At 40.0% G+C, this 477,046-nt stretch overlaps 1 protein-coding gene across 2 annotated transcripts; it reads left to right on the forward strand.

The window, feature by feature from the left end:
• Positions 1 to 3,286: 3,286 nt before the first annotated feature.
• On the forward strand, positions 3,287 to 466,651 carry BTBD9 (BTB domain containing 9). 2 transcript variants are annotated; one of them, XM_037146205.2, is made up of 11 exons: positions 3,287 to 3,464; positions 54,046 to 54,257; positions 57,778 to 58,141; positions 60,195 to 60,459; positions 84,605 to 84,824; positions 88,072 to 88,191; positions 301,270 to 301,379; positions 336,961 to 337,150; positions 389,094 to 389,201; positions 442,550 to 442,628; positions 462,869 to 466,651. In XM_037146205.2, the coding sequence occupies exons 2-11, from the start codon at positions 54,073 to 54,075 to the stop codon at positions 463,064 to 463,066; spliced, it is 1,839 nt and encodes a 612-aa protein (XP_037002100.1). In that variant the 5' UTR covers positions 3,287 to 3,464; positions 54,046 to 54,072; the 3' UTR covers positions 463,067 to 466,651. The 2 variants fall into 2 exon arrangements, with proteins under 2 accessions (XP_037002100.1, XP_053527041.1); XM_053671066.1 differs by lacking the exon at positions 3,287 to 3,464 and adding an exon at positions 3,630 to 4,007.
• The last annotated feature ends 10,395 nt before the right edge of the window (positions 466,652 to 477,046 follow it).

Below are 477,046 nucleotides of genomic sequence, written 5' to 3' on the forward strand. Positions count from 1 at the left end.
CTAATAACCAGTCCAGAGGCCAATTCACCATATTTACCTGCCTTTCAGATCCTAGTAATTTGGTGTCTATCTCTACTACCACTATCTATTACTACTAACACTACTATCATTAGTCATCAAACACTTTTATGCCACCAAATCCAGTCACTGCTTTTCAGTCTTTGAAATACTTGACCTATTTGTGGTCTCTGACTCTGATGGCACCCCTCTCCATCTTGCAATTCTTCCAGGCCTTGGCTTCAGAGACATTCCTTACCTAGTTCTTTTGTCTTGCTGCCCATTCTTCCATAGACTTCTTCTGGGCTTCTGTTCATCTGTCACTCCTTTTTAAAGAGTGTTTCCTGGGCTCACTCTACCTTTGGTCCTCTTTATTGTTTCTTCTGTATTTTCTCCCTGATTGATCTCATTCATTGCCTAGGACTTACATGACCAATTTTAAGTTAATGTTTCTCAAATCTATTTTATTTTAACTCAACTTCTCTCATCATTCATAGACCTATATAATTCTACTGCTTATTGGATGTTTCCCTCTGGATGTGGAGGTTTCTCCCATCAAATCACAGTCACATTGCAGTAATCTTTGAGAGGATGTAATTAATTGCACCCTTCTTTTCCAGATCAAAGAGAATGCAGCCAGAGACCAAGTATCATCTTCACTACTTGATGCACACCCCAGCCGGCAGGGTCGATGTGTTGTGGCTTCGACCAACAAATGCACACGAACTGCAGAAGTCCTGTGGACAAAAGGAAAAGCATGGCCACTCTATGAATGAGAGAGGGCCCTGATCCCTGCTTGGACAGGCTTCTATTGCTTTTCTGGGCACAGTACATTGAGGATGGTCCTCATTTACTATGCATAGGTTCCATTTAGGTGGTTACCTTTTACATATAACAAAGAAGAGGAAGTTACTAATTACTACAAAGAAAAGGATATTTGCAAATGCAAAAGAAAAAGTGGTTGAACTAGTTACACTTGTCCTTTGGAGGTTTAGCATTTAGGATATGCAGTAAACATTTGCTGCCTCAGTTCAGGGTGAAAGAGTTTTAGCAAAAGCAAGCCTCATAGCAGCCTAGGTACAATGCAGGCCTGATTCCCCACGGGAAAACCGATCTGTGGGCTTGGGTCCTGTGTGCTGAATCAGGGGCTCCCCATCGGTTTTTTGAATCAGGGACGGGCTGCATTCACCATGTCATGTGGAATGGTTCCCTGTAACTACTTACTGTATTAGTTTCCAGTTGTAACAAATTACAAGCTTAGTGTCTTAAAACAAATGTATTTATTTTAAAAAAGATTTTATTTATTTTTTAAAAAGGGGGGAAGGGTGTGAGAAAGAGAGAGGGAGAAACATAGATGTGAGAAAGAAACATCAATTGGTTGCCTGGGGAACTGAACCCGCAACCTAAGTCATGTGCTCTGACTGGAAAGGAACTGGCGTTTCACTTTGAGGAATGATGGCCAACCAACTGAGGCACACCAGTCAGAGCAAGACACAAACTTATTATCTTACAGATTTGGAGATCAGAAATCTTAAAATCAAGTATTGGCAAGGCTGCATCTTTTCTGGGGGCTCGAGGGAAAAATCTGTTTCCTTGCCTTTTCCAGCTTGTAGACGCTGACGGCCTTCTTCGGCTCCGTCTTCAAAGTCAGCAGTGCAGATTCTCCAAACCTCTCATTCTCTCTGACCTCTGCTTCCATCATCATTCTCCTTTTATGACTCTAACTCTCCTGCCTCTAGCCAGTCTGATAACCCAAGATAAATTTCCCATCTCAAGTTCTTTAATCTAATCACATCTGTAAAGTCCCTTTTACTACTACAAAAGGTTAACATATTCACAGGATCTAGAAGAGTAGGACATGAACGTCTTTGGGGGGCCACTATTCTACCACAATTGACAAAGTTAGTATTGGATATTATCTGTGGACAGAGAGCTTCCTAATGCCAAACTCAAATTAAATAGCTTCACTAACTTTGGAGACCTGGACCAGGCACCCTCAACCCCACCCCCAGGCTCTGCTTATAGAGAAGCAGGAGAACATCAGGACGGTTGTGTGAAGGAAGCTTTCTTTTAAGAGCACAAGGATGGGATGGGTACACATTCTTTTAACTTCACCGATCAGAAAGTCACTGCTTCATAGAAGAGAGAGTTGGTGGCAGGTGCAGCAAGAGGCCACAAATACTACATTAATGGACGTCAATCCATATGGAACAAGACATCATGAGTGAAGAATAAGTGTTTTCCCACTAAACATACCTATGTTTGAACTTATCGTAATATCCCACAAATCTAATCATCCTCCTAAGATTGCCAGCACTAGTAGTTTAAGATTAAAAATTTGTGGATAACCCCAACTCATTTTTCTTTGTATCTTGCTAAATGTTTCCACCATCTACCCCAGAACCTGTATTAGAAACTTGGCCTACTCATTTATCCCCTACTCGGTGCTGTCAATTCTACCATATTAACAGTGCTCACATTTCCCCCTTCCCACTGCAAATGACTTGGTTACGCTCCCACTTCTTACCTGGAGTACAGCAAAGGCCTCTCAAAACTAATCTCCCTGTCTCAAGTCCTGCTCTTCCTGTCCATTTTCACTTCCATACCTTTACTCATGAAGCTTCCTTTGCCTGGAATTATGGCCTTTCCAGTTACTCTCTCCAAACTCCTACACTTTGGTCACCCAGTTTGCCTGTGTCAAGAATAGCCGACTATCCAACATCAGTCAGGATCAGACTTGAATCTGATTCCAAAGTCCATGCTCCTAATTGCTCTTGCCCGACTGCCTTCTAATTGAACTTTACAAAGCACCTTTTCATACATTCTTTCCTTCCGGGCTCACAACACAGGCAGAATGAGGAAACTGAGTGTCAGGGGACTTCACGGTTGGGTGGCTCATCAGTCTTGCACATTAAGCGCGCGCTGAGCCCCGTTTGGCTTTACTCCGTTGAGAATCTTCCTGCACCTAACATTAGAAGCCTGTGGGGTCCGCGCCTGTCTGGATGAGGTCATTACTCTCTCCACCACTGGTGCCCTGTAAACTCTTGGTGAGGATGATGGGAACCTTCTCATCTGCAGTGACAAGATCGGTGACGCCATACAGTTACGTGAGGTGACGTGACTCACCAGGAGCTAGGTGCCCGCAGGTCAGCTACACCCTGGGGCGCCCCAGCTCCGCAGGACCTCAGGTCCCGCTGGTGGGGAAAACCCGCCAATCCCGTCTGAGGCGACCTCTGGACCCTAAACCAGATTTCACCCGCGAGCCGCCGATCGGTTGCTAAGTGACGCCAGCGCGCCGAAGCGCGTGCGCAGTCACGGCTGTGTGCGTGAGGGAGGACGCGCGCCGCGGCGGCGGCGGCGAGGACGGCGGCGGCAGCTGTTGAAGGGGTGGAGGCTACGAGGGGGTTGAGGAGAAGCCGGAAGAGGTTTCAGAGACCGTGGCTAGGTCGAAGAAGGACGTTTTCGCGGTGAGTAGTCAGAGCCTCGCAGGGGAGGTGGGGCCTGGCCGCACTTGCTGCGCGGGCCGGGGCGCGGGCACGCGCGCCCCCACCTCACCCGCGCGCGGCACTCCACGCCCCTCCGTTGCTCCCTTCGAGGACGGGGGCTGACGAGGGTCAGTTGCTGGACGCAGGCGCTCTGGGATGCGGCCGCGAAGGGCCGGCAAAGACTGTAGTTTTGACTGTAGTAGGAAGTAGGTGTCTGGGAGCTTCGGGATGGCCTTGCCAGACTCCCAAACTGAGTCGGATCAGGAGAAGCCGGGATTCCCCGAGCAGCCTCTCATCCTCCCTGAGACTGAGAGGAGGCGGAACCGGCGTCCCCGGGTGCGGGTTCGGCACTGGTGGGGCCTTCCGTGCCCCTGCCCTGGCTGGGCCGGGAGGAGGAGCCGGTTGTTGTGTAGAGAATTGTGAATCTGTGCCTGCGTGCAGCGTCGAACACACCCACGACCTAAGGAAGGCGATCTGTCAGAGATAGGAGGCTGCCTACCTGTTGCCTAGTTTCCAACTTCCCATGTATGTGCACGTGCTTAACGCACACCTAAAACTTTGTGTACTCTGGGCGTTTTATCAAGTTATTGCTACAGATTTTAAGGCTGAGGGACGGGATATCCATCTTCAGTGCCTCCTCGTAAACTCAAATGAGCTGTTTCATTTCCCAGGAGGGAGGCACTGTTTTTTGGTCTTTCTTAAACGTAGAACAGGCTTGCTATTTACTAGATAGAAAATACAGATGCTGTTCAACGTGTGGGCTGGAGAGTGTTGACGGTCGGACAAGCCTGAGTGTAAAGGTGCAGCGAATAATCAGTCCAGTGCGCTCCTCAGTGTGCTGGTTGTAGTTACTACCATCCTTGGGAGAAAGCAGAATTGGAGGTAGAGAAGAAGTCATTCTTTTCTGTTGATTAAGGCAATGCCTAGGACCAGTATAAAGATAAACTATCCTGAAATTTAATAATGATTTGTGCAAGAAAATTGCTCCTCGGTTTTCATTAAGCTCTAAAATACTGTGATTCAGTTTTATAACTGTGTATCTGTAAAGTATGTTGTCTGAAGTTCTTACATCTTGGAACCAGTAAAAAAACATTGCTTTGCAGCACTTACTTGAAATTCGCTGTCTCTTGCTCACTGGAGTACAATCGATTTTAGGACAGGAATCACGTATGTTTTTGTCATGGTTGCTTCTTCAGGACCGACAAAGGGCTTGCCACAGAGTAGGGAAGCTCTAGATATTTGTTATAAATCATGCTGTGTAAGTGGTGTATAACAAACATTTAATTCAGTCCTTCAAGTAGATAATACTTGTGCCTCTCTGCCCAGTGTTATGTGACATGTGGAAGGAGGATTGTGGGATTTCAAATGACATAGAAGACCTAGCTTTTGTCACTTTAAGAGCAAATATCCTAGCTAGGGAAATAAAGCATATGTATAAAAGTAATTATGCAACCAAATGTGGTCATATGTAAATAGGTCCCATGTGGACTGCTGGACTTTAAATGCAGCAGAGATCTAGAAAAGGTAAGAGTTGTGGTGGGCTGAGTTAGTTAGCCCTTCGGACAAGGTAGGATTTGAGGTGGTTTTTGAAAGAGGTGTAAAATTTGAATTAGAGAAGAGATAAGAAATCAGATGTTGAGTAAACAGCGTGATTTTGCTTTTGGGGGATATATTGAGATACTCATTGGATGAGTAGGATTGGAGGTCTCTGATAGGGGAATATTGGAGAGATAAAGTTTAGTAGATGGGGAAGGGAAAGTGTTAAGGCTCTGGCAGGCTTTATCAGTATCTCACTGATAGCAAGGTAGAGTCCACTTGCTGGTGGGATGGGGGTTGTTCTACTCTGAGTAGAGTCTTACACAAGAATAAGTGTTGTTCTTATGTAAAGTGAAAGGATATTAACAGTGGACAGCATCAGGCTGTTGTGTACTTCTGATTCCCATTACCTTCTTGAATAAATGCCTCACTAATGTGCATGTGTCTTATGTGTTCAGTCAGCAGTGTATGTCCCCATTTCTAAAATATACCTGATATGCTTGGGCCATTCCACTGGAAATTTACTGAAATGATGTACCCAAAGCAATTATCTAGGCACTCTCAGTGACATAGTTTTGCTTGGGATTATCTCTAATAGGGGCCTGTGAGGTTTGCAGTTACTGCTGATCCTGTAAAAATACAAATAATGTTAGCTGGGAAAGGAGGCTAGTTGAAGAAGGATACTCAAAAATATTGACAAAAAGATTTGAGCAAATTAAAGATGCTCCTGCTAAATATTGAATCTTTGGTCTTTACAATGTCTTTTGTGGTTTAGTGAAAATTCTTTCAAATGGTATTTAAACCTGAAGTTGAAGTTAACCTAAGATGTGAAAAGTTACAACACTAAATGTTGCATTATTTAACAACTCAGCAAATATTTATTGGGTGCTGGCTGTTGCTAAACATTGTATTGGGTACTGGCAAGACAAAGAATAAGATACAGTATATTCCTGGGACACGAAGTGTCTGAGGAGACAAACCATTAACCACGTTTTATTATGGTAAAAGTTAATCACTTTTGGAATGAATAAAATGCTGAGGGAGTGGCTCACTTTGGCTGGGGAAAAATTGACAGAGTCCAAGAAAACTTTAAAGAGAAGAGGAACTAACTTAGCCCTAATGGTTGAGTAGAATTTTTACCACATGTAAAAGGGAAAACAAGCATTCTAGGCAGAAGGGAGAACATAAACCAGTTGCCAAAGATTAAAAATTGAATAGGGTTTTGTAAAATTTTGACTTATTTCTTGTAGGCTTGTTGTATGGCAGAGGTGATGAGACAGGAAAGGTATAGTTGGGGCCAAATTATGAGAGGGTCTTCCGTTATTATTTTTTTTAAATTGAAGTTATTGGGGTAACATTGGTTAATAAGATTATATAGGTTTCAGGTGTACAATTCTATAATACATCATCTGTATATTGTATTGTGTGTTTACCACCCCGAGTCACTTCTTCCATCACCATTTATCCCTCCCTTCACCCTCTTCTACCTGCCCTGCCACCATCTCCCTTTCCCTCTGGTAATCACCTTACTGTTGTTTGAATCTGTGGGGATTTTTGTTTGTTTGTTTTGTTTAATCCCTTCACATTTTTCACCCAGTTCCCCAACCCCCTCCACTCTGATAGCTGTGAGTCTGTTCTCTGTAACTGAGACTGTTTCTATTTTGTTAGTTAGTTTTTTTGTTCCATTAGATTCTGCATCTAAGTGAATTCATATGATATTTGTCTTTCTCTGAATGGCTTATTTCACTTAGCATAATACTCTCCAGGTCCATCCATGCTCATGCAAAAAATAATATTTCCTTCTTTTTTATGATCACATGGTATTCCATTGTGCAAATGTACCATAGCTGTTTTATCTACTGTCTACTGATGGACACTTGGGCTGCTTCCAAATCTTGGCTATTGTAAATAATGCTACAATGAACATAGGGGTTCATATATTCTTTTAAATTAATATTTCAGGTTTGTTTGGCTATATTCCCAGAAGTAGAATTGCTGGGTCATAAGGCAGTTTTATTTTTAATTTTTTTGAGGTAACTCCATACTCCTTACCTAAGTGGCTGGAACCAGTCTGCAGTCCCACCAACAGTGTGTGAGTGTTCCCTTTTCTCTAAATCCTTGCCAACACTTGTTGTTTGTTGATTTATTAATAATAGCCATTTTGACAAGGGTAGGTGATATCTCACTGTGGTTTTTTAAAAATTATTGATTTGACCGAGAGAGGGAGAGAGGGAGAAATATCTATTTGTTGTTCTACTTATTTGTATATTCATTGGTTTATTCTTGTACGTGCCCTGACTGGGGATTGAACCTGTGGTCTTGACATACTACAGTGGTGCTGTGACTGACTGAGCTACCCAGCCAGGGCTCATTGTGATTTTAATTTGCATTTCTCTGATAATTGGTGACGTTGAGCATCTTTTCATATGTCTATTGGCCATATGTATATTCTTTTTGGAGAAGTGTCTGTTCAGGTAATTTACTCATTTTTTAAATTGGATTGTTTGTTTTTAAGTGTTGAGTTGTATGAGTTCTTTATAAACTTTAGGTATTAACTCTTTATCAGATATATCATTGGTAAATATATCCTCTCATTCAATGGGCTGTTTTTCATTTTGTTGATGGTTTCCTTTGCTGTGCAAAAACTTTTTAGTTTGATATAGTCCCATTTGTTTACTTTTTCTTTTGTTTCCCTGGCCCAAGGAGATAGATCAGAAAAAATATTGCTATGAGAAATGTCTGAGATCTTACTGTGTTTTCTTCTAGGACTTTTATGGTTTCAAGTGTAACATTGAAGTCTTTACTCGATTTTGAGTTTATTCTTGTATATAGTGTAAGAAAGTGGTGCCGTTTCATTTTATTGAAGTTTTCCCAACACCATTTATTGAATAGACCATCTTTACCCTATTGTATGTTCTTGCCTCCTTTGTCAAGCATTAATTGACTATAGAGGCATGGGTTTATTTCTGGGCGCTCTATTCTGTTCCATTCATTTTTGCGTCTGTTTTTATGAGAGTACCAAGCCATTTTGATTACTGTGGCCTTGTAGTATAGTTTGATAACTGATAGCATGATTCCTCCAATTTTACTCTTTTTTCTCAAGATTGCTGTGGCTATTGGGGATCTTTTGTGATTCCACATACATTTTTGGAGTATTTGTTCTAGTTCTGTGAAATATACCATTGGTATTTTGATAGTAATTGTATTGAATCTATAGATTACTTTGGGTAGTATGGACATTTCTGTAAGGTTAATTCTTCCTGTTCTTGAACATGGTATATGCTTTCACTTATTTATATCTTCTTTGGTTTCTTGCTTCAGTGTCTTAACAGTTTTTTGAGTACAGGTATTTTACATCTTGGTTAAATTATTCTTAAGTATTTTGTTTTCTTTTTGATGCAATTGTAAATGGGATTGTTTTCTTAGTTTCCTTTTCTGATATAGTTCATTGGTGTATAGAAATGGCAACTGACTTCTGGATATTTATTTTGTATTGTACTACTTTACAGGGTTCATTTATTAGTCCTAGTATTGGGTCGGCCAAAAGTCCATTTCATTTTTTCCATAAAATAAAAACTACATTTTTCATTTTCACCAATAACTTTATTGATTTGGATATTTTGAGTATGTTGGCTATCTCCTGTACAGTATAACGTTGATCTTTCTCAATTCATGTCTTGATTTGATCGCTATCTATTTCAACTGGTCTACCTGACCCTGGAGCATCGTACAGGGAGAAATCTCCAGCATGGACCTTTGCAAACCACTTTTGACCTGTTTGATCAGTCACAGCACTTTCTCACTGCACAAATCTTTTTTTTTGCGATTAAGTTGCATTTTTACCTTTCTTGAAATAATAAAACATAATATGCTTGAAAATAGGCTATGAAAGTGTTGCATATTTTCTTCCATCTTCAATATTAAAATGGCTACACAAAAATTACCAATTTTGATACTTAAAAAATGTACAGTGATATGACAGCTATCACAAACACAAACAAAATTATTTTTAATGAAGTTAAAGACAACTAAGTACCACTACAGCCATCTTTTTAAAAAATATGTTTTATTGATTATGCTATTACAGTTGTCCCATTTTCCCCCCTTCATTCCCCTTTACCCTGCACATCCCCTCCCACCCACATTCCTCCCCTTTAGTTCCTGTCCATGGGTCATACATGTAAGTTCTTTGATTTCTACATTTCCCATACTATTCTTACCCTCCTCCTTTCTAATTTCTCCCTACCATCTATTCTACTTATTCTCTGTACCTTTCCCCCCCTCTCCTCCTCCCACTCCCCTGTTGCTAACCCTCCATGTGGTCCCCATTTCTGTGGTTCTGTTCCTGTTCTAGTTGTTTGCTTTTGTTTTTGTTTTAGGTGTGGTTAATAATTGTGAGTTTGCTGTCATTTTACTGTACATGTTTTTTATCTTCTTTTTTTCTAGATAAGTCCCTTTAACATTTCATAAAATAAGGGCTTGGTGATGATGAACTCCTTCAACTTGACCTTATCTGAGAAGCACTTTATCTGCCCTTCCATTCTAAATGAAAACTTTGCTGGATAGAGCAATCTTGGATGTAGGTCCTTGTCTTTCATGACTTGGAATACTTCTTTCCAGCCCCTTCTTGCCTGTAAGGTCTCTTTTGAGAAATCAGCTGACAGTCTGATGGGAACTCCTTTGCAGGTGACTGTCCCCTTATGTCTTCCTGCTTCTAGGATTCTCTCCTTCATTTTAATCTTGACTAATGTAATGATGATGTGCCTTGGTGTGTTCCTCCTTGGGTCCAACTTCTTTGGGACTCTGAGCTTCCTGGATTTCCTGGAAGTCTATTTCCTTTGCCAGATTGGGGAAATTCTCCTTTATTATTTGTTCAAATAAGTTTTCCACCTGTTGCTCTTCCTCTTCTCCTTCTGGTACCCCTATAATCCGGATGCTGGAACGTTTAAAGGTGTCCTGAAGAGGTTCCTAAGCCTCTCCTCATTTTTTAAAATTCTTGTTTCTTCTTTTCTGTTTGGATGTTTCTTTCTTCCTTCTGGTCCACACTGTTGATGAGTCCCAGTTTCCTTCCCATCACTATTGGTTCCCTGTACATTTTTCTTTATTTCACTTAGTGTAGCCTTCATTTTTTCATCTAATTTTTTTGGCAACCAAAATCAACCAATTCTATGAGCATCCTGATTACCAGTGTTTTGAACTATGTATCTGATAGATTGGCTCTCTCTTTGTTGCTTAGTTGTATTTTTCCTGGAGCTTTGATCTGTTCTTTGGTTTGGCCCCCCCCTTTTTTTTTGTCTCAATGTGCCTGTTATGTAGCGAGGGGTGGAGCCTTAGGTGTTCACCAGGGCGGGGCAACTTACGTGGGTGGGTTGTGACACTGTAAGTGGGGCAGAGGTCTGAGAAGGAACAATGGCTCTTGCTCCAGTCTGCCAGATTTCAGTCACTTCCCCCACTTCCCACAAGCAAATTGGGTCCTTCTGGTACTGATTCCTGAATCAGAGGGGTGAGTTTATATACATTCTAGGACCCTGTGGGTCTCTCCAACGAATTCTCCTGTGAGGCTGGGAGTTTCTCTCATTGCCTCAACCCCCACAGGTGTTTTCAATCAATGGTTTGAGTCTTTATTTCCCTGAGCTGGGACCCGGGGTTATGTGGTCTGTCCTGCTCCCCAGTAGTTTCTCCTGGTTTATCTGCATGTGAATGTGGGACCACCCAGTCTGCAATCCACCACCTTGCCCATCTGCCTGCTGCTGCCTTGCCAGCCAGCTGCAGCCTTGCATGCTCCGCTTCACAAACTGCTGCCTCGCTGGGTCTGCCAGCCACTGCCTTGCCAAGAGTCCTCTCTGCCCAGCTGCGTGTCTCTGCCCCTCCTACCAGTCTGGATGAATTTTTCTTCTTTAACTCCTTGGTTGTCAGACTTCCATACAGTTGATTTTCTGTCAGTTCTGGTTGTTTTTTGTTTTTAAATTGTTGTTGACCTTGTTTTTGCTTGTGGGAGGAGGCACAGTGTGTCTACCTATGCCTCCGTCTTGGCGGGAAGTCTTGCTAGAACCATCTTATGGGGAAAAAAAACAAGTTAACTTTAGGCCATCCCTATAGTTTTTTGGTGGAATCTTTAGGGTTCTTGATACACAGTATCATGTTGTCTGCAAATAATGATGGTTTTACTTCTTCCTTTCCAATTTGTATGCATGTTATTTCTTCTTGTCTGATTGCTGTGGATAGTCCAGTACTATGTTGAATAAGAGTGGTGAAAGTGGACATCCCTGTCTTTTTCCTGATCTTAAGGGAAACACTTTTACTTTGCCCTTAGAATACGGTGTCAGCTCTGGATTTGTCATATAGGCCTTTATCATGTTGAGGTATGTACTCTCTCTTCCCATGTTGCTGAGAGTTTTTATAAACAAAATGAAAATCATATGATCATATTAACAGATTCAGAAAAAGCATTTGATAAAATATAGCACCCATTTGTGACAAAAGTTGATAGATAAATATAAAAGTTGTCTCAATTTTTCCCTTTTGCCCCTCCTCCACCTGGTATTCCCAGTCTCTCCAGCAATCCCTCTGCCACTTAATTCATGTCCATGGGTGATGCACATAAGTTCTTTGGCTACTCCATTACCTACAATGTTCTTAACATCCCCCTGTCTATTTTGTACCTACCAATTTCTGCTTCTTAATTTTTGCACCTGTCTTCCCATTTCCCCCTTCCAACTGATAGCCCTCCAAATGATTTCCATATCTATGATTCTGTTTCTGTTCTGCTTGTTTGCTTAGTTTGTTATTTGGATTCAATTATTGATAGTTGTGAATTTGTTGCCATTTTAATGTTCATTGTTTTGATTTTCATTCTCTTGTTTAATTCCCTTTAGAATTTCCTATAATTATGGATTTGTGATGAACTCCTTCAGCTTTACCTTGTCTGTGAAGCACTTTATTTGTTTAGATGTTAACCAAATCTTGACTTCACCACCTCTACCTCCAACAAATATCAGTTACCTTTTTTTTTCTTCTTTCACTTTTAACCTAATTTTATGTAGAAAATAATTCTCATATAACCTTCAATACATCTCTCAAATGTTAACACTTGACCACATTTGTTTTATTCTTTTCTCTTTTTCTTCTATATGTTTTTCCTAACTATTCCAGAGTAAGTTGCAGATATAATGCTGTTTTATTTGCTTTAGTGTGAATTTAAAAAAAAAAAAAGAATTTTCTTACTAAACACCTTGTAATCCTCAAAATCAGGAAATTAGTATTATTAATATAATACCATTATGTAATCTACAGGCTTTGTTATCCCAGTTGGCTTATCTATCAATACCCTGTATGGCAGCAACAGCAAAAACCCAACATCCCAAGACAAAATAAAAAACCGTTCACATAGTATGCCTTCAGTTCTTGGTTTTTCTTTTGTCTCCTTTATCTTGAATAGTTCCTTAGTCCTTGTCTGTTAGACACTGACATTTTTGAAGAGGATAGGCCAGTGTTTTGTTTCTAAATAGAATGCCTCTTGTTTGAGGTTTGTCTGCTATTTCCACATGATTATATCCACGTTAATGCATTTTGGAGGAATACCACAAATGTAATGTGATTTTCTCAGTGTGTCTTTTCAGGAGGCCAGTGATGTTGATGTGTCCCATTACTGCTAATGCTAATTTTGATAATTTAGTGAAGATGGATTTTGCCTGGTTCCTCCATGGTAAAGTTAATATTTCCTTTGTAAGTCTCCTGGGAAAGTACTTTGAGACTCTATAAATACCCTCTTACCCCTTAAACTTTCATCCACTCATTTTAGGATCTATTGATTATTCTTTCCTCAGTCAATTTTGCCAAATGAATATTTTCTAAATACATCATTCCCTCTGCATGTATTAGTTGACACCTCCCCATTAATTAATTAACTAATTAATATCACTATGAACTCACAGATTCCTATGTTATCCAATGGGTTATAATTCTTTATAAAGAATTTATTTATATTTAAAAATCATTACTTGCCCCGGCTGATGTGGCTCAGTGGATTGAGTGCTGGCCTTCGAACCAAAGGGTGGCCAGTTCAATCACAGTCTAGGGCACATGCCTGGGTTGTAGGCCAGGTTCCCAGTAGGGGGCATGTGAGAGGTAACCACACATTGATGTTTCTCTCCTTCCCTTCTCCCTCGTTTCCCATTTCTAAAAATAAATAAATAAAATCTTTACAAAAATAAAAATATTTATTTACTTTTACTCAAATTGTTCCATATTCAACCAATAGAAGCCCTTTCAAGCTGGCTAATGTCTTTTTGACGTGTCCCCATTATTCTTTGAGGGCATCCTTATTTTACGATACATCAAAAGTTTTTCTTTTCCCTGCCCCTGCCCTGGAATGAGCTCCAGAGAAGCCCTAGTAGAAAATCGTATCTAGAAATTGAAATCTCACAGCTGTTGGGATAGCATTGTTTCTGGGCCCTCATAGCAGAGGTGTGTGTGCGTTCAATCCCTCCATCTATATCTACTTTTGTGTATCTCCATCCATATTAAACCTATGAGTTCATACAGACACTTTCAGTTCCAATCCTACGTCATGTGGTTTATTACGTCCTTTCCCCTTTTTATATTTGTAACTCTCTTCTCCAACACTGAGAACCTAGTTCCCTTTTATTGACTTCATATTTACTTACTGGTGTACTCCTAATGCACCTAGAAAGAATGTACAAAATTGCAAACTTATGCCTCTGTGAAAATAAAACCCACTAACTAGAGCTCAGTATTTGCTTAACTTAAAAAAATAGCCTGAAGGAATATAGTACAAATACTTTGTTCAAAAGTTACATGGTGTATATAACTCCTTTAGTGTGGTTGTATGATTCTCTTGAAATGTATTTCAGATGTGTTCAGGTCATTTGATTCTCTGTATTTCATGTTACCCTCTTGTGTTACTCCATCTTTGTTGATTTTATTTACTCTTTTTTTTTGGATGTGTGAAACATGGTTGTAAAAACCAAAAAGGCATTCTCAGAGAAGTGTCACTCTCATTGCTTTTGTTATTCTACCCTCTTTCTACCTCCCCTGTCCTCTGTAGATAATCTATTATTGTCTCTGCTTTATCTTTCATATGCTTCTTTTTGCACAAATAACCAGATATATGTATACTTTCTTACTTCCCCTTTTTTCTTACGCAGAAGGTGCTATGGATAGATGTTCTTTTGCTTATTACACTTAACAATATGTCCTGGAAACCACTCACCTCAGTTCACAGATATCTTTCCTGTTTTTTTTTTTTTAACAGTTACATAAAATTCCACTGTGAGGAGGTCACCTGCTTACTTTTACAAGGTTTCTTATATTTTTACATACTACTTTCAGAGCACTTTCCTCTTGTTGCCTTATTCCATTCATGCTTCCCTCTACCTTTCCCATTTAAGGTTAGGTACCTTTCTTAGATCTCCTTGTTCAAATTCTCTAAGACATGGATTAAGTTATCAGGTAAGCTTACATTTTCCTCCCCCTCAATTCCTTGTCCTGGTGAATGGTACATCATTCATTTAAGCTGGAAACCGGACTGTCCTGAATTATCAGTTCATCATCTCATATCTATTTTCTCCACTCTATTCCTACTGCTTTTACCTTCATTGAAATCCTCATAACTGATGGCCTGGATTATTGCATTAGAGTTTTAACAGTGGTTCTAGGACAGTATTTGAGTCACCTGGGATTTGTTGTAAATGGAAATTCTCTACCTCCTGACTCAGAAACTGGGGATGGAGCCTAGCAGTATGTGTTCTAATCACAGCCTCTGGGTGGTTCTGATACATCTAAAGTTTGAGAACCATAGCCATAGAGTGTAATGTTATAGAAGGAGCTTTTAAAGCGCCTTTAAAAAGCGAAAAAAGGGAACAAGCCGTGAAAAGCAGGACCAATTTAACCAGGATGACCCAGGCACAGGATGCCTCAGAAAAGGCTGAAAACTTGTTTGTTTCTCTCCTGATTTTCCTTTTTTGTACTGTAGGGAATATAGTCTTGGGCCCAAGATCCTGGAACTTACAAAGGAGTGGTACTTTCTCCTTCCTGGGTTGCAGCTTACATAGAGAATGTGTATTTTTAAACTTTTATTTCTGTTGTTCAATATAATACACATATAGAAAAGTACATGGAATACAAATGTTGAGCTTAATGCTTTTAAAGTAACGTCCAATTTATTGCCACTCAGGCTAAGAAATAAAACACTGCTGGTACCTGGAAGCCCCTCAGGTGCTCCTTCCCCAACACAACTGCTCTCCTGGATGTAGCCAGTGTCCTGCTTTACATAACATTACTTCCTAACTATACACATTAAACACTTATAGGTTACTTTGCCTATATTTGAACTTTATATACAGTCATACCTCTTTTTATTGTGCTTGCTTTATTGTGCTTCATAGATGTTGCATTTTTTACAAATTGAAGATAAGAGCCCTTTGGCGGCAAAAAGATTTTGACTGGCTTAATTGTGGTGGTCTGAAACTGAACCATAATATCTTTGAGATATGCCTATAAATACAATCATATGTGTGTTCTTAGTGGTTGGCTACTTTAGCTTAACTTTACATTTGTAGATTTATCCATATTGTTACATACAGCTAATTTTGTTCATTTTCACTGCTGTTTATGCAATTTCATGACTACATAATTATTTAAGATTTTATTTTTTTACTTTTAGAGAGGAGAAGAGAGAGAAACAGAGGGAGAGAAACATCAGTGCATCACTTGTATCAAGCCTGCTCATACTCATCCTGCAGCTTCATTACCTTGCTAAAGTTTTAGAGATAGAAGGCAGCTTGATGAAGAAATCCCCTTTAACATCTCAGCTACACCAACTCATTACCTTTTTAATTTTTATTTATTTTTTCTTTTTTAAAATTTTAATTGTTGTTCAAGTACAGTTTTCTGTCTTTTACCCCCATCCCAGCCTATCCCCCAGCCCTCCCCACCTCCTGTTTGTTTCCACCCCCAGCCACCTTGTTATTGTCCATGTGTCCTTTATACTAGTTCCTTCAAACCCTTCCCCTCTTCCCCTGAAATTCCCTCCCCTCCCCCCTTTGGTCACTGTCAGCCTGTTCTCAATTTCAGTGTCTGGTTATATTTTGCTTGCTTGTTTGTTTTGTTGTTTAGCTTCCTGTTAAAGGTGAGATCATATGGTATTTGTCTTTCAACCCCTGGCTTATTTCACTCAGCATAATGCTTTCCAGTTCCATCCATGTTGTTGCAAAGGGTAGTAGTTCCTTCTTTCTCTCTGCTGCATAGAATTCCATTGTGTATATGTACCACAATTTTTTGATCCATTCGTTTACTGACGGGCACCTAGGTTGCTTCCAGCTCTTGGCTATTGTAAATTGTGCTGCTATGAACATCGTGGTACATAGGTTCTTTGAAATTGATGTTTTGGGATTCTTAGGATATAATCCTAGCAGTGAAATTGCTGGATCAAAAGGTAGGTCGATTTTTATTTTTCTGAGAAAATTCCATACTGTTTTCCATAATGGTTGTATCAGTCTGCAATCTCACCAACAGTGAACTAAGGTCCCCTTTTCTTCACAACCTCTCCAACATTTGTTGTTTGTTGCTTTGTTTATGATAGCCATTCTGACTGGGGTAAAGTGATATCATTGTGGTTTTAATTTGCATCTCTCTGATGGCTAGCGATATTGAGCATCTCTTCATGTGTCTTTGGATATTCTGTATGTCCTCCTTGGAGAAGTGTCTGTTCAAGTCCTTTTCCCATTTTTTAATTGGGTTAGATGTCTTCTTAGAGTGGAGTCATGTAAGTTCTTTGTATATTTTGGAGATTAAACCTTTGTCTGAGGTATCGTTGGCAAATATGTTTTCCCATACAGTTGGTTGTCTTGCTAATTTAATACTGTTTTCTTTAGCCATGCAGAAGCTTTTTATTTTGATGAGATCCCATTTGTTTATTCTTTCCTTTATATTCCTTGCTCTAGTGGACATATTGGTAAAAATGTTGCTGCGTGGAATATCTGAGATTTTCTTGCCAATGTTCTCTAGGACTTTAATGGTGTCACAGCTTATATTTAAGTCTTTTATCCACCTTGAATTTATTTTGGTGTATGGTGTAAGTTTGTGCTCAAGTTTCATTTTTTTTTAACTTTTTTTAATAGTTAAAATTTTTTTTTATATTTTATACATTTACTGTAGTTCAAGTACATTTTTTTTTATCTATTTCTCCCATCCCACCCCAACCCCCCGCCCGTTCTCCCTCCCCCCTCCCATTCCCCCCCCCCCACTCCTCATCCCTGTGTCTTTCATACTTGTTCCTCAAAATCCCTCCCCCTTTTTCCCCTTAAATTCCCTTCCCTCTCCCCTCTGGTCGCTGCCCTCTTGTCCTCTATTTCAGTGTCTTTGTTTTTATTCTGTTTGCTTGTTTGTTTTATTCTTTAGCTTCCTGTCAAAGGTGAGATCATATGGTATTTGTCCTTCAATGCCTGGCCTATTTCACTCAGCATATGCTTTCCAGTTCCATCCATGTTGTTGCAAAAGGTAGTAGCTCCTTCTTTCTCTCTGCTGCATAGAATTCCATTGTGTATATGTACCACAGTTTTTTGATCCATTTGTTTACTGATGGGCACCTAGGTTGCTTCCAACTCTTGGCTATTGTAAATTGTGCTGCTATGAACATTGTGGGGCATAGGTTCTTTGATATTGATGTTTTAGGATTCTTGGGGTATAATCCTAGCAGTGGAATTGCTGGGTCAAAAGGCAGGTCAATTTTTATTTTTCTGAGAAAATTCCATACTGTTTTCCATAATGGTTGTACCAGTCTGCAATCCCACCAACAGTGAACTAAGGTCCCCTTTTCCCCACAACCTCTCCAACATTTGTTGTTTTTTGCTTTGTTTATGATAGCCATTCTGACTGGTGTAAAGTGGTATCTCATTGTGGTTTTAATTTGCATCTCTCTGATAGCTAACGATATTGAGCATCTCTTCATGTGTCTCTGGATATTCTGTATGTCCTCTTTAGAGAAGTGTCTGTTCAAGTCCTTTTCCCATTTTTTAATTGGGTTCGATGTCTTCCTAGAGTGGAGTCGTGTAAGTTCTTTGTATATTTTGGAGATTAAACCTTTGTCTGAGGTATCGTTGGCAAATATGTTTTCCCATACAGTTGGTTGTCTTGCTAATTTAATACTGTTTTCTTTAGCCATGCAGAAGCTTTTTATTTTGATGAGATCCCATTTGTTTATTCTTTCCTTTATATTCCTTGCTCTAGGGGACATATCGGTAAAAATGTTGCTGCGTGGAATATCTGAGATTTTCTTGCCAATGTTCTCCTCTAGGACTTTAATGGTGTCACGGCTTATATTTAAGTCTTTTATCCACTTTGAATTTATTTTGGTGTATGGTGTAAGTTGGTGCTCAAGTTTCATTTTTTTGCACGTAGCTGTCCAGTTCTCCCAACACCATTTGCTGAAGAGGCTATCTTTACTCGATTTTATGTTACTGCCCCCTTTGTCAAATGTTAATTGACTGTAGAGGGTTGGGTTGATTTCTGGGCTCTCTGTTCTGTTCCATTGGCCTATGTGCCTGTTTTTATGCCAGTACCAGGCTGTTTTGATTACAGTGGCTTTGTAATATAGTTTGATATCAGGTACTGTGATCCCTCCTACTTTGTTCTTCTTTCTTAAAAGAGCAGCTGCTATTCGGGCTCATTTATGATTCCATATAAATTTCTGAAGTGTTTGTTCTATGTCTGTGAAATATGCCATTGGTACTTTAATAGGTATTGCATTGAATCTGTATATTGCTTTGGGTAGTATGGACATTTTGATGATGTTAATTCTTCCAATCCATGAACAAGGTATATGTTTCCATTTGTTTGTGTCTTCCTTGATTTCTTTCTTCAGTGCTGTGTAGTTTTCTGCATACAGGTCTTTTACCTCCTTGGTTAGGTTTATTCCCAGATATTTTATTTTTCTTTTTGCTATATCAAATGGGATTTTTTCTTTTTTTTAAGAATTTTAATTTTACTGATCATGCCATTACAGTTGTTCTATTCCTCCCCTTCATTCCCCTCCACCCCCCCACCCTGCACCCCCCACCCCTGCCATTCCCCCCCTTTAGTTTATGACCATGTGTCACGAGTTCTTTAGATTCTATATTTTCCCTACTATTCTTGCCCTCCCCCCTATTTTCTATCTACTGTCTATGCTACTTATTCTCTGTACCTTTTCCCCCTCTCTCCTCTTCCCACTCCCCTGTTGCTGACCCTCCATGTGGTCTCCATGTCTGTGGTTCTGTTCCTGTTCTAGTTGTTTGCTTGGTTTGCTTTTGTTTTTGTTTTAGGTATGGTTGTTAAGAACTGTAAGTTTGCTGTCATTTTACTGTTCATATTTTTTTATCTTCTTTTTCTTAGATAAGTCCCTTTAACATTTCATATAATAAGGGCTTGGTGATGAGGAACTCCTTTAACTTGATCTTATCTGAGAAGCACTTTATCTGCCCTTCCATTCTAAATGAAAGCTTTGCTGGATAGAGTAATTTTGGATGTAGATCCTTGCATTTCATGACTTGGAATACTTGAGAAATCAGCTGACAGTCTGATGGGAACTCCTTTGTAGGTAACTGTCTCGTCTCCTTTTCTCTTGCTGCTTCTAGGACCCTCTTCTTCATTTTAATATTGGGTAATGTAATTATAACGTGCCCTGGTATGTTCCTTCTTGGGTCCGACTTCTTTGGGACTCTGAGTTTCCTGGACTTCCTGGAAGTCTATTTCCTTTCCCAGATTGGGGAAGTTCTCCTTTATTATAAGTTCTCCTTCAAATAAGTTTTCCACTCGTGGCTGTTTCTCTTCCCCTTCTGGTACCCGTATAATTCGGATGTTGGAATGTTTAAAGATGTCCTGGAGGTTCCTAAGCCTCTCCTCATTCTTTTGAGTTCACGTTTCTTCATTCTTTCCTGGTTGGATGTTTCTTTCTTCCTTCCGGTCCACTCCATTGATTTGAGTCCCACTTTCCTTCCCATCACTGTTGGTTCCCTGTGCATTTTGCTTCATTTCACTTAGTGTAGCCTTCATTTTTTCATCTAATTTGTGACTAAAATTAACCAGTTCTTTGAGCATCCTGATCACCAGTGTTTTGAACTGTGCATCTGATAGGTTGGCTATCTCTTTGTCAATCAGAAGTACTGGCTCTGGGGCTTTGAGCTGTTCTTTGGTTTGGGCCTTTTTTTTTTTTTTTTTTGGTCTCAAGGCACCTGTTATGTAGTGAGGGGTGGAGCCTTAGGTGTTCACCAGGGCTGGGCAACCTACGTAAGTGGGTTGTGACACTGTAAGTGGGACAGGGGTCTGAGAGGGAACAATGGCTCTTTCTCCACTCTGCCGGGTTTCAGTCACTTCCCCCACTTCCCCCAAGCAAATTGGGCCCTTCTGGTGCTGATTCCCAGTTGGTGGGTTTGTGTATGTTCTAGGATCCTGTGGGTCTGTCCAACAAATTCTCCTGTGAGGCTTGGAGTTTCTCCCGCTGCCTCCACTGGTGTTTTTAATCAGTGGTTTTAGTCTTTATTTCCCCATACTAGGGCCCTGGGTTGCGCGGTCTATCCTGCTCCTCAGTTGTTTCTCCCAGTTTATCTGCGAGCAAACGTGGGACCTTCCAGTTACCAATCCACTACCTTGCTGGTTCTGCCAGCCTCCACCTTGCCACAAGTCTTCTCCATCCTGGATGCCTGACACCACCCTCCTACAGGTCTGGATGAATGTGTCTTCTTTAACTCCTTGGTTGTTGGACTTCCATACAGTTTGATCTTCTGTCTGTTCTGGTTTTTTGTTTTGTTTTGTTTTGTTTTAAAATGTTTTCCTTGTTTTTGGTTGTGGGAGGAGGCACAGTGTCTACCTATGCCTCCATCTTGGCTGGAAGTCTCCCTCTCTTTTTCTTCTTAAAGCAAGCCCTTTAACATATGTTTTAGTATTGAATTGGTGCAAACAGATTCCTTTAGCTTTTTCTTGTCTGGGAAGCTCTTTATTTCTTCTTTGATTTTAGATGATAGACTGGCTGGATAAAGTAGCCTTGGTTATAGATTTTTGCTTTTCATCACCATGAATATTTTATTCCACTTTCTTCTGGCCTGAAATGTTTCTGATGAGTAATCAGATGACAGTCTAATTGGTGCTCCCTTGTAGGTAACTACCAGCTTTTCTCTTGCAGCTATTATGATTTTCTCCTTAAATTTAAGCCTTGTCATTTTAATTATGATGTCTTGGTATAGGTCTCTGTGGGTCCAACTCATTTCAGACTCTCTAAGTATCCTGGAGTTCTGTGACTCTTTTCTTTGTCAGATTAGGGAAGTTTTCAGTTATTGTTTCTTCAAATAAATTCTCAATCCCTTGCTCACTCTCTTCTTCCGGTATTCCCATGACGCAGTTTTTGTTACACTTCATGTCGTCAAAGATGTTTATTACTGTCACCTCATTGTTTTCAATTGTTTTTTTTTTCTGCTCTGATTGTTTATTTTCTACTTTGTCCTGCAAAACACTGATTCGATTCTCTGCTTCATCTAGCCTACTATTTATTCCTTGCGTTGTATTATTTATCTCAGAAATTGCATTCTTTATTTTTGACTGACCCTTTTTTCATGCTGTTGAGTATCCTTATAACCATTACCTTAAACTCTGATAAATTGCTCACTTCCATTTCATCTAGTACTGGAAAATTCTCTTGTCCTTTTATTTGGGGTTTATTTTTTTGACTTCCCATTTTGGCTGCTGCTCTGTGTGTTCTACCTTAGATGCTAAACTAATCAGCCTCTAAAAACTGATTAGTTGTTAATCTAATCAATATGTAATCATCGGTCAGGCCTAAGCACCAGAAAGTGGGGCAGAGTAATTCCTCAGTGGGCTCTTGCTTTCTCTCAGGCTGATGCTATTGAGATAGGAGTAGTCTGCCTGAGAGAGACGGCTCCTGCAGTTTGGGGGATGACTCAACACAGGGATCCTGGCAGCTGTTCCCTCAGTTCTCTTCCCTCGAGCCACCCCAGACTCTCCTCAGGTGTCTCTATTCCACTCTGCCTTCTCTTTGCCGGCATCCAGGGTAAGTGGCTGAACACAAAACTGTGCTTTAGCCCTTTGAAAGGCTTTGTGCATCTTCAGCAGTCTCTCCCTGGCTAATAGAACCCCTGCTGCTTTTTTCGTAGCTGAATGTTATTTGGATTCCTTTCTGGCTCTGGTGCTGTAGGCCAGGGAGTCCAGCTTGGGGTTTAGATCCCACATTTCTCATGGGGAACACCCCTGGCTGCTGAAATATGCCTCTGGTGCTTCAGCTGCTGCGTGTGGGAGCCTGGCCAGCCCTCTTGTATCTCATCCACACTCCCTACCAGTAATGTTGTAGTAAAGTGTTTTCTTCTGTCTGTCCATGGTTGTAAGGCTTCTCTCCAGCTAGTGTTCAGTTTGTTATTCAAGATGATCTTTCTACAATTTAGTTGTAATTACAGATTGGTCCTTGAGAAAGTTAGTGTAGCTTTCACTTTACTCCTCTGCCATCTTGGATCTTCTTGGAACCTTTTAATGTGAGCTTCATTTTAAAAAAATGTGAAGTAGGTGAGTGGCATGATTATATCTTCATTTTTGATTGAGTGGAGATAGAATTGAGTGGGAGAACATGGGAGACAGGAAGATAGTTGAGAAGCTGTTGAGGTAGTTTGGGAGAGATATTTGAAACCTGAAATAGAATACAAGTTGTTAGGTAGGTATAGGAAGGTTGAATTAGAAGAATATTTAGGAGGCGAAATTAGAAGATCTAACCAATTTAATAGATAGGGCAGGATCAGGGTGAGGAAGGAGTCAAGGGAATTTTACTTGTTTTTAGCATGGATTACTGTGTAGTGATACTGCATATTAAAATAAAGGACACTAAATGAAGATGTATATTAAGTGAAGATTAGTTTGGAGTTGTGTATGTTGATTTGAGGTGCCAGTGGGGACATGGCAGTGGAATCATATTGCAGGCATATGAATCTGAAATTCAGAGGAGAGGTCTGGCCTAGTGATAGATTTGGAAGTTAGTAGGTGGTAGTTGAAACCAGGAGGATAGAGAATAAACTTACCAGGAAGTGATAGCCTGGGGAAACACAACTCTTAAATTAGACAGTAGTGCAAGAATATACACATTAGAGGTAAAGGGAGAACCAGGAAAGGAGAGTGTCACAAAGGATAGGGGAGTAGAGTTTCAAGAAGGGCATGAGCAAGAGTGTCACATGGTGCAGAGAGATCCAAGAAAGTAAGGATGGAAAAGTGGATCTTGAGTATTCCAGTTACTATGTGTAAAGCACAAGGCTGAAGAAATGACTCTAAGCTCTGCTTGCTCTCAACCTTGGGAAAGCTGGTTTGTACTCAGTCCAACAAGCTGAAAATCCTCGAATACTTTGGGGAGTGTAGATTCAATCCTCGAATACTCTGAGGGTTGGGAGTTAGCTGCTTCCTCTGTAGCATCCTACTGAGTCTTTCTATTCCCAAATGAACTATAATTTGCTGATATATATATTATTGATGCAGTATATATGTCTGGAAATTATCACCAAAGTACGTCATCCTAAGTGATATTTTGGTTTAAAAAATAAAGAGAAGAAAAAGAAAAAAAGTGATGGGAGAGATTGGGAGGACGGGGAACCCTGGGAAGGAAAATGATAGTTATGTAACGGCAGTTAAGTGTCAGGCTTTGTACCATGTTATTTCCTGTGTTTTATTGTATCTTATTTTATCTTGTCATTATAGCAACTCTATTGGGGGGTGGGGTTATCCCCATTTTCTAAATAGGAAATTCAAATTCTATAGTCTCATCTTTCCTTATCCCAAGTTCTGCCACTGATGGCTGTGACCCTGGACCTCAATTTTCTTACCTGTAAAAGGACATGGTCATAATCCTTAAGTCCTTTCCAGCTCTAGGGTTCTAGGAATTTGTGACTTTTTACTAATAATGTTGCTTTTTGGCCATGAAAAAAAGACTATTTAGGATTCCCCCCTGCCCCCAGTGAATTAATAACTTAATAGTAACACTGTCAGGTTGTCCAGGCTAAATAATTTATTTTCCTATCACAGAGTGAGTACCTGTTATGTATATGGGCTTGGAAGGCTACTGTAAAATAAATCAAATAAATAGGCTTGGTGACAGGCTCTCCATCAATTGTTACTAGCCCTGGGCACATGGACAAGCAGCTACCTGCAAGATTCTGTGATGATTTTAAAGTGTGTTATGGGTTAAGTGCTAAGTATTTTTATTAATTTAGGAAGTACTTTGGCATGTGGCCTTTAAAAATTACATTATTATATTATCATAAATCTTGATTAAGGCAACAAAATGTATTTACAATGACCAACTTCACAGCTGGAATGAAATATTTTATAGCATATATAATGAGCCACTAGATAATGGTGATTCTCTGAAAAATGAGAGTTGGGAAATGAAATAGAAGTTGTAAAGGCATATTTAGTTGTGAAAATTAATTTCAAGGAACAGTATTATGTGCCTAGTGAGTACTTAATAATTGAGGAAGAGTAGAGAAAAGGGAAATTATGAGGCTTTCAAACCTTAAGTCCATTTTGGAAAAGGTTAGGATAAAAATATAATGCTAATGTGAATTTCAATGTACGCTTTACAACAATGATATACACAGGAACAAAATTAGCAACTATTAGGTTAACATGAGATGAAATACTCTCTCATTTTGAAGCCACTGTGTTTCAGACACACTGATCCTGGTAAGGAGAGGTTCTCAGTGAATATAATCTCTGCTCAAAGGGCATTTGAAAATTTATAGGGGATTTTTGTTTTCTAATGTGGTTGAGATATATATTACTTTATTATTATTTCCTTTTGATTTTTCCCCTTATAGACAATGTATTTAAAAAAAAACACACTTAGGTTTTTAAACCTAAATCTATTCAGTAGGTTCTAAATCTATTAATTTTACTTCAAAATAGTAAGGGGAGTAACAAGATATTTGTTATAAAAAGTGTGAGCTTTGAGTATGATAGGGTTGATGGCCATTGTATTCGTTTTCTACATTAGGTATGTTCTATTACTTTCCACACTAGCTAATGTGGAACAATGTACTACCAACTTATAGCTTAAAACAGTAGTCATGTATTATCTCACAGTTTTTGTAGGTATAGTCATGGTATATCTGTATTGTTTGCTGAGGGTCTCACCAGGCTGAAATCAGGGTGTCTGCATGGGCTTTGATTTCATCTGATTCTCGGGGTCCTCCACCAAGCTCATTGGTGGTTGGCAGAATTCTACTCCTTGTGGTGATATATGACTGAAGTCCTCATTTTCTTGCTGGCTGTTGGTTGGGGGGGTCACTCTTAGCTCCCACAGGTCATCTCAGATTCTAACCATGTGGCCCTCTCACAACATGGTAACTTACTCAAAACCAATATAAAAGTCTCTTCAATCAGCTGTATAAGGTAGCATAATCCTATGAGCAACCATCCCATATTCACAGGTACTATCCACACTAAAGAGGAGGGGATTATACAGGACATTTATACCAGAGGTGGAAATCATGGGGCCATCTTGGAATTCTGCCTATTACAGCCACTAGTATCAAGTCTTCATACTCATGTCATTTCTGTATGTCAGTAGATTTCATTTATTTGAAATAGGGCTTCACTAGCTACTTTAAGCACTCACACAAGTATCAAGTACATATTGTGTGCCAGGTCATTTGCCAGGCACTGAATGAACAGGGCAGAGTCCTTGCTGTCATGGTGATTATTTCTGGTTATATGTTCAGTGGAGAAAATGAAATGGAGTAGAGGATTAGAAGTGGGTGAGGTAGGAGTTCTTTTAGGTGGAGTAGTCAGGGATCAGAAACTTGAAGGCTGAGTAGCCAGTAGTGTGGACTCTGAGAAGAAAACATTCTGGCAGAGGGAAGGCAGTTATTAGGACCCTGAGTTCAGGGATAAACTTGTCTGTGTTTAAGGACCAGCAAGGCCAGTGTGGCTGGAACAGAATGTGCAGGAGAGAGAGGTTGGGGTTGCATTCCAGCAGGTGACTGGGTGACAGCTCATGCAGAGCCCTGTCGGTCTTGATAAAGGGTATGATTTTTACTTGAAGTGAGACAGGAAGGCATTGAAGTGTTTTAAATGATGGAATGACCAATCTGATTTACATTTTCAAAAGATTTGTATTGAGAAAAGGCCTCTAAGGTGGGGGAAATGTATGAATACAGAGAGATGTACTCTGTGAAGGAAAGGAATACAGTAGTCATGAGTGCAGATGACAAGGGATGCTGCCTAGATTGAGGTCAAGGAAGGCTGCCTGAGGATACCTGGGGGATGGAAGGTGAAAAGAGGAAGGGTGGTCCCAGCAAGGGAAACAACTTATGCCAAGGCCGAGTGGCATAAGGGAGCTTAAGTGCCAGGGAATGTTAAGGAAAATGACTGTGGAGCCAGGAGCCAGATTCCTCAATCCTTGAAGGCCTAGTGAAATGTTTTTCCTATTGTACTTTTATGTTAAGATCCTTGGAAAGTCACTAAAGGGTTGTTGAGGGAGGAGTGGAGAGAAACTGTTCATAATCAGTTTTATAATTTGACAGATTCAGGCTGAATACTATGTGGACAGCAGTTTGGAGTGGAAGCAGGAAGATCAGTTATGAGCTAAGTTATGGTCCAAGTGAGAGACAATGGTGGTATGGACTAGAATGATTGCATAGAAGTTGCCAAGAAGTAAATGGATTTGAGAACTCTTTTAGGAGGTAAAATTAAAAAACAACAACAAAACAAAACCTTGCTGATGGGTTAGGTATGGAAAGTGAGGTTGAGGGAGGTGTCATTCTGGTTTCCGTAACTGGATTCACTGAGCTGGGGCACATTGCTTGAGGACAAGCTTTTAGTGGAAGAGAGAATGTAGAGTATGAAGTGAGTTTTGAAATACCTTTGAAATAACCAAGTGGAGATGTAAAGTAAGCAGTGAGTTGTAGGAATCTGGAATTAAGTGAAGTCTGTTAATATCTATATGGCCTTTTGGTTAATTTTGAGACTTAATAATGACAGACATTATATTATATTCTGGTAATGTAAAGATGAGTAAGATGTTCATTCAGTATTAATTATCTACAGTCACTGTGTCACTCTTACTTTCCTTTGGGTGCTTACTTACCAACAAGACAAGTCGATAACTAAATCAAGTACAATATAATGGGGGCAGTGATACAGAAGGAGATTCCAGAGCATATAAAAGGGTACCTAATATAGATTGGCAACATCAGTGAAGGCTCTTGCTGAAGGGCAGGGGCCTATTCTGAGCCTTGGAAAAGGAGGCAGTTAGAGATAGGGGAATACAAGAATTTCTAATGGTAAAAGCTATGCTTGTATGAGAAAAGCCAGTCATGTCTCAGAAAAGCCAACAACTCTAAATCCCTGCTTTTCACTATAGACTAAACAAGTGGGAAAGTGACTTCTGTGCTTAAGCTGGATGTTTTATGGTTGTGGTGGCGGTGGTACTCTGATGTAGCTGTTCTCGCTCTGTAACCCTTTTGGAAAGAGAAGACTATTCATGGCTGGAAGATACTTCAGGGAATTTTAGCCATTTCTTCTCATTCAAAAATGAGGTTACTAGTAGCCAAAGAGGAGAGCTAACTAGCTGATACTTGGTCAGCAATTCTTTGTCTCCGAGAGTCCAGGCTGCAGGAGTGGCAGTTCCCTTTACTGTGTATTTCCACGTTCTCAATGACATATTTATAAAGAAAGAGAATCTCTGGAAATACCCAGATGCTGCCATTGAATAATGCAAGTCTCCATATGAGCTTCGTCTTTGGGAGTTGATGCCAGCCTAGAGTTAGTTCCATTGCATGATACAGTGGACCTATTCCTTACTGGGTCTACCCCTTTGAATTTAAATAGAGCATTCTCTCAGGACTGCTTGTATTTGTATTCTCTCTCCATCTTTCTTTCTGCCCACCTGTGTTTCTGTGTTTTTTTCATCATATGAATAATAATAATAATAATAATAATAATAATAGTATAGTTGTTGTAGTAGTGATAGTAGTGATTGTATTTGTTACACATTTATTGTGTCGGGCACCATGGTAATTGCTTTACTTTACCTCATTTAATTCTACCAGTAGCACTCTGAGGTAGCTTTTTATTATTACCACATTTTACAGAAGAGGAAAACGGAAGTTTAGAAAGAGGTTAAATCAAAGGTTACAGAGTAATAAATGGAGATGCTAACATTTGAACTCAGGCAGTGTGACTTTGGATACTCTTTACTGCCTCTCCTAAGACAGTCTTCAAAGCATTGCTGTCCAATGGAAATATGATGTGAGCTACAAATGCAAGACATTTGTAATTCAAAATTTTCTAGTAGCCATGCTGAAGAGTAAAAGCAGGTAAGATTGACTTAAAAATAATTAAGTCCAATATATCTAAAATATTATCCTCTCAACATGTATTCAATATGAAAAAAGTGAATGATATGTTTTACTGAGTCTTTGAAATTACAATGTGTATTTTACAATTACAGCACATCTCATTTTGGACTAGCCACATTTAAGTGTTCAGTAACCAGATGTGGTGAGTGGCTACTGTTTTGACCAGTGCAGTTCCAAAGGGACAGGAAAGTGGGTGGGAAGTTCTGACCAAATTCGACAGCTAAGGGACCCAGAGAGAAAAACCTGCTGAAAATCTGTAGATGAGGCAAATTGAATGAGAAAAAAGCAGAGTGGTAATTCCTGGGTCTGACCCAGGGAATGGGCAAGTACACTGAAGCTAGTAAAGGTATCTTTTAATTCCCAGAATGAGACTCAGCATTTTCCCATATAGGTTAGTTTTTCTCATAGTAGTTACTTTCCATAGCCATTCCTTAAGGCACTTTGGGAGTAAGTAGCCATTTGTGGCTGATTATCAGATATTGTAACATTGTTTTATGCAAAAGGGTTAAAAAAAAAATCTAACCCTGTCTGGTGTGTCTCAGTGGGCTGGATGTTGTCCAGCAAATGCCATTTCCTGGTTGGGGCATGTGCTGAAGGTAGTCAGTTGATGTTTCTCTCTCACATCCATGTATCTCTGCCTCTCTTTCTCCCTCACTTCTCCTCGCTCTTAAAAATAAATCTAAGGCTTATGAATAGCTTGATTTTGGAATGTCTTCTTTTGTTAATTGTGGAGGGAGTGAGATTGGAGAGGAAATTGTAGTGATCATTTGCTTGATGTTCTCTAAGTTATAGGTATTAAAGAACAAGGAAATGAGTTAACTTTTTTAGTTTCTATTTAAGGATAATACTCATTACCTATTACTTTCTTCTTTCTAGAACTCCTCTTATAGTAAGCCTTTGCAAATTGTTTGTCCAGTTGAATATTAGCTAAAAAGCAAATATCCTCAGAACTCAGCTATTTGAATTGTTTCCTTCATGAACTTCTGTTCTTAAGCATTTACTTCCTGGGGGTCCTAACCCTAATAAAGAGCAACACAGGCTTATCCTAAGTAACATGGAAGTGTAGAAAGAACACCTACAGGTGGAAGAACACCTACAGGTGGAAGAACACCTGCAGATGGGGACAACCCTGTCCTTCCTCTGTTCTGAAAATGCAAACCTGTGTACTATCTAAAGGCACATCGACAGGATTTTTATATTTTTGTGAATGGAAAAATAAACTAGTTATATATAGAAGATTTTTATAGGAATGTTGACTTTCAGGATTATACTGTTCATATTTGTTTATGTATCACTGAAATATTTATAATTTACATTGAAAAAACCATAAATCACTAGAGACTTGGAAAAAAAACAAGAAAGGTGCTATGTAATAAGTAGTTTTATAAGTTTGGAAATATTTGAAAAAGAGAAAAATTATACAAAGTACAATGTAGGAGTATCACGTCAGTTAGTAAAATGTAAATTAGGAAACCATGTAGCTGCTGAATATTAAGGGGAAGGAGAATTTCATAATGAAAACATTTGATTATAGATGGTTCATAGTTTTAAGATGAGCACAGATAGTTCTATAATTAGTTCCTGAGAAAACATGGAGTCCAACATTTTTGTCTACAATCTATGCTTAGATCATTTTATTTTGATGTAATATTTGTTTTTTGAATGTTGCTTTTGTGCGACATTGGGGAGAAAGACAGTCATTGCTGCTCTCTAGGAATCTGTGTTTTAGCTTATTTTTCACTACCTCCTAAAAACCTGTTATTTACTAAAAAGTTATTCTCATCACTGTTCACTCATTTCTGTTCACATTACTTCTCAGTAAAATGCAACGCATGAGAGCTAGTCTATATCAGTGTTTTCATCCTTTTTTTAGAAGTCTCCTTTTGATAAACATAAATATTTATCACTTTAAAAAGTTTCCAATTCTTAAGAGATTTTGAAATATCATTTATATAAAATATAAATCAATTCTTATTTTTTAAAAAGGAAACACTTTAGAAGTACATTGAGTTTAAACATAAAACTTCCCATTCATTCCCTTTGTTCCCTCACTCCACCACCCTGCCTGGAGGTTCCTGCTGCTAACAATGTGGTGTGTGTCCTTGCAGACCTTTTTTTCTGTGTATATTTTTACTTAATTAGTTTGACAGATATTTAAGTACCTTCTTAAATATATACAGCCATTCACATACATTTACATGAGGGGACCATGTTGTACAGAGGCCTGCTTTTTTCACTCACTGTGTTTTAGAGTTCAGGTCAGACCTTTCAGATCTGTTCCATTCTTAATGGCTGCGCTGTGTGGATGCATTATAATTTATTTTACATTTGCCATATTGATGGACATTTAGTCCCCCACAGCCTTTTCCTATTCAAGCAGTATTGAATTAATAACCTTATATATTTCTAGAAGCACAATTGCTGGGTTATAGGAAATGTATATTTACAAATTTGACAGCTTCTGCCAAACTTACTTTCAAAAGGCTGAACCAGTTTATACTGCCAGCAGTATTCGAGATCGTTGTTTCCTATACATAGGATTTAGTTATGAGTTTTAAACTGAAGGGACCACAGAATGTAGCTTAAGCTCTCCCATCTCATCCCTTTTCCAAGATAGAAGCTGAGTTTCAGGGACTTGAAATGATTTGCCTAGATCTTACCCAGAAGAACTATGAGTACTTCCCAGTCTTCAGTATGTATTCCCTTGGAGGCATCTTACTTCAGACACATTTTATATTGCAGGTTCTACCAAACTGTTTATTATTGTCTCCTCTTCTCCGTTGTTACTCAAAACAAGCTTCCTTTTCAGCCTCACATTTTCCAACAGTACTGTGAGACTCTGCCCTTGCTATCTTGTCTTTGTGGAACATCTTTCATTTAATATCCTTAAAAAGCTGCCTTCTTCCATTATTTAAAATCCACCCTATCCACAGGGTATATGGGTTACTTCAGATTTACCCATGGGTGTAGCAAAGCAAAGGAAGTATTTTATGAATTTTGTTTTCTCGTCAGCAGTTGACCCTACCCTATTGACCAAATAAAACATATGCTTCTTCATTTTTAAACTTGGAAGAGGAAATAGATGACAGACATTTGTTTATTATAGCATTTCTGGAATGTGTGATGATTATGTATTTGTCAAGTGTGATGGAATTTCAATTAAGTGATATCCAACTTTAATAGCATTAAAATTTTTAATCATAATTTATCTTTTCTCTTAGAAATGAGGATGTATTCTGCTTATAAAGTATGAACAGAGTTTCTCTTCTTGTGTTGGTATATTCATTCCTCAGGTGCATGCATGGTAGGCTTGCCTCTTTTATAAAGGCATGGTCCTAGCAGTTTTTCTTATGTGCTATGAGAATTTGTGTCAGTGACACCCCAAGTTGATGCTGCAGCTGAGCTGGTCACATATCAAGATTATGACTTTGGGTAAAGAGTCAACTGACGCAGTTCTAAGGAACTGAGATCAGCTTTGATGCATATTTTGATCATGACAAAAGAGATAGAGTTCAGTAGTAGATGTGAATTAAATTTGGTCCATGAATGTTCAAAACTGTGAATAGCAGTCTAATCATAAGCTCATCAGTTATTCAGTGGCATTTCAGGGGTTCGAGTGCACAGAATATGGAAGACCCTTCCACTACCCTTTAGAGTTCTTCTAAAACAGAAGAAAAAAACCCATATATTATTCTCTTTTTTTAATGGATTTTATTTTCCTTCAGTGTCAGTAAAGTTTATGTGTATACCAGAAGAGGGTGAAAGGCAGGCCAAATATTTGCTTATTCATGGGAGTTTGTAGAATATTTGGGGTAAGATTAAGTTTGGAATGTTAAAGGGTACCAGTTTTACAAGAAAAGTCCATTTTCTTAATCTTAAGACACATGAGCCTAAGTTTTTCTGTTTCTAAAATGAAAGTTACTTGACATGCACTGTTCATTAGCTTATTCTTTTTTATATGATAATTCTATTGATGGTTCTTTTTTAAAATTGAATTTATTAGGGTGACATTGGTTAATAAAGTTATATAGGTTTCAGGTATACAATTCTATAATACATCATCTGTATATTGTACTGTGTATTCACCATCCAGAGTGAATTCTACTTCTGTTACCATTTATCCCCCTTTACCCTCTTCTGCCTGCCCCCACCTCCTTCTCCTTGGTACACACCATACTGTTGTCTGTGTCTGTGTCTGTCCTTCCCATTTATTTATTTATTTTGCTAAATCCCTTCACCTTTTTTGCCTAGCCTCCAACCCCCTACCCTCTGTTCTCTGTATCTATGAGCCTGTATATATTTTGTTTATTTTTTTAAAGATTTTATTTATTTATCTTTAGAGGGGAAGGAAAGGAGAGAGGGAGAGAAACATTAGTGTACACACAATGTTGCCTCTTGTGTGTCCCCGCTGGGAACTTGCCTGCAACCCAGGCATGTGCCCTGACTGGGAATCAAACCTCGATCCTTTGGTTCACAGGCCTGTGCTCAATCCACTGAGCTACACCAGCCAGGGCTGTTTGTTTATTTTTGTTCACAGATTTCAAATGTGAATGAAATCATATGGTATTTGTCTTTCTCTCATTGGCTTATTTCACTTAGCATAATAATATCCTCCAGGTCTATCCCATACTGTTGCGAAAAGATAAGATTTTCTTCTTTTTAATGGCCGGGTAGTATCTTACTGTGTAAATATACTACAGCTTTTTTTTAAAATCCTCAGTCAAGGATATGTATATTGATTTTTAGAGAGAGAAGAAATGGAGGGGAGAGAAACATTGATATGAGAGAGAAACACTGATCAGTTGCTTCCCGTGTGCACCTCAACCAGGGATGGAACTCGCAACCTTCTGGTGTATGGAATGATGCTCTAACCAACTGAGCTGCCCAGCCAGGGCTGTACTGCAGCTTTTTTACCTATTCATCTACTGGTGGACACTTGGGCTGCTTCCAAATCTTGGTTATTATAAATAATGCTACAGTGAACATAGGGGTGCATATATGAGGTCAGTCCGGAGAAAGTCCAACCATTGTTAACATAATGAGAATGGTTTGCACAACATTGATGTAACCTGGCAGCGAAGGAGAGTGTCTGATTGCTGCATGAACCATGATAACTTCACTGTACTAGTCAGTGGGTGATGGACACTGTTGAGTGAGCATGTGTAATGTGTGGCAGTCATATTCAAAATGACTAAGCAAGTGGAGCAACTAATCTTTATCAAATTTTGTGTTAAGCTTTAAAATTCCTCCACAGAAACTATTCACATGATTCAGAAGGCCACAGCTAGGGGCAACTGGTGATTGGCAACTTTATCAGGACAATGTGCATGCATCATGTCTCTTGCAGAGTTTTTTGGTGAAACATCAAATCACCTAGGTGACTTAGCTTCCCCACAGCCCAGATTTGGCACCCTGTGAATTCTTGCTTTTCCCAAAAGTAAAATGACCTTTGAAAAGGTAAGGATCACTCTCAACAAATTCTTGACCATCTTTGAAGCATTTGTGCCATGCTTTTATTTACACTGCACTGATTGCATCATTCAAGAAAGCCTTCCGAATTATCTGAATGGTTTCTGTAGAGCAATGTTCAAGCTTAATGCAAAATTTTATGCAGATTCATAGCTCGTCTCACTCAGTCATTTTGAATGTGATGGCCATGCATTACACATGCTCACTCAGTGGCATCTACCATCCCCACTGACTAGTACAATGAAGTTGTCATTGTTCTTGCATCTGCGTTCCAGTCCACTCTCCTTGGCTGCCAGGTTATATCTATGTCACACAAACCGTTCTTGTTATATTAACAATGGCTGGACTTTTTCTCTACAGTCCTTGTATGCTTTCACTTATTTGTATCTTCTTCAGTTTCCTTCTTCAGTGTCTTACAGTTTTTTGGGTACAGATCTTTTACATACTTGACTAAATTTATTTCCAGCTATTTTATTGGTTTTTTTTTTTTATGCAATTGTAAGTGGGATCATTTTCTTAATTTCCCTGTCTGATAGTTCATTATTGGCATATAGAAATGCAGTGGATTTCTGGATATTTATTTTGTATGGTGCTACTTTACAGAGTTCTAGTAGTTTTTTGGTGGGATATGTAGGGTTCTCTATATGCAGTACCATTTCATCTGCAGATAATGACAGTTTTACTTCTTTTTTTCCAATTTGAATGTCTTTTATTTCTTGTCTGATTGCTGTGGCTAGGACTTCCAGTACTATGTTGTATAATATAGTGAAAGCTGACATCCTTGTTTTGTTCTTGATCTTAAGGGAAATGCTTTTAGTGTCTGCCCATTGAGTATGATGTTGACTGTGGGTTTATTATATATGGCTTTTGTTATGTTGAAGTTATATTCCATCTATTCCACTTTGCTGAGAGTTTTAATCATAAAGGGTGCTGGATTTTATCAGATGCTTTTTCTGAATCTGTTGATATGATCATGTGATTTTTACCCTTTATTTTGTTTAATGTGGTATGTCACATTTATTGATTTGCAGATATGGTAACAACTTTGCATCTCTGGAAAAAAGTCTCACTTGATCATGGTGTATGATCTTTTTAATATTTTGCTGGATCTAGTTTGCTAATATTTTTTGAGAGTTTTAGCATCTCTGTTCTTTAGGGATATTGGCCTACAATTTTCTTTCTTTGTAGTGTCTGTACCTGCTTCTGGGATTAGGATAATGCTGGCCTCATAAAATGAGCATGGGAGTCTTCTCTCTCCTTGAATTTTTTTGAATAGTTTGAGACTAGGTGTTAGTTTTTGAAATATTCAGTAAAATTAACCTGTGAAGCCATTCTGTCCAGGACTTTCAGTTGTTAGGAGTTTTTGATGATTGCTTCAATTTCATTAATTGTAATAAGTCTATTCCAGTTTTCTGTTTCAATTTTGGAAGACTTATGTTCCTAGGAATTTATCCATTTCTGGCAAATGGATAAATTATATTTATCCATAATATTTTCTTAATAATCTTTTGTATTTCTGTGTTGTCCATTGTTACTTTTTCTCTTTTATTCCTAATTTTATTTATTCATGTCCCCTCTCTTTTTTTCTTCATAGTCTGGTTAAAGGTTTGTGAATCTTGTTTTATCTTTTCAGAGAACCAGCTCTTGGTTTCATTGATCTTTTATATTTTTTGTAGACTGTATTTCTTTTATTTCTGCTCTAATCTTTATTATTTTCTTCCTTCTACTCATTTTAGTCCTTTTTTCTAGTTCCTTTAAATGTAAAGGTAGATTGTTTATTTGAGATTTGTCTTCTTTCTTGCAGTGGGCCTGTAATTGTATGAACTTCACCCTTAGGACTGATTTCACTGTTTCCCATAGGTTTTGGGTCATTTTGTTTTCATTTTCATTTGTTTCAGGGTGTCTTTTGATCCCTTCCTTGATCTTATTGTTAACCCACTCATTATTTAGTAACATGTTATCTAGCTTCCATGTCTTTGTGTGCTTTTTTCAGTTTTTTTCTTGTGATTGATTTCTAGTTTCATAGCATTATGATCAAAGAAGATGCTTGGTAAGACTTCAGTCTCCTTAAATTTATTGAGACTTATATTTTGTCCCAACAAAATTTGCATGTGCACTTAACCAGAATGTATATTCTACTGCTTTGAGGTTAAATGCTTTGGAGATATTAGTTAAATCCTTCTGGTTTAGTGTGTCATTTAAGGCCACTGTTTCCTTTCATTTGCTTATTCTTAAGTACAGACTTTTGATTTGGCTGTAGTCTTGGCTTTACCTATAGATTTGGATCAGTGGCTCTGGTTTTGGACTGTAACTCCTAGACTACATGAGGATAATTATTTTTCCCCATTGGAGTAGAGAATAGTATGTTGGAGGAATAAACACAGTGCTCCCCATGGTGGGTGGGGCTCAGTTGGTTGGGTATCATCCTGCAAAATGAAAGGTTGCTGGCTTGATTCCAGGTCAGGGCACATGCCTAATGTTGTGGGTTTGGTCATTGGTTGGGGAGTGTTCAAGAGGCAACCGATCAATGTTTCTTTCATTGATGTTTCTCTCCCTTCCTTTCTCCCTCACTTGCCCTTTCTAAAAAATAAAAGAAATAAAATCTTTTAAAAAAGACAATGCTCATAAAACTAAAGGAAAGAAATTATAAAGGAGAAAAGGAACAAAAGGGAGACTAGTATAACTTGTGAACATTTTCTTTAGATTATGTTCTAGAATGGCAACAAATATAAATCAAGATTTTAGGTGGACTAATTTTTCAGAATTGATCTTTTTAAAAAATAAATTCACTATCTTGCCCTGGCTGGTGTAGCTCAGTGGATTGAGCACGGGCCTCTGAAGCAAAGAGTTACCGGTTTGATTCCCTCTCAGGGCACATGCCTGGGTTGCAGGCCAGGTCCCCAGTAGTGGACAAATGAGAGGCAACCACACATTGATGTTTCTCTCCCACTCTTCTCCTTCCCTTCCCATCTCTCTAAAAATAAATAAATAAATAATTAATTAAAAAAATTTTACTATCTTGCAGCAATAGCCAAGATATAGGAGTTTAACAAACTGCGTAAATGTATGCATAGTAGAACATTTTTATAACATCTACAAATGAAAAGCCAATTTCCTTACAGAGACAATAATGCAAATATTCACAGTAGCTTTGCTACATAGAAATTAAATTGTTGCAATTGATGATTACACTGCTTTAATGGGAGTTCATGTTATAATAACCTTTATTAGGAAAATATAATTTAATTTAAATCTAGGCAAGACTATTCCAGACCCATAAGTTGCCACTGAAGAAATTAAACAGAAATGGCTTGTCCTGTATTTTCAAGTATCATTACAACTAAGAACCTCTGTTCTTATCATGACTTTTTCGTTGTTCTATGGCGCTAGGTGCATTTTTCTTCCTGTTTTCAGTATATAGTTCATGTAATTTTCAATGGCTTGGGACCAAAAAAGGCTGAGAGCCTGAAAAAGAATAGTTATAAACAGATGTATTAAGTGATAGCCACTTCTTAGAGTTGTAGTCTGTGGCTCATTATTTCCAAAAGTCATCCCATCTTAAGATTTGCAATTATTTTGGGAAACTTGTTTTAGTTAGAGATTGGATTCAGAGAAACTGAAGAAAGCTTCAGTTTCACAGAAAATAAAAATAATAATGCGAATTGGGCTGTTTTGCTCTGGAATCTTTGATGTTTTATGTTTGAATACAGAGTAGCTTCTCCCAGCTACCACAGAATAGATATTACTGCCAAACTGAGCCACGGGCATTGCCTAGTCTAGGAGAACACATTTCAAAAGATGGCCTGAGGCCACTGGTAGACCCTGATAAAAAATATTGGCAAGTGTTAGGTTAACTCATATCCTTTGTATACCTTTAGCAGCTTACTAATAACCAATCAAGTAAAGCATTAACATTATACAAAATGTAGCATTCATAAATTCACATCAGCATAATACTAGAATTTATGAAGGATTTTGATTTAAGTTCTACTGAGAAGTTTGGCTACTATGCAGTCTGTAGCAACATTGCAAAATTCTAGTTCCACATGTGAATATGCATAACGTAGAATTATTTTACATTTTTGGTAAGGTACATATCAGTGAGTTGGTTATGCTTTTCAGTATTTTTAATTAAAAAATTTCTCTTTATTTTTTAAAGTGTATTTTATTGACTATGCTATTACAGTTGTTGCATTCTTTTCTTCCCCTTTGTTCCCCTCTGCCCTGCACACCCCAACCAACCAGCATTCCCCAACCTTAGTTCATGTCCATGGGTTGTACATATGTTATTTGGCTTCTCCATTTCCTATTTTTAACCTCCCCCTGTCTATTTTGTGCCAACCACTTACGCTTCTTACTCCTTGTACCTTTTTCCCCATTCTCCCGCTCTACCTACATTCTGATAACTCTCCACGCGATCTCCATTTCTGTGATTCTGTTCCTGTTCTAGTTGTTTGCTTAATTTGTTTTTGTTTTTAGGTTCAGTTGTTGATACTTGTGAGTTTGTTGTCATTTTAATGTTCATATTTTTGGTCATCTTCTTTTTCTTAGATTAAGTCCCTTTCATATTTCATATAATAAGGGCTTAGTGATGATGAACTCCTTTAACTTGACGTTATCTGGGAAGCACTTTATCGGCCCTTCCATTCTAAATGAGAGCTTTGCTGGACAGAGTAATCTTGGAAGTAGGTCCTTGACTTTAAATACTTCTTTCCCGGCCCTTCTTGCCTGCAAGGTTTCTTTGGAAAAATCAGCTGATAGTCTTATTGGCACTTCTTTGTTGGTAACCTTTTCCTTTTGTTTTGCTGCTTTTAAGATTCTCTCCTTATTTTTAATCTTGGGTAAGGTAATTATGATGTGCCTTTGGTGTGTACTTCCTTGAGTCCAACTTCTTTGGGACTCCCTGAGTTTCCTGGACTTCCTGGAAGCCTATTTCCTTTGTCAGATTGGGGAAGCTCTCCATTATTTTTTCAAATAAGTTTTCAGTTTATTGCTTTTCCTCTCCTCCTTCTGGCACCCCAGTGCATCAGAGGTTGGAATATTTAAAGTTGCTCTGGAGGTTCCTAAGCTTCTACTCATTTTTAAAAATTGTTTCTTCATTGTGTTCTGGTTGAATGTTTACTTCTTCATTTTACTCCAAATTGTTGATTTGAGTTCTGGTTTTCTTCTGTTCACTGTTGGTTTCCTGTACATTTCTCTTCATTTCACTTTGTATAGCCTTCACTTTTCCTCTCTTTTGTGACCATACTCAGTCATTTCTGTGAGCATCCTGATTACTAGTGTTTTGAACTGTGCGTCTGATAGGTTGACTATCTCTTCATTACTTAGTTCCTTTTTCTGGAGTTTTGATATGTTCTTTCAACTGGGTCATATTTGTTTCTTTAAGTGCACCAGTTATGTTGTAAGTGCAGAGCCTTAAGTATTCACCAGGGCGAGACAATCCAGGTTGCTGCATTGTGGGGCTATGTATGGGCGAGAGGGTCAGAGAAGGAACATTGCTATTACTTGGCTCTCAGCCAGCTTTCTGTACTTCCCCTGCTACCTACAAGCAAATTGGGCCCTTCTGGTGCTGATCCAGGTGGGCAGGTTTGTGTATATTCTAGGACCCTGTGAGTCTCTCCAACAACCTCTCCTGTGAGGTTGGGAGTTCCTCCTGCTCCCACAACCCTTACAGGTTTTTACATACAGAGGTTTTGAAGCTTTCTTTTCCCATGCTGGATCCCTGGATTGCATGGTCTGTCTTGCTCCTCAGTTGTTCCTCTGCATGCAAATGTGGGACTGCCCAGTCTGCCAGCTGCTGCCCTGCCCACACTGGTCCGCCACCTCACCCCCTCAGTTCTCCAGCTGCCTCCTTGCCGCACATCCTCTTCAACCCTCCCACCAGTCTGAATGAATGTTTCTTCTTTAACTCCTTGGTTATCAGACTTCTATACAGTTTGATTTTCTGGCAGTTCTAGTTGTTTTTGTTTTTAAATGTGTTGTTTTTCTTCTTTTGGTTGTGTGAGGAGGCAAAGTGTATCTACCTACACCTCCATCTTTGCCAGAGTTCTTTTTTTTTTTAATTACTGTTTAGCCTTATTATTGTCAGTTTATTTTGTTGTAGGTTGTTCAGTTAACTCTCTAATGTATATTGATGCATATTTATATAAACAATATTCTTGGTCTACACTTTTCATTTACTAGAGTTTAAATTGTAGTTAAAATGACTTTTTATCCTCATAGTAGAAAAGCAGATGTATATGTACTTTCCAAACATTGGCTTGAAAAATGACACTTTATTCATGTTACCCATGACATATTTTCCCTTGTTTGAGTAGGGTGTGTTAAAAGAAGTTTGAGAACTGGGCCGAGGAGCCAGTTGGTAGGTCTAAGAGTCTGGGTCAGAAACATTTCTGATTTCTTCCATGTTGCTACAATATAACTTGTAAGTTCAGGACCTTGACAGACCTTGGTTTGAATCTACTATTTATTGTCTGTGGCCATGGACAATTGCCTAATCTTGTTTGTGTTTCAATTTTCTATATGTAAATTAGGATTAAAAACAGTGGCTACCTAATCCAGTTCTTTCAATATTAGATAGATATTGTGTGTGAAATGCATAGAACTCTGTCTGCCCTATAGTAAATGCTCAATAAATATTTACCCTTATTACTAGGTGAGAAGTAGTTTTGTATCCCTACTGCAAAATGGCTTAGTTTCTACTAGATTGTAACTTCTTTTAAGCTTATTTTTGGGTTAAAACTTTCAGCCAACATTTATATGTTGCATATCTTTTAATTTCTTTTGTATGAATGTTCATGCTAATAATCGTGTATGTTTCAGATGATCTTAATTATTTCAAATTTGGGATATTCACTTTTTAATTGAAATATATTTGACATCAAGCATTGTGTAAATATTAAAGATGTATAACATGTTAATTTGATACATTTATATATTATAATATGATTACCATTGTAGTGATAATTAGTACTTCTATCATGCTACATAATTATCATTGCTTATTAGTGGTTCAATTAAAGCTGTAGTCTCTGCAGTTTTGATGATTATACATAATACAATAATGTTGCCTATATTCACTGTACTCTGCGGTAGATCTCTAGGACTTATGACAGGGTCACCTTTAAAATCTAATTACTAGTAGTGTTGTTATAACAGTCATTTTCTTGTTTGCTTACATTGGCATACATTATCTTCAATCAGTGGTTTCCTTGCAAGAACCTTTTTTAATTTACTTGTCATTTTTGTGAGTAGTAATTTAATTAAAATGAGATTACATTTGGAAAATTCTCATAAGCAAGCACACTGGTAAACCTGGTACTTTCCTTAAGCAAATGAAGATACTACCTTCAGCACTGCCAGTTTTGTGGAATTCCCACTCTTCTCTCAACACACCTATTTGTCTTATGAGACAAGTTTTTGACATGCAGATCAAGACAGAGAAGCAATGTTCATCCACATATTACTAAATAATATTACTAAAGCTCAATTTTTTCCTCCTTTTTATGGGTTAAAAATATGTATCAGTAGAAGGGTTAAGGTTTTCCTTATAAATTTGTATAGTTTGCATTGCAATCTCCCTTGAATGTGGGCACCTTATTTTGGAGAGCAAGTTATTTACATAGGCAGTTATTTGAATATTTATTCTTATTCTGATACAAGAGTATAACAGGTAATTTTTTGAGCTCCTATTTATTTAATAATCTGGCATAGCTATAGTTATTTTGGCATGGTATTTATGGAAGATAACTATATTTGACTTTTGAAAAATCATAAAATCATGGTCTGCTAGTTGTAGAATTGGCATTATTTGTCATCTTATCTTACTTTCCTTAGTAGTTAGTGAGTTCTTCAAAGGTAGCGACTTTATCTTTTATTAATCTTTGTACTTTGTCATATGGCACCAGGCCTGTATTGTAGAAGGAGCTCAATAAATCTTTTATCAAATGAATTATATACAAATACAGAAATTACTTTGTCCCTTGACAGAGAATTGGAGAATCAATGTGGTAATTCCTAAATGGAGTTAAGATACAATTTCAACAAAATAATCTTGTCAAATATTTTTGTTATGATATAATTCATTAGTGTTCCAAGATAGGCATATCTTTAAAATTATAGATTGACAAGAATTTGGAGCTGGATTGGAATCATTTACTCTTTTCCAGAGAAAAACATTTCAGGAATCCTAAATAGAAAATGCCCATGGAGTCCACTCATGTTTTTCACTGTAGCACTTTACTGCCTGGGTGTTATTACTCTTCTGCAGAGTTTAGATTGGATTTGCAGAACCAAGGTTACACTTACCAGTATGGTCATTCTACACCTGTTTATTCAAACTTTTGGATAACATGGGTAGAGTATATATCAAAAGAATTGAGGTATCCTTCCCATGAGAAAGTAGAATGTGATGTTCTCTTTTTTTTTTAGTGTGTTTAAGATGCAGGCAGGACATTATTTATCTCCCCAAGTGATATTAATTTAAACTTTAAAAAATACTGCTTAAAATTTCACACCACATGTGTACCAAGAGCAAAAAGAAATTGCTGAACCATATGCTTGTAGATGCCATCTCTTTCCTCAAGAGAAAGATCATTTATATTTTGCAATTAAAGAGCAGAAGGTCTTTTATCCCATAACAGCCTTTCAGTCAGGACATTTGCAGGATGGAGAGGGCTTCCCAGGGAAGATTTATACAGCATTCAAAGACTCATTGGCATCACTACCTGGTAGAACTTTGTTCTTTGTCTATTTGCTCATTAAACTCTGGAGAGCAAACTTTGATTCTAAAAAATGTAGTAAACCTTTGTTAAAGAAAAGCTTATAAACAGTTCTACTGGAATAAAGAAATTGATATTTAGGTCAGCTTGTTTTTTTCATACTCCTTAAGAAGCAATTTTAGTGTTACAGCATTATGAACTACATATGGTGTTATCACTTTACTGATGGATGTTGTATATTATTTTTGGTTAGGACAAAAGGATGTGGGCTTCTTACTGCATAATAAACAGTCACTAACCCTGAGGGTTTTCATACAGCTGTTTTAATCTTTAAAATTCTTTTTGGTGTATCTGAATTCATGTTAAGTTGGCCAACCACAAAAAGTAGTGTAAGTCCTATATCACCATTCCTGGTAAATATGAAGCCCCAGAAGCCTCAACTAATAATTGTGTATAACATGCTGAATGGCATCATTTCTGGATTGAGGGATCCCTGCCCTCTCTTAGAGTAAGTCCCCGTTTCCCCTGCCTTCCTACTTTTTCCCTTCCTCCCTCCTTGAAGGAATAGTTTAAGTAAATATATTACCCTTGCCCTATCCTGTGAAGGTCAGCAACTTTTGGTCTCTGGGACTGTCAACAGGAGCAAATCTCAGAGCATTTTCCGTGCATCTGAGAACAATCTGCCTTAAGTTTAGAAAAAAGTCATACTGAAACCCCCCAAGGTGAAGATCTTTAGTTGGGATGTATCAGATGGAGTGTCCTAGTAGGTCATGCTTCTCAGGTGTCTGATATTTATTACTTTTTGCCTGTCTTAGTGTAATGAACTTTTTGTCTCGGCCTTCAAGTTGTTAATTAATTTTTTATCTGTGGAGATAATATATAGTCCCTCTGCTTATTATCCTTAGTCACTAAATCAGGTACTGCTGGTTGTGGCAAATTAAATCCCTTGCTGTCTCATACACAAACTAATTTATTTTGTAATTTTAGTGGCCAAAGTTATTGAAATATTTGTATATAGTTTTATTACAAAAATATGCTTGTTATAAAATTTTAAACATTGCAGAAATATGTATTGCATTATGTAAAATTTTTTCTCACATCCCTGATCCATTCGGTTAACCCATGTTAACAGTTCGATGTTTGCTTTTTATTTATTAAGAAATAGAATTTTATTATAATACTATTTTATAGCTTGCCTTTTGTATGCAATTACATACATTTATGATTTTTTATGCCAGTAATATCTAACTTCATTCTTTTAAAAATCATTGTATAATATTCAAAGATGGAGGCAGGTGGATGTGCTGTGCCTTCTCACACAACCAAGTTTAGAGACAACTAAATATTAGCAATAGAAAACACAGCCAGAACACAGAAAATTGAACTTTTCGGAAGTCTGTTAACAACAAATTCTTCAGCCTGACCGGTAAGGGGCGAAACCAGCAGCTGGTGGAGCGGGGTTGCACAGGAAAACTCGGTCAGATGGACTCAGGCGTGCGAAATCCAGGCGCAGGGTTGGACCTAGTGAGCGACCGAGCAAGCGACCAAGCGAGCAACCAAGCGAGTGACCGACTGCGGGGAAACAGCGAGGGAGCAGGGCTGTGGGTTGACTGTGGTCGCGCATTTGTGCACAGATAGACAAGCGAGGGAGTGGGCGATTGGACTGTCCCCGCGGCAAGTGGCAGCTAGGGCGCTGCCATTTCCCTGCTCTGACCCCACCTCCACATACAGCGTCATAACCCAGCGACTCTGAGTGGCCCTGCCCTGGTGAACCACCTAAGGCTCACCCAGTAGTGCAAAACAGCAGAGGGTGCCGCCATTTCCCCGCTCTGACCACGCCCCCACATACAGCGTCACAACCCAGTGACCTGGGAGTCCAAGGTTCCGTTCCTCACACTTAAAGGGCGCGAACAGACCAAAAATGGCTCAAGAAGATCTCAAAGCCCCAGAGCCTATAAATCTAAGTGATGAAGAAATAGCAAAACTCTCAGACGCACAGTTTAAAATATTGGTGATCAGGATCCTCAAAGAACTGGTTGATTATACCCACAAATTAGACAAATATATGAAGGTGAAACTAATTGAAATGAATGGAATTGCACAGGACACCAATAGCAATGAAAAGGAAACTGGGACTCAAATCAATGGAGTGGACCAGAAGAAAGCAAATAATGGCCAAACAGAAAAGAGTGAAGAAGCAAGAATTCAAAGAAATGAGGAGAGTCTTAGGAACCTCCAGGACATCTTTAAATGCTCCGACATCCGAATTATAGGGGTACCAGAAGGGGGAAAGGCACAGCCACGAGTGGAAAACTTATTTGAACAAATAATAAAGGAGAATTTCCCTAATCTGGCAAAGGAAATAGACTTCCAGGAAATCCAGGAAGCTCAGAGAGTCCCAAAGAAGATGGACCCAAGAAAAAACACACCAAGGCACATCAGAATTACACTAGCCAAAATTAAAATGAAGGAGAGAATCCTAGAAGCAGCAAGAGCTAAGGGGACTGTCACCTACAAAGGAGTCCCCATCAGACTGTTAGTGGATTTCTCAAAAGAGACCTTACAGGCAAGAAGGGGCTGGAAAGAGGTATTCCAACTCATGAAATCCAAAGACCTACAACCAAGATTGCTCTATCCAGCAAAACTTTCATTTAGAATGGAAGGACGGATAAAGTGCTTCTCAGATAAGATCAAATTCAAGGAGTTCATCATCACCAAGCCCTTATTATATGAAATGTTAAAGGGACTTATCAAAGAAAAAGAAGTTAAAGAAACATGAACAGTGAAAGGACAACAAACTCACAGTTATTAACAACCACACCTAAAACAAAAGCAAACTAAAAGGACAGCTAGATCAGGAGTGGAAGCATAGAAATGAAGATCTCAAGGAGGGTTAGCAACAGGGGAATGGGAGGAGGAGAAGAGGGGAGAAGGTACAGAAATTAAGTAGCATAGACAGTAGATAGAAAATAGATGGGGGGGCAAGAATAGCATGGGAAATATAGAATCTAAAGAACTTGAGACGCATGGTCATAAACTAAAGGGGGGGTAATGGTGGGGATGGGGGGTAGGGTGGAGGGGAATGAAGGGGGGAATAGAACAACTGTAACAGCATAATCAATAAAAAATTTTTTTAATTAAAAAATAAAATAAAATAAAAATCGTATAATATTCTGTTGTATAGACTTACCATATTTGTTTACCCAGTTCCCTTTAAATGGGCATTTAAATGTTTTTCCAGTTTTTTACTGTTATAGGAAGTGCTGAAGTTGACATCTTTATGTATTTAATTGTGTGCTATTGTCTGAATGTCTAGCTTTTTTCAAAATAGCTAGCCATATCTATTATTTTCTCTCATTGAATTGAAGTGCCACATTTATATATATACTAACTTCCTATGTGTACCTGACTATATTTCTGGATTAGTATGTTCCAGTGATGTGTATTTGTAACATAACATTGTTTTAACTGTTCTAATCTATGATTTACTTTCTCATCTAGTAAGCTGGCCCCTTTCATCACTTTTTTTTCAGAGTATACCATTTTTTTCTTCTTGCATACGAACTCCTTTATCCCAATTTACTTTAAAACCTCTGTTGTGATTCTGATAAGGATTACTTTTAATTCCTGTATTAACAGAATTGTGCCAATTGAAAAAATCCTCTTGATAAATGTAAAATTCTCACTTCTCATTCTCAGTTTTCTGTGTACCCACTTATCAAATTATTGGCTTTTATTTTATTTTTTTAAAGAGTTTTAAAATTTATGTTTAGAGAGATGTGAAGGGAAGGAAAAAGAGAGGGAGAGAAACATCAATGTATGCTTGCCTCTTGTGTGCCCCTGGTGCTGAGGACCTGGCCTGCAACCCAGGCATGTGCCCTGACTGGGAATCAACCCATGACCCTCTGGTTTGCTGGCCACACTCAATCCACTGAGCTACAACAACCAGGGCAAATTATTAGTTTTTAATTGTGTATTAGTACCAAGATTGTTTGGTTGAATTTTGCTTTTTGTTACTATTGTTTTTGTTCACAATATAAAGTACTATAAAATATTAAATATGCTTTTTATATAGTGTTTTAGAGATGTTTGGTTTCTTTATAACATTGTATCTTTCTATCTCCAAACAGTGTATGTCCATTTTTTTCTTAAGTTCTTCAATAGAGTTTTATAATTTCCTTTACACATGCTATGAGTTTATTGCATGTGTTTTCCAATTATAAATTGCAGTTTTTTCCTCATTTTCTAGATGGTTGTTTTGACATAGAAGGATTTTATATATTTTTATGTAATAATTTTATGTGGTCACATTAGTGAACCTTCCTTATTTTCTCTCATATTTTTTTTAGTTGATTTTCATGGATATTTCATGTGGGTAAAATCAGATTATCAGCAATAATGATTATTTTGTCTCTGTTTCATCACCAGTTTAGCTTTAACTTGGTTTTCTTAATTGCATTGTGTTTTTTTTATTACCTTTATTGGGGTGACATTCGTTAATAGGGTCATACAGGTTTCAACTGTACATTACTATGATACATGATCTGCGTATTGCATTGTGTGCCCACCACCCATAGTCACTGTAAATCATCTGTCACCACATATTTGGCCCTCTTTACCCTCTACCACTTCCCCACCCCCTTCCATCAGGTAACCACCATACTTTTTTGTCTGTCTCTTGAGTTTCAGTTTTATATCCCACATATGAGTGAAAACATATAGCTCTTAGCCTGTTCTGATGGTGTATTTCACTTTAGCATTTTGTTCCTGAAAATTGTATGAGACATCCTTATTTATGAACTGTCTAGTAATGTTTCTAGTGTTTTATTATCAACTAGTTGCTTACATCTGTTACAGTTAGGCTGTGTATGTAGGTATCAAGTAAAGAAGGAACCCTTTTATTCCTGTTCAATTAAAACTTTAAAAAATAAACTTAATAATTACATTAAATGCTATTTTAGCTCTTATTGTGTTATTTACCTGACTTTTTTCTTCTTTGACTTTTTAATTTGATGACAATTATTTTTGCTAATATTCTTCTGGAATGAACCCACTTTGTCATGAATCCTTCTGCTTAATCCTGTCTTCCAGTATTTTACATAGGATTTTTTTTCATATATACTGGTTTTTGAGTGTGTGGCTATGGTCACATCTTTGTGTTAGGGTTATATTGCCTTCATAAGAAGCAGCAGAAAACTTTATTTTTTCCTTTGTGCACAGGAATAAGTTATCATTGGAATTATGTGATCCTTAAAGTTTTGAAGAAAACTATCCATAAAACTGGATATGGCATATTTGGAGGTCAGGGGTCAGTAATATATTTGGGCAGGTGGGGTAGTTTATTTTTTTAGTATACTTTCTCTTCTCCAAATCTAAGATTAAATAAGTGTATCAGATAGGTTTTTAGACTGTTTGTTTTCATTGCTTTTTCTAACATTGTTAGATCCTCTGGTTGTTTCTGGAGCCATACATAATATGTTAGCATACCAGGATTGAACTTCTATTTTTAGAAAGCCTGCTTGCAAAATTGTTCCTTTTCTAGCATCTAGAAATTTGGGTTTTAGGAGTTCCTGTCATTAATCGATGAGAGGGTCTCATTTAAGCTGTACGAACAGAATAGTTTATGTTGAACACTGCTTTCCTTCATGGAGTCTGGAATTTGGATACACGCCAATCAAAGGCTACCTACACTAACAGCCTCCCATTAAATACCCTGGGCACTGAGTCTCTAACACAGGCCATCGTAGTTCTGTGGGGGAATTAAGCACATTCAATGTAACTTCGTTGGAGAGGTCCCTTGCATCTGGTTTTCCTCAGGCTTTGCCCCACTTGCATTTTCGAAACCTTTGCTGATTTTGCTGTGTATTCTCTTGCTGTAATGAATAACATTTGTGAGTACAACCTTATACTGAAGTCATGGGAGTTCATTTCATATGACAGACCAACACAGTGACATTTAAAGGAAGTGGCAAAGTTAAAAAATATAACTTAAGAAAAACCTAATATAATCATTACAGCTGTGGAAACAAGCTCATGGAAGTTAGAAAATTTGTTAAAGGTCATATATATCATTAGTGGCTGAATAAGTTTCAAAACTGAAGAAAAAAGTCAATAACCAGTTTTACCCCATAAACTTATTTTTTTTCAGTTTTAGCTATCAAATTAAATTGGTTGTTTAAAAAATTAAGTTTATTGGTACGTGGTTTCTAAAACATGCTTTTTAAAAAGTAAGCAGTGGACCCAAATTGTGACTTTGTAGGTAAGCTACAGCATAGGGTGAAAATGTTTTCTATGTACAAGCTGTGGCATTGGTAACTTTGTTAGCACTGTTTGCCTCTTTGCAATAAGACTCCAAATGGAATTATATGAATTTTCTTGGCTAGTATTTATTTGTATATTTGTGCATCTCAGTAAGGGCTGGGAACTTACAACAGAGTCTAAATCAGTGGCTCATTAGAATCACTTTAGAATAGTGATTACACATTACAGACCAATTAAGTAAGAATCTCTGATAGGTGGGGCTCAAGCATCTTTTTTCTTTTTTTTTTTAAGCTGCCCATGTGATACTAATATGTGGCAAACTCATTGAGAATCACTAGTCTAATTAATTTTTTTTTCTGTTGTGAAGGGTAAGAGCTCCTTCTTTCTTTCTGCTGCATAGAATTCCATTGTGTAAATGTACCATAGTTTTTTGATCCATTCATTTACTGATGGGCACCTAGGTTGCTTCCAGCACTTGGCTATTGTAAATTGAGCTGCTCTGAACATTGGGGTGCATAGGTTTTTTTGAATTGGTCTTTCAGGGTTCTTAGGGTATAATCCCAGCAGTGGTATTGCTGGGTCAAAAGGCAGTTCCATTTTTAGTTTTCTGAGGAAATTATATACTGTTTCTGGAGAGCATTGTGCTAGTGAAGTAAGCCAGGCAATGAAAGGCAAATACCATATGATCTCACCTACAAGTGGAACCTAATCAACAAAACAAATAAGCAAGCAAAATATAACCAGAAACACTGAAATAAAGAACAAACTGACAGTAACCAGAGAGGAGGCAAGAGAGGGATAATGGGGCAAAATAGGGAAAGGTCCATCAAGGAACATATATAAAGGATATATGGACAAAGCCAAAGGGGGTAGGTTCAAGGGTGGGAGGCGGGAGAATGGGTTGGGTGGGGGGCCAAGTTGGGGTGAAAATGGAGACAACTGTACTTGAACAATAAAAATTTTTTTTCTAATGCCTTGCCTGGCATAGCTCAGTGGATTGAGCGCTGGCCTGTGAACCAAATGATCGCAGTTTGATTCCCAGTCAGGGCACATTCCTGGGTTGCAGGCCAGTTCCCAGCAGGGGATGCACAAGAGGCAACCATACATCGATATTTCTCTCCCTCTCTCCTTCCCTTACCCTCTAAAGATAAATAAATAAGATCTTAAAAATTTTTTTCTATATGCCAATAAAATTTGTGTTTATTCCATACTAAGTGGCCATTTTAATACTTGGCAATATTAGCTTTATGTCTCTAATTGGAAAAGCATAATTAAAGTACACATCTAGTAAATTAAATTGTACTACTAAGAACTACAGATCTAGAGAACCTACTAGATGATATTTACATATGTAGCATTAATGTTCATTGTATATTAGTTGAAGAATTATAAATTTACTTTTCAGCTAGTTAACCAAAAACCAGTTATTTTGTATCAAGAGTCATTTAGTCCCTTTTGGGGGAAGACACAGTTGCAGCTGCAGCTAAGTGCTGCCCTACCCGCTCCTGTTTTTGACTCACCTCTGTTCACTCTTACCAGAGAACAAGTTGGTCAGGAAGCCACGCTGCAGTGATGGCTTTTAAAGATACTGGAAAGACACCCATGGCACCAGAGGTGGTGATTTCACCAGATTACAATTATTCTAACTGGATGCACTATAAAGTTTTTGGAGAATGTGTGTGCTGACTTGATCAGAGGCACAAGGGAAAAGGATCACAAAGTGAAAGGACCAGCTCAGATGCCTACCAACACTCTGAGAATCATCACAAGAAAAACTCACTGTGTGGAGGGTTCTAAGACTTGGGATCTGTTTTAGATGAGGATTCACAGGAGCCTCATTAACTTGCACAGCCCTTCTGAGATTATTAAGCAGATTACATCCATCACTATTGAGCCAGGAGTCGAGGTTGAAGTCATTATTTGTAGATGCTTTAATCAACCTTTTAGATAAATTAACTATCAGTTGTTAAAAAAAAGAATCATTTAGTTAATTATTTGAATCTTACTCATAAGAGAGTGTTATAACAGAATATCTTCACTGTTAAGCATACTTCATTTTATTACACTTATCTTTATTGCACTTCACAGATGTTGCATTTTTTACAAACTGAAGTCAAGAACCTCCACCAGGAAACAGATTACAATTTATTTTATTGCTATACTCACTTTATTGCCATGGTCTGAAACTGAGGTATGCCTGTGTATTCATTGCATTTTTTCAGCCAGGAAAGCACCAGTTTAATTCAGAGTCATGCACTATCACTGAAACATTGGATGGTGATGGCAAAATTTATGTTGAGGAGAAATGGGATTTTGAAACCAGGTATGAGTTGCTTTCAGAATTTCATGGTTGGTATAGGAAATAACTATGTTGTTTTGAACATTGGTTGGGTAACCTAGCCAGAAATCAAAACAAAAAAATCAGAACAATTTGAACCTCTGTCTAGGTCACAGTCAAACCTTGATCATATGTTACAGCAGGGGTTGGCAAACCTGCTGGAGGAGACTGTGGCCTGAAGGTTAAGTCCACCCTTTTCCTGTAAATAGTTTCATTGGGACATAGCCACAGTCATTTATGTAATTACTGTTTGTGGCTGCTTTTAGTTGAATAATATTGTAATATAGACTGTACAGCTTACAAAACCCAAAAATATTTACTATCTGACCCTTTGCAGAAAGTTTGCCAACTCCTATGTTAGACTGTGGTATCATACATTAAATGATTGATTTACACATGATTTGCTGACACTCCTTAAGTTGATCCTCTTAAGCTGTCGTTCTCGCACTTCACACACAGGTGACGAGATGATTCCATTTTTAGGGCTTTCCAGTGGAGGTTGCAGTTGAGGGAAAGGTATTTGCCTTGGTAATGAGGGTAGTGTGCTGCTGGTACTTTGATGCTCCTGACATAGCGGGATCAGGAGCTTACCTGGGGTCGTGTCTGTTTGCCTAAGCCATCCTCCATGTTCCTCTACATCACAGTCCTTGCTGTTGATCCTTCTCTTGGGGGTGGTAACTGGCAGGTAACTGGCAAACCTGGATCAGGAGGATCTTCCACTGCAGTCTATGGGGATAAAGACCATCTTTAATATACTTTGCTGAAGTGCACCAGCTTGCAGTGCCTGGGGCGTCATGGATGGGATATAGGCAGATTCACACAGACTACCGAGTCCTGAGGAGGAAAAGGGACCATACAGCTACTTCCTCGAGAGGGGAGCACCTCAGAGTGGCTTGGCCACACTCTGAAGGGGGTAGCACATTCTTGAGGCCTGGCAACTCTCTCAAGGGGAGAGTGTGCTGGCCTAGACAGGCTTTTATTGGGTTTAAGTTGCACAGGAATACAGGTACAGCTTATTAATCATTGTCAGGCAGTGAGGATCAAACCATAGATAGCATACAAAGAACTATTAGGGCTTCTTCTGAGTCAGGGTTTACCAGCTAAAAGGTTACAAAACTTTGGGAAAACAAACTCATTTCCTCTTTGGGCCTTTATCATTTAACTAAGAGGATTCTTAGCAAAGCAGGCTTCACGGGATTTTACATATTCTTTCTCAGGCCTGATCACCAGGGGAGCCCGCCCTTTCCAGGCAAGGCTGCACCACCCTCAGTCATTGTTTTCAGGCTTAAGTCAGGCAGAGGAGGCAGACAGCCAAGGAATTCTCAGAGACTTCTCAAAGACAGACTGAGGACTCAGACTTCGTCAAAGCCTAGGGGCAAGGGTCCATCACCCCCTTTCTCCATAGCCCCCAAGTCCTTCCCTGGGGCCTCCACATGAGCGTGCCTGGCTTAGGTGGTTCCCCCCTGGGGGAATCTCGTCTAACTACAGGTCTTTAATATACTTTCTGTCATTGGCTAACTGATCAAGCATTAGAGGCCAGTGATGGAAAAAGGAACAGAAGTGGTGCTCCTGCCAGGGATATAAGGTTTTTCTCCTTAGTGGCTTAAGGTCCGAATTTCGAAGGTCGCTCATTCGGCCTTAGCCATGGGAGGCTATAGCTCCTGAAACCAGGCAAGGCTGTTCCTAACACTTTGCTAGTAGTGGATCTGGATGTGAAAGTTTAAAGACTAGGACTAGTGACTTAACCTTTAATCCTTCCTGGTCCAAGTGGAGAGTTCTAGAAGGTGTGGAGAGCTAGTGGAGAGATCATATCTGGCTCCATTCCCCTACTCTCTGGCACAATAGAGGGTAGCTGGCTCATCTCTTAGCTGTAAGCCATATCACCTTGAGCACCTGAATGCTAGTGAGGGCTCTCATCTACTTAATAGGTTACTTATACCTGAAAAAGCAGTATGTGCAAGTAAGTACATTAGAGATTTAAGAATATAAAAATTTTTAGGTTTAGATGCATATGACTTCCTTTTCTAACTTGTAAAGTTTTTAAGTTTTAGCTTTTAGATCTTCAGTTAATGTTTGTTGAAGGGCATTGCAAACAAAAGCAAGGAAGTGCCTGTAAATGAGATTAAGTGTAATGAAGTCCTGCTACACACAGGTAATGTGATCAGTAGAGCCGAACATTTGGACTAGAAGTTACAGTCTTGAGAAAAATGTTTGGGGTTATTTTCTTTTGAGGGGGATTAGGATGCTTGATATAAAATTTTATTAATAAATGTCAAGATATTTTTGTGAATACAGAAGATTGTAGGGGTTTTTTTTCCTAAAATATTTAAGGTGGCTTCTGACCAGAATTTCTCCTCTGAAAGTATTTGAAATGTGATGATTTAGTTTATTCTATTTGTGATTTAGGTCCAGATCTATGCCCAAATGCCTTTTCTCTTGGGTATAAGTTAGTTATAACCCTACCTTATTTAAATCTGTGCTAAAAGAGGAGTTCTTCTGGTAGTTGACCTTTATTTCCCCAAGGTACTGAGAAATAAGGAACCTGTATTTGGGTGCAGCATTCTAGATTGGGATAGCTCTAAGTGCTGCTAGTGTTCGAGGACCCTGGCCTTTATATTTGCTCTCCTAGTGTGCTAGGGCAGTGAATGTAGTAGAGTTAATGGAAGCAGGCTGAATTGCTTCTCAGAATAAATGGGTGATAAAGATACCAGTAAGGATGAAATTCTTCTTATATGAGTGTTTTAAAGTAGTCTTAAATTTTACTTAGCTGTGTTTATGGTATGTGATTTTCTATGTGTACTCCCCTCCCACCACTAACTCTCATCTCTTCTTTAAACTAGATCAGCAGCTGTTATCTGTTCTACAAGATGAGTAACAGCCACCCTCTTCGCCCCTTCACTGCAGTGGGGGAAATTGACCATGTGCACATTTTGTCTGAACATATTGGTGCCTTGTTGATTGGGGAAGAATATGGTGATGTCACATTTGTTGTGGAAAAGAAACGTTTTCCTGCCCACCGGGTAATTTTAGCAGCGAGGTGCCAATATTTTCGGTAAGTCTGTAATACTTTTTGAAGATTCAAGTTAACTTGTGGAAGCGTTGGTATTTTTTTAGTCTATAAAAAGTAATAAAGCATAACAATAAATACTAGCAATCCTTGACTTCAACATCTATTAGAATTTCATCTTTGTAGTAAGTTTTTGTAATTTTTTGAAAATTGCCTTTTCTTTGGGAGCCATCTTAGAATGATTGGGTTAGAAGGCTCCTTGGGCTAGACTGTACCCAATCTATCAATTTTCAAGATCTCAAGAATATTTATTTCTTAGGCTGAATTTTTGTTGTCCTCACCTTCTCCTCAGCATCGATTACTAATTGGCAGATAGGCTTCTGGTATAGACAGACGACCCTCTGGACTTGCTAATGTACATGAGTACCTCCTAGTTTCAGACGGTTGACATCCAGGACCTGTAGGCAGCCCAACAGATGTACCTTACTTAAGATGAGCAATTTGATGCCCCAAATTAAAGGAAACTTAAGTACTTACTGAGACTGTTTCACAGTTACCCTAGAACTAAAACTAAACAAAATATGTATTTAATTAATATAAAACTTGTGTTTATATGTAGCTATTTTTTGGTACTCAAATGCTTAATTTCCAGGGTTACAAATGTTAAAGTGAGCTCTGATTACTCTGCATTATAGCTAATGTTAGTTATAAGGGAATCATCACTGAGTGAAAATTTATCTTTGATAAATCCATTGATCTCTATATATAAAATCATTGATTTCCCTGGGAAACTTGATATCTCAGTTTGAGATACTGATGGCTTAGAGAAAAATTCAGTTACCTTCTGTGAAAACTGAGGTCTGAGTTTTATAGTCAGAAGTAATTGAAACAATGTCACGGGAACACCTAGAGTCACATAGTAAAGTGTGTCTCTTAGGAATATTTACTACTTAACAAGAACTTTTATAGTATTTTATACCATATTTTAGAACATTCCATCTTGTACATATGAAGTGCCACTGCAGATGTAAGGAAGAGGTAGATGAAGTGAGGAGCCTAGAAAAGAAAAGAGCCTATTAGAGTTCTTGCTAATACCTCCTATTCCTCTTGCTAATGGCCTTGGTCTAGTCATTATTTGTTACCAGCTTCTGTCCTCTGCACAGTTTTCCTTTCATGTTTCTGTTCCATTTCTTACTTTTGGTCTGCTTATTACTATTAAAGTGTTTTATGAAGAATCCTTTCTTTGTTAAGTCAGAATGTTTCAGCTTTATGTTTAATATTTGTTAATAGTTTACACCTATCCTCTTTCAAAAATAATTTGAGACAACCATAATTACAAGTGGGTATCTTTTAGGTGATAAACATATTCTTAAAAGAAACTCAAATACTTAAAAAAAATGAAGACCATATTAAATGAATGGAATATACTCCTTTACTTATTGACCTTGTTCTTGATGCCTGTTTGTGGATATTGAACCTTAATATCCACAACTATCTGATACCTCGTGAGGCTAAACTGAGAGTCATTATCAGTGCTATCTTAAATTCTCATTGCTGACACCGTTCCTTTGTGAAGGTGAGTTAACTGTCAGTAGTCAGGAGAGGCTTTACTAAGAGTTGTCATAGAGCCTGTCAATTCCTGGAGAAGGACAGGAGGGAACTTCCCACAAGTTGGGGATTCATATTTAGGGTCTCAAGGGAGCTCCATCAAAACCACTTTTAAAGCATTGAGAATTCATGTAAATATCATAGGTCCCACTGGAGTGAGTCTTGGTGAGATCTTCCCAGGAAGGTATTTTTAATCTAGTGATTTTAAAGTTGTGGTTGGATATTCTCTGGATTAGCTGAAACCTTCAAGGATGTTTTTAGGCAGAGTATACCTAGTGAAGAGGTATTCGTGAATACCTCTTCAGGATATTTGTGAATCTTTTGCTGGATGGTTTTACTTATTTTTCTGATCCTCGGGGAGGGTGAGAAAAGTTCCTGGCAGGTGTGTGTGGGGGACCCTGAAATGCTAAACCTGCTGTCAGAATGTTAGGAGCAGGGGGAAATTCCTTTTGCCCCCTTGTTCTCTTGCTCTCACTTTTACAAGTTTTCTTTCTCACTCTTCACTATTCCTTTTCTGTGCTCCTACCTTGTCATCCTCTGGCTGCCCTTTCTTTCCAGATAGATTGAAAGTTTAATTGGTTCATATAATTTCTCTGGAGTAAGAGGTAGAAATTCAAATCCATTGCATTACTGAATTGTCTAGTTTTATTTTTTTAGATGAGCAGATAAACAATAAAGTGGGGATTTTTTAAAACTGACAAGTAATGAAAGAAAAAAGTTAAGTCATCCATAATTTCATTAGCAATTACATTTTTAATTTATAAAATAACAGTGAAAGCCCTTTCCTCCCAGCCATCTATTCCCATTCCCCAGAGATAAGCATTGTTAACAGCTTAATAAGAATTTTTCCTGATTTTTCTCAATATAAATAGACATATCTATTTATACATATATCTATGTATATACACATATAAGTATATGCTGTATATTTTTTTACTCAACACATATGGATTTGCAATTTAACCTACTATATTATGGACATCTGTCCAAGACAGCATATATTGACCTCCCTTAATCTTTGTAATGTATATCACAATATTCTCAATCATGTTCCTATTGATGGGCATTTAAGATTTTTTCCAATGTTTCCATCATTTCAGTATATATTCTTATATACTTATCTTTAAAATCATGTGGTATTATGTCTCTAGAACTGAGTCATAAAAGTGAGATTACTGAGTTGAAGGATATTCATATTTTAGATTTGAACAGATATTACTTAAATTACTTTCCAAAAAGGGGTGCCCATTTATACTCAAAGCAGTTCATAAGAGAACCTGTTTTTCCATTGCTTTTTCAGCACTGAATATTAACAGGCTTTTTAATTTCTGTCAGTTTAACAGGGAAGAATGGCACCTGATTATGGTTGTTTTTATGTGATTATATCTTTTCTATAGAGTTTTACTTTTTAAAACTGTCTTATTGATCTTTAACATGTTTATATTGATTTTACTGTCCCCCTCAAAAGAGCACTTTGAACTTTTTTAAAAAAGATTTATTTGTTTTTAGAGAAAGGAAGGGAGAAACAGAGGGAGAGAAACATCAGTGTGTGGTTGCCTCTCATGCACCCCCTACTGGGGACCTGGCCTGCAACCCAGGCATGTGCCCTGACCAGGAATCGAACTGGTGACCCTTTGGTTTGTACGCTAGCACTCAGTCCACTAAGTTACACCAGCAAGGGCTCATCTTTCTATTTAATGAATGTCTATTATATATCTTGAGCTTTCAGTATATTTCATTAATCTAGTTGTCTATAAAATCAATTCAAAATAGTTTTTAAATGATTTCTCTTAATGTTTTAAAGAACTATTTAAAATGATTACTATGCATTTCTTTACCTGAATCTTTATGTCACTGTATAAACTTCTGTTTGTATGATGTTGATAGCCATTATTTCATAATTTTGTAGCAACTCTTACTTGAGGTTTTTCTCATGCATTGCTTGTTTGACACACAGAGCATTACTGTATGGTGGAATGCGAGAATCTCAGCCCGAAGCAGAAATCCCTCTTCAAGACACCACTGCAGAAGCATTCACAATGCTACTTAAATACATCTACACTGGGCGGGCAACACTGACGGATGAGAAGGAGGAGGTGCTGCTGGACTTTCTGAGCCTGGCTCATAAATATGGATTTCCAGAGCTGGAGGATTCTACTTCCGAGTATCTCTGCACCATACTTAACATTCAGAATGTCTGTATGACTTTTGATGTTGCTAGTCTCTACTCACTTCCCAAGTTAACTTGCATGTGCTGCATGTTTATGGACAGAAATGCTCAGGAGGTGCTCTCAAGTGAAGGCTTTCTCTCTCTTTCTAAGGTGGGTCATTGTCTACGAGGAATTTACAGGCATGCATTGTTTTGCTTATATCTGAACAGTAGAAATGCAGCAATGAACTAAGAATAAAAAATAAAAGTTGAAGGTGTGGAAGGGGTTGTCTGCCTAGCCACCCTGCCTTTGGCTACTGAGACTCTAGATTATATAAGAGAAAGATTGTGTCTGTTTTTTTTAAGGAAGTTTCATGCTGGTAAATTCTGTGTGCTGAAGAGACTGTGATGCTGCGTGGTTGTTTTCAATGTGATAACAGTTAAATGATGACAGTCTTTGTGGTATTATTGCATACTATTTTTTCAGTTTGTATTTCTTTGGTAAAGAGGATAACTCCTTATATTGAGAGAAAAAAATTCATAAAGAAGATCGGATGTATCATTGGATGTCTTTTTTTTTTTATAATTTATTTATCTTTAGAGGGGAAGGGAAGGAGAGAGGGAGAGAAACATCAATGTATGGTTGCCTTTCATGCGTCCCCTGCTGGGAACTGACCTGCAGGGAACTGGCCTGCAACCCCAGTATGTGCCCTGACTGGGAATCGAACCGCGATTGTCTGGTTCGAAGGCCCCCGCTCAATCCACTGAGCTACACCAGCCAGGGCTCATTGGATGTCTTTAAGTCACTGTTTTGTGTATGTTGGGTTGGCCAAAAAGTTCTTTTGGTTTTTTCCATAAGATGGCTCTCATAGTGCTTAGTTGTCTTTAGCTTAATTCGAAAAAATTTTGATTGTACTGTGACAGCAGTCATGTTAGCGTGCATTTAAAAAAAAAGCTTAATACCCTGGCTGGTGTGGTTCAATGTATTAAGTGCCAGTCTGCTAAAGGGTCACTGGTTCGATTCCCATTCAGAGCACATGCCTGAGTTGTGGGCCAGGTCTCCAGTAGGGGGCATGTGAGAGACAACCACACATCGATGTTTCTCTCCTTCACTCACTCCCTTCCCCTCTCTCTAATAATAAATAAGATAAAATATTTTTTAAAAACTTATCAAAATTGGTGAGTTTTTGTGTAGCAATTTTAATATTGAAGATGGAAGAAAATACTCAACATTTTTGGCAATTATGCTTTATTATTTCAAAAAAGGTAAAAATGCATCTGAAACAAATGAATTGTGCAGTCTGTGGAGAAGGCGCTGTGACTGATCAAATGTGTTAAAAGTGGTTTGTGAAGTTTCATGCTGTAGGTTTCTTGCTGGATGATGCTCCACAGTTGGGTATACCAGTTGGAGTTGATAGTGATCAAATAAAGTTAATCAACAATCAAAGTTATACAATGTAGGACGTAGCCGACACACTCAAGATATCCAAATCAATTAAGTTATTTGTGAACATGAAAAATGTGTCTTTTATGGAAAAAAACTAAACTTTTTGACCAACCCAGTATGTTTTCTAGCTCCACATTCATTATAATTTGGTGTTTTACACTGTGTAATAGGGTAAAACTATTTTGCTCAAATCTTTCTCTGAACCTTGGTGGTTGTCTCTCCTTTCCCTTTTTGCATTCTCTCCTTTCTCATGAATATTTTGAATGAGAACACCTAATTTAGAAAGCTACATATCTTGTTTTTAATTTAAACTATGATTTTTATTTTTCTACTTTATTTCCAGAGGCAAGGTCTTTGAGGGTTGCACTCTATTGCTGGAGGTTAGTCTGAAAATCTGAGAACCAAAAGTATGGTAGTGCAAACAAAAGATTTTGGATTTTAAATGCCAGATGTATCTTACTGACTCATAAATGTACACTCTCCTAAAGAACGTGTATGGAAAAACAGCTAGCTCCTCATCTTGCCATTTCTTTTTCTAGTTATTTTTATTAAAGATGGATGCAGATGTGTTGGAAAGACTGGATGTTTGCTGTAATGGTACAAGATACCTGCAGCTATTCTTATAGCCACAATGTGCAGGAGAGTGCATGGCACATGATAGAGAGAAAATGGCCAAAAAGAGTTAATTGTATACATGCAACTGACACTTGCAGTTCTTTTGGATAATGCACATGGTTAGCTCCATATAACTGGAATGTTTTCTTGTTACCCTTTTCAGACCGCACTTTTAAACATCGTATTAAGAGATTCGTTTGCAGCTCCTGAAAAAGATATTTTCCTAGCCTTGTTAAACTGGTGTAAGCACAATTCCAAGGAGAATCATGCTGAAATCATGCAGGCTGTGCGTTTACCTCTGATGAGCCTCACGGAACTTCTGAATGTTGTGAGGCCTTCGGGACTGCTGTCTCCTGATGCCATTCTGGATGCTATTAAAGTTCGGTCAGAGAGCCGGGATATGGACCTCAATTACAGAGGCATGCTCAGTAAGTACCGGTTCATCCTAATCTCACCAAGGAGTTTTGTTTGCATCATATGACAGTCTCAGCTACAAAACTATAGTGCAGGTGTACATGGCATGTGTGGGCCTAAGAGCATATAGCTTTGCTCCCTATGTAATGCCTTTTCTTGTCATTTTCCTACTAATTCACCCTGAGAGTGCATAGCTGTTGTAGATTCCCAGAGAGGTATTTCTTGCCATTCTTGGACAGATTTCTGTAGTCGTTCCTTAGAAAGTTGGAAATAGATACTTTCCTCAAAACCTTTTTCTCATATGAAGACCTCTCCTCACTTTCTCCATCAAGTCAGTACTAAGTACATGCTATGTACTTATTTCTTTATGCACCATGAACATGAAAATTCTAAATAACCATAATAATAGCTAAATCTTATGTATCATTTCCAACCCTTATGTGGTAATTTTTCTTAATAGAAAAACAATAGCATTGAACACATAAAGTTTTTTATGTCTCAATAACTATCTTACATGATTATTTAATTCTCACAGCAGTCCTTTGAGGTGCATACCATTATTGGTTCCATTTTACAAGTGAGGAAACCAAAACACAGAGAGGTTAAGTAACTTGCCCAAGGTCACACAGAAAGAGTCATGGAGTTGAAAGTTAGACTTAGGCAAGGTAATTAACCACTAAACCACACTAAGTGCAAAATATACTCTGTACCTTTGATTCTTTAAATTTTACTGTGGAAATAATACATACCACATGAAGAGTTAAAGACAGCAGTATTTAAGAAGGGTACATGCTCTGAACTTCAGAAGAGGGCATGGCTTAGAATGATTGAGGGAAATTTCATGGAGATTATAAAGCTTGAAGTAAGCATATTTGCATTTGATTTGAATGGCACCAGGGTGGGTTGTATTTCAGATGGGAGGACTGGTGATGTTCATAGACAGATGAGAGCATTTAAGGACTGAACAGAGGAGCTTGGCTGGAGTGAAAGGCTTATGTTGATTAATAACCAAGAAAGTTTGTAAAGGGAAGCTCAGGCAAAATCATGGAAGGCTTTGAAATTAATTTGGGATTTTGCGTATGCACAGTGAGAAGCTGATTTTAAAGATGGGGAGAAGCATGAGTACAGTGGTAGTTTTGAAAGATTGATCCGTGGTGGTGCTACACTTGATGATTTGAAATAGGGAAAAACTTGATTCAAGGAGACCAGAGACTGGCGAGGAGGGTATTTAACCAGTGTACAACTGATACATCTTTAAACTAGAGTGATGGCTGGGAAAATGGAAAATAATGGATGTATAGAGGAGATATTTTAAAAATCATATTTTGGTTATTCAAGGGATTTAAATTTGAAGATTATGTTTGGGAGAAAGTTACCTTATTTTATCAAATTTAAGAAACCAGAAATTCTGAGGCACTATTATTTATGCACCTCTGAGACAGGAAACAATAATTCCACTTAAACCATGACACAGCATCACGATTCAGAAATGTTAACATTTGAAAAAAGTGTATCTTAGAATTAATGAAATATAGTAGTAGTTCTTTGAAGAAATCCTGAACTTATTTTTAGACTTACTGAGTTCGAGGGCTTCTGGGACATCCAGGTCCTAAGTTTTTTCTCATGTTAGTCACTTCCCTGAGCAATCTTTTCCTTGACCGTGGCTTTAGACACTCTCTTGAAGTACTGACTGATCTGAAATAGGTGTCCTAGCTGACTTCTCTCCTTACTCATCAGATTTAGATTTCTTTTCATTGGACATTGAAGAGAAAACATAGATTTTGGAGCCAAATTTGACTGCAGATGTCCGATTAGTCACTTACTAGTTATATAACCCGCTATTAAATTACCTAATGGATTTTACCTTTAGTTTTATATTTTCTCTTATTGTTATGAGAATTAATTGAAATAATGCACACAAATAATGTGTGTAAGCTATATATAGGAAATCATTGTTATATTATCATTATTAGTGTTCTTCCTCATCTCCATATGTTTGTGTAGGTGTTATTGCATTATTTTAAACATTTTTTTACTTACCTTTGGTCCTTGAAGGTAGAGATGATCTTTGTAAGCCCTATTAATTGTGATATACTTAACATTTAACATACTTAACAGCATGTAACAGACATTTGGTGAATGAATGCAAGGAAAAATGTCTAATGACAGTGGATGCAGGTTACTGATGTTTAGGAAGCAAATCAAAGCTGGTGATGAAAGAGTTGAAACCTGGGCTAGAACATAGAGAAAGAAGTAAAGATCATAGTCTGTGGTTTATAGCAGACCTGTAGCCAGGGGGCTAAAGGCAGACAAGGAAGAGTAGAGAGGTAGGAAAAGAACTGGAAGAAGGTTACAGAAGCCACAGAGGAGAGAGTTTATACATGGAGAGAGGGTGGTCAGTGGTATCTGGTGATAGTCGGAGGTCAAGAAAATTGAGAATTGAGAGAAAACATTTGGATGTAAATGGTGGTAAGTTGGTGAGTAGTCTAGACTGAAGCTTGGTTAACAGGGAATTAGGCCACAGACTTGAAAAGATGGTAACTACAATGTATTAATTGTCTGCCGTGTGAATTGGAGTGAAAGGTAGTAGAGAAGTAGTTTGGTAGCTGCATGGAACAGGTCAGGAGAGGTGCTGGGAGGGATTTAGAAGGGCTAGAAGATGGTGCTGGACAGAGTATGGGAGGATGGAGGGGGGAGAGATAACAAGACGAGTAATATTACACTTTATAAATTATCATTGTTGGAGCCTCTTCTATAAGTTCCCTTTTTTTTTAAGTTGAGATGAAAATTTTATTCCATATCATGATATGAAATATTTATTTTTTAATTTAATTATTTTTCAACTACAGTTTTCTGCTTTTTACTCCCTTCCCAGTGCTCCCCCCCGCCCCCTGCCCCAATAAGCTCCCTTTTTTTCCCTTTGTTGCCCTTTTGTTCCCATAGTTCTGATCCGAGGTGCTCATGGGGCCCACTATCTGGATTTGTTCTTAAGGCTCGGCTTGGGACATTGCTGCAGGAGTACTGAGGTGCTTTGGACATTTCACATAGTAATTGGTAGCTTGGAATTGATCAGCTGCTCAGTATAGTTGTCTAACCTGGGTTATGATAACCCATGAAATTACCGTGAAAAGGAGTAGTCAGTCAACCAGCTGAGGCACACAGAGTTTTGGAATGACAAACTTACTGTAATTATTGCTCATAAATCTTAAGCTCTTCATTTTGGAATGATTCTATGGGAAGGAAGAGGTTATACAAATATTAGGGAATCTTTAACTTCTAAATTTGAGAAATGACTAAGTAGTTGGCTTTTAAAAATTTTTTTTTACTTTTTAGGTATATGTATAGTAAAAGCAATAATATAAATACTAAGGAAGCATATGATTTTCCCATCAGACCCTAAAAAGCAAGTTAGCTGTTTCCTAAGTAAATGTTATTCAAATATTATATTATTATTTCTTTTATCAGATTGCTTTACTGTTAGGGGAAAAAAGTATCTAAAAATTCAAAACTGTTTCTGAGGTTATTGTTCTGGAAAGATAATTCTGCTTATTTTGAAATTATTGAGCAAATTTGTTTGTTTTTTGTTCTTTTCTGGGTACAGGTTCTTTGTCTTTGGGGACTTTTCATAAAGTGTAGAGAACTTTTTGTCTTGGGACTAGGGAATAATATCCTTTTTCAATTTTTTTTCTTTTAGTTAATTAGCATGGTTACTGGAAGGTTTAATTCTTAGAGCTGCATAGCCTGAAGCTTTTTACCAAATTACAGAGATTTTTACACCCTTAAAAAAAAAAGAGGACCCAAAGGATGTTTTGATGGTTAGTCTTTTAGTGAAAGTGGTTCAGACTAGTTTTGTACATGCATAATGATGAACATTTGTCTATCAACCTGGGGAAAGGGAATTAACTTTTAATAATAATATATTTTCTCCTCGGGTATTTGAGCTACTTGTACTCAGACCATTCTCTCAATGTGTAGTTTTGTCTTAGCTGTAGGGATAGTTATTTCTGCCTTGAAAGTTAGTGGCACTTTTTCTATTCAGACTAAGTTTTACTCATATTTTGTATTGCTTATTTTAGGTTTTAGATTTTGGCAAAGAGAAGAGTAATTTCTCATTTCTTCATGTTTATAGTATGGTTTATGTCACAACTTTCATCCTCAGGATTTCCTTTTTGAGTAAAAGTCAGTCTGTTCATACGACAGCTTAGTTATTGATGTATATATATGTATATATGTGTTTAAGTCTGTGCTGTAGGTACATGGTAACATTTATTCCCATATTTTCTAGTATCTCAGACCAATGGAGTTTGCCACTGTAATATTAAAATTGTTGCTTTTCTTGGCCTAGACCCCTAGTAGATTGAGCTTCTTGAAGGCTTAATTATGTCTTTTCACTTGTGTTTTTCTAGCACCTAGCATAGTGCCTGAATCTAGACTTCAAAATAAATGACTGAATGGATTTATCCCTTGCTTCTAAACTAGAATTTAAAATTTGTCTCACCTATCACAGAAAGACAGCAATGACAACAGTGAGGCATTAATATTTTTAAAACTCTTTGACTTCTATTACTAGTATATCTTCCCAACTGTAGTTTATTGTATCTTCATCTGTAAACCAGGGGGTTCACAAATAATCTCTACTGCATGTTCCTCTGGGGAGGCATCTCATGTCTGACATGAGCTCTTGACTCCATTAGATGGTGAACAGTTAAAGGGCTGAGTCTAACATAGGGACCAGCACATAGAAAGCCACTTAAGGTTTTTTTCCTTTAAATAAATAGGATGAAGGTCCCTTTCAGCTCTTATATGTTTCCATTCCTTGATTTTTGTAAATAATTTGCCTAAAATACTGAGAGAATTGATGCTTGAGTTGGAACCGAAGTGCTGATCAGACTCATGAGGCCATTGCTCTTCAATAGAGTCTGCAGCCTATTTCTGTTTTGTGATGTTGAGGACCAGAGCTGCACAATATTGAAAGGAGGCATGCAGAGAGTGGAGATAGTGGGAAAGTTAAGGTAAGACAGGAGTTATTAAAAAAGTCATACATGTTACCACACTTTTTGGAAGGGAGGATTTATCATTCTTCGGGGAGGTCAGGTTGGGGAGAGGATGATTAGGGGTCATCAGAGAGCTAAGTGTGAATCCAAAAGATCCATTAAGGGTGAACAGCTGTATCAACCTAGATGTATTAGGTTGGCCAAAGAGTTCATTTAGTTTTTTCCATTAAAGACACATTTTTTATTTTCACCAATAACTTTGTTGATTTGGATATTTTTAGTATGTCAGCCAACTCTCTCCCATGTGGTATAACATTGAATGTTCTCAGTTAATGTCTTGATTTGATCACTGTCAACTTCAGCTGGTCTGTCCGACCACAGACTATCATCCAGAGAGAAATCCACAGCCGAAACTTCGCAAACCACTTTTGACATGTTTGATCAGTCAGAGTACCTTTTCCATACACCACACAAATCCTTTTTTGGTTTTCAGTTGAGTTTTTACCTTTCTTGAAATAATAAAGCATAATATGCCAAAATGGTATTTTCTTTCATCTTCAATATCAAAATTGCTACACAAAAATTCACCAATTTTGATGTTTTTTAAAAAATGCACACTGATATGACAGCTTTCACAATACAATCTAACAAAATTGTTTTGATTGAAGTTAAAGTCAACTATGTACTAGAGCCATTTTATGGGAAAAAGCCAAATGAACTTTATGGCCAACCCAATACTAGAGAGTTCAGTAAAAGATAGTCAAGAATATAAGACAATGAAAGAAAAACACAAGATAATTAACCTAGTATACCTAGTACCACTCAGATTTTGGCTTGTTTCTGCTTAGCTGTGAAACTTCAAAGCTTAACTCCTTCCCTTAATGTTTGTAAAATGCTTCAAAAATGACAAATATAGTCTCATCAAGATGGAGGTGTAGGTATACATGCTTTGCTTCCTTGCACAACCATAAGAAGGATCAAACTAACTTCAAAACAAAATACATCCAGAACTGCCAGAAAATTGAGCTGTATGGAAGTCTGACAACCAAGGATTTAAAGAAGCCATATTCATCCAGATGGGTAGGAGGGGTGAGACAAGGAGCCAGGGTGGAGAGGACACAGTGTTGTGGTGGCACGGCGGTGGCAGCTGCTTCAAGAATGGGTGGTACTACATGTATGTGTGGTGGATAAATATCAGGAGGGATACCTGGGGAGCAAGTAATCCCAGCCCCAGGCCAGAGTACACAGCCCAGGGTTCCTGCACTGAGAAATAAAGCCTCATAACTTCTGGCTGTAAAAACCAGTGGGGCTTGGGGCAGTGGAAGAAACTGTTGGTCTTTCAGGAGAGTCCATTTAAAGGGCCTACATGGTCCTAGAATGTCTGCAAACCCACTCACTCTGGGAACCACCACCAGGGCAACAGGTAAAAAGGGCACCAGTCATATACGGGAGAGGGTGTGAAGTGACTGAAAATGGGGTGAGTGCTGAGCAAGTCTCCAGCAGCCAGGCAGTGGCATTGTCCCTTCTGTGATCCCTTCCCTATGTACAGTCACAAAGTAGTGAAATAGGTTGCCCAGTTCTGGCAAATACCTAAGGCTCCACCCCATACAACTTAATAGGTGCGCCAGGACAGGGGTCAAAGCACCTCTACCTAATACACAGAAAAAAATACAGGGAGGTATTTTGCCAAATTTAGGAGACAAAGAAATATGGCTTAAATGAAAGAATAGAATAAAATCCCAGAAAAAGGACTAAAGGAAATGGAGATAGCTAAGCTATCAGATGCAGAGTTTAAAACACTGGTGATAAGGAAGCTCAGAGAACTCACTGAGTACAACAAGAGCACAAAGGAAGAAATGAAGGCTACACTAAATGAAATAAAGAAAAATCCACAAGGAACCACCAGTAAAGGGAAGGAAGCTGGTGTTCAAATAAATGATTTGGAACATAAGGAAGAAAGAAACAGTCAACCAGAACAGAATGAAGAAATGAGAATTTTTTTAAAAAGAGAGAATAAGATGACTCTGGGACTTATCTAAGTCTCAACATCTGAATCATAGGGATACCAGAAAGAAAAGAGGAAAAGCCAGAAATTGAAAACTTATTTGAAAAAATACTGAAAGAAAACTTCCTTAATTTGTGAAGGAAATAGACATACAAGTCCAGGAAGCACAGTCACAAACAAGATGGATGCAAAGAAACCCACTCCAAGACACATCATAATTAAAATGCCAAAGGTTAAAGATAAAAAGATCTTAAAAGCAGCAAGAGAAGAGGAGACAGTTACCTACAAATCCCATAAGACTGTCAGTTGATTTCTCCAAAGAAACCTTACAGGCAAGAAGGGACTGGAAAGAAGTTTTCAAAGTGATGAAAAGCAAGGACATACAATCAAGATTACTCTATCCAGCAAAGCTATTATTTAGAATTGAAGGGCAGATAAAGTGCTTCCCAGACAAGGTAAAACTGAAGGAGTTCATCATCACCAAGTCCTTATTATATAAAATGTTAAAGGGACTTATTTAAGAAAAAAAAGAAGATTGAAACTAACAAACTCACAACCGTGAACCACTGAATAAAAAAACCCAAAAATACGCTAAACAAATAAGCAGAACAGGAACAGAATCATAGATATGGAGATCACTTGGTGGATTATCAGTTTTGAGGGGAAAGGGGAAGAATGGGGGAAAAGGTCTAGAGATTAAGAAACTTAATTGGTGGGTACAAAATAGACAGGGGAGGGGGGATTTAAAAAAAAACAAAATAAACAGGGAAATGTTAAGAATAGTATAGGAAATGAAGAAGCCAGAGAACTGTATGCATGACCTATGGGCACGAGCTAAGGGGGGGGGATTGCTGGAGGGAAGGGAGATACTGAACACAGTGGAGCACTGGGGGGGGAAAATGGGGCAACTGTAATAGCATAATCAATAAAATATACTTAAAAATTACAAGTGTAAAAAAATTATTGTTACTATCTCCTTTAATGCCACTGTATATATTTTAAAAATTTAAGTATTTTATTGTTTATGATAAAAACAGTTGTCCCAGTTTTTCCCTCTTTGTCCCCCTCCACTCAGTCCACCCACTGCTTCCATAGTGAGTCCACACACCATTGTCCAAATCCCTGGTCCTTCATGTATATTCTTTGACTAATCCTTTCCCCTTTCAAACAGTCTCTACCTCTTTCTTCCCCTCTTACAACTATTAGTCTGATCCGTGTTTCTATGCCTCTGGTTCTGTTTTGCTTGTTTGTTCATTTTGTTCATTAGAGTCCACTTAAATATGAGATCATATGGTATTTGTCTTTCACCAAGTGGCCTATTTCACTTAGCATAATAGTCTCCAGTTCTATCCATGCTGTCAGAAAAGTTAAGAATTCCTTCTTTTACACTGCAGTGTAGTATTCCATTGTGAAATGTATGACAGATTTTTAACCCACTCATCTACTAATGGGTACTTAGGTTGTTTCCATATCTTGGGTATTGTAAATAGTGCTGCTGTGAACTTGGGGGTGCATATTTTCTTTTGAATTCATGTTTTGGCATTCTTAGGACATATTCCCAGTAGTGGAAATGTGGGGTCAAAAGGCAGTTCCATTTTTAATTGTTTGAGGTAACTTTATGTTTTTCACAGTGGCTACACCAGTCTGCATTCCCATCAACAGTGTACTAGGGTTCCCTTTTCTCCACATCCTTGCTAGCACTTGTTGTTTGTTGATTTATTATTGATAGCCGTTTTGGCAAGTATGAGGTAATATCTCATTGTAGTTTTAATTTGCATCTTTCTTATGGCTAGTGATGTTGAGCATTTTTTCATATGTATATGGGCCCTCTGTATGTCCTCCTTGGAGAAGTGTTTATTCAAGCCCTTTGCCCATTTTTTTAATTGGATTGTTTGTATTCATGGTGTTGAGTTTCTAAGTTCTTTATGTATTTTAGAGATTGAATACTTGTCTGATGTTTCGTTGGCAAATATATTCTCCCATACAGTGGATTCCCTTTTCATTGTGATGGTGGTTTCTTTAGCTGTCAGAGCATTTTAATTTGATCTAGTCCCATTTAAAAATTTTTTCCTTTGTTTCCCTTGCCCCAGGAGATATATTGGCAAAAATATTGCTATGTGAGATATTTGAAATTTATTGTTATTTGAATTTTATTGCTATTTATTGCTATTTGAAAATATTGCTATGTGAGATATTTGAAATTTCTCTCCCTATGTTTTCTTCTAGGATTTTTATGGTATCACAACTTACATTTAAGTCTTTTATCCATTTTGAGTTTATTTTGGTATATGGTGTTAGTTGGTATTCTAGTTTCATTTTTTTTCATATACCAGTCCAGTTCTCCCAACACTATTTATTGAAGAGGTTGTTTTTACCCCACTGTATGCTCTTACCTCCTTTGTCAAATATTAATTGATTATAAAGGTGTGGGTTATTTCCAGGCTCTCTGTTCTGCTCCATTAATCTGTGTATCTGTTCTTACACCAGTACCTGATTGTTTTGATTATAGTGGCTTTATAGTATAGATTAATATCAGGTATTGTGATCTCTCTAACTTTGTTCTTCTTTCTCGAGATTGCTGAGGCTATCAGGGTCATTTTTGATTCCATATACATTTTTGGAATATTTGTTCTAGATCTGTAAAATATGCCATTGGTATTTTAATAGGAATTGCATTGAATCTATAGGTTTTTTTTGGGGGGGTAGCATGGACATTTTAGTGATGTTAATTCTTCCAATTCATGAACATGGTATACGCTCCCACTTACGGTATCTTCCTCCATTTTTTTCTTCAGTGTTGTATAGTTTTCTGAGTACAGGTCTTTTATCTCCTTGGTTAGGTTTATTCCTAGGTACTTTATTTTTCTTGTTGCTATGTCAAATGGGATTTTTTTCCTGATTTCTGTTTCTGATATTTCATTGTTGGTGTACAAAAATGCCTTCAATTTCTGAATATTGATTTTGTTTCTCATTGTTTTGCCAAATTCACTTACTAGGTTGAGTAGGTTTTTTGGTGGAATCTGTTGGGTTTTCTGTGTACACTATCATGTCATCTGCAGACAAGACAGTTTTACTTCCTCCTTCCCAATATGGATACCTTTATTTGTTCTTGTTTGATCTCTGTGGTATGGAATTCCAGTATTATGTTGAGTAAGAGTCATGAAAGCAGACACCCCTGCCTTTTTTCTGATCTTAAGGGAAGTGCTTCTAGTTTTTGCCTTTCATGTATAATGTTGGCAGTAGGTTCTTTGTATGCGGCCTTTATTATGTTGAGGTATGTTCCCTCTATTCCCAGTTTGCTGGGGTTTTTTTTTTTAATCATAAATGAGTATGGGATTTTATCAAATGCTTTTCTGCATTTATTGATATGATCATGTGATTTTGTCTTTTGTTTTGTTTGATTCATCACACTTATTGATTTACCAATATTGTACCAACCTTGCATCCCTGAGATAAATCCTGCTTAGTCAGGGTGTATGATTTTTTTATGTATGGCTGGATCCAGTTTGCTAATATTTTTTTGAGGATTTTAGCATCAATGTTCATTGGGGATATTGGCCTGTAATTTTCTTTCTTTGTTGGGTCTTTACCTGGTTTTGAAATTAGGGTAATACTGGCCTTGTAAAAAAATGTTTGGAAGTGTTCATTCTTGAATTTTTTTGGAATAGTTTGAGAAGGAGAGGTGTTAGTTCTTTGAACAATTGGTAAAATTCACTTGTGAAGCCATGTGGTCCAGGACTTCTGTTTGCCTGGAGTGTTGTGATTACTGGTTCAATTTCACTAGTTTTTATCTGTCTATTTAGGTTTTCTGCTTCTTCTTGATTCAGTTTTGGAAGACTGTATGTTTCTAGGAATTTATGCATTTCAACCAGGTTGTCCACTTTCTTGGCATATAGTTAATAGTATTTTTATACATTTCTTTGTATTTCGGTGGTATTTGTTGTTACTTCTCCTGTTTCATTTCTGATTTTTTTTTATTAATTATGCCATTACATTTGCTCTATTCCCCCCTCCATTCCCCTCCACCCTGCATACCCCTCCCCCACCATTTCCCCCTTTAGTTCATGAACACGTGTCTCAAATTCTTTAGATTCTGTATTCCCCCTACTATTCTTACCCTCCCCCCATCTATTTTCTATCTACTGTCTATGCTACTTATTTTCTGTACCTTCTCCCCCCTTCTCCTCCTCCCGCTCCCCTGTTGCTAACCCTCCATGAGATCTTCATTTCTATGGTTCTGCTCCTGATCTAGCTTAGGATCCTCTTAGTTTGCTTTTGTTTTAGGTGTGGTTGTTAATAACTGTGAGTTTGCTGTCCTTTCACTGTTCATCTTTTTTATCTTCTTTTTCTTAGATAAGTCCCTTTAACATTTCATATAATAAGGGCTTGGTGATGATGAACTCCTTGAATTTGGTCTTATCTGAGAAGGACCTTATCTGTCCTTCCATTCTAAATGAAAACTTTGCTGGATAGAGCAATCTTGGTTGTAGGTCTTTGGTTTTCATGACTTGGAATACCTCTTTCCAGCCCCTTCTTGCCTGTAAGGTCTCTTTTGAGAAATCAGCTGAAAGTCTGATGGGAACTCCTTTGTAGGTGACTGTCCCCTTAGCTCTTGCTGCTTCTAGGATTCTCTCCTTCATTTTAATCTTGGCTAATGTAATGATGATGTGCCTTGGTGTGTTCCTTCTTGGGTCCAACTTCTTTGGGACTCTTCTTGGGAAATCCTTGCTGGATTTCCTGGAAGTCTATTTCCTTTGCCAGATTGGGGAAATTCTCCTTTATTATTTGTTCAAATAAGTTTTCCACTGGTGGCTGTGCCTTTCCCCCTTCTGGTACCCCTATAATTTGGATGTTGGAACGTTTAAAGATGTCCTGGAGTTTCCTAAGCCTCTCCTCATTTTTCTGAATTCTTATTTCTTCATTCTTTTCTGTTTGATCATTTTTTTATTCCTTCTGGTCTACTCCCTTGATTTGAGTCCCAATTTTCTTTCCATTACTATTGGTTTCCTTTGTATTACCATTCATTTCAATTAGTTTAGCTTCCATATGTTTCTCTAATTTGTGACTAAAATCAACCAGTTCTGTAAGGATCCTGATAACCAGTGTTTTGAACTGTGCATCTGAAAGACTGGCTATTTCTTCATCGCTTAGATCTATGGGTTCTGGGGCTCTGAGTTGTCCTAGAGCCATTTTTGGTCTATTCGTGCTGTTAAGTAAGCGGAGCGAAGCCTTAGTTGTTTACCAGGATGGGGTGACCCAGGTCGCTGGTTTGTGACGCTGTGTGTGGGGGCATGGTCAGAGAGGGAGCAATGGCGGTCCTCTCCGCTAGCCCAGCCCGTCCAATCACACCACTCGCCCGGGCTTGTTTATCTGATCGGAATTGTGCGAGCCTGCTGCCCCACGCAGGCTTCCCTTCTCACTGGTGTATCCGAAAGCAGATGCGCGACCGACCGAGACAGCCCGCTGCGCCTCTTCCCTGTGCGCTCCCGTAGCTAGCTTGTGATCAGCGCCTTCGGCTGCTTGCGCACCGCGCACCACCCGGGAATTTTTTCTTGCTAACCTGCTCCGCTGCTGGTTTCACTTCTCTTACCGGTTTAGCTGAGCATTTAGTTGTCTTTGGACTCCGTATTGTCGATTTTCCGTGTTGCTTGGTTGTGATTGTTGTTAAAAATAGTTGTTCTTAGATTTGGCTGTGCACAGAGGCAAGGTGGTTCCTCCACCTACGTCGCCATCTTGGCGGAAGTCCTCATTTCTGATTTAAAAAAAAAATTTAGGTCTTTCTTTTTTTCTTGATGAGTCTGGTTAAAGGTTAATCATTTTTGTTTATCTCTTCAAAGAACCAGCTCCTGGTTTCATTGATCTTTTGAATTGTTTTTTTTTTTTTTTGTCTCTATATCACTTATTTCTTCTCTGATCTTGATTATTTCTTTCCTTCTATCACTCTGGGCTTTGTTTATTGTTTTTCTAGTTCTTTTAGTTGTAGAATTAGGTTGTTTAGTTGAGATTTTTCTATTTTCTTGAGGTAGGCCTATAATGCTGTGAACTTCTGTCTCAGAATTGCTTTTGCTTGTCCCATAGGTTTTGGGTTGTTGTTTGTTCATTTTCATTTGTTCCCAAGTGCTTTTTGATTTCATTATTGACCCATTTGTTATTTAATAACATGTTATTTTTTTCCGTGTATTTGAATATTTTTGAGGTGTGTGTGTGTGGTTGATTTCTAGTTGTAAGCTATTGTGATCCAAGAAGATGCTGGACATGATTTTAATTGTTTTGGATTTGTTAAGATTTATTATGTGTCCTTGAGGAACAAGTATGAAAGACACAGAGATGAGGACTGGGGGGGGGGGAATGGGAGGGAGGGGGGAGACCGGGCGGGGGGGGGAAGAGAAAAAAAATGTACTTGAAAAGTAACTAAATAAAATTTAATATTTATTTATTTTTTTTTAAATTTATTTTTTAAAATTGATTATGCTGTTACAGTTGTTCTATTCCCCCCTTCATTCCCCTCCACCCTGCCCCCCATCCCCACCATTACCCCCCTTTAGTTTATGTCCATGTGTCCCAAGTCCTTTAGGTTCTATATTTCCCATGCTAGTCTTGCCCCCCCCCCCCCCATCTATTTTCTATCTACTGTCTATGCTACTTATTTTCTGTACCTCCTCCCCCCATCTCCTCCTCCCACTCCCCTGTTGCTAACCCTTTTTGAGATCTTCATTTCTATGTTTCCACTCCTGATCTAGCTGTCCTTTTAGTTTGCTTTCGTTTTAGGTGTGGTTGTTAATAACTGTGAGCTTGTTGTTCTTTCACTGTTCATGTTTCTTTAACTTCTTTTTCTTAGATAAGTCCCTTTAACATTTCATATAATAAGGGCTTGGTGATGATGAACTCCTTGAATTTGATCTTATCTGAGAAGCACCTTATCTGCCCTTCCATTCTAAATGAAAGTTTTGCTGGATAGAGCAATCTTGGTTGTAGGTCTTTAGTTTTCATGACTTGGAATATTTCTTTCCAGCCCCTTCTTGCCTGTAAGGTCTCTTTTGAGAAATCTGCTGACAGTCTGATGGGGACTCCTTTGTAGGTGATTGTCCCCTTAGCTCTTGCTGCTTCTAGGATTCTCTCCTTCATTTTAATTTTGGCTAATGTAATTATGATATGCCTTGGTGTGTTTCTTCTTCTTCTTTTTTTTTTTTAATTAAATAAATTTATTTATTTTTTTTGAATTGTTTATGCTGTTACAGTTGTTCTATTCCCCCCTTCATTCCCCTCCACCCTGCCCCCCCAACCCCCCCATTACCTCCCCCTTTAGCTTATGTCCATGTGTCTCAAGTCCTTTAGGTTCTGTATTTCCCATACTATTCTTACCCCCCCCATCTATTTTCTATCTACTGTCTATGCTACTTATTTTCTGTACCTTCTCCCCCAATCTCCTCCTCCTACACCCCTGTTGCTAACCCTCCTTGAGATCTTCATTTCTATGTTTCCACTCCTGATCTAGCTGTCCTTTTAGTTTGCTTTCGTTTTAGGTGTGGTTGTTAATAACTGTGAGCTTGTTGTCCTTTCACTGTTCATGTTTCTTTAACTTCTTTTTCTTAGATAAGTCCCTTTAACATTTCATATAATAAGGGCTTGGTGATGATGAACTCCTTGAATTTGGTCTTATCTGAGAAGCACCTTATCTGTCCTTCCGTTCTAAATGAAAGTTTTGCTGGATAGAGCAATCTTGGTTGTAGGTCTTTAGTTTTCATGACTTGGAATATTTCTTTCCAGCCCCTTCTTGCCTGTAAGGTCTCTTTTGAGAAATCTGCTGACAGCCTAATGGGGACTCCTTTGTAGGTGATTGTCCCCTTAGCTCTTGCTGCTTCCAGGATTCTCTCCTTCGTTTTAATTTTGGCTAATGTAATTATGATATGCCTTGGTGTGTTTCTTCTTGAGTCCAACTTTTTTGGTACTCTCTGGGCTTCTTGGATTTCTTGGAAGTCTGTTTCCTTTGCCAGATTGGGGAAATTTTCTTTTATTATTTGTTCAAATAGTTTTTCCACTGGTGGTTGTGTCTTTCCCCCTTCTGGTACCCCTATAATTCGGATATTGGAGCGTTTATAGATGTCCTGGAAGTTCCTAAGCTTCTCCTCATTTTTCTGAGTTCTTATTTCTTCATTCCTTTCTGATTGATCATTTTTTTCTTCCTTCTGGTTCACTCCATTGAGTTGAGTCCCAGTTTTTTTTTCATCTCTATGGGTTTCCTGTGGAATTCCATTCATTTCCCTTAATTTAGCCTTCATATGTTTCTCTAATTTGTGGCTATAGTCCACCAGATCTGTGAGGAAGCTGACGACCAGTGTTTTAAACTGTGCGTCTGAGAGATTTGCTATTTCTTCGTCACTTAGATTTATCTCCGGGACTTTGAGGTCCCCCTGCGACATTTTTGGTCTGTTCTGGCCCTTTAAGTGAGAGAAGCGGCGCCTTGGAGTCCCAGGTCGCTGGGTTGTGACGCTGTATGTGGGGGCGTGGTCAGAGCGGGGAAAATGGCGCTGCCGCCGCCGCCGCCGCCGCCACCGCCGCCGCAGCCGGTCCCACCGCTCACTCCCTCACCCGCGCGTATCTGGGCACCCACAGTCAACTCGCTACCACCGCCTCCCCGCTGACTCCTCCGTAGTCGCTCACCCGGTGGGCTGCTCACTAGGTCCAATCCTGGGTTTGGAACCCGTGCGACTGGATTCGCGAGTCTGGATTCCGCGCCCGCGCCCGGGTCGATCGTGTTCTCCTTTGTAACTCCTCACCCGCCGCCGGTTTCGCCCCTTACCGGTCGGGCCGAAGAATTTGTTGTTTGCGGACTTCCGAAAAGTTCAGTTTTCCGTGTTCTGGTTGTGTTTTCTGATGCTAATATTTAGTTGTCCTTAAACTTGGTTGTGAGAGGAGGCAAGGCACATCCACCTTAAACCTCCATCTTGGCGGAAGTCCGGTGTGTTTCTTCTTGAGTCCAACTTTTTTGGTACTCTCTGAGCTTCTTGGATTTCTTGGAAGTCTATTTCCTTTGCCAGATTGGGGAAATTTTCTTTTATTATTTGTTCAAATAATTTTTCCACTGGTGGTTGTGTCTTTCCCCCCTTCTGGTACCCCTATAATTCGGATATTGGAGCATTTAAAGATGTCCTGGAGGTTCCTAAGACTCTCCTCATTTCTTTGAATTCTTGCTCCTTGACTCTTTTCTGTTTGGCCATTATTTGCTTTCTTCTGGGCCACTTCATTGATTTGAGTCCCAGTTTCCTTTTCATCTCTATGGGTTTTCTGTGGAATTCCATTCATTTCAATTAGTTTAGCCTTCATATGTTTCTCTAATTTGTGGCTATAATCAACCAGATCTGTTAGGAAGCTGATGACCAGTGTTTTAAACTGTGCGTCTGAGAGTTTTGCTATTTCTTCGTCGCTTAGATTTATCTCTGGGGCTCTGAGGTCTTTCTGCGACATTTTTGGTCTGTTCTGGCCCTTTAAGCGGGAGAAGCGGCGCCTTGGACTCCCAGGTCGCTGGGTTGTGACGCTGTATGTGGGGGCGTGGTCAGAGCGGGGATATGGCGGCGCCCTCTACTGCCGCAAGCCACGGGGACCGCCGGGCCCGGTCCAAGCGCCCACTCCCTCGCCTGTCCGCTCGCCCACAGATAGGCAACCGCAGTCAACACGCAGCACCGCCTCCCCACTGTCTCCTCAGCAGTCGCTCACTAGGTCCAATCCTGGGTTTGGAACCCGTGCGTCTGGATTCGCGCGTCTGGATTCCGCGCCTGGGTCCGTCCGACCGGAGTCCTGTGCAACCCCTCACGAGATGCCGGTTTCGCCCCTTACCGGTCGGGCTGAAGAATTTGTTGTTACCGGACTTCCGGAAAGTTCAATTTTCCGTGTTCTGGTTGTGTTTTCTGATGCTCATATTTAGTTGTCCCTAAACTTGGTTGTGTGAGAAGGTACGGCACATCCTTCTATACCTCCATCTTGGCGGAAGTCTCAAAATTTAATATTTAAAAAAAAAAGATTTATTATGTGTCCTACCATGTAGTCTATCTTTGACCCATGTGTACTCGAGAAAAATGTGTATTCTGTTGCCTTGGGATGAAACATTCTATAAATGTCAATTAAATTCATTCAGTGTGGTGCGTCTTTTAAGGTAGCTGTTTTCTTGTTGAGTTTTTGTGTGGAAGATCTGTGCATTGGTGATAGTGGTGTGTTAAAATCCCGTACAATGACTGTATTGCTGATGATATGTTTCTTAAAGTCCTCCAAGATTTTCTTTATATACTGAAGTGCTTCTATATTGGATGCATGTATGTTTAGAAGGGTTATATCCTCTTGTTGGATTAATACTTTTAGTATTATGTAGTAACTTTTATTTATCTTGTTATGGCCTTTGTTTTAACGTCTATTTGTCAGATGTAATTATTGCTGTTGTAGCTCTTTTTGTCTCCATATGTGTGGAATATTTTTTTCCATATCTTCACTTTCAGCCTGTGGAAATCTTTTGTTCTTTAGGTGGGTCTTTTTTAAAAAATATATTTTATTTATTTATTTATTTTTAGAGAGGGAGGAAGGGAAGGAGAAAGAGTGGGAGAGAAACATCAATGTGTGTTTGCTTCTCATATGTTCCCTACTGGGGACCTGGCCTGCAGCCCAGGCATGTGCCCTGAGTGGGAATCAAACCAGCGACCCTTTGCTTCATAGGCCCATGCTCAATCCACTAGTTATACCAGCCAGGGCTAGGTGGGTCTCTTATAGACAGCAGATACACAGTTCACGTTTTCTTATCCATTCAGCTACCCTATGTCTTTTGATTGGAACATTTAATCTGTTTACATTTAAGGTTATTATTGATAGGTACTTATTCATTGCCCTTTTTTCCTTTTGAACCTGTGTTTATCTCTCTTTATTCTTCTTAAAGCAGTCCTTTTAATATCTCTTACAATGCTATTGTGTTATAAATATACGCCTCTATACCTTTTTTTGGAGCAAGGAGGTCTTTATTTTGCCTTCTATTTTAAATAACATCCTTGCTGGATAGAGTAGTGTTCATTGTAGGTCCTTGCTTTTCACTACTTGAAATACTTCATGCCAATCCCTTCTGGCCTGTTGTGTTTCTGTTTAGAAATCAGCTGCCAGCCTTGGAGAGCTCCCTTGTAGGTAAACTATCTGTTTCTGTTCTGCTGCCTTTAAGATTCTCTCTTTGTTGTTAAACTTGGCTCGTTTAATTGTGATGTGTCTTGGTATGGGTCTCTTTGGGTTCATCTTGATTGGGATTCTGTGTAATTCCTGAACTTGTGTGATTTTTTTCCTTCATGAGGTTGGGGAAGTTTTCTATCATATTTCTTCAAACAGGTCTTCTAATCCTTGCTCCTATTCTCCTTTTGGCATCCCTATGATGTGAATATTATTAGGTTTTATGTTGTCTCAAAGCTCCCTTAAACCATCCTCATTTTTTAAAGTCTTTTTTCTGTTTGTTGCTCTGTTTTTTTCTTCTTAATCACTGATTTGATCCTCTGCTTCATCTAACCTGCTTTTTATTCTTTCTGGTTTATTCTTCATGTCAGATATTGCATTCATTTCTAATTGATTCTTATTTATAGTTTGCATGTCATTTCTCATGCTGATGTAGTTCTCACTAAGTTCCTTGAGCATCCTCATAGCCATTACTTTGAACTCTATGTCTATTGATTTGCTTGCCTCAATTTCATTTAGCTCTTTTTCTAGGGATTCTTCCTTTTCTTTTGTTTGGACATTGTTTCTTTGTCTCTCCATTTTAGCTTTCTTTTTTTTTGTTGTTGTTTCCATGTATTAGATAGATCTTCTTTGAGTCACCACTGTCTTAGTAGGGTGACAGGAGTCCTGTGGGACCCAGTGATGCAGTCTTCCTGATCTCCTGAGCTGGATGCTCTAGGAATGTCCTTCTGTGGGATATGGGCTCCCCTGTTGTATTTGGGTCCTGATTGTTGTTGGTCCATTTGTTGTTGGGATCTCTTCTCCAGCTGGCTGACTGAGAAGCTCAAACCCACCACGTCTTACATGCTGTTGTACAGGTGCTGACAGAACAAAGCAAAATGATACAAAAAAAATGAAACCAAAGCAAGTCTCCTCTTCTCCCAACAATGGCAAAATCAATGACAAAAGAGCAAAGAATAATAAAAGTGGAAAGAGAGATGAAATAGTAGAGTAAAGGAATGGGGGAAAATAATAAGAGAAGACCAAAGGAAAGAAACGTGATTATGAAAGAAGAGGAAGATAACTAATATGAATAATGAATAGATAGAGGAAAATGAGGAAAAGGGAAAAAGAAAGACAAAGAATAACTAAAGTAAGAAAGTGGAAGAATAAGGGGGAAATGGTGTAAGCCAAAGTCAGTAAAATAAGAGAGATGAAAGAAAAAGAGAGTAACAAAAGTAGAAGAAAATTTTAAAAAATAATAAAAAGGCTATGAAAAAGAAAAAAATAATGAAAACAGTGAAAAAGAACAAACTGAAATTCATCTCTGGAGAGTTCAATGCTTGCCAGTCAGGTTCTCCCTTTGGATACAGCTTTCTTGTTGTCCAAGGCTGGTGTATGCCAATGTCAGGTGCTGCCCACATCTAGCCCTCAGCAACCTATTTGAAGCTAGAAGTGATTTACAGCTTGCGGTTGTTTCCTCCAGGCTTGGCTGTGTATAGTATAGCTGAAGCTGTGCCATAAGACTGGTTTTATCAGCACTGGGCCTAGGGGTAAGTCAGCAAATGTCCCAAGGCAGGGCGTCATCTGCTTCCACCCACCTCTGCCTGCTGGCCTGCTGGCCTGCTGTCAGTCGTAGACTAGTCACTGACCCGACTGTTTCTGAGAGGGATTCTGGCAGAATCAGGAGGATGGGACTCCTGGATCTCCTGTGGAAGGTGCCTTTCACACTTCAGGGAAGTTGGTGGGTGTGTTCCCTAGCCCCCCAAGCCACTCATCTGAGTCTGTCTGGGATTATTTCTCTGAATTTGACAGGGTGGAGCCCCTATGAGGCTAGTGCGTGGCACCTCCAGAGCCCAGATTTAGGGTCTACCAGAAACTAGGAGGGTGTTTTTCTGTGGCTTTCCCATAAGGGGTAAGGGCCAGTGTGGTTCTCAGGAAAGTATATGGAATGGCTGTACTATGAAGCCAGTCTCTGACACCCTCTGAGTCTATGTATGTTGCTCTTTCCTCAGCAGGAATTAAAAAGCAGGGTAGGAAAAAATGAAAGAAGGAAAGGGGAAAAAAGTAAAAACAACAAAAAAAATCAGACAAAAAAAGAGATGTAGGAAGGGGCGGGAAGGATTCCATAGGGTGGGGCAAGTGGTACCCCAAAGAGTAGGGTGATTGCTTTTCCCTTGGGAAGGGCTTGCTCTTCTTAAGAAAGATGGCTGCAGTGGGATCCAGGTATATCCTGTTACAGAAATCCTCACAGCTGTTCTCCCATGTCTCCCCCCAGTGCCTCCCACTGCAGATTCTCCGGTCCGTGCTGTCTTCCCTTCACTGAGCCTATAAACCTGCTTGGTGAATGGATGTGAGCACAAAACCTGCTTTTTTGCCCTTGTAAGTCAAAAAACAAAAAAAAAACCCAGTGGTTCTGTTTCTCCCTAGCAGCCAAAAACCCCATGGCCTTTCCTTACCGGGTGCTACGTCGGTGGCTCATCCTGGCACTGGTGCTTTCCGTGCTTGGGAGCCAGGTCTGGAGTCCAGGCTTTTCTCCAGGGGAAGCTCCCACAGCCACCCCATAACTTCAGCTCGTGGGAACGAGCAGTTCCCCTTCACATCCCTGTCCTTCCTACCATTCTTTAATTGGTTCCTGGCTGTTCTTGGTTAAAAATCTCTTTTTCAGGTAGTCTTCATTTATTTGGGGTGGGTGTTCTCTTTAGTTTTATTTCCAGTTGGTTCTGGAGGAGGTGTGAGAAAGATCCTTCTACTCTCCTGCCATCTTGCCAGGACCCTCCACCATATTTTTTTAGAGCTTTTTTCTCAACTGATAGACAAATATAAGCAGTAAGGATATTTATAGTTTCAATTATTTTATTACGACTTGAATTTTCTCACGTTCAGCTTTTGTATTGAACTCATCATTTAGCTACAGACTAAAAAAAAATACTTGGAGTTATATTTTTATCCTGGTACTCAGACTGTAGTTACCATGGGAGAATTTGCACTGTGTAAATGATGCCCATTTTAAAGCGAAAGATACTTTCTGAGAATCTGTACCAAAAAGAGTTAGAAAATTTCTCGAGTACCCTTGAATAAACTTCAAAAGATGACTTAGACTTATGCTAGAAATTTCATTTCTATTTTAGGGTTTTAGTTATAGTCACTTGAAACTTTTGTGCCTAGTATGTTATTCCTAGCTTGATAAATTTTAGAGATAAAGATGCTTGTGTTTATAGAATCAAAGAGTAATAATGGCAGTTTCTAAATCTGAAAGCTCATGTTCCCTTTTTCCCTTGGTCTTGACTAGTGCTGTCAGAACTGGAGGAGATGGTTTCACTGGTCAGCAGCAAGAGACTTTGGATTGCACATCTTATACTTAGCAGTAAGGGATTCATGTTTCCTTTTACCAAGTAGTTATACATCACTGATATTTCAAAAGCACAAATTTGAAGCTTTTGTTTGTTTCTTGGTTTATAAAGTGCTTAATCTCTAGGAGGCACCAGGAGGGAGGGCCTATCTGTCTATCGAGGTAGTCCCAGGGTACTTGAGTGGTATCTGGCACAGAATGAGTCTGCAGTGGATGTTTTTTTAACTGATCAGATTCTTTATACTTACACAGTTTTTTAGCATATATTATTTATAGCATAATCTTAATAGTAATTCTTTGGGTGGGTTGGGCAATGTGTTATTTTTAGATGAGAAAACAGATTAACAGAGACCAAGAGACCTCTCTCAGGTAGTTGGTGGTAGAGCCTGTGTCTCAAACTTAAATTTTCTTGCTTTAAGTCCAAGTTTTTAAAAAATACATTATACTGTCTGTTTCTTTCCACTGGGTCTTAGATCATCTTATATGGAAGGGGTTAGGAAGAGGGGGTAAATATGTTCTTCCCATCAGAAACCATTCACAAGGGAGGTGTTAGAGTGGGGACCCTGGAGACAGACTGCCTGTGTTCCGATTGCAGCTCTGATACTTGCTGGCTGTATGTCCCTGGGCAAGAAAATCTATCTAAACTCTTTCCTTTCCCTACTTCCCCATCTGGAAAATGCATGTAGTAGTAATATTACACTCAAAGGATTTTGATGAGGAGCAAGTCAAAGGAATTAATAAGGTTTGTTAAATAAATGGAAAGTAAGTATGAACAACATCTGTGATTACCATGATCTAATAGAACTAAGAAATTATAAATCTGTGGCACTTAAGCTTCTGGTGGTAAGAAATTGAGCATGACTAGGTTTTATTTTGTTTTGCATCTGAGTTGCCTTAGTTTTTGCAAGTTAACTAAACCACCCCAATTGCATTTCACTTGCACTTATTATTGACTTCTGGAGCCATTCTCTTACCTGTCTTCATTTGGAAAAAAAATTAAAACTGTGTGTAACTAATTTGTTAAGAGAGAGGGGCCACAGGGAGAGAGAGACAGAGAGAAACATTGATTTGTTGTTCACTTATTTAAGAATTTATTGGTTGATTCTTGTATGTACCGTGGCTTGAGACTGAACCTGCAACCTTGGCATATCAGGACGACACTCTGAACTACCCAGCTGGCCTGAAAAAAAAAGTTAAATCCCACATTTTTCAAGTAATCTGCAATAATGAATTACCTCCTTTCCCTAAGAGCCTAATTATGGCTCATACTTTATCCTATTCAAATCAGATAGCCTAGATGTATATGTACTGTGAGAATTCACTATTTATTTACAGTGTGTAAACTTGCTTATTTCTTTTATTGTGTGCTTTTAAAATTATGGTTCATGATAATAATGGTGGTCTTTTTTTGGAGCTTACTGTGTGCCTTGCAAACAACAAGTCATTTAATCCTTGAAACAAAACAAACAAACAAACAGACAGACAAACAAAACAGAAACACCTGGGGTATAGGTATTGCCCTATTGAGAAATTTAAGTTCAGAGGAGGTAGCGTCCCAAAGGTATACACTTGGTTAGAGGTGGAGAACACTATTTAAACTGTCTTTGAAGCTCACACTCTTGACATCTATTTTATTCTGCCTCCAGTTTCTCTGGGGAGAGTGGGTTTTAGAATGTTAGTACCTGGAGGGTGGGTTCCAGGTCTGTGAAGCAAAATGTGCATAGCAGACTTCAGAGTCCCAGAAACAATTGACACTTACCAAATCTACTGTTGGAGAAGGAGGGGTATTTACTTATAACCATAATACTGATTTTGATGACAGTCTGTCTGAATTTTCATTTTTAAAAATACTCAAGTGAAGTAAAAACATATCTTCTTTTAAACATATATATTTTTAGGTAAATTAATTGATTTAGTACACTCATGTATGACCAATAGCTTTGCTATATTGGAAACTCTCTTTTTTTGTTATTTTAATAGATGTCTGACCTGTTTCCTTTGCTTTTTCTATATTATGTTCAGTCCTGATGGTACAGGTATAGGTCATCTTACCTGCTATTTTTGTACAATAGATATTAAATTAAAGCTACTAATAGAAGGAACTCAGCGGAGCTGATTTGTCTGTGTTAGTACATGTCCCCCACCCCCCAGTATTACCAATTTTTTTTTTTAAGATTTTATTTATTTATCTTTAGAGGGGAAGGGAAGGAGAGAGGGAGAGAAACATCAATGTATGGTTGCCTTTTGTGTGTCCCCTGCTGGGAACTGGCTGCAGGGAACCAGCCTGCAACCCAGGCATGTGCCCTGACTGGGAATCGAATCGCGATTGTCTGGTTCGCAGGCCCATGCTCAATCCACTGAGCTATACCAGCCAGGGCCCAATTTTTTCTTAATAGCATTAGTCCCAAGCACTTTGTGGCTATGATGGTGTCATTAAATTTAAATTGTGGGTGGTATCTTAATCCCTTATAGACATTCCATATCTTCTATTTCCATAGACTTTTCTCTGCCATTTTAAAATTAAATGCACATACAAGAATCAACTAGAATGCTAGCATTTCCCCCCCCAAATTATAGAATAATTTAATAACTAACCATTAACCATGTTTGTTTTTTTTTTCTATTTTTAACTGTAGTACCAGAAGAAAACATTGCAACTATGAAGTATGGAGCCCAGGTTGTAAAAGGAGAGCTGAAATCTGCCTTACTAGATGGTGACACTCAAAATTATGATTTGGACCATGGATTTTCGAGGCATCCAATTGATGATGACTGCCGTTCTGGCATTGAGATTAAGCTAGGTCAGCCGTCCATTATCAATCACATACGGATACTACTGTGGGACCGAGATAGCCGGTGAGTCTATCCAGCTTGGAGAGATACTAACATTGTATTTGGTTGAGGTGGCCTTACCTTGTGGTCATTTACTTTGGTTTTACAGATTTGATGATTTATTTCTTTGTGGTCACTTAATTATTTCTCTTGAAGTTTCATTCTGGGGGAAGAGTTAAAAGATCTGTTCCTTGAAAAAATAACTTTTTTGCTTTTTTCTGCTTATGAAAATAATGAATGTGTGTTTATTGTGGAAAACATAGGACATAGAGAAAAGCACAAGGAAATAAAAATGGCTGATAATCTCACCACCCATTATTAATCTTTGTAAATATCTAATTGGTATTTTTTGTTATGCATAGTATGTCTTTCTCTCTTTTTCCCTGATACATGTGCATGCAAAAAAGAAACCAGTAAAACCATACTTAGTTTTACAAAATAAAAATTAGATGTGTAAAAAGCTAACTTCACTTTTAATTAATACATTGTGACTATTTTACCCTTTAGAGGGGATGGAGAGAGGGAGAGAAACATCAATGTATGGTTGCCTCTAGTGCATCCCCTGCTGGGAATTGGCCTGCAACCCAGGCATGTGCCCTGACTGGGAATTGAACCTCAGTCCTCTGGTTCGCAGGCCTGCGCTCAATCCACTGAGCTACACCAGTCATGGCTGTTATAAAAACTTTTAAAATGCATTTTATCTTATAAATGAAGAAAAACAATGTTTTTAAGTGTGTGGATAAATATCATTCTCAAAACAAAAGAAATTTGTCAAAAAATATGGTGCTCTCTAGCCCAGGAGTTCACTTACTTTTGCTGTAGTTTCAAGTTTCTGCCCTCCTTCTAGCCATTCTTATACTTTTACCCACTGTGGTTTCTGGGGTTCAGCCATGATGGCCAAAGTAGCAGAGCGGTAATGGGTGACCAAGAGCTGAACTGTCTCTTTCATTGCTGCTTATCCCTAAACCCTACTTACCAGAAATTTGATGTACAGAGGGTCCCCTCGGTCCTACTTATGCCTCTTTGAGTCTGGGTGTGAAGGGCTTAGTATTATTAATGATGATACCTGCAAATCTTGCAGGTTAGTTCATTTTTCTTGTTAGCACCACTGGCTACCACTGTAGCCATTTAGGTTATGAGAGCCAAGTATGAGGAAAGCTTTATGAAGTGGGAGTCAGCAATTCTTGTTCATGGGTCTTCAAGGTCCCTAAGTTGTCTGTTTTTTAAAAAATTAAGAATGTATTTTTAATTTTAATTTTATTTTATAAATTACCTTATTATTATTGAATTACAGTTGTCTGCATTTTCTCCCCACTACTCCCCTACCCCAGTATTTTTATTGTTGTTCAATTACAGTTGTCCCCATTTTCCCCCATTACTCTCCCCTGCCCTACCCATGCCCCTCCAACATTCAACCCTTCCCTACCACCCCTGTTGTCTTTGTCCATAGGTCCTTTATACATGTTCCTTGACCCTTCCCTGTCTTTCCCCTGTTATTAGCCCCCTCCCCTCTGGTCACTGTCAGTTTTGTTCTTTATTTCAGTGTCTCTGGTTCTATTATGTTCACTTGTTTTATTGATTAGGTTCCACTTATAGGTGAGATCATATGGTGTTTGTCTTTCACTGTCTGGCTTATTTTACCTAGCATAATACTCTCCACATATCTTGTTGGATATAATATAATGCTTATTTGGCTAAATGGAGGTAATTCACATATCATTTCTAAGAGTTTGATTAGTAATAGTAAAATACTGAGCTCAGGCTGGCATAGCTCAGTGGATTGAGCACGGGCCTGCGAACCACACAGTCGCGGTTCCATTCCCAGTCAGGGCACACACCTAGGTTGCAGGCCAGTTCCCAGCAGGGGACTCTTGAGAGGCAACCATACATTGATATTTCTCTCCTTCTCTCCTTCCTTTCCTCTCTAAAGATAAAGAAATAAAATCTTAAGAAAAATAATAGTAAAATACTTATACAACATTTTCATTGTTTTTATATGGCATGGGCAATTATAGAAACCTTTATACATATACTCACTCATTTAATTAATACTGAAATATTATAAAAATGATAAAAGAAAAGGTTAGTATGTTTGAAACTGAAAGTAGTGATGATCATTTCCATGATGTTAAGTACTTGCAGACCACTTTGTTTTAGTATGTGTGTTTCGTTCACAGGGGACTTAAGTTTACCATACAACATTCTTTTCTCACAGAAGTTGTTATCATTCTAAGCAAAGGTGAAAAATTCAGAATCTTAAACTGAAAAGATTCTGACATGTGTTGTAACTTTATATCCTGCATTTCTGATAATCCAGGGAGGTTCAGTGAGAGGCTATAACCAGGCTGAGACTGAGTGATAAAATGAGTGGGCGAGAGAGGACAGCAGAAAACAGGGATGGCACAAAGGGAGCTGACCTTTTTGGTCACAGCGGTTGGCTGCAGGCTGACGTTTATGGTCACCTAAATCTTCTGAGATTGTTCCTGTTGATATTACAGTACAAATAATACTCATTTCAAATTTAAATTTGGCTTCTGACAGGGAAATATAGATTTGTTCAGTATGGGACCAGCATGTAATGCTTCAGTGTAGCTGACTAGGGAAGTATGATAGGCTATTTTCATTACTGCCAGATTATTAGCTGGCAAATTTTAAGTTGTACCCAAAATAAACCTGTATTATCTTTTCACCCATGTCATGTATTTTCCCTCAGGCTGCATGTAAGTGTGAGGTGGTAAGAGAGTGGGAGAGAAGATGGCCTCTGTGGGGGACCAGTCGAATTGGCTTTCCTCCAGGGAGTATAGATAGGGCTGAGTTTCCAGGCCAGGGAAGGTAGAAGGAGAAGGGGCACCTACTTCCGTTTTCTGTCCTGTTTTTGTCAGGGCCTCATTTATCTGCTGATCGGGGCTGAGCCAGGCATCCTGACCCTGTTTGAAGAGGAACAAATGTCTTGCATGCCTGATATGTGCCAAACACTGTGCTAGACCATGGATATTTGAAAATAAATGTGGCATGGTATTTGTTCTTAAGCAGTTTGTGATCTAATACAGCAGACAGATGTGCTGAGAGAGAATTTCAGCACATTGTGGTGAATGCTATATAATATGGGGATCTGTATAGATTTTATCATTATCCAAATGTGATTGTTAAGCAGAAAATGTAATTTATGAGTAGTATAGTTTTTGTGCCTTTTAATGTTTTATTAAAGTATAACATTGTGTTGTTATTTTAATTTGGTTCTTTTTTCTGCTTTTTTCTTTTTGTTTCATAGGTCTTATTCATACTTCATTGAAGTGTCAATGGATGAACTTGATTGGATCAGGGTGATTGATCATTCGCAGTATCTATGTCGTTCTTGGCAAAAGTTATATTTTCCAGCCCGTGTCTGCAGGTTAGTTCTCATAGCTAATAAATGATTTCGATGTTTATTTATAGAGATTTGGACTTTGAGGAACACATTACATTTTTTGGCCTCACAGAGTTTTCCAGTGTATCCCTACTAAAACTTAGGGAAACTATGGAAAATTGAGCATCTTATAATATACAGTGTGCTGTGGAACTGTATGTCCAAAGTGTTTTGTATTGTTTTACATAGTAGACATGCAGAGGAATAAGAGGGGACAGGGAACACTGAGAAGTGGAACTACTTTCTGAATTGCAAGCTGTACCTTGAAAGCAATTCTTGTTAGAGGGTATGTTCTTCCCACAGAAGCCACAGGAGTATTTCTGGAGGCTTCCCTGGCAGTCCTCAGTGCCAGGAGGAGATTTTGGCATGATAGTGTACATATTTTGAATATCCGTGTTCTTTTTCTAGCTCAGTGGATATCTGTGGGATTTGACAGAGCAGGTGTTTTTAGTGGGGTTGGGTTTGGGGCAGGGGAGGCTGAGCTGGTGGGGCTTCAGGCTCACACTGTTCCTTCACTCAGAGCACCTTAGCTTTTATTCTTATTGAGTGTTGCAGTCCCATGTTAGTTTGTTTTAAAAAGTATTAATGAACTACTGTTCTACTATTTCATATTCTTCTTTTAGGTTTCAGCCATATTTTAAACTTTCTTCATGCAATTCTACAAAACATATACTAATAATGAATTTGGGAGTTGGGAAAGGTGGTTTAAGGCTCCCAAAATTGTGTTGTGTTTTTTCTGTTGTAATTTTCTCTTTGAAAAGTGCCCTCAGATATTCTTTACCTTAGAGTCAAAGGATCAAAGGCAGGTTCATTTGGTTAGGTGTGGCAAGAAAAGAAGGGGAGGGATATGGTTAAGTGTAAAGTGGGGAGAATGTGGAGCTGATCCCTCAGTAACCTCACCCTTACCTGTGGCCTTGACTACTCTCCCATTGCGGCTAACTTGGAGCAGGTGGATGTCCCACAGCACTTACTCTCTTGGTTAGAAGACACCTTTATACTTATTAAATTTATGACATAGCAACATCAGGCTGAATTCTTACTTCTACCATAGGAACTTCACAAAACCTTTCAGCCTCTGGTATAGTAAAGAATGTTGCCTACCTTTTTTATGGATATGATTAGACAATATTGTTACCCAGTGATCCTCTTGTGTGAAGATGAAGAAAATCAATTTCATTTCCCCAAAGGGGGTCTAAAGTGTCTCAGATATGGTGGTTATTCTTTTATTAGAGGAATTTTGAATGGATTAAAATGACAGGGACAAGAAATTGAGTGAAGATTCTGTGTCTCAGACTTGCCTAGGGATACTTTGAGAGTGACAGAGGGGCCCTCATGTGGAGGGCATGATTGAGTCTGCATCGACTCAGTTTATTACTATTGTATTGGATTGAAAAATAAGCGGTGTAACAGCCAAAGTGTCTGATGTGCCGAAGGACTGTGTGCTTGTATTTAATTTGAAACAGTAAGAATGTAACTCCCAGAACAAATCATCATGAATGTAAAACCAGCCATGACAGAGAGTCTCTGCATTTTACCCATCTTAAAACATGGCCTCAGTTATAGTCTGTGGCTTTTAGAAAATATATCAAACAATGGGCATTATTTATACTCCTCTTTCCTTATTTTGTCTCTCCCATGTGGCCTTTCCTTTGTTGGTGTACTTTTATATGTTGTAGAACCTCTGTATTCATGATGTTAGTTTTTGTCTTGGTATACCTAGCTCCCAGAGCAGTACTGGGTGTAGGGAGTCAAAGGGGGGAAATTGAGACAACTGTAATAGCATAATCAGTAAAATATAATTAAAAATAAAAAAATAAAAATTGGGAAAAGGCAGCATTAGAGATAGTGTTAATAAGAAGAAGGAACCTTGATATTGATACTAGTTTAAAAAATTTTAATATCTATAAGCACTTTAAAGTACTGTATTAATTACTACATTCCTTCATAAACTCTGTCTTTTAAATAGGTTGGAATTTTGGTACTATTTTTTAAAGATTTTATTTATTTATTTAAAAGATTTTATATGTATATTATTTTTTTAAATATATTTTATTGATTATGCCATTACAGTTGTCCCATTCCCCCCCTTCATTCCCATTCAACCTGCACACCCCTCCCCCACCATTCCCCCCCCCATTAGTTTATGTTCATGTGTCACAAGTTCTTTAGATTCTATATTTCCCATACGATTCTTGCCCTGCCCCCATCTATTTTCTACCTACCGTCTATGCTACTTATTTTCTGTACCTTCTCCCCCCTTCTCCTCCTCCCACTCCCCTGTTGTTAACCCTCCATGTGATCTTCATTTCTGTGGTTCCACTCCTGATCTAGCTGTCCTCTTAGTTTGCTTTTGTTTTAGGTGTGGTTGTTAATAACTGAATTGGCTATCCTTTCACTGTTCATATTTTTTTTATCTTCTTTTTCTTAGATAAGTCCCATTAACATTTCATATAATAAGGGCTTGGTGATGATGAAATCCTTGAATTTGATCTTATCTGAGAAGCACTTTATCTGTCCTTCCATTCTAAATGAAAGCTTTGCTGGATAGAGCAATCTTGAATGTAGGTCTTTGGATTTCATGACTTGGAATACTTCTTTCCAGCCCCTTCTTGCCTGTAAGGTCTCTTTTGAGGAATCAGCTGACAGTCTGATGGGAAGTCCTTTGTAGATGACTGTCTCCTTATCTCTTGCTGCTTCTAGGATTCTCTCTTTTATTTTAATCTTGGCTAATATAATTATGATGTGCTTGGTGTGTTCCTTCTTGGGTCCAACTTCTTTGGGACTCTCTGAGCTTCCTGGATTTCCTGGAAGTCTGTCTCCTTTGCCAGATTGGGGAAGTTCTCCTTTATTATTTGTTCAAATAAGTGTTCTACTTGCGGCTGTTCCTCTTCCCCCTCTGGTACCCCTATAATTCGGATGTTGGAGCGTTTAAAGATGTCCTGGAGGTTCCTAAGCCTCTCCTCATTTTTTTGAATTCTTGTTTCTTTGTGTTTTTCTGTTTGGTCATTTTTTTTCTTTCTTCTGGTCCACTCCCTTGATTTGAGTCCTAGTTTCCTTTCCATCACTGTTGGTTTCCTGTGCATTTCCCTTCATTTCAATTAGTTTAGCCTTCATTTGTTCCTCTAATTTGTGACTAAAATCAACCAGTTCTATGAGCATCCTGATCACCAGTGTTTTGAACTGTGCATCTGATAGATTAGCTATCTCTTTGTCACTTAGAAGTATTGGCTCTGGAGCTTTGAGCTCTTTTTCTACTTGAGCCATAATGTTTTGGTCAGGTCGTGCCTATTACGTATGAGGGGAGGATCCTCAGGTGTTCACCAGGGTGGGGTGACCCAGTTGCTGGGTTGTGACACTGTATGTGGGGGCAGGGTCAGAGAGGGGCAATGGTGCTTATTCCATGCTCTCTCTGGGTTTTTGGTCCCCTCTGCTACTTCCCAAAAGCAAACTGGGCTCTCCTGGTGCTTACTCCCAGGTGTGTGGGCCTGTGCACCCTCCAGGACCCTGTGGGTCTCTCCAACAAACTTTCCGTGAGCCTGGGAGCTTCTCCCGGCACCTCGACCCCAAAAGTTTCTCCGGTTGGTGCTTTCAGACTTTAACTCCAGGCACTGGGGTCCTAGCCTGTGCGGTCTGTCTCACTGCTTGCTCCTTCATCTGTTTTATCTGCGTGCAAATGTATGACCGCAGTCAGGTAGCCACCTTGCGCCCTCACTGGGTCCACCTGTTGCCACCCTACATTTGGGATCTGCCAACTGCCTCCTGTGCTCCTGGGTCGGTCAGGCCACTTTTGCCTGACAGACTTCACTCTGCCACTGACTTCACCCCTCTTACCGGTCTGGCTGAATGATTCATTGTAGTCGGACTTCTGTACAGTTCAATTTTCTGTGTTTGGTTGCATTTTTGTTACTAAAACTTTATTGTCCTTAAACTTGGTTGTGTGAGGAGGCACAGTATTTCCACCTACGCCTCCATCTTGGCCAGAAGTCCTATATGTTTATTTTTAAACAGGAAGGGAGGGAGAGAGGGAGAGAAACATCAGTGTGTGGTTCCCTCTCAGGTGCCCCCCACTGGGGACCCAGCCCATAACCCAGGTATGTGCCCCGACTAGGAATCAAAATGGTGGCACTTTGCTTCTCCAGCTAGCACTTAATCCACTGAGCCACACCAGCCAGGGAGAATTTTAGTAGTATTTTTAAGTGAACCTAAGAATAAGCCCCTATTGATTATTCAAGATGTCTTATACATGGTGTTTCTTATCTTCACAATCATTTATTGATTAACGAAAATGCTAAATATACTTCTTTTTGAATCTCACTAGGCACATATGTCCTTAGCACAGAAGTGTTTGGTTTGCATTATGTTAATTTGCATATTTGTACGTCACCTTTGTTCTTCAGTGTCCTTTGCATGCTTGTCTTGCCTCTGATACTAAGATTACAGGCTCTTGGAGTCAAGGAGTATGGAATCTAATTCTTTTAGTATAGAATCTAATCTTTTAGTTATGCCTGTGTATGCATTAGGTACTCTTTAAATGTTACCACGAGTTTCATGAGCACTGACTAGGTAATAGAGAGTTCTTCAACATTAACATGTGTATATGTTCATTGGTTCTTTTTATTTATTTATGTGTTTGTTAAATTGTATATCCCTTCTGGAAAACTCTTTGGAGTGGTAAATAGTTTGTTTTGTACTATTTGCAGATGTTACTGTCTGTTTTTTATTTAGGAAACTGAATTTTGAGGTTAATTTCAAAGAATATGAGTGCCACGTATTGATGAAAGAGTACATTAAACATACACTCTGTAAATTGGAGAGTATGAGATCACCTAGCCCTCTCTCTAAGTCCAGGCTAGACTGCATGTAAATAAACATTTTGCAGTAGGAAAATGGTGGGCTGAAGAGTTAGTGAGAGCTCTTCTCAAGTCCTGGTTTCATGTAGTACTGACACTCTGATCTTAGTAAACTTGTGGCTCTCTGAGCCCTTGTTTCTGTACCAGTAAAACAGGAATAGCCACACCCTTCATGGGGTCTGCTGTGGAGGGTTAGACGGCACAGGACACATATGAATACTGAGCACAACTAAGTGCAGCGCCTGCCCCAAAATAGGCTCAGTAAATAGTTGTTTTTAGTATTAATTTTTTCTAGTCTCTAAAACTCTTAACTAGTGTTTGATCTTCAGCGAAAAAGAGCCATCCCTGCCACCTTCTTTGGCCCCTGTGGCTCTCACTGTGAGGAAATTGTTCCTTACCTTGGAAGCCTAGTCACTTCAGCACTTTGCCATATTGCCAGTCCATGTATAGTAATCCAAAACACGTTAAACGGGTCTGTTTATCTCAATAACCTGCCCATTTGTGTGTTTCCAGCAGTTTTCAGATATCTTGATTTTATAAATCAGTTTTTATTATGGTAAAATATATATAAACTTTTCTATTAATAAACCTTTCTATTTTGTGGAATGTATGTAACTCAGTCAGCGTTTCACCTTGCCCAGGTAGTAGATGTTATCAGTGATAGTAAGTATAATGTCGGACTTCAGAGCCGTAACAGTGAATGGAGGGAAATGATCTGCTCTGTCTTTTCGGTCTTTTTAAGGTATGCAATGTGGCTTAAGTGGGGACTACTCTATGTAGACAAAAACCTAGACTAATAATTCCTCCCTTAACCCCCACCTGGGAATGAAGAAAAGTGACTTGTCAGTTTTGGCACAATCTGTCATATATACTCAGAACCAGGTTATGTCATTAGCTTTAGCTTTCTCTTTCTTAGGAAAAGGCAATTTCTGCTTTACCCGTAAATTCTCCAACCTTCAAATTGGCTTCTCGGCTATCTACTAAGCGCTCATCAAATCCTTCCACAGCTTTCTTAGATGGTAAAGCCTAAGACTGGATATTAATAAGGAACGGCAAATGTTGAGTACCCTTGGGGGATTAAAAAATTTTTTTCTGGCTATTTCTTAACATGGTACTGGCAATTTGGCAGCCATATAATATTGCTGAAATATGAGAAGACTTGGAACATAGATGGGAAGGATAGAGATAGATTTCAGAGCCTGTATATGGCTGGTGGCTGGAATTACAAATAAGTGATCTTGGTATAAAACCTAGGAGTTGACAGAGAGGAACAGTGGTCCTAAAAGCAAAGGGAAGAAAAAGAGTAGATGGCAGACAGGTTTACTACAGGGGCTGCTAGAGAGATTAGAGTAGAGGAGCACATTTTACTGAAGACAAGGCAAGAAAACATGTTGAGATGGGTGCAACTTGATAATTAGGACATGGTACAGGAAAGATCAACTCAGTTTAACACAAAAGTGGGCTTTTTTTCTTTAATTAAAAGAAATATTTATTTATTACTTATTTACTTATTATTTTATTTCTTAGAGAAGAGGGGAGGGAGGAAGAGAGGGAGAGAAACATTGATGTGCAAGAGAAATATCAGTTGCCTCTCACATGCCCCCAACTGGGGACCTGGCCTGCAAACCCAGGCATGTGCCCTGACCTGGAATTGAACTAGAGGCCTTTCAGTTCACAGGCCAGTGCTCAGCTGATTCACTGAACCACACCAGCCAGGGCTCCTTTTTTTTTTTTTTGTTATCAAAATGAAAGTGTCTTTTTAATGACATTTTTATTATAAAATTAAAATGTAGTATGTATTTTAAAAGTTGATAAAGCTTGCTCTCAGGTCAGGTTGTACCCAGTTTGTACCAATAGTGCATAAAAATGCCCCTGCTCTGAACCCTCACCAATAGAGGTGTCAGCGTTTTGCCAATAGGATTTATGATTTGTAAAAAAAAAGTCTTTAAATTTGGATTTTTTTTATTGGTGAGGTAGAATTTTATTACTGGCCATTTATTCTCTTTTATGAAAAGTCTTTTTTTATCTTCTGCATATTCTTCTGGAATGATTGTGGGCTTTTTTGGCCATTGATAACTTTATATTGGCATATAGATATATATTATAGATAATGCAGTATGCATGTATATGTAAGTATATAATAACATATATATGTATATACATATACATATAATAGATGTATTTATGTATATGTGTGTGACATTATCCTCTTGCCTGTCATGTATTGTGCAATTTGTTATTTAGTTTTTTTTGTTTGTTTTATTGGTACTTTTTGCCATATAGAATTTTACTTTTTAAAAAATGTGATCAAATCTGTCAGTCATTTTTATGATTTCCAGTGGTCTGGTATCATGTTTAGAAAGGTGTTCCTCAATTCCAACATTAGAGAATGTTATAGTTGTATATTTTTTTGCTACTACTTATTATTTTATATGTAAGTGTTTAATCCAGTCAGAATATTTTTTGTGTATATTTTCAGGTAGGAATAGTCAGCTGGCTACAACTTTATTTAATAATTGTTTCTTACCATACTAATATGAGTAGCCATATTTATCATGTGTTAAGTTCTAGCATGTACTCTTCTCTGTTCCACTGATTTCTTTGACTATTGTTCAAGTGTTTTAATTATTGTAGTGTCCCTTTTTTTCTTTCTGTTCTTACAGTGAGAAATTAGAATGTGACAAATGTGTCATGAAAAAAAGGAAGGTATCATAGAGCATCTGCCTACCTCTCTTCTGGTCCAAGTAATCACATTAGAGGTCATAAATCAAAATAAACCTTTCACTAGAATGGTTCTACTTTCACTTATAAGAAAAAATTAGGCATGATTCACCAGCTAAGGAACTAGATTTTTATTCACTTGTTCATTTATTCATCACTCTTATTCCACAAATAAGCTCCTACTTTGTGCCGTGTATTGTATATGATACTGAGGCCATGGCACTGAAGAGGACTACTGCGGTTTCTGCTTTCAGAGAATTTGGAAGAAATAGATAAACAAATGATAACACATCACATAATTATAAGTGTTGTGAAGATGGTGTTGTGATAGTGAACAGGCCAAGGGAAGGAAGGTGGTTATTTTCAGTACGTGGTCATGGAAGCCCCAAGAGGGGAGGTGGTTGTTTTAAACTGAGATGAAGGGAGTGATATTCTCTGGCCAGTGTTTTAGATATTTAGGCTTTCTTTGGTGTACATTTAATAGTCTTAGGAGTATCTGGCCTACTGTAGGAGTCCTCATTAGATGAACACTAAAACTCTACTGCTTTTGGTATTGGGCACATTAATCTCTTTTATTGCTACCATACATTTCAGGTCCCTCCTAATCCCTGCTATTATTAGATGCAGCGTAATTTTTGTACCCATCTTCATTAGATTATAGTACCTACAAAGTGCTGTACATCTAGAAGACATAAAACAAATGAGAAAATAAACATTGTTATTTATGGCAGCGTTCTTTCACTACTGTATTAGCATTATACAAAAGCATGTGTGTCTTCTTTTGTTTTTCTTTTGTTCTCTCCCTGTCTTATAACTGGCATTGATATACTTATTTACTTTTAAAGGCAGGTACTTTTACACTACTCAGTGGTTTACCAGAGTGCTTTAGAACCATAAATCTCGAGTTATGGTGAGCCTTTACTTTATGTGATTGACATCTTCAGAATTCAAGAAGTGGTTTATTCAGGTGTAAGTTAAAAGGAACAATTTTAATTTGAAAAAGTAACCATTTTAGTTTATACTTAGTTTTAATTGTATTTCTACCTATAACATTGATGTCATAATTGAACTTACACAGAGCAACCCAGCTATAAACATTTTTTTCTAAGAATGCAAAACAAAATGTAGCCACATGGTGTCACTATATCATTAGTTTTACTTAGAGCCAAAGAGGTTGAAATTGCCTTTTTTATAAAGTGTATTTAAATATAAATTATTCTGAAATCTGTCATTTGTGAAATAACATGTGAAACTGTTTGTACCATTTAAGCCATTCTACTCATGTGGAGCATTAATTATGCCTCAAGTCTGTACAACGTAGATGTACATTGAGGTGCTAGCTTGACTTGTCATCTGCAAAGTATAGCAGATATGTAGGCTTCTATAGTACAGTTATTCAGTTTCATACAAATAAGTTTTTAAAAAATATTCCTTTGGAATTTTGAAATAAATAGAAGATTAACTCAAAAGGGATAAATATTTAACCATTAAATATTTATAAGGAATCAGAAAGCAAAATAAAAGAGGAATGAGGAAAAGAGAGAGATGGTTATAGGACTTCAGGGGAGAAACAGGAAGGGAACAGTTAAACATTTATTGAGCATATGCAATGGGCCAGTCACGTATTGTTGCCTTATATGATTCTTCCAATAGTTCTATGAGAGAAATACCATGAACTGTTCTTACAAATGTGGAAATTGAGACTTAGAGAGGCTAAATGTGCAGGTCTGCCTGAATACACAGTTACCACCACAGTCTTACATTGCCTCAGCAGGATATGATACGAGATTAAAGAAATAGCTCTGCTTTGGAGTAGGAGGAGACACACACAGAGCCCTGAAGAAGCTCTTGTTGCCTCTTTGGCGGGAACAATTTCCAGGAATGTTGAACAAGGTCCTGGTATGGCCATCCTTTGCTCATGCTGGTCATAGCCACCCAGGGAACTGTGATATTAATGCTGAGGATGATGAGGGTGATGATGAACAATTGAGGAAGTTTTTCTCTTTTAAAATGCTCCAAAGGGGATGTGGCAATCCTTTATCTAGGTCTGTTTTTGTCAGTTTGTCAATAGAGCTTTGAATTTGCCTGTCTTTAGTTTCCTGTAAAATCATTTTAGATTTTATTATTACAGTGAACCTGATGGTCTTAACTCCTAATTTGTTTTGCCTCAGCTGTGTTTAGAAACAGATTTCATATATTATAAAATTTCTCTTCACAAGATCTCTTCCCATCTTCAATTGTTTTTTCAAAATTTATTAATTTTAGAGAGAGGGAGGGAGGGAAACAGAGAAACACTGATATGTCGTTCTACTTGTGCATTCATTGGTTCATTCTTGTATGTGCTCAGGCTGGGCATCAAACTGACAACTTTGGCACATTGAGAGGATGCTCTCACCAACTAAACTGCCAGCCAGGGCTTGATTTTCTTTTTTTTAAGTTGAATTTTTTTTAAGTTGTATTTATTATTTTCATTTAGAATCCTCTTATTAGGCGAAAAAACCAACAACCCACTGTGTTATATATTTAGTAATACCTTTGAAACACAGATGATTACACTTAAGTTATTCAGTCAAATCCAGAATTTTTTTTTGGTTTTATTATATTTTATTCAAAGGATAATAACATGTTGAGGGCCTTTTGTGTGTAGTGGAAGAATTAGGACATGAGAAAATAAAACATAGTTGCCCTTTTGCTTTATATTTTATTTTATAGTTTTAGAATATAAATGTGTCTCTTAATAAGCTGATTGCATGAGATGGTATTAATAGCACTAATGATCTGTTATTATCACCACAGATAGTCATTGTTTGTTTTTCATTCTGGAAGTATAAGAACTATATTTAGTGGTGCTAACAGTTTCTTCCCAAGTGGTTAAATCCAGTATGAAGTCCAGATAGTACCTCCTTAGTTGACCATCAAACATGCTTTTTCTCATGCTTTTCCTATCCTCAGTATTACTCAATTACTTATAGGATTTATTCATTTAGACATTCTTTCAACAAATATTTATTTAACACCTGCTATACTGCAGGCACTTAGTTTAGGTGCCAGGCATAAAAGGATAAACAAGAATTTCATGATATAATAAGAATGACAACCTTCTCAAGATTGATAAAGTATAATAGGTGCAATAATACATAAATAAGTATAAATAAATTAACTTACTATATATGGAGAGAGAGAATGAATGAGAATGCAGGAGCATAGTTATGAGGGGAATTGTAATGAAGAGAGGATTTGAACTGAGTCTTAAAGGACCAAAGAGTTGAGCAGGCAAAACAAGGGAGAAAGGATGTGCTGTGTTTGCAGGACATTTGCTGAAGGCATATTTGCAATGGGCTTGACCACATCTAAGCTCTTCTCCCAAAGCTCTACATCAGTGGGCCTCTCTGCTTCTCCAGCTCACTTTGGTTCTTATTTTAAAAGCCCTGTTATTGTCTCACTAGTCAATCTCATCTGTTTATTTACATTTCCTACTTATGTACCTAAGCTCAGAGATTGTTCATGAATGATGATCTGGTCCTCTTTATGTGACCTTGTACAACTGTTTCTGGGTATCGAGACTTGGTTTTAGTTAAAAGTTATGTTTTTTTAAACTTTCAACAAGATTAGAAGACTCTCTGTGAAGAACTATAAATTAGGTTAATTTTTACAAATACTATTCAGGAAATAGTAAAAATTCCCAGGAAATGAAGAAAAAGTCCCTATTTTGGAGTCAGGATTTGAGTTAGTGTCTTTTACTTAGGAAAATAATATATTTTCTTAGGCATCGTTGGAATATGCTGCATGTACCATTAGTCTACCAATTTTCCTGTTGGAGATCTCCTTTTGGAACCTGTTTTGAGACTGCAGCTCTCTCACCACTTGATTATGGAACTTAGGACATCCTGAAGCAGGAAGCCAAGTAGTAAACTACTGGGCAGCAGACCGCAGAGCTGTCTGGGACTCCAGGCCCCTTACTGTCAGCCAGGTAGGGAACAGAGTCAAAGGTGAACTATGGAACTGTGACTAGGAACCTGGGAACTAATGGAAATGGTGGGGAAGGTTTTCCAGGACTTTCAACTTGGCTACTAGAGTGAATAAGGAAATATTAATGGAGTAAAATTTCATTGACTTTCCTTTTTGGAAGATCAAGAAGAGGGAAGAGCCCTGGCTGGTGTAGCTCAGTGGATTGAGCACGGGCCTACGAACCACACGATCGCGGTTCGATTCCCAGTCAGGGCACATGCCTGGGTTGCAGGCCAGTTCCCAGCAGGGGACTCATGAGAGGCAACCATACATTGATATTTCTCTCCTTCTCTCTTTCTCTTCCCCTCTAAAGATAAATAAATAGAATCTTAAAAAAAAAAAAAGAAGAGGGAAGGACAGCTATATCTTGGAGGTCAAAAAAACTAAACTTGGACATGGATATATTTGTTATTGCATAGTCATTTTTCTGATCCTATTTACTTTGGAAATGGTAATCAGGAGGTATTGGTTAAATAGTTAAAATTCTCTTCATGGGTAGTTAGACATATATATACACACACACACATATATATATATATATATATGATACCCCACACTGCCTGCTCTGACCTTTCGTAGCATTTATAGCTTGAATCACCCAATTTAGCCATTATACATAATATATCTTGTATGCCTCTGTAATTATTTTTGTGATTCCTGGACCTACCTTGCTGTATAATTTTTTGATAGTAGTTGCAAATAAGATAGTTTGTTGAATCTCTTTAGACCTCTAACATCTCTGAATGCACATGTCTGGATAATAATCAGGTTTTCTAGAAAAATCCTTTTAACACTGCTATCTTTTCCCCCAGTGTTAGAGAGAGATACCAGGAAATAAGAAGATTTTATAATATTTCTTTTCAGAGAAAATATGCTTAAAGAGAAGGGTATGTATAGGTCCCATGGTTAATAATATTGTTAGATCACTTTCTCAGTGATCATATGATCATATAAACAGTACAAATTCCCTAGACCAGTGTTCCTTCTGTGGATACAAGGTTGGCTCAGGGCAGAGTGGACCAGAAGTGAAACCAGATTGCTTGTCAGCTGCCAGAAATTCTGGGCAGAGTGCCAGTGCCAGCCTTCGTTCACCTAAAAATTCATCTTCCACTATGAAAATAGAGGGCTCGATCCCTGGAACAAATGGTGGTAGCATGAGCACTTGGACTTCTTAGGCTGAAAGTGCTTTATTGTTGCAAGGAAAGGTGGGGGAACTGATTACTGTGGACTGGTGGCTTTGACCTCATTTAAGAGCTGTAATATTTTCTTAGCAGCCTTACTTCATTATATTTCAAATTATAATTTCATAAGTTAATAATTGCTCTTCCAAATAATGTGGGTCATATATACACATGGATATGCTCTGCCTGATAGGAAGCTGTAGGTTTAATTTCTAATAGTTACAGAAATTCTATGCACATTATGAAGCTATTAGGTTTTAACAGCTGTTTTATTTCATTTCACCCTGTAAAAGAAATGTGATACAGACTAAAATGATCAGTAATTATGTATTTTGAAAGCTAAACCACCAGTTATAGAAAGAGCTAATTTACACATTAGATACTGGTAAAACTACAGTATGCTATGAGTTTCCAATTTAGTGTTATCTCCTGCCTAAGACTATGAAACTGAACCTGTGCCAAAAGACATTTTTCTCTCTTTAAAATTCTCTTTTGCATTGTCTATTGTAATTTTGAAGTTGCAAATCAACAGTTATGAAGAACTGCTTGATATTTTTCTAAAAAAAAATTAGAAGGACTGTTAGCAGGAGTAGGATTTAGAAGGATTGTATCTTATTTCTGTTGATCAGTGCCTACCATCTGCCTTCTGTTTAATGTTGTAGCAGCATGCATGCATTTCCCAGTCTGAGCAGATGATGTGCATGGTTTGTTGAGATATATGTGTATTCTGGATGTGTGTGTATATATACCTACAGTGCTTAAAATCACACTTGAAGTGTAAAACAGATAATGAGTCTCCAATTCTGGCTAATTTGCATATTCAGCTCTTGTACACAAAACAAAAGACTACAACGACACTGATTTTCTTTTCTACTTTAGAATCAACACTAACCAGCTGTCAACAAATATTTTGATTAAACTCTATTCTTTATTGAGGATCTTTGGGGCACATTCTTTGTATAAACATATTGTTTTCTTTGATTTCAAGGGACATATTTTCAGTATGATTCATGGATGCATAAGCTGTCATGCACAAAAATATATTTTTCTCTGTAAACTTCCTTTTTACCATTGATTTCTCTAGGGCAAAAATATGATTCTGAACAGAATATTCCAACCCAAGATATTTTCCTGAAATAAAGGTGGGAAATAAATGTATAAGCCTGCTTTAAGTAAACTGAAAAATTTAAGGTATAGATTCATAAATTTGACCTTTCCAAGATTTATAAAGTTTTAACAGTTCCTCTAGTATATTTGAAATATGATTTGACTGTAGAAATTTTGTTTTTATTTTGACATATATTGGTCTAGTATTTGTCCTGTGTGTAACCATACGTGAACATGTTATTTATAAAAAATGGTATTATGGCGCATACCGTATTGGAACCTTGTACACATATATATTTATATTCATGTGGATATTGTTCCATGTCAGTACATACATATCTGCTTTATCCTTTTTAACAACAGCACAGTGTTCTAGTGTACTGTTGTTTATCTAATTAGTTTGCTATTGAGGGACTTTTAGGATGTTTCTAATTTTGCTATAGAACAGGGTAGACTTTGTGCACTTTCCTGATTATCTCTTCACATAAGCAGAGTCCAAGGGTATAGCCATCTTAAAGTGTGAACCATATCTCTAAATACTAACAAAATCATTGTACCGGTTTATTTCCACCAGTAGTACTTACAGTACCTATTTCCTCACATCCTTATCAACTTTGGGCATTACCATTTTAAATTTTTTGTCAACCTGACAAGCAAACCAGATCTCTCATTTGTTTTATTATGTAGAATTTTTATTATTTGTAAAGGTAATTGTGTATATTTGCTTTTTGGTAAGCATCTATATTTTCATAGAATAGATGAAATTTGGGCTGGCCTGAAAGGAATGGTTGACTTCTTTTTAAATTTATTTTTTATTATATATTTTTCCATCATCATTCATGCATCTTACACTCTCATGCCCCTTGCAATCATGGCACTATTGTCTATGTAGGAATGGTTAACTTTTAATCGGGTAATTTTAGAAGGTTTTAACTATCAGCTCATCTAGGAAAGTGGTTCTCAGTCAGTGGTGATTTTGCCCCCTAGCAGTCACTTGGCCATGTCTGGTCCATTTTTGGCAGTCACAATTGAGGGGCAGGGTGCTACTGGCATCTAGTGAGTAGAAGTCAAGGATGCTGCTAAATTCTACAATGTACATGACAGACTCTTACAACAAAGGATTATTCAGACCAAATGTCAATAATGCCAACGTGGAGAAACCCTAATTTAGGAGCAAGTTGCAATAATTCCATAGATGAAGGGGGATTGAATTAGGATGTCTTTGCTTGAAAGAAGATCCTAAGAGAAATAGAAAATCCTTTAGAAATAGAGAATAGATGAGAAGGACATTTAGAAGAAAAAACCAGCTAAGCTTGGTGACTGAATATGGAGGAAAAGAAAAAGAAATTGAGTCAAAAAGAGCTTCAAAGTTTGGAACCTAGGTGGCTGGAAAGTGGGATGACATTAGTGGACAGAAATTGTGAGGGAGCCAGTTTGAACTGTTTGTGGAATTATTATTTCAGAAATACATAGTGGCACTCCTCGCTGTTTCATCTGCTTCGCTTTTATACAACAAGATTTTAATTTTACACTTGGTGCCAGGATTGTACTGGGTTTGGGGTTACAAAATCTCTAACTGGTACCAAACATTTATTTGGTCTCAAACAGTTTTTTCTTTCTGAAATGTTCTTACATCTCTTCTGCTGAAATCATGTCTATTTTTTTAGCAAGGTGAAATGCCATTTTTGGGGGAAGTCTTCCTTGATCCTGAAATAAAAGTGTTTTTTAAAAATTATTATTTAGTCAACAAATACTATCAAATGCCTGCTACAGGCCAGGTACTATGCTAGGTACTGTAGCTGCAGTGGAGAGCTTTACACACACATCCTCTGCCTCGTGGAGATTACAGCTTAGTATGTGTCAGATATTGAAAAAAATAATGACATAGCAGAAGAATTACAATCTATGATAAATGCAAAGGAAGAAAAACAGAAGTGAGCATTAGTGGTATAAGAGAAGAATACAGTTTCAATTGAGTGAGTCAATGATTTGTAGTTAAATGATGTTTAAGTAGAGACCTAAATGATGATTAGGAGTTAAGTAGGCAAAGATGAAAGGAAAAAGCATTTTGAAAATAGAGATAGGAAAGCCTGGAGGGAGGAAGAACTTGGCCTGTTCAAAGAAATAAGAAGAAATTAGTGTGATTGGAGGAGAGTGGTAGAGGGAGAGAAGAAGGTAATTACCAAGTTGTTCAGGCCTGGCAGAGCCACATTTAAGAGATTGTAGTCTATTGAAAGTGTAGGTCCTGGGAAGGGCCTTATGCAAGGATGTGACATGTTTTGACTTAAGTTTAAAGACCTATCTCCTTTGTGGGGGATAGATTGAGGTGGACAGGCAGGAGTAGAAGCAGGGAGACCAGTAGGGAGGTCTTGCTGTGTACAGAGGTTAGGAGGCGTATGGTGGTTGATTGTATAAGGATGGATAGATTTGACATATGTTCTTCAGCTTGTGAGACTCCCAAGGAATATTGTTATTTATAGGATTGGAGTAGAAAAAGAAGGTCTGGGTTGGATCAGAGGATGGAATTTGAAGCCAGGGGATTTGATTAGATTCCAAAGAGATAGAATGTAGACTTCTGGCTGAGATGGAGGCATAGGGAGATACACTGTGCTTCCTCACACACCCAAGAGAAAGACAAAAAATTTAAAACAAAAACCAGCCAGAACTGACAGGGAATCGAACTGTATGGAAGTCCAACAATTGAGGAGTTAAAGAAGGAACATTCATCCAGACCAATAGGAGGGGCAGAGATTGGCAGCTGGGGTGGAGAGGGCTCATGGCAAGGTGACGGCTGCTGGACCAGGTGGTCATATGTTTGCATGTGGATAAACTGGGAGAAACAAATGGGGAGTAAGACAGACTGCACAATACAGGGTTCCAGAGTGGTGAAATAAAGCCTCAAAACCGCTGACTGAAAAATCCTGTGGGGTTTGCGGTAGCAGGAGAAACTCCCAGCCTCACAGGAGAGTACACTGTGCGAGAGTGTATACAAACCCACCTACCTGGAAATCAGCACCAGAAGGGCCCAGTTTGTGGGTAGCAGGGAAGTGACTGAAAGCTGGCAGAGCTGATCAAGTGGCTCTGTTCCCTATCAGACCCTTCCCCCACGTACAGTGCCACAATGCAACAACCTGGGTTGCCACACCCTAGTGAATACCTAAGGCTCCACCCCTTACTGTGTAACAGGTGCACCAAGACAAAAAAAAAGAAAAAGAAAAAAGAATGCCCCAAATGGAAGAACAGATCAGAGCTTCAGACAAAATACAACTAAGATCCACCAGATCCACCGGTAAAAGATCCACCGGACCGACCTGGGCGCACGACCCAGGTGCGCCAGCAGACATGGGCGGATCCCACGTGTGGAGAAGCGGGTGGACCCACTGAGGGCTGACCGTGCTTACACGTTGGCCTGCAGATAAACCGGTGAAGGACGGACTGCACAGTCCCCAGCTGCAGGAAGCGGCAGAGGGAACCGCCATTGTCCCTCTCTGTCCACGCCCCCACATACAGTGTCACAAACCAGCAACCTGGTTGGCCCCGCCCTGGTAAACAACTAAGGCTCCGCTCCTCATACGTAACAGGCATGGACAGATCAAAACATGGCTCAAGAACAACTCAGAGCCCCTGAGCCGATACATCTAAGCAATGAAGAAATAGCCAAACTTTCAGATGCACAGTTCAAAACACTGGTGATCAGGATGCTCACAGAACTGGTGGATTTTAGTCACAAATTACAGGAACATATGAAGGCTAAATTAATTGAAATGAAGGGAAATGCACTGTAAACCAATAGTGATGGAAAGGAAACTGGGACTCAAATCAAGGGAGTGGACCAGAAGAAAGAAAAAAATGACCAAACAGAAAAGAATGTAGAAACAAGAATTCAAAAAAATGAGGAGAGGCTTAGGAACCTTCAGGACATCTTTAAATGTTCCAACATCCGAATTATAGGGGTACCAGAAGGGGAAGAGGAACAGCCACGAGTGGAAAACTTATTTGAACAAATAATAAAGGAGAACTTCCCCAATCTGGCAAAGGCAATAGACTCCCAGGAAATCTAGGAAGCTCAGAGAGTCCCAAAGAAGTTGGACCCAAAAAGGAACACACCAAGGCACATCATCATTACATTAGCCAAGATTAAAATGAAGGAGAGAATCCTACAAGCAGCAAGAGATAAGGGGACAGTCACCTACAAAGGAGTTCTTATCAGACTGTCAGCTGATTTTTCAAAAGAGATCTTACAGGCAAGAAGGGGCTGGAAAGAAGTATTCCAAGTCATGAAATCCAAAGACCTACATCCAAGATTGCTCTATCCAGCAAAGCATTCATTTATAATGGAAGGGCAGATAAAGTGCTTCTCAGATAAAGTCTAGTTCAAGGAATTCATCATCACCAAGCCCTTATTATATGAAATGTTAAAGGGACTTACCTAAGAAAAAGAAGATAAAAAAGATGAACAGTTAAAGGACAGCAAACTCACAGTTATTAAGAACCACACCTAAAACAAAAGCAAACTAAGAGGACAGCTAGATCAGGAGCAGAACCATAGAAATGAAGATGACATGGAGGGTTAACCACGGGAGCGGGAGAAGGAGAAGTGGGGAGAAGGTACAGAAAATAAGTAGCATACATGGTAGGTAGAAAATAGATAGGGGGGAGGGCAAGAATAGTAGAGGAAATATAGAATCTAAAGAACTTGAGACACATGTTCGTAAACTAAAGGGAGGGAATGGTGGGGGAGGGGTGTGCAGGGTGGAGGGGAATGAAGGGGGGAATAGAACAACTGTAATGGCATAATTAATAAAATATATATATTTTTAAATTAAAAAAAAAAACCCAGAAACCTTATAGACAAGAAGGGGCCGGAAAGAAGTATTCCAAGTCATGAAAGGCAAGGATCTACACCCAAAGTTACTCTATCCAGCAGAGCTATCATTTAGAATGGAAGGACAGATAAAGTGCTTCCCAGATAAGGTCAAATTAAAGGAGTTCATCATCACCAAACCTTTATTACATGTTAATGTTAAAGGAACTTACCTAAGAACAAAAAGATGATCAAAAATAACAGTAAAACAACAACAAACTTACAATTCTACAAAACAAAACAAAAACAAACTAAGCAAATAACTAGAACAGAAACAGAATCACAGAAATGGAGATCATGTGGAGGGTTACCAGTGGGTAAGGGGAGGGAGTTAATGGGGGAAAAGGTACAGGGAATAAGTAGCATAAGTGGTAGGTACAAAATAGGAAATGTAGAAGCCAAGAACTTATATGTATGACCCATGGACATGAACAAAGGTGTAGGGGGAATAGGGGTGGGATGGTGTGGGCCAGGTGGAAGAAAATATAGGGGGTGAATGGGAAAGTATAATAGCATAATCAATAAAAAATATATTTTAAAAAGAGATAGAATGTCATAGAGCATAGGAGGAGAAGAAAAGAGGGCTTAGAACTTGAACCTGAGGTGCTCCAGAATATAAGGTAGAAGAGGAGAAGCTAACAAAGGAAAGGGGGAAGGAGCAGCCAGCAAGAAACCAGGCAGGAAAGAAAGTGTGGTGGCTGCGTGATCAAGTAGATGAGGAATGAGAAGTATCCATTGGCTTTGCCTTGGCAATGTAGAGGACACGGTTCACCTTGGCAGTAGCAGTTTTACTGACTTGGTAGGGGTGTAAGACAGATTACAATCAACTAATAAGTTAAATGTAATTTATAATAAAATTCAGTATGTCCATACCCCTTTTTTTACTCTTGATAAAATTCATTCAAAGGAAATATGTATGTAAGAGTGCTTATTGCAATACTTCATAGAATCAAAAAAAACTATAAAGTACCCCAAGGGCCCATACTATGGGAATTCATTAAAATGAAAAAGAATGAATTGTATCCATATGAATTGACTGAGAAGGCATTCCATAAAAATTGTTATATGAAAAACAGATGATGTAGTAGTGTGTTAATTATGACGTTTCCTACCTTGTGTATGCATATAAATGTTTGTGTGGATTTATATAAGCATAGAAAATGGTGTGGAAGGATAGACAAACTTTAATGTTGATTAATTCAGGAAAATGGAGATGGGGTATTGAAAACAGATAGTATCTGATTATTATTTATCTTTTGTTATACTTGCTATAACATTTTTTTTAATTAAAAAGCATGTTGAGCTTTAAAGAATATGTAGGAGGTGAGGAAATGGAGAAAGAATTAATTACTTTTGAGAAACTTGGCTGTGAAGGTGAATAAAGATATAAATGGAAACTAGAAGTTATATGCTTTCTAGGAATGAGGATACTAAAGCATGTTTAAATGCTGATGAGAGGATCCAGGAGAGAGAGATTGAAGAGGGGAGAAAGACAGCCAATGGAATGATAGACCCCTTTGTGTTGTGGGACAGGAGGAAAGAAAGAGAGCATACGTCTGTTCCAGACTGCAAGTGCTAGTGTGTTCGTTTCTACTTCCTTTAGGATGTCTGGAACAGAACCGTCAACTGAGAGGGAGAAGGAAGTTGGAGGTTTGCGTGGGGTGGAAAAAGGTAGGAAATAGTTATTGCAGACAGAAGGAGAGGAAGTTAACCAGGGAAACTTGGTGGCGTGCCCTGCAGATTTCACTGTGTATGAGATTGGGAGGCAGGATCTGCCAATAGTGATTCTGTGGGCATTGTGTGGTGTTCTGTGGTGAAATTCAGTTGCTCAGGTTAATGTTTAGAGAAGTAAGTGGTTGAGGGCTCTGGTGGATGAGAGGGGCAAGAATGTGGAGAGTGTTTGCTAAGATGCAAAAGAAAAGTCTAGAGATAATTGCTGCTGGGATAATAATAATTGTTCATGTCCAGGTACTGTTTGCTACTTTCTTTTTATGTTGATATCACTGTTGACCACTGCTATTGGTTTTAAATCAATGTAAAGAATAGCTCTTTGACCTATTAACCGTGAACAAGATATAGCTATTTTTTAGATTTCTTCTAGTTCTTAGAAACAGATCCTGAGGCTTATCTTTAAATATAAAGCTTTGTGTGTTCCGAGAATCTAGAGAGAAAGCAAACTAAGGAAAAGTAGGTTTAATTGAAACTGAGAATATGTCCCAGATGGTGTTTATTGCCATTGCCCACATTGTACAGTACTTAGAGGATGGTGTGTTGTTTGTGAACTTTTCAATTGCTTGGTCAATTGAGAGAGATTATTTGGAACGTTGTCAGTAAACAGCACTCATGACTTGACTTTTTCCATTGGTTTTATTAATTTGTTATCTATGTTGTCATCTTGGAGAAGACATGACAATAGATATATCTTTTGGAACAGATCTTAGGAATTACTGTCATAATGTGTTTTAAAATATACCCTACAGAATCTAGGTCTGAAAAATACACTCACATTTTGATCTTTGGGGGTTTTGGGTTTGTGGTTTTTAAAAAATATATAAATTGTTATCTTATTTTTAAAATGGCATTATCTGTGGAGTGTTGGTAATAGAGACAGATGCCTTCTGAGTAGTAGGTGCTTTCACATAAAAATTTTTTTCAGTTCTTAACAGTTCTTGGAGATTGGTTTGATTATTCTCATTTTACAAAATCTCAGAAAGGTTAAATACTTTGCCCAAGGTCTCAAAAACAGAAAGGTCTAGTATTCTTAACCCAAATGTGGCTAGTTTCAAAGACAGTTGTAGCATACAATGTCACTGAGAAAGATCCCTTTTAGAAATTTAAATAACTTTTTTCTTTTATTTGTAAGGCTTAACAGATATGTGCTTGGTTCTGGGACCTCACGGTTTTGGGTGAGCTTTTTATAATACTGGCTTTCTCAAGGGGTTCTGACAGGCTTCAAATGGTACCTGACACCTTGTTTTTATAAATAGGTAGAGCCTCATCAGAGACTTTGGAGGCTTACGTACTGTCATAATGCCTGGAAGAAGGAGGAAAGTTATTGTTTATTAGCTAAGTTACAGTTGATCACACAGGAAATGCCCACAATTTCCCAGAAACTATAAGTATGTCATTTGTTTTTTCCTGGGAGCTATGCATTATATCCAAAAGTTGTATTTCACAAATGAGGAAAGTGAGATATAGCAAAAAGAACTTATGATCACACAGCTAGAACATGGTATCTGGGATTGAAGCCCAGGTCTGTCTGACTCTAAAGGTCTTTTTAACACACAATGCTGTTTTTTTCCATCTCCGTTTATCATCTTATTGCATTATCCTTTTTGTATTTGAGGCTTCAAAGTAAAAAAAAAATTACTCTGGACTTCAGGATTCTGAAGTAATAGCTTTAACTGCAGGGTAATCAATACACACACACTTTATAGGGCAAGGATAATACCCATATGCTACATATTTTTTAATCTTCTAAAGGCACTTAGGGTACTCAGTAGATCCAGATTCTGGCAGCTGTCAGATATACATTTGGATAATTAAGTAAATCAAGATTTTAATTTTGCTGCCATGGTTAGTGAGTGGTGCCAGATTAAAATCATTTCTGTTATTAAAAAGTATGGTGCATATTAGGTATCATTTTATTCAGTCTGTTTATACTGTGATGATAGGACATGCAGACAGACAATATTAAATGTAGAATGTTAGGTTGTGTTTCTGGAGTGTGCTTCTAGTCCCCTGAGAAACTTTTTTAGTTCTTGAAGACTGAAGCATTTCTGTGATGACTTTGGCCTTTCATTAACAGAGTGCCCTATTATGAATATTCATTATCTCATGTCTTGCAGTCACAAAGGTTGCATAGAGAAACAGAAGTCATCATAATATTAAAATGTTCACTGATGAACTGTCCACATGTAAAATTAGTTCCCACTCAAGCATTCACCCCTGATGAATACCATCCCTTAACATCCTGTTCGTTACAGTGTTTCACTGATTGTCGGGAAGATGTAAAATCATTGTACTCTATTGCAAAGTCAAATGGCAGGTTTTACAAAAATATAGGAAATAAAAATTTCATGGAAGCAAGAGAAGGGTTGAGGAACTGCCAGACTTGCATGCAAAGCCATTGGCAAATGAAATTCTGGAAGAATCAGATCAGTGGCGATTGAAGAAGAGAAAATTCATGTTAGGCATTTCAAAAGAAGGATGTGATATTAAATATTAAGGGAAACATGGTGATGTTCATGTATTTTTGTCATTATAATCGTGCTGAAAAACCTAGTCAGGAAATGTTAGAAAAACTATACCAAAAGGTATTTAACAATTGTTTACTACTACTGCTACTATTATTATTTTGATTGCCACATAGTTGCATTTATTATTTAAATTTGTTAAATAGTAGATAAATTATGTTTGTATTTGATTTCTCAATTTTCTAATTTAATGAAACTTTTAAAATCCACATTCACTATGAAATTTGGCCCTTATTTTAAGTGAATTGACTTTAAATGTCCTTTTTCAGATAGCTCTTGTCCTGGAATAATGAAAATCTCCTCTAATGGGTTATATACTTGTCTTTATGTGTCCGCATGTTGTTCCTCTTCGGTTATGTCAGTAATGGGCAGCAGCAACAAACGCTGGTGTGGTGAGTTAAAGATAGGGATGCTTCATCCTGAGTAAAATTGTCTTAACCAGTAAGGCAAAGAAACAGAACCTTGATGAGCCATAGTCTCTCCTAGAAGACTAGCTAACCAGCAGATTATATTTCTATGTTGGAGAAAGGACTTCAGGTCACTGCTTAAATCAAAGGCATTACATAAAGAAAAATGCCCATTTTGGAGGTGGTTGAGAGGACTGGAGTAGTTTTATTTTTGAATTCTTCGTTTCTCTTCAGTAGCATTGCCTATACCTTTAATGTTACTCAGATTCCAAGATGAATGTGTATCTTTTGGAGCTTCTTAATCCATTTGAAAAGAAAAATGTGTTTGTGACTTTTACAGCCTTAATGTGGACCACTGGTATACTTGGCAGGCTCAGCTGCAGCAGCAAGAGTAGAATCTAATATACCCTGCTGGCCGCTGTCACTGCAGCCACAGTTCTGGGTGCCCATTGTTTCTGGAGATGATTGTTCCTTTTCAGATTTTTTTTAAGTCGTGAAGTCTATGGAATGCCCACAGTAGTGTCAGTTTTAGAGAATTCAGTATTTCCTGGGTTTTGAAATATGTGTAAAGGACATAAATGAGTTGAAACTGTAATGTATAGTTGATTTTCTGAACTTCCAGCAACATGCAAGTGTTATGCAAAGCAGAAGCAGAAGATTGGGTTTTTGGGGGTTTGTTTTTGGAGACCTTTAAAGTAATATATACCTTAAAGCCATTCTCCAAGAAGAGTTAATTCATTATGACCCCAATTTACATTCATGGTTCCCTTGAACTTAGGCCACAATACTTATCTGTGCCATTTAAGTAGCAATATCTTAGTTAAGTGCTTGATTTAAAGTAGCTGACATTTCAGTTTACTTATTTTTTTATTGGAAAAGTTTTTTTCTTCTAAGAGGGATTGAATTAGTCATTGTATAGTTTAGGTAAGTCCCTTCATCTGGGGACAAACATTGCAGGATTTGGAGTTTTCTGTAGTGCTTGTATGAGGGACATGTTATGGATTTCTTAATAGTTGTGAGATTGCTTTTCACTGAAAAGTATGACGTATGGCTGGCTCTAGTCATGTAGCTCATATTGCATGTTAACTGTAAATCTTAATTTATATTTCTTTAAGGATTTTATTCTCAGGTTTATTTTCTTAGAGCTGAAAAGTTTCAGTGCCATATGGTTTATTTTTATTAGTATGATTAGGAGTGTATTTTCATTAAACTATACCATCTGTTTGTTATAAGAAGAAAATAGGTAAATACAGTAATTCCCCTTTATCTACAGGGGATATATTCCAAGACCTCCAGTGGATACCTGAAACCATGGAGAGTACCAAACCCTATATATGCTATGCTTTTCCCTATACATATATACCTGTGATAAAGTTTAATGTATAAATCAGGCACAGTAAAAGATCAACATCATTAATAATAGAATAGTCATAACATTATACCGTAATAACATTTATGTGAATGTGGTCTCCCTGATTTAGAATATCTTAATTGTACTGTACTCATTCTTCCTCTTGAGACGATGTGAGATGATACAGTGCCTATGTAATGAGGTGAAGTGAGGTGAATGACATAAATATTGTAGGCTCCCATTGACCTTCTGACCATATGTCAGAAGTGGGATCATGTGCTTTGAGTGGTCCTGGATCATTGACCCATGACAGTGTCAATAGTTGGATGTCAGGGGCAGATGATATTGATGATTGGGGATGCTTAAGAGTTGAGGGTTTAAGGGTTTTTTTCTGAAACCTTTTGATAGAATATAATTGGAAGCTATCTTTTTCTTTTCAACTTATCAAAGTGTTGCTGCAGAAGTTGTAATCCTTCAGTAATCATAAGGGTAACTTTAATGCTGTTTCCCATTCAAGGATCATATTCCGTAAATTTTGTAAATAACAGTTACTTGAATACAAGCACTGCACTACTATGACAGTCAGTCTGATAACCCAGACGGTATTCAGTGATTAACGGGCAAGTATTGTTTACAGCATGGATATGCTGGACAAATGGATGATTCACATCCAGTGGTGGGGGGGGGGGTAGGGGGATGGAGAGAGTCAGTGTAAGATTTTATCATGCCATTCAGAATGGCACGCAATTTAAAACTTATGAATTGTTTATTTCTGGAATTTTCTATTAAATATTTTTGGACCAAAGTTGACTGCAGGTAACTGAAACTGGAAGTGAAATTGCACATAAAGCAGGGGCTACTATACATTGATATATTCATTTTTTTAAACCTCCATTCAATTAGCTATTAAGTATAAATCTCTTAGATTGGATTGTTTAGAAAATATGTTAGAAAATTTAAAAATGTATGTATTGAAACAGTAGCTCCTTCAGGGAAGATTTTAGCCATCTTTTTGACCAGCTTGTACCTTTGCATTATATCACATATATAGTAAAATTTTAAAAAATGTGTTGCGGTTGTCTAACTATGGTGTATTATATTATAGAACTGTAGAAGTATATTATCAGAGTGGAATTACATTTAGCACACTGAGTAGTTGGTGGTTTCTCATTCCTGATCCAGCGCCTGGCCCAGAGTTGGCATTCAGTGTCTGTTTCTTGACTGAGCTAGCTAATTAATTGATGGATTCTTGTGAGAATTTAGCCTGATGACTAAATGAAGTTTAAGAACAGTCATGTAAACTTTATTATAATAATGTGTTTTAATCCTTCAAGAACAGAATTTGGAATTTTTTCCTTTGTATTAAGTTTACAGTATTTAAAAGAGTATGATATAGTCTCAAATACATAATTTCTTTTTTTATCTTATAACTTACTATTTCAACCTCTGTTGCTTTGCTGTTTTTGTTGTTACTCTTTCCATTGATGCTTATAGGTAGTATTCTTTCTGCCTGGATCCCTGTTTTTAAATGAACCTTCAAGGGCTCAGTTTTTGTAGTGTAACTAACTTGGAGCCTTCCAGTCCATGCAGTCTAGGTAAGAGTGCCTCAACCCCCAATTCCATGGTCTTTGGAAGTCTACACCTTTTCCCAAGATATCTGAGAAATCCCAGGACTTCTTTACAGCTTCCCTGACTCTAATCTTCCTTATCCTTGTGTCCTAAATTTGTGCTGCATCATTTTATCCCAGATGTGAAACTCAACATGGCTTCTAGGTCCTGCTGGGGACCTCTCCAACAGAAGCATTACTGACTGATACAGTCTTTTCTGAGGCTTTCAGTGGGAGAGATGAGGAAAGAATTAACATCATTTATTCCATTAGACATTATTTTTAATTTGTTCAGTGAAGCATATTTAATGAGTTAGGCATTGTACTGGGCACTGAGTAGTCAAAGATGAGCAAAAAATAACCAGGTCTCCATTTTCATGGAGCTTATAGACCAGTAGGGGAGCCCGGTAATCATTCAGGCACACAGATTGATGTAAAATTCTAACTGTGATAAGTGCTGTGAAAAAGCGGTTTGTGGTACTTGAGAACATTTAATGGAGAGTTTTGACCTTACTAGGGATGGGGGTGGGTGATGATAAAAAGGAATTTACTGGCCGAGGAGGATACCAGGCTTGGGTGGAGGAGTAAGAGGTGAGAGGCAAAAGTGAATTTCTAGTATATCTTCACCATAATGCTGTTGTCTTTATTTTTTTTCTTGGACACGTCCATTTCTCAGTGTCCAATCTTGTTGGCTCTCTTCTCCAGGATTTCTCCTAGAGTTTCCAAGTTCTTCGTCCTCTGTTAGGCAGAGCACTTCTGCTAGTCTCCAGGTTCTAGCCATTATAAATCATACCACGTTTCTGCCAAGATTTTACCCTCAGACTCCAGAAACTATTCTAAACCACACACTGGCAACATCATTCATTCACTTTTTATTTATTTATTCATTCAACAAATATTTATTGGGCGTTTGTTCTCTGCAGTCTGCCTCCTAGGAGCTGAGGATATAATCCTCAAGGATTTTATAGTCCATGTGGGGGAGCACTTAGTTAAAACTCCTTACCAGACACTTGGGTTTATGAAAAACAAAAATTTCTTCTTTGACATGTGAAGTAGTTGTATATGTATATCATAGACACATTGGAATGAAACCCACCAAAAAATGTGACTTTCAACCTAAAATAAAGTTAAAAAATTTGAAAGTTGCATATAGCTTATTTTCAGTATTATTAAATTACCAAATTAATTAGTATGTAAATGTTTTAAGATTTTATTTATATATAAATATTATTTTAAAGCAGACTTGTTTATTTTTACTGTTGTTAATGTTATTTCATCACTTCTGCACAACTGGATTACAAAGGCAATGACATCAGATACGCGCTTGATTTTATTTTAATTAGAAGAGTTTTTACATTCATGTTTTCTCTGGTCTATATGCTAGTAAGTTCTTATGTTGTTTGATATTATATATTTTAAAGATAGGTGTGCTGTGTTAAAATCATTCATTTTCTGTAACTAAAACACATATTTTTTTGATAAGACTAATGAGCTTTTCCAGAGGGATTATTAGGTCTGACCAGTGGGGAGGCGTAGGCCTCTTTAGCAGAAAAATTGACACTATGAAGACAACAGTAAACAGTATATATTATTGAATGTTTTCCATGTGCCGGGTATTAAGAACAGTCTAGAAATCTACTAGACCCAGAATTCCTCTTCCCAAGTGCTTAGTGATCAGTCTTAGATTTTTTAAGTTGTATCATTAGCTAGATCACTAATGGGACATCTTTTCTTTACCTACTTTTCCTTTCTTTTTTTAAAATATACTTATTGATTATGCCATTACATTTGTCCCATTTCCCCCCCTTCATTCCCCACTACCCTACACACCCTCTCTCCCCATTCCCCCCTTTAGTTCATGTCCATGTTTCACAAGTTCTTTAGTTTCTACATTTCCCATACTATTCTGGCCCTCCTCCTGTCTATTTTCTACCTACCATCTATGCTACTTATTCTCTGTACCTTCTCCCTGCTTCTCCTCCTCCCACTCCCCTGTTGGTAACCCTCCATGCGATCTCCATTTCTATGGTTCCACTCCTGATCTAGCTGTCCTCTTAGTTTGCTTTTGTTTTAGGCTTGGTTGTTAATAACTGTGAGTTTGCTGTCCTTTCCCTGTTCATCTTTTTTATCTTCTTTTTCTTAGGTAAGTCCCTTTAACATTTCATATAATAAGGGCTTGGTGATGATGAATTCCTTGAACTAGACCTTATCTGAGAAGCATTTTATCTGCCTTTCCATTCTAAATGAAAGCTTTGCTGGATAGAGCACTCTTGGTTGTAGGTCTTTGGATTTCATGACTTGGAATACTTCTTTCCAGCCCCTTCTTGCCTGTAAGGTCTTTTTTGAGAAATCAGTTGACAATCTGATGGGAGCTCCTTTGTAGGTGACTGTCCCCTTATTTCTTGCTGCTTCTAGAATTCTCTCCTTCATTTTAATCTTGGCTAATGTAATTATGATGTGCCTTGGTGTATTCCTTCTTGGGTCCACCTTCTTTGGGATTCTCTGAGCTCCCTGGATTTCCTGGAAGTCTATTTCCTTTGCCAAATTGGGGAAGTTCTCCTTTTTTATTTGTTCAAATAAGTGTTCCACTTGTGGCTGTTTCTCTTCCCCTTCTAGTACCCCTATAATTTGGATGTTGGAATGTTTAAAGATGTCCTGGAGGTTCCTAAGCCTCTCCTCCTTTTTTTGAATTCTTGTTTCTACATTCTTTTCTGTTTGGTCATTTTTTTCTTCCTTTGGTCCACTCCCTTGATTTGAGTCCCAGTTTTCTTCCCATCACTATTGGTTCCCTGTGCATTTTGCTTCATTTCACTTACTGTAGCCTTCATTTTTTCATCTAATTTGTGACTAAAATCCACCAGTTCTGTGAGCATCCTGATCACCAGTGTCTTGAACTGTGCTTCTGATAGGTTAGCTATCTCTTTGTGACTTAGAAGTATTGGCGCTGGGGCTTTGAGCTGTTCTTCTACTTGAGCCGTAATGTTTTGGTCTGTTCGTGCCTGTATGTATCAGGGGCTAAAGCTTAGGTGTTCACCAGGGCGGGTGTACCCAGTAGCTGGGTTGTTACTGGGGGCAGGGTCAGAGAAGGAGAAATGACGTTTGTTCTGCTCTCTCTGAAATTTTGGTCCCCTCTGCCACTTCCCACAAGCAAATTGGGCCTTTCTGGTGCTGGTTCCCCGGTGGGTGGGCCCGTGTACATTCTAGGACCATGTGGGTCTCTCCAACGAGCTCTCCTGTGAGGCTGGGAGCCTCTCTCGGCATCTCAACCCCCAAAGTTTTTTCAATCAGCTTTATTGAAAGTTTTTAGGCTTGCTTTTGGACTTTATTTCCGGGCGCTAGGGCCCTGCATTGCACAGTCTGTCTCACTGTCTGTTTTTTCACCTGGTTTATCCATACGTGAATGTGTGACTGGGGTCAGCCAGCCACCTTGCGCCCTCACTGGATCTGCCCGTTGCCACCCCATGCCTGGGATCTGCCCACTGCTGCCTGTGTGCCTGGGTCGGTCCAGCAACCACCAACTTTTCCCTTCTGAGACCCTCTCCACCAGCCACTGACTCTGCCCATCTTACTAGTCTGGATGAGTGGTTCATTGTTGTCGGACTTCCTCTGTACAGTTCAATTTTTTGTCTGGTTTGGTTGTGTTTTTGTTTCTAAATCTTTGTTGTCCTTAAATTTGGTTGTGCGAGGAGGTACAGTATTTCCACCTGAGCCTCCATTTCAAGGCCTGTTTGTTACATCCTTTTCAAGGGTGGAAGGGTTATCTCTTCGTTCTTATGCTAGACAATATCTTCCATTGTCTAGAATCTTTTTTAAAAAGACTTTTTGCCCTTGATCTTTCAGAGAGGTCATGTGTCCCACCTCTCAACTAATATTAATTAATAATTGAGGTATATCTGTCCAGCTTTTTTTTCTCTAACAGTCAAAATGTCCACCTAAAGATGCTAAAATTCAGGTAAAGTTGCAGAAGTGACAGGTTTTTGTTTTTTTTTAATCAGTGACCAGCCTGCTCCTTCCATATCTATTCAAAATTGACTGAGAATTATAGTTTCAACACTATCTTGGAATTAATTTGACTTTCAGATTTACAGACAAGTGTGGTAATCCTGTTGGTTTTTTTTGCCCCTTATTTTCATCACACTTTGTGTCTGGTGGCTTTTTTCTAATGTATTAACAATAGGATGGAGAGAATGGTAAATGGAAGAGCTGGATTTCCTGTCTTCAGCCACAACATTATCAAAACTCCTAATAATTTCTACATTCTGGATGTTTCTAAAATCTGTTTTCCTCCTTCCTATTCCCTATGCTAAGTTCTGCCTTCAACATTTCTAGCCTGGATCTTGCTGTTCTCTGTCCTTCACTCGTACTTTTTCCACAATGCTGTCAGGGTCATCTTCCTCACGTGCAAACTGATCCTGTCATTCCCTTGCATAAAACTTTTCAGTGGCTCCTTCTTGTCTGTACCATGAAACTCAAGATCCTTAGCACAAAGACAATGTAGTGTAACAGGTAAGAGTGAAATTCTAGAGTCAGTTTGCCTGGCTTTATGTTTGCCTTTCATTTATTAGCTGAGTGACTTTGGCCAATTCACTTAACCTCTCTGTCCTTAGTTTGCACCCCTGTAAAACAGAGATAACAGTAGTGGCTTCTTTGTAGGAGAAGGATTGCAGTGATGGTTAAATTGTTTAAAAACAGTGTAAAGGAATGAAAACAATACCTGACATATAGTACATGTTGAGTAAGTGTTAGACCTCTGTTACTTTTTTAGTCTCCTTCCTGCTGCAACCTTAAGCCAACCAAATGAAAGAGATTACAGTTTCCAAATTCATACTGTACCAGTTTATTATTCTGTATCTTTAAACATGATATACCCTTTGCCCTGAGTGAACTGCACTACACCTGATGTCTAAGCATTACTTTCCCTATGAAAATTCCCAGATTTAGAAGCAATGAAGGTAGAGAAAAATGCTTCAGATTCTGTTATATTTTGAAGGTATAGCTAGTGATATTGGCTGATAGATTTGGTATGGGATAAAGAAAGGAATCGAGGATGACGCCAAGGTTTATGGCCTGAATAACTTAAAGGATGGAACTGTTGTTCTCTGAGTTAAGGAGGACAGTGGAGTAGGTTTTAGGAAAGCTCAGTTTGAATGTTTTAGATTTGAGATGCCTTTTCAATTTCCAGTTAGAGATGTTGAAGGTACAGTTGAACAATATCTAAAGTCCAAGGAAGAAGTCCGGGCTAGATATATAAATCCAGGAGTTAGTTATCAGCATTGATACTTCTTAAAGGTGTGAGACTGGATGAGATCGCCAGTGTTAAAAGGTTAAGGATAGCCCTTGCTGGGTAGCTCAGTTGGTTAGTGCATTGTCCTGATATGCCAAGGTTGTGGCTTTGATCCCCAGTCAGTGCACACACAGGAATCAACCAATGAATGCATAAATAAGCAGAACAGCAAATCAAGGTTTCTTTCTCTCTCTCTCCCTCCCCCCTTCCCCAGACCCCACCTTCCTCTCTAAAATCAATAAATTAAAAAAAGAAAAGAGGTTGAGGACAGAAGGAGGATCCAGCACACAAGAGCTAGTGGTGCAGTGGGAGCAAAGCCAGGCAAGGATAGTGTCGTGGAAGCCAAAGAACGGAGTGACCAATTGTGTTGTGCTGCTGAGAGGTCATGGTAGGTGAGGACTGATGATTGGATTTGGCAACACAGTGATCCTGAATACCCTTGTGAAGTAGTCTTAGAAGGTGGATGAAAGCCTAATTACAGTAGGTTCTGAAAAGAAGAGAAGAACTGAGAACAGCACATATAGACAACATTTTTGAGAAGTTTAATGAAAAAAAGAAGTAGGGCAGCATTTCCCTGCTTTCTGGAGGCTTAGCAACACAATCACTTCTGGTACCAGCTGTCTGGGAAAAGTTACTTTTGCAGAAACCTTGTTATTACCATTAAGCTTTTTTTCCCCCTCCTGACAGCTGTCATTTTGGGTTGCTTCCCTCACTGACAATGCCTAAGTTAGGACCTACTGAAATTTTGCTTTTTTTCTGATCCTCAAATAAGATGCAAAAGTACTGAAAAAGTACTGAGCCAGCCTTTGTTTGGGGACAAAGATACAGTTCTCCAAAGCAGGTTAACAGGAATGTCAGTTTGGAGACACAGCATTTTCTAACAGTTGGGGCATCAGTTTGGTGCACATATTTATCCAGTGCGTCTTCTGTGCCAGCACAATCTGGGTGTTTTACATTATTATCCATTTAACCATAATGGCACCTTGGGGTGATAGAGCTTCATAACGAAAATCTTACAGATAACTAACTGGCATTTGGGACAACCTTCTTAGCATTGTTTTATCTTACCAACTTTGGTAGCTCGTTGAAATGCCCAGGGATGTTTTATGAATAACTATGACGGGCCAGGCACATTCGTGGAACTAGGCACAGAGACATTTAAAGGAGTTACATTGTGGGGTACTTTTTAAATATTGTGAACTTCTGGTTAAGAAACTCTTTCATTTATTTATTTATTTATTTAATTGAGAAGCTTGTTTTTGAGAAAAATGAAATGAAATCTAATGAAAATTATCCAAAAGATCCTAAATATGTAGAATTTATAGGTCCCTTTTAACCATGGGTTCTGCTGTCCCTTTCTGCAGTTATTGATTTTTTCTGGTGCCTTTTCTAGAGCTCTTGTCTGGCCACACTCACTTTCTTATGGATTTATTGCCCATCTTTTTTACCCTGCTCTCTTTAGAGAAATACTATGAGAGATAAATGTCAAATTTTTATCCCTTGTATAAGCTTACAATAATTTAAAGATAATTGTGTTTCTGGCCTAAGCATGTTTAAAATAACCCTTAATGGTATTTGAATTATAGTGTGGTTTTCAGTTAAACATCTTAGGATACTATACTCCTTTTTTCTTTTCTTTTAATGTGTGGACCTCACTTCTTGACTCATTTACATATCCTTAGGGAACAATAAATGTTGGAATTGGGCAAAAAAAAATTTGCTCTGAAATTGCTCTATTTCTTGTTTTTTGGTGCCCTAGGAATGAACTATTAAAAATTTTTGAACTTTGTAAGCACATTTTTGTCTTAAAAGAAGATAGAAAATGACTTTTTAAAATGTGTTAGCAAAACCTGAAAAGAAACCTCTCAAAAAAAGGACTCCAGTTTGACAAGAGAACAGGAAGAAATGATAACTGATGATTTCAGTTTCTAGTAAATTACAAAGCATATGTGATAGGCTTAGAAGAGAGATGATTCTGTGGTATACTTCATGCTGCCTTCACAGATAAGTGTGCAAATGAAGGGGAAGTATGAATTGTTTCAGCCTGGCAAATCTATACCATCTGGTAGAGTGAAAATGAGTGAAATTGAAATAATTCTATTATTCCTTACTGAAAATAAGACATAGAAATGTTTTTGATGTGTTTTTAGGGAGTAGTGTACTTGTAGATTTGCTGTAAAAAACATAATAATGAATCAGAAGTAACTAAGTTAAATATGAAAAATAAGAGTATAATAGTGGTTTATATAATATGTACTGTAGAATCTGTGGTTAAGAATGATTGTTTTTAAACTTCTTAGAATTTAGCAAATTGTTTACAATGGGAAAGAAACTTCATATAACAAAAATTTATTGAAAGCCTACAGTGTGCCAGGTTATATTATTAATAAAACAAAGTCCCTGCTTCTATGGCAGGAGACAGATAATAAACATACATATAATTATATCATTTCACTTAAATGATATCATGGGAGTAGTGAAGAAAAAGACATCCACCCTGAGGCAATGGTATTCAAGCTGAGACCTGAGGAATGACAAGGAGGTAACCGGTTAAATTTGCAGTCTGCTCCTTATGTACATACACACTTGCTGACAATATTCACTATACTTCCTGTATCCGTTTTCACGATCTTTTCCTTTAGTCTTCACCATCTGCTAATATAGTGTAAAATTTACTAACTTAATTTGTTTATTCTGTCTCTTCTTACTAGATTATAAACTCCTTGAGGGTAGGGGTTTTTGGCTCTGTGATTCCAGCACCTTGAATAATTGTAATATATATTTGTTGAATGACTGAGCTGTGTCATGTGGCATCCCAGGCTGCAAAAGAGGCAAGCATCTAGATTAGTAGAAGTGAGAAAGGGATTGGAAGTTGGTGTTGACCAAGCCCATTCACAGTTGCAAGAACTATTATTGTAGTATAGTATTTATTTGACAAATATTTACTAAGTACGAAGCAATGGAACTACAGTGGCAAATAAGACATTTGTGGTTCCTGCTGTAGTAGAATTTACATTCTAGTAATGTGATATATATAATTGGTAAATAAATAAGCAAGATAATGTTAAATAACAATGACTTCCAAGAAGAAAATTAGGTGAGGTGATAGAAAATGAAGGTAAGTTGTAGGGGGACACTTCTTTATGTTCTGTAGGCAGTGAAGACTTTTCTAGAATGTGACATTTGAGCTGAAACCTGAATGGCAAGGAGAAACCAGCCATATGGATATCTATGAGAAGAGCCTTCCAAACTTGGGAACAAGGAAGAGAAAGGATAGTAGATGAAGCATGGTGAGTTAGGGGAGTGGCAGGAGGTGAAATTGGACAAGTTAGGTCATGGCCTTTTAGGCCATGGTAAGAGTTTAGGTTTTTATTTTAATTTAATGGTAAATCATTAGAAAGTTAAACCAGAGAAGTGATATGATCTGATTCACATTTTAAATGGAAACTTGTACTGGAATAGGTTCACACACTCATTTGATTTCAGTGGTTACATAGTATAAAAGTATAACACAAAATAATATTGAAACTGCATTAATAAATGGCAGCTTTCCTTTGGTCTAAATGTTGGGAGATAGTGGAGAGGTGGCTGGCAAACAAACCAGAGGGCATGGGCCCTGCACTAAGAGTTGTAGCCCCTCCTGAATCCCACCAAGTTTAAGCCAAATAGAATTGTATGCCCAGTATTGCCAGATCTTTTAATTTTCCTAGAGAAGCCAGGGATCTGATTTGTTTTGTTAAACTTTTCAATTTTTATATGATTAGGTGTTAGCAATTAATTTAAGTAGTTTTTGAAAATACTGTGGGCCAAACATACCAGCCTTGCAAATATAGTGGGGTCCCATAAATGACACCTTGCAATCTCTGGATTAGGGTGATGGCAGTAAAGATGGAGAAAAGTAGATGGGATTGAGATACAAGTATTTTGAAGGTAATGACAAAGTGATGAAAGTGTGGATGTGGAAGATGCAGGAGATGGGGGTGAAAGGGAGGCCTCATCATTGACACTGTATTTCTGGCATGAACAACTGTGTAAACTGTGGCCCATTTACTTAGATAGAGAAATCTGGGGAAAGGCATGTTGTGGGTGCAATAAGATCAGTATTTAGTATCGAGGCTTTTTAGATTTGAGGTGCTTGTAAGTCTTCCAATTGGAGATTTCCAGAGAGAGTTGGCTGTAAAGGACTGGTGCATAGAAAGTAAGTTTTGATTGGAGATAAAAATTGGGAGTTACTGACATACAGTTGAATTGAAGCTACGAGAGTAGATAAACTCAACTAGGGTGAGGGATTGAGAGAGAGTGGAGGAGGGGCATGTGTCCAACTTGAGAATCATAATTGTATTCTCTTAGTAAACATCTCTGCTCTCCCTTTCTATAAGCTCTATATAAATTTATGTATTAAATATGTAGTTAAATTTATATGTTTCCTACTTGAGAAAATTCTGCTTTTATCTTTTTAGTAAATGTGACAATAATCTTGGGAATCTCAGGAACCCCAGGAATTTTAACTTCTAAGGAGTTACACACACACAACTAGAAGAAATGGCTGGTTTTATAGTAAATATGCTAGAAATAGAGGAAGAAAGCAGGGCTAATTCTGAAAAGAGATTTCAGGATGTGGCTCAATCTCAGAATGAAAATTTTATAGTTTCCTTTATGGCCATGGTCTACTTATAAAATTCCCTCCTATTTAATTTTTTTCTCCTTCCTGCCCTTCTTCCTATCTTCCTCAAATATTTGAACATCTGCTATATACAAGGCATTGTATAAGCATAGGTAACATAAGAGTAGTAAAAAACAAAACAAAACAAAAACCCCATGAAACTTACTGTCTGTTTTCAGTAATAATATCTGTTCAAGTATTTTACTATTCTGACATCCATTTTGTGATTTTTCATGCTTTTTTATAGGGGAGGCCTAAAAATATAAATCAGAATCCATGTCAATAATATGCATTTCACTTTAGGAGTTGTTCACCTGAGACTACCAGAAACATTTCATTAAGTTTTTATTTACCATTTCACCTGTGTTCAACATTAAGATAGCTATTGTGTTTTCTCGCCTTTCTGTCCTTCTTCTCAAGCTGTGAATGTATGTGAAAGAGGACCCTGCTCAGTACAGACCACGTGAGGTAATGCTGTGTGCAGGGTATCGCGCAGTAGCATTTGGCCTCATAGAACACAGCAGGAGATACATCACAGCTCTGCTGTGCTTTGGAGTTAAATTCAGAGTAGTGGTTTTCTTTTTTAAAAGAGAATACTTAAACCTTTAGGTGTCTTAACACTGACTTCCGGTGATTCACTGCCAAAGCCGTCCTGCTAATCAGCCTAAGTCTTTCCTGTCCAGAGATAGCAGTATTTTCTTGAGATAGACTTTTTAATAAATCTTTATAAAGTTAGCCCTTTGGGTTGATCTTCAGGTATAAGGCATACTACTTTTGTTTAGTGTTTAAAAAAAGAACAAAAAAGTAAATCTGAACAGAGCCTGGCTTTTCTTTTTGTTACAGGTTTGTACTTGCTTTTATACCATATGTGCGCCTGGAGGCATCTTAAGGTGGATGTGATTTTATAAATCTTAAATAAAAGATAAATGCCTTATAGATTTGGGATTTGCAGGTATTTAACATGCTGTATGTCAGTGAATCTGTTATAATATAATGAATTCTATTGTAATATGAACCAATTTATCAAAAGTATGGCTTGCAGATTATTAACCTAATCCATAAAATGGGCCCCACTGTGGAACATTTTGTAGTAATTTATTATAAGTCCACTAAGTGTATTATTACTTAGTACTTAATGCCAGGCATTCTTAGGCACTGAACAGAGGCAGAAAATGGAACTTGACCCAGGCCAACAAGTTGTGTGACATGCTGCATGGGAGCAAGGCAGAGGAAGAAAGTGCTACTTGTCTGTGTGCCTCCTGTTTTGGTGCCTGTGCTCCTACTGTACTATTGACTCCTGAACCACTTCATTCCCATTTTAAACTTGGGAGTACGTGTAGCAATGCTCATGACCCATGTGTCCCTATTCATAGTAAGCATTGATAAAGAACCTTGACTTTTAAGAGGAAAACACTGGTAATGTCAACATCCCTGCCCTTCATTCTGCGAGATACCTTTTAAACTGGCAATCCAGCCACCAAGCGGTTTCTAGAAATATTTACTTCCCTGAGCTTGTGAAATCAGTTATAGCATAAAGTTTTTCTCTGGGAGTCTTAATTCTATATTGTGCTTAATATAGAATTGTGTTTTAAAATATCTAATTTTTAATACTTATCAAGTCTCATTTATCTCTTATAGCTGGTCAGTTTCCATTTTTTTGTGGTGAATTTTTATACTCATGTTTAATTGATTTAACTACCAATTATGCTCCCGTCATTTGGCTTGTACCCAGGAAACACAAATCATTTTTCATATTATCCTGAGAAAAAGATAATAAAATCAATCTCTTTGAAAAAATTAATAGATATTTCAAAGCCAACTATAAGTGATTTACAGATTGTTTTTGATCATCTGTGCTTCTTCCTTCATAAATAATCAAAGTTAACATAAATAATCAAAAGTTGACTATGACACAATATCATTCTTGAATAGAATAGTGGTCATCTGGTTATAAATAATATTAAACCAGCCATCTGTCCTAAAGGAATTCAGGCACCAGAGTCTGATTCTTCACTTCTACCCATCTTGGAAATTAGTGTTAACCCTGAACTCATTTGGTTAGAGGAATAAATACATTTAAATAAGGCTAAGGATGGTAATACTTGGTTGAATTAAGGCATAAATATTAGTTAATGTTTCATTAGTTATTGACATAAATTGTTGATATTTAATGTGGTTCAAGTGATTAACAGTTTGGTAAATGAAGGGCTGTAAACTTAGATGAAAAAATTGATGAAGATAATTTTAGATATCAAAATTACTCCTGCTTATATATAAGAAATATTAAAAGAATATTATGTAGAGAACACTTGTCACTCCAAAAATGTATGTGGATTTCAGAATTAAAATCGTAGTGAATACTTTTATTATTTCTCCCACTCCTCCCACTCTCATTTCCTTTTTATTGCTACTGTTGACAATGCATGTGCTCCTCAGAAACCCCTTAATTTCCCCAAAGTAATTTGTAATTTTCTTGTCTCTTGGGACTCAACCAGTACTTTTTTTTTTATCTTAAGAAACTATTGAATTCCTAGGCATCAAGTGTGTAAGAATAAATTCATTCTGGATGACTTTTTCTTCTAAATTGGTACCAAAGTACCATGAATTTGCAGAGTACTTGTAAGTTCTAATAACCAGTTCTGATGTTTAATTTTATGCATGCCTGTATCAGCAAGGATACAGATTAAGCTGTTGCATCAAAAAGGCCCAATGACTTTGATAAAAACAGAAGGTATTTTTCTCTCTCTTAGTACTCTAGGGCTGATAGGCAGCTTCTCCCTCACAACCTCATGGAACTCGGTTGGCAAGGTGGCTCTGCTCTCCTTTAGATGTGACTTCTGTGATTCCTCTGGAGACTCCATTATAGCAGAGGAGTGCTTGCCTCATGTATTAAGACCAAGGCTTGGAAATGTTATTCATCACTTCCACTCAGATTCTGTTGATTAGAACTTAGCTACTGACCACACTTACTGGCAAGGGAAGCTGGGAAGTATAGTCTCAGTGGAGTAGCCATGTACCAGCTAAAATTTGCTGAAGAGGGGAGAGCAAATTTTGGAGGGCTGCCACTCCATCTTATATCTAATGTTTCTTTGTTCATACATAAAATTCAATGTCAATTCAAAGTGAAGCACTGTCCCCTAACTCTTCCTCTACTTACTTCTCAAAAAGGAAATGAAAACAAAAGAGATATACTAGCTCATGTGTTAAATCAGAAGATTAACCTGATACAGTCGACCTGCAAAATCAGCAGAAATTGGCAGAATTGTAGATTTTTCCCTCTCATTTGGTATCTTTAACTATGAGGGAAAATCAGAAAGGGAGCAGTCTGTGGATGGAATTATCAGATTTTTTGAACATGGTTATTAGATTGAAAGGCCAATTGGAAATTGCCTGATGCCTGATGGGCAGTTCGAAATGAAGGACTGAAACTCAGGAGAGCAGTCAGAGCTGGAGTTAGAAATATGGCAGTCATTTCCTTAGAGCTACTATTTGAGCCATGGCAGAATCAAGATCTTCAAGAGACAGAATAGGAGGAGTTGGGTTTACTGCTTGAGGAACATCTGTTTTAAGACAATGTGACAAAATAGCCAAAGAATTGGGAGAAAACCAAGATCATATTAACAATTTATATTAAAGAAAGTGCATAGTGAGCAGTATTAGAGGCCACAGAACACAAAATGAGGCCTAAACTAGCTATTAGACATGGCAATAAGGAGGTCATTAGTAATCTTGGTAAGTGAAGTATCAGTAGTGTATAATAAACCAAATTTTGGGACTTCATTTGAGCAGTTTGGGTGAAGAAGGAAGATGTTTCTGGTAGGTTCAAATGAAGATTAAAAAAAAAAAGATAGGATATCTTTTTAGACACACAGAAGGAGAGAATGAAGATTTGGGGAAGGAGGTGGAATGAACTGGCCAGAAACAGATGTGAAGTATAAGGTGGAAGCTGTGAGATTAGCTTCAGAAAAGAGGAGGCCTATACTCTTGGCAGTGGCATCTTGTGTCTGGATCAGTGCTGGACACCTAGCAGGTATTTGGAAACAAAGGTGTGAATGAATGAAAGAAAGAAAGCAGGCTAGGTATAAAACAGATATTTAGAAATAGAGAGGAGGTGATAAAGAGTGAGTTAAGTCTTGACCAGTGTGGCTCGGTTGGTTGGGCATTGTTCCACAAAGTGAAAGGTCACCAGTTGAACTTCTGGTTAGGGCACATGCTTGGGTTGCAGGTTGGTCCCCGGTCTGGGGCACATATGAGAGGCAACTGACCAATGTTTCTCTCTCACATTGATGTTTCTCTCTTTCCCTTCTCCTCTCTCTAAAAATAAACAAATAAAAATCTTAAAAAGAGTAAGTTAATAATACCTGATAAGTTAAATTCTGTTATTAAAATAGGAAACAAGATCATCAGACAAGGTGTTCATGAAAATAGTAATGAACAGTTTAAGTGTTTTACATGTATTAGCTTATTATTTCTCAAACCTGTAAGGTAAGCACTATTTATCCACTTAGTAGATGGGCAGATTAAAGTGAGAAAGATGAACTAATTTGCCCTGAACCATATACTTTGTTTCATTGCCAAAAATAAGGGCATAATGGAGATTTGAACTGAAATAGTCTGGCTTCATGGATCATGATCTAACCAATGGACTGTCACTTCCCAGGCCTTGGAGAATGAATGGCAGATTTCAGGTATTCATGAACATTTAGAACATTTAGGGTGGGAATAGTACTCAGGAAGTAAGCATAAGATATATTTAAAAAAATATTTAATAGTAGTGAGTTTTTTTTTAAAAAGTGACTTCTTTTTGTGGTTATTCTAAAAGTACTATACACTTATTGGAGAAAACTTAGAAAATGAAATGTACATTTCAGCATAATAATCCTAAACCCAAGATAACCAATGCTGACAGTTTTATATATTTTCATATAACTTTTTTCTAAATTTATTTCTTTTCCCAAAATTGTATCCTAATGTATGCCTGTTTGTATATACATGTATATATAGTTATGTACAAAATTGTATATCTATATAACTATATATAAAAACTATGTAGTTTATGCGAGGTCTGTCCAGAAGGTATCCAGCCATGTAATATGAAAAATGGAGACATTTATTGAAGAAGACACAAGACACAAGAAACACTTTGCATAGGACAGTGACACCTTAGTCCTCTTCAAAGTAGGCCCCTTGGGACCTCACACAGCTCTCCCAATCACGATCAGCTGCCCCGTTGTATTTTCCTGAATCTTATCAACGGTCTGAAATCTCTTCCCTTTCAAAGGTGATTTTAGTTTTGGGAAAAGCCAGAATTTGCAGGGTACAAAATCTGGAATGTAGTGGGGTTGAGTCACCTGGGTGATTTAATGTTTTGCCAAAAACTCTGTGCACAAGATATGATGCATGAGTGAGCTTGTTGTTGTGATGAAGCTGCCAGTCACTAGTTGCCCATAGCTTCGGCCTTCTGAATTACCCGAGTAGTTTCCATTGAGGAATGTTTAAGCTTAATGCAAAATTTAATGCAGATTCATTACTGTATACTCTCAGTCATTTTGAATGTGATGGCCACACAGCACACATGCTCACTCAACACATCTACTGGCCCCCACTGACTAGTACAGTGAAGTTGTCATTGTTCACACATGCAAATTCCAGTCCACTCTTCTTGGCTGCCAGGTTACATTAATGTTGTGCAAACCATTCTCATTATATTAACAATGATTGGACTTTTTCCACACAGACCTTATATATATACACACACACACACACACACACACACACACATACGTATATATAATATAAAAGTTTGTAAGGTTTTAATTTAAAATTGTATTATTTCATGTCATCAAATATACCACAAATTTTGCCATTTTATTTTTGTTCAGTCAGGTCATTTTGTATTTTTTAAAAAATAAATAGTGCTACAGTGGCCATCTTTCTTTGTCTGTAGTTTTATTATTACTTTAGGCTAGTGTATTAGCCAGGACGCCTTAGTTTGTAAGTGTTAGGAGCCCATCTTGAACTAACTTAGGTAAAATCAGAATCTTTTTTGGCTTGATTAACTGCTAAAGTGGCAGAGATGCAGCCAGGCCTTATGGGAAGCTGGAGCCAGGGACAACTGAGATACCTTAAAACTCCCATCCCTTCCTTGTTCCTGGTTCTTTCTGCATTGTTTGTTTTCTCAAACAGTATCCCTGCATGCCCTGGAAAACATGACTGTACATAGTTCATGTTTTGTAGATAGCATTGCCAGCAGAGTGGGATTTCACTTTATTTTTTCCTCCAAAATTTTATTTTGAAAATTACCTGAACAAAAAGCTTTACCATGCATGGATGTTATAACTATACTTGCTTTATCATGTATCTGTTCATCCAACAGCCCCACTTTTTATCAGTGCATCTTTTAAAAATTCATTTCCAAGTAAGTTGCAGACATCAATACACACCCACCTAAATACTTCAGTATGCATATCATTAACTTAGAGCTCACTGTTTATGTTTTTTTGTGTGTAAAATCGACATCCAAGAAAATGCACACAGTTTAAGTTTTCATTTGCTTACTTCTGACAAATCTGCACATCAGTAACCCAAATGTTATGAGACTCACTTTATGATTCTAAGATTTAAAAAACCCCAGGAAATTGTTCTGAATAGTCCATTTTGGGTCTGGCACCCATCCCTGGGCTCAGAGAGTGAAGGAAACAGTATTTCCCACATGTAAGAAGGTGCTGGGCAGATAGAACTCTAAATATATCTGTAGGAGAGAGCTTCCTAGAAATTAAATGACACTAACCGAATTTAGATAGCATACCTTTATGCTGTGCAAAAAAGCATGTTTATTAGTTTCATCTTTTTTTTTAAAGATTATATTTATTTTTAGAGAGATGGGAATAGAGGGAGAAAAAGGGAGAGAAACATCATTGTGTGAGAGATACATCAACCGATTGCCTCTCACATACTCCCAACCAGGGACCTGGCCTGCAACTCAGGCATATACCCTGACTGGGGATCAAACTGGGGACCCTTTGGTTCTCAGGCCAGCATTCAACCCACTGAGCCACACCAGCCAGGGCTGGTTTCATCTTTTTTAGAAAGCTGACTCTTATATCCCACAGTAATGATTTCTTTACTCTGTGTACCTGAACTTCATAACTTTTTTTTAATTGATATAGCACATGTTTTGTCTTTTGACAAATATATTGCAAACTTTTGAGAGCAAAGACCATTTTTTTTTTCAAATTGAGCCTTATCCTTTATATAATGCCATGTGATGGTAGACACTCAGATTCTTTATGCATCCATGAAGGGGCTTTCAGCCACAAGTATTATAGGAAACCCTGACTAAAAGAGGCTTAAGTTATAAAGAAGTATACTTCCTTATGTAAAGGTACAGAGATTGGCTAGCTTCCGGACTGGTTAATTTGTGGCTTAATGACATTGTCAAGGACCTAGGATATTTCTGTCTTCAGGCTCTGCTATAATTTCTATGACAGCTTTGTCCTCAAACTGTGTCCTCTCATAGTTATAAGGTGGCTGTTACAGGTCCGGGCATCACATCTAGAAGCATTAATGTCTCTTCTGTCCCTCAAAAGAGCTAAGAAACCTTTCACAGAGGCCCCTGAGCAGGTCTCCATATGTCATTGGCTAGAACTAGCTGATATTAATGAGCCCCAATCAGTTACTGGTCAAGATAATGGAACCATGGTGATTTCTGATCATTATTTATGCCTAGATAGGGTATTCCTCTGCTTTTCATATGGGAGAGAGTGGAGAACAGAGTGGATCACACTGATCACAATCAGGAGTCTGCTAGTAAGAGAGAAGAAATGTTGGATAGGCAGTAGGTATCACCTGTTTCACAGCATTGTTGAGAATGCCTGATCTTGTTTGTCCTCTGAAGTTGGTTGTGGAGGGTAGGGCACATTGAAAAAATGCTGTATTTGACTCTTGTTGCTACCTGAATGCTTTCTCAGTCAGTAACATATGATACTGTGCTGGCCCCAGTTTTTTAAGTTTTAGCTGCTTAATACCTTCTACTTCCTAAGATTTCTCAATCTTCAACTCTAATTGTATTTTGAAAAACTGTAAATTTTAACAGTTTCTTCTTAATTCTGAGAAAAAAATTCTTTAAGCCTAATGTCAGGGCCTGTGTTCTTTGGCAAACAGAACCTGCGGCAAGGATTAAAAGTGTTAATGCTTTCCTTGAGAGGCACAAGTCCAGGTCTGCAGGGGTTAGGGTAAAAGGAGGAGAAGCAAGGAAAGAGGCCGAGAAATTGATTGGTGGATTGTAGAGCTAGTTCTTACTTCATAACAAGCTGGGAAGAGAGACATAGCTGTTCACTCAGCAAGCATGTTCACTTGCCAACGGGATTTCTCTGAAAGGGTTGTAAGGACAAACTACACTTGTAGTGGTCCTTGGAAAAGAGAAAGAATGGGGGAATTTATCTGCTTACTTTCCTCAGGTCTCCTGTTCCTAGTTGATGGAGGTTTATCCCATGGGAAAAAACTCCTCTGCATTCCCAAGCTGCCTCATCCATTCCCTGTGTAGCTACTCAAGATGCTAGATTCCCATGCCCTACAGTGTGATGTTTCCTCCAAGTCCAAAAGTAACTTGGATAAGGCATCAATCGACAGAGAAAAAGAGGATATATAGACATGGAGGTGGTTGTATCTAAGAAGGTACACAGGTTTATGTCCCAATATACCTATGAAGGTTGAAGTTAATTTTTTTTGCCATAGCATTACTTTGGTATTTAATTATTTGGAAACATATTAGTTTCAGAAAATAAGCCAGAGACTGCTTTTGCAATCCAAGACTGTGAAGTTTAAGATAATCACCTTATGAAATGTTTACTTTTCTGTGGTTTTTGAATCTCTTACAAGAAATGTTGGCAGTGTTTTAGAGCCTGTGAATCATACTGGTTGTTGTGGATCTGGGTCAACACTGACTTCTTCGTAGTCATCTTAAAATATGGTTGAAGCTGAGTGGAGTGGCTCTGGGTACCCTTAGATTGTCTGGTCCTTCAAAACAAATCAAGATTGGTGGATTCTTTGGAGCTCTAGACACTAGGAAATTCTCTAATTATTGGCTTTGAATTCTGAAAATTCTTACAAAGCTGATGTCTTTTCAATAAGAGCAACTTTTGCTTTTTGTTCAGAGTGCAGAGAGAAAACTGTGTTGAATTGGTAGCAGAATAGACAAACTGATGGAATGAAGGAAACAATGTCCTTTCTTGGTTGGTTTGGTCTTTGCATTCTTCCTAGGTTTCTTCCACTTTCTTGGGTTAAGATCTCTTTGCTTTTTTCCATTGTGTACTTTACTCAGATCACTATGACTTCTTAACAGGTGTTACAGAGTGATGGTAGTCGTTTTTGTATGGGAGATTAAAGGATGAGCCTGTCAGAGATGACTGTTAATTGGGTGCATCTAATAAGCCTGAGAAGAATTCCTGTTTCTGTGTCATCATAGGAACTGAGGCAGAATGTTTGAACATTCTCTGCCGATTGCTAGCTGAGTGCTCCTGACCACTTCTGCATTGCCTACAGTGAGAGGCGCTGGCAGTGCTCTGTGAGGCCACATAGCCCTTTGAGCTGCATTGGAAGCATGTGAATTCTTTGGTAGTCTTTGGTTTGTGTTATCCAGATATTTGAATGTTTTGATAGGATCTGTGTTTTTTCACTAGACTTCAGTGTCTGGATTTTAACCTAGGAATGTAAAGGCATTTTAGATCTTTTGGTGTAAAAACACAGAGTTCTATATGTATTGGATTAGTTGGCTGTCTTCTTTTTATTTTTAAAAAACAATGGAATGACTGTTATTTTAAGAAAATGTTCAAAATAAAAATCCTCTCCCATTCTGTAGTCCAGTGAAGATGATTGCCTTTCTCTTACATTTACATTGGGCACTTGTTACCTGTCATGAGGTATGAGGCTGCATATAAGGGCTGATTTAAGGTGAGATTTTTCTTCCCTTCTCTTTGGGGCTCTACTTATGAGCTAGAATCATACAAATTCAAGAATTGTGCCAATTGTTCTTTTGTTGATGACTGTGATTTAGTCTGTTATGTAACTGTAATGTATAATTTACACATCCTGAAGATCATCAGTCTCTGTACAGAGTGACTATATTTAACCCTCACTTCTTTGCAAAAAAGAACATTAGCAATTATCTTTGAAACTATTTGTGAGACAGTGCACATTGATCCACCCTCTGTCTCCATTTTTAATTTTGGGGGCATTATGTAGTACTTTATGATTTCTTCTATGCTTATTGTGATTAAGGCTAAGAGGAGAAGGAGAAAGCTTAGTAGCTGGTGACTGTATCTTGAGGCCTCCATTGCTTATACTGTCTAAACCAAGAAAAATGGGCATAATGTCACTGTCATCTCTATTAATACACAGGTCCAGAGAGAACAAAAGGGTAAATTTCTTTCCACTGTTGTCTTTTAGTTGCAGAAGGAGAGTGGAGAGAGGATATTGAAATATTTAATAGTGATAGTTCTACACTTACTAAGAAAGAACACTTCCTTTTTCTATGTTATGATGCCACCAGTGCCTGTGTAATTTCAAGATTTTTTGAGAAAATGGTTAATACTGGTTTCCTTTTAACCTTTTGTAAATTAAGTTCAGTTTTAAGCTCCATGATGGTGTCTTTTAAACAAATTCTTTTATTTACCACCCAACATTTTGCCTCATTTTCTGCCACAGTCTTTTTATATGAAGTTGCATGATGTAAGAGGAAATGTTGACTGTGCTCACATAGAACTGTGTTCCCTCAAGAAAGAAAGCCTGACTAAGAAAATGGTGTTCCCATTAAATCAGCTCTTTAAGAGTAGGTGGGAGGGATTGCTATTGATCTGATGGATTTAATAGTTTACATACAAGTCTGTGGAATAGAAGTAATACTCTGCAGCTCAGTGACTATAGATTCAGACAGGATTCTTGAAGCATCTGTAAAACTGGAAAATTACTTTTTCTTTTCTTTTTTTTAGGCACAACTGAACTAAATGTAATTCCCAAATAATTTAGAATTAAATTATTTTCACAAAGTAGGTCTATTAAAAATTACATGAAAAATTGAAATAAAATCATAAAATATAAATGTTAGGTTCTTCTTGGCTGCATTTACTCTGGGGTGTTTGTTTGGAAGGGCTGCAGTGTTAAAGGGTAACCAGAGGTCACTTGTAGAAATTCTTTGTTAGGTGGGTTTGTAATAGCTAGTGGTGGTCCATTTGAGTTCAGCTGGATGAAGTAGTCCTTTTAAGATGAGTGGTGAAATCAGACATTTAAGCTTCTCTTCATGTTCTCTCCTTCTGACCCTTGAAAAACATGTTTCTTTTATTCCACTCACTGAAACCGCTTCTCCAAGCCCTCCTTCTTTGTCAAGAAAGGCCAGCCATTCTTTTCCCCTTCCTGCCTTAACCTTTAATGAGTGGTTGGTTCTGTGAAGATATGGGGACATTTGAGAATTTTGATAGATCCAACTGGCATTCTGTGGGTGGAAATGAAGTGGGCCTTGTTCAGGTTTTATTCTCTAATAAATTGCATATTCCATTCATGCTTTTATACCTACAAGATACTCAGCTTGAGCAGCATATACTGTTTGAAGGTTCTCCAGGCAACAAAAAGTTAAACAATATAAATAATAATAGTAATGTTAACAACTACAACTCTGTTGATCATAAATGAAAAATGCAGAAGGAGTTAGGACTTCCGGTAAATTTATAACTAAAAGAAGAAATAAAGCCGTATTAGGAATAACAGTAGTACCATGTACTTCTATAGAGCATTGCAGTTTAGAAAGCTCTCTTCATCCAAGTTTACTTTGACCATGTATGATAGCAGAGGGGTGGGTTGGTTGGACTCCCATGGTTTTTTAGCCTTAAGATCTCTGGATATAAAGCTTCACACCAGCCATTTTAATTGGCATCGTTGCCACATTGCGTTATTAGACCGCTTAAATCATCAGATAGTTGACAACTGTTCTCCTTCATGTTTAATCCTTTCCCTCTTCTGCTCCTCTCGTCACTGCCACTCTCCAGTTTGAAAACTAGAGCATATGTAGCCATTTTTATTTACTTTTGTTCTGTGCTATCATTTGCCTTCTACTAAATGAGGTTGTCCTTTATGAGACAGCTGGCAATTTGTTTCCTCAGTCAGGGATCATATACTGCATTTTGGAACTTGAGATATGTTAGTAAGGCCTCAAAAATAAAAATATCATCTGAATGAGCATTGCATTGTTGCTGGTGAGCTACAGACAACCTCTCTACCCCCCAAAACAGCTGCTACCTGATGTGTCTAGGTGATGGCATTGGTGCTTCTACATCTCCCTCACCTCTCCTGATAGTTTTACAGCCAGTAGCAGGCTGGGAAATGGCTGTAAATGTCTATGTATACACATATATCTTCACATTAATCTCTTCCTCCAAAGCAGAATCATTCCTGGGGTTCATTTTTATTAGCACTACTCCTAGTTTGATTTTAACATCAGCCCAAGGAGCATTTCTTCTCTTTGTTTACATCAGAGCTTTTGAAAAACATCATGGAACTTTTAAACCAAGATGGGAGCTCTTCTTAAAACATACTTTTATTAAATCAACCTTTCAAGAAAAATTCTCTAAGCCAGGTATACGCCAAGGTTCCCTGGGCTCTAATGTGTCCATAGTTAGGCATTGGATTAATAGTAGACCCCATGAATTTCTCAGAACTGATACTTGGAATATATGATTTAACCTAGTCAAAAACTACTGCACTTGTTAACATAGCTTTCTGACTGGATTCTTGTTATATTTTTGTTAATTTTGGTGCTTTTAGACTATACATAATTTAAAACCTTGCTATTTTTACATTACATGTATAACAATGTTAAACTTCAACATTAGGCTACTTGTAAATACTTAAGGCTCGAACAAAATTTGTCAGTATAGTAGTTAGTTATATAAAGCAGGGGTATCCAACCTTTTGGCATCTCTGGGCCACACTGAAAGAAGAGTTGTCTTGGGCCACACATTAAGTATACTGCAACATATAGTCAAAAAAATCTCATAATGTTTTAAGTAAATTTACAGTTTTGTGTTGGGCCACATTCATAGCCATTCTGAGATGCATGCAGCCCATGGGCCACAAGTTGGACACCCCTGAAAAGAACAGTTATAGTGCTGTGTTTATTTAATTTTTATTTATTGATTTTTAGAGAGAGAGGAGGAAGGTGAGGGTACAGTAAGACAGAGAAACATCTATTTGCTGTTCCACTTATTTATGCATTTATTTTTTGAAGCTGTCAATAAGTAAATACTTTATTAACTATACTGAAGAAAAAACTAAATCATCTTTTTTGAAAAATTTTTATTGTATTTTTTCATTAGCATTTAGTCTCCTTATACAGCCCCCCATAGTCACCACATTGTTGTCTATGTGCATGAGTCATTTTTCCTTTTTGTTCAGTCCCTCAACTGCCTCAGCTGTCATCCTGTTCTCTATCCATGAGTCTGTCTCTATTTTGCTTGTTACTACAGTTTGTTCATTAGATTCCACATATGAGTGAAATCATATGGTATTTTCCTTTCCCTGACTGGCTTACTTCACTTAGCATAATGTTCTCCGGGTCCATCAATACTGTTGCAAAAAGTAACATTTTTTTTTTAATGCAGCCAAGTAGTATCCATTGTGTAAATGTTCCAAAGTTGTTTTACCCACTCATCTAGTGATGGACTCTTGTGCTGCTTCCGTATCTTGGCGATTGTTGCAATGCTGCAATGATCACAGGAGTGTTTATAATCTTTCAAATTAGTGTTTTGGGTTCCTTCAAATATATTCCCAGAAGGGGAATCACTGGGTCAGAAGGCAGATCCATTTTTAATTTTTTGAGGTATGTCCATGCTGCTTTCTACAGTGGCTGTACCAGTCTGAATTCTCATGAACAGTACAGAAGGATTCCCCTTTCTTCACATCCTCACCAGCACTTGTTGTTTATAGATTTATTGATAATAGTCATTCTGACAGGTGTGAGATTTTTATCTCATTGTTGTTTTAATTTGCATTCCTCTGATAATTAGTGACTTTGGGCATCCTTTAATATGTCTGTAAGCCATCTGTATATTCTCTTTGGAGAAGTCTATTTGGACCTACCTGTCTATTCAGGTCCTTTGCCCACTTTTTTGTTGGGTTGTTTAGGTTTTTTTGTTTTGTTTTTTACTGTTGAATTTTGTAAGTTCTTTATAAATTTTGGATATTAATCCATTATCAGATGCGTCAGTGAATATGTTCTCCCATTCTGTGTGTTGTCATTTTATTTAGTTGCCGTTTTCCTTTCCTGTGCAAAAACTTTGTAGTTTGATGTAGTCCCATTTGTTTATTTATTTCTTTTGTTTCCCTTGCCTGGGGAGATATATCCGATAAAAATTTCTATAAGCAATGTCCCAGATTTTGCTGCATGTGTTTTCTTCTAGGATTTTATGGTTTGGAGTCTAACATTTAAGTCTTTGATCCATTTTGAATTTATTCTTGTGTGTGGTATAAAAAGGTGGTCTAGTTTCATTTTTCTACATGTATCTGTCCAATTTTCCCAATACCATTTTTTAAATAAAGCATCTTTAGCCCATTGTGTGTGCTTGCTTCCTCAGTATTAATTGACTGTAAAGGTGTGGGTTTATTTCTGGGCTCTCTATTCTCTTCCACTGATCTATGTGTTTGTTTTTATGCCAGTACCATGCTGTTTTGATTTCTATGGCCTTACAGTATAGTTTGATATTAGGTAGTGTAATTCCTCCAACTTCGTTCTTCTTTCCCAGAATCACTTGGGCTATGTGGGGCTTTTTGTGGTTCCATATGGATTTTTGAAATATTTGTTCAAGCTCCATGAAATACATCATTGGAATCTGGATAGGAATTGTGTTGAATCTATAGATTGCTTTAGGTAACATGGACATTTATATGATGTTAATTCTTCCTGTCCATGAACACAGTATGTGCTTCAACTTACTAGTATCTTCAATTTCTTTCTTCAGTGTCTTATAATTTTCCAAGTACAGGGCTTTTACATGTCTGGTTAGGTTTAATTCTAGGTACTCTTTTTTTTAAATTTTTTAAGTCTATTTTATTGATTATGCTATTACAGTTGTCCCATTTTTCTCCCCTTTATTCCCCTCCTCCCTATATCCCCCTCCCACCAGCATTGCCCCCCTTAGTTAATGTTTTTTTTGTTGTTTCTTTTTAAAATTTTTTTATTGATTATGCTGTTACAGTTGTTCTATTCCCCCTTTATTCCCCTCCACCCTACCCCTCATCCCCACCATTACCCCCCCTTTAGTTAATGACCATGTGTCTCAAGTCCTTTAGATTCTATATTTCCCATGCTATTCTTGCCCCCCCATCTATTTTCTATCTACCATCTATGCTACTTATTTTCTGTACCTTCTCCCCCCTTCTCCTCCTCCCACTCCCCTGTTGCTAACCCTCCTTGAGATCTTCATTTCTATGTTTCCACTCCTGATCTAGCTGTCCTTTTAGTTTGCTTTTGTTTTAGGTGTGGTTGTTAATAACTGTGAGTTTGCTGTCCTTTCACTGTTCATGTTTTTTTAACTTCTTTTTCTTAGATAAGTCCCTTTCACATTTCATATAATAAGGGCTTGGTGATGATGAACTCCTTGAATTTGATCTTATCTGAGAAGCACTTTATCTGTCCTTCCATTCTAAATGAAAGTTTTGCTGGATAGAGCAATCTTGGTTGTAGGTCTTTGGATTTCATGACTTGGAGTACCTCTTTCCAGCCCCTCCCTGCCTGTAAGGTCTCTTTTGAGAAATATGCCCACAGTCTGATGGGAACTCCTTTGTAGGTGACTGTCCCCTTATCTCTTGTTGCTTCTAGGATTCTCTCCTTCATTTTAGTCTTGGCTAATGTAATGATGACGTGCCTTGGTGTGTTCCTTCTTGGGTCCAACTTCTTTGGGACTCTCTGAGCTTCCTGGATTTCCTGGAAGTCTATTTCCTTTGCCAGATTGGGGAAATTCTCCTTTATTATTTGTTCAAATAAGTTTTCCACTGGTGGCTGTGCCTTTCCTCCTTCTGGTACCCCTCTAGTTTGGATGTTGGAGCATTTAAAGATATCCTGGAGGTTCCTAAGACTCTCCTCATTTTTTTGAATTCTCGCTTCTTCACTCTTTTCTGTTTGGCCATTATTTGCTTTCTTCTGGTCCACTCCATTGATTTGAGTCCCAGTTTCCTTTTCATCGCTATTGGTTTCCTGTGCAATTCCATTCATTTCAATTAGTTTCACCTTCATATGTTTCTCTAATTTGTGGCTATAATCAACCAGTTCTTTGAGGATCCTGATCACCAGTGTTTTAAATTGTGCGTCAGAGTTTTGCTATTTCTTCATCGCTTAGATTTATAGGCTCTGGGGCTTTGAGATCTTCTTGAGCCATTTTTGGTCTATTCACGCCCGTTAAGTATGAGGAGTGGAGCCTTGGACTCCCAGGTCACTGGGTTGTGACGCTACATGTGGGGGCGTGGTCAGAGCGGGGAAATGGCAGCGCCCTCTGCTGTTTCACAACGCTGGGTGTGGAGCAGAGCCTTAGGTGGTTCACCAGGGTAGGGCTACTCAGGTCGCTGGGTTATGACGCTGTATGTGGAGGTGGGGTCAGAGCGGGGAAATAGCGGCGCCCTCAGCTGCTGGCCGCTGCTGGAGCCTGCTGGGTCCCGTCTAATCGCCCACTCCCTCGCTTGTCTATCTGCGCACGAATGCGCGATCACAGTCAACCCGCAGCCCTGCTCCCTTGCTGGTTCCCAGAGGTCGCTCGCTGGGTTGCTCACTAGGTCCAACCCTGCGCCTGGGTTCTGCGTGCCTGAGTCCATCTGACCAAGTTTTCCTGTGCAACCCCACTCCACCAGCTGCTGGTTTCACCAGCTGAAGAATTTGTTATCAGACTACCGAAAGTTCAATTTTCTGTGTTCTGGTTGTGTTTTCTGTTGCTAATATTTTGTTGTCTCTAAACTTGTTTGTGTGAGAAAGCATAGTGTCTCCTCCTATGCCTCCATCTTGGCGGAAGTCCTAAACTTTTATTTATTTATTTTTTTATTGTTCAATTACAGTTTTCCCCACTTTCCCCCATTACTCTCCCCTGTCCTACCCACACCCCATCTCTCACATTCTGTTCCTAGGTATTCTTATTGAAGCAGCTGTGAATGGGATTGTTTTCTTAATTTCTCATTTGTTTAGTTTGTTATTGGTATGTAAAAATGCAGCTGATTTCTGGATATTAATTTTGTATATTGCTACTTTCCTGGAATCATTTATCAGTTGTAGTAGTTTCTTGGTGGAATCTTAGGGGTTCTCCATGTACAGTATTGTTTCACCTGCAAATAAAGACAGTTTACTTCTTCCTTTCCAATTTGGTGCCTTTTATTTCTTCTTCTTGTCTGATGTCCGTGGCTAGAACTTCCAGTATTATGTTGGATAAGAGAGATGAAATTGGACATCCCTGTCTTGTTCTTGATCTTTAGGGGTACACATGTAGTTTTTGCTCATTGAATATGATGCTGGCAGTGGGTTTGGCATGTTTAGTTATGTATCTGCCCTCTACTCTCACTTTACTGAGAGTTTTTATCATAAATGGGTACTGGATTTTATGAAATGCTTTTTTTGTATCTGTTGATATTATCATGTGGTTTTTAGCCTTCATTTTGTTTATGTAGTGAATTATGTTTATTGAGTTACAAATGTTGTACTAATCTTGCATTCCCAGAATAAATCCCACTTGATCATGGTGTATGATCCTTTTGATGCATTGCTGTATTTCACTTGCTAGCATTTTGTTGAGGATTTTAGCACCTATGTTCATCAGGGATATTGGCCTATAATTTTCTTTTTTTATAGTGTCTTTATCTGGTTTTGGAATTAGGATAGTGCTGGCCTTGTAAAGTGAGTTTGGTTGTCTTCCCTTTTCTTGAATTTTTTTGGAATAATTTGAGAAGGCTAGGTATTAATTCTTTGTGGAATATTTGACAAAAATCACCTGTGAAACCATCTGGTCCAGAGCTTTTGTTTGTGGTGGTTTTATGATTATTGCTTTAATTTCACTAGGTGTAATCTGTCTATTCAGATTCCCTGGTTCTTCCTGATTTAGTTGTGGAAGATTATATGTTTCTAGGGATATATCCATTTCATTCAGGTTGTCCAGTTGTTTGGCATATAGTTGTGCATAATATTTTCTTATAATCCTTTGCATTTCTTTGGTGTCAGTTGTTTTTTTTTTCCATTTCTGATTTAATGTAATTGGGTCCTCTGTCTTTTTTTCTTGATGAGTTGGTTAAAGGTTTTTCACTCATGTTTATCTTTTCAGAGAACCAGCTCTTGGATTTATTGATCTTTTGTATAATTTTTCAGACTATTTCATTTATTTGTGCTCTGATCTTTATTATTTCCCTCCTTTTACTCACATTTGGCTTTGTTTGTTGTTCCTTTTCAAGTTTCTTTAAGTGTAAAATTAGATTATTTATTTTGCCTTTTTCTTGTTTTTGTTTTCATTTTTTGAAATGCGCCTGTACTGCTATGAATTTCCTTTTTAGAAACACTATTTTTGTGTCCCTCAGATTTTGGATATTATGTTCTCATTTTCACTTGTTTCAAGGTATTTTTTGATTTCTTCCTTGATCTCATTGTTGACCCATTCATTGTTTAATAACATGTTATTTAGTGCTCATGTCTGTGTGTTTTTCAGTGTTTTCTTGTGATTGATTTCTAGTTTTGTAACATTGTGGTCAGAGAACATGCTTGATATGATTTCAGTCTTCTTAAATTTATTGAGACATGTGTCCTAACATGTGGTTTATCCTAGAAAACGTTCCATGTGCACTTGAAAAGTATGTATATTGTGTTGCTTTAGGGTGAAATGCTCTGAAGGTATCAATTAAATCTATCTGATCTAGTGTGTCATTTAAGGCCACTGTCTCCTTGTTGATTTTCTGTCTTGCAGATCTATCCATTGAAGTCAAAGGGGTATTAAAATCTTTGACTATGACCATATTTCTGTCCATCTCTCCTTTTATGACCCTTAAGATTTGCTTCACAATTTTAGGTACTCCTATGTTGGGTGTGTAAATGTTTACTAGGGTTACATCCTCTTGTTGGATTGTTCTCTTTATCATTTTGTAGTATCCATCTTTTTCTCTTACTGTGGTCTTGGGTTTGAAGCCTTTTTTGTCAGATACAAGTACTGCGGTGCCTGCTTTTTTCTTTCCCTTCATGTCTTTCATATCCCATTAGTGTGTAATATATTTTTCTGTCTTGTTACTTTTAGTCTGTGTGTATCTTTTGATTTGAGATGTGTTTCTTTTAGGCAGCAAATATATGGGTCTTGTTTTCTTATCCATTCAGCTACACTGTGTCTTTTGGTTAGAGCATTTAAGCCATTTACAGTTAGGGTGATTACTGATAGATACATATGTAGTGCCATTGTATTGTTAGACTATTTACTTCATTTTTTTTCTTTATCTTTTTCTTCTTCATTTTCTTAAATCAAGCCCTTTAACATTTGTTGCAGTACTTGTTTGGTGTTAAGCTATTTTTCTTATTTTGTCTGGGAAGCTCCTTATTTCTCCTTCAATTTTAAATTGAAGCCTTGTTGGGTAAAGTAGCCTTGATTGTAGGTCCTTGCTTGTCATCACCTTGAATATTTCACCCCATTCCCTTCTGGCCTGAAATTTTTCTGTTGTGAAATCAGAGGACAGTCTAATTGGTGCTCCATTGTATGTAACTACCTGCTTTTGTCTTGTTATTTTTAGGATCCTGTCCTTGTCTTTAAGCCTTGCCATTTTAATTATGATGTGTCTTGGTGTAGGTCTCCTTGGGTCCAACTTCTTTGGGACTCTCTGAGCTTCCTAGACTTGTGTGTCTTTTTCCTTCACCAGATCAGGGAATATTTTTGGTCATTATTTCTTCAAATAAGTTCTCAATCCCTTGCTCACTCTCCTCCTTGTATTCCCATGATGCTGTTGTTATGCTTCATGTTGTCCAAAATGTTTCTTAAGCGCCTCTCAATTTTTTTAAATCTTTTTTTTGTTTGGATGTTTTTTTCTACCCTGTCTTCCAATTCACTGATGCAATCCTCTGCTTCATCTAACTTACTGTTTATTGCTGCCTGTGTATTATTTATTTATTTATGTCTGACTGGTCCTTTTTTATGGTTTTTGTGTCTTTTTTTATATCCTGTTGAGTATCCTTATAATCTTTACTCTATAAACTCTCTATCTGATAAATTTCTTGCCTCCATTTCACCTAGTTCTTCTTCTGGGTCTTGTTCTTTCATTGGGTCTGTTTCTTTGCCTTCTCATTTTGGCTTCTTCTTTGTATTTGTTTCTATGTATTAGGTAGACCTGCAAAGACTCTGGTGCAGATCTTTGTCCAATGCTGCTTGTGACTGGCCCTGGGCAATCTGTTGGGAGCTGTCAGGGATGTGGCTCCCTATGCTGGGCCGGTTCATGTGCAGAAAGAACCAGGCTGTATACCAAGGCTGCTTTCACCAGCTTTGGGCCAGGGGCATAGTCAGCTAAAGTTTTAGAGCTCCCAGTTATCTGCCTTAGTTATTAAACTTAATCAGTTTATAGCCTCAAGCTATATTTAACAGTGCAGCTTAAGATCCACAGGGTGGGGCAGATTAATTCCTGCCTATGGGCTATTGCTTTCTCTTAGGCTGGTGCCATTTGGAGGGGAGTGCTCTGCCTGAGAAAGCCTTTGCAGTTTGACTCAGCACAGGGTTCCTGGCAGCTGTTCCTTCAATTTTCTTCCCAGAGCCATCTGCCCCAGACTCTTATCAGGTGTCTCCAGTTCACTCTGCTCTGCCCTGCTGGAGTCCAGGGTAAATGGCTGCCAATGGAATTTTGAGTGGTGGCCCTTTAAGAGGCTTTCTGTGTCTCCAGCAATCTCTTCTTGACAGATAGAAACTCTGCTGCTTTTTTTCACAGCTGGATGTTATCTTGGTTTCTTTGCTGTTTCTGGTGCTGTAGGCTGGTGAGCCCAGCTTTGTATTTAAAACCCACACCTCTCAGAGGGAATCCCCTGGCTGCTGAAATATTCCTTAGGAACTTCAGCTGCTACCTGTGGGAGCCCAGCTAGCCCTCTTGTACTTCCTTGGCTCTCCCTACCAGTCTTTTTGTGAAGTAGTTCATTCTGTCTGTCCTTGGTTATAAGGCTTCTCACCAGCTAGTGTTCAGTTGGTTATTCAGGATGATTTATCTACAATTTAGTTGTAATTCCAGATTGATCCTGGAAGAGGTTAGTGTAGCTTCTACTCACTCCTCCACTATCTTAGGTCTCCCATGGGTTGCTTCTTAAATGTGCCCTGGCTGGGGCTTGAACCTGTAACCTTGGTATAACAGGATGACCCCCTAACCAACTGAGATACCTGGCCAGGGACAATGGGTTCACTTTCTAAATCCACCCTTTTAGAGTTAAAAACTTCTTAAGTGTCATGGTATTTCCTGAAATTTATTAAATTTTTAATGACTGCCTCTAAAAGGATTATTTGTTTTAGTTTTTTAGTTAAAGGGCCAGGCAAAGTAATTTACCTCCCAGCAACATATATGCTGTCTTACAGAAGCTCATAAAGATTTTACAGAGCATGTTATATAAAGTTATTAAAGAAGAATTCATTTCAGTTCATTATGCAAGCTCCTATTTTTGTGTGGCACTGGAGAGACAGTGTTGAATGAGCCAACATTCATACCCTTAAACAGCTTACACTTTACTGGAAAAGGGAATTTTACGTGGGTCATCTCAATCGATGGCACCTAATTGATAGTCACCGTTTGGTGTTTGGTGTGTACATGTTCCACAGGTACTGCTCCATGATTAAATGGCTGATGTGAACCATAGTGTCTGCTTTCTGCTGTAAAACTTAGAGGATCAAGTTCAAAATTCCCACTTTGTGCTTTGAAGAGGGCCCCAGATCATTTTATTTATATTTTCTGTACTTTGTTAAGTCTTTCCCCAGACTGTACCTTATACCCTTCTTGTCACCCATCCAGGCAAATCTTTATTTTTTATTCTCCTATGTGGAAAATTTTCAGATCTATGTGAAAAAAGTGAATGGTTTCCCTTCATAATTTGATTTGTGCATAATGAAAATATAGTTAATCATCCTAATTTAAATGGGGTTCAGATATACTGAAGATATTTAGAAAATACCATCTCAGAAGGTCACAGGGGGAAAATGATTACTTATTTCTGGGGAATTCAGAGGATGCTTTATAAAGAAGATAATTGTCAGATACAGAGTTCAAAACATTGGTTATAAGGATGATCAGGGAACTTAGTGAGGACCTTAACCTCAGAAAAAAGATCCATTCAGAAATGGAGGATGTACTAATAACCTTCTAAGGTGTGCATGTTAACCTTCTAAGGTTATTAGCATAAAAAATTCAGTCAGAAACGAAGGATATGAAATAAAGAACAATTTAGTGAGAATCAACAGTAGAGTGAATGAAGCCAAGAATCACATCAGTGCTTTGGAACATAAGGATGCAAAAAATAACCAATCAGAACAGCAAGAAGAAAAAGAATCCAAAAAGTGAGGATAATGTAAGGAGCCTCTGGGACAACAAGTATACCAACATTTGCATAATAGAGTTGCTGGAAGAAGAAGAGAAAGAGCATGAAATTAGAAAACTGTTTGAAAAAAATGAAAGAAAAGTTACCTAATTTGGTGAAGGAAATAGTCCAAAAAGTCCTGGAAGCTCAGAGTCCTAAACGAGATGGACCCTAAGAGCCCACTCCAAGACACATCATAATTAAAATGCCAAAGGTTAAATGCAAAGACAGAATCTTAAAAGTAGCAAGAGAAAAGCAGTTAATATCTACAAGGGAGCTTTCGTAAGACTTTCATCTAATGTCTCAAAAGAAACTTTGCAGGCTAGAGGGCATTCACAAATATTCAAAGTGATGAAAAGCAGGGACCTACCACCAATATTACTCTATCTAGCACAGCTATCATTTGAGAATTGAAGGGTAGAAAAAAGAGCCTCCCAGATAAAAAAAAAAAAAGCAAAAGGACTTCATTATCACTAAACAAGTATTATATGAAATGTTAAAGGGTCTTCTTTAAGAAGAAAGAGAAGATGATGATGAAGAAAAATGTGAACCATACAATGGCCATAAATACAAGTCTATCAACAAGTGAATATAAAAAAAGAAACAAGTAGAAGACAGACTCCTAGATACAGAGAACATTTTGATGGTTGCCAAATAGGAATGGGGGTTGGGAAGATGGGTGAAAAGGTTACCCTTAAGAAGTACAAATTAATAGTTATAGAATAGTCATTGGGATATAAAGTACAATATAGAGACTATATTAGCCAAAGAACATATATGCAGGACACATGGACATAGACAATGGTGTGAGGATTGCCTGAGGAAGTTGGGGGGATTAGGTGGAAGGGGACAAAGGGGAAATTTTAAGATAACTATAATAGCATGAACAATAAAATATAATTTTAAAAAGATAATATTTATTTAGCTCTTTCAGGATGAATAGTTTTTCAGGTGGGAAGGTTATTTTGGGCAGAGGGAATAGTAGATGTGAAAAGTTGTGGCATCATGAAAGAATCTGGCATGTTACATGTTTAAGGAATATGGCTGAACCGCATGGTGTGTGTTGTTTGGTGTTGCTGGTGGTGGGGTAGACACCCACCAATAGGATTAGTATTCTAAGCTCTGCAGTGCAAAACCAAGCCCATGTGGTTCTTTTAGAATGTGGTCTACTAGCACATTACAAGCTGATTTATGCCCTTGTTAAATATTTTTTTATGAAACATGAATCTAAGAGAAGCTGGCTGTTTGATCCGGGAAGGAAAATGTGAGTTAATCCTTTAAGAACCATATTCATTCATCAGGCATTCATTCAACAAATATATACTGAGGCTGCTATGCTCAGAGCAACAAGGGAGAGATAATGATGTTTCTGCCCTGTTTGTGCAGTGCCTCTTCCCCAAATTCAGGGTTTTATTAGCTTTTTCTTTTGAGAAGTATTAATTCTGTGCCATTTTATTATGTTTTATGCATGCTTGCTACTAAAGCACTGCGCACTTATTGCTCTGTCTAAAAGGTTCAGAACCATTTCACCCACTCCATTGCTTTATTTCAGGAGTTCTCACTCTGCATTATGAGGAGAGTACAGTGCTCAAATGGCTGGCATTTTTCTGTGTATTGTGCCTTTCCAGCCAATATTTATAAGGTCAGAAAGGCGGAGTGTGCAGTGTTATAGATTTGAAAGCTGACTTGTACTGAACCTTTCAGGCCTAACATACTTAAGCTGGGACTCTTTACTTATAGATGATGGAAAGAGAATATAGTTTAGTTGTAGCAAAGAAAAACTGAATAATACTGAAAGCAGAATAGAAACTTTATTCTTAAAGATCACATTCCTGGTAATATGTCCTTTTGCAAGTATGTAAGAAGAACATTCAAACCTGTTCTTGAGGATTGTATTAAATTCATTCATCCTTTTCCTTCTGTTTGCTCCTCTCCCTCTCCCTCTCCCTCTCCCTCTCCCTCTCCCTCTCCCTCTCCCTCTCCCTCTCCCTCTCCCTCTCCCTCTCCCTCTCCCTCTCCCTCTCCCTCTCCCTCTCCTCCCCCTCCCCTCCCCTCCCCCTCCCTCCCCTTCCCTCCCTTCCCCTCCCCCTCCCCTCCCCCTCCCTCTTTCTGTTTCCAAGGTCACATGGGTGGAAGTGAGCATTATTGGGTAAGTTCTATGTGTCAGCCCTCTGCTGGGTATTGGGTTACAATAGTAATCATAATGCTCCTTGTCCTCAGAGGGTATAGCTTTTTTTCTCTACACATAAGCTCTACACATAAGTCTTAAAAATGTGTAGACGCTGGGGTCCCTGCTCTAGAGATTTTGATTCCATGGTTCTGAATGAATAGGTAGGATTACTGACAAGTTAATAGGCAAATAAAATTCTCTGAAGTGGGCAACAGGATAGTGAGTACCAGAGAGTATCACCTTGCTCAGTTTTGGAAGATCAGGGTTGGTGGGTGAATAGAGGGTATGGGTGAAGAGTGGAAGGCAAAAACCTGACTGAGGCTTTGGGAATAACATGTTTGGAGTGCAGGAAGAGAAAGCATGGGAAATGGATAGTTTATTGTTGTCGGAACATAGAAAAGGAGGCAAGGAGTTGCAACAGGTAAGACAGGAGAGACAAGCAAGGTGCGATTATTTAGGACTTTATCAGCCATGTTTTAAGAAATATGAATTTTCTCTGAAGACAGTTAAAGATATTGATGGGTTTTATTTTTAAAATATATTTTATTAATTATGCTATCATACTTGTCCCATTTTTTCTCCCTTTTATTCCCCTCTGCCCTGTACACCCCCTCACCTACCAGCATTCCCCACCCTTAGTTTATATCCATGGGTCATACATATACGTTCTTTGGCTTCTCAATTCTTAATTTCCTCCTATTTTGTATCTACCATTTATGCTTCTTACTCCCTGTACCTTTTCCCTCATTCTCCCTCCTCTCCCTCCCCACTGATAATCCTCCATGTGATCTCTATTTCTGTGAATCTGATCTTGTTCTAGTTGTTTGCTTAGTTCATTTTTGTCTTTGTTTTTTTTAGGTTCGGTTGTTGATAGCTGTGAGTTGTCATTTTACTGTTCATATTTTTGATCTTCTTTTTCTTAGATAAGTGCCTTTAATATTTCATATAATAAGGTCTTGATAATGTTGAACTCCTTGAACTTGACCTTACCTGGGAAGGTCAAGTTCAAGGGGTTCATTCTAAATAATAGCTATGCTGGATAGAGTAATCTTGGATGTAGGTCCTTGCCTTCCATGACTTTGAATACTTCTTTCCAGCCCCTTCTTGCCTGCAAAGTTTCTTTGGAGAAATCAGCTGATAGCTTTATGGGAACTCCTTTGTAGGTAACTCTCCTTTTCTCTTGCTGCTTTTAAGATTCTCTTCTTCTCTTTAATCTTGGGTAATTTAATTATGATGGGCCTTGATGTGTGCTTCCTTGGGTCCACTTTTTTTGGACTCTCTGAGCTTCCTGGACTTCCTGGAAGACTTGTTTCCTTTGCCAGATTGGGGAAGTTCACCTTCATTATTTTTTCAAATAGGTTTTCAGTTTCTTGCTCTTTCTTTTCTCCTTCTGGCACCCCTATGATTCAGATGTTGGAATGTTTCAAGTTGTCCTGCAGGTTCCTAAATCTCTCCTCATTTTTTTTTGAATTCTTGTCTCTTCATTCTGTTGTGGTTGAACGTTTCTTTCTTCCTTTTGCTCCAAACTGTTGATTTGAGTCCTGTTTTTTTTTCCCTTCACAGTTGGTACCCTTTGTTCCACTATTTATAGCCTTCACTTTTTCCTCTGTTTTGTAACCATACTCAATCAATTCTGTTAACATCCAGATTACCAGTGTTTTGAACACTGCATCTGATAGGTTGGCTGTCTGTTTATTGCTTAGTTGTGTTTTTCTGGAGCTTTGATTTGTTCTTTCATTTGTGCCATATTTTTTTTGTCTCAGCAAGCCTGTTACATAGTAAGGGGTGGAACCTTAGGTATTCATCAGGGAGGGACAACCCAGGTGACTATGTTGTAACACTGTATGTGCGGGAGTGGGTCAAGAGGTAACAGTGCTGCTTGCTCAGCTCTCTGCTGGTTTTTAGTCATTTCCTCCAGTACCCACAAGCAAATTGGGCCCTTCTGGTACTGATTCCCAGGTGGGTGGTTTTGTCTACGTTCTAGGACCCTATGGGTCTCTCCAGCAGACTCTCCTGTGAGGCTGGGAGTTTCTCCTGCCCCCACCACAGGTTATTGCAGACAGAGGTGTGGTGGTTTTATTTTCCCATGCTGCAACCCTGGGTTACATGATCTGTCTTGCTCCTAGTTGTTCTTTCCCATTATGCATATGAAAATGTGGAACTGCCTACTCTGCCAGCTGCCACTTTGCCCAGTCAGAGAGCTGCCACCTTGCCACAGTTCTCTCTGCCCCTGCTGCCATCTCCACCCCTCCTGCCCATCTCTGCTCCTCCTACTGGTCAGGATGAATGTTTCTTCTTTAACTTCTTGGTTGTTGGACTTTTATACAGTTTGATTTTCTGGCAGTTCTGTTTATTTTTTGTTTTTAAATTTGTTGTTGTCCTTCTGTTGGTTGTACAAGAAGGTAAAGGATATCTACCTATGCGTTGATGGGTTTTAAGTAGTGGAGTGATTAATACAAGATTTATTATGTTTTCATATAATTACTCTTGCTACTCTATGGAGAATGGCTTTGAGGGAAATAAGAAGAGAATTTGAAGACTTTTGCAGAAGTTTAGGCAAAAAATACCAGTGGCTTGAATTAAGGTAATGGCTGTGGAAATGCAGAGAAGTGGATAATTTAATGAAATATTTAGTTGGTAGAATATATTTACCTTGATTAAAAGTACATGTGTTAGGGCGGGATATGTGTGAGAGACATTAGTGTGTCAAAGACTAGGTTTTTGGCTTGGGGTCATGGGTTTGATGGAGGTACCAGTCACAAAGATGTGGATATAGGAAAAGAGGCAGATTTGGCAGGGAAAGGTGGCAAGTTTACTTTATTTATTTATTTTTAATGTGTTGATTTGAGAGAGAGAAAAAAACATGAATTTGTTGTTCTACTTATTTATGCATTTGTTGGTTGATTCTCCTGTGTGCTCTGACTGGGGATGGCATCCTCAGCCTTGGAGTATCAGGACAAGATAAGAAAGAAATTTCAGTAAGAAATTTCCGCTTGCTTTAATGACAAGAACCTTATATCAGAAGGAAAAGCAGTTGATGTCATGGAGAGAAAGGTTGAAAGGTGTGAGGTGAAATAATCATGAGTAATATAAAATGATCATGTTCTACACCTTAAACTAATACAGTGTTATACGTAAACTATATCAATAAAACTGGAGTAAATCATTGTTTCAAGAAGTTCGAAACAAAAGAGATAAGGTGGGTGGCTGATAACTCGGGGTGGAGGAGTAGGAGGAGAATTGTTGAGGCAGGAGAGATTTGATCCTTCTCTTGGCTCTGTCTTGGAGTAATCATTCATTAAAAGCTTTTTGTGAACCAGATTCTGTTCTTATAGATCTTAATTCTATTGGAGTGGCTACTTAACAATTGAATAACTAACAAACAAAAATAATTAGAAGCACTGTGAAGGAAATAAGCAAGATGCTGTGATTGAGAATAATAGTGAGGACACACCTAACATATGGTGGCCAGGAAAGGCCTCTTTGAGGAGGCATTATTTTAAATTGAGATTTGAAGGTTGAAAAGAAACGGGGTATAAAAAACCCCAGGAAAGAATATTTCATTCTCTCTCTGAATGAAGAGAGAGCGCATTAAGTGCATAGGTCCTGGGATGAAAAGGAACTTAGTATATTCCAGAAACCAGCAGGAACACGAGGTTTTTATGGGCACGGTGGGGTGAGCTGGGGTAGAGTAGAATGAGTTGAAGCCTGTGCACATGGTACAAGTTTGTATTTTATTCAAGAATAGTGAGAAGCCATTGGAGAATCTGAAGCAGAATGACACCATCTGATTTAAGTTGTAAAAAAAGTTACAATGGCTGTTTTGAGGAGAATGGGTTATAAATTAGAGGTAGAGCAAGAATGGAAGCAGGAAGATCAGTAAGTGGTTACTTGGATTAGGATGAAAATAGAAGAGGTTAGCTAGTGAAACATAGTGTACATAGAATCAGCGTGAGTTACCTCATTGTCTTACTGGTCAAGGGATAGGGAGGAGGGAGCACGTAAGTGTCTGGTTAGTGTCTGTGTAATGGTGACCCCATGTACTGAGTGGAAAAAACTGAGAGGGGTCCTGATTTTTGAGGTGTGGTGGGGCTGGGAGGACATGTAGAATTAAGACTTCCCATTTTATACATTCTACAATGTATTTGCATAAGAGATTTTTAACACAGCAATTAAATGCAGATATGTGGAAGTTAGAGGAGAGGTTTGGTTTGTAAATAGACAATGAAGATTTGTTGGTACTAGGTGTGTTTCAAGTCATGAGAATGGACAAAATCACCTGAGAAGAGGATGTAGCCCTAAACCTTTGAGGAATACCAGCATTTAGAAGTCAAAAAGGAGACAGAGCTTGTAAAGAAAATTGAGAAAGCTAATGAAAAGAAAGAAACTCAGGAGGAAGTAGTATCATGGAAGCTGAGAAAGACGTGTTTTGAGAATGAAGGATTACTCTGTTGGATGGTTCTAGTAGGATCGGAAAAATAGCTTTGGATTTGGCATCACCTAGATTAATGGTTGTCATTGCAAAATCATTTTCAGTGTTGTGGTGGGGACAGAAGATGAGTGGGGACAGAAGTGAGGACGTAGAACTATACCAATTGCACTAGATCAGGAGTGTCAAACTCATTTTTACCGTGGGCCACATCAGCCTCATGGTTGCCTTCAAATGGCCGAATGTAATTTCAACTTCTTAACAGTTAAGTACTAGTTACATTTATACAGTCCTAAAATTATTTTGGCCCTTTGAAGGCAACCGCAAGGCTGATGTGGCTCCCAGTAAAAATGGGATCTAATAGATCTCCCCTGCGGTAGATCTATTAGAAATGATCTCATTCTTTTAAGGGCTGTATGATAGATAGTCCATGGTGTGGTTCTAGAATAATTGATTCAGCCTTTCACTGTTGATGAGCATCTGCTTTGTTTTCATTTTTTTCCATTGAAAATAAGGCTATGATAAACATTTTCTCCCCTTTTCCCCTCCCCATGTGTATGTGGCGTATGTGTCCATTATTACATATTGGTGAACTTATTTGCATAGGAGAAATTCTAGGATTGGGGTTACTGGGTTGAAGGATATGAGTATTTTATGTAATGTTAGCTGGTATTACCAGCATAACATTTGGGAAGATACTACTTATCTTTCCAAAAGACAGTAAAAATTCACATTTTCACCAGCAATTTATATGAAATTGATGATACACGAGAAGGCGGTTAAATTGAATAGTTATGAGGAGATGAGTTTCAAGTACAAGTGAAGAACCCTGGCTGGGTGGCTCAGTTGGTTGGAGCATCATCCCATATACCAAAAGGTTGCGGGTTCAATCCTGGGGATATATATCTAGGTTTAGGATTTGATTCTCAGTCAGAGCATGTATAGGAGGCATCTGATTGACGTTTCTCTCTCACATCAATGTTTCTCTCTCTCTCCCTTCCTCTCTCTCTTAAAAAAATCAATGAAGTCTATTTCTCTTATTTTTCTATCATTGCTTTTTTCTTAGAATTTGTAGTTAGAATTTATACTGTACTGGTATTAATATTATTTATACATTCTGAAAACTTTCAGTTTTATGTAGATCCCACTGTGGCTTTTAATAGTAATAAAATTCTTTTGAAGAGAAAGAAAAAGAAAAAAAAAAGAAATGAAAAAATAAAATCAATAGAAAAGCATATCCTTTCACTGGCTCATGTGGCTCAGTGGACTGAGCACCAGCCTGTGAACCAAAGGGTCACTGGTTTGATTCCCAGTCAGAGCACATGCCTGAGTTGCAGGCTAGGTCCCCAGTAGGGGATGAATGAGAAGTAATCACACATTGATGTTTCTCTCTCTCTCTTTCTCCCTCCCTTCCCTTCTCTGTAAAAATAAGTAAATAAAATCTTTAAAATATATATCCTTGAGTAAGGATTTAAAAAAATGAAAGTACATGTGAAGGGACTGGGCTTTGATGGGGAGAGGGACACTTTCTCCATTGTAATTGGGGAGGGAGGAGAAGACTTTAGATGCCTATAATTTTGTACTTTTGGTGGTAGTAGCATTAAAAGTTTTGTAGTCTTAGTGAAATAAGACATGAAGTCATTAGTTGAAAAAGAGAAACTTAGAAGGCTCAAAATACGAAATTGTTCCTAAAAAGTCAAAAAGGACTATAGTAAGAATATTGTGCCATGATAAAATTAAGTCTGGTTATGTGTTTTTTCTCTACCTGTGTACACTGAGAAAATAGAAAGGAGGGCTGGAGTTTCCCAGGCAAGTATGATGGAGAGAGAGAGGGGACAAGGGAAATCGGGTATTCTGCAAGGGAATGCCATACATATACCATAAGAATCTAAGCTGAACAAAGTGGGACGAAAGGGCTTGTGGGATTGTGACAGGATCAGTGGATTAGAAGGTTTAATGAGAGGGAAGAATTTTTAGCAATGGGGATACTAAAGCAAATGAAGGGGAAGGGTGGGAAGGGTTGTTGAAATATTGGTTGTTTGACTTTAGAATTTTGGCATGGGTGTAAGCTTCTGTTGACCAAGTCAAGGTGTTGCCCATGGATTTGAGTCACTAAGGAAGGGTCCCTGAAAGAAGCTATTGGGGTCCTGGGAGGCCAAGATGTTGTTTGCATAGTGTATATTGTTGTTAGCGTGTGATGATCAGACCTGGAGTAGAGGGGAATTGGCCAGGAATACAAGTTTTCAGTGGGGTGGAATGAGTGGAGTTGGTAGATAATGGTGACAGCACAGGGTGGGCCTTGAGTTTCAAAATAAGAGGGAGATTTGCAGGCAGAGTGGGAAGAGGCTGGTTGTAGTATAGTAATGAGGAACTAGTTGCCTCCCTTGCATCTTGGCTCTAGGATTTATGGGGCATTGAGAGAAAAAAACCCAAACAGTCATTTCTTGAGATAGCTGCTGGGGAAGCATGTTTAAATGCTGGTGATAAGAAATCAGGAGTGAGGTAGAGGTTTCTGAGAAGGGAGAATAGATGGGCTGTAGAATTGTATTGGAAAGATTAACCCTAGTCCCCTGGAAGAGGGCAGGTGGAGGGGCAACAGGCATAGGTTACTACGCTTGTTGGTTAGGTGGCCCAAGGCTGATCTCCTGAGGAAGGCGATAAGAACAGCTGTGGAGAGTTGAATGGGGATGTGACAGGAACGTAGGAGGTCTGACCTCCTCTGTGGAGAGTGGAAGAATGGAATTGACACAAAGAAGGATTATCTGGAGATTGTAAGGACTCAGCCAAGACTGGAGATTACGAGTTAGGCACAAAGTTCTTCCTACCCTCCCTTCCCATTACATATGTCCTGTCTCTTTTTCCCTATTTCCACCAAACTAAATTAATTGCTTTTTCAACTGTGTTTCCATGGTATTAAACACCTATTTTTATATTCCTTATCACATCATATTTTACCTTTCCTGTTTAGAGTGTGAATTCCTAGGCAGTAAGGCTTACGCCTCGTTTATCTCCTCTTCATGATCACCTAAAATAATGACTGGAACAGAGCAGGCCCTCAGTTAATGCTCATTGAATTGAATCGAATTATACAAGTGTGGTCTTTTTATTTTTCTGATACTCCTTTTCTTTCATTGATCTGAAACTATAATACTCCTTTTCTTTCATTGATCTGAAACTATACATTCTAAACTACTTACTGGTTTCTTTGGGCACAGTGTGCTCATTGAGATAATCCATCCTATTTTCATGTTATGCAAGAAACAGGACCTGTGCAGAGATTAAGATGTTCCCTCGAATTTACAGGTTTGTTAGGAATTTGTTTGCATTGAGAATTTCTGTCAGCAGAATCTTAGCCTTGTTACTGACCTTACCATTTGGTCATAAGGACATTCTTTGAGAATAGAATCAATGGCTTACTTTTCTGAGTGAATGGGACTGTGCTAGGGTTCTTTCCCTTCAGAGTGAATAGAACTGCACTATGTGATTTGAAAGCTGTGGGAGGCTCCACCTGGAGGAGAGAGCTTTTCTTATAAAAAGAACTTAATAAGCAAAATTTAAAAATCACCTTGCTTTCATAATGTTAGAAATATTGTACTGATGTGAGGACTGTACAACTATGGAAAATATTAATTTGCCCATTAATGTGCTCATATTGTTTGTGGGGAGGAAAATGAAGGAACTTCTAAGTATTTATTCACATTCCATGTCAGTAGCCACAACTTTGGAAGGAGGCTTCCTTAGGATCTCTCTAACATGGAATTACAGAATATAATGTAAGAAGGGACATGAGAGCAGCTGGTCCAGCCACCCCGTACAACAGTTGAGTCCCCTCTTCAACATCATCACCAGGTGGGTGTCCAGCATCTGCTTGTGGACTGAGAACAGAAACAAGGTTCTGCTTTATTACAGTAATTCTTGAACTTTGTTTCCAGGAGTCCTTTGTAGTCTTCAGAATTATTAAGAACCTCAAAGAGCTTTTGTTTATGCAGGGTATATATCTTATCAGTATGAACTAATTAATTTAAAATGCAATAATAAACCTATTACCTGTCAATATTATAACATTTTTATTGAAAAATAACTATATTTTTCAAAACAAAATATATTCAGCCAGGAAAGTAGCCTTGCAAATCTCCTTAATTTCTCATATAACAAATAGAAGATAGCTGATTCTCATATTTATTTCTCATTTAATTTATTGTGATGTCACAGATGTAGCCTCTGGGAAGTTCAACTGTACATGCATGGGAGGCAAGTAACTTCTTAAAATTAGGAAGCTTTGACCTCATGGACCTCCTGAAAGGGTCTTGGGACCAATCCCTGGGAGTCCGCAGACTTTACTTTGAGAATTGCTGCTCTTGGACATAAAGAGATGGGACGTATATAAAAAACATAGATACAAATGGGGCTAAGAAAAGTGTGCTCACATCTGTGGTCAACACATGCTGAGTGCCTATCATGTGTCTGTATGTAAGGAATGAAAGTACTAACAGTCATATCAGTTATTCTCTATCTTCTTTAATATGAAGACTACACATGACTTCAAAAATATTTTAGGATTATAAATTAGCTCTTTTACTTATAGCATCCATTAATTGAGAACATGAAAAAAAGCTACTGTGAACCTAGTTTCAATAGTCATTACAACAGTATCTGTGGATGTTAGAAAACAAATACTGTGGCTGTATTTTTACCCATTATAGAGATTGTTCTGCAGGTAGTAGTTGGTGTCCATGGGGATTTGCAAAACCCTTGCAAATAACTCTGCACCTGGCCCTGCCACATACAGTCTGCAGGTTGGGAACCATGGTTCTGTCTTTGCTTTTTTTTTCCCTTCAGAAGTCATTCATCAGTTTTTATTATTAGTGTTACAGGTTTTGAGTGATGGAATTGTTTTGAAACCATTTTGACTTTTGGTGCCTTTAGGTAAGATGGCTAGGTGTCCTGACGAAAAGACAAAGACACATCAATGCATGTGTTTCTGGGGCTTCTGATTCTTTTGACTCACAGCAATGGATGGGTGCTCGTAGACTGAGCATGTTTCCCCCACCCCATAAGGCATTGCTGAGAGCTAATGAAAGAGAACTGTGTTGAGAGAGTTAATACTGAGCCAGAGAAAAGTGGAAATGTGGTAATAGTACAAGGGGAGGAGTGAGAAATTAAATGGTATCTTTTTAGAAGTCTGCCTTATTGCAGTCTGCATTGCTCCTTGGGGATTTTTCTACTGAGTACAAGAAAATCAGCAAGCACTTCTTGGAAAACCCGGATGAAATTACTGCCATAAATTTTTATTTTTATTTTTCATGGTATAAAACCCTTAATTTAGATGGGGAGGGTTTATTACCAGTGTTTTCTTGGCATGGCTAAGTTCAATTAATTTCAAATGACAACCTCACCATCCCCCTACCCCCTTGCCTTTCTCCTTTTCTTCCCCAATATGTGGGAAGTACAATTTGTTATTGCTTTGCCTTTGGCTCTGGAGACCTCATTAAGGGCCTGAGAGAAAGGGATTCTACATCTCTTTCTTTGACACCTTTCTGTTTTCTCCAAATGCAGAGCATTTGCATTGTCACGTGGAAAGTACGTATGGTGTATTTGAGGGGGAGGTTAGGGGATAAAAGTGGTGGTGTTTATGCCATTTAAATATTAATTTGAAATGACTGTTGCAAGTTAAGAAATTATTATCTTTGTTCAACTAAGATAGGGAGAGCAGCTTAAGATGAGGTCTCTGACAAGAATGTGGGTGCATTTAGACAGGAAAACTTATTTAGCTGCTCTGACAGTTCATATGTAACATACCTGGTTGTTTGAGTGCAGGAACAAGATGTCAACAGGATAGTGTATTTACTCACACTCCCAAGATAGCATGTTGCACCTTCAAGTTCTTGTTCCTATCAGAAAACTGTGTGCATATCTTGCAAATAAGGGAAATAATCTATGGTGTTTTGTTTTGTTTTTCTCTGCATGGTAATACAGAATCTATTGTAGTGTGAATAAAAGGACTCGCAGGAGATTCATTACTGTTTGTGAAGTGTACTGTCTGTGTTTTTTGGCATGTGATTATTTTACTTACAAAGTAGATATAAAAATTAGAATTGAGGTGATAGAGAATACATATTGCATAAATAAGCAATTCAAACAAAAGTTTTACCATTATAACAAATAAATACACTGCCTCAGAGGCTGGAGATTAGAATCCTGTTATATTAATGCTTAACAATTAATTAACTATTGTCTATGAAGTTCCCAAGACGACAAGCTACTTAAATACTATTATTAGGAGTAGCTGGATTAGTAATAATAATATTCGTGTCATTGGCAACAATGAGGAGATTCTAAAAATAAACATGTGTGATGACAGATGAAGCGATCCGTGTGCTGAGTGCAGGGGCGTCTGTGCAGTGCTTTCTGAGGCTGCAGTGGGGAGTGTACAATACTCGGCCCGTTGTTCTGAGGAGGATGAGACAAAAGTGCTTCATTGGTTAATATTTTTTCTCTGCTTTTTGTGTATCGTTTAACCCCTTGTCAAAATAATGTTTACTTGGCAAAATTAAAGAGAAAATAAGAAAGCTAACAGAAAATAGGCTCAGCAGAAGGCCCAGTGTGAAGAGGAGCCTCTGGCAGTTGCTGACAGGCATTGCTTAGATTCCAAATGTGACAGAGCACTCATTAGCATGTTTTGTGTTTCTTTTAATAAAATATAGTACATAATTGGCATGGAGAAAAATGTGTGGGGATATAACTTGATTGTACAGGTTTTTGTTCTGTGGAATTTGTATCCATAGGGCCGCATCTATTTTGGATGTAATTTTGTGAGGAAAATCAACATGGAGCTTAGCACTGGCCCAGTGTCAGTTATGGGGGAAAATTACCAAAGGAGGTGATACACCACATGAATCCTGACTATGGAGAGCAAAGCTTGTAAGAGAAATAGTATGGGGCTGCTTGATTTTTAGAATTGAAGAATTTTGAAATTGAATGGTGTGCAGAAGCAGTAGCGTTCATTGACTAATTCCTATGTCCCCTTGCATTACCCAGCCTCTGCTGCTGTCAGGTTCGGGCTCTGTGACTAGCTTAGGCAGATAGCCTCTGAGCAGAAGGGATGTATGGCACTTTAAAGGTCAGTGTGCCCCTTCCATCCCTTTCTGGATTACTTCCTGCTCCTTTTTTTTTTTTTTTTTTTTTTGGTACTAGATAATAGAACAAAATGGAACCATCTACATTTAAAAAATATATATATGTATGCTTCTAAATAAGGGCAGAAAATCAGCTTATGATATATATACCTGTTTAATACCACCTGCTATTTAGAAATATGCATAGCATTCTGTCCTTCATGAATATGGAATGTGGATGACAATAATTCTGGTGTTGTGGCTGGTCCTTGATACTTCATATGAGTCCCAGAAAAGCCTTATTATGGAAGAAACTAGGATAAGTTGAATTTGGTTTTAGATAATTAGACAGGTGACTTAGGTAGCCAAATTCATACAGTAAACCACTTTGATAAATGATCAGATGTCTGTCTCTGGTACTTTGTTGGGAAACAATCAAATGTCGATCTTACTATAGATTTTTATTAATAGGAAGTAACTTTATAATTAGTGTTTCTCTAAGGCCAACACAAGTCAAAAAAGCAGTGTCGAGACTAAGGAATGCCTCAGCCTTGGATCCATTCGTTTTCAGCCTACCTACCATGTTACTTTCACTGAATGCCTTTGTATAAACAGGCTGTTTCTATCTTGGTTGATTGCTTGTAGTTTGACTCTACCCAAGCTTTTTAAATTCAGACTTGAAAAAATACCTTCATCCCTGCCTGGGACTTGAGAGGATAGGAAAATCTGAAACTTTTGCTTGCTGTGGTGGTTGCTTGGCTAGTTGGAGTCTTAACAGCAACAAGGTTTGGAAATCCTCAAGTACATTGTGATTTTCATTGTAATAGGTCTAGTTGTACGGAGTAGTCAGCTGTAGTTATAACAGCTCTTTCTTACTGAATGTTTTATTCTTTTTTCCTTCCCTCCTCTCTCCTTTCCTCCCCTCACTGCCATCCTTTCTCTCTCCCTCTTTCTTCCCATATAATGATCTGGGAAACTTGAAGGAAGGAACTCCATACTTCTGCCATGTGTGGTGTGCAGGAGTCCTGATCATTTTGAAGACCAGTTAGTTCTAGGTTCTAATGCTATACTTAGGAAGCATTGTACTGAATGTAGCATCTTTTGTGATGGTGAAATGATAAACGAGGGAGTGCAAGTGTGAGAGAAAAAGAAAGGAAAGCATATTGTTGGGCCTACATTAGAGAACATAAATCACAAATCAATATAAAGTTCAGATAGTACTTTATCCTGAAATTGTTTGTGACAACAAAGGGACATGGACAAAGTTCCCACCCTGTGTACATTTTGAAAAATACAGTGTTTTTATTTGCAACAATTGCATATTCATTTCTAACAGACTGCATCTTGAAAGGATTGGACTTTTTATAGATTCTATGAATATTTAGTCACCAAAACCAATTCTGTCCTTTACCTTATAATTCTAAAGTCATCCGTCTTTTGCTTGTTAGATGGTCCAAGCTCTGTTTTGAGAAAAAGATGTTTCCTATGTAGATGGGTGAGCTATGTCAGTACCTTTGCTGCCCCAGTGGAGTTTTCACCCTCAGGGTGAATCTTGGGGGGGAGGGGGCGTGCGTTTGTAGGTGCAAACGAGTGCTAGGTACTGCCCACTTGGGGATCTGGCATCAGCTGTCCTAAGCATTGAGGGCATTGTTTAGGACACTGACACAGCCAGGCAAGGCATAATGGTTGTTGCCACTAATAAGTCATCATGGTACTTGGCAAGCTGGCCAAAGCTAGAAGCCTTACCATTTGCATTTCCTCCCTTCCCAAAGCTGATTTGCATCTTAAAAGTTAAATCAAAACAAAATGTATTTTAAAACATTTTAAAATTCATGCCCTTTTTGATAAACTTAGAAGTCTTACATCTTTAATATTACTTTAAATATCCATTAAAAAGTAAGAATTGTAACAAAAGAATCAAGGCAATGACAGTCTTAGAAGATGAGTTTTTTAGTCACAGTGTGAAGGTGGGGTCTGCTTGTTTGTCACAGCGTTTGCCTGTTCTTGTGACAGAGTACAACACAGGGTCACTTTCACATCAAGCCTGTTTAGCTGCTTTGTTTTCATGGTCACAGAGGGCAGTGAGCCTGCTTTGCAGATACTAATCTATTTTATTATAATTCTGAAAATGCAACTTTAGACATAACATGCACCATCTTTTCCAGAAAAGATTTTGATATGACTACCCTGCCATTTCCACCATTTCCACCATTTCCCTGCTTTACACGCTCAATGAGAAGAAACAGGTGAAAGTAATTAAGATGGGATAAGCAAGACATTGTTTTCTTTAAATATTTTTTTATTGATTGATTTTAGAGCAAGAGACAAACAGACATTGACTTGTTGTTCCACTTATTTATGCATTCACTTGTTGATTCTTGTATGTGCCCTGACTGGGGATTGAACCCACAACATTAATGTATCGGGTTGACACTCTAACCTACTGAGCTACTTGGCCAGAGCAAGACATTGTTATTCATGAGCACATGCATGTCTCTCAGCCACCATCCTCATGGGCTGTGTTAGTGCTCCTCCACTGCCCTGTCCTAACTACCCTTGATTTACCTGCATGGTCAGCTGGGCCCTGTCCTCCAATCTTACCCGAACAAGAATAAGCTGGAATCCCCGATTGCCATCACAGTAATAATTTTGCTGGCTAGAGACCTGTGATGCTTTAAATAATAAGATCATGTGTAGTAAGGCTTGGTGCAATGGGTAGCACTAGGACAGAACAAATACTAGTTCTGTCCCCTCCCCTCCCACTCCTCCTTCTCTCCCCTCCCCAAAATTCAGTGTTTCTGTTTATTTGGGTCTTCTAATGATAATAAAGGAGGGCAGCATTTTCATAGAAGAAATTGTAAGTGGGTTTTATTGCTTTATCCATGTGACTCCATATCTCCTCCTCTGGTTCTAGTCCTCCTCAAGGATAGAATAGGTCTTCATTCTTTCAGTGGTAAAAATGGATAGAAGAAAAAGAACATTCTTTGATAATCTCCCATGTGGGTGAAGGCCAAGTATTTTACTTGCATCATTACACCGAATCCTCACAACTTTCTCATGAGGTGGGAAGGATTATCTCCATTTCCTAGAGGAAGAAACTGAGGTACAGAGATGTTATTTGTAAGTTGCTGTGCACTAGTGGAGTCAAAATCCAACTCAAAGCCATTTCTGTTTACATTACACAGAGCTGCTTCATTGGTTCCAGTGACATGAATGATGCTTTCAAAATCATATCCAGACATTTCTGTTCTTTGGATAATACTAATAAGAAAAAATTAACTTGATAATCATTATTCTTTTGAAAATAATTACCTTATTGTACCTAAGTAACTGTTTGCTGAAGGATCTGGTCAGTGCTTTCATACTTTGCAATTTATAGAGTAGGAGACCAAGAATATTATAATCATTTAACTCTATTTTCAGTTGTTATAAATAGAATTATGATCCCCTTGCATTTGAGAAATTAAAGTATTTTCAAGAGTAAAAGTATGATAGATTTGCTTAAGAGAGCTTTTTTTATGGTAATCTGTAAGAGTAAATACTTTTCCCTACCTCTTCAGAATAATATTTGGGGCTCTAACTTAGGATCCATTTTAATGATGAAAAATAATGTACATAAATAAATCTTTTATACTGTTACATTAAAACAAATGTTCATACATCAAAAACATGAGTAAAAGACATTTCTATATTTAAAAGATAGTTCTATAATTTTAATTAATTTTCATAATTTTTCACTCATTGTATTACTCATTATATTATGTAACAGACAAAGGGGTTCCATAATTTTTATAATCTCACTCTAGAGTTTACATTTTAACACATAAATATCACTTCATATTTTTATAGTCCTGGCATTCCAGCCATTATTTCAGGATTATAGAAAATAATTCACTCATCATTGCAACTGTGTCTGTCCATGTAAGGTTTTATATTGTTTTACTTTGATTTTTTTTTTATTCTCTAAAACATTTCATAGGAACAAATTAGACTTAAATAAAAAACATTTAAATTTGATGAGATAAATTTGGCTGTGGATATTGAAGCTATGTGCTAAGATAAACCATTTTTTTCTTTTAAAGGAGCTAACCTTGTATTAACATCTTTCAAAATGAAAGGTTTGCTACTGAATTTTGGCCACTGGAAATTGCACTTAAGCCTTTTACCACTGGAGGGCGCTGTGCTACTGCAAACCACTTATTCAAGTCAGAAGTCATCAAATCTCTTCATTTGTTCTTCTCACTAAAAAGATAAAGGATTTATATTCCTGTAATGCCAAATCAGTTCATACTTAACATTCAGCCTTTAGCTGTAGAAACTTGTTTGAATGACAGTAATGGCTTCATTTCAAGTTATTTAAATGTTTAATGCTATGTAATTTACTCAAATGTGTATAATCCTTTAACTAGATGAAAATAATATACTGTTAACATTGTTTTTAGCATTAATTAATGTGACTAATTGAAGTTAAAAACACAAAAACCAATTTCCCTGTTTTGTTGCCTGATCAGACTGTGAAGAGGTTTTCCTCCGGCCTAGGCTGATCTCAGTTCAGTGCTCATCGCCCCTCTGCCCTGCTCTCTGCCCCACACACTTTCCACCCTCTTCTTGCTGTTTCTGTCATTAATTTGATTTTAGTATACCGACAGCTTCAGTTGGTAGCAAAACTGATTAACTGTAGATGGTTTTCCCTTTGAAAGCTTGTCTTCACAGTGTATTATGATAGGAACTTCCTAACATCATTTTGTTACTTTAAAATGAATGTAGTAATGATTGAAATCCCTAAATTACTGTAAGCACTTAGCAAGAGGAAGAAAAGATGGAAGTACATGTCGACATCCCTAGTCCTAGCAGTCCATGAGAACTCCTTTTCAGCAGGAAATGGGGAACCTCAGTATTCCTGCCTAAAGACCCCATCAACACAGCTATTGTTGCCAGTGACTCTCAATAATAACTAAATAAACCTCCCCCCAAACCCAGCTATTTTCAAACCTTTAGTCTGGTCGTGGAAAGCAGATGAGTATAAGTCAAAACAAGCCAGCACCTTTCTGGCAGCTTGCTTGTACTGCTCTCGTGTATTATATTAAAATTGCCCATTACAGTTCTGTTGTTTGTAGTCACGAATAATCCTTTCTTCTGAAGCACCACTCCTCCAGGGTGGCAGAGAAAGGAACGTTTTAACTCTTCATAATTGTCGTAAATATCCTTTATTCAAAGTAATTGTTAGGTTATAGCATGTTTTGTTAATATTCTAGAGTCTATGGAAATTTTGTCTATTACCTGGACAATTTTTTAGGATTAAAAACGTAAAAGTATCTCATCATTTCTAAATTGAATTCTAGATGAGAATTTGTTGTCTTAGTTTTTTTAAGAAGCCCTGTAAACAGAATTTGTCAACTCTTTATAGTATTTTGTATTATCATGTAATTCTTTATATTTACTGGCCCTATTTAATTTTGTAAATAAAATCTTAAGTTGGAAACTTAAATTTCATGAGCAAAATGCACATGAAATTTACAAAATTTCTGATGCTAGTTTGTTTATTAACAATTTTTAAAAAGAATTTATGTGACATTTGTGCTATACTATAATTTTCCTTATAATTTTAAACATGTGTGTGTTTTATATAAAAACATATGTCTATATATTTTAACATTGTGTACATTTGTATAAACACATACATAAAAATTATCTCGGGTAAAATAAAATAATTAAAACAAAAATTGTGCTTATTCTTTTTAAAAACCGTTTTTACCTTTTTTAATTACTTTTTTTTTTGCATATGTTTATTCTTAAATATATGCCATGCAGTACTTGTAGGAGATGAACTAATGAAACTCATGGATAACAGAGTGGTGCAAGTTTAAAAATCATTATTTTAGTTGCATCTTTCTTCTCTTTTAAAGCCATAAATGACAGAGTGCCCTGTACTTCATAAAGAACACTTCTTTTCACTGGATTCTTACAAACACTGTATTAGGAAATAGATATAAATATTACCCCTATTTTATTATGAAGGAAACAGAGCTATATTGTAATGTTAAAACTGCTTTCCCAAGACTGCAATAGCACAGTCTAAGGCTAGGGCTGTGAACCCTGAAGGAAGGCTGTGAACGAGGTCCCTGGAGAGGCCTTCTGCGGGGAAGGCTGGCCCATGTTTTCTCATGTGTTCTAGACTTGCTTTCCACGTGTTAGTTTTCTTGCCTCTAAAATGGGATCTGGTTAGTCATTTTACAGTTTTATCCAGGACAGTAAGCAATAATGGAATTTTAACTTACTGAGAATTTTGAGCCTTGGGGGTAAAAACTATTTACAGTATAGTTTTTACCTTCTGTATTTTTGGAAGGGGGAAAGTGGCTCTTTTCTTTGTCTTAAGTGAAAGATAATGAACGAGCTTGAAAACTACTGGAAGGAGGCAGATGAACTAGGCATCCTCCATTGTTGAAACACGGGGAAGTATCCTCTGATTCTTCTTAATAAACCTTGTTGCACCAGGTGGAGGACTCGGAATTTTTCTTCCTTCATTGCTTTCTAGCTTTGCAATTTCTTCTCACTTGGGAATGAGATTTTTTTTTAAATGTACTTATTGGTGTGTGTAATAGATATGCTGATTTCTTTAAGATGTGCAATGTTATCAGTGTTTGCTGAGATTAAATTAAGCCATAAATTAGGACATAACATTTCCTAAAGACATTTTATGTCTTAATCAGTGCTAAGATGAAAAAGATAAATTGCTAGCAGCAATAAAGTGAAGAAAATGAAGTGGTGTTATTACTTAATATTATGCCAGAAAAAAACAATTACTTGTTAAGTACATGTAAATAAGTCTAGTTAGTTAGTTACCAAATAAAGGTAAGAGCTTTAGCTTATTAATATGATTCCTTGTGATTTTATGTAACCTAGACCCAAGACTTGTTGGTGCTACTGTTACTTAATCAACACTTTGCCTTTCCAGAAATACTTAAAAGCAAGTGTTATCTTTGCACAGTACTGTGCAGGTACTTCATAGGGATCTTGGGACATCGCTTTCATCTCTTATTACATCTCTGCTAGCCTGTTGAAGACCGTTTCTTGTCCTATGCTCAAGTTTTGCTGCTCGTATAGATCCTTTTTCGTCTCTGTGATCTAATCTGTGCCTACCCACTAAGAGCTGTCAACATGACCCTCATAACACCTTTTCTGTTTCACCTCAAAACTTTTACTGCTTTTCCTCATCTACATCCCCCTTTGTTTTTGTTTTATTCTGGATTTTAGGCCCATTTACTGTGCCCCAACTGACTCAGAGGAAAACACAGTAAGGTTACCTGGTACTTTCTCCAGGAAAAATCTGTGCACTGATGTTGAGCCCCTTTCCACCTTTGGTTCTCTCTCTCTTTTACCTTGCAGATTGTGCTGACTTGCTTGAAATATATTTCTATGACCTACATGTCAAAAGGACTGCAAGTTCTCTCCTGCCAGATATTCCCTTTTCCCCCCTCTCAGCTTCTTCACTCTTCTCATTGACAGTTCTCTCTGGGGTGTGGATTCTAACCAGCTGGCAACATCTGGTACTGAGTTCCCTTCTTTCGCTTGTCAAATAAGAATGAGCCTTAGAACCAAATGTGTCTTTTGAGATTGTAGTCTCCACACTTCTTGTTTTATATGTGAGATGTGGGTGTCCGGAGAGACTTTGCCTTGGGACATGCAGCAAGTGAGCAGTGAACCTAGGACTGGTGTCCAGTGTCCTGACTCTTAGTCCATCCCAAGGCATGTCTCCTCCACAGTCCTTCCACTTGGCCACTGAGCCAAACCTCTGCAGGCTCAGCAGATTTGGAGGCCTGATGCTGGCTGCTTTTAGAGACAGTTCAATAGATGACTAGCCCGTCCCAGTAGATCATCCCTTATATAGCCCATATCAGCACTGAGCTGTTACTGATTTCTATCAAAGTCACAAAGAACACAAAGCAGGAAATTTGAGTAGACAAAATGCTACATTTCTAAAATTAAAAACAGACAAAATTAAAAGGCAAATGATCAAGTGGGAAATATACAAAATTTATGCTAAAAATGGTTAGAATTTTTGCAGTTTGGCTCTTAAAAAGAATAAGATAAACAGACTAGAAGAAAAATGGGAATAGGACATGTAACAATGGAATTAGACAATTCATAAAAAAAGACATAATAAATACCATGTGAAGAAAAGATCAACCTCTTTGTGAAGTAATGAGAAACCGTTTTGTGCTTATCAAATGGGAAAATATTTTGAATTATGTATATAGTCCTGTTGGTGAGGGTGAGCCAGAACATTCTCTCATACATGCTGGTCCTGGGAGGATTAATTAGTTATTGAATTATGATAAATGTACACAGTGGAATTATATGACCGTTAAAACTGTCTTAAGAGAATTTTATATTAAAAATGGTTGCAAATTAATGTGTGACAAGTTAAGTGGGAAAATGTTACCAAATAAACAATATTCTAATTTTAATTGACATATATGTATATTCATTTTTTAAAATCTATAAGGAAGTATACCTAATCTTAAAAGTGTTTGTCATTGAATGGAGGGATTATGACTGATTATTCTTTTATAAATGTTTTATATTTTCTAAATTTTCTCTGATGAAGTGTACTACTCTTGCAATTTAAAAAAGAAACAAATTAAACATTTTAAAAGAGGGATTGGGACCTCACCTTCAGATCACACAATCTTTGCAGATCTGCTGGTTCTTGTCTGACCTTTTAAAAAGCTGTCATCTCCCGCTTTGTGGTTTGTGGAGCGTGTCTCATCGACGGTAAAGGCCACATGCAGCACAGTGAGAACAGACCCAGCCCAGGTGCTGGACACACCGCTGCCACCCCTCCCCTGGGGGCGTCTCTTCATTGACCCGAGCGCCTAGTTTCTCTATGGCCCCAGGCAGCTCTAAAATTGGATCACTCTGATTTTTCCTTAAACTGTTTAACACTCTTCTTTCCTTTTTATGTCCCCTTTTATAATCTCATTGATCCTAGATTGGGAGGCCAAACCCACTTTACAGTCTGGCTCCAGGAAGTTTTGCTGTTCATGGTAAAACAAATAAGCAAACAAAAACCTTCATAGTTACTTTACAAAACCTTCAGGGAATCACTTTTTCTAATTAGGTATTTTATTCTCTGTTACAGCTCTTTCATATTCTTCCATTTTTAAATTCTAGACCAGAGATCAGTAAACCTTTTTGGTAAAGGACTAGATAGTAAATATTTTAGGCTTTGTGGACCACACAAAGTCTCTGTGATATTTCCTTTTAAACAACCCTTTTAAAAGATGTAAAATTCTTAGCTTGCAGGCCATTAGCAGGCCATAATTTGCTGACCTCTGCTCATAACCTTAGAGGAACAAGAAATTATTTTGTCATACCTGGTGATACTTGCAAACTTTTTCTCTTTTCATATTTCTAAGACAAGTCTTCAGACTATAAATAAAGTACCTAATTTTTTAGGATGACAGAATTTATGTAATGGGTAACCAAAAGCACATTATTTTGTTCTTTAAATGCCTGTATGACCAAAAGCTCAAATATAGAATCTGCATTATAGTACTGTTTTAAGTTGTTCATTATATCATGTTATTTATACTATTCTTGAAAATATCTTAGACTTTTACATTTGGGTGAAGACTTAAAAAGGTGACCCTCATACTTTTACAGGGCTGTATGCAGTTCTCTAAACTTTCCCTTCTACTTGAGCTCAAGTAGAAGACTGGCTTTAGGTACGGATAAGGTTGCATCTTCCCTTGTCACAGAAGGAAAGGAAGAGTATGGGTATGTATGGGTAGATCGAATTGCGAAAATGGAAGCATTATCTTCATGTTCACAATCCTTGTGTTTCGCTGGGTCTTTGTGGTATGTTACAGCTTCTAGACCTTTTTGTGGTATCGTGCCAATTTTTTTGGTGTAATAATTTGTTTTGCTCCCTCTTTAGGCCATGTATCTCACAGATCTGTTTACATGTCTCTCTCTCCCACTAAACGGCATCTCTTCAGCAGGAGTGGTTATCTTTGTATCTCCAGACACAGCTCAGTGTTTGGCAAGAACCGAGTTGAGGAAATGACAGTTACATCAGTACAAAGGATTTGTGTAACAACTACACAAACGTGCAGTAGAAAAGGAAAGTAATTTGAGAATATGAATAAAATTAAGTGTATACATTACTTAGAAGAATTAGTATGATTTTTTAAAGTTGAATGAATGGTTACCAGAGCTGAGGAGTAGCAAAGAGTAAAAAAGAAGAAAAGAAAGGTACCATGTCACTACCACTTGGAAGAAGGTGGGATTTTAACGGCCACTTTGAGTAGGGGTAAGTCAGTGCAGTGATACCATACTGGGACGGAAAGCACAGTTCTGGGTTCAGGAGGAAGTGAGACACTGGCTCACATGTAGTAAAAGCAAGTCTGCAGATCCTGGTGTGGTCAGTGTGCTCGTGGGCATCTCAGAGTAGCAGGGGAAGTCATGTACTCAGAACAAGAGGGAATGTTTTGCTTTGTTTCATTTTTCCACAAGAGTGTTAAAGAAATATGACCTAAGCAGGTTTATGGAATGAATGAAGACAACTTTATAGGAAATTTCAGTTTGGCATGTATAGCTCTTTCCCAAATCTTTTTTCTACTTGGTTTGGGAAAAGAAACCACAACAAAACAAAATAGTTAACTTCTCCTTCAACATTATACAGCACATCCTAGATGAAGCATGACTTTTCTGAGTTTTAAGCTGCCCCTGGCAAAGAGGCTTGTTTTAAGAGCGTAATCTCAATGCGTGCCCTGAAATTAATGTTTCGTGGGCACTCCAGATTTGTGTGACGTTCTGTAAGTTATATCCAGCCCAACTGTTCTCTTAACCGCTTGCATTAAGTATCATGAAATGAGTTGCCCTGAAAGGATCCATCTGAATAAAAGACGCTTTTATGCCTTTATAACTTCTTACTGTGTGACCCCAGGTCACTTCTGTTGGTATTGGGAGCTTTCTCTCTCACTTTTCACTCTCTTGCTTTAATGGATGGGAGGTCTCCACACCAGGCTTTCTTTCTCTCTGGGCTGGCAAAAGGTGCTGCCATCTGTGTGGGGGGAGGAGGTGCACACTGGCCTCTCCATCATGTCTCTTCCCTTCCCAGAGGCGGATGGGTCACCAGCTGAAGAAAAGCCACAGCCAGAGCCCCCACCACACAGAGTTTATTTTCTCCAGATCATTACAATGCTGCTTTCATCTTTCCCCTGGATTTTTATTTTTCAAAACACTTTGCAGTGTGTGGCCTCATTTTATGTTACACTGAGCTGACAACTTCACATCTCACCAAGTATCAGCTGGGACTACAATTTGCCCTCACTGTGCTGTACCATCTTGCCAAGTTCTGTCTTTGTTACTCAGCTCTCATTCAGAAAGGAGTTAATTTGAATTACATGGTGCTGTGGTTGTCTCCTTAAAGAAAGCTAGCTGCTTGCACAGCTCGGGAAAATGTCTCTGTGAATGCACTTGATTCTTGCAGATTATGTGACATTCCTCTTCTCTCTCCTTTTCCTTTTACCCATTGCGGGGCCCCTCATGTTCAGATTAAAGCCTCCTGTTCTGCCTCTCCCTCCTCAGTGGGGTTTTGCTCGAGGGGCCCATGGCTTCTGTTTTTATTTCCTTTTACTTGAGAGAGGCTGATACAAGTAGAAAGGCATTTTTGAGCTTAAACATAAGGCTACTGCTGTAAGTTAAGAGAATTTCTACATTGCTGGATGGGCCTAGGTATTGGTTTACTTCCCCAGGAAGACTCGAACAGCTTCAGTTTAGAAATGAAATTCTTGTTCCGGGGTGTGTTGGTGAGCGGTGATGGCAGCGTGGGTAGCCCAGTCACACAGGTGGGGCTCAGAAAGGGAGTGTTGCCTTGCCTAGCAATGGCTCAAGCTGGAACTGCATTTTAATGTAAAATTGTAAAAAAAAAAAGGGGGGGGATTTTTTTTCTCCAAAGATTATAACTTTGCCATGGAATTGTTAAGTTAATTATTAGTTTACATTTGCCATGTAACAAAGTTATGTTTTTACTAACAGTAAGGACAATATTCTTTTTGTGCTTTCTCCTTTCTGTGTTTCCATTTTCTCAAATCTACACCGTGGATTATCACATAAACTTCAATAGGAAGGTGGATGCCAGGTTAAGCAGAGTTCGGATAACTCTGTATGAATGGGAGGCTGGGGGCCTGGGGGTTGTTAGAGTTGCTCAACAGGTTGTGTATCTGGACTCGGGTCACTATGATGTACATTGGACCCCTGGCTTCTATTTACCCTGCTTCTCTCTGCCTTCATTGCATATTTGGAAACTATCTTATAGCTAGAACAAAGCCCAGGGAAATCTCTTCTCTTACAGTTTTGGTTGTGTTCTCACAGTTTCCATCTAATAACATAGTTCAGAGAGAACTTTTAAAGCTTTTTGAGAACTCCAGAGACTCTTAACTTTGTCTTCGCCTACAGCCAAGATAATTGAAGCATTGTCAGTCTGTTTCAGGGGGTTCTTCAGGTAGAATGTGATCCTGCTTGGAATGTTCAGACAGTCCAGAGGGAACGTGACGTGCAGCTCCTCCTGGCACTGTTAATCTGGTTCTGTGCGTGATGAAAATGAAGTGGGATTTTAGCCTGTTAAGACATACCAAGGCGACTTAGTCTCCTCTAGTAACAGCCTTTCTTATAATTTTCAAAGTTTCCTCTGATTTCAATCTGACAATTTTTCATTCCCTTCTTTAAGGAAAACCAGATTCCTTAGCCCTTCCCCTCAGATGCTGAAATAGATTCACACAGAGTTGGAGGGCAAGTGAACTAGCCCATGCAGAAGCCAAGAACCACATTTGTTCCCTCCTTTAGTCCTCTGCTTTGCCTGCCTGTGCACATTTCCTCTCAGGGAAGAGAGACCAGAGATGATCCTTGTAAGGAGAGTACGGGAAGAAACAGAGTCAAATTAGTGATTCAGAAAGGGGAGAAAGTGGTAGTAAAGGAGTGGTGAGATTTGATGCCATTCTCACTGACAGCCCTGTAATTCTCTTAAAAAAAAAAGAAAGAAAGAAAGGGAGATAGGATAGAGATAGTCAAATCAAACGAATAGACTATTTCTCAAGCACCCACATGCCCAGAGATGCCTAAAGGACCAGTAAGCAGAGGTGTCAGATACATATGTGGGTAAATTAGTATGATATTCAAATCAACAAAGTAAAACCAAAAATATTGTGAAGACGGTAAGGTCAGGAAAGCACAGTGCCCCCCTCTCTTGCATGTATATACATTCAAGCAGGACTGGTCGTGAATCTTTTTGAATCACTGATTGCTCCCTAGGAGGAGGTATTTGAGGGAACTCAGGCAGTAGCATACTGACCACATGCTGCTGCTCCTCTTAGGTACCTGTACCTACTTGTGTCTCACCTAACTCTGGAGAGCACCCCTGTGCTCCAGGGGGCATTCTCATGGTTACAGATGAATAAATTGAAACTCAGAGAGGTCACAGTGTTAACAACAACAACAAAACCATGGCAGTGCCACACTTCACAACCAGGTCTGCCTGACTCCAAAGACCTTGAGTGGATCCTTTTTCCACTAAACTGCTGTCTCTCTGGAAACTACTGACATCTTTACCTGATGTATTTGTAGCATGTTTGCTCAGTTTGAGACAACTTAGTGATTCTTAACGGACTCCATGATAAGAGGACCTCCTGTCCAGGCTTTACAAAAAAACAGATATTCCCAGTTAGGATTACTTTCAGTCTCACTTTCTTAACTATAATCAGCATTGATTCTTTCTTATCCCCTGATAGCATTAAGTTATGATAACATTAGGGTGACAGAAAATAAAATCAATAAATGTATCTTACTGCTTAATAGATCAGTAAAATGTGAGAATTGGCAACAAAGCAGGTCTTATCTAAAAAGTATTGACAAATACAAAGCACGGGATTTAAAAGCTTTATCTTTCAGATAAAGATAACTTTTGTTTTTGCTAAAGAAGCATTTTTAGGTGTAAAAGCAAATACAGTCTTGCTTCTGAGCATCTTATTATCAGCATGTTCTATAGATGAAAATTTTCTCTTACAAAAGAAGCCATGTGTTTTTAATTTTATTCAGGCCTTACATGTAGCACCAGAGTAGGTATTAGGCAAAGGTTGTATTATGGACTAAATGTTTGTAACCTCCTAAAAATTTATGTGTTGAAACCATAACCACCCCCAATGTGATGGTAATGGGAGGTAAGACCTTTGGGAGTTGTTAGATTTAAATGAGGTCACTAGTGGGTGGAGTGGGCACGATGGAATTCGTGTTTTATAAGAAAAAGAAGAGAGACCAGAGTGTTCTCTCTCTCTGTCTTTCTGTGTCTCCTGCCATGTGAGGACACAGCAGTAAGGTGACCACCTGTGAGCCAGAAAGACAGCTCTCACCAGGAACCAAACTGACTAGCGCCTGGGACTTCCAGCCTCCAGAACTCTGAGAAATAAATGTCTTTTGTTTCAGCCACCCAGTCTGTAGCATTTTGTTATGGCAGCCAAGCTAAGACAGGTTAGTTGAAATGGATCAATCTCAGTCTCTAATAAAATGTTGTCACCTTTCAACTACTTCATTTTGCCTCTGTTCCTTTTCCCTCTGAATTGCTGTACTCTCCTATAATTTTGACTGTCATCCCCAGTGATTAGAGAGAAAGCACGGGTTAGGGCTTCTCTTATCCTTTCTCCACCTTCTGCCTCAGTGGTGTTCATGCCATTTCAGGAGCCCTTCCACTTTAGAAAAGACCTCTGTCTTTGTTTTGGATCTCTAGTACCCAGCGCTTGTTAACCATCTTCAAAACCCCACCCATCCCAGGTGTCACTGCACTTACGCCTGGGTGTCTTGGACAGGACACTTCATAGTGTTGTTGCCATCTCCACTCTCTCTGCATATTTTTAAAAAATTACTCCTTAGAAGTTCCTATTTAAAGGCTCCGAGGGAAAATTAGGTAGAGTGATAACATTTTCATAAGATTATTTGCCATATTGGCATTGAGGCAGAGAAATCTGTTAGAAAAACTGTTTGCTCTTTTCCCATGTGCGGATGTGCTGTCTCTATTCTGAAGCTGTCATGTGTTGTAATAACTGGTTTGACACTTATCTTTTTTAATGCAAAGAGGAAATTGTCAGAGTTTGCAACAATAGAATAGATCCTTTGTTATTTGTATTATTTTTCCCTTGAAAGTATGTTTTTTACTCTCTTTGCCGTGATAAAACTGAAGTTTATGCAGTAAAAGATGGTGACATGACATGAAATGCCAGAATTTGGACAGTATCAGAGCAGAGCAGGATTCAAATGAATCATTAATTGGTATTTTTTAGAACCAGTGTTTATAAGCAAACTTGTCAACTCAGATCACAGCCTAACCTTGTAGCATCTTGGTACTTTATCAGAACAATTATTCATCAGTGACTTTAACGTATCTTCCTGGAGTGGTTCAAAGCATTTTTTCTATGCTAGTTGATAAGCACACATCACACACCCTGGCTTCACTCAGGCCTGCATTCATTCATTGTCAGTATGAGGAGGGAAGATGTAGCCTCGCTGGGACACTGAATTATGCTTTTAATTTTATATCCCTGGGAGGAATTTGTGATCAGATTATTCTGGCCTTTGTATTGTGCTGCTTTGAGAACAATTTCCAAAGTGCCTAATGACTAAACTTAAAAACTACTTTCATGTACTTTCAGTGAACCTTTGATATTCAACATTTAGATTATACAGAGTGAAAAATGAAAAAACACAATGGCAATCCCAAATTAATTTTCTCCAACCTGTCAAATGGATTTTCAGGAAGTCGAATGAGCATTTCCAAACTTGCTTGCTAGTTCACATTATTTGACGAGTCAGAGAATGCCTCTTGGAGTTTACTGCCAAAGGATGGACTAGGGATAAGGCCACTGAATCTGAATCATTTTGTTTCCAGCCACTGCCTCTCCCAGGGACCCACAAGAGTTTCTGTGTAATTTTGGGACTCAGTTTCTCTTTTATTCATTTTAGTGGTTGAGCTAGACCCTGTCTCAGGTCTCTTCTCTGCCCTAAGCATCTGTGATTCAAATTGGGAAGTATGGCAGCAGCTTTTGGTCAAAAAGCAACAGGAACACAGGAGATCACAGCCATGCTGGTCTTCTGAGAGCCAAAGAGTGGTTCCTGTTAGAATAACTTCATTCTGAACAATCAACAGATACTGTGTTTCTATAAAGATGCTACACTTGGTGCTGTGGGGCAGGATGAAAAAGCAAAACCAGTCATTTTGACAGAGAAGTGAGAGCTTATGGATGAGTCAAGATAGCATATGTTGTGTCAGATGAGTGTTTCGTATAGTAAATGTTGAGAGCAGGGATTGAAACACCAAGGGTGGCCCTCACAGGCTCAGAGCTGCAGAGCAGTCACATGCCACATGCAGGCAGTGGCAGAAGCAGAAGCAGGTCATGAGACACAGAGTCGCAGACTTCTGAGCAAAGATTGGAGGGCAGTACGAAGCTAGGCTGCAGTGCTTTCCTTTAAAATTTTTAGTTATTTATTTATTTTTAGAGAGAGGGAAAAGGAGGGAGAAAGAGAGGGAGAGAAACATCCATTGGTCGCTTCTCATATGCATCCGGACTGAGGACCAAAATGCAACCTAGGCGTGTGGTCTGACTAGAAATTGAACCAGCAGCCTTTTGGTTTGCAGGACAGATGCCCAGCCAACTGAGCCACACCTGTCAGGGCTGAAGTTTTTCCTTTTAAATGTAACCATTAATGGGAGATTTTTCTGAGACTAAAAGTATTACTATTGTAGAAAATTTGGAAACTAGAAAAGTGTCCATTAAAAATCACCTATAACCTCACAATCCATAATTCATTACTTTGGTCTTTGATCTATTTCTTTGTGATCATGTGCATGTTTTCTTTTTAAAAGTGAACTCCAGATCATATTATATATGTTTTATGTCCTTTTTTCATTTAATGGTGCATTGTTTCATTATATATGTGTCATAATTTGATTTCTTTCTATATTGAAGAACATATATATTGTTTGATACTGTGAATAATGCTGTGGTCACTATTCCTATATGTTAATTTTTGCTTATTTTTATATATAAATTATCTGATTATTTGAGATTTCAAAAATACTTATACTTTCATGTAGGGTTTAATGTGACAGTTGAGGAGTTTGAACTTTAAATTGTAGACATTAGATACCATCTAAATTTTTAAAATCATAATGTTGACCAAGAATTTGGCTCTAAAAAATAAATGTAGTTGTATCTTAGAATAAAAGTAGAGGATGGCTCCAACCTGGGATAGGTAGGAGTGTCATTAAAGAAGACTGTAAGAACTGATGCTGGTAATAGTTCATCGATTCATTCATTTATCTGATCCAGAAGCAGTGCTGCACCCTGGGAATGAGGATGGCTTGGATTAAAGTCACCATGAGCTTGCCCTAGAACCACTGCAGTAGTCTCTTAACTGGTCTCCCTGTTTACATGCTTGCTCCCCTTCATTTTCCACCCAGCAGCTTGTTCTTTTTAAGACATCAAGTCGGATCATGCACGTAACCTGTAGGTTTCCCATTGTACCTGGGTCAAACCCCCCAAACCTTGCTGTGGATGCTGCACCGCCCATTTATTACCTCCAACTTTATTGGCCTTTTTTGTATTTTCTAAAATGTTCTGAGTTTTTTTTCTACCCTAAGGTTTTTCCACATGTTACATTTCTTCCTAGAATGAATTTCCTTAGTCTTCCCCCAATCTTCATCCAGCTACCTACCTACCTCAGAGTTACTCTTTAGTAGTCTCAACTCAGTTTTCAATACCTTAGAGAATCCTTCTTTAAAAATCCTCACCTGAGGATATGTTTATTGACCTAAAAGAGAAAGCAGCAGGGAGGGGGGAGAGGGAGAGGTGGGAGAAACATTGACTGGTTGCCTACCATACACACCCCAACCAGGGATCAACACTCAACATAGACATGTGCCCTGACCAGGGATTGAACCTGTAACCTTTTGGCATACAGGATGACACCCCAACCAACTGAGCCATTTGGCCAAGGGGAGAATCCTTTTTTATGACCACCACTCCTTAAGTCTTCATAGAAACCAGTCTTTTTTCTCTACAGCATTTATCACAATCTGTAATGATACCTTTATTTGTGTATTTATTTAACGTATGACTCTCCAACTAGACTGTAAGCTCTCTGAGGGCAGAGACTATGACTGCCTTGTTCACTTTTGCTCATTGCCTGTCACTGTCCTGAATAAGACAGACATAGTCACAGTCTTCTTAGAGTTTATAATTTTATTGAGCTTCCATATTGGCTCTGAGGGTGAGATAAGAATAATCAGAAATGATAAATGCAAGAACCTTAATTTAGATGGTCAGTAGGATAAAGATGTCATTGATAGAAATGGTTAGGCTAAGTCAGATTAGGAGAGAAATGATAGATCCCATTTTCAGCATGTGGAATTTGAGGATTAAAGTGGGCTAACTGGGATAATTCATTGGAAAAACCCAGCATACCAACACCAGTCTCTTGCCTTAATAAAACAAAGCTGAATCCAAACCTATTGCTCGTTTTTTATTTGGGGAGATTATTCACGAATCAGAGCTCTGTCTTTTTTTATTGGGGTCCTGGAAGGTTTTTTTTAAGACTATTGCATTTATTCTCCTAAATTGCAGATGAAGAAATAAAAAGTATAAAGCCAGCATTTTAGTCTCACTTGAAGACATAGCATGCCACCCTCTCTGTTACTAAAGCCCTGAACCTCCCCATCCCATTTGGAGGAGAAAAAAAGTTGAAACTTTCCTTTTTCTTACCCCAACAACTACCATAAACTCCCACTTTAATTATATTGGGGAAAATGTCTATAGTGTTTATAGACACTATGTCTATAGATTCTATAGTGTTTTCAATACTTACTGGGATCCAACCATAGTATCAGGATTGTGATATTAGATTTTGAGTATAGTGCTTAAAGTCGTGGTATTTTACAGAATTACAAAGATAAATTTAAATTGAAAGCTGATTTTTCCCTAGAAATATTCTTTGCTCACTGAAATGTGAGCAATGCAAGAATGGACTTGATTGTAACTTGAGAAGGATTGTAGAAATTAGCAAGCCAACCCTAGAAATAAGTGTATCTCTTCACATATAATAGACCTGGCATATTTTTAGAAAATAAAAGAAAAAATGAACCAAAAACCCCAACTCCTGTAGGTGCCTTTTGGCTTTGCATCTATAGAATTTATAAAATTTATTGCTAGATTGATGGGTCATTTTTCACTTGTTTTCAAGATTGAGTCCACCTTTGAGATGTTAGATACAATGTGGAAGTCATGCATAATTTTTAGAAGCTATTTAAAAGCCAAGGCCTTGTCTTTTGCTGCTTTCTATGTCAGTGCCCAGCTCTCCTTTCCAGCACCCAGCTCAGCCCAACAGTGGTACTGGCTGCTTAACACTCTGTAAAATGTTATTTAAATATTTCTAACTTATTGTTTCGTGCTGGGTTTTATGGAACATAAATTTCTATTTAGGCCACTAATTTACAGAAGTTTGTTACTAATATCACTGCAGCCTCCATCCATCTAAAAATATTGCTCATAAGCTACACTAAAAATATGTTATATATTTGCACTGTATGTAAACAGTGTTGTGTTTTATTAGTGTGCAGTGCTTTGACTATGGAAATGTTCATATTGCAGCACATATTTAGAGAGGTAGGAACTCAAGTATGGTGGAAAGACTACAGAAACGTGAAACCCCTGCAGGACGGGATTTATGGCATTTTTCAGAGCACTTTGCAAAAAATCTATATACAATACCTATATTTTCTACAGATACAAATTGGAGTCTTGCAGAATGCTCTGGGAAGCTGTTATTGCATGTAATCTCCATATTTCTAAGTGGTTAATAAGGGACTGAAACTGTAAATGTATTCATCTCAAAAGATGCAGTCATTGTTGCTTTAATTACCAAGTTCTCACCTTCAAAAATTATTTAATGAATCAAAATAATGTACGCTATATACTCTTTCTGAGAGTGAAGAAACATAATTCCAAGGATTGGCATTTTGTTTCTTTCTCTAAGTGTTCTTGAGCTGGAGAAGATGATTTAGGGAATGGAAGGTTTAAGACTTTGGAAGAGTTTTGGTGGATCATTTTGACTGATCTTCAATTACGACAAGTCATTTAAACTGGTTACCTAAAAGTATTCAATTCTGAGTTCTAATTTTTTCCTCCACTGGTAAAAATGAGTAAAAGGATGTAGATTCATTATGACTGAGTCCTAATTATAAGAGTTAGTTTGTTTCTGATGTTCTGATGACTGATTCCTCTGGCCGAGGCGCCCCATGACTAACCTTATCTTCCTTGCTTTGGTGGCAGCATAGTCACCGACCATGACCTGATGAACCCAAAGTTGCTAGTATTTACTGACCAGTTGAAAAGATGATGTGTCTCAAAAGACAGATTGATTTAAGTGGCCAAGTAAGCCATCCAGAAAAGAGCTTTTATCACCTTTCAAGGGTATATTGAGATTTGATAACCAGCTTCATAAATGGAAACTCTTACAGCTTGCTTAAAATACATTTGCAGAAAATTAAGGTTATTGGTTCTATCCCTAAAATAGTGATGCTGTGGTAAGAAGTTTACTATCTTGTATTTATACAATTCAATAGAGCTCCAAAGCCATCATCTGTGATGAAGATTTTTTTTACAGACAACTCCCAAAGAGTTTAAATGTAGCAAATGAATCTTGGAAAACTGCTCTCTTTCTAATTTACTGCTTCGTTCAACGCACGTTAAAGAAGAAGCAGTGAATCATAGAACTGAATGTGGTTTTAAAGGCCTCTGAGGTGGCACTTTCCAGTTGATACTCACTGGCATTTTGCTTGGCCTGTTGATCTGAGGCAGGAGGTCTTCCAGAGCTCATTTCTAAAGGCAGGGAAGTGTGGAGGGTGCTTCATTAGCAGTGTGCCTCTCCTCATGCCTTTAGATGGCTCATGCTATCATCACCTCATTCTACATAGGCCCTGACTCCAACAACTCCTCTCTTATTGGTTGTCTTTTACTTAGAAACTTCAAAAATGTTCACATAAAATGACGAAGCATTTTTCAAAAGGTAGTATCTGGGTAATAAAGGTTTTCTAAAAAGAGGCTTTTTCTGAGTTCACAATAAAATGAGCGCTTTCTACCCAACATTTATATCCATAGACAAGGCATTGCCTGCAACTCCCCCAGCTGTAATCCACCCATCCTCAACCTGTGCTTTCATTTTCCAGACTGAGATATCCTTTGGCTGGATGGAAATCCTATAGCCAGGACCGCAGTTGTCCCCCCATCTAAGCTTGGCATCCCATCTAAGCTTAGGCCTGTGCTGGGCAGGATGATAAATGTGAAAATTGGGCTGCATTTCATGGCCAGGTTCTTTCTTCGCTTGTCATTTTCTTTTCTCCCTGGTTATTTCTTCTGTTCTTATAGAAAGGAAAACAAAGCCCATTTAACAACAGCAAAGCACACAGTCTGCAGGGACCTTAAAGATTACTGGCAACAAAACATATTTATGTCTTTAATAAGGGATTGAAATTTACCACTCACTAGATAAATTTTCCCTCTCTGTTCTTTCTGGAAATTGTTGGTATTGGGTGAAACAATTCTGTCTACAGGATATTACATTAATGTCTTTTGATTTCTGAGGAAATACTTCATAGTGTTTCTTGCCAATAAGGAAATTTTTAGATAATTCTAAATACTGGTACACATGGATAATTTTGAGTTAAATATTAAAATATTTCGCGTGACTTCCAAGTGACTGAAGACTGAAAGAGCACATCACATATAATGAATGCAGGTGGGTATGAAAGTTTACTGAAAGGACAGAGATGTGGCTATGGAGTGCAGGTGATATATTTCAAGGTGAAAATTGACTAATCTTTTGTATAATCCACATTAAGATCACTTAGATGAAATGATCATGTTGCCTACATAACAATCTTCTGACAATGTCTTTCTCGAAAGGTGAGGCAGTTACTATGCTACAAATCAGGCAGAGTATTTTTAGAGTGGTCTGCGTGATCATTCCTGACCTTCCTTTCCACATTCCTTGAGATACTTACTTGGTCAAGCAGGTCACAGAGAGACTTCATTTGGAGATGAGGGATCACAAATCGCTGTTGAAAGTAAGAATTGGTGAGCCTGGGCCTCATTCAGAATATTTATTTGTACTGGCCACTCATCCAGCATTTCCGAGTAGACTTTTTTGGTGGGGGAAGGGATACAACTTTAGATTTTTACAAGCATACAAACAAAAATAGTAGGCCCTAAAATTGATATTTTTTTATTAAAGAATGGAATTCTTCTTCTTCTTTTTTAAAATGCTTTGAGAATCTTCTGAGTCCCAAATCTATACTCAGGATTTCCTCTACATAGTCAGGCATAATTTGGGATGGTTATAGGGAAGTAAGGCTAAGAGAAGTAGTCAGAAACCTTTGAGGAGGAATATGGAAACTGATTTATACCTATGAACATTTTGAACCAAAGTTTGACATACCTAGGTGGTGATAGTCATTCATTGGCCATTCTGTAAATGTCTGAGTGTAGTCTCTGGCTCTGTGGTGGTGTACTGCGCAGAGCAGAGGGCTCTCTCCTTCTGAGTTGAATTTTAAATACTATTCTTGGGAACCGGGATAATTAACAGAGGAGATCAAAACATGATTTCTGACTTCAAGGGGCTTACAATTTGATGGGTGAAAAATAATGCTAATAAAAGTAGTGTGTATTAAGTGAGATAACAGAAGTACAAATGCTGTAGAAGTCTAGAGGAAGGGGACCTCGTAACACCATAGGTGGAGGAGAGTGCAGAATGAAGATGTAGGAGGTGAAGATGATCAAGTGGTTTACCTTGGGTACTTTAGAAAAATTGTGGAGCTAGAACAGAGAAGTCAGGAGGGGAGGGGAGAAAGCTTTTTTGATGAGTTGATGAATTTCTTGGACATGTTGAAGCTGAAGTACCAGCAAGATAGCAAAGTGGTTTTATCCAGCAGGCAGGTGGAAGCATGGAGTACAGTGTAGGTTGAATTTTCAGTTGACACTGCACAAACTGAAGCTGTGGGTGTGGATGGAAGAAATTGCCTAGTAAATTCTTATATCTCTAACTTTCTGTTACCCAAATTAAACTGTCCCTAGCATTCTTTTTTTAAAAGATCTTATTTATTTATCTTTAGAGGGGAAGGGAAGGAGAGAGGGAGAGAAATATCAATGTATGGTTGCCTCTCGTGTGTCCCCTGCTGGGAACTGGCCTGCAACCCAGGCATGTACCCTGACTGGGAATCGAACCACGATACTCTGGTTTGCAGGCCCACGCTCAATCCACTGAGCTATCCCTAGCATTCTTAATTTATATTTAAGTTGATATTATAGCTTGATATTCTGTTGATAGGGTAACGATGATTCCTGTGATTTCTACTTTGGATTTATGACTGAGGTATTTACATACAGAGATGTTAGTAGAGATACAGATTTTTAGAGACAGGTAAATAGTTTTATGTTTGTTTTGTGAAAATGACAGACATTTTCTTTCCCAAGTCTAGGGGGAAAAGAAACCTTGAGGCAAAAGAAGGTCCTGACAGTTTTTGGAAACGAAACCTGAGAGGGACAAAAATAGGACGGGAGCCTTTTCCATAGCATTCCATGTGGGTTGGGGGAACAGTTTAATAACTTTTTCTGATCTGTAATCCTTTTTTTTTTCTTAAATTCAGAACCACAAATAGGAAAATCTGTCATTTGTATTTTGTTTTAATCAACTTGCTCATTAGCACACTTTAATGTGTTTTCTGATTTATTGACTACAATTTACGGTATCCTGTATATATATATATATTATGCATAGATTAGTTACTGTTGCTGTTCTTAAATTTTGGTTCTTATATTTATCAGTAATACAGCTTATCAGGGTGAGAGGTGTTCCAGATTTCAAGGATTTTCTAGCTTCTTTAAAATAGTTTGAAAATGCCACATTTTTACATGAGTGGCAGGTATTTCTTTCTAGTTGTTTTCTGTCCATTTGGTGTGAGCTTTCTTTTGGGTCTTAGCACTATCTTGTCCCTTTGGTTGTTCTATCTTGATTTTTATGTTTTTAAAATGTTGAACCATATACAAATAAAAACACATACCCCAATAAAAATATTTTGTTCATTTCCATAACTGAATTGTACCCATAGAGAAGCATTTTGAAGTTTTACTTCAAGAAAACAAACCAACAACACAAAGGAAAAAACTCACTTTGCCTTCTTTAAGAAGCAAAGGAAGTATGGAACTCAGGGTTATAATCACCTTGGAAGAGGTTAACATCACTACAGATTCTACAAATGCCAATAGAATAATAACAGTATTACGAATAATTTTGTGCTAATAAATTAGACAACTCAGTTGAAATGGACAAATTTATTGAAAGAAACTATCCAGATCATCCAGAAAGAAATAATCAGAATACCCACATATTTATTAAATAAATAAAAATTTACAGCTAAAACCTTCTCACAAAGAAACACCAGGCCCAAATGGCTTTACTGGTGAATTCTACCTCATATTTAGGGATGAAATGACATGAATTCTACACAACTGTAACAGAAAAATTAGAACAAAAGGGAGCATTTCCCAATTCATTGTATAAGACCCTGATACCAAAACAGACAAAGATATTACAAAAACATAAAAAGAAAACCACAAAACAGTATTATCTGCTTTTTCCTCATGACACACAGATTAAAATACTTAAGGACATTTTAGCAAATTGAATCCAGCAATCCATAAAAAGGACAATACATCATAATCAAGGATGTGAGAGTATCCCAGAAATGAAAGACTAGCTTAACATTAAAAAATTAATGTAATTCACCATACTGACAAACTAAAATGAAAAAATCATGTGATCAGTCCTAGCTGGTATAGCTTAGTGGACTGAATTCCAGCCTGCGAACTGAATGATCACAGGTTTGATTCCTGGTCAGGGCACATGCCTGAGTTGCAGGCCAAGTCCCTGATTGGGGGCATGTGGGAGGCAACTTATGGGTGTATCTCTCACACATTGCTGCTTTTCTGCTTCCCTTCCACTCTCTCTAAAAGTAAATAAATAAAAATTTTTATAAAACCATGTGATCATTTCAATAGAGGCAGAAAAAGAATTTTGTAAAACCTAACATCTATTCCTAATTCAGCAACTCAGAAATAGAAGAAAACCTTTTCAAACTGATGAAGGAGTTCTATTAAAAGCTATAGCTGCCCTGGCTGGTGTGGCTCAGTGGATTGAGTGCTGGCCTGTGAACCGAAGGGTTGCTGGTTCGACTCCCAGTCAGGGCACAGGCCTGGGTTGTGGGCCAGGTCCCCCGTATGGGGGCATATAGGAGACAACCACACATTGATGTTTCTCTCCCTCTCTTTCTCTTTCCTTTCTCCTCTCTCTAAAAATAAACAAATAAAATCTTCAAAAAAAAAAAGAACTTATCCATTGAAAAAGAAAAAAAAGCCTATAGCTAACATAATACTTTATGGTGAAAGACTAGCAATACTGGACCAAGTCAGGGATACTCACTCTCATGACTCCCGCATAGTATTGTACTGGAAGTTCTATCTAGTGCAGTAAGGCAAGGAAGAGAAATTAAAAGCATTCAGATTGGAAAGGAAGAAGTAAAACTGTTTTTATTCTCAGACAACATTACCTATGGATCTACATAGAAAATCCAATGTAATTTACAAAGAAAGCTACTAAAATTAATAAATGAGCTTAGCAAGGGTGCAGGGTATAAGATCATTGTATAAAAATTGTATTTTTGTATAATATTATAAATAGTTGGCAATTAAAAATGTAAAAACAATATCATTTGCAATGAATCAAATACAAAATAGAGAAAATCTGGCAAAAGATATGTGAGTCACTGAAAGCCATAAAACAAGGCTGAGAGAATTTAAAAACTTAAATAAATGGAGAAATATACTGTTTTTATGGACTAACAATGTCAACATTGTTAGGATGTCATTCTCAAATTGATCAATAAATTCAACACAATCTCAATTAAAATCCCAGCAGGCACATTTAAAGAAATTCATATGGAAATGTGAAGACTCTAGATTAATCAAAACAGCTTTGAAAAAGAACAAAGTTGAAAACCTACCATAACTGATTTTCAGACTAATTATAAATTAAGACAGGATGGTACTGGTGTAAAAGTTGACACATACGTCAAATGGGACCAGAGGTCTACAAGTAGACCTACATAATTATGGAAAACTTATTTTCCACAGGGGTAAGAGGTAATTCAATGGAAAAGGGAAAGTTTTGTAACAAACGATGCTGGAACAAATGGATATTTATAGTCCAATACCCCCCAGCCCCCAAAAGAACTTCAGCTTATTCCTGGACCATACATAAAAATTAACTCAAAATGGATCATTGATCTAAATGTAAAACCTAAAATTAGAAAACTTCTAGAAGAAAATGTAAGAAAAAAACCTTTATGGTGTTCGCTTAGGTAATGGTTTTTAAAATAAAACACAAAAAGTATGATTCATAAAATAAAAATATCGGTGAATTAAACTTTATCAAGTGTAAAAGCTTTGAGTCCTCTAAAAACACTGTAAAGACAAGCCACAAACTGAAGGGAAATATTTCGAAACCCTATAGCTGTTAAAGAACTTGCACTTAGAATATATAAAGAGTGCTTAGAGCTTATTAATTAAAAAAATCCCCAAAACTCAAGAATAAAAGGGCAAAAGATTTTAACAGACAGTTCACCAAAGATAACATGTGAATGGTTAATATGCACATATAAAAATGTCCACTCTCATTAGTCGCTAGAGAATTGAAATTAAAACCAAAATGACACACCACCACTACACCGGCTCAAATTAAAAAGACTGACCATATCAAATATTGGTAAAGATGTGAAGGAACTATAACTCATAATCTACTACTCTGCTGGTGAGAATGAAAGGTGGCGTAACCACATCGGAAAACAGTTTGGTAATTCCTGAATTGGCAATTTCATAAAATATTAAACATGCAAGTACCATATGATTTAGCCATTCCACAACTACATATTTACACAAGAAAAATGAAAGCATATATCCATACAAAGACTTACACAATTATAGTAGCTTCATTTGTAATATAAACTAGAAACAGTCCTAATATCCATCAACAGATAAACGAAAAAGTAAGTTGTGATTTATTTAGCAACCAAAAAGAACTGCTGATACATGTAACATGGATGAACCTCAAAATAGTTACATTGCATGTGTTAAAAGATAAACTGAGGTACATTAAATTTTTGAAGAGTTTATTTGAGCAGACATTGATTCCAATAAGGCAGCTCCAAACCGAAAGTGTGTGGAAGTACCCCACCAGCAGGAGTTAGGGGCAGGATTTTTACAGAGGAGACCAGGAAGCAAAGCAATGAAATTAGCTGATTGGCTCTTGCTTAAGTGATGCATTATTTGGGGAAGCCTAATTAGCTGCTAGTAATTGATTGTTCTTCCTAACCAATTTCTGGTTGTTCTGCCTAACCAAAAATGTGTGAGACATTTATAGGTTTTGTTTTGCTGACATGGACTACTGAGGCATTAGAGCCCCCTCAGTCTAGTGAGTTCCTTGTTTGGTTATTTAACAAGTAAAATAAGCCAAACAAGAAGAGTACGTACTGTATAGTTATATTTATGGAAATATTTTAGAAAATACAAAACGACCTATAATGTTAGAAAGCCCTGTACATTGCGAACAGGGCTCTGGGGAGTGGAGAGATATGGGAAGAGAAAGGATTACAAAGGGGTCCAAAGAAACTTTTGTGGGTGATAGTTATGTTCATTATCTTGATTATAGTGATGGTTTTATGTCAAAAATGATCAAATTGTACCCTTCAAGTATATTTAGTTTGTTTCAGTTAAGCCTTAATAAAACTTTTAAAAACAAAAACACCACTTGCCTTTCTCTAAGAAGGTGAATAGAATTGGGAAGCTCAGAGTTTTTACCAACCTGGAAGAGACTTAGGACTTGCCCGAGGTGTTCCTAATGGGACAGCACAGTATGTGGCCGTAAGACTTCCTGTGCCATTCCTTCACCCCAGAGGGGAATAGCTTAAGAGTGAAAATCCTCATCAGGACAAGGGAGATGATTTCCTAAAGAATAAAATTTAATTACTTTTATAGTTAGGTGACAAAAATTAAAGATTTTATCAAGTATTAAGTTATACAGCTTTTTAAAAATCCCCAACTGTGAAATAATTAGTAACAAATTCCAAGGTTTGGCTGAATGTCTGTATGATATATGAAGAAGCATTTCTTTTTGTTTATTATAAATTTACTAGCTCTTAGTTTAAATGTCCCATTGTTCTTATATTACACTAGTAAATTCTTTTTGCTTTTCTCTTGGAAGAAGAAATAAATATGCAACCACAGTGTGCGTAATGATGTTCAGACTAATGTTGTTACCAACCCCAAAACAAATAGCAAAGTGTTGTCAGCTTCCCGGGTAGAAATGACATAAGGGGCAGTCTGGTTTCATCATTTCTCAAATCCAACTGTTTGGTGATTGCTGTGATAACACTACATTGGAAAGGAAGAAAACACAATACATAAATACACAGAGAAACTCCTGTAGAAAAAAGATTGTTTGCATTTTCTTTATACAATCTAGATGTATACTCTTGGAAGTGTAGTGTTGAAATGAGAAATCTGTTAACCTATGTATTAAAGTATAAGCCAACATTATTTCTCTGAAGTAATTATATTAGCTTTGACTCCCCACTCTATTAAATAGGCTATTGCAGTAGGGTTTTTAGTTGATACCTTTACCATAAGCTAGCTTGTGATGATCCCTAAAGATGATTGAAACAAATGAGACAACACAAAGCTATCGATGTGTCCATGGGATGATGCAAACCATGTTGTACATGGCAATTCAGGGAGAACAATGAAATGGCTCTTCTAAAGAGCACTTCCTGCTGACCTCTATTTACAACAGTCTGTGCAAGTATTTATACTTGAGAATTAAATATACTTTGTGCCGTGTGAATGATTCTTTCATCAAAATTAGTCTCTAGATTATCCATAATTATAAATGTGATTTTCAACTGTGAAGGAGTATTTATAAGGTTAGGCTACACTTTGTTGTAACAACAAAAACAAAATCTCAGTAACTTAGCACAGCAGAAGTCTTTCTGGTTGACATTACACATAGTCAGAGATTCCACATAGTCTCTCAGCGACAGAGGCTGATGAAAGCACTACTATTTTATAGTTACACCATCTGGAACATGCGACCTCCTTACCTCCTTGATCAGTGGAAAAGGGGAAGGGAGAGTTAGAGAGTCAGACACTAGCCTTTTTTAGCATTAAATTGACATGTTCTTTGACTCACAACGCATTGGCCAGAACCGGTAATGTGGCTCCACCTATAACTGCAAGGTATCTGGAGAATTGTAGGGGAACCCACGGATAGTCAGCGATAAGTAAATGTCTTTGCTATGGAAAGATGGACAGATTTTTACATAACAGAAGGTCTGCTTTGGCACTTTTGAAGTAATACCTTTAGTAGAAGGCTTAATGTTATGTAATTAAAGTATCTAACTGGTAAGGATGTTTATAAAAAGGCATTTTTATGTCACAGTTAAATTCTTTTGTATTCTTATTTGTTAATAAGGAGAGGGGAAAGAGAATTGATATATTCTTTAGTTTACTATTATTCATATAAATAGTAAATTGCCAGTTTCCATTTTTCAAATAATCAAAATGACCTTGCTTCTGACCACGAAGAGCAATTCTGTGTGTATGTTTGTATAGAAATATGTGACTATGTTGAAAATTTGTGACATATTTAGAAAGCAGCTAGTGTGGCTTCAGGTGTGTTTGGTTAGGAGTTTCTCCTGTTAGGGGGGCTTGGACCCAGTTTTTGTTGAGTTTTTATGTTGTTTTTCCCTCCTATAAAGCTAAACCATTGAGGAGAGTCTTATATCATGATAGTATTATCTTGAGCTTTTATTTGGGCCATTTTCTAAGTCTTTGTAGGGGTGGGGAAGAGAAGACAAATAAAATGTGGAAGTAATCTAGGGTGGCAATGGATGGAACTGTTAGAGTCCCTTGGTATTTTTAGGGACATCAGGGAGATTTATATTCAGATTATTAAATACAAAAATATTCAGTCCCAATTGAACTCAGTCATTTGACCTATTAATTTGTAAACTCTAATAAAGGAAAGACTTCATCATTATTTTGCATGTAGGAAACTAAAATAGTAGAAAAGAGAATCCTTACAAAAGTTCCAGTTGAAAACCACCTTCTTTTACTTGTGAACAAATATTTTAATATGTCTTTAGGGCTCCTTTTTGCCTGAGATGCTAGTTGCCCATCATGGACACTGAAAAATCCGGCATTTGAAGCTTCCACTCTGGGACTACAGACTCCTTAGAGTTGTTTATCTTTACCACTCTGGTATACCTGGGACATCCCAATGTCAACTTCCCTCATGTATTATGCCTGTGTAAGTTCCACAAGCACTTACTGAGCACTTGTTAAGTATCACACACTAAGATTTGTCGCATACTAATATGAAAAGACATTAGTTGTGCCCTCGAAGAACTTACAGGCCAGTTTGGGGAGAGAGACATGTAAATTGATATTTTCAAGTACTGGAGTGCTTGAGGGCTTTATGCTGCACTTCCTCTTTTCTCCTACGTGTATGTGCTTCTAGCTCTCAAATTCATCTCTCTGGTTGAGGCCTCTTCCTTGTGCTTCAGGTATTGTCTTAAAATCCGTAATTGAGTATTTCTTAGACATCTCAAACTTAACATGTCCAAATGGCACTCTTGATTTTCACTCCTCCAATTAGTTATTCTCTGTCTTAGTAAATGGCATTATTGTCCACTTCATTTTCTTGGTCCCCCACCCTAGGAGTCATCTTTCTTTCTTCCATTTTTTTTTTACTCTCCGCATTTCAGACCATTGGAGAATCCTATTGGTTTCAACTCTAAACTACATCTTGAATTTATAGTCATTCCGTACTGCCACCTCCCCAGGTGACACCACTATTACTTCCTGCCTGGAATGTAGTGGCCTCCTAACTGGTCTCTTAGATTGCCCCTCCCATTAATTTTTCATGTGGTAGCCAGACAAAATAAAAAGTTAAAGAAGATTGAATTACTTTCTATGTTTAAAATGCTTCAATGGTATCTCACCTTCAGAGTCCTCTAAGGCTTGTAAGCCTGTGCATGCTTTAGTCCCTGCCTCTACTTGTATCTTCATCGCGTGCCTCATTCTGCCTCCCTCACTGAGCTTTACACGAGAGCCCGCCTTTTCCCCTGGAACCTGCCCAGCGCTTTCCCACCAAAGGGCATTTGTCTTTCTCTTCTCTCTGCCTGTCTGTTCTTCTCTTCAGCTTCTTATCTTTTGGATCTTCAGTCTTACCTTCTCAGAGAGTCTTTCCCGGTAACTCTATCCTTATCATAGTACTTTATTTCCTTCAAAGTGATTATTTTAATGCCACACAGTATAATTTAGTGAAAGCCTCTGGCAAACTGTTTGAGCTAGGGGAATGATAAATGAAACACCTGATTTTTGAGAAGATATGTGAAAAGAAAATACCAAGGGGGAGAAAATATTTGCAAGTCACGTACATGACACAGGATTTGTATCCAGAATATATAAAGGACACTCAAAACTCAACAAGAAGAAAACAGACAAACCAATTTTTTAAAAAATGGCAAAGATATAAACAGTAGCTACCTCAAAAAAGATATCCTGATGGCAGATAAACACATGAAAAGATGCTCAACATCATTAGTCAATCGGAACATGCAAAGTAAAACCCAGTGAGATTAAAAAAAAAAACCAGCCTGGCAATACCAAGTCTAGGCAAGGACAGGGAGCATCTGGTATTCTCACTCATTGCTGGTAGGAATGCAAAATGACACAGCCGTTTTGGAAAACAGTTCTGTAGTTCCTTAAAAGTTAAACATGCACCTACACACGACCCAGCCATTCCACACAAAAACCTAAATAATAATGTTTATAGCAACATTATTAATAATTTACGGAAATTGGATATAACCCAATACCTATCCTGTTGATATAAAAAATATTCAGACCTGTGGAGAATGTTTATGAGTTTATGCCAAAACTGACAAAAATTGCTGGGAAGTAAGATTTCAAATGCTCCAGAGAATGACATTTGCGGTTTCTTTTATGCATTTGAAATTAAGGAGGGAACATAAGGGAGATTACATGAAGGCTGGGAGAAAGCAAGGAAGAATTGGATTATAGGGTAGGTAACAAGATTATGTGCTCTCTTAAGGGTTGTTATGCTTATTTCAGAGGTGTGTTAATGTAGGAGCAGAGTGACAGTGGGCGGGGCTTGCTTAAGGCAAAGGTAAACCTTCTACTAAAGAAGTTATGTGCCTGTGGAGTGACTACCTACTATGACCCAGTTAGGAATTTCGGATTAGATCTGTGAGGTTATTTTCAGGTAGATTTATTACAGCACCCCTTCTTTGTCCATAATGTTTTTAAAACCACCTTTATAAAACAGTCAAAAGATATTTTTAAACCTAAAATTTCTTAACAGTGGGGTAATTTTAAAGTACTGGGTCAGCACTTTATGACCCAGCATTCCATGTGTGAATTTTAAACTCTTTAACCTGAAAAACGATTAGACTAAAAAGGTAGTGTTTCCCCAATTTTTAATCATTGTGCTCATCTCTAATAAAACAGCTGTGTCCACCAGAGAATAGGAACATTGAGTTAACATTTATCAGACAGTGTTTTGTACGCTAACTTCATTATAGTTTGTCACAATCCGTTGTGTAAATGTTAGGTTAATTACTTGAAAACCAGCCTTATTTGCTTGAAGGATTTCCATTCTGAAGTACATCAGAGTCATTATTCACTGCACCTTTTGATTGCCTTTGAAAAACTTCCCTGCATTTATTTTTCTATTATCTACCTCAACAAAAGGAAACCACTCTTCATTCTGCTGACATGTGACCTGTAAGTTTCATGAGTCTATAGAATACAGGGTTGGATTTGGAATGCACCCTCAACATTCCCGCACCATTTGAAATTTATCCCATTTTCCTATGTCTTCTCTTTTCAAAAAGCAACTTGATTTATTTAGGTAATAGTTATTGCAGTTGTAGCATTTTAATTTCCTCTATCATCTTCTCTCTCCATTTGGGTTGATATACAATATGTAGGGGGACATTTGATGTTCCAGTGGATATCGTAAGAGAATGTTGAAGAGCTAAGTAGGGAACATTCTTCATACAAAATATATCCAGTTATCAGTCTGTCCTCAATCACGGGATGGTACTGTAGCTGCATCTTCAGCTACATCATAGCATTTCTCTTAAAACTTGTCATTTAAAAACTATAAAAGTAAATATTTAAAAGCACTTTGGATGTTTACTTTGCTGAGCCTTACTGTTGATTTTGTTGTTTTATGGAATGTTGTAATGACGTCCATTGTTAATCACGTCATAACCCTATAAAATATGTAACGAGCTGCTGAATAGAATGATGACAGCAGACAGAGAACAGTTTCATTTGAATTCATGCAAATGTAGAGGTTTCCCAGAAAGCCATTTTTAAAGTATGAGCCACATTTTGAAAATAAAACAAGAGATCTGTAATGAAACCCATAATAGCTGAAAGCATACAATAAATTCTGCAGGGAGAGCTTTCTATTTTGTTCCTTTTCAAATTCTAATACTAAAGTCTATTAGTAGTCAGTATAAAATAATGAGACATGAAGCCCTGCTGGTGTAAAACTGTTACTAATCTGTTACTTTGCATAAAATTTTACTCTGATGATTGTCTCCCGTCTTCCTCTGAAGGACCTGTTATACGCTTTCTAGCTAAACAGATGAGACCTATTACCCATCTCCTTTTAATGAATGGTGTTGGAATTTGCAGGCACTGCACTTTTTACAAGTTGGGAAAAGAAAGGAGTTGCATGCAAGGAACACAAGTGTGTTTACTCCAATCAAAGATCAGTATTCTCATGCGACTTTGTTAATTGAAATCCTTTGCATTAGTGTTAGTTCACATTAAGGAAAAGCAGAAAGGCATTTTTACTCTTATTTTAAAGATAGGTATATTCTAAAGTGGTCACCTTCCTACATCTAGGTCACATCATTGCTTTACTTTTAATAATTATAACAAGAAATTATCATGTCCTTCCCTACAAACTGATCTTGCCCTTGTCTCTCCGGTTTCGGTTCATCTTGTTTCTTGGTCACACAGACTTACAATTTTAAGTTAGCTTTGGTTCTTTTGCTCTTCATATGTTTAAGCAGTTGCCAAGTTCTTTTGATTCATCTTTCATAATTTCTCTCATATTGTCTGTTTTTTTCTATTTTTGTTGCCAGCAGTCTAGTGCAGGCCATTATGGACTCATGCCTAAATTACTACATTTTTAATTGATTTCCCAACCTCCGATTAATTCCTTTCTAATCTATCCTGCATTTTACCAGTAGATTTATCTTACTAAAACATGATTTTTCTTATGCTTACCAATTTGAAAGTTTGGAAGTGATTGCAAAAATAATTGAACCTATTAGTATTATTAAAAGATATCATAGTATATTGGCTTTGGAACCAAGTAAATATGGGTTGGAATCTCAGATTAATCCCACAGTAGTGGTATGACTTAGGGACTGAGTTCTTCAACTGAAAATGGTCCTTAATTTCTTCATAAGCAAATGGTTATTATAAGGAGTAACCACAATATGTGAACAACCTAGCTTAGTGGGTCAATAATGACAGTTATTAATAAAAGTCTTGTTGCTGTTATTATTATCTTTAGGACAAAATGGAGAAAGGGAATAGAGATTAGAAAATGGAACCAGTGGTGCTCCCCTCAAGTAGAAATCATAAGGGAAAAGTCTTTCTTTATTGGCAAGTGCTTCCAAAAAATAAGGGTTTTTATATTTTGTATTTCTCATAATGTTTAATTTTAATATATATCTAGGTCTTAAATAGACTGTATATTATAATTTTTCAGATACATGAACTAAGATTTCTTTTGTTTTTTAACAATATTATGTTCTTTATTTTTTCTTCTTCAAAAATATTTTATTGTTTATTGTTAATTACAATTGTCCCAATTTTCCCCCTCCACCCAGCCCCCCACTTCCATAGTCAGTCCATACTGTTGTCCATGTTCATGTCTTGTTGTCCTTCATATATGTTCTTTGACTAATCTCTTCACCTTCTTTCAGTCAGTTCCTTCCTCCTCGCTCCCCTCTTACAGCTGTCAGATTGTTTCATGATTCCACACCTCTGGTTCTAATTTGCTCATTAGTTTATTCTGTTCATTAGATTCCTCTTATAAGTTAGATGATATGGTATTTGTCTTTCATCGACTGGCTTATTTCACTTCGCATAATAGTCTCCAGTCCCACCCATGTTGTTGAAAAGGGCAAGAATTCCTTCTTTTTTCCTGCTGCATAGTATTCCACTGTGTAAATGTACCACAGTTTTGTTTTTTTATTCACATGGGCACTTAGGCTGTACACAAATCTTGACTATTGCAAATAGTGCTGCTATGAGCATGGGGGTACTAATTTCTTTTCAGTTGGTGTATTAGGATTCCTTAGGTATATTCCTAGCAGTGGAGTCACTGGTCAAAAGGCAGTTCCATTTTTAGTTTTTTGAGGAAATTCCATACCCTTTTCCAGAGTGGCTGCACCAGTCTGCATTTATACCACCAGTGTACTAGGGTTCTTTTTCTCCACATCCTCACCTGCACTTGTTGTTTATTGATTTATTAATGATAGCCATTTTGGCAGAAGTGATGTGATATTCATTGTTGTTTTAATTTGCATCTCTCTGATGGCTAGTGATGTTGAACATCTTTTATATGTCTATCTGTATGTCGTCCTTGGAGAAGTATCTGTTCAGGTCCTTTGCTTATTTTTTAATTGGATTATTTGTCTTCCTGGTGTTGAGTTACATAAGCTCTTTATATATTTTGGAGATTAAACACTTGTCTGATATATAATTGGTAAATATGCTTTCCCATGCAGTCATTTCCCTTTTCATTTTGATGCTGGTTTCTATAGCTGTGTAGAAGCTTTTTAATTTGATGTAGTCCCATTTGTTTGTTTGTTTGTTTTCTTTATTTCCCTTGCCCTAGGGGATATATCAGTAAAAATATCATTACATGAGATATCTGAAATTTTAATGCCTATGTTTTCTTCTAGGATTTTTATGGTATCATGACTTATATTTAAGTCTTTTGTCCATTTTTAGTATATTCTGGTGCATGTATAAGATGGTGGTCTAGTTTCATTTTTTTTGCATGTACCAGTCCAGTTATCCTAACATCATTTATTAAAAAAGACTATCTTTATTCCACTGCATGCTCTTGCCTCTTTTGTCAAATTTATCAACTTACCATAGAGACATGGGTTTAATTCTGGCCTCTCTATTTTGTTCCATTGACCTATGTGTCTGTTCTTATGCCAGTACCAGACTTTTTTTTATTACAGTGGCCTTGTAGTACAGATTGATATCAGGTATTGTGATCCTTCTAACTTTATTCTTCTTTCTCAAGTTTCCTGAGGCTATTCAGGGTCTTTTTTGGTTCCACATAAATTTTTGGAATATTTGTTTTAGATCTGTAAAATATGCCACTGGTATTTTAATAGAATTGCATTGAATCTATAGATTGCTTGGTTAGTATGGACATTTTAATGATGTTAATTCTTCCAATTCATAAATGCAGTATATGCTTCCATTTATTTGTGTCTTCATCAGTGTCTTTCTTTGGTGTTCTATAGTTTTCTGAGTACAGGTCTTTTACCTCCTTGGTTAAATTTATTCCTAGGTACTTTTTTTGTTGTTTTTGTTGTTATAGTAAATGGAATTTTTTTCTTAGTTTATCTTTCTGGTGATGTATAGAAATGCCATCAATTTCTGAATATTAACTTTGTATCTCACTACTTTGCCAAATTTATGTATTAGGTGGAGTAGAGTTTTGGTAGAGCCTGTAGGGTTTTCTGTGTACCTCTCGTGTCGTTTGAGAATAATGACAGTTTTATTTCTTCCTTTCCAATTTGGATGCCTTTTATTTTTTCTTCTTGTCTGATTGCTGTGGCTAGGACTTCCAGTACTATGTTCAACAAGAGTGACAGAAATGTCCACCCTTGTCTTGTTCTTGATCTTAAGGGAAACACTTTTAGTTTTTGCTCATTGAATGTGATGTGGGCAGTAGGTTTTTCGTATATGGCCTTTATTATGTTGAGGTTTGCTCTCTGTATTCCCACTTTGCTGAATTTCTTTTTTTTTTTTATCATAAACAGGTGAGGGATTTTATCAAATGCTGTTCTTCAGCTATTGATAAGATCATGTGATTCTTGTCCTTCGTTTTACGTGATATATCATGTGTGTTGACTTGTGAATATTATAGCATTCTTGCATCCCTAGAATAAATCCCGCTTGATCATGGTGTATGACCTTTTTAATGTATTGCTGGATCCAGTGTGCTCATATTTTGTTGAGGATTTTAGCATCTATGTTCATCAGAGATACTGGCCTGTAATTTTCTTTTTTTGTCTATCTTTACCTGGTTTTGGAATTAGGATAATACTGTGCTCATAAAAAAAGTTTGGGGGTCTTCCCTCTTCTTGAATTTTTTGGAATAGTTTGAGAAGGATAGGTGTTAGTTCTTCTTTGAAGGCTTGGTATGATTCACCTGTGAAGCAATCTGATCCAAGGGTTCTGTGTTTGTGTGCTGGAATTTTTTGATTAGTGCTTCAATTTTACTAGTTGTTATGAGTCTATTCAGGTTTTCTACTTCTTCCTGATTTAGTTTTGGAAGATTGTATGTTTCTAGAAATCTATCTGTTTCACCCATGTTGTCCCAATTTCTTGGCATATATTTGTTCGTAGTAATTTCTTACGATCCTTTGTATTTCTGCAGTATCAGTTGTTACTTATGCTCTTTCACTTCTGATTTTATTTATTGGGTACTCTCTCTTTTTTTCTTGATGAGTCTGGTTAAAGGTTTGTCAATTTCTTTTTTTCAAAGAACCAGCTCCTATATGCATTGATCCTTTGAATTGTTTTTTCAGTCTCTATGTCCTTTATGCTCTGGTCTTGATTATTTCCTTCCTTCTGCTCACTCTGGGCTTTGTTTGTTGTTGTTCCTTTAGATGTAGGGAATCCCAAGATTATCAAAGGTTGGTTTTGATGATTAAGAACTTAATGCTGACTTTCCAGATTATAGTTTCACGTAGAGCAATCGGTTGCCAGATAGGAATGAATAAGAGAGATAGACATAAGAAAAATTACCAAAGATGAATCAAGAGAACTTTGTAAGAAATAGAATAATGGAGGCAGAGTGGTAGACCTTTCAACCAGTAAATTTATAGTGAAAAGAGAGAATTAAATGGGGCACTGCCTGTAGGAGGCAACAGAGATATGGGGAAGCTTTTTTTTTTTAAACTATAGGTGGTGACATAAAGTATTTAGAAGGCAAGAAGTAAGCATTGTTGGGGATAAACATGGAACCAAGGACCTCCACGAGTTGGAAGGACTAATCATACTGTTTTTTACGTGGTACTTGGGCTGTTTTGGGGTACTATTGTTCATTTTCATGAGTGGTTACTATCCTTGTACCAGAGAAGAATTGAAGCCTGTTTTCTTTTTTTTTTTAAATCCTGCCCTGGCTGGCATAGCTCAGTGGATTGAGCGTGGGCTGCGAACCAAAAGGTTGCCAGTTCAATCCCCAGTCAGGGCACATGCCTGAGTTGTGGGCCAGGTCCTTAGTAGGGGGTGTGGGAGAAGCAACCACACATTGATAGTTCTCTCCCTACATTTCTTCCTCCCTCCCTTCCCCTCTCTAAAAATAAATAAATAAAATCTTTAAAAAATCCTCACCTGAGGATATGCTTATTGATGAGAGAGAGAGAGAGAGAGATCTGTTCGAGAGAGAAACATCAATCAGTTGCCTACCATAAGTCAAATTATTGACTTAGTTTTGTAGTAACAAGCTCCATTGGTATGGTACAAAGTAGCAATACAGTTTAATTAGGGATCAGAGGTGGTAGGAAAATCAGAAAAAAATCATTTAGCATTCATTTAAGCTGTATCTTGAAGGGATGGATAGGTTTTCAATAAACAAAGAAGGGGTTAGTGAAACTTGGGTGAGGTGTTTTCTGACAGAGGCAATAACAACAGAAGAGGATAAAAGCAGGGAACTATTTGAACAGCCCAAGTGATATTAGAAGATAGTGGCACTTCAAAGGCCCCTTTGAACTACACTCTAGTTCTCAGTGTTGAGTGTACATTAGAATCACCCCAGAGAACTTGTTACAATGCAGATTCCCAGGCACTTCTCCCTTCTGAGTCATGAAACCTAGAGAGTGATCCAAGAATCTTCATGATTTCCTGAATTCCTATTATTTTCTGTTTAATAAGCACATTGGGTGGTTCTAATTCAGATTTTCCTCAAATTACACACATAGAAACACTGACCTGGTCCCAAACATTCCATCAGTGATTAAAGAACCCCTTTTTAAACATCTCTGGTAGGTGATTGTCCACCCTGTTACATGAAATGGAACTGTCTTTCCAGGTAGCATATTCAGCCTTTGAATGGCCCAGCTAAGAAAATGTTTCCTTTTATATAGCTGGAATTTCTCTGTCTATTCTATCCATTGATTTTAGCTCTCCTCTCTTGAGGCCAGAGAAAACAATAATAGATATTTTCCCATCTGAGAGCCCTTCAAGTTTTAGAATCCTCTCTTCTATAGGCTGAACACAGCCAGGTCTTCATTGGTTTGCTTTTGAGTCCTTTCCCTGTCCTGGAAGCTTGCCTCTGAATGCATTCCAGCTTTTGGTGACCTTTGTAAAGTGTAACACCCAGAATTAAACATTATTACTGCATGGTCTCTGAGTTGTATAGTACCCAGGTGGGCCATGTGGTTTTATCAATTATTTTCTCATATGGTCCTCATAAATATTGTAATGGAAACATGGGGACAAAGGGTTAATTGGAATAACCTTTATTAAGAGATTATATACCACTGAGAAAGGAAAGGGACTGGGGCTGGCTTGTATGCTTGGTTGTTGCAATGTAACAGAACGAGAGGGAATACTGTCCTTGTCCCCTACCCCCTTTACCCCATGCTTAATTGTACTGTCCTCTTGGTTTATAAAAATATGTATTTCTCACTTCCTTCCTTCCTCTATGGCTTCCTTTCCCCCCTCCCCTTTCCTTTTCCTTTCCTTTCCCTTTCCTTTCTGTTTTAAGAACTTTGTTATCTGTGCTTTCATGTCATCCAGGTAGTTTGGGGTAAGGCAAAAAGCAAGGCAGTCCTGGAGAACTGGGATGGTTGAAGAGGGGCTGAGGGACAGAGCAAAGGCAGTGCCATCTCTGTTCTCCTGTGTGATCTTTGACACATCCTGATTGCTATAGGAAGTTTTTAATCTTGGGCTCTGGGGTTAAGTCACCAGAGCTACAGCTGAGCAAGTTGAATTTAAATCATAAATTGCCTCTTGGAGGGTTAATGTATGTCTCTAAGTCTATTTTAAAGCTACTAAATAGGGCTGAAGAACATTCACTGATCTTCCTGCAGGCTTCATTCACTGTGGCTAAATTTTAGCTCCGTTTTTGTGTCTCACCAACATATTTGAATTTACCCTCGGAAAAGCTTAAATATCAATTATTTCAAGATGGGGTGCCTCTCCAACCTGATAAGCCGTATCATGTAGCCTTCTTCTCATAAATAGGCTGGTAGGAAGGGAAAAAGAGAAGAAGTGATACCGTTTTTTTTCTTTTATAATCTTATTCAGAAAGGATGTCTACTAATTAGCTTTTTTGTGTCAACGTTCAGTATACTGGACAAAGTCTGTACTCTCACATCCTCGAATTTTTTCATTTGCTTGCCCTTTGGCAACATACTAAATTTATTGATGACTGTAAGAGCTCTTGTTTTTTTCTGTTGATGTTTTTCTTCCAGAGTAAGGTTGTCAATGGTTACATGAAGTCAATCACAGTTTCCAAATATTGCTGTTTTAGTTTCTTTTTGACTTTGCTGAATTATTTGCAACATCTTTTATTTGTTTCTTGTTATAGCAGGTGATTGAAAAGTTCTTCTCCTTATTTTTCTGGTCCCCAAAATTGATAGCTGAATTGTAACAAATTGCTATACCCACTGACCTAAATTCTCTGTCTCTGATTGATGGGTCATACACACATACTTCCTTGAGTACTAACAAAGCAGTGGGGTTTTTGTGAGTCTTCACTCTATTGCATGTTATATAGCAGTACTAGTCAACTTTTGTGAAGACTGATACAGTTTCTTTAAAAAAAATCTACAGTTAAATAATCTTGGAAAAAAATCCAAGCTGTGACAGTTTTTTTTTTATGAGTTGTAAGTTTGTCATTAATAAAGAAGAAAAATGTGGGGAAGAGTTATTGTTGTTTTTTTTAAGCAAGGATTTTTAAAGGATCTTTCAAGCTTTCTAATTAGCCAGATGTGCATAGAATTTTGCCTTCCCTGTTTAATTTGTCTAGGTTTGTGTGCAGGATTTGACTTAGGACTTTGCAGTATGTATTAGAGAGATTAATTTTACTCTGCCTACCTCTTTAATGTTGTGTAGTGAACATTTGGTTTGGCATCAAATAGACCAGGGTTCAAGTACAACTGTATGACCTTCAGTAAGCTACTTCTCTAAGCCTCAATTTTCTTTTCTATTTAATATATGGCAAATACTAGACTTTACCTCATAGAGTGCAGGGTTAAGTGAAATCATAAATGTACTCAATGCTTGGCATAGAGTTAGCACTCAATAAATGTCAGGTATCAGTGATGAACGAGAGTTTTATGAACACAGTCCACCTCACTGTTTAATGGTGGAGAAGACAATAAACAAATCCTTATAAGAGTAGTTATTTAATTAGATTACCTGTGTGCATGGGCACATTACAGGGTACATTTAAAGTGGCTGCTTTTCTGTGGTCAGTTCCTTGTGATGGTTTACCCTGAGCGAATGTGCTGGTTCTTCAGCTAGGCAGATGTATTTCTGCTAGAAAGGATGTGAGTCCCCAGTTATTTGAGCCATGAGGGTGGAGTCCTCACTATGTAGGTGTCTTGCTTTTTGTTTTGCTCTAATGTTTATCCATAGGTTCAGTGAGAACATCCTATGAAGACCAGCAAGGCCTCTGTCTGTGGGGAGATGAATTGCATTACTGACATTTAATATACTCTTTCAACTACCATCTAGATTGTGTGCTTCTGGAACTGAGTTTTCCAATTTTTTTTCTCTCTTCAGCAGTGGTTGGCATGATGTTCCATATATAGGCTCTTAGTAAATTTGATTAGCCAAGAGATAAGCATATGGACTAAGCACGTGGTCTTTTGTCCTTTTTGACATCTTGCCAGATTATATGGTAACAATGTCAACACAAATATCTTCTGAACTATAAATTCTGTACATTCATTCCAAAATCTGCTGATGATATTTTTTAGTTCAATGTGTAATCATTCGTACATTTTTGTGTTTCTGTCCAACTGTCTGCATTTGACAAAGAAACTATGATGATCCAGATAACGCCAAAAGGTTAAAAAGAAGTCTACTTTAAGAAGTTTTTAATAGAAAGTGAATCTCCAATAGTCTTTGAATGTATAAACTTTGGAGTAATCAAACGATAATGTTAGAAAGAATGACTTGAAAGAGGGTTTTGTTAGATCACACTAACTCAGTGTCAGGCTGACATAATTTATTTTAAGTTTATAATTACTGGTAAGTCGGTCTTTCTTGGCATATTGTGACTTCCACCAACCTTTTATGAGACTGTTCAGCTTGAGTGCTGGTCGAATGTGGGGTCAGTCAACAGAAAAGGAGTTAGGACCAAAAAAGCCTGTGGATCGTTTAAGAAAGTGATAGTCTGCAGATATTATTGCGTCAGTCAGAATAGGCAGGGTTTTGCAGTAGTAACAAACTGCTCTAAAATCTTGAGTGGCTTCTCGCTATTCAACACATTCAGTGAGAGTTGGTAGGGGCTGTGCTCACTGAAGTCTATCAGGGACCCAGGTGGACAGAGATTCAATCTCAGCACATGCTTCCATGACCACTGAAGTGGGGGTGGGGTGGTGGGAAGATAGTTCCAAGCTGTTGAATCTTCCAGCTCAGATGTAGCTCAGGTACTTCCATTTACATTTCGTGTGGCGCCATCCAGCCACAGAGGAACAGGCCATTCAATCTTCCATTTGCCTAGATGGAAGAACTAGATAGTAATATCAGTAAGTAGAAATAATGAGCAATTATGAATACATTGATGAATCTTCTCTTAATGAAGTTGCCTTTGTGTGTATGTTGGACTTGAGAAGTTAGTTTTTAACATTGTAGTTGACAAATTAGACTCTTTCAATAAAGTTATTCTAATACATAGTTTGTGACATACACATAACATAAAATCTTGTTATAATAACAGTAGTTAATACCAACATGGCACTTACTCTGTATAAGGCCCTGTTCTAAGCATTTTACATATTTTCATTCATTTAATCCCATAATAACCCTATGAAAAAGGTACTTATTGCCCCCCCCCCACTTAAAGGTATTTAATTTAGAGCACAGTGAGGTTAATTAAGAAGCCCAAAGTTGTGTGACTAGGAAGTAACAAAGCCAGGATTTTAACTCAATTAATCTGGCTCCAGAGTCCAAGCTTTTAACAAATAGGCTACTTGGTAGTTTAAAAATTTCATAGCAGATCATTTTCCTCAGAAAATTGATATCTTAAATAATTATTCTATGTGCCATAATGAGGACTCCGAAGGCAAGAAGAGGGGAATTGAGGTTTCTTTTTAGCCATGTGATTCAATTGTGATAACTGAGTAAATATAAAAAAACGAGTGTGCCCAGTACCATGTTAGTCTCTGGGGATTTACTATAGTGAATAAAACAGATGTGGTCCCTGTTCTCACGAAGATTTTGTTCCTGTGGAGCAGACAGTCATTGAAAGAAAACAGAAAAAATCCCATGAAGGCCTATAGCCAGGGGGTTTAACATCTTCCGAGAGAGCTAGGGAAGGCTCCTTGTCATTGGAGATGAGGCAGACAAGGAAAGGGTAAGGGGATATGCAAAGAAGCACTCACCCAGTGCTGAGAGGCAGGTGACCAGTGAGGAACTGGGCGAAGTCTGTTGTGAACAGAGCAGAGACCAAAGGCAGGAATGCCACATGCATGCAGGCCTGTAGATGCAGCAAACCATTAAGCCAGGAAATGCCATGACCAGATCTGTGTGTTTAGAAACCACTCTTGGCAGAGGTACAGAATGGATTAGACAGAACCAAGAGTGGATCAGGGAGACCAGTGAGACTGTTACAGCAGTTTTCCTGAGAGACGCTAGTTAGGGGACTAAGGCTGTGGCAGCAGGGGTAGGAGCTGCAAGTAGATTTGAGAGATTTAGAAGGAAGCTGGTTTAGGACTTGGTGATTAACTGGATGTGGGTATAGGAGTCAGTGGTAGTAAAGAGAGAATAGGAGGGGTGAGGGAGAAGGCAGAGGGAGAGGGAAGGTAAGGCCCATTTCCAGATTTCTGACTTGAGCAGCTGAGTGCTTGCTTTTTCTCTGCAATGAGAGAGAATGGTGGAGAAGCCTTTGGAGGGGAAGATGAGGGGCCTTTGCTACCTCTGTAGGTGGAAACAGGAGGGAAAGGCCAAGATAAGGGAGAAGGTGTGTATAGTAAAGTGAACATGAAAACACACGCCAGAAACAACAGCTAGGTGCTGATACATCTCCAAGTATTGATTGGGACATGGGATGATTCAGCCAGAGAAAACCATCTCGTACCTTCACTTGGGCACAGGGCCAACCCACACTAATCTAAGGTGTGTTATGTATTTACTTTTTTTTCACAGAGGACGTTTGTCTGAAATATCAGGGTTTTAGTGTCTGTTGGTATTCCTCACAGAGGTCTAAATCTGTTTTTGTCTGAATAAGTCAGTACAGATGTATTGTCCAGTCTTGTTTGGGAAACTGTTCATTTGTGACATTAAGTCCTATCACCACAATCCATTTGCCTGCGAAGTAAATGTTTGCTTGAGTGGAAATCAGGATGATTCTGTCCAGCTTGAGTTCCTCACAATGTGTTTTTTTTTTAAAAAAACAACACTTTTGCTACTTCTGTATTCCATATCACAAGTGAGACTATGCTACATTACTCCCTCCGATTTCCCTCTCCCTAGGAAGAGACATCTGTTGCTGAGCAGCGCAGATAGGGTAAAGCTTCTCATGGCATCATACTAGCATGGGTATCTTCTTTCTCTCTAGGCACTCAGTATTTCTGTTTTTATTTTATATGTAGATGCAGCAAGATTCTGTTACTATATGAATTCAAGTTCATTACAGACTAAATTTTGTTCCCACAAAATAATAGTTGAGTGTAACAAAACACTGTCCTCCAACACCAGCATTATGAAGGTGCCAAGATTCTGTTACATGCATTTCCATGCATTCTAGTACTTGCATGATTTTGCCTGAGCCCTTAAAATAGGAACTTTTGTTTTTCTCCGAGGAATTTGGGGGGAGGAAAGCTTCTTACTTAGGAGAGTCACTCCAGAACCAGAGTGGGCTGTCTCCTACCTCTGCATGTTCTAGCTATGTAACTTTAGGCTGTGTAACAATATGACGTTAACTTTTGTTTATGCCATATGCAAAAATGGACTGTTTTTAATATCCACTTCATACCTGTTGTTAGAAATAATGTAAAGAACTTAGAATAGTACCTGGTACATAGTAAAATCTCAATAAATGTTAGCTATTATTGCATTCCTTATATCTCCCAGTATGTAAAATATGTAAAATGCTTAGAAGAGGGAGAGGATAGGTTTCCTTATCTGTAATAGCATCTAATATAGTTTCAGAGAGCTCTTTTCTTCCTAAAAAGTTGCGTCAGTTATTAAAGAAATGAGAGGGGCTTGGCATGTCCAGAGGAATTAATAGCACCCAATAGCCCCTTTTGATATGTGGACAGCCCGATGGCACTTTGGGCCTGGGATTGGGTCCAACAGCATCCAGTGCTCCTCAGGGGATTTCTCTTTTACCTTAGCGTTAACCATGAGTGCTGTAGAATAGTGGTTTTTACCCTCAGGGTTATAATTCTCTTTATTGCCTTCATAGGCAGCCACCCAGCTCCTCTACTTCTCCAGGGATGTTTCTGGAAATCCTATGATAAAATGTATTATAGTTTTTCTGCAGACAAACTGTAAGTGTAAATAACTTTGCTAGCTTTGAACTCAGTATAAAAAAATTCTAGATTTGGCCACTGATAAATGTGTAAAGACACAGCAAATAAAACAGTTCTTAAAATTGTTAAAATTTCTATGATTTTAGGGTTGCAAAGAATTTTAAAATGATCTAGTATAATCCATTCATTTTACAGTTAATAAAAGAGGCCCATAGATGCTAATAATTTCCAAATTTTATATAGCTAGTTAAAGGAAGAACCATCACTGGAACCCAGATCTCCTGGCTCCCTGATCTTCTGTCTGTATTACATTATCTCTTCTTTAAAAGTTTTATAAGATATTCCTAAATCTTTAATTGGTATATGTGATACAGAAGACCCTAATGCACTACAAAGTATACATTGAACACACTGAAAATGTATCTGTTATGCCATAAATATGATATAACTCAAAAGTAATACATTAGCTATAATATACATTAAACATTTCATTAACACCGATGTTGCTTGCTTTTTAACAATTTGGAAGGAACTTGATGGGAGGAATTTAGATATCTTATATGAAAATGTTTGATACTTTCCAGAAATATTAAGAAAGTTGCCCAGGAGCTGGCCTAGCCTCTCAACCTATTCCCAGTAGGCCTTCCCTCATACTGTAGCCTCATCTGCTCTTGTCAAGGTCACCAGTTATTTCTGTAAGGCCAAGACCAGTGGTCTGTTGTGAGTCTCAGTCCTCCTTTGCCTGACAGTAGCATTCCACTGATCAGACCCAGCTCCTTGAAACACTTCATTTACTTGACTTCAGGACACCACTCCTCCTGGTTTTCTTCCTTCCTCACTGACTGCTCCTACTTTGTGTGTGTCTCCAGTTCCTTCTTATCTCCCTGACCTCTAAAATTGAATGCCCTGGACTCTGTCTGTGACTTTCTTTTCTCTTTTTATACTCAGGCTCACACTTGATGATCTCATTCAGGTTCAAGGGCTTTAAACCATTTCTAAGCTGAAGACTCCCAAATTTATATATCCAGCCCAGACTTCTTCCTTGAACTTCAGACTCATCAATTCAACTGCCTACTTGACACCTTTACTTGACTGTCTAATCGATGTATGAAATGTAACATAAAGTCACAATCATGAGCTGGCCTCTAAAATTTCCCTCATCCTATAGTCTTCCATAGTTTGATAAATAGCAACTTCATCTTTTGGTTCAGGCCAAAAACCTTGGCATCATTTGTCAGTAAGCCCTGTTTATTTTACCTTCGGAATTATTTCCAGAATATGATCTTTTCTGACCATCTCAACTACACCCCCCACCTCAATTCAACACCAATCTCCTATCTCCTGCTGTGTTATTACAATAGCCCAACAGCAGAGCTTCTACCCTTGCCTCCAAGAGTGTTTTCTCAGCCTAACAGCCAAAAAGGATCATGATCTGGTCCTTTCTTTAAAAATGTCCAATCATGCCACTGCTCATAATACTCCTGGCCTCATCCAGTGATTTCCCATCCCACCTTAATGAAAAGTCACACTCCTTATAGTGGCTTCTAAGACCCCACATTATCTGGTTCCCCATTATCTCTTGGACTTTATTTTTCACTACCCTTTTCTTGTTTTCTTTATTCCAGCCGCACTGACCTTCTTGCTCTTCCTTGAACACACAAGGCATACTTTTACCTGAGGACCTTTGAGCTTACCATTCCCTCTGTTGGGACCTTTTTCCCTCCCATTCCTATGTGGCCTATTTCCTCAGCCTCCTCAGGTCTGCAGTCATGTCATTTTCTCAGCAAGACCTTTGCTGACTATTCTGTTTTTAAGGTTGTCAATACCTGTCCTTTGTCTCTATTTTATTTTTCTCTGTGCCAATTGCCACATACCATATATATTTTACTAATTTATTTTGACTTATTTAATTTGTTTACTATCTCTCTCTCATTCCCAGGAAAATGAAGCTCCCCAGGGTCTAAAACCAAACCTGGTACATAGTAGGTGCTCAGTAAACATACATAAAATCGAAAAAGTGAACTCTCATTCTTCCTTTGTAGTTTTCAGAGGAAAGAAATTGTTCATCTAATTGAGGCCTCAATTAACAAAAGGTTCATTTCCTAGGAATGTTTATATTTGAAAGTGTTTCCTATTGGTAGTACGTGGGTGATATTCTGTGTACTGTTTTTTACTTTCTTCTGAAACCGAGTCCTATCCATCACTCCTATATTCCTGCCTGAAGAAATGAAGTTATATACTTGCCATCTGGGTTCTGAAAGGATGTTAGCTCCTAGGGTGTACCTCATATAGTGATCATCATCTCCCCACTTCAATTCTTTTTCTGCTACCCAAGCTTATTGAGAGTCCTAGGTATGGGAAAACTTTTATTTATGTACTACATTGCCATATACCTATGCAAGAGTAATAACATTTTTAAAGTCATATTCTTTCTATAAATGTGTAAGAACTTGATAGTCAGTACTGCTGATGTAGGTGAAGATGTCCTCTTCTCTTCCCAGTGATCACTGGGCTATGGAGCCCAGAGGTAGGGGGGGTTGGAGGGTAGGATTTAGATTAGAATTCCAGCTCTAACACTTGTTCATCCTGCTGTGTGTGACTTTGAAAAGGTTGCTTAAAATCTGAGACTGTGTCATCCTTCAACACAGGTTACTTCCTTTGCCTTTTCAGCTTCCTTTTCCCTTCTCTTCCCATCTCCCACCCAGAGAAGAAATTCAGTTGCTGGATTTTTCCCACCTTAAATACAGAGCCCCCCCCCCCCATTTGAACACTGTCCCTTGCTTTAAAACTGTATTCTAGGTTAATCTTATACATTTTAGTTGTATGATCTGTCCCCCTTAATTATTATAAGGAAACCATCTTTCTTACATGAACTAAATACTGAGCAGAAAGCCTAGAATTTTCATTTGATAAGAATTGCAAAATAAGACAGGTATGTCTTGGATATAAGATTTTAAAAACCTGTGTCAGAGGTTTTTAAAAACCTGCAAAGGGTATTAGAGTTTCCACAGTCCTTCTAAAGATGTCATTCTTTTTTATTTTATGTTTTTAAAAGAATTTATTTATTTATTTTTTGACAGAGGGAAAGGAAGGGAGAAAGATAGGGAGAGAAACATCACTGTCTGGTTGCCTCTCACACATACCCACACTGGGGACCTGGCCTGCAACCCAGGCACGTGCTCTGACTGGGAATAGAACTGGTGGTCCTTGGGTTCGCAGGCCAGCACTTAGTCCACTGAGACAGACCACCAAGGAAGATGTCATTTTTTAAAAAAGAAATAACAATGAGTCCAGAAAAGGAGATTATTTTTACACTTCTTCTTTTCAGCAAATGGAAGTAAAATTAATAATGCAAAAGAACATGAATCCAAATAACATATTTGCATCTTTCTATATTTCTTCTTCCTCCTGCTGTTGTGAGCTGGCAAATTCTGCCATTGATAACTCTCAGAGCCATGGGACAAGATACAGACTAGGACCCCTCTCTCTCTTGCAAGGAGTTGTATTGCTGTCACCCTCACATGTGAGTTCCCTTCCCAAGGGCAGTAGGACACATCCAGGGGCACTGTGTCATTGATGTCCATGTTCTCCCTCTATTTTTTTGTCACCTTGAACTTTCAATCTTGAAACATATACAGGTGGTGGTATATGCAGGTTCACTCTGCATATATAGTCATACCCCTTAAGTCTTGGGTTTATTGTAATTTTAGTAGTACATTAGTATAGTACAGCGATTTCCAACCTTTTTCATCCCATGGCACACATAAACTAACTACTAAAATTCTGTGGCACACCAAAAAAAATACTATATTTTTGCCAGTCTGACAAAAAATAGATTTAATTTTGATTTATTTACACCAGACAGCTATTGTTGTGTTGACTGTTGTCATTTTTTTATTTGACAATCTAAAGGAAAAGAGGTCAGTGCTCCTGACTAAATAGTGAGGCACTGCATGTTTTAAAAATTCTTGCAGCACACTGGTTGAAAATCGGTGGTATAGAATACATTATAACTAACTCAGCCCTCTTTGATAACATGTTTGATTCTTTATCTTTAGGAGAAACTGCTTGCTTTGGGTATCATGTGAAGTTGGAAAAACTGGATGCTACAAGAGTTGCATGCATATACATAGACTACAACTAGCATCACTGTAGACTTGTAATTTTTAGCATTTCCTATTACAGATACTGCAAAAGGGGCTCACTCTGTGACTGAATAATGCCAAGAGATGACTCAGACAGACAAGGATTCTGGTTCTTGCTGAGAAAAAAATGCAGGGCTAGGGAATGAGGCATCCAAACCTATCTTCCCCACCTTTTTTTTTTTCCTTTAATGAAAAACATCAAGAATGAGAATGCTGATGTTAACATATATCCAAATTAGAATTTAGATGGCTATTATTGCTTCATTAGTTTCATTGTTGAAGATTTCTTAGCTTTTCTTTCCAGTGTTAGACACTGAAATATTTGGAGGAAAGCAAGTGGGAGATTTGGATTTAAGATGGGAAATTGGAATGTTCCTCACTCTACTGCTTCAAGAATCTTTCAATCCGAGGCTCACATTTTACCTTTATAAAATGGTATGTCCTATTTATCTACTTAACAGTACTAGGCAGAGATTCTATATAACTTTAGTTTCAAGATACTTAAGAGATTATGGCATTTAATGATTTTACTCCAAATTGTTAACTTTACATTCTGAATGTGAATATTGAACATTTTCTTAGATGTGTGGTTATACCAGAACACTTTCAGGCCTCAGTGTATTATTAGAAGATCGTTGTTTTTGTTTTTTAGTCTCTTCTAGCTTTTTTAGAGAACAAATTTCTATAATCATTCTACCTCTAAGATCAAATTTAATAGTCATCTGCATCTTGTGCTTGTGAAAGGCTGAAAGGAAAGTTGGGTAAACAACATGAGGTGGTAGATTTCTCTGGGCTAACAGTGAGTCAAAGGAGCATATCCCCTCAGCTGTGGCAAAACAAATCAAATTGTATTATGCATTATATATCCCTAGAATAAAAGCATGTTTCCTGTTCTCTAAAAGTTCCTATGTAGAGAGATACTGGTATTACCCTTATATCCTTATCTCTATCTCTATAGATATAGAGATATATATCTCTATATATACCTCAATATAGAAGATATTGAGAAGATACATATATATCTTCTATATTGATGTATTGATATCTATGGATATCAATATAAGTTATCTGTATCTATGTATCTATCATCTATAAACACACATACATACATGAAACAACAAAACAAAATTTCACGTGTCATCATAGACTTTCTAAATGTAGATTGTTACTAGGGAGAGAGCATAAGAGAAAGCCATTTGAATTTGGATGCACGTATTCAGGAAATATTAAATGAGTGCTTGGCACTCACTGTTCTAGTCACTGAGGATATACAGTGATGAACCCAACATATACGATCCCTGTTGTCATGGAGCTTGTATTTTATGGTGGAGGAAAGAAATATAATAAACAAAAATGGTAACTTCAAATATGGTGAAATCTAGAATAAAATAAAATATGGTTGAGGAGTGGGAAATCTTAAATTGGGTGGTCAGAGAAGATGAAATTCGAGGTGAAGCTTAAATGGGAGGGAGGAATTAGGTAAGTAAAAATCTAGGGGGAAGCATTCCAGGTAGGAGCACTTGAACAGTCCCGGGTTAGGATGAGCTTGGTGTGCTCAGGGGCCAGGAGGAAGGCTGGTGCTGAAAGAGGGAGGGTGGTGGGAAAGCTGGAGGTGTGGCTGGGCCCCTGGTCCTGTAGGGGCCTGTGGCTATTTCAATGAGTTTGCATCGTCTTCTCAGTGAGATGGGATACCATTAGAAGATCTTAAGTAATTTTTTTAAAACTTAAAAAAATGTTTTATTCTTGTTGCAGTAGGGATGTAGATAAGAGTAGAGCAGAGAGAAAAACAATGGCCTAGAAGAGAAGTGATGGCAGCTGGGCCTTGGGTCCTAGTAGTAGAAACAGAGAGCTATGGTCAGATTCAGGGTATATTATGAATTCATTGGAATAGGTAGAGAGGGCAAGAGAGAACTTTTTGGTTTGGGCAAGTGGATGCATGATGTGTGAGGAGGACCATGGGAAGGAGCAGGTTTGAGGGATGGAAATCAAGGGTTTTGTTTTAGCCATGTTAATTTTGAAATACGTAGTTCTGACATTTACTGGCTAAGAAATATTGAACAAAATGTTTCACTCTCCTCATCTGTAAAATGAGGATGGTAATAGTACCTGTGCCATATGGTTGATGTGAAAATTTAATGAATTAATACCCTGAAGCACTTAAAACAGGATTGAACATATACTAAGTTCTCAGTAAATGTTAGCTGCTGCTATTGCTACTGTTGTTATTAATATTATGATAAAAAATAGTACATATCCATGTGAGATGTTAAATTGGCAATAAGATATATATAAGTCTGGGCTCTGGAAAGAAGTAAGGATTAGAGATAAAGTTTGATAGTTCAGCATATAGGTGAGTATGTAAAACTACAGGGCGGCGAGATTATCTATGCAGACAGAAGAGAAAACAAGAGAAGACAAGATAAGTAAGATGGTAGATTTGGGAATAGAAAGATGGTCATTTCTATTTAATTGCATGAAGTAGAAGGTGAAGAGTGAGAGAGAGGGTAAGAGTTGAAGTATTCACAATGAGTTGAAGATCTAGACAAATGCTGTAGGCAATAAAAATTGATTTAAAAAAATTTCTAAAGCTATTGGTTGGCCAAAAACTGTTTAGTTTTTTTCTGTAAAATAAAAGACACATTTTTCATTTTCACCAATAACTTTTATTGATTTAGATATTTTGAGTATGTCAGCTATGTCTCTTGTGGTGTAATGTTGATTGTTCTAAATTAATGTTCTATTTGATCACTGTCAACTTCAACTGGTCTCCCCAACCGTGCAGCATCATCCAGCAAGGAACCTCCACCATGAGACTTCGCAAACCACTTTTGACACATTCGATTAGTCACAGCACCTTCTCCACAGACTGCACAAATATTTTTTTGCATTTCACTTGCGTTTTTACCTTTCTTGAAATAATAAAACATAGTATACCAAAAATGTTGAGTATTTTATTCCATCTTCTATATTAAAATAGCCACACAGAAATTCACCAGTTTTGATAAGGTGTTTTAAATGTATAGCTGTGACAGCTGTCACAATACAATAAAACCAGATTGTTTCAAATGAAGTCAAAGACAACTAAGTGCTACTAAGAGCCATCTTATGGAAAGAAACAAACAAACTTTTTGGTCAACCCAATGCGTTCTCATCAATAAGGAAGGGGCAGTCCTTACATAGAAAGATGTTCTAATATTATTTGCTACCAGTGATAAAACAGAATTATTAAATTTCTAACCTCCTTCCACTTTCTTCAGTAAGGAGTTTGGACTTGAAGTAGGAAAGGAAAAAACAAGCAATGGTTAAGAAGGAGTTAAAGCCCTGGGCTGGCAAGACATCCAGAGGAAGAGTAAAGAAGGGTCTGCTGCTTTAGATTAGCCTGGTCTCTAGGGTTTGTCAAGTTATATCCCACTTTCAGATCTGATTTTGAAATTTTTATTCACCATTATTTCTAGCCAGAAAGCTATACTACAGGAGACTTTTCCTCCAATGAGGAAATTCTATATACAAATAACAGGTCTGATTTTTTTATCCCTGGCAAAATTCTAGAGCTAGTGATTAAACTTATGGTTTATGGATGAGCATTTAGGGAAAAATGCATAGTTCTAGTAACCAATTAAAGTTGTCTAAAAACATGTCATTCCTAAATAAATGGATTTTCTTTTAGAGTTTCCTTGGAAAATCAGGGCAATAGTATTGATACAGTGTGTCTTAATTTTAGCAAAGTGTCTGGTGGAGTTTCTCATGACATGGCTTTGGAGGATGGGCTAATATTTAAGTACCGGTACCTGTGTGTGCAAGGCACTTGACAGGATGGTGCAATTACATTCAGAGTGTTGGTTCTTGAATCAGCGACCTTCATAATGTTTCTAGTAGAGTGTCACAGGATTTTGTTTCTGGCACCATCCTGCCCATTGGTTTTCAGAAACCTAGAGAAAAACATAATAGTCACATGGAGAGAACTAATGCAGTAGATGACAGAGTTAAATGAATAAATCATCTCGATGACTAGATAAACTGTATTATGTAACAGTCATTTGGGAACCATTCATTCATTGGTATTTATCAAAAGCTTTGTGTCAAGTACTGTTCTTGGTGTTGGGAATACATGGGAAAACTAAGAGAAATGAATCATGGTCCCTGCCTTCAAGCACCAGATAGTATGGTAAAAGAATGTTTCTTTAGGTTTGCCTCTTCATCCCAGATCCTGCTAGAGATGCTGTTCTGTTAGCTGGATTTAAAGTAAACCTACTAGAATTTGGTAATAAAAGGTTTTTGAAGTTTCAAAAAAATAAATAAAATAGAAGAATGTCTTAATAGAGCAATTTTCAACATAGAGGTGTGAACGAAGGTCTTTTAGGGCCAAAGGAGAGGAGTGGTCAACATCATCCAGGGTGCTGTTGAGTGCAGTGCTGTTTTCTGTCCCAAATGCCCAACTCCTGCAGAGGAGTCTCATTCTGCCCCCTTACAAAAGCCCTTTATGCACCTCTTGATGTTTAAACCTTAAGGGATGCATTTCAGTCTTTGTGGCCCCATTTTTTGGCTCCACCCTCACCCCTCAGACCCTCAACAAAGCACCCTTCCCAGAACCTCTAACCTTGGGAGTAGTTGTTCTTTGTTCCTCATACCTTCAAAGGGCCCCAGTTACCCCTTTTTATGCAAATACAGAAAAATGCCTTTACTTACGCAAATGTTGGACATTAATACTTCCCAGTGCCCAGGAGCAATGTTCCCTTAAATAGTACACTGTTCTAGGGTAACAAACTATGAAGGTTACATGTACAGGGAAAGTTTTAATCTCGTAATCAAATAAAACTTACTCTAGTTAACACAAAACCATAATAATGAACCTTATCATTATTGTGCTGTGTTGTAATGATCAAATTGAGAACAGTTGATCTGGAGAATGCAATAGCATTTTTTTTATACGTGAGAGTAGATCTTAGTGTGTTTTCTCTTCATTTTGTTAATTCTTTGTTACCCATAATTATCTTTACTGTTGACAATTTTTCTTGGTACTGATATAATCTAATTATTTTGTGTGCTCATAAATGCCACACAAATATTTTGACATACAGGTTAGAAAAAGAAAACTCTAGTACTTCTAAGTGCCAAGATTCCTTTTTCTGTCTTCTAGGGAGGTGTCTTTTCTGAGCTTGGTTAATCCCTGCAGTATATAGTGGCTCTTGTTCCCCTAGTGAGGACTTTCCTCAACCCCAGCTGGACAATGGAATTATTTGGGGTACTTTAACAACATTCCATTACCTAGATCCTGCCTCTTGGAGAGTCTGACTAAATGGGTCTGGGTTAAACCTGCCATTAATAGTGTTTTTAAAGCTCCTCAGGTAATTTTAATAGGCACCTAAGGGATCCAGGTACAACAATTATTGATGCCCAGGGTGCTCAGTATGAGCACCACGGTGCTACTGTTGAGGGCAGAAAGGTTGTGCTAGCCTGTGCTGTAGGATACAGAGCGCAGATAGACCTCACCTGGGAATCCGGGGAGACCAGGAAATGAAACTTCGCTTCAGGCAGTTAAGGAAGTGTCAAAGGCTCAGTGGTTCTGTATCCTAGTCCAGACAGTGTACCACATCAGACAGTCTTTATTATTTCCTGCAGAAATAGATGTGAAGCAGCTCTAGACAGTCCTTTCTCTCCTGTAGGTCCATGTTGATCCTTTTAAAAATAATACCCTCGCAGAGCCATATAGTAATGATACAGAACAGTGTTCATTTTAGTGGCAAAATTGGCTGTATTAGTCTTACAAGTAGTTATGAGTCTTCTACTTATAAAATAATTGAAAGCTTAAAAGGATTATTTTTTTCCAGTTTTATTTATTTGTCAGGAAAATGAGATATTGTCAAGAGGTTTTTTCAGAATTTGTAGATTTATGAATATCTTGGGATGAATCAGTTTTGACTGTTTTAGGAGGTCCAGTGTGACTTGTTTACATTGCCCTGTTGTCGGGCATTTAGTTTGTTAGAGAGGAAGCTTGCTTTGAGCACCACTAAAACTGTTGAAAGGTTGTCTCTTAATATTTCAAAGCCAGTATTTTAGAGTCCTTGAAAATGAACATTTTCTCTACTTTATGAACTACATCATACTATGATTCTTTTAATCATCATCAATTTATAATTTTAGACCAAGTAAAATGGACTGAGAGGGTCTCAAATGTGATATCCAACCATTTCTGAATTATAAACTCTACCCCTTTTTGATAACAGCTTTAATGAGATATAATTCGAATGCCATACAATTCACCCATTTAAAGTGTACAATTTAACCTTTTGAGTATATTCACAGTTTTGCAACCATCACCACAATTAATTTTAGAACATTTGTGTTGCTCAAAAAGCAACTCCATGCCCTGTAGCTGTCACCCTCCTGTTTCTTCATTTCTCATAGCCTCAGGCAACCACTAATCTTTCTGAATCTCTAGATTTGTGTAATCTGAATATTTCATGTAAATGAAATTATAAAATTACAGTATTTTGTGATTGACTTTTTTCACTGGGCATAATGTTTTCAAGGTTTATCCATGTTGGCTACATGGATAATAACATAATACATAAGTTTATTTCATTTTATGGCCCATAATATTCCATATTCTAGGTATGCCACATTTTGTTTATACATTCATCATTTTTTAAAATTTATTTATCATTCAAGTACAGTTTTCTGTCTTTACTCCCATTCCCTCCAGCCTTAGTTTTGTCCATGTGTCCTTTATACTTGTTCCTGTGAATCCTTCCCCTTGTCCCCTGAAATTCTCTCCCCTCTGGTCCCTGTCAGCCTGTTCTGAATTTCAGTGTTTTTGGTCATATTTTGCTTATTTGTTTTGTTGTTTAGGTTCCTATTAAAGGTGAGATCATATGGTATTTGTCTTTCACCGCCTGGCTTATTTCACTCAGAATAATGCTTTCCAGTTCCATTCATGCTGTTGCAAAGGGTAGTAGCTCCTTCTTTCTTTCTGCTGCATAGAATTTCATTGTGTAAATGTAGCATAGTTTTTGAATCCATTCATATACTGACGGGCACCTAGGTTGCTTCCAACTCTTGGCTATTGTAAATTGTGCTGCTTTGAACATCGGGGTGCATAGGTTCTTTTGGATTGGTGTTTCAGGGTTCTTAGGATATGCTCTTTGAACATCGGGGTGCATAGGTTCTTTTGGATTGGTGTTTCAGGGTTCTTAGGATATGCTCCTAACAGTGGAATTGCTGGGTCAGAAGGCATATTCATTTTTAGTTTTCTTAGAAAACTTCATACTGTTTTCCATAGTGGTTGTACCAGTCAGCAATCCCACCAACAGTGAACTAGGGTCCCCTTTTTCCCACAGTCTCTCCAACACTTGTTGTTTGTTGCTTTGTTTATGATGGCCATTCTGACTGGTGTAAAGTGGTATCTCATTGTGGTTTTAATTTGCATCTCTCTGATAGCTAGCAATAGTGAGCATCTTTTCATGTGTCTCTGGATCTTCTGTATGTCCTCCTTGGAGAATTGTCTGTTCAGGTCCTTTTTCCATTTTTTAATTGGGTTGCTTGTCTTCTTAGAGTGGAGTCCTGTGAGTTTTTTGTATATTTTGGAGATTAAACCTTTGTTTGTGGTATCATTGGCAAATATGTTTTCCCAAACAGTTGGTTCTCTTTTTATCTTAGTACTGTTTTCTTTAGCCACGCAGAAGCTTTTTATTTTGATGAGATCCTATTTGTTTATTTTTTCCTTTATGTCCCTTGCTCTAGGGGACATATCAGTAAAAATGTTGCTTCGTGAAATATCTGAGATTTTCCTGCCAATGTTCTCCTCTAGGATTTTAATGGTGTCATGGCTTATATTTAAGTCTTTTATCCACCTTGAATTTATTTTGGTGTATGGTGTAAGTTGGTGCTCAAGTTTCATTTTTTTGCATGTAGCTGTCCAATCCTCCCAACACCATTTGTTGAAGAGGCTATTTTTATTCCATTTTATGTTATTGCCCTCTTTGTTGAATATTGGTTGCCCATAGAGAGTTGGGTTGATTTCTGGGCTCTCTGTTCTGTTCCATTGGTCTACGTGCCTGTTTTTATGCCAGTACCAGGCTGTTTTGATTACAATGGCCTTGTAATACAGTTTGGTATTGTGATCCCTCCTTCTTTGTTCTTCTTTCTCAAAACTCCTATAGACTCTACCCAAAAACTGCTTGATGTAATAAATGATTTTGGCAAAACAGTGGGATACAAAGTCAATATCCAGAAATCAAAGTCATTTTTGTATATTAACAGTGAAATGACAGAAGCAGAAATCAAGAAAAAAAATCCCATTTGATATAGCAAAAAGAAAAGTAAAATATCTGGGAATAAACCTAACCAAGGAGGTAAAAGACCTATATACAGAAAACTACACAACACTGAAGAAAGAAATCAAGGAAGACATAAACAAATGGAAACATATACTGTGTTCATGGATTGGAAGAATTAGCATCATCAAAATGTCCATACTACCCAAAGCAATTATAGATTCAATGCAATACTTATTAAAGAACCAATGGCATATTTCACAGACATAGAACAAACACTTCAAAAATGTATATGGAACTATACATTCATCATTTGAATTAGAATTCTTCAAGAGCTTAAAATCTCTAGCACTTGCACTGATAGTGCTGAATCGGTAATAGGAATTAGCAAATGGAAAGGATTGCCTGACTCCCTTTTATAATCCTTCTTGGAAACAGATTACCAGCAAAAATTAAATCTACTCATAACCTCCCCCAAACAGAATCTGCCTTGGGCCATCAGGATGATGGAAGTGGGAACAGAGGACGTTGGAGCTTTGTCACTTTGAAACTCAACTACTGTAGTCTCAGTAAATCTTAAGAGATAGGAATGCCATCTAAACAGATTATGCAATACATGTTACAAGAGTACACTGGCAGTGTACCTAAGTAAAGGTGGGTTCCATGCTTGAAATTCATCTCATTTATTTTCCTTAAATGTAAAAACATAGCTATTTTATTTAATTTTTATTTATGGATGAGAGAGAGAGAAACAACATTGCTTTGTTGCTCCACTTATTTATGCATTTATTGGTTGATTGTTGTATGTGCCTCAACTGTCAATCCAACCCACAACCTTGGCATATGGGGACAGTGCCCTAACTGACTGAGCTACCTGACCAGGACAACACATACCTATTTTGTAAGAATGGGTTTAGTGATCTTTGGCCTAATTTGCTTAAGAACAGTCAGTATCATATTTATAACCTCTAACCCACAGATTCTCATCCAGGGGGATATCACCCCACATGGGTGAAAATTGGCTCTTGGGGTCAAAAAGATCTTACTATTTTTTTACATATAACTAAGAGATATATACACAGAACATAAAGAAATATGTAGTTATGCCACTAAAATTTCATGACAGGGCACAATTACCAAAAAAAAAAAAAGATTTAAAAGCTTCTTAAGGGGGGGATGATAATGAAAAATGATCATGAGAATGGTGAAGAATACTTCCATAAAGAGGAAAATTGTTACTCTAAAGGGACCTGGGGAATTTCAGGATTCATTTGGGGATTTTCAGATCTAAGGATCTCCTATAATAACTAGGAAACTCACTAGCTTACTTATTCCACTCATATACACATATACTCTTTCCAGCTCCCACCTCCTTCCTCCCCTTCTGTTCAGGGGTAGAGGTAGGAGGTTTCAGGAGTGGTAGAGATTAAGGAAAGGGCTAGAATACACTTGGGTAGAGAAGTCCAGCTTGTCTGATTTGCAAATGGACAGCCTTATATACAATTAGGCCACTTTTTGCATCTGGGTCTTAATACATTTACATGGTAGTTACATAATCCTAAACATATTTCTTTCTATACTTAGAGTCAGAAGGAGTGATTTTGTGTAATTTACTTCCCTTGGAATGCTCATCTCTTGCCAATACTTTTGTTTCATCAAGATCCTTTATATTTTTCCCTTAAATTTTCAATGCAGTTAAATCTGACTCTTTATGGGCCATAAGGAAAGACATAAATGATAATAGAAAAAATATTTCTCAATTATAGCAGGCAAGTGTTGTAGGGTACATTGTTCAGCTGCATTATTTTCTCATGGTAAAAAGCTAATAAATGACTTTTTAAAGGTTTTTCATTTTTACACCGTCCCCTTGGAGAAAAATAAGCTGTGATGATCAGTTACCCAAAACAAATGTTACTAATATTATGGGGAAATTATAAAGACATCTAAAACTTACATACTTATTTGTTTATTCAACAAATGTTTAAATACCAGTTATTTGTGAATACTTTATTAGGTACCAGGGCACAGAAATGAATAAAATAAGTCTTACCCTCAAAGAGAGTACATTCTAGACACAGGAACTAGATTTTAAGGACAGTCAGCATGCTCTCCCTCCAGAGAGCACCCATCCTACCCCCACCAACTGTACCTTTCCTTTCCCCTTCTCCTTCTTCTCCCACAAGCATGCATGTCCTAAACTCTAAAGGACCTCATGAGACTTGCAACCAGGGAAGCAGTAGGCAGTGGCAGCTCACCCTGAGCTAGCCCCCTGAATCTGTCTTCAAAGCCCCTTTTCTCTGACTTCCCAGTGAGCCAAAGTATCGTCCTGTTGCTGCTTCTACCTTAGGCCCTTCCTTGTGTCATTGTCCCCAGCTTTAATAAATGTACTCAAAACTACCCAAATAATATAAATAAATAAAAAAACACTCAAACCTTATTTCTCATTGAGATACATACAACAGTGTCCCAGGCAGCATGAGTCTTGAGGAGGTACCTGCTGCCCACAGATAGATGAGGTGCTTAAACAAGGGGTAGAACCTAGCTGTGCACACAAAATAACAGGGGATGAGAGAACATATTCCCTGAGTCTTGGGCAGACCAGTTATTTGATACCCAGAACTAATTGATAGCATTACTAGAGACACTGAAGACTACGTCCCAGATTGCAGAGCCTCCCCAGCCATGTTCTTTAGTTAAAGGCATAGATCTTTCTTAGATGACAACTCAACACTTATCTGTGCCACTCAAGAATACTCCTAAGGACTTTAACTGCTCCCCATCCTCCCCACATCCCAGCGACATTCTGATTGGTGTAGTTTTCTTCTATCTCTCTATATTCTAGCAATGTTTAGTCCTCAGCAATGTTTTAAGGTTCCATGTAGCCAATCTCTGTTCTGATAGGGCTTTGTAGGCTGTACTCTGGTGTTTGAACTTATTCCTGAAGTCACTGAGGAGCCATTTGAAGAAATAAGATCAGGAGAGGGATGCTTTCCTTCCCTTCCATATCCTCCCCTCCTCTCCCTCTGCCTCGGGCAGGCAGCAAGTATCAATGGATAGGAGTTGAATTGTGAGAGTACCAAATGAAAGACAGAAATACAACAGGAAACTGTCATCATAGTCTAGATAAAATGGGATGAGGTTGTATTAATTGGGATGAAGAAGAGGAATTGGCCTTAAAAGTTGTGTGGGTGATAAATGCAGTAACACTTAAAGGATAATTGATTAGAAGCAGAGGGTAACTCCCCAGCTTCTGCCTTGGGTGCTAGATCAGTTTCCTATTGCTGCTGTAACAAGTTACCACACATTTTGTGGATCATACCAGCACAGATTATTGTCTTACAGTTTTGAAAGTCAGAAGTCTGAAATAGGTCTCACTGGGCTAAATTCAAGGTGTCACCAGTGTTGGGGTTCACTTTCAGAGGCTCTAGAGGACAAACCAACTTTTTTACCTTTTTCAAGATTCTAAAGACTGTCCACATTCTTTGATTCATGGTCCCCCTCTGTCTTCAAAGCCAGCAAGGCTAGTTGATTCTTCCATCTACTAGAGAAGGCATCCATCTGGCTCTGGATTTCTGCCATCCTTTTCCTTTGATTACATTGATGCCACCCAGGTAATCCAGATAAGCTCCCATCTCAAGGTCAGTTGATTAGCAACCTTAGCTCCTTTTTTGCCAGTAACTTAATCTGTTCACGGGTTCTAGAAATTAGGACATGGACGTTTTTGGGAAGGGAAGCATTGTTCTACCTAATAAAAGCACCTATGTAGATAGTGGTGTCTTTGCTATGTTTGAAAAAACCAAAAGTTTGGGGTGGGAGCATTGAATTGGTGATTATTATCTTAGATATTTGGGGTTGAAAGTGTCTGTAGAACCTTCTGGGAGAAATATCCTGTCAGCACTTGGAAGTGTAGCTCTGGAGCTTAGAGCTTAGTAATGATTAATTTGGGTGTTCTTAATTTAAGGATAGTAGCTGAAGTCATGATTGTGGATGAGATTGACTGGGGTGGGTATGTAGAGTAAAAACAAGAGAGGACCAGATGAGCCTCTTAGATAACACCTGTATTTAAGGGACAAAATTAAGGAAGAGGACCATGCATCAAAGAGAAAGATGCTGATGAAGAGCATAGGAAGAGGCACAAAGAATAAAAGAATGGTGTCACCAAAGAATGTTTCTTAGTCAGTAAGACTGAAAAATACCTGATCAGGTCCAGAGGAATGGTGGGTGCAGAAGACCCATGGCAGCACACTGGGGAATAGATGGGGAGGGGGAGAGTGGAGATAGACATGAAGGAGAGAAAAGAGAAAGGGCAGTAGCCAGAGGGAGGATATAGGTTTGAGAAAAATAAAAATAAAAAATTTTAAATGATGAATGGTTGGGAAAAAGTGATGAATTCATATTAACAGAGCTCTGTGACTTACATCCTCCATTATTCAAAAGATTAGTAAAATACTGGTAGAACCACTGTTAGCTATTATTTTTAAGATGCCATGGAACACAAAAGAGAGCTGTAAAAAATACTAGATAATAGTTTCTGGATGACCCCAATAATTACAGATGTCTTCCTATTCCAGATAGCAGGACAGATACTACAACATATCATCAAACAATCCACTTAAAATAGGCACCTTGACAAACAGTGGATAGTGAATAGCAATGAGGGTGTTTTCGCAAGTGGCAAATTTTGTCAGTTGTTAAAGTCTCCTTCAGTGATAGATAGTCCACGAATAAAAAGAGGAGGTATTAAAGGTAACACCTAAACTTTGATGAAACTTTTGGGGCTATCATGTATTGTATGAATGTCCAATGTGCGTATAGCTGACATAGTACCTGTAATGACAGGAATAGTCACTTTGGTAAATTAATCTGTGTTCCAGACATGCTATTCCACTGCCAGAGAGACTAGTCCCCATAGCTTCTGGCTGTGAAAACCAGTGGGGACTGAGTCAGTGGAGAAGGCTGCTGGAGCCTTAAGGAGTTTCTCTTGGGGACCCACAGAAGGAATCACCTACTCAGACTCACTCCTTCTGAGCTCCAGCAGCAGGGTGGCAGCTTGAAGGGCACCAGTGATATACAGGGAGACACTGCAGTGTCTGGCATCAGGGGAAACAAAGGCCATTGTTCCTTTGCTGAGCCCTCCCCCCACAGAGCTGGGAGGCTGGTGCCATATCTCAGACCCCATCAACTTGGCTAACACTGTTTGGCCCACCTTGGAGATCCACAGAAGCTCTACCATGCCCAATGTGTAGGCCCACCCTAGCTGCTTTTCCGTATGAATGGTTGGTCTAGGCTTCTAAATCCTATCAAATAAGCAACAGCTGGCTCCAGTTAACCCTAGCCTCAACCAGATTAAAGTCACAGCTTGGCTTTACTTGGGAATCTCCAAGTTTAATGCAAGTAGCAACCATCTCAGATTGCTGCTTTACAGCTCAGGCAGGGTACCCCAGGCAAAACACACGTGGGGGCTGACCTTGGCCTGCACCACCCAGGAAACCCTAGGGCCAGTGCACCCAGTGGACAGCTAGAGACCACTTCGGAGCACCACCACCCTGTCCTGCATGGCTGATCCTTCATGGAGGGTGGAGGGTGGTGGTCATAGCCAGTCCTTGCAGCTGACTTTTGATCTGCCAACAGTAACTAAGGCTCAACTACAAGAGGAGGGTGTATTCAGCCCACACCGTGGGTGCACCTTGAGTACCCAGGTGGGTGATAGGGGAGGCTGTGCCACTGGACACTATGGGACACCTATTACATTAGGGCACACTAGAAAGACACAGAGTCAAAGCAGCTCTACTTAATACATAGAAACAAACACAGGGAGGCTGTCAAAACAAGGAGACAAAGAAACATGGTCCAAATGAAAGAAAAGATCAAAACTTCAGAAAAAGAGCTAAATGAAATGGAAGTAAGCAATCTGTCAGATGCAGAGTTCAAAACACTGTTTATAAGGATGCTCAAGAAACTTAGTGAGGACCTCACTAGCATAAAAAAGACCCAGTGAGAAATGAAGAAGACACTAATTGAAATGGAGAATAATTTATAGGGAAACAACAGTAAAATGGGTGAAGCCGAGAATCAAATCAGTGATTTGGGCCATACAGAAGCAAAAAAACTGATCACGCAGAACAACAAGAAGAAAAAAGAATCCAAAAAATGAGGATAGTATAAACAGCCTGTGGGACAACTTCAAGAGGTCCAACATTCACATCATAGGGATGCCAGAAGGAGAAGAGAAAGAGCAAGAAATTGAAAATCTAACTGAAAAAATAGTGAAAGAAAAATTCCCTAATCTGGTGAATAAAATAGACACGCAAGTCCAGGAAACAGAGAGTCCCAGTGATAGATGCAAAGAGGCCCACTCCAAGACACATCATTATTACAAGGCCAAAAGTTAAAGATAAAGAGAGACTCTTAAAAGCAAGAGAAAAGAAGTTAGTTATTGGAAAGTTGCCAGATGGGATTGGGGAGGGGGAGAATGGGTGAAGAGGTGAGGGGATTAAGAGTTACAAATAGCCCTGGCTGGTGTGGTTCAGTGGATTGAGTACTGGTTTGTGAACCAGAGGGTCACCCATTCATAGAATGGGTGGGCGCATTCTGGTCAGGGCACATTCATGGGTTGCAGACCAGGTCCCTAGCTGGGGGTGCAAGAGGCAACCACACGTTGATGTTTCTCTCCCTCTCTTTCTCCCTCCATTTCCCTCTCTCTAGAAATAAATAAAATCTTTTAAAAAAAGTACAGATATGTACTTACAGAAGGCCATTGGGATATGAAGTACAGTATAGGAAATGTAGGAGCCAAAGAACTTATACTCATGACCCATGGTTATGAACAGTAGTGGGGGGATTGCCTGAGAGAATGGGGGGTGCTGAGTGGAGGGGGGCAAAGGGAGAAAAATCAGGATAACTGTAATAACATAATGAATAAATTATAATTTATAAAAGTCAGTCATTTCCAATCCCTGATCTGAGATGTTAACTCTATTATATAATATGCATACATTTTCATATGAAGTTTGGGTCTGTATTTTGGATTTTCTACTCCATTTCATTGAACTATGTTGACACAGGCCGATATTACATTATTTCATTTATAAAGGTTTTATAATATATTTTAATATCTGCTCTTCTTTTTCAAAGATTCCTGGCATTCTTGCCTGATTACCCTTCCAAATTTGCTTTTAATCAACTTGTGAAACTCCAGGAATGGGAGCTGGGAGGGGGCCGGTGGTATTTTTGTTGGGATGTTATATATTAAGAATTATGGAGTAGAGATAGGTTAAATGGTTTTTCAGGAATTTTTCTTGTTAAGCTACTATGTAGACATAATGACCCTCACAACTATTTTGACACAGGGCTAAGGTGTGAATGTAGTAAGTAGTCTTATAATTATTTCAACCTGCAGAAGGAAAACAACAAACTTTGGTGGGCTCATCTCCCTATCTGCAATTACAAAGCTTTGGATTCTTTCATTTGCAATGCATTTAACTTTTGGGCATTAGAATAAGTGGGCAAAAGGAATAAGAATCTGAAAACATAAAAAGCTGGGAAGTACAGGAAGTTTCATTGTCACTCAGACTTCATTGCTACTTTAAGCAGAGTGCCACGGCAGGGACAGCCTTGGAGAGAGGCATTCCCACCTGTCCGTGTCGGAAGGTGATTGCTCCTGTCCGAGAGGCCCCCGCAGGGAAACACTTCACTCACTCTGTAGATGCCATGATTTACACCATGGCCTTCAGTATGAGTAAGTTAAAAAGCTTGCTTTTGGGTTATATGTTAAGTGTTTTGGGGGACTTCTTTTTCAGGGACAAAAAATCAATTACTTCTAAAAGAAACTAGAAAGCAGGTGTTTTTTTTTTTTTAATCATACATCTGAGCATACATCAGAGTGGGCCCATTCAGATCCTTGAATGCAAGGGTTCTTGAATCAATCCGGATATTTAGGCTAGCAAGCATCATGGATTTTGTTAGTCTTCTAATTGAATCCAGTTTTGATAATCATTTGCATAGTTTTTTTCAAGTTTTCCTATTGATTATCTTCATAGCCATAAATACAGGAAAACATTGTGAAAATATCCTAGGAAAGTAAAAGTCATGCATTGCATAATGACATTTTCAGTCAACAACAGATCAAATGCAGGACAGTGGTCCTATAAGATTATAATGCAGCTGAAAATTTTCTGTTGTCTAGTGACATTGTAATTATCTTAACATTGTAGTGCAAAGGTTGCAAAAATCAACAAGGCGTGGTTGAGATGGCAAACGACCTTAATTTCAGTGTGCATGAAGATGACATTGAGGAGCTGACTAATGAGTTGCTGGAAATGGAACAGGAACACATAGCTGAAGAATAGGCAAGAGAAAGGGAAGCTATAGGAGAAGAAAAAGAACCCTCAAGAAAGTTCACAGTGAAGGAGTTAGTAGGAGCATTTTTGCAGACTTCAGCAGCCCCTTAAAAAGTTTCAAAACATGGACCCTCCCCCAACACTGAAAAGTTTTCATTAATAGAGAGCAATGTTCATAATATATTATCTCCTTATGAGCAAACTGATGAAAAAAAGAAACAAATTAAGCAAACCACCATGGACATATTTCTGAAAAGAGTGACACCTTCTCAAGAAGAGACCCAGGCCAGTCCTGCAGGAGGTGTTCCAGAAGAAGGCATGTTGTCTGTCATAAGAGGACAGCTCCGTGCGTGTTATTGCCCCTGAAGACCCCCTAGTAGGGTCCCATGTGGAGGTGGAAGACACACATTGATGACCCTGTGCAGGTCTAAGCCAATGTGTGTGTTTGTGTCTTATAGTTTTTAACACAAAAGTTAAAAAAGAAACATTTTTAAAACAGTAAAACATTTACAGAGTAAGTGCTCACTTCGGCAGCACATATACTAAAAAAACATTTACAGAGTAAAATACAAAGAAAATATTTTGTATAGCTATGCAGCATGTTTGTTTTAAGCTGTTATTACAAAAGCATCAAAAAGTTTTTGTTTATAAAGTAAAAAGTTATAATACACTAAGATTGATTTATTATTGAAGAAAGAAAAATGTTTTCTTATAAATTTAGTATAGCCTGACTGTTGAGAGTTTATAAAGTATGCACACAGTAAGTAGTTTGCGGTAATGTCTTAGGCCTTCACACTCACTCACCACTGACTGACTCACCCAGAGCAACTTCCAGTCCCTCAAGCTCCATTCATAATAAGTGCCCTATAAGGTATGGCATTTTTTCAAATCTTTTATACCATATTTTTACTGTATCTTTTCTGTGTTTTGGTACATAAATAGCATTGTGTTGCAACTCTCTGTATTATTCAGTACAGTACCATGCTGTACAGGTTTGTAGCCTAGAAAAATAGGCTACAACCCATCCACATATAGCCTAGGCATGTAGTTGGCTATTTACCATCTAGGTTTGTGTAAGTGAAATCACCTAATGACACATTTCTCAGAATGTACCCTCATTGTTAAGCCACACATAACTGTATTATTTTGCTTTTGGAAACAATTGCTTTTTTTTCAAATTTAAAATTTTTTGTTCAGTTACAGTTATCCCCATTTTCCCCATTACTCTCACCTATCCTACCCACTCCCCACCTTCCATTTTCTGTTCTACCCCCCATTGTCTTTGTCCATGGGTCCTTTATACATGTTCCTTGACTTGACCCTTCCTTAACTGGTTTTATCCTGCACGTTTCCCCACGTTTAACCACCCTCCCTAACTCCCTTTTTCTAAAGTATTAGAACTGAAGTTTAACACGTTGAGAAAAATGACTTTAAATGCACGGCCAGAATTTTTCAAAACCCTAACCAGACACTCACGAATGATGCAGACTGAACACAGGAAGAACTTGGACTGGTTTGCTTCTCATCCTGATTCTTGCACAGCCAGGCTTGCGCACCAGCTTCAGATAGGGTAAACACACCTGAGAATTAACTGGCTGTGAAAATAAAATTTCAAAGAACCAGAAATCAAAATCGATCCTCTACCGAAAGAGCTTCCTCTCTTATTGCTCAGAAATGATCTTTCAATTTGGGCTCATTCTGAAAACTGTCATTTGAATTAGATGTTGAAATTTAGTGAAAACACAATGCTTAATCTCTGATGGTTTTATTTTGTTATATGATCAACAAACGTATTACAAGCGTGATTCAAAATAAAAACAAAAATTTAAACAGTTTTAAACAATTTAGAACAAAAGTTTAAAGTTCCCAGAGGTGTCCAGCCTGTGGCCTGCATAGGCTGCATGCGGCCCAGGAGGGCTATGAATGTGACCCAACACAAATTGTAAATTTACTTAAAATATTATGAGATATTTTGCATTTAATGTGTCACGATGTATTTAATGTGTGGCCCAAGACAACTCTTCTTCTCCCAGTGTGGCCCAGAGATGCCAAAAGGCTGGGCACCCCTGGAACTGTGTGATCACCAAACAATTTTTCAGACCTATAGGAAAATAAAATTAAAATCTGAGAATTAATCAGATGCAATGTAGATTTTTATTATGTTCTTTTCCTGTTCACTTCCATCTCTATTCTCCTGATATGTTTGTGTGTTTATTTACAAAAGACAGTCAGGCAGTAGGAAAAGAACAAGGAATTTGGACTCTGAAGACTGCATTTCTGGACCTGGCTCTGTCATTTGTTGTGTGACTCCTCAGACTGGTCACCGAGCCCACTTGAGCAAGTTATCTCTCCTGCCTCCCTCATCAGGGAGATTATTGATTTCAGGTGATATGGAAACTTTAATTTCCCACAGTTCCATTTCTTATAATGAGATCACACATCCAGAATTAGTACTTTAATCTTGGGACACTGTTTTTGAGGGTGGGGTATCAAAACACTATTTCCCCAATCCTTCTGCCACCACTGAACTCTCTGGAATTGGGAATGCCAGGTTCTCACTGTGAGAAAATTCAATTCCCTAATCTAAGAGGCCTTTCCAAATGCCACTGCTGACAAGAAATTGAAGGGAATGTTAAAGTATACATTCCAGTACAGTGTGATGTGGAACTTGCTTAAACTTGCTGATAGTCATAATTTGGAGATTTTTGTAAAAATTCAATCTCAGACTATAGATTTAACAGAACTTCCAGCTTGGCAAAGAATTTTGTCTTGGCCTATCCTCATGCTCCTTACTGTTGTTACTCTTTTTTTTTTTGGAACTTTAAAGTGTTTGAGCTGTATTGTAGCCAGAGTAAAAAGGTGCTAGATCTCCTCCCATAGAGCTGCAAAGGACTTCTTTTCTCATCTTCTTCCCCTGCCTTTTACCTAAGGGCCTATGAACACCTGTTGGATCTAAGCTTAGGTTCTGGGTTAAGAGGCCTAAAATTTAGCCACTTGAAGCGTAGCTTACTAAGGCATCTCTGCTGGTTTCATAGTCCTCTGATGCTTTGGCCACTATCACAGAGCTCTGAAACACCCCCAGCGGCACCACCACTGCCTGATACCTTCACTAAGCTCCTGCTTCCCCAGAGGCTTTTTTAAAATTTAAGTTGTAACTATTGTACATATGTGACGTAAAATTAACCTAAATGCTAAACTATTTAGCATCTTAAACCCCACTGTAATAGTTGTGATTAATATGAAAACTCAAACAGGCTTTATGGCTACTTTCCTGATTACACTTTTTCTTTCTTTCTTTTTTTTGATATTTGGATTTTAGAAATTACAGAACAAATCTGGATAAAATAATTTGAAGATACAGTCACAAAACAATATATCATTTGCTCTGGGAATGCAACACTAACTGTGTTCTCTTTCTTTCCTGTTTTACAACAGAACCAATAAAATGATTAATATGTGTTTTTGCAGGAGCTTGTTTCTCATTAAAACTTCAATATTGGAGCAGAGATTAACTTTCTGAATTTGAATTTAGACTTCGAACTCCCTATAAGTTTTCATGTGCTGATGCAGGGTTGCTGTTTTTAGGGCAAGACAATTTGGCTTTTCTAGAAGCGATTCTTTTTCTAAGTGACTGACAGGAATCATTACTCTCTCTGGCAAGAAACCAGAAGTTGGCAGGAGCCCTACAGTGACTGTCCAGTTGGATTTATTTTTTTAACTGTTGTGCCAATTTCCAAATTATCTTCAGTTATAGGGTATCTGTTTTCTTTAAAAGGTTCAAAGTGGTGATACACATGTAGTGACAGCCTGCCCAGGTCAGCTGTGTGGGGACAGGTCCTTGCTTGGACAAGGCTTTCCATTTAACGCTCTGGACAGAAGCTAGATATCATGGCGCATTCCTACGATTGTACAAGTCAAAGCCACAGCTATCAGACAATTTTGTATTTATTCCTGAAAGTTTCACATTGTGACTTTGTTTCTTCTGATTGTTTGGAGGGGTGAATCTGACTAGGATTGCTTGGTAATGAGTCACAATAAGCACTAAATGCCTCAATATTTCCTGCCTCAGCTACTTCCCAGAATGAATTTTAAAACAGTGAGAAGAAAGAGGACAGATTTGTAGTCTGAATAGCTTTCAGAATTTGCCTTTTTTTCTGTGAGAATTAATTGGGGTAGACAGTGATTCATGCAAGGGCCACCTTGGAGCTGAGTTCCACCTTTTCACCTGGAGTTACACTCCCACCTTTATTCCCTGCTTGCTGTCCAGGGCCCATTTGATCGTAACAAGCTCAGAATGAAACACATTTGTTCGTTTACTCTTACCTGCCGAAAACAACTGGAAATGTTTTTGTTTATTTGAACTTTGCCCTCCCTAGAATCTTGGTATTTGTTGTGAATTTGGGTTTCAGCAAAAATAGATCTCATGCGTGCCAGGCAGGCTCAGGGAGTGTGTTTAGTCATCTGAGGTCTTGTTTGGCTATTATAAATAATGCTGCTATACGCATTTATGTACAACTTTTTGTGTGGACATACGTTTTCAAGTGCTCTTAAGTGGAATTGCTAGGTCATATGCTGTCTATTTAAGGTCTGAGGAACTTCCACACTGGGTTTCACAGCTGCATCATGGTGCAGTTTAACCACTTTTGTGTGATGGTTCTGATTCCTCAACACCCTCACTAACAATGTGCTATCAGAATTATTTGTTATGGACATTCTAGTGGGCATGAAATGCAGGGTGCCTGATCACTAATGATGTTGAACATCTTTCCGTGTGCTTTTGGGTATTGTATATCTTCTTTGGAGAAATGTCTTATTTAAATCCTTTGCCCATTTTAATTGATTTATCCTTTGCACATTTGTCCTTTTTTTTTCAAAATTTTATTTTTTATTTCTTAATTTAAAGTATATTTTCTTGATAATGCTATTATAGTTTTCCCATTTTTTACCTCCTGAGTTCCCCTCCACCCTGTACCCCTCCTCCCACCAACATTGCTCCCCTTAGTTCATGGGTCCTACATATAAATTCTTTGGCATCTCCATTTCCTATACTATTTGTAACCTACCTGTGTCTATTTTGTGCCTACCATTTATATTATTCCCTGTACTTTTTCCCCCATTCTTCCCCCTCCCCTCCCCACTGATAACCCTCCATGTGATCTCCATTTTTGTGATTCTGTTCCTATCCTAGTCATTTGCTTAGTTTGTTTTTGTTTTTAAAGTTCAGTTGTTGATAGTTGTGAGTTTATTGTCATTTTACTGTTCATATTTTTTATCTTCTTCTTTTTCTTAGATAAGTCCCTTTAACATTTTATATAATAAGAGCTTGGTGATGGTGAACTCCTTGAACTTGACCTTATCTGGGTAGCACTTTATTATCTGCCTTTCCATTCTAAATGAAAGCTTTGCTGGATAGAGCAATCTTGGATGTAGGTCCTTGCCTTTCCTGACTTTGAATACTTCTGTCCAACCCCTTTTTGCCTGCAAGGTTTCTTTTGAGAAATCAGCTGACACTCCGATGGGAACTCCTTTGTAGGTGACTGTCCCCTTATCTCTTGCTGCTTCTAGGATTCTCTCCTTCATTTTAATCTTGGCTAATGTAATTATGATGTGCCTTGGTATGTTCCTCCTTGGGTTCAACTTCTTTGGGACTCTCTGAGCTTCCTGGACTTCCTAGAAGTCTATTTCCTTTGCCAGATTGGGGAAGTTCCCCTTCATTATTTTTTCAAATAAGTTTTCAGTTTCTTTTTCTTCGTCTTTTACTTTTGGTATCCCTATGATTTGGATGTTGGAACATTTAAAGTTGTCCTGGAGGTTCCTAAGCTTCTCCTCATTTTTTAAAATTCTTGTTTCTTCATTCTGTTGTGATCGAATGTTTATTTCTTCTTTCTGCCCCAAACCATTGATTTGTGTCCCAGTTTCCTTCCCTTCACTGTTGGTTTCATGAATATTCTTCTTAATTTCACTTTGCTTAGCCTTCACTTTTTTCTCTATTTTGTGACATGCTCAATCATTTCTGTGAGCATCCTGACTACCACTGTTTTGAACTGTGCATCTGATAGGTCAGCTATCTCTTCATCACTTAGTTCTATTTTTGGAGGTTTGATTTTTTTTCATTTGGGCCATATTTCTTTGTCTTGGCACACCTGCTATGTTGTAAGGGGTGGAGACTTAGGTGTTCACCAGGGTGAGGCAGCCCAGGTTGTTGCGTTGTGGCACTGCATGTGGGGGAGGGGTCGAGAGGGAGCAGTGCTACTTGCTCAGCTCTCAGCTGGCTGTCAGTCACTTCTCTCACTACCCACAAGCAAATTGGGCCTTTCTCGTGCTGATTCCTGGGTGGATGTACTTGTGTACATTCTAGGACCCCATGGGTCTCTCTAACAAACTCCCCAACAAACTCTCCTAAGGCTTGGAGTTTTCTCCTACCTCTGCAGTCCCCACAGGTTTTTATAGCCAGAGGTTTTGAGACTTCCTTTTCCTGTGCTGGAAGCGTGGGTTGCGTAGTTTGTCTCCCTCCCCAGTTGTTCCTCCAGGTTTCTCTGCATGCAAATGTGGGACTACCTGGTCTGCCAGCCACTGCCCAACCCATCTGGTCCTCCAGCTGCCGCTGTGTCACTTGTCCTCTCTGATCCTCCTACAATTCTGAATGAATGATTCTTCTTTTACTCCTTGGTTGTGGGACTTCCATACAGTTCAATTTTTCAGTTATTTTTTGTTTTTAAATTTGTTGTCCTTCTTTTGGTTGTGGGAAAAGGCAAAGTATATCTACCTATGCCTTCATCTTGGCCAGAAGTCCATTTATCCATTGTTTAATTGGGTTATATGTCTTTTTATTATTGAATTTTAATAGTTTTTTATATATTCTGTATACTAGGCCCTCATCAGATACATGATTTTGAAATATTTTTCTTCTCTTGTGTAGATTGTCTTTTTACTTTCTTTGTTAAAAAAGATTTTATTTATTTTTAGACAGAGGGGAGGGGAGGGAGAAAAAGAAAGATGGAAACATCAATGTGTGGTTGCCTCACATGCACCCCCTCTGGGGACCTGGCCTGCAACCTAGGCATGTGCCTTGGCTGGGAATCGAACCAGCATCCCTTTGGTTCACAGGCTGGCAGTCAATCCACTGAGCCACACTAGCCAGGGCATCTTTTTACTTTCTTAATAATGTCCTTTGAAGTACAAACATTTTAATTTCAATGAAGTCTATTTTTTTTGGTTGCTTGTACTTTAGGTTTTATATCTAAGATTAGATGTGTGCCCAATCCAAAGGTACACACCTGTGTTTCCTTCTAAGAGTTTTATAGTTATAGCTTTTATGTTTACATCTTGATCCATTTTGAGTTAATTTTTCTTTTTCTTTTTTTTAATTACTTTTATTTAGTTATTTTTCAAGTACAGTTTTTTGTTTATTTTTCCCATCCCAGCCTCCCCCGCCCCTTGCTCCCCACCTCCCTCCCATTTCCACCCCCCTTAGTTCTCGTCCCTATGTCCTTCCTATTTATTCCTCCAAATCACTCCCCCTTTTTTCCCTTAACTTCCCTTCCTTCTCCCCTCTGGTCACTGTCCCCTTGTTCTCTATTTCAGTGTCTTTGTTTTTTTTTTTTTCTGCTTGCTTGTTTGTTTTGTTCAATTTGTTCTGGTGGGTTTACTGGGGCAATAGAGGGAAGGTTATAAAGGTTTGGAAACCTTGAGTATAGTACAATAGACAGACAACCTGGAGAAGTGTTGCTGATTGTATAATGGTTAATAAAGCAGACATGCTTCCTAGCTTCATGAGATTTGTAATGAAGGAGTCAGACATAGTAAATACAAAATATATAAATAGCCATTGTGATACACACTGTGGAAGGAAAGAACAGGATACTATGAGAGAGTCATATGACATTCTGATCTGGAAAGGGGGTCAGGAAGGGACTCGAGAGCTGTAACCCATCTGAAATATGGTAGGAAGTAGCCTGACTTAAAATGGGAAAGACCATACAGGCAGAAGAGATAGTCGATATCTATCCCATAAGGTTCTGGTTAGGATTAAATAGAGCATATTCATGATAATTCCTAGCCTAGCCCAGTTACAAAGTTAGATACTTTAAAACAGGGGTGTCAAACTCATTTTCACCAGGGGCCACACCAGCCTAATGGTTGCCTTCAAAGGGCCAAATGTAGTTTTAGGACTGTATAAATGTAACTACTCCTTAACAGTTAAGGGAGAGCTCAGCGCTGCTTCTGGGCAGAAATAAGGTACTGGGTGGATAAAACAAGGTGAAGGGCCAGATTCAGCCTGTGGGGCTTGTGTTTGCCACCTGTGCTTTAAAACAAACCTTTTTTCAAAGGCCATTACAATGAGCATGGATATTTTTATCACCAGAAGCCCAAATTCACCTTACTTGAAGCTCTGAGAAAGACCAAATTAGTCTTGGAGAGTGTATTTGCTGAAACAAGAGTGGATGGGATGGTATCCAGGGAATGACCATTGGGGTAAGTCAGAGAGGGTGAAGGTGCAAAAGAGCCTGAGAAAGAATGGTCAGACAGGCAGCAGAGAACTGGGGAGATGTTATAAAAGATGTGGATAGAGGGAGGGTTTTTGAGAAGAAAGGAGGCTTAATCATGCTAGACGCTTCTAAGGCTGTCAAGTGGGATAAAGACTGAGAAAAGGTCATGGGGCGGGCCTTTACTAGGGCATTGGGTGACCTTTAAGATCAGTTTTGGGTAGGAATACAGCAGATTGAGAAGCTATGTCTGAAGTGAAGAAGTGAAATGTATGTGTGTGACTATGAGTTGCAGCAGTTTGATGAGAAAGAGGAGAGGCCCTGACTGGGTAACTCAGTTTGGCTAGAGCATTGTCCCCATATATCAAGGTTGCAGGTTTGATCACTTGTTTGGGTTCATACAAGGAGCAACCAATGAATGCATAAAGTGGGTGGAACAACAGGTTGATGTTTCTCTCTCTAAAAATCAGTGAATTTAAAGAAAAAGAAGAAAGGGGAGTAGAGAAGGGATGATTGCTTACAAAGTGACTAAGGTGAAAAACAGGCATGCTGTTCAAGGATCTGGTCTGGGAGGAAGTGACTAGCAGAGAGAGAACTGCTACAGATACTTGAGAGAAGGAATAATTAATGGGGCAGATGGGGGAAGGAATTGGTGGAGGAAGCAGGACAGGAGGGGTCAGGAACACAGGCGGAGTGATATGTATTAGAAAGGGAGAGTGAAAGGAATAGGGGGAAATACAAAAAAGAAGGAGAGTTGGAAGACACCATGTCTCATGGTCTCCATTTTTTTCCATGGGCAGGACACAGGGTTGCCTCTGGGAGTGAATGATATAGGGGTTGGGGTAGAGTGCTTTAAGAGAGAGGTACAGGTTTAGAATGGTCCCTGTAAAGAAGAGAAGCCTATAGGAAGAAGGAATTGCTGAGCAACTCTAATGGCTCTGCAAAATCTGGTATAACTAGGAGATATGGGAATATGTTTTTTCTCACTTATATGGTATTAATTCACATTTGCATTGTAGGCTTTATAATAGCACAGTGCTTTTACATACTTTATCCTCTAGTAATGCTATGAAAGAGATGCCTAGATGCATTGATTATCATTTCTTCATGTGTCTTCTTTCTCCTTTTTCTTAGAGAAAGTAGTCAATTATTGTGTAGATATTTATTATCTGCTATGTGCCAGACACTGTAGATTCAATAGCAAACAAAATAGACACGGTGTTGCCCTCACTAAAATTAAAGTCTAGTTGGAGAAGCATACAAGTAAGCAAACACAGTACAAGTGTGGTAGGTACTAAAATGAGGAAATATATAGTTTTATGATTCCACATATGAGTCTACTTTATCATTTAGAATTAGGTTCTGTTGCATATAACAAAAAACATAGGGTAACAATGGTTTAAGAACACATGTAAAAGGTCAATTATAAGAATTATATGTTTATTTATAAGAATTGTGTGTTTAACAGAATATATTTATAAGAATTGTGTGTTTATTCTTAATTGTGTATGTTTAAACTTCAGTCACCTTCAAAATAGCTCCATTTAAAGTAATAGACCTAACAAAACATTTTTTCACTGCTCAAAACATTTTTTGAACTCGTCAGTTTTGATGCCTTTTAATGTTTCTGCTGTTTTTGTTTCACCTCTTTCACATCAGCAATTGTTTCCCTGGGGGAATGAAAAAAGTCACTTAGGATGAGATCAGGTGAATAGGGAGGGTGGGGCATGGGAGTCGTGCTATTTTGGGTCAAAAACTGAACATTCAGTGTAGTGTGGGCAGGTATACTCATAAATCACCCATCATGAAATGGCAAATGCATTGAAAGAGTCTTAAAAAAAATTCAGTGAAGCCAAATGCAGCCTCTCACAACAACTCCAGCTGGTACACTGATACACAAATGTGTTCCTAGAACACTCACCTATCAGGGGAAGGCTGTACTACAAGGGGCCCACTCTCCAGAAGATAATCCTAGTTTCTTTGGATCCCACCTTGTATAGGTATTCTAGGACTAATCTGGTGACTCCATGGGAAAAGAAACAAAAACAGATTCCTTTTATCTTTTTGTTCTGCCATCATGAGTCCTAGCTCCATTCTCAGCCATGTTGTCCAAATACTGCTGGAACTCTAGCTGTCACGACAAAATTCCAGATCACAGGAAGGAAGAAGGGAAGAAGTACCAAGGAGTGCCCTTCCCAGTGAGTTGGCATCTTTGTTTTGCATAACCTTCCTTCTTATATCTCTTTGGTCAGAACATAGTCAAATGGCTACTCCTGGATAGTTGCAGGAGAGGGAGTTTGGGAAGTGTAGTTTTCATTCCAGGCAGCCATATGCTCAGCTTACAGAACAATCAAAGTTGTACTAAGGAAGAAGAGGAGAACAGACTCTGGGGCATGCAGTTCACAGTCTGTGGCACAGACAACCAGACCCATATAGGGTGGTTAGTGAGCATATATATGGAATGAAAATGATGGATAGCTCACCAGTCACCTTATTTTACTGACAGGTGAACTGACACTGAGAAAGGTATTGATAGACTAAGGAAGTTGCATCAGTTCACATAATGAGTAGGCAGCACTGCAGGAGCCAGTCTTCATGCAGCCAAGCCAGCAGTCTTTCTACTGCACTATTGCTCTCCTTGTGATAATGGGAGTTCAACTAAAAGGCAAGTTTAAGATTTGGAGCTTTACTTGCAGATATAAATATTCTAACTCTAAGTAGTATTATATACATTATATTAAAGTCCAGAAAGATTAAGAAATCAGTGAAATTTAGATGTGGTCCATTGAAAAGTTTTTTATAATGATTTAATGTAGTTTTTATTCAGAATCTCATTTGGCTTTTGAGACACTCATTTCTCAGTGTTGGCAAAGTGTTTGCAAATTCTTCCCACCGTAGGACCTGCTATTTTATCATAAAGAACATTGGAGAAGGCTATTCCTGAACACCATTTATTTTAAGAACAAATCTTTTCCTACTGAAAAAACAAATGTTTCTCCATCTTAGTGCTATGAAATATATTTCATCTTAGAAAACCCATGATGGAACAAAAATAGTGTGATGATAAAAGGCTCTGAATTGAGGAGCAGGGAGTATGTGACTCTGGGCAAGTCAGTTCATTCTTCTAACCATAAAATAAAATCATTACTTTTTAAAGAAAGGATGTGAGAATAAATTAGGTGAAAAATTGTGTTTAGACATGTACATTTGAAATAAACAGAAAATATTAAATTGTATTTCAGCCATTAGTTTAATTTTCTTCTCCTTCATTTTCAGAATTTACTTGTTTTTCCTGAACTGAAAAGAATTTTCTTTTCCTAAACTGTTTGCTTCTGAAGGCAGGAAAGTGTGCAGTGAAATCCCTGAGTGGAAGAGCAGTTGTATTGAGGATAGTGAAAGGGCCCGGATGAGGCCTTTGATGGGGAAGCAGCCTATGACTTTCATTGTGTCTTTTTGAGTTTTTCATTGACAGCCCTCGTGAGTGTGTTTACTTCCTTTCTCCTGGGTATCTTGCCCGAGTACATGATATGCTGTTGCAAAGTAAGCACTGGTTTCTCAGCATGCCCTCATACTCCTAACAGTCAGGTTTAGCATGTGTATGACTAGCTGAGAGTGAGCGATGGGGCAGGGCAGTGGGGGTAGGAGGAATTGGGTAGGAGAAAGGGAGGAAAGAGACTTGTAAAATAGGCACAAGTACATTTTTATATTTTTCTCACTAAACCTTTAGCCATAGACTGTTTCAGGCCTAAAGGAGTCATCTAGTTCATTGATTTTCAAATTGTGCTCCCCAGAACCCAGTAATATGTCAAGGTCAAGCGAATGGGGACTCCCTGAAGTTAGGAACATGTACCTTAAATGTGGTAAAGATCAAATGAGGTCTGTCACTTCTTTACTTAAACATTTTCAGGACTCTTCTTTGCCTACAGAATAAAGGCCAAGGTCCTTAGCTTGAAATAGAAAGCCCTTCATAATCTGCCCAGTCTGTACCCACAATTCCTTCTGTTCCATTTCTCACACTTTATAATCCAGTAGTACCAGGCTCTTGTCGCTTCCTTGAACTTGTCAGGCTGTTTCACAACTGTCTTGTGTTGGCATTTGATGTTTCTTCTACATAGTATGCTTTCTCTATTTGTCCATCTAACTTCCTAGCTTCCATTTCTGTATCCCCAGACTAAACTAGCTACCCAACTTTTTAGCCCATCACTCAGTATCCTTTGGTCCTGTTCTGTTTCTGACATAATACCGATTACCATCTACAACCTTCTCCTTAATGTATTTGTTTATTTCTGTTCTCTGCTCTTCTTATTCTGCATAGTCTCCCAGGCAATCGGATGGGCTCCTGTGGCATTAGTCAACGAAAGATCTTCACCTCCTGCTTAGTTCTGTCTCCTGTGCTTTCAGCCAGTACACTCTAGTGGTCATTGCATAGCTTCCTTAGAACAATGCAGAGCACTTAAAATTTACAATAGAATACCTCAAGCTAATTAATCCTATAATCCAACATGTTCCTCTTTCTATCTTCCTATCTTACTGAAAGTCACCCAGTTGTCCCATCCAAAAAGCTGGGTACCATCTTTCATTTCTCCCTCTTCCATACCCAGTCATTTCAGTTTTGGCAACTCTTTCTCCTGAAATTCTTTTCCAGTTCATCCTCTTTTCTGTATCTCCATTGCAACAAGTAGCTGCCCCTTTCTTGCCTAAATGACTTACTGTATTATTCCACGTCCTTCAGAACAGTGCTGTCCAACAGAAATACATTGTTTTAAATTTTCTAGTAACCATATTAAAAAAAGGTAAAAAGAAACAGGTGAAATTTATTTTAATAATGTATTTTATTTAAACAATATGTCCAAAATATAATCAACATGTAATCAATATTTAAAATGACTTATTACATATTTTTAAACCTCTTTATTTAGTTATACTTGATATAACAAAAAAGCTGTACTCATTTAGTGTATGCAGTTTGGTGAGTTTGGAGGTAAGTATATGCCCATGAAACCACAATCTATTACATAAACATATCCTTTACCTCTAAAAGTTTTCTACTGCACTCTTTGTTTATGATGGTAATAAGAACACTTAACATAGATATAGCCCCTTAGCAAATATTTAAGTATAATAATATAGTATTGTTAACAACAGGCACCAGGCTATACAGTGGATCTCTAGGTCTTAGTCATCTTATGTGACTTAAACTTTGTACCCCTTAACTAACACCTCCCTGTTAGCCCCTAACCTGGCCCCTGGCAACTGCCATTGTAGTCTCCGCATTTAGGAGTTTGACTATTTTAAATTCCTCAAATAAAAGGCGGTATTTGTCCTTCTGTGTCTTGGCGACTTCACTTAGCATAATGTCCTCCAGCTTCATCCGTGTTGTCACAAATGACAGGATTTTCTTCCTTTTTTTAAGTCTGAATGATATTCCATTGCTTAAATATATCACATTTTCAAATATAAAAAATTATTAATGGGGTATTTTAAACTCCCATTTTTTAATACCGAGTTTTCAAAAATCAGTGTGTATATTACACTTTCAGCATATCTCAGTTTGGATTAGCTACATTTCTATTTCTAGGTAACTGTAGTTTGTGGCTACTATATTCAACGTTACAGCTATAAAATATAGATCCTGCTGATACTGTCTTTGGTAGGTTTCAGCCCAGAGTGGTGAAGATAAAGGTGAAATGAAGAAAAAACATGATACAATGCATTGCCATGCTGGCCACCACCTTACAACCACTGCACACACAGAGCAGGTTGTTTTTCCCCCAGGGAAGTTCACTTCTCTGCACTTCCTGCAACCCTTCGACAGCTGTTTAGAAAGCAGTATTGTTACTAAACATGGGCCTGGCCCTAAGTGGGTCTGCCTGGGAACAGCTGATAGTGTGTAGGTGCTTGACTTCGTGCAGGAAAGAGCTCACAACATGTGTCCAGGTGACTATGATGATCCATTTATTAAAGCTGGGGACAGTGAAACAAGGAAGGGCTTAGCATAGAAGAAGCAACAAGAGAGCCTAGTTTGGGCTGCCTTAGCTCACTGGGAAATCAGAGCAAAGGGGGCTATGGGGACAGGTTCAGGGGATCAGCCTGGGACAAGCTGCCACTGCCCATTGCCTTAGAGTTTAGGAGACACATGCCTATGAAGAAAGAAGTGGGGGAAGGAGGAAATCCTGTGGACTGCTCCCCAGAGGGAGAGCAAAGTACTGTGTCCTTTAACTTAAGGCTTTTTATCTCTGTCTTGCAGGTGGGAATCTTAGGGGAGGTCTTCGAGGGAGGGTTTTGGAGAATATGCATCAGTTCTCCAGGTGTGCTCTTTTAGGATCATGGTCTCCACTAATTGGTCACCATGAGGGCAGGGGGTCATTAGTCATTGCAGTTGATTCTGGCTTCACCCACCTGTTTTACTGTTTTTCTGGCGCTGAAGCTGAAATACAACTGACGGCTGGTTGTTGTCTCCAGGGAGGAAAGGCCAAGGGAGGAAATGTTACCCTTGGGGTGAGGTCCTTGTTTTCTCAGTTTTGCCCCCTGCCAGGTACTGGGGACATTCTTCCCTGGTGACCATGTGCATCTGGCTATAATTGCTTGGCCGTTGTGTTCACCTTTCTGTCTCAGTTTCCCTATTCCACTTGCTAAGGAATTTGCCTAGCTTCTTACTATCCTGTCTCAGTGTGACATTTTATCCAATTCTGCAAGTGGAAAGGCAACAGCATGGGTTAAAGAAAAAGTTGGAGGAGGTTGAGGGAATTTTAGTGTCAGTACTAAGTTTGCATTTAGGTGACTGAGCTTTTTGACTCTGGTTTTGTTTTTCTTCAGTACATTTTACATACTTACCTGGTGCTTTTGCTAAATATAAACCTGACTGTCATTTCCCTCCTCCAGTGATACCCCATTGTTTTCAGGGTCAGGTTAACACACTTTTTGTCCAAAGTTTCACTCGATCTGGCCCTTTCTAGCTTTTAGTCCCAACCACCTCCCTCCCATTTTAAATGCTATGTATATTACCTACCGATTGCTGGGTAACAAATTACTCCAGACATAGTAACTTAAAACAACAACTCTTTATTATCTCACAGTTTATAGATTAGGAATTTGAGACAGGTCGAGGTGGATGGTTCTAGCCTGAGGTCTCATTGTAGCCAAAATGTCAGTCAGAGCTGTAGTCACACGAAGGTTTGACGAGCCTTGAGGGATTCATTTGTGAAGACAGCCACTTACATGGCTGGTACGTTGACGCTGGCTGTTGGCAGAGGCCTGAGTTCCTCTCCATTTTGGCATCGCTAGAGGCTGTGGAGTCTCCTTGGAGTATGGTGGCTGTCCTTCCCAGAGTGATCCATCCAGGAGAGAGCAAAGCAGGCACTGCAGTTTCTTTTTTTAACCTAACCTCAGAAATCACACATCATTGTTTCTAGAATATGTAGGTATGGGAGGGAACTGCACATGGACTTGAATAACAGAAGATAACCACTGAGGGGCATAATGGAGGCTGGCTGCCACTAAGTGATATACCTGTAGAATTTCTTTAAGTCCTTCTAAAGTGCCCTGATTTATTCTTACCACCAAACACTTTCTTCTCTGTTTCTCTTCTCTTTGTTTGCCTTCCTCCTGTTTATTCTTCACCAACAGCATCCTTATTCCATGCTATCAGAGTATCGTGTCTTTCTCCTATCATAGCACTTATCATATTTTAGTATAGTTGCTATTTCCCCTATTAGACTCTGTGTTAATGGGGGCAAAGACCCTTTCTTCCTTGTTCATGGTTGTATCCCCTACTATCCAGCACAGTGCTTGGTAACATCGCAGGTTCTCAGTAAGTAGTTGTTGGTTGGATATATGAAGGAAGGGTGAGTGAGTGTCTGGATGACTGGTTTACCAGATATCTTGCCTCTTCTACCAGGTTTTGAACTCCTAGAGAACAGTGTGCTGGTTTTTTCATTTCCATATCCCAAGGATATAACATACTAACTAGCACAGATGGTAGGCTCCCAATAAATACCCCTTTCTTTTTCCTTATCTTTCCTCTATTATTTTTAATGGAATAAACATCTTGAGAGACTCAACATCTCAATGGGTCTATGATTAGTGTTAAATTTGACTACAAAAACTTACCTCTTGATTATTTATTTCAATTATTGCTGGTATTATCCTATATAAATCAATATTATAATAATATTTCAGATAATGGATACCTTGTATTTGTGTTTAATAATTATGGCAGTGTTCATTCAGGCTTAAGTAGGTACATTGAATATGAAGCATGTTTCATAAATGGTGATTAAATTCACCTTATTGATCAGTGCTTTTTACTAAGTATGGTGAAGCTTCATATTGAATGAGAAATGAAAAGTTTTTCTTAGATCTTGATTCTGTGAAGAGAGGGAATTAGTGACATGTAAGTTGAGATAAATCATTTCTGTTTCTGGATTTGAAATATAGGAGAAAATTGACCTACAACTTTGGCATTTGATTGTTTTTAAGGCCACTTGTCTTCATCTACCCTGCTGGCTGTGAAGAAAGGCAACAAGAGCAAGGGAGGCTTGTTGTTGACAGTGCTGGTCCCTCCCCTTCAAAGTGCGAGACCAGGGGTCAATTACCAAGAACCCACTGGGAGTGAAGTGATAATGCAGTAAATAAAATGTGTTTACGTGTTCCTCCCACTCTCTTAATTTCCTTTAAAAATCAGTGTCTTATTTTCCTTTATTTTTATACTCTGTAAGTTAATTCTATATTTGTTTTTTTGTTTTTCTTTTCAAATTCCCTACTAGAGGTTATTAAAGGAGCATGGGCTTTGCAATTGAACAGACAGTATTCAAATTCTGCCTACCACTTCTTTCTGGCTCTGTGTGGTTGGATAAGTTACTTTATGGCTCTGAGTCTTATTGTTGTAGTATGTAAGATGAGGATAGAAATAACCCCCTCATAAGGTTTTCATCAGACTCAATAAATTCTCTGATGTAGAGTGCCTTGTGTGGTCACTGGCATATAGTAGATGCTCAGTCAAGATTGGGTAATACCACCCTCCACTAGTCTGTTTTTCCTAGCTTGAAGCAGTGCTTAGCAGTATTATGGGGATCAGAGCCCTGTTGCCCCAGGAATAAGTGACTCATTGATTCTGGCAGACAGGTAGTTCCCTAGGCCATCTGACAAAACTTAGTCTGCTCTTTTCATGAGTTTACTTCCTCCAACCAGGTAGTGCAATCTGAACATATTGTGCTTTTCCCATGTGTGTTTTCTTTTCTCTTCTTTTTTGTATTCCCATTCCCTCTTTGAGCTTGTTTTCTTCTACTTCCCTTTGGTAATGATTGATATTTTTAGGTCCCCTCTTCCTTTCACTTGCTGGTATCACCAAGACAGTTCCTCATCATACCTGCCTTTCCAATGCCGGAGAATCTAGGCTCTGGGAGAAGAGCTGTGCTGGGATTTCTCGCTCAGGTCTTTACCTGCTGATGCCCTACCAGGGTGTGGTTGTTTGGATGATGTGTCCTCCTTTTTCAACATATCATTTTCAGAGAGGATCTGTCTAGAAAGAATGTGATGGGCCCCACAAATAAACTGTCTGGGGTATACAAATCTTGAGTTGAGTGGCCTGTTAAAACAGGTCCGTGTCAAAAGTGATGAATAGTTTTTGTGGATTTTCAGCAAGTTGCCAATCGATCAGCTACTGTATAATGAGAGAGAAGCACTGCAAGCAGAGCAAAAGTCTAGCTGCCTATTCAAGAGCCACCTGCCTTTTCTCTTTACTTCATTTTCTTGCTAATGAAGGAACCAATTGGTTTAAAGCAATCAATGCTGACCTATTAGGATCAGACATTGTTTTGGCATTGCCAAGGCAATTAAATTCAGCAGGGTGAGGATTAGAGAGAGGATGGCTGTGAAAAAAGGAAAAAGGAGACTTTTTATTCAGAAACAACCATTCTGGTATTAGAGGAATAAAAAGGATTAGTTAAAAAAGAACTGATCATTAGAGCATTTTCTCTCATGGTAAAATAATCAGAAGACTTGTTGACATTAGTTCTTAGATTTAGGGAGCTAGGAAGCTCTGCTTTGCTGGTCTGACTTAAGGTACAAACCTTTATTATTGCCCTCTTTCCTATTTAAAGCTGTGACTCATCCAAAAAGCCTCTGGGACTGTACTGTGTAGTAGGTACTGTGACCTCTATGTGCTACATTTTGCTAAAAGCAGTTCTGATTTTAAAGAGTCTGGCCATTCACCATTCCATTAACAGATGATGTGATTCACAGATTGTTAGTCAGTCTATCACTGAAGACTTGGTGGAGAGCATAATATATAAAACCCTTAAGAGCAGAATTCATGAGCTGATCATCTTGGCACACATGCTCTCCTAATTCTTTCAGCCAAGCATGGTGCCTTCCACTTAGATGTTCAGTAAATATTTGAGTAAACTGACTGACACACGGACTGAATGAATAAGAGGTTGGTTTTTTTTAAATGGGTAGAATTTGAAGACTTGGTATTCCAGGGTTAGGAGAACAGCAGGAATGAGTAGCATTCGTTAGGGAGACCATAGGTCCTTTGTAGAGTGGAAGGCATCTACTAAAGCAGAACTTCACAGACTTGGATTTCACCAACCTATGCAATTTCCAAAAGCAATTTTGCTAAGTAAAAATGTTGACTGTCACTGTTGTTGCATAATACCAGAGAAGTATAATTTAATTTTTTTAAAGGACAGTTCTTTAAATTGCTTACATTGTATTTTGCTATATTTAAAAAATTCAGTGTAGTTCTTTGGGGTCTAAAGAGAGCTGTTACAGAGACACAGGCAATGGCCTCTTGCTCCTTGCAGAGTGCCTTGCTCAGAGTTGTCTCTAAGTGTACCTTTTGTGGACTGCTGATGGTGTACCCAGGAAGTGACTAAAGCATTGTTGCCCCCACCTCTGAGTAGTAAGAGTGGAGACATGTATCAGCGTAAGAAGTGGTGACTGTGGAAGTGATTCTCTACATGTTCCCCAGAATTGTATTGGATAAGGGCTTTCATTTGGAGGTGGTGTTTAAATGTCTACACCTGGTGATCTTTCATTGCCCCACTGGTCTCCCATGCTTTTTGTCTTGATGTGCATGTTATCTAAGGGTGCTCCTTTTTTCTTGCACACCATTACTTTAAAAACCATCAACATCATTAGTCATTGAGGAAATACTAGTTAAAACTATGAGATACCATTTCACACCCAGCAGGATGGCTAGAATAAAAAAGTTTGATAACAAGTATTTGCAAAGATGTAGAGAAATTAGAGCACTCATAAGCTGCTGATGGCAATATAAAAATGGTACAGCTGCCTTGGAAAATAGTCTGACAGTTCCTTGAAAAGTTAAATAGTAGACTTACCATTTCACCTAGCAATTCCACTTTTAGATGTATACCCAAGAAAGGTGAAAACATGGGTCCATATGAAAACTTGAACATGAATGTTCATAGCAGCATCATTTACAATAGCAAAGAAGTAGGAAAAACCCAAATGTCCATGAATTGATAAATGGATAAACAAAACATGATATAGCTTTGTAAGGAATATCACTCAGCCTTTAAAAGGAATGAGGTACTGATACATGCTACAACATGGATAAGCCTCTGAAAACATTATGCTAAGTGAAGGAATCTGGTCACAAAATATCACACATATATGATTCCATTTATATGAAATGTCCAGAAAAAGCAAATTTATAGAGACAAAGTAGGTCGATTAGTGGTTGGTGAGGGCTAAGGTTACGGAGCAGTGTAGGGAGTCAACAGGTGAAAGATAGAGGGTTGCTTTCGAGGCAGTGAATATGTTGTAAAATTGATCATGGTGGTTGTGCACCTCTGTGAATATACTCTAAACCACTGGATTGTATACTTGAAGTGGGTGAATCATACATATGTAAATTTTATCTTACTAAGGCTATTACAAAAAAGATTTTCAAGTGGACACCCCTCATACAAGTTTAGTTACCCACTTGTAAATTATACATGTATGTATACTTCTGCACTATTATGTACATTATGAGATGTGGACATTTTTAAAGTATACAGTAAAGGTAATGGTAATATAAATGATAGTATCTTCTTTTCATAATCAGTGAATCAGAATCTTAACAGTCCCCTGGAGTGCGTGCACCTTACTTTGGAAACCCCTTTTTGACTGCATGGTAGACAATAATGTGAGTGAGAAAAGCCTAGAGGCTAGATTTCCCAAGTCCAAAGAGCCCGATATGATTGTACCATGAAAATGTCTAGAAGTATCCTACCCCTCAGGGAGTATGAAAGCCTCTGTATCCTTACAGCCCAGCACAGTCAGACATGTGACAGCAGCAGCAGAAAGCTATTTCTAGTCACCTCATTGTACCATCAGAAAGTTTGAGTGGCATATGATGACAATCAATGATGGCCCTATAACCTCATATTTCATAATTACTACTAGAATATATTCAATATGTATGAAAGGCTCCACAGAGAAAAGGGGGGAAATTCTATTCCCAACTGAATGACATAAAGCTGTATTTTTATTAAGAGCTTTGACTGACAATATAAGTCATAAATCACCAACATGAAGCTTGAGGCACCAGAAGCCAGAGAGAAAATATAAACTGTAAAGGGCTATGGTGTAGTTTAATATTCATAGTGCCCAGGATTTTAAAGCTATCATATACTAGATTTTTTTTCTCTTCGTCTTTTCAGTCTGTAGATTAAGACATCTAATTTTTATTCAGTATTTTCTTTCTTTAGGTGAGTTAATCTTGATTTTTTATGCTTTTTCTTTATCATGTCAGCTGACAGTAATTAATTTGGGTATTTCTGTATTAAAGTTATTGATTCTTTAAAAAGGTGATGAACAATTACTGTGGTTTTTTTCATAAAATCTCTGTATACTAGAAAGTTGATCTAAAGTATATTCAATTGTGAATTAATGTGAACACCCAACAATACCCAGCACAGGGCTATAAGTGTAGTGCAGATTTTAACACACGTGCATTGGTGGTGATATTGATGTTGAATGTTTAAAGGAGAGTATAATACTTTGACATTTCCTGGCTCTATTTGAAATGTATTAAGAATATTGCACTTGCTTGTTTTTGTTGCAGTAATGTATCATTAACAATTTATCATGGTACATCAAGCCATAAAACAGACCACGACTTGAGCATATTTCTTTGGTGAACAAAGGTGCAGATTTTATGTATTGAATTAATGGAAATGAAACTTGCCCAGCAAGGGTAAGCAGAAAGAAATTTGGCTCTAGAAAGAACATGTCTTAAAACATGTTAAAAATAACTTTAAAAGATTCTTTATTAAACCCTCATCTCTATTAATTAATGTCTATCCTATAAATTTTCATAGATTTCCTGCCAGTTAAAGACAGTTAAAAGATCAACTGGAGAGTTTGGTACATTACATAGCCCTAAAACCAAATTATTACTGTACTATTGTCATTTTCTCCCTTTGTTTAAAAATCTTTCTTGCTAGTATAAAACCTGTGATCTAACAAAACTCAGATTTTATTCTTGAGAAAGGATAAGACAGTGTGTCATAAAACAATTCATATGACCCCTTAACAATGTAGTTTTTATGATGACATTTTAATAGTATTTCGAATGTCATGAAGGTTTAAAGTTTGAGTTTAAATGATTCTCGAGTTTTTGGTATTAGTATTTATTAGAAACAGAGTTACTTCAAGGTTAAAATTTAGAAACAGAATAGGCGTTTTCAAATCTGTACAAAGAATATGTATTATCCTACTGGCCAAAGGATTGATGGGGACTGCCATTTTCAACACACTTCATTTGAAAAGGACCATATCAAATCTTTAAACACTAAATTCAGTGGGTATGTTCCCTTGCAGTCAATATGAACTCTAGTGATACAGTGGAGAGATAGGAAGATGTTAATACACCATGTGCAGAAAAAACACAAATAACTAACTATTCCAAAGCATCTTTGTTCTTCAGTGAAAAACATTAAGCTATAAAACAAATCATTATAAAAGACTAAGAAGACTGTAACCCTAATCACTAATATAGGTACTAAGTTATACCATCTTCCTTTTTTCTTTTCTTAAAAGGTAAAATAAAACAGCTCCTGATGTTCAAGAGCTGATGCTGCTGTCATTGTATAAGACAAAGAGAAGAGGGGCCCTAGTTACCAACACAGTCTGGCTCCAGCCAGTTAAACTGTGAACCTTAAAGCTGTTGTACTAAAGCAGACTTTTTGTCAGAGCAGTTACACAGAAGCATTTTCTTGGCACAAAGTGCACATCTGAACATTTAAATCCAAATATGCTAACAGATGTCTCTTGAGCAAGAACACCATAAAACCAGATTTCACTTGAGTTAGGAAAATACTTTTTCCATCATTTTATATTTGTCACATGAAGATTACATTTCACTCTAGACGACAGTCCTATGGGCTGTGATTAGAAAGGGTATCTGAGAAGTTAGAATATCCTATGGATGTGAGGTGAACACATGCATTTCAAATAAAAGTGATGCTACTTAGTTCTGAGAACATGGAATGCTAATGAAATGGATCATTTTTTTGTGTGTGGTTTTTAGGCCTCCTCACCACAGATGTCTGCCACATTCATTCTGAATTCACTCTTTTCCTTTATGATTGTGCCTGAATTTGGCATCTGGAAAAGTCCTTTTCCCCAAAATTTAGTGAAATAGCTTATCTGTTTGGCTGATTTCTCTCCTGGGCACAGATAGAACAAAGCAAATGATGAACTTTTAGAAGGTTTCTCCCAAAGCCATGTGTTACATCTGTTGCCATTACTCATAATTTCCGTCATTCTGACCAGATACCCATTACTGAATAATGCACGTTAGATACATAATCTCTTCCTATGGCTTTTGTCTTGTCATTCTAGATTTAATATAATCTCCCTGTACAGCAAGCAAATATATAAAGATTTTTATTCAGAAACATAATAGAAAAAGAAATGCAATTTGATTATTTAACTTGAGTTATTAGTAAAATGAATCTCCAAGAGTAAATTTTTTTTTAAATCCACACCTGAGGAAATGCTTATTGATTTTTAAAGAGAGGGGAAGGTAGGGAGAAAGAGAGTGAGAGAAATATCAATCGATTGCCTTTTGTATATGCCCTGACTAGGGATTGAACCCACAACCCATGCATATGCTCTGACCAGGAATCGAACTGTGACCTTTCAGTTTGTGGGATACAGCTCACCCAACTGAGCCACACCAGCCAGGGCCATGAGTAAATTCTTAAATGCATCATTGTTAATCCTATCTTCAAATATATTTTTTAAATCCTCACTCGAGGATATGTTCATTGATATGAGAGAGAGAGAGAAACATCAATGTGAGAGAAAAACATCAATCAGTTGCTTCCCATCGTGCCCCCACCAGGTATCGTACCTGCAGCCTATGTATATGTGCTGACTGGGAATCAAACCCACAACCTTTCTGGTGCACGAACACTGCTCCAATCAACTGAGCCACTGGCCACGGCCAAGCCTCTTTTCTTTTTACACAGTACAGAATGTCAGTTTAGAGGTGTTTCAGATATATACTTTGGCAAAATAGAAAATTGAGAGCAGAAGTAATCACAGTGTGGACTTTTGGCAAATAAAAATAAACCTGAAAATGTATCCCAAGTATAGATATTATTATAATTTTATTACATTTTTAATAGTCAGAATTTTAAAATTTGACCTACTAATGCAGGAACCAAATTCTCAGTTCTATCACCAATTAAACTGACCCTGTGATCACTATATTGCATAATAGTAGACTCTTTCAGTTAAAGTCTGAGGAGGAGCAGGGTATTTGGGGGCAACTCATTTTTCTCTTATTTTGTAATCTCTGATTCCTTCTCTTGGTAATTATTTAATTTAAGTTTAAGGTAATTTATCATGGATGTTGTTATACGTTCTTTTAGAGTCTTTCCTTGTGAAATTTTGAGGTGACAAAGTTGACATTTACTTTAAATTTGTCCTCATGTGGCATGAAGATTTCTCAAATAGACTTGCTTCTTGGAATTCATCTCCCAAATGCAATGAAATAACTAAAATCAAGGGCTTTTGCTTAAAATTGTGAATAATAGTTTACCAAATAATATTGTAAATATTGTAATTATGATATTATCTAATATTTAATAGTTGGCTTGGTATTTTATTTTAATTTTATAGGCATATTTTGATTTTTAAAAATGTTCTTCCTAAAGATATCTAGCAGATCTACTTTTTCTTCATACTTGCAATATTAATCAATTTCCTCATTTTATTTGACCATTCTGGTTTTTAATAATTAATTTTGTAGGTAAAATTAGTGACTTTCATGCCATAATCATTACCATAGCACCATTTACTCTTATAATAATAAACAAACAAATTCAAACTTCAGCTGCTTAAGATTTCAATATCCAAAGTACAGGAGCTTCTCATACCGAGTTGCATCTAGCATGCTTACCTTTATTTTAAAAAGAATAATCAGACTGTAGACTTCCGGCCAAGATGGAGGCATAGGTAGAAACACTGTGCCTCCTCCCACAACCAAAATTAAGGACAACAAAGATTTAGAAACAAAATACAACCAGAACAGATAGAAAATCGAACAGTACGGAAGTCCTACAACCAGTCATCCAGATCAGTAAGAGGGGCCGAGTCCGTGGCCAGCGGAGAGGGGTTGCAGCAGGAAAAGGAGGCGGCTGGCAGACCTGGGTGCAGGAGGAAACCAGCAAACCCAGTGAGGCGTGCAAGGCGGTTGGCTGATCTCAGACACACATTTGCGTGCAGATAAACCAGGCAAAAACCGGCAGTGAGACAGACTGAGCAACCCAGGGCCCCAGCAACAGGAAATAAAGCCTAAAAGCACCAGTTGAAAAGGTGCGGAGAGAGACTCCCAGCCTCATAGGAGAATTTGTTGGAGAGACCCACAGGGTCCTAGAACATACACAAGGAGCCAGCACCAGAAGGGCCCAATTTGCTTGTGGGAAGCAGCAGAAGGGACTGAAATTGGAGAGAGAGCAGAGCAAGTGCCATTGTTCCCTCTCTGACCCCACCCCCACATACAGCATCACAACCCAGCAACTGGTTGCCCTGGCCTGGTGGACACCTAAGGCTCTGCCCCTCATATGTAACAGGTACAACCTGACCAAAACATTATGGCTCAAACAGAAGAACAAATCAAAGCCCCAGAGACAATACTTTCAAATGACCAAGAGATAGCTAACCTATCAGATGCACAGTTCAAAACTCTGGTGATCATATTTTGGTCACAAATTAGATGAAAAAATGAAGGCTACACTAAGTGAAATGAAGGAAAATTCACAGGGAACCAATAGTGATGGAAAGAAAACTGGGACTCAGATCAATGGAGTAGACCACAAGGAAGAAAGAAACAACCAAATAGAAAAGAATGAAGAAACAAGATTTTTTAAAAATGAAGAGAGGCTTAGGAACCTCCAGGACATCTTTAAACGTTCCAACATCCGAATTATAGGGGTACCAGAACAGGAAGAGGAAGAGCAAGTGGAAAACTTATTTGAACAAATAATAAAGGAGAACTTCCCCAAACTGGCAAAGGCAGTAGACCTTCAGGAAATCCAGGAAGCTCAGAGAGTCCCAAAGCAGGGGGACCCAAAGAGGAACATACCAAGGCACATCATAATTACATTAGCCAAGATTAAAATGAAGGACAATTCTAGAAGCAGCAAGAGATAAGGGGACAGTCACCTACAGAGGAGTTCCCATCAGACTTTCAGCGGATTTCTCAAAAGAGACCTTGCAGGCAAGAAGGGGCTGGAAAGAAGTATTCCAAGTCATGAAATTCAAAGACCTACATCCAAGATTGCTCTATCCAGCAAAGCTTTCATTTAGAATGGAAGGGAGATACAGTGCTTCTCAGATAAGGTCAAGTTCAAGGAGTTCATTATCACAAGCCCTTATTATATGACATGTTAAAGGGACTTATCTAAGAAAAAGGAGATAAAAAATATGAACAGTGAAAGGACAGCAAACTCACAGTTACTAACACCCACACCTAAAACAAAGCCAAACTAAGTGGACACCTAAAACAGGAGCAGAACCACAGAAATGGAGATCACATGGAAGGTTAGCAACAGGGGTGTGGGAGGAGGTGGAGGGAAAGGTACAGAGAATAAGTAGCATACATGGCAGGGAGAATATAGACAGGGGGAGGGCGAAAACAGTATGGGAAATACAAAAGCTAAAGAATTTAAGACACATGGATATGAACTAAAGGGGGGGAATGTGGGTGGGAGGGGGTGTGTAGGGTGGAGGGGAATGAAGAGAGGGAATGGGACAACTCTAATAGCATAATCAATAAAATGTAAAAAATAAATAAAATAAAAGTGAATAATCATAATTGGCTGGAAGTCCTGACAGCATGTCTTGTTCATATTACTTTGGTTGTTACACTGATTAGATTTTTACAGGAACCTACATGTCACATGATCTTTGATTGTGAGTACATTCAAGGATGCCAGAAATGACACTGAAGGAGATCTTATGTTTTAACACCCTTCCAAAGGTTAAAGTTATCAAATTGCAGATAGTTGAGTCAAAGCTAAATGAATCCTGAAGATTTAGATGTGATATGAAGCAAGTGTATTTTTGTTAGTATACTCCATGCAAGATGAGACAAAATTCCCCTTGAAGCCCGAAGGTCTTTATCCTAGGAATGTTCTTCTACTGAATTGGCCACTGTATTCAAGCATTGACATTTGAAGTCATTCAGGAGGTGTCAAATACACAATACCCCAATCAAACTGTTTTCCAGTCTTTGGAGGCCTAAAGATCAATTATGTGACTGTTAGGAAATAATAGTTGTGATGACTCTCTAATAAGTTTCATTTGGAGATGGGTTATTCCAGTTTGTAAATACTAACTGATCTGACTTCTCTATTAGCTAATGAGCAGGGCTTTGCTGGTGGGATTCATTTTACATATCCAGAAGAACCATTTGCCAGAGGCCTAGGTTCAGAGGAAATATAAAAGGAATTTATACCTGACAGCAATCTTTGTCTCTTTAAATACCATTTTATTGAATTCTTCAAAAGGTGAAAACTACTCAGTGAGACTAAAGATATACAAATTAGGCCAGAAGAATCAAGCACATCTGATGTTATAGCCCAGAAGCAGCAACATTTTGTATAATGCAGTGTGCTTTATTTTTATATAGCCTAATTCACAGCATCATAAGACACTTTACAGAAAGAATCAATTGCAAGCTTAAAAGAAAAAGGAAATTTTTAAGGTGAAATTTGAGGACAGAATATACTCTAATTTTGTACTTATCTTCCAGCTGAGTCAGAGTCACTGTGCCTTGTATTAGGCTTAAGGTTTTCCCACTAAGCCCTAAAAAGCCAGACTGCCAAATGGAGACACTGAGTGACTGAGGAGGGGTTGCTGTGTGCAGCTTGCCAGTTGTCCAGTACAAAAAGGACAGTGTCTCCACTACAGGTGACTAAGTCATATTTGAATTTGGGCAAAATTTCATCCAAGTTCCTGCCCCTATTTATCTTCTCAAATTATCATCCCAGGCCTTCAGCTGGACACCAATATCATTTCCATTGTCTCCATTATACCATCTGATTTTATTCAACGTTTTATATTATTGAATGTTCTTTTTGCATGTGTGTGCATATATGTGTGTGTGAGAGAGACAGTTTTTGCTAAACATTTCATATACTTGTAATATTTCTGGAAAAAATTTTAGAAACCTCTTTCAGATTATTTCTTTAAAAATTTTTTAAAAACATTAATATCTGGAGTTTAACATTTTTGAGAAATATACATGCAAAGAGTGCATATATCGTTTATAAACAGTTTAAATAATGAGTATTTATAGAATGAAGACCCATGATTCATCACGAAGTGAAAGAGATTGAGGATTATCAGTACTTTTAGCATCTGTACATTGGGTCTTTCTACACACAAATATAATATTCTACAAACATAATATGTCTCTCCATTTATTTTGATCCTCTTCATTTATTAAATAATTTTCTTCACATCTTATATTTTGTTAGGTTTATTCTTTATGTTCTGCACATTGATTACAAAATGTGTAGAAATTCAACTGATGCTTGGATTTTGATTTTGCATCTTGCTAAAGTCTCTTATCTATTATACTTACTTGTAAATTCTTTGGGGGTTTTTACATGGAAAAAATTCATTTGTTGTGTTTTTTCTTTCATTTCCTTTTACTCTGATTATAGTATCTCAGGGTAATATTGAACAGAAGGAGCAATGGCAGTCATTTTAAATTTTAAACAACATGCTTCTATTTAACCATACAAAAATGCATTTGGTAATAGGAGTTTGATAAGAGACCTATTATTAGGTTAAGGAAATTGCCTTATATTTCTGATTTGCTAAGAAATTTTTGAATAGTGGTTGAATTTTATCAAATGCTTTTTCTGGAGATATTCAGATGACCATGTGGTTTTTCTCATTTAAAGTTAATTAAGTGAATAATGTGAGATTTTCAAAAGTTGGACATAACTGGAATTCCTGGAATAAACCAATTTTGGTCATATATCATTGGATTTGTTTTTCCAAATTTTGTTTAGTTTTTCATTTGTATTTATAAGTCAGGTCAGCTAGAATTTAGTTGTACGTTCTTTGTTTGATTTTTTGTTCTCAAGTTTTATTAGCCTCATAAAATGTCTTCTGGAATATTGAATTGTTTCTTTAATGTCTTAAAATTCACCAGTAAAACTTTCTGGGCTTTTTGGGAAGACTGTTAGCTAGTAAGTGAATATTTTTATGTTTATTGGGCCACTCTGGTTTTATGTTTCTTGTTGAGTTAGTTTTAATATTTTATATTTTTTACGAATTTTTCATTTTATTAGGTTTTTGAAATTTATTGACTTAAAGTTACTTACAATTTCTTTTTAATCTTTTAAACATCTGTAATTGTTTCCTTTCTCATGCCTAATATTGTTTATTGGTCCCTGTCTTCTCTTGTTCTTGTTCCACCATGCTGGAATTTTGTCAATTAAACTTTTCAAAGAACCAGCTTTGCTTTTTTTATTGTTTATTGTTTCTGTATTTTCTGTTCTCATCCTTATTTCCTCCTTCTATTGATTCTTTTTTTCTATCAACAATTTTAACAATAACAATAAATTGATTTCCTAATTCAGTCCTTTCTATTTTCTGAAGTAAGCATTTTATTTTAATTATTTTTCTTTTCTTTTACTTAAAAAATAATTTACAGTTTTCTCAATTTTGTTATCCCCTTTATCACCCTCCTCCCTGTACCCTACCACCCTCCAGCATTCCCCCCACCACTTAGTTCATGTCCATTGGTTTTATATATAAGTTCTCTGGCTTCTGCATTTCCTATACTATTCTTAACTTCCCCCGGTCTATTTTGTGTCTACCTATTATGCTTCTTACTCCCTGTACCTTTTGCCCCCATTCACCTTCTCCCCCTCCCCACTGATAATCCTCCATGTGATCTCCATTTCCCTGATTCTATACCTGTTCTAGTTGTTTTCTTAGTTTTTATTTTTGATTTTTAGATTCACTTGATAGTTGTGAATTTGTTGTCATTTTACTGTTCATAGTTTTGGTCATCTTCTATTTCTTAGATAAGTGTCTTTAACATTTCATATAATAATAGGTTGGTGATGATGAACTCCTTTAACTTGACCTTATCCGGGAAGCACTTTATCTGCCTTTCCATTCTAAAGGATATCTTTGCTGAAGAGAGCAATCTTGGATGTAGGTCCATTACTTTCATGACTTGGAATACTTCTTTCCAGCCCCTTCTTGCCTATAAGGTTTCTTTTGAGAAATCGGCTGATAGCCTTATGGGCACTTGTTTGTAGGTAACTGTCTCCTTTCTTCTTGCTGCTTTTAAGATTCTCTCCTTATCTTTAATCTTGGGTAATGTAATTATGATGTGCCTTGATGTGTGCTTCCTTGGGTCCACCTTCTTTGGGACTTTGTGAGCTTCCTGGACTTCCTGGAAGTCTATTTCCTTTGACAGATTGGGAAAGTTGTCCTTCATTATTTGTTCAAATAAGTTATCAATATCTTGGTCTTCTTCTTCTCCTTTTGGTACCCCTATAATTCAGATGTTGGAGAGTTTAAAGTTGCCCCAGAGCTTTCTCAGCCTCTCCTCATTTTTTTGAATTCTTGTTTCTTCATTCTGTTCTGCTTGGATGTTTATTTCTTCATTTTGTTTCAAATCCTAGGTTTGAGTCTCAGTTTCCTTCCCTTCACTTTTGGTTCCCTGTATATTTTCCTTTATTTCACTTTATCTAGCCTTCATTTCTTCCTTCATTTTGCAACCAAGCTCAGTCATTTCTGTGAGCATCCTCATTCCAGTGTTTTGAACTCTGCCTCAGGTAGGTTGGCTATCTCTTCATCGAGGAGTTATTTTTTTGGAGTTTTGATCTGTTCTTTCATTTGGGACATGTGTCTTTGTCCTGACACACCTGTTATGTTGTAACAGGTGGAGCCTTAAGTATTCAACAGGGCAGAGCAACCCTCTTTGCTGTATTGTGTGGCTGTCTGTGGGAGAGGGATCAGAGAGGGAACAATGCCACTTGCTTTGTTCTTCTCTACCCCTACTTTCAATTACTTCCCTCATTTCTCTCACTTTCCATAAGCAGATCATGCCCTTTCAGATGCTGATTTGCAGATGGGGGAGGGGTTGTGTACACTCTAGGACCCTGTGGGCCTCTCCCATGGACTCTCCTGTCATTGTGAGAGTTTCTTCCACTGCCACAACTCCCACAGAATTTTACATCCAGAGGTTTTGAGTCTTTAGTTTCCCATGCTGAGACCCTGGGTTCCACGGTCTGTCTCACTTCGCAATGGTTCTTCCCAGCTTATTGGCCCACGAATGGGGGACCTACTGGTCCACCAACCTCTTCCTTGGGTGTGTGTCCTTTCTGCCTTGGCTGCCTGTTTGCCCCTCCTACCAGTCTGGATGAATGTTTCTGTAACTCCTTGGTCATCAGACTTCCATGAAATTTGAATATCTGTATATTTTGTTTTTAAATTTGTTGTTGTCCATCTTTTGGTTGTGCAAGGAAGTGAAGCATTTCTACCTATGTCTCCATTGTGGCCAGAACCCTGGTCTGCTTTTTCCAAATCCTTGGTGTATCAGTACATGAGCAGATCCAACAGCATTTTAAAATATGGACTACTAAGGACCACATTAACTACAGCCTATAATTTTAAAGTCTGTTTAGTAAGTTCAACACCTGGCCTTCCTCTTGGACATTTCCGATTAATTTTTTTACTCCTGTGAATCAACCATATTTTCTTGTTCCTTTGAAAGTCTTATAATTTTTTCTTGAATACTGTACATTCTGAATATTATAATAATGGGACAACTCTGAAAATCAGATTCTTTTCCTTCCAAGAGTTTTTTGTTGCTGCTTGTTACTGGGTTGTTATTTTTTGCTTATTGATGACTTTTTAAAACTATTTTAAAAAATACATTTTTTTTTTTTGTTCTGTGTGATAATCGAAGTCTGAGTTCTGTTTTCTTAGTGGTCAGCTGGTGTATTTTTTTAAACCTGAACAATATTACTCAGCCTCAAATTATTGAGCTATAATTATTGAGCTATAGTTGACACAAATCACTGTATAAGTTTAAGGTATATGGTGTAATGGTTTGACTTATATATTTTGTGACATGATTATCACAATACATTTAGTTGGTATTCATCTCATATAAATGCAATAAAAATAATAAGCAAAAAAATGTTCCTTGAGAACTCAGGATTTACTTGCTTAACAACTTTCATATGTATCATACAGTAGTGTTAACTATAGTCATCATTTTGTACATTACGTCCTTAGTACATATTTATGAGGGGACCCCCTAAAATGGAATTATCTTCTAGAGGGTGGGCTCCTTGTAGTATAGGCTTCCCCTGCTGGGTGAGTGTTCTAGGAGCCCATCTGTATGAGTGTACCAGCTGGCACTGTTTTGAGAGGCTGGGTTCAGCTTCAGTGAATTTTTTTTGAAGACTCAGTATATTTGTGCATTTTATTACTTTATGACTTGCCAGCACAGCTGCCCACAGTGCACTGAGTGTTCAGCAGTTTTGACCAAAAAATGGCAGGACCCCTGTGCCCCACTCTTGCTATTCACCTCATCTTGCCCCAAGCAACTTTTTTTTCCTCCTGATGAAAAAAGTCCTCAAAGGGAAACATTTTGCCAATGTGAAAGAGGTGAAACAAAAAGTGCCAGAAGCACCAAAAGGCCTCAAAATCAACAAGTTCAAAAACTGTTTTGGGCAGTGCAAAAAATGTCTCAATAGGCATGCTGCATCAGATGGAGAGTACTTTGAAGGTGACTGAAATTTAAACGTGTAAGAATGAACACACAATTTCTTATAAATAAATTCCAGGTGTTTTGTATCTACCCCATCTTATAACTAAAAGTTTATAACTTAAGACCACATTCCTCTAATTTTCCCTCTCCCTTCTCCACGTCTGATAATCACAGATCTGATTTATTTTTAAATTATTTATTTTAGAGAGAGAGGAAGAGTGGAGAGAGAAAGAGAGAAATATTGATTTGTTGTTCCACTTATTTGTGCATTCATCGGTTGATGCCAGTATGTGCCCTAACCAGGGATCAAACTCACAACCTTGGTTTATTGCAATGATGCTCTAACCAAGCTACCCAGCAAGGGCCCCCAATCTAATTTTATCTTGTAGATTTCACTGTAAGTGAGATTATACAATATTTGTCTTTCTCTGTCTGGAAAAGCATAACACCCTCAGGGCCCACCCATTCATGTTGTCAACAAATGGCAAGATTTCCTCCCCCCCTTTTTTACGGCTGAATAATATTCCATTGTATACATACAGCTTAACTATCTTATCCATTCATCAGTCCATGGACACGTAGATTGCTTCCATGTCTTCACTATTGTAAATAATGCTGCTATGAACGTGGATATTGCAGATAATCTTTTAGAATTACTGTTTTTGTTTCCTTTGGATATATTCCCAGAAGTGGAACTGCTGGATCATATGGTATTTCTGTTTTTAATTTTTTGAGGATTCTCCATACTGTTTTCCACAGTGGCTGTACCAGTCTGCATTCCCACCAACAGTGCACAAGGGCTCTCTCTTCTCCACATCCTCACTAATAATTGCCATCACTTGTCTTTTTGAGGATGACCATTTTAACAGTATGAGTTGATATTTCATTGTGGTTTTGAATTGTATTCTCCTAATGATAGTGATTTTAACAGTTTCCTTGGAACCAAAAAAAGAGAAAGAAATTAGCCAGGTGGTTTACAACTTTATCTTAGCTACAACTTTGCCTTAACCTTTATTTCTGGCTCACAGAGAACCTGGAGGTCAGCCACAGGTGAAAGTTTAGGGGCTCCTCAGGACTTGGAATGACCGTTGCCTTCTCTATTTTCCTGCATGTACAGATGCTTTTTTAAGTCCCCCATGTATCTTTTCTACCCTCTGTCTCAGACTTCTCAGGCTATCATTTGTCCCAACTGTTGTCCCTTACTCCAGGCTACTGTGGTTAAAATTGTGCCTTTAAATGCTTTTGTTAAATGCCATTTAGGAAGCCATCTGAGCCCTGGGAATGCTCTTAGTTGGGTAAAAGAAAGGCAAATCCTTGCTCCAGTCCTTGAGTGTACTCACTGCCAGATAGGTTGGAACAACCGCAGTTGTTTGGGAACAAGGTCCATATTGCTCCTTCTGGTGCTAGATGTCTGCACCAAAGGTGTGGGCTGCGACCAGTCTGAGCTGTGAGGGAGAGTAAGTGGGCAAGCTTCTTTTCTTCACTTTTCCTTCCCTTCATTGTTTTAAGTTTTAGATTTTCACTAGATTCTAGAATTCTGCAGTTCATTCTCACAGCTGGCACTCATTGATTGCCTCAATGAAGAGATGGAGCCCTGAAATTACTAACACCACCATTTTCAGTGACACTGCCCCACAATTGTTAGTGTATTATTTTCATTTTTGTTCTTATATTGTTTTTTTTTATTGAGTTACTTATTCCTTTTTTGACCTATGGATTGTTTGGAGATATATTTATTTACAAATATCTACGTATGCATATATTTGTAAATATATATTTATGTTTTTAAAGTTATTTTTAAGGAGTGTGTATGTGTTAATTGTTTTCCAGTTAATTGATTGTGGTCAGGGAATGTGATCTATATGATGATCCTTTAAAATTTGTTGATGCTTGCCTGGAATGTAGTGTTTCTTCTTTGGAAAGCAGATATCTTTTGTGTGCCTAAAAAGAATGTGTATTTTCCAGTTATTGGAAACATTGATCTTTATGCTCATGTTATCTTTGTTGTATTGCTCAAGTATTCTATATTTTATCCTTTTGTCTGGTTGGCCTATCAATTGCTGGAGGAGAGCTGTTAACATCTTCCAGTGATGGCTGATTTGTCAGTTTCTCATAATTTGTCACTTTTTGCTTTCTATATTTTGACTATATAATATTAGATGCATACACATTTAGAATTCTTATATATTTCTGGCAAAATGACATCATTGTCAGTATGAGTTACTGTTGGGGTTTTTTTTGAGTAATACTTTTCACTATATTGTTTACTTTGATACTATTTTAACTTTTGCAAATTACCTCAGGTATCTTTTTTCATGCTTTTAGTTTCAGGCTTTCTTTGTGCTAATGTTTTGTGTTTCCTATAAACAGCATATCATTGTATTTTAATTTTTTTTAGTTTGACTATCTTGTCTTTTAGACTACTGAATTTATTCCCTTTATGTTGTGACTCCTAATACATTTTATGTATTATTCCACTGTATGATTTTTTGCTTTCTATTTGTCTAATTTTTCATTTTACACTTCTTCCTTTATCCTTTTTTGTTTTCTTTTATGTTGATTTTTGTTATCATTGTTCTTTTTCTTCATTCGTTTTTTTTCCCCCATACTAGTTTGGAAGTTACACATTCTGTTTCCACTTCAGTGATTACATTAGATTTTGGAAATTTTAAGATGCATTTTTAATGTACTATCCTGAGATAAATCTATATCTTTACCCTCCTCTTAGACTTTATAAGGACCTTAGAATACCTTTATCTCCCATCATCCTTGATCTGACCTAAATGTTCTTCTTTTCCAGAACTAAATGTGACATAGTGTGTTTGTTTTACCTACTCTGTGTTGTTTAGTATTATCTTCAAATATTTTATATTCTTGGCTGGCTATTTCATCTTGTATTTCAAATATTCCTTCTGGGCTCTTTTTCCTTTCTGAAATATATTGTTCACAATTTCCTTTTATAAGATTCTGTTGGTAATGAATTCTTGCCATTTTTACCTGAAAATGCAGTCTTTATTTCATCCTTTTTCTTGAATATATTTTAATTTGGTATATATTTACAATCGTTTTTGTTTCTCATTAAAGTAACACATACATATGGTTTAAAAAGTCAAATATGCATTTTAATGCACTAAAAGCTTATTTAACAAACACCACAGTTCCCGCACCCATCCATCCTCATTCAGTGCAAACTCCTTCTCTACAGGTTTTTTCACTCCTTTAATTTTTTCTTCAGGCATTTACACAGATCTATAACTTTCTTTGTGGTGTGTTTTTCTTTTGATTAATCAATTCTAATCATTTTCTATAAACTTTTTATTATGGTTATTAGGTGAAGGTCTGGTACCCTTACACCGCCAACTCCTGTGTATCTGTGTTTTATTGTTTTCACGCCCAAGCATATGTAATATGATTATTTCCTTTCTATTTAGTTTTTTCTATACTTTTTAGTAGCTATTGATGATTTTTTGCACCTTCCAGTACCCTCTAAATACAGTTTTCTTAGAGCACTATATCAGTTCTTTTTTTGTACCTTATAGATATCCTTCTTGGAGACCTCTACTCCTCACATTGCTCTTTAAGCCTTACACACAACTTTTGTTCTAGGACTCTTCTTTTTTGTTATTCTTGGAATTCTATGCCTTTCTTCTCAATTGGATTGCCTGTTTCCCATTCCTTGATTCACTCCCCTTTGTTTTTAGTAGAGCAAACCCTTCAGAAGTTTTGTCAGATTACAAAGATTATAGTGGCCAAGGGTGTGGTGATAAGAACCATCAATATTACTGTTTGTTGAGTTACATGACTTTGACTATTCACGTTGGTTGTCCTCTGCGCCTGGTGCACAGTGGTCACCTCCTTTCACCATCACCCTGGAGTTTCCCCCTATTTCTCTTCTTTGTTGGATCTTCTATTTCTTATATTCTATAATTTAGGATAAACTTCATTTTTGTAGAGGATACCCTCCCAGTAGTTTCCTCAGAAAGATTCGTGGGAAGTAAACTTTGAGACTGTGGATGTCCAAAACTGTCTGCTCTACCCTTACACTTGTTTGACAGTTTGGTTATATACAGAATTCTAGGTTGAAAAGTATTTTCCTTTAGAAAGTCAAAGGCATTTTCCTATTGTTTTCTACCTTCAGTGTTCTTGAGAAATCTGAAACTGCTCTGATACAAAAAGTCTGAAACTGATATTTTGTATGTGTCGTGTTTGGGGGGGTTTGTTTTGTTTTCCTTTGTCTGGAAGTTTGTGAGGTTTTTTTTATCTCAAATGTTCCAAATTTCATAATCATGCACCTAGGCTCGTTCCATTTTTATCATTGTTCTTAGCCCTTTAAATATGAAAACTCACATCCTTCAATTATGTGAATTTTCTTCTGCCTGCTTTCTTATGTCTTTTTCTGAAACTTTTACTACTTGAATATTATCCTTCCTGGACTGATCTTCCCATTTTCTTCCTTCCTTCCTTCCTTCCTTCCTTCCTTCCTTCCTTCCTTCCTTCCTTCCTTCCTTCCTTCCTCTCTCTCTCTCTCTCTTTCCTCTTTTCTTTTTTTTTTTTGAAGATTTTACTTATTTATTTTTAAGACAGGAGAAGGGAGGGAGAGAGGGAGAGAAACATCAATGTGTGGTTGCCTCTCACATGCCCCCTTCTGGGAACCTGGTCTGCAACCCAGTCATGTGCCCTGACTGGGAATTGAAACAGTAATTTTTTGATTTGCAGGCCAGCACTCAACCAGTGAGCCACACCAGCCAGGGCTCAATTTTATTATCTTATCTCTCACATTTACTTTTTCATTGCATTTTTTTTGCATTTCTTTTTGTTTTTCAGCCCTACATTCTGGGGTATTTCCATGTTTTAATTTTCTGACTTCTATTTTGATTTAAAAAATTTTTGCTATCTTGTTTTAATTTCAAGAGTTCAGTTTTGTACTTAAACAGTTATCTTAAGTTTTCTGTTTACTCCAAATTGTTATTTTTTTTTTACATTTCTTTATTTGTTTTTGTCTCTGTCTTCTTCATGAAGAGGGATTTCTTTACACATATAGTCAGTTGTATTGCTAAAAATGAAAGTTCTTACTATATCCTTTAAAATGTCTTTCCAAAAGTGAATCTAAAGATTTCTATTTTAGGAAGAACTTAGTATAGTATAGTATAGTATAGTATAGTATAGTATAGTATAGTATAGTATAGTATACCACCCTTTGATTATAAAACATTTCATATTAGAAAAATTAGTAATTCCATTAAATTGAAAAAATTCACTATATGGAAAAATAATGTTTTAGGTAAATATTATTATGAAAAGAGCAACAGAACAACTTAACAATGAACTTTATCAAATACTGTTACTGGAAATTTTCAGGAGAATACAGAATTATGAAAGTGAGAGAGTTCTGGGTAAATATAATAGAAGTTTATGTGTGCTCTTAATTTTTATGAATCCATTAATGCAATAGATAGTAAATCAAGAGGCAAGGTTATCATTCAGTTCAAGGAGAGAGAAAGATTTCTGGCCAAGATGGAGGCATAGGTGGAAACACTCTGCCTCCTCACACAACCAAGTTTAAAGACAACAAAGTTTTAGCAACAAAAACGCAGCCTAACACAGAAAATTGGATTGTACGGAAGGCCAACAACAACAAACCATTCATCCAGACTGGTAAGAGGGGCGGAGTCAGCAGCTGACAGAGCGGAGTCAGGCAGGAGGAAGTGGCCAGACCAACCCAGGAGCACAGGTGGCGGTTGGCATATCCAAGGGGGGGGGGGCAACGGGCAGACCCAGTGGGGGCACAAGGTGGCCGGCTGACTGTGGTCACACATTCGCGCTCAGATAAACCAGGCGAACGAGCCAGCAGTGAGACAGACTGCACAACCCAAAGCCCCAGTGATGGGAATAAAAGCCTAAAAGCACCAATTGGAAAAACTTTCAGTGTCAAGGTGCTGGAAGAAGCTCCCAGGCTCACAGAGAGTTTGTTGAAGAGACCCACAGGGTTCTGGAGGGTACACAGGCCCACACACCTGGGAGCCAGCACCAGGGTCCCAGGTTTGCGTGCAGGAAGCAGCAGAGAGGACCAAGATCCCAGAAAGAGCGGAACAAACGCCATTGTGCCTCTTTACATTGCCCCCACATACAGCATCACAACCTAGCAACTGGGTTGCCACGCCCTGGTAAACACCTAAGGCTCCGCACCTCATACGTAACAGGTGCAAACAGACCAAAACATTATGGCTGAAGAAGAAAAATAGCTCAAAGCCCCAGGGCCAGTAATTGTAAGTGACCAAGAGATAGCCAACCTATCAGATGCACAGTTCAAAACACTGCTGATCAGGATGCTCACAGAACTGGTTGATTTTAGTCACAAATTAGTGGAACAAGTGATGGCTAAACTAATTGAAATGAAGGGAAATGCACAGGAAACCAATAGTGATGGAAAAGAAATGGACTCAAATCAAGGGAGTGGACCTGAAGGAAGGAAAAAAATTACCAAACAGAAAAGAATGAAGAAACAAGAATTCAAAAAACTGACGAGAGGCCTAGGAACCTCCAGGGCATCTTTAAATGTTCCGACATATGAATTATAGGAGTACCAGAAGGGGAAGAGGAAGAGCAAGTGGAAAACTTATTTGAACAAATAATAAAGGAGAACTTCCCCAAACTGGCAAAGGCAATAGACTTTCAGGCAATCCGGGAAGCTCAGAGAGTCCCAAAGAAGTTGGACCCAAGGAGGAACACACCAAGGTGCGTCATAATTACATTAGTCAAGATTAAATGAAGGAGAGAATCCTAGAAGCAGCAAGAGATAAGGGGACAGTCACCTACAAAGGACTTCCCATCAGACTGTCACCTGATTTCTCAAAAGAGACCTTGCAGGCAAGAAGGAACTGGAAAGAAGTATTCCAAGTCATGAAATTCAAAGACCTACATCCAAGATTGCTCTTTCCAGCAAAGCTTTCATTTAGAATGGAAGGGCAGATAAAGTGCTTCTCAGATAAGGTCAAATTCAAGGAGTTCATCATCACAGGCCCTTATTATATGAAATGTTAAAGGGACTTAACTAAGAAAAAGAAGATAAAAAATATGAACAGTGAAAGGACAGCAAACTCACAGTTATTAACAACCACACCTAAAACAAAAGCAATCTAAGAGGACAGCTAGATCAGGAGTGGAACCATAAAAATGGAGATCACATGGAGGGTTAGCAACAGGAGAGTGGGAGAAAGAGAAGGGGGGAAAAGGTACAGAGAATAAGTAGCATAGACAGTAGGTAGAAAATAGACAGGGGGAGGGCAGGAATAGTATGGGAAATATAGAATCTAAAGAACTTGAGACACATGGTCATAAACTAAAGGGGGGAATGGTGGGGAAGGGGTGTGCAGGGTGGAGGAGAATGAAGGGGGGAATAGGACAACTGTAATGGCATAATCAATAAAATATACTTTAAAAAATTTTTTAAAAAGGAGAGAGAAAGAGTTTCTCAAACAAAAGCTAAAGAAGTTCATCACCACTAAACTATCATTGCAAGAAATATTAAAGGGAATTCTTTAAGCGGAAAAGAAAAGGCCAAAATTAGAAATAAGAACGTTTATGAAAGAAAAAAAGTCTCCCTAGTAAAGGCAAATATAGTAAAGGTAATAGACCAACCTCTAAAGTTAATATGAAAACAGTTAAAATGGCAATAAACACATACCTATCAATAATTACTTTAATGTGAATGGACTAAGTGCCCCATATAAAAGACATAGCATAGCCGGATAGATTTAAAAAAAAACAAGACTTTTACATATGCTGCCTACAAGAGACTCAGTACAGTTGGAAAGACACATAGACTGAAAGTAAAGGGATGGAAAAAGTACTTAATGAAAATGGAAACAAAAAAAAGCTGGGGTGGCAATACTCATATCAGACAAAATAGACTTTGTAACGAAGGCTGTAACGAGAGAAAAAGAAGCACTCAGTAATTCCACTTCTGGGCATTTATCCAAAGAAAATGAAAACAGTAATTAGAAAAAACACATATATCCCTATTTCCACTGCACCATTATTTACAACAGCCATAGTATGGAAGCCACCTGGTTGTCCTTCGTTAGATGAATGGATATGGAAAATATGACACACACACACACACGAATGTTACACAGCCATAAAAAAGAATGAAATCTTACCATTTACAAGAGATATGGACCTAGAGGGTATTGTGCTAAGTAAAATAAGTCAGAGAAAGACAAATACTGTATCATTTCACTTATATATAGAATCTAAAAAACTAAGCAAACGAACAAACAAAACAAACAGACTCATGGATATAGAGAACAAGACTGATAGTTGCCAGAGAGTGGGTGAGGGTGGGCAAAAGGTGAGGAAGATTAGGAGGTACAAACTTGCAAATAAGTCACAAGAATGTAGAGCACAGCATAGGGAATACAATCAATAGTATGTCCATAACTTTGTACGGTGACAGATGGCTACTAGACTTCTTGAGGTGATCACTTCTTAAAGTATGTAAATATCAAATAGCTAGTTGCATACCTGAAACTAATATAATACTGCATGCCAGCTATACTTCAATTAAAAAGAGCTTTACATTCCAGAATGAAAAAAATAAATTAATACACAGTAAATTGAGAGACAAAAACCCAAAGTAGAGGTTAACCTTGTTCCTCATCTTTATTTTTTTATTTTTATTTTTATTTTATTGATTATGCCATTAGATTTGTTCTGTTCCCCCCCGTTTCCCTCCACCCTGCACACCCCTCCCCCACCATTCCCCCCCTTAGTTCATGAACACATGTCTCAAGTTCTTTAGATTCTATACTGCCCATACTATTCTTGCCCTCCCCCTATCTATTTTCTACCAACCATCTATGCTACTTATTTTCTGTACTTTCTCCCCCCTTCTCCTTCTCCCACTCCCCTGTTGCTAACCCTCCATGTGATGTTCCTCATCTTTAGATGATAGATTGCTTTGGCCTCAGCTGTAACAGTTGTCTCCTATCACTGGTTTCTAATATTCTTAAAAGATGACATAATAAATACTGTCTGTCCCTTCATTGCTAAATAGAAGATATAGGGTGTTTTCATTCTGTTTCTGAGTAATCGTTTCCTATGGAAACACTAGTCCTGGCCCTAGAGTAGTTTTCTTGCTGTGCCTGACATGGTTTCTTCTGAGACGAATGTATTAGGCAGCAGTATACAGTTCCATACTAAAATGCATTTTCTACAAAGGAGTAAGAAATCATTATGTAAAATGTTTACTTTTCATTTATCTACATGTCAAAATAGACTTGTAATAAGTTCAACCAAAAATTTATGTACCTTCTGAACAGAATAAGATGGTTATAAAAGAAATATAGTAGGTTCAGGTAAGTGAACCTGATGAAATACTGGAGATCTCATCCATCAACTCAAAAAATTGGTTTAGATAAGCCCAACTTTGCTCAAGAAACTTATCTCTGCCTTAGAGAGCAGCCTTTGTTTAGTACAAGGCAGGGTTGGGTGGGTGTCACTGTATAGGATGATGCACTTAAAAGAAATGATGACACACTGTATATTCATATGGAAGTCATTGTAATTCTAATTATCCAGTCCATTGAGGATGCTGGGTAGCTTTTTATGATTATAACCACTCCAAGAAGGACAACCATAAGGTAATAAGCATACAAAGCTATTGAGTACCCAGAGTGCATAGACTAGGTAAAATGAATGATAGAATACATCAACTTGTCTCCAATTTTCTTTGTACACAATTGCAATAAAATCTGATGTACATTGCAGAGTGTTAGGAGGTTTCTTAGTGGTTAATGATTTACATAATGATTTTCCTTTTATCAGAGACTTAACACAGCTCTTGTTTCTGCATTGAGAATAGTTTTGTTACAGCCTTCATTCTATTTAACTTCAATGTCTATCTGCACATATACAATAATGACTTGAGATGTGTGTGTTTTATACAGTAACCTCCAAACATAATATTTATATTACATAGATTGTGAGAAAATTCTGGCATTGAGAATAAATTTTCCTTCCCTTAATTTCATTTCTGTTTAAATACCCTGTTTCATACCACACTGGCAAATACTACCAAAAAAATTCATTGTTGGAATACTCTTCAACATTATTTGTAGAGAAACCTGCCTATTTAGCCAGCCCTTAGCCAAACTGTGTGCACTTAACTCCTGCTTGAATCATTCTGTCTGAGCTTTTCTTCCAGTGTTGCTCTTCCTACATTTTATTTACTTTGTATAACATCTTACTTTTTTTAAAGGAATGTTTCTTTGTAGCCTCCCATACTCATTAAGCAAGAAGGGATAATTTGGAGTTAGCTTTTTGCCCCCAAATCCTGGGTGTGCTTTCTGGTTGTATTGAATAAACACATGTAAGAAGGTATACTTGACTTTATTTCCCTGTCATTGTTACTCCTATGCAGTTTTTCTAGTTGGCTCAAGGTTAATTGCTTTGAGAGTGTTTTAGCTATGGTAAGATCTGCATTTTTAGTTCAGTAATAAACTGATGTTTGAAACATACTACTTTTATTTTAAAGGAACTAGAAATGCTCAGTGTGCAGTGTGTTTATGTTTATGTACATCTGTGTGTCTATCCCTAGAAACTCAAGCAAGGTTGAATTTCCAACTCCAACTTGCCCTTTCCCACCAACCTTGTCTTCTTAAAGAAGTCTGTTCAATAATTCAAATGGTTGAGTTCCTCTGAGCAAGGAAAGGTCTGATATTATAGTCAGAGTTCAAATATCTAGTAACCCTTTATGTTGTGATTAGCAGTAATGACAACAATCTGGAAGACCTTGTTCCAAGCCTCAACTTTCCGACTTCAGGTGCTTGCCAACTCCCCATCCTTTCTAGTTACTGGTCACAGTGATTAGCATAGAACTTGTCTGAAAGACTGTCAGCCCTTTTGGGACAGACTTTCTAACTTACACGAAATGTCTTAATGCTAACTCTTAAGCACGTCAGTATGCATCTTATGATTGCTCAGTAAATATTTGATGCTAATAAAAAGCGGCATGCAGGCAATTCAGTTGTCCAAATAAGCCTTTCCATACTTCCTACTGGATATGATTTTAACTAAACGTATGTTTCATTATTATCTTGATTGTCTATACTTTGCATTTAGAGAAGGAGCTCAGCGGACAACTCAACAATAGCATTCGTTCCACTAACTTTCCTGCAACTTATCCAGTCCTGGCACATCTTGCCTCCTGACTGCTCCTTCAGTGCTAGTTTTATCAAGGCACTCAGAATTCTATAGCTGGAAAAAGTATTGAGATGTGATTCAGTCCATAGTCCTGCCTCAAAGACAAGAATGTAGAAAAGACAACTCTAAGCCTCTTCCCCACCCCCTCCAATCTCTAGAGCGATGGCCATCACACTGCAGCTGCGCCTGGAGACTGCCTTGTGTTTTTTGGACATTGTATTCCAAAGATCACTGAAATGTTGCTGCTAACTCTAAATCCCTTTCCTAAATCCCAAATCACTGTAGTCGGGGAAAAAGCCAATGACACTATCCTGAGACGCAGTAGGTATATCCATATGTCTATCAGTGCTGTCAAAGCCACATAAAAGATACTGATTTGAAGCTGATTTCCATGCAGGGTTAGTTCTCCCCATAGGTCTCCTCTGTGTGTGTGTGTGTGTGTGTGTGTGTGTGTGTGTGTGTAATGGAAGGTGGTATTGGTGTGCATGCAAACTTTTCAAATTATTTGTTTTAAAACAGTTCATTAATTAGTTTGTTTATTCTGGTGATTAAGCAAAAAACGAGGAGTCTCCAGGACAGAGAGTTTTTTAAAATTAGGATTCGGTAAGTCAAAATAATTTATTAGATTTTCAAATTATATTTATAATAGTATAGACATTTCTGAGTATTAATAAACCTACTTCTGAAGTTTATAGATTATAACTTTTTTGTGCTATTGCCTCTTACCTTTATGTAGTTTAAGTCTTGATACCTAAAAAATTTATTTGTCAGAAATCTGCTAGGCCTTGAGTCGGAGTTAAATGTCACTTACTTGATATCTGTATATTCCTATTCCTCTTTTGATGTTTAATATTGACTTTTAAACCTGAATATTAAAGTTTTTATGTACCTCCCAACACTAACTATAGCAGAATACTTTACTAAAGTGCATATTTTATGGTCTTACTAAAAAGGAAACTATCTCAGTGTTTCCTACAACACAAATTGGGTGTTTTAGTGACAGTGTGGGAAATACAAATATGAAGTAATCATGATTCCTTGATTCCCCCTCCAATGACTGTGTAGCCTTCTGAGGAAAGTAGCCAGCAAGGACCAATACCATGGCCCTTGTCAAATGCTAGTCCCTAGTTCTTGGTTACCTCATAGATAGCCAGTATCCCTGAAACTGCTAAAAATGCTAATAGAAGAACCTAATCCTGCCTCTTCCTGAAAGTAAAGAAATGCACACATATACACATGCAAGGCCCACAGAATTCTAGAGGGGTGGTGCAGAAAAACACAGAAAAACCAGATGGAGAAGGAAGTCCAGCTTAGAGTTTTCAAAGAATCTGACAAACCTTTGCTGTACTTGTTTTATGCCAAGTGTAAGATGCTTTTGGCTAGAGAGGCAGCATTTGGATGTGTCACAGGTAGGAAGTGGAAGAAATCATGTCACTTGGAGGAAATTGTTGGAAGAAAGACTGCAAAGAGCCTCTTGCGATCCATGTGGAGGGCACAGAAGGAAAAGCAAGGGAATCTGACTAGAATTATCAGTTGGGGGGATCATTTTGTAAGGAACATAAATGTCTAATCATTATGTTGTATATCTGAAACCAACATAATATTGTATGTCAACCATAATTAAAAATAAATTTAAAAAAGAAAACAAAAATCGGGGAGTCTGAACAGCCCTTCTAGGATTTTCTAGCACCAGATGGGTAGGCCATGGTCTCAATGCTGAGAGTGCCAAAAATGTATCCCCCCAAAAGGAAAATAAACACAGAAAATGATAAATTTGTTTTTCCTGAAAATATGAATGAAAAGGGTTTTATCCCATGCTGCCTCATACTTCAGAGTCTTCTTCCTTTTCTTTTTTAGTCTCTCTTTTTTTGAATGATCTATAGATTAATGAAGTAGGATCTTCTTTTAGCTGACATTGAATTATGTTTGATTTTTTAGAAAATGGGTTATGTCAGTCCACACCAACCCACCAAACCCCAGCTCACCACTGCAGAAATAGCCCGAGGAAGTGACAAGTTAGTGTACCTCATCATACTGTGATTAGGCTTGGAGTCTTTTAATAATGAGTGTGACTCCACGTGGGAACAGATTAAACTGGCAGTTTTTACAAAGATATAATTCCACAGGGCTTTTGGTGATATTCAAATTCTAATCACTTTAGATTTTAGGTTATGAGTAACCCAAAGATGTGGCTAAAATTTCATCACTCAAGGCCCAGAGGCACTTGTCTCCTTGTTGACACATGTGACCAATGGCTTAGAAGATGATGAATTGTGTACATTGCATTTCCCATGGGGTTTTGAGAGGTGAAGTGGAGGGGGGTGGACGTCTAATGGAACCTACATTTCTTACATTGAAGTGCTGTGATTTTTTTTATTGTTAGTCTGTGGATAAAATTATCTTATTTTGTTTTATCGGAGATATTCAAAACTGTATACAAATCTCCCCTTTAGTTTTATAAAAATTAGAAATAGACATGAGGCCATAAAAGGTACAAGAAGTTGACATTTTAAATAATTTTTCCAATTGTAATCATAGGTTAGATATTGTATAACAGTTTGGAGATAGGAAAGAACATCCGCCACATCAGACTTACTGGATTCACTGTGAGTGCAGGATGTATTTTGTGAGCTAACCTTGTTTTACGTTATTTTCGTTATGCCAGTGTAACAATTACAGAAAGATTGGGAAGCTGATTTATTATTCACAGAAGGTGGACAGTACAGTCTATTGCTTTAGGAAAACACAGCTTAGAGCAGCAAAGACACTAATGAATCATGGCGATGGCAGTGACCTTGAGAAGTCATTTATCTCATTCACTCCAAGCTTTTGCACAGGTCTGTGTTTCACAACACCTCCGGGCAGGATGGGCCTGTCTGTCATGTGCTAGAAGAGATCCTGGGAAGAAGGGCGGACAGTCTCCCTGGTCCTCCTGGCCAGTGATCATCTGGTAATCCTGAGTGGTTTAGCATCCATCACAAGTGCACTGGGCTGGTTTTATTCATTGTTGCCTGATTATCTGAACACTTTAAATTTCCCTGTCTTTTAGAGAGAAAAGCAAAGTTAAACTCTAACAAAATAAAAGGTCTCATCTATTCACAGTACACAAAATGATAAATTTTCCCGGGGGACTGGATCACCTTTCAGTAAACTAATACTGCTGAGATCCATTAAAGCAGCAGGGGGCTGCCAAGTACTCACATCCTAGACTCATCAACTTAGTTTTATTTATTTATTTATTTATTTATTTTGCTGACCACTCAGTCAGTCAGCAAGAGCAATGTGGTAAGTCCCAGATGATAAACACAATTCTGTTGCAGAGACAAAATGGATCACAGGAGAGGAGAAAAAAATGTTTCAGATGAGAAAAATAAATGCCAGGAGCAAGGTCCTTTCAGATTAAAGCAAGTCCTTTCAGATCCAGGAGAGTTGTAGTTCCCATATGGAAACTCGGGTTGGGGAGTAGGTATTTAAAAAATGTCCCACACTAGGCCTTTAGCCTCAGACAACTGCAAGTCTGCAGAACATTCTGAGGGAAATCCTTGACCCCATGGCACAGTAAGGGCAAATTTCAGTACTTGCTTACTAGAGATATTTGTTGCAATGAAATGCAGATCTGCTATTAGTGTGAATTTATTATGCTGCTATAGCATACCTACTATTTCCTATAAAATATAAGCTGATTTAAAAATAACTGGTCCTATGACACCTGCAAGGTTGAATCTGATAGGATGTCCATTGCAGAGGAATTTCCCTGTAAATAATTTATGCCTTTGTCACTTGTGTCTGGATTCTTTTAGACCTACAGTAATTAGCCATAAGTTCTGGAGAAAACTAAGGAGTGAAAATACCAGAAAGTCATGTAGGTTAGTGAGTTCTATTGATTCTTTATAATAATTCTATAGTGACAACTATGGGAAAGTGTTTTTCCAAGTCTGATTAATAGCTGATTTAATTTATAAACCTTAAAGCTCACAGCAAAGATTCATTTGTTTTCAGTTCTATCTTATGTTTTCTGGAGCATTGAAGCTTGGCTAGTTTATTTAAATGAGGTACATTTATGACTTTTAGTATGATTGACCTGGGAAATGGTGGAAGGGACCGAAATCTGACAAAGAGCTGAACAAACACCATGTTCCCTCTCGGACACCTGCCCCCACATACGGCGTCACAACACAGCGACTGGGTTGCCTCGCCCTAGTGAACACCTAAAGCTCTGCCCTTCATATGCAACAGGCCCAACAAGACAAAAAAAAAATGACCCAAACAGAAGAACAGATCAAAGCTCCACAGCAAATACAGCCAAGCAACGACAAGAGAGCCAGACTATCAGATGCACAGTTCAAAGCACTAGTGATCAGGATGCTCACAGAATTGGCTGAATTTGGTCACAAATTAGATGAAAAAAATGAAGGCTACACTAAGTGAAATGAAAGAAAATGCACAGGGAACCAATAATGATGGGAAGAAAACTGGGACTCATTTCAATGGAGTGGACCAGAAGGAAGAAAGAAACAACCAAGCAGAAAAGAATGAAGAAACAAGAATTCAAAAAAATGAGGAGAGGCTGAGGAATCTCCAGGACATCTTTAAATGTTCCAACATCCAAATTATGGGGGTACCAGAAGGGGAAGAGGAAGAACAAGTGGAAAACTTATTTGAACAAATAATAAAGAAGTTCCCTGATTTGGCAAAGGCAGTAGACTTCCAGGAAATCCAGGAAGCTCAGAGTCCCAGAGAAGGTGGACTCAAGGAGGAATATACCAAGGCACATCATAATTACATTAGCCAAGATTAAAATGAAGGAGAGAATTCTAGAAGCAGCAAGAGATAAGGGGACAGTCACCTACAAAGGAGTTCCCATCAGACTGTCAGCTGATTTCTCAAAAGAGACCTTGCAGGCAAGAAAGAGCTGGAAAGAAGTATTCCAAGTCATGAAAGATTGCTCTACATCCAAGATTGCTCTATCCAGCAAAGCTTTCATTTAGAATGGAAGGGCGGATAAAGTGTTTCTCAGATAAGGTCAAATTCAAGGAGTTCGTCATCACCAAGCCCTTATTATATGAAATGTTAAAGGGACTTATCTAAGAAAAAGAAGATAAAAAAAAAACATGTATACTAAAATGACAGCAAAGTCACAATTATTAACAACCACAACTAAAACAAAAACAAAAAAGAACTAAGCAAACAACTAGAACAGGAACAGAACCACAGAAATAGAGATCACATGGAGGGTTAGCAACAGGGGAGTGGGAGGAGAAGAGAAGGGGAAAAGGTACAGAGAATAAGTAGCATAGATGGTAGGTAGAAAATAGACAGGGGGGAGGGCAAGAATATTATGGGAAATGTAGAAGCTAAAGAACTTAATGACACATGGACATGAACTAAAGTGGTGGGAATGTAGGTGGAAGGGGGTGTGTAGGATGGAGGGGAATGAGGGGGGAAATGGGACAACTGTAATAGCATAATCAATAAAATATATTTTAAAAAATATGATCGACCTTCTATTTACACAGAAAGGAATATATTATAGTCCAAGAGTCAGGGTGAGTGAGTAGTACTGGCTATGAAACAAAGGAAGGTGATTTGGATTCTGTACTGGGTGTCAGTTCTTTACTAATGCTGACATAGTCAAGTCCCTTATGTTGCAAGGAGTCAAAACCTACTCAGACTGGCAGAAACAAACTGGGAATTTGCAATTAGGATACTGGGATAGTTGATGGATCCAAGGAAGGCAGTGTGGTCAGGCCTCATTATAGATCATAAAAGAGACTAGTGTGGTCTAGAGCTGGTGTTATTTTTGTAGTCGTCTCTGGGCTGTATAGTGGTCTCCTGTCTCTCACCACTATTTCTGACTGCGTACTGACTTTTCTTCAGTGAGAAATATATGGCTCACCATGGTTGCCTTTATTTCAGACTTGTATTCCTTCCCAATTCAAGAAATACCAACCAACCAGCTACATCCCTGATTCCTAATCTATATTCCTGGAAATAGAATCTGATTGGCCCAGGGTGCTCAGGTAGCCAAAGAGCTATGACCAAGAGGGCACAGTAGTCCAGCACTGGGAAGGCACTATGGCTTAAAGGTATTTCTTGTTATTTCTCCTCCTGTACACAACTCTCTTCTTCTGCAAGTATTACAGTTTTAGAACAATTACTTCACAAGGGGCAAAAGACACTGAAGATGTTCCAGGTAGAGGACACGGCAGGAGCAGGAAGCTGCACAATGTGCTGAGTGAACTGCATACATTGCTACAGTTGGTCATCAAGTGAGGAGGTGGAATGGCCTGAAAATGAGACTCGAGTAACGAATGATTGGGAGACTCTGTTAGGAATCTAGAGCTGTAGCTCGAAAGCCATTTTTCTGTGTGTATTTGTCTGTCTCCCCAACACCCTAGGGAAAAAGTTGATCATTGAAGATTTTAAGCAAAAACTGACAGGTTTTTTTATTCTCAGAAGCTTATGTGGGTAGATGTTTCAAGAATGGATTGGATGGAGAAGGGCAAGGGTAGAGACAGAGACATTGAGACATCGTTTGAGTGGAAGTCTCGGGTGGGAGATAAGGCCTGAGCTAGAGCAGAGAGGTGAATGGGAGGGACATTTTGAGAAATGTGGAAGAGGTACAGTGGTCATGACTTGTGGATTGGATGGCCGTGAAGTGAGGAGAAAGAAATCAACAATAACCCAGATTTCTAAGTGAGAAACCAGGACGATAGGGTGGCATGAACCTAGTTGGAATCCAGAAGCAGGTTTGAGTGGGTGATGATGAGTTCAGAACTGGATAATTCAGTCTGAAGTATCTGTGGGACTTCTAAATAGATATTTCTCTCAGCCTAATCTTCTGTGTCTGAAATTTGGAGATCAGTGCTCAGGGTATGAACTGGGACCCAAGCATAATCAGATGGCAGGTAGAGAGATGAGAACCTATTGCAGTCGCCCCAGGAGAGCATGCAGAGTGGGAATCTCAGCCGAGGGTCCATGGATGGGCTCTAGAGGTTCTAATGAATGCCCTGGTTGTGTGTAAAATTTTGTACATGTATATTGGGGGGGGGTGGTTAGCAAAGAGTTTACAGCTTTTGGATTCTCTAAGGAGTTTGTAAATCAAAAAATAGTTAAAGATCTTTGGCATAGAGCATGCATTCTGAAAGGGGGAAGTATTTCCCCCCAAAGAGGCAAAAATTGGTTCCCAGGGGGCAAAAAATATTCCTTTTTTATGTATAAAGTGCATATATACATATGGTGCATACAGATGTACAGTGCACCTGTGGTATTAAAGTTTCATGGGGTCAGTTGTAAAGAAAAGGTCTTAAAAGGCTTCTTAGGGCAGTGGTATGGAAAAAAGAGGAGTGGAGTAAGAGGAGCAGTGGGTTCTCAATGTCATAAAGCCCAGGACAGAGAGAATCTATAGTTTTACTGCTGGTGGTATATTGCCGTACCACACCTCTTCCTCCTTCCTGTTATTGATTGCATCACCCTCTCCACCACTACCACACATATCCTGTGTCTACCTTCTGAAAAGTTCTATTGCAGTGACCTAAGTTTACTGAGGGTACAGGCAATAAAGGAAAATCAGTATGTTTTTCAGAAAGGGGTCTTTTTGCCATTTCTGGTGCAACACAATTACTGTGATGGACAGAGTAACTGTTAGGAAAATCTCGAGTTTAGAGTACAGTTTAAAGCCAGTCTTCTACATGAATGGATATGACTACTTACCCTATCTGCTGACTGAGCAAGCACTATTTGTGGTCTGGGGATGCTAGAAGCTTCCAGGAATTGTTCTCCCTTGGGTCTTTTCTTTATCTCCTCTGCTATAGCTAATACTTTTCTCCACTGAGTATCTATTGAGCCTTCCTGTGTATCTATTGAGCCTTCCTGTGTATATGACACCAGATTTAAATGTTGAGTAGCCTGTAGAATTCAAAGAGGATCTAGTAACCTCTTTGAGAAGCTTCTCCCTCCTCCCCTAAAAAAGCACGAGTTCATTTCAGAGGCAAGTCACTGCTATGGTGTAATTGTGAGATCATACTCCGAGTCCCTTCTCAAGAAAACCTAAGTTACTATAAATATCTAGAGGCTGGCACTTCACTGGGCAATGTATTCTGTATGTCTAATCTTAATTCTTTTATAAGTTGCTTATGAAAAAAGATGTTTGAATTAACCAAGTTTTCCTAATCTTTCCATTCTTTTATTTTGATGTAAATTGTTGGCCACCCTTGAGGCCAGAGCTGAGAGCAGCAAGTTTCGGAAGGGGAAAGCAAGATCAGCAGGTTTCTGGCCCCCGTAGTCCATTAAGTCAGAAATAGTTCATCTGCATTAACTCTTGTTCTAAAGTATTCACATTTTTTTAAACATATGTGGGTGTGGATTTTCGTAGGGTAACTATAGATTTGTGCACTTCAAGAAAAACAGCTCAGCCCTTTGAACCTCTATTCATCTTGAAGCCTTATCCTAAAAGTGAAGCTGTTATTGGGCCTCCACAGTCCGGACGCTGAGAGCATGCCGTGGATGTGCTTACCTTACCTAACCCCCGACCACATGCAGCCACATGTGATAGCAACAGTATGGAAATGCTGGGAGAAACTGAGTAAATATCATTAGAAGGAAGTATCATTCTTCCCATTCCTAGTGAAAGGCCATAAAGCTGAAAGCCTTTTTTTTTTCTTTCTTCCAAAGACCCTATAAGATATATTACCATTATATTTATCTTTCTTTTTCACTTTCATGGGATCAATCATGATTTTGTGCTTATAACTAATTATTTAGGAGTATTTCATTGTTTAGCAACTTCAAAATATTTGATTTTAAATACATGTTTTGGTTTTAGTTCATAAACCAAAAATTCTGTTTTGTGAAGGGAAGCTTAGGCCTCTGTTTTACTCTGTATACTCTGTGGTTCTGCCCTGTAATGAAGTGAACAGTATAGATGCGCTTTATGTGATATGCTTTGGGGATGGCTTTCCTTTTCAGATCCTGCTTTTCATGTCGCCTGATGGGCGTCCGCAGTGCTGGGAAACCGGGTGGTTCCTTGGTAACTCCAGATAGCTGTCAGAATTAATCTGAAGACAGGAAAAGATTTTCCTTGAAAAGAAGCTGGAGGAAACTGCCAAGCAATGCCTGCACATCACTCTGAGGGTACACTGGTTGTCACCATGGAGGCAAGGAAGGGGGACACTTTTTGCAAATTAAAATTGCGAGCCTTTTTCTTGGGAAGTGAACATCAGATTCAGTGGGTTTTTAAAGAAATATTTAACTTGTGAATTCTTTACATTTCGATGAATCAAACCTATTAACCTATGAAATAGGTCATATTCCCCTTTTAATTCTGAAGGGGTAACACTGGTATTTTTTCACTCTTAGCCACTAAAGAACCTGATTGGAGCCAAAGTTCAATGTGTAATCTCTTCCTTTTGAGTGAGTGCTCTTCAGTTAACATGGAAACAACCGTCTCTTGTTTTCTGTTATTCCTTCTGAACCTTGTTTCTGGAAATCAGCAGTTGTCTAATTTGTAAGCAGCCTTTCCTTTAATTTTTAAAATTATCTTCCCGGAATTTTTTTTAATTATCTACAAATTATTCACTAAGGAGCACACAGAAATGTTACTTACAGACTGACTTAGTCACAGGGATTATATTATCAGTTTAGTAGTCTGTTACCTTGTCAGTGTGTATAGCAGAATTATAAGTGTGTCATGTTTTAGTTGTTTTAGTTCAGTTCTCATAGCTATGCAGATTAGCATTCATGTCCAGGGCCAGGGAATTATGGACAAATGCAAGTATAAGATAAAAAAAAAAAAACAGGCCCTGTCCAAGTTGCTCAGTTGGTTACAGTTTTGTTCCATACACAAAAAGGTTGGAGGTTCGATCCTTGTCAGGGCACATATGGGAGGCAACCAATAGATGCTTCTCTCTCACATTGATCTTCCCCACACCCCTTACTCACGATCTAAAAATTAGTAAACATATCTTTGGATGAGGAATTTTTAAAAATTAAAACAGTAATGGGGAACTGTGACTCACAATGTACTGAAGCATCGCCTTGCCATAGCCTGAGTCAAAGCATAGCTCTTTGCTTCTCAGCTTGCGAACTTGCGCAAGTTAGTTAAACACTACAATTGTGCCTCAGTTTACTCATCTCTAAAATGGGGATAGTGATAGTGTCTATCTCATAAGTTATGAGGATTTGATGAAATAAAGTGGGTGAAGAGCTTAGTATAGTACCTGCCATAGACTCAGTGCTCAATAAATGTTAACTGATTTTTTCTTTATCATAATTATAATGTTAGCCTTATGAGCCATTTGACGATGGCCTTGATGTTATAAGTATTACAATTTAGCATAGTTCTGAAACACCTTCGGAGGCTGGATTGCTCAGTCTCCCTCAAGTGCTTAGAATTTGTGCCATAGGATTCAGTTTTCCTGGGGCTTGATTTATTTACACAAAACTGGTGCCTTACTGAATGATTTTGAGGAGTCTCTAGGAGAAATCTTAGAGCAGAGGGAGTAAATCACCTCTCAAGATCCATAGGACCTTATCTTATTCATCAAACTATTTGGCTTAGTTTTTCTTCTGTCCATGATATGTCAGTATTTTTATTTTATCCTGTTAGAACAGCTGAAACAGAGGGAGGTTAAAGGATTTGCTCTAGGTTACCTCAGTCTGATAGGAGAACTAGGCACAAAACCATTTGACTGCTATTTGTGGATGTGGTTTATTATGTAAAGCCCTTCCACAGCGAAGGTAACATGTATATGCCCTATCACCATTAGCTGCCAAGGTCAGCCAAAGAATATTTCTTTTTTATTTTGTGCATTAAAGAGCTTAAATGTTAATTCTAAACATTTAATCATAAATATTTAAAGCAAATAACCAATTTCCACTTAATCATAAAGCACAACTCTTGTTAGTCTGAAATCATTTGCATGGAAAATTACATGTCACTTTAATGTATTTTCTGTCTGCTTTTGTGTCCATATAAAAATAACAAACCATAGATGCATGATGACATCATCGCCACTGACCCAAAGAAGGAAAAAAAGAAATCATTTTGTGAGCTGAAGATTTAAACTATTCCCCGTCAGGTCATTTATGCTTTTAATATTTTTAGGAGGGAGTTCCTGTTCCTGTGTGTGGAGTCAAGGACAGTTAACACTCACTTCTGCAAGATGAGTCCAAACCTTAAACACAGTGTCCTCCAAATGTCCCTTGGCACCAATGAATGTGAATTTTTTTTAATGCTACATTAGGTTCTCTCGTTCATCCCTCTCAGCTCCATTGCATTTTCTCGAATGTTGTGTCCAATTTTAAATGATTTGAGTGATGGCCTTTCATCTTTACCTGGCCAGTGTAACCCAGAGTGCCCAGGACTCACAGGCCTTTTTTCTTGCGGCAGCTGTGCTGTAGCTGACCTGAGAAAGGAGTGGCAGCACTCACAATGTCTTAATTGCTGCCTAACAGGCTATAGCAACCTGATCATTTTATTAAGAGGACATTTAAAATTAGCATTTTATTCCAGAAGATGCTTTCATACTTCAGTAGAAACCACGCTAAGAGAATGTATGCTATGCACCCTAATTTTATATTTTCTTAATTTCTTACCATTACTCCTAGTAATATACCTCTCAAGCCATTTCATATTCTTTGTGCTTCTCTGATTACAGAAATAATTTGATCTCCTCCTTCTCTGTTTTCCCAGTTATACTTCCCAGAGGATTCATGATAAGTATAATTCCACCAATAGAATTGGAGTTAGTGTATTACATGCAGATTTTTCAGCATTAGAGTAACTTTTTAAAAAGTAGATGTTGATGAATCCCATACAAGTAGGCAATATTTACCTTCTTATAGCAATAATTAAGTAGTGATGTGTTTTTTTTTTAATTTTACCTGCATTTTCTTCTCTGAAATCATCCAGTCATGTCATTTCTAGGCTACTTTCTGCTGTTACTGACACTCCCATGAGTGAAAGATAGATTTCAATATCATCATCTCTCTAGACAGGAATTTTTATCTATCCTCTGTAATGATATTTGAGCAACTCTGCCATCATACCTGGTTATTTAATTCTATTGTATTTGTAAGCGATTTTCCAACCAGCTGACGATTGTCACTTAGAAACCTTACTGGTGTTTTTCCTTTCTTCTGCTATACTCATCACATCCTGCCTCCTCATTCCTGCAACTGTGCCTGTCTCATCAGTGTATGGCTGCCTTATAAAAAGAAGTTTTGAAAAAATAAGTGCTATCTAATTGAGACATACAAGAGAGGACTCCCAAAAATCAGAACTTATTTATAAAAAGTCGTGTATTTATTCTTACATGTTTAAACTGTAGTTACCATCAAGGTACTCTCCATTGGATGCAATACAGCTATTGAGACTTTTTTTCCCACTGCTGAAAACAGTTTTTAAATTCATTAATTTTGGTGCCTTTTAGTGCTTCTGCCATTTTCTGCTTCACTTTTTCCACATTGGCAAAATGTTTCTACTTGAGAACTTTTCTCATCCAGGGAAACAAAAAACGGTCACTTGGGGTGAGACTGGGTGAACAGAGAGGGTGGGGCACGGGGTTCATGCTATTCTTGGTCAAAAACTGCTTGAACACTCACTGTGGTGTAGGCAGGTACACTCGTAAATCACCCCTCATGAAATGGGCAGTTGTGATGAAAGACTTAAAAAAAAAATTCACTGAAGCCAAATGCAGCCTCTCACAACAACACTGGCTGGCACACTGATACAGATTAGTTCCTAGAGCACTCACCTAGCAGGGGAAGGCTGCACTACCAGGGGCCCACCCTCCAGAAGATAATGCTGTTTCTGGGGGGTCCCCCTTCATATTTACATAAAGACATAGTCGTTGAGTTCATAATCTATATAACACCAGTGGAAAGTTCTTTGTACTTTGTTCTTTGGGAGTAATTTATACTCCTCTAATAAGTAATTTTATATAAATATGATTTGCTTTGATAAATTTTAACAACCTTTAAAATTCCTATATTTTTGCTGCAGTTGTTAAAATGATTACACGTTCTTTATTCACTTTGATTTGTTCACTTAGCAAACATCTGAGGGTATTCAGTGTACTCTACTGGACACTGTACTGGGTGCTTTGAAAAGGGAAGTGAACAGGGAAAGGTCTCTGTTTTCAAAAGGTCAGAGTTCAGTAGGAGAAGCCAAAAGTGCACACTGAACCATCATGCATTGTGAGATACCCTGTAGTAGCAGTGCAGTGGGCACTGATGAGGGAGAAATTACTGCTTCTTGTGATAAATCAGTATTCATGGAGGTTACAATAAAGTATGTGCCATTCGAGCTGATGTTTACAGAAGTAAGGACTCAGTAAGGGAATAAGGAGAGAAAGGTGTGCCCAGGAGCAGACCCCATATGAGCAAGGCATAGGTATCTGAAGTACATTAAGGAATGACCCGTGATTTAAACATAGGGCATGTGATACAAGCAGCTAGCAAGGATCCAGAAAAGTAAGTGGAGGTACACTGACAAAGAGGAGCAGCAGTCTAGCGATTTACAGGAGCATTGTCCAAAGGAATTAATTTTTGCTTTTGAAATGTGTATGTCTATACATGTTTATTATGATTTAGATTATTGGTTCACACACCTAGCTGTACATTAAAATCTCTGCTTTATTCCAGTTAAATTAGAATTGCTAAGGTTGGGATCCATATTTTTTTAAGCACCCAATGTGATTCTGATAGGCAGCCAGGGTTGGAAACTACTGATCAAGACCTCCTCACCATTTAAACAGGTTAGTGGAAGTACCTGAGGAGACCCTGACTCATTAAAACTGAAAAGGGGAACCTTAAGTCAGAACCCATTCCACCCTTGCACTGGTCAGAAGCAGCAACCTCTGCCTCTACTCACAGCTTTCCCCGCAGCACCGAAATGTGCTCAAAGCACTTTTGCTTACTAACAAACCAGGTCCCTCTCTGAACTCTAGGGTTTCTCTCTAGTCTCCTATCATCCTTTTGTTCTTGTCTTCATAGCCATGCCCTGTGCTTCCAACTCAGGCCCACTGCACTGCCCACACTCTTCCCAGCCTTTCAGCGGGTCACATCCCTAGACTTTATACATGGCACTGTTCTGCCTGGGTTTTTCCTCCTGACACATTTTTCCCTGGCGCCCCTTCCCCTGCCCCTGATCTTTCAGTACTCAGAGACCACGTTGGGGAAGCCCTATCTGATCTTCCCAATTTGGATTAGGTACCGTTTCTTCCTGTTACTATGCTATTTTGTGTAGATTTGTATAATAGCATTTATTAATATATGTTGTAATTAGGTATCTGCATCAAAACAATGGGTCTTTTAGGAATTGACTTATTCATATTTATTTTCATATCTAGTACCTAACAGTACTTAGTATACAATAATTACTCAGTAAAAATTTGCTAAGTTTATCATATTAAATATGTTGACCTGACAGTTTTTGAGCACCTACCACTGCACGTTAGCCAGCGAGTACTGAGCACTCAGTGTGTGCCTGGTCAGCACTGGCTGCTTAGCCACGTGCATTCTTTAACCACCACCCACTGAGTTATTTCCTGTTATTTTCCACTTCAAAGATGAGGAAGCTTGAGGCTTTGAGAAGTTAAGTGAATAAACCAAAACAGAATTGCTCTTTCCGATATCTTTCTCAAATTGGTATATCACACTTAGTCTAAACTAGAGGCACTTTTGTAATTTAGCTTTAAAATTTTCAAAGCCTAATATATTATACAATTATATTTATTTTGTAAATCAGCAGCATTACCACTTGTTTTTTGTGTTTATCAAAGGACAAACCGTCTTTTTAAAAGATGGGATCTTGTGTGGTTTTATTCTTGTTGTCTAACATTCATACTTCTTCTAGCCTATCAATGAAAATAGAGGACCAGCAATTCATTCTATTTGGGAATTAAGAGAAACCAAATGATTAAAATAAACAAGTAGTTCTACAATCCCCATTTCCCAGTTCTTTCCCTACTGCAGAACCTCTTGAACCAATATTTTGAACACCCTCCCTAGGAAACTTGCTCATAAGTAGAAAAATCAGCTAGTTCAACTTTCCCCTCCTTTCCTTCCTCCTCCTCCCTGCTAATGAGCAGTAAAATGGCCTAATAACTAGTGCCAGAGGGAGGGGAGAGGAGAGGAGAGAGCCTGAGTAATCCACACCCTGAATTATCAGCCTCTGTGTAATTGAGTTTTCCTCGGTGGAATTGGGCTTTCTTTTTCAGAGTTCAGCCTTTTAAAGGTAGTGAGGGATGCTGTGTTTCTCCAGGCACTGAGGCGAGTCGTGCTTTCAGTTTCTGCCTTGATCACTTTGATTCAGCTGCGTGGGCTAGAAGGCTTGTGTTTTTGACAGGGACTCCGAAAAGGAAGCTTGGAGAACTCTGAATGACACAGTTCCCTTTTCTACTGAGAGTCAAGCCCAGACTGGCCTTTTCATGCCCCTGTCTGTTAGACTGTGCATGATATAGACTGAAGAATGTGTGTGTGACAGGAGCGGGCCTGGAAGATAAGGAAGGCGCTGAGCAGAATGTGAATGCAGCCCAGCTTCATTCACTTGAGCCTAGAAGGGGAAATAGCAATTGGGGCTGCAGGGTAAACATCTATCCCGGTTTGCCTAAGACTGAGCAGTTTCCTGGGTTGTGAGACTTTTGCCACTAACTCCAGCTTGTTACCTGGCAAACCTGAATTGTTGGTCATCCTTTGCACTTTCCTTGCTTAACAAAAAGTTCACAATCAGTCGGAAATAATTTCCTATTGTCTTCAAATCCTGTCTGACTCAGTGAATGAAAACAGACAACTTGAGAGTTTTTTTTCTCCCGGGAGTAAGCAGTAAAATTGAATGGACCCTTGTTGAAAGGTTTTTCCCTATTCAACCTGCATCTTGCTCTCCATTTGTCTGACTGAAGAACCTCGGGTACCCTGCTCCCCACACCTATGAGGTATTTCTTCATTTTTCCTCCCCCCTGTCTTTTGCTGCTGCTGCAATAGCTCTAAGGATTACAGAGGATGTCAGTATGTACTTTCTCCTACTTTGGCGTTCACTTCCCAAGGCTCTGCTTAGACAGAGCTGGCTGAGCTGGGGCATTAGGAAGCCTCTGGGCGACTCACAGCTGAATCTACCAGGTCCTCTGCAACAGCTGTCATCTGAACCAAGTGGGTCCTGCCAACAGCAGCAAAGGAAGGGTGCTGTGTGAATGTGCAGGAAGGACACCAGACAAGCCTGTCTCTGCGAGGCTAAATCGCTCCATCTGCATGTGGAGTGTGGTGATTGTTCTGGAAGGAGTGGGAAGTGGAGGAGATGGTGTTTTTGCACAGTTATCAAGATAAATAGAGCAGCCAGTGCTGTCTGTGCAGCTGTTTCAGTGTGACAATGAGCTGAATTATTTTATTTTTATTCAGTGGGAATTACATACACACACACACACACACACACACACATCCCATTCCTTTAGAGAGAAGGAGACTATGGCTAACAAAATCACTGAGTGATTTGAATCTTTCTGCAGAATGGTGATAATTTATGGGACTGTCTGAACATATCCCTGTTTGGACATTTGATTGGCAAAAAGCCAGTTCAGATGATAAAATAGCTGAATAGTCTGAGACAGCTGTTTGAAGACCTGGTGGAAGAAATGGGACAAGGAAAAGGAAGGAGGAACAGCAAACAAAGTGAAAATGTTATTTCGAGGCAGGAAGGAGTAAAGATTTGTAGCCCTCAGGCCTAAGGCAGGGACGGAAGTGAGGAGAAATGGTTATATCTCCCATTTTATTGTCCTAAGGAGCAGACAGTTTTAGAGGTTGTACCCTGTGGCCATAGCAGCTTGGAAGAACTAAAGTCTCAGACTCTGTGAGTTAGTCCAGAAAAGATCCTTGATTGGACCTTTATCCTTATAGGAATAGCCACAGGCATGGATAAACTCTTGTGAATCAAATTAAGCTTTCAGGCAGTGGTGGCAGAATGAACACAGAAGTCTCAGCCCTTCAGAAGAAAACTCCACTAAAATGACAGTAAAGGGATTTGTTTTAGGTATTAACCTACAAGGGTAAAGAAAACAGAAAGAGGAGATAAAACATGAAAGAGGAAGCCACAAAGCAGATGAACTAGTGGTAAATGATTTAACAGGCTCAAGAAAACTGAATTCTAGGCCACTGAATCTGCAAAGGCTTAGTTATTAGAAGAGCCAGTCTTTGAAGCTGCAGTGCATGAGGTAGTAGGAAAAGGCTAAAATGAGGAGGATTGGATAACTCTTTGTTTATGAAAAAATGAAGAGCTCTAGATTTTTCCCCCCACTTCACAGAACTTTGACTGCTTCTCCACCACTCTGATAGAAAACTGGAAATTTATTCTTTTTCCCCCACCAGCTTTATTGAGATATAGTGACATATAACATTGTGTAAGCTTAACATGATGATGTGTAACATGATGCTTTGATATACTTATATAATTTCAAATCATTACCATAATAGGGTTAGTTAACACTTTCTTCACCTCACACAGTACCTTTTTTGTATACTTGAGTTGAGAACATTTAAGATCTACTCTCTTAGTAACTTTCAAGTATATAATACAGCTTTGTTCATTGAAGTCACCATGCTGTACAATAGATCCCCAGAACTTACTCATCTTATAACTTCCTTCCCTGTCTTCAAAAGTTTTTCTTATTAACCAACATCTCCTTTTTCCCCACCCCATCCCTAGCCCCTGTCAACTACTATTCTACTCTGTTTTGGTGGGTTATGCTTTTTTAGAAGCCACATATAAGTGAGAGCATAAAGTATTTATTCTCTCATGAGCATAAAATGAGGTCTCTAAAACTGGAAAGACATGATGCACAGTTAAGAAAGGTTGTACTATAAGAAGATTAAGTGGTCAAGTGCTGAGACCCCTCCTTTCAAGTAACACCTTGCCCTCCATACACACACACACACACACACACACCCCTGCCCTTAACTTCTGGAACTCTATTAGTCAAGCCTATACCTTCCATGCGGTGGGTTAAAAACATCTTCCTAGGCAATCTGACCAGCCAAGAGCTGAAGAATCTGGAAGTGGGGTTTTCCTGATAATTGACACATTCAGGCAACTATATTTTCACAATTTTCTATTGTATGTCTAGGTTTTTTCCTAGAAATCTTCTTGACCACCAGACATCTAAAAAAACAAATAGGAAACAAGAAAAAAATTACGTGGGGAAATAAAAACTAAAATATAATATTTTTACTTTATTATATAATAATAATATTCTTCTAATGTTCTCTTTTTATGGCATTTTCTTCTTGGTCTAAGATTGCCATATTTACTCTAAGATAATTAGAGTCTTTAGAGAATTAGAGTAAATATGGCAATCTTAGACTAAGAAGAAGATGCCATAAAAAGAGAACATTAGGAGAATAAGAAATATAGTTGGAAATTTAAAATATTAAAGCAAAAATGAAAAACTTTGTAGATAGCACAGATGATAAAGAACCTTCCCAGAAAGAACAACAAAATGACAAAAAGATAACAACTAGAGAAAAGTATAAAAGTGCAGGTGAAGATAAAGAGGTCCAATCTAAAACTAAAAGTTTCATAAAGAGAGATTAGAAAAAAATCCAGAAGAAGAAATTGATAACGATACTTCAAGAAAATTTACCAAAGCTGAAGGACATGGGTTTCCAGATTGTAAGGGCCATCTGAGTGCCCAACCCACTGGATGAAAATAGACCCACACCAGGGCATATTATCATGAAGTTTCAGAATACTAGAAATGTTGAGGAAATCTACATTGAGGAAATCTAACGTTGAGGAAATGTCCTGCTTCTAGAGCAGGACATTTTTTTTTTTAAGAAGAAAAAGGAAGAGGAGAAAGAGATGGAGAGGGAAGAGGGAGGAGGAGGAGGATGAAGAAGAAGAAGAGAGAAGCCAAGTCATGTATCATAATGGCTTCTTCTGGCAAAACTAGAAGCTCAACAATCAGTAGACCAAGACCTTCAAGTTCTGAAGAAAAATTACTTTCAACTTAAAATTCTATATCCAGCTAAACTACCAATCAAATATGGAGGTAGACTAAAGATATGTTCAGACAAGCAAAGCCTTAAAATTTTTACCTTTCAAATTCCACTGGGAAAAGCTATTGGGAGATGCTCTCCATAAAGATAAGAGAGTGGACCAAGAAAGGAAACAACATGAGACACAGGATAGGGCTGGTTTAGTGTGGGAGGAAGATGAAAGGAATCTCTGGAATGATGGTGAAGGCAGATCCCGGGATGACAGCTTGTTTAAGATTTAGAAAGTGGTCAGGCTTGATTGAAACCAGCCAAAAGGCCTGGAGGAGACTTTTTCAAGAAGAAATTGCTAGAAATACCTGATGTGTCAGATGTTTTGAGAAGAGCTTTAGTTCAAGTAAGGGAGAGTTGGGACAGAGGAAGCAAATTAGTGTTGAGTACAAAACTAAGCATAACAAAAAATCAAGACAATTTTTAACTCTAGTAGGGAAAAAGTTGTGCGGAAAAGGAAAGTACTTCATATGTTAGTTTTAATTAATGTTTATAAAATCATAATATAAGCACTGAATATTGATTTAGCCAAAATTACAATCTAATCTAAAGGGGGGGGGTAGACCCTGGCTGGATAACTCAGTTAAGCACATTTGGTCAGGGCACATACAAACAACTAAGAAATGCATAAATAAATGGAACAACAAACCTATGTTCCTCTCTCTCTCTGTCTTTCTTTCTCCCCCTCTCCTTCCCTCCCTTCCCCTCTCTCTAAAATCAATAAATAAAAATTAAATAAATAAACAAATTGGGGGGATGGGAAATGGTGTGTGTGGAGATGGGATCACTAAATACTTGTAGATAAAGCCTGAAACTGTAAAGTTAAGAAGTAGCATTACAAGCAGGATAATTATAGATATGAAATAAATCCTAAAAATCCCACTAAAACAGCTAGTGGGAGGGGAGAAAATGGGTCATGGGAGAAGTGTGTTACATAAAAAACCTTATAGGCTGTTCGACTTTTTAAATTACATATGTGTAAAATTTTTTAATTAAAATGTAGAAGAAGAAAAAGATCCACTCATTTACTGATGGACACTTAGGTTGCTTCCAGCACATAACTATTGTAAATTGTGCTGCTATGAACATTGGGCTGCACAGGTTCTTTTGGATTGGTGTTTCAGGGTTCTTAGGGTATAATTCCAGCAGTGGAATTGCCAGGTGAAATGGCAGTTTCATTTTGAAGAAATTCTAAACTGTTTTCCACAGTGGCTGCACCAGTCTGCATTTCCACCAACAGTGTATGAGGATTCCCTTTTCTCCACAACCTCACCAGCACCTGTTGTTTGTTAATTTGGTTTTGATGACCATTCTGACTGGTATGAAGTGGTATCTCATTGTGGTTTTAATTTGCATCTCTCCGATGGCTAGTGATGCTGAGCATCCTTTCATGTATCTCTGGGTTCTCTGTATGTCCTCCCTGGAGAAGTGTCCATTATACATTTAAACAATGGAATACTGTGCAGCAGAAAGAAAGACAGCATGGATAGATCTGGAGATCATTATGCTAAGTGAAATAAGCCAGGCAGTGAAAGACAAATACCATATGGTCTCACCTATAAGTGGAACCTAATCAACAAAACAAACAAGCAAGTAAAATATAACCAGAGACATTGAAATAAAGAACAAACTGGCAGTAACCAGAAAAGAGTGGGGGAGTGGGGGAGTGGATAACAGGTGGGGGAAGGGCCATCAAGAAACATGTATAAAGGATCCATGAACAAAGCCAAAAGGGGGTAGGATCGAGAAAGGATGTGGGGATGGGCGGAGCAGGGGAAATGGTGGTGGTGGGGGAGAATGGGGACAACTGTACTGAAACAACAATAAAAAATTTAAAGAAGAAAAAGAAATAGTTAAGTCAGTTTTATTTTAATGAGGAATCCTAATACCACAGCAGTAGCAGAGACTATTAGTAATAATCATAGAGTCTTTTTGTTTATTTAAAAAAATCCTCTCTTACAAAGTACACATTTACCTTTACATGCCTTTACCTCATATGTTTTCTTTCCTTGAATTTCTGAAACAAGTGTAAGGATTGACATTTTCTTTCTGATCAGTGGCTTAGCACTAATGCTGTACCAGTAAAGTCTAGGTCATGAATGGCTGAACTCTCAAGAAGCTTTGAGTAGGGGAAAAGCAATCCTTGCCAAGTACTCCATCTCCCAACCTTCTTGCTAATCCAGAAATATGGGTTGGGTATAGTCTTCAAAACTGAACTTAAGCTGTGCATGAGACTCTTAGCAGAAACGGTGTGAGTGTGGGGAGGTATCTTAAAGCGATTGGGCAGACCGTTAGGTTTGAAACTCCTGTGTCTGCTCAGCCTTACTCTAAGCTGCAGACTCTGTAAATCACCAAGTAGTGCTTCTTAGAGCATCTTGCTATTTCCTTTTCTGTTTTTCTTATGTTCAAGTTACAACACATTGACAGATTTTTAGCAGCAAAATCTCTTATACCATTAGCGTTGAAATTAGTAATCCTTCATGCTATTTGGAAATGGGAGGACAGGCTTCCACAGTGAAATCAGTCGTGCCCTTCCAGCTTTAACAGTCCCTGAGCTAGCGTGTTGTACATATCCACACCTGTTCGGTGCCTGAGACAAAAATTCTTCTCTCCAGTGTTTGGTAGTATTTTTTAAATTTACTTTGACTACTCTGCCTCTGGTTGGTTGCTTTGTACATAATTATATTGATGCTTGAATTATGTGCTAAGCAAATCTCTAGATTTTTTTCTCTGACCCATTCTCTAGGTGAAGGTCCAGAATTTCCCAGAGGTGAAGAAGGGTATCTGGTAGTTTTTGTGAGCATTGAAGCAGTCTGGGAATAGTAGGTGGCAAGTGTGGGGCTTTTATGGGTTTGGCTTGGTTTCCCCAAATATATTTTTGTTGGTTCTCTAAGGAGATATTTTTACCTGCAACACAGGTTTCTTCACATGTCTTGTAAACAATATAGAACCTTTGAGGGACAGATGTTCTGTGGAACTTTGAGCGCAGTCTCCAGCCTGATTGGAGGTGACAGGAAAGGAGATAACACGTGCTCGGGTTAGCACGTGGGTGTGTTCAGAAGATGGCGGCATTTATTTTGATTCCACTGCTAATTTCTCAGGTGTCTGGACTGAAGACTTATGATTTCCTTACTCCCTGTGCTCTCCTTATTACTCTCTTGACGTTGATGCTGTTTTCACTTCTGTTATTCTGACTATCTTGGGAAATTCCTGTCTTATTTCTTAGTGTGTCAAATGTGTTTACATTCTTAGAAGGATTCTGAGATTTTTCTTGGAGAAGAAGCGAATCCTTTCTCCCTCTGTTTGCCTCTCTTCACTATTTAATCTTTCACTCTAAAAGGAAGAAAGAAGATGGACTCCTCCAGCCCTTAAAATTGTAAGTTACAATAAATGGCAATATACCCGTCATAATCTTAGTTGAGAGATAGAGATAGAGAAATAGCAAAAGAGAGAGACTCTGCTTACCCATCATGTTCCTAAAGCAGGCTTGCTACAGGTCATAGTCACCAAATGAATTCTTACAAATATGTAGGGAAACTAGCAAATTTAATTTTCTTCTGCTTTTTCTCTAATGCACAATTCCATTGACTCATTTGTCTACATTCATGGAAATGCATAGTCTATTGGATAAACTGAAAAAGATAATGCAGCCATTTTAAAGATAAAACTAGTGGAATGTACTCTCCCTCTCCTAGCATCTCAGACCAGGGGAAAAGTTAATGAAAAAATGCAAATGTTGAACTTTTGGTAATTTAGTTCTATTTTTAAAATATACTTTGTGTTGGTTTCAAATGTTTTATTGAGTAATAAGATTGGTTAGCAATATTTCCACATGGGGATTTGTTCACATTAGCACATGACAGAGATAGAGAAGGGATTGGTTTATTCATATTCATGCTCTCTATCTCCCTCTCTCCCCGACCCCTACCTTTTCCTCCCCTCTCTTTTTCAGTCCTCCTCTCTGTCCTTCTCTCTCTAACTCATTTTTCATTTTATATCTTCTACTTCCCATTTTGTCTCTATAATCCCTTGAAAATTACAGTCTAAAAAAAAGCAAAGATAAAAAGAAAGCTAAACCATAAAATAAATAACACATTTCTTCCCATGAAATTCAGATCAGTTCCTCTTTCCAGATTCTAAGAGGCCTACTTAATTAGATCTTTTGCTTATATCCTGTTAAATGTCTGTAATAGGTATACTGCGTCTACACCCCAGACTCATTTTCCCTTCATCCCCTTCTCAGGCAGAGTTGTGCCTTCCCCCTTGACCTTATTCTCTTCTTGCAGAGACAGGTTTCAAACTAGTACCTTTCCAGTTTAACAAGATGGTCTGTAAAGCTCTGTCCTAAATACCAACTAGTAGGTAATTATTTGATTTTTTAAAACTTGCTGTTTGTTTCCTGACCTAAAATGTAAATTTCATGGGGAAGAGATCTTATATTTATTAAATCCCGTATCCCAACACCCAGGAACAGTAGCTGATACACAGTAAATACTCGGTTGATATTTGTTGGCTGAGTCAGTCTTGTGTGTGTGTGTGTGTGTGTGTGTGTGTGTGTGTGTGTGTGGTGGGCGTATTTCTCTTTTAGCCATGTTTGTTTTAAAGTTCATGTTGCTAAATTTGGTGTTTGAAGGTTAGACTACCATGTGTGAATAGGTAAAAAGCTCTTTTGTATTTCTTCTCATCACTACGTGTTTTAGTCTTCCCTTCTAGACTGCACTATAAACTTCTCTAGATGAAGGTTTATGTCCTGTCTTTTGGGTCCATTCCTCACAGTGATTAGCACAATTTCTTATATCTTGTACATGTTCAAATCTTGATTAAAAGCAGACTTACACAATATGCCTACAAGAGTAAATATTAAATATGTAAGCAGAGAATTTGAATGAATTACACAAATTTTGCATATTATATTATTTTCATATGATTTATGTAAATATTACAATTAAGTCCTTTTTGTGATATTAACTTCAAATATAATTTTATAAGTTAAAGGCACTTTTTTATGGCAGATTTTAGGTTCTGCATATTTGAGGGTGGGGGGGAAAGCCTGTCACTATTCAAACTTCATTTACTTGTTCCGGATAGAAACATCATTATATGCCCATCTTTTCCCTCCCGAGGCACAGACGACTGGTTTGCTGTGCCCTTCAGGTTGAGTGGTGGAGGTGGTGGAGTGGGATTGCTCGCTCTGCAGGGCTAACTGTCCCACAGCGTCAGGGCTGCTCTCTGAGACAGCAGCCTCTGCTTAGGCTAACTCTGGACACAGTGTTTAACCTCTCAATAATTCTTCCTCTCCCAAATAAGCAAACGCTGCTGGGGCCTTTGCTGAAGTCAGTGGACAAGAATCATAGCTCCACAGATCAGCCAGAGGGAAGGTTTTGTAAGACTAACAAATCTTCTCTGTTGCAACATGCTTTTTCTAGAAGCTTTTCGTCATTCTGGCAGTAAACTGTTTTCTACTTGCTGCCTTAGCAACAAGACCTGAATTCACTTCCCCTTTCAGTCTGTGGTTTGATTATAGAGCACTAGCATTGGACCTAGAACAAACAGAAAATTTTAGACAAGGGAAACTTGCAGACATTACCTGCATTTGGGGTTAGAAAATTGTTCATGTACATTCTTAGTATATCCTTCAAAGGAAAGGTCAGATAAGAAATCTTAGAAACGGTGATCCAAACTCCACATGGTCCCAAATCCCTAGGAAAGCTGTAGCTAGAGGTTTTTTTTTATGTCACTGCATCTGGCCACAGCCAAGAACAGCTTTTCTCCTTGGAGTTCTCCGTGGCTACCTCAGAGGGAGAGTCGGCATGGTAAAACCCCTTCTTCCTCAGTCTTTGGCCAGCTCTGGTTTTCTTGAGGGTCTTTGTTTAACCCAAGGATATAAAGTTCCCTTTGAGAATAAAACTTTGTCTACCAAAAAATAGAATTCTGAAGGATTTTGGCTTGAGTTGATCCCTTGAGAGCTCATTTAAATATTTCTTACTGAATTCAATTTTATCTTGTAGTATAACCTGCTACAAGTAGGCTTCTACTCCACCAGAACTAGAGAATAAATACCAAGGGATTTAAAGTAGGAATATACAAGTTGCTGGTTCTCTCTCTCTCTTTCTTTTTTAGTATGTTAAAGATATAATACGTGTGACTTAGGAACTAAATCTGCTAGCATCCTGATAAGAAATGATGGAAACATGGGTTAAGAAAATAGGAATTTGTACCTTCTCAGAGCAGACAAGGAATATAATGAAATCTCCAAAGCAAAATTTCTGTAGGGCACAGTATTCTGATGTCTATCTACCACTAGGAAATTCTGTTTTTCTTAAACTTCTATGGTTCATACAATAAAAAAATGTTCTGCTGGGTATGGGTTGCTGGACCAAATGTGGGCAAAAGATTCTTCCCTTGCCTTCTTATGTATAGCTGAGTCAGGTCAAATGCATTTTAAACAAGCTTTTCTAGAGACTAGGGCCTTAAAGCAGAAATACCTCAGAGCCAGGTCATCCATACTTGGGATGCAGCTTCTCACTGTGGCCCTTAGCGTTTTTGCCATCATGCCCTAAGAGGAAGGATGAGATCCTGCCTGGGTTTCCTTCAGAGTCTGCCCCTGGGCCTGCCTGATTACTGATGTACCATTTTAACAGCCACAGTAGGAATTCTCTCCCCGACAACGGATTTCTAAGTTCAAGCCAAGAACTTTTGTATTCAACGATCTGCTCTTTAAATTTTTATTTAAACTTATCCTGCTTTACCAAGCAATGCCATTAGACACTTTACATATTTATATTCTATAAGGTCTGTGTTACTGACCTCCTTTTATAGAGAAGGAAACTAAAGCTTAAAAAGGCTTAAAGCATTTTCCTCCCAAAGTGACACAAATAATTAAATGGTGGGGCTGGGCTACAAACCTGGTTCTTTTAGACTCCAAAGCATGTTCTTCAAAACTCTGGTGCCTTTCAGTTTCAGAGTGCTATCCTTGGAGATTTTAGGTTCCATTTCATTGGCGAAGACAAAATCTGTTTCAACCACAATATTATAGCTCCTAGAAACTTCAGCATCAGAAAGAAACATCCTTTTGTGAACTGTGTTCAAGACCCAATCTTTGTTAGCAACTAACAACTAACATAGAGAAGGGAGAATTTTGGAAGCAGACTGTTACAGTGGGGCTCATGTGGACAGCATTCATCCTCACAAGAAATGTCCAATCTGTCACATATCTGCCTTCCTTAGCACTGTTTAAGTTTTAATTATCTTCCAACTGTCTACATTGCTGTTGAGGACCTTCAAGAGAACAAAGGATCGCTGTTATATTTTTCAAAAGTATTCTCTCTGAACACTGATGAAGTCACTAGCTGTCACTGCCCTTATTATCGGGTTAAGTCTAAGTCTGACTGTGCATTGAAAAGATGATGTTGAAAGGAAAAAAGTTAATCTTAAACTTTGCTTATTATTCAAAATCTTTTGTGACAGAAAAAAACATGTGGTGTCTACCTCTCCTGTTTAAGTGTTATGACACAGAGCAAGTTTTGCTCTGTTTTTCAAAAAAGTAAGTAAGAGAGGACTCTCTTCCACGCCCACCCCTTGGATTTTCACTATCTCAGGTAGTAATAACTTCTCCTCTGCCTCGGGGAGGCTCCATGGTGAGCCCCATTAAGAAAATCTGTGCTGCCTCCCTGTCCATCTGGACCTTGCTCATGGATCAGGGCTCTTCTCTTTCTGAGCTGCACAGGCCTCCATGTTCGTAACGTAGAGCTCCAGTCAGTGAGACAGGGGCATGATATGAGGCCTGTTTGCTAGCTCTAGTTGAGATTTTCAGCAAAGGACAGAATCCTGTGCTCAGCAGCAACTTGGTGGAGAAAAGAAACATGGTTTCTTTCTTGTGACTTTCTTACCATTTTTAAAAATGTGTATTTGAATAGGAACTTTATGCCATTTTTATAAATTATGCTATAATTTTATGGAGACTTAGTATTGTAGAAATAGAATAATTAAACTTGTTATAAGCATTACATTTAACAGACTAATCAAGAAGTGTGATATACAGTGGTAAATTGCTAGTTCGACCTCAGGATTGTGTAGCAGAGATAACATTATCTTCATTTATATAGAACTTTTCATCTGGAGGCATCTCTCAGTGCTTTTCCAACCATATGTATTATCTTTTTGTTATCACAAACACTATCATTAAGGCTGTAAAATGTATTCTAGTACAGTTTTTATTTTCAGTTCCTTATAATTGGGGAGCGAGGCAGGGGGTAAAATTTGGGAAATGACTATGAGATCTTGGTTCCATATAATATTTTGAAAAGAAAGAAAGGGAGTGGGGGATTATTATTGCATCCCTTAGTCAGTCAGACTGTTAACCTTAAGAAATGCCAATGGGAAAAGGTCCTATTAGTCACTTCCTGGCTCCTCTTTCTTGCATAGTATTAGGAGAGCTGTCTCTCCTTTAGGGGAACTACGGAACAGGAAAATGATCTGATCAAATTCCACCAAACCGCATTCCCTCCATTCCTTCTGAGGTTGCAGACAGCAGCACTCAGGCTGTCACAACCATAAGCGGTTGAAAATGCTATGCTGGTTGAGTTTCTGTGGGTTGAAGGAAATGGACAAAATTAGATTCAGGCCAAGGTGCCAGGCTTAACACACCCCTCCCCTTCCAGAAAGCCCCGAGAGAGTGTCACCATCAACAGTAAAGAACAACACAATCTGTTCTGCTCAGACCATTTAGATTTTTTTTAAGATTTTATTTATTTATTTTTAAAGAGTGAGGGAGGGAGGCAGAAAGGAGAGAAACATTAATATACAAGAGAAACACCAGTTTCTTCTTGCACGCCTGCAACCAGGGGCCAAAACTGCAACCCAGGCATATGTCCTGACCAGGATTCAAAAGAACGACCTTTCAGTTTGCAGGCTCTCAACCTTGGAGCTACACCAGTCAGGGCTAGAAACTTCTTTTGAAAGAACCCCAGCTACCCCCCCAAACCCAGTAAATTCAGGAACTTCGGTCTCCTTTGAGGGCTCAAGAGAACAGATCAAGGCCAACTTCCTGCTTCACCAGAGAGCTCAGGTGATGGAGCAGTTGCCCTGACTCTCCACAGAGGAAAAACAGCATCACTCTGTATTGGATGTGGGCATGCTGAACACAGCCCAGGAGATGGCATTTATATTGGTTATGAAGATGAGTGATCAGCTCGTCTCAAGGAGCAGATGGCTAAATGAGGTGCACAGGGAATGCTGTGAGATTCAGGCTTGAAGAAACAGGAGGGAAAATACTGATGATATAAAACCCCCGAATCTCTTTAATGTGAATTTTTTAAATCAGCATTTACGTTATACAGTTAACTTGGAGTGATGAGAAATGTAAGGAAATTACCAAATTAGTGAACAGCGATTAACTCAGAAGTAAATTATATCATCTAAGTGGGAGGTTGTTTTACACAGTGTGGAGAGGATACTGCTTAACCCTGGCCCAGTCTGTCATCTCCTAATTGAAATCTGTTCGTTTAATATGTCCCATCCTGTAGAGCACATAGTTCATAATTTGGTAGAGCATTATCAGTTAATGTACTTATTTTTCCTGGTTCTTCCTTTGAATTCCAACAAGAATGTGGCACATTCCCCATGGATTTTTGTGACACTCAGAAGAATGAGTTTGTCTATTCATTAACCTGTGAACTGTCGGATACCTTTGGAGAATGATCTGAACAAGTCACTCCAAGGTTAATGCTTATTTGCTGGAAGTGAAGCCTCCAGGGAGATACAGGGGGGAACAGGCCAAGATGCTCAAGACCAGCCCCGTGAAACTCTGCACTGTGTGCAGATGCCAGATCTGTGTGGCCAGGAGGGAGGCTGCAGAGCAGGCTGGGTCACCCCTGTACATCACCTCCCCAGGTCAGGAGAAGGCTTCCCAGCAGTCAAGTGGGGGGCTGGGGTAAGTCTAATGGGTTAACTTTCCAACAAGGATTTGGGAGCAATATTAAAATACAAGAAACTGAATCATTTCTAGTAGTTTCTGTGGGTTTTCTTTTAAATAAGAAAGCAATATTGATTTCATGCATTTGTCTCCAATGGATGAAATCTTTCACTGAGTTGGAAAGCATTTGATTTTGTGCGTGTTTGTGTACCTCTCCACTGGCGCATTCCTAACCACAAAGTGAAGATAGAAGCTGTTTGTTAGTCTCCAGCATAAATGTCTCATGGATGTATAATTGTACTGACATTCAGGGTGTGAGCTGAACAGTACCTGGCTTGATTTTCTAGGTAAATCAGATCTAACTTCTACTTAATGCTCTGGGAAGTGGTATCTCCCTAATTTTGCTAGCTCTAAGGAGCAGGGTCTGAAGTCTAGTTCAAAATCTCTTTTAGTTCGTGCCATGGTACACTGTATTATATGTAATATACCTTATTCTGTTATTTTTGATTGGTTGCAATGGAAGCTCATTTTCTTCAACAGATTTTCTTTTCTTTTTACCCCCAGGTATATTCGAATAGTTGGGACTCACAACACAGTGAACAAGATTTTTCACATTGTGGCTTTTGAATGTATGTTTACAAACAAAACCTTTACTCTTGAGAAGGGTCTGATAGGTAAGTATTACAATTGCATTTTGTATGTATACTTAGATATTTTATCTTCAAATATTTTGTTATTCCATTAACTGATCTTAATTCATCTCTTAATCAGCTTTGACTAAGAAGTCTGGTGGACTGAATGCCATATGGCTTAGTTACATAGGGGAGGGCTTATATTTTTAGAAATAGTCAAAATAATAATTCCAATAAACATAAAAGAATATAAATATTTTACTAGTAGTTAAGAATGGAAAATGTTCTAGTGATTCATTGAGATTTGCTATGTGGGGAATACTTATGATAGTCGGGCAAAGCCTTTCACATGGAAGGCTTTTCTGTGTTTAATGGTAGGTAAGATCAGGAAGTCTGTGTGATATTGATCTAGTGCTCATACTTTCTAAGGCTCTGCAGGTATTTGTGGCTTTGATTTAGTGTGACTATATCTTCTTTTCGTGGACACATTAGTCCATATCCAAGAAATGATAATTCGTATCACCTCAAGAAAATGCCTACATAATTTGAATAAGACCAGAATAACTGAATTGTCATTGTAAAAGTCAAGTTTCCTGGGAGGAAATATTTCCTGACTGATCTTTCAAAAGTGTGTTTTTAATTTTGGTTTAATTATTTGTCTAGTTGCTTTCTGTTGTATTCTGTTGTGTTTTGTGTTTGTTTTAGTTCCAGGTCCTATTTAGTCAGGCATTGTGTATAGTCCATCCAGGTCTTGACATTCTAGATATCATGAGTGACTTCTTCTTTTTATTCCTTTTTCCTATTCCCTCAGGTTTTTACTTAGCTTTTGCAAGGATCATAGTTTGACTAATTAGAGTCTTAAACCTGTGCCTTTACTGTAGCTTCTCTGAACATGTACCTTGTGTGTTTAGGTTGGAACAATAAGATGCCCCTGCCTTGGTACACCTAAAATAAAACTCTGCCTTTACAGAGGGATTCATTTCCCCTCTCTTTCTCAGTCCTGTCCATGCTGGGACACATAACATAGTGACAGATGTCCTAAAAACATGGTGATGACCAGAATGGGGAGGATGAGTGTAGCTTGCAAGTGTTTTCCTAATTCTTTGGTCATAAGTCTGAGTTTTCCTAAAACCCGCTGTGTCCTACATGGAATCCTTTACCTATAAGAAATTTAGGAAAGTAATATTATAAAGTAGTGGGAGTGGAGATTATTCCAACATATAGAGAACATCTAGAGCTCAACTAAAATAAGTAATTTGGTTTTAAATTTGTTATGGATATGGTCTTTAATATTAAATATAAATGTTAAAAATTTTTGTGACTTTTAATAATTTGAAAGTTAATAATACTGAAGCATTACCTGATATTATCGAGGCTTTTAATTTTGTGGGCTGTGGGGAGGGGCACAGGTCCTCCTAGATACTTTTATAGACTGCAGACCTCACTGTGTCTGTACTGATGAGAGTCCTTACTGGGAATGATCTTAGAAACCAGGCCTCTTTCCTAATCATAAAATGTGAAGCATTTGTTTACTCATTTCGGCCCACTGCACCGCAGTTTCAAACGTGCCACATACAAGGTGCCACCTACTTTAAAAAGGCCTCCATTTTTATTAGAGAAAGAATGGGTTTGCGGACAGTGTAGTTATCAAAGAAACAAGTCCATCTGGCATGAGAGGTCATTCATTATAGGGATGAAACTCAGGATCACCTGTAGTGAGGGATGCTGTTCACGGTCTATGTGTTTTGTCCACACTGAACCAGTCAGCATTATCAAAAACCATGATAGCCTCAGGCATGTCAAGGGATGAGAGAAGATTTTAGAGATGCAAGAAGTGTTTTCAGTGGTCTAAACACTTTTTTTGAGCCGTTTTCTATGGGACTCACACGTCTGACTGCAGAGAACACTGAAATCATCTGCTTGCCAACACCCCTCAGCCAGATGGGAGCAGTGGTGTAGGTAAGCAGGTGTGTGGTACACGTGCGGGCAGATGGCCTGCAGTGGGATCCCCTCTGGTCCTCCTACCATCTTCCCAGCTCGCAGCTGCCCCCATGCTGGGCAGGCAGGGAGGTGTGTGAGTCCTGAGGCAGTGCATATCTGATGTGGAAGATGTGCTTAGTTGAAAGGGGTGTCTGCAGTAGTAATGGCCAACTTTCCATGTTGATGATCTCAGGTACATTTTGGCTGCAGACAGGCCTTCTAAGGAAGGAGCGATCCTCTGGTATGGTCACAGTGTATGTCAGAACCACCCAGAGTTACTTTAAAATTGTAGTACCAGCTGCTTGCTTCTTCCTACGTCCTGTGAAATGTGCACTCCACCCTTGAGAACCACTGATATAAACTCCACATTTTCATGGGGAAAGAAAGAATAAAACTAAAATAAAGTCATCATGAATAACTAGTAAGGTATCAAGTCCTACTTTGCTGTTTCAAGATTCAGAACTTTCTTTTACAGTTCCTGGTCTCTGTTTCATGGTGTAAGCTATTCTAATTAGAGTAGTACTCTCCTTATAGTCCTTAAAATTACTTTTAAAATGTTCATGTTGTTTTTTAAAATACAATTTTAATTTTATTACTTAAAATGTATAATGATGCCGGGAAAAACACAAATAAAAAGGAACTACATTTGCTTTATAAGATTTGTCTTCTAAAGGGTTTTTTCCCATTTTTGTTGACAGCATGTCATTCTTCATGCTGTTTCACTTGTACATATTCACAGGGAAGCTTGGGAACCAAGTGCATTCTGGTATCCAGGGGAACTCTGACCACATCTGAGCATCACACTCTCCTCACAGCATTCTCCTGCTTCATCTGCACCTTCCCGGGGTGGCTGCCTCAGGGTTATATTTTTGCCTGGGAGAGTCAGCCTGTGATGACAGTCTCCTCTTCGTTAGGAGGCATATATGTGGTGCTTGAACCTACCTTACCCGTGAAGCATGGAAGAAATAATTAGAATAGATATACTGCTATTTTATAAGCATTCAACCTCCCAAAGAATGTGTTTGCCTTGCCTTGCCTCTCCACTTTGTGAGTCACACATGGTATCTGCCAGGTCCTTCCACTTTTTCATAATCATTGCCAAAACTTCCTTTGCATTTAATCTCATATTTAAATTCACTTCTTTAAATACCCTATTAGTTATTTAGATAGAGAGACAAGTACCCACCACCCATCTTGGCAAACTATCAACTCACAGACAACACAGTTTTATCTTTATACTACCTACTCCTCCCCATCAGATTATTCTGAAGCCTATCCCAGAGAGTTTGTCGTCTTATCTGTAACTATTTTGAAATTAATCTCTAAAAGTCAGGACTCCTTTTTTGTAGCTATAATCACAATATCATTATAATACCCCCAAATTGAATAGCAATTCTTAATGAGTATTGAATATTCAGTGTTCAAATGTCCCTAATTGGGTGAATGAAAGTCTGGAATGAATCTGTGTTTTTACAGGTTGTTTATACCAGAATTCAGATAAAGTCCAAACCATCAATAAATAGCTGTTATGACTCTTAAATGTCTTTAAATCTATAGGTTCCATTTTTCTCTCTCTATCTCTCTAATTACATTTTATTTGTTGAAGAGACTAGGTTTTTATTCTGTAGCATTTCTAATAGCCTGTATTTTGTCAATTAAGTCCCCATGGTAATATTTGATATGTTCCTCTGTTGTATTTGTTGTAACTTGGTGTAGAGGCTTAATCTGATTCAAGTTTTATTTTAATTTTTTATTTTTGTAAGAATGCCGTATAGGTGGTAGGATATGCATCTGTCAACACAGGAAATCTTTGGTTGTCTCTTTTGGATATTCAGTCACATTTATTCAAAATTGCAAAATAGTTAACAGCTAATTCTGTCATTCCTTCTTCATTTAGTAACTAGAAATTTTTCTCAGCACTCATTTGGTTATCCTGAGACAGATACTTTTTGCCCAGAAAGAGAAGGATAAATGTTATATTCTTTCTTTTTATTTACCAGTTTTCAAAGTGAACCTAGCATCCTCCAAAACTGATCAATGATGTTTGTTTGTTTTTATTTTTTACTGGGGGTAATACATACTATTTTGCATTTATGGGATTAAATAAACTGGACATCTTTCAGTCACTTGCACTTTTACCTTTTGATCTTTCATCTCCTTTTTTCCACAGCAACCATGATGCTGAAAATCGTGGTCAGCAGTGACACAGCACAGTAACGCTCTGCTCTGTGTCCAGGGCACACCAACCAGTCTCAGATTCCAGTACCTGTACAGCCGTGTGCCATACGATTTCTGAAAACAGTCTAAGATTTTTGCGATTAGTTTTTGGGACTTTAGTTTATATTCACTAGAGATACATAGTAAAATTACTGTGCTCTAAAGTCACTTAAAATAATTCTCTGTGTGATCATGCCACTATTTCAGTATACAGTTCGATTCATTTGTTTCATTTCACTTTCAGTATTTAGTGATTGTCTTCAAAGTACCTTTTTTCTTACAACTATGTAGAATATATACATGGTTTCTAAATGAAATTTATGAAAGAGCTATATTATAGAAATCAAGCTTATATTACTGTTCCCCCTGCTTTTTCAGGTATTCTTTTTTTCTCTTTAGTTTTTTGGGTTGTCTTATTTTTAAAAATGAAGAATAAGTAACCTTAACTTATATTTTGTATCCTCCCCAACATTGGTAGCATACTGTATACTATACATACTCTCTTTTTCACCTTTCTTTTTTGTAAGCTAGACAAATATGTCTAGCTATATTTTGTACTCTTTCTTTTTCTTAACACTAGAGCTAACTATGTAGAAAGATATTATTGATTCATTTTTATAGCTGCGTGGTATTCATTAGTGTAGAGGTACTGCAGTTTATTCAACCAGTTACCTATTGATGAACCATTTGGGTTGTTTTCAATCTTCTGCTGCTACAAATTATGCTGTTGCCTTGTGCATAAGTCATTTCCTATTTTTGCTAATATATCTGTGTAATCCCAAGAAGAAAGTTACATGATCTGAGAGTAAATGCAAGGGTAATTTTGCTAGATACTGCCAAATTCACCTCCATAGGGATTGTACCCTTTTTAAATTCTCATTGGCAATGTATGATAATGACAGTGGCATGGATTGTCAGACTTCTGGGGTTTTGCCAGTTAGACAGGTAAAGAGAGGTATCTCGGTGAGGTTTTGACTACATTTCTCTTATGAGAGAAATTGAGCATCTTCTCAGATGTTTAAGGGCCATTTACATTTCTTTTCTTTTTTTTTTTTTGAAATAGTTCTTATGAGTCTTGTAGATGAATAGAGAAAATGCTTTTACAGAGACTTGGGGGAGCACTAAGCACTTTACATTGATACTAGCCTGTGCTATTTAGCATTATATGAGTCTAATTGCCCTTCTTAAAGTCTCCTAGTTCTTCTGGAAAACAAGCTCTCATAAGTCCCTCTCCATCCTTACCATTGGCTCTATCTCTGCTTAAGAGATAGTAACCAGAGCATGGAGCCCTGGGCTCAAAATTCAAGGTTCTTCAGCCCTTTCAGAGAACAAGAAAAGCTTCCATTACCAGCGTTAAGGCCCTTCAGTGTTACTGCTGTGTCTGCCAGCAGCCAGCATGTACCTACGAAGACTGGTGGCTTTTATGTTCTAGGTTCTTGTTAGTAATTGATGGAGGGAAACCAAAGCAGGCCGCATAAGCACAGGAATGCTGCATGGCTAAACCCTGGGAACACTCGCTACTGCTGCCACCACGGAGCCGTGCTGTCTGAATGGGAATGCTAGAGCTGTAGGCATCTGCCCCTGTGCTACCTGCAGAAACAGATAGAAATGTTTTCTCTCCTCCTCCCATCTTCCAGTCTATTACCAGTTTCTGGTATTGGCAGAACTTCACTAAAAACCAAGCTTGCCAGCTTGGGAACTATAGTTTTTGGAGCTTTAGCCTCCAAGAGCAAGGGAGGGAATGGAGCTGGGAGCAGACAGCCAGGACTGGCTGTAAAAGGGGTTCGAGATATCAGAAAACATCTGATTCAAGGCTGGATAAGAACATTGGCAAGACATAGAATATGTGGAGTGGAAAGCAGACAAAGTCATGAGCAGAGTGTGGAGAAAGGTTAAATATTTAGTTAGTCTGTAAAGGAACCCAACTTATTTTCTTGCCTAGTAAAACAAGGCTTCATGAAGAATGATATTTTGAGCTAGACCTTGAAAAATTCAGTAAACTATACAGAGCATTACAAAAGTGCTAATTTACGTAGCAACAGAAATGGTGCCGCTTGGTCTCCTCGGAAGAGCTGGAGGCGGGAAATAGAAATAGGTGTTCTGTAGTGGCTTCTGTCATCTAAAAGTATTTTAAAATTGTAACAGTATGTTTAGAATTCTGTAAATTTCCTGGGAAAGTAAAAGGAGTTAGAATTCTATGTTGTGAAGGGCTTTTGAAATCCACTGAATTAGGGATATGACTTGTGCTTGCAACTGTGTTTAAAAAATAAGTATCTCTTTGAGCAGGAAAAGAAACTTGGAAATGGAGGTGCTCACTAGAGGTTGAAGATGTTAGAAAGAAGCAAACTTGCTAGAGCAGCAGAGGGGCCCTGAAGACCTTGCTGCAGATAATTGTCTAAAATGGCACTATTGAGTCTAGACTAGTCTAGACCAAGAGGCTATGCTTTTCCCAGCCTGTTATCCCAACCAGATATTAGAGCTGGTCCTAACTGTCAGTGAAGCTTAACTTCTTTATCTACTGTAAATTACTTGGCATTAGCAGACATTTATAAAGGGGCTTCCAAGTGTACCTTCGGCACTGGGATTAGAAAAATACATAGGTAGTTTCTGTCTTGGAGAATTGTATGAGCTAATGGAGGAGAAAGACACTTAAACAGAAGGTAACAATATAGCACAATAAGTCATCTAGTGGGAAGTTTCAGCAGATGCTATAGGAACACTGGAACAGGGGCACCTAAACTGAGTTGGGGGGTAATAGGATGGAGGTTATGAATGGGTCAGTCCTTAAGCAGAGGAACAAGGTGAGGATCAGGTGAGCATCACACAAAATGATCAGCATGTAAAAAGACTTATTCATCTTTGATTCGCTCCAAAGCCAGCATCCTTTCTGTTGGACTGCCTTGCATCTTGTGGGGGTTGGAGTAGGAATTATAGTTATTTTTGGCCCCTCACTCTTCCTCTGGAGAAAATTAAGCATTATCTTCTCACAAGATAATAAGAGTTTTACAAAAATTCAGGTAAAGTAAATACTCCATGATAATGTGTACAGAATATGATACAGTTGTTTGCCCCCTACCCTGGGGAGCCCATGTTCTCAAACAAAAATGGGCCGAGTTCCTAGAAAGCGACTTTCCCACTGTCATTAAGGATTCTTGGTTTAGCATGGTCCTTTGTGTACACTTAAGTTTCATTATCCTTCATACTTGTTTTTATTTTTTTTACATGTTTGAGAATTAAGATTGCCTGAAAGATTATATTGCTCTTATTTTATAGAATTTACTTATACATTTTATAGGATTGAATGTTTTGGTCCCTAATTTTGTATTCCCTTGTTATAGCAAGGATATGGGGGGGGGATTTTTTTTTGTATGCATGTGTAGGTAAATGTGCATAATTTTTTTTCAATTACAGCTGGCATTTGTTATGATTTTATATTAGTTTAAGGTGTTCAGCATAGTGGTTAGACATTTATATAACTTAAAAAGTCTACTACCCATCTGGTATCATACATAGTTATTATAATATTATTGATTATATTCCCTATGATGTACTTTATATCCCCATGACAATTTTGTAACTACTATTTGTAACTACTATTCTAAATCCCTTTGCCTTTTCCCCCCACCTTCTAACCCCCTCCCATCAGAACCAAACCATCAGTTTGTTCTCTGTATCTGAGTCTGTTTCTGTTTTGTTAGTTTATTTTGTTTTTATATTCCACATATAAGTGAAATTATATGGTGTTTGTCTTTTAATTATTTAACTTAGTATAATGCCCTCTAAGTTTATCCATGCCATTGCAAATGTAAGATGCCATTCTTTTTCATGGCTAAGTAATATTCCACTGCATATGTGTACCACATCTTCTTTATTCACTTGTCTATTGATGAGCACTTAGGTTACTTCCATATCTTTGCTATTGTAAATAATGCTGCAGGTAACGTAGAGGTACATATATCTTTTTGAATTAATATTTTGGATTTCTTTGGATAAATAACCCGAAGTGGAATTAACACAGCTGTTTTTAAACGTGACATCTTGAAGCATATATCCAACATTATGCAGTAATATCACTTTCTTACAAACCATGATTCTTCCTCAAACTGGCATTCTGAATGCCACGTTGTTAATGGGCAAGATGTGTCTCTGGCACTGACTGTGAAAGATAGCCTAGTGGCCATAGAGATGTAAAACCTAACTCTGTGGGCCTCGTCCCTAACTCAGTGCCTCAGTCCTCCATCCCAAAACCTAGTAGGTAATTTTTTAATTTAATATTTTAAGTATGATAAGTATATGTTCTTTTTCCCCCTTTTTATTAAAAATGTAGCATATATTCACATTATATCTTTCTCACTTAACTGTTATCTTTCTCACTTAAGTGTTGTTTGGAAATCTTTCCCTACTGATACATATAGCATTTTCTCATGCTTTTCCACATTGGTGCAGTATTCCATTGAACAGGGGCACTGTAATTTATTTAAACAAACAGCCTCCTTTGACAGACATGTCAGCTTTTGCAGTCTTTTACAATTTTGTGATGACCTATTTTATAAATAGTGAGGTTTAATCAGAGGCAGGTCCAGTAAAGCCTAAAACAGAAAAATACCCACTGTAACCCAGGACCAGCTACACAATTTACCAGGCACATGGCAAAATGAAAACGTGGGACCCTCTTGTTCAAAGAGCAGGAAAAACCCGCATTAAAAGTAATTTTAAAAGAGGCTCTTTCCTTTTGCAGTTTCTACTTGGCATACTGTTTTTATTTGTTTAATGTCATTCTAAATAAAGAAAAAATAAACTTAAATTATTAGCATCAATTTTAGCATTTTTTTATTGTGCAATGGAGGTTTTAAATGCAAATATGAGAACATTTATCTTACATGCAGAATCATCAAAATTATGAAATTCACATTGGATAGCTCATATGTGTGTATTTAGTTCTTATCAAAACAATGGAAATGCTGCTCAAAACTAAATTATTGTTTTACTTTTTAATTCACACACATTCTACCAAGAAACTGTACCTTTGGTTTACTGATGACTAGGTAAGGACTAGAGGGAAAGGAACTGTGGTTGCCCTCCCTTTCCCTTTCTTTCTGTGTCATTATTGTCGGCATAAGCGTTTTGCTGATGTAGGGAATAAGAGTGCAATGGTACATTAGTGCTTCTTGGAACACTGTTGCCTTCTGTCTACATTTGAAGCAAGCTCTGGGTGGAAAGGAAAGTATGGCCTCTCAAGGCCATGCACAGCCCTGCTTACTCAGTCTTAGTCATAGCACGTTTACCTTGTCCTTGCTCTGAGTCTCGCTCAACTCCCACATGTGGGGGCCCACTGGAAATCTGCACTCCTGGGGTATTGTGAACGCCACATACAAATTGGGGCAGCAGGGAATTGTGCACAGGCACGTGTTGGGTGTGTCCTGTTTTAAGTGTGCTCCATTGTCCCATCAGACTTTACTTCCAAAACAGAAGTTCAAATATAAGACTATTAAGAATTTTAAGACTGGGAAAGTGGAACATTAAACTAAGTGTGGATTTCTTCTGCATGCAGGGCTTGTCTGAAAGCACAGGTTGCATGTCTGTGAAGCTAGCCCTGATCACCACTTCTGTTTAACATTGTTTGGGAAGTCCTGATTGGGGAAGTGGGGGTGGGGTCAGGGAGCAGAAATGGGGAAAGGACAGAACAAGAAATAAGTATGATAAATATTGGGGAAAGGGGTGAAATATTATATGCAGATGAATTAACTGAATAATTACTATTACTGAAAAGAATTCTAAGGGTTATAGCCAAATATGATCATATATACAAAAATCAATGGTTTTCTCAAATACCTACCATAACCAGTTAGAAAGTATAATGGGGAGAGGGGTGATTCCATTTATCATAGCAATGAAAATTATAAAATATTTAGTAACAATCCATGAGCCATACTTCTCCTTTACACCTAGTCCATCTCTAGCCATATTACCAAAGATCACCCATCGTGAACCACCTCATGCCATTTGAGATGGGATAAGTGTCAGCAGATGGGAGGCAGAAAAATGCTTTGAGCTCATAAATTGTGTAGATAGGAAGTTAGCATGCCAGGAAGATAAACTAGAATTTTTTAACTCCCACCCCCTAAAAAACAATACCTACCTGGAAATAAAGTTAATAAATCCACAGGTTCTAATGTAAAGAAGCCATAAAGCTTTAAGAAACACTAAGTAATGGAAAGGTATTCTTGGATGAGAAGAGTTAATATAGAAAAGGTGTTGGTTCTTCCCATCTTAACCTACCAGTGTAATGCAGTACTACTCAGAATCCCAATTGTTCTTCAAAAAAATAAAACAGTTTTGACTAAGGTCTTTAAGAAATTTTCCAAGAGAATAAATAAATGTAAATCTATCTCTCCCCAAAATGAAAAAACAAAATTAATGAAATGAGAGGTCAACTACCACCATGTATTAAAGTTAGTACTACATACTAAGGTAGTTCAGCATTAATGCAAGAATAAATTGATAAAGTAAGCAATCATCCAAACTCTGAAATATATGCCAGGACATGTAAGGATATAGCACAAGATAAAGATGACATTTTACAATAATTGAGAATGGAAGAATAATACAGCAAATGGTGCTGAGACAGTTGCCTATTGAAAACACACACTTAGACTATATACCAAAGTAGTTTTTTGTGAAGAGTTAGATTTGTGCAATATTATTCTAGTTATTATTTTATTTTATTTTTATTTATTTATATATTTTTAATATATTTTATTGATTATGCCATTACAGTTGTTCTATTTCCCCCCTTCATTCCCCTCCACCCTGCACACCCCTCCCCCACCATTCCCCCCCTTTGGTTTATGACCACGTGTCTCAAGTTCTTTAGATTCTATATTTCCCCTACTATTCCTGCCCTCCCCCTATCTATTTTCTACCTACCATCTATGCTACTTATTTTTTGTACCTTCTCTCCCCATCTCCTCCCACTCCCCTGTTGCTAACCCTCCACGTGATCTTCATTTCTATGGTTCTGCTCCTGATCTAGCTGTCCTCTTAGTTTGCTTTTGTTTTAGGTGTGCTTGTTAATAACTGTGAGTTTGCTGTCCTTTCACTGTTCATATTTTTTATCTTCTTTTTCTTAGATAAGTCCCTTTAACATTTCATATAATAAGGGCTTGGTGATGATGTACTCCTTGAATTTGATCTTATCTGAGAAGCACTTTATCTGTCCTTCCATTCTAAATGCAATGCAAGCTTTGCTGGATAGAGCAATTTTGATTGTAGGTCTTTGGATTTCATGACTTGGAATACTTTTTTCTAGCCCCTTCTTGCCTGTAAGGTGTCTTTTGAGAAATCAGCTGACAGTCTAATGGGAAGTCCTTTGTAGGTGACTGTCCCCTTATCTCTTGCTGCTTCTAGGATTCTCTCCTTCATTTTAGTCTTGGCTAATGTAATTATGATGTGCCTTGGTGTGTTTCTTCTTGGGTTCAACTTCTTTGGGACTCTCTGAGCTTCCTGGACTTCTTGGAAGTCTATTTCCTTTGCCAGATTGGGGAAGTTCTCCTTTATTATTTGTTCAGATAAGTTTTCCACTCATGGCTGTTCCTCTTCCCCTTCTGGTACTCCTATAATGTGGATGTTGGAACATTTAAAGATTTCCTGAAGGTTCCTAAGCCTCTCCTCATTTTTTTGAATTCTTGTTTCTTCATCCTTTTCTGTTTGGTCATTTTTTTCCTCTTTCTGGTCCACTCCTTTGATTTGAGTCCCAGTTTCCTTTCCATTACTATTGGTTTCCTGTGCATTTCCCTTCATTTCAATTAGTTTAGCCTTCATATGTTCCTCTAATTTGTGACTAAAATTAGCCAGTTCTGTGAGCATCCTGATCATCAATGTTTTGAACTGTGCATCTGAAAGTTTGGCTATTTCTTCATTGCTTAGATTTATTGGCTCTGGGGCTCTGAGTTGTTCTTGAGCCATGTTTTGATCTGTTCGTGCCTGTTACGTAGGAGGAGGTGTTCACCAGGGTGGGGCCACCCAGGCCACTGGTTTGTGACACTGTATGTGGGGGCGGGGTCAGAAGCAATAGCGGTCCCCTCTGCCACTTTCTGCCACTGGGGCCTTCTCGGTCTGTCTCACTGCTTGCTCCCTCACCAGATTATCTGCACCCAAATGTGTGACCATGGTCAGCCCTCAGTGGGTCCGCCTGTTGCTTCTCCACACCTGGGATCCGCCCACAGCTGCTGGTGCACATGGGTTGTGTGCCCGGGTCTGTCTGGTGGATCTTTCCTGCCTGACCCTGCTCTGCTGGTGGCTCTGCCCCTCTTACCGGTTTGGCTGAAGGGTTCATTGTTGTCAGACTTCTGTATAGTTCAATCTGTGGTTTGGCTTCATTTTTGTTGCTAAAACTTTGTTTTAAACTTGCTTGTGCGAGAAGGTACAGTGCTTTCACCTACGCCTCCATCTTGGTCGAAGTTAGTTATTATTTTAAGTATCCATCTAATCTCAAGGTGAGGAACTACTTCCTCAGCATAAAAGCAAAGATGGAAACCATAAATAGAATTAAAAGGTGTTTGACAAACTGGGAGAAAATAATTGCAACAAAAGTGACAATGAAATATTCACCTTAATACATATGAACTACTGTCAAATATCTAAAAAAAAAATGAATTCCCAATAGGATGTATGTACACACAACAATTTATTTCCAAAGAAAAAAAAAGAAAGAATAGTCAATAAACTTGAAAGACTTTGGCCTCACTAATATTCAGAGAATTGGAGATTGAAATAAGATACCATATTTGGCCTGTTTTATTGGTAAGTTTTTGTAATTTAAAGATTTTTATTTATATGAGTAATAAAACAGTCATTTCTCAGCAAAAGGCAAACAATACAGAAGTACATGCAGTAAAAGTATGTGTTTCAAGTTGCATTTGCTTAGTTACTACTGATGTTTCCTAGTTAATACAAAAATTATGAAATGCTCAAGAAGCATATCTTGTTATGCTTCTTGACCATTTCATGTTTTTATGAAGTATGACTTCATATTTTTTGTTAATTTGTTTTTTGCTTGCTTGTATTTTTACTATTAGTTTATAGATTATGGATATTCATACTTTGCTTTCATATACATTGCAAATATCTTCTCCCAGACTATTAGTTATTTAACTTTGTTTATGATGTCTTTGTTGTACAGAAGGCTTTTATTTTGATTTAGTCACATATGTTAGCCATTTCTTGCTTCTGGATTTTCCCCCCCCAGACCAAAATATAAGAATATGGTTCTCTGTAGTAGTTGTCAGTGTTGATTATTATTTTTGTCATTGTTGTGTGTTTTTAGCACTTAGCTCTTTAACCCATTTAAACTTTATTCTGTGTTTGGTCTGAAGTAGGGGTTTACCTTTTATTTCTAAAATACTTGACCAGGAGAACATTATACTAAGTGAAATAAGCCAGTCAGAGAAAGACAAATACCATATGATTTCACTAACATGTGGAATCTAACAAACAAACTGAACTAACAAGCAGAACAGAGACAGATTCATAGATGGAGAACAGATGACAGCTGGAGGGGGTGGGGGTTAGTGGGTGAAGCATTAAGCAAAAAGGAAAAATGGACTCATGGACATAGACAACAGTGTGGTAATTGCTGGAGGGAGGGTATAAGGGGACTAAATGGTAATGGAAAAAATATAATAAAGATTATATATTTTAAAAATTCACCCCGGCTGGTGTGGCTCAGTGGATTGAGTGCTGGCCTGTGAACCAAATGGTGTCCAGTTCAATTCCCAGTCAGGGCACATGCCTGGGTTGAGGGCCAGGTCCCTAGTAGGGGGTGCATAAGAGGCAACCACACATGGATGTTTCTCTCCCTCTCTTTCTTCCTCCCTTCCTCTCTCTCTAAAAGTAGATAAATAAAATCTTTAAAAAAAAAAAGAAAAAATTATTTAAATAAATCAAATATGTGACCAATTGTTTTGAAATCCTGTATTGATTATTTTATCCTTGCCCTCGTTGATTTAAAAATCATATATATCATGGATCTATATATTTTTCTAGATTGTGTCATATCATTTAAACAACTACAGCTTTATAATCTATTTTGCTGTCTAGTATGCAAATCAACTCTTAAATTTATTTTTTTCTAAATTTTGTAGGCTATCCTTTTAAATTTGCTTTTCCAATGAGCTTGAAAATCAGCCTGTCAAGTTTCATTTTTAAATCCTCTTGGCAAAGATGTTTTAAATGGAAGTGCTTTGTATGGGTGAGGCTGTCACTAAATAGGCAGTGTCATATACTGCTGAAATATGTGTGGTGTAAGCTTTCTAGAAGGCAGTTTGGCAGTTTGTAATAAGAGTTGTAAAAATATCCCTTGATCTACTACTTCTGCCTTTAGTAATTTATCCTAAAAAAATATTCACAAAGAGCATTTCTTTTAATGAATGTTCAGCACAGTGTTATTTATGATAACCAAAAAAGGGGAAAGACTACAAATGTCCAACAATAGGGGCATAATGAAATAAATTATGGCACATTCAAACATCACATTTCTGTATAGCCATTTATAACATAGAGAAATGCCCATAATATAATGTAAATAGAAACAGGATACCACCTTTATAGCCAGATTGATGTCAGTATTTTAAAGTTAAAGATAATATATGTATTTTTATATGTGCACATATTAATTTGCCAGGGCTACCATAAAAAATACCACAGACTGGGTGGCTTAAACAGCAGAAGTGTATTTTCTCACAGAAATAGAGGTTGAAAGTCCAGGATCAAGGCATCAGCACGTTTGGTTTCTCCTGAGACTTCTCTCTCTGGCATGCAAAGGACCACATTCTCCCTGTGTCCTCACAGGGCTTTTTCTCCAGGGGCTCCCATCCCTGCATCTCTTCCTCTTCTTCTAAGGACACCAGTTGTATTGGATTTGGGCCCCTTCCTTATGACCTCATTTAATCTTAATGACCTCTTTAAAGGCTTCATTTCCAAGTACAGTCACATTCTAAGGAACCAGGAATCACCACTTCAAGCTATGGATTTGGGGAGGATACATTTCAGTCTGTGATAGTACATGAAACAGATTATAAGGAAAGACATCAAAATGTTAACAGAGGTTTTCTAGTTGGTTAGGTTACAGGTAATTTTAGTTTTTTTATTGTATTTTTCTACACTTACATATTTTTTTCAGTGACCATATATTACCTTTATAATCAGAAAGAAATTAATGTTCCTTTCCTAAATAAAGCTGTTTCCACGTTGCCTGTCTCAAGTGAGGGACAAGGCAGAGTGGGCAGGGCCAGCACCAGTGCCCTCCATGCATCACAGCATCCCACTTGCCCCCACAGGCAGCCCCTAAATTAATCAAGTACTGCTTCCAGACTAGGTAGGGGAATTTGTTCATGAAGGATAGTGATTTACTTGATGATTCTATTCAGTAAAGCAAGAGCTCTTAAAAATCGAGATGAAAGAGGCCAGACAAAACAAGTGTATACTGTGTGGTTCCATTTATAAATAATTCCTGGTAATTTAATCTAATAGAGAGTGACAGAAAGCAGACCCATAGTTCTCTAGGGCTGCAGGAGGAATACAAAGGGGAATGGGGGGCACTGTTGAGGGTGGTGGAAAGGTTTATCTTGATTGTACTAGGAGCTTCATGGGTGTGTGCATATGTCTGACTTGCCAAATTGTACAGTTTATTTTATTTTTATTTCTTTTTTATTTTTTAAATATATTTTATTGATTATGCCATTATAGTTCTATTTCCCGCCTTCATTCCCCTCCACCCTGCACACCTCTCCCCCACCATTCTCCCCCTTTAGTTTATGACCATGTGTCTCAAGTACTTTAGATTCTATATTTCCCATACTATTCCTGCCCTCCCCCCTATCTATTTTCTACCTACCATCTATGCTACTTATTTTCTGTACCTTCTCCCCCCTTCTCCTTCTCCCACTCTCCTGTTGCTAACCCTCCATGTGATCTTCATTTCTATGGTTCTGCTCCTGATCTAGCTGTCCTTTTAGTTTGTTTTTGTTTTAGGTGTGGTTCTTAGTAACTGTGAGTTTGCTGTCCTTTCACTGTTCATATTTTTTGTCTTCTTTTTCTTAGATAAGTCCCTTTAACATTACATATAATAAGGGCTTGGTGATGATGAACTCCTTGAATTTGATCTTATCTGAGAAACACTTTATCTGTCCTTCCATTCTAAATGCAATGCAAGCTTTGCTGGATAGATCAATCTTGGATGTAGGTCTTTGGATTTCATGACTTGGAATACTTCTTTCCAGCCCCTTCTTGCCTGTAAGGTGTCTTTTGAGAAATCAGCTGACAGTCTAATGGGAAGTCCTTTGTGGGTGACTGTCCCCTTATCTCTTGCTGCTTCTAGGATTCTCTCCTTCATTTTAGTCTTGGCTAATGTAATTATAATGTGCCTTGGTGTGTTTCTTCTTGGGTTCAACTTCTTTGGGACTCTCTGAGCTTCCTGGACTTCCTGGCAGTCTATTGCCTTTGCCAGATTGGGGAAATTCTCCTTTATTATTTGTTCAGATAAGTTTTCCACTCATGGCTGTTCCTCTTCCCCTTCTGGTACCCCTCTAGTTTGGATGTTGGAGCATTTAAAGATGTCCTGGAGGTTCCTAAGCCTCTCCTCATTTTTTTGCATTCTTGTTTCTTCATCCTTTTCTGTTTGGTCATTTTTTTCCTCCTTCTGGTCCACTCCTTTGATTTGAGTCCCAGTTTCCTTTCCATTACTATTGGTTTCCTGTGCATTTCCCTTCATTTCAATTAGTTTAGCCTTCGTATGTTCCTCTAATTTGTGACTAAAATTAACCAGTTCTGTGAGCATCCTGATCACCAGTGTTTTGAACTGTGCATCTGAAAGTTTGGCTATTTCTTCATTGCTTAGATTTATTGGCTCTGGGGCTCTGAGTTGTTCTTGAGCCTTGTTTTCATCTATTCGTGCCTGTTAGATAGGAGGAGGTGTTCACCAGGGTGGGGCCACCTAGGTCACTGGTTTGTGACGCTGTATGTGGGGGCGGGGTCAGAGAGGGACAATGGCAGTCCCCTCTGCCACTTTCTGCCACTGGGGTCTGCATGGTCTGACTTACTGCTTCACTTTTTCACTGGTTTATCTGTGCTCGAATGTGTGACTGTGATCAGCTCTCAGTGAGTCCAACGCCTTGTGCCCTCAGTGGGTCCGCCCGCTATTCCAGACCTGGGATCCGCCTACAGCTGCCGGTGCGCCTGGGTTGCGCACCCCAGTCGGTCCAGTGGATCTTTCCTGCCCGCCTCTGTGCCCCCCCCCGCCCTCTGCTGCTGGCTCTGCCCCTCTTACCAGTTTGGCTGAAGGGTTCATTGTTGTCAGAGTTCTGTGTAGTTCAATTTTTTTTGTGGTTTTGCTGCATTTTTGTTGCTAAAACTTTGTTGTTTTTAAACTTGGTTGTGTGAGAAGGTGCACTGCTTCCACCTATGCCTCCATCTTGGTGGAAGTCCAAATTGTACATTTTAAGTGTGTGCCATTTATTGTATGTCCTTTTTATCTCAAGAAAGATGTTTAAAAATGGCAATAAAGAACTGGAATGAAAGATCTCAGTACCTTTTTGGGCATTACAGTGTTACTCATTTATTAAAATAGTGATGTGAGGGCTATGCTTTTGTGAATAAATAAAACCTTAAGGATTTGGAGACTACTGGCGCAGACTGCTGTGTAAAATGTTTCAGGAGGGGGCCTTCAAACCTCATGGCCTTTTTCTGCCTCATAATTCAGTGTAACAAAGCCTGAGTGTGTCACTGATTTGAGTAAAATTAAGTGATCATATGATAGTGGGTGCCTGGTAGGTAGACAAGTCTGGGATGCAGCAATCTTTTGGAATTTATTGGCTCATTAATATTGTGACGATGGGTATGTTTCTTTTATAGCTGCATCCAATACTTATGTTTTTAAAGATAGGAGCCAGTACAGTGCTATGCAAGAGAGCAATGTACTTAAAAATCACAACATTATCTGTGATAAAATTATCATAAAAACTACCTAGTATTCAAGCAGGGGATTACTTCAATTCTGCCCACGTAATGATAGGAAATGGTCGTTGGTGAAGTTGTTTTCCATGAAGCTGTGATGAAATCAACTAAAATGGTAATAAAGTGGAGTGTAAAAGTGAGGGACTCAAGTGAGATGTAAAAGTGCAGAAGGTGTTAGAATGTTTGAATTAGAATCTGCAGGAAATGATTCTGTAAAATATTCAATATGAATTGATTGAATTCTCAGTTCAGAACTGTCAGTGGTACAGGCAGATCTCGTGGCTGTGGGAGGTGGACTCCTCCATATTCCAGCTGGGCAGCTACCATTTTGCTAATGGCCAGACAGGCCAGCTGACAGAGAAGTGGTCTTTGTTGGAAAATGATAGTTTAGGAAAGGGCTTAGAGCCCTATTTCCTTCCTTCTTGCTCAAAACCAAGGAATCAGTCACCCCAGGAGCATCATCCTGCTTTTTTCCAGTGATCCTTTGATGAATTAATGTTCAGCCAGTGTCTGTTATAAAAAATTGGAAGCACACCTCAGTAACACATCAGTGAGCTGTGGAAGCACACTAAAATATATATCATGGGATATTTTTATAATACAGAAATAACTTTTATACTGCTACCATATTCCAAATGTCAAATCTACTTTCCTCTTGCCACCAGTGCTGCTACCACCCGCGCCGTTGTGTTGCCTGTCTTTTCAGCAGGGTCCCTGCACCCTCTCAGGCCTTTTCATTGTTCTCCACACTCCTATCAGAACATTCATTTGCTCAAAATCTCTAGGGCAGTCTTTCCTTTGCTCTTAGGATAAAGTTCAAAATCTTCACCATGGCCCTCAAGGTCCTGCATAATCTGGCTACCATAATTGCTTCATCTTGTGCCAATCGCCACCTAACTTCCTATATTCAGGCCTTGGGCCTTCTTCCTATTTCCAGAATATACCATGTGCTCTCTGACCACAGGGCCTTTGCACTGCCGTCTTCTCTGGACTGCCCTTTACCCTGTCTTTATTCTTACCCTCACCTCATCATAGCTCACTCCTCTTACCTAGGTAATCTTCTATTAACCCTTTCAGCTTAAATGTCACTTCTTAAGAAAAGTTTGCCTAAGTTTTCCCCAATTTAGGTAAAGTTTCTTTGTATGTTGCTAATAGATCTGGGGACTTTCCCTCAAAGCACTTAGTTTCATTGGTACTGCTGTATTCCTAACACGTGGATCCTTACAGTCAGTAAATGTTTACTAGAGGGATGAATGGGTGGAATGATGGAATGATGTTTTGCATTTTGAGGACCAGAAGGTCAACTAAGATTCTCATTCCCACTCTACTGCCAATTTGTAGCATAATACATAAGACACAATCTCTGTGAACCTTAGATTTCTCCGTTATAAAATGAAAAAAATAACCAAATGATCTGGGAATTTTTTGTTTGTTTTTAAACAAGTATCCTTTGGGTATAGATAACTGTTAATCAGATACCTCAGGTCATAATACATCATCTTCTGTGCATCAAGCAAGGCCTTCTCTCTCATTTATACTTCCTCTTCTCTGAACCCAGCGCCTGTTGCCCTAGCCTAGACACCATCTCTAGTGTGTTTGATCAGATCCTTAATATGCACATATTTGTCAGTCTGTAATTTTCAGGGTTTGCATATATGTTTTAATTTCAAAATGCTTTTACATATTCCTTTTCATACTTTTCTCACCCAATATTATGTTTTAAGACCTCTATATCATTGCTTCTCAATGTTAGTATTCCATCACATAATTACAAATTTATTATTAGCAAATTTATATAGTCCTTAATATTTGCCAGACATGGTTCTAAGCCTTTTACATAAACTCATTTAACCCTCACAACCCTTCTGGGTACATATTGTTCTGACCTGTTTCATTCATTCATTGCCCTGGTGACGGATACCAGATACCAGATACTAGATACCATTGCCTCCAGCTTCCTGCTCTCAGAAACAATACTGCAGTGAATTTTCTCTTATCTCTCTCCTTTGCCACCCATGGGGGAATTTCTTTGGGACCTATACTCAAAAGTATGGTCTCAGAACTGAAGCACAGTCTTTAACTTTGCTCCATGCTTCCAGATCACTTTCCTGCGTGGCTGTGCTAGTTCACGCTGTTACCCCAGGAGTGACTAGAGTGCTTTTTTCCCGTGCCCTCACCCATACTTCTGCACTTCATCTTGGCCACGAAATAGCATCTCAGTGTTTTAATTTGCATCCTCTCATGCCTAGTGAGTTTCTTACACTGCTGTTGCCACCACCCAGTGTTGGCCACCACCATCGCTCTCACTGCTGCCAAGGTCTGTCTCCTCATGGGTCTCCATATCCTCTCTGGTCCTTCTCATGGTTCTCCAGACTCCAGCCAGAGGCATCACGTTGGAATACTCCTTTATTCAGAATCACGTAGAGGTTTTTTTTTCTTTAATCCACTGAAATGATAGATGTTCTGATGATAGCTCATACTTGCATTTCTAGGGTAAGTGCTGTGGGACATGATGTATTTTCTAAACAAGTATTGAGTTTGGTTGGCTAATACTTATTTTAGAATGTTTATACCTATTTTCTTAAAGAGAATAGGCCTATAAATTTATTTTCTTGACCCATCTCTAAGTCATTTTACAACCAAAGTTACATTACAATGACTTGAGCGGCTTTCCTTCTTTTTTTGTTTTCTGGATCAGTGTGTAATAAGATATAAATTACCTATTCCTTGAAATAAGTGTTTTTCAAGGTTTCTTTCTAACTGTAAATTTGATGACTTGATGAGCTACTGTCAGTTTCTCACCAGTGCCTCACTGGCTGTCTGGATTAGCCAAGCCAATTCACATACATTCAAGATCTGATGATGTCAGAGGGAATGAACCTACTATAGGCACAAAATGCTGTTTTCCATCATGTGCCCATTAATGGCTGTAGACAGGAGTTCCTTAGTCAGCCTGTATCTATTTTTGACCACTCACTTGTTTTACTGAATTTTAGCCACATACATTTTGGTATAAAAATTGTGTCTAATGCATCACAAAGGGTCTTCTTGGGCTCACTCCCACCCTAGCTGATTTCCTGGACTCTCCTTCACATTAAAATACACTGCCTTTTTATTCCTGTTTGTTCCCTTCTTTCCCACTGTACTCTTCTTCTTCCCACCTATTAGATTTTTATGGCTCTAGAGGAGAATTGGGTTTATTGAGCCTAAAGAGAAAAAAATTAGTTTTTTTCTATTTATTTTATTTAGTTATTTTTCAAGTACAGTTTTTTTGTCTATTTCTCCCATCCCAGCCCCCCCCTCCCCGCCCTGTGCTCCCACCTCCCTCCCATTTCCACCCCCTTAGTTCTTGTCCCTGTGTCCTTCATATTTGTTCCTCCAAATCCCTCCCCCTTTTTCCCCCTTAAATTTCCTTTCCTCTTCCCTCTGGTCACTGTCCCCTTGTTCTCTATTTCAGTGTCTTTTTTTTTCCTGCTTGCTTGTTTGTTTTGTTGTTTAGCTTCCTGTTAAAGGTGAGATCATACGGTATTTGTCTGTCAACTCCTGGCCTATTTCACTCAGCATAATGCTTTCCAGTTCCATCCATGTTGTTGCAAAGGGTAGTAGCTCCTTCTTTCTTTCTGCTGCATAGAATTCCATTGTGTATATGTACCACAATTTTTTGATCCATTCATTTACTGTCGGGCACCTAGGCTGCTTCCAACTCTTGACTATTGTAAATTGTGCTGCTATGAACATTGTGGTGCACAGGTTCTTTGAAATTGATGTTTTAGGATTCTTGGGATATAATCCTAGCAGTGGAATTGCTGGGTCAAAAGGCAGGTCGATTTTTATTTTTCTGAGAAAATTCCATACTGAGAAAACAAATAGTTTTGTGAGTACAGCAAGGGAAGGAGGTGGGTTTGGATGGAGTGGGAGGAAGGGGTGGGGAGAAAATGGAGACAACTGTAATTGAACAACAATAAAATAATTTTAAAAAATAAAAATAAAAAAAAGACAGAGAAATTGCCAGAGGTGGTTTATGCAAAGTTAGAGTAATGGGGAGCAGAGTGAATGGGTTTGGTATTTACCAGTTGGGCAGGTGACAGAAAAGAAGTGTTCAGGGTGGTGCAGAGTCTCGTGATGCAGAGATTCTAGGGCAGACACAGGGCACAGGTGCAGGGCCCAGTCACCTGGTGGTTTTAGAGGACTTGGGCCATGCACACTCTTGTCAGGTAACTGCTTCAATAAGCTTTGCATTCTCAAATCTCACTGTCAAAGCTAAAATGAAATCAGGACTTGTGGCATTTATATTCAGATATCTTCCATTCTTCTCAGTACATATTACTTTAAACCACACCATGTTGTTTTTATTTGTTCTTTGGCTGAGGACAGAGCGCACACAGAGAAGATAATTCCTCAGACCGCACCTACCTGGCACACACAGTCCCTATAATGGCAGTTAAGCTGTGATCCAGAGACTGACAAACAAGCTATAAAATTTAAAAGCTAGAATTTCTTGTGGTAGATTGGTTATAATTTTAATTCTCAGTATTTTACATATGTGACACTTTGTATGATAAACAATTAACCACCTGCTTTTGACATTTGAAAGTTAATGTGGAGAGAGTCATAAAACAGTCACTGTAAACATCTCCTCCCACAGTGAAGTGGTAAATGGCTATCCGCCTCCAGAAGGGTAAGACCTAATTATTCCTCACAGTGCACTCTGTACCTTTTTACTACCAGTTTGGGTTTTATTGTCTTTGATAAACAAGATAATTGATATAAATGAATGCTGTCCTGTAAAATGGTTCCCCAATTGCAGATTTTCAGGCTGGAGGTATAATTTTCCTTATGGCACATTACCATTCGTCTTTAAATGGGTAGGGTGGTTAATCTGCTTTCCACAAGAAGACATTAGACGAGCTGCTTCTTATCAGAGCTGATAAAAACAATGGGTGTAACCAGGACACAGGAAGAAATGACTAATGGTCACATTAATGAGCAAGAGCATGTGGATTTGTACGTGGGAGGTTTCAAGTTAGGAATGCAAGAAAACTCCTTTGGACATAAAAGGGAGATGCAGTCCTCCTTGGGAAGAGGACAAAGGCAGTGCCCGTGGAAGAGGGCGGTCCGGCCTCGCTCAGCTCTCCCTCCCGCCTCCCAGCCCCAGCTCTTACCACCTGGGATGCTGATTTTGCTGCACTGACTGACTTACATGTTGATAGTCTTAAACAAGGAAGTCCTGATGTGCTTTATTCCTCCCCCCTTTTTTTTGGTGGCAAAGGACTAAGGCTTTGCAAAAACTAACATCTTGTTCCATAAATTAATACTTAACATTCTTGATTTGAAGGCTCTCTTTGGGAAATGTCGAGGGCCAGGCAAGAGGCCGTTGAGTTTGCACCCAGTTGGAAAGTCTGGGATAAGACCCTTGTCGGTCTGCTCTGCAGAACCCATTTCTCTTCATGCATAAAGTACAACGGGGAAGAAAGAATGAGAAAGAAAGTGACAGAGGCTAAGGAGAGAGCATGAAATGGTGCAGCCATGGCTTGTCTTAGGGAGATGTGCAACTGATCGCTCAGAGCCATGGTGGTTTAAAAAAGTAATAATCAATAGTCACTTATTTGTCTAGGGCATGCTAATATTTAGCTTTTAAAAGCTAATTTAAACTCATAGCAAGGAAAACCATGGTAAAATTAGATTTTTCCCAGGACAGTTCTCTTTGGCAGTGTTATCACACAGCCTTTCAAAGATGTAACACGCTAAGGGTAGTTGGCTGTCCAGTTTAATGTCATCCCTTCACCGAAGGGATGGGCTGCCTCCCTCCCCTCTCCCACTCTTGAAAGGTTAGCCTTTCTTCAGAATAGTACAGGTTTTTCCAGCAACATCTGTCAACTTGGCAACGAGCACACCCTAAGGAAATTATGAACATTTGAAGACCATCTAAATACTGTAGGGAACCTTTTATTTCCCCTCTCTCCCTGCTCCCCCACCTGCCTTCCCCTGAGAAGAGTGGGGCAGCCACATGGCATTTACCACTGTCATTCTCACTGATAAATTTTAAGCCCATTTGTGTCTGTGATTTTTTTAATGTTTTGATTTCTCACTCATGAAACCTCAGAGCAGTGACTGTCCTAGAAAGCAGGTTGTGGACAGACAGACCTCTTTGTTTAATGAAAAGAGACCTATAGTCACCAGACTGTTAGCACAAAGAAGCTTCTTTGCTCTAATGATTTGGATCATCTTGATCCGATTCAGTGGGTCAGAAATTGCTGTCCCCAGCAAATATCGACCGGAAGGAACTGCTTTCTTGGTTATTCTGAAACTGCCAGCTGCATAGTACACTAGCAGGTGCTAATAGTTTTTTGCAGGTCAGTCGAATTGTTATTGGTTCTTCTTTCCCTTACCCTCAATCCTTTTATAATTACAGGGTGGCTCATGGGAATAGAAGTGTCCTTGCTTGTATAATACCCAGATTCCTGAAACGCTCATTTTATCTACCCATTTCACATGGGGCAAAACCTGGATTCTCATGGCTGGGAAGTACTAAGCCTGGGTCTTGCCTTTGAGAATCTCAAGGTGCTTTTATAAACATCATCTAATATATTCTGTCAACGTTCGTTAGAGTATAGAGAGAAGAAGGGATTATTCTCTTTAAAGGTAGAGAAGCAGTCTAGAGTGGTTAAATATCCTCCTCAAGATGGCCTAGAAATCCGTTTACAGAACCAAGGGTAGTCTTTGGGTGCCTGCTCTCTAGTCTATTGCCTTGTCCAGTGGGTGTCAGAGCTGAAGGTGGGCAGGAGAGAAGCCAGCCCCCCTCTCAGAATTAAAGTGTGTAGATATGATACAGAGAGAGCTATGCCTCAGAAATAAGATGCTTCTTAACAGGCAGAAATGTTTGTAATAAAGTTCCATTTTAAATTACCATCTTTCATTTCCCAAAACACCGTGTTAAAAGAATGATTAATTGAAAGTAGTAGCAAAAAGCTCTTTTTAAATTACCTTTTATTGTATTTTAGGCAAGACTCTTTTTATCACATACTATAAATTTACTGGAAAACATAACATGATTCTATTTTCTTAATCTAGATTGACTTTGGCCTCCAGAAGATAGTATAAACTGTGTTTTGCTGGGTTTTTTTTTCCCCCAGATAACTATTTTACTTAGAGGTAAGAATAGAGTTGTTCCAGGTCACTTAGGAGACCCTGACTGTCTGTCTTTGAAGCTGGGGAGCCAGATTCCCCAAGGACCCTAAGTTCTCCACCCCCCTTAGAGAGGCATTATCACCTCAGTCTCACCTCAATCTCACCTCCGGTAGTATTGCTTCCTTCCCTACAGCTCTGGGCTGGTCCCTCAGACTGAAACTGGGAGAGTGCCCAGGAGGCAAGCTTTTCCCTTGGGCATCCTCTGTGGTTTGATTACTGAGTGTCAGTTCTGAGAGCCCAATATTCAGATGTTGAAAATCATCTGTATGTTTCTGCTAAATTCCAGCCTTGATCCCTTGAGATTCTCAGAGATTCCTTCGCACATAGCTCTATCCAGGATGCTTTGTGGACACTAAGACATGCAAGGATTTGCCATCATCTCTAGCCTTTTTCTTTCTTCCTCCAAAAGCCATGGCGGGAATGTTCTGCCAAAGAGGAACTGTAGGAGCATGCTTGTCACAGGTCCAATTGGGATGTTGTCCGTACGATGTATGGGGCTTCACTTAGTATTTGAACAGCTCACTACCAATACTACTTTTAGTAACAACTCAAATTTTATAGTTATTGATGCACATTAAAGAAATATCATTTAAGATGTTAAGACTGAAGAGTTATTCATTAGCCCAGAATCATTCCTACTTAAAATTGTCTGAACAAGATCCATCCTCTGCTTAAAATAAGAGCTACTATTTTATGAAAAGGATCTTTCTTTTTAAAATAAAAAAACTTCTTTACAAAAAAGTATTAAGCAAACCACCACGTCTTTTGTGAAGCTTTTAAACCTTTTGCACGTCCTTTGTTCTGTGCTCAACGGGAATGGGAAGTACTCCCCCAGGCTGTGGTGACATCTCTGATCCTGAGTCACAGAACTGTTGTGGCCTTACAAGACCTTTCAAAAGTAGCGGAATAAAAATAACTGTTGATTTCAACATCTTTTAGGAGATAAAGAAAAATAAATCCTTGTAAAACTCTTATGATACAGAAAATGTTACCCTTTACATTATAACTTTTAAAAAATTTTGAGGTAATTTTCAAAACCTGTAAAACCAATTTCAATAACTCTTTGTATGTTAGGTATTTATCCCCATCCGCCTGAATAACTTGTTGGGGGCAGATGTAGACCTTCTTTCTCTGACAGATTATATCCAGAGAAAAGAAAAAAAAAAAAAACCCACCTCAGTGAGACATTGCCTACTAGTTCAAACACAGAGGATGTTTCGAGTATCTTTTTCCTTACACCTGGAAATGCCTCTGTCCTAAATTTAAAGGCCTCACCAGCAAAGTGGATCCCTCTTTGATAAACTACAGTGGTTACTGCTGTTAAAAGTCTGATGTTTAATTCTTTAAGGCAGAAATTTGCAACCTTTTTCACTTGTGGCACACATAAACTGACTAAAATCATGTTTTTTGCCAGTCTGACCAAAAAATGGGTATAGTTTTGATCCATTCATACCAGATGGCTACTGTTGCATTGGCTGTTGTCATTTTTTATTTGACAATAAAATAGGGAAAAGAGGTCATTGCTCCTGACAAAGTGGTCAAGTATTGCATGTTTATAAAAAGTTTTGCAGCACACTGGTGTGCCTCTTGCAGTGCACTGTTTGGGAATCACTGCTTTAAGGTCTTTTTGAATTGAAGGTTCTCACAGCTAAAACCTACAGCCTTCAAACTACACAGAAGGGAGTAGACCTCTTAAAGAGTTAGTTCTGAGCCTTGCTTTTCTTCAGAGGCTCATGGGTAAGAAGAGAGAATTCACTGATCCTGGTGAACTTGTACAAGAGATGCCCTGGCCACACCCCACCTCACCTTTGCTCCTGGGAATAACCACCTCTGATTTCTCACCTTCATTTTCTAGAAAAAGGCCATTTCCTCTCAAGTGTTTGGAGCTATAGCTTTATAAAAGTTATAAAGATTGACTATTTGGGGTTGGGGATAGAGCATATGTGGGAAGTCTGGAAAAGTGTTACTTCTTTCTATCACGGGCTAAATAGAGCCAAGCAGATTGTCCAAGCCCTTATAATCAATATCAAGATATGCTGTGATTTGGGCAACCTTGGTGATGTCAGAATTAGAGCAAGAACAGGAATGATGAGAACATTAAGATTCATACTAATAAAATGGGTAAAATAAAAAGAAAGGAAAAAGAAAGGGCTCAGAGCAGTGGGACTCCAGCACTCAGAGGCGTGGTCTGTCTTCTTCCCGTGGGCTTCCCCTGCGGGAACGGAGAGGTGCTCCTGACTGACTCCTCGAAATGGGGTTAGGAAGCAGGCTTCTCCCGGAGCTGGGAACTGGGAAAATACGGGGAACGGGGAAGGAAAGTTTAAACGATTTCTCTTCAGGAATGTGATGTAATATATGGTTGAAAAGTGATTTTTTTAACCTGACAGATAAAGCTAAGAATTAATGTAACTTAGTGCCAGTGTTTGTAGAATATATTTTTGTAGCTTTTGATAGATTCCAAGCAAGATGAGCTTGTGCTCTAATTCCCTGTTGTTCTTGTACAGCTGTTCAGACGTAACAGCTGCGGGTGTTTCTTCCTTTCAACTACTGGGCAGAGGGGGGGTTGCAGTTGGGTTGGACGCTTGCCTGGTCACAGTAAGTTCCCATGTAGGCCTGGTGATAGGCCCCGAGGGTGAATCCCCCTTTGAAAACAAAAAGTGTGGGGCTGTAGGAGAATACATCTGTGTGACCTTCAGCTGGTAGCCTTAGTTGTCTTTTTGAAAGAAATACTTTGTATCTCTGAAAATCATGGCAGTAGAGAAGAATGTATGCTGAAGCTGTTAAGTACCAGTTTGCTGCGTGAACCACTGTGCGGTTAGAAAACACTGTGTAATGAACACAGGCAGGAAGTAGTAAGGAAGCCCAGCACAAGCAAGGTTTTGAAGGTGATGGTCCTTTGCAAGTGCTAAGTGCTATTTCATTTTTAAATTTTTTCATCAAGTTTGTTTTCTCCACCTCTCAAAGGTGATCTCTGGAGACAGTTAAATAACATGTCAATCTTATCTTTAAATATAGCCAGTACAGGTGGCCCTCAGGTCATGTCCTCGTGAAGTAACACAGCCTTTTAAAAATGTATTAGTCCTGAATTAAATTTACTGGTAAGCTGTTGGCCACCCCTGGTGCTGCGTAAGAATGAAGAACAGTGAAAATGTTTCCAGATCACTTTTTCTGCAGTTCCCCCATAGTGTGAGTCATCCCAACATCCATACACTTGCAAAATGTATACACTTTGTTAATATGCAACTTTTGTATTCAGAAGCAGCAAATTTAATTTGTTTGAGCAGAATTCCTATGTGCATGGAGGGGGGAAAGTAATTTGCGCCCAGGCAGTTCCCCTTTGCCTTTTGCTCATAGCATAGGCTATTGTAATAGGTGTGTAACCGAAGGGCAGCAGAGAGACACCAGAAAGAGACAGACACGAGATGCTGGATTTGGGCAGTATAGTTTTGTAAACAAAGTGACACAGATTGGGGCAGAAATTCCAGTGGGATCGGGGCGGGGGAGACGGGAAGACTGGAAATACAGAATAAAGTGGAGTCCTATCCAGATGGTGTTTTTAATAAATTTATCAGATGCATATGAAAGATGGTAATGAACATTCAGATGGGCAGTGGCCCAGCCCCTCTGGGAAGAAAACCAGTATGACACCTTCTGTGCATTTCAGTCAGAATCACTCTAATGTTTCGTTGTGAATAAGACCATAGAACCATTGAGTAATTAACAGGCACTCTAACTAGGCAGGCTGAGGTTTGTGTTTCTAGGAAGAAGAATTAATAAGAGAATTATTTACTGCTGAAATGGAGGGAGCAGCCTTTGTGTGTCAGCAAACCCAGCAGTGACCGTCCGGACAGACCTGTTCTGTGAGAACTCCCATCCTGTGACTGTGGCTCACCCCTCAGGCACTACCTCGTTCTGTTCATCCTTCCTCTCCCACCTGAACTCCCCAAAATGGTTTCTTCATCACAGGATATTTCAGTCTACCATGAGCGACCAAACTTTCTGTATGCAGGGTAAACCTGCATTCAGGGAGAAGTTGAGAAAGCCGAGGGTGTGTGTAATGCTTCTCGGGCAGCTCTCCCGCAGTGGGCATAGCAGTTTTCTTTCTAATGTGTAGGTCAAGACCCGAAGATTGATTATGCTTTACTTTTCTAAGAGAACTTTCACTGAGAAAGCAATTTTTCTGCTTTATTCAGTAACTTTTAGATTTTTTATCTTTGGTAAGGAACTATGTTAAGCAAGGTTAAGTACCAGAGCCTACATAGGCATCCTTTTGTAGCTCTTATTCATTCATTCAGCAAATATTTACTCAATCCCTACTATACACTAGGCACTATTTCTTGGCAGTTAGGAGTACAGCAGTGAAGAAGAGAAATAAAAGTTCCTGCCCTTATGAAACTCACACACTGAATCTGATTATCAGGTTAGATCAGGTCGAAGTACTGATCTGGATATTAAGAATTGGATTGGTGTGCTCCTGGAGCCATGGTCTCGTCTGGGTTATTTACAGAAGGTCTTATACATGGGTTTGTGCTCAAATCCCTGTCCTCTTCCTTCCACCTGTTGGCAACATTTGGTCATTTTGCTGTTAATTTGACTGATTATCAAAAAAATAGGCATGAGAATTAAGAAAAATGGTAATCTTTTGATTTTGTATCTTATGAAGTAGACACAGTTGTTTATCAGGTTGCTAGCAGAGTTCTAGCAAAAGTTACTTCTTGGAAGGAAATGTTGGACTTGGGGTAGATTTCACTGATAAAGTCCATCTCTATGTGTGTATGTTGACATGTGTCTGTTTTCGACACACTTTGTAGACCCAAAATTTGACTAATAAACATTAATGAATAATTATGTCAAAATCAAAGTAGAAATCATGGGATACTTTTCTCCAGCACCCTGACATTGGATTCCTTGTTAAGAAGGCAAAAGTATTTAATTTAGCACATACATTAGACCACCTCAAGATTCCAGAGGGTCAGAATGTGAGGTTACTAAAGTCGTTTTGCTTAGAGAAAATGTTAGAGACTAAAAGAATCTTCTTTAATAAACCCTCTTTGTCAAGGAACAAGTATAAAGGACCCACAGACAAAGCCAAAGGCCTTGGGAAGGAGTGAGGGTGGAAGGTGGGGGTGGGTGGGGCAGGGAAAAGTGGTGGCTGGAAAATAGAGACTACCGTACTTGAACAACAATAAATAAATAAACAAACAAATAAACATATGTGTCTGTGTATATACATACATATATATATAAAATGTTTTACACACACACATACATTTAAAAATAAACCCACTTATTTGTCTATAGAAAAGGAGTGCTGAGTACTTACCTTAGACTTGTTTTCCCAAAGACCTTGAAACTGTATCTGCTATGATTTCGTGATAGTCTCTAATGCTGCCATACTAATTGGCCATTAGTTAAGATCAGATTATCTAGGAATAAAATTGTGAACCTGTAAAATAGAGTATGTGGAAATTGAAAAATTCAGGGAGCATCAGCAAAGATAACTGATAAGACCTAGTGGATGGTACAGAGGATATCAGTGTTCAAAGTCGTCATAAAAGTTTTTGTCTTCTGAGAGGCTTTCCAAAATAACAGTGTTAAAATGTGTGAGACTGTTTTAAAAATATTCCATATGCTGGAAAGAATGTAAGGAACATGTATGTAAAGTTTGGAAATCAGGAACACACTCATGTTCACTACCCAACTTTAGAAATGAAACACTGCTAAACCTTTCAAGTCCTTTTGTGTGACCCTTCCCCATTCACATTCCCACTACCTTCCTGTCTGAATGTAACTGTTCCTCTGAATTTTAGTGTTTACTATTTTCTAGCTTTTCTTTCTAAGTTCACCACATAGGTATGTATCACTACACAGTAAAAATGGAAACAGACTGTATTTTTCTGACTTGCTCTTCTTAAACAGCTTTCAATGTGAAATTGAGTTTTGTTGATGCACACATGTAGCTCTGGTTCATTTATTTTAAGTGCTGTGTAGTTTTTGTTTAGTAGTGAAGTTTTAATAATTCAGTGGACAGCTTAGACATACTTAAGGAGAATTTTAAGAAATTATCCAGAATGCTTCAAAAAAGAGGTAAAGAGGGGAAAAAATTAAAGGAAGGTTAAGAAAAATGGAGGATGAGATGAAAAGTTCCAACAGAGGTGTAAAAGGAATTCTAAAGAAGAAAAGAACAGAAAATGAGAGAGAATCAATACCCAAACAAATAATGGCAAAAATTATCCAGACTTCATAAAGTTATAAATGTTAATATTCAGTCCTGAGCAGGATAAATTTAATCTACATCAGGGTACAATGTACTAAAGTTGCAAAACACCAAAACCAAAGAGAAAGCATTACTATATTAACTGTAGAGAAACTAACAATTGTAATAGAAGGCAGCAGACTTGAACAGACATAACAGTAGAAGCCAGCAGACTATAGAGTAATATCTTCAATGTGCCGAGAGAAAAAACAGCTTTTAACATAGAATTTTTATACCCAGTTAACCTATTTTATGAGAGTGGTGGCAAAATACACTTTTAAACAAAGACTGCTGAATACTAATGATATGAAATGTTTCTTAGAAAGAAGGAAGTTGAGCCAAGAAGAAAGGACTATATAAAAAAGTAATGGTGAACAAATTGGTGAATGTGAATAAATAAGTTTTGACTGGATGAAATAATAATAATTGATGTACAGAATATAGAGCAAGGTGGAACTAAAAGGTTAAATAATAATAAGCTAGATGATGTGTGTTAAAAACTGTTAAGGTCTTTTATATTGTTCAGGAAAAGGGCATATGTGAATTTTAATTTTAGGCATTGTTAAGTGTGGCTTGCATACCTAAAATTTAGTAAAAGAGTAGAAATATATAACTTTCAAATCAAATCAATAGAAATAGCTGATGAGGAAGTAAGGGAAAGTGTCACCCCATTAGGAACACAGGACCCGAGTACACGGAGAAGTGGGGAAACAGCAAGACAAGTAAAAGTTAATCCAAATATATCAGTAATAACAACTAATGTAAGTCATATAAATCTGCCAGTTAAAAAAACACTCCTTTTTTAAAAAAACCTAGGTATATGTTATTTATAAGAGCCCAGAAAAATACAAAGTAGAGGAAATAGTAGCCAGGAAAAGGTACTATAAGTTATATGACATCTTACCATATACTCTAGGACAAAGGTGTTATTAGGGATAAAGAATAATACTACAAATGGTGAAAGGTTCAGTCTACCAGGAAGATATTCTTCTAAAAGGATACATGTGAAATGGTATAGTATCAAAATATATAAAGGAAAAACTGACAATTATAAGGAGAAATTAACAAATCTGTAGCTAATAGTGGGAGATTTTAATAAGCATCTCTCAATAATTAAAAGGATATAAATGATTTGAACAATATAATTAATACATGTTGTATAATAGATATATGTAGAACCATACATCTCCCATATAAGAGCCTACACACTCTCTTCAGGCACACATAAATTATCAATACGAATTAACCATGTGCTAGGCCACAAAGCAAGTCTCAGCAAATTCTACAAAATCAGTACCATATAGATCACACGATTTTTTATCCACATTGCAATGTAATTAAAATCTGTAACAAAAAGCTAACTTGATAAGTTATATTTGGAAAGTTAAATTTTGAAAAGATAGAAACATACTTTTAAATAATTCAAATTGATGGGTCAAAGAAAAAAGCATAATGAACTTAGAAAATATTTAGCAGTGGTCATTTTTTTTTCATTAGTTTTTACCCAAAGACATTTTTTCCATTGCTTTTAAAGAGAGGAAGGGAGAAAAGAAAGGAGAGAAAGAAACATCAGTGTGAGAGAGAAGCATTGATTGGTTGCCTCCCATGTGCTCTGGTCCGGGATCAGTGCCTGGACCCAGGATAGCACATATCCCAGCATATACCCACTCCAGGGCTGGGGTCAAACCCACAACCTAGGAATGTTCAAATTCCCCAAATGGCAATTGAACCCACAAGCTTTTGGTTACAGGGTGACGCTCTGGCCAACTGAGCCATACTGATCAGGGCAGAAGTGATCAACTTTTAAAATACTACAATACCAGACAAACCCAAACTGAGGGACATTCTACACAATACCTGACCAGTAGTACCCTTTCAAATACTGTTATGTCAAAACTTAAACATAAAGATAAATCAGGACTTAGAGGTAAAATATTGTCTTTAAACACATGTATTAGCCCTGGCTGGTGTAGTTTAGTGTTTAGAGTGTGGGCCTGCGAAACAAACAACCACAGTTCAATTCCCAGTCAGGGAACGTGCCTGGGTTGCAGGCCAGTTCCCAGCAGGGGATGCACGAGAGGCAACCATACATTGATAGTTCTCTCCCTCTCTTCTTCCTTTCCCCTCTAAAGATAAATAAATAAAGTCTTAAAAAACATACATGTATTGGAAAAGAAGAAAGATTAATGAGTTAAGTATTCACTTCAAGTAGTTAAAAAATAGAGTAATTGCAAAGGAATAGAAGGAAGAAATAATAAAAATTTAGTGAAGTAGGAAACAAAGAATCAACAAAACCAAAAGTTGGTTCTTTGAAAACACTAATAAAGTAGACAAACCTGTATAGGACTGATCAAAAAAGAAAGAAAAGATACAAATAAAAATATTTGGATAAAAAGAAGACATACTGTGAACATTTTTATAAACTAGTGTATTTAAAAAGGAAAATTTTCCTAAAAGAGCCAAGAATATTCAAGATAATTTGGGGAAAAAAGGGATGAAAGGAGTAGTGAAGAGAGATGTTTATTTTATCAGATGTTAAGATTACTATAAAATTATAGTGATTAAAACATCATCATACAGGCACAAGGCTAGGCAAATCTGTGAAATAAACTGCACATCTTAAAAAGAGCCACAAATATATTAGAAGTTTATATGAGTAAGAAACATAAATTGGGGCAGGGATGGACTGTTCATTAAATGGGGAAATTGACTAACCTTACTAGTAAAAATTAAAGTAGATTTCTATTTCACAGCATACCTAAAATCCTAAATAAATTAAGTAACCAAATGTGAAAAACCAAATAAAATATACATGAAAGAATGAATGAATAAAAGGATGAAAAGAGCCCATGTTTGAAAATACAGCAGTTTGCAAACAAAGGCAAGAGCACGTGTATTAAATGCATGGCATAGTGCTGACTGGCGTGGCTCAGTGGATTGAGTGCCTGCCTACAAACCAAAGGGTCACCAGTTTGATTCCCAGTCTGGACACATGTCTTGGTTGCTGGCCAGGTCCCCAGTAGGGGGTGGGTGAGGCAACCACACATGGATGTTTCTCTCTCTTTCTCCCTCCTTTCCCCTCTCTCTAGAAATAATTAAATAAAAAATTTAAAAACTAAAGTGAAATGCATGAAATAGTAAACAAAAAGGGAACTGAATCATGGCTGAAGGCAAGTGTATATTCTGAAAAGGGGTTGGTGCCATGACCTGGATCCCTTCCCTGCGTTATGAATTCTAAAATAGTAAATACAGATACACACACGTGTGTGCATGTGTATGTAATCTTTCTGTAAACAAGTGTTTAAATGTAATAAATAAGTACACTTGAGAGAATACTAATAAAGCAAGTGCCATGTGCCTACCACCTAGCTTAAGAACAGAACAAGACCACTACTTTTCAAGCTCCTCTAAGATTTCACCTCCCCCTTCCTAGACAAATTATCCTCTATTTTGTATGGTAATTCCCTGGATTTCATTTTTAGTTTTACATTTATGTATGTGTCTCTAAACAAAGTATATTTTTACTTTTGCCTTTTAAAAAACTATGTATAAATGAAGTCATACTCTGTTTTTTTCTGTGCCTTGCTTTTTTTTGTTGTTCAACATTGTGTTTTTTGATTCATCTATTTGTATATAGTTGTAGTTTGTTAATCTCAATTACTGTGTACTTTTCCATTGTAGTAATATTTTGCAATGTTTTTGTTCATTTTATATTTGGGGGGCATTATGTTTCTTTATAAAAAAATTCTTTAGGGTTAATTGCTACCTGTAGTTATTCCCACCTCAGGTTGAACTTTTTTTTTTAACTATTAGGCTTGGAAAATTTGTTCTTAGCTTGAGATAATCAAGATGTTCTAGTTTTCCTTTTATCATTGATTTGAGATAGATATTAGTTCATTTTTTTCATTGCACATGATTCGGATACATTTGGCTTCTCTCATCTTGATGCTGAATCTCGTGTTGGATTCACAGTTCCTATGGAGAACGTTGCAACCATTGCTGATTGTGCCAGTGTGATTGAAGGAGTGAGTCGGAGCCGAAACGCCTTGCTAAACGGGGACACCAAGAACTATGACTGGGATTCTGGCTACACGTGTCATCAGCTAGGGAGTGGTGCGATTGTGGTCCAGCTGGCACAGCCATACATGATTGGGTCAATACGGTAAGAAGATTCTTTTTCATTCATCACTTTTAAAATGGGAGATATGTGTGCAAATAATATTTTGGGATGGTGATGGTCCCAATACCCTCAGTGAAGATGCTCTTCTGTTCTTTGCTCTAAATTATCAAGTAAAGGGTGGAAAGGGGGGAACAAAGGAATTTAAAGTGCTTGTTTAGATTCTCTGGTGGGGAGATGCACCAAAATTAGACTTGTGGAGAAACTGGAATAGAGGCCTCTTCCTGAGCTTATATTGGTTAGGGACTTATAGTATAATGTCAAGACAGGTTATATAGAATCAAAAATCATTTGCAACTTTAATAAGTTACTTTACATAGGAACCAAGTAGAACTGTATAGGAGACCTGTTTCTAAAAAGTCTTTGTAATGATCTTCATTTGGTTTTTAGTTGTTGTTTTAATTTTGTTTTAAAAAAGGAACTTTAACTCAATATTGCTTGATTTACAGGGTCATATAATTTTAAAATGTGAGACTATTGACATCCCCTAGAGAATATACTTTCAGTTCAAGAGAGCCATCTGGGTCTTGAGTAGGCTGCCTTTATTTTTTTTTAATGTTCCAAGAAGCTCTCTGAAAGACTGACTAGTGGTGTATTATGTATATTTATATTTATACTTATATTTATATTCAGTGTTAGATAAGATATTTTACATTATATCTTAGCTGCCATGATTAGAGATGTTGGTGGGATATGGCTGCCTTCCCCCCATCCTGTTCTGCCACATTTGCTTTGTTGTTTCCTGTTTTCATTTTGAAGTCAGTATATGTAAAAAGAGAAATAGCACAGAAAAATAAGGTAGTAGGATCATAATAGACAAAGGTTAATTCATCTTTAGGCTAATAATCATGAAGCTTATCAGTGCTTGTCAGTTCCTAGAAGTACCCTGACAAATGATGGTGGATTTCTTGGAGAATTCAGACTGTGGATTTCTTCATTTAAATTGTCAACTTTTTTCATAAAGGGCTTATATAGTCTGAGTACCATAGACAACAAATCACAGGTAGAAAAGTCTGAAGTTTATACTGCAGACCAGACAACCCACTTTGTGCTTAGGAAGTGGGGAGAGACAAGCCACAATCAGTCTGGACAAACTACCAGTACAAATAAACTTCTGTCACATAGCAATCAACAGTCCCTCCTTCCTTTTCCTCAGCTGCATGCATTAACTGAAGTATTTATAAGCCATTTATTTTGTAAACCATTCTAGAATTTTTGTCATAGATGGTAGGAAACTTATCTGAATATTTCTCATTACAATCTGTCCCTCTTCACTTTAAAAATCTGGGAAACAGTTGTCCTTCTCTTGTCACTGGCACTCTTTATAGTTTCCACAGTTTCTCGAAGATTACCAATTGTGTCTCTGAGATTACATCTGCAGTTTCTTTCAGAAGGCTTGTGGTGTAACTCATCTGAGCCAGGAGACCTGAAATCATTTAAATCGACTAGATACTCTTTCTTTCACTTCACCTATTTGGGGCTTCAATTTTCTTTTTATTATGTTTGTTCTGCCATTTCTAATCTGAAGACTGGTCTTCTTGCCAATGAAGATGTAAGCAAACTGGCAGCTTAGCGGCTCTGCTCGTTCTCTCTTAATGTTCCTTGCATTCTATCTGCTTGCCTGGTACCCCCTCCCCTTCCCCTGCCTAACAGTGTTCCATGTGCATCTCAGTTCAGAAATGGATTTCTTTATGCTTCCTTTCCCCTGTTTGAGTTGTCTCATACCATGATTCCCAGTCTCATTCTGTGATGCCACCCCTCTACCCATCACCTGAGCCAAAAAAACATAGGAATCTTTCTAAATTTCTTCCTCTCCCTCCCCTCCTCCCCTCAACCAGTCATCTGTAAAGCTCTGTCAATACCAGTTCCTACATGTCTCACAAATCCTTTCCTCTTCTCCATCCCACTTCCATCACCACACCAGAGTTGCACCTTAGTAGTTTCTTCTCTATACCTGCTCTTCAGACTTTCACCGAGCCCTTCCTTCCCCACCAGCAACTATCTGCCACCTGTTACCACAAATCCGATGCAGTCATGCCCCTTCCTAAGAAGAGTCCTGTCTACTGTTTGCCTTCAGGGGAAAGTTCAGACAAAAGCACTTAAAAATCACCTGACTTGATTTCTGTCTGTACAGCCTGGCTCGTGTTTCTTCACCCACCCTGTAACTGCTCTGTCTCAGCCTATCCAGCCACTTGCAGTTTTGCACATGTATCACCTTCTGTTACCCTCATGCCTTCAACTCTTTGAACATGCTGTTCTCATTGCGTGTGACTCACACTACTTTCTCATCACTCTCTTTTTTACCTGGCTCTTATTCCCCCTTGAAGACTCCACTCCTCTGGGAATGCTTCTTTAACCTTCCATCATCTCCCGGGCTGATTTAGATACTCCTCTTCAGTGATTTCTTACATTTCTCGCACGCCGCATATATTTCCTACAAGAGCATATGTCATATGTGTGTCACTATTTACTTGCTGCCTCTTCCCAGCCTCACCTGATACATAAAGCCTGTGGCAACTGAGAATGAACATCCCTTGTCAGATGAGGTAGTCGTCAAGACAGAAGGGGAGATTACAGTGGGTGCAGTAGAAGGTCTAGAATTTTGGATTGAACAGGAGCCTCATGAGGTCTTTGCCAAAGTGACACCTTAGAGACAAATAGGCTGCACAAGTGACAAGGCTACCTTGGCCTCTAGCTCTAATCAAAGCATTAGAGAGGTTGAATCTGACTCCAGAAAATGGTGTGATTAGGGCTTAAGGCAAGAGAGAACAGTGTCCATTTATTTTTCTGTAAATGTGGAATTAAAATTGTTTCTTCAGTTTTTTTTATCTCTGACTCAGAAGAGGGCAGAGGGGCATGAGCAAGACCAAAGGCAGACTTGTGTGAAGCCTCCAACTTCCTTCAGCCTTGCTGTTGTTTCTGCAGTGAGAAAATCCATGCAATTGAAGCCCCGTGTAACTGGCTGAGTGCTCCAAGAGACACGTCTCTGCGAAACTCACATTATGTTGTCAGGGACTGCATTTGCCTCTTCTGTGACATTATTAAGAAGAAAGGGAGAGGGATTTCTTAACCACCAATGCCTGTGGATGATGCTGGATATCTTGGCAGGCCGTGGTTAGCGGCAGCTGATGCGCCCAGGTAGATGTTTATTGCTAGGAAAGTAGATCAGCGTCATTTCTTTGGGGGATGGGTACTTGACCAATGACAGGCTGATTAGTCAGTGACATTTGACCTACAGTTTCTATTGCTTCTGATGACTGACTTGCTTTCCTAGTCACTGCATTGGAAGAATCCCAGTGATTCTGAATCAGCACCTGAGGGAGAGCATTACAAAGCTGAGCGACTTAACACTTTCTCCATCTAAAAGGGAGACCCGGCAATCCCGAAAATTCTGGGTACACTGGCTTTAAAGTTTCAGATTTCCTTGTAGATGATGATTACAAAGGCAAAAGTCTCAATGCAAATTATTTCCATTACTGCATCTTTATTCCTATGACAGGACATAATTATTTTGTGGATAAAAAACTATTTGTTTTCATCTCTGTCATTTGCACCCACAGAAACCATTTCCTCCTTTCTTGGGAGTTTCCCCTGCAGCTGGACAGGCAAGCAGAGCTGTGTTTCAGTCAGCAGAAACCTACTCCTGCTAGTGCGTCTCGTACCGGTTCCCTCATAGGACCCTGGAGAGGCTGACCTTGAAATATGATCTCTGACTATCTCTACCTTCCCCTAGTTTCTCTGATTCATTCAAGGAACTGTTGTCAAGTCTCTTCCTATGCTCCAGGCACTGTTCTAAGCAGTGGAATACAGCACTGAATAAAGAAAATAATCATCAAACTGACATCTAATGTCAGTGCTTATGAAACTGACATTCTCGTGGGGAGATAAACAGTAAACAAATACTACATGTAATGTGTCAGATACTCACAAATGTTATGAAGCAATCAGGAGGGAGGACTAGAGGATGAAGACAGTGCCGTTTTAGATTTAGAAAAGCAAGCCATCTGGGGACTTGGGGACCAAGAACGTCACAGATAGAGTACTAAGACCCTGAGGGGGAAACCCGTCTGGCAGGTTGCAGGGGCCTTCAGAAGGCCATTGTGGCTGGAGCAGAGTAGGAGGCAAGCAGAGGGAGGTCACTTGGAGAGGTGACAGCCCTTGAATGCTTTGTTGCTGTTTCTAATCAGTCACCAGTTACCAAACCATCCCACCTATCTCCATGACCCTCGTCCCAGTATTTCACTAGCACAGGTAGAGGAGAGTTTTCTTTGTTGAGGAGAAGGTCAGGGCTGGAGACCGTCATTCCTTTAGAAGCACCTTCCTTGCTTTTGACCTTCCTTTATCCAACTGGCTCCTGGAAAAGAAAGAGCAGGAGGCATCCTAGTCCCTACAGTCTAACCGGAAACTTTCTCCTCATCTTTTGTGTTTCTCTTTTCCAGCAGCCAAAGTAGGCAGCACAACTGGGAAATAGAGTTTGCCTTTGTTTTTGCTAGGTTCACAGGCACAGCCAAACTTACTCATTTTATTTGAGAGAGAAAGGGAGAAATTGCCTGGAATGTGCCATAATAGTGGGTAACTGAGTACTAATTATATCAGTTTCATGCCATTTAAAAAACATTAAAATTTAAATAACAGGAAATTTTCACAGGCCTGACCACATAAAAACACCAGGGTAGAGTCATAATAACCAACCAGATCTACCTAATGTTTTAGTTTATAGCCCCTCTGTCACCTTAGTTTAAGACTTATTATCTTTCACTCACTAATCATGATATTCTTTTATGTGTTTTCAGGTTAGTATGAGAAATCACATATGGTGTACATTAAGTACACCTATCACCCAGTCTTTTTTAGCTAATAAATGGAGCACTTTGTTGAAACCCTAATTATAAGATAGTCAATTAAATTAACAATTTTTGCATGAGCTTGAGAGTGATGGTTTTGTAATTGATATGTGCAATGCAGTAAGTAAAATACCCATAATGCTTTAACTAACAAACCTAATTGTAAGTAAGCAGGCTGCCCAAAGACAGGCAGTGCAGGGGCTGTTGCTGAATAAACCCAGAACCTTAGCCGTGAGGACTAAGGAGTTGATGACACAAAAAGATTTTGAGAGTCTCAGTTGGAAAGTGTTAGATGAATATAACATTAGGACAAAATGGTCCTAGCCCAGAGTGTGTTCTTGATATTCATAATCGTTTTAGTCTGCGAGGTGGGGGCGGGTAAGGCTCTTCTTATTTTGCAGTAGGAAAAGCCAGTTCTATTTATAAAAGTTAATCTAGCATACAATGTCTGAACCACAGATCAGTTTATGTTTTGCAGTTATTAAACTTAAAATGAAGCAATAACAAGTTGATCCTTAAAAAAATTAGATGTGCCACTGTAGTCCTTGCTCACCCCAACATATTTTTCTTTCTCTGTGAGTTGTCAAGCCCGGGCCTGGTTCAGCTGCCCTTTCACTATTATGTGGCTACAACCAGCTCCAGATGATCTGTTCAGTTTGTAAATTACCGAGACCCCTTTTTGACTGCTCTCTTTCCTTCTTCCCACTGCTTACCACCCTGCCAAACTACTGCTCATCCACTTCTTGCCCAAAGGCTAAGCATGGAATAGAAAAAGGAGAGGAATCATACATTCCATTTTGTTTCCTACTTAATTGCTCCAAACAAAGGCTTAGTCAATAAGGCTGGAGAGAGGAATCAAAGCTAATAACTCAAATGTTGTTTTGTAATTATTTAAGTATTTTTCACATCTTTGCTGCCCTCAGTCTCTCATAGGACCACAGATGATCTCCAGTTGAAGGTAATGATTTTGTAGGATTGAGATGGACTTGAGTCTTGGCCATGATTTCCAAGGGTCTAGCCTAGTACAGTTCTCTGTGCTGTGAGTACTCAATAAATACTCATTGACTGAACTGACAGCATAGTATGTTAGTGCAGCTAAAGGGAGTTCTATATATCAACTAAATTGGACATCATATTTGCCCAGTGTGTCTGATCTAAGTATGTGAGGAAACTGCTAAAGATTTGGCATCTCTAGCAAATGACTGAGATTAAGCTCTGGAGTCAGGCGCTGACTTTAGCACAGGTGAGGATGCTTGCCCCACAGTTCCATGCAGCTTCCATTTCATTCTGCTGGAGTGCTGCACAGGCAAGCAGTGTATCTGTTTACATTAGGGCAGGCTCCTTGGTAACCTAGAGAGCTAGAAATTTCCTTTTTATAGTCTAAAGAATACAATAAACATCAAAATATATGACTCCTCTGGCTTGGATTAAGGCTGCCTATAATTCTCATCAAAATTGGAAAGATATTTTACAAAATTTGCTTCATATCAGTCATGCTGAGTGTCATCTGTCCCAGCCCTGAACCAAGGAATTCTCCCTTGTCTTGCTGATTCATGATTTATTTACCAAGTGTTCTTTCTCTCTTAGCCTGTCTGCATCGCACTAAATTCTCTTATCAACCTCAGACCTCAGAACTCTAGTTCCGTCCAAAAATTACTGAATAAAAAATTTTATCTGTGGTTCCCACTAGATGCTGGAGTCTGAACTCTGTGAATGTTTAGGGAATCAGAAAACCTGGCGCCTGGAAATAGGAAGCACAGTAGATGTGCCTCTGGCAGTTTCACCCTAGAGGCACTTCAAGACCAGAAAGTATTGTTATGGCAACGAAATTCCATGTTAAAAATACAGGAGGGGGGACTTCCACCAAGATGGAGGTATAGGTGGAAGCACTGTGCTTCCTCCCACAACCAAGTTTAAAAACAACAAAGTTTTAGCAACAAAAATGCAGCCAAACTACAGAAAATTGAACTATACAGAAGTCTGACAATAACGAACCCTTCAACCAAACCGGTAAGAGGGGCACAGACAGCAGCTGAGCAGGGTCAGGCAGGAAAGATCCACCGGACCAACCAGGACACGCAACCCAGGCACGCTGGCAGCCATAGGCGGATCCCAGATGTGGAGAAGCGGGCGGACCCACTGTGGGCGCAAGGCGGTGGACTCACTAAGGGCTGACCACGGTCACACATTCGAGCGCAGATAAACCGGTGAAGGAGCGAGCAGTGAGACAGACCGCATAGGCCCCAGTGGTAGGAAACAGCAGAGGGGACCACTATTGTCCCTCTCTGACCCTGCCCCCATATACAGCATCACAAACCAGCGACCTGGGTGGCCCCTCTCTGACCATGCCCCCACATACAGCATCATAAACCAACAACCTGGGTGGCCCCACCCTGGTGAACACCTAAGGCTCTGCTCCTCATATGTAACAGGCACGAATAGATCAAAACATGGCTCAAGAACAACTTAGAGCCCCTGAGCCAATAAATCTAAGCAATGAAGAAATAGCCAAACTTTCAGATACACAGTTCAAAACACTGGTGATCAGGATGCTCACAGAACTGGTTGATTTTAGTCACAAATTAGAGGAATATATGAAGGCTAAACTAATTGAAATGAAGGGAAATGCACAGGAAACCAATAGTAATGGAAAGGAATCTGGGACTCTAATCAAAGGAGTGGACCAGAAAGAGGAAAAAAATGACCAAACAGAAAAGGATGAAGAAACAAGAATTCAAAAAAAAATGAGGAGAGGCATAGGAACCTCCAGGACATCTTTAAACGTTCCAACATCCTAATTATAGGGGTACCAGAAGGGGAAGAGGAACAGCAACAAGTGGAAAACTTATCTGAACAAATAATAAAGGAGAATTTCCCCAATCTGGCAAAGGAAATAGACTTCCAGGAAATCCAGGAAGCTCAGAGACTCCCAAAGAAGGTGGGCCCAAGAAGGAACACACCAAGGCACATCATAATTATATTAGCCAATATTAAAATGAAGAAGAGAATTCTAGAAGCAGCAGGAGATTAGGGGACAGTCACCTACAAAGGACTTCCCACCAGACTGTCAGCTAATTTTTCAAAAGAGACCTTGCAGGCAAGAAGGGGCTAGAAAGAAGTATTCCAAGTCATGAAATCCAAAGACCTACATCCAAGATTGATCTATCCAGCAAAGCTTTTATTTAGAATGGAAGAATAGATAAAGTTCTTCTCAGATAAGATCAAATTCAAGGAGTTCATCATCACCAAGCCCTTATTATATGAAATGTTAAAGGGACTTATCTAAGAAAAAGAAGATAAAAAATATGAACAGTGAAAGGACAGCAAACTCACAGTTATTAACAACCACACCTAAAACAAAAGCAAACTAAGAGGACAGCTAGATCAGGAGCAGAATTATAGAAATGAAGATCACATGGAGGGTTAGCAACAGGGGAGTGGGAGGAGATGGGGAGAGAAGGTACAGAAAATAAGTAGCATAGACGGTAGGTAGAAAATAGATAAGGGGGAGGGTAAGAATAGTGTGGGAAATATAGAATCTAAAGAACTTGAGATGTGTTCATAAACTAAAGGGTAAAATGGTGGGGGAGGGGTGTGCAGGGTGGAGGTGAATGAAGGGGGGAAATAGAGCAACCGTAATGGCATAATCAATAAATATATTTTAAAAAAATACAGGAGGGGCACTAGAATTCAGATGTTCTTTGGAAAAGTGGGAAACATTAAGTGCCCCCACCCCCCCCAAAAAAAAAGAAAGTGTGTGTGTGTGTGATTTATCTGATGTGTCAACCATTTATCTCTCTTGAGTTATTAGAGAACTTGACGACTAGTCATCATAAAATATACCTGGATACATAACCAAAAATTCCTTTTAGTTTTCAAAGAGTAACCCATCAAGAAGACATTTTTACAGAGTCTCTCAGCTCCATTTGAGCCAGTGTTTCATGCAGAAATGTATGTTTAATAATTATCCAGAATTACTATTTAAGACCCCTCTAAACAAAAACTCACATCACCAATAGTGCTTTAAATAGTCATTTTAAAAACCGGAATCATTCACCTTGGAAGATCAAATGAATGGGAAGCATCAAACTGCTCCTTCTGTACTTGTACGTTGGCAGGTGTTTTACATGCTGCTGGGATGGGCCATACACCATCACAGATGTGTGACTCTTCTCATGAGGACTGAAAGAAGCATAGGCCTTTCAGCAAATTGAACTGAATTTCTAAAAATTTAATACATAACATTGCTTGAAAATATTTTTTAAGTATTAAATAAAGCTAATCTGAAAACTGATGAAGGGTCACAGTCATTTAAGGGTAATACTTGATTTAATCCAGAGCTGCGGCCTACCTTTGAAGACCTTTAATTCCTTAGGTATTCGTAAATCAGAGATTCCCCCCAGTGACCCAATTTTTCTCACCTTGTAAAGATGCTTTTGGTGCATCTTGATAGGCCCTGATGTCGTCGTATCTCACCTTTTTTTTTTCCATTTTTAAAAATTTTATTATTGTTCAAGTACAGTTGTCTGCCTCTTCCCCTATCTCTCCCCCCAACCACAGTCATTGTCATCTCCCTCCCCTGATTCCACCCCCTCTTGGTTTTGTTCATGTGTCCTTTATTGCTGTTCCTGAAAACTCTTGGTCCTTTTCCCACATTATCCCCTCCTGTCTCCTCTCTGGTTACTGTTCGTTTGTTCTTAATTTCAATGTTTCTGGTTATATTTTGCTCGCTTATTTGTTTTGTTGATTAGGTTCCACTTAAAGGCGAGATCACATGGTGTTTGTCTTTCACTGCCTGGCTTATTGCACTTAGCATAATGCTCTCTAGTTCCATCCGTGATGCTGAAAAGGGTAAGAGAGCTTAGCCCTTTGTAAACTGGTAACCAAAGGGACAGTTGACCAGAACGTTCTCATATCTGTGTTTAAGAGCAAACAGAAGAACTAAGATCAAGGAAAACTTCCACCTTCATCCACCTCCATTCCTCATCCTTCTCCTGGGAAACATGATTATGACAGACTGGTTGGTGCCCCTCAGTGACTCATTTCAACAACTTTCCTGGACACTCAGGGCCCTAACTCAAGCTGAGGAATCTTTTTTTCTGCTGTGTTGCCTCTTTCAACAATGTATCAGATTCCTTATAAGCGGTATTGGTTACTGGATAACTGCAGACTGTGCTTTTACTTCTGCCTGGATTTTCTTTCTTCCCCCCCCCAAGGCCTAACAATAAGGATCCTCTTCCTTCCTCTTACCTTATGATGTCTGAAACCACATCCCTCAATGATTATGACATTACTGGCCTTGTCACATTATACTTTAACTGTAACCGAATACCAGTCAAGACTATTTAGGTTTTTTGTACAGTCTAATGTTTTGAAATGGTTAATGGTCCTTTCAGTTGCCTGTCTTAGAGCAGCTCTAGAGCTTTAGCTGCCTCACTGTCCCCATGTGAGAGATGAAGAAACCAAACTATAATCAAATTCCTCTCTTTCTCTCCTCTGTGCACATGGCAATGCAGCTGGTGCTAAAACTGTGTCTTGGAAGACACTCATGTGTTGCAAGATCCTACACAGCCTCCTATGCCTTAAAAGGAAAATTAGAGGAGGCGCCACACTTTCTGGTCAACCCACTCTTGTTTCATAAAGGTGGAAGTTATAGAAACTTATTAAATGTTGTAGCTAAGATATGACAACATGCATTTATATTAATAGTGCTCATTTGCTACAAAGAAGCTTGCATTTGGATTTCATGTGAGTGCAGATAACAAAGAACTCAATTAAGAAAGACTTTTAAAATGTTGGGAGGTTTTTTGTTTTGCTTTTATTTGTTTTGATCACACATAACAAAAAGTTCATAAGTAGGAGTGTGGCTCTTGGTTTTGGTTTTGCAATTTGTGAGCTCTTCAGTTTTCTCAGTCTTTTCCACATGTATTAAGGCCTCAGAGAAACCAGGCGGCTGCTACAGCTTTAACTACCATGTCTCCATTTAAGCAGGAAGGAGAAGAAGGGCATAGAAGGATAAAAGGGTGAAGAACTCTGCCAGCCAAGTCTGTCCCTTCTTATTAAGAAAAGCCAAAGCTGTGGAGGGGTGGGCTGGGATGGGAGTAAAAGACAGAAAACTGTACTTGAACAACAATTTTTTAAAAAGCCAAAGCTGTTTTGAAACCACACCTTGCTAGGTTCCACTTAGTTTTTAGGTAGAACTATGTCATACAGGCTGCCCTAGCCAGGTTGGAGAGGAAGCCGAAGGCATGGTAAGGGGTTGCTCATCCAGTCAACAACCATGCCACAGAACCCTGCCTCCTGCTTTACATTCCACATCCACTTTGGAATTTTTATAAAATCTTCATATTTCATGTGTTCCCTTTACTTTTAAAAACAGCTTTATTGAGATATAACTCATGTACCATACAATTTACCCATTTGGAGTATAGAATTCAATGGAGGGGTCCATTTATTTATTATTTAAAAAAATTATTTCTATTTTAAGTCATTTTTTATTTTTCAATTACAGTTGACATACAACATTATATTAGTTTAAGGTGTAAACCCCAGTGATTAGACATTATATAACTTACTAAGTGATCATTCTGATAAAATCTTATACCCATGTGACACCATATATTATTGACTATATTCCCTATGCTGTACTTACATCCCTGTGACTATTCTGTAACAATCAATCTGTACTTCTTAATTCCTTCAGCCCCCTTCCCATCTGGCAACCATCAGCATGTTCTCTGTATCTATGAGTCCATTTCTGTTTAGCTTGCTCATTTGTTTTATTTTTTAGATTCAGTTGTTGACAGGTACGTATTTATTGCTATTTTATTGTTTATATTTTTGCTGCTTCTCCTTCTCCTCTTCTTCCTTCTCCTTTCTTCTTTGTCTTCAAGACTAACATTTCATGTAATACTGGTTTGGTGGTGATGAACTCCTCTAGCTTTTTCTTGTCTAGGATGCTCCTCTAGCTTTTCTCTTGTCTAGGATGCTCCTCTAGCTTTTCTCTTGTCTAGGATGCTCCTCTAGCTTTTCTCTTGTCTAAGATGCTCTTTATCTATCCGTCCATTATAAATGATAGCTTTGCTGAGTAGACTAATCTTAGTTGTAGGTCCTTGCCTTTCATCACTTTGAATATTTCTTGCCAATCCCTTATGGCCTGCAAAGTTTCTATTGAGAAATCAGCTGAAAGTCTTATAGGAGGGAGGTCTCTTGTAGGTAACTAACTGCTTTCCTCTTGCAGCTTTTAAGAGTCTCTCTTTATCTGTAGTATTTTGCATCTTAATTATGATATGTCTTCGTGTAGGTCTCTTTGAGTTCATCTTTTTTGGGACTCTGTGTTTCTTACACTTGCATGTCTATTTTTTCTTACCAGGCTAAGGAAGTTTTCTGTCATTTTTTCAAATAGGTTTTCAATTCTTTGCTCTCTCTTTTCTCTTTCCAGCACCCCCATGATGTGAATGTTTGTACACTTGAAGTTGTCCCAGAGGCTCTTTACTCTATCCTCATTATTTTAAATCCTTTTTTCTTTTTGCAGTTCTGATTGGGTACTCTTTGGTTACTTATATTCCAAATCACTGATTTGATTCTTAGCTTCATCTACTCTACAGCTGATTCCCTATAAATTATTCTTCATTTCAATTTATGTAGACTTAATTTCTGACTAGTTCTTTTTTATGGTTTCTATGACCTTTTTCATTCTATTGAAGTTCTCACTAAGTTCCTTGAGCATCCTTGTAACCATTGTTTTGAACTCTGTATCTGATAGTTTGCTTGCCTTCTTTTCATTTATTTCTTTTTCTGGAGATTTCTCCTGTTCTTCATTTGGGACCTGTTTTTTTGTATCTGCATTTTGGCTGCCTCCCTATGTTTGTCTTTATGTGTTAGGATAGAGCCACTATGTCTCCTGGACTTATTGGAGTGGCTTTGTGTACACAGATGCCAGATGCTGCTTGTTTGAGAGATTTTAGGAGAGTTTGATGCATAAGGCAAGAGAGTTCATTCAATATGGAAAAGCCACTGGAATAGGCTTTGGTGGGCCCACAAGTTGGCTGATGTGGGGTCCCAGGAAATCACCAGGGAAGGGCACATAGTGTATGTCAGATATGGTGCCCGCCTGCCACTCTGTGGTTTGTGGAGCGGTCTCAGAAAAGGACCAGTGGCCTCTGCCACCATTTAGTCTACAGAATGCTGGCCCCCAGCTCTCACCCGAAGGCCAGACAATTCACTTACTTGCCGTATTTTCCTGGTTCCTTGAAACTGCTGCCCTGCTGGTAGACCTCAGGGGGAGTGAGTCCAAGTAAGTCCATGTGCTGGCCCTTTAAGAGGAACTGCCTGGGATTACATCATCCTTCCATCTCATGCAGCTTCAATTCCCACTGGTTTTTACAGCCAGAAGTTATAAAACCTTCTCTTTCTGCCAGAAAGAGGAACTTCTCTTTCTGCCAGAAAGAGGAACTTCTCTTTCTGGCACTACAACCCTGGCCTGGGGGTTCTGATGTGAGGCTGGGACCTCTCACTCCTCAGGGGCAGACCTCCACAGCCAAGATATCCCTCTCAATTTTAAACCACCATATGTGAGTGTGGGATCAGCCCATTCTGCATCTCCACCTCACCTACCAGTCTCAGTGTGGCTTCTTCTTTAAATCCCTAGTTTCAGGACTTTTATTCAGCTTGATTTCAGGTGGTTCTGAATGATGGTTCTGTAATTTAGTTGTAATTTTGATGTGCTTGTGGGAAGATTCAAGTACTATGTTTACTTACCTGCCATCTTGTCCATTTATTTTTTTAAGCCCACAACTTCTGGATGTGCCCAAACAGTTGATATAGTAGTTGCATTTTATATTATTCTCAGCTTTTAAAATGTTCAGTAAATTAAAAGCCTTTACCTACCTACTGGGTAATTTTGATCCAAAATGAGAAGCATTATTGATTGCATTTATTTGATTTCTTATTCATGAAATTTACCTCTTGAAAATATACTATAAGTTTTTGTTATAAACTGTTATCTAGCATTGTTTACTGGTTTTCTGTAACTGCTCTTCATGCTTTACCAGCACAGTGATAGTGGATATACCTAGTGAAATCTGGGCAATCAAGATCTCAAGTACCTTCTGGCTGATCAAAAGAGAAATACATTTTATTTGGTGTGGGTTTACTCCAGTTAAGTGTATTTTTATCATGCTGAATTCTTGTTAAAATTGGCAGTTCATATGGAATGTGTTAACCAGACATATTTGATTAACCAAAATACCTGTTTACCTAACCAGACTATAGAGAATTGACTTTTCTTCTGTACATTTAAAATTCTAATAACAGAAATGTTATTGTACATTCCCTTTATTTTGTGGTGGCAGATTTCATTATGTCAAAAGTCCTACTAGAAATAACATGTTTAATCTTTAAGATGTGGAATTAAAGCAGTTAGGCCCTTCTGCCCTAGAATGAAATGATACATTAAAAGACCTCCGATTTTCAAAGGGGATATTGGGCAAAAACTCTCATAGCACCTCCAGTCTTTTCCTCCTCTAAGTTCTTGGAACGTGGTGTTTTGTTTTGTGGGATTACAGTGAGTGTTTCTGGCTTTTGGAACATTTGAAACAAGAAGTACAGTCAGTGGGAAGTATTTATAGCAATCCCAGGATTTTAGATCTTGGGAGAAGAAATTCAAATACCCTCTGCTTTTTCTCCCACCATTTCTTTGTGCCTTTATCCCTGTTTTCACTCCTCCCTGAAACGGTGGTCATGGTCAAGGCATTTACTTCCTTTCCTGGGGAGATGCTGATCAGATTGATGAGTTGTTGGGACTGGTAGGGCGCAGCGGTGCTCAGTCCAGTAGCATCACTTCTGTGTCTCTTGTCTCCCACTGGGCCGTAAGTGTCGTGGGCCAGGACTAATTCTGCTAGTAAGAGGCGGCCTTCCTTCCTTTATTCCTGCCTCTCTCCCATCTCTCCTCACTCTTCTCCTCTCTTCTGTCCTTACAACAAAGTGATAAGCAGACCCATCCTTTTCTCTCCTTGGTCATTCTTACTTCCACTTTTATCTATAAGGCAGCCACGGTAAGTTTACTGCCTCGGCACAGAAACAGCCTGTGCTAGACAGCAAGAGATACTAATCCTTCCTTTACTGTTTTGGTAGTACTAGAATGTGTATTGGGTCGATCCTTCCTTAATCTTTAGTGGTAAAATACAAGAATAAGTTATGGTTGTTGAAGAAGGCACAGAGCCAGCCCCTAGATTGCTTTAGTTGAAGCTGTTTAGGTGTAACCAACTTGGGAATAGGGAGTGCTCCATATCTATGCCTTTTGCATTTGAGTTTTCAAAACTTCTACTAGCAATAAGGGTTCCTTTGCTTTTCACCTGTGATTTTCTTTGGTATATACTTCTCTCAAGAACCTTGTGGGAAGGGGTGGTTGTGGTCTAGGATATCAATCTTGTTCCTAAATCCCTTAGGCACATACCATTTAATTGTCCCCTGATGTCTAATTCAAACTCTTGTCAATTATATTTTTGGTATCTAGCCTTCTGTATTTTTTTCTTCCCTGAGGTTAAAAAAAAGTATCTATAAGCAAGTAGTGTCTTTATTAGGATGTTCACAGGAGCCCCATTAGAGACAGCTAAAGTATTATTTATAGAGAATTTTCTGAGAATTGATAGTTACAAAATAAATACTATCTTGTTGATAATAACCCTCTTGGTAGAGTAGGTAAATGGCTTTGCCATAACTGCATTCACTATTGTAAGATGTTAACTGTATGTGTTAGACTTGGAGAAAAAGAGAATTCATGGAAATTACTTGGAACTGTTTGGGAAGAACATTTTAAATAGAGGCATTCACTTAAAATGGTTTCATTAAAGATTTCAAATAAGTCGTTCTGATAAAACACCAAGCACTATAAGGTTTTTGTTGTTCTGTGATCAGACTGCCCTGGTCAGTTATCTTATAAGCTCTTTTTTATAATCACAGTAGACAGAGCTGAAGAGATAGCAAGGGGATAGATCCATACAAATTCATTTTCTGCTGCTGACCAATGAACAACGCAACACTATCTATCTAATTGGTATGGCTTAGCCTGTGGTGTTATTTTCCTATATAACCTATATAACCAATTATTTTACTGCTCTCATATTAACTGCCTTATCAGTGACTGTATAACTTATGTGTATAGATTGTTTATTGACTCTAAACATCTTTATAACTACTTCACCCTAACCTATTATTTATGTAGTTTATAGGGATCTGGAGGTTGGTGCTCAGTGACTGTCCTGTTTGCTCGTCTTTAATTTGAGAATGTATTGTGTTGGCCTAAAAGTTCATTTGTTTTTTTTTCCATATGATGGCTTCAGTAATGCTTAGTTGTCTTTAACTTAATTTGAAACCATTTTGTTTGATTGTATTGTGACAGCTGTCATATCAGCATACATTTAAAAACCATGTCCAAAGTGGTGAATATTTGTGAAGCCATTTTAATATTGAAGATGGAAGAAAACATTTTGGCATATTATGCTTTATTATTTCAAAAAAGGTAAAAATGCAATGGGAGCACAAAAAAGATTTGTCCATTGTATGGAGAAGATGCTATATGACTGATCAAACATGTCAGAAGTGGTTTTTGAAGTTTCATGCTGTAGCCTTCTCGCTGGACAGTGCTCCATGGTTGGGTAGACAGCTGAAGTTGATAGCAATCAAATAGAGACATTGAGAACAATCAACATTATAACTTGTGGGAGATAGCTGACATACTGAAAATATCCAGATCAGGTAGGGGAGATGGTGACCAGGTAGGTAGGAGCAGAGCCCGGTTCTCCCTGTGCCCAGCTGGAACACCTAGACGATCTTCTGAGGAACAGAGTGAACAGCCAATGGAATCTTAGCTTATATGAAGTTTGGAGGCAAAAAATTACAGAGGACATTGTAAAACAGACATACTCTTATAAATAATTGTCATTCCATACAATTGTACATACTACACAACAACCCTGCATGATCTTAGCCCACTTCACTTTAATCTTGAGCATTATTATTGTTATGGTTAACTCTATTTTCTCATAGTATGCCTACTTTCTATACGTTAATCTCACTATATCTTCATCATCTAACCTTGCACAAGTGCTCTGTTTTCTGGATTCAGTTCACAATCATCTTCCCCTCTAACAAGAGTCTTATCTCTCTTTCACCTTCTATAAAAAGTGTCCAGGTGGGTGAAATATCACAGTTAATGCTATACTTATCAAAAGAATCTCCTATCACTTCTTTACTTGCTGGTACTTAAAATCCCATAAAATACTCTCCTGCTGTCTTAATCCATTTTGCTTGCCCCCTGCCACTGACCACATACAAGAATAGGTGGGAGCTGCAACTATCAGTATTCCTGCTTTAGGAGAAAAACCACCAAAAGGTAAAAACCCAAGTACAACAAAAGAACCCACACAAACAGAAGAAAGGGCAAACCTACAGCATCCAGACAAGGAGGTCAGAGACCACACCAATTGAACCTCACAGAATTCCTAACATAGAGGTTCACCCTACAAAGACAGCTAGCAAAGTAAAATATCAGCAAGCACAGAAACAAACAAAAAGAGTCACTTAAAATGGGGAGACAAAAAAAGAACCTGAAATCAAAAGGAATGGAACACTCCCTATTAAAAGAGCTAAACAAAATGGAGTTAACCGAACTATCAGATATAGAATTCAAATTAATGGTTATAAACATGCTCAAGGAACTCACAGACAACTACAAGGAACTAAGTGAGAACTACATCATCATGAAAAAAGAAATAGAAACTCTAAACAAAAACCAGAAAGAAATTAACAATAAAATCTCAGAAACAAAAAGCACATTAGAAGGAATTACAAGTAGACTGGATGAAGCAGAGGATCAAATCAGTGAGTTGGAGGACAAAGTAGAAAAAAACACCCAGAGAGAGCAAGAAAAGGAAAAGAGAGTCAGAAAGAATGAAGAGGTTTTAAGGGAGCTCCAAGACAACATGAAATGTAACAATATCTGTATAATAGGGATACCAGAAGGAGAAGAAGAGAAAAGGATAGAAAACCTGTTGAAAAGGTAATGATGGAAAACTTCCCTAATTTGATGAAAGAAAAAGTCACAGAAATCCAGGAAACACAGAGAGTCCCAATCAAGAGGAACCCAAAGAGACCTACTTCAAGACACATCATAATTAAAATGGCAAAATTTCAAGAAAAAGAGAGAATCTTAAAGGCAGCAAGGGAGAAACAGAAAGTAACATACAAGGGAGCCCTGATAAGGCTAACAGCTGACTTCTCAATAGAAACGCTCCAAGCCAGAAGAAAATAACAAGAAATATTACAAGTAATGAAATCCAGAGGCCTGCAATCAAGATTACTCTACCCAGCAAGGCTAGCAATTAAAATGGAAGGCTAAATAAGGAGCTTCGAAGACAAAAGAAGTCTAAAAGAATACAGCTCCACCAAACCAGCTATGCAAGAGATGCTAAAGGGACTGCTTTAAGAAAAGGGAGGAAAAGAGAGAGAGACAGAGAACACAGGTATGAAAAATGGCAATGAATAAGTACCTATCAATAATAACTTTAAACGTTAAAAGATTACATGCTTCAATCAAAAGACAGAGTAACCAAATGGATAAGAAAGTATGAACCACATATATGCTCCCTACAAGAGACCCACCTCTGAACAAAAGACCTACACAGACTGAAAGTGAAGGGCTGGAAACAAATATTCCAAACAAATGGACAGGAAAAAAAGCTGAGGTAGCAATACTCATATCAGACAAAATAGACTTCAAAAAAAGGGGCCATAAAAAGAGACCCAGAGGGTCACTTCATACTATTCAAGGGAAGAATCCATCAAGAAGACATAAACATGTAAATATATATGTACCCAACATAGGAGCACCCAATCTTGGAAGGCTTCAAGAAAGATATTGACAGCAACACAATTATAGTAGGGGATTTCAACACACAACTATCAAAAATGGATAGATCCTCCAAACAAAATATCAACAAAGATATTGTGACATTGAACGATATCCTAGATCAAGTTAACTTAGCTGATACATATAAGGCCTTTCATCCCAAAGCAAAATGTACATTCTTTCCAAATGCACATGGAATATTTTCAAAGATAGACCACATGATAGGTCACAAAACAAGCCTCAATGAATTCAAGAAAATTGAAATCATATCAAGCATTTTCTTTGACCACAAGGGGCCAACCTCAAGGAAAAAACTCAAAAACACTCAAAATCATGGAGATTGAATAGCATGCTATTAAACAATGAATGGGTCAAGAAGGAGATCAAGGAAGAAATCAAACAGTTTCTGGAAACAAATGAAAGTAAACTCACAACAACCCAAAACTTATGGGACATAGCAAAGGCAGTCCTGAGAGGGAATTTCGTAGCAACACAGGCCTACTTAAAAAAATAGAAACGTTTCAAACAAACAACCTAACCCTACACCTACAAGAACTCAAAAAAGAACAAAGACAGCCCAGAGCAAGTAGAAGGAAGGAAGTAACCAGGATCATAGCAGAATTAAACAACATAGAGACTAAAAGCACAATTCTAAGGATCTATCCAGGAGCTGGTTCTTTGAGAAGATAAACAAAACTGACAAGCCTTTAAGCAGGCTCATCAAGAAAAAAAGGGAGAGGACCAAAACAAACACAATCAGAAATGAAAGAGAGGTTACAACTGATATCACAGAAATACAAAGGATTGTAAGATATTACTACGAAGAACTGTATGGCCAGAAATTTGAAAACCTAGATGAAATGGACAAATTTCTAGAAAAATACAAAACTCAATGAAGAAGCAGCAGAAAACCTGAAGAGACCAATAACAGCAGTTGAAATTGAAGCAATAATCAAAAAACTCCCAACACACAAAAGCCCTGGACCAGGCAGTTTTACAGGCCAATTCTACAAAGCATTTAAGGAAGAGCTAACCCCTGTCCTTCACAGACTATTCCAAAGAATCCAAGAAGATGGAAGACTCTCATACTCTTTTTCTGAAGCCAGCATCATCCTAATCCCAAAACCGGATAAAGACGTAACAAAGAAAGGCCAATATCGCTGATGAACATAGATGCTGAAACCCTCAACAAAATATTGGCAGACTGCATCCAGCAATACGTTAAAAATATCATACACCACGACCAAGTTGGATTCATCCCAAGGATGCAAGGATGGTACCATATTTGCAAATCAAGAAGTATAATACATCACATAAACAAAAGCAAAGACAAAAATCACATGATCATATCAATAGATGAAGAAAAAGCATTTCTTAAGGTATAGCACCCATTTATGCTAAAAACACTCAGCAAAGTGGGAATAGAGGGAGCATTCCTCAACATAATAAAGGCCATATATGAGAGACCTACAGACAACATTATACTCAATGTTCAAAGACTAAAAACTTCCCACTAAGTTTAGTAACAAGACAACATTGTCCACTTGCACCACTTTTATTCAACATAGTATTGGAAGTCCTAGCCACAGCAATCACACAAGAACAGGAAATAAAAGGCATCCAAATCAGAAAAGAGGAAACAAAACTGTCATTGTTTGCAGATGGCATAATAGTGTACATAGAAAACCCTATAGACTCCACCAAAAAAACTGCTTGATGTAATAAATGAATTTGGCAAAACACTGGGATACAAAATCAATATCCAGAAATCAAAGACATTTTTGTATACCAACAATGAAACATCAGAAATAGAAATCAGGAAAAAAATCCATTTAATATAGTAACAAGAAAAATAAAATACCTAGGAATAAACCTAACCAAGGAGGTAAAAGACATATACTCAGAAAACTACACAACACTGAAGAAATAAATCAAGGAAGACACAAACAAATGGAAACATATACCGTGTTCATGGATTGGAAGAATTGACATCATCAAAATGTCCGTACTACCCAAAGCAATTTATAGATTCAATGTAATACCTATTAAAGTACCAATGGCATATTTCACAGACATAGAACAAACACTTCAAAATTTATATGGAACCATAAATGACCCCAAATAGCTGCAGCAATTTTGAGAAAGAAGAGCAAAGTAGGAGGGATCACAATACTTGATATCAAACTGTGTTACAAGGCCATTGTAATCAAAACAGGCTGGTACTGACATAAGAACAAACACATGGACCAATGGAGCAGAATAGAGAGCCCAGAAATAAACCCAATCTCTGTGGTCAATTAATATTCAATAAAAGGGGGCAGCAGCATAAAATGGAGCAAAAATAGCCTCTTCAACAATTGGTGTTGGGAGAGCTGAACAGCACATGCAAAGAAAAATGAAACTTGAGCACCAACTTACACCATACACAAAAATAAACTCAAGGTGGATAAAAGACAAGTATAAGGCATGATACCATTAAAATACTAGAAGAGAACATAGGCAGAAAAATCTCAGATATTCCACACAGCAATATTTTCACTGATATGTCCCCTAGAGCAAGAGACATAAAGGAAAGAATAAACAAATGGGATCTCATCAAAATAAAAGGCTTCTGCACAGCTGAAGAAAACAGCATTAAAATGAAAAGAGAACCAATCATATGAGAAAACATATTTGCCAATGATACCTCAGACAAGGGTTTGATCTCCAAAATATACAAAGAACTCACACGATTCCACTCTAAGAAGACAAGCAACCCAATTAAAAAATGGGCGAAGGACCTGAACATACATTCCTCCTCCAAGGAAGAAGTTCAGAGGGTCTAGAAAGATAGGAAAAGATGCTCAGTATCGCTAGCCATCAGAGAGTTGCAAATTAAAACTACAGTGAGATCCCACTTCACACCAGTCAGAATGGCCATCATAAACAAAGCAACAAACAACAAATGTTGGAGGGTGTGTGGAGAAAAGGGAACCGTAGTGCAGTGTTGGTGGGTTTGCAGACTGCTGTAACCACTATGGAAGACAGTATGGAATTTTCTCAGAAAACTAAAAATGGAATTGCCTTTTGACCTGGCAATTCCACTGCTAGGATTATATCGTAAGAACACTGAAACACCAATCCAAAAGAGCCTGTACGCCTCAATGTTCACAGCCGCACAATTTACAATAGCCAAGTGCTAGAAGCAACTTAAGTGCCCATCAGTAAATGAATGAATCAAAAAACTATGGTACATTTACACAGTGGAATTCTATGCAGCAGAAAGAAAGAAGGAGCTCCTACCCTTTGTGAAAGAATGGATGCAACTGGAGAGCATTATGTTAAGTGAAATAAGCCAGGTGATGAGGGACAAATACCATATGATCTCACCATTAAAAGGAACCTAATCAACAAAATGAGCAAACAAATAAAGTGTAGCCAAAGACATTGAAATAGAGAACAGGCTGACAGTGACCAGGGGGGAGAGAGGAGGGAGTAATGGGGGAGAAGGGTGAAGGGATTATAGAATCAATTTATAAAAAACATATGGACAATATCAAGGGGGGTTGTGGAAACAGGGGAGGGAGGTGGGGAGGGCTGGGGTGGTAAGGGGGGGGGCAGAAAACTGTATGTGAACAACAATAAAAATGTGTTAAAATATCTAAATCAATGAAGTTATTAGTGAAAGTGCACAGTGTGTCTTTTATTGTATGAAAAAAAACTAAATGGGATTTTTGGCCAACCTAATAGCTCCTGGGCACTTAATCGGTTCAGGGAATAGGGAGGGTTTGGGAATGGCTTGTAGCTTTTCATTTTTATTTGGAGCCTTTCGGCTGTGGGGGTTCTCCCATTTCTTTTCGTATTCTTTTGCTCTTAGGAGAAATATCAGAAATTTTGTGTAAAAGGCAAGCCAAGAATTGTCAGTATAGTTGTCACAGTAACAAAAACGGGATTAGGACTATAGCAGAATCTAAAAATTTCATGTGAAACTTGCTACATGAAAATTATATTGAAACACTTTCTTTTTTTAATGTTTTATTGATATGCCATTACTGTTGTCCCATTTCCCCCCCTTCATTCCCCTCCACCCTGCACACACCCTCCCCCCCATCCCCCCTTGGTTCATGTTCACATGTCACAAGTTCTTTAGCTTCTACATTTCCCATACTATTCTTGCCCTCCCCCCTGTCTATTTTCTAACTACCATCTATGCTACTTATTTTCTGTACCTTCTCCCCACTTCTCCTCCTCCCACCCCCGGCCTCCATTGCTAACCCTCCATGTGATCTCCATTTCTATGGTTCTGCTCCTGATCTAGCTGTCTGCTTAGTTTGCTTTTGTTTTAGGTGTGGGTGTTAGTAACTGTGAGTTTGCTGTCTTTTCACTGTTCATATTTTTTATCTTCTTTTTCTTAGGTAAGTCCCTTTAACATTTCATATAAGGGCTTAGTGATGATGAACTACTTGAACTTGACTTTATCTGAGAAGCACTTTATCTGCCCTTTCATTCTAAATGAAAGTTTTGCTGGAGAGAGCAATCTTAGATGCAGGTCTTTGGATTTTATGATTCGGAATACTTCTTTCCAGCCCCTTCTTGCCTGCAAGGTCTCTTTGGAGAAGCCAGCTGACAGTCTGATGGGAACTCCTTTGTAGGTGACTGTCCCCTTAGCTCTTGCTGCTTCTAGGATTCCTCCTTCATTTTAATCTTGGCAAATGTAATTTTGATGTGCCTTGATGTGTTCCTCCTTGGGTCCAAGTTCTTTGGGACTCTCTGAGCTTCCTGGATTTCCTGAAAGTCTATTTCCTTTGCCAGTTTGGGAAAGTTCTCCTTTATTATTTGTTCAAATAAGTTTTCCACTTGCTCTTCCTCTTCCCCTTCTGGTACTCCTATAATTCGGATGTTGGAATGTTTAAAGATGTCCTGGAGATTCCTAAGCCTCTCCTCATTTTTTTGAATTCTTATTTCTTCCTTATTTTCTGTTAGGTCGTTTTTTTCTTCCTTTTGGTCCACTTGATTGGAGTCCCAGTTTCCTTCCCATCACTATTGGTTCCCTATGAATTTTGCTTCATTTTACTTAGTGTATCCTTCAGTTTTTCATCTAATTTGTGACTAAAGTCAACCAGTTCTATGAGCATCCTGATCACCATTGTTTTGAACAGTGCATCTGGTAGGTTGGCTATCTCTTGGTCACTTAGAAGTATTGACTCTGGGCTTTGAGCTGTTTTTCTTCTTCAGCCATAATGTTTTGTCTGTTCACGCATGTTACAAATGAGATGCAGAGCCTTAGGTGTTCACCAGGGCGGGGCAACCCAGGTCACTGGGTTGGGATGCTGTAGGTGGGGGCGGGGTCAGAGAGGGGCAATGGCATTTTTTCTGTTTTTTCAGATTTCAGTCCCCTCTGCCACTTCCCGCAAGCAAATTGGGCCCTTCTGGTTCCTGGATGTGTGGGCTTGTGCACCCTCCAGGACCCTGTGGGTCTCTCCAAGGAACTCTCTGTGAGCCTGGGAGCCTCTCCTGGCACCTCGACCTCCAAAAGTTTTTCCAGTTGGTGCTTTTAGGCTTTAATTCTTGGTGCTGGGGCCCTGTTTGCATGGTCTGTCTCACTGCTCATTTTTTTGCCTGGTTTATCTGCATGCGAATGTGTGACCACGGTCAGCCAGCCACCTTGCGCCTCACTGAGTCTGCCCGTTGCCACCCCACACCTGGGATCTGCCAACCGCCGCCTGCACACCTGGGTCAGTCAGTCCAGCCCCTTTTTTCTGCCGCGACCTCTCTTCACCAGCTGCTGACTCTGTCCCTGTTACCGGTCTGAATGAATGGTTCATTGTTGTCAGACTTCGGTACAGTTCAGTTTTCTCTCTGTTTTGGTTGCATTCTGGTTTCTGAATCTTTGTTGTTCATAAACTTTGTTGTGCGAGGAGGTACAGTATTCCCACCTACACCTCCATCTTGGCTGGAGAAACACTTTCAATGGAAGCGATTTTAGACATTTCTAGGTGAAGCTCAGCCTTAAACTGTGACTTTATTTCCTTCCTTAGTGCCATGAGTCTTGACTGCTCAATGAGAACAGCTTTATTCTCTATTCCTGGCATTGGCCAACTTTTCACATAAAGAGCCAGGTAGTAGTTTTAGACTTTATATGTTGTAGTCTCTGTCACTATTGCTCAACTCTGCCAAGTAGGTATGGCTGTGTTCCAATAAAACTTGATTTACAAAAGAAGCAGTCCTGGGCCATAGTTTAGCGGTGCTTAATCTGTCAGTTCCTTTCTTTACTAACTTCAGTTTATATGGCTGAGAGTAAAGAGTTAGGGAAGACCATTTGCTTTTCATAGTTTCAAAAAAGTGTGAATACCTTATGTTATTTAAAGATGTGAATATTAACGTCAGCATTTAGTTTGGGGGATAAGATAAACACTGTGAGTCAGTGGTTTTTCTCCTGTGTTTCATGGGGGATGAGGGTAGGGGGCTGCCCCAAGGGAGAACCGGGAGGAAGTCTGGCAGATGAGGCCTAAACCACAGACATGACCTTAGAGAAGCAACTCCACTTATATGTTATGAACACTGGGGTTCTTCTAAGATGATATTTGTCAAAAGAGTTTCGCTACTAAGGAGTGTTTTTTAAACACAGCTTTATAGGGTTTTGTGGGATTTTTTGCAATAATTATAATACCTTTTTGTGATGGATACTTTATAAGAAATACCAAGAGATTTTTCATGTGTTACTGCGATACCTCAGTAATCACGGGGGATTGTTTCCATTACCACTCATGGATATGAAAATCCACTGCTGATAAGTCCCTTATATAAAGTGGTATAGAACAGTCAGCCCTCCATATCCACAGATTCCCAATCATGGATCAAAAGTACTGTTTCTGTGGTTGGATGAGCCCATGGATGTGAAATCTACAGTTGTGAAGGGGTGAATATACTTTATAATTAAAAAAAGATTTTGAAAAAAGAAATCACAAATCATCTGAATTAAAATCTGTCTCCCTCTCTTCCCTTACCCCATATTCCATTTATAAATTGGAGAAGATAGGTTGCAGGTCAGAGGCAGAGCTGGGGCTCCCGTCTCCTGTTTGCTGCTGCTGCTGCTGCTAGTATACCACATGGCCTCGGAATGTCTTTGTGTGCATCAGAGGCTGAAGGACAGTCAGTGTTCCTTCATGATTCAGATAGGTCGAGGAGATAACTTGCTCCATGTCATTGAAACCACAGTATTTTCTTCTTTCCCATTCAGAGTGTTTCTTCCTTCGAGATGCTAGGAGCCCCCAAGCTCCTGAAAGCCCCAAGCTATTAGGGCATGAAATATGCGTACAGCTCTGACAGTTCTAGTACTTGCTCCTTGGAGGTCACCCTAGGATGTCTCCCATTTCCCAACACCTAAGCATTGATCTGATTGTCTGAAGATTGGTTGGTTATAACCGTCTCATGAGTGACTCAGACAGGCTGCCTTAGCCAGGTCCCCTTTTCCCCCTCAGCATGAATTTCAATGTTGACTCTTGGGGATTCAGTGTCAGAGTGGGAGGATCCTGAGAAATCTGTGATCTCACCACCAAAGGCATGATTCCTTCCCTGGACTGTGAGAATTCTTAATCTTTACTGTCTGTACCTTCCCAAAAGTAAGTCAGAGCAGTGATGTAGGGTATGCATGCGTGCACACACATGCATGCATGCACACATGCATATTGGGTATCTGCATGGTACCAGGACTGTGTTCTCAGGATGCCTCTGTGAGGCCTATCAACCAAAATAAGAAGAAAGTAAAAATGGGTACAACAGGTAGGGCTATGGAACTCTGTGGAACACAGAGAAGATAAATGTTTGTTCTTCTTGGTGAGGAAGGATTAGCCAGATGAACAAAAGAAATTGTTTAATTCACAAAGTGCAAGATTCTAATGAAGCCTCATGCTGTGCTTGAGTCAAAGTGGCAAGGACTAGCTGCAGCAGGGCCTTAGATAGGAGTGATTTATTCATCTCTGCCTCCTTCACTCCAATTTTCTCCTTTCAGCTGTCCAATATCCATCACCAGAGAGCCCAGTTTCTGTACAGGAGTTTACCCTGGTAGCTTGCCTGGAATACATTTTGAAGGATTAGTGTACATGGCATAGAGACTGGCCCTTGTGCCCAGTATACTCTGGTGAATATTCATGCTGGCACCTGGGAGGGTTAGTTCTAAAAAGGCAGCTTGTGCAGAATACATTCTAAAGAGAATGTTTTTCTCTTGCCTACTGATCCTTCAACCAAACAAATGTGGGAGGGAGGAGAAGCTGCTCTGCAATCCTGGTGAGTATTTATGAGACAGAAACTACATCCTCACATCCTCTGTAGCAAGGGGGAGAACCATAACCCTCCAACCCACTTGGAGCCTTTGCCTAGGCCTCCCATTCTGGGGAAAACAGCACAGGTGATTCCAGAAAAGAAATGACAGCTGCCCATTTAGCCTTTGGTCCTGTAACCCACATCGGTTTGATTTAATTACAACTGTTTAGCAGTTAGGAAAGTTAGAGTTATTAATGTTCAGTTGAAAACGTTTGAATTAAAACTTATGATCCCAGCTTTGAAGACCTGGATCAAAAAAACTGTACTGGGTGGCCAGTGATCAAAAGAATTGCAGTGAAAAACATAATTAGCCATTTTTCCCTCTAGTTGTTACCAAAAAACTATATAAAATTGTGCTTTTTTTTTTTTTTTGCTTCTTACCATTCTTCAAAACATGTATCACACAGTTACATGTTAAATTGATTAATTATCTTTTGTGTATAAGTATTTGTAGTTAGGACTCTCACTTTTATTATTATTAGAGAAGATGTTACTATTATTATTCTGATTAATCTTGTCGTTATTTTAATGGTAAATCATGTGCCACATGGAGGATTGTGCTTTGTCAGACACCTCCATCTTCAAATAGAATGCTTCCTCTGAGTGTTTAAAGTTTATAGCACTTGCAGTTTTTAGAGCTTTATTTTTCTGTTTTAGAGGGTAATTGTTTTCATATGAAAGCCTTACAGAAAACTTCTGTGAAGGAAATTCGTGAGAGAAGGGACTTAAAAGGAGGGAATTAAGACCAGGTAAGTATGAGAGAGAACATGTGCAGGCAAGCCTTTTTTCGTATAGGAGCTAATAGAATGAGTATGAGATTTGGGGATATGACAGGAGTCAGGCAGTAACTTAGTAGAGAGAGGATTAGAGGAGAAATGAGCAACAGCTAGTCCAGGTGGTACAGCTGAAGGAGGATGAGGGCCTGAATTGGATGGGCAAGTGTTTTAAAATCGTTTTCAACACGAGTTCAGGACACTGTAGATTATGTCATGTGGAGAAAAAAATATGATTTAAAGCTGGAGCAAAGGTTGAAACCCACATCTGATTTGGGTGAAAAGGTCAGACTGATAAGAAAGACAGAGAGATGTAGGAAAATGGTACTAGCTGTGTTAAGAGAGACCAGAGAAGAGATTTGGTGAGAATGGAAATAAAGAGATGACATGACTGAATAGAAAGAGTTGTGCCTTGTAGTTCATCCCTGCTGGAATGTTCTCTCACCTATACTATTCAGAGCTGAGCCTTCCCACCTTGTTTTGCCCTTCCATTCTCTCCCTTTATCACCAGGTTGAAAGAATACAAAGATCTGCCTATAGCTAAATCATGACTTCTCTCACAGATGGGGATTCTTATGAAAACATGACCCAAGGGACTAGAAGGGAGCTTTGGAGCTTATTAAATTTTTCTTTGGCTCTGCTTCTTGGTGCTTTGTAGGTTCTGTACATGTGGGCACACATTAGCATGTGGTCAGAGGAGGGGTACAAGAATAAACTCAAGAGATACAATAGTATCTGCTAAAATCGCAGTCAGAATTGATAAATTACATAAATTATCTCTTAAACAAGGCTCTCCAAAATGGTGGGGAGAACCATTTAGAGGCCTGGCTGGGGGCTATTTTTGGATTGAAATGTAATATAATCTACAGAGCATTAATGAACAAAATAAACTAACAAAATGGAAACAGATTCATAGATACAGAAAACAGACTGACAGCTGTTAGAAGGGAAGGGTTTGGTGATAAAGGTGAAGGGATTAAGCAAAGATAAAGAAACCTGATAGATATAGACAACAGTATGGTGATTACTGGAGGGAAAGGGGGTGGGGGAGTAAAGAGGGTATGGGGATAAGTGGTGATTGACTTGAAGTGGTGAGCACAGACTGCAATATATAAATGATGTATATTATACTGAATAGAATTATATACTCGAAACCTATATAATTTTATTAACTAATGGCACCCCACTAAATTCAATAAAAATATTAGAAATAAAATAAGTAAAAAGAAAATCAAAGGATGGTAAAAGAAAAAAAATATTGTACAGGATAAGCTACCTGGGTTTTGTGAGAAGAATTTATCTGTATCCCCCTCTCCGTTTCCCATCCTCCTCTCCTCTCCTGCTCCCATGTCTCCTTCAGTTCACCTCGGTGGGGCTTGTGCTATGCTGGAGACCACAAGGAACACAAAGACCATAGCCAGGCATAGTCCCTGTACTATAGAAGTACACACTCAGTGTGCTTCCTCCTGACTGGACTTGGTCCTGAAAGCTGAAGGGAAGGGACACCAGATGGTGTTGCACAGGGGACCTAGAGCCAGGTGATACTCTACTCCCCACCTGTTGGATGAAAGGCTCACACTGGGGCCGTTTTATTCTATAGGAGTCATAAATGTCAGTAGAGATCCAAGGAGTAAAATCCCCAACACTCAGCTGGTAGGTTAGTGAGCTCTGAGCTCTTTAACATGCCCGTCCCTTCTTCTCACCTCCTAATAACTTTATAGATTTTGGGACAGGGAACAAAAAACTGCAAATGCATATTGCCTATAGCCGTTAACAGAGGGTGCTGATTCTGGCGTTTTAAAATTACGACAGTCCCTAATAGCCTGATCAGCAAATGAGGTTGAAAGTGAGCTGGACTTGATACCTAGGGAGATAAGCCCTGTGTTCTAGGCAGGCCCTCCTGCATTTCTACCTCTTGCCTGTCCTTTTCTGATCCTGCTGGTGAGCCAAATTGGGCCAATCTCACTGATTGTGTATCAGGGTCGTGATGAGGAAGCTGCTGAGATCAAGGAAGACAGCCTTGCTGCTGAGAGGGAAATTGACGGTGCCAAATTTAAACACAGGGAAAGATCTGTAAAAGCTGCATACCTGCATGGTGTGTCGCTGCCGGAAAGATCTGTGACATAATGAGACTTCACCTTTTAAAACATAGCAAGACCATTTGAAAGGGTTACCAGTATTTTTGATGCTAACATCTTCCCTAAGAAAGGGGCTACATTGGAAAGAGTCACCTTGAAAAATAGAAGAAAACAGCTTTTCTTGTCAAGGGCTATTTGGCCTGGACATAATTTCCTTCATATATTCTCACTGAAAACATAAAGTGAAAGAATTTTCATCGAATTGAATAGTATGAAATCTAGACCATAAGCCAAAATTTATTTATTAATAAAGGGTTTGCTAAGTGATTGAATAATCTATAAAAATTTGTGCAGTATTTAGTCCCCGTAAGAAAATTAACCAAGTGACTTAAAAAATAGATTTGCATTAAAAGCAGGAAATGTGCTGATTATAAATTGGTTTTTTTTGAAATGCGATAATGTAATGCAAAATCATTTTGAGGCCAGTGAGGTGTGTGTGAATGTGAGGTGGGATTATGATTAGTAGTTCACCATTTAGTCCACACTCAGTGCTTATGGAATATTGCAACTGCAGCCATGCTATTTTGATTGTATGGTGTTACCTTTTATGTTACGACCTAAATTTAAGATTAAAACCGTAATCCCCCCCAAGGCATAAAATGATGGTCTCAATAAATTCTTATAAGTGGTAGCTTTGTATTTTCTCAAACTTTTGGAAAGTTTTGTCCTATCTAGCCATCCCAATAGCCATAGACTGCAGGCATATTCTCCATTGACATTTCTCTACTTTCACATAATTTACCTGGATTATATGGTGTTAAACGTGAGATTTGATGGAGAGAAAGCCCTACCTTTCATCTTTCACTGCCCCTTTGTCTGTCACTTTGTCATGTGCCAACCTACCCAGTAGAGCCCAGGTGTGTACTTTGCCATCTCCTCGCTCCCTGTCATCCTGGGGCTTCAGTAACTACACACAGAAACTACATACATCGAACAGCCCATAGCTTATATTTGTCTTTTCCCTTATCATTTCCAAAAGAATATTGTTTACCAGTGTCATTATTTTTCCCTCTCTTAGAGAAATCACCTTCTGTGTCCAAGATGAGAAATTAAACAGTATCAGACAGGACATACACTCTCTGATGTCCACTGACTAACCTATTTCCCAAGATCCCATTCCATGTGGCGAGCAGCCTGTACTTCCCTGTTGGCTGGCATTGCCTTTGTTCTGAACTGTTGGGGCCCACTTAGAGGCAGGGGCCCACTTAGAGGCAGGGGCCCCTTCGTGGCAGCTCCTTGGGAGTTCTCATGTCTGGGGCCTGCAGGGCGGCCACCTGGTCCAATTCACACACTTCTGATAAAGTGTTGTTACTTGGTCCCAGGCTCCTGTTGAGAATCTCATCTTGGACTCGCAGACCTCCAGCAGCTCCTCTCAGCTTGACCTTGCTCCCTACCAGAGGAGGAAGCTACATAATTGAACCCTGTCACAGCCAACAATGAAAAACCCACTCATCTCTAGGCGAATCCCAGATTCTCACCAATAAAGTTGTTCCCCTGAACCTATATCAATTCCTTCTGGCAGCTGTTTTAGGCCCCCTCCTGACTCTGAAGAGGAGAAATTAGAACAGAGCCCCTAACATGATGTTTGCTTTTCTGCTCTTCATTCAGAAGAGTGAGAACTAGAATCTTCTGAATGAGGTGAAACACTGAAATTTCCCTTTGTGTCCACAAGTTATTAGATTCCTCCCTTATCTTCATGTCCATTGCAACTGTTCTTTTACCTCATGACCTCCATCCCCTCTCTATTCTGGAAGTTACTGAGCTCCCTCTGATCCCACTTAACTCCTTAACAGCATAGGCTGGTAAATATATTCCTACCGATCCTTCATTTGACTGACCCTGCACTGCATCCTCTTTGTCACTGCTGACTCTGCTGTCTTCTTTCCTTTGGTACCACTGCTGAAGGGAGTTCTGAGCTATGCTGATTATTCTCTCTGCAAGGCCCCCTCCCCTGCCTACAGCACGGCTGGCACCCCAGAGCCTGTCCCAAAGCCTGTTTTGCCTTTCAACCCTACAGTGCAGTCCTTCCCTTCTCAGTGTTATGAAGAACCTCCTTTCATACTTGAATGAAAAGATGGTTGTCCAGAATGAGCTTCCTCACCATCCCCATTCTCCCTCTCGCTGTCTCTCTGCTCCTGAAGCCATCTCATCATCCTCATCCTCATCCTCATCATCTGAACATCTAGTCTTTGTTGGGCACCCTTTCTGTCTCACGCACTCTGCTAGGACCTTAGGCCCTTCTGACTCAAAGCTGCAGAAACCATAAATAGTGACTTTATTATGATAATTGGCAGATTTTTCATGGAACACTGGGACAGAAACTCTGGTAAACCCGGGTGGACTAAAATCAGATGTTGGAATCCTGTCAGGAGCCCAGACGACCCTCCCTCAGCTGCACTGTCTTTCTTTATTTACTTTTCACTGCAGATGACTTTTTTCTTCTTCTTTAGTATGTCTGATGAAAGATGATCACCCCAGAATACCTGCATGTTTTGTCTTCTCGTTTTAAGTGTACAGGGTCAATTAAGCTAGAATATCGCATAATTCTAAATTTTTTAGAGGAAATCTGATTTGGCCCAGCATGGGTTGCATTTCTTCCTAGAATGCAGTCAGTTCTACAAACCAAGCTCATGAACCCCCATAAAGAGTCTCAAAGAGAAGAGTCAACATGTAATGAACAGATATGTCAAAAAACCCCAAGACCCTAAAACAACCTCTATTGCATACATTGTTGTAGAGAATTATAAAATGTTAGAATTGGAAGAGCTTTAGACACCATTGTATCTAGCTTCTTAATTTTCACAAGGGGCGAAACTGAATTTAAGTGACTTGCCTAATATCACTTAATCAGTGCTCGATAAATATTTGTTGAATTATTGAATGGAAGACAATTATTTCTAAAGAACTTAATTTCTGAAGACCTTTAACAAAGAACAGTCTGTACAAACTTTTGAGGTCAGGTTTGATTTTGAGTGAGAGATTAGAAATAGGCTGAGTGATGAGTTACTCTCGTATTACTAATGCCCTAGCAGTTGGTCTTCCCTTCCTTACATGTTTTCACCCAAATGAGAAGACTGCAACAGCAATAGTCAAGGCCCCAGGCCTTCCAGTGGGGTCTCCCCCAAGCAAAGGACAGTTAGAAACACGCAGAATAGTCCCTTGCTCCTGGTCCAAATGCCACACCATTCTGTGGAGAAGCTGTTGATCTCAACTGTTAAACCTCAGCTATTGTTCACAGTCTGGCACAGAATTAATCCCTTAAGAAAGGGATGAAAAAAACACCATTCAGCACAACATAGTTTGTCATTGCATGCATAATGCAGGCTTTCCAATTAGAATGCTACAATTTGGAAACTTTCTTCACAGACTGATGAGAGAGCAATTATTTTAAAGAAGGGAAAACTCAGTCCACTGGGTTTGCCTGAAGTCACTCCTGACTTGAGCCGCAAAGACAGAGTTTTGAAAACATATTCACTATTGAATTTTGCATCAAAACACCAGTAAGGAGAGCAATTAGTTGCTGTAAACTGAACCCTGGTAATCAATGAATGGTATGCAGCCAGCCAGAACATTTATGGAAGATGTAGGCAAAATCACAGCTGTTAATCAATTTTAAAAAGCCCAGCATTTTCCTGCTTTTAAGGGAAATGCCACGATGAGAATAAGGGAAGATGGAGGAGACATTTCACATCACCACATCACCAGGCATTTTATGCAGTGCTTATTAGGTGGAGAGAGGTTTGTGGCAACAGCTGAACACAGACCCAGTCTGCAGTGATAGATCCTGGCCAGTAGCTTCCTTTGTTCAGCCCCTCTTGGAAATGGCTTCTGATGTATAGTGGAGAGGTGAGATGTGGGGCATATGTTCAGGGATCTGCTCTCAGTTAAAGTCAGAGAGAGTGTATCTGTCCCAGACAAGCTCACTGGGTAAACATTCTTCAGCAGATTAGTAGCTCTGTGTTGCAGGTAGAAAGACATCAGACAAACTTTGCTGGTAGGGAAAGAAGTGAAGCGAGTTGATTGGCTTTATTGTTGTGCCTTATTAGAACAAAATTCCTCTACATGGAAAAAATAAATTGAGCTTGTTTTCCCTTTACTGTCCTAAAGCTGTGCTTGCTTTTTTTCAGTTGGATCAACAAAGGGATTTTCATTCCTGGCTAAGCCCAAATTCCAAGTAACTAGGCATCCTGACACATAAAATTAGAATCTCTCTTAAAAACTCCAAAGCATAGGTGACTCTGAGCCCTAGGCTTGATAGCTTCAGATCCATCAGTTTCCCTTCTCTACTCAGGAGTCACTATGACCCCCATTTCCAGCCCCCAGGGACTCTTAATAGAGGAATAGAGAGGAGATGTCTCAACCAGTATGTGCATTTGGCTGCTATTCAGAAAAAAAGACTTTAGGCCAGGAGAAATTATGGAGGTAAAGATCGATAGACTAGGCTAATAAAAATTAATATCTTCAGCATGCTGACTATGATAGGCAGCAGATTAATAGCCTTAAAATATAGAGGGCATCTTGTAAGTCATTAACAGAAGAATAAATATAAGTAGAAAATGAGTAAAAGTTCAAGTCCAATGATAAGTAAAAAGCTGCAAACTGAAGTACATAATGAGATGTTTCATCTGTCAAATTGGCAGTGTTTTTAAAGATAATGCACAGTACCAGTGGTGGTGCACAAACACAGCATTGTGATACACTGCTGCTGGTGTGAGTGGGAAATGGTGCAGACTTCTGTTTGGGGGACTGGGAACGGTGTGCATCTATTTTCTAATACACCTCCAAGGCCTACATGTCCTGCTTCAAGAGTTTCACTTATGGAAACTTTCAAAGCAATAATCATAGATTTAGCTTTTAAGAATGTTTATCACAGAGTTTTCATAGCAATGCAATATTATTAACTACCTAAGTATGCAATAATAAGAGACTGATTAAATAAATTATGGGATATCCATACACTGAAATTCTATGAAGCCAGTATATATAATGAGGAAGACTACTTGATAATAGTAAAAAAATGGTATTCATAATAGATCATGAAGCAAAACAAGCAAGTTACAAATAATTGAACTGTGTATGTGTTTACAAAATTACTGAAATTATAGATGATCCTCATTTTAACATAATAATTTACTTTGAAACAAATTGGAGGACTTTATAGAATAAGCTACTATCGGGCACAATATGCACAACTTTAAAAATTCTTTTAATATGCCACCACTCCAAGAATCTTTACTAGAACATTCATGATACTCATATTTCATCTTCCTCTTTAACACATCCCTTATTGTCAGGACACTCTTCCTGTAAAATAGTTTGATATTGGGTTAGATTCTGTTCCAAAGTGGACTGATTATTTTACTTTGGATACACTGATAGGAAAACTAACATTATTATCCATAGGCAGAGGGATTATGATTACCTGGCTCTCCATAAATAACCCAAATATTCTATTGGGGAAATAGCCTCAACAGTGTCTCCCAAAATGCTTGTTACTGGAACTGTTAAGAGAAAGATGAATTAATTTGAAATTTCTTCCTGGTTTTAATCTACTCTAGCTGAGTTATGAATGATTTCAGCCCAGAACATGTATGAAACATATACTATGACCAGGACACATGTTTAGAGTAGAATTTTTTAAAAGAAGAGGATCAGTGGTCTTTATAAAAGGCTTATGATCATCTTCATAACGATACAAACATAGAAGCAAAAATTATACTTTTAAGAGTTACTCAACATAAATATAAATTACCATAGGCTAACTGCATAAAAGTGCTGAGAGACTAGAATAATATTTGAGGAAATGGTTAGTGAGGGAAATGATTCCCTTTCTTATCAGGCAAGCTGATAAGAGTAGAATTATTGGATGCTTTAAAAAAACAATAGGGTAAAAGCCTGTCAGATTCATTCAGAGCACTTTGAGAGACTAAATACTCAGGTGAATTAAAGGGAGTCAGTAGGTGTAATATGTTCAGGTTTTCCAAAAGCCTTTTAATAGTTTTCTCTATATAAAAGTTGAATTCCAAAATATGAGATATTGTGGATTTAGTGACCAAGAGCAATGTGTAGATTATATAGATATGGATAGATATAGATACAGATAGATGATATAGATATAGATATAGATATAGATATAGATATAGATATAGATATAGATATAGATATATGGTTGAAAACAAGGAACCAAGGGTTAAAGGAAAGGGGAACACAGTGGCATTTCTCATTTTCTCATCCTCAATAATAGCTTTTTAAGTGACACTAAACAGAACCTTGTATATACAAAAGATTTTCATTGCAAGATTAAGGGGAAATAATATGAACTCCTTTTGTAGAGTGATAGGTCACCAGTTGTAAATTATGACCCAGATGTATATACTGGGAGTGAAGAAAACATTTGGCAGAGGGATTCCAGAAACAGGCTTTGGTCAGGACGCCAGGTTGGAACCTGGTACTCACCATCACTAACTGAGTTTAGACAAGTTACTCAACAGCTTTAAGTCTCACTTTCAACATCTAATTTGATGAGAATAATAATGCTTGCTAAGAGGATTTTTCAAAGGATTTAATAAGTTATATTATATAGAGCACTTAACATAGGTCCCAGGCCACAGTAAGCACTGGAGAATTGTTATGACTATAATAATTGTTATTATTTGTTGTTACAAATAATGCGTTTTCTCAGCAAACATCCATTGAGTATAGGCTCTGTGTGAGGCACTGTGCCAAGTAACAGGTACAGAAAAACCCAAAGGGGAGGGTCCAAGATGGCAGTGGAATAAGTGGAAGTTACACTCACCTCCTTCCAGGATCAGTCTGGAATTACAACTAAAATATAGAACAATTAACCTAAATAACAACTGAAGACTAGTTGAACAGAAGTCTTATAACCAAGGATTTACAAAAGAAGCCACATCAAGACTGGCAGGATGGGCAGAGATTTGGGAAAAGGGCTGGACTATGGGTAGCAGCTGAGAATCCAGAGGATTACCTCAGTTTAAGATTCCCCATAAGTAGTGTGGGGTCTGAACCAATGCTCAGCTCCCCAGCAGAGCCAGGAAGAGACACCCATATAACATCTGGCTGTGAAAATCAGCAGGAATTCTGTCTGCCAGGGAGAGATAGCAGTCTGCTAGAAACCCCAGAGTCTTCTTAAAGGCTCAGCACTTGACATCTCATTTGCAGCCACTCATTCACCCTGGGCTCTGGTGGAGGGAGGGCAGAGTGGATGAGAGTCATGTGAGAAGAGAGCTGAAAGGACAGCTGTCAGGGTCCCCCTGTGCCGAGTCCTTCACCCACACGGTAGGCACCATCTTTCTTGGGTGGAGTACTCCCCTCCTTACAGCATCAGCCTTGGGGGAATGCAACAGTCCTGCCCTCTGAACTCCCTGTCACCCAACCCTGAGGAGTTCATGCCCTGCAGAGGAGTCAGCTGCCTAGATCAGAGTTTAGAGGTCTGGGCAAACTCAGGGGTTATCAGTTACTGAGTGTGTTGTTGTGGAAAGATGGGGGCCATTCCTTCCACCACTACCATTAGCTTGACCAGCGCTATCCCCTCACAGGAGATCTACTAGCCCCACCCTCCAGGCTACTACCAGTCCAACCCTCCCAGCTCCAGGTATCCCCATCCTACTGAGCTTGGGCTCCCCAGACGACATGGACAGAATCTAGGACAGACTAAGTTATGTAGCACTGTGGTAGGGAATATTCCCCCCCACCATCTCAGAGGAGATCCACGAGCCCCACCCTCCTGACTTCCAGCATGCCTGCTCTGCTGACCTTGGGCTTTCCTTGTGGTTCAAGCAGAATCTGGGAGAGACTGAATTATGTGGCTATAGGATAAGGGCCATTTTTCCCTTGCATACTAGACTGATGCAGAGCCCTTCCTTCACATGGTCAAATTATGGCTTCTTTGGGCCTGACAAAATTTGCTGGCCTCACCCTGACGACCCCATGAGACCCTGCCTCACCACAAAGATCTGTGGGCACCTGGCGGGTGGCAGCTAGACTTGATATCCCCTGGGACTTTTGCTGAGTAACCTCAGACCTAGCATTAGCACTGAGTTTGAACCTATATTAATCTGGTGGACACCACTCATCACTACCTGGTGACTCACTGAGGACCTACCTCATGCAACTTGAGTACTTCCAGAGGATCATTCAGTGATTGAGCCTAACAGGCAGCCAACAGGTAGAGGCAGGCAGAGGCAGATCATAGGGTGCCTTGGGCCTTTTGCTGACTTGCCCCCAAATTCAGTGCTGGTGGAGACTGGCCTTGATGCACAGCTTGCTCCTTCCAGTGCGCACCTGGGCCAAGCTTAGGCAGCCACTGACTGTGGGCCATTTGTAGTTCTAAACAGGTTGCGTAGGGCCAGTCACAACCAGTATCTAACATGGACCTGCAGCAGAGTCCCCTCCAACAGGCCCCAGAACCAACACCTAGTGATGAGCTTCAGGCAGCATCAGAGCAGGATCCAATTAGCTTTACAAGCAGCATATGTAGTGAGAGATCTCGGCAGGCACCAACTCTACTGAGGTGAATTCCATTTTGTGTGGTCATCATCTGTGCCACAGCTCATACACTGTGGTTGGGGTTGATCCATAGAGTCAGCCAGCCTGAGGGTTGACCTCAAATACAAATGGGACAATAGTAATCAAGATGCAATTACAGTAGGAGGGTGCATATAACCTACACAAGGGACATTCCTAGAGCACCCAGCTCAGGTGATCAAGGAGACTGTGTCACTGGGTCCAACAGTATACCTCCTGTATAAGGCCACCCTTCCAAGACTGGGAGAAATAGCAGATACAACTAATCATAAACACAAACACAAAGAGGCATCCAAAATGGAGAGACAAAGAAACTTGCCCCCATTGAAAGAACAGAAGAAAACTACCCCCCCAAAAAAATTAAATTAAATGGAGTCAAACAATCTACCAAATATAGAGTTAAAAAATGGTTATAAAGATGCTTTTGAACTTAGTGAGAATTTTAATAGCATAAAAAAGGACATAGAAACCATAAAAAGAACCAGTCAGAAATGAAGAGTACAATATCTGAAATGAAGAATACACTAGAAAGAATAAATAGTATATTGGATGAAGCAGGGGAATGAATCAGCAATTTGGAAGACAAGATAGTAGGAAAAAACCAGAGCAGCCAAAAGAAAAAGAATTTTAAAAAATGAGGATGGTTTAAGGGACCTTTGTGACAACATGAAACCTAACAACATCCACACCATAGGGGCACTGGAAGGAGGAGAAAGAGAACAAGGGATCGAGAACCTATTTGAATAAATGATGACTAAAATCTTCCTTAACCTAGTGAAGGAAAAAGACATACAAGTCCAGAAAGTAACTAGGGTCCCAAACAAGATGAACCCAAAGAGACCCATACCAAACACATTGTATTTAAAATGTCAAAGGCTGAAGAGAAAGAATGAATCTTAAAAGCAGCAAGAGAAAGACAGTTTGCTACAAGGGAGCTCCCATAAGACTATCACCTGATTTCTCAGCAGAAACATTTCAGACCAAAAGGGATTGGCACAAAATACTCAAAGTAATGAAAAGCAAGGACCTACAACCAAGACTGCTTTACCCAAAAGGCTATAATTTAAAATGGAAACAAAAATAAAGAGCTTTCCAGATAAGAAAAGGCTAAGGGAGTTCATTGCCACCAAACCAGAAATGTTAAAGAATCTTCTGTGAGAACAATAAATAGAATAAATACATACCTAGCAATAATCACTTTAAATGCAAATGGATTACATCATCCAATCAAAAGACACAGGCTACCTGAATGGATAAGAAAACAAGACCCATATGTATGCTCTCTATAGGAGACCCTCCTGAGAATGAAAGATGTACTCAGACTAAAAGTAAAGGAACAGAAAAAGATATTTCATACAAATAGAAATGAAAATCAAAGCTGGGGTAAGAATACTTATATCAGACAAAAGAGACCTTAAAACAAAGGCTACAATAATAGACAAAGGAGGACACTATATAATGATAAAGGGATCAATCCAACAAGAGGCTATAAACTTTGTAAACATTTATGCATCCAATAGGAGCACCTAAACATATAAAGTAAATCTTGATGGACATAGAGAGGTTGACAGTGATATAATCACAGCAGGGTTTTTTAACACCCCATTGACATCAATGGATAAGTCTTCCAGACAGAAAATCAACATGGAGACAGCACTAGAACAGATGGTTTTAATTGATTTTTTCAAAGCATTTTACTCCAAAGCAGCAGAACATACCATATTTTGACATGTGGACACTTTTTGCCCACATTTTTTAGGAAAAATAAGCATGGGCATTATTCATGCATAGTACTAATTCTGTACCTATATAAATGTTTTTTTTAATTATTTTATGTTTATGCATTAAAAGTATAACTCTAGAAAGCAATAATGATATCCATATGCAAAATAATACCCTGGAATATGATAACCAGTTTTGTTTCTAAATATAAATAATTGAATTAAAAAATTAAAAGATTTTTTTCCTGAAAGTTTGGGCCAAAAACGTGGGTGCACATTATACATAGCAAAATATGGTACATTCTTTTCAACTGCACATGGAACATTTTCTAAGATAGACCACATATGAGGAACAAAACAAGTCTCTACATTTAAGAAGATTAAAATCACATTAAGCATCTTCTCTGGCCTTAATAGAAATCAGTCACAAGAAAAAAACTGAAAAACACACAAACACATGGAAGCTAAATAACATGTTACTAAACAGTGAGTGGGTTAACAATGAAATCAAAGAAGAAATCAAATGATATCTTGAAATGGTCCTGGCTGGGTGGTTCAGTTGGTTGCAGCAACTTCACATATGGCAGCATGTTGCAGGTTCAACGCCCTTTCGGGACACAGGTTTGATGCTTAGTCTGGGTGCATATGGGATGCAACGGATCAAAGTTTCTCTCTCACATCATTGTTTCTCTCTCTCTCTGTCTCTCCCCATTTCTCTCTATCTCTGCACCCCCCCTCTAAAATCAATAAACATATCTTTAGGTGAGGATTTTAAAAAAAATATTATTGAAACAAATGAAATTGGGTACATCTGTAATAGTGTAAACAATAAAAATAATGTTAACAAAGACAAAGAAAAAAGAAAATGAAAACAAAACAACCCAAAAGCATGGGACACAGCAAAAGCAGTCATAAGAGGGGAGCTCCTAGCATTATAGGCCTATCTCAAGGAACAAGAAAATCTCAAACAATCTAACTTTGCACTTTAAAGGAACTAGAAAAAGAACACTAAACAAAGCCAAAAGTGAGTAGAAGAGAGGAAATAATAAAGATCAAGCAGAAATAAGTGAAATAGAATCATATATATGTATGACATATATATATATATATGTATGTGTATATATATATATAAAGAAGTCAATAAAACCAAGAGCTGGCTCTTTGAAAAGATAAACAAAATTGACAAATCTTTATTCAGACTCATCAAGGAAAAGAGAGGACCCAAATAAACAAAATCAGAAATGAAAGAGGAAAAGTAAAAAGTGACACCATAGAAATACAAAAGAATGTAAGAAAATATTACATATAACTATATGCCACCAAATTGGACAATGTGGATGAAATGATAAATTCCTAGAAACATACAATTTTGAAAACTGAATCAGGAAGAATCAGTAAATATAATTAAACCAATTACAACTAATGAAATTGAAGCAGTATAGGAAAAACTCTCAACAAACAAAAGTCCTTGACTGGATGCCTTAACAGGGAAATTTTACCAAACATTCAAAGAAGTACCACCTATACTTGTCAAACTCTTCCAAAAATCTTAGGAGAGAGAACCCCCAAATTATTTTCACAAGGCCAGCATTATCCTAACTCTAAAACCAGATAAAGACTACAAAGAAAACAATTATAGGTCAGTATTCCTGATGAACATAGATGCTAAAATTCAACAAAATATAAGCAAACCAGATCCAGCAAGACATTTAAAACATCATACAACATGATCAAATGGGCTTTATTCCAGGGATGCAAGGTGCGTACAAAATCTTCAAATAAATAAATGTGATACACCGCATAAACAATGAAGGATAAAAACCACATGATCATATCAATGGATGCAGAAAGGGCATTTGATAAAATCTATTAATGATAAAAACACTCTGCAAAGTGGGAATAGAAGGAACATACCTCAGCATATTAAAGGCCATATGTGACAAACCCACAGCCAACAGCATACTCAATGGGCTAAAACTGAAAGTGTTCTTCTTAATATCAGGAACAAGACAGGCATGTCTGCTTTCACCAGATTTATTTAACATGATACCGAAAGTCCTAGCCACAGCAATCAGTCAAGAAGAAGAAATAAACAACATCCAAATTGGAAAGAAAAAAGGAAAATTGAAAAGTAGGAGGATAGAAAATGAATATCTAGAAATCAGTTGTATTTTTATGTTGCCAGTAACCAACTAACAGAAAAGGAAACTAAGAAAAAAAACGTATAAAATTGCATCCAAAAAATAATAATCACTGTTGCTATCTAGGGCCTTTTGTGGTTCCATATAATTTTTTCAAGTATTTGTTCTAGTGCAGTGAAATACATTATTGGAATCTTGATAGGAATTGTGTTGAATCTATAGGTTGCTTTGGGTAGTAAGGGCATTTTAATGATGTTAATTCTTCCTGTCTACGAACATGGTATGTGCTTCCCATTATTTGTATCTCTCCAGCTTCTATCTCCAGTGTCTTAAAATTTTGAGAACAGGTCTTTTACATTCTTGATTAGGTTTATTCCTAGGTATTTTATTCTTTTTGAAGCAATTGTAAATGGGATTGTTTTCTTAATTTCCCTTTCTGTTAGTTTGTTATTGGCATATTAGAATGCAGCTGAGTTCTGGATATTAATTTTGTATCCTGCTACTTTGCTGAATTAATTTATCAGTTATAGCAGTTTCTTGGTAAAATCCTTAGGGTTCTCTATGTACAGTACCATGTCATCTGAAAATAAAGACAGTTTTACTTTTTTTCTTTCCAATTTGGATGCTCTTTATGTCTTCTTGTTTGATTGCTGTGTCTAGGACTTCCAGTACTATGTTACATAAGAGAGGTGAAAGCACACCCCTGTCTTGTTCCTGATCTTAAGAAAAATACTTCGTTTTAGCCTATTGAGTGTGATGCTGGCAGTGGGTTTGTCATAGATGGCCTTTATTATGTTTGGTATGTTCTCTCTACTTCAACTTTGCTGAGAGCTTTTATCATAAATGGATGCTAGATTTTATCAAATGTTCTCTCTGCATCCGTTGATATGATCATGTGGTTTTTATCCTTCATTTTGTTTTATGTGGTGAATCACATTTATCAATTTGCAAATGTTGTACCAACCTTGCATTTCTGGAATAAATCACACTTGATCATGGTATAACATCTTTTTGATGCATTGCTGTATTCAATTTGCTGATATTTTGTTGAGGATTTTAGCGTGTATATTCGTCAGGATATTGTTTTATAGTTTTCTTTTTTTGTAGTGTTTTTATCTGGTTTTAGAATTAGGAAGACACTGGCCTTGTGAAATGAGATTGGGAGGCTTCCCTTCTTTTGAATTTTTTCTAATAGTTTGAGAAGGAGTGGCATTAGTTCTTCTTGGAATGTTTGGTAAAACCTTCAGTCCAGGGCTTTTCTTTGTCGGGAATTTTTTGATTACTGCTTCAGTTTCATTTGGCGCAATCTGTCTTCAGATTCTCTGATCCTTCCTGATTTAGTTTTGGAAGATTGTATGTTTCCAGGAATTTATCCATTTCATCCAGGTTGTCCAGTTTGTTAGCATATAGTTTTTCATAATATCTTAGCATAATCCTTTGTATTTCTTTAGTGTCAGTTGTTATTTCTCCTCCTTCATTTCTTATTTTATTTATTTGGGTCCTCTCTCTCTTTTTTCTTGATGAGTCTGGTTAAAAGTTTGTCGATCTTGTTCATCTTTTCAAAGAACCAGCTCTTGGATTCACTGATTTTTTTATATCTTTTTTTAGACTCCATTTTGTTTATTTCTGCTCTGAGCTTTATTATTTACTTCCTTCTACTCACTTTGTGCTTTGTTTGTTGTTCTTTTTCAAGTTTCTTTAAGTGTAAAGTTAGATAGTTTATTTGAGTGTTTTTTTTTTTGTTTTTTGAGATAGGCCTATAATGCTATGAATTTTGCTCCTAGGATTGCTTTCTCTGTGTCCCACAGATTTTAGATTGTTGTGATCTCATTTTCATATGTTTCAAGGCATCCATTGATTTCTTCCTTGATCTCTTTGTTGGCCCATTCATTGTTTAATACCATGTTATTTAGCATCCATATCTTTATGTGTTATTTAGTGTTCTTCTTGTGATTTCTAGTTTCATAGCACTGTGGTTGGAGAAGATGGTTGATATAATTTCAATCTTAAATTTATTGAGACTTATTTTGTTTGCTAACATGTGATCTATCCTAGAAATATTTCATGTGCACTTGAAAGATATCTATATTCTGCTGCTTTGAGGTGAAAAGCTCTGAAGATATCAATTAAATCCATTTGATCTAGTGTATAGTTTAAGGCTGCTGTCTCCGTGTTGATTTTCTGTCTGGAAAATCTACCCATTGACGTCAGTGGGATGTTAAAATACCTGACAATGACTCTATTTCTGTTTATCTCTCCCTTTATGTCCTTCAATGTTTGTTTTACATATTTAGGTGCTTCTGTGGTGGGTGCATAAATGTCTATTAGGGTTATATCCTCTTGTTGGATTCTTTTATTATTATGTAGTGCCCTTCTTTGTCTCTTACTATAGCCTTTGTTTTAAAATCTCTTTTGTCTGATATAAGTACTGCTGCCCCAGCTGTTTTTCATTTCCATTTGCATGAAGTATCTTGCACTATCCCTTTATTTTAGCCTGTGTATATCTTTCACTTTGAGGTGGGTCTCTCGGAGGCAGCATACAGGGTCTAGAAGAAGTGACGTCTGCTTGAGTGTGATTGGTAGGGTCACAATATGGGCCTAATAATTTATAGTTTTAATTTGAACATTGACACTAAAATTTTATATGGTGTACTTGAGTGTGATATTGTAATGTTACAGAATTACATGCTCATGATTTTGTAATAAAAGATTTTATAATAAAAGGGCCATTATTTGTGCCAGACCCTGTGTATATGGGCCTTGTTTTCTTATCCATTCACCTACCCTGTGTCTTTTAGTTGGAACATTTAAACCATTTTCATATAAGGTGATTATTGATAGGTATATATTCAGTGCTATTTTATTGTTAGGTTGACCTCAGTTTTTTTTTTCTCTTCTTCTTCTTAAAGCAAGCCCTTTAACATCTGTTGCAGTACTGGTTTGATGTACATTACCTACTATAAAACAATAGTATAAGGTCATAGTAATCAAAACAGCTTGGTACTGGCATAAAAACAGACACATAGATCAATGGAACAGAATAGAGAGCTCAGAAATGAACCCACACCTTTACAGTCAATTAATATTTGATAAAGAAAGGGAGAACACACAGTGGGCTAAAGATAGTCTATTCAATAAACACTGTTGAGAAAACTGGTCAGGTATGTGTAGAAAAATTAAACTAGACCACCTTCTTATACCACACACAAGAATAAGTTTGAAATGTTTTAAAGATTTTAATGTTAGACCCAAAACCATAAAAATCATAGAAGAAAACATGGGCAACAAATTTGGACATTACTCATAGCAATATTTTATGAAATATATCTTCTTAGGCAAGGGAAACAAAAGAAAAAATAAACAAATGCTACTACATCAAATTAAAAAATTTTTGCACAGCAAAAGAAAACATCAACAAAATAAAAGAAAACCGAGAAAATGGGAGAACATATCCGCCAATACATCTGATAATCGGTTAACATCCCAAATTCATCAAACACTTACAAAGCTCAACACCAAAAACATAATGCAATTAAAAAATGGGCAAAGGAACTGAGTAGACACTTCTCCAAAGAAGACATACAGATGACCAACAGACGTATAAAAAGATGTTCAACATCACTAATCATCAGAGAAATGAAAATTAAAACCACAGTTATAGCCCTGGCCAGTGTGGCTCAGTGGCTTGAGTGCCAGCCTGAGAACCAAAGGATTACCAGTTGGATTCTCAGTCAGGGCACATGCCTGGGTTGGGGCCAGGTCCCCAGTGGGGGTGCATGAGAGGTAACCACACATTGACGGTTCTCTCCCTCTTTTTCTCCCTCCATTCCCCTCTGTATAAAAATAAATAAACCTTTTAAAAAAAACCCACACACAATTAGATATCATCTTATACCTGTCAGAATGGCTGTCATCAATAAATCAACAAACAAGAAGTGCTGGCAAGAATGTGGAGAAAGAGGAACCCTTTTGCAGTGTTGCTGGGAATGCAGACTGGTGCTGCCACTGTGGAAAACAGTATGGAGGTCCTACGAAAATTAAAATTGGATCTGTCTTTTGACCCTGCAATCCTACTTTGGGAATATATATGGAGGAACTGAAAACACTAATTTAAAAGAGCATAAGCACCCCTATGTTCACTAAAGTGTTATTCACAACTGCCAAGATATGGAAGCAGCCCAAATGTCCATTAGTAGATGAATGGATAAAACTACTATGGGACATTTACCCAATGGAATATTACTCAGCCATAAAGAAGAAAATTTTATCCTTTGCAACAGTATGGATGGACCTGGAGAACATTATGCTAGGTGCAATAAGCCAGTCAGAGAAAGACAAGTACCATATGATTCCACTCATATGTGGAATCTTAAGAACAAACAACTAACAAGCAAATTAGAAACAAACTTATAGATAGAGAGCAGAATGACTGCTGATGGGGGAGAGTAGAGGGTGGTGGGATTGAGCAAAAAGAAAACAAACTCATGGACATGGACAACAATTTGGTGATTGTGAGGGGGTGAGGAGGCTGTAAGGGGACTAAAATGGTAATGGAAAAAATACAATAGAAAAAAATTTAAAAAGTAATAAAATACCTAGGAATAAATTCAACCAAGGATGTAAAAGACCTGAACTTGGAAATTTATAAGACACTGAGGAGAGAAATTGGAGAGGATACAGATAAGTGGAAGCACATACCATACTCATGGATAGAAAGAGTTAAAATCATTAAAACATTCACACTACCTGTAGATTCAACACAATCCCTATTAAAATATCAATGACATATTTCGCAGATATAGAACAAACATTTCAAAAACGTATATGAAACCATAAAAACCCCGAATAGTGGCAGCAATTTTGAGAAAGAAGAACAGAGTAGGAGAGATCACAATACCTAATATCAAACTATATTAGAAGGCCACAGTAGTCAAAAGAGTATAGTACTAGCATAAGAACAGACACATAGATCAATGGAACAGAATAGAGCCCAGAAATAAACCCAAGTCTCTATGGTCAATTAATATTTGACAAAGGGGGCAGCAACATAAAAAGGAGTAAAAATAGCCTCTTCAACAAACAGTATTGGGAGATCTGGACAGCTACGTGCAAAAAAATGAAACTCAACCACCAACTTACACCATGTACAGAAATAAACTCAAGATGGATAAAAGACTTAAATATAAGTCATAACACCATAAATGTCCTAGAGGAGGACATAGGGAGGAAAATGTCAGATATTGTCCCGTAGAGCAATGAACATAAAGGAAAGAATAAATAAATGGCACTTCACCAAAATAAAAAGCTTCTGCATGGCTAAAGAAACCATCAGCAAAATGAAAATGGAACCAACTGTATGGGAAAACATATTTGCAGAAGACACTTTGGACAAGGGTTTGATCTCCAAAATATATAAAAACTCACGCAACTCCACTTCAGGAAGACAAACAACCCAGTTAAAAATTGGGTAAAAGACTTGAACAGACCCTTCTCCAAGGAGGACACACAGAGGGCCCAGAGACATATGAAAGGATGCTCAGCAACATTGCCCATCAGAGAGATGCAAATTAAAAGCACAATGAGATACCACTTCACACCAGTCAGAATGGCCATCATAAACAAATCAATAAACAAGTGTTGGAGAGGATATAGAGAAAAGGGAACCCTAGTACAGTGTTGGAGGGAATGCAGACTAGTGCAGCCACTGTGGAAAACAGTATGGAATTTCCTCAGAAAACTAAAAATGGAACTGCCTTTTGACCCACCAATTCCACTGCTGGGATTATACTCTAAGAATCCTGAAACACCAATTCAAAAGAACCTATGCACCCCAATATTCACAGCAGTACAATTTACAATAGCCAAGTGTTGGAAGCAACCTATGTGCCCATCAGTAAATGAGTGGATCAAAAAATGGTGGTACATTTACACAATGGAATATACTACACAGCAGAAAGAAAGAAGGAACTCCTACTCTTTGTGACAGCATGGATGGAACTGGAGAGCATTATGCTAAGTGAAATAAGCCAGGTGATGAGGGACAAATACCATATGATCTCACCATTAAAAGGAACCTAATCAACAAAACAAGCAAGCAAAATATAACCAGAGACACTGAAATTAAGAACAATCTGACAGTAACCATAGGGGAGATGGGAGAGGATAATGAGGGGAAAAAGGGGGAAGGGTTGTCAAAGAAAATGTACAAAGGACACATGGACAAAGCCAAAAAGGGCTATTATCAAGGGTAGGAGGTGGGGATGGCTGGGGTGGGTGGAGAGTGGTGGGGGAAAAATGAAGATAACTATACTTGAAAAAAAAGAACTCGCAAGATAAAAAAATATATTTTTTTAAAGATTTTATTTATATATCTTTAGAAGGGAAGGAAAGGGGAGAGGGAGAGAAATACCAATGTATGGTTGCCTCTCGTGCGTCCCCTACTGGGAACTGGCCTGCAACCCAGGCATGTGCCCTGATTGGGAATCATACCATGGTTGTTTGGTTTGCAGGCCCTCATTCAATCCACTGAGCTACAGCAGCCAGGCTAAAAAAATATATATTTTTAAACAGTTCATAATACCCAAAGCAATCTATAGATTCAACACAATTCCTATGAAGATACCAAATGGCATATTTCACAGAACTAGAACAAATATTCCAAAAATGTATATAGAACCACAAAAGACCTTGAATATCCATAACAATCCTGAGAAAGAACAAAGTTGGAAAAAATATGCTACCTTATATTAAACTATACTACAAGGCCCTAGTAATCAAAACAGCATAGTACTGCCCTGACCAGTGTGGCTCAGTTGTTTGCTTATTGTCCCACAAAGCAAAAAGTCACTGGTTTGATTCCTGATCAGGGCACATTCATGGGTTGTGGGTTTGTCCCCTGTTGGGGCGCATACAATAGGCAACCAATCAATGTTTCTTACATTGCTATTTCTCTCCCTCATTTGTTTCCTCCATTCCCCTCTTTCTCTAAAAAGAAATTGAATCTTTTAAAAACAGCATGGTACTGGCTTAAAAACAAACATATAGATTAGTGGAACAGAATAGACAGTCTGAAAATAAACCCACACCTTTATGGTCAGTTAATATTTGACAAAGGAGGCAAGAACATAAAATGTAGTAAAGACAGTCTGTTCAATAAGTAGTGTTGAGAAAATTGGACAGATACATGCAAAAAAGTAGATAGACCACCTTCATACACCATACATAAGAATAAACTCAAAATGTATTAAAGACTCAAATGTTAGACTTAAAACCATAAAATCTTAGAAGAAAATATTGGCAGTAAAATATCAGACTTTTCTCATAGCATTATTTTTTCTGATATATCTCCTCCACAAGGGAAACAAAAGAAAAAATGAAATAGAACTACAGCAAGCTAATTTTGGCACAGCAAAGGAATCATCCAAATGAAAAGAGAACCCACTGAATGGGAGAACATATTCTCCAATACATCTGATAATGGGTTAATATACAAAATTTATAAACTACTTACAAAACTCAACACCAAAAAACAAACAGTTGGATTAAAAAATGGGGAAAGGACCTGAATAGACACTTTTCCAGAGAGAGTATACGTATAGCCAATAGGCATATAAAAAGATGTTCAATGTCACTAATCATCAGAGATATACAAATTAAAACCACAATGTCAGAATGGCTACCATTAATAAAGTAACACACAACAAGTGCTGGAGAGGATTTGGAGAAAAGGGAACCTTAGTGCACTGTTGGTTGGAAGGCAGATTGATTCAGCCACTGTTGGAAACTTTTCCTCAAAAAATTAAAAATGGACCTATCTTATGACCTAACAATTTCATTTCTGGAGATATAGTTGAAGAAACCCAAAATAGTAATTTGAAAGAATAAATGCACCCCTATGTTCATTGCAAGATTTGGAAGCTGACCAAGTGCCCACCAGTAGATGAGTGGATAAAAAAGGCTGTGGTACATTTACACAGTGGAATACTCCTCAGCAAAAAAAAAAAAAAAGAGAAGGAAATCTTATCTTTTACAACAGCATAGATGGACTTGGAGGGGCTTATGCTAAGGGAAATAAGCTAGTCAGAGAAAGACAAGTGCCATATGATTTCACTTATATGTGGAATCTAATGAACAAAATAAACTAACAATAGAAAAAGACTCATAGATACAGAGAACAGACCGACAGCTGTCAAGTGTGGGGGAGGGTTGGGAGGCTGGGTGAAAAGGTGAAGGAATTAAGCAAAAAAACCAAACTCACAGACACAGACAACTGTATGGGAGGGAAAGAGGGGGCAAGTAGAAGAGGGTAAAAGTTTGATAAGTGGTGATGGAAGGAGACTTGTCTTTTGGCGGTGAACACACAGTACACTATATAAGAGATATAGAATTGTACACTTAAAACCTATGTAATTGTATTAACCAGTGTCATCCAGTAAATTCAATAAAAATTTAAAAATAAATAAATAAAAAGAAAAACCCATAAGACATAGGTACTGCCTTCAGGGAACTCACTAGCTTTCTAGTTGGTGGAGGAAACAAATATGCATGAGCAGCTTTAATAAAACAGTAGAGTAGACATTGTGTCAGAAGGAGTAATGAGGCTGGGATAGTAGAAAACAGTGAGTCCCCACCATTGTGGCAATGCCAGGCAGAACATTGGACTATAGTCTGATCCTGTATTGCAATGCTTGAGTTCTTTTTTTTAATTCTATTTTTTAAATTGAGGAATAATATAGATACAGTGTACAGATTTTAAAGTATAGCTCGATGAATATTTTCATATAACTGCCACTCAGATCACAATCAGCACATTTCTGATGTCCCAGAGGTTCCCTTACAGCCTGTCCTAGTCATTGCCACCCCATGAGACAACTGCTGTTCTCATTTCCATCACCATATATACATTTTATCTCTTTTGAGCTTTGTGGACATGGAATCATGTATCTTAGGTTCTTATCTGGGCTAAAAGGGGGGCAGGGGATAAGAATAACAGGACCAGATAAGCAATTTTTAAATAATAGGAAAGTTTTACTAATGAATGTGTTTTCCTGTATGTCCAAATCAGATAATCTTACCAAAGAGCTGCAAACAGAGAGTTTGGTAATAATGACAAGGAACCTGAACGTGATAATTAGGTTATTGTGACACTACCAATTAATTAGAAAGCACAGATCCCCCTATAAACAGTGCTCTCAGGATATTACCTTCAGTCGGCATAGCCAGCCAAGGAATTAGGGAGAAGATTTGCTGACATCTTTTCCCTGATAAACGAGTCAGAAGAGCTTTGCCACTTGAGGGACAGAGACTGGCTGGGTTTGGGTGAGTTGTGAAATAAAGTCCTAAAGAGACAAACCTCCTGCTGCAGATTGACTCTACCTTCTCTCATCAAACTTTTGTTTGGGGTTTATTGGTACTTACTTCCTCCTGTCCCAAAAGTATGGTGGGGCGAAGGCAGCAGGAGGAGGGAGAGAGGCATGATCCCTTCATGCTTGCAGCCTAAGGAAAATAGCCAGTTAGAACATTTCACAGCATTCTTATGTTTTCCCTTTATTCAGGTTGTTGCTTTGGGACTGTGATGATCGCAGCTACAGCTACTACATTGAGGTTTCCACCAATCAGCAGCAATGGACCATGGTGGCTGACAGAACTAAAGTCTCCTGCAAGTAAGTGACGTCCTTTGAGGAATTTATTCCAACTTAAAGACAGTCTTTCCAATGCATTCAGAAGGTCCAAAGGAAGATTCATAGAATCACCAAATTTTATCTTATTTAGAATTTGAAAACATTCTGATAATCACTTCAGTTTTGACTATTAAGTACTTAGATGAGATTTTACATTATAAGACCAAACAAGCTCTCCTTATTTTGTGATTCGAACTTGATTTTTGAAGATGGCAGGCACCTAAACAGGGTGGAAAAAGTATTTTCCATCTGCAATTCTGTCTTGTGTCCTCCCCCACATCCCAACACTACCCCTTTAGGACTTGTTTCTTCCTTAGAGAATTTTGCTGATGCAATACACACTTTAGTAGTTATTCTGGGACTCTATCCTATTCTCCACCCTCATGCCATTCTCAGGGGTAGCTTTTAATATTTATCTCATCTCTGTGTTAGCTACACTGTTATTCAAACTAAGAAAAGCTTGTACCTTGGGTTTTTTATAGGCGAATGAAGCATTTTGTTCATGGGGTATTGGGTCTGTTTGAGCTTAACCTGGTTGTGGGGAAAGCCAGGAGGAAGGGTTCTGCTAGTTCTGACCATAGGGTCATGCCTAGGATGAATATGTACATGTGTATATACCTATGTAGCTACTACCCAGATCAAAATTAGTATCTGGAGGGTTCCCTCATACTCTTTTCCAGCCATTACATGAGAAGAACACAGCACTTTTCAGTGTAGAGGCAGATTCTCTGAAAGGCAAGATAAAGCAAACAGCTGAGATTTTTAAAAATTGAGATAATGATGCCCAAGCCATAAATTTCACCCTTTTAAACCATACAGTTCTGTGGTTTTTAGTATATTCTCCATGTAACCACTACCATGTAACATTGTAAAACATTTTTATCACCCCCAAAAGAAACCTACCCGTCAGCAGTCTCTCCATTTTCCTCCAGCTCCTTCAGCCTCCAACAGTCTACTTTCTGTTTCTATGGATTTGTATATTCTGGATTGTTCATATATTTGGAGTCATAGTAAGTGATCTTTTGTTCCCAGCTTCTTTCACATAGTGTAATTTTTTTCCAGGTTCATTTATGTTACAGCATGTATCAGCAGTTCATTCCTTTTAATAACTGAATAATATTTCATCATATGAAAATATATATGTATATATCATACTTTATCCATTTATCAGTTGATGAACATTTGAATTATTTCGCTTTTAAGCTAATGTGCTGCTTTGAACATTCCCATACAAGTTTTTGTGTGAATATCTGTTTTTAGTTCTCTTGGGTATATACCTAGAATTGGAGTAGAATTGAAAGGTGACATGGTAACTATGTTTAAATTCCTTTAGGAACTGCCAAACTTCTCCACAACTGCTACACCATTTTGCATTTCCACCAGCAATGTGTGAAGATTCCAATTTCTCCACATTCTTTCCAGTACTTGTCATTGTCTATCTTCTTGTTCATAGCCATCCTAGTGGAAACGAAGTAGCATCTTACTATGTTTCGATTTGTATTTTATTGATGGCTAATGATGTTGAACATCTTTTCATGTACTGTTTGGCCAAGATTTTATAATTGCATTAATGATGGCTTGTTTGATGCAATGTCTGACACCTTCACCATTATCATAGTGTTATCATGTGGCATGTTTATATTGGTTAGGGTAATACTTGCTACTGTAACAAATAGTGACTTCAACGTTTCAATGGCTTAACACAATAGTTCATTTCTCAGTCATGTAACAGTCATTATGGGCATTCGTTTGTCATGTGGCTGTTCTCCACAGGTGATGGAGGAGAGCCCAGGCATCATCTTTCCTGTGGCTCCGCCATCACTTGGGGCCTTATCAGCATCACCTGTGTGTAACTGGCAGCTGGGGAAAGAACAGAAGGAAGGTATATCTGGTTGGTTCTGAACAGCCTGGGCCTGGGCTTTGTGAACACCCCTTCCACTTGCATTACCCCAGAGAGAAGTCGTCAGTTAACGCAGTCACACTAGTAGGGCTGGGAAATATGATCAGTTCCTGGCTGGGCAGTGACTTCTCATTGAGGCACAATCTCATAGCCATCTCTGACATAGCAGAAGAAAACTAACAATTATGTAATAATTAGTATTCTAGTACTTTACGTATTTTATCTTATTTTGTCCTGAATACAAAACACCTTGTGGGATATTGTCTCCATTTTAAAAGGAGAAAATGAAAGCTTCTTTCTACTGTATTGCATTGCCTCCTAGCATTAGTTTAAAAAAAAAAAAACACTAAACCAAGATAGATGATGAAAACTAGTAAATGAGGGGGTTTGTTTCCAAGCTCCCAGAACTCTTTTTATATAAGAGGAAGGCCTGCAAGGCCCACGAGCAGTAGCCCATTCATCTTTCCAGAGTCATTACTTATTGGCTGTACAGCTCACAGGCCAGATCCTCTGCTTCCTCAGGGCTTGTCGTCTTTTACGCATCTCACTGGTCTCCATCACCCATCTCACTGGTCTCCATCACCCATCTCGTCATTTCATGTATTATAAATTGGATTCCTTACTTCTTTCTCTTATGATCCCCTGTTGAAGGTGTTCTACAATGTGGTTTTTTAAAATAAGAATTAGCTGACTAATTCTGTACCTACTGATTAGGTACATACATAACTATTTTATATTTACTTAAGTGTTTTTTCTTGATTCAAGAATTCATTCATTCATTAGACCCTTTCCTAGTAGGTTTGCATTAAGTTATCAACATCTTTTTTTCTTTTTTCTTTTCTCTTTCCATTAGCTGATGGATGTAAATAATTTATATGTTTTTAACTTTGTATGCTAGCACTGAGATGCTACAGCAGTGTTTTATAAGTTAATAAATAAATAATATATGAAGAGAACAAGAGTAGTAGCAAGAAGTCAGGTGCCTGTCAACCCTCCAGGAATCACTGGAACCGAATGTTGTGATTTTATGTTTACAGGCATAACCTCAGTCTACTGTGTCTCCCATTTTTGTGTTAAGTCTTAAGAATTATAATAGAAGATATGCAGATCTGATTTAAAAAAAGAAAGCCTTTCCTATTTAGTATACTCCAAAGGAGTCTATTAGCTCCAAGTATTGTAGCTTGCTTTTAATTGAAATAAAGAATGTGAGTCATGTTATAAATAAAATTCTATAGGATCTTTATAGATCACAGCTCTGCCTCCTGATAAGCAAGACATAATGTGAGGGCAGATTGTTACGGTCCCTCTGAAAAATCCCTAGGGAATGAGCGGCTCCAGTGTTCCCTGTAAGTCCTTCTGCTCTTTGGGGGTTGGCGTGTGTGCGTTCCTGTATTAGTACCTTAAGTTCTTTGCTTTTAGAGTAAAGGCTCATTTTCTGTTATAGAGAACTCTGTTTTTATATTGAATGATTTTGGTTTTCCCCAGCATTATTGAGATATAATTAATATATAACACTGTGTAAGTTCAGGATATACAATGTAATGATTTCATATATGTATGTATTAAAAACGATTACCACAGTAAGTTTAGCTCACATATCCATCTCTTAGCACTTTCGATTACTATTTAGAATTGTCATTGTAATCACGATGCTGAACATCACCTCCCCAGGACTTCTCTTCTAACTGGAGGTTTGTACCTCTTGACCACTTTCATCTATTTCCTTACCCCATCCCATTGCCCCTGGCAACCACTTATCTTTTCTGTTTCTTTGAGTTCATTTTTGTTTGTTTGTTTAGAGTCCACATATAAGTCCAAATTTGGTATTTGTTTTTTCTTTCTGATTTATTTCACTTAGCATAATGCCCTCAAGGTTTATCTATGTTGTCTCAAGTGTATTGACTGACTTTATAAAATTACATTTTACCTCCCCTTTTTGTACATAATCTAATCCTGTACCCTTTAGCCTTATTTCAAAAAACCTCACTTTCCAATTTTTTATTCATTTTCTGCAGTTTCTAAATCATTGAATCCTAAGTCTGTATCAATACAGTAAGATATAGACATCAGTTTTTTAATTATCAGTGTAAAGCATGCACATGGAAAATTAATTTAAACAATAGAAAACATGTAAGTGAAAAGTAAAATTTTACCTTCCCATCTTCTGTTCCATTCCTCAGAAGCAACTGCTTATTTATGCGTTCTCTGGTTGATTCTTATATGTGCCCTGACTGGGAAGCACATTCCCAACCTTGGCGCACTGGGATGATGCTCGAACCAGATGAACTACCCATCCTGCCCGAACTACCCATCTGAGTCACACAAATAAGGGCAGTACCCCTTATTTTTGTTAGTTTAGGTTTTTTTGTTGTCGTTCTGCTATTACTTACCTGTTAAAATTAAACAATATACTGAAACCTCTGTTTTTTGATACATCAGTTGTGGACAGGATTTCTTGACTGCTTTCTATGTTAATAAAGAAATTTCCATCCCTTCATTTCTCTGTCTCTCCCCATCTTCTATTAACTATCCTGCCACATTGACATCATAAATATTTATGATACTGATTTTTCTGTTCTGTAACTTACAGTTATATCTTCTATGTGTTAAGTATAAATCGATCCTAAAAAGGAAAAGCTACTGAGAACTCAGTATAATAACATGACCACATAAACATTGTTCACTACAGGTCTGTAGCGAGGGAAATATTCAATGTCGCTGAAATTATACCCCTCTTGGAAGAACTGTACTGTGTTCAGATCAAGTACATTTGATTTTCTTACAAGTGCTCAGAATTATTCCACAAATGATAAATAAAAAGCTTTATCTCCAGCTCTTTGTTTTTCTGGAGTTCCTAGTTGCTTTTCTTTTCCTTGTTTTAGAAGCTTCTGTTTGGTCACTGTTTCATTTTTTAACAGACTGCTTCTTAGGCCTACTCTCTAGCTGTGATCTTAAAATTTCTTTTTCTTTTGTATCTAGGTTGGTTCCACTGTTTCTTGGATTTTCTTTTGTAGAATGTGGATAAAAGGTTAATAACAAAACCCTTTTTTCCTTTGTAGGAGACATTGACCTGGGACCCAGTTGGTTACCTTTTAGATCTGTCCCCTGGACATGTGATAGGTGTGCAGTGTCAGCTGCACATCAGGCACTATCGTTTATGATAAAAATTACCTGTGATAGATGAATGCACCTGGCCTGGAAGGACTAAATATTTACTTGAAAGCCATAGCTTTTGATTTTCTGAGTACGCTGGCTTTTGTGACTAGGTGTTACAAACTCTGTCCAGCAGAGTCCGCCTGTTGAGGTTGACGAGGAGAATCAGTGCACAGACGACGACAATCCTGTGTGGAAAAGGGGAACAGGCACGACTACTCTCTCAAGGGGAGAGTGCCTATGGTGCCTCGGCCACTCCCTCAAGAGGGGAGCATGCTGACCCTTGCCTAGACAGGCTTTTATTGTTTTCCTGGGGTCTTACATCATAGAAAGATTTATCATCTATCACATAGAACATTATTGTCTACATTTTAGGTACAATCGAGGAAATAAAAATAACCTGCAGAGGGGGATGGCAATGAGCTCATTAGCTCTGTCCTTGGGAGAGCTCACACAGGCTTTGGAAGTTACCTTGAGGATAAACAATATACATTTGTTGCTTTAGACCAGGGTGAGGGAGTTTTAGCAAGAGCAAGCCATAACAGTCTGTAAGTATTTTCTAGGCCTGATTCCCACGGGAAAACTCAGTTTGAAGATCTGGCTCCTGCCCACCACTTCACATCTGTAGGTTTTCCATACACAGCTGAGTCACATTTGCCAGGCCAAGACAAACCGGTCCCCTACAACTAGGCATGTCCATCATGAAAATTCTGGGATCTATGTTTATGGATCTATTACAAGAGATAATAATTTATTTAAAATATGAGGCTTCTAAGCCTAAGTGGCTCCACACCTGCCCAGTGTGTTTCATACACTCTCACCTGAGTTGTCCCCTGCATGGCAGCAGCAATAACTCCTCTACAGCTGTGTGGACCACGACAAGGACTGCCCGTTGAGGTCAGATGCCTGCTGCTACCCTCGTGCCATGCTGTAGTCTATTCTCTCTGCTGGGTGACTCTGAAGTCAAATACGATTTTGTAGGTCTTTGTTAAGGAGATCCCTCATGGGCATTACATACAGAAAATCTATAGGTGGTTTTTTTTAGAAAGGGTATGTGGAAAGCAAATTTTCAGAATTTTGCATGTCTGAAACATAGTTTGTATATAGAATTCAGTTCCTTCAGAATTTGAAAGCTTGGATTTATTGCCATCTAGCATCTAACATTGCTGATGAGAAATCTGATAAATCTGATTCTTATTCATTTTAATAATTTATTTTTTCCAATAGAATCCTTTAGGATCTTCTCATTATCCTTGGAGTTCTTAAATTTCACAGTGATATGGCTGTATGTGGGTTCATCCTGTCCACTTTGCTTCAAAATGGAAATCTGCCCAGTTTCCCTCAGATTTATGAATATTTCATCTACCTGCCATTTTCCAGAAATTCACCAAAATCTTGATTTGCTAATATCCTTCCCTCCAGTTTGTAACACCTTTATGAATATTGTCCCTTTGTATTTCTTTGATGTCACTTCACTGGGTTCCCAGGAGGGGAGAAAGGTTAATGTGCCTGCAGTGTTGGCCGTCTTGAACTTGAACTTCCTAAAGCTCTGCTGCATGGGCTGTTGATACTCCCTTGACCCAAATCCTTTCTGTTTCCTTCTTTATGCCCGGCTGCACTTCACCCATGATACGTAGTTGTCTTGTTTCCTGCCAGTGTATGTTTCCTTAGCATATTGACCTCATTTGTGTTCATTTTAAACTGTTTCGTCATTTTGTTATGGTCCCATTGACTAGTACTTCTGCCTGCCGAAATGTTAATGATCTCAGATATCAACTGCCCAAGAATGACCTTGGAAAACATTTTGGCAAATATAAATGATTATATGTAATGAATTAGATAATACTGAAATTTTTCTTTCCATTTGAGAATTCTGTGGTCAGGTTAATAGAATTGCCTGGTATTTCCAGCTTTTAGTTTAATTTTCTCACAAACCGTGTGTCTCCCTGCTAGATATACTATCCAGACTTCCTTTTGTATCCAACCTAAGTGTTCATTGAAAAGGATGTAAAGAGTTTTTAATAACTTAAGAAAATACATATATAATAAGATTTTTTAAAACAAAGGTACAAAATTATAGAAGTAGAAGTATTATCACAAGTAACAAATAAAATTATGGAAAAAGACAGTCAGAAGGAAATATGCCAAAATGTTAATAATGACTGCTTTTGTGTATTGGGATTATGGACTTATTTCTAGTTTTCTACATTTTTGACAATTTACATGTAAAATCAAAAAGGAAACTTTATTTGAAAGAGAGTTTTTTGTCTTGCTGCAGACATAAATGTCTTATATTTATTTGTCCTTGCCAGAGGAGCATATGCTGGCAGAGGGGCACAGTTTATTCACAGTCAGCAGTTCATTAAAGAAATTCAGTAAGTGCCATCCATAGCAATATTCTGGTAGCTTTTCAGAACCTGGAAGCCACTCACACCGAGCACAGGCTGTGCTGCCCTGAAAAGGACTCCCGTGCTTCTCCCCTTGGGCCTCTTGGAGCCCAGTTCCCCGAGAGCACCTCTTCTGCTCGCCCTTCTCCGGCCTTCAGCAGTCCGTTTCCACATGGGTTTCCCCTTCAGAGGAGCCCGGCCTCCTCGAGAACTCGGAGCATCATCGTGGATCAGGCAGTTTCTAAGTGTAGACAGTTTCTAACTTTAGGTGATTTCTGACTTTAGACAGCCTCCTAACTTTAGACGGTTGCTCCACTGTACGTGAGGAGCCCTCGGACCATCTCTGTGTCACCTGGAAAGGCCTCTGTGGGGTCAGCTTGTTTGCTCCCTGGTCTTTGGCGTGACGACACTCACATCTGAAAAGCAGTGTGTCTCCCTCACTGATATACTGTCATTTAGTCCTGGGGAAGTTCAACATTCGGTTCCGGGGTCTGTTTCTGTAGCTGGTTCTAATCACCATTCACCAGGAATCTTAGGACGAGGAGCCGTGTTTCTTTCTCTGAGTGCCTCACTGGTTGAGGACGATGAGATAAATTAAAGGTGGAGATTTACAGCCTCAGTAAACTCTTCCAAAGTGTAGCAGGATTGAAAAACAGCACATTTAAATCTAAACTATTTACCTTGCCTGTGATTTTCTGCATCTTTTTTTGTATCGTTAGTGATAAAGTTGAAAAAGCTTTCCTTCTGCCAGTGTTGTTTCTTAGCCTGACACTTAACACAAGTCTCGGGTTGGTTCTGGGAGGTCACTGCTAAGCGTGTGACCTGGGGGTTGTGTGCAGAGGGCTTGGGGTCACTAATGTGATGCACTAAAATGAAAGTGGGTTTTCAAGGAGGAAATGTCTTCATCAGTGAGACTGCTGATGAGAAGTTCATATTCAGTGCCAAGTTTTCATCTCCAGGACAGGATTGTAGCTCTTGACTGTCACAGTCCTGCACTGAAATATGACTGCCTCTTGCAAGTCTCTGCTTTGGTAACAGACGGGCTGCTCTCCTCCCTGTGAGGTCGGAGGAGTGCGCTCGCTTGTTCTTTCTTGAACTGCGAGCCAATTAATGGGCTCTGGTTGTGTAATTGCCACTTTTAAAATGCTTGGGGAGATTTTTTTTCCCTTTTCATATTTAATTACATTTTTCTATATAGCATCTGACAGCAATGAAAAAAGCAGGACGTGTTCTTTCCTATGTTTTATTTTTAAAGGGCAAACATTGGTGTTAATTTTGTCAAAAAGTTGAAAACTTGAATGATAAAAGAACATGTACCTGTAAGAGGTTGGCAGAAAATGAAGATGAAAAATAACAGCATTTAGATCTCTCTCTCTCTCTCTCACACACACACACACACACACGACAAGTCGGACACTAGGCAGACCCCTGTGTTAATGCTGATATCAAAGCCTGCCCTGTAGAAGGCATTTGTCAGTAAGACCAGACTTGGAGACACCTGTTAATCAAACTGTTGCTTATGGGGTAATGAAGTACCAGGAGTAGATGAATATTTTGCTGTAGAAAACATCACTAAGGAGTCAGTCACTCATACCTGTGCATCTAGACAAGGGGCTTATCTTCTATATTGCAGAAAGGTTTTATGCAAAAATTTACTCATATATTGGAAGCCATGTGGAAAGTAGATTTTGAGGCTAAGTGTGTGAACTGAGTTGTAAAGGCAGAGCTATCAGCAGGTCCTGTCAGCCACCAGTGGAGAGGTTCCTCCCACCGGAACATCTGACAGATGAAGGAGCTGGAAGGAAATGAAGTTTCCCTCAGCCAGCAAGTGATTGGGAGGGAGAAGCTGAGAGCTCCTTCCCTCTGCCTTGCTCAATCCAGGAGCCACGTCACTCTGTGAGGATAATAACTTTTTCTAAGCCTGTCATACATAAAATGAAGCATGTCTCAGTAAAACTTTCTCAGTGAGCTGTGTGAGCACATTAAAATGTACATGGTCAGAAGGTTTTTCTTGTTATGGAAAAAACTTTCATATTAATATTATATTCATAATGATAAAAATCAAGACCACACTAGTCCAACTATCATCATCTTTCCCTTCTCTATTCCACTCTGTTAACTGCTACCTCACATTCTCTTTACACCCTCTTCACGTTTACTTATTGTAGCCAGAGTAGCATTTTTGAAGCATAGCTCTGGTATTATACCGCTTAGAACCCTTTCACTATTAATGGTTCTCTAGGTGAAGACCAGCATTCTTTACCTGGCCTGGGGTGCCTCACAGTCTGGCCCCATCCTGCCTTTCCTTCCCTTCCTACATCACTCTCCCTGTTCACCTCAGCCTGGCTTCCCCTCACCTCCCTCCACGCATCATGCCGCACCTTCCCACAGAGCCTTTGCACATGCCATGGCCTCTGTCTGAAGCCCTGCACTCTGCCATTTGTCTGGTCAAACTCCGTTATTCTTTGGGATTTCCTTGAGCTAGTTGCTCAGGAAAATCTGCCCTGACCACCCATCTCAATCAGATTACTTTGTTATTCCTTCTCACTGAACTGAACTACTTCCCTTCACAGCTCCCATCACAGTTTGCAACGACCCTGTCCTTAGTGTGGTTATATTGTGTAACTCTTTTTCTTCCCCACTAGACTGTAGGCTCGTGAGAGCAGGGATTAGATCTGTTTTACCCACACTTATCCGTGATAGCCTAGCAAGGACCTAACACTTGCATTGTCTGAGTGAACTAATCAATGAGTGCTACCACTCTGTCTCCAGTCATGTGTACATGTTGGCTTCATAGTACTGGTGCTCTCTGGGACTGTTGTCATCACAGGGCTCCATCAGGAGGTCTGTCCGTCCCAGCTCAGATGCTGTCACATGGAGCAAGGCAGAGTTTGTGTGGGAGAATAAGAGTTGCTCATTGCCCCTGATAATATCATCCTTATATACTAGGAATGTGCCTTCCCCACTCCTCTTTATTAATCCATTATTGGTCTGTCGTCCTTGATTTATTTACAGCCTTATTCCACAGATTCAGTTATTGTCAAAGGTTCAGTTTTCTCTGGTCTTCACATCTATCCTTGCCCCTCAAGTTAATGACTTGGAAACCCCAGTAACCATCACTTGAGATTGGTTACTGGCTGGAAGTCCATTACCTTTATTTTCAACCATCTTAGAGAGAGTTAAGTTTTTCTCTATGGAGAGGCCAAGTGCTTTAAAAACTGTTTGCCAGCTGTGCCCCTTTCATTCAGAAATTGATTTGATTTAAAATCTCAAGTTTGCCAGGCTAATATGTTTCAATTGCTTCTCTGGATTTCAGAGTGAAAGGTTTTAAAAAAAAAAAATCTAGCCCTAACCTCTGGAGAGGAACTCTAAACCACATGCCGAGACATTCTGTGAGCCTCTGGAGCAGGGTAGGGTCTGTCCAGCTGGTCTGTCCAACTCTGGCATCCTGGGGCTCTGGGTCCCTCACACAGTTTCAGGATGGATGCAGAGGGCCCAGCCTCAGCATGGGCCGGAGAGGTGCTTGTTGGTACACCTTACCATGACTAAGCCGCGGTCGGCCCCTTTCCTGAGACAGGCACTGCCCATAGAGCAGTGCAGACTGCCCCTCAGTGGGCCTCTAGTAGGAGTCACAGAACCCTAGTGGAGGCAGCAAACTGAGCATTCAAAACACCAGAATAACAGTCATCATAAAAATACATTTTTAAAAATGAATTCTCATCATTCACATCTACAAAAGAGGAGAGTAGAGCCTATTAGGAAGGGTAGTGTAGTTTTGATTGTATATTCTTAAAGTGACCTGACTCAGTTTGCCTCTGGGTCCTAATGAGAAGCACTGTCTTGCTAATCATGCTGTGATTAATGCAGACTCAGCTGTGTCCCAGAATGCTAACAGCCTCGTGTTCCCTTCCTAGGTTAAAAACAAAAAGAAAAAAATTGTTCTAGTGAATTCGGGGATCCAGCATGCATATAGAATTCATTTTCAGAGCTGAAACGTCACTCTTCCTTGACTCTCTGATTTATTCTTGAGGCTTCAGCTGTCTCATCCATTCATGTCTTCCATTAAACATTGGCCCTTTTCTGGAATGGCTTCTCGAACCCAACTTGTCTGAAACTAACCTCATTGTCCTCTTTCTTCATAGAGCAGCTCCTCCTCTTTGATGTCCCTGTTTGTGTTAGTGGTGACCCCTCTCTGGGCATCTCTTACTGCTCTGATTCTTCCTCATCCTCCACAGCCAGTCAGGTATCGTATCTTCTCTTTTACACCTTTGCTTCCTTTACGTCTAGTCCCATTGGTCCACCTGAATTCAGACCTTACGCCTCCCTCCCACGGTACCACAGGAGACTCTCATGGATTTCCCGGAATCGATACTCTTCGCATCTGTGGCTGTCCTGGTGTCTGGAACACATTGCTAGACTGGCCTGGCTTATCCTTACTCCCCTCTGTAGGCATACCAGTGGTCTACCGAGAAAAGCCTCTGATCCCTGCCTGGGTCATCTGCTATCTCTACTCTACATGATCAGCTTTTCCCAAACATCTTGTGTTCAATATTCTGTACCACTGTAGGATCTCATGTCCAGATTTCAAATACATAATTACCATTTCTCTCTGACTCTCACCAAACTTGCTAACCTTTATCTCTTTAATTCTCTCCTTACAGGTATCCAACTTTCCTTTCACTCTAGCCCAATTACTATTGCCAAGTGAGTCCATGCTTTAGATCAGCTAATTATCTTTGTCTCTACCTGCTGATCTTCAGGTCTCTGCCCATCCTCTGTTCTCTTCAAAACCCAGCCAGAAATGCTCAGAGCATTCTTCCTTAATCTTCCTTCTCCCAAACACAAATAACTACCCTATTAGCAGAATGTTCATCCTAATTTGTTTGTGTATAACTTGATAACATTCACTTTTTCTTGGGTCTGTTTCAGAGAATAGAAAAGTAAGGGGCTAGGCTGGGAGGATGTTTGCTTTTTAAAAAATCTAACCATTTTTCAAGGTGCCATGGAATTGACCCCTGTGAAAGTATAGTGCCCCCCACCCCGCCTCAGCTGTTGTGGCTCAGTTGATTGAATGCTGGCCCGAGAGTCCAAGGGTTGTCAGTTCGATTCCCACTTAGGGCACATGCCTGGGTTGCTGGCTGGGTCCCCGGTGAGGGTGTGTGAAAGGCAACCACACATTGATGGGTTTTTTCCTCTTTCTCCTTCCCTTCCCCTCTAAAAATAAATAAATAAAATCTTTAAAGAAAAAAAGTACAGGGCCAGATTTTCCCAGCAGCCTCTAGCAAGTCCAGCTACAATCAAATGCATAGCCCAACCAACTTTGATTCAGTCCAGTATTTATTAAGTGACCTGGCTGCAGGCTGCATGGTAAGGGGGAATACCTAGGAGAAAGGAAGACTTTTCCCCTTCGAAGGAACTTACAGGTTATACACATTCCAGACATTTGGGAACCATCTCAGACACACAGAGAGTACAAAATACAAAACAGGGTCCTATAATCATAGAATATTGTAATTAAAAGTACCTTGGAAATCATAGTCCAAGCCTCTCTTTACAGACGAGAATCTGAGGCAGAAACCACAAGTGCCTTCCCCAAGTTCTCCTCTAGTGGAATGGTCCAGGTTAGAACCCAGATGTCCTGATTCTGGGTCTCCCAGAATTTTGCATGGCCTGTAAGACCATAGTGAAAAAAACACAGACATATGAGGGAGGGCTGTAAGAATATGGGCATGATCAGAATATGGCATGACGTTGGGGAAGTTCTTCTGAAAAGATGCATTTTCAGCCTAGTCACCTACTACTGGCCTCCACTGTAGCTGGGAAAACTGGTGATTCACCAACTACAGAAACCTATGAACTTCAGATTTTAAAATCACATAAAGGAACAAATCAGAAATAGACTCACCTTCTAGAAGATGCGATGAAGACCATAGATTATAAATATATGACATTTAATATAATTTCCTACCTTGCTGTCACTACTACTTGCTCTGTGGAATATTAGGATGTCCAGCCTGTTAGCTGTATCATAATCCGTATTGTAAAACCAGTTTTTAAAGTATAGTCTCTATACCAGTGGTCAAGACCAGACTGCCTAGGACTTCACTATCCAAGTTATAGAGTGTATGTATCAGCCTCTGCTTTGCTTCCCTTTCCTTCCTATTATCTACTTTAAAAAAATTCATTACTCTGTTCATCAGGTTGTTCCCTTCTGTCAAAATAAGACTTGCGTGTGTGTTTTTTCTCTCTGTTTTAAGCCAATATCCATAAAGCATATTTTCCCTCACAGTTGACATTTTCTTTTCACGATTCCTTGAAATGGAATGTAAGTGAATTTCACCATGGTATTGTAAATTATGTCCTGAGTATCAGTAATAAACATTTCTTACAAAGTTTTAAAGTGTAGTTTCAGGCTGGTGATCATCTGGAATTGCACACATTAACCAGCTGCTTTAGAGGAAATTAGCAATTGTGTTCTGCTCATACACTTTTCACCTCTTTATTCAAATTTATGCAACAAAATGGAGCCCATGTAATAAACCTTAACTGAGCAAAAGAATGTTTGTACTCTAAGTAATGTGGCTTAGCAGTCTTAACCTGGAAGGGGTGCTGGTAGTCATTATGTCCATCCTTCTACCTTCAGAGGAATTGTACATTAAACTTGCCCCAGAGAGCTCGTGATTTTCCTCTGGTGACAAAGGCTGGGTGATATTCCTTGCTTCCTCATCACCTCTCTGAGCCTTCAAGTGTAAATTTCTTAAGCAGGAGTGATGCTCAAGCAAAGGAGGGAAGCAGTGTTGCTACAGCTGCTGTTAAATGAAAGTAACTTGTGTATATTGTTCTTTTTTCCTTCCTAATTCTCTAGGGAGTTGCTGAATTCTCTGTAGAATTTGGCAGTGGATATATAGGCTTAATAGAAATTCTGACTGCTGGAGCTTTGAACTGTATAGTCCTTTCTCTAGGGTATGCTGGGGATGGGGGAAGGAGGGACTCATGGGTGCTTATTTGCTTGTTTTACATTTCTGAAGCTTCTGGATTCATTTCTCCCAATTAAAATAAAAATTGGAACCTAAGCTAATTGAATGTGGAGATCACAGGTTTAAACTAACAAGAACATATGATTCCAAAGTTCTTGTTCTCACAGCACATTTGAGCCCCTCATATCATTGCTTCTTCCTGTTTGTAGGTGCCTCAGGTAGACTAATAACAGCCTCAGATACACAGAGATACAATTGTATTGCCCTGTGAGGACAGACAGCCACCACAATAACATTTAGTAGTAATCAAGTTTTTAGTAAGACATGGCATGTACTGTGATCTACAATTATGAATGCATTCATTTTTGGATTTCTAATCTGATTTTTAAATTTATACCTTCATATTGCATTAATATTGCATTCCTACATAAATATTAATTAATGTTATAAATTTCTGAGATGTGAAGGAAACATAGGGCACACACTGTTTTCTAAGCCTCTCATATTTGGGGATGGAGCAACTAACATTCTCAGGCACTATTTTCTCCTTTTGTTACTTCCTTAACTGAGACTGTTATTCAACTAATCATTGCCCTGACAAAACCCCCAATGTGTGGGGCACAGAACCATGTTAACTCAAAAATGTGTTATCTGTCCATCCATTAACTTAGCAGACTTATTTTGAGTCACTGCCCTAGGCCGGGCCCTGTGCTGGGCGCTTCCCTCCTCTCCTGGGCTCATTAGTAAACCTTTCCCTTCAGCTCAGGGTAGGTAGGAACTGAGAGGCCTTGATCCAAACATAGAGGCATCTGTGGATTCTGACACATCTAGATGGACCATATCTTCTCTGAGGGAATAAGTAGGGTTAACGTTTATGGGAGCAAGCAGCCTGCTGCACTTGGAAGCATATACTATGCAGAAGGGAGTGGGCTCAGCATGGTAGGTACAGAAAGATCACTCCTTCTCCTTTCAGCCCCCTGGAGGAAAGTTCAAGTGTACCTTTGAGCACAGATCCTCCCAGAGACCACAGGGTTGCAGCCTGCTCACTCAGCCAATCCACTTTTTGGTTACCTTTGTATTGGAAACAATAGCCTCCGCTGGAGCAGCCTTTACAAACTAAGCGTGTTTTGTTGTAGGCCAGTGCCAGTGCTTTCTCCCTGCCCTCTCTGATGATAAGTGTGGTGTTCATTTTGTAATGAGCACTTACAGTTTCTGTGAACTGTGTAATACCATATAATAAGCAATAATTTCCCACTTACCCTTGATAACAGGAGATTTCTGTTTGGCTTTTAGTGATAGCCAAAACATGGGTGGTTTTTTACAAAGGTGATGAATTTTCAGAGGCATCTCTTTTCACAAGACAGACTGGCAAGTTGTTTTCCAAGTGTGTACAAAATTTGTAATGTATACTCTTGCCTTTAAAAAGTCAAAGTCAGATCAAATAGTTCTGAAGTAGCCATTTGTAATAAAATGACTATATCCATTCTTAAACTCCTTTTAGCTCTCTCCTGGCTATGCTTTTCCTCAAGGGATTAGTGGCTTGAAGATTAGCCCAATAGTTTAGATGATAAAACTGCCAAGTCTCAAGTTATTGTTTTAAATTGTCTATAAGAGATTATATGTTAAGTACAAAGTGAAGTTGCCCTGGATGACTCGGTGCCCTTCCCTGAGAGAGGAGGCCCATCATGCTTTGTGCTCTTCTCCCCTCAGCTACACACTGTCAAGACTGGATGGGGTTCTTCCCCTGATTTTTTTTTAATTATTACAAAACACTTAAAAAAAAAACAGACACAAGCTTTACACTTTAACCCTCCCCACCTCTGTTTAAAGTCATCTCTTTCCCTTGACAAGTGCTCAGAACCCATAAAATTTAGTATTTTCCTGCAATAAATGAAGATTTCTCTTTCATTAGACTGTCTTACCTGTTTCTGAGACACGGCTTACGCTCTCTATCCACGCATTCCTGTGAGCCCCTTGGTGACCACTTACCCTCTCAGACAGCGTGGCCAGACTGGCAGCCGTTCATTTTGTCATACTGGGGAAGCTGCATGAATCATGAGGACAGCGGCCCTGGTGCTTCCATGATCACGGGCTCCTGCCATTTATCTGTCACAGGCTGGCCTTCCTGCAGATTGCTGGCATGGCACTTCGATGTGTCTGCCTTTCTAAAACTAGGATATCAGTGAATGGTGTCAACTAAGATGCAGAAGTTACTTGAGCTGACCTCACATTTAAAAAATTATTGTGCTTTTTTGGCAAAAAAGGTTGGATTTGTTCATCAGAATGATAGATTGATCTCCTCTGTGTGCAGAGTTCTGTATGGAGTTATGAAAAAAAGAGAAGATAGACTGCCTGCCTGTACTCTACTTCAAAAACAACATACACATCAAAAAAGACTTTCCTAATAGCTGACTCTTTCTAAGTGTCACCTAAAAAGCAAACTGGAGTTGAATGATTGTTTACTTTCTGTGTCTGCTTAAAAGTTCATCCAAATACCAGAATAAATAGTATATAATATCTAACTAAAAAGTAAAAGAATCACACCTTTATAAAGTTAGTTTGCTTCTGAGTGAGGTGTGGGAGAAGTGCCTGCCTGGGTGAAGACCATGCTTCCTACGGTCACCAGTGTCAAGCAGGGGTGTCCAACCTTTTGGCATCCCTGGCCCGCACTGGAAGAGTTTTCTTGAGCCACACATTAAAAATGTTGCAACCTGTGATTACAAAACAATCTCATAATGTTTTAAGTAAATTTATGATTTTGTGTTGGGCCGCACTCACAGCCATCCTGGGACTCATGCAACCCGCAGCCACAGGTTGGACACCCCTGCCAGTGTCGCTCAGAGAAAGTGCCTCTCATCCATCTGGCACTTGCATAGCCCTTTTGTGTCCTGAATACACCATCTCAATGGCTATTGTTTTCTTTCTCCCTCAGCGCCTAGCTTGAAACAGCCCCTGTGCGTGTGAAACTGAACAGTGCTGCACATGAAATGCACTGACCCAGGTGGAAGCAGATTTTTAATCAAATACCCAAGAACAACCCATTTTCTACCAAAATCTCTGGAGTCAGTAATCACTGGTCCCCACATTTTTTAGTTGTTTACTGGGATTTGATTTCTAGCCCAGCATGTTGTCTTTTGGGGTTTATTTAGATTGATTTAATTAAATTCAAATTTATGGTTTGTGGGATCTTTTTACATGGAGACACCTCCCTGCCCCAACTACAGGTAGAAGAACGTTGTGTGTTAGCAGACACTTGTGATAAAAATGAAGGTCTTCCCTTGAAAGCAGAGTGGTTTGCCTACATTTGACTTAGTGTTATTGTTTTTTTTTCTGTTGCCAATTTTAAAAGTTTATATTAAAGTTAGACAATTTTTTATTTTAGTGGAAGAAGAATACCACAATCTACAAACACTTGGAATTGCATCAACTACTTTACATAATAATTATGATTTAATTTTTGTGGTTACTGATCATTTTTCTGTAGTTTTCCCTTTAGTAGTCTCTATTTAAGGTAGTACAAATATTTAAAGTGTTTTTATTTATGAAAAATTATATGATTGGTGAATTTTTGTCAAAACTGATTGTGAAATTTGTTCACGATGAGCCATCAACAAGATCTTTTTTTGGCTTTTGTTAGGATGTTGGGTATTTGGATTTAAGGTTTGGGGCTAGTTTTCCAAGTTGTTCAAAATGATGTCACAGATCAGTGTTTTCTTTTAGAAAAGTCTACGTCAAATAATTTGTTAATTTTACTACCAGTGAGAAGTAAGGTTACGTAGGGGGAAAGATATGGAAAACTCAGCATTGTATTCTCAGAGAGTACCTGAAAAAGAGAACCCTCTTTGGAAAGGGAGCAGAGGAGGAAGAGCACACAGCAGAGGGGCTCCAGGAAAAGCGTGTGGGGAAGCAGGTGAAAGCTGTTGTCATCACTGTTATTTCTTAAGTCAGATGCTCCGCTGTTGTAATGAGAACTTCTGACTCATATTTTCTTGAGAAATGAGGTTCCTTGCTCTGAAGTCTTGTCCCATGCAAATGATGAGGCCTGTCCTTTCTACCTCTGGCCAGGGGTCCTTTTGCCCAAGGCATCTGTACCAGTGTTTCCCACTGTGTTTTATTGTGTGCGTTTGAAAACATTCCGAGAAGGGGACTGTCAGAGAGATCCACGGCACAGAAAGGGAGGACTCGAGGGTCAGGTGAATGCCCACATGTGAGAACCCTCAGGAAAAGCAGGCACTTGGAAAACACGAGAAGTGTCAGCTACTAACATCTTTGTTACTGGTCTCCTTTACCTCCTTTCTAGTTGGTCTCCTACGACCTTGTCCACCTGGTGCACACCCTAGGTCTGGGGCCATTTGCTGCCAAGATGACTGTGTCATGCTCATTTTCATCACTGACCTTGCCATCATAAGCCTGGAAATGTGAGGGATGCTGGGAACCAAATGAAGTTCACAGTGAAACTTGAGTCTTCCCCACCAGGCTCAGATTTCAGATTTCAGATTTTGGATTTCAGAATCATCTCTCTTTTTGCATTTGTATATCAGTCCTGTAGGTTCATTTTAAGAGATCAGGGCGGGGGAACCTTTAGCCCTTGCTCTAGCCCTCCTTGACTGCCTGCCTTCTTTCTGGGCTCCCATTTTACCTACAGGAAACCTGTACGGTCATCTGAAGCTTGCAGCTTGACATCTCTGTACTCATATGTCCCAGACACTACTTGGTCAGGGGAGGGTTCAGAGCCCTGCCCCCAGGGAAGGTACAGATTAGTGGATGAAATAATGTGTATGAATGAAAGTAAAAAATATACATTGAAGTTATTTGTTAAATGTAAAATTACTTCAATCTCAGCCTTTGTGTTAGTGATTATGTTCTTGAAATACTTACCTATATCTCAGCACCAAGAAGAAAAATGTGCAGTATGGCAACATTAACTGCACATGAATGAAGTAGAACAGGCAAAATAAAAATCTCTGGCTGAGGATCAGTAGGCCTTGCTCTCAGCCATGTTCCGCCCTGACTGGTGAGTGTCCTTGGGCAAGTCCTTCACTCTCCCTGTACTCTGTCTCCACATCTGTAAAGCAGCTTCCTAAAATGATGCTTATGGCTAGACTCCAAGAGCTGCTTTATTGAAATAGTATAGTTTATTGTCATGTTATCAATGAAAATGTGTAATACTTCTGTAAAAGTTGAAGTACAATAGATTTACCTCAAAAGCACCTCCTAACACTTACGTAGCATGATTCTGCAGTCCTAGGATGGTGTGTTGGCTAGACAGATACACAGACACTGACATACATGTGTGTTAAATGTATAAAATATATGAGTGGGTTTTTAACTTACATGTGAGGTAGAACCAATCTCTTTAGCTGCCTCTCTCCATCTCTTAGGCCCTGCAAACTGGCATTAATTGTCATGTGCCGTGCCCGGACAGCTGGGGTTCCACCTCTAGAGGAAAGCTTTCAACCACAGATATTCTTTTGGGAAATGAAAAACAAAAACAAGTCTGAAATATATCCAACACCTTGAGCATCTTGGAGATTCATGCTACTGTAACATATATAGTGAAATTATATTTGAAAGAAATATATAGTTATGTAGAACCACAAACAGAGGTGATGAGTTTGTATTGACAGAAGGGTTAGGAAGTTAGCCTTCTTCTTCTAAAGTCATTAAGTACATACCTCATGACTGGAAGCCTTTTCCTAATGAAATATGAACATCCATAAGATGTTGGGTGCACATTAAAAATGTCTTAACATTTGTATTTTTAGCATGGACACAGCGGTATCAGTTAAAATAATCAGCCCTTGCCTGTAATCTAAAAGTCTTATCTCTTAACTCTTTTTTAGAAGGCAGATGTTTTAAAACTGATTTGAAAATCAAATTTGCCCTTCAGTGATTTCATTTGGAAGAAACATAGAAGTAAACATTATAAAGAAGGCTTTTCAATACATTATGCATGCAAATGTGGCAGCCAAATTCGGGCTCGCAAGTGGAGGTGCATGTCTGTTCCGGTTGAGAAAGGTTGAGTTGTTGAAATGAATACAAAGGTCACCGACCCGCGAGTTTGTCATTTAGTAGCAGGGCTATTGCTTCATGTTAAACTCTACCTGCCAAAAGACAAGAACTGAAAGCTTCCAGCAGGCAAAGCGAGGCCACATTAAAGACACAGTGCTGTCTTTGAACAGTCTGTGGAGCACTTTTATTGATCTTGCTCTTTGCCTAATCCTGTGCTGGATGCAAGAGAGTGGGGTGATGAGGGGTTTGTGCTCTTCCCGGAATACTCCACTGGTGACGAGGATCTGGAGGCTGTGGTCAGAGGGGTGAAATATGTGCTGCAAAGACGCACTCTGATTTATTTACACCGTTGTCTGATACCCCCTCAGGGGTCAGGGACTGTGTCTTATTCATCTTCGAATCACCAAAACACAGCACAGCCTGACATGTGGTAGGAGCTTAGAAATGATTTGTGAACAAATGAATGAATGAACTAATGAGTGAATGAGTAGTTATTTGGGGGAGCAATTTTTAAAAAATTAAATTGTAGCATAAATTTGTCAATAGTGAATTAGATAGAGGTTGTTACTATGGAAGAGTAGAAAATGAGATTTAAAGTAATTCAAAGCAGTTTTTTGCTCTGAGATCTAGACAGGTCTTACAATAAGGAAGTATGACCACCCTACCCTAAATGTGAATTAAAAACTCAGTTGGCCCAGCTCTTCAGTGGGTGGATACAGAAAGCGGATGGTTCCCCAGAATATCCCCCAAGAAGGGCTTGCAGAGTGGACAGGACCCAGCCTGGCCTTAGGAGAAAGTCTGGCTTCTTGATGTGACACTAAATCATGGTCCAGAGACACCCATTTTAAATGAACAGCAGCATAAAAGTTCATCCCTGACCCTTCTCTGACTGGTGACTTCCAGGTCATCCTTTATGCCCAGGTGTGTCACCTCCTTTATGAATTCTGATCCCCCCACCACCAGACTAAACTTGGAATAGCCAGAATACCCAAGTCAGGCGAAATGTGGCAAAGACCTTCTGTTCTCCTTGTTCAGTCCTAAAACAAGACTCACAGACTTGGCAGGGAAAGGGGGCATTTCAGGCCTGATCAAATGATGAAACCACTTTTACTTCACATCTCTTCTCTGGTGAGGAGGGAGGAGCTGAATCTGGTTTTGTTCACTACTATATTCCTGCCATTCGGTAGAAGCTTGGTGTGTGTCAATTTGCATGAGTTATCCAGAGTATTATCTGTTTCCTAATGTAGAATTTAAAAGTTACCACTGGGGCCCTGGCTGGTGTGGCTCAGTGGATTGAGCACCATCCTGAGAACCAAAGGGCCACTGGTTCGGTTCCCAGTCAGGGTACATGCCTGGGTTTTAGGCCAGGTCCCCAGTAGGGGGCACATGAAAGGCAACCACACACTGATGTTGCCCTCTCTTTCTACCTCCCTATCCCTCTCTCTAAAATTAAATAGGTAAAATCTTTTTTGAAAATGTTACAACTGGAACTTGGGAAACTTACGGATAACATAATAATTAAAAAGAAACTAGGGGACCCAGAAATTCTCCTCCTAGGTATATACCCAGGGGAAATTATAATAGACATCCACCCAAAAACTTGTGCATGAGTGTTCATAGTAGCATTAGTCATAATAATCCCAAATTGGAAACAGTTCAAGTGTCTACCAACTGATGAATGGATAAACAAAATGTGATATATACATGGAATATTATTTGGCAATAAAAAGGAACTTCTGATACATGCCACATCATGGAATAACTTTGAAAATATGCTAATTGAGCCCTGACTGGTATGGCTCAGTTGGTTGGGCGTCATCCCGCAAAGTGAAGGATCTCCAGTTTGATCCCCAGTCAGGGCACATGCCTGAGTTGCAGGTTTGGTCCCTGGTCAGGGCACATGTAAGAGGATCGATGTTTCTCTCCTTCTCTTTCTCCCTTCCTTCTCCTCTCTCTAAAAATAAATAAAATCTATTTTTAAAGAAAGAAAGAAAACATGCTAAGTGAAAGAAGCCAGTCACAAAAGACCATATATAATCCATGTCTATGCAGTGTTTAGAATAGGCAAATCCATAGCAACAGAAAGTAGATTATTAATTTCTGGAGACTGAGTATGTGGGTAAATGAGGAATGAGTGCTAAAGGGTAAGGGGTTTCTTTTGGGGTGATGAAAATGTTCTAAAATTGATTGTGGTGATGGTTACACAATCCCGTGAATATACTAAGACCATTGAATTGTACAGTCTAAAAGGATGAGTGTTATGGTATGTGTATTGTGTCACAATAAAGCTGTTATTTGAGAGACAGAGGCAGATACAGGGGGACATTTCTTGATCCAGGACTGAAAGTACTCTTGTAAGAAGGACTGTTTACAGTAGGGACCAGGGACAGCGCTGTGCAACAGAAAGGCCCTCATTTTCCCCACTGTGTTAACGTGAATAGTGCAGATTACAAACCCCTGCAGCTTCCGGTTCACAGCAGCACCATGTTAATGGGGTTCTCAGCCACCGAAGAAGGCTTGACTGAAACTGCAGCCAAGACACATAACTTTTCTCTCCACTACATTTGTTCTGCCTTCTCCTGCTTCCTGCCCCTGCCCCACCTCTTCCTTATTTCTCATGGTTCTCTCTGCACAGATGTGTGGCTGAACCAAAGATCACTGCTTTAATGCATTTTCATTTACGTATTCAAACCCAGAGATTTCACTGTGGGGCTTTGGGGTGAGAGGAGGGCAAAACACAGACCACAGGGCCCTGCCACCACAGTAAAAAGAATGGTCCAATCTTCTTCACATGCGGCTGGGCCCCCGCTGCCCCCAGGAGCCCTGCAGGCTTCAGGAGTGTTAGCTCCTTGGCCTTGGGTTGATGAATTCTCAGGCTCTTGATCGGCCATTTCAGCCCCTTTCACAGCCACTTTATGTGTTGGCTACTAAGTCAACAGTGTGAATTTCTACTATAAATAGTCTTAGCCTTGTGTTATAATGGGATTTTAAGTCAATAAAATTCAGATTCTGAAATAAAAATGATCCTTGCCCCTGATACTACACTGGAATAAGTATACATAAATGCAAGAGTTAGAGACATTTGCATGAACTTGACCTGAGTGAGCAACAGTCCTTTTTTGATATGGAAACAGTTGAATCTTGTGACATTCCAAAGATTAATTTTGCACTGACCTCGCAGAGGCCTCTCATAGGACATGGTTTTTAAATAGCATGTCTGTGTTATCCCACATAATGCATTTTTACTACCAATTACTGACTGCCCTAACTCAGTGCTGGTAATTCAATTTGATTCTTTGATGGCATCATAAAATATTGATAACAAAGTTGATAATAATAATAATGGTGTGAGACTGAAACCAAGAACCATTTTTATTAAATCAAGTGAAGACATAGCAGATATATTTGATTTCTCCTGATTCCATAATGCTCACTATTATTCATTCATTCATTCAAGAAATAAACAAACTGAGCACCTACTAAGTGCTAGGCACTGAACAAGGCAGACAAGATCCCGGTTTTCATTAAGTTTACATCCTAGTGGGAGTAATGGCAAGGACAGATAAAGAAGAATGTTTCCACCCCTGACAAGTGCTATTAAGAAGATGAAACAGGGCAGCAGGTAGACAGTGACAAGGCCATGGTAGGCAGGAAGCAGCTACTTGAGGTCAGAAAGGCTTCCCTGAGAGGGTGACATTTCAGCTGAGTTAGGTGATATAAAAGTCAGCCTTACAAAAGCTTGGGGGAAGAGAATTTCAGTTAGTAAAGGGAGAATGAACTTGGTGTGTATGCAGAACAGAGAGATGGCTAATGCTGCTGAAAAGTTTAGTGAAGGAGTCCGAGTGGTACAAGATGAGATGGAAAGGCCAGCAGATCTGAGACCAAATATGACATTTAGGTCTTGGTAAGGAGTGTGAATTCTAAGAGCAATGGGAGTTATTGGAGGGTTTTAAGCAAGGGAGTGGTGTGAACGGCTTTCTGATTTTTGAAAGTCACTCCGGTTGCCGTGTGGAGAATGAATTGGAGGGAGCACATATGGAACTTGGAAGCCAGCGTGGAGGCTGTTGCTATAACCCAGACAAGAGATGACAGGGTCTTGTACTAGGGTGGTGACATTGGAAGTGGTGAGAAGTAGTTGGCTGTGGAAAACCTGTTGTTGATGGACTAGACCAAGGGCCAGGATGGAGATGGGGAAGAAGAGAGAAAGAAGCCATGTGTACCTTCTGGTTCTGTCCTTGGTTCTGGACATTTCATCATTTCACCATTGGTTTTTTGTTGTTTTTTTTTTTCAGTGTCCTGATATAAGTCAGAAGGCATGCTTCTTGGGTTTCTTAGATGGGAGGGAGAAGAGGTGACTACTAGGGTAGATGACAGATGTGAGCTGTTACATCTCCTCGGCCTCTAATGTGGGACCAAACCAACAGGATGGGATTTAATGGGGATAAATGTGATGGCCTCCATTTAGGTTCAGAAAATCAATTGTATAAATACAGCATGGGGGCAGTCAAGCTTAAGAGAAGTTTATGTGAAAAAGAGCTGTGCTTTTAGCTGGCCACAAACTCAGTGTGAGATCATAGTTAGGATGAGGCTGCTACAGACCTGGGCCAGCATCAGTCAGCACTGGCTGCCTAATGTCCACGTGCCCATGCGACCTTCCACTGTGTTCTGTGTTGGTCAGGACACACGCAGCCCTGCTTAAAGAGGTGCATTGAAGGTGACCAGAAGCTGTGAACTCAGGAAGCCATTCCATGGGGGGATCAACTGAAGGGACAAGGGATGAGACAAGGCTCAGATAAGACAAGACCATGGGAGTTCTAAGGTCATAATTGTCTTTAACTATGCACACAGCTATCTCATGAAAAAGAGACCTAATTCTGTTAACCCTAGACGCTGACACTAAATAAACTTTCTATACCTACTCTCAACATATATTAATGAGTATCTGTTCTGTGCCAGTGACTGTTTTTTAAAAGCCCTGAATGTATGGTACTCACTTATGATCTAGAGAGAGATATATACTTGTATAAGGGAATAAATACAGAAAGTATTCCAGAGGGCACAAGTATGCATGAAGTATGATGGAGACACAGTAGACAAAGTGACCATCCTACCTGAGAACGTCTGAAAGAGGTCTCCTGGGGGAAGCACCACTTCTCCTGAGCCTTGAGAATTGAGCAGGTACCTGATAGACCAACAGCATGTGCAGAGAGGCACAGGGGTGACATAGCCTGGTGCATGTTCAGGTAACTAAGCTTGGTTGGCCTGACCAGAGAGCAGGGTGGGAGGTCCAGGGATGGCCCATTCGTGAGCGTGAGGAGGATTTCTCCAGCAGTGTGCCCTTGGCAGCCCCTGGTGAATGCACTAGAGACAAAGCTGGAGGGACAAACTGGAAGCAGACTATAGAAATCTCCAGACACCATGTCAGGGAGTTACCTTGACAAGGGAGTAACTTGTTCTTTAGGCAGAAGAGACGAGTAATAACTCTGCGCTTTTGATTCAGGTACATTGTTCCTACAACAATAAAATGAGTTTATTAGTAAGAGCGCTTAGAGACAGGAAAACCAGGGAGCAGCAGTTGGAGATGAGTGATAATGAGAGGCTAGCATAGAGCTATAGCAGTTGGGACAGAAAGTATTCCAGCTGAGAAACTGGAGTGGGGTGGCCCCCTTTAGGAAAAACTTTGTAGTCCTGTGCTGTAGTGCCAGGGGCAGGGGCAAAGCTGGGGCAACTAGTCAGTAGGCTGCACTGCCAAGAGCAAACCAGTCAGAGGCTGAAGGGCTTCATCTGAGAAAAGTACCACGTTATTCCAGAAGTGCCATTGCAATAGAACCCGCTATTTTCAAGTCTGTCCACTAATCAGCATGGAAAGACTGCCAGGCTTGTGCTGCCTTCTCCATTGTACTCACTCAGAGCTCCGTCTGCAGGAGGACTTGCAAGCACAGAGAGTGATCCCTCATTTTTTCGTAGATGTGGAGCTGCGACCTTTGGCAAGTGTCTTTATGGCCTCTTCTGCAGCGCTGTTGCACTTACCCCTACCCAGCTAACTCGGACTGCCACTGTGGGCCGCCAGCCCTGCTGCTGGATCCCTTTCCATCCCCTCTGCCCATCAGAGCAGAGGGGCCAGGAACCAACGAGTGTCTGGGGCTCTGTAGCATTCAGCCAAGCCTAGTTGTGTGGCTCCTTACTCTCCAGCTCTTTTTGAGAGGCTCATCATTTAGGCCTTCAAGAATCTTCAAGAAACCTGAGGAATTCGAAGCCAGGAGGTAGAAGAATTTAAGCTGCAAACCACATAATAAATGTGTGTGCCCTTAAGACAACATTAAGTGGCAGCGCTAATGAATACAGCCAGGACTTCAAAGCACAAACTCCCAAAATGACCTCATTTGGAAAGAAATTACAGTCCCAGAATTCTCTGGAAACCAAAGAAAGGAAATATCTGACCTCTTCTCTAGACGATGTTCTGGGTGTCCTTGCCTTAGAGCATTTGGTTTCCCTGTTAAGTGGCTTTGCACTGGGAGACTTGAGATGCAGGTTGGATGACAAAGCCACTCCAGGACACATGTGCTGAGTGGTAACCCTTACACTGCCCCAACATCTGCTTGTCACAGCTGTAAAATGCTGGGTCAGATTGTGGTTATAAAGTCGATTGCTTCCAAAGCAACCCCTTGTCTCTAGGTCTTTGTTTTACGCAGGGCTGCCCCGTCAGCTGCAGGCTTGCCTTTGATGGGCCGCAGCAGTGTCTTTCACATCTAACCAGTGTTTGAATGTTTGTGAGAGACTGCAGTTAATTGGATCACCATGGTACGGTGAATGGCTTTAGAAGCCTCATGTGTCGGGGACATAATTCTGTGGCTCTGTGCATGCGTAAGTACACGTGTGCCTTCACACCTGAGCAAGCACCATGAGACTTTGGTGTCCTGACCCAGGCCTCAGGTTTGAGCTTTTAATACTTCTTTTTCCAAAGTCAAAAATCTTGGCATCACCCTTAGATTCTTAAACTTTTTCCTGTCATATTCTTTTTGTTCTGTGTCATGTCCAGGGGCCAGTTGGAGCTTCCCAGCCAGACTCATCTTAATGGGTGGTTCTAATCCATACTTACAGATCTGTTCCGAACCTCCACCAACTTGCCGCCCGCTGTGTGCCAGCCCAGCCCTGTTTTCCTTTCACAGGGTTGAAGCAACAGAAAGGGTCTCCACTGTCCCATCTCGGAAGTGCTCTACTCAGTTACCGTGAAAACTGCCAGGTGTTGCCCAGTTGCTCCATCTTGAGAAGGATGGCCACAGTGCATTCCTTATGCATAGGTTGCCATGCTTTGGACCGTGCAGTCCGACCACTTAGGTGGGGATTGGTATCTTATCAGTTCTTCACAAGAGAAAGGGTTTGCGCTCCTAGTCCCTCTCTGAAACCTGAAGTGAGCTATTTTTAGTAACATGAACCAGCCTAACATACCTATGAATGGAGCGGAGAGACCCAAACAGAGCAGCATAGAGAATAGGAATATAAAGGAATAGGAAGGCACAGGAATTGCTAAGTAACTTAGGACAAGACAGTCTGGTGTGCTTTGCTTTAGGTTTTTGGACACCTGGAAAGGAAAGAAGCTAACCTACCTCTGGCCTTTTGCCTCACATTCCTTGTTCATTGAACACTAGTATCATTAGACTTCTCTTTTTATGTGTGTGTCATATCTGCCTCAGATGAATTGGTGCACATGGAGATTGTCCCTAAGTGGTAAAACACTATGCAAAGAAGGTATCATTAGATTTCTTCAACTAGAACATAAGCTCATTGGATGTAAGCTCAAAGAAGCTCATCAGGTTGCCCTTGATGCTTCTTTGCTCCCTCACAGTTAGTCCCTAATCTCTTTGCTCCTTGCCTGGCTGGTTAAACGATGATTTCCAGTCAAGCTAGAGTTGACCTCCTGTCCACTCTCTCTCTCACAATGTTTGCTTCTTCATGACACCTGTCACAAATTATAATTTTATGCTATTTATAATTTACCTACTAATGTATGTCTTTCCCATTAGGCTTTAAGGTCCATGAAAGTAGGGGCCCTGTCTGCTCTGTTCATATCTACATCCCCAGTAGCCATATCAATATTTTTTGAGTTACTAAAGGAGTGGTTCCCAGGAGGACATTAGGGCCAGAGAAGGTCTCTGTTCTCCTAGATCTTACCAACCAGGGAAGTCCTTGGCCTTTACCTTCAGGTTCTGCTGGGCCAGCTTCCTGAAGTACCCGGACCATTCCCCTTCTTCCCATTACCATTGAATTTGACTGCTGGTGACTTGATTCACATAAATCTCAGAGCCTTGAGAACACATTACTGGGCAAGAGATGGCAGCTGCCTTCGTTGACTTGTCCTTGTTCCATTTGTCCATGGTGTTGGAGGAGAAGGGCTGGATGGCTTTGGAGCTCCAGATTCAGAGAACGGGGTAAGTGGACTTCTGACCGAGTATGTAGAGACAAATTCAGAGGCCCTGGGAGAATGCATGCTCTTTCATACCTTCCTGTCCATGGTGACAATGTGTGCCCGTCTCGGAGGGAGCTCATTAAGACAGTCACCTGAACTAGCAAGAATTCCACCAGACGTCACTTATCTTTAACTAAATGTCTTTCAGACCCATATTTATGGATTTACCCTAATTAGATTGTGGAATTACAGTACCACACTTCATTATTACCTTAAAATCACAATTTCACTCCCAATGACCAAGACTTGTAAGCAATTTAAGCACCAACTGACACATGTACTCTGAAATAAGCTCATGGTAAGCTGCAAGTTCGTAATGGGTGATGTTTGGATAACTCTCATTAAGTATATAAATGATGGAAATCAGAAACGGAAAGAAAAAGTCAGTTTTGTACTTGAACCGCCACACACTGGTCTTTGGCTCAGTAATGGCTCGTTCTCCCTCCTGCAGATTGTGGCCTCACACAGGCATTTTCTCTCTGATTTTACCTTTCTTTCATGACACTCCCTTACCTGGCTCAGACCTTCCCTTTCTGCTGCTTACATATTGTATATACCTAGGGAATCTCTAAACGCCTTTGTGTTTGGTTTTTAAGTATTTTCCATCAACCTTGGTTTTACCCCAGGGGTCCTCCTCCGCAAGCAGTGGCACTGGGTTTTGATAATCCTTTTCTTTCTCATTATGAGATGGCCCTCATCCAGAATTATGCTCATGGCTATATCCAAAATTAGGACCATTGCTCAGAAGGCCGGAGTTTGCCAGCTGAGCCAGGCAGACAATAAATCCAAGAAGAGGAATGACAGCATAGAAAAGCAGGTTGTGCTGGCCAGGAGACTCAAATAAATCTTATTACTGACTTATCTATTCCTCAGAATTATACAGAATTCCTAGGCACTCCAAATACTGTAGGAAGAAGTGAAACCAAAACAGGGATTTCCAAAGCAAAATGAGAAATTGGGCCCTGGTTGGTGTGGCTCAGTAGATTGAGCACCACCCTGTGAACCAAAGGGTCACTGGTTTGATTCCAAGTCAGGGCACATGCCTGGGTTGAGGGGCACATCCCCAGTAGGGGGCACTCGAGAGGCAACCACACATTGATGTTTTTCTCTCTTTCTCTCTTCCCTTCTCTAAAAATAAGCAAAGTCTTTAGAAAAAAAGAAAGTGGGAAAATTTGGGGAACATGTTGGGGCTGGATGTAAGCAATGGAAAATAAAAACAGCAAATAAATGAAATGTTTGGGTGAACTTTAGCAGAAGTAGTGTGACAGGGAAAGGGCAAACCTGTGCACGGGTGAGGAGCTGGGTAGGAAGAAAGATGACTGAGTAATCAAATTCAGAATGCCTGTGTGAGAACACCTTCTGTATTTTAGAGAGTAATTATTTGGCACTATACTTTAGTGGGATCAGTTGTTAGAATATTTTCAAATTATTTTTTGTGATAATTACATATCTTCCCCCAAACTCAGGATTAGAATTTCATTCCTGCTGACTTGCCCACATCAGACATGCATTTTTAAAAAAGATACAGAATAAGTAAAGAAAGCGGGGGGTGGGGGGTGGAACTAGGATGGGACACCAGAGAGCACATATGTGGGCTCACAAATGTGTATTCCACATATCTGTCTGTCTGTCTCCTTTACGTTGGATATATGTGGGGTCCCTGTTTTTGAGATACCGAGATAAGGGTTGTATATGCTTCCACTGGAACCTTTACACATATGCTACATCTCTTTTGCCCATTATTAAAGTCAGGGTTGTTTTGTTAAGTAAATAAACTGGATGAATTATCAATGCTAATTTAGTTCTTTCTCCCTTTATCTGTGATTTAAGCATTTTATTAATACTTTTAAGTGTTGTATTTGAGTGACCAAGAGCCTTGCTCTTTTATTTAAGTCAAATTTTATATTTCAGTGTTAGATGTATCCAATTCATGATAAATACTTAGACCATTCTCTTACCTTCTCTGGGCTTCATTTTTTCTTCAAGACAGTGAATAATTATTTCAGCTCCACCCTGCACTGCAGCGATATTTGGAAGGTAAATGAGATCATATCTCTGACAGCATTGCCTGATCTTCAGAGGCAGTCTGCAGTGTTGTTATTAGGTTGCTATTGTTCTCTTCTGAGTTGTACCCCACGCAATATAATGCATGTGGCGCGCACAGTTGAGCTAAGCTTTCACTGGCAAAGTAATTTAAATGCAGTGGCTCATCTTGGGTTGTGCTCAGGGTTCTCTGCGATGTTCTGTGGGCAGGAATTTGGTGGTGGTCCTGGCCTGTGTTTCTGCACAGGGATGTCTGAGACAGAAGTGAAGATGGTGGCATTAGCTTTCTGGGGGGAGGCTTTTGGTCAGGAGGTAACTAAGTGATTACAGGAAGGCGGGTGCTGATTTACCTGTTTGCCAGTTGATTTTCTTTAGGGAGGCAGTGTTTCAATTTACTGCATCCCTTGGAGCTTTGACACATCAATTAGATGCTATCGACAGTAATAGAGGGGCAGTTGCTGTAAATGTGAAGTTTTTACTGGTAAGCCATGAAATGACACCCCAAGGGACTGTAACAGAGTGGCGTGATAAATATCATGTTACCTATATGCAGGCAGAGGGACTGATTAATAGGGGAGGATAACTCTATCTCCTGCACTAAAACATTATTTATTCATTTGCTGTCAATCAAACCTTCTGTTCTAATTGGCTAAAAGGTTAAATCATCAATGTCTGCTCATAAACCAAGGTAAGGTAGGAAGAAAAGCAGCATTAAATCACAATCAGGAGCTTGTTTATTTACTGCATTATTGCATCTGTGTGACCTTGGCGAGCCTTTCTCTATTCTCTGGTTTCAGTAGCATCCCTAAGCTGAGGACTCAGAAGCATGGGTGGAAATTAACAGAAAGGAGAAGTTTGCCACGCCTGGTGGAACAGCTAGAATCTATAAAAGACAGTGCTCAGTGTGATGGGGTAGTGTTGCCTCAGCAATAATATAAATAGACCACTGCTACTCTTCCTGCTATGTTTCTAATGTGTGGTTCTTGTATTGCATGATGCTTGTGAAGACGATAATTATTTTCATAAAGACAAATATATTTCCACACTAACAGTTTTATAAAGATGTCGGTGAATAACTATAGACATCATTAAATCACATTTTAAAGTCAGGTTTCTCATTGTGATAAATCTGCATTATCAAGTCTCATTTCTGAAATTAATCATAAACTACAAAACTTTGAGAGTTGAATGAAAAATCCCTTGTTGGCCAGTACAAGTGTATTTTGCCAAACCATGCACAAAGGACAGCTTCAAATCCCAGTGAGGACACTGATAGGGTTACACCCCTTTCTAGAAGCAGTAGTTCAAATACAAGCTCCTTTTGGGTGGTAAGGAGTTTTTCTTACTGCCAAAGTAGCTTATTCAAAGAAAACCAAGAGTAAACTTCCATTCAAAGGATCTTTCCACTCAGCTCTGTGCTGAAAGAACACAGCTCGCTCTTTAGGGGGCTCATAAAGGTCAGTATCCCAGAAGCACATTAGGGAAGAAGGTGGGACCTACCCTGATGGGCAGGTTCACTCTCAGGGATACCAGGCTGATACTTGTGCACTACTCTGGGTGTCTTGCTCCCCTGCTCCCGTTGCCCTGCCACCAGCCCAGGAAGGCAAACACTAAGAAGTGGACTGCTTCTCCATTATCTTGATGTTTTAACAAATTCCCTTCCACGGTTGTTTATTTCAGTATTTTAAGCACAGACAGCCAGGTCAACTCATGAATCTGACATACTGTATTACCATATTAAATACTGTATTAAATACTATCAATTTACCCTGTTAGAAATACAGTAGCTAAAGATGGCCTGTCAGCTCTTCAAAGAGTGTTTCCGAGATAGCAGGGGTAGTCGAATGCTTTTTTAGTGTTTGAGATTATTTGTATTTGTGTATATCTATTTTAGGTTATGCATGTGAAAAGATGTAACAAAGCCATTGGTGACTCATTTGGCAAAAAGGTCCAAAATTATTTGCTTTTTCATCTACTGGTGGTGGCTGAGCTAATTTTACCATAGGCACTCACTCATCTCAAGACCACCTGGCCTCTTCTTTCTTAGTAAATATGAGAACTTTGTGGCTGCATTGTTCCATGGTCAGGTCACACAGGAGAAGCATGGCAAAATCCTAGACTGCATGACAGAACTGGAACAGTTTCAAATCAGAGCATTTATCAAAAAGATGAAAGTGAAGAAGCTGGATTTAGGTGGCTAATTTGTGAAGAGAGAATATTTAGTCCGAAGAAGAGAACGTGATAAATCAGTGTCCTCATTCTCCTTCTGAAGGAGCAGACAGCAGCACATGCGTGCCTGTAGCTTCTCACTAGACCTGCACGGAGAGCTGGTCAGTCACGAGGAGCTGTCTGTGTCTCGGACCTGGTGCCGTCTGTGTGGGCACGCACAACAACTGCACAGGAAAGGGCGGTCCATCTAGAAAGTCACATTCAACAAATGGATTGTTTTTGTCTGGCCTCTAAGCTTAGAAGGATTTTTATGTTTTTACAGGGTTGTAAAAAATAAAGAAGAATATGAGATGGGGGTGCTGTGTGGCCTAAAATATTGACTGTCTTGTCCTTTACAGTCAAGTTTGCTGACCCTGAAGGTAACCGTAGACGTGAATTAGAGTAATTGCTGGAACCAGGGGCCCGACATGCTTGCTGAATTGCCAGGAACGAGGTGACAGCCAGTTTTTAGGACCCATAAGGAGAGCAGGAGCCAGCATAGGGCTCACCTAACTGCATTCCCCCTTACTGGGGATAGGATGGAACCAAGGCCCAGGCAGAGTCTGCAGGTGAGGGAGAATCAAGTGGGTCTGCAGCAGGCGGAACCTCTCCGAGACAGGCGATGCCGCAGCAGAGGGCGCCTGACATTTACAGTGGCAGTTTACACAGTGCCCACGCAGCCTCCACCCGTCACACTGGCTAAGTTGCCTGTGGGATAGGTGTGTTACAGGAGTGACGGGAAATGCTCCAGAGATCAAGTGATTCACCCACGGCCCTGCAGCTCGTAAGTGGCAGAACCCCAGATACGTGTCTCCTGTCTGGTGGACTTCTGCTCCACCACAGTCGTCCCCATGGTCGTCATCCTTGGCCACACACCTCTCCACCTGACCAAGATATCTATGGGATACTTTTGAAGGCTGGATTTGGAACCTTCCAGTTCACAGCATCACCTCCATATCAGCCCCTCATCCTCCCTGCTACAAAAATTGCCTTTCTAAATCTCCCCAGTTCCCTTATTCTAAAACCTCCCTTGATTTCTCCAACTTGCTGTCTTCCACTACTAGAGCATAAGTTTGTCCTTTATGTTATTGATTAAAACAGTGGGTCTCAAAGTGTGGCCCCTGGGCCACCAGCATCACCTGGAAATGTGTTAAAAGTGTAGACTTCAGGCCCCAGAATCAGAAACTGTGGGTCCTATCCCAGTGCCCCCCACAGTCTGTGTTTAGCACATCCTCCAAATGATGCCCAAGTTTGAGAGCCCCTGGACAGCAAGGTAGACGTGGTCTCTCTAGAAGGCAGTTGCTGATTCTTCACTGACTATGAAGGTGCTGGTGACAGCTACAGCACAGGTCATTGTATATTGGCTCTGAGGACCAGTGAGAATTTCATTTATAGTCACAGTCTTCAGATGCTGTCACCAGCTGCTAAGCAATCCTGTACTGGGGGAGAAGGGGGCCATCATTAACAGTTTAGGAGTGTGGGACATAAACCTTCTACCATACATGCTGAAAAACCATTCATCCAGGGACCCACACTTGGGAGTCCCAACATCTAGGGTCTTCAGAGGGAGACCTGTGTTTCCCAAATGCTACGTTTCAGTGGAATGCACGCTAGTGCATCTAACTAGACTCACTCACTACAGAAAGTGGTCCTAGCCAAGGGTGCTCAGAATTGTTCTGCAGAGCTTGTACCGGTCTGCTGGTCCCCAGATTCAGCTGTCAGAGTTGCAATCTAAATTAAGTGTGGTTCCCTTTCATGATATTTTGTCATATCCAGAAGAAGTGGCTCCAAAAGGATATTTGTCATCTTTGGGTACAGAATAGAGCAATGGCCCTTCACAAGGAGTGAAAGGCAGAAATATATTCTCCTCACAGCCATGAAATGGATACTGAGGAGCCTTCTCCCTGGGGCAGTATTTAGACAAGACCATGTTACTATTGGAAGTGGTATTAGGTTGTTTGTTAATCTCTAGTTTAAAGGCTCCTTGGTACAGAGTTTCAGATCTCAAGTTCTGTCGATGCAATGGGAGGAGAAAAAAGAGCTGAATGCCAAAGCAGCTGCAATTTCACCCACTTCTACACGTCATACCCCACAACCTTTCAGGACCGCCCTGCAGGGCACCGGCCTGATTGTGTGGGGGCAGAGCCACAACACAATAGGGAGATGAGTACGTAATCCAGCAACTTTAGGAAAATCTACTTTGTGCTTTCACACACTTGGTTGAATTTTTCTAAAATATTGACTAAACAACTTGCTGGCTGTGATTACCAACAGCTCTATTTGACAGTCTTTGACAGAAAGCCAATGGGCATTTGCTACGTCATCCAGCAGTAACAGGGCCTCATTAGCAGTGGCTGAGGGGACGGGTGCTCTCCAGGCCTGGATGAGTGATTCCTGTCCCCCAGTGGTGCTCACTCAGGCATCCATAAGTTGTTTGCCTAGTGAGCCCAGGGGCAGTTGTGAAGCCTGCCTGTACATCTCCATCACTCTGAGCGTTTTTTATGTTCCGCTCTCCAGGAACACAAATAATATTCTTTCTAAGCTGTTCTAAAATACAACGGAAAGAAAATATCATGGAAAAGGTGAATTGCCAGACAGTAAGCCCTTATGACCGAGAGCTTATTCATAAAATGATGACAAATTTATTGCACACATTCACTTCTGGCTTTCTGAGATTAATAGCTGATCTATCTGATTTTAAAGCCTGACAATGGAATCAGAAAGAGTTACTGGTGAGTCTTCTCATCCATTCCCTTCACCCAGCAACCTTTCTCCCCAAAATAGAATACAGAAAAATAAGCTGATTTGGCTTCAGCAACATCCTTGCAATATTTTATTGCAAGAGATTTCCATGTGCCAAGGATAACTTTTAACCTTGTTGAATGCAATTTGACTTCTTGACATCTGCCTTCAACTCTGCAAAACCCTCAGGGCAGGGGACCAGAATGGGGAATAACTAGGAGTATATTGAAACAGCACCTGAAAGAAAACATATTTTTGCATGTGTCACATGGCTGCTTGTTTACTCTGAAGTAGTAAAGAAGTCACTGTTTGATGTCTTAGCTTTGGAGACCTGAACAAAATGCAAAGCAGGTGTTAGGCAATAGACTGCATCGTGTTATTTACAATAGCCAAGATCTGCAAACAGCCCAGGTGCCCATGAGTAGATGAGTGAATAAGAAAAGCTGTGGTACATTTATACAATGGAATACTACATGGCCATAAAAAGAAGGAAATATTGCCTTTTGTGACAGTGTGGATGGGCCTAGGAATTATTATGCCAAATGAAATAAGCTAGTCAGAGAAAGACAAATACCATATGATCTCACCCATATGTGGAATCTAATGAACAAAATAAACCGAGGAACAAAACAGAAACAGGCATGGAATAGACTGACATCTGTCAGAGGGAGGAGGAGGGGGGCTGGATGGAAGGGATTAGCCAAAAAACATACACGCATGCCACACAGACAACAGTGTGGTGACAGCCAGAGGAGGGGGGCCGGGGGCTGGGTACAGGTGAGCAAGGTGGGGAAAATGGGATGGAGAGGGGCTTTGCTGGGGGCAGTAGGCACACAATGCAGTGTGAAGAGGATGTTTTATTGAGTTGTACACATGAAACCTGTATAGTTGTGTGAACCAGTGTCACCCCAATACATTAAATTTTTTAAAAAATTACAAAGCAAAAAAAAAAACAAGAGAGAAAGAAAGAAATATCCTGCATCATATCTTGGGCATAGTGCATGCAAACACACGTGGCCTAGGTTCTGAAGATACAGAGAGAGAATCTCTGAGGTTCCCGGCTTGAGGAGAATCAGGATTCATCACAAAGAGTGAGATGCCTCCCACGCAACTTCTTTCTCCCTGATTTTCTTTTGGTGGTTAACTAAAATGATCTGAAGATAACCCCTGGCCTGCCATACCTCCAGCCTCTCTCCTTGCCCAGCCAAATCCTCCTGTCTTAGTGTCTGATTGTTGTATCACGAATTATCTAAATTATTTAACTTAATTCACGTACTTCACACATGCCCCGGTTGTCAGCTGTCCTGTCTCATTGCCTATCATGCTTTGTGATTTCACAGGGAGCCCACAGGCTACCTCTTCCCTGCCTGCCCTATGACACCGCACAGCAGCCCTGCTGAAGGCACTGAGATGGGCAGAGCAGGCTCTCAGGTCAAGCTGGTTCTTGCCTGCTTCCAGGCCAGGGCACAGCGAGGATCTGGGGAAGGGGTCAGACAGTGGCTTTGAACCAGCACAAGCAGAGTGAGGGGCTTACAAAAGAACACACGCCTCATAAGTCTTGAAAGGTCTAGGGCAACAAAGACTGGACTCAGAAAATCACCAACACCAAGTTGAGGGTAGTGGTGATTTTTGTTTGTTCGTTTAATCAAGATAGTGTTTGAAAAGAGAAAGAAATGCTTTTTTAAACGCCACCTTTTTTACTGTCAGGAAAGTCCCAGAAGAAAGGTTGTCACATGTACTGTATCAGCTTTCAGGCCATTCACTGTCTTGTTTTAATTGTGTTGAATGTGGCAGTTTATGCAGATTCTGGAAAGGCCTTCACGGGGCCTGCCGCGCACACTTGTCACCTGTTCATCACAGAACTCGCACTCAGAGACTCGGTGTGTTAAATGGCTGTAGGCTAGTCTTAGGTGGCTCCGTGCTAAGAGCCTAAGTTTCCATCATAGAAAAACATTTTTTTTTTGTACTCCGGAGATTTTTAAAGCTCTCTCCAGTGCCCCCAATTCCTTATCTGTTCAGCTACAAATATCATGCCCTTAATGGCAGGAGAGAGAGAGTCTATTTTTAAGTTTGTACTAAATATACCCCAGCGTTAGGTGCTGAATGACTTTGGCGTGTCATCAGATCTGGAATACCTGCAGGGACTTACTGTAATTTTTAGGTATGAAATTGGTCAGGTTTGATTCAGGGGATGTCTGGCAGTCCTTCTGGAGGCTGCTGGCTTGCCTAACTATATGCACTGTAGTGGGTTTCTGAGGTCAAGGCCAGGTTTTGTTCTACACAGGCTTTTGGCATAAATTTCCATAAAAGCAGCCCTTTTTTTAAACTTGAAATTCAGGGGGCATTTAGTCTTCATTGTGTTCTAAATGCATTTGATATTTAAAACACTAGGAAATAAAATTGCCAAATGCTTAACATTTGAAAATTGGCTCCTGCCCATGCCTAGTCTTCCTATTTCCAGTGTGCATCTCAGAGGCGGTGTGCTGCTGGGGAGAAGGGGAGGTGGCATTGGACAGCCGTGCAGAGCCACAGAGGAGGGGGCGCTCTCCTCAGAGGCAACAGCCTCTTCAGGCTGAGCGTGTGCTCCTCACAGGCTGAAAGGAGTCACTTATGTCATTAAATCAATTATTCTGTGGAGCATTGAACTTGCTGGGGACAGGGAATTCTCTGGGGAACAGCAGACTGAATTTGGCCTCTCCCACCAGGCTCTAGAACTGCCCACAGGCACAAAGTGTGGCCAAGCTGCCAGCTCCTCTATTCATGCAGTGGTTCTTACATTTCAGGCAGATTTCAACAAAATTCCCAAGTGCCTGAGCTGGGCACAGAGAAATCAAAACATCCCTAGTGAATAACATGGAGTGAATCAAGGTGTTTGGAGTGTACAGGGCTATGGGGGAGGAGAGCTGAGTCCTCCTTCAACCTGTTCTCAAGCCCCGTCACCCTACCACTTGCCTGGCCTACAGTAGCCTCGGCTGTACTGATAGGAACTTTACAACGTGTGAAACCACAGCCCCAGGCAGGGATAAACACACCTAGTGCTTGGTCCTGGCCATTTTCTACCCAGCTGCCTTTGGAGCGGGGTGATAGCACAGAGCCTGTGCCATGGCTGGAGAGCCCTTGCTCCAGAAGAGAACTCTTCCACTCCCCTCACCTCCAAGGGAGGACCACATCCTTGCTGCCTCATCATTGCCTGGACAGGACTCCACAACCATTCCTGGTCGCCACATTGAACTTCTCTGCTGAGCCAACAGTCACTACTCAGTTTTCAGAATCAGGAGGGTGCTGATTTCCCTTCTGCGCCTTAGCCATTAGTGAGCCCAGTCACATTAGAAGGGTCAGTTGCTGGACTCAACATGGTGACTGCAAATGTTGGTCTAGACAACTGTCTGGCTCTGAAGTCTTCCTGAGTTTATTTCCAGAGATAGCCAGGAATTTTGGCCTCCCAAACAAGGGGCAGCAAGAGTCCCTTTGTGAACTACACAGACACACCTCTATCAGCCTCCCCTGCTTGTACCTCCACAAAGCAGGCACTGTCCCCTTGCTGGCATTTATTTTTCTGGCAGGGGGGAATAAAGGATATTCTTCTCTGATGTGGACCTAGAACCATGAGAGCAATGAATTTTATCTGAAGAAAATGAGTAACTGATCTTTGGCAAACAGATAATCCTTCAATGTCAGACAAAGTGAATACTGAAGCCAAAGTGAATATTTATACAAAATCCATATTCACTGGAGCCTTTGAAAACTCCAAGGAAAAGGACAGAACCCGGAAAATTTGGGGGTAAGGACCTCCCGTCTCTGCACTGTAGCTTGTGAATTAGTTTGTTGAAGGTCTTTCAGGCTCCAGATTTCTAAACTTTGGGCAAGTTTCTTTTTGGTAGTAGCTATTTATGACTCCATTTTTTATTCCCTTATTTATTTAGAAGTCTTAGAGGTGGGAACTTGTAACATAAAATCTTTTTTTCAGTTTCTAATTTTTTTATTTTTAAAATATATTTTATTGATTATGCTATTACAATAGTCCCATTCCCCGCCCCCCTTTTATTTCCCTGCACACCCCCGCCTACCCACATTCCCCCTGGGTCATGTCCATGGGTCATACATATAAGTTCTTTGGCTTCTCCATTTCCTATACTGTTCTTACCCTCCCCCTGTCCATTTTCTACCTACCATTTATGCTACTTATTCTCTGTACCTTTTCCCCCCTCTCCCTTCCCACTACCCTGCTGATAACCCTCCATGTGATCTCCATTTCTGCGGTTCTGTTCCTGTTCTAGTTGTTTGCTTACTTTGTTTTTGTTTTAGTTTTTGTTTTATGTGTGGTTGTTAATAATTGTGAGTTTGCTGTCATTTTACTGTACATGTGTTTTATTTTCTTTTTCTTAGATAAATCCCTTTAACATTTCGTATAATAAGGGCTTGGTGATGATGAACTCCTTTAGCTTGACCTTATCTGGGAAGCATTTTATCTGCTCTTCCATTCTAAATGAGAGCTTTGCTGGATAGAGAAACCTTGGATGTAGGTCTTTGAATTTCATAACTTGGAATACTTCTTTCCAGCCTCTTCTTGCCTGCAAGGTCTCTTTTGAGAAATCAGCTGACAGTCTTATGGGAACTCCTTTTCTCTTGCTGCTTCTAAGATTCTCTCTTTATCTTTAATCTTGGCTAATATAATTATGATGTGCCTTGGTGTGTTCCTTCTTGGGTCCAACTTCTTTGGGACTCTCTGGGCTTCCTGGATTTCCTGGAAGTCTATTTCCTTTGTCAGATTGGGGAAGTTCACCTTCATTATTTGTTCAAGTAAGTATTCAATTTCTCATTCTTCGTCTTCTTCTGGTACCCCTATGGTTTGGATGTTGGAATGTTTAAAGATGTCCTGGAGGTTCCTAAGCCTCTCCTCATTTTTTTGAATTCTTGTTTATTCTTTCTTTTCTGGTTGAATGTTTCTTTCTTCCTTCTGGTGCACATCGTTGATTTGAGTCCTTCCCATCACTGTTGGTTCCCTGTGTATTTTCCTTTATTTTACTTAGCATAGCCTTCATCTGTTCATCTAATTTGTGACCAAATTGAACCAATTCTGTGAGCATCCTGATTGAAGAGCCAGAGACGCCCATCTCCGCCCCTCCTACCGGTCCCATGTATCAGCCCCTGCAAGCCAATAAATGTTTCTTCTTTAACTCCTTGGATGTTGGACTTCCATACAGTTCAATTTCTGGCTGTTCTAGTTGGTTTTTATTTTTAAATTTGTTGTCCTTCTTTTGGTTGTGCAAGGAGTCACAGCGTGTCTACCTACACCTCCATCTTGGCCTGAAGTCCCATAACATAAAATCCATATACCTAAAAAACCCAGCTATGTTGGCCAGCCTCATCAGAGAAACCAATGAACAAGGTTCCTGAGTGGGGAACAAGATGGGAGCTATTGGGTTGAGGCCCTCAGATAGCCTGTGACCTAACTGGTGTTGGGGGGGCTCTGGAGGGACCCCTGACGCTGGAGCAGTAGGCCTATGGCACATTCAGTCACCCCTGGAAACACCGCAGGTTTCTCCCTCGTGCCTGCAGTCTCTTGGAGGGGGTGATGGTCAGCAAGGCTAACGGTCGTTAATTGTAAGAGCCAACTGTGACAGAAAGCCTATTAGAAAGAACTTCTCTTCAAAAGACTTACCAGACATTTAGAACCGTCTGCTGGTTTAAATTTGAGAGGGAAGCCATTAAGCCTTGTAAGAAATGCCAGACCACTAATTTGATTGAGTAGGCCGCCCGGCTTCTACACCACACAAAAGCTCTTGTTCAGATATGGAGATGTGCACGGGCGTGGGTGTGTGCGCACACCCACATACACCAACTTCCCATCACCAGTTGTGTACAAACATGAATAGAGAAGCAGGAAGAAGCAGGAATTTTCTTTTTTCTGCATGATACTCAAAACCATTTGAGTTTGTAGCACAGCTGCTGCTGCAAGAGAGAAGAGTACTTGGCCCCAGAGTCTGTTTATGTGTTTGAGCCTAGAAAGTGATTTTTGTGGCAAGGAGCTCTGAGTGAGACCGGCAGAGTCAGAGAATGAGAGAGAGATAATTATCTAAATTATGTTCGTGCTATTATCGAAGACGAATATAGTTAAAATGTAATTAAATATGAAGGCTAGCAGGATGTAAGCCAAGCTTTGGAATGCTAATCATCAATTACTGCACCCCCTTAGGGGAATTGAGGAGCGCTCTCTGGCTGGGAGTGGGAGCAGGGGCTAGGGGATGGGGACTGCGTGAGATTTGGAATATTAACATAGCCTCCCCTCCTCATGTCCCCCCACATACTCACTCAAACACTCCACCAATGTCCCTGGGACACATACCTTCCTGTAGCTGCCACAGGGTTAGAAGCTCTCAGCTCAGCTCATGAAGAGCTGGCTGGAGGGTCCTGACCTTTCTTTGAGAGGAAATTCCTCTAAAAGGGAAAATTATGCTATGGGCAGGAAAGGCAAGTGCCTTCACCGGTGAGGCCTGAAGTTGCCCTCAGCCACCTAGGTCCAACAACCCCAGGGGCAGGAGGAACCTAGGGGAAGGCTGAGCTGGACTGTAATTAGGAGGAAAGATGACCTGTGTCCACCCCAGGAAGCCACTCCCCACCGACTCATCTCCAGCAGGAGGGAGGGTGCTGCCTTGGCTGTGCATTGAAATCACCCAAAGAGCCCACGCTGGACTCATGCGGGGCCCACCCACAGATTCTGAGTTCCAGCTGGTCTGAGGCACAGCACGGAGTTGAGTTTTAGAAGCCCCACAGAAGCACCTGAAGACTGTCTATCAGCTGTTCCGTCCTTCCAGGAACCTCACTTGTACCTGTCTTGAGGCTATGAAGAGAACAGCGTAAGGAGATGAATTCTTTTTTTTAACCGAAGCATAATTTGTATATCAGTTCTCGTGCCAGATCCCCAAAGAATTTTGTGGTGGTGGGATTCCTGTACAAGAATTGGAAATTTGATTGATTCCATCTCACCACCGCCTGAGCTCTAGCTCTGCTTGGACCAGGTGGTTGGCGTAAGCTGGCACAGCAGCAGGGCAGGCTTCAGGGAGCGGTGGGGGCCACTGGAAGCTTGAGGGCCTGAGTCTGTCACCTTTGCCTCAGCTCCAGCCAACACTGTCTTTGTGGAAAAGAGGATCCGAAGATGCCAGGTCTTCTGGTTTTTTAAGAGAAACCAAAATTTTGTATTTCCCTTGAAATCTCCCAATTTTAAGAGGCAGCTAGCTCAAATTTTATAACCAGCAAAATGTCTGCAAGCCTCCTATGTGTGACCTTTGCTGTCAGTAAGCATTAGGCTGATGAGCATGATCACCAATGCTGGTGACTCCTAACAAGCTGTGTTCCTGCCACCTCAGGTCTGCGGTCCAGTTAGACAACTTGGTGCCAGTTTATCTAAGCCTTACACATAGAAGACTCAATAAATACTTGTTGAATGAATGGGCACACAGGATGAATAAGTGAGCCTAAATTCCCTGTAAATCAGGGCAGTGAGCCAGTTATAAAATCTGGTTAGGGCATTGTGCAAGACAAGGCAACTTCCTCCTGATGCCAGATTAGGCAGCAAGATCTGCACCCACGGCTTCAGAGATCTGGGGACTGGGGAGCTCTCGGAGGAGGTGAAAGGATCTGGGCTGAGTCCACAGCAGACTCTGCTGCATAGACACCCTCTCTCTGCCTCTGGAGCAAGGGAGGGAGTCCCCAGGACATGCCAGGCTGGGAGCCACCAGGGAAAAGCACCCAGAGCCCAGTCTCAGGGCTGTGACAACTCGAGAATCCCCGCCTCGCCCAGTGTTGTGGAACACACTCTCCCTCCCGTGCCCAGTCCATAGCACGTCTTTAGATATGATTAAAGAGATGGCTGCTCTGGTCCTTGGCCCATTTCAAGGGCGAGGAAGACAATAAGAATAGCTTGCTCTGAGGGATGGCAGGCAGCTGTGGGGTCAGCAAGAGAGGCACGTTCATAAAGAACTGTCAGAGCGGTGGGTCTGCAGGCCAGTCTGGAGGCTCACTCAAGGCCACACGGCTCACAGAGGGTGCCACCCTCACTGCGTAAGCGCAGCTGGTAGGGAACAGCCTTTATTATTTCCTCCTTTTTCGAGAGTCTTTTTGGAAGGTTCAAGTTTGCCTTCCAGCCTTGCTTCCAAAGGTTGTAAATAAATCTGTTTCCCACGTACCCTTTCTATTCCTCATTGCCACAGGCTTTGCTCCCTTTGCTGGCTCTGCTTTTCTTTTATTTTCAACTTTCAATTTTTTTTATACTTTTATCAAAGTTATATATGTGCATAGTTTTAAAAGTCAAGTAGAACCACAAGGTTTATAACAAAAAGCAGCAATCTTTGCTTCACTCTTTTCTACCTCAGATCCCACTCTCCACAGGCAACTTCTTTCCTTTTTTTCCTTTTAAAAAAAGTTAATATTTTGAAAAGACTATACACTCAAAGAAAATGCATTTAATATGGTTTAAAAGTTAAAAACTGGGAGATTGTGAAATGTCTTCCTCCCACACACCTCTTCCTCCAGAGATCATAGTTGATGCCTAAATAGATGTGTGTGTTTTCCCTGTTTTTTATACCTTGAAGCTATCTAGAGTCTTGCCTCGACCCGGTGACTGGTTCTCTCCTCTCTCTCCTCCAGCTTGCTCTCTGTTTCTCTCTCCCCCGCCCTCCCTCCTTCTTCCTTCCCCCAGCCAGTTGCTAGTCTTTATTTTTGTTCAGCTGCTGGCCTTTCCTAGCAGAGATAGAGATGTACCAGAATTTACTTAGCAGTGTCCAGGGATGGGCATTGAGGTTGTTTCTATTCCTGTGCTCACACAACGCCGCTACAGGGTCCTGTTCCTGCTGTGTCCCCACGCTGTGAGCGCATCTTACGCCACAGCGATGTAGGAGGAGTTGGTACTTGAGGGGCATGGACATTTCAAAGGCTGCTGCTTGGGGGCGTGTTAGTTTACACCTTCCTGGGCATATGGCCGGTGCGTGAGTCCCTCCACTTGTCCCACATAGCATGTGATTAGACTTAGATCTGGGGGCAAACATGTCCATTTATTTTAGACCTTTCTTTTTCTTTTCTTTTTTTTAGTTTATACATTCATGTTTCTAAACTATATGCTTGTTTTATGTCTTAATTCTGTTATCAAAATTATCTATTGTCTTCCTACTTTGGGAGATAGGGATTGGGCTTTGTCGCCCTTCCCCCTGGCAAGTACAACACTCTCCCCCCTCCAGCCTCCCGCTCTAGTTAGAGCGGCGTTTCTCTTGGTATCATGTATCACAGCTGCTGGCATGGCTGTGTGACTGTTGTTCAGAGCTGAGCCACGTACTGTGTTACGGTCACCTTTCTTTTTCCATTTGTTTTTCCTATAGTTAAAATCTCTTAGTATTATACATGTGTGTACACATATATATGTGTATATATGCATATATTACAAATATATGCATATATTTCATTAGTTTTCTGTGCACTTACCACTAATTCTTCCAGCTGACTTTTTTCAGGGTGATACAAATTCCCTGAACCTGCCGTAACACCTGCTAAATCAGTTTAGGTTTGCCCCACTTGAAAGTCCGCGGGGAGCCCCGCCTTCCCTCTGCGTCTGGGCTGCTCGCACTCCCTGGAGTCACGCAGTCCTCCTGCAGCCCGTCACCCAGGAGCCCCACCTCTGTTCCGAGGCGGAGCCTGTTTTCTGCATTCCATAACTTTCTCTGCCTTTGTTTAATACTTTTTTTGGTGGAGTACATTTCCAGTAGTTTCTTATGAATACAGTGCAAGTAAATTTTTTTGAAATTTATGACTGAAAGTTTCTTGGTTCTACCTTAATACTTGATGATAATTTGGCTGGGAACGAAGTTTTCCCTCAGCATTTGGACTGAAGGGCTCCATTATCCTCAGGCTCCCGGTTTCTTTTAAAAAAGTCTCGTTGATTCTGGTTCCCACATCTTTATGTTGACCTGCTTTCCCCATTTTCGAGAAGCATTTAGACCTTCTAAAGTTTCTCAGTACTACACTTCAGTGTGGGTGTTCTCATTTATTGTAGTGGCCTCTGTAACTTGGAAACTTACGCCCTTCGTATTTGGGAAAATGCCTCATTTTACTATGAAAATTTTCTAGCTCCTATCTTCTCCTTTCTGTTTCCGAAACTTGTAACTGGATGGTGGACTTCTTGGTTTGATTCTCTCCTTCTCGCTCTTTTAAAAAAATTTTGTTGATTTATTTGAGAGAGGGAGATTTGTTGTTTCACTTACTGACACATTCATTGGCATGCGCCCCAATTGCGGCTCGAGCCCACAGTCCTGGCCCATCAGGAGGACACTAGCACCGACTGAGCCATCAGGAGGACACTAGCACCGACTGAGCCATCAGGAGGACGCTGGCACCGACTGAGCTACCCGGCCAGGGCTGACTCTCAATTTCTCTTCTCTCTCTCTTTTTCTTTCTTCCTTTTATCTTTTTTCTTCTATTTTCTATCTTTTTGTCATTTTGTTTGACATTCTGGGAAATGTCCTCAGCTTAAGCTTCTGTTTTGTTGAATTATTTATTTTAAATCATAGTTTTAATTTATAAGAGCATTTTCTTGTTCTCTGAATACTTCTTTTCATATTATTTTATTCTTATTTCAAACATGTAATAATACTTTCTCTTATCTTTCTGGACAGAGTATAGGGTTTTTTTCTGAAGTTTTATTCTGCTTATTGAATTATACGTATTTCCTGAGTTATTTTTTTTTCTATTTGCTTTTGGTCTCTGTCTTTCATGTTAGAGTCTTTGATGATCCTTGACTGGCTGTTTACCTTTAAAAGAGGCATTGAGAAAGCTGCCTGGGAGCTTCTGTGTGTGGTTGGTTTTATGGGCCTCACTGAAGGTCGTCAGACGGGGATCGGGTCTCCCTGGGGGACCCCTGCCCACTTCTTCAGGCCCCACTGGCTGCCTCCTCTTCCTTCACTGGAACACTCTTCCAGTTCTGCGTGGCTATTTTCTCCTTTCCTGTGGGTCTTAACTCAGTTGCCTGGTACCAGAGAGTACTTCCTTGAAGATGTTATTAAAGGCGGGCTCCCTGCTCTGTCTGCTTACAGGGCTCTGTTTTTCTCCGTAGCCCTTCTTTAACTCAGGTGAACGTTTGTCATTCTCTTCCACTGGACTGGAAGCCTCTTGAGGGCCGTCTGGAACAGGGCCTGCTCCATGGGAAGCACTTGATAAATACTGATGAGAAAAAGGGAGGGACAGAGGGAAGGGCGGTGGATCAGGATCTCAAGGTCTTTCCTCTCGGGCTGGTCAGTCTTCTGCCTGGGGCTTAAGCCTGGAACATGGCGGTCTGAATGCCCAGGACTGAATCCCAGTTGTCCACCTGGGAAACTCACCTTTGTGTGATCCCTTGCTCTCAGCCCTTGTAGCATCCCACCCTGCCGTGCCTGGTGCCCCCACAGTCCAGACCCTGTATGTTCAAAGACTCTGTCCACTGCCAGGTGGCAGGGGGCCCTTCTGAGCTGGGTTGGGCGGAGGACAGGGGAGTTGGAGAGTCCACCTGCTCCTTTTACCTGCTTTCAACTGGTGCGCTTGGTTCAGCCTCCTGCACACCCTCATCATCAGAGGTGGCTGGTGAGTCAAGGACACAAGCCTTTTCAGGTTCTGCAGGGTGAATCCGCCTGCTCCCGTGTGTTTTTTCTTTGAGGTGTTGGTGCAGTTAAATGGTAACATCTCCTTATCCTTTCCCTTTCTGTGTCTTGTGCTCATGTGTATGTATGTGTGTTGTAACACATGTATTAGATATGAAGCGTTTATTAAGTTTCCTGCCTGTGTTTTTAGTGGAGGAAGCAAAGATTAACCCATGTGATTAGTTTGCCATGTTTCATGCCAGTTTGGCCCTGGCCAAAGGCTTTCTTGTCTCCATCTCCGCACTGTTCAGCAGGTCTGCTACAGAAAAATTCTGACATTCCCATTCTCTTGATAGTGTAGGCAGCAGAGTCATGTATTTTCCAGAGCCGAAAAGACCAGGCACCCTTGGCACAGGATCCCCAGTGTCTCTGGAGAAGGCAGGGCCAGGTTTAGGCTGGGGAGCCATTCTCAGTGGTCCTTTCCCCTTTAGCCCTTAGGGGCCCGTGAGGCACTGTCCTTCATCCAGAGCCACTCACACAAACCCTGCACTTAAAGATGCTGACGTTCCTCCCCCACCCAGCTCCTCTCCCGTCCTCTGCTTGCTTCCCACAAAGGCACAGCTGTCTGGAGCAAGCGGCACCGCCTGGCAAATCCACACCCCCACCAAGAGTAACTCCACCTTTCCCCCTAATTTTTATATTTGCTGTTTAGATAATTCTACCTCTGGCAAATTCTCACATAAACACAGATGTGGTTTTAGTCCCTTTCTTTTTCCTCTTTCTTTTTATTTATTTCAAGAACTGTTTAAAATACAGGAAAGATTAAGGAGTAATATAACATTCTCTTGCAAACTCGTCCCCAGAATTGACTAGTTAATATTTTCCACATATACTTCAAGCTTTTTTACTTAATCGAAGAAATAAAACATTCCAGTTAATGCTGAAGCCTCCTTTGTGCCCCCAGAGCAGTCCCATTCCCCACCTCTCCTCCAAGACAGCCACAATCATGAACTTGGCACATGTCCTCCCAGAGCACTTAGAAGTATTCACCAGCATGTATGTTTCCATGAGTAACCTATGTACAGATTTGTGTGCGCGGTCCCACACGGGACGTAGCATCCTCTGACTTGCTTCCAGTAACCCTTGTGTTCTGGATCCCTCCGTGGAGTGTGTGGAGAGAAGGCACATCTGCCGGTCCTCCTCCCTGGCTCCGTTTTCCCTGTGTGTGAATATGAAGACTTACTGCGAGCAGCCAGCAGTTACGATGCCTGTTCTCCATGCCAGGCACCCTCTGTTTGCTCGTTGAATTCTCACCCCAGTTTCACACAGCGAACTGAGATTTCAGAGGACTGCCATTCAGCTGAGGTCATCTTGTAATCCACCGGTGTAGGGAGGGCATGCTCTCTAGTCCTGGAGTTGCGACGCCCACACAGGGGGAGGTGCTGTAATGCTCTGGGATTCGGGCGTCAGTGCCCCAGCCCCTCAATCATTTGAAAGTTTCTCCCGTGACCTTTGGTGGAAAAAGCACCAACCAACAGTCATCAAATCCGGCTTCTGTGGGTGGCTCCACACCTGTGGCTCTGGGGTCCTGACAGATGACTTACCTTCTGTAGCTGCCTCAGTGTCCTGCCTCTGCAATAGGACTGCAGCCGGTGCCCGCCTACCGAACAGACTGCGTTCGGGACCCAGTGAGAAGGATCGTGGCTGTGAAGCACTTGGGAGCGACCCAGCGGTCTGCAGAGGGCGGCTTTCAGGAGGGTGGGCCGCAGCCCCCTCTCGTATTCCTTATCGACAGCCCACCTGCCATATTCCAGCCACGTCCCCATGATTTTATATTCATTACAGCATTTAATCCTCACTCCTCAAGCAGCAGCGCTAGGGAGATTGTTTTAAATTTCTTGCATTTCTAGCTTAATTACTACTATGGCAACAACATCATTTTTTAGCTTCATATATATCATACTTCAGCCTCCTTGTGGCTCAAGTTAAGTTTTATGGGTGGGCCTGGGAACCCAATCAAAATGTATGGCTACATTTCTCCGGAAAAAAATCCTTTTAAGCTCGAAACAACTAATTACAAGGGAAGTTTCGGAACAGCACCAGTTCGTGAGGTGGGACCACTGTATTGTGTACACTGTCTTCTAGTCAGTTCACAGGAGGGTAGCAGGTCTCCCCACAGACATTACAAACTTCGTAAGGGCAAGCAGTACAGCTTGTGTGCACGCCCACGATACCTAGCTGTTTCGGTCTGCCTCCGAGAAGTGGGTGCTGATCAGGGTGCCTTGGGTTCCCTGGGGACCTCTGCAGTCATTAAATCACACACTGTCACCTCGATGCCTCACAGGTGAGATCCAGGAAATCAGTGTGTCTTGTCCAGGTTCATGGAGCTGAGTGGTAATTACAGTAGTGATCGATGGTTTACATTTGTGAATGTACAGGACAAATAGCGCTCCTTTCTTATTAATACAAAATCTCTTATGACAAAATCAAATTTGTAATTCTGTAACATAGCAGTATTACATTCAAGTACTCCATGTGACATTTTAGGTGAAATGTTCAAATTAAAGCTATAAGTTATTACACCTGTATTATCCTAGCAGCTATACTTAAGCAGGCGTTACTTCTGCCAGACCCTGTATGTAATCTTCACTGAAATTTTTTTGATAGTTACTGTTATTATTGGATAAAGAGACTGAAGTCCAGAGAGGTTAAGCAGTTTGCCTAAGGTCACGGAGCTAATTTCACTTTCACAAAAGTGAAATACACACTTAGACAGCCTGGCTCCAGAACGCAGGCCGTCAGCCACTGAGCCGTGCTACCTCCAGCCCATGAAGGACCAGGGTTAAAGCCTGCTGTCTCAACTGTCACCTCAGGGGTCCTCCCAACTGGAAATATCTTGGGTACTGGTACTGTGATGGCATTTTCACTTCATGTCATGTGATCGGTACCAAAGCCTTAGGCAGCAGTAAGGTAGGCACTTCTTAAAATGATTACATGTACTCTCTATCAAATTCAAACAGTATGAAAGTACAGTAAATGTCTCTTGAAATTCTTTTCAAAGCTGAAAACTTGATCAGCATTTCAGCCAGCATTCCTATTGACATCTTTGACTTCCTAATTGTGTAGATACATGTTTACAGTGTGATGTGAGTGGGACCTCCTTCTGTAACCAGGGGGTGGCAGCATGTCCCCCAGCACTGGACACATGAGGAAATTACAACTCAGGAAAGGGGACGGACTCCTGTGGCAGACAGCCAGTGCAGGCCGGGGCAGGACTTCGGGCTGTGCGGGCGTTTATGGTTTTCGGGGTAGTGCCCACAGCAGAGACTGCGTGTGCCCTTTGACACCCGCGGCTCCTGTTCAGACACTTCCTCCCAGCACCTCCCTCTGACCTGAGTGGGTGCCGTGCCCCCGATGCTGCCTTACCTACCACAAAGAGATCAGAGTAATTGTGAGCAGGAGAACTTCTGCAGCACCCAGCAGAAATGGCATGCCAGCTTTTGAGCAGGCTGAGCATTGGTGGCAGCGCTCCCGCCCTGTGAAAGCTCGGCCCCGGCCGCCTTCTTCAAGGATGCACAGTGAACGCAAACGTGTCTCAGACGTGACGGTGACGGTGACGCTCCAGCACCGCCTTTCCCATCCAGCAGCGTTCAAGGTCGTTTTGAAGCAGTTGAGAGGAAATGGAATCTGATATTCGGGGAGGGAGAGATGCTCATTACCTCATTCTACCTACCTCCTTATTTCCTACTGGTACCTTGGTCTTAGGTTTGGTATCCAGTTTTGCTGAAAATGAAATCATCTATTCAACTCTCTCAGGCTGTGTTAGTGAAAATGAACTCTAATGTGATTAGATATTAATGTAACGTAATGGAGGATTGGTATTCAATTGAAGCCTTGGGAGCTGATTACTCCACAGATGCTCTCTCCTCCTCAGGCTCCTGCCCTGTCTCCCCAGCAAAGCCCCCAGCCCACTGCAGAAGCCTGGGGTCCCGTATGTCGGGGGAGAGGGCAAGAGAGCAGCAGCCAGTGCGAGGAAGGCGGCCGGAATGAGACCTCACTTGGCTCCCTGGACCTCTGCCTCTTCCTTGTGGGAGGGGCCGGGTCCTGGAGGCTGAGGGTCCTGCCTGCACTTTCAGAGCCCCCAGCATGTTGTGAGGACCCTGAGCTTACAAGTGTCAAGTTTCACCTTTACCTCCAGAAGCACTTGAAGATTTTTTTTGATGGGCCTGGGGATAGAAAGCTAAGAGTGAAACCTTTACCCCCTCCACTCCTACCCCCCTCCACCCCAATCTTTTTTGTGACAGACTTGGACCTAATATCTGTCACTGGCTGTTGTCACTTATCCTAGTCCTGTTTCCGGTACCTAGGGGAGTGGTCTGAGAAGCAGGGACATGATGGGACCTGGCGCCCTGTGCAGTGTGCGCCCCTCACGCTCCCAGACCTGCTAGAAGGACGTGAGTCTGTCATGAGTTACACAGCTTGGCTAGGAAGTGACAGCTAGGCCTGTGTCGAAGCCCCACAGGGCCTGCCTGGCCCACAGGCCACAACCTACCCAGCAGGTTCCCTGAGGAGCCACGTGGGTTGAGAGGAAAACAGCCCCCCGCCGAGAAAATGGGCCAGGGACGAGAGCTCTGGAGGTGGTCAGATGGCATCACCTTCACGTGTGAGTAATAGCGTTTTTACAAGGAGAGTGATTTTTCTTGTGCTGTTTCCAGAAAACTGCTTTCAGAGGAACACACTCTGCACACAGGACGGTAACGACTTTTTAATGACCCTGAGGGGCTGGTGTCCAGGCAGCAGTGGTTTGGTCTCAGTGGGCGGCTCGCAGTGAGACAGGATGGGACACCTGAAACCAAAGAGGGAAAAACAAACCACAGATGCATATATTTTCTTTGGTAGCGTTACTTGGTAATTAGACAATTACAGGAAACAGCTTCCCAGCAGCTGGCATTTCCACTGTGTGCACAGAGGAGGGATGGCAACAACTGCGAACTCCTCACATTCATTACAGAAAACAGTGCTGGCGCTTACAGTCCTGGGTGCCTGCGCTTCCCCCGTGCGTCCGGGGGGGGGAGCTGTGGGCGGTAAACTGAGAGCAGAGCTCCTCCTCTCAGGGCTTGTTTAAGGCTGGTCTTTAAATGAACTGGCCTAGGCCCTGCTGATCCTGAGGAACTGCCTTTGAATATTGGGGCTGCTTTGGGGCCTACCCAGAGTCTGGGCGTCTTAAGAATAAATCACCGGGGGGGTGCATTGGGGTCAATAGGGAGGGGTGGGAAATGGCCTCGTCCTCCCCAGATGCCATCATTGCAGGGCAGGGGGCATGGTGGTCAGGCAGAAGAGCTGGGGTTTGCACTTCGGTGAGTGACCCCACTTCTCTAACCAGAGTGTGGGACTCTACAGCCCTCCCCGCCCTGCCCACAGTCCTGCCCTGATTGGAAACTCCTTCCCTCCCGGAGCCCTCCTGTGAAGCCCGCACCCTCGCAGATGTGGCCGTCCAGGCAGCAGCCCTCCGCGGTAGGCCCCGTCTCACAGAGGGGAAGGTGTGTCTTACGAACTCCCGCCAACCTTGATCTCTTTCCTGTTAGGCCGCACTCTGTTGTGACGGAAGCTTGGTCTGTACTTAGCGCTTGCTTGTGGAAAGCTTTATAAGAAACCACCTCACCTTCTGTAATGAGACTAGGGTCTTATTATTTGCTGCTTCCCTCAGCCACACATCAGGTGCTGCCTGCCCCCATCCCCAGCCCCTCCTGCAGTGTGAGCAGAGCAGAGGCTGCGCAGCCCTTCCCTGTGTGCTCAGTTACCTGTGCGGTCTAACCAGGCAAATGGCTGTGCTTCCTCTCACAGGTCCTGGCAATCAGTAACTTTTGAAAGACAGCCTGCCTCCTTCATTCGAATTGTTGGAACACACAACACAGCAAATGAGGTAAGTGTCTCCTTTCCTAGAAGATGCTGTGATACTTCGTGATGCACAGGTAAATGCTACACCCCGAGTTAGGTGGAACTGTTTGTCCTACCCACTCATGGCCTGCTGCCGAGACAGCTTGGTACAGGAGAAAGCCCACCTCTCGCACAGTGGGCATATCATCATTTCCGGATGTCTCTTCACTGGCCAGTGAAAACCAGCTCCTGTGGCTTTGCTTACTCCTCCTGCCTCTGTGGAACTGGCCACCACAGGGACCCTGAGGGGCCAAGTGTCCTGTTGTTGGAAACCGCTCTGCCTGGTTTCAGGAGTTGTAACTACCCCTTATGGCTAAGAATGAGCGAGCAACCTCCGGAGTACGAGCCACTAAGGAGACAAAGCTTGTCTCTGCTTCATCCCCCTGCCCCCAGTGCATGGTCGTTTAGTCAGAGAAGGTACGACTCCTCAGAGGAGGGGCAACCTAAGCCAGACACCATCACTTGGGAGGCCACCATGGAAGGACTCAGGGGGCTGCAACGAAGAGGGAGTGATGGACCCTTGCCCTCCTGGCTATTCTGACATAGCCCGAGTCCCCATGCCCTCTGAGAGAAGCGCTTCCTGGCTCTAATCCACTTAAGCCTGAAAACCTGTGATGGGGGAGGTGGTGCAGCCCCTTGCCTTGCTAGAGCGGGATCCAGGGTGATTGGACATAAGAAAGGATTCTCAAAGTCCTGTGAAGCTTGCTTTGCTAAGAGTGCTTTCATTCATATGATAAGGGTCTGAGCAGGAAATGAGTATGTCTCCCAATGTTTCTGCAACCCCCTTTCCTGACAGACTCTGACTCACACTAAGCCCTCAGATTTCTTTGAAATGTTCTCTACTGTTTGATCCTTGCCGCCTGTATTCCTGTGTATTACAACCCAATAAAAGCCACTGAAGAAGGGGCTCCAGCCTTTCTTCTCTGAGAGATTGGCCGCCTCTCCTTCCCAGGCAGATCATGTCTTGGTAGTGTTACTTTCATCTGTGGCGGACGGGGGGACTTTGCAGGCAAAGTTGCCCCCACACCCTGTCCTCAGAGTCCTCCATCCTCCCAGAGGACAGTTACTTCAGAGGTTGCTTGGCCCTCTGAGGTGGTGTTTAAGGAACCCCAGCCCCACGGGGGCAGTCACAGTGCACAGTTGCTGGTTTGCTGTCTGTCTACTGGGTCCCGCGCAGGCTGCACAGAAATGTCTCTGATGGAGCCCCTCCCCCCAGGCCTGCTCCTCCCCCGGCCCCACGCCGGGCTCCCAAGGACGGGCGGTCGTCCCAGCAGGACTGTGCCATTTGTGGACGCTCCTTCCACCTCTGGGTTTAATGAGGGAAGAGTGGGCAGGTTGTTTTCCCTCATTTTTGGCACCGGAGGTCAGGGTGGCAGTCCAGTGAGATGCCTGGCCCTCAAACACTGCTGCGTTGTTTTGTCTGGAATGGAAATGACTCAGAAAAGGGCACTGGGCTCCTCTGCATTGGAAAGGAGGAGACAGTGCCTACAGGGCTTGCAGAGACCCAGACACCGAGTGTGAGGGAGGGCGCTGGCAGTGACCGCACCAGGACAGCCAGCGCAAACCAGGATGGACCCAGGCACGCCTGGGCTGCTGTGTCCCCAACAGTGAGGGGTCCCGTCGGGCTCACAGAGGCCCCTCAGGGTTCACTCGCATGATTTCAGGTTAGAATAGCATCTGCTTTGATTGCGAGTGTAAAATAATCAATTCATAGTTCATTCTTAAGACAGAGAAGGCTGGTGTCTAGCCAGTTGCCACACTGTCAACTTAGTCTGCTCATCACTTGCTTTTGTACAGACGTGTGTTTAGTGTGCACCTCTGAAGGGCCACTGGTTAAAGACAGGAATCAGGAGGAACAGTAAGGTTGAAACTTCAGTGGTAAGGGAAAGGCATAAAAATAATAACCTTTCTGCGGTTTTACCTTAACGTGGTCCCTCTCAGACCTGTGTGGACCAGCCTCCTGGGCAGGCAACCAGGACACCTGCATGGGGTTCCACGCCCAGAAGGGGCCCTGTGCTGGAGGTGGAATGCACTCCAGCACCATCTTGAAATTCTTAGCAACTTTACTTTTGATGTTTTTGTTTATAATGGAAACCCAGTGGGACAATGAAATACCCACCGGGATCTTGGAGCCTCACTCTCAGGCCTGCCTCCATCCCCTCTCACCTTCCCAGGACAGGCTCTCAGCCAACCACTCTGGGACCCTCAGTGCCTCTCCCTCCTCCACCTGCCTCACAGTCACCGCCTCCCTCCACTGCGATGGGAACTGGCACGTTTGCAGGGGTCAGGTTCGGGTAGGAAGCGTGGGGGCGTGGCCCCGGCACCTGTGTCCGCCCTGGCCAAAGGGCTCCTGTGCCCAGAGAGCGACACAGTAAATAGCAAATGTAAACCCCGTGATAGGTCAGAAGAGAGACTGGAAAAAGGCTTTTTGAGTAAGAGGTTTCTGCGTATTACACAGCCAGTCTGAGATTTGTATGTTGTGTTTGTCAGATCAGGATCTCCAGAGCACATCAAGGGTTTCTCTGGTACTATTGTGATATTTTATCTTCATTTTGCCTTTTTAGTGTTTAGAATAAAAATGATACACCCCTACAATGTGTTTCTTGCAGAGAACTTGTAAACAGAAGCTGAAACTCTTCTCTTACCTCTTTAAATCAAAACAAATCTGAAAATTATAAAAGTAAACCAGCTGATGATTTTTAAAGGATGAAATTAAAGAATTCTAAATAGCAGTTCATAAAAGTGCTTTTTTGATGATGTAACAAAAGTGCATTAAAATCTACGTTGTGATACGTATAGGATCCCCATATTTTTTAAATATTGACAGTAAATGCCAGTCTTTTTTCCCACTTAAATTTATGTTAGCTAAAATGAAATACTTTTTATTTGCAGCCACTTTTTTCTTACATAAAACATTAAAAAGACTAGATTTTTCTTTTAATTCCTAAGAGGGGCTGTGCAACTATGTGTCCGAGAGAAGAAGCCAGTAAGTCAGAGGGTGCTGAGCGGCCCTGCAGCGAGTCTCGGGGTCCCCGCCCTCACTGACCAGAGGGAGAAGGACTCCGCACCGCACGGCCCTGAAGGGGGCGCGGCCTTCTCTCCCCGATGCCTCCCAGAGCTGTCTGTGCGAGGGCCCGTCCGCCTTGGACCAGCCAGCTTGAATGAGCCGGCCACTGTGATCTGTCACATTTGGCCGACGAGCAACTTGATCAGCTGCCTTAGTGAGTCAGCTATGGATCAGGAAAATAGGTTTCAGTGTAGTGCTGCCCACTGGGAAACATCTTAAGTCATTAAATAAATAGAAGCCGATCCTGGATCGTAAGGCAAGATCCACGAAACCTATTGTTCTCAGAGGACACAAGATCCCAAAAGCCCTGGCTGGGCAGCTCAGTTAGAGCAGCAACCCCACGAGCGAGGTTGTAGGTTCAGTCCCATCGGAGCTCGAACAAGAATCAACCAATGAGTGCATAAATGAGTGGGACAGCAAGTGGAGGTTTGTCTCTCTCTCTCTCTCTCTCCCAAACCAATAAAAAGAGGCACAAAAAGTTAAATTTCACTGGGCGTCAAGCATGCAGCAAACCGTCACAGAGAATGTTCTTTACTGCAGCATACTGGGCTCTGGGACGTCATTTGGAAGCAGTAACATCACCTATCTCAGGCATAGCAGGAATGTGGTCAGTAGTCAGTGTGGCAAACAGACGTGAGGGGCAGGGGCTGTTTTAAGGGAAGGGGGCAACTTGGTCGGCAGAGGCAGCCCTGGAGGAGCAACCAGGTGGCGCAGACGGCCAGGAAGGAGGCTGGGGCAGAGTCGGGGAACCAGGGTGGCCTGGGGGCCAGGACGTGCCAAATCCCGAGTCCCATGGGTGCAAGAGCCATACCACCCGGTTGTTGGAGTTGGAGAACCCTTGTCACTGTGGAGGGCATGTAGAGGGGAGGCAGGGTTTCCTCAGTGTCACTGCTCGTTTGCCAAGTGGCATCAGTGTCCTCCCCTTAGTCAGAGGCAGAGCCCATTTCCATGTGGACACTGCATGTTCAGCAGCCCAAGGACTCAGGGCTGGTCTCAGGAGCATAGCTGGTCCTGGTGTTTAGCATGAATGTGAAGCTCGTCTGTGTGACAACAGAGAGAAATATGGCTGAATAACCTGCCACATCTCCAGGTATGTCTCTTTTCCGCAGGTGTTGCCCCATCCAGAGAGGGAGGGTGCAAGCAGGGGATGGTAGGGAGCATGCAGTGTGGTGGCTCCTGGGAGCTGAGGAGCATTCAGAAGAGATGGAGCTGGGCTGTTCTGGCAAAAGGTCTGCACGGTACCTAAGCGGTCGCACGACCAGCAGCTGTGCGAGGGTGGCAGTGGAAACCGCCACCCTGACTTTCAAACATCTGTCTGCTACTGGAGTAGTAGAGGCCTCCCAAGCCAAAGCAGATACAGATTTCCTGCCCACTGCAGGTATGCGTTTGTGTAGCTCCAGCCGCCAGGCCTTCCTGCACGCAGGGCTCCGCATCTCTGCTGCATGTTAATTTCCCTCACGCCTCCGGATCGGGGCAGGAGCCAGCTCGCAGGTGACGGCAGCCTGGGCAGTCTGCGGAGGCTCAGATTTCTTGATCCTCTGTTTTGGCATGCCTCTGATTTCCCGTGGCATTTCATCCCTCTCCTCTGGGAAGTGTGTGTCTGCTGCGGGCATCTGCCTCTCATCTTCCTTTGTGAGCACTGCAGCAATGAATTTGTTTAATGTTTCCGCTACCTTTATGACTTCTGTCAGAAATTCCCTGACGCTTGCCTCTTAAAGATGGCGCCACTTCCTTCACGACCTCCTGCTCCAGTGTACTCGGGGTCCTCCTCGTCCTTTGCCCTAACTTAGAACAGTTCCCTTTCATCCCCGTGTGCATGTGTGTGTGTGGTGCCCTGCTCTGCTCTGTGCGCCCCCGTGCTTGGCATACTTTTCACATGTTTCATGTTTCTCTCCTGTACTCTCAGATGCCTTTTTGCACATCCCATGCGCCCACTCGAGAGGGCTCTTCTGTCGATCTGCCACACTCAGCACTGGATGGCAGACACATGTCAGCTGTCTTCACCACAGCCCCTCGCCCTGCTGTCCTTCAGTTGTTTTCACTCATGTGCTTCTCCCCAGTACCTGAGCCAGGAAGACCTGTCATGGCTCCTTCCTCAGTCTCTTCACGTGGTGTCTGGGCCACCTGCCTCAACTGTTGATGGGCTCTGAGCTCCACAGGAGGCATTTCTGCCCATTTTCTCCTGTCAGGAAAAGGTTAGAAACTGGGCCTCGTCAACAACACCACTAATGTCACTGGATCCGAAGTTTCAGCTGCAGTGACTATCACAGAGCCACGCTGGTTCTGATACCACACCACTCACAGACCCTTCATTTCATCTCATTAATTACCATAGCCAATCGACAAAGGCCACTCCTGCATCCTTAAAGGGAGCAGGCTGGACCCACAGGAGGCCTGTCTGTGTAGACCTATGAAAATCAGACAGTGTATCAAAAGAAATAGAAGTTATGCTTGTTTTTGTGTGTGTGTGTGCGTAGGCAGCCCCAAGGGTTAAAAAGGACTGTAGGAAAACCAGCTCGGCAGCACAGAAAGACCGGCTCCTGCCCTCGAGAAGGCGCGTGAAAGCCTTTGCCGAGTCAATAACAAAGCCAAGGATCGTATTGATAGTCTGTAGCCAGCTCTCAGGGTTCCATTTACTTATTGAATTTATGTAGCTGAGGAGAGAGGCCGTGTCGTGTTTATCTTCTATCCCTGGCACCCAGAATGGCCCTGGCGAGTGTGCGCACAGAGCACCTGCTGGCTGAATGAGCGCGTGGATCATTCCGTCTGTCCATCCATCTCTGCCTCTCCCCATCAGTCAGCCAAATAAAGGAAAGGATTTAGTCATTCAATTTCTCATCGTTCCAAGGCAGGGTTTCTGTAGTCACACTGACGAGTTTCTTAAACCAGAAACTTTTGTAAATGGAAAAATATGCATGCTAAATACCTCAGCATTTCCTACTTTAGGAGATAATAATAAATTATAATAACTAATATTTACTGAGCACTTACTATGTGCCAGGCCCTATTTCAAGCCCTTTATATTTATCACACCGTGTAATCCTCATGTGAAGTAGGTTCTATTCTCACTGCATTTAAAAAATGAGGACACTTAGTCCCAGGCACTAGTGAAGCTGAGGAGCTACAGGCAGTTCTCATCAGTGCTGTGGCTGCATACACGGGTACAGTTACTTTGGAGAACAGTTTTCTGCCACGGTTAAGCATGTGCAACCCGCCCTATGACTAAGCATGTTCACAGCTTTCCGTAATCTCTGCTGAAACTCTTACACAAGTTCAGGATTCAGGAACAGGATGCTCACAGCAGCACTATCCATACCAGACCTACAGGGCTTCCACCCGATGGTGCAGCTTCCAGAGAAAGGACGAGCAAAGTGCATCTGTGGTCCGAGGGGGCCACCATCCAAGTGAAGGAAAGAAGCCAGACAAATACAAAAATATATGTAGTAGGATTATATTCATACAAATGTCAAAAACAGGCAAAACAAAGCTGTAACATTTAAGATACATATACAGGTGGTGAAAGCTTTTTTTTAAGCAAAGGAATGATTCTTCTTAAAGCCAGAATTGTGGTTTCCTAAGGTGGGCTGGCTCGAATCGGGAAGGGCCATGCGGAGGGACTGGGGCCCCAGCTGTGTTGCTGGTTCTTGACCCAGGTGGGGTTTACATGCTGTTGTATAGCAGTTATATGCTGTACACACAGTAGGCATTTCGTGCACTTTTAGTGCATGGTTTTCGTGATAAACATTTAGCTTTCAGCAAAATGGGAAAATTGGTGAGGAAACTGAAGCTGAGCCGTGTTAAGTGATTGGCACAAGTCTCCCCACCCCCTGTGAGTGGCAGAGCTGGGATTTGAACCCTGCCACTATGGTTCTCATGACCCAGGCTGCTCCGTCTCCCAAAAAGGCATAATAAATAGCGAGGCAGCACAAACAAGCCCAGCTCTGCCATGGACACATCACCAAATCAGACCATGGTGAACAAGTAGCACCTGCGGCCGGCTTGTGCCACATCTAGGAGACAAACCAAGGCAGGGCCCTTCATCGTGGGGACCGCAGGTCCACTGCCGAGAGCAGTCAACCTGTGTGAAGGGGACCTTAATTCTAGTGATGGTGCGAATGGCAGTCAGTGTCCGAGACCAAAGCACAGTGCAGTATGTTTGCAGCAGAGGCTGGTGTGGATGGGCGTGGGCCAGGAACCGGGAGGGGCTTTCCTCGTCTATAACGGGTCCGGGGAGCCGTGAATGAGGTGTTGCGGGAGGGTTTGGGAGAGTGAGAGGGTGGCAGACCCCTCCTCCCTGTTGGATGCTCTGCCCGTGCGCCTGCTGCAGGAGGCTGCACGCAGACCCAGCGGCACCAGCAGATGGGAAAGCCCAGAAGCGGCTGCTGGAGCTGCCCTCCAGGACCACTCAGTGGGGCCTGCGGCGAGGCAGTTTATTTACAGGCTCTGTCAGGCCAGCGAGTGGCCGTGGGCTCCCAGTGCCATCCCCATTCCCTTAGCAACACGTGGCTCTAGTGAAAAAAAAAAATAGAGGGATATGGACTTTGTTTCTAGATAAAAACAACCAAACCTCCTTCCTGGCCTGGTAATCAGTACTTACTGGACCCCAGCCACTAGGTCTGATCACGTCCCTCAGCTCCCAGAGGATGTCGCCCGCAGTGTCTTCCAGAGGAAGCCCTCGAAGCCCTGAGGAGGCACCTCTGTTCCGTGCTGGCTTTCAAGGCCAGAATTCCCAGTCAGTCAGCACTCGGACTGGCCTCAGGCGCAGAGACTGAGAGAGCTCACGAACGGGCGAGTCCTTCCCTCTGAGATCGGGACCTGCAGAGAGAGATGCAGTTCCAGCCCTCAGACTCCCTCTTCAGCCAGGAGAGAACCCCATGTCGAGGGTTGCATGTGACAGTGACGGGGAAGGGGTACTGGCAGATAAAACGTGCTCAGAGTAGAAACAACTGGAACCAGGTTTGAGACGGCACCTGGGTGCCCTGTGCTGTGTACAGAGGCAGAGGTGGCACTGGCAGGGGCAGGACTAGGTGCAGGCCGGGGAGGGGGTGAGCACTGGAGCAGCAGGTACGAGGGCAGGTGGGCCAGCCTGCGTCGGTGAGTTTGCTGACAGTCCTAGCAGGAGGATTTGCCTGGACCCCACTGCGGTGCAGTTCTCGATGACAGGGACAGTGGGATGGCATCTTTGTGTCCAGCACACAGTAGCCTCCCCCAGTAAGTCAGACTGGGCCAGAGTTTGGGTACAGGGTTCTGAGGGAAATCAGCTGTCAGGACTCACTCGTGACCACCTGGATCCGAGGAACAAGGGAGAAGAGAAGATCACACCACGGCCACCGTCCCTGACCTTGGGGAATGGTAGGGCTGTGCTGGCTGTGAGGAAATCTGGAAGCATTTATTGCAAAAATAAATAGTGGGGGGTGGTTAAAGGTGAGCCATCCAAACAAAAGTGTGAATTTAAGGACTACATGTGCAGATAATGGTCAAGGTCAGCTGCCTCTGCAGAGTCAGGCTAAGAAGAAAGGATCTAGAAGTGAGCCTGAGAAACAGCCGTGATGCACAGGGCAGGGAGATGGGGAGGATCCGAGGCGGACAGACGAGTGTGCGGAAACCTCGGCGCTGGGGCCAGCCTCGCCCCCACCTGCTGCTGTGGTCCCTGGCTCCCAGGACACTTGTATTTAAAATAAGGAGAGTGAACTGTGTCTTAAAGGTTCCTTTCTAGTGAGACAGGAAAAAAGCAGAAAAATAATTTGTGGCATAATGATAAAAGATCCTTTTGTAGCCATCTTCATACTTAAATGTCTATTATGAAAGATTTTATCAGGAAAAGAGAGGGACATGACACAACAGCGAGTACATGTCATTGTTCCAAACACTCCACAGTCCTCTTAGGCCCCATGCACTGGAGCAGCAGTGACAGCTGGCCGAGGAGAAAGTGCCGGAACCTGAGCAGGTGCCGGGAGCCTCTGAGCAGTGAGAGGGACGGAGACATCAGCCGTGGGGATAACTCAAAGGGGGGCCCACTGCCAAGCCCGCAGGTGGGGCCAGGCCCGAGATCTCCATGCGGCTGGAGCACGTCACCCGGCCGAGGCGAGGAGCCGCCCAGGACGGCCTCCCCGGGAGCCTGGGGCCCCCGCCAGGCTCCCCTGATGCCTGTCCAGCAGGGGAGGGGCCTTCCTAAGGCCACGCCCACCACATGGGCCTGGAACTAGGACATTTCCCTCTTTGTTTTTCAAAAATAAAAAGATATTGTCTATCACTTCAGGGCCCAATTAATTGAGGGGGCGACTCGCTTTCCCTGGAACTCTGGGGTGTGCACGCACCAAAAGCAGTGTGGAGTTCCGGGGCTGCCTGGGGGCGTAGTATTGGAAAAGCTCTTTTTTCAGAACCTTCCAAGAAACGAAGTTTCAGTTATTTGTGGGTGCCCTGGCCTATGTGAATATGGGTAAGAAAGTTAACACACAGTTGTCACATATAAGCAATGTCACCAAGATACTATTAGGAATGCGTACTGTTCCTAATAGTACAAAACTCTTTGGGTTTCCTGTCACCCCCAGCAGTACTGACTGGTGTTGCTCACAATCTAAAGTGAAAACGTTGTGGGTTGTTCAGATGTCCATAGATAAAACTTTGGTTTATAAAAAGGGTTATTTTGTTGGAAACACTTGGCCTTCATTTTCGAAGGGACAAAAGTAGAACCTCCCTGCAGTCCGTGGGGCCCGTGCTCCTGAGAGAAGTGTGAGAAAGGTTAGCGCCGCCCACACAGGATCCCCGGTGTGTTGTGTGCGCAGTGGGTGCGTGGCGGCACCGCCACACCGGGCGGGTGGAAGAGACACAGGACGTCCTCGGGCTGGTGCCACTGAGATGCCCTGTCCTTGCGTCTGACTCACGGGCAAGCATCACTGAGGCGCAGGTATCTATTGTAGAGACACGTCCCCTTGTGATGTAGATTGAAATCTTGGATCAGAAATCCTATTTGTATTGGTTGGCATGAAAACAGCCAGTAAAAATTACTCAAGAGAAACCAGAAAAGCAAGGTAGTAGAGTCACTGATCACCATTTATTAAATTTTCCCAATTTCTGCTGTAGTTCACAATGGACTCTTAGGCCAGCATGGAAAAATTAGCAGAGGCTTCTCTGCTCTGAAACACCTTGAAGGCATGTCGAACAAATAGTGCTTGGGGAATCCTGGTAACGGAAGGTGCAGACAGCGCCAGCGGAGGAATCGGCAGAGTCACCAAGAAGGGTCTGCTACACCCACGTGCATCCTTTCCAGGGCTCAGGGAGAAAAGAACGCCCCCGACTGTCTCAGGCACGTTGGGAGTGATGGCTCCAGAGAGGAAAGGCAACGTGATTCGAAACAGCAGCTTAAAAAAGGGCACCGGATGGTGACTGGGGCTGTGGCGGATACATACACAGGACTACATTCCAAATTAGCCAGCCCCTCCCAGGGGACGGATCCAGAGGCCATTGAAGCTGGTTCAGCGAAGGTGCCCCTTTGTGAGCAGTGGCAATCAAACAGGCTGATGGGGTACATGATTGGCTGAACGGGGAAGGGAAAAACGGTGCGGGGACTGTGGTAATGGTTTTGCATAAATCAGTAGTGTGACTCTGCCCTGTATGCCTCATTCGCTTTTAGTCACATCCTTTCCCAGTTGTACTGCAGTGTTGGGAAGGTTCAGAGGAAGGAAATTGAATCACAAAGCTTCTGAGGAAAGAGAAACTCAGGCCTTGGCTGTTCCACCTAAGAGGGAGGCCTACAGGTGTATGGTGGGAAGGGGAGCTTGGGGTCTACATTTCTAGATGCCCCCCAACACCTGTGGTAGTGACAACTCCTCCAAGAATCAGCTGCTCCTCCAGCTTCCTGCAAAAAGAGCAGAGGCACCCCCTCCCTTCACGCACCTCCTCTGGGGCCCGGCCCCACTGCATGGCCACCAGTGAAGGAACCAGCTTCCGTGGGCTGGGCTTACTTTCTACCTTTGCTCCCAAGAACATTTTCAAGACCAATTGCAGGCCCCTCTCTGGGTGCCCATTAGCGATGGGTGCACATATGAAAGTGCCCGGCAGCCTGAGGGAAGGAACTCTCGTCTTGCATGAGATGATGATGGTGAGGTTACGTGGCCAGTGTTGGCTTTGCCGTGTGAGGTGCAAGGCTGGTGGGGTGATTGTCAACCGAGACGACTGGGCCAGCACACTGTTCTGTGGAGGGGTGAGCAGAGCCTCTCGTGGTGTGCAGGGCGGGTGGGGGCAGGCTGCAGGACCCCAGACCTTTATCGGGAAGTATTCCCTTCATCTCTTCCACCCCGAGGGCCACTCCCTACCGCACCCCAGCCCCACCCCCGTCTGCCTCCCTACTCCTCACAGCCTGGTTTACATGCCTCTTTGTCTCTGACCTCCCCCTTCCAAGCAAAATTAATTTCTAGGATTACCAAACACAATCCTATTATAATGCTGTTAGAATTTTCTGTGTGAGGCAGGCGTTCAGACACAGAGAGAGCACAGGCTTGGGAAGTGCTTGGCCCAGAGGTTGAATCCCACCGTGGGTATGAGCTTGGGCGTGCTGCCATCTCCCCTGCTGGGCTGGGGGTGCGGGGCCTGGTCAGTGTTCCTGCTCCGTGAGGTCGTAGGTTTCAAAAACAAAACCAGAGAAAGGCTCTGAAGAGGAGATGAATCCTCAGTGGCTGGCTGAGCGAGCGTGGAACCCCTTGGGGGCCCCGCTGCTGTGACCTTCACTTCTCGGGGGCCCTGCAGCCTGCCAGCACCTTTCCCGGAGAATCTGGAATCACCAGGGGCCTTTTTTTCCCCTTCAGTCTCACTAAGTCTGCTCTCAAGTTGTGTTATTCTTTATTTAAAAATGAGTTTCCTGTTTATCCAAAATTGCCAAATTCTGCATTTCATGTATTCACCTAAAAATAAAAGGCCTTTCAAAGTGAAAGGCAACAGGCATTTATTTGAAATCAAAGAATAGCTAATAGGGAAGCATTGCTTCAGGCAGAAAACCAATAATGTTCCAATTAGGAGACATAGCGAAGGTGTCTGTGAGGAAGGGAAGGGCACGGTCACGGTGACAGAGGGGAGGCCTCTCCGTCGGTGCAGCTGCCATGGGGGCACTTCGTAATTCTCATCAGTTTTTAAATGTTCGGTCCTGTAGTCTTAAGTCTGGTAGTCAGATTGTCTGCTTTCTTGTGACCTTTGCAAACAGTTCTTCTGGGCACAATGCTGCCTAAGGCCCAGTGAAGAGGTTATTTTGCCTTGTTTTAAAATCTCAGACATTTGAGGCATGAGATGTGCCAGGCACCCCCTCTCTCTGGGCTGCAACTCCGGCTCCATTCTAAAGTGGCTCGGTTTATATTATTATGCTTTTTACATGAGGTTTAAGTGTTTGTCGTTATCTGCTTTCTTTCTTTGGGCGCTTATAGTATTTTCACTGTATATAAGTATTCCTTTTGTACTATTTTAAATTTAAGGAATATTCTTTGCTAAGGGTCTTCTCCCTCCAGAGTACCCAGCTCCCTGCCCAGACCCAGCCGGGTCCTCATTGTGTCTCCGAGGCCCGGGCTTTGGCCTTTTGCTTCCACTGCCCCTGCTCCCACCTGCCCCACACCTCCTGCTTTGCTGTCACCCTCGGCTTGAGGACCTACAGTGTCTCCCCTCTCCTTCTGCAAGCAGGGCTCCCTCCTCTGACTTCCCGACTCAGCTCGGACATCCCTTCTCCACCTTGTGGCTCCGCACAGGCTCCTTGCTTATTACCTGCTGCTCTGCTGTCCTCACTGGGCGGTGCACCCCGAGAGCCAGGACCTCCCTGGGGAGCACAAGGGAGGTGCCTTCTCAGTGCATGTGGAATGAATGACTGAATGCACTCAGGCGTCCTGACCTTCAAACCCCGTTCACACATTCAGCTCCTCGGACCGCACGTGTCACTTATTCTGGCCTCTGTGCCTGGCATGTGGACGCACCGGCCTGCCTGCCCTTAGCCTGCTCACCCTGATGCCCACTACACTGTCTGTCTCTGTGACTTAGAAAAAATAATGGTCTCCTGTGTGTTGCCTTTGAATCTGGCAGAGCCTGCTTGGCTCTCTGGAAATGCTCAGAGAGCCCACATTCAAGTTAGCTGGTCCTTTAGTGATGCTCTCGGGGCCCCAGGTCACAGTCTGAAGCATGGCTCTGAGATGGCCTCGGTCCTCATGTCTGGTCATCACTCCCTGGTCACAGTGCACCCACCCAGAGTCCCCAGGGAGCCTAGCCAGGCAGGGAGCACTGGGACTTCCAAGGTCCTCTAGTTTCTCCATCTCAGGTGGAAGGGTCTGCCGTGAGCCCTGCAGCGTAGGGAAGGAATGGGCATGACTTCTGGAGAAATATGCAGACGAGAAAACCAAAACAGCCAGTGGGGATCTGCCGTTGGTATTGTTCGGCATGTTGGAAATAGCAGCCTTTTGCACCGTTATTTTGAAAGAGGTTGGTTACATGTGCTAGAGGCAGCTGCGCAGTTAACACTACCAAGTTAGACAAGTGGGACTGACACCAGGAACGAGGCAGCGAGAGTCAGGCCGGTGAGCCCTTGTTTATTAAGTGCTCCCTGCAGACAGTGTCCTCCCGGCTTTCACCAGCTCTGTGCAGAGCAGAAGGCCACCCGCGCCTCCAGTAGCATCCCTTTTGGGGACCTTTCTGAGGAACTAGCCATTAGTCAGCACCAGGCTACACTGAGATCTTTTTAAGTTTATTTTTCAATCCTGGATTTTTATTGATTTGTTTATTCCTTTGCAAGACACTGAGTAAGAGAAAGGATGACCACACATGGTCCTTGAGTCAGATGGGGTCCCACAGACCAGCAGACAGAGGCAGGGGGGCTGGGCCGGAGGATGGGAGGCCCCCAGAAGCCTCCCAGGGAGGGCTGGGAAGAGCCCACCTGGGAATCTAGAGGCTCTTCAGAGATGCAAGGAGAGAAAACCCCTTGGCTACAAACGGGGCAGTGCTTGAGAAAGGTAACCAGGAGCAGGAGAGATGTAAGTTAGTGTGGGGGTTACATCAGCCTGGAGCCTAGAGGAGCAGCCTCCTGAGGTGTCCACAGGCACACAAGCTCGAGGACTACACCAATAACCGATTAAAGAACATGGTGGGGCAGGGTGAGGAGCTCGGGAAGGTGCAGGAAAACGCAGCACATCCAGAGCGGCTGAGACACCCGTGCCGGACGAGGCTCAGCTGGGCTGGGCGTATTGAGGAAGAGGACAGGCTGCGAGCCCGCTTACAAGCAGCTCCGGGGGCAGCGAGGGTGTCGGGTGGGATGTGAGGAGGCAGAGCTGTGTTTGCGGGGATGCCCCGGCCACTCAGCAAGAGCGTATCTGGGCGTGCCCCCCCAACTGTCCCTGCTGGGAAGGGGGAGTGTTCATAAAGCAAGAGAGACTGTTGACAGCCTGCCAGGAAGGGGTCTTGTCAATACAGATTCTCACAGAAGGCGAAGCTGATGGAGAAGAGGAGATTCATGTTGACACTTAGGAGATTTTCAGATTTACTCTGTGTGGCTTAGATCAGAGCTGAGGGGTCAGAGAGTTTTTAAATCTCCGTAAAAGGCCCTCCCGTCTGGCTGTTGGCAGGTAAGCACCTGAAGGTGGCCCTGAAGAGGGTGATTTGATATAAAAGGAAGAGAGGGAGGAAAGAAAGGAAAGAGAGGAGAAACGGCCAGCCAGGCAGCTGCCACGTGGGGTCCGCAGGAAGGGCTGGGATGAAGACTGCGAAGGCCTGAGCTCTAAGGAGGGAAATCAGGTCACTCTGGGAAAGAACAGTTTCTGCCGAAATGAGGAGAACAAGACCAGAAGATGTGTGCCTCACTTAGTCTTAATATTAGGGTTTGAAATGTGAAATTTGAAACAGTGGTAGATAAATGAGGAAAAAAGATAGAGGAAGGTAAGCAGAGAACTTCTATTTTAAATATAACTTCACAGTTGATACTACATTTGTCTTCTTTGTGAACTTGATTCTTCAGTAGACAAGTGTGCGTGCGTGTGTGGTGCGTGTGTACCTGGTGTGTGTTTCTGTGTGCTGTACGTGTGCCGTGTGTGTGTGTCCTTGTCCAGGCTGCAGAAGAAGCAGGGCTCCAGCTGTGAGTGGCAGCCCCTCGGCCCCTGTCTCTCTGCCGCACCCTTGCTTCCTGAGCCCCCAACCTTCTCCTCTGCCTGGCCCTGCCTTCCGGGGGGAGTCCTGCCCGCATCCGGGATGCCCATGCCTTCTCCCCTAAAGACGGGCTCTTATCCAGGAGTGGACTCAGCAAACATGGGCAGATCCAAAGCTCAGGGGCTGTCCAGCCAGCAGGCCACCCCATGCCTCCCCACCCCCAGGGAAGCACAAGGATTGCATCCTCTGTGAGCACTGCGTGGCCAAGGGAGGGCTGTGTGTCCTGCCCTCGTGGGCTCGGAGTGTGGCCATACCTCTGTCACACGGCCTCCTTTCGTGCTGGCCACACTGGCTTCAGGCAGCCCCCAGCCCCACACGAGCATATCAGTACAAAGCAGCCACTCGCATGCAGTTTAGCCTTAGCATCTGCAAGCTCAATGGCAGCTTTTCACCATCTGACTTATGCAGGGCCTTTGGCTAGAGTGGGAGAAGCCTGGGGGTCCAAGACACAAAGCCTCGGGTGCCACAGCACCATGTGGGGAACCTGGGCCCCACCAGGTATTTCTCCAGGAAGCTTCGGTTCTAGGGCTGGTCTCCCTGGTCCTGCAGGCCCAGTCTCTGGTGGCTCCCCCAGCCTGGTCCTCGTCACATCACTGGCCCAGCACAGCAGTTTCTGTAAGGCTCTCTCGGGCCCCCAGGGACCTCAGGGTCTGGAACTCACCCTTACATCTCATCCCAGCCCTGGCTGGTGTGGCTCAGTGGACTGCAAACCACAGGGTCACTGGATTGATTCTGCGTCAGGGCGCATGCTGGGTTGCAACGCAGGTCCCTAGTTAGGGGCCCATGAGACGCAACCACAGATTGATGTTCCTCTCCCCCTCTTTCTGCCTCCATTCTCCTCTCTCTAAAAATAAATAAATAAAAAATTTAAAAAATCTCACTCCAGCTGAGGCCTCATCTACTCCCTGCTGCCCCCTCACTGACCTTCATCTTGGCCTCTTGCTGGGGTCCTGCAGCCCCCCCCCCCCATCCCCAGCGAGCTGTGCCGCCCGGGCTGTCTCTGTGTCAGCCCACCTTGACCCGAAGGTTGGGGCCTCTCGGATCGATCCCACTCCTCTAAACCTCACCTCAAAGGAGCTGCCTAGGCCTGTGTTTCTCTTTAAATACCTCATGGACCATAGCGCCTCCTCTTGGCCTCTGCGGCTTCCTGCTCAAAGCTCTCTCCTCTGGTTGAAGAAGCCATAGTGGCCCAAGCTAATCTCCCTCCCCGCAGTGTCCTCCCAAATATCCAGGCACCGCGTCACCAGCAAACGCTCCCCGTGTCGGAGCTGAGGCACAGGCCACCCAGCCGTCTCCACCAACGAGCAGACCACACAGGGTTCCTGCTGCAAAGCCCCCGCAGCCCCACAGCCCCAGTGCCCCTCCCCCACGGTCTGGTTGGCTGTGCGGATCTTCCGGGACCCCATTCCCCCCTGCTGTCCCCACTGTGTCGCTCCCTGCGCCCGGAACACGCCTGTCACGCCACTCCTTTCCTCCAGGAGCCGCCTATTACCCTTAACAGGAGCGCGCCAGGTCCCCGACGTGGGGGGTGGCGCCCTAATGTTGTGTCCGCATGTCTCCTGAAGGAGCTTTGGAAAAACCTGTACACATTCCTTGGAACATTTTAAGGTTCAGAAGTAAAATATTTCTTAAATTTAAATATAGTCATTTTGTTAATGTGAGATAAGAAAAATAAACAAGATAGAAGGTGAGGACTAATTACTAGGAATAAATATTTGATGACATGATTTGCTAAAATAGATTTTTAACCAACCCATTGAACAAGGCACAGTAAATGTGAAATTGTGAAAAACTTGTATCCATGGGTATCTTGAAAATGTTTTCATAATTTTGGGAAAATTCCAGGTACATTTTTAAAAATTACATGAGCTGTGAATCCTCTTCAGGTGTGAATTCAGATCTCACTCAGGCGGGGTCCTCCTCCTGACCTGGGACGGGCAGAGGCCCAGGTCTCAGGAAGCCTGCAGCCGCTGCTGGCGGGAGGGGGCGGCGCCCCAGCCCAGCGCAGCCTGGTGAGGGCAGGTGAGGGCTGCGCTTTTCCTTCTGTGAGGTGGGGAGGGTTCTCGGGCAGGTTTTTTTTTTTTTTTTAGGCAATTTTTTAATTTTTTAAATTGATTATGCTGTTACAGTTGTTCTATTCCCCCTTCATTCCCCTCCACCCTGCCCCCCCAACCCCACCATTACCCCCCTTTAGTTTATGACCATGTGTCTCAAATCCTTTAGATTCTATATTTCCCATGCTATTCTTGTCCCCCCATCTATTTTCTATCTACTGTCTATGCTACTTATTTTCTGTACCTTCTCCCCCATTCTCCTCCTCCCACTCCCCTGTTGCTAACCCTCCTTGAGATCTTCATTTCTATGTTTCCACTCCTGATCTAGCTGTCCTTTTAGTTTGCTTTCGTTTTAGGTGTGGTTGTTAATAACTGTGAGTTTGTTGTCCTTTCACTGTTCATGTTTCTTTAACTTCTTTTTCTTAGATAAGTCCCTTTAACATTTCATATAATAAGGGCTTGGTGATGATGAACTCCTTGAATTTGATCTTATCTGAGAAGCACTTTATCTGCCCTTCCATTCTAAATGAAAGTTTTGCTGGATAGAGCAATCTTGGTTGTAGGTCTTTGGATTTCCTGACTTGGAATATCTCTTTCCAGCCCCTTCTTGCCTGTAAGGTCTCTTTTGAGAAATCTGCTGACAGTCTGATGGGGACTCCTTTGTAGGTGACTGTCCCCTTAGCTCTTGCTGCTTCTAGGATTCTCTCCTTCATTTTAATTTTGGCTAATGTAATTATGATATGCCTTGGTGTGTTTCTTCTTGAGTCCAACTTTTTTGGTACTCTCTGAGCTTCTTGGATTTCTTGGAAGTCTATTTCCTTTGCCAGATTGGGGAAATTTTCTTTTATTATTTGTTCAAATAAGTTTTCCACTGGTGGCTGTGTCTTTCCCCCTTCTGGTACCCCTATGATTCGGATATTGGAGCGTTTAAAGATGTCCTGGAGGTTCCTAAGACTCTCCTCATTTCTTTGAATTCTTGCTCCTTGACTCTTTTCTGTTTGGCCATTATTTGCTTTCTTCTGGTCCACTCCATTGATTTGAGTCCCAGTTTCCTTTTCATCGCTATGGGTTTCCTGTGGAATTCCATTGATTTCCATTAGTTTAGCCTTCATATGTTTCTCTAATTTGTGGCTATAATCCACCAGATCTGTGAGGAAGCTGATGACCAGTGTTTTAAACTGTGCGTCTGAGAGTTTTGCTATTTCTTCGTCACTTAGATTTATCTCTGGGGCTTTGAGGTCTTCCTGCGACATTTTTGGTCTGTTCTGGCCCTTTAAATGTGAGAAGCGGTGCCTTGGACTCCCAGGTCGCTGGGTTGTGACGCTGTATGTGGGGGCGTGGTCAGAGCGAGGAAATGGCGGCGCCCTCTACTGCCGCTTGCAACGGGGACTGCCGGGCCCCGGTCCAACCGCCCACTCCCTCGCCTGTCCGCTCGCCCGCAAATAGGCAACCGCAGTCAACACGCAGCACCGCCTCCCCACTGTCTCCTCTGCAGTCACTCACCCGGTGGGTTGCTCGGTCGCTCACTAGGTCCAATCCTGCGTTTGGAACCCGTGCGTCTGGATTCGCGCGTCTGTATTCCCCGCCCGGGTCCTACCCAGTCCTCCTGTGCAACCCCTCACTAGACGCCGGTTTCGCCCCTTACCAGTCAGGCTGAAGAATTTAACGGACTTCCGAAAAGTTCAATTTTCCGTGTTCTGGCTGTGTTTTGTGTTGCTAATATTTAGTTGTCCCTAAACTTGGTTGTGTGAGAAGGCATGGTATCTCCACCTATGCCTCCATCTTGGCGGAAGTCCTCGGGTAGTTTTAGAAAATACAGAATTTGAGGATCTGGAAATTCATTTTCTTAAAGCTCCCCGCACGCTCCTTGGAAAGCAGTCCGTGTGTACCCCAGGCTGAAGACCATCACTGCAGAGGGTGCGAGTCTTCCTCTGTGAAGAGCTCAGGACCAGCACCCGAGCGCAGCCAGGGCCCCAGTGAGACAGGACCTTCCGAGCGTGCCTGGCTGCGGTCGGGTCCCCAGAGGCCCACCTATGACAGCCCCTCTGCTGCACACGCCCCGCTCACACTGCAGAACCTCCGTCCTTGTGCCAGGCGTGCCACACTCGCACCCACCTCCCCCGTCCTTGCTGTGTGCTCCCCAGGACAGGCCCTGGCTCACCCCTGCTGGCTGGGCGCTGTGTGTTGCCGGCGTGGTCCACAGGGGCTGAGCACAGAGCTCAGGAACGTTTGCACACAGACACACAAGGCAAACTCTCTGGCTCTGGTCTGGTGGCTGCCCACCCGCCTCCCCGTGTGAGGGCATTTTTTTGGGGTTGACCCACATCAGTCAGAGTGCCGTGTGCTCCCCAGCATGTAATTATGCCTCAGAGCTTCTTCCTGAGGATGCAGGAGTTGCAGCAGGAGGGGCTTGTTTGTGTCCTTGGAGATAAGCCTGGGCTCTCCCCTGGGGAGACCCCCATGGCTTTTTTTAAGTGCCAACTCTATTGAGATAATCCATACACCATACAAGTCACCCGTTTAAAGTGTGCAGGTCGGCGGTTTTTGCATCCTCACAGGGCTGTGCAGCCTCCACCATGGTCGGTGTTGCCCTGTTGACTTTTAACCCAATGGCTAAGTGGAAGAATTAACCAACTAATTAGAAAGAAGAGCTCCGAGGACAAAAGTAACCAACAATAGAGGAATCCAGTGAGAACGTTTTGCAGGAATCCAGACCTGCTGTAACTTTTAGCCCATCAGTCCATCCACCTACTTCTACCCTGAAATGTGTCTACAACCTTCCAGCTGCTGCTGGGTGTCAGTGTGAGGGTAGGGGAGCAGGAAGGACTTCCTTTAATTCCCTGTCGCAGCCCCCAGAGCTGGGCAGGACAATGTCCCAACTGGTGGCAGCTCCGGGGTGGGACACTGGCCTGTCACTCATGGGTTTTTGCCTTCTCTCACCAGGTGTTTCACTGTGTCCACTTTGAGTGCCCAGAGCAGCAGAACAGCCAGAAAGAGGAAAACAACGAGGAATTGGGGGCAGGGGACACCAGCCCAGCCGGTCAGCAGCTGGAGCCCCGCGCCCTGCAGGCCCCCAGCGGCAGCTCGCTGCCCTCCAGCCCAGGCTCCAACTCTCGCTCGTCCAGCCGGCAGCACCAGTAAAGGGGGCACTGATGTGCCGTGACTCAATGGGCCCAGACGGCAGCAGGAACTGGCATCCCCCTGAGCAGGGGTCTTTGTTGGCTGCCCCTCCCCCTTCCCAGACAGGAGCAGACCTGGCTGCAGACACGGACACTGAACAGGTTTGCTCCCAAGGACAGGAAGGGGCAGCTTTGTTCTCAATTTGTTCAAATCAGCTGGTCTCCAGGGGGAGAAAATGGGTCTTCAATCTTCATCAGTCCACCGTTAACACCCTACCTCTCTCATCTGACCCGGGCAAGGGCACAGAGGAGCAACAGACAGGCCTGTCGGGGTAAGAAATGCCGAGTGACTCTGGCGTGAGAGCGGGTTGGGCCTTCAGTACTTTTAGGAAATGGGTTTCCACATCGCCCTGGCAACCGGATGACTTTTTAAATTTTCTTTTAGTTATTTACCATTTGCTGAATCATGTGTGTTCCTGATCTTTTTGAAATGCTCAAACAGCAAATCACTCGTTTAATCCCTTCAATGCTGTGATTTTCTTTCCTTAGTTTTGAATGGGGTGGAGCAAGAGCCTGTGCCCAGCTCCTGAGTGGGGCGCAGGTGCCGCTCACTGGAAAACTCGTTTGAGGAAGTTCAGTGAAACCCACAAGGAGCAAACCCCCCTGTGGACACTGGAGCTAATCAGCACTCGACTGCTGGGTTATTAACCTGCCCTTCCTGAAATGTATCCAGCCTTCAGGAGGTTGACAAGGAAATGGTTATTACGGTACCTTCTAATTTAATGTTCAGAAGTCTGTGTGCACAAATCTGCACCAGCTTCCAGTTGGGCTGGACCTGTCCCCAAATTGCCTGTGTGGCCCAGGACAGCGAGGGCAGACTGCAGTGTCAGGGACACCACCCTGGCCCCTGCCAGTGTGCAGGATTCGCTGGTGGCCGTGTTTGTCCCCCCAACCACAGTACTCGACCTGGGATTGAAGAGAACACAGATCTAAGGCGCTTTCCTCCTGACCCTCACTGAAATGGTCCCGTCTGTCTCCATCCCTGCACTCCTTTGTGTTTCTATCAGTCTCCTCAGTGTTTGCGATTCTGCGGTCTCCCTTGGCTGGCCGGCCGTTAGCTCCATGCCCTGTGACCTGCTCAGAGCAGGGTTGGGACTTAAGGGGGGTCATTTCTGGGGTCATAAGGACACATTGATTGTGGGGATACAAAGAACAATGGGACAATTAACTTCTCTCCTCGTGTAACTGAGTGCTGAGTGACGGATGGAATAGCAGGGTAGCCTCCAATGCGGGACTCACCAGAAGTCTCCGGTGTGAGTGAGTGCAAGCCAGGGAAAGCCCAAGGGCTCCGGTCTCCCTGCCCCTTTGCTCTCTGGTCTCCACCTACCTGCCCTTTTGGGGGATGGACCCCTGAGGGTCCGGGCATTTGGAAAGGGGACAGAGGCTCCTATAGCCAGTGGCAGTGCCACCCACTCAAGGTGGGTGGCCACCCTCTGCCGTCATCCAACCCCGTGTTGCCCGTTAGCTGGAGAAGGACTGCTCAGCACTCCTTCCAGCCCTGCATTCACTGGGCAGCCAGGGAAGTCGGAGCAAGGGTGCAGTGCAAATGCTTTCAAAGGGTCACCTATTGAAGGGCCTCTATGTAAACTCTGAAGTTCCCCATTCAGAGCGGAGCCCCGGGCTGAGGCCACACTGTGCACCAGGGGTGTGGGGTGGGCCGGCGATGGACCTGTCAGTTCTGCTGTGCGTGCAGCACACCCCCCGCCGTCCTGGCCCAGGCGCCACATGCTACCCAGGTGCTCAGCTTCATGCCTGGAGGGGAACAGAGTGTGTCAGGCGCCTCCGTGCTGGACCCACATCAGTGCCCTTCCCACCAGGCCACCTCCTCCCCATCTCCTGGGAGTTTCCTCTGGAGTTTGCACCTTCCTGATCTCTGCCCTAGGTATGTCTTGAGAGAACAGTTTGTCTCCCTTGCCCTCTCCTCCAGCACTCCAGGTGCTTGCCTTATCAGATGAAGGAAGGAAGGGGAAACCGAGTCTGACAACGTGGTGGCACAGAGGAGCGCTGCACCAAGGTTCCACATTCACCTTCCCCAACGCCACCAGCCTGCCTCCCGCTGCCCCCCTGGCCTGTCCGGAGGCCTTGCCCTCATGGGAGCTGCCCCGGGCCCCAGGCCCACACTGACAGAGCTCAGCAAATCCTGCTCTGCCTCCCTGCTGGGCCTTCTGCTTTGGGAAGCAGGTGGGGCTCTTTTTGTGCACGGGCTGGGCCAGGGCCCGCTGGCTGAGGCTGGAGACCCCGCTCAAGCTGTGGCACAGCAGACAGGCCTAGACCAAGGCCTGGATTTTCAGGGCATGAAGAGTGAGTGAGGAACCATGGAAAGCCCCCAGACGACTGGCGTTCTCCAGAGCCCAGGCTGAGCCTGCAGAGGACTTCTGCCCTGCGGCTGACTGGACCAAAATGGTCTGAAAACGTGAAGAGACCAAGGGCGCTAACCGGGGCTGAGGGTGACAAGATGGGCTGGCTCTCAGCTGGAAGGATTCCCAGACACCCTCAGAGTCCTCAGCCCAGGAGTGACGTGTGACTCCCTTATCTCTGTGAGGACACCGCCTGGGTGGTGTGCGGTTCGAGGAAAGGCCAGGTGAGGCTGGACCCTCAGTGGAGATGGACAGAGAGGTACTTGTGACCTCTGGCCCCTGACTGTGATGCTTGTCAGTCACACACTAAAGCAACAGCTTTGTAACTGCCACCCAGATGGAGAAATGGATCCCTGCCAGAACCCCACCCTTCATCTCACATCATGTTTTCATTTGCTTGCTTGCTTGTGTTTTAGGAGTAAAAAGCAAACTTCATTAGGGCTTTTGGGGAAAGCTTTCAAAATCGCCTTCTGGCAGCTCCTTGGAGGGTGGGTTGGGGCAGCACTGAGCATGCTGGGCGGGGCTCCCGTGCTGGGCGGGGCTCCCGTGATGGGCGGGGCGCGGTGCCTGCGGAGTGAGGCCGCCCCGCTGGTCCTGGAAGTCCTCAAGGCTGCAGACTGGAGACGGGGGTAATAGTATAACACAGCCGTCCACACATGCTCTTGTTTTCCCGTGTTATCACTCCTTTTACTGTTTTTGTTCTGATTTTAAAACCATGGGCCCATGCTCTTTAAATTGTCACTTTTTAAATCTTATTTAATGACAAATGCATTAAAGTGTTTTATTCCTAGAATTGGGAAAAGAAATTATTTTCAGCAACAGTGGGATATGTTTGTTAGACTGATTCTTCAGCAGAAAAATAAAAAGCGTTTGAATTGTGCAAAGAATTGCTCAGTAGTCATGCTGGCGCCCCAATTGTTCAACTGCCGTGCGGATGGCTCCGACCCGGTCAGCCTCGCCTCTTCTTTAATTTAGAAGGTAACAAAGTTGTAATCGCTTATCCTTTCCAGAGACACAGAGGAAAAAGAAGGTATAATCTGTGATAAAAAGCAGAGCATCCTGTGTGCCAAAGCCACTTGGTAATAAAGAGGGAAAGTTCCCCACGCAGATTTCAATTAAGAACCTCCCTTTGGACAGAATAGAAAGGTGTCAAAGGGTAAAAGGAAAATTAAATTTGTCTCCTTCCAGTTTTTCTTCGTTAGTGTTTGCTTTGTGGTGCTTTCGGCGTGACCGCGCCGCGCGCGTGCGTGTGTGTGTGTGTGTCGTGTTCCTCCACGCAGCAGAGGCGGCCAGGGGCCTGGCGGCCGCCCGTGGCTGCAACCGCAGCGGGCCGGGCCGGGCTCCATTTATTTCTGCCGCTGCGGCCATCGGTTTCGGTGCGTGTCCCGACAGCAGCACCAGCAGGAGTTCGGTGCTCATTAGTGGCCCTGGGAATTTAAAATGCACTTCACGGTTCTGTGCCCCCATGGTTTGTATTATTATAATATTAAATTAGAAGTCCTCCTGGTGCCTGGTGTTTGCTCAGGAGTTTCTGGAAACAGGAAGGGAATGATTTAGCATGCAGGGCAGTCTGAAGGCTTTGTCTTGGTCGAAGTTGACCCATCCTGCCCAGTTACTGGGCCTCCTGGGTGTCCCAGCCGGGCCCCTGCAGGGCACCAGAGGAGAGGGCGCGGGGTCCTGCTGCTTCCCATCGGACTGGCTGACTGGGACCCAGACACCCCGCGCCCCCAGCCTGGACCGATGGGCCTGGGACCTGCCTCCACTGGGGAAGTGGGAGAGGTGCACAGGGCGGCCCAACGAGTCTCCCACAATATACACTTGTTAGAACAGAACTGGCATTTTTAAATTACTCATATAAAAGTTATTAAAGAAGTAATGCTCATGGAATAATGTCCCAACCTAGCAAAAGCAGCAAGGGTGCCCTCCCCTCGTCTGGCTCGGAGTCACCCTGGGTCTGGGTCTGGCCATCTGCTTCCTCTAGGGCTGATGCCCTGAGCTGGACGGCCTCTTCCCAACAAGCCAGACTCGGGGGGCCTCCCACCACTTGGCTCAGTTTCTGTCTTTTTTAAGAACTGACATACTCCCCAAGAGGCCGCACAGCCTAAAGACTCACAATCACCCACCTGTAATTTATGATAAATGTCTCAAGCATTTACCATTTGTATCCTGAGTATTTATAGCCCTGAGCTGGAGAGGTGAGGAGGAGGAGGCCTGCACCTGTCTCCACTCTCGTCTGCTGTGCTACGACGGCTGGGACAGCTAAAGAATGCTGCCCCGGGGGAGCCACCACGCAGAGCCGGGAGGCCAGGCCCCGGGCCCCGGTGCAGTAGACAGTGGCACCCAGAGGAGTGTGGGCGGCAGGTCTGAGGCCTTCAGGGTCTGGGCCTTGGGTTTCCTGGGACCCTTTGGGAACACAGGTGACATTGATGATTACCGTCTGTCCATCTACCATCAAATTGCCTTCTCCTGCTGTGTGAGTCCTGTGGCTGGGCACCCCTGAGCAGTGTTGGAGTGGACAGGACCAGGCTGTCCAAGGTCACCATGTCCGTCCTGGGAAGTGTGTGGCCCTGGGTGCAGGGGTCAGGCTGGTCCTCCCGTGGCTGCTTGCAGCTCTGGTTTCCCAATTTCACCCCCTGTCCATACCTCCTTGCACCCAGGCTGGATGGTGGGGGTGGGGTATGCTTACAAACTGGTCCCCGGCAATGAGGTCTTCCTGGCCCCTATTTAACACCCCCACATGGATGGGACAGGGCACTGCCGGTGAGATCTGAGAAGAGGGTGGACGGGGGACACAAAGTCTGCTGACCAGGGGCGGGCTCTCCCTGCAGCGGGCAGCTCCGACTGTAGGAGCTCTTCCCTCCTGAGGTGACCTGAGGAGCAGCCAGGAGCACCGCACCCTCCCCCGCTAAACCCACTGCGGTCCCAGGGCCACACCCCGTCCCAGCACCTGGAAAAGCCAGAGGAGAGCGAGGGCGGAGGTCAGCCTCTGGACTGGGACCTGGGAAGGGGTGACAGGAACACCTCAAGGTGACATGGGCCCCCAGGTCTTATCACACCTGTGTATATCCTGAATTCACCAGAGAATGTGACATTCTCTGCCTTTGGGGTCTCTGAGCCTGAAAGGTAGGAGGCGGGGGTTGGGGGGACCTGCTGGGCTTGACCTGAAACGGCTCCTCTGAGCCACCTGTGAGGGACGAGTCTGCTGAGAGTTCTGTCCAAAATTCTAAAGCAGCACAAGGGTCGTGTTTAGAATGGAGACGAATTTGAGGGCAGGCTGTGGCTTCTTCCGTTCATGGAACCTAAGTGAGCAAATGTGCAAACTGCATGTATTCAGAACCATCCTGAAGTCCACGCCCGTAAGCCTGCTGCTGTGGATCCTCCGGGGGACAAAGTGGTGACTTCCTGCTCCATCTAAACCTGTGTCGTCCTTCCCTCCACAGCCCATCTGCCCAGGCCCCTCCGATGGCCACTGGCCACCAGGCCCCTGAGCATCAGTGGCTTTTCTGCCCCTTGCTCTGCTTTCTCTCCTGTGGACAGGGAGTCAGCATCCAAGCGAGCATTGTCACCTTCAGTCCCCATCCAGCCCTGGGACGTGGGCCAAGTGTCACCATGTGGACAGCAAGGTGCGAGGGCTGACTTGTTCTAGGACATAAAGAGGCGCGTGCCTTGTGCTGGGACCACAGCTCCGCGGCACTTCCTGCTCAGAGCAGAGGGGCTCCTGTGCACCGGGGGCCCCGTCCCCCTCACCGCCTGAGGTGGCCTACTCACTGGCATTTTTTGGTGGGAAGATTTCGTCACTTTGAGCCAGGTCTGCATCCCTCCTCATTTCTCCTGCTCTGAGCTCCACCCCGGCTGCCATGATTTTCTTCTTCTTCTACATGACCAGCGCACAGAACCAGGGTGTGGGGACCTACCCCTCGCTCTCTCCGATTCAGACTCTCCTTTGCCTGAGTCCCCAGGGAATGCGACGCCCAGAGCTGTGCATGCGCGGCTGCAGCCAGCTCTGCCGGCGTCCACAGAGACCATGGCTCAGCACGGAACCCGAGTGCATTGGGCTCCTACTGAGCTGATCACTTAAAACAGCTTGAGTCAGCAGGTGTGTGTTACCATTTAATGTAGTTTTTTTCCTGGGCCTAAACCCAGGATCTGACATTTCTCTGGTTACCTTCCACCTGGTGGTTTTAGCCTCACAGTAGAGCCGATGTCAAGCAAAGCCATTTCGAAACTTGCTGTCATCCATCTTCACGTGTTTTCCCTCCAAGCTCTGATTGTCAACAACTGACATTTTCTTTTTTTATTTTAAAGATTTTATTTATCTTTAGAGGGGAAGGGAAGGAGAGAGGGAGAGAAACATCAATGTATGGTTGCCTTTCGTGCGTCCCCTGCTGGGAACTGGCCTGCAGGGAACTGGCCTGCAACCCAGGCATGTGCCCTGACTGGGAACCGAACTGCAACTGTCTGGTTGGCAGGCCCGTGCTCAATCCACCGAGCTACACCAGCCAGGGCTAACAACTGACATTTTCAGTAACATTTTCCTAAGTGCTGAACAAGACAAAAGCAAATCCAGAGAGCACCGCTGCCCCCTCCCCCGGTCCTGCCCCCTCAGGCTGCTGTCACCACCACGCTTGTCATTTAGCACAGTGGGTGGAGCACCCGCCAGAAACTGGCCAGGCCAGTTTCTAAGTGTGGGACCCTGCCTTCGAGGCCCTTCCAGTCCAGAGGAAGGAGACAAGCCATACGTGTGAATATGCCTGTGGCCCAGGCCCTGTGCGCTCTCGTGCAGGTGAGGACTAGCAGAAGAGCAGGTACCAGTCAGAGGGCCAGAGAAGCTTAGGACCAAGACCGAGGCCAAGATCTTTCCAGGAGGGAAAGATCATGCCGGGCAGGGGGTGGGAGAGGCAGCAGGCTGGACTGTGGGTGGCCGGGGGGCCCTGGAGCGTGAGGGACCTCGGGCCCCTCTCTGTGTGATGGGAGCCAGGGAGAGGTTAGGCAGAATTGGCCGCGATCTGACTCCAGCTGCAGAGAATTCCCATCCGAAGAAGGGAATGAGGAGCAGCTGAGAGTGAAGGGCGGTTGTTATAGCAACCGGGGAAAGATGGTGGACGCCTGGATTGGGTGGGCCACAGAGGTGGTGGGGGTTGTGGGTGGGTGGGGTCCACAGGATCTGTGGACTTCAAGGGGGGCTGGGGTGCAAGAGGCTGGCCTAGGGTGGGTCGGTTCCCAACATGCCACCCTGGGTTTGTCACAGCACAGAGAAGGCAAGGCAGCCGGACCTCTGAGGAACCGGCTCACCAAATGCACGACCCAAGAAGTGTTTAAGGAAAACAGCACAAACTTTACAAGGCGGTCAAGTTCACACTAGCCCATCTGTGATGGGAAAGCTCAAAAGGTCATGACTTTTTGTATATCAGCTGAGCAAAAAGTTGGGGATAAAAGTGCCTTAACACAGGGGGTCTGTTTGTGGGAGTCAAGCTTTTGTTATACGGGAACCAGACCAAGTCAGGATGGCCCTGTTGATTTCGGTGTAGCTCTGAGTGAGAGCTGGTTTTTCACCTGAAGGTGTCGTGGGAAGTGCTGTCAGTGCCGTGGCAGGGTGTGTTTCTCTTCCTGCAAGTTGGAGATGACTTCTAGAGCAGCAGGACTCAGCCTCTGTGATGAGTAAGAGTCACCTGGGAGCCTGCACACCTGTCCCTACAGGGTGTGGCCCTAGCTGCATTGTCAAGTGCCCCACAGCATCCGGTTCTGACAACCCACCCAGCCTGTGGGGGGCACTGAATTAGACTCGCAAGCAATTGGGAACCCGGGCCCAGAGGTCTGGGATGCATAGGGGGAGATCTGGGGTCACTAGTGCTTATGGAACCTAGAAGAGATCACTGAACATGAGTGACAGGTCCCAGGCTGAGCCCTGGTGCCCTGCGGGTAGAGCCCAGGGAGATGAGAAGGGACAGCAAAGGCCGCTGGCGAAACAGAGGACCCGCCATGATCAACACCAGTGAGCGCACGGCAGCACCCTGGGGCCTCTGACTGCTGGCTCCAGGACTTATTTCTCCACGCGAGTTCTCCACGTGGGCTTCCAGCACAGCTGCTCTGGGATGGCCAAACTTTTTAAAAACTGACTTGAGATATACATAACGTCAAATCCTCCATTTTAAATGAACAATTCCATGGAACTGAGCACCTTTACAGTGTCGCACAAAGGGCATCCTGGTCCGGAACATCTTCACCCCTACAGGACACTCCCTCCTCTGTCGGGAATCGGTCCAGTCTCCTCCCCCGGCCCCAGGGATGCTGCGCGTCTGCTGTGTGCGTTTGCCTCTTCTGGACACTCCATGGGAACGGAAGCGTACAGCACGTGGCTGTTTGTGTCTGGCTTCTTTCTCTTCGCATGTTCTTGAAGCTCGCCCAGTTGTCACGTGTCAGCGCTGCTTCGAGGCTCACCTGTGTGTATGTCCTACATCTTCTCCGTGTGTCCCTCTGAGGACACCTGAGCTGTTCCCACCATTTGCCCACTGTGACTAGAGCTGCTGGGAACGTGTGGGCACCATGAGCTCCCGCGTTCCCTTTTTCAGGGATGCATAACCCAGAGCAGAAGTGCTGGATGGTGCGGTACTTCTGCTTGACTACTTTGAAGGGCCACCAAACCGTTTTCTGCAGCGGCCGCACCACTTCACACTCCCAGCAACAAGGGGTCCAGTGCCCAGGCTTCCCAGCACCTGGTCTTCTCCACTTTCCGATCACCACCATCCCCGGGCGGGGGTGACTGGGCAGACCGCGCAGGAGACAGCCACATGGACATCCTGTCATACGCCTTTCGGGTCCTGCCGAGTCAGGAAGCATCACTTACGCCACATGCTTGTTGCCAGAAGCGAGTCCCACAAGGCCAGGCCACAGTCAAGAGGGCTCCACTTTTTCAAGGGAGGAGCATCAAGGAGTTTAGGGACATGCTCTAAAATCACGACAGCTCCAAAGCATTTCTCACCTACTCCCTTAGTCCTGGGCTCCTGGAAGGCCAGTGTGTGGCTCAACACGGTGCTCACACCAGACATGCGCAGCGCCCTGCTGCCTCCGCCAAGACTCTGGGGCTGCCTGCGTGGGTGCGCAGCTGCGCGGGGGCTGCTCGGAGACCCGGGACCTTCTGAACAGCACTGTGGGCCTAAAGGACCACTTTACATTCTCCTCAAGGGACCCGTATTTTATGGGGCCTTAAGTTTACACATTTGACAGCCCCCCCCCTTTAAGAAAAAAAAATATGTGACTACAAAGTTAGGTTCAATATGAAGAATGAGAAATCACAACACACTACACATTTCTGAAAGTTGACACAGCCACACACCAAAGCAAGCGGGAGAGCAACACAGCGGTGCCCCTGTGGCACCTCTGGAGCATCTGGGCCCCACGCGTCCCGCCGATCACCCGGTCACATGGCGATGGTTCCACGATACGGGGCCAGAGCAGAACTGTTTCTACAGTCCGCAGTCTTCCCTCAGCATGGCTGATAGAAGCCTGAGTTACTGGTACTTCAGAAAGGTTTCTTTTGTCATCGCGGTACACAGTGGCACAGATGTGAGTTTTTAGACCTGTTGGGGACACTGTTGTGACGTTTCTTTCACGAGTGAGCAGTAAGGTTCTGGGACACACCAAGAACCGCTGCCCTCCCGTCCTCTGCTGAGCGGAGCACACTTCTGTCTCAGCGGGTGAACGAGAGCCGTGCCCTCCTCTTCCAAGTTCACACCCCCGACGACTGAAGAATTTCCCACAGACTGGCTTTGGGCACCACACGTTTTAAGACTTGTGTCCCCACTGCCTCAGGCAACTCACCCACTCCTCTGGGCAAAGCTCTGCAGGACGTGTTCACGTTGCAACCTCAGCCTCGCACTTTCCGGTCAGAGTGACGGCACACTGGGCAGCTGGCACTGCCCTGGAAGCTGTCCCTACTCCAGGATGACTGTCAATAACCTGACTAGACGTGGAAGTGACTGCAAACCACACTGACTATCTCACTAATTCCTTGACTACCCCTCGGCCAAATCCCCAAAACACCCATGTGGCCTCAGCACCTCCCCAAAGAAGGCAGTATGATGGGTGAAGTGGGAATGGAACAAGGGACCCCTTTCAACCAACTGCAGTTGAAGCACCCCGCTCTCGCAAACCTTAGAAAGCCTTGGGGACATGGGAACCCACTGCCAAGGCCCCTGCAGGGACGAGGAGGGGCCCTGGCTGCAACTGCACTGCTCTGGGGACCCGCCTCAGCACCCACCGAACCTTGCACGGTCCCGTCTCCGACCTCACAGGCACTTGTGCCCGCTTCCGACCTCCCTGAGGGAATAACACAAGCCGTCCACAAGCTCCTGCCGCCGCTGCCTCCTGCCTGCCCAGCCCTGCGCACCAGGCCCCATCGCAGGCACTTGTCCCTCCTACACAGCCTGCGTCTCCCTCTCTGCTGGGTCATTTGGTGTAAAAACACTAACTTCTCCTCTATTTGAAAACAAGCCCTCTTGCTCCCACACCTGCTGCACTACTGCCCATTTCTCTGCTTCTTTTACAGCGAAATCCCTGGTCAAGAAAGGCCCTGTGGCCAGGCGTCCCAGCTCTGCGCAGAGCAGCCAGTCCCCGAGCAGGTGACCTCCACGCCCTTCTCCACTAAACGCAGCAGGACCCCGCGCCCTCGGGCTCCTCTGCAGGTTCCTATCTCCCCGGCCCTTGTAACACTGGCACGTGCCTGGCACAGCCTGAGCCCCTTGATACCCCCTCCCCCGCCAGTGGCCTCGGCCAGGCTGGGGACTGTAACTTCTGTGTCCTGGTGACCCAGAAATGCTCGTCTCCAGCCAGGGCATCTGGGTGTCTCCTCCACATTCCCACCCGATGCCTGGGATGCACCCCGGCGCGGTCTGTGGCCACCCGGTCCCCAACTGCACTCCCGCCAGTCCTGTGTATGCCACCTCCGTCCTTCCAGGGGCTCAAGCCTAAACCATGGAGTCGCTCACTTCTCTTCTCTACCCTCCTCCCTGAGGTCTGCGCCCCAACCACCTGTCACCTGGGTTATCAGGTGGCGGCCTCCCACTTCCTCCCTTGCTCCCTCCCTGCTAGTCTCCCTTGAACCCAAGTCAGACCACGGCCCTCCACTGACTGCTCAAGCCCTGGATGGCCCCCATCTCCGAGAAAATCATGCCGGTCCTGCTAACTAGCCGCCTCACTTTGTTAGATACGTACTCCCTTGGAACAGTCTTCACACTTCCCTTCTTTTGCCCCCTTTCCCCAAGTGTTCTTGGTCACCAGTGTATCCCCAGAACCAAGAATGGTGCTGAGCAGATGGTGAGTGAGGGCCACCAGCCAGGGCTCTGCCGGATGGGCTCGAAAGGCATGGACCAGGAGTGTCCATCTTTTAGGCCTGTGTCCTGGTCGCTGTCCCTCTCCTTTTGGGTGCCGCGTCGCCTGTATCAGATCCTTCTCCTCCTAGTCTGGGACCTCGCCCCTGCCCCGCCCCCACCCCTCGTGTTGCCTGGTGAGCCTGGGCCTGTGGACTCCAAAGCCCCTACCCTAGGGGGTTGGTCCATTCTCACATTGACAGTGCGGACCTCCCACTCCCAAAGCCTTCCACAGCCCTGCCCCCCGGGTCCACATTCCCCCCAGAAGCTCAGGTCCATCCCACTTTCGAGAGGAGGGGATGCCTGCAGGGTGAAACCACCTGCCCAGCCTGCCTCCTGAGTCCATGAACCCAACCGGAGGTTTTACCACCACTGCGTGTGACCACAGTCTGGGAAGCACCACATTCGCCAACAGCTTAACCAGCCCCATCTGTGAGACCCCCCGCCCTGAGCCCCAGGGGCTGTGTGTCACCCCCTTCCCAGCCAGACCCCCCGCCCCTGGCACATGCTGAGGGAGCCTGTCGGTTTTATCGCACAGGCCTTTTGCTGAAGATCGCTTGGCCTCTGGCCACAGGCCTGGGAGCGGGGTAGTGGGAGCAGCATCTCCAAGGCAGGGGCCAGCCCTGGAGCCCACAGTCACCCACCTCAAACTCCCTCTAGTTATTGGTCACAGACACCTTGATGTATAAACCCAGGGAACAGGACTTGGGGGGAAAGGGGAAGCTCTAGAAACTGGCCGGCGACCGCACAGGTGCTTCCGGTTTCGGTTGCTGCCGGGGCGCAGCCCGGAGACACACACGTGCTGGAACCTCCAGGCCGGCCGAAGGTTTTCCTCGAGACACACAGAAGGTGCTCGATGAACTGGGCAATGTGTCCCAAGCTGTGGCCACTAAAAAAAAGGTCTGAGGTCAACACGGGTCTCGTGCTGTGCAGTCAGCTGCACCGCCGCCTGCATCTTCCAAAATGTGTCTGACCACGAAGCCCACCTCCCGCTCCGCACAGCGGGAGCCTGGGTGTGCACCCCTCTGGGGAGCGCCGGGCACACCGGTCTCTGAACTCAGCATTCCCACGCCCTGGGAGCGCTGTGCCTTCTATCTGGGTGTTTTAAACCGACATCATACACATGCACAGTCACAGTAGTGAACACAGAGCTGACCTCACTTCCAGCCCCCACTCCACAGGCAATGAGTGGGCTGCTAGCTTTCTCTAGTGCACTCACATTTCTAAGTTTTAGAAACTGCTGACTCCCTCCCACGGACAATGGGAACTTGGCCTCTTCCACTCTCCACAAACACGCGCAGGCCTCCCTGCCTCCAGACAGAGTCCGGGCACCAGTTCCCGCCAGAGCAGTACTGCCCATTATGTGTATGTTTACATGATTTGTATTCGGTATTATTCACAGCAAAGTCATGCAGGGTCTATGGTTCCTTTTCCTATTTTTTTTTTGTTTTGCAATAAATTGTCTATTTTTGTTTTGTGTAATTTTGCATCTAAGATTCATACCCAAATCCCACAACAGAAGCATAAACAAGCGCTGACACTTTCAGACTCACGGCCTCTCGAGGGCGCCCTGGCACCTCCTGTCTCCCCACCTTCCTCTGCTGATTTCTCTTTTTCTGGAGCCCTCCCTCAGGAAGGTCTGAGAATGGCTGCCAAGGAAGTAAATTTTCTGAGGCCCATGCAACTTTTCTGGGGCGCTTCTATTGCTCTGTTGCCCGTCTGGGGTCCTCCCTTCTCCAGAGCAACAGGGCTCCCTCGGTCCCCGCGTGTGGCTGACTGCCACCTCGACCGCCAGGTCCCACACTGACCTCCGGCCCCACGCTTCCTGTTCCTGCCGCCCGACCAGAAGTGCCCCCTTTTCTTCCCAAAGCTGAGTGGAGGCAAGGCAGCAGGGGGAGAGCAGACCCAGCGTGCGTCAAGGCCAGCACAGCCCCGCGCTCTCTGCCCCCTCGTTCACCTCCACCCTGCACCTCTGATTTCCTGAGGAGTCATCACCGTCCTGACGACTGTGCAGCCAACATTTCTGCCTTAAGGGTGGTGGGAATGGCTGACGCTCCTTTGTCACATCCTGCCAAATGCTTTTAAGTATCTTCAGACATATGAAGTGTATCCTCTACACCAGCAATTTTCAACCAGTGTGCTAGAATAATTTCTAAAACATGCAGTACCTATGTAATACCTATTAGTCAGGGGCACTAACCTCTTTTCCCTTAGACCATC

This window comes from Artibeus jamaicensis, unplaced genomic scaffold (genome assembly GCF_021234435.1).
Source record: "Artibeus jamaicensis isolate MK-2021 breed Jamaican fruit bat unplaced genomic scaffold, CSHL_Jam_final contig_1803, whole genome shotgun sequence".
In the NCBI taxonomy this organism is placed as follows: Eukaryota; Metazoa; Chordata; class Mammalia; order Chiroptera; family Phyllostomidae; genus Artibeus; species Artibeus jamaicensis.

Bases quoted from the DNA above. Each gene is read 5' to 3' on its own strand.
- BTBD9 (XM_037146205.2), top strand. From the start codon at position 54,073: ATGAGTAACAGCCACCCTCTTCGCCCCTTCACTGCAGTGGGGGAAATT. The intron at 54,258-57,777 runs GTAAGTCTGTAA...TTTGACACACAG, and splicing joins GCGAGGTGCCAATATTTTCG to AGCATTACTGTATGGTGGAA. The intron at 58,142-60,194 runs GTGGGTCATTGT...TACCCTTTTCAG, and splicing joins GCTTTCTCTCTCTTTCTAAG to ACCGCACTTTTAAACATCGT.